Source organism: Dermacentor andersoni, chromosome 5, assembly GCF_023375885.2.
Source record: "Dermacentor andersoni chromosome 5, qqDerAnde1_hic_scaffold, whole genome shotgun sequence".
Lineage (NCBI taxonomy): Eukaryota > Metazoa > Arthropoda > Arachnida > Ixodida > Ixodidae > Dermacentor > Dermacentor andersoni.
The window spans coordinates 85,323,282-85,899,997 of NC_092818.1; the positions used below are offsets into that span (position 1 = coordinate 85,323,282).

General features: G+C 46.0%; 6 protein-coding genes and 2 long non-coding RNA genes across 13 annotated transcripts; 4 read left to right on the forward strand and 4 right to left on the reverse strand.

The window, feature by feature from the left end:
* Nucleotides 1-35,782: 35,782 nt before the first annotated feature.
* Nucleotides 35,783-240,661, reverse strand: LOC129385025 (uncharacterized). Its single transcript, XR_008612556.1, has 3 exons — nucleotides 239,566-240,661; nucleotides 143,163-143,296; nucleotides 35,783-35,884 (listed from the first exon to the last, which is right to left on the reverse strand). It is a non-coding gene; the product is annotated as an uncharacterized lncRNA (long non-coding RNA).
* Nucleotides 138,016-328,818, forward strand: LOC126530830 (roundabout homolog 2-like). 3 transcript variants are annotated; one of them, XM_050178122.3, is made up of 25 exons: nucleotides 138,016-138,448; nucleotides 251,220-251,543; nucleotides 287,274-287,555; nucleotides 290,267-290,405; nucleotides 293,608-293,735; nucleotides 296,604-296,728; nucleotides 297,506-297,866; nucleotides 300,329-300,580; nucleotides 301,584-301,763; nucleotides 302,284-302,408; nucleotides 304,154-304,379; nucleotides 307,418-307,533; nucleotides 308,705-308,876; nucleotides 310,858-311,022; nucleotides 311,455-311,482; nucleotides 311,809-311,973; nucleotides 312,210-312,372; nucleotides 314,288-314,378; nucleotides 314,491-314,565; nucleotides 315,351-315,547; nucleotides 317,260-317,605; nucleotides 318,737-318,844; nucleotides 321,067-321,261; nucleotides 327,050-327,247; nucleotides 327,834-328,818. In XM_050178122.3, exons 1-24 carry the CDS (start codon nucleotides 138,331-138,333, stop codon nucleotides 327,151-327,153), a joined length of 4,185 nt encoding a protein of 1,394 aa, XP_050034079.2. In that variant the 5' UTR covers nucleotides 138,016-138,330; the 3' UTR covers nucleotides 327,154-327,247; nucleotides 327,834-328,818. The 3 variants fall into 3 exon arrangements, with proteins under 3 accessions (XP_050034079.2, XP_054926798.1, XP_054926799.1); XM_055070823.2 differs by having other exon boundaries at nucleotides 315,351-315,475; XM_055070824.2 differs by lacking the exon at nucleotides 311,809-311,973.
* A 959-nt stretch (nucleotides 328,819-329,777) lies between these two features.
* LOC126530832 (uncharacterized) lies at nucleotides 329,778-429,320 on the reverse strand. Of its 2 annotated transcripts, none has more exons than XM_050178125.3 (25): nucleotides 429,232-429,320; nucleotides 419,579-419,725; nucleotides 416,644-416,805; nucleotides 415,373-415,528; nucleotides 414,575-414,775; nucleotides 413,923-414,137; nucleotides 412,470-412,923; nucleotides 407,706-407,855; nucleotides 400,586-400,673; nucleotides 394,231-394,395; nucleotides 391,814-392,041; nucleotides 391,122-391,277; nucleotides 380,951-381,057; nucleotides 378,635-379,274; nucleotides 376,557-376,822; nucleotides 373,198-373,287; nucleotides 366,840-366,994; nucleotides 363,250-363,559; nucleotides 362,655-362,968; nucleotides 358,362-358,482; nucleotides 357,222-357,515; nucleotides 350,532-350,804; nucleotides 348,287-348,472; nucleotides 337,413-337,708; nucleotides 329,778-335,704 (listed from the first exon to the last, which is right to left on the reverse strand). In XM_050178125.3, exons 2-25 carry the CDS (start codon nucleotides 419,705-419,707, stop codon nucleotides 335,560-335,562), a joined length of 5,301 nt encoding a protein of 1,766 aa, XP_050034082.1. In that variant the 5' UTR covers nucleotides 419,708-419,725; nucleotides 429,232-429,320; the 3' UTR covers nucleotides 329,778-335,559. The 2 variants fall into 2 exon arrangements, with proteins under 2 accessions (XP_050034082.1, XP_050034080.1); XM_050178123.3 differs by having other exon boundaries at nucleotides 412,446-412,923.
* Nucleotides 429,282-430,318, forward strand: LOC129385026 (uncharacterized). Its single transcript, XR_011894762.1, has 2 exons — nucleotides 429,282-429,368; nucleotides 429,679-430,318. It is a non-coding gene; the product is annotated as an uncharacterized lncRNA (long non-coding RNA).
* Nucleotides 430,319-430,407: 89 nt separating this feature from the next.
* Paf-AHalpha (Platelet-activating factor acetylhydrolase alpha) lies at nucleotides 430,408-451,051 on the reverse strand. Its single transcript, XM_050178131.2, has 5 exons — nucleotides 450,795-451,051; nucleotides 450,477-450,566; nucleotides 450,261-450,377; nucleotides 444,889-445,011; nucleotides 430,408-433,078 (listed from the first exon to the last, which is right to left on the reverse strand). Exons 1-5 carry the CDS (start codon nucleotides 450,855-450,857, stop codon nucleotides 432,794-432,796), a joined length of 678 nt encoding a protein of 225 aa, XP_050034088.1. The 5' UTR covers nucleotides 450,858-451,051; the 3' UTR covers nucleotides 430,408-432,793.
* A 219-nt stretch (nucleotides 451,052-451,270) lies between these two features.
* LOC126530837 (protein adenylyltransferase SelO, mitochondrial-like) lies at nucleotides 451,271-469,759 on the forward strand. Of its 3 annotated transcripts, none has more exons than XM_050178133.2 (13): nucleotides 451,271-452,055; nucleotides 455,651-455,789; nucleotides 459,587-459,732; nucleotides 460,986-461,109; nucleotides 461,261-461,376; nucleotides 461,468-461,571; nucleotides 462,304-462,508; nucleotides 462,701-462,901; nucleotides 464,061-464,181; nucleotides 464,666-464,823; nucleotides 465,753-465,880; nucleotides 467,075-467,175; nucleotides 469,072-469,759. In XM_050178133.2, exons 1-12 carry the CDS (start codon nucleotides 451,646-451,648, stop codon nucleotides 467,167-467,169), a joined length of 1,947 nt encoding a protein of 648 aa, XP_050034090.1. In that variant the 5' UTR covers nucleotides 451,271-451,645; the 3' UTR covers nucleotides 467,170-467,175; nucleotides 469,072-469,759. The 3 variants fall into 3 exon arrangements, with proteins under 3 accessions (XP_050034090.1, XP_054926800.1, XP_054926801.1); XM_055070825.1 differs by lacking the exon at nucleotides 469,072-469,759 and adding an exon at nucleotides 468,082-468,242; XM_055070826.1 differs by lacking the exon at nucleotides 467,075-467,175.
* A 5,807-nt stretch (nucleotides 469,760-475,566) lies between these two features.
* On the reverse strand, nucleotides 475,567-565,774 carry E(Pc) (Enhancer of Polycomb). The gene is made up of 15 exons (XM_050178126.3): nucleotides 565,343-565,774; nucleotides 551,142-551,301; nucleotides 526,072-526,217; nucleotides 503,943-504,038; nucleotides 502,524-502,631; nucleotides 502,180-502,247; nucleotides 500,802-500,882; nucleotides 499,695-499,824; nucleotides 498,087-498,242; nucleotides 493,214-493,300; nucleotides 492,693-492,844; nucleotides 491,985-492,113; nucleotides 489,360-489,958; nucleotides 480,830-481,031; nucleotides 475,567-478,297 (listed from the first exon to the last, which is right to left on the reverse strand). The coding sequence occupies exons 1-15, from the start codon at nucleotides 565,493-565,495 to the stop codon at nucleotides 478,216-478,218; spliced, it is 2,349 nt and encodes a 782-aa protein (XP_050034083.1). The 5' UTR covers nucleotides 565,496-565,774; the 3' UTR covers nucleotides 475,567-478,215.
* Nucleotides 544,865-547,832, forward strand: LOC126530834 (uncharacterized). The gene has a single exon (XM_050178128.2). The coding sequence runs from the start codon at nucleotides 545,235-545,237 to the stop codon at nucleotides 547,215-547,217; it is 1,983 nt and encodes a 660-aa protein (XP_050034085.1). The 5' UTR covers nucleotides 544,865-545,234; the 3' UTR covers nucleotides 547,218-547,832.
* Nucleotides 565,775-576,716: the final 10,942 nt, after the last annotated feature.

Genomic DNA, 576,716 nt, shown 5'->3' on the forward strand with positions numbered 1-576,716 from the left:
CTACACGACTCCCACTTCTTTCTCTTATTCTCAACTAGAGCATCAGCTACACTCATTGTTACGGTTGGCGTCTGGCACCACGTGCAGAAAAAAATTTCACCCGACCTTCTCTCACCATGCCTCGTCGAAATGAGGCGCGACTTCTCCTGCTACGGTTTGCGTCCCGCACCTCGTGCAGAAAAGACTTTCTCTCACCCGACCTTCACCCACCAGGCCTCGTCGAAATGAAGCTTGACTTCCTAATTCGCCATGACCATTTCGAGTGTCTGCCGGTCTTGCGGAAGCCCCGCAGTGTTTACAGGCCTCTCTTGTGTGTGTGTGTGTGTGCGACTTTAGAGGGACCCTTTCCTCGAACGACCAAACTCTACAGGAGAACTTCCACAAACCAGCAACGCGCAAGAGAGACGGACAAGCGTCTACAATTCCGGAAGGCTCGGTACCTCCAAAGGCGTGGTTTAACCGGAGGCGGGGCCCTCTTTCCGCCAGTCCGACTCTGTGCCGGTCATGTGACGTCGACGGAAGCAAGATCGCTCCCACGATTGTAGGGAGCCTATTGAAGGGGCTCCGAAATGTACTTTAGACCACTTCATTCTCTTCTCATCATCTTTCATCAATCTTTCAATAAACCGTGCAAGTTTCGCACTAGAATTCGTCTCGCCCTTACTTGGTCACCATGGTCTACCGGATGCCTGCAGCCCGCCGACAACGCCACGCTACCAAATAGTAACGTCGGTCGAGCTTCGTTAGGCAGGCGTCGCTACAACTCGGCAGCAGTACGATACGCTACCCTGGACTACGCATCATCATACACTCGGTTGTTCACTAATTCACACCGCTGCCTTCCGTGCTCGTGATCCGCGGTTCCGTGATCGCTTGTCGCAAAGTCCTCAGCTTCTTCTCAGCGTTCTTCGCGCAGTAAGCCAAATACATTTATAAAACTGAGCGAGACATTCAGATCTTGCAAGTTCTGCGGGACAGAGTATTGATAAAGTAAGCCGCAAGCGCTAACATTAACGCCCTCTCAGCTTCCCACGCCTATGCCGGGTGTTTCAGCGAGCACTTTGAACAATTCTTCAAAATTGCTTGTGGCAGATAGCACAATTCTAGTCCGCGAGCTGGTCTAGTCGAAGAGGGGGACATTGTTTGCAAAAAAAATGGAATTCATAATACACAAATTACCAAAAATTCACAAATTAAATTAAGAACTGATTACCTTAGGTACATATTGCAATTTACAAATTCTAGCCCGGGAGTTTGCAAGGGGGATCCACTTGGAACGAATTCTCAGTTTGACGCCAGTTCCGGCATATTAATTCCCGAACTCTGCAGACAAATGCATTGGTGTCTCAGTTACTTGTGCTTCAATGCATAAAACGACGTTTTCTTAAGAAAGTAAGTGGAACGACAATGAAGTCTTACCGCAAGTTTGACGGTGCACATCTCGTAAATGGTGTCATCCACATCATTACTTTCAAATGAATATGGCTTGCAGACTCACCCGCTAGAATTCGTAAATTTCAATATGTGCATAGGGTAATTAGTTAAAGACTTAACTACAACATTTTATTAACTAGTGGATTATGAATTTCAATCTTTATTCAAATAATGTACACCTTTTCAATTAAGTGAACCAGCTCACGATGTACAATTGTGCTATCTGCCACAGGCAATGTTTAAATATTTTTGAAAGTGTTCGCTGAAGCACCCTGTATATCGGATGTCCCAACTAACGTTCGCCAAGCTATTCAACGAAAAAATAAATTAATACAAGACGGTGCAAGGTATGATCTTAAGACACACGATAATCGGTCATCAGCCTTCTCACGACCGCACACATCAGGCTTTACAATTGTATTTCGCATCGTCTTTTTTTAAAGCTATTGTTTTTCTTTTTCATTCAACAGCTTGGCTAACGTGAGATGGACACACGGTATATCGACAACAGACGAAGGCAGGATATTGATTATCGATGCACAGACAAGAAAGAGCGTAGTGGTGCACCGATTCTGCATGCGGCTCAGGGCTCACTGCCGGGTACCCATCCGTTATGATTCGTTATAAGGCGATTGCCCGGCTACCGGCAACAGCCCTCAGCGCGACGAGGAGGGCACAAAAAAGGGGTGCACCCTAATTTTCCGGCCCAGCGGCCACATTCACGGCACGCAGCGCGGAAAGAGAGAGAGACGCTCGCTGAGAGCAGCTCAGAGTTGTTACCACGATTCAGCCATCAGCCGTGCGCTGCAGACTCTCTGCAAGAGCACGCACGCAGGCACGCATACATGCACGCGTGCATGCACACTCTTTAATGGTTACCGAAAGGGAGGGGCTGCGCTTATTTTAAAAAAATATAGCAACGTTGTCAGCGGTACAACTATACAGCTGCTCATCCATGTTGCTGCCTGCTTCTTGCCGACTGCTCGCAACGCCAGCGCTCCAGCCGACTTGGCACGTGATCAAGCTGCGCGCTGCGGCGTGAACATTTCCTGCTGGCCCATGCATGGAGCCCGAGCCATAGGGGGGCAGAAGCGGAGAACCAATATGTGGGAAACTTCACTTGCTTTCTGTGGCAACTTTCGCTCTATTGCTTTTTGTTTGTGGGACAAACCTCAAATGAGAGTTATAGTAATTTGGCTTCCGAAAGTTTGAGCGCGACCTGCGGAACTGTGGTAACACGACAGCACTGGTGTGTTGTCACGGTTTTGGCAACGCACCAGTGGACATACACCAGTGTGTCCCAGAATTCTGAACATGTTCGCAATGAGAGCCTTGAAAGGAATTTGCGAGAGCGTGGATTGGCCAAAAAGGAGAAAGCGAAGGCGAAGTGCAGAAAACCATAGCGCAGGCGCCAGCTCCAGCGGATAGCGCTAGTGCTTTGTGGGGCCGTAATACCTTAATAGGTTGCGCTGCTGGATACGAAATTCAATTTCAATCGCACGTTTCCCTCGTTTGCGTACGTTGGAACTGTATTATAGTGGCAAGGCTCCTAGCTGATGTGCTTTAGGGCAAAGTGGTTCTGGTTTTTCTTCACAAACCCATCAACTTTATTTTTAGCTTCTCTATATGTGTGGCCGGTAGCTACTACTGAGTGGAATAAGCCAAACGCGCGAGGAAGTGCAATCATAAAAGCCGTTACCGGTTGTAACGACCCCCGACAAAGCCATAACACACTCGTTAGCCTTCTTATAGGAGGACACACCAAAGGGGCGCTGAAGGGAAACCCTCTGACATTTACTTGCCGATTGTTCATTCGATAGCCTTTTCCATTTCTGCAGTAAAATCTTCATTTTCAGTGCAGAGAGAGAGAGAGAAGAATACAGGAAGGCAGGGATGTTAACCAGTCAATAGTCTGGTTGGCTACCCTACACTGGGGGAAGGGAGAAGGGGAAGAGAAAGAAGGGAGAGAGAAGGTGTAGGTACGTGTACGGACAGCACTTCAGTTAAAGTCGCTCGAGCAAACCAGAAGTTCTGAGAAAACACAAAAGTGCCTTCACTGCCTTCTGAGCCGATGATCGGTCGGGACGGTGCTCTAATATTGTCTGTTCACTCAGAGGACGATGGTCTAGTCTCCTCAATGTGTCGGACAAATACTGTCTTTGTGCTTGAAATTGAGGACAATGGCACAATATGTGGTCAATGTTCTCCTCGCATGCACAAACATCACATGCAGTACTATCAGCCATACCAATTAGGGCTGAGTAGGCATTCGTGAAGGCCACTCCAAGCCATAACCGACACAGAAGAAACGCTTCACGCCGGTGCACACCGGCTGGAGGTCTGAGTTGAAGTGATGGGTTTAGTCGGTGCAGTCTTGTGCGCCTTGTATGTACGGTATTCCACTCTGCTAAGGAGATCGTGCGTGCCAGAATGCCAAGTTGTCTCGCGGCGTCGGTCCTTGAGAGCGGAATGGGGACGCAGCGGTCTTCTTGGTTTGACGTCCGAGCTGCCTTATCGGTGTCATCATTACCAATGATACCGCAATGACCTGGTATCCACTGAAAAGAGATATCATGGCCTTTTTCTCCTAAGTGGTGGACAAGTTCCGCGATTTCGCACGTGAGCTGATCGTGATTCCCATGTCGGAGAAATGAATACACACATTGCAAGGCCGGCCTTGAATCGCAGAAGACTGCCCATTTTCTAGGACTTTCAGTATTTATCACTTGAAGCGCCTCGCGGAGAGCCGCGAGCTCTGAAGCTGTAGACGTAGTGACATGGGAAGTCTTGAATCGCTTGGTTATTCTCATTGCTGGTATAACTACAGCGCCGCCGGAACTGGTTGGTGTAGTTGATCCATCAGTGTAGACGTGTGTGCAGTCGCTGTATTTCTCGTACAACAGAAGTAAAGTTAGTTGCTTGAGCGCTGATGATGGCAAGTCCGACTTTTTCTGAAGTCCTGGGACTGTAAGGTTCACTTGAGTACGGCGCATACACCATGGAGGAATAGAAGGCCTTGCCGCAGGTGTGTAACCTGACCTGAAAGAGGCACGGTGCGCGAAGACAGTCGCACTGAATGTCGTGTGGGGCCTATCTACTGGGAGACTTGCTAGGTGGTGGGTAGGGGTCCGGGCGACGTGTCTTATGTGCACACGCATTGTTTCAATGTTAATGTGCGTTCTAATAGTGAAATCTTGAGCGACTGCAATGACTTCAGTCGTTGACGCACTCCGCGGTAGACCGAGACATATCTTGAGTGCTTGGGCTTGGATGCTTTGGATTGTGTTCAGGTTAGTTCTGCAGGTGTTGGACATGACAGGTAGGCTGTACCGCAGGAATCCAATAAAGAGGACCCTGTACAGTTGCAGCATAGAGTGTATTGGCACTCCCCAGGTCTTTCCTGCAAGGAACTTAAACATATGGCAAATTCCTGTCAGGCATTTTTTCACATAATTCACATGAGGGGTCCAGGAGAGATTTTTGTCAAGGACCACCCCCAAAAATCTGTGACTCGTGCTGTACGAGATGATGTGTCTGTCGACGGATATCACGTATGGAGACATTGATTTCCTGGTAAATGCCACCGCTGCGCACTTCTCGTATGATATACGAAGTCCTTGTTCTCGAAGGTAGGATGATGTTAAAGTAGCTGACTTTTGAAGCCGCGCGCGAAGCTGCAGTCGCGTCACAGCCGACGTCCAAATGCAAATGTCGTCGGCATAGATGAAGAGCCTAACGGTGCCTGGCAGGATGTCGGTGAGTCCAAGGAGTGTTAGACTGAAGAGCGTTGGGCTGAGTACTCCGCCCTGAGGCACCCCACGGTTACTGTAATGCTGGGAGGTCGGGCCATCCTCGGTAAGTACGAAAAAGGATCTCTCATGTAGATAGCTACTTATCCAAAAATATACTTTGCCGCCAAGTCCTACTGCCTCTAACGCGTTGAAAATCGCTTCGTGCGTTACGTTATCGTACGCTCCTTTAATATCCAGAAACAGGGCAGCAGATAATCTTTTGCAGGACTTCTGGTGCTCGACGTACGTCACCAAGTCGATAACGTTGTCTATGGAAGAACGGCCACGCCTGAAACCGGACACTGCATGTGGATATACCTGGTAATGTTCGAGGTACCATTCTAGCCGTGCTAGAACCATCCTCTCCATTAGTTTTCCGATGCAACTGGCAAGCGCAATTGGTCGGTATGATGCAATGTCTACAGGCGACTTGCCAGGCTTGAGCAGTGGAATTAGGCGACTGGTCTTCCATTCTTGGGGAACCGTACCTGTCTGCCAGGAGCTGTTGAACAGGAGCAGGAGCACGTTTCGAGCCTCATCGCCAAGATTACACAGGGCACGGTAGGTTATACCGTCGGGTCCTGGTGAAGATGAACGCTTGCACAAGGCCAGTGCAGCTTCGAGCTCGTCCATGGAGAAAGGACTATCCATGCGGGAGTCGCGTGAAATCGGTGAGTGGCGGAGCGTCGATGTTCCAGCGCAACTAGTTTCACCAGCAATCCTCCTGCAGAAAGCTTCCGCTACGTCAATCTCGCTGCATTGTTGGTGAAGGGCCAAAGACTTGAAAGGGTGGCGCTGCTGAGGGGTTCCACGGAGACCACGAACAGTTCTCCATATGTGAGACAATGGTTTTCGTGGATCCAAAGATTCGCAGAATGATTTCCATCTTTGTGATGCAAGTTTGTCCATACGACGCTGAATCTTCTTTTGAGTTCTTCTGGCCAACCTCAAGTCATGTACAGACTTCGTGCGCCTGTATCTTCGCTCTGCACGACGACGAATTGCGCGAAGCTTCCCTAGCTCAATGTCGTATTCGGTGCATGTAGACGTTCTCAGAAGCGAATGTTTCGTAGCCTCTAGGGCACCTTTTATGATGTCCTCTAGGCTAGTGGACAAGTCATCACGACAGCCGTCTTCGACAATTGACTTGAACATTGGCCAGTCGATACATTGTGTGACGGCGGCTAACCTGGAGTCCGTCAACCCTTCAACCCTAAGATAAGTGGGTAGGTGGTCACTTCCCCGCGCTTCAATATCCGGAAACCACCTGACCTTTCTAGTGAAGGAGCGTGAAACAAAGGTCAGGTCCAGGCAGCTACAGTAGGCAGTTCCACGTAGAAAGGTGGGGCTTCCATCATTTAACAAGCACAGTTCTTGTTCGGAGGCAAATGACACTAATCTTCTGCCTCTCGAGTTTATCTTAGAACTTCCCCAGAGATGGTGGTGGGCATTAAAATCTCCAGTAATCACCAAAGGCTGCGGAGTCGCTGTGGTGATTCGCCGTAATCTCTCGCAGTCCAACCGACTTGAGGGCGATATGTAGGCTCCAATTAATGTGAAAGTGAGCTTGCCTTTCTTCACTGTCAGACAGACGTATTGGTTTTCTTGGTCAGGCGACACTGGGTGATGGACATACGTAAGATCACGTCGCATGAATACGATGATCTTGCTGCATTCTCCGAGGGTGGCGGACATGAAACATTCATACCCGGACAGTCTGATGTTATCTGATAGGGGCTCGCAGATGACGATGACTGGGAACTTATTCGTGAACACAAACTGTCGAAAGTCCGACATGCGTGACTTCAGTCCTCTGGCGTTCCACTGAAATATCGACGCGTTTCGGACTTCGTCACGAAACGACGGCTTCTGGAGAGCCATGATTTTAACCAAGAGCTGCAAGTACTGGACTCAAAGTGTCCAGCACCTGTAGTGCGCTTTGCGCAGACGAAGACTTCATGTTGGTAAGTATAACGCGAATGGCACTCATGAGCGACCGCAGAATGTTGATGACCTGGAGATCATCAGCCAGCGTCGCTTCAACAGTTGCAGAAGCCGTTGAAGTCGGTGCGTTTTGAGGTAACTTAGCAGGGAGTTGTGCCCTCGGTAGCTCAGGCCATTCTTCAGGACGGGCGAGCCTCTCCTCTTTGTTCGCTTTCCTTGTATCTGTCTTGGTGGCGCAGTGTGGAGATGCGGCAGCCCTTCTGACTGTAGCTGGCGTGTACCTATCTGCAGTAGCGGAATTTCTTGAACGTTTTCGGTGCCGATGCCGACGTCGCCGAACAGCGGTAGCAGCCTCTCGATGCGTTGAATTGTCGCGCACCATGCGTTTTAGAATCGTGAATTCCTTCCGCATCCGCGGGCAATCCTTTGATGAGGCCTTGTGAGGACCTCTGCAGTTAGGGCACTTTAGAACATGTGCGCTGCAGGCGTCTTCTGAATGGGACTCAGAGCACCGCGGGCACACTACGCTGTTCACGCAGACACCCTTCACGTGGCCAATCTTGCAACACTTGAAACACTGGAGGGGCTTCGGTATGAAAGGTCGTACTGGATGGCGGACATGTCCTACTTTGACGTGGGAAGGAAGGCTGTCTCCTTCAAACAAAATCTTCACACAGCGTGTGTTTCCCAATCTGGAAATCCTTGTAATCAAATTGCCTTCTGTCGTTGGCTTTATCAGCGTTGGCAAGTCGTCATTAGGAATGGCTACGTCGACGTCATAAATGACGCCCGCAGTACCATCGCCGCCTGTAGGGATCATTGATCGCACCTTTACCTTGTCGATATCAGTTATATTACGTAGGTGTTGTAGGGCACTGCGATGTAGCACATCAACTGCCAGGACATTTTTCCGCGAGTTTATTCGCACGTCTTTAATTTCATTTGGTGCGATTCTCTCGAGTAAGGAAGAGAGGACCTGCCTGTTGAGGAGCCGCAAATTGGTCGCCGGGTCCACGGGCATAAAGAGCACAGTGTGCGGCCAGCGCAGCGGTGCACTCTTCACGGTAGAAGCACTTGGCGACGAAGATGCCTGCAGTAGTCTTCTTTTCGCTGATCTACTCATCCCGACCTGGAAGTCATCGTCCGACGAGTCGTAGCTGTCCGAACATATCTCAGTGGCCTCGCTGTCTGTATCGCTTGACGCACTTCCACGTTTCCTGGACGCTAGCCGAACTGACGGCTGCACACCAGGAAAGTCCTCGGAGATTTCTTCATCCATTGCCGCAAGGAGGGAGCGGCAGCTCCCAGAAATGCAGGGAAACAAAGCGAAAAAGCGGAGACAAAAGCACAAGCGTTCTGTCAAGGAATCACTTCGTCTTCCTCCCCATTTTCAGTGCAGATACTCTCTTCGTCCTAGCAGCCAACGCTTAAATGCCCTCAAATATATTTCTAACGCTTCACCAAAATCACCGTCCTCTTCCTAATACATGTGTTAATATTTGCATCATCTCTAAACACCTGTGCCATCAGAATAAGGCTTTTTGAGCTAATTAACTTCAACACATCTAGGTTACTCACGCCTCACGCCACAATATATAATCGTCTAACCGGCTGGCACCTGTCCGGGCACAAAACTTGCGCGTTTTAAAGGAAGACTTATTATATCACTCATTAGAACACGTCACAAACATGCGCCATAAAATGCTTTATTGCCAATAAACTATCCTGAGCATCGCAATAATAATTATAGCAGTATAACAATATCAACCAAATAATCACAACCACCCGCAAGCGCCGTCTTTCCAAGGCACGCTGCATTCGCACAGAAGAGAAAGTTCTAGGACACTGGTCCAGACGGCTTTCGGCTCTCAAGGCCTTGAGGGCTTTGCTCAAATTCTTAAGGACATGTGAATTGTGCGAACGCCTTTGACTATTGTTGCGCGTAACATCCCGTTACTGTGTGCATTTTTCTTGTTTTTTTTCTTCTCTCTTCGTTCTCCTTTTATTCCCTTTAAAGGGAATAAAAGGAGAACGAAGAGAGAAGATTACCCCTTTCCCCAGCACAGGGTAGCCAGCTTGTATTTACAATGGCTAACCTCCCTGTCTTTCCTTCCCTTTTGTCTCTCTCTCTCTCTCTCTCTCTCTCTACTAGTCGTATCAGAGTGTGAATTCGGGTAAACTGGTAACTCACATGAAGCTTGCAGAAAATAACTGACAGGACACGATGAAAGCAACAAGTACCGCATTTGTTACGCTTGTTTATTCGCTTTTCATAGGCATTTTGAGGGTCCTTCGAAACTATTTGCTGTATAAACCAAAACAAATATGCGGAAATAAAACACACATGTTGGAATCTATCCAAAGCGAAGCTTCAGTCATTCGCTTTGTAATAAATCCTATACAAATAAGGGCAACGCATAAAGTTGTGTTTCCTTTCGTCCTGTGAAAGCTTACAACGTCGAGTAACGTTTACCCACCACAAAGGTCACAAGTTTATTCTTATGCTATGTTTATGTTCACGAGGTACAACATTCGCAAGCTGTGCCGAAGAGATACCAACCAATTAGGCGGATGGGAAACGAGAGATACCTGTGCAGCGATGTCACGAGTACGACGTATGACGTCTGTCGGGTGAAAAATGGTGCTAGAAGGTGTGTGTCCACAGAGAAGTACGACACCTAATGCCTAGTTGCATTTCAGAACTGTACCTCTTGTGATACAGTGTCACATATCCGTGGTGGAGAGAGAGAAGCTTTTATTGCTTAAAGAGATATTCGTTGGATTGTCGGAGCCCCTTAGTCCAGCACCCAACTGGCCTGGGCCGCCCGCTTGATCGTCTTACGAAACACTGTTCTCCTGCCAGGTCTTAGCTGGTTAGCCGTGCCTCCCATTGTTCTATTGTGCAGCATGTTTTACCGAACGGGTGTGATTCGCAATCCAATGTAATGTGTTGCAGTGTTCGCATGCCACCGCACCACGGGCACTCGGGCCTGTAGCGAGTGGGGAACATGGCATTTTGTAATCTAAGGACAGGAAATACCCCGGTCTTAATTTTGTGCCAGCTGGCGATTTCCTCTTCACTGAGTTGTGGGTGAGGGGGAGGGTATTTTGTCGTCGTCGTCGTCGTCGTCGTCGTCGTCGTCGTCGTCGTCGTCGTCGTCGTCGTCGTCGTCGTCGTCGTCGTCGTCGTCGTCGTCGTCGTCGTCGTCGTCGTCGTCGTCGTCGTCGTCGTCGTCGTCGTCGTCGTCGTCGTCGTCGTCGTCGTCGTCGTTGTCGTTGTTGTTGTTGTTGTTGTTGTTGTTGTTGTTGTTGTTGTTGTTGTTGTTGTTGTTGTTGTTGTTGTTGTTGTTGTTGTTGTTGTTGTTGTTGTTGTTGTTGTTGTTGTTGTTGTTGTTGTTGTTGTTGTTGTTGTTGTTGTTGTTGTTGTTGTTGTTGTTGTTGTTGTTGTTGTTGTTGTTGTTGTTGTTGTTTCGGAAGGCGCACGAGTACTGCTCTGCCGGATGCCGTAAATTGTTGCTGGGCTTTCGTGTCGACGATTGCCACTGCGTACCTCTTGTTCTTTTGTGCTTCGCTGGTGTTCGGATGTACGTTCGGATACAGGGCTGCGTCCGTGTATATTAGACTGTACGAGGGATTATTTTCATACATTCTTCTAATAAGTCATATGCGTGCTTTGCGCTTTGCTTTATTGCATTATGGGTGCACGTTTTGGGGCATGGCGGACGCCAGCGATTAGCGTGCCCGCACTTTCTTTTTCCAATTGGTTCTGTACATATTGAAAATATGGGCTCTAGGTATTACTTCTTTAGCCCTGTTCATTTTCTTTTGATTGGCTTATGCTCGTTATAGCAATTGTAGGAGAGGGCTCTTCCCTCCATTTATTTAATTTATTTTTACACTCACGGAGGGAACCAGACTTCGAAACAGTTCATGGCGGCCACTGCTATACGAGCTCGTGTTGAAGGCAGTCCTTTCCCATGCTGGGGGATTGGACAAGAATAGGCAGGCCCTTAGCGCCACGTGGCGAATGGCTAACTCAATTAAAATTAACTGAAATAATGAGGTCAATGAATATATTGCGTCATTTCATTAAGAGGAAGGTGGGCTTTAGGGATACTTAAAAGCCGACAGTACGTATACAGGTTTTATGCAGGATTTATTTTTATTTTTACTCAGACAAATAGCACTCACTTCAACTACTTCAACAGTAGGTAGGTCTATGCAAGATTTATAGTCCAAGCCTGTTTACTGGTAAAGCCATTCGGAGCACCTATAAACTTTGCATATATATCCACAAATATAACCGCCCAGACAGTGACCGACCCATCAGCGGGCAGCAACAGCTTGCACGCGAAACCCGGGGGTGTAGGAAAAGCAAGCTTCGCTTTAAAATAAAACATCTATTACCGTATACTTACTCATCCTTACCACGTACATGCGTCCCGGGGCGAAAACTTCACCGCTTGTCGTCTGAAGCCATCACAGGATTGAAAAAGCTTTTTGTCTTATAACCCGCACAGAACAGCGCATGCAAAGTCAAAACATGATAGGAACGCGCGTACAACGAAACTCGCCTTTTGTCGCGCTCTGCGTTTGTGGGTGGTGTTCTTTGTCCATCACGAATCGCCGAGGGGCTCGCCCACGCCTTCACCTCAGCTAATTTTCTCAATCACATTGCGCTCTCAAAGTTGTCCTATAGGACCACTCGATTACTGAATGCAGCGCTGCCCTCTCGTCTTTTGTGAGCAAGTGGCAATGATTGGAAAAGCGTCAATGTGTGTCCAGCTCCCATGAAACGCTCGCGAGACAGTGGCGAGCGAGGCGGGCGGAGTAACGCACGAACTTATTGGACAGGCGGAGGCGCGGTCAGCTCCGTCACGGCATCGTCAACCGACGCCACACCCTTCCGTGTAGTCTTCAATTTGGTCGGCGTACTGTCCTCGAGCATAACGTCCCCCGTCCACACCCTTGTTCCCGTAGCATGCTTCTTGCCAGGAACGGGTTGGCAGCGTGGCAAAGAATAACCTTTTCTACACTGGAGTATATGTATTGCCGAGATTGCTCACCAGTTAATAAATGCCCCAAACTTATGATCGAATGCCGGCTAAGAGGTACTGCTTCGCTGCAGCAGCTGCTCGCTGCTGCCGTTACCACCATATAATAAATTTAATTTCACTTAAGTTATCTTTCAATACCATTAACAAAGTCAACTGCTGCATAGTTGACTTTCTTACTGTGATGCCTACTTCCATACCATGCACACAAACTTAGGCCGTCCAAATCCTCACGCACAGCGCTTATAATCATTATAAAAGTTCGTGTTACTCATTTTACTATTCGTGAAAATATTTTTTGTCTACGCTTGCTTCGACTAACGTTGTAAATACTCCTCAGCGCTTCATCATTAGTAGTCAAGTGTTGTGTATTACTGGGAAAAATATAAACATTCAAAATGTTAACAAGGCTAAGTTTCATCCATGTGCCTGGCTATGATGTCATATGACACTCGAAATTAAAGCATCTAGTGAGTCGATTTCCCACCGTAAAATGATCGAATTGTTTAACATCATCATCATCAGCCTGATTACGGCCACTGCAGGGCAAAGGCCTCTACCATACTACTCCAACTACCCCTGTCATGCACTAATTGTGGCCATGTTGTCCCTGCGAACTTCTTAATCTCATCCGCCCACCTAACTGTCTGCCGTCCTCTGCTACGTTTCCCTTCCTTTGGAATCCAATCCATAACCCTTAATGACCATCGATTATCTTCCCTCCTCATTACATGCACTGCCCATGCCCATTTCTTTTTCTTGATTTCTACTAAGATGACAGTGACTCGCGTTTGTTCCCTCAGCCAATCTGCTCTTTTCTGATCCCTTAACGTTACACCCATCATTCTTCGTTCCATAGCTCGTTGCGCTGTCCTCAATTTAAGTACAACCCTTTTCGTAAGCCTGCAGGTTTCTGCCCCGTACGTGAGTACTGCTATGACACAGCTGTTATACATGTTTCTCTTGAGGGATAATGGCAACCTGCTGTTCAGAATCTGAGAAGGCCTGCCAAACGCACCCCAGCTCATTCTTATTCTTCTGATTATTTCAGTCTCATGGTCGGGATCCGCGGTCACTACCTGTCCTAAGTAGACGTATTCCCTTACCACTTCCAGTGCCTCGCTACCTATCGTAAACTGCTGTTCTCTTTCGAGACTGTTCCACATTAGTTTAGTTTTCTGCAGATTAATGTTTAGACCCACCCTCCTGCTTTGCCTCTTCAGGTCAGTGAGCATGCATTCCAATTGGTCCCCTGGGTTACTAAGCAAGGCAATATCATCAGGGAATCGCAAGTTGCTAAGGTATTCTCCATTAACTGTTATCCCCAATTCTTACCAATCCAGGTCTCTGAATACCTCCTGTGAACACGCTGTGAATACCATTGGAGAGATCGTATCTCCCTGCCTGGCGTCTTTCTTTGTTGGGATTCCGTTGCTCTCTTTATGGAGGACTACGGTGGCTGTGGAGCTGCTATAGTCCTCCATAAAGAAAGCAAAAAATCCCTATATTTGTTTACCAATTGTTTAACAATTGTTTAACAATGTCATCAAAAGGGCATCATCGCTAGGATCATATACGAAGTGATTCGGTCGACACTAGTGATAACTCTTTTCTAGTAGCATATTCGTTTACTTTATCTATTTCAGACTCTGTAAAATTATCTTGTTGATATCACAATTCAGCGCATGCGCTATGCTCCCGATTCTATTTCTTCGTCTCGGTTCCTGGTAACGAAATTTTGCTTGAACTACGGACACAGGTGGCCTCACGGCATTCAGTTTGAGACCTTTTTTTATGCACCTATAGGTCCACGCAGCGTCCGAGTAGCGATAATAACGGTGTGGTAGAATAACAAGTGCTGAGCTGTGAGTGACGCTCACCTGTCTGCACCTGCGTCGCGCGACGGCCTGCCTTTGTTCGGTGTTGACAAATGACCACCGACGCTGTGGACTATTTCCGCGGAAACGTAAAAATGGTTCACGCCCTCGGCGGCTTTTTGTTCGCTAAACGTGTGTAGAAGATGGCACGGCCCACGACACACTGTGATGGCTGATGCAATCGGTTCACGTCCTGTCGCCAAACTGTGAGATCGCGTTCATTTTCCTTTCAATCGGTCACTGATAACAGCTGTTTTCTTGGCACCCCTTTACCATCATTGACACTTGCGCCATAAATATCTGCATATCATAATCATAACAGCTGCCGCATGTGCATGGGGATAACACTACGGAGCTGAGGTCATTGGCAGGAGGAGGTCGCATGTCAGTGCTTTCTGTTAATTTCCTGGGCTACACTTTCTTCGCACCTCCGTTCCACCTGAATAACTTCCGCAGTTTAAAGAATGTCCCACATCGGCCACCACAGCTACTGGTGGCGCTGGCTAACACTCCCAGGGCCAGATCCAGTAAACATACTCGAATAATCAAGTAAGTGAACTGGACGACAGTTACCACTGGTTTATCTTCGCACTCGTAAAGCCTGGCGTACATCCAGCAAGCTTTTACGATGAACTTTGTGCGTCAGAAAAAGAAGCAGTGGCACAACTAAGAATTTTTCTCTCCTTTGTGCTACGCGAAGAAAAAAAATAGGTGGATACCGGCGTGCGCTCGATGCATCGCTGTCATATACAGAACGCGTACCCCAGGCATTTACAACATATAATACGCAATCGGCAAGGTAAAAGGGTGTCTTAATACTTACTGTTTCATAATATCAATATAACTTTCCAACAGCTGATGCACTTCAATAATTTTGGCCCTATACTTTTCATTTATTTCGTTCACTTGGAGCCGACAGCCGAAAAAAGCAAAAACAAAACCGTGCACTGCCCCGCTAGTGTTTCCGCTTCCACCAAATTTTCAAATAAATGTAGCACATGGTTTAATGGTGTCACGCTCAAAAGATTGAAACACAATCAGGAGGAATTCCCACCCTGGTATTCGACATCGGAGGCGGAGACTGCACCACTGCACTAAAAACAAGGACAAGATGGCGGCTCCTTTAGAGCTGATAATTTGTAAAGCTGTCGGACATGCAAATTCACCTTGGTAACATTGTGCCCTATTTAGGCTTCTTAAGATGATATTTTTTTTCATTGTCGTTTTGGGCGCACTGTTCGCAGAACTCGCCTCTATAACATAACCGGAACCTGCAGTCACCGCTAACATTAGCATTCTTTTTTTTTTTATCGAATCTTTGCCTAATTTCTGCGTTGACAAGGGTAGCCGTCGAGAAGTGCAGCATAAATCACGGAAATGTGTGCTATTAGACGCAACTGCATGATTTGCGAGTGCCTGTTGGCTTGGTTGTGTTCTAGCTGCATTCGTAACATGGCTGCGTATCCTTTGTTTAGAACTCCGAGAAAGCAAGCTGTCTAATATCGCCTCGCTTGACCTGCATGCTGCAACTCACCAAGGTGCAGCAGCTTGTTTTCTTTAGTTCTTTCTGCCACTATACACTCCTAGTTTTACCGATCCAAGATAAGGCCACACTTTCCCGAAAACGCGATAATAGGTACATAATTAAGCCGTAACTACGAATTTCAGTTCGTGTCGTCGTGAACAGGTCCGCTGTTACAAGCAGGTCAGCCGGATTACGTTACAGAGCAAATCTTTCACGCGGATTTGATTATGTTCGTCGCGACGAGTTGAAAGAGCCCGGGCACGGCTTCCGCCGGACGAAATTATCTAGCTGCAGCAATGCTATCCTAACAATTGTAGAATTCCGCCATCTTGTCAGTTTTCATTTGTCCAGAGGGCTGCCAATACTCCCGCCTTCCTTCCCTATTGGCTCGAAATGGCACTATTACATAAGTAGACAATTTAGCACGATTTGGAAAGGTCCAGCCGGTGTCAACTTTTCTGACGCCGGGCAACTGGCGATCGCCGCCGGACGAAGCTCGTCGTTTGGACGCTGATAGTTGGCTGCATGTACTCCAGGTTCAATGCGGAAGATGTGGTTTCGGCTCGCACCAATGGTAAGCTCTATCTTCGACCATTTACATTTTATTCACTATTTCTACATTACTAGGTTACTAACCACTAAGTTTCGGTGAGTACCACAACTGTTAGCTACTGTCCTGGCTTACGAATTGCGTTGAATTTCGTAATGCATGATTTAGCCGAAACGCACTGACATCAGACTCCAAATTCCTAAAAGGTTTCGCACAAGTCTCGTTTCTCATTCGCTGGTCGCCTTCAGAGTGACTACGCGGGCTACAGCGCTTAGTTGGCGCAAGTTCTTACGAATCACTTCCGCGTGAATAGCGTCCATGTATTGTTGCCAATGTTGTGTATAGTATGCCAAGTCAGTTTCTTCTTCATTGTAGCAAAATAAGCACCCTTCAAAAACAGTTAAAGGATACAACTCACGTGACTTTGGTTAACGCTTTCTATTTTTTATTCCTAAATATCGAATAACGCATTTCTCTGTGCATGCCTTGCGAACTTGTTGTAGCTACGCATTGCACCCAGTCTCAGCATTCCTCAGCGCACAGTGTAATACGACGACGAGTAGGCACCGTCCGAGAAGAAAAACATTTTAAAACAAACAAACCCGCACGTAACCTTCGCTTCTCTTTTAACACGCATCATTTCCTGCTCTACGGTACGGTATGAGAGGCGAGCCATCCCATCTATCATGGCGATCGAACTATCAATATGTCATCGGATTATTTTTTTTTATTTACCTTCCTTCAGCCTGTTCCTGCCCCGTGAACGACGTGAGCCAGCACATGTACAGTCGCGGACAGAATAAAATGGACCACGGTATCTCCGAAAACGTTCAATTCCCGAGCAGCCTGTAGCAGTAACCAGTAAAACTGCCCACGACATCGTTGTTAGCATATTCTAGTCGAGGTCCAAAATGTAAATACCAGATTGCGTTGTGAGGTTGCGGAGATATTCAGCTTTTTCTTAGATTTCATGGTCAGTAATATTCTGTCCGCGACTGTACATCCCGAAGTCAAGAGGCAATACTTCCCTGCCTAACTTCACATGCGCACATCGCAAGCCATCCCATGATGTCACTGAATAGAACGCAAAAAATTGAGAACACTCTATACGTGAAAAAAAAGGGAGGTTACCCGCATCGCGACACGACTGATTGACTTCCCAAACAGTCTACATTATTTGCATCCCGCCTAGGTAATCTTTCCTGCGGGAGCTTTTGTTTTTGTATTGGAGGTTCACATTACTAAACGTCTCATCGAGGACCCATGCCAACAGTGACTATAAGCACCCACAAAGAAGGGAGCTATTCCCGTGGATGTCACGACATCTTAAAGGGTTGGAGGTGCTGTCACCTCTCTTAATACGTCAAATGAACAGTAATGAGCGGATGTGATGGTGGCAACCAAACCGAAACATGTTGTGCGAACCATTTATTTTGCCATACAAATTGTGCTTTATATTCGGATGCGCAGAAATCGCATCCGAATATATGTTCCCGTTCCTCTGGCAGCTCCCCTCGTGAAAATAATATGGCGATCTGTGTTGAAGCAGAAGCACATCGTTCACACGCTTATACATCCAGAATCCAGATAGCAAACCATCTGTATTAGAACAGCCGCACATCGTGTGTGCAGAGGGATGCGAATATTCTGAATTAGTGCAAATAGAAAAGTGTTTCTTACTTGACTAGTATACTTCGATCAAAAGTTTGCTGTTTCAGATTATCAAATGGGTTGCTTCTGGCCAAGCTGCAGTAAATTAGGATGATTAGTAGAGCCTCTATAGGGAAAAGAAGTTTTTGGCAGCACGCTTTAAATTACGTAGCCAACACAGCTTTGCCGGAAGGTCATCCTGCAACAACTGCTACTAAACATTAAGCTCCCGTAAACACTTTTGTTACTCTCCCTTATGATTTTACCTCCCTCTCTCTCTCTCTCTCACTCTCTCGGGCACAAGTTGCTAAACTTTGTGTGGAAAAGCAAGCCATTTTCACGCGATAACTAGTGCTATTGTTTCACGAATAACGTTTCCTTCTGCCTGCACATTTGTCACCTCAATTTGTGTGGAATATATATACTTCACCATGCTTGCATTGATAAAATGCACTTTCTTCTTTTCCATTTGTAGACACAGGAACCTATTTGTTTCGCAGTTGCACATTCGAAATTCGCTAATTGTATATTCTAACTCCAAATGTCCATAATCGCAGGTATTTCGCTTTTCGATAGTTCTCTTTACGGGTTAGTATTGTTTAGAGAAGAGAACAGAGAATTGCAAGCCCAGATTTATTTTTCTCATTATAAACTTGATTCAGAATGCTGTTCTCGCGCTAGTGCTGGTGTTATGCATATTAGAGAACTCTGGACAACTCACTGATTCGTGCCGTTAATGCTTGCTATAATTCAACGACACGCTCTTTCTTTCGCTAGAACAGTATCACTGCAACGATATCCACTTGAATACCAGAAAAAAATCCCTTTAGCTGCGTATTTTCTACGAAAGGGTCAAGAAGAACAGGCATTTTTATATTCTTCTTAGCAATGTGCACTTCAATATAGAGTTTGATCAGCAGCCAGGGGTAAGCCTAACCGTCACTTTAGTACAATCGCTTCCTTTATCTATGACGCTTAGTGACCAGCGTAGGGGATTGCTGACCTAATATGACACCTGCAGCACACCTTCATTGGTACTTCTCCATGCGTCCAAAGAGATTCCTTTGTGGGTCAGCAGTGGCGTGTTTCCGTTCATCGCGTACTTTAAACTTTGATTGCGATAGAAATTATATGCACACTCCCGGGGCAATTCTGCCGTTGACGTCGTCGTCGTCGTCACCGTGATGTTCTCTGTAAAATCCAAGGGCGATAACACCGTCGCCGCGCGCCGTATGCTGTATGTGCGAGTGAACGCATGAGAGGGGGTGCCGACAATTGCGGCTCAATCTCGAGCGCGCAAGCGAGGAAAGCTGGGAGGAAGCGCGCCATCTTTCGTCGCGTGCAAGGCACCGGAGGGAGGGGAAGGAGTGGGGCCTTCTACTGCGGTGGTTACTGTTTATGGCGTGACTGTGCTGGCCCCGTCTTGAAAGCGATGTGCGATGGGGACAGAGTGCGCTAAGCGCTGATAGCTTCGAGTGCCCTGTGTTTTCGCCGCTTGACAAATTAAATTATGGAGTTTAAGTGCCAAAACGACGACCTGATCATCGCGAACGCCGGAATGAGGGACTCCGGAATAATTTGTTCTTTAACGTGCACCTAAATCTAAGTGTACGGGTGTTTTCGCATATCGCCCCCATCAAAAGAGGCTGGCGTGGCCGAGATTTAATCCCGCGACCTCGTACTTAGCCGCCCAACACCATAGCCACTAAGCAACCACACCTGGTATTTTCACCGCTTAGTTCGCGTTGAAGTGAGAGGCAGCACGAAGGTCAATTCGCTCGCTGCTGCTGCCACGCTTCCTCACTCCAGCGTTTTCACAGCGAGTTTCCGGGGTCATCGAGTGAGATGTGTTAATGTTTGCTTGTGCGCGCGTAACACTATGCTTGTTAATTTACCTAATAGGCAAAAATTTACAAGTTTATACGGCCGATAAAACGACTATTCTTACTTCGTATAGTTGTCTACTAATTTGCTATCGCAATCGATGCTTTTCCTTTCAGGAGAAACTCCTTTTGTTTTCAGTTTACTTGATGCAGGCCTAAAGCGCCTTCAGTGCGTGACTATATAATTTATCTAAACACTGAATATTCTTTATTATTTTACACACCGTAATTCGTACACGTCCCCATTTTAGCCTCCGCTCTTCTGGCGCCAAACGAAGCGTCTTGCTCAAATTTTCTCGCAGGGTGACTATAGCACCAGCCATAGTCGTCCAGACAAGTCACGTTCACTGTTCACCTCCCGTCTCGTTTGCGAGGCGTCGTTGAATCCCCGTGCGCCGGCTCACACATACATAACCGCAAGGCAATCATACTTTCTAAACCGCGGTCTCCCTGTATTTCCTGCGTCGCAGCAGGAGCGCACTGACACTCCTCAGCGACGCAGGAACGCAGGGCGGTGGCGATGGAAGGCGTAGGCCTGATTGCTCTGACGCGGCCGCCTCCGATTCCCCAGGAGGGTAGTCAGGAGCCGTAGCAAGAAGCCCATGCCAGGCGAGTGCCGCTCCCTTTTTCCTCCTGTTTTTTTTTTTTATATATCCCGACAATTGTCGCGCCATGAATAACGCTGTGGAAGAAACCCTCCTTCTGTTTCCGGCTTTCCCTGGAACTCCTTGCTGTGTCGAGGTCTGGCTGCTTGCAGTACCCAGTTTTCTTCCCTGGCGCCCTTACACCAATCTCCCCCTTCACTGCTACTTGCGTACTCGCCACCGTTACTCGGCTCTCATTTTCGGTTTTCGGCTCTTTCGCCAGCCTCTTCGCACTTGACAATCTCCGAAACAAAGCACATCCAGAATCGCAGTGAGGAATGAGCAAAAAAAAGGTAGAAGACTGCTAAAAGAAGAAAGGTAAATCAAAACTGAGGACGAAATAAGGCGAGTGCTATTGATTTTCGTAAAGTGAATTACTTCACGGTCTTCTTCCTCGCATTTTCTAGTTTTTATTCCTTGGAGTATCTCCTTTTTATCCTCTCCGTCAAGTGTGCGTTCCTTCTTTCTTGGGATCTGTATCCCTTGACTTCTTTACTGGCTTTCCTGACACCCCTGCCGCGCTGTCGTGTCGTCTTTTCGGTGCTTCTTTCCACCCCCGAATGTTTCGTCACTCCCTCGTTCAACACCTAGCCTCATAAATAAAATATTGACAAGTGACAGGGACGAAAGGAAGACACGTTGATTAGGATTCGATGTTCGATCGATGCCGTGTTGCTTCGAGCCTGCGACTTGTCGCCAGGCTTCTCTGCCAAACACCGTGGTAGGTTTATAGGTGGCTATAGCAATACTAATTATCATAAAGATAAATTGTTTTTCGCCTGTCAAATCTCTCTGCGTCCTCAAGTTGGTTATTATTAGTTCCTCTGCTTCGAGGACAGCTTAACCTGCATATTTTATTCATTACATTCTCAAACAGCTGGTTTCATTCTGAGGACCGAAGCAGAACACAGTTTTGTGGCTCCACACACAAATGTGTGTAGTATTCTGAAAAGCATACAATAATCTCTACTAAATATTTCTTATAATTGAGTGAATTGGTATTCTTTTTCAATGTAACGGCTGCGTTCATAGATAATCTTGTCCTAAGGTCGGTACACCACTCGATCCTTAACAGTAATGTATTGGCAGATCGCATGAGAGCACTGGTTGTTTCTCCCTTACTGTCAGCTATATTATGAGCTCATAGCTGCAGTCTAAATCTTTCAAATTAGTCAATATTGTCTCACAATCTAATTCGAATGTTGCAGTGTGAGTGCCAGAAATTATTTTATTAGGTAGGTGCGCTATGGGCCGTGCGACACGACTTTATTAAGCATAGTCAAACACGTGTGAAATCAGGCCAACTACTTTTTTCGTTTATTGCCCCACATTTGTAATACCGCTTGCTCAGCCCATTTTGTTTGATTATATAAAAAAACCATTTTTGTTACCCTCTCTTTGCGCATGGCTACAAATTCCAATAAACTGAAGGAACGAAAAGTTGAGCAGAACTCATCAGCAATGAGGGTCCAAGTATGTGAATTGTATTCTTTAGAGGTGAAAATTAATTTATTGTACACTGGCAGAATATTTGTTAATGCATTAGTAATCTTAGGGTACTTCAAGTAGTACAATCGCTTGCATCTGTCTGTCTGTCTGTCTGTCTGTCTGTCTGTCTGTCTGTCTGTCTGTCTGTCTGTCTGTCTGTCTGTCTGTCTGTCTGTCTGTCTGTCTGTCTGTCTGTCTGTCTGTCTGTCTGTCTGTCTGTCTGTCTGTCTGTCTGTCTGTCTGTCTGTCTGTCTGTCTGTCTGTCTGTCTGTCTGTCTGTCTGTCTGTCTGTCTGTCTGTCTGTCTGTCTGTCTGTCTGTCTGTCTGTCTGTCTGTCTGTCTGTCTGTCTGTCTGTCTGTCTGTCTGTCTGTCTGTCTGTCTGTCTGTCTGTCTGTCTGTCTGTCTGTCTGTCTGTCTGTCTGTCTGTCTGTCTGTCTGTCTGTCTGTCTGTCTGTCTGTCTGTCTGTCTGTCTGTCTGTCTGTCTGTCTGTCTGTCTGTCTGTCTGTCTGTCTGTCTGTCTGTCTGTCTGTCTGTCTGTCTGTCTGTCTGTCTGTCTGTCTGTCTGTCTGTCTGTCTGTCTGTCTGTCTGTCTGTCTGTCTGTCTGTCTGTCTGTCTGTCTGTCTGTCTGTCTGTCTGTCTGTCTGTCTGTCTGTCTGTCTGTCTGTCTGTCTGTCTGTCTGTCTGTCTGTCTGTCTGTCTGTCTGTCTGTCTGTCTGTCTGTCCGTCTGTCCGTCTGTCCGTCTGTCCGTCTGTCCGTCTGTCCGTCTGTCTGTCTGTCTGTCTGTCTGTCTGTCTGTCTGTCTCTGTCTGTCTGTCTGTCTGTCTGTTTGTCTGTCTGTCTGTCTGTCTGTCTGTCTTTTCTCCTTCCTACCTTGTTCACTGGGTAGTCCGTGGTCGTATAGGTGGTGCATCGGGCTGCTGTGCCGAGGTAACACGGTTCAAAACCAACCACTCTTCAATGAACCTCTCGCCGACTTTTGTCACTGAGAATGCGCCACTAAGTGTTCGGCAAGTGAAGGAACAATTGTCAGCCTTCGCAAGCACCGGCGCGCCACGCTTCTCGTCTCGCAGACCGCGCGCGGACTTGTCGGCAGTACCAGTACATGACGCATCGTGTCCACAGAGAATCGCGAGAGAGGAGTGCCTGTTGCCGCATGCATGGCATGTTTCTCAGCGTTCGCACAAACAGGCGCGCCATGCATTTCAGATGCCATGCGCAGTCTTCACGGCGGCGGCGCTAGATGGCGCTGAGGGTTCTTAGGGAAGAGTGAAAGAAGAGTCCCGCTGCAGTAGACGCCTCATGGATAACTAGTTTTGACGGTCGCAGTACGTTGTGTCGCTATACTTATGGCTAACGCATTAGGGTCGAATGTCATCGTGAGATCGGTTCCGTGGCATTTTTTTTACATATTGTGCACTTCGGTAACAATTTAACGAATCATGCGTGTCTAATTGGTGATAATACGTTTTACATGCCCCGATGATCATTATGATTAGAGGAGCATACCTAGTGGCACATATCTATTCACCCAAAGAGGTTCATTCACGAGAGGCACCCAGTGACTCAAGTTGGTTTTTAGTAGGTAGCTAGTTATCCGGAAAGAAAACTCGCCAAGCATTGCCAAAAAGGCATTGCCAAAAAGTGATTATTGACTTCCTCATCTGATACCGCTAGCTTCTCTATCAAGAGGAAAAATGGACACGCCTTCTTTTCAAGTGTATTTAAAAATAAACTTTAGATTCAGAAGCTTTATTTTATAGCGAAGCTGTTAGCCTCTCAGTGGTCGGCATTTTAACGCGATAGCGTTAACGACCCTGTGTCGCAGAAAATCCGGCGTCGGCGTCCGCGGACGGCGCTAGCGCCCCCGTGAGCGAAAGTTCCCGTATACATTCAGGTATATTTGTAGGCAACGCCTTGCTATATGACATGCAGCATAAGCGGGTTACATTGCCACACCATTCTATCCTTAGAGTTGTCCACACATTGTCTTACATACTTGACAAATTTATTCCTCGGAATTTCGAAAATGACAGCCCACAAACAAATGTCATGAAACGAAACACTAACAGTGCGTGCCTTCTATCTAAAGATATTCTGGAACTGAAATATTAAAAGTGCGTAACAATGAAAGAAACATGAAAATGATGCTTTCTTTTGGGCGCGGTTGTGCACTACCTCCCATCGCGGAAGTATTTCACTGCTGCGCCAATAAAATCGCCCACGCGGACTCTTGCGTAAGCCGATCCTGGCCCACGCAAGAGGTCGCATTTCTACCAGAAAGCTCGCCTTCGTGCATAGCATTCGCCGCCATAATGGTTACATAAGCTGCAGTGACAGGGAAGCGTGAGAAGCAGTCAGTGATGTTCGAATGCTATCGCGTTCCACTCTTAAAGGCGAAGCTTAAGCGTCCTCCAAGTTTTATTCGTGTCCATCCGTGAAAAAAAATTTATCATAATCAACAATGGCTCATACCACCCTAAGCAATCATAAACGCAGTGGCTCATCTTCCTAGTAATTCAGAGGCTACAAGTACTCAGCAAAGTCAAGCAAACGGTGCATATATTCATTGGAATCATGCATACAACGTACAGAACAGCGTACGTTTCAATAAAGAACGAGCACAAAACAAGCATCCGAACCATCAATAAAGGGTTTCGTATTCCCTTCAGCAGTTGTAGTGGTAGTCTTGCAACAACTTCGTCGGACATCGATTTTCGCAAAGCCAAGATGGCGAGTCAACTTCCTTTTTTTCTTTCTTTTTTTTTTTTTTGTAGCGATACACGCTCGGTGTTTCTGCGGGCTCTTTAACCTTCCGCACGTCAACCGCACAAGCGCCTTCGATCGGGACAGCAGAGCAATAGCTGCGCCAAAGGTGTTCCTGCACTTCAAGCGACCGCGCAATTCGCAATAATGAACGTTGCATTAGATTACACGTTGCCTAAGATGAACATAAAGTCTAACTCCTAAAGTGACAACTCCGATTACTGATATCATTATTAATGAGCATGGTGCACTGAACCTAATACTACAGTTAGACACTAAAAAATCAAGCGGTCCTGATGGTATACCCAATTATTTTCTCGTTCGTTATTCATTGTGGTCTGCTCGCTACCTAACCATCATCTTTCAAAAATCCCTCAATACCGGCATTGTTCCATCCTCATGGAAGCTGGCCAAAGTACATACATTATTCAAATCTGGTAATAAGCAGCTCTTATCTAATTATAGACCTATTTAGACCTAATAACATGCTTTCTAACTTTCAGCATGGTTTTAGGAAAGGTTTCAGCACCTTAACACAAGCAGTTGAATTCTCACACGACATCCTCTGCGCCCTTGATATCGGCACCCAGGTCGACACTATATTTATAGATTTTTCCAAGGTTTTCGATACTGTACTGCATTCTAATCTCTTAATAAAGCTTAACATGATCTTGAAAAATTCTCACTTGGTTAGTTGGATTGCCAATTTCCTTTCTCATCGGTCACAATTCGTATGTTATAATTCAACTAATTCTTCTTCTGTTGACGTGTCATCTGGTGTACCCCAAGGGTCGGTTCTTGGTCCTTTACTATTTCTACTATACATTATTGACTTACCTCGAAACGTCACTTCACACTTACGCCTTTATGCGGACGACTGTGTTTTGTATCGCGTGATTAACACACCAGAAGATCATCTTGAACTAAATTCCTCATTTGTCAGCTTCTGTACCTGGTGCAACACTTGGCAAATGAAAATAAATTTTACTAAAACTGTAATAATGTCATTTTCAAATAGTGCTTCTCCTTCATTGACCAATTACACTTTCAACGACTTATCCTTGCACAGGGTCTCAGAATACAAGTATCTTGGCGTCATATTTACCACTAACATGTTCTGGTCAAAACACATTAATTTCATTTGCAATAAAGCACTCCGGAAGCTCGGGCATTTGAGGCGCAATTTCAACAATTCTCCAAAGGAAACTAAGTTGCTAATGTATAAAACTTTATTTCGCCCAATCCTAGATTATGCTTCTCCTGTCAGGAACCCTCATAAGCAGTGCGACATTAACTCCATCGAGAGCATACAACGAAAATATATTAGGTTCATATATCGTCGCTATGATCACTATTTTTCACCCTCTCGTGCCTTCTTTGAACCTAACCCCTTTATCCATATGCCGTCACATTGAGTTATTGAAGTTTCTGCATGGCATCGTCAATTTTTCTTATCGTGTCTCACATCCCATATATATTCTTTCAGACATTCAAGGCCTTAAGGGCTTTGTTGAAGTTTTTAAGGACATGTGAATTGTGCGACCGCCTCTGAACGTTGTAGCGCGTAGTTTCGCGTTACTGTGTCAATTTTCTTTTTTCTTTTCTTCCTCTTCTTCTTCTTTCTCCTTTTATTCCCTTTACCCCTTTCCCCAGCACAGGGTAGCCAGCCGGTACCTACACTGGCTAACCTCCCTGTCTTTCCTCTCCTTTGTCTCCTCCTCCTTCCTTGGTCAAATAGGAGTCACCATAGGCCTTACTTTGCTCGATCTAATAAATTTAAATACAGCTTTTTCCCACGTACTATTGAATTCTGGAACTTAATTCCCGGAACAATTAGGTCACTGCCATTAATTGATTGACTGTTAAAAGTTAACCACACCTGATTTTATGTATTCTCTTGTTGTTACAGTGTATTGACTCATTCTCGTTTTTGTACTGACTCTCAGTGTTGCTGTTATATTGAGTTTCATTTGTGTCATCTGCCGTATTTCTTGTGAATTTTTAATATCTTATTGTATGCTTGTTTTTTTGTATGACTTCTTTTTGTCTAACCCACTTCTGCAATAGCCCCATAAAGGGGCTGCAGTACGTATGTATGCATAAATAAATAAATAAATATATAAATAAATAAACATAAAATAAATAAACACAATTGTGCGCATCGCATTTGTTAAAACAAATTCGAGGACACCTAAGCACTTATGAGTTGTGAATGCGAAAGCACTAATGTCCAGCTGAACGCGGCTGAGCGGTCCTTCGAGTTATGAACTCGTCGAGGACAAGCGAGAGCGCTGAGACGCTTGGCGCGTTTTGATTTGGCCTTACCGAGGCGCAGTTAGCACGCACGCGAGAGCTTGCGCGGGTAACACAGACTTCCAAGAGCGAAAGCGAGGGTGACGTGGCATTGCGGCGATGGCCTCTCTCCTTGGGCAACAACTGGCGCGCTTTCGCTGCCGCAGGTGTTCCCTTTCGCCCGCTCTGGACACATATGGGACCTGACAAGAAAGTTCCACCCCATCTGGTGCCAGCGCGCACCAACCGTCACTAAGGGCTCAGTACAAAAGTTCTTTCTCTCTCTCTCTCTTTCGCCCGCTCTGCTCCGTCGAGGCGCGCTCGTGACGTGGCGTCGTGACGTCACGTGACGTGACGTCTCAGGCACAGTCGAGGATATTGCCTGTCAGAGCATGAAATACTTTCGGATTCTCATGTGCCTTCTAGAAATATACTTGCAAAAGCTACATTGGTATATTGAGTAAACATTGGTGGTCTGAAAGCGAAAGTTAACAATTAAAACGCAATTCGATGGCGTTCTTCGAACCGCTTGCAACTCATTGTGACAGAATTATTGATCTTAATCCGCGTATACACAAGTGTGGCTTAGCTTTAAGGTTACGCTTCACTCGATCTGTATGACGCCTGGCACGAATGTGATGAAGATGCTAATTGCGCTTTCTTTGGTGCGTACACGTAAGGCGTTATTTTGACCAAGTGAATCTTGGGCTTCATGGTAAGACGTATTTTTGAGTAGGTTGTAAACGGCAAGACCACGGTGGTATTTCATTTTTTTTCCCGAGGTAAAAACTGCTTGCCGGGATTTCTGTCAGTTTATGAAGAATATGGAGCCATACTCTTCGAAACACTGAATCGAAACATGTGGCACCACGTTTTGGCATCTTCCGGGGTGCTGACTCGTAGATTATTGTCCTTGTGGAGAGAACCACATTGCCGAGCATTCTTTTCTACTCAAGTGGAGTGTGACCTATAGCATTACAACGAAGCTAACAGCGCGTATAGAGCTTAAAAATGTGAAATGCCTGTTTTCGTGCTTTTATAAACAAAAAATACTTGAACAATCACGAATTTGAAATTTTGATTAACTGTGGGTTGTGTTAGAGGCGATATGTTGCGAAATTTAGAAGTGTGCACGTTAATTAGGGAAACAAATGAAATTTTCTAAACTCTCGTTTCTTGCCCTTTTAGAGTGGTTGTAAAAAACACAAAGTTACCTCGCTTCCCTTGGTGTAAGCAGAACGGGAGAGATGTTGTATTTAGAGGATGCAGGGGCCGCTTTTCGGGGGACGTGCACAAAAAGTGTGTAGGGCGTAGGTTAAGTATATGCTGTGAAAACAATGAGTGAATATTTACGATCATTTGCATCTAATGATGTTTTGATTTATTGTCAGTAGTCGGCTGTTACATGGGGCTACATTTGTCATTAGAGAAAAGAACTTCCACAAAGGAATAAGATCACCTAACTCGTTCCAATGTGTTCCTGTACCAGATGAGTGCTCTTGCGAAAGGGGGCCCGCGACTAAATAAAATAAAAATAAAAGGTAGACAATTAATTACAGAAATTGTGTTTTAATTCCTGAGTATTCCGCTCTTCTTTTTCCTTCGTGGTAGGAGAGAGAAAGGGGGGGGGGGACAAAACATTCAACTTGGCAACGAGCAAGTTAAACATTTGGTTGCTACTTTTTGACGTAAGCAGTAGTAGAGTGGGAACCCTGTGTTCGCTCCTTGGCTTCGGGATCTAGGGCTCGTCGAAGTGCTGTTTCGATCTAGTTTCTCCGGTGCTGTTGGTCTTGCACTTGGGACGTCGCCATCAGCATCCATAGATTCTGGGGAGTGGTGAAGTGAGTTGGTTTGTTTAGGAGGATGGAGAGAACGGGCACTTCCGTAGAATGTGTTTGGTGCTCGGGTGTCCGCCACTGTGAATGGGGAAAATCGAGTCCACAATTCCCAAGCCTTGTCTTTGATGGCTGGCGTCGAAGATGGTAGGCGTCGTGCTCCCCGATGTTTTCTGTGCATGAATATATATATGTACTTGTTATGGAGCCGCAGGTGAGGTTTGAGATCAACACGGCATTTTGCTGGGATAATTGGTTCATAACGACAGGTTAGGTCAACATGACTTTATAGACGTGGATGACAGAAAGGAAACGTGAACATTGCGGACTAACAACGGAGCTTTATTCAAGGGATGCAGGAACTTATACGGCGATAAAAAACAAAATAAAACGCAAGCATCTAAGAGTAGAATAACAAATGCAGTTGCATACGTAACTTGCATAATAATATAATTTACATGCGGAATTTCATTTCAAAATACATTTTGTTGATGGCATGAAACAACTTATATAATCGATACACAAAACAGTGCATACAAAGTGCAATAAAACACTGTAATTGCGCTATCTATGTTTTATAGGAATATTATTTGGAAGAGCAATTTGTTTCTCCGGTTTCTACACTTGTTTGCTCGTTTTACAGAGCCATACAAAACAATGAGAGTGAAATACTTTATTCATTTTTAGCCAGCGATGCTCTTGTTTCCGTTGTATCGTCCCCGCGTAACGTGATGCCGGCCGAACCTGTCACAGCTTGGGACACTTCAGACCGAGAAAGAATTTTGCTTTTCCCTTTATCGCTCCCGGAACGCGCCCGCTGCCACAATGCGCGCATTCCCACAGTGTCTACGCAGTCACTCTACTTCACACACGACGATTTTATGCCGCACGCCCAACGTTGTTTGCGCAGCAGGCGGATGTCACGATTCCCTGTCAGGCCCGGTGATGTTCTGCCTGTCTCATTTTCCTGAGAGCAAAACGACGCGCAGGTTGATATATGCAACGAGCTGCGAAGCCCGGAAACTCCAGTGAGGAGCACAAACTGTGCGAGTGTACAACACGGGCACAGGGCGTGGAGAGTAAATGTAAAATTCAAGGCGCGAGGGCATCGGGAGGATGTTTTCTCTTGTACAAACATCCGTCTTGTCATTTCTTAAGCGTTTGCGAACTGGTCTTTTTTTTTATCGTGCAACTTTATCGGACTACATTATGCATTCGCTCTGCGTACCGTATACACCGGGCAGTAAGGTAGCTCTTAGGAGTAGAGAGCCTGGGATTTTGCCCTACAGTTGTGGTGTGTGAATGGGAGAGATGAGTCAACTGTTCGCGAATGACAAGTGCTTCGATGCCCTCGAAAAAAAAAATTTTTTTTAATAGAAAATTAAAGAAATTCGAGGGAGAATTATATGTTGCGGGTTACTTACTGCTCCCGAATACACTGATGCAGTCAAGTATAGTTAAAGCGCGGAAATATTAATAGCGTTTCGAGAAGTTGCGCTTAATCGCTACAATTCTCATGCGAGCTTCTCCGTTGACGTTGTCTCTACTTTAATAAATGGCAAGGACCTGCGTGGTCCTATTTCTACTTCATCAAAGTACACTCACCAATCCATTCATGGTTCGTAATAGGCGTGATGGCCCAAAGCAGCAGTTGTGTCGTTCAATAGCGGGACATTACAAAGAGAAACATGAAATCGCTACACACAGATAAAATATTCTGTCGAAACAGAATTGATGTTAATTTCGAAGTAAAAAGTCGACTACTAAAAGAGCAAATTGAAGGTGGAATAGTCGTTTCTTTATTCTTTTGCGCCGTAGCTTTCACACCGATACGTAAGCATGACGTCACAGATTTGACGGTATTTTTCAAGTGGCTCATAATAGTTATCAAGACATCCTATTTCTGGCCCATTTATAACGCACTACGGTCAACATTTGCCGATAAGCAACAACCAGATGCTAATAGGTGCGGTTAAAATCTGTGACGTCACAAAAAAAGCTGTCGCGGGAACTTCAAGGTGTCGCTGCCGTCCGTCTTTCGGTATTGCGCTTTTTCTGCGTTATCATGTCTCCTCTCATGTTAAGAGCAACCATTTATAGTATCGACGAGAGGTAATCTGCTAACTCAAGCGAAACCTTATACTTATTTCCTTCAAGGGTACCTTACAAATGTGGCTATTGTCGACCTTCGCGTTTGGACGTTACAGCTCAAAGCGCGCAGATGTGGTCAGAGGCTGACCGCTCTCCACGTCTTGCTGTAGTGTCGGTAAGCAGAAGCTGAATGCAAAAAGCACTTTCGTCTAGTTTACAATCAGAATATTCACCTCCATTCAGTAATATTTCATGGCTTCGTACCCGTTGTTCGAGTCTGATGCAGTGCTAAATTCCTTCAACGATGTTTTGTTACATGTTGTATCAGCAGTTTATCAGCATACCCTAACTCCCTATGGGTGGTCCTTCCAATGCAGTGTACTGTTGAACACGTCCTCCCCGCACAAGCATAAAGACACCTGCTTGTCCTTTTTTTTATCAATAAATGTTTTTCCTCCTCTCTCCAGTACCCTGGTGTTCAAGGGCCCTGGTGAGGCGGTAGTGTAATGGCACTTGGCACATTTCGCGCATCACAATTCTGTAACATATACTTTATGGTTATTTCAGACATCACTAGTCAATGTCGTTATTTTAATACTGCCAATCGTAATCACACCTATACGGTTAACGTACCCCATTATAGCAACCTCCTTGCCCGAACTTTGGTCATTGAGAACAGCCCACCTGCTTCATCAGTGAGAATCAGTGACACAGTTCTCTTCAATAACACATTAACTGACATGAAATTACGTATCAATCAGCGTATATTTGTTTCCTTCATGGCTCCATACTGTGATATTCATTCTTGTGTTTCACGTGAAAACAATTTCCAGTTTCATTATTTTTTTCTTGCGTTCTTTTTGTTCGTTTTCTGTGCGTTCCGGCTTTGATAATGTCTTCTTAATCTCGCAGTTTATTTTCGCGCCTCCCTTCCATAATGTACTACCATGTGCCTTGGCTGTAACACAAATAAATGAATATACAAGGCAGCGCCTTTACCCGCTCCCTCGATCCGAATTTGCAATTGCTATTTGATCACCGTCCTAACAGCAAAAAATGAATGATAATATCAATTATCGCATAGTTTTCTTTCACGCAGAAGACACGGCGCATTATCTACGTTTGGACATTATTATTGCGATCAGCTGTTTGTTTTGACGCTACTATACCAGGGAGACGGAACTCATCCAGAAAACTTGTTTGATTTCCACATAACTGATCGCGCGCCACAGCATTAGCGTTGGTGATACGGAACGCTGTAACTGCATAATTCTTCAGTGCTTCATTAACACCAGGCCCCACCATGGTACGCGATGAATGGTGTGCTAAGACGCCGATCTCTCAGTGTGTCCATCGTGGTACAGAGGAGAGGGGGCGCATGTGCCGTGCGGCTGATCAATGATGCGTGACGTAAAGCTATATTTCTGTGGCATTCGCTATACGCAAAAGCGCGATTTCACAGTGCCACCGCATGCGCGCGCACATGCATATGAAGTGTAGCTTGCTTTGAAAAAACAAAAGCACATAAGTACACAGAGAATGATGCGAATAATCGAGGCGCCCTAGCTGAATACTGATGCTGACGTTTCCTTCTTTTTTTAATCTGTACCACAGCGCAAATGAGTAGGGAGAAAAGGCACAAAAAACGAAGACGCGGATCTGGCTCTTATGTAATCTTATGGTCCTTGCTTTTGTTTGCTTTCTTCTGACTGCGCAGAACCTTTGTTTACACACAAAGACACACACTAGATATATATATATACTGTGTTTTACAGGCTCAAAATTAACCATAAGATGGCCTCCTTAAGACAAAAATGCCAGGCATTGCCGGCGCTGAAATTTCTGCGGATTGCGTGAACGCTGGATTACGGAGACACAAAATTGCTCATAGTGATTAGGGATGAATGTCTCTACCAAACGGATTCTGGGCGTGCTAGCCATTGTGATAATTCATTGGAATTCGCTCGTGTAGGATCCCGCTTTCCTGCTATACCTACACATATGCTCGCCCAACTCAACAAAGTGGTGCGCTGGGCTAGTTGTAACAATTCAGTCATTATGGCGGTCAGCGCACTGCGGAAAAGGTGGGACAAAAGAAAAAGAACAACTGCCTTCGTTACCTTCTTGTTTTTTTTTATTATTTTGCGCAGTGCCCTGACCGCCATTATGACTAGACGAGCTCACTTATGCGCAATTATTAGCGCACTTATGTGTTTTTCAAGATATTCCTACGGGACGTATTTTACCGGATAATGAAAGAAGTGCGCGTCTATGCATTCTCGAGGGGCAGTAAACTAGATTACTTCTCCGGTAAACCTCCCTACCTTTCCTTTGACTATTTTCTTACCTTTACTCTGCCCTATTTACAGGGCAAGCTGCCCTGTTTACAGAGAAATCTGACATGGCGCACATATACTTTCTCAAAATGGTGTTTAACTGAGCTAATTGGTTCATTCTTCGAGGATTGTAGAAGCAGAAATTCTAGAACACGGACACAGAAAGAAACAAACATACGTGGACGTGGCAGCACATACGAGGAAGCAGCTACGTCCACGTATGTTCGTTGCTTTCTGTGTCCGTGTTCTACAATTTCCCCCGCTACAATACTTCATGCTTTCGACGGACTATAGAATGTCGATAAGAAAGAGGCATAGTGCTTTTGGTAATCACCTGTTTTGCATAAATCAACTCGCTCCGCATGCTCCAGACGTGGTACTACGCCTCGAGGGGCTTTCTGAACATGCTTCACCCCGACATTGATCCACTCTGCCCAGATTGTGGCACCAAATTTCGCTCATTAAATCACATGATCTGGCAGTGCCCCTGTGTTACAGGATTTTAACCGAGAAGAAGACCGGACGAAGGTCATCACAGACCCCAGACAAGACGTCCAGCTCCTGGCTGTCCAGAGAGCCCGTGAACGAGCGGAGAGGCATGGCCTCTCTGCTTCGACATAGGACTAGCCAATGGCTGGATTGGGACCTACCTAGCAGGCCCCCTGCCTAGCTCCTCAGGACCCCAGTAAAGTCGTTTACTACTACTACTGCTACTAACTCGCTTGTTGCAGCCACGCAAGTGCAATTAGCCAAGTGCACAATCCTTCCTACGCATATATCTCTGCGAAAAGCTGCATACAGTCCTCCTCTGCAAAGACAGGCGGAAATAGCGTACCTCTTCTATCGTTTCCGTTCGCGCGTTAGGAGTCTCCGGCAGGAAAAAAAGATAAGCGGTGGTACTAGGAGTTCCAGAGCATGCGGTGCCGTCTCTTAATGGACTTCCCTTGTGCTTTCACGTATAGGACACCTCATGATGCCCGAGAAAAATGGAGCCCGGCAGGATAAGCACACTCCCGGCTCGCTCACAATCGCACTTCTGTGTCGTCGGAGAAGTCTTGTCACTTGATGTCCCTGCTTTTGTCGCGACGGCGAGTGATTGTCGTTGTCCGGTGCATCGAGCTGCCGACAGCAGCTTCCGGCAGCCCTTGTTTCGCTTCAAGAAAGCGCGGCTGTTTTCCCGCGAGAAAGAATACGCGAAAAATATCTTTGTGTTGATGTTCCTTCTCAATGCGCAAAGAAAAATATAAAAGAAAAATATTTGGCGAGGCGCATTCGTTAGTGCACGTGAACGCGAATCGAGAAGTACGGAAGTATCAGGCAGTCAGTTATTCGCGACATCGAGCCAATTTATACGTTCTGACGCCACCGTAGAAGTATGGTAATATGCTTTCATTAGGCAGGAAGAAGCCACTTTCTTCTACTTTTTGTCCGCTTACTCCTGGATTTAAAGTTGAAAAGAGCCGCGTCGTGAAACAAATAGACGCAGGGCCTAGAAAGTAGGTTATGCGATGTGCGTCCATGTAATAATCAACAGTGTACGAACAACTAATGCGTGGAATAAACGTTTCGAGTGGGGACACTCCTTCGATAAGGGACGCACTTCGTCATGTCAGCTGCTTTTCTGAGCCGCTTTTATACGGCTATTTCTCTCACTTTCTCGAAACCTCCTCCAGCAGGGGCGAGGACGTCGTATATTTTAAAGACCGCAACTCTGACTGCGCTTATTTCAACACGGGTGCTAGTCTCAAAATTCGTTCCAAGTATACGTGCCTTATGAAATCACTGGCCTGAATTAGTGTACTGCAATATGCACTCTAAAGTAATTATTTGAAAAGTGAATGAGGGATCCTTTGTTATTTAGTCAAGTAAGATTATTTATTTTCAGTCTAAATGATGCATACCTCTTTGAGCAGTGCAGCTCATTACGTAGATTTATGTTAGCTACCACAGGCGAGTTTTAAAAACACTGTTAACGCTAAAACAAAAGATCCCATATGCTTACCAAAATGGTCGCTAAAGAAATTCGTAACCTGTGCTTAGACCCGTTTCCAGAGGGCGCGGGGTTCCAAGAGTTGTAGGAGCTTATCTTCATGCGTAAAAATGGAGGGAATATTTAATAATCACTGTGCACTACGTGTGCACTTAACCAGCATGACATATTAGGTAACATAAGTATCAAAGATGATGTGATTTCAGATTGAATATGCCTGCCATAGACATGCACACGAGGAGGAGACGGAGGGCGGGGGTGGGGGGGGGGGGGGGCGGCTGTACAGGCTATTGTAAACGTACGTGCGACATTAAAATCTCTAACAAGATTCACGTTATTAACGAGGGTGGCGATGTGGGCTTGTTGGTAATGCATCTTCAAGGGGAGTACGGTAGCGCGATTGAAAGACGGGACAAAAGAAGACACATAGGGACACACACAGCGCTGTGTGTGTCCCCTATGTGTCTTCTTTTGTCGCGTCTTCTAGTCGCGCTACCGTACTCCCCTTGATCATGTAGTTAAGACACAGTTCTGAAGTGAGATAGCCATAATTAAAGCATGGACACGAACTGATGACTTCTTCCTTCGACTCAGACTACGAAACACGAACAGAACCCACTCTTACCTGTTCGCTGATGGTAAACCTGGTAGCGGTAGAAGAGGCGAAGGTAGATACGACGAGGAAACGGCAGTCCTCCACATTTTTGCCCTAACGTCGGCAGCAGAGCAGACACTGTAAGAAAGTTACCACCTCCCCATTATCATACCGACAACCTACCCAACATAACCGGGCAATAACACACTCGCGATTTTTCACCGAGATCATAGTTATTTTATAGTGAAGCTAGCGAAAAGTTCCCGTCTTTGCTGGCCGTGTTTGCTGCTCTGTGACTAAATAGCTCACACACAGCAGCGCACATTTAGTCGGCTCAGATAGAACCATCTGTGCAACGAATTGGTGGTGGCCACTTCTGTTCTTTAGGGAACTACGCAACAAAACAACACATGTTACGCAAATAGCTTCACTGCAATAAACATATGACCTTCGAGCGCACAGTTCCTTTATTACCGCGGGACTTTCTATGCCTTCTTCACCGGGTGTTGACGCGTCTGCTCTGTAGATTTCTCGCCAAGTAAATGGGACTGATCCTGGAGCCACTGCAATCCGTGGTCACGTGGGTCACGTGCTGGGCGGTCTCCGCACCTGCCGCGCATGCAGGTAATCGTTATGCTTGAAACCCGGCGCAAGACTTCAACACTTTTCCATCATTTATTACACCAGTTTCCTCCTGCACATTACAGTGACAATGTATTTTGACTCGTGTCAGTAAACGGAAATTGAAGTTTAGGTGAACATAAATTGCAACATCTGCGCTGGATGTCCATAATTCTTTTTTGTGATCTTGGTACCCTGTACGCTCTACGCGCAAGCAATCCATCTCACAGGCTGTTGCCGCTGCAGTATAACGTAAGCGTAGCATTTGTTTGACGTTTGCATTGAGTGAATTTGGTGACCACTCTCAAAACAGTTGCTCCCTTTGGAGTGTATATTTGCCACACAAGGATAATCGTCATCTGTCTTGTCCGCGTTTTCTTTCTTTAACGCTGAGAGCCCGGTACTTGCAAATCACTAACGGCGTTTGCATTATCGTTTGCATTATCGTTTGCATTGCGAACGGCGTTTGCTTACACCCGAAAGGGTGCAACTGTTTCAAGAGTAAAGCATTAGAGCTATTCAAAATTGAATAGCAACGCAGTAAGCTTCATTCATTTACAACGTATGTTTCACTTTTACAACACACTTCACAATATTTATGGCCAATTTTCAATCCATTATTAATTTCGAACGTTTCGCAGTCATGTTACATACGAGTGTGTTTTGCTAACTAGCAGCTTCATTGACGACTCTTTACCACGTTCTTGGGTTCTTTGGTTACATCTGATACTCACGGCTTTAAACACCCCATCATCAACCTAAGCGAACTTCCAGTAAGTGTTCGCTATCTTGCCGACCAGACAGATAACCTTCTTTTTTTTATCATCAAACAATGTTCGGGCATGCGACCCTCACGTGTGGGCACGGCAAATGCATTGGAGCATGAAGCAATCGTAGCTGGAGATAGACTAATCACGGCGAAGAAAACTCGGCGTATCTGCCGACGCAGAGAAAAGCCCAATCGATCGTGCGAGACGGTGTTGAAGAGGGCCTCCATTTCCAACCACCTAATTAACATGTCAGTATAATCGTGCGCTTAAATCATCAAAGACTAGCAGCGGTAGACGGACGAGGCGCAAAGAGAGAAAAGCGAAAGAAAGCGAACAGCTTCGCTGCACCAAACGCGCGCAGAAGGCGAAGCTCCATCGCGTGCTCATTTATTACATGTAACCGTCGCTGCTGCTCTCATCATTAGAGCACACCGCACTCGTGTTGAGTTGTCTTTCTTTCACGCAATCGATCGACAAGAGAAAGCGTAGCAAGCACGCATATCTAGTCATTGATGAGCATCCGCCCCTCTCCTCAGTGGCCCTCCCCTGGTGCTTCTCAATTCCCGCTGTCTGCCTTTTTTTTTTCCTTCAAGCGTTGTCATCATCGCGTGTCGTAGCTCGCTAGCGCGCTGCACTCACATCAATGCTCTTTCCTTTTCGTCTCATCCTAATGCGCAAGGAAGTTCTTTTCAAACCACACTGGCAGTGGCGGAACAGCACACGTGATCGACGAGGAGCAATCATTTCGGCACAGACTATTCCGCCTCTTATTATCCTGCTGGTAGCGTGAGTTAGTGGACGCGACGCCATCGCACCGGAACAGCCTTGTGTGCGTCCCCACAGTGATGGTTACGCAACATCGTACTCAATAAAAAGAAGCCGTCACTCGGGGCAAACTCCGATTATCCAAACACATGTAAAGCACATGTTTATTTTAATTTAAATAAAACTTATTGCATTGGAGACAAAATTCTAGCGCATTTCTAGGAAGTAGAACGTTAATTTAGGACACCTTACGTAGCAAGAGAGACTGCCGAAAATAGGTAAGTTAGAAAAAATAAAGCATCAAGTTTACAAATCAGTAATTTTGCACCAAAAGCGAATATCGCAGTTCAGTAAACTGCATCTGTTCGAGCGTATAAAGCGGGCCATTTTTAGGAGTTCGCAACTTATATGAAATTGTTGCAGCGCTTACGAACGTTTTGCGAAAGTAATACTCAAGAATTAGCGATATATTTTATAGTGTTTTCTACTACATCAAGTTCGCACGCTTTAGGTGTCTTAAGTAGTGCACTTTACAAAATTGTGATATTGTTACGTAGGAAGACGCAGACGAAAAGCTATGTACAAATATATTTACAAGGAAAATACGCTGCGCTTGGCCAAGAGGCAACAGCCCGCGCTAGCTTCTAATCGTCGTCGTCGTCTTCACACTGCTGGCCTTTCGTGATCGCGCATATTGTGCCGTAGCACTACCCCCGGCTGCAAAAGCGCCGTCCCGGAGCGACTAAAGATCGGACTCGGAAGCAGTGTAGTAGGCCTTGAGCCTACTGACGTGTACGACATCACTAGATGCCACAGGAGAGGACGAGGTTGAGGCCACAGGAGCAATTTCGTAAGTCACAGGCGTCACCTGGCGCAGCACGCGGTAGGGCCCTGTGTATCGCGAAAGGAGCTTCTCTGAAAGTCCGACGTGACGAGAGGGCGACCACAGGAGCACGAGCGCACCAGGTGAAAACTGTACGTCACGATGGCGGGCGTTGTACTGACATTGCTGAGTGGTCTGTGAGGCCGTCAGTCGAGCACGGGCAAGCTGGCGTGCATGGTCAGCGAGGGCGATGGCGTCGCGCGCATACTCGCTTGTTGAGACCGCAGCAGGAGGAAGTGCCGTGTCTAGGGGCAAGGTAGGTTCGCGACCGTACAGTAGATAAAAGGGAGAAAATCCGGCGGTGTCGTGCCGGGAAGAATTGTACGCAAATGTTACGTAAGGAAGGGCAATGTCCCAGTCGTGGTGGTCCTTGGAAACGTACTTGGCCAGCATATCGGTAAGAGTACGGTTTAACCGCTCTGTCAGGCCATTGGTTTGAGGATGGTATGAAGTAGTCAGTTTGTGTTGAATGGAGCAGGAACGCACAATGTCAGCGATAACTTTCGAGAGGAAGTTTCGACCACGGTCAGTCAGCAGCTGTCGCGGGGCGCCATGAAGCAAGATAATGTCACGCAAGAGAAAGTCCGCGACGCCAGTGGCGCAGCTGGTAGGGAGAGCCCGAGTGATAGCGTATCGGGTGGCGTAATCAGTCGCGACGGCTACCCATTTGTTCCCAGAAGATGACGTGGGAAAGGGACCGAGCAGGTCTAATCCAACACGAAAGAACGGTTCCACAGGGACGGTGATCGGCTGGAGATGACCGGCAGGTAGCACCTGAGGTGTCTTCCGACGCTGGCAGGGATCACAGGCAGCAACATAGCGTCGAACGGAGCGAGCAAGACCAGGCCAATAGAAGCGGCGGCGGACGCGGTCGTACGTGCGGGTTACCCCAAGATGTCCTGAAGTGGGTGCGTCATGCATCTCAAAGAGCACAGTCTGTCGTAGCTGTTTTGGCACGACAAGAAGAAGGTCAGAGCCGTCAGGGAGGAAGTTCCTTCGATACAGAATGCCACCCTGGAGGACATATCGGCGAACGGATGCATCGGTAGGTGTAGAGCGCAGACGCTCGATAAGTGCTCGCAGCGATAGGTCTCGGTACTGCTCATCGGCGATGTTACCGAAGGCAGAGACAGAGAAAATGCCGTTGGCGCTACTACTGTCGGCGTCGTCAGGCTCGTCGACCGGGTAGCGAGACAGGCAGTCAGCGTCCTTGTGTAGTCGGCCAGATTTATAGGTGACAGTATACGAATATTCTTGGAGGCGTAAGGCCCAGCGACCAAGTCTTCCTGTAGGATCTTTCAGTGAGCATAACCAGCAAAGCGCGTGATGGTCTGTGACAACGGAAAAGGATCGGCCATATAAGTATGGGCGGAATTTCGCAACCGCCCAAACTAGGGCCAGACACTCACGCTCAGTGATGGAATAGTTGCGCTCCGCGGGTGAGAGGAGCCTGCTGGCGTAAGCGATAACACGGTCGTGGCCACGCTTGCGTTGTGCCAGTACTGCTCCAATTCCGTGACCGCTGGCATCAGTACGGACTTCGGTAGGCGCAGAAGGATCGAAATGGGCCAAAACGGGAGGCGTTGTGAGAATGTCGATTAGATGAGAGAATGCAGAGGCCTCGTTATCGCCCCACTGGAAAGGAGCGTCTTTTTTCAAAAGGTCGGTTAGTGGTCGTGCTATGGCGGCGAAATTTCTCACGAAACGGCGGAAGTACGAACAAAGGCCGATGAAGCTGCGCACATCCTTGACACACTTCGGAACAGGGAAGTGCGTAACAGCATGGATCTTGCCTGGGTCCGGTTGCACTCCGTTCGCGTCAACGAGATGTCCAAGGACGGTAATCTGGCGACGGCCGAATTGGCACTTCGATGCGTTGAGTTGCATACCGGCTCGCCGAAAAACGTCCAGGACTGCTGAGAGGCGCTCGAGGTGCGTAGCGAACGTTGGGGAGAATACGATAACGTCGTCCAAGTAGCACAGGCACGTGGACCATTTGAAACCGTGAAGAAGGGAGTCCATCATGCGTTCAAAAGTGGCAGGGGCGTTACATAGACCGAACGGCATCACTTTGAATTGATAAAGACCGTCGGGTGTGACAAAAGCAGTCTTCTCGCGGTCGAGATCGTCCACGGCAATCTGCCAGTAGCCGGAGCGAAGGTCAATAGAAGAGAAATAGCGAGCACCGTGGAGGCAGTCAAGGGCGTCATCAATCCGAGGCAGGGGATACACGTCCTTTTTGGTAAGCCTGTTAAGGTGCCGATAATCCACGCAAAAGCGCCATGAGCCATCCTTCTTTTTGACCAGTACTACAGGTGACGCCCATGGACTATATGATGGTTCAATAATGTTCTTGGCAAGCATTTTGCGAACTTCTGCGTGAATAACTTGACGCTCAGCTGGTGACACTCGATACGGGCGGCGATGAATAGGAGGGGCATCGCCGGTATTAATGCGATGTTTGACAGCTGTAGTTTGGGCTAAAGGACGATCGTTAAAGTCAAAAATATCGTGGTAGGAAAACAGAACGCGGTAGAGTTCACGAGCGTGCTCGGAGGGCAAGTCGGGGGCAATCATTTTCCGTAAGTCAGCGATGGTACAATTTGCCGACTGCGATGGTAGAGGAGTATCGGATGAAGTGTCGTCTACTGCAATGGATGCTACTGAGTGATCCTCGAATGAACAAAGCTGGGCCAAAGACATCCCACGTGGCAGCACTTGTGTCGTCAAGCCAAAGTTGACCACTGGCAGGCAGACGCAATTCGCCGTAATAGATAAAACTGTATGGGGTACTGTGATCCCATGTGTAAGGAGGACGTCTTGCATAGGAGCCGCGATGTAGTGACCGTCGGGGACTGGTGGGGATGACACTAGGTCAACGTAGGTCAGTGCCGAAGGTGGCAAGCGAACGAAGTCGGCGGAACTGAGGCGACTGGGGTGTGGTTCAGCAGGATCCAGAACAGGCAGGTCAAGGCGGAGAGTACTGGCGGAACAATCGATGAGAGCAGAATGTGCGGAAAGGAAGTCTAAGCCGAGGATGATGTCGTGGGGACAGTGGGCGATGACTGTGAATAGCACGATTGTTGAGCGATCGGCGAAGGAGACGCGGGCGGTACACATACCAATTACGGGGGCTGTTCCGCCATCGGCGACACGGACAACAGGCGTCGTGGCGGGCGTGATAATTTTCTTGAGCCGGTTACGAAGGTCAGCGCTCATTACGGACAAATGCGCCCCAGTGTCTATGAGAGCAGACACAGAAACACCGTCGACTTGCACGTCAAGAAGGTTCAGATGAGTGGGCAAAGTCAGTAGAGGATTTGGCGGCGTAGGGAGCAATGCAGCGTCACCTCGAGGCGCTGCATCGTCTAGTTTTCCGGCTGGGAGCGGCGTCCGAAGGGAGTCGGCGAATAGGAGCGACGGGGCTGGGGAGAGCGAGATTGTCGTCGTTGGGGCGAAGGCGAACGAGAATAGGGGCGGTTCGTTGCAGGAGAATCAGTGGCGGCATTATCGGAGCGTGCGGCATAGGGACGAGAAGGGCCACCTGAGGGGCGAGAGTAGGCAGTATAAGTAGGCCGGCTCGGGGAACTCCAGCGACTACGACAGTGCCGAGAAATGTGCCCGATTCGATGGCAGTGGAAACAAATAGGCTTGTCGTCAGCAGTGCGCCATTCAGATGGGTTGCGGAAACGTGGTGGGTAAGAAGATGCGGGACGGGGCGAAATCGAAGAAGCCGGGCGGGTATTAGGGCGATGGGCCGAGCAGATGGTGTGAAGACCCATGTTTTCAAACTCCTGGCGGACAACTGCCTGGATCAGTGAGACCGTGACTGCAGATGTGTTGGTGGGACTGGAGTCGAAGGCAGCCGGATAGGCGGCCTCGATCTCACGCCGGACGATCCTGGTAACATCGGCAGTGTTGTTGGGACGAGGAGCGTCGGCACAGGAAGATGTCGCTGGGGTGTTGGGCAGACGGGCAAACTGCTGGTCAATACGTCGGCTTTTGGCGAGTTCCAGGCGGCGGCACTCTCTTATAACAGCATCCACCGTCGCTACGTTGTTGCAAACGAGCAAGTTGAAGGCGTCATCGGCAATGCCTTTGAGGATGTGGGAAACCTTGTCTGACTCAGTCATGTGGGTGTCAACTTTGCGGCACAGAGCCAAGACGTCCTGAATGTACGTGACATAGGGCTCTGTTGACGTCTGCACACGGCCGGAAAGCGCCTTCTGCGCGGCAAGTTGTTGACCGTAGGGGTTGCCGAACAAGTCTCGAAGCTGTGTCTTAAGTGAATCCCAACTGGTGAGCTCATCTTCGTGCGTGCGATACCAAACTCGAGGTGTGCCACCGAGGTAAAAGACTACGTTGGCGAGCATAATAGTAGGGTCCCACCGGTTATTGCGGCTGACGTGTTCATACAGGCTGATCCAGTCATCGACGTCTTCCCCATCTTGGCCCGAGAATACGCCAGGATCACGGGGAGCGGGGAGAGTGATGTAGGTCGTCGAAGTGGCAGCAGGTGTCGGAGCCGGTGGAGTCGGGTTGTCGTCGCCGGGAGCCATGAAGGAAGGCTCGACGTACCGTCCACTGCGAAGCTCCGTGACGAGGTACAGGGAACGTCCACCTCCACCAGATATGTTACGTAGGAAGACGCAGACGAAAAGCTATGTACAAATATATTTACAAGGAAAATACGCTGCGCTTGGCCAAGAGGCAACAGCCCGCGCTAGCTTCTAATCGTCGTCGTCGTCTTCACACTGCTGGCCTTTCGTGATCGCGCATATTGTGCCGTAGCAATATCAATATTTATTACTGAGCTGCAGAGTTGAAAACTTGGTACGACTTTCGAAATTTTTTATGTATTTTGCAATTTTTCGAAACCTTTTATTCAAAATAATAATAATCTAAAGAAAAGATCTTGCTGCTCTTGTAGTCACTAGAGTGTAACTTTTTCTTTAATTGCAACAGACTTCACCTAATTTGGGGGAATGGATGATGAAGAAAGCGATCCCCTTCTCGTGTATTGAGAGAGGAGCTCCCGACCTAAAGTTTTGTGTTCAGTAATTTCCTCGGGATATACGGCGAATATCTCGATTAGTTTTCAACACGCAGATCAGGGGATTTGGGCCTTGACTTGTACTGTTACCGGCACTCATAAATGTTACTAACATTGTTATTTTTTTCATTGCTGTAAAATAAACGTTGTAGTGAACCGCTTCGCGATCTTGCGTGCACGCAAGCACCTCTCAAAGAAATTCGCGAAAAGCATCGCTCTTCTGCTATGCATGCGTAAAACACCTTTTTAAGACGAAACCTGTTCCAATGCATCGGATCCAAGCTTCACTATTACGGAACAATAATACGTTACTATAAAAAAACGTGTGTTGATTACCTGCTTCGTGTCATGGCCTTATGACGACGTAACAGACTATTACACATAAAGAACTACGGAAGCAATGTCATTGGTTAAATCTATCTTTCACAACAGCTTTGTTGTACACAGCATTCGACAAATCATATATTTAACATGTTTGTTTAACACATGCAAAATTAAAAGCTGGAAGTCAATGCCGAAGCTTCATAACAATTAGAATGACAATAAAGAAGAGGATGGTGAGAAGCATAGAGTGTGGAGCCAGTTGGTGCATCATGTAGTGCCGTTGGGCGGAAATACAGGCGGGAAGAAATGGAGTGTCCTGTCCGCTCCGTTTCTTCCCGCCCGTATCTCCGCTCAACAGCACTCCAAGAGGATGGTGGCGGGTAGTGCTCGTCAGCTGGCATTGAAAAAAAAAGTCCCTAAAGTCAAATATCACAAACACAAATACAACGTTCCACACACAATGAAAAGGAGGCACAGCAGGAGGAATAATACGACGCTCATATGAGCGCTAGTACACAACTTAACGTAGTGACTGTGCTGAACAGAATCCAAGAACACGCAAGGACATGCACAGATTCACAATCTAAGGGTCCCGCCATATCTACCTACGACCCTGGAGGGCAAAAGCCTCTGAGGGCAGCGAACGTTTAGACTGGGAAAACAAAGTTAAATACGGGGTGATCATTTTTAAGTCAGACGGAATTTTTAGGAATCGCCTGTGGAAAATATCGTAATTCTTGTCCATGAGCTGTATTACTGGAAGAAGCAGACATTACTAGAACGTGAAATCGAAATATATGTTCAGGTAACGAACATTTGCAAATTAACTTGTTCATTATTTACTTTACGCAACGTATTTCAATTTCCGAATTGTAGCCAGCGAATTAGCAAGGCGTATCCACTTGATATGAAGGTAGAAGAGCGTAGCATTGCGAACACAGACGGAAGGAAAATAGATACAGACAAGAATCTCTGTTCCTTCCGTCTGGGTTCTTTTCATCAGCAATTCAGTGCTATTCTAGCTTCAAATGTCAGACCAACTAGCACAACAGCTTATGCTTCTACATCGCTTGGAATTAATTTCTAGGCCAATTTCAAGATGTTATTTGCCAAAGTGTGGGCGAAATACTTGAGCATTCCATTTACTTTTGCGTGTCAATACATAAAAAAGCGTTTTGTTTGAGAAAGTAGGTACAACAACAGTGCATTTTCGCGTAGAGTTTGATGTCGCATATCTCCAAACTGGCATTCATGAACTCCTATTTATTCCGCATTGAAATGGCCGACAGCCCTACTTGTGACACCTGCGGCTGCGAGGAGACGATTGAGCACCTCCTTCGTGACTGTACCCGTTACAAAGTGCCAAGAAAAGTGCTCGTGACCGCGCTGGAAAAACTGGACAATCGCCCCTTTACAGAGGAAAAAGCTCTAGGACACTGGTCCAGACGGGCTTCGGCACTCAAGGCCTTAAGGGCTTTGCTGAAGTTTTTAAGGACATGCGAATTGTGCGACCGCCTTTGAATGTTGTAGCGCGTAGTATCGCGTTACTGTGTGAATTTTCTGGTTTCCATTTTTTCCTCTTCTTCTTCTTTCTCCTTTTATTCCCTTTACCCTTTTCCCCAGCACAGGGTAGCCAGCCGGTACTTACACTGGCTAACCTCCCTGTCTTTCCTCCCCTTTGTCTCCTCCTCCTCCTCCTTTCCTCTCCAAACTGGTGCCCTTCTCGCATTTCATTTCAACTGGATACGCTCTGCAAAATCACTGGTTACAATTCGTAAATTACATTATGGGCCGCAATGCAATCAAGAAGTTAATCAGTGAATTTTTGTTAATAAGCTAGTTAAGTGTTTTTATTTCTCATGAAGGTCATGTCCGCCTGTTTGAAGAACCCAGATCAAGGACTACAACTGTGATATCTGCAACAGCGCAGCGCTAAATATTTTGTAAAAATTAAAAATTACCACCTTGTATATGCGGTCACCGATTCAGGAAAGCACGAGGAAGGCCTACGCGTTCTTTCTTTCGTTTGGGTAACCTCGTAGGTCGCATGGCAACCTATTTTTCATTTTTCACTTCCTCTTACCCTTCCCCCAACGCAGAGTACAAAACCAGGATCTCGCCCGGTTAACCCCCCTGCATTTGCCATCCCGTTTATCTCTCCGTATATACGAATTTTTAAAAAAATATACCATATAATATTACGAGCTAGGACAAAATTGTTGACCTAGGTATACGCAAAAGAAAGGAGGTGAAATGCAGAAAAATGTCTACCAGAAAAATAAAGAAATACCATCAATAAGACGGCCATTATTTTTGTTCGCCCCCCATCCTACACTCGTTCCATGAATCTCGGGACTGTCTTTATGCTTCGAAAATTTTTCTACCCGCTCTTTCTCCAGAAAAGCCAAGGCACATTCCCCTGTCATCGCACGCTCAGAATCGTCGTCTGACCATGTGCTGTGTTTCCGTTCATACCTTCCAGATCATTTTCCCCCCTGCTTGGCAGTTGCTGAACTACGGTCGATATGACAGTGCGGGGGGGCCAGTCAGCCTTCTGTCGCCGCTCCCGCAAAAGCGATTTGCTCTCCGATCCCTCGTGGGAGTGCAACGTCAAATACAACTTTGTCGGTGATGACGACTACATGCTGCAGTGAGAACAGCGCGCCGAGTGGAAGCTGGCGACGCCTGTCCGCTCCGCGATGAGGCCGCGCGTGCAGCACGTCGTCCAAAAACGACGTCAACGTGAATTTCTTAAACGATTTAGAAGAGAGAGAGAGAGCGTATGATCGATTTGTCACCACCATCACAGGTTCGCTGCGCTGCTCGTTTGCCCTGAAGCGGTCCCGGAGCCTCAAAATAAAATGGTGCGGGGGCAACGATGGAAGCCGAACTGGCCGTTCGTTTGGCAGGCGATGCATAAATTGTGCAGTCAGAAACTACATAGAAGATAATCGCATGAAAATAGATCAAAAACGAAGGTAAAGTAAGCAGCGGCTACGCTTTGCACCGGGGCTAATCTTTTACTGAAAGGGCACGCGTCGTGTTTGTTAGAACGCGCAAGGGAGAGTTAGGGTTCGCCACCATTTCCAATTATCCGTATGGCAGCAGTCTAGCTCTGTCTCTAAATCTGTGTGCTTTGTTTTTGCTTTCGTTCGTTATTATATTTACCTTCGTTATGGCCGCCCCTTCCGAGGTATTGTGTCTAGGCTACACGGTATCCACAGATGTCCTCATGTGCATTCTCGTTCTCTGATGCTTCCAGTCGATGACATCGCAGATCGATATCACAGTGGCCCGAGCAAGCAGCCTGGCCATGTATGCAGCCATTTGGCCGAAGCCAGGGGAAGCAGTTATCGAACCGCTAATCGAAGCGTTCTAGAGACAAGGCAACTGACAAGGAAATATCGAGCCTTCGATTATACTTTGCGTTGCTTGTGTTCCTCCAGCACAAAATGCCGGGAAACACGGAATTGGGGATTGGCTGGCTAAGGGAACACCCAGTCGGCAATAATTGGCTCGGGCGTTTCATTGCAAATATCGCTCTCCTAGTAGTCCGATGTGCATTTGTATGTTATTGGGGACATAAGGACTTCTCCAGGTGCGCGTCTCCGAAAGGTGCATTTTGGCATGCAAAATAAAAAGGTCGCTTTTTTGACTCATGACGTAGCTTAAAGAATGCTGCCTAAATAAGTAGGCCTCCTCGTTTACCCAGATATAATTTTTATTTCCTACCGATTTCAAATAATTATTTACTGCACTCGTACCGAAAAGTATTACATCCGAGTAATTTGTACACAGTTTATCTTTACAGACACATATTGTGTATGCAAGCCTCGCTAGTACATATGTTCAACCGTGCGTCAGATCAAGAAGTTATGCGGGTGGAAGTTGGCAGTGCGACTGCGGACACGAGTGCGGTAGTCCACTGCATTCCGCCCACCAGCTTTATTCCCGGTATATCGAAAAGTGTCATGTGAAGGTCCGTAGCTCAGAGTGACATTTACATACGCGAAATCTTTTTGCATCCCAATTGCCTACTACTCGGAATGCCAGGCCAAGATGGACAACCATACTCTCAGATTTTAGTGAGACATGCTAGAGTAGCCGTTTGGAGCTTCATGGCGTGTGCTACTCATAGTTCCGTCTTTCAGATCGTTTATTCTTTTCTTTTTTTTTCTTGCTTTTTTGTCTCAGTTTTTCTACCTCTGTTCTCTTTGATTAGCACAGAACACCTCTAGAAAATTTCCCTATTCTGTAGCTTAATGACCCCTAAGTTCGCTTGCAACAAATTTCGTCAACGCAAATTGGTCTATGTAGAAAGTAGTAGCCACTAGAAACACAATCTTTATCAGTCATTACCCGTGCAAAATGCATCTGCTTATACCGAACTCCCATAAGTGCCTTCAGCCAGATATTTAAGCTTTCCACAAGAGGATTTGATCCCTCTCCCATCAACCCCACCCCCCCTGTCTTTAGAAAACAACTGTTTATTCCCCTTCTACACCAACACCTGACCTCAGAGAAGACAGGCGTGGACCATGACTGTCTGTATTACACAGAATCTCCGGCTGCTACTGGAAGAGCCAAGCACAGCATGACATTTTTCTTCCTTTTTGGCTAACATCAGCCCCCGCCACACTCAGCCATACAAATATGAACCGCAGTTACTCTAGGTGACTCGTTCACAGCCAAGCGGCGGCGGCTGTCTACGCAGTTCCCTTTCCACCAGAAGTCCGCTGCATAGCTTACGAAACGAATCTCGTCAGTGTCTAACCTGATTTCCAATTAGCCTAGTCCTCGTTTGGAAAAACAGTCATCTATGGCTGTGCAAAGTTACCAATCAAATCCCGTCAAGCACATAAATGTTTCACAGAAAGACACGAGAATCCTGTTCGCCTAAGTGACATTCAAGGACGCAATACGTAGTTTTCAAAGCCAGCGACACACTCAGCTCCACAAGCACTAATTTGTCTGCTGACTCCAGCGAGCTCCATTCCGCCCATTTCTGGAACTTGTAGAACGGTAACTGATGTCGTAAACAAGTGATTCAAGACGCAGTTGAAATTCTTTCGTAATCTAAATATTACCAAAGACACTGTAAAAAAGCACCACTATGAGAACAAGAAATATCAGGTCAATGTCAGTAGCCTACTCGCTAAGTAAATACGGGCAGAAGCTGTATCTACATTGGTGCAGTTCCAGGTGCCCAAGTGCCAACTAGATTTTGAGAGCGTTGCCAGCTACCGTTTCCACCGCTGGATTGTGCACGTTGTTTGCTTTGCTTGTGCTCCCATACCTTTCCCCTTTTTTCTTATCCCAACCTTATCCCAGACAGAGAAAAAGTAACGGACCCTTAGAGCGCCCAACTAATAACTGGCACTTTTCTTTATTTTTCGAGAACAGGCTCAACTATGGTTCGCGTTCGGAAAACAGATCGATATAATATATAGGGACAACAGTACGAAAAGTTATCTGCAGCCTTTGCTTCACCATAACTTCTAAAGCGCCAATTTAATGCGCCGACACCTCCTAAAGATAATATATTTAAAAAGAAGAAGACGGGACCTGGTGCAGCAAACCGACCCTACTGCCAGCTAGCCCAATGGTAAACATTGGAGATCTACAACATTGTCACAGTCGGTAATGTGGGAAGAAGAGGAGGCTGATGGTTGCCTTGGAGACGATGAAGAAAAATTTAGTATTATCGTGCTCTACGCTTGTTGGCTCAGCCATTAAAAGCCATCTGTGAATAGACGCACGCGTCTTCCTTCCTGTAACAGCATTGGTGGAGGTGCTGGGTAATCACTTGCGCAAGCGGAGCAACGTAGCGGACGTAACCTGGCCGCCATGTTATCCAAAGGAGAGAGTTCAACCATGGCACCGTCGTCGCCACCGATGGTCATCCTGGCCCAGCCTCTCGACCCTGGCATGTTTGCCGGGATCGACAACGTTGACGTCGATGACGGGTTGCAGAATTACGAACGGGTCCGTGCACACAACAGGTGGGATAACTCGCTTATGCTGGCCAATATAATATTCTACCTCAAGAAAACAGCACGGGTCTAGTTCGAAACACACGAAGAAGAGATTACAAGTTGGGATCAGTGCAAACAGAAGCTTAGAGATTTCTTCGGCAAGCCCGTCGGCCGCCAACGTGCTGCGAAGAAGTACCTTGGGACCAGTGCACAGACGTCTATTGAATCTTACGTGGCGTATATACAGGACGTCGTCGCTCTTTGCCGCAAAGTGGATAACAATATGACAGAGGCAGACAAGGTCAGCCACGTTTTAAAAGGCATCGTGGACGACGCGTTTAATCTGCTTGTTTACAAGAACATAACAACGGTCAATGAGATCATTAACGAATGTCGGCGCTTTGAAGACGCGAAGAGTCGCCGCATAATTCAACAGTTTACACGTCTACCAAATACCGTAGCTTCATCGACGTGCGAAAACATTTGTCCACCGCGTAAGCCCATCTCCTGCGAGAACGTCGTACGTATCGTTCGGTGAGAAATCGAAGCAGCGTCTTCTGCTACGCCAGTGACGCAGTGCTGTGGCGATTGCCGGCCGCTTATGTCTCTCATTCAGTCGGTCATTCGCCAAAAACTTGCCAATGTGGGTCTTCCAACCATCTGCTCTGCCAGCCATCCTGACTTTGCTTCGTCTGCTGGCTCCGCCCCTGTTCACCGGAGCCAATACGGCCCATATCCGAGCTATCGCAACCCGGCCGAACGGCGCACACATGACGATAGAACCATCTGCTTTTACTGTGGACGTGTGGGCCACATTTCTTGCCTCTGTCGAAGTTCCTGGCCAGCCCACTCGCGACCAAGCTTTTCCACATAGTCGCCGCTCTCCCAGGGGAAACTAACTGGGGCAGCTTCTGGGGGTGACGCTGCTCTTGAACCCCGGCCTGAAATTCCTCTGCTGACCCTGCCTACTGATCGGAACCTTCTGGACGTCTACGTAGATGGTTTGCCCGTTACAGCACTCATCGACGCTGGAGCCCAAATTTCTATCATGAGTGCGGAGCTTCGAACGCGCTTGAAGAAAGTACTTACTCCTGCTCCGACTCGAATGCTCCAGGTCGCGGACGGTGGAACTCCGCCTGTGCATGGAATGTGTACTGCTCGTGTCAGTGTCGCCGGTCGCCACACGTCCGTTTTGTTTACTGTGCTCGAACGTTGCGCTCACAATGTGATCCTCGGACTAGACTTTTTGGCCGCCCATTCTGTTCTGATTGACTGTTCAGCCAGTGTTGTACAACTTGACCTACCCGTACCTGTTCCCATTGACCTTCCTGCTCAAACTCAAACTCAGCTTTGTTCCGCGGATTTTATTCGCCTGCCATCTCTAGCAGCAACCTGCATCCCTGTTTTAGCCTGCCCACCTGTACCTGACGGAGACTATGTCCTTACTCCCACCACTTCAGCTCTGCTTTCTCACAATGTCTCCTTCCCACGCACCATCATTTCTGTTGCGGACAATCAGACATGTCTTCCCATCCTAAATTTCGGACAGTGCCCACAAGTAGTTCCTCGAGGCATGTCTCTAGCCACGTTGACACCGTCGCACGAATACCACATTTCCGCTTTATGTGTTGCGCCATCTTCGACCAGTGCTCGTTCCGCACCTTCTGCATCTGCCCCGACCGACAACTTTAAACGATGATTGCACCGGACCTCTCAACACAACACGCCGCAGAGCTCCGTGGCCTCCTCGAGTCCTACTCCGACATTTTCGACCTGAGTGATCGCTCTTTGTGTCAAACTACGGTCGTGAAGCATCGATAAATACCGGCAATGCAGCACCTCTTCGCCGACGCCCATACCGGGTGTCGCCCTCTGAGCGACAAATTATCCAGAGCAAGGTTGACAAGATGCTTGCCAAAGGGATTATTGAACACTCTTTCAGCCTGTGGGCTTTCCCTGAATTGATTTTTTTTTCGGTGTCTTTACGTGCACAACATTCCGCACACATTGAAATAAATTTGTTGATTACATCTGTCCGCAACGTTGTAAGGAGACTTAAAAAAAACGCGAACACCTCTTGCTCGAAGCGACAAAATATAATTTAATGTTGGACCAGCATGCTGTTTATTGGATACTTCCGCCCGCAAATGAGGAGCTAGCACCGAGTACTGTAAAATATTTTTGTTTCCATACAATAATGGCCATTTAAAGCGATCAAAAAGAGTCACCGATTCTGAACACAGATCGAACGACTACACGAAGGTTCTTGACCTTTCATTGAATAAGCAAAGAAGGCGTATGTTTCCGAAGCTCGATTAATGATTTCAGCATCCTGTACTACGAACGACTATGGTACGATCGACCAGTACCGAAAAAGTCAATTCTCCCTTGCTCAGAATGCGCCGAGTCATTTTGCATCAAAGAAGGCCCCTATGCGCATGCTTTTGCGGTGCCAAACTTTTCCCTCCCACCTTGTCTTCTTAGAGTCCAAGGTACGTGGATCATCAAGAAGCCTTGCTGAAGCGGCTGAAGTCATTGCGGCGGCTCCGCCTTGGGAACCTCGAACAGCAATTGTTTTGTGAAAGAGGCGGTCGCTCGCGTCCTTCTTCCTTCCGTGTCGAGACGCAAGTTACAAGTATCGATCTGTTGACTTTTCCGGAAGTTTGGGAGTACGAGTCTTTAACAAAACAAGAGAACCTCGGCCCAATCGAAATTTTAGTAGGGACAGGAATGGCCAACGAAACTTTTGAGAAGCGTATAGAGTGAGTCTTCCTCTTTTCTTTATTTACATTGGCTTAGCTTAATCCCTAGAGGAGCGCTTCTGATATGGTGCAATGTGACACTATTGGGCTTTCTTGTTCAGCGTTATATTTTAACGCGATAGCATTATACAAAACACTTCCTGTGTCTTCGTGCTCGATCTCTGCTGAAAACTCCGGTGGGGTGACAGAGCTGGCGCCACTTCATTCGCGGTAAAGGTAGGAGCACATTACGTGACTGAAGGATACACAATACACATGTATTATTACATTTAAACACATACAAACACAGCAGAAGAAAAGAAGCGGGCTAGCAATTGTCTTCTAAAAGGCAGATGGAGAGAGAGATAGAAGCCATTTCTTGAAATAGATAATATTGTTGCGGACGTGCATGTGACCCCTGACATGCTACTCTGCATAGGGAGAGGAAACTGGATTAGATTAGGATAGAGGAAAGAAGACACGCTCCACTGACCTCATGTGCCTTCTTAAGTCTTACGCCTTCCTTTCAGAACAGTGGCTGGTCTTCATTGTATTGCTTACACACGTTTCATAAGGCTGCTTTCTCGCAAAGCTTTTGCCGAAGTTCGCTTCATAACATTCAAAGATGTAAACTCTGCTTTGGAACTTCGGTATAGACAGCTGCGTTTTAATATTGAAAGAGAAGAGGTTCTAGGGCATAAACGAAACTGCAACGCAAATTAACAAAGTGTGCAATAGCATACTGAAATTTTGACGTCTCCACAGATACGCGCGCGCGCATTACGAGCAACCTTGAACACCATCATTTATCCAACTCGCGTTTCTTTACCTGGCATTTTTTTTTTCTACTTGCGACGTTGTGCACACTAGAACACACTCGCCAAAACCACCACAAGCTTTCTGTTGTTAGGTACCTTCAAGATGGATGAAGTCCGCCCATAACGCTATAAAGAAATGGTGGCATTTCTTTATAGACCGATGGTGGCATCAATCCTTCATCTCGCAGCCCAACAGCCCAGTCATTAAGCCACGATTGCACGCATTCTTCTCTCATGCAAAAGCCACTCTTAGAAACGTCTGGCACGTCTATCATGCGCCAGTTTCTCGTGCTTTCCCCTGGAGACGGCTAGCGCTTTGAGACGTTGTATAATACTACACTGCTTTCTGGATCGGCCCACATTTTTCAGACTGCACTACTCTTGAAATCGGCCAATGTTTTTAGGCAGGACAATGCTACCGTCAAACTGGGTGAGGTCTGTCTACCATGTTATCGCATTGAAAGGGAGTAGGTAACATGAAAACACACCGAAACACATTACATAATGCACGGAGTATGTGTGATGTAACTTAGGGGATTGTAGTCCGTAGCGTTCTTTGTTGCTTGCATATACATGGTGTTTAACCGAACACTTTCAAATTTTTTTAAAGGTTGCCTGTGGCAGATATCTCAATTCTAGTTTATGAGCTGGTCTACTCGGAGCGGCGGGCACTACTTGCACAAAAAATTGAAATGCAAGATCGTCTAATTAACAAGAATTCACTAATTAAATTTATAGCTAATTATCTTATGACCCGTACTGCAATTTACAAATTCTAGCAGCGGACTTCGCAAGGAGGGATCACTTGGAACTAATTCTCAGGACGACACCAGTTTCGAGATATAAATTCCCGAACTTTGCGGAGAAACGCATAGGCCTTCCAGTTACTTGTGTGCTTCAGTGCATGAAACGACGTTTTGTTAACAAATTACCTGGAACACCAATGCATTTCTCCGCAAAGTTCGGGAATTTATATCTCGAAACAGGTGTCATATTGAAAATGCGTACCAAGCGAATCCGCTTTGTGAACTCCACTGCTAGAATTTGTAATCACATGGGCCATAATGTAATTAGTTAAAAACTTAATTAGTGAATTTTTATTAATTAGTCGATTTTGCATCTCAACTTGTTGTGCAAGTATTGACCACCGCTTCGAGTAGACCAGCTCAGAAACTAGAATTGTGATATCTTCCACAGCCAACTTTTAAAGATTTTTGAAAGTGTTCGCTGAAACACCATGTATACTTTTCCCATGGTGCGTTGAAAATGCATTGGTTACTTTTTTCTTCTCTGTTGAGAGTAAAGTCTTGTTTGTAGCGATTGCTAAATATGACGAGGCAACACCAGAAGTTTTATTATCTTGTCGGTGCCTCCTATTAAACAGTACAAGTAATCATTCAACCCGTCAGTACCAGCGTTGAGGTCGTATGGACACCATACCAATTTGCGATTTTTGTCTCACTTTTAAAGTAGGTTACGCGACTATCTATTAGGCCTTGCGAATGTAACGTCCCTATAAACCCTTCAAATTGTCACCTCAAGCAGTTGGCACTACAAAGCTTGCAACTTCCTCATACCGTTACAGGCAGCAAAGCGTAGCAAGATATTAACAATTATGTAGTATCAAAATATCTTCGCCTATCTCACGTAATGTTTCCGAATAATAGATTCTGTCTTGACATATTTTTCTGGTCTCACTGGTTCGGATGCACACGACAAAATTGTTTTCTTTTCCGGGAAATGTCACACATGTCACTTATCGGCCCGAGAAATAACGAGGTTGAGCAATTGTTCTTAAACCTAAACTTATTACAAGTCAAGCACTCCGTAAATGTAGGAACAAACGCAAATGCAGTGTGGAAAGGGCAGCTATCACCCTCGCACCAAAACGTAAAGATTGTCTACAAAACACACACACACAATATCCTGTTGTGTTTTTAGAGTTGTATGAGCAATAACTATCATAGATATGCCCAAGTACGAGCTAAACGAAGGTTACATTTCATATCAAGGACAACAGCTATTTATCCTCTGCACAACTCATATGCAATTTTTTTCCATGTAGGCTCTGCTTCCACGTAAAAAAGAGAGATAATGCGTGTCGGCGGATGAAAGCTAGTTGAACTTAACCGTAAGATACTCATAGACGTTGAACAATGTACAGGTTATTTATCAGGTTCACGTGTCAGCGCATGAGTACATGGACAGAAGAAGACGCAATTTGCGAGAACACCGAGCGATCTCCACTAAAATAACGGGAGTTTGTGACAGATAACTCGATTATGAGAAACTGTTTCTAACAAAACGAGCAGCGTTCTTTGCCACCATCACCACCATAATCACCCCCACCACCTGGTTCCATGGTGCTTTCGTGCTGTTGCTTTGGTAGTCAGGACAAAAACACCAAAAGGCAGGATTTTTGGCCGAAGTTAAGCTAAATCAATTACTGCTGTCATCAGCAAGACGCCACATCGAACTGCCAATACCTGTCAAAAGTAGAATTACGCTCATCCCTCCCACCTGACCACCATCTGGCGATCCCTGCTAGACTCCATTTAATGTAATGTATACAGGTGCATATAGAGAAGGTGCCAAGTAAAGTTAGCCAAGCTGTTTAAAGGAACAAAATGGCCAAATAATATGGTGCAAGATACAACTTTAGAACCTACGTTGTTCCGTCGTCAGACCTCTGACAACTTAACATCGCGTCTTGTAATCGCATTTTGTACCGTGATTTCTTAGTATGTTTTTCTTTAATCAGCTTCACTAATGTCAGCTGGGACACACGGCATACATGCTTTACACGTTTTGTGCCACAGGGCAAACTTTCGATCTAAAAAAAAAATTACAGAATCGCTTAAGATCTCTCTTAAAAGGTGAATGGCGAATGCCTCCTCTTCTTCCTCTTATCATTCGCGTCTTTCTCTTTTCCTCTTCTCTTTCTCTTCTTTCTTTAGTCATTGCTGCTCATTACTAAGCATTTTTAGTCGCTTGCAATTAATTGTGGTCATCACAAGCCCTCGTTCGACATAGTGGTGATTTCGGAGTCATTAGTAGTCATTACAAGTCATTAGTAATTATTTGTGATTACAAGTCATTGACCTCTACCAACATTTATTATAACGTTATCATCCACTAACTGTCACTATCAATCAGTTTTCATCCTTTGATCTGTCTTTAATCTGTCTTCATATGGCGTGATGACGCTTCGGGGCACACTCCGGTGGTCATGTCTGCTGGCACAAACTTCACCATGAGCCTAGAAAGGCTTTCGCCGTTAAAAAAAAATGCAGATTACATATCTGCACCTTAGAGATTTTATCGTCTCATTTTGCCCCATTCAGTACGTTAACTTGGTCCACAATGTTTGTGAGCTATGCGTCATCTAAGTTACAGCCAGCTTAACGTACAGAATTAGGCAGGGCCAGCGATAGGCATGCTCGTCGACTGCGCACTTCCACAAAACTGCCGGCAAAGCACAGGAGCACAAAGCACTGTACATTTTCACGCAAGCTTTGCACACAGGAGGCCCGTAGCACTGTAAATAAGCTAGGTGAACAGTGGTAAGGGAAGCAGTGCCACGGGGACGCCCTGCGCAAATAGAGCCCCGCCGAGGTCGTTAGGCGAACACAGCGTGGTCTCCGCGTCCTTCAAGCTGTCGCTCGCTTTAATCAATCTCCTTGCGACGATCCATACGCACATGGTGAAGCGTATGCCACGGCGATTTGGGCAGCCACTACGCGAATCGTCCCACCTGTCTCATTAGTCACAGCGGATGCAAATAATGCGCAACGCAAGTAGCTGACGCGAAATGTTTTTCATATAAGTTCCACTATGCTCCACGGCTGCAAATGCGCATGATCATTAAAGTGACGCATCTATATTTGGCGCGGTTCGGTGGCAGGCAAATTAGGGGGCGCTCTGGTTCCATTACGCGTTCCTTGTATTCCCTGTATATTTCTCCTTTGAAGTAGCAAGCGCAGTTCAAATCAATTTTAGGGAGAGGTTATGATTAATTGCCAGCACAAATAAAACGAAACGGACGAAGCAAAAGCGCTTGTTTCAAATGTAAATCATGAGAAGAAAGACAGATCTGCAAGAACCGGTGGTTTGCGAGGGGAGCGTCTACTCTGCTAGAGGTTGCTCCGAAGATTGAGTTCCATCTCGTAGGAATACATGAGCTGCACTATTAGCCTGTGTGTCTCCGTGTGGTTGCCTTAATTGGAATGTACCACGACAGCGAAGCAAGCTGCGTAAATTGAACGTGCAATGCACACGGTCAACTTAATTTTTTATATAAAATTTACCCCGGCTTTTCTTTATTTTGTCTGTCTCCCGTCGTGTTTTTCGTCTTTGTAAAACAAAACAACAATTAACTACGAGTAACCAGCGGTAGCTACTATTCATTTGATTTATATAGTTGGAGCAGCGAAACGATATGGTATGGGGGCGAGAATTTACCTTTGGAAATGAACTATGCCTATGTTTTATTTACAAGCCCCAGCTTTGAATAAATACCTTTTTCTCATGGACAAGTGGGGTAAGAGTGCTAAGTATAACTGCCTCTGGGTCTTTATAGCACTACAATAGGCACCAACGAACTTCAGCAGTCTATGTTTTTACTGTTATTACAATATGTCAAGACTGGTTGAACGATAACGGCACAGAAAGATCAGACACAAGCCTCTGTACAGATTTTAAACAAAATAAATAAATATACAAGTACAGAACGTTGAACCCTTTAGTCTTTTCTTCCCGTTCCAGACTGACTAGCCGTCCGTCGAAGGATTACCAAACAGTTTTGTTGGTTGTATCAAGCATGTGGAAGTGATTCCCTAATATCAAATTCCCGCTAGAGTAAATATATTGCTCCGTCCCCGCTTGTTGCACGTTGTTCCACTGAAGTACACAGTTCATGTATAGTATATACAAAGGCAGCACAAAAGCAAGGTAACCAGTGCAACAAACTGCGACGCCATTTAGGCGAAATATTTTGCTGCAGTTAATCATTTCATATTCACCTCACCGAAATTCTTGAAAATAAAAGTGAAAATACAGCGTATTACTCTACATATCTCCAAATACCCCTGTGCTAGGTCAGGCGACTTCACTTATGCCATCAAATTTGTGAATAACATTCACACCACCTAAGCCGTCCTCGGCTGCATTTTCCTTCTCATATAGGCTACCGGTTACCTGCTCTACGTATGAAGAGGGAGAGAACAAAGTGCCGAGGGCGCACTTGACTGCTGATTCTAGCCCTGAGCTGAGCGAACGTGGTGTTCGAATGCCTTCGTGAGAGAGCACCCCAGCTCTGGTGGTTTGACTGAGTATCGGGGGATCTTATCCATTTTTGTTCTTTATTAGTGTAGTCTCTTCTTAGTATTAGCCATTTCAGCTTACGCTGATGTCCAAGAACTCTCTGGGAAGGGTTTTTCACCTTGGGCGTTTTCTCTTTCCACTAATTAGGTACCTTTGAATTTCTTCCCACGCAGCGGTGCAACCAGCCTCCCCGTGGCAATTGTGACTTCCGATGGAGGCTTCATCAGATTGAATAACCCTCAGGCTATCCAGGAGGCTCTTCATGCTGCTACACCATTGTACCAGACGATCTCAAACGTAAGGCAGTTCGGCCGTGCAGGCCTTGTCTGAAGGTCGCCAGACCAGGCATGCGTTGCGCATTTACTCAAGTGCACATCTTTCCCAGTCGCTCCGGTGAGTGCACTTATCCCTAGTCGCCTCGCGTGCGCCAAGGGATTAGTACGAGGTGTCGACTCAGGTTTGACTCCGACAGAAACACTAGAAAAGTTAGCAGTGGCGTGATTGTCGTATATCGCTGTAACCGAGTCGTGGAAAACAACAGAGTACCAACACAATCAGTGATAGCCACTTTTTCTGGCCCTTCCTGCCCATCAGAGATCAAGGTATGGCCGCTTTTATTCAGAGTAGAGCCACTTGCGCCGCGTCCACTTCAATGCAGCAATAGCTGGCGATTTGGCCAGAGTATCGGTGGATGTAAATCAAGCCAACGATGCTGCACATGCGGGGAAAGTCACGCTCCAAGTGATCGTCCTTCCGAAAACGAGAGATGCTGCCTTTGTGATGGGAACCATCCGGCCGCCTACTCCAACTGTTATTTGCGGGCCCAAGAAGTACAGATACTGGAAGTTATGGATAACAGACGTCGCTCCAGAAGAGAAGCTACAAATACTGTAAAAGTAAGAACTTTTGACTATGCTTGAGTTGCAGCTAAGGAGAATTCAGTACCTGACTTATTTCTCACTGCAGCCATACAAAATGCTGTTCAAAAAGCCGTGGCTAAGGCAATGTGTCAGTTGTTGCTGAATCTTGGCAAAAGTATCGCACAGGCTATTTCTTCGCAAATGAATACGCTACTGCAAGCTACTGCTCTATGCTCCGTAACAAATCAGCTCAAGGTTATTTTGTCCTTAGTCCAGGTTACGCTGCGCACCCGTAGTAACATGTTTAGTTACCAGCTTGCCCAGCTTGCTGTGGTAATTCAGTTTATATAGTCAATTGCAAACATGCTTGCACGCCGTAGAAACCTGGTTACAGAATATTCGCTTTTCTCTTAACGTCAAAAAAGGCTTAGTTATAGTTGTTCCTTTAATGGATCCAATACATACAGGGTCTGTTCTGAAAGTAGTACGACTAACTTTTAAAAAAAAATTCAACCATGATAATAGTACAATCGATTAAAACATTTTCAAAGTAGCACGCTTCCGCATCAACACACTGCTGCCAAAGAGTTTTTCTGTTTTCGTGCGCCTCCAGGAACCCCTGGACTGGAATGCTGTTTAGCTCCCTCGTCATGGCCTGTTGAACCGCCTCTACCGATCTGTGATGCTTCCCCTTGAACATCGATGTTATTCCCGGGAATAGAAAATAGTCTGGTGGGGCCAAGTCGGGGCTGTAGGGGGGCTGAGGAAGCGCTGCCACCTTGTGCTGGGCAAGGTACTCCACTACGCGGGACCCCGTGTGGCCCGGCGCGTTGTCATGGTGCAGCCGCCAATTTTCGGCAATGGCTGGGCGGACACAAACAATGCGTTTTCGCAGTCTTTGGGGACTTCCACGTAAAATGCTACATTAACTGTTCGTCAGGGTGGTACGAACTCTTTGTGGATGACTTCATGTCGATCAAAAAAGCAAATGAGCATGGACGTTTGCTTGCGTTTGCTCATTCGTGCTTTCTTGGGGCTTGGGGAAGAAAGGGTGGGCCATCCTGAGCTCTGCCGCTTGCTGTCCGTGTCGTAATCAAACACCCGCATCTCGTCACCGGTCACTACATTGTCCAAAAAGTCGGGGTCCTCGTCCAAATGATAAAGAAAATCCTGACAGATCGTTTTCCGCTTGACCTTTTGCTCCTCTGACAACCACTCGTGCCACGAACTTCGCGCACGCTCTGCTCATGGCTACGTTTACTGTCACGATCTCAAGAACTTGTCTTTGAAGAATGCTCAAGTCATCAGCAATCATTATGATACTCATCCTATGATCACTGTTGAGTAAATTTTTCACTCGCGACACATTTTCGTTGGTCCTCCTGGTCGAAGGGCGTCCGGAGGAGTTGTCGTCTTCCACTCTTTCCCTACCTTCTCGGAACAGCTTGTGCCACTCAAACACACCTGATCTGCCCATGGCAGCATCACCGTAGGCCTCCTTAATCATGTCGTCAGTCTCTTTGCCCATTTTACCAAGCCTTACACAAAATTTGAACGCGTATCGCTGATCCAGTAAGCGCTCCATGATTCTTCGTGACGAGGCGTTTCGACAGGCTTCACAGTGCAAGCGACCTGCTCTCTTCAACGGCCGAGAGCCGACTGCCGATATTTTGCAGCGTTCCCAATATCCCCCTTCACCGATCCTGCGCGCGCAGACCACCTCTCGTCCACCCGTTCGCCCAGGAATAAAACCAGTCCTTCTACTTTCACAAAAACCCTGTATAAACCTTATCTACCGCCTGCAGAATATACTTCAGGTGGACTCGGCAAAATACCGGCGCATAATATGTGACAACCGGCTTAGTTGGAGCATGCACGTTGAATATATAAATAAAAACGGAGTGCGAGTGGTTGGAACAATAAGAAGGCTTTGCAACAGTCGATCGGGGATGCGGAGAGACTCTCTTGTGATGATTTATAAAATGTACCTATGACCAATTTCTGGGTTTGGATGTGTTCTATATTCAGGCGCGCCGGCATATAAATTACATCCCCTTGTTCTTCTGGAACGGGAGCCTTTACGCCTGTACCTTGGTTTGGCAGCGTTCGTTGCGAACGATGTATTATACCTAGAAACTCACCGCCTGTGTTGTGCAGATTTCGGTTATTAACCGTCCAAACATTTCTAAATATGTATGAATTCTCTTTAAAATTACAAATCATTTTTATTTTTCAGGCTGCAATATCTTTTTTTCAATCTTCCTGGCCTCGGTTCCAGTCTCATCATGCCGTTTTCGTTCAGGCACTCGTCGGTCCCTTAGATGTACGATTATGTGATATCCCTCCTATTGGCAGTGAAAGACAGAATCCCCAGATTATTTTTGACGATATATACCCAAACGTCGCAAAACACCTCCCTTGCAATGTATTTAATCATTTATAGATTATTCAATATTATTATTGTTATTGTTGTTATTTCTTGTATTATTATTATTATTATTATTATTATTATTATTATTATTATTATTATTATTGTTGTTGTTGTTGTTGTCATTGTGGTCGTCGTTGCTGTTGTTGCTGTCGTCGTCGTCGTCGTCGTTGTTGTTGTTGTTGTTTATCTAATAAATCACAAGCATTTATTGGAGCTAAAACGTCCAGAGACTACTGAGTCCTTACAACGCTTAGGTTCATCATCTCAATATTTTTTTATAACTGGCTGTCACTGTTCTTTTCTGAGCTTTGCGTTGTTCTTTCATATTTTCACAGTGTGATGATATGCGCGAAATTGCCGTGGTCCCGTCATCGCCGCGTGCGTCATAGAGTACAACTGTGAGACCGCAGCACGACGCGAACTTTGTCCACCATCGAAGAAGACGACAATGGCGACGAGCCATGTGAGTTGGGTGCGAGTTCACTGAGCCTCGCAATGAAAACGAAACACAAGAAACTGCCCATCAGCGAGAATCACGGCATCGCATAAACGAGAAAAAAAAACGGAAGAGAAGAAAGAAAAGGAGAGCCAGAGAGAGTCACGTAAAGAGTTCGGATTCGGTAGAAGACAACTTGAGTCGCGGAGGTGTGCACTCGTTGGTCCACAAGGAGCCCGACGTACAAGGTCTTCACCCAGCCGCGTCGAAGCTTCCCCGAGATGACCGGGCGTCTCACGGCGGCAGCATTCAGCAGGGAACCCTGCGGCGAAGGCCGCTGGACTGTGGAGCTACGGGATTGGTGGGCGCCTGGACAAGGGCTCACAGAGGCCTCCACCTAGAGCAACGTAGTTTTCCAGCGACCTGTGGCGTCTATACCGGCAGTGAGGAGACGTGGCGGCGCTTTGACTACCCGACAGCAGCGGGATTTGGTCATCATTGAGCGTCTGCAAACGTTGCTGTACTGCTTTCGCCGTCCATACTTATCATGAGGAGAAACGTAAGACCGGCGAACATTTCCCCTTGTTTTGTTGCGAACAACCCAGACCACATTCCTTGCGCTAAGCACTTACAGCGTTTGAGCTTACTAGTTTATGTTTAAGCTCATGCAATTTGTTGCATGCATTCCGGTTGTTACTGAATTCTGTTTTAATTTAGTGAATTGTCATTCAAGCACTGCAACATATGCAATCACACCAGTCGGCAATGTTTGACTTTTACTTTGTGAAGTGTACTTTAAGTTGTTGCTAAGTTGCAGTTGGCTTGTTTTCTTTCTGGCACAGAGGCAACACTCCGGTTGCGAAATTAAAACATGAACAAAACTCATAACACACATATTGTTCAACTGCTCTTCTCCTCCATTGCGCATTGTGGTGTTCGCAGTTATGATTTTTATTTTTTGATGATTTATTTGCTTGCTCGTATTCTCTGTTTTTGTATTGCTTGGTTGTTTGTTTAATGCATGCCTGCACCTGCACTCAGACTTTACGGTTGTTCCTGGGCACGCTCAATATATGGTACATTGATAGCTTATTATCCTTTAAGTTTAACCCTGATTGCTTCTTATTCTGACGTCATCACGGATAGTTGTTCTCCTCCATGTGGCTCCTGTCACCGCCGTAGACCACTCTAGCTTCTGTGGATCGTTCCTCCTCCAACACTGGCGAAAGAAGTGCATCAGCGCAGTAGCGGGAGCTACACAAAGAAAGAGGCACGTAGACCACAAGGATTTGCTGATTCTCATCATATTCGTTTGATACAGCATACGACGCCAACGGCACAAGGAAAAGTCTGTCTGTACGAACGGATGAACGGAGTTCGGTGGTCGCACTGGAGCGTGCGCTGCCGATCACTGGGCAGCGATCCTATCATCTTCTGTGCTGCACCGCCATTGCCCTGTGCAAGTGCTGATCCGCCTGTTGCCAACTCTCCTTTTCTGAACGAATCAAGCGCGCCTTTCCAGATACGCGCTTCTTTCGCCGTTCCAATTGGCTGGGCAACGAGAGATGAAAGGTGGACGGGTGTCTTCCCCTCGGGGCACTTGCGTCGCGTATTGACCTGCGTCTGTTTACGTGAGCAGTCCCATGTAATCTCGCGCATTGAATGCATGTCGATGCTTCCGGATCGTTGGAAAGATTATCTCGCTCTTTCAAATCACTCCCTTTCATGGGACAGCTTGCTTACGTGAGATTATGTTTTCCTTTTAGCTTTGCCGTTGTTTTCTTGCTGTGTTTGGCGGGAGGGACCTTCGTAGTTATATGTGGGGTACTGCAAACTCTTCTTTCCGGTCTTCCGCAAGTAGATTTTCATTCAAGAGTTTCGTGACTTAGGGATATTAAACAAGAACTTCTGAAAGGAGCAGAGAATTTTGAAGTTGCCAGCAAGCAACAGAAATTATTTAAAAGGGCCACTTTGTTTCGGCCTCATATCATAATTTTACTTACCCTACTCATAAGATCCCAAATTTTAGACCCGGAAGTGCTCTAGTAGACTTTGTGATCTTCACCGGAATCATTCTTGCAAGACGTGTATACCTTGCGAATTCTCCTTGTCGATTGCACGCGCGGCATGAAATACTTCCTGAACTCCACATTATCATCATTGCACGAGCACCTGTGTCTATAACAACCGCGCCTCTCAAGAAACGATTCCAAACATGCCTAAACGATAATTTCTATAGCCCTTCCAATGCAAGACATCGATCTGCGTGACAGCGTGTCCCTAGGAAACTTGCTACGACATTTATTTTCTAATAAACCAGCACTGTTGAAGAAACCCTTAAGATGTCACACAGAACCAAATGGGCTTCATGTGTCACAACGTACATGAGATCATGCGGAAACGTTATTCCTTGAGAAAAACAGTGAAGGACAAGAGAGTGCAGCGAACCAACTCATAAAAAAGTTGGATGCAGAAAGAGCAAGTACGAAGGCGAAGTCTGAAGTCTCGCTTACGAGACCACGCTGCCGAGTCTTCCACTCAACTTTTGCATTCACAAGTTGGCCTGGCCCTGTCGTCTTGACACCCTTTCTGCACTGAAGGTGCATCTTTGTAGGGAATTTTTTCTTAACATATCACCGTTTCACTGTTCAAAGAAACTATTTTTGGAAAAGAACCATCCTGAAAGATTGGGTTGAACTTCCGGAGTCCTTTTCAGGAACTTACTTTCCTCTGGTGCTACCAATCAGAGTATTTCAGCTTAGAGAACGCTTGTGAAGTCATCTGTAATACTTTGCCGGAGACAGTAAGAATGGCACGCAAAAGTTTATCCTTGTTTGGTACACTTTTTTTTACATTCATAATTCGTTATGCACTTCATACATGGATCATTTAACATTTTGTTTCACAATTCTCAGTTGCTAAGTTGGTTTCAATTTATTTTGCTCAATATTTTTAGTGCCTTGAACGCTCCGATCACCCGATTCGTCGCTGATCCTCTACAGTGGATTGCGCCATTTCACTGTGTATCAGTCGACAAACCAACTTTACAGCACAACTAGGCTATCTCTCTAAACAAGAGCAGACGTCTACAATGGTGGAAAGTCTATTGAAGTGTAAGATGAAGACACCGCGAGTCTGTACAGTGGCGAGGAGGTCATACGCACCACTATTTGTTTATGCCGGCAGCTATCTTTTGTCGCCTTCCTCAGTAGTGTCTGAAAAATGGTCTTTCGAGTATATTCGTTTCTATCAATCTCACATATTTTTTACCACTCATTGTTGGTAGGTGCTTTCTGGTTGCCACTAGAAAGTTGGACAACCTTTGCTAGAGCGTGTTTGGTGTGAGACAAACATCAAAACATGGCTACGTGAGTACTAACTTGCCATTATTTATTATGAAACTGCATCGCACACAACAAACGAGACGCAAAGCACAACTTAGCCTGGGTATATACAGAGTGTCTCAACTATCATACACCAAACTTTATGCGAATGCCATGTAGCTGGACAGAACCAAGGTAACGTTGTTTGCCGTCGCTTGGAGATACTCATATAATTTTTTATTCTACATAATTACATAATTAGTCCTAATTAATAATGAACTCCTCAAATATTATACATCGAAAGTGCCAGTGAGAAAATTGTAGAGCGACATGAAGAACGTATGGAACTGGAACGCACATTTGGATGAATGCGCTGTTTGTAAAAGCCATTACAAGGTCCGTCAGGCGCTTGCATTATCGCCAACAACGATGAGTAATACAGTGCATTTCTAGCATATCTTCTAGCATACCGCCAAGTGGGATACCTGCACATATGTTAGTGCAAATTTTCTGTTCCGATGATCGGTCAAAGCAATCAATGCAGTACTGACCTGCGCATATGCTCGGCCGCACAGGCGTACCGCCTGCGTAGGACTGGGTGGGCTCAGGGGACTTAGCACATATTTTAAGTGAATGAAAAATTTTGATGAATGTATAGTGCAGGATATCAGCCAACGAAGAACCATCCGCTATTCGGGATGCAGCCGAGATACGAGAAAACGTGAAAAGTATCTCACAAGTGGACGACACAAAACGCGCACACCACATGCGCGACATCGGTTCATCGCACACTCACAAAGTCTGCGTTGTCAGCTACAAACATACAAGTCTCTGTGCTGTTAGCTTGATGCCTGTTTGGAATCCACTTCTAACTAAAGTTCTAACATGACCTTTGGTGACGTCCCACCCTATGGCCTTCATCGGCGGTGATATAGGAAACAGTAGAGAATAATTCGAATTGCAAAGAAGTATACGGAGCGTTTCACTTAATTTGAACCAAACTAAAATATGCAAATGTTTCGAGCGCCAGTCGAGCGGCAATGTTGCGTACCATTTGCGGGCTTCTTTCAAGCTCAGAAAAAATACCTTTATATGGCACGTATTGAGCAACAGAAAGCTCTATCGAGAGTTTTTGATGTCGCTCGACAATTTTCTCATTGACCCTTTTCGTCTAACTATAATATTTGAGAAGTTGATTAATTAATTAGGACTATTATCTAATTAGGCGAAATTAAAAAGATATGAGTATCTCCAAGCGACGGCAAACAACATTACCATTGCTCAGTCCAACTTCGTGGCATTCGCATACTTTTAATGTTTGGCTAAAGTTACCTGGGACACCCTGTATACGTTTGTGTAACTTCCTTTCCAAAAATAACCTGAGTTGCGAGTCAGCGCTCGTTTGTTACCTTTACTTTGTGACTCGATTGTTGCGCGCACTGCAATTTGATTATGAATAGCTACCAACTCGGTCCACTTTCAGTACTTTTACTAACTTATCATTTGACAATTACAGTATATCGAGAATTCCTACTACTAGAAATGCATGCCTTTGATCTGGAGCTTCAGAATAATGAATATGTCCCTACAGATTATTATAATATCCACATTCTTAGTGGATTCCTCTAACCGGCAAGCGCAATTTGTTGTCCAGACAGAACCCATTCTGAACGGAAAGACGTAGACTGATACAAGCTTGCACATTGCATTTCAGCCGCACTCAAATGTGACGGAATGGGAACTGTTGAGACAAGATGTTTTCTTCTTTTTCGAGAGAAGCCTACTAATCAGAATGTGTAGGCATGTAGGGAGCCAAAAATAGATATTCTTATATACAGCGCCCTTTAATACACAAATAAGTTATGAATCGCAATATTCTGTCAATTTCGGCATTTGCACATAACCTAGCTTGCAAATATTTTACAACGCCACTTCAGTTTTCTATTATTTCGCAAGAGGTAAAAAGCTACCCATTCATGTTGGTGGCTTGGCCAGGCCATGCATTCTTTCTCTGTGTAATAGAATATTGTAGTGCGTGGCGTAAACTGCGTTTCATGAAGCACGTCAACGCAGAATTAGCCTTCCGAAGGGGCGGATCGTCAGGTTAAAATCCGTTATCCCTCAACAAGCTTTTACGTGAGAGGCTAGAAACGTTGGTCGTGTAACAAGGCTAACACGTTGTACTTAAGAAAACCACTATGAAGGGCAATCTCAACGATCAATCACTGGAGATAATGGCACTGTTGATGGTAAAAGCAGCAGTCCGATGTATCCTTAGACGAGAGGCGTGACTATCACCTCCATACCCGTTAAAGAAGACGACGGCTTACTAGCATGTAGCGGGAGAAGAGAACACGCTTGCACGCTCGACCTGAGTGGCCGCGGTGTCGGCCGCTCCCGAGAGCCCGCGGCAACATGTCTGGCCGGCCTAAATAAACCTTGGCTACGTTGGCTTCTTCTTCGCGCCGCCTCCCACAGGTTGGTGACCCGGACAACCGAGCACAACCACGCCAACGTCAGCGCACCGACTCTACCAAGGCGTGAGTGACGTGGCATCGCGCAGTCCGGCAGGCATGCATCCCTCGGTTGTAGTTTGCGCGGGAGTCCTACGTCGACATGCCGGACATCTGGTTCATTCCGCTGGGCAGCAACTTCCGTATCAAGAAGGTTCCAGGCTGCGGCTGCGCTCCAGGCTCCGGTTGTTACCCCCCGGCCCCAACTTCTACGAGGACTTGCCCGCAGCCATCCTTGCTCACTATGTAACCCCGATCGCTAAGTCTCCTCCTGCTCGCGCTCCATCACAACAGCTGTCTCTATCTGAGCGATCGCGTCATTCTGCGTCTTGTCGTACTGCGTTCCCTGCGTCCACCCGTGCCGATCATGAGCACGCGCCAGCCCAAGCCTCGGACCTCTGCTCGGCTCGTGAGCCTCCTACCCAGCTCAAAGGCAGCTGCGCGACACTACCCTTTCCAAGGAATCCACTTTCGGCTGTTCTACGGCCCACCACTTTCCTTCCTTGGACGTTCCCGCAAGCTTTCCTTTGTTTTCCGTTCGGGGGCACCTTACTCATCACCGATACAGAGGCTTTTCCACCGGCTCCCACCAAGCACAAATTTCACTCTCGCCGGCACGAAGACGCCACAAGCACAACCTTCGCGACGCATTCAGCGACTATGGCAACTCTGATGCTATCGGCATTCCAGATTCCACCGCAAGCAGCAGCAGGCGAGCCTTCCGGTGTTCTGCACTCCCACCTTCCGCAGATGCATGGCCTACAGAAGTTTTGCAGAAGCAGCTCTGCCATCTGGTTTCTTCAGCGCGGGAATCACCTCTACGCCAACAACATGAGCGAGCAACACGTGCGTTATCTCCACGCTAGTACCGAGCTGCCAGGCGGTCTAATTTTGAAGCTCCGACTTCTACAGGTCAGCGTATCTACGAAAACCTGCGGAAGGTCGTGGTTTCACACTACGGCATCACTGTGGCTACGCCTCGCTCACAACCGACGCTGCCGGCGCTGCCTAGTATTGCCTAGCGTCGGACTGCGTGAATCAGACACTACCAGCTACGTCCTCAACGTGCAAGACAATGCACCGTGTCCAGACTTGGTGTTCCTACGGCACCTTCGCCCATTTTACCTGGACTCTTTAGCGGACGCTCATTCTTTAAGCGGAATCGCGCTTCGCACTAGAGTGGGGCGCAGTAGCGGCGCGACTATCGCATCCGGACTCATTGAAGAAGAACACGGCTCACGGGCGTGTAGCGCGAGAAGAGAACACGCTGGCGCGCTCGACTTGAGCGGCCGCGGTGTCGGCCGCTCCCGAAATCTAGCGGCACCATGGCTGGCTGGCCTAAATAAGCCGTGGCTACGACGGCTTCCTCATCGCGCCGCCTGTCGCAAATTGGTTACCCGGTGGATCGTTTGTTTGTTTCTTTGTTTGTTTGCTTGTTTGTTTGTTGGTTGGTTGGTTTTGTTCTTGTTTCTCTCACTTTTTGCATGATCTGTTTGATGAAATTGATGTGCGAAGACTTCGAAAAGCGCGAAAATGGTGTGCCTGCTACACATGGTAGAAAAAATTACAGCGAAACTCCTCTCATGATGGGTGTCGATGGTAATGCGAATAGCAATCAGGCAACTTAGCGAAATTCCTGAAGACACGCTTGTTTAGCACTTGTAGTGGTAATTACGATACTTTTGCTGCTTCGGCTATATGCCATATACTCCAATATCGTCCCAATCTGCTGTGGTGCTCGTTTTCCAAGTTCGCCCATGATCTTGGAGGCATGACAACGACTGTATGACAGCGACGCAATGACGATGGGATGACGAAGCAGCTATGATATTGATCTAGCAACAAAGGCGTATAACGAAAACGGCATGACGACAATGAGATGGCGTTATTTAAATTATGACGGTGGTATAACGGCGACAACGTGACGACGACTACATGAGGACAATGAGATGACGACTGTGTGACGACTATGGCGTGACGAACATCGAATGACGTCAACCAGATAAAGAAGCGGAAATGAGAACGATCACATGACCAAGAGGGCATGACGATGACGCAACGACAAAGATGGCATGACAACGGCGGCATAATCACAATTCAATCACGACAGCATGATTAGGTTTTCAGATCAACGAACGTAATATGACGACGACGGGACAGCATCATGACTCCGAGTCGGCACCTAGTGGCCCAAGCTCTCAGAGGACCTGGATCACTGAGTCAGAGTAGAAGGAGTACAAAGGGCAGCATGACGAAAGTCGCATCGCGGAGCTGGAATGGCGAGTATTCAAAGGCCACGACGACACCACTACGGAGGTGTGACAACAAATGCACGATGACTGTATGACGACGTTGGCGTGACGACGACGGCATGATGAATGTCGGATGACAAAGCTGGGATGTCGGCGATGCAACGAACAAGAGAATCACGACGATGCGACGGCTACAAGAATTACAACAATAGAACGACCAGGAGGCATAACGACCAGCAGCACACACCTAGGTGCCCAAGAAGTCAGCCGACTTATCCCACTGGGTCGGCGTAAGAGTACGGGCGGACAGACAAACGGACGGACAGGACGGACGGGCTCCAAACGGATGAAGCAGGCAAATAATGCTATTTATATTAGAATTGTGGGGAAACGATGAATTATAGCTGATCATGTCACTACGCCTGCCTATAATTTTGAATAAATCCTACCACTAAGCTGTAAATCATGGGAGCAAACCATCAGATTTTATTCAATCATGTGGTTCACGATATTCCAACTACTCGGACAGACTGACGTTCACAAAACTAGCGAGAGACACCATTATTTTACGATCACGCAAGTGCAGTGCAAAATTCGCTTCCTTCTCGCGTACGACTCGCTAGCTTAAAACGCAACTCTACATAAAATTTTCTATTTTTTCTTCAATCTTCTGGAACTTACAGATTCCCTGAAAGTTCCAGAATATCCATGTTTTTCCTGATGGTATACATCCTATTTGACGAGGTAAACGCTTGCCATGCGTACAAAGCAGAATCTTCGACAACACACGCACCCGCAGTAACAGATATTTCCGTTCCCATATGGCCATTTCTTTCGTCCTGGCAAGGAACGACGCATACTGTGATGAAAGTCAGAGCGTATGTAGTCGTCTTTTTTATTATTAGTGTTGTCATTTTGTTATATATATATGAACTCATTTACGTGGCACATTGCCTTCCCCCTTTCCCCGCACTCACAGCCGGTGTCAAGTTACACACCCCAGTGAACGGAAAGCGTTGGGAAACTGCTTCGCGCCCGCCTCGAATAAAGCGACTACCGAAATAGGGGTGCGTCTGCAAAAAAGACAGCAATTGACAAGAGCGACGAGCTACGTGCACTAAAAGGCTAGTCTTACACAACTCGCATATGCATATCAATTAATGCCCATGCCGGCTGCTCTCCGAAAAGTGACACAAAAGCTCCGCGCGTGCCGCACAACAGCGGCAACAATGGTGGACGGCGGTGACAAGGCAACGCTCACTGCGGTCTCCTGACTGATGCTGTTTACGTACAGAATGCATGGCGTCTCTGCAAACTCAGTGCCCTCGGTGGTGCCGAACGAACTACGGCGACAGCCTTCGTCCGTCCAATAAGCTCAATGTTGCAGCTGCAACGGTAGCTGCGTTAAGGTAATGTAAGTATGCTGTGATTCATTGCTTTGTCATGATCGTATACGCAGAAAGGTTGCCTCTTTTCCATATTTATTTTTTATGCCTCTCAAGAGACTTGTTGGGTGCTACGACTCCCCTCGTTCCGCGATGCCCGCGCGTAACGCACTACGCCGGGGCGCGCCGGGAAATGTGGGGGCAGGAGAGGGGTATAGGAGCAAGTGTTTCGCCGGCGCGTCCTTTTGCCCCATCGATTCCGCTCGACGCGAGCGGCAGCGGGAACTCGCACGAGAGCGGCAGCGCCGACGTCGCGCAAATCCCGATCTTCGAGATCGAGAAGCGCAAGTAAAGCGCCAGCGGAGGGAAGCCGCCACCGCCGAGTATCAAGAACGGGAAGCTCAATCCAAGCGCCGGTGGAGGCAAGCCAACCCCCACTTTCAAGAGAAGGCAACCCAAGCTGAGCGCCAGCAGAGGAACGCTAACCTCCAACTTCGAGAGAAGGCCGAGCACAGACGTCGACACAGAGAGATTCCTCCCACGGAGGGAGCCGATGGACGGTTAAAGAGATAATTCCTTGACCGTGACTGCGGCCACAGCTGCAAGGTGTGTAACAGACTGTGGTTTGGTCACAACCTCACGCAACTGAAGGTGTGCGCAATCCGAAACTGAAGTTCGAATATAGCAAAACGACGAGAACGAGACAAAAGACTTCCATGAAAATCGCGCTAAGCACGAGTTCAAACTTGAGAAAACCACCACCAGCTTCGCTGTTTTGACAGATTTCACTGCTTGGAATAGCCTTTACTTCTTTTTCTACTTGTTTTCATAATAAATCTTTCTACAGTGTGCGTTTTATCATTATTGCTCAGCACCGGAAGTTTTATGCCAGGAAATAAGCTTGACAAACATCTCCAGCATTTCGCTTAAGTCAGCATCTTCCTCTTACGCGATGCGCTTCGCATACTAACGCACGCATATGTCCGAGAGCTGTGGTGGTTACAGCATTCGACAAAGCTGCCTGCCGGTTTATCTCCTGTGAGAGAGAAAAGCAGTACTTTCCCGTTAGCGCAGGCAGTGGTCGCGCATACATGTGCGCATAACCCCTCAAAACGCCAGAGCAGTCTTACAAAATATAAGCCTGAATATCGGACATCGACTTGTTTTCGCACAGTATGACGGCATTAGTAATGGCCCTCGTATTACATGAAACATTATGTGCAGAAGCAGAGCAATATATTTTTGCGGTCCGCTAGGCTGCAGAATGAGGCATCGAAAATCGTGCGCTTAAAACCCTTCAGGCTAGCAACTCGTTAAGCAAAAATGCAAGCAACACATATTTTCGAAAACTGTGTCGCTTCACGCGACAACTTTTTTACATAAGCCTCTTCCAGACTTAAACGTCGTTTATTGACCAGGGCGTTGCCAGGCGCCCAATATTCTGTGCGGATCCAGCCGTGCCAGCAGATAGCTGCAAGCAAAAGCAGTGCCCGCAACTTCGCCAAAATGTGACCCCTTGCAGCGGGTCTTGAACAGCCGCCTTACAGAGGATGTCTGAAAATAGGACCGACTAAGCTACTGGAACATGATGAACTTTTCCCTACTTTTCCTCGGGTGTTGAGTTTCTGCATGAGAAGTACGTGGGTTGCGTTTGCCTATAAGAAGAAGACAGGATTCTCGCTGTATCCCTGTTTCATCGGTAAATAGTCTCGCATGGGGGAGTATGCAAATATCGGGTATTAGGGAAGGAGACGGAGCCGGGGAAAAGGGCTCTGGGGAATTCTTTCCACATGATGAGGCGTTGCCCGGCAGTTTCAGCCGCAGAAAGTTTGTCCTGCCAGCGCGTCGCGAGGCGCCTCGTTCACATCGTTGGATTGGATTGGATTTCCTTCTTCAATGTTTCACAACGTTCATGCTTGATCTTTACTTTCTCTATCGCTTCAACGTCATTTACTTTTATGCGGACATAGGATGAAAGTTTGGTGAATGGTTGGCCCTCGCCATGCTTGGTGCTTGTGCCGCTTAATGTAAGCTACAGAGCACGTCCTCGTAAAACACTGCATGGTGACTAAATGCACCGAGGAGCCCGCTCTATGCGACCTTTCGTAATGACCTTTAACTAATTTTCAGGGAACACATGAGCGTAGAGCACGTGCGGATTTTCCCCTCTGGCTAGTGCACATTCACCCGTCTTTGTAGCAAATTAGTTGTGGTTGGTGGTGCCGGCATTTTTCTGCACATATGCAGTGCACTAACGTCGATTGAGATTACACTTGTACCTGGAGCACCAGAAAAGTTAAAGCCGTACGTAAGAGTGTATGCACCCTTTAACATCGGACCTCAGTGTACGCGTTACTGTGTTTCATATATTGACATATAGCGCATGCAAGTCCGCCTCTATTTAGCGCTAAGTGCTACCAACTTCACGGCCTGGGCTTCCGCTGAAGTATTATCGTTTACTCTACGTGCCCAACGAAGTTTTAATTTCTTATAAAACGTAATGTTGGAAGACCGTATCATACAAGTATTGAGAGAAATGCTGCTCTCGACATTTTCAGCATTTGCAGCACGGGTGTGATTTATGTGTCAAATAGTGCGGTGCTCACAAGTCGATGAATAACATAAATTTTATTGATCAGTATCGCATAACAAAACCCTTTTTCATTGTTCTCTTGCCTCTGTCATCCCATGCATTGCGAGGCTGCAGCAAACATCACCATTACGGTAAGAATAAACAAATGTTTCCGAAGTCTTCACGAAAGTAATGCTTGTTACACCTAGATGGATTCACGGTTTCAGATGTCAGCAAAATTCGTCGTTTCTTACACGGCCTGACAATAGAGGTTAATTTTTTAGTTAACTTTCCCCATAAACTTTTTCTTTCTCACCATACCATTAACGGTAAGAAAGAAAAAATTACACGTGGCATTTATAGGACGTGGAAGGAGGGGGAAGGCGGGAGATGGAAATTCAATTCGACAAGTCCACTTGTCGAAACGTTGGCTCCTGCTTTCACCTTGTTCTCGTTTTGCTCATCATTTATAGGTAGTGTATTTTTCCCTACCACTGTGTCGCATCAGCGCGCATGTCTTGTTAAGAAATGTAAAATCTTCCATTTTTTCAGAATCAGGTGCAACATCAAGAGAAATCATGTAAGAAGAGCGCGAACAGTGTGCTTTTTTTTCAGAAAGTGAACTGTGTTTCAGAATGAGGCATTTAAATCGAACGACTGGAATTGCTCCTTTATCGTCACCGTCGTTTCTCTCCAGACAAGGCTGGGGATTTCGTCACGTCATTCTCACCGACACTGCTAGCAATCCACCATGACACACGGCCGTTCTTGGAATACAGAGAAATCCGCGATCCAGATCCCTAGCGATTTCGAACATTCGCTTGCAGCAACAACCCCCCCCCCCCCCCCGCTTTTTTTTTCCCCTATACCACTGCCCGCTTGCAAGATCGAAAGCTTGCCGGGACCGATGGAGGATACACGGTCTAAGACGAGCGGGGCCTGTCAGCAACGTCTCGTAGAATGATCTCCCATCCTCCAGGATTGTCTGCCCCCCGACACCACCGCTTCCCCAAAAGAACAAAAAAGAAATATGGCCGTCGAGGTGCCACATCGGATGAGGAGGGAGGCCGGGACGATCCGTCTCTCTTTGTGCTCCGCCGCACACCCAATCCGGGCAGAGTTGTAGAGTCCAGTCAGTGGTGCACGCAATAAACTTGTGCAAAGAATGGGTGGAACTTGTAAACCGCCCGTTAAATAGAGTGTGAGAACGATGTGACGTCGGCTTGCGGGGCGTGTAGTCGTCCATATATGTATCCGTGAAGGCCGAAGGGTGAGCAGAAGGGTGCCTGCGGTGGCTGCGCCGTCCAGCCAGACTGAGAGCGAGAGCGTGTTCTATCTGCTCGCGCTTTCTGCTCGTGTTGTCCTCATCAAAGGCGCTGCAGTTGTACGTGACGTCGTCGGGAAAGCTTAATGGCGCTCGAAGTCATTAAACACCTCGGCGTGAATCCGCGCGTATTCCGTATGTGTCTTCACATTGCGGCTCTTCAATGTAGACAGTACGATTAATGGATACCTATACCGCTGAACGGTAGATTAAACTGGGTATATGGTCGTTGTCCTGCTTTGCTGACACGTGCACAAACAAGCTTGCGGGGTTCACTGCAAGAGCGTAATGGGGAGCATACACTGTTGTGGCAGTTTCGGAAAAAATATAAGTGAACTTTTATGTATGACTGGACTAGGGCCTAATTTTCAATCCCTAATTTTCCGTGTTTCGCGGCTATGGTGAATGTGCTGCTGCACTCGGACCCACTCCTCTACTCTCCTTCCTGGCACCCGCGTACGGTGGTCATGGTGTCTTTGTTGGGGGCGTTGTAAAAAAATGGGAGCTTCCAATCAAAGTGGGGAACCTATCGACCCTATAGCGTTAAAACTATTCCTTCTTGCTGCACAATTGGTCCAAACTGTTCTGTTGTCCTTAATGAAGACTAAGATATAGTCGCCTTACTTATAAAACTAAATCTCTCGAGGGTCATTGTTCCAGTATCTCACCTCAGTCCTGATATAGGCATAGAAATTGCCAAATTTAGGCATCTAGCGTTCTGGCCTGCTATGTAGTGCGACGTACTTCAATGAATCTTGAGCTTAGCAATATATATACCAGGTATTATACCACATAGGGCAAGTAGTGTTTTACAATGGTGGGCATACTTCACGTTGTAGCAGGTGACTCGCCATATTCCCTTAGAGCGGCCCCTTCTCTCGCGAAGGAAGACCGTTACACTTTCCTCGCTTCCCTCGGCGCCTTTCACCAACAGCTGCAACCGCAACAGCGATCCGCTATACAATTTCTCCGGGGCACCCAAGCATCTGACCGTGTTTTGTCGAGCACCGGGCGCTGCGTTGCGCCTGCTGAGCCCACATTTCTGAGCTGCGGCCATTTTACATACGGGCACGCCATCCTGCAATACACGCCGCATCCAACGCGTCGTTGGTTATTGCGGGGCCCTCAGCTTACCCGTTTCCTTGCTTCCGGGCGACTTTCTCTAATACAAGCGGGTTGGATCGCTACTTTTTTGGGGGAACGCAATAGGGACGCTCTGGAAGCTTTGATTCGACTCGTGACCCCTTGTCTCTATGCCTACCCCACTGACCCTTCCGTTTTCATTTTTGAGCGAGCGCTGCGGCGTTCTCCTGACACGCGCTTCGCTCGAGTGGACGTCTGACCCCTCGCGGCTGGTCGCCGCCTTCTTAACATGCCCTTCCATCTCGTGCGTGCGCCGCAGTACAGGTCTGTTTGTAAGGATCTGTTCTCGCACTTTTGAACTGTAAACATGTGTCTAGCGTTTCTCCGAAAAACCATGGAAATTCAACACTAAATGCCGAGCAGACAAAACGGTGTCTTCGAAAAGGATGCGGAAAACACGTAGAAACTAGCATTTGATCACGCGAGTTCCTATACTAATATGTTAAACTAAAAAAAAAGACAGGATGCTGATACCAATACCTGCTACTAAAAATGCAGTTCTTTCTAGCTTCAATAAAAGCTTCTCTCCTCACATTCATACTTTTTCGCTACCTCTGTCTCAGTCGCACGCAGAATAAAGAGTAAAGGTCTGCTTCACGTTTTCCCTTCATTTGCATCCTTGTTGCAAGTCATGCGGTGCTGTATACACGCCAGTCATTGTCAGGCCAACGAAGATAGGCATCATAACACTAGGTCACTCGTTGGGATGGTGAAGGCTACCTGTGACCAGCCAGTGCTGATTTCTCGCACTCTGACACCGAATAGTCCCCGTGTCTGCACACAAGCGACACCACGGTAGCACGCAGCTCACTTTCCAAAACCACTGCAGGCACGAATGTTGGCGTTCCTTCGAAACATACTCCGTGATTTTCTACTCGCGTCTACACGCGTTTTTCAGTAGAAGACCCCAAGTTGCGGTTTCCCACTCTCTGCCGATACGTATCTATTGTGTACCTATGTTTAGTACTGAAGTGCCCCCGAACGGATGCACGAATGGCCAATTAGCCTATTAGTGTTTTGCCCCTGTCCTCCTCCTCCCCCATACTGGCCATCATATTATTTTGCTTCGTCATCAAGTCAAACCAAATCGCGGGGGCTTTTGTCACAAAGCAAAGCACCTGATACGAGGAATGCCGGAGTTGGGGACATCCGATTAATTTGGACACCTTGAGATTCTTTAACACACACATAAATTCTACGTACACGCGCATTTTCGCTTCATTCCACCCCCATCTCAAGGCTACACCACGGGCGAAAACTGAACCCGCGACCTCATGCCAATCAGCGGAACGCCATGGGCACTGCGTCTGGTTGCTTCGTTGTCAGTTTCCTAGCTCGCGAGCGCTAAGCAGCCGGTTATTCTCCTGCTCCCCTAACTACCATTTCGCCTTTCATTGCGTGCTGGGCCCCAACTGCGCAGACTCGCTGCAGCAGTGGCCAGCTCGCGGTGAAACTTGGAGAAGAACTGGGGGTCAGGGCACAATTTTCTTCATGGGTCTCCAAGGTGCCTTCACGACCGCCAGCCTATCGTCTATCCGCAACCTATAAAGTAGCGAACGGCGGGCAGCTTCGTTTGAATCTTAGGCGCTCCTGCAGGGTCGTTTTCTGCCTCCCTCTTTATCTCTTCTTCTTCCTCCCACCCGACACCGCTTCCCTCCTTCGTCCTCTCTTCCCTTAACGTAACATAGACCTTCCTCTCCGGCTATCCGTCTGAACCCCTCAGTGGCCCGTTTTCGATTGCGGTTCCTTTGGCGAGAACCTCGAAAAGCGGCCGGCAACGCACGTCTCTCGCTCTCTCTCTCTCTCTCTCTCAGCTTTTTCGCAATGTCTCGTTCTCCTCTTCTCGTACTCGTCCACGTCCATTCTTTGCCTCTTTATCACCGCCACCGGTGCGGCCGTTCTCATCGGCTCCCGCCTAAATAAATATCAGCCCCAATTTCTATCCCAGGCACCGTCGTTTATCGCCCCTGCTCTTTGCAAGTCGCTCTTCCCCGCGCGAAAAGGGGAAATGCCTTTGTCCTGACGTCGTCTTGTCCGGGTAAGCTCGGTAGGCTGAGGGGCCGCTCGGTGGTGTGGGGGAACAGCTTGCAGTGAGGCGTCACTTCGTTGCTTCAGATTGGGTGTAGGGACCATCCCCACCTTACGCAAGGCTGCTTATGAAATGCCCCGCCATTCAGCCCTCCGCACATAGGTGCGTAAGATATTCATCGCTTCGGAGCCGCCACTTATCAGTGTTGAGCCAGGTGCAAAGGCGGTGCACACCACTGTGGCCGTCGGTCAGTCGACGGCAAAGCCAGAAAAATAAATATAAGCGTGGAAAACGAAAAAAAAAAAACTAAGCAAACTACTTTATGGTGAGCTTATCTGGTGACATTCAGAGCGATTGTTTGTTTCGTTTTGTGGTGTTTTATTTCTTCCTTGCACGACCCTTTAGCTATGGTGGCCGTGATGTTTGCAACAATTCTGGCAGATCTAGGAAAATTAATTCGCGTATTTTTGTCACCAAATGTGAGCTAACTTCGTGCGATGTCCTTTCAAGAGGCGGGATAATGATTTACGATATTCAAGTACCTTTCTCGTATCACTTTGCTCCCCTAGAGGCTTAGTGTTGTAAGTAAATGTTACTGCATGGCAACTCCTGTCATAAAAGTACACGGGCATTTCTCCGTATAAGCACTTACACGAAGTAAAAAAAACGACGTTATTTAGGGTTGGTGAGAGTCTCAGTGCTTAGCATTTGTTTAACATTAATAAATCAAAATGAAGTTCAAATCTTGCCTTTGGGCAGCCTTGGCGTTTGCATCTAGAACGATGTCACGCAAATGTCTTCGACAAAGTAAAGAAAGCAAGAAATTTGCAATTTTCTACGAAGAGTATGTCAAACATCATTCCCAATAATTAATCCCTAAAATCATCGCATGTAACATCACAGTTTTTACTGAGATCTTAATCGTGTAGACTGTAAATTCTTAGAGAAAAGTGCCGATAGTCAAGAAAAAGAATTTGAAATAGCGAAAAAAAATATGTTTGGCTCACCGATCCGACGCATAAAGTTTCAGGATAATTACTTGCAGAAATCCCTTAAGGGCGACCTTAATTACCGAGACGAAGGGAACGACCATTCTCAGCCACACGCTAATTCGGTCAACCGAATGTATGAAGAAAGAAGCTAAAGGGGAACAAAAAATATTCGCAAGAGCAGAGTGATAACAGCACTGCAACAAAACACACAGAGCAATTCCAAGGAAATCGAAGTTCAGTCATATGGAAGAGAGCGCTATCCGACTACAACAAAAGTGGGCCACTTGAAAATGCTAATGAACCCGCTTTTGCCACAATGTCTTCTACTTTAATTTCGCTCATCGAAACTTTAATTTCCTCATTCGCTGCGTAGCCCGGCCTTTTTTCCGCTGAAAATTTCATTCGCGCCTAGCGCACATCGCTCAATTAAGGAGCTCATTAGTCGGCCCTAAAATATAAAGGTAGACCTTTACCGTAGAACTGGCGCACACCGCTCTACTCGTTCTAGTTGCTAATTATTTAATTAGCACGTATCGTTCAAAAGCAGCCATTATCAACGTTAATATATTTCAAGTACAATGGGCAGCCATTAAGACTGAAATGCTGTAAGCGAGATATACAAACTAAATGAGAAAGTAGACACTCTTTATAGATATTGAAGCGCCTTCACAGCGCAGCCATACAGGGTTTCTTTTTTTAAAGCTGCAGCAATTTTTTTTTTTAAATTGCCTGTGGCAGTTAGCCCAACTCTATGCCTTGATCTAAGTTACTCGATGAGGCGGGTATTACTTCTACGAGAAATCAGGATGCTTAACTGGATAATGAACGTAGTTGCACTGATTATCTTTCTAACTAATTATTTTACGGCATACAATTTAATGCACCAATTGTAGCTAGTAGGTTTGCAAGACTTGTCGACTTGCAACAAATTCTGAGGATGCCACCGGTTCAGAGATATGCGCCGTCAAAGTAGCGGCAAAAATGCACGACTGTTTCATCTTTTTAGGAAACCGCTTTATTTATGCATCGAAACACAAAATTAACTGGAACGCTCATGCTTATCGTTGGACACATTGAAAATTAATATCTCGAAACTGGTGTAGTCCTGAGAATTCGTTCCAAGTCAATGCGCCTTGCGAAATCACCAGCTACTATTCGTAGATTGAAATATATGTACCGTAAAGTAATTGCTTGACGACTGAATTAGCATAATTACATTAATTGCTGAATTAAGAATTTTGATTTCTTCTTGAAGTAATGGCCACCTCACCGAGTAATCTATATCAAGGGTTATAATTGTGCTAACTGCCACAGAAAAGTTTTTAAAAATTGGTGTAGCTAAAAACAAAAGAAAAGCTGTATAATATGCAGAGTGGCAGCGCAGCAAAAATTCATAAATGAGACTGCAAACGCTGGTTCTGCGTGGAACGTACAGCACGTATGTTCACAGGCAGGCCTCTAATGAAGAGGTTGCTTGCACAGCATTTAATTTCACACAGCCGCACGTCGCATGTTCCTTGCAGATCTACAAAAATTCTGTCTTCTTGTTTCAGTTCGTTTCTGGGTCAAATTACTGGTGACAACCAGTTTTATTACTGCATCCCGGAAACGTTCGAATTCGTATTTCCATCAGCGCCATTATATGCTATAAGCCCAACTTTATTTTTTTCTCTCTCAAGCACGGGTACATTCAATGCATCTGTGTCTTTTCAGTTCACAACATGCTTATCTCTTTCTTTAACCGTTCGAACAAAGTCTATCCCGGTTCTTTGTTTTACATATTTACAGATAGTCTGGGGATACGTCGATGTGCTTCAACCCATAGCAACAATTTCCATCGCGAGAGACCACCCAATAACGACTTATATAGCTATGGACGCACTCCGGGCACATGTTCGCCATATGTGCGGAGTTCCCGTCCACCATCTCGCCCGCTTGCCTGAAAAAAGAGCCAAGGCAGCGTTTTCCAAATCAGTTGCGCCTAACTAGCATTATTTATCATTGAGATACTCGTCCGCACCAAGAACGCCATCCCGTTGTGGCGCTTCCAAAAAGCCTCCTGTGTGCCTTGCTGTTCCAGAAATTACTAAGAAGGCTAGCCGGTCCTCCGCGGCTCTCGAGCAAATCACATTGGAGCTTTAGCATGCGTAAAAAGTATGCAAAAATACTTGTACGCTTTTGCATACCTCGTGCACGCACAGTTTGGTCTTGTAAAGTTCTACGGGCGCCATTGTCATACTATCTCTATTGGTCGTCATCATGTTTAAGACATAACACGCATCGACATGTACAGGTTCCGAACTCGCCTCCCTGCGCACTGCTGTGGGATATATTGAAAAAAGAATCATCTAGCAAATGGGCAATATTATGTGACTCGAAAGCAGCCCTCAAAAGCGTGCGAGGCTCACGACGTGGAAATTACGGCCAGCCGGTGTCCCAAATCAATGAACGAGTTTCTGAACGAGGGCATTATATAAACTTCCAGTGGTTGCCGGGACACTGAGACATCGTCGGTAATCACCTCGCCAACCCCGCTGTCCGACATTCCCAAGCTTGAGCACCAACACTCATTGTACCTTGTAGAGAGTAGACGCTGCAAGAGAGCTTCGCAATCTCGCGTGTACCATCAAGTTGAGTCACTGGCATCGTCCGCAGGACTTTAACCATCAATTATACAGGCTCGACCCATTACTGGAGCTGCAATTACCAAAAAAATTTTCACGACGTGACGCAACGCTGCTGTGTCGGCTGTCTATTAGACTAGCCTTCAATAAATCACAACTATCGCATTGGAAAATGGCGGATTCTCCCATGTGCGCTAAGTGAAAGTGTCAAAAAACCATCGATCATCGCCTGTACGGTTATTCTCGCTTCGATGAACAACGCCAGACTCTCCAGTGTACCTCGAATAGGCTATAGCATAGGACCTTTCCAGAAGGAAGGTCTTGGGAGCCGGGCCTGACAGCTGATCAGCTCAGAAAGCTGTTCCAGCTCTTCTATAGTACCTGATGGCGACTACTTGGGGACCCGACTTTAGATGTGGTGAACCTGGCATAGTGCGTGTGAAAGTGCGATCGAGACTCGTCTCTCTCTCTCTCTCTCTCGCTCGCTCTCTCTCCTCCCCAAGTTTAGGGTAGCAATTATCTCCCTGCCTTTCATTCCTCGCTTCTCTAACAGGGCCACACCTGTTAAATAATAGAAACGGTGTAGCCGAGGTCATCCACAGGCAGCACATCTCCTTGAGCACATGTAATCATTAAAGAAAGTCGATTGCACAAGCTTTCCCATGCATATCTGCATGCGCTGAACTAACGCACGCATTAGCCTCTTGGAATGAGTGAGGTGAAACAAGCAATACTGCCCGCAATTCTACTCAGCGGGAATTAAAGCTGGAAGCAATGACTCCGTTTCTTGAATGTAAACAAAAGGTTATTCAAGTAGGACGCAAGAGACGTAATTTCTGTAAAAATGTCTAAAGACATATTTATCAAAACATAATATTGAATTCATGGTCAGCCGTGTTGGAAAACACACGCGCTTTGCAAATCGAAGCCTTAGTTACGTCCTAAATTTAATGTTTGTCTGTCTCTCCATGACTTTCTTTTTCGTCTTACTGTCTCTGGGCAGTAGTAGTGACCGCAACGCCTCTATATTGACGGGGTGAAAATATCGCTGCGTTGATTTGTTCTCAACAGGGAGCTCACGCCGGCCGGAAGCATGGGATTTGATGGGTTGTTTCACCATGCGTGCATAGCCCTTTTCATGTCGTATTCTGACCTTGATTTCAGCGCCATATCGACGTCTACTTGTTGCCGGAAAAGCCCACGGCAACCATAATCTGCCCATAAACTTGAAGTAAGATGCTTGAGTGCAACTGTAGTATAATTGAAAGCTAAATTACTGGGAACACGTAAGCTATCTTGAATGAAGTGCCGGCAGCCGGAGACCAGACGCGGCTTGCACGAACATTTAATACCGAAAATAATAACAAATTTAAAACGCGTTCTTGTGCGGACTAGGTGTTGTCTATGGAACATTTAAGAACGTTTTGTCAAATTTGTTATAATTTCCATTATTAAATGTTCATGCAGGGCGCCCCAGAACCAGCAATGAAAGGTCTCAGAAGCTGTGCATGGACATAGCCTTACCATCGGCCCTTCCTCCGGCTTGCCTCCGTCGCTGGACGCTTCTGTCCTAATCATGAATGCAACGGGCGACATCTCTATGCCTGTCACAGAAGCCCCCGTGCTTCCGAAGACGACAAACAAACAAAAATTCGGAGAGGCGGAACGGGTACCATCGTCAACGTTCCCTTTGCTTGATTGGAGGGGGTAATGTGGAACAATATTTCGAAGACAGCGCAGTAAAACACAAACATCAACTTGCGCCTTCTCTGGCATTTAAACTACCCACCCTCTTTTCTTACTATTGTGTCCTTTACTGTCCTGCTGGCGATGTCAGGCATTCATCGCTGCACACGTTTTTATCAGTGGTCACAGCTGCGAGGGGACATGACAGGCAAGAAGATGACGGACACACTAAAAGGGGCGAGATGAAAGCGTGCACCTCTGCAAACACGACAACTGAGGTTGGAGCGCAGAGCGACCCTGAGCCGGAGCTGGTCGTGTGCACTGCCACTATCTTTTCTATTCTTTACTGTGGGCTGACTCCTGCTGAGATAGGTGGTTAAATATGCGTCGAAGCCCAGTTTGAGGAGCCGCCACGAGGTCTAATTTCAGTGACTGAATCAGTCCAATACAAGAAGGCGCAAAGTGAGAAAGAAATCCGTTTAACTCATTGCGCGACGATTCTCCAAGTCAAGCAATTGCTTCGCGCTGTAAACTTCTCAGACCTAGATGTGTGTGGGATACAATCGTGTATGTAGCGACGTCGACAAAAGAACGCCGGCGGCAATGGATTAATGACGGCAGCATGCCGAAGACGGCTCGACGGCAACGGAATCACGACAGTGTGATGTCGACGTCGGTGTGACGGCGATATAATGATGGCGACGGAGATGATAATGGCACGAAGATGACGACGCAAAGACGACGACGACGACGACGGGACGATTGCAGCTTGACGAAAACTGCATGACTACAACGGTACAACAACAGCCTGACGACGATGGCTTTGCGACGATGTCGGTGTGATGACCATAGAGTAACGACGACGGTATGAGGACAGTCACGTGATAAAGGCGGCATGACTAAGGCGGCATGACGACAGTGTAGTGCCTGCGCGGGACGCGTGGCGAAGGGCCATTTCAAGGAGACCAGATGCTCAGACCATGACAACGGGGAAACAGCCAAGGAATGCTATCACTTTAGAAAATGTTTTTAGCGCTGCACCTTAGCTCAAACAAATGTAAGTTACGCCGTGAGGTACGACGAGCAAAATGAGAACGAGGTGAAAGAAACAGCCAACATTTCGACAAGTGTACTTGTCTTTTTCAAGGAGACATACATGCAGAACTTTAACATTTCGTCGAAACTAGGGAGGAAAACCTGCTTGATAATACCAGCACCAAGGTATTAAAGGTATAAGGTATAAGGTATAAGGTATATAAGGTATGAAGGAATAGCAGCCCCAAACAATACTGCCGTGACCGCTACAGTGCATAGCTCCACTGACAGTGCTGCGAGCGAGCATCCAGAGCACTTTAAATACATATGTCGCCTTGAAAAAGACAATTCCAGTTGTCGAAACCTTGGCTCCTCCTTTCGCCTTGTTCTCGTTTTGCGCATCGTCTTAAATTTCCATCCCCCGCATTCCCCGTATTTTACCGTGTGGTGCGTTAGAGTTATACCAATGTTCCTATAACCAAGAGATTATTTATTTAGGGTGTCCCAGCTAACGTTAGCCAAGCTGTTCAATAAAAAAAAAAGAAGATTGGAAAAAATGTAGTAGAAAACTCAATATTAAGACATACGTTGTTCGGTTACCAGACCTATGGCGACGGAACACCGTAGCACCTATAATGGGTATCTGGCATAGTGTTTCCTAAATATTTTCTTTCGCTTAAAAGCTTCGCTAACTGGGACATGCGGTACAGTGTCAAATAGCTGGGTCATTAGATGTAGCGTCGGACAAGCCGTTGAGAAGAGTAGTCCTCGTCACTAATTTGTCGTCAAAACTTGATTTTAACACAGGCAATGTCCTCGTACTAGTGAGTATTTCTCTTGATACAATGCACAATAATAAATAGACTTCTGAAAATATAACCGCCAAATGTGCATACTTTCGCAAAAAAGAAAGCAAGCGTCAGCTGGCCACTGTCGACAGCGGCCTATTACACTATATTCTCAAGAGAGAGAGAGAGAGAGAGAGAGAGAGGCAAAGGAAAGACAGGGAGGTTAACCAGAGATTATCTCCGGTTGGCTACCCTGTACTGGGGGAGGGGCAAGGGGATGCGATAGGTGAGAGAGAGAAGGATTTAAAATATTAATAAAACGAAAACAAACAGAAAAACCTACACACACACGCACGTACATACAACTGTTTCTGTGGGAACTCTCACGCAGCCCGCATAGGCGTTCCTACTGACAAAGAAGGTGCGCGATTGTTTCACTGCAGCCGCAGAAGTCACAAAGTGGGCTGTTGGACATTCGATAAGAAAAGAGTATGCATTTGAAAATGCTACTCCAAACCATAGACGAACTAGAAGGGTGCATTCGCGTCGTGGAAGCTCGGGAGGAACACGGAGTTGTGAATTAGGGTCCGGGTCATGAAGGCGTGCACTTGTGAAATCGGATGAACTCCACTGTGCTAATGTCAGGTCATGTGCAAGTACGGCAAGTTTATTCGCTGCGTCGGCTCTCGAAAGAGGAATGGCAACGCAGTTGACGCCGTCATGGGCAGATCGGGCAGCTGCGTCTGTTCGATCATTGCCATGTATGCCACAGTGACTAGGCAACCACTGATATATAATATCGTGTCCTTCGTCAACTATGCGATGGTGTACTTCTCTGATCTCTGCGACGAGCTGTTCATGTGATCCATGGCGCAGCGCTGAGAGCACACTCTGTAGGCTGCATATGGTCAAACGTATGTAGCAAATAAAAAGAGAGAGAAGAGAAATGCAGAGATGAAAAGTCAGAGATATTAACAAGCGCCACAAGAGTAATGATAGAATAGTTGAGAAGAGATAAACAGAAGATGTGAAAAAAACTTCGTTTCGCTTGAAAGGCAAGGCATTGATATCAATAGTACAGTATTGAGATTATTGAACGAAATAAGTAAGGGTCGTCCATATTTTAGCAGTATAAATTGCAGTAAGCATTACCTTACTCACTGAACAAACGTGGTGCCATGCGCGCCAAAATACAAAAGATGAACAGAGTTCACTCCCTAACCGACCGCGAGCACTTGCCGCCGCAACGCCGGTGTAGTGAAGAGAGCCGGTAAACAGCGGGAAGTGTGCGTACTTGTCCCAAAGCCAACGTACCATGCTGTTGCTTTTTACAACCTTTCAACAGAGCCATGTCTCTGTAACTTAACAGGTCAGGTGATTTCCAACTGCGCGCGCGCGGGAATACGGTGCGCATAGAGCCTCCAGCCTTCTAGGTTCGCCCTTACATGTTCCATACAAGTAAAAATACTTCAAAAATATTTGATACAAAAGACAAAATGTATTCATCTCCGCACTTTCTAGCTGCTAATGGCGCCTACGCAACAGATTCAGATAAAGCATAGCAAAAACTGTATAATGGCTTGTACTGAATCTCACCCGCATATATATATATATATATATATATATATATATATATATATATGACAGACAAAAAACTTGATTGATGGTCCTTAGAGGCTCTGATAACCCCTTTTCAGAGAGGTGAAGCCGCGTATATACATGAAATTTGTATTCGATAGGGGAAACTAACAGGTCGGCTGAGCCAGCACGCTCTATCCTAATACGCACGCAGGAACAGGACAAATGAAGCGAAGAGAAGGAATGGTGGATGATCAATACAAATTAGAGGCATACACGATGCACAGATGCGCAAACTACTGAGAAGTCCACTGTTTTGCCCTTCACAAGAAGGCATGTAGCCAATCGTTAGGTCAACATTTACCAGGGCCAGTGTAACGTAGCGATTCCTATAGCTCCATTCTACTTCATTTTTTTATCATCCACCAGTCACGACCAACGAAGTAAAACGGCGCACAACTCTTTACCGGTTCAGATATTCCACAGTGAGCGTATTGCATGGCTCACTGTTAGGCTGAGAAGCAAGCCATTAGAATACATCCGAGGGCCAAACAACGCAACGAATTCCTCGTCGGGAAGGCACCCGTTAGCAATTCACTCCTGCCCATGGAGGCACGTAACGTCAATTATAGCATCAGTCTTCCCGATAACATCAAAGGAAGAATGCGGGCCGTCTTTCAGGCTTAACAGAGACATCTTAGTAAGCGCAAGGAAAGCTCCCGACCGAGAAAAAAAAGAGGACGAGGAACAAGATAATTAAATTATTCACTGCTGTATATGGTGGCGAACAATCCCGCGTGAACTAAACGCGTGGTCGAGAAATAATAAAGAGAACGCACGAAGATGTCGTGCCAGGATACAAAGAAAATAGCGGAGTGCGTAGATGCCGTTTCGACAAGTTGTTCCCTTGGGATATACGCGGTGTGTCTGAACACCTGCGCCCACGAGGAGAAGCTGCATGGAGCCTCGTAGCTAGAAAAGCTGTGCCTTTCCTTCCGTCTGACTTCCCTCGTGTCCGATAGAGAACACAAATAGCCCCCTCTTTACCCTTTCACATTCTCCTGCTTGTGGGGAACCGTCCTCGTATTCATTGTTATTGCTTTGTTTTTTACTGATGCGCATCTGGTTTGTGGTCGTTCAGAGGCTCTCCGAAGATTTCCCACTGCTTCCTAGCCCGCTCGTCTGCTCAGACAGATCTTTCGTTTTACCGTGTTTTACACGGCCTTGCGGAAGCCACTCTTTAGACCGTGTAAGTGTTGCCTCCGGTTGTCGAATAACACGCTGCTGAACAGCCATTGCATAATAAGCACGCTTGTCAGCATTGCTTGTTTTTTTCTTATATTTTTCGTCTTATTGGTTGCTTTGCAACTTCGTCCGTTGCTGTATTTTTATATTTCTTACGAAACTCGAGTGCTTAGCTTCAGGACAAATTAAAGATGTCTCCCGTGCTTATTCTGCACATTTATGCGTACAACTTTGATGGCATGCCTTTAAGCCCACGAGATGTTTTTTTTCCAGCAAGTTCGAAATTGAAAACAAATGCGATTCTTTTGCGGGCTGCCATGTGCCACGACATATTTATTTACGGGGCTTTACGCCCTAAAGCAACGCGGGGGTTGTCTGACACGCCGTAATGAACGGCTTGGGATTATTTTCAACCACGTGGCTTTCTATAAAGGCCACCTAAATCTAAGTGCACAAGCGCTTTTCTTTTTTTTTTTCTGTCCTTTTTTGCGTGTTCTTTCGATTAAATTTCGACCGCCGCGGCTAGGAATTGTACCCGTAAGCTCCTGCCCATTAGAAAAACACCATAGCCATTTAGCTAAAGAAGTGGGTGTACCACATCTGTGTGTGTGTTGCCTACACGCAGCCTTTCGCAGGTGAAGGAGATCCGTCCTCTCGACTTTCCGGCTCAGGCGTCACTGCCACCTTCCAACCAGAGCGTGTGAGAACGAACTCTTCAAAAGCCGTTGAAGTGTCCTGCTTCAGTAGACACGGCCCATGCTGTTCGCCTGTTGCTGCTCCGCCCTGCAGTATGCGCTACAATGCATCCAGGTTCCGCCTAAACGCGCACAAAGGCTTCAATAAATTCGCTGTATGCTTCGTTTACGTTCTAAATTCATGTTACGAAAAAAAAAGACGTAAAGGAAGCATATAACAAGTTTTCTGACGCCATTTCTGCGCATTTCCACTGGGCATTTTCCATTCAGCCAACTCACACGTTCAAAAAAGTCACGGAAACCATGGATAGCGAGTGAGCGCATCAAGGCGATAAAACTTAAAAACTGCCCTTATCATGTGCTCCTACACTCGGCATCAGAAACAAAGTTTAAGAAATTTAAGACAGGAAGACATAGACTGAATAAAATACTCAAGCAAGCGAAAATAGATTACTATCAACGTGTGCTTTCTGAAATTAACAAGAAGCGTCCGGATGCGGTTATAAAAGCTAAATATGAAGTACCCAAATCAATAACTGATAATTGTGAACTTAGCGGTAGAGCCCTGACTGACCACTTTAACACTCATTTTGTAAATTCATGCGTAGTGCACAGCCATGAACCCCGAGTTGCTTTATACTATTATTCACTGAATAAGAGTATTGCAAAAGCTATATTTATGCAACCAATTCATGAACGGGACGCGTTTACAGCAGTTATAAATTTAAGTAACTGCAAAGCATTAGATACGTCGATAATTTACAACTTTAGCAAATAAAATACGTTTTATAATATTCGCCCTTCCCTCGCGCGTTGGTTCACGAATTCAATTTAGCAATAGAGTCGGCGACTTTCCCAGATGGTATGAAACGAGCTATAGCATCGGCGTAAATCAAACACCGTGATATAAACAAGGTATCCAATTACCGGCCACTATCGGTCCTGCCTATTTTTTGCAAAGCACTACAAAAAATTATTCCTGCACACCTAACGAAGTACCTAGACAACCAGACGTTATAACAAATTCACAACTTGGCTTTAGGAAGGGAAGATCAATAGAGGCCGCTCTTTTATCCTTGAAGGAAAGTATTCTAGGAAATTCGTCCTCAGGATCTTCTTTGGCTTCATCAAGGCGCTTGAATGCCCAAGCCGTGATATTCTGATATCTAAGATTTCAATGTATGAAGTCCGTGGCAATCCCCTCACCTTGGAGAATCATACTTGCAAAATAGGACTCAATGTGTGTGTATGGATAACGTCCAATCTTCATTCTTGGTAAGTGAAAACAGAGTGCTGCAAGGGAATGTTTTGGGCCCAACATTATTTAGCTTATATGTTAATAACTTAGTAAATATGAATTCTACAGTTGCTCTCTTTGTATACACAGATGAGAGCACTTTACTCTTTACTGAAAAGGTTGCAAACGAACTAATTATTAGGTGTAATGCATTGTTACTTGGTGTATCCGACTGGTCACAGTGAAATGGGATCATATTTTATCCCACTAAGGCGAAATATGCTCTTTTTAGAGCAAGGAACAAAGCTTTTAAGGCGGAGCACTCAATAAGTTATTGAGATAAATATATTGAGCTAGTTAACGAATATAAAATAATTACTATAATTTCTTCACGTCATCTGAGCTGGGATGCTCATTTTAATCAACTTCGAAGTGAGTTTTCTGCAGTAGCCAAGGCGCTGGTCGCTGTAGAGCTCTCGCGCTGGTAAAAACCAAGCTACAAATTTATCATGCATTGTTTACCTCGCAATTTCGTTTATTGAAGTTTAGTATGAGGGACCACAACACAAATAAACATGAATAAATACATTGCAAAAGGCGCTCCTACGGAGAATTGCTAATATCGATCCCCGATTGACGAGGAAAACTATGTCTTGTCGAAGAAGTACCAAGGCCGGCAGGTCGATACTACGAATATCGCGCTTTACAGATATTTTGTATTGCAAAAGAAACGTTAGGACATTTTCTTACATCATTGGCGACCTTGCAACGCCATGAAATACCGGTACATTTCAGAAAACCTGATCCTTGGTATTTGCCACGCTTTCCCATTGCATACAAATTGCAATCCATTAAACACACTTTGCCAAAAATCCCTAATATTACGTTCGCATTATTATGGTCTCAAGGAGAATAAAAGATGTATTTTGCTCAGTTATAAACATATATATTCATGTATAACGATGCTTACTGTAGGACGTTTTATTTTTTTCTTGATCTGTATCAGATGCGTTTGAACGTTGCCTGTTTCGGTATTGTATGTCATTTGTCATATCAAGAGGTTTGTACAACGCCTTCCGGGTCCGGTCAAGTTGCTTACGGCCCGGGAGAACGCTTCTAGTGAATATTAAATGAATAAATAAAATTGATTCAACTGCACCTTCATTGATTGAGGCAAACGAAAGCCTCCTTATCAGAGGACGCTTTTATCCTTATACGCACTGGTTAACTGATAAGCCTGCACCACATGAAGTACTTCTCGTGTGCTGACAGAACTTTGTGTCAAACGACGCTTCTTTGCCCGGAAAACCATGGCATATCACTGCGCAGTATCCTCATGGAAAAAAATTTGGTAAATTAAACATTTAAACTTTCATTGGAAAACTTCCCCGATACTTCAATTCTATAGATGTGATGTTAAAAATTCGCCAGCTTACTTTTAAATTTCTATTTTGTTGTTTTTTCTTGTGCCTGGGTCACGCCAGGCCAACAGTGACAATGCACGATATCAGCGTCGAGTCCTTTGCTGCTGTAAGCTGTCAGGTAAGCAAAAAAGTTGTACGAGGACTTTCCGTCAGCAAGCAGGGACAAAGGGACGACCTATGTCGATATGGGCAGTGACCCACCACTAAACAGTTGTTATCAAGTGCTTATTTTGACACTTGAATTCCGAATTTTTACAAAAAATACCACCGCCTTAATTATGCGTCCTTCTCATTACATTGTTATTGTATCGGCAATTGCGTTGAACAGTCCTTCGTAATTATGGGAATTAGGAAAAGAGAAACGCTACAAGTTTGACTATCATCATAGGCCCTCTGTAATAATGCAAAAACCACTGCCGGCAGAGCCAAGAGCCCTGCGCAGTCGTGTGGATAGTCCCTAAAAAGGAAAATTCCGCAGCTATTGAACAACGCCGGCTTTGAAATTTACTTCGTTCTGGCCTTGTTGGAATTTTCCCCGTTTCTCCTAACAACCGACTTCCGGCCGTCTTTTGCCTGCCCTTCAATTCTCGCCAGCGCTAGCGTTCCTTCCCTTGCTCTCGCACCCTTTACGTAGCGTCGCCATGGTTACAGCGGCCACCGCCTGTTCTGCTCGAGATATGAGAAGGCACGTGCGTATTAATTAGCAGCCCGCTTTATCTCTTTATTATCTCTCCGCAAACTGCGCTCTCTTCTCCACTGCTCTTGGCTTCGCTATGCAAAGCTCCACCTGGTCTTCGGCTTAGCTTTAGCGAAGGAAGGCCACAGTGAACAATTGGCCACTGAATAGCGAGGACATAAAAAAGTAGTTCAGAGAAAAGGCTTTCCCGAGGGAGGTTAAAAGAACGAGTGCATTCCGGCATGAAGAAGGAACAGTGGCTTTTATCCCTATTTAACGACACAATCAGTTCGTCTAAATTAGGAAGACGATCATCTTTCTTTTTTTTTTTCCTAGCCTCTGCAATGAAAGTACTTGCTGGCGTTCGGTCAGTATCCTTGGCATTTCATTTTTAGTCGGAAAAAAAGCCACTTCACATAACAATGTGACTCTCTTTCGCAGTCATGTTTCTAGCAGGTGGTGCCTCCAACACAAATTTTACAGTAAGTTTTTTTTTTACGTTGAGGGTTGCTGAGACCAAAGAAATGGACATGCACGGAGTTAGGCACATGTTTGTAGTTTCAGAGCAGTATCGCTTATTTTTATAAGCGCGGAAAATGATGTACGAGAAAATTTACTTAAACAATGAAAGGAAATGAAACAACGAAAGCTCGTGCTCACGCGTATGAGATAGTGGCGGTGCTTAACCTCCGTGCTCTGCATTTTTTTTTTTTTTTTAGCTTTACACGCGAGTTCAACCTTCATCAGTTCGCAATCTACGTGGTTTCTTCAATGTCTAAAGAAGCACCAAATTAGCGATAAATATTTCAGCAGTACATTTTTCGGGGTCGTTAGTGCGTATACAGTTGCAATGAAATTATTCGCGTTAGAAAAAGCCACGGAACGCAAAAGAAAAAATTGTTCTTTGGGTGTCTCTCTCGTTAGCTTATTTGTTTATTGTTTTCTTTCTTGTTTGGTTTTATTTCCTTTTTTTGTGTGTACAGCTTAGTATATTTTTCTCTCTGCGACAGATGTGCTAGTTTTACACCAGCGATGGGATATCACTGATTTCTTAATGGTGTTTTCGTATAGTTTAGCCTCTCTTCCGATTAGTTGCAGTTATTAAACAACAAACAGCGATTCGGCAACACAGCGTGCTAAAGTTACAAACAGTGCACAGTGCTATGAAAGTCCTCACGACGATCGAGTACAGTGTTAGCAATTATACAATTCGTCTTTACCTAATTCGCATTTTAAGATGGCGAAGCTTCATTATTGAACGGATCCCTATTAAGAGGAAGCTTTAGCTCGGGCCCAACTCACAAGTACATGTAAAACACAAAAACGCTTTGTTTTAGATAACCCCTGGACCGATTTTAATGAAATTTATTGCATTTGAAAGAGAAAGTTAAATTCTAGTGACTGTTGGAAGCGATCGATTAGATTTAGGCTTGAATTTTCTTAAACAGATTTTCAAATATTAAACTGTTTGAAAAAAAATAGAAGCACGAAGTTTACAAATTCATAGCTCTGCATCAAGAACCGATATCGCGGTTTTGTAAACGGCATCCATTAGATCGTTCAAAGCGGACAAATTCGATGTCTTTTTACATCTTACGTGAATTTGTTACGTTGGTTACAAGGGTTCTGTAAAAGTTGTATTTCCCTATTACTAAATTTTTTGTATTCATGTGTCACATATTAATTTTGTCCGTTTTAGTTGTACTATTAGAAGCAATTCACAGAATTGTATTATCATTTTTCGTTGTTGAGTTACAGAGTTGTTAACTTGATAGTCTCGTTTCTTGAAAATTTTCGATTTTTTTCAATTTTTAATAAAATATTTACAACCTAACTCAAAAATTCGACACCAACAGTCACTGGAATTGAAGTTTTTCTTTTAAACGCCGGCTTTGAAATTTACTTCGTTCTGACCTTGTTGGAATTTTCCCCGTTTCTCCTAACAACCGACTTCCGGCCGTCTTTTGCCTGCCCTTCAATTTTTTTTGAAAATTTCGTTCAATTCGTTTTTTGAAAATTTTCGATTTTTTCCAATTTTGAATAAAATATCTACAACCTAACTAAAAAATTCGAAACCAACAGTCACTGGAATTGAAGTTTTTCTTTTAAATGCAACAAACCTCGTCAAATTTGGTGCAGTGGTTGCCGAGAAAAACGAATTCTCCTTTTACATGTGTTTAGATAGGAGCACTGGAGCTAAAGCTTCCTCTTAAGAGTACAAAGATGTTATTACGGTAGGCACTAGTGTAATACGCATCACGCAAGGCTCACGTTCTCTCTCATCACTGCGTGCACACGTTGCAACTTCTGTCGGCAGCGCAAATAAGTGAGAACGAACAGTGCCTCAGTGTATCATCCAATAAATTGTCTTGGCACGCTCGCTGCCAAGCAACGTTACCTGAAACTTCGGGTCCAACCAGCTCACTTATATTCTATTTTATAACATACAGTGGCGGTACATGTTTACTCATACGGACAAAGTCGCCTTCAGGGCTTCTGCATACAGGGTGTTTCAGCGAACAGTTTCAAATTTTTTTTAACTAATTAACAAGAATTCACTCATTAACGTTTTAGCTAATTACCTTATGGCCCATATTACAATTTACAAATTCTAGCAGTGGACTTCGCAAGGCGTATCCACTTGGAACGAATTCTCATTGGCGTTCCAGTTACTTGTGCGCTTCAGTGCAAGAAACGGCGTTTTGTTAACAAATTAACTGGAACGCCAATGCATTTCTCCGCAACGTTCGGAAACTTATATCTCGAAACTGGTGTCACCTTGAAAACTTGCTCCAAGTGGATCCGTCTTGCAAACTCCACAACTACAGATTGTAAATTGCAATATGGGCCATAATGTAATTAGTTGGAAACTAAGTGAATTTTTTATTAATTAACCGATTTTGCATCTCACTTTTTTGTGCAAGTATTGTCCGCCGTTTCGACTATACCAGCACATCAACTAGAATTGCGATATCTGCCACAGGCAACCTTTAAAGCTTTTTAATGTGTTCGGTGAAACACCCTGTGTATCGCTCAACCGAAGTTGAACGAAGGCTGTTAGGTCTGATTTCCAACGCCGTCGCACACCCCGTCGCGTCACAGTCATGTCACTGGTGCCCGTCATGAGACGGCGTTTCTTCGCCGGTTTCCCCTCAAAAAGCAGTCACGTTGGTCGATGCACTTGACGTCGCCGGCGTCCCTTTTTTTTTTTTTTTTTTTTTTTTTAGGAGAAACCAGTGAGTGTGTGTGAATGTGAATGAATATGAACCAGTGTGTGCTCATGACTGACGCCGGCGGTGTGACGGTAACAAGACGGGGCGTTTGACGGCTGCGAAAATCAGGTCTTAAGCGTGAAACATGAAAGTAATGAGCAACGTATAGGAAGAACAGGAAACGTGAACGTAAGAAAGCCGATCTGAATCAATAATTTTATACGTTTAAGCAAATGCACTTTGTTGCCGTAGATCATGAAGAAACTTAGACTTATGCGGTTTCAATATAAAGAACACGCTAAATTTGTAGCGCATTTGAGTCATTCAAGATTATTAGAGGCCTTTTAGAGGGGGGTTGAAGATTAATATGACGAAGGCAAACATAATGTTCAATAGCCTGGCAAGAGAACAGGAGTTCGGTATCGCCAGTGAGCCTCTAGAGTCTGTGAAGGAGTACGTTTAACTAGGTCAATTATTGATAGGGGACCCTGATTATGAGAAGAATAAAAATGGATTGGAGTACATACGGCAAGCATAGCCAGATACTGTCTGGGAGCTTACCACCATCACTGAAAAGAAAGGTGTACAATCGTTGCATTCTACCGGTGCTAGCATATGGCGCAGAAACTTGGGGTTTGACAAAGAAGCTCGAGAACAAGTTAACGAGGGCGTAAAGAGCGGTGGAAGGAAAACGTTCGGCGTAACATTAAGAGACAGGAAGAGAGCGGTGTGGATCAGAGAGCAAACGGGCATAGCCGATGTTGTAATTCACATTAAGAGCGAAAAATGAAGCTGGGCAGGCCATGTAACGCGTAGGATGGATAACCGGTGGGCCATTAGAGTTACAGAATGGGTGCCAAGTGATGGGAAGCGCAGTCGAGGACGGCAGAACACTAGGTAAAGTGATGAAATTGGGAAATTTGCAGGCGCAAGTGGTAATCAGTTGGCGCAGGGCAGCGGTAATAGGAAATCGCAGGGAGAGAGACGCCTTCATCCGGCAGTAGATGCTGCAAAGAGATCCTGCTCTTTGTGCGTTATGTTTTTGCCATACTTATTGCTGTTAACATAGGTCCATGAAAGTCTACACTTACCAAGTACCCTTTTGTATACTTATGTAAATGCCTGTACTACAATGTCTACAGACCCTTCTAACCCACTCCTGTAAAAATCCCTGATGGGATTGACAGTATCACAAAATAAATAAATAAATGAATAAATAAATAAATAAATAAATAAATAAAATGATGATGATGGTGGTGATGGTGATGATGATGATGATGATGATGATGGTGGTGGTGGTGGTGATGATGATGATGATGATGATGATGATGATGATGATGATCTTGCAAGCGCGTTCGTTTTTTATTGTTGCCCGTCAGAGCAGAGGAGCCGCCAGTGCTACTACGAGGAGCCAACAGCTTCTTACATACATATGATTTAAAAATAAGAAATGATGTGAAGTAATGCGAACAGAAAAAATTTTCACGCAGAAACTTCTCTGGGAGTTCATCTCGCTCATCTCCACGCAGCCCGGTGTCACTATCAGTGTTGCGAAACTTCATCCCGCCAGTACAAACGACAGCGCTGCGGCGACACGAACTGGCGCGGACGGCGGCGCAAAGTGCATTGATGACGCAAGCTAAGTACTGCAGGTGGTGGTTCCAGGTGGCGCGTACGACGTTCCAATCATTATGAGCCGTTATCGCTCTTTAGCGCCACATCCATCCGTGTCGAAACATTATGAAACGTGATCAAATGCACTCCGATGGCGGCTGCGTATGGCATGGCCGCGCGGACCTTATATTGAAAGCGATCTGCGATGTCGACAGAGAGTGTGGACTGCTGATAGCTTCGCGCACTGGGTTCTCGCCGCAACTTAGCATTGAAAACGCCCCATATCTTGAAAGCCATGTGCGAAAGTGCCAGAGTGCGGCGTGTGCTCAGAGCTCCTTGAGTGCTGTGTTCTCGCCGCTTCGACGGCGTTGAAGTGAGAGGTAGCACGAAGGGTGAATTCGCTCGTTGCTTCGGGCGCTATCTGCAATGCGGCTGTCTTACGCGACGGACGGATGGGTGATTTTTCTCAGTGGGTACGCATAGAAATAATTACGCATTTAAAAAATCATCCTAGCGACGACCACCTGTTAGTTCACGCTTGTCACCGAGTGCCAACTACACCTGCACCGATTCCTTAGCGAAAGAGCCTCAGTGGAAGAAAGCCACAGGAGGACGCTCGCTCGCAGGCGCGCGCTGCTTCGCCGGCCTCGACTGCCGCGCCGCGTCTCCTCTGCCGGTGCTGTTCCCACAGAGATTACCCGGGAGGAATCGCCGGTGCTCGCTTCTGTGCGCCCGTGTCCGGTTGTAATCCCATTAGGGGCCTCCATCCAAGAAAAAGACCTCCTCGGACGGTCCTCTGCACACATCCTCCGCTCTCGTGTCCGCCTCGCCTTTATCCTGCTGCGCGAAGATTCGACACTGCAAACATTCACTGCCACTTTACTTATCCTCTTAGTATACCTTGTTACGTGTCTCCCTCTCTTTTGTCAGTCGTTTCCTCTGCGCAATATAAAGGTCAATATTTCTTTTTTTTTCGTACGTAACTTTGCGAGTGAGTGAGTGAGTGAGTGAGTGAGTGAGTGAGTGAGTGAGTGAGTGAGTGAGTGAGTGAGTGAGTGAGTGAGTGAGTGAGTGAGTGAGTGAGTGAGTGAGTGAGTGAGTGAGTGAGTGAGTGAGTGAGTGAGTGAGTGAGTGAGTGAGTAGATGTGCGAATGAATTAATCATGAAGCCAGATGAGGGAGTGGATGATTTGAGTGAATAAGTAAGTGCGAGTGTGAGGAATAATTAATTTCATGGGATAAGTATTTCCGTGTGAGATGTGCGACTAGCAAATTCTTTAGCAGTGCGTCTATACAGCAAACGTCATTGAGAGAGCGTTCACTTAAGAATCACATTTCCTCATAATACAAGAACATCCGTTAATTTCCAAGGATCCGTGCCCACAATTTGTTCCAGAATGATCTTCTCGTGAACTTCGGAACTACAACGTTATGAGGCACAATGTCCGCGCCAGATTATTTTTTTTTTTTTTGCTAGTTTTCAACCGCTAGAAAGTTATAACAAACGATTTTTGTTCTTCAAAATATTTAGGGTCAGATAACTTACTTTTGTTTTGTTGAGAGAGGATGGTACACATTAGATCGACAAGCCAATGCATAATCACTTTTCTGTTGTTTCTGTCGTTCTTTTTTTTTTCTTTTCCCGTGGCATTCTTTATATCCATAGAGATGTCCTCTTTAATGAACACTGCGGTGTTTGCAGGTGGCACGCCTGGCGTGCTACCCCCAGATTAATGTAATGATAAATGAAATAACACACGCACCACCACAGTACAGACACAATGCGTACAAAACATGCAGCATACGGAATCAAAGTATCACATTGAGCCGAGTGCCTCGCACAAAAGTTAAAGGCGTATTAGTAGAACAGTAAAGTAAGAATCGATGCGTACATAAACGATAAATGTAAATGACGTCGGTTTGGGTAAAAAAGTGATCAGATGGAGAGGTCGGAAAGCCTTGCTTTTACGCGACTATACAGGGTACCCTTGATAAGTTTGGCCAAACTGTTGAACGAAAAATAAGATTTCAAAAAACACGGTGAGAAACCTAATTATAGGACCGATTGTGTTCGATCCTCAGACCTCTCACAACCGAACACCATAAATTATAACATCGTGTCTTGAACCGTGTTGCTTTTCTTTAAATTTTTTTTTTTTTTTTTGGCTGAGATGGCTATAGAAAGTCTACTTGAAGCAGCCAGCAGTGAAGCTCGTTGCCCATTGCCTACCCCAACGCTCATGTTACACCCGCCGTATGTTCACCGATATCGAATAACCGGAAACACTGGGGTACCTTCCCGAACAGAAAACCGTAACAGAGAAACAAACGATGTGCCTTTAAGTTTTTGGAGTCAAACATTCGTATGCATCTACTTATTCAAAAATAGTATATTTTTTGAAACAACGTGAAAACTGAGAAAAAAAGTAAAAAACAGCTTGTACAATAGACTTTTATGTTTTAAAGGTTATAAAGGTACAAAATCGCGCGTTTCGGTTCAGTAAGCTCAATTGTAACGTCACATACTACCCCTGTTCCCGCTTCCATGGTAAGTAGGATATGATTTTCCATATATGCGTATCTTTTGCGCCACTCTGTACATTTCATTTGCTGCATAATAATCTTATTATCAGGTCGGATCTCACGTGCTGTTTTCTCAATTTCTCCCTAGTGCTTGAGAAAAAAATATTAATTGCTTTTTATTGTTCGTTCGTTCTGCTTTGTTCTTGTTGCTTTCTTCCTTTGGGGGGGGGGGGGGGGGGCGGAGATGGTTAGGCAGAAACAGTACACAGACTTCGAGTGGAAACACCCACAGTTATTTAAGGCTTCTCAGCAGATGGCAAAATTACAGTCACAAAGAAGACGGCAGAAAAGAAGGCATTAGCGCGCTATTTCGTTTTTAGCAGTCATTTGCACAGCAAAAGGTAAGGCACAGGCGAAGAGGAAAGCCGGTAATGCGCAGCCTCGTTTACACGTATCTTCGAAAATCCGTACCATCAAGAGTAAAAGGCTGTCCACTCTCATCTTCTTTTTCACTTTACTTTTTTTAGTTTTCGCAGCAACACCTGCATCGCTGCATGTTCTCGCCTTAACTACCTGCCGCTAACATTTGCGAACAAAAGTCTTCGTGTAGCCGCCGCCCATTTCCTTCTTGGAATCGCGAGAGCCCCCTTTTATTTTGATTTGCGAGTGCCGTACCGGCGTGTCCTCAGCAAAAGGCGTGTCTGCTGTTGACCTCTCATAATGAAGTCAGCTGGATGGAGCACCTCAAAGGCCGCAAACGAATCGATCGCAGCCACCGCCGCCGCCTTGAGCCACGACGAAGCGGGAATCCAGCGCAAATGCGCAGAGCTCCCTAAGCCCTGGGGCAACGCACTCACGTACTACACACTACATGATGCCATGTTTCTCGTTTTCTCTCGCGCTGCGTTCACGTCTCACCTGAACTGCTTCGCTAACGGGGGCGCGCTGCGCTTCGCGTCAGAAAAGCCATCAGGGAGAAGAAAAGAGGCGCCTTCCATCGCAGACACTTCAAAAGAGCACAGCCTCGGTTGTGCGTCGCTGTACACGTCCTTGCTTTGAACACCAGGAACGTTCGTCATTACGATCTTCGCGATGTACGAATACCGTCCAAGCAAAATGTGGATGAGGGCTTGTTTTTTGTCACGAAACGACAGTAAGAGAAAAGAAGAAAAATAAGCTTGCGGTGAGAACATGCAATTTAACTTCTTTATTGTAAATATGCTGAGCTGCTGACATGGGAGAACTCGTAAAATAAATTTTTAGGCAAACACACGCAAAGCATACAAGGCGATCAGAAATGTTAATAATTCTACCTTTATTTTGAAAGAAAATAGAAAACGGACAACGAAAACGGAAGGGATTCGGGGTTGATCGTGGAAGAGAAATGTGCAGCAAAACAATTCTAAAAAAATATCGCCCAGACCTGCCTGGAACTTTAACACTGCCATTTTCCGCCCAATCATACCTATGTCATCGAAAAACAATACTTCAGGTCAACTGATTACCCTCGAAACTATTAGAGCACAAGTCATTATTTAATGTATTCACCGTTGCGTACAAAAAAGGCGCACCAGACGCCCATTAAATGAACGAATCCACAACCATACAAACTTTTTTTTTTTTTTTCGTAAGAGAAAGGCAGGAGCCATACTTTAAAAAGAAAGGTAATTCTGGGGATTTACGTGCCAGAACCAAGAAATGATTATGAGGCCTGCCGTACTGGGCGGCTCCAGATTAACGTTGACCTCCTCAGATTTCTCTAACTTGCACCCACTGCACGGTACACAGGCGTCTTCAAATTCTGCCCCCATCGAAATGCGGCCGCCGTGGGCGACACTCGATGCCGCACTTTCGGGCTTAGCACTGCAATGCCAAAACTAGTAGGCCACCACGGCGCGTACACAAACGTTCTCCAGAGCGTGCTAAAACTGCCGTGATGTCTTTGGGAGAAAAGAAAAAAGAAAGCTTCGTCGCTATGGCGTTGACTTTTTTACATCATAATTTTGCCCTCATTATCTGCGAAGTGTTCGGCTGGAACATTTCAGCTCCCTGAACAAGAGTTGTTGTTTCCTGTCCTCCGGAGAAAGATAAGTTTGGGCCGTTAAATGCATGTTTCATGGCGTCCTCCTCAGTTCGTATTTTCAATATATACATATATATATATATATATATATTCTGCAGTCTCAAATGAAAGGATTAACATCTTTAAAAGCCACGTAAATTATTTCCGTTATAATTGAACTTCATCTGAGTGACATTACCAAAACAATTCCCGTGTGCCATCTTTCTTATTGCGGTTGCTAGGTAGAGAGAAATATTCGGCGATTTAGTCGAATCTTCTAAATATACCTCCGTAACTTTGAGCGTTTTATAGTGCGCGTTATGAAAGGGCTGTATCTCAGAAAATATGATTAATATATTTCAGCAAATTTGATGGCGTGTCATGGAACCAGTACTTACCATGGCACTGCTATATCGCTAGGTTAATGGTACATGCAAAGCTTGCTTGGCAATACCAGTAACGACCTGCACCAGCCAGATAAGCACGGCGCCTTGCTAACACTAACCATTTTGTCATCCTTACTTCTGTCAGTACGTCTTTTACCAAGTAGATTTCTCCTTCAAGAATAAAATAAAGACTCACCTTCTGAAAGCTTTGCGATTTCTTAAAAAATAACGTAGTAACAATGTTTGACGCGCAATCGCAATTCTACCTTTCAAGGTCGTTATTAGCACTGCTTAAGCACATCCTAAAAAAAGGGAAAGAAAGGAAAATAAAGTGAGACAAAGAACGGAAGAGCTTCTTGCAAACAGGAACCTAACAGATATGGAAGATTATAATATATATATATATATATATATATATATATATACATATTCTTTTTTATTGCGCGGCGAGTGTGTTGATGTTCTTCGGCGTTGTTCTCAAGGTGGTCAGATCCATAGGTCCTCTCAGCAATGACTAACACAAAAGGTGAACTCGGTTCCCAGAGACAGTAAAACAAAGTTTCGCCAGAATTCATTTCGCAGTGAATGTCGACGTGCACGGGGTTAGCGCTGCAGCAATGCTGCGCCACACAGTGTTACCACGGCCGGAAGGCGTCATCTATGAGGCGCGAATGCAGCCGGGCATCTGCTGCGTCATCTAGCGGCAGGGTCTCGAAACCCGTGCGGGACGCGCGTGTTATTTGGTTATTTGTACAATCAGAAAAAGATTTTTTTGAATACATGTGACACGGGTGCGTTTCAACCCAGCACCGGATAAATTTAATTTCTTTTCCTTTGCGTCTGTGATGAGCGGCACGTATTCAGTAACCCAAGTTGTTGTCAAAGAGGGTCATTAATGAGCGGCGCGTACTCAGTATGTCACTACCCAGTAACCCTAGTCGGTCTAATGGCTGGTGTCGAACCCAATTTCCTCAGCACAGCATTCCGACGTTCTAACTATTAGACCACGGACTACACAGTGACCCAATTTCATAGCAAAATGGACGGGTAGGAGGGACGGGTGCTACACCCAGCTCACGTACCCGCCATCTGTGGATCCATGTTTTAATACTACATATCCTTGCTTAGATTTATTGAAGAGAACAAAATATGTGTGTACATATAAGATGCACCATTCGTTTTATGCCGCAGGGTGAACATTGAAAGTAAAAAAAAAAAAGCACTGACAGTGCTAAGCCACGTCTTCCATCGCATATCATAGAGAACAATGATAATCTTTAAAAAAGGTGGTACGCAGGCCGGGAGAGATGAGTCTCTCGCAAGCCCACTGCAACAAAAAAGGAGAGGTGAGGAAGGAGGGAAGAAGTGGTGATGATGTCCCAAACATTTAGGCTGGCTTGGTTGTTAGCTAAACAACAATCACGGACTACCCAGTGACCCAATTTGGCAGGAAAATGCACGGACACACGGACTGACGAACGTAGGCGACGCCTAGTCCGGTCGTTGATAGCTAAACAAAACCCGGATCGGGATAAATGTCCACGCTATGTGCTTAGAGACGCAGTGCGGGTTTAAAACGGCTCGTCGGTATCACCTTACTTAGCCTTGTAATGCACAACTGCGGCATCACCGTAAAGCCGCAAGTATACCTGTAGACCTGCTGAAACAGAACCGCAGCTATGCACCAGCAATGCTGTATGGTAGCCAACATTTCAAATCCTGCGCATGACCCCCCAGAAAACGAAAGTCAATATCGCCGATATGCTATACAGAAAAAAATCAGTCATTGTTTTTTGGCCGACGAGGTGGCAAAGCATGGGAACTAGCAGCATGGGCTATGAGCTTCCCAGTATTGTGATTTTTGTCTTCACTGAATAATAGGAAGTAAAATCGAAGCTGGAGCATAATGTGCCAACACTGCTACAAAAGTCATACCAAGTAAGAAAAATAAATTAAGCTATAACAAGCAGATAGAAAAAGAACCGAAAGACAACAGCGTCTTGTCGATTCGTAAATGAGACACGAAATCCCGAAGATGCTACGCGAAGTGGAGGACACGAACGGTGCTCCGTGCTCAAAACGCTGACGCTGTCTCTCTGCCCACAAGGAACCAATCTCCTCTCGAGAGATCGTCTTCAGTCTGATAATGGCGTTGGTGGTGGGCAGGCGCTGATCAACCCAATGCTCATTCCCTCTGCGTCATTAATCTGCCGACGCTGAGCGTAATAGAGACAGTAGGCACAATCGTAGCGTCGCTGAGCCAGGCTTCCCCAGTTGAGAGCTGGCGCTGGCTCGCCGAAGCTACACAGCACGAACACAGACCCGCTCAGCGACACACCGCGAGGCGCCATCACAAGATACGCCGGAGTTTGAGGGAGGCAGGTTCATTTATCGCATCACCTCACTGGGTTGCGAGAAAGTGTTATACTGTACCCCCTCCCCTCTAACAAAAGTTCTTCGAACCACGTGACGACGGAAGAAAGGCGGCAAGCAGTAGTGCGTATCTCGATTAAGTTGCTTTAGACTAACGATTGGTACCACAATTCGGATGCAGAGACTAGGGGCATCCACAGAAGATGTCTTTCTTCGGTTAAGTTTTCGCTTGTGCTTCTACTTTGTTGTTTCTCTCTCTTCTCTCGCTACAAGAGTCTCAGCCGAGTGGCAGTAGACTCGGGGGCTTTTTCGAGGGCGAGGACGTCCATGTATGAAAGATCATCAATGAATGAACCGAAAGGATGAACCAATGCTGCAGCAGGAGCACGGCTAAGACCGCTCGGTGTCGTGCTTCTCTTGTAACTTTTGTGGGGGACTTAGACAGATGAAACGGAAAAGATGACCGCGAGGGCACCGGCTAGTGCCCGCTTGAGCGAAGGATAAACGGAGGTAATCTCGCCCAGGGCCGACCGCCGTCCTCAATCAAGCTTTATGAGCAACAATCGGTCAATGGCAGCGGTGCCCTAGAGTGCTGCCCGGCGAAACGCGGCAAATCGTACTCGTGAGTTCCCGTCAGCACCGCCAAAGCTTATGAAGGAGGGTCTCATTTTGGGCCAGTTGATGCTTCGCTTGATGGAGCACGCTGCAGGAAACGGCGAAGCTAATGTAAGAAGACTGTACGCCTTATTTGTGGATTTCGGTTTTTAATTCGAATGAAACTGAATCAGCACTGACATTTGCACAGCCATTTAAACAAGCGCCAATGTATTATGACACCGTCACTATATATACTTCCGCCTAAAAGCCAGAGATGGTTAAACGTACGACAAATGCTTACGTGCTTACAAATGCTCAACATGCCTACATAGTGCCTAAACGTCCTTAGTTCATCGTTTGGTGCGGTCAAGGGTGATCTACCCAGTAGCCCAGAATTAATCACGATAATTTGACCAATGCTACGTATGGTGGTAGTGCCTTTGATAAATTCTAATGTCGAGTCAGCTATTCAGCCACGCTTCATCCGATGATGGTGAGCTGTCTAGATTTAGTCATAATACAATGGTCAGGGATATATTTCACACATAGTAGTAGTAAATGTAGTAACAACTTAAGAATAAGCGTCACAAGCTCAGAAATCCGTGCGCAAAGAGAGGTTAAGGCACAAAGTTTAACAAAAGACTGAGCTTGGTTGGCTGCTCTCCTCTTCATTGGGAGAACGTGAAATGGAAGAACAAGAGAAGTAGACGGCAGAGGACAGAGTTCAGGTGAGCTGGAGGTGCATACGGATTGGAGTGCTCATAACTGCCGCGCACAGACAAAACTTAGCACGGTTGACTTCAGAAACCGCAGCAGCACTATTGTATATTTCTGCTGCAGTGGTCTGCGAGATCATGATTTCAAGGCCTTGGACTCGGTGAAAGCTCCTATTTAGATGGCTAAGGGTGGCGCGGAGGAGAAGTTCTTCATGTTCAAAGGAAGGAAAATCACGTAGTAAAAGTTCTATTAATTTCTCAATACCAAAGGCGTTGCAACCAGCGCTGTCGGCCAGCGTTTATGAATGCAGTGCCTGGGAGCAAGCGACAGAGTAATGTTTCCTAAGACCGGAGAAGACCTGGAAATAAATACAATTGCCTAAAGGTGTCAAGTAAGTACAAAGGATGATGAATGAAATCAGGCAAATGCAACGGTAGCAAAGTCTTATCACAAGCAAACTTGTTCCCGTATTGCACCTATTATGGACAGAGGAACTGGAACACAATCGGCCATTTCGTGTACACCCAAGTGTGAAGAGAGATCCAAAGAGTAAAAATGCCGCAGTTTCGCCTGACAGGCGAACCATCGATTGCGATAGCAAATTAGTAGACAGCGATACCAATTAATGATACTAGATTTATTGGCTCTATTACCTTGTAAACGTTCGCTTACTAACTAAATTAGCAAATACGGTTTCATGGGCGCACACACGAACATGACACAATCCCCCTCGATGGCCGCGGAAACTCGGTGTCGGCAGCAGCGCGACAGCGCGACAGTAGCAACGAGTGAATTGACCTTCATGCTGCGTCTCGCTTCAGCACGAACTAAGCGTCGAATGCGCAGCGCGTACGAAGCTACCGCCCCTCGGCGCACTTTGTACACATTGCAAATCGCTTACAAGATCAGGCCCGCACGCCGACCAGTACGCAACAGCCGCCGGAGCAAAACGCCTCCCGTCCCTGCCCTTCCCCCAGTCCCTCGCACGCGACGGAAGGGGGCGCGCTTCTTCCCCGCTTTTACAACGAAGCTGTTAAGGGCTAGTTCACCCAGAATCGTATCCGTGTGTACAGACGAAATCCTGAAGATAGTGAAATGCGGTGCCGACCCGCGGCGGAGGTGAAGCAGGCGTTGAGCACTCCCCTTACGAGGACCGATCCCGAAGATAGTGCAATACCGGCCCAACCTCCTGCGGAGGTGAAGCAGGCGTTAAGCACACCCCATACGTGGGCCGATCTCGAATATATTTCAATACCGGCTCGACCCGCAGAAAAGATGAAGCAGGCGTTAAGCGCTCCCCGCACGTGGCGCGATCCCGAAGATTGTACAACACCGGGCCGACCTGCGGTGGAGGTGAAGCAGGCGTTAAGCACTCACTGTACGTGGTCCGATCTCGAAGATAGATCCCGAAGATAAACCCTCCAATCGTGGTGTTGGCCGCTGCATGATGGCAAACCGCAGTTGTGAACAAAATAATCTGTCGATTTGGTTCCAAAGTACTGCAGACACATTAGCGGCAGTGAAGGAACGCGAACAGGAAGGTTCTCATTAGCATAGACGAAAGCCGTGAAAGAACTGCTAGAAGATGCACGCAAAAAAACTTTTCTTCTGCACTTCCAAGTTCTGTATGGCTGCGAAATTACCCACAGAACTTATGTATAGCAGCAGCGAGTGTTTTTCTGCTTAGCGGCGAGTACTACACCTGCACATGCAGTAATTGCTACATAAAACACAAAAAATAACCCTATTACCGTTTTGATGGTTTTGACAACCTAGTACCTAGTTTATATAAGCAACATATCATCATAATGATGCATAATCGTGCAATGATGTACTCGTGCAATGAGTATTTGGACCGTACTGGCATTCAACTGGACCATGGTATCGACGTTACTCTAGGACACGGAGACCAACGGCAAGAGACGGGAATCGGCCACTGTCAACCTACGGCTTCAGTGGGCACGGCGGCACAGCGTATGCAATGTCGTCTAACCACCTTCTGTTGCTTGAACAGGTTAGTTATTACAATTATTATGGCTACAAGAATGATAATCGCTTCGCTGTTGTGCTGCCCTCCCCAGAAGTGATTTTTTGCGGTTTTGCATCTTTATGTCTGTTGCTGTCTGGCGACGTAGGAATGAGCCCTGGGCCAGGAACGAAGGTGATGTTAAAGGAATTGTGCGATGGCCAAAAGGCAATACAATCAGATCTAGAGAGCATGAGGAAGCGACTGAAGGTGGTTGAAAACAGCCTTAAAATATTTTAAGAACCGGCGAGTACAATTGCTCAATTGTCTCAAACAGTCAAACAGTTAGAGAGTACACGTCGGCAGCAGCAGGAAAGAATGGACAGCTTTGAGGACAGAAGTAGGCGGAATAACCCAGTGGTATTTGGAATAGCAGAAGGCGAGAAGGAATCCTTAGCTGACCTTAAAGCGAAAGAGTTAGTAGGTGTATTCGAAGAAAAACTTGGCGTCAACTTGAGTACCGAGGAACGAATACATCGGATAGGAAAAAAGAGCGCCCGGCTTCGACCTGTAATTGTCAGGTTGTATGACTATAGGGAAAAAGCTAAAATTTACAAGCAATGCAGAAAGCTGAAGGGCAGCGGCGTCTCCATTTCTGATGATTTTTCAAAAGAAACGCTGGCAAAGCGTAAAATTCTCTGGGATTCCGCGAAACAAGAACGGGAGGACGGGCATCGCGTGCGCTTGAATTACGACAAACTACATGTGGACTCTGACGTGTACACCTGGGATCAATCAAATCGCAGCCGTGTGAAGGTTCCGTATTCTAACAGACGCCCTACTGCTGGTAGGGGCGACTGACGGAACAAAGAATGTGATTCGAATGCCTTCCGCTTGATCAATTTAAACGCTAGAAGTTTAGTAAACAAAATTGGAGACTTAGAATACATCCTGGCTAATTACAATCCTCATGTGCTTACAATAACCGAAACGTGGCTGCGGCCCGAAATGCAAGACAAAGAGCTCGTACCACCTAATTATAAAATCATACGAAGAGACCGCGATGCTCGTGGGGGCGGAGTTGCTATTGTATTCAAGGCCGATATTGACTGTGTGCAAATTACTGGCATTCCAACACATGAAAGCATCTGTTGTGAAATTAAGCTAGGTAAAACAAGGATAATTCTTGGAACTGTGTATAGACCGCCTAAATCACCCATTTCCTATCTTGAAGATATGCAGCTTTACCTAACTTTAAAAAGCGCAGCTGTCGCTTAATCATTGCTGGGGATTTCAACTTGCCAGGGATTGATTGGTCCACGCTTAGCGTTCAGCCTCGCGAAGATGCCCATTGCGAACTACTTCTAGAAATAGCTTTCAGTAAGGATTTAGAACAGGTAGTTCATGAATGCACACGCGTAGTTGAGAAATCAAGATCTATATTAGACTTAGTGTTCCTAGACGGGCGACTTGAAGACTACGACGTATCGGTTGAAACCGGCCTCTCGGATCATAAGCTAGTTTATGTGGAGATAAAGTCTACCGCTGTATACCCGAAGGCTGGTAGCACTACGCATGTTCTGTGCTTCGATAGAGCCGATGACACAAGCAATATTGATCATCTTTCGCTGTGTTTTGATGAATTCACTTCGACGGATGACGTCAATGCGATGTGGACTGCGTTTAAAGATATTGTTTTTCACTGCATAAACAGATTTGTGCCAACTCGGAAGAAGAAAATAAATAAACAGAACCCGTGGATAACCCGCGAAATTACACATTTAAAGCGGAAATTAACCGTGAGAGACAGAAGTCAAAAAAGATCATCATAAAATTTCGGCGCTAAGCTCTATATTGCGCACAACTATAGCTGCTGCTAAAGCAAATTACTATGACGTGACATTAATTAATTTTATGAAGCACGATCCGCACCATTTTGGCGCCATTTGTCGCATAATAACGAAGGTCCAAATCTCATTGTCGCTAATGGCGAACTTGTGTCGGACAACTCGCGTATGGCAGCATGTTTTAATAATTTTTTTCAATCTGTCTTTACCGAAATTTCTGCAGATGGTCTTTCTCCGCCCTCTCTAGAATCCCCGTACACATCACCAATGCCTAATATTCAGGTCTCGCATGAAGGCATTGTAGCTCTTTTGCTTAAAGTTAACGATAAGAAATCTGTAGGTCCAGACGGCATACCAAATGCCTTTCTGCGCAGATATGCGGAATGGGTAGCTCACTATCTAGAGATCATTTTTAATTCTTCGCTGAAACAAAAACGGGTCCCAGATGACTGGCTAGTCGCAAAAGTGGTTCCGTTTCACAAGTCTGGTGAAAGGCAACATATTGGAAACTATCGGCCAATTTCACTCACGTGTGTATGCTGCAAGCTACTTGAACACATAGTTTCAAAGTCAATCTACACCTACCTTGAAGACAAGAAAGCTTTTTATCCCAACCAGCACGGATTTCGACAGCACCTTTCGACTGTGACACAGTTGACAGAAACGATCAACGATTTTGCAGCTTCCTTGAACAATAGAAAGCAGGTCGACGCTATATTTTTAGATTACTCGAAGGCTTTCGATCTGGTCGTACATAATGAATTAATTAAAACGCTGATGGAAATGAATATAAATTATGATATTGTTATGTGGATCCGCTCATATCTTACAGATCGGACACAATACGTTGAAATAATTGGTAACAAATATAACCAATTTAAAATAACCTCAGGCGTTCCACAGGGATCCGTTTTAGGACCACTTCTTTTTCTAGTTTACATAAATGATATTGCTCATCACATAAGTAACGGCATAACCATCCGGTTATTTGCAGACGATTGTTTATTATATCGTGAAATCAATAACCAAAACGATCAGGCGTCACTTATTCAAGCCCTTAAAGCTTTAGAAGTCTGGGCGGCAAAAAGTAAAATGAAAATTAACGAATCTAAATCAGTCATGCTCAGAGTTACAAACAAAACAAAGCATGTTATTGTGTATAATTATGAGATGAACTCAACAATTCTAACCGAAGCTGAAACGATAAAATACCTAGGTTTAACAATTTCGAAAGACTTAAGTTGGAAATCACACATCGACAGAATTTGTGGAGCTGCAGAAAAAAAGTTATGGTTCCTTCGCCGAAAATTAAAGCTAGCAACGACACCCGTCAAACTACTTGCATATTTACCTTACATTAGTCCGACGTTAGAGTATGCCAGTGTCATTTGGGATCCCTTTCAATCAGGATTAATAAACCGCATTGAGAAGATACAGAGAAAATCTGCAAGGTTCATTCTTTCCCGGTATTATCGTACTGACTGTGTTTCCGAAATGCTTCGGTTGCTTGATTTGCCTCCACTAGCTCAACGGCGGAAGTTGGCTAGACTTAACTTTCTTTTTTTGTTATCAAAAGGCCACTTCAATATTAAAACCACACCCTATCTTGCTCCCAGGCAGGCTAGAAACGTCAGGTCAAGCTATCCTTGCATGTTCGCAATTCCAAAAGCATATCTGGACATGTACGCTTATTCATTTTTTCCGCGAACGATTAAGGAATGCAACAGTTTGCCGGCGACTGTTTTGCAGTCGAGTAGCATTAAAATCTTTGAAGAACGCGTTAAAAACCTTTTATGAAATTTAATCGTATTAGTGCCGCGCAAACATTGTCACACTATTCTAGAAATACATAGAATAGTCTTTCTTTTATGCTGCTTCCAATATCACTGTCACAATGTTACAAACATGTATTTCTTAGCCAAACTATTGTATTTGTTTTTCGTTATTTGTTTTGCATTGTATTTCCAATATTCATTGCTTCATGTCCTATTTCCGTTTGTAAGGTGTTTACATTTTTTACGCTATGTGCAAACTTGCTGCACCCACCCTGTTACGGCCAAGAGGGCCAACAGTATTTGAAATAAAAAAAGCGTTGTTTTTGTATTTCAAAGAGGATGAGCAAACAACAAACAAACAAAAAGGCAGAGACACATACCGGTATCACGCAAGAAATGTGTCGTTGGACGTAATCCAAGGGCATGAGCACCGAATGCCAAACGGACCTCCGCATATGATCTGATGCGCAATTTTATTCGCTAGGAGTGCTTGGGCAAAAGAACAACTGAAGTCGTCCACTTCAAATACTAGCGAAATAAGGTGCGGCCATAAAAGCAGACTATAGCACCCTGCCCACTTGAGCAAAATGCCGTTCTTGCTGCTCCCTGTACCGACTGTCTCTCCACGGTATAGCGTACAGTTAAGTTCAGTACATCATTTTTAAAAATATATATGCACGCATACATTAATATACAGAAGGAGGTCCCAGAGCACATAGCTGAACAGAGCTCTGAACTCTGTTCATTGAACTCTGTTCATTCTACATGTTTCCTATGGGAACCAGAGAAGCCGAGAATTGAAACCTAAGAAAAAAAGAACGTTGATAACGTTTGTTATATTGCGAATGACGCGCGAACGAAAAAAAAAAGAAGAAGTTAAGTCGAGCATGAGAACGGTGGCGTTGTTGGCAGTGCGGATAGCTTCGAGATTGAAAAATGCGGCACTGCTTGCGCGATCCCGCACCCCGCGCTTACGGCATGGCGATACGTTGAACGAAATAGAAAAAGCAATACTGTAACAATGGATGGAGAACGCACAACGGCGGTTCGCGATATGCGCGTGCATGGATCGAGCACCGCCACGTGGAGCTGCCGCCGTATTTTTGCAAGATGGAGTGGTTGAAGCCGGTGGCCTGCTCTCGGCGAGGCGCTGGATTTTCGAGGATGGATTCCGAGGCATGTGATTTATGTGTCCCGCTAAGTTTTATGCTACTGAGATAGCCTGCTGGCAGATCCGACGCGACACGTAGGCCATCGGGAAAAAGTGTTGCGCAGCAGAGCGGAACAAAAATACATGTGGTAGGCGACTCGAATCTGAAGAGGGAAATACCCTTTTACGCTTCTCCGCCGCGTCGAGCCTTTCTCCTGCTTTTCCTCAAACACTCAAGAGGTAGACCTGTACATCCAACTATTGCACTATCTCAACAAGAGGAGGAGGAGGAGGAATAAACTTTATTTGTGCACAGCAGATTTGAGACCTTGGCCTCTACCTAAATGACGGCCTCGAGCCCTTGGGCCCTGGCGGCATCTTCGGCCTGCTGAATTGCCTTGAGTTGGTCTTCCGGTGCACAGCAGAGCAACGCGGTCTCCCACTGCTCTCTGGTCTTAATTATTTTATTCTGTATGGGTGTACGAGGACAAGCCCAAACCATATGTTGCAGATCCGCCCTTTCTTCACAGAATCTACATCTATCCGTGTAAAGGTCCGGGTAGTAGCGGTGGTAGGCCACCGGGTTCGGACATGTATCAGTTTGTAAGAGGCGCCATGCCGTCGCTTGCCGTCTATTTATCGAGGAGTGTGCCGGGGGGAAATGGGCCCTTCTCAATTTATAGTGTTTGGTGATCTCATTAAAGCTGGTCATGCGGTCTCTCTCCGTTCCCAGTATTTGTTGCGTGTCACCTGCTCGGCCTGTCAGTTCTCGAGCCAGGTTGTGCGCTATTTCGTTCCCGGGAAGGGAGGAGTGTGCGAGAATGTGAATGTCGCGATTTTCACGAAAGTTGTTTAAAATTCTCAGTGCTTCCGGCGAGATTCTTCCTTTTGCATAGTTCTTGACGGCTGTCTTGCAGTCGCTTACTACGATGTTAGCTTCCGTGGAGGCTATTGCCAGTGCTAAGGCAGATTCCTCCGCCACCTCTGCCTTCCATGTTTTTACCGTCCCACTAACTCTGCAGTCACCCTCTAGACTCGTAGCAACTATCGACATACTCTGTCCATTTGCGTACCCCGCCGCGTCCACATAGACCACGTCCCTGGCACTACGGAATCTTTTGTGGAGAGCTCTCGCTCGTGCGTTTCTTCGATCTTGGTGAAACTCCGGGTGCATGTTTCTGGGGAGTGGGGGTATTGATAGATGTTCCCTTATTTTCCTTGAGATGTCTCTCCGCACTCCGTGCTGTGCTTCGTAGGTTATTCCGATGTCATCTAAGATGTGTCTCCCCGTCAAACTCTGTGTAAGCCTTTCATACTGCGCTACTCTCTGGGCCTCAATAAGTTCGTCTAATGTGTTGTGCACGCCGAGCGCCAATAATTTCTCGTTTGACGTATTTGCAGGAAGTCCCAAGGCTTGCTTATACGCCCTTCTAATAATGCAGTCTATCTTGACTTTCTCCGCAGCGTAGAGCTTGAGGTAAGGAACCACATATACAATACGACTGATTATGAATGTTTCTATTAATCGGATGAGATTGTGCTCTTTCATGCCATAGTGCCTGTTGGATATCCGCTTTATTAGTCTGATTGTTTGTTGAACACTATTGTCAAGTAGTCTAATGGTTTCTCCGTTATGGCCGTTTTCGGATATGCGGAGTCCCAGTATTCTCAGGCTCTCCACTATCGGTATCGTGGTGCCTTCTACTGTGACCACAATGCCCGGCCTTTAACTAATGCTTTTTCGACCGCGGCATGTGGGTCTATAGAGCAGAAGTTCTGATTTTCGCGAGCAGCATCTCAGTCCCTTGTCTTTGATGTAGTCTTCCACCGTGTTTACTGCTGTTTGAAGGATCTCTTCCACATGCCCATCGCTTCCACCCGCCACCCAAAGGGTGATGTCGTCCGCGTAGAGGCTGTGTCCGAGTGCTATCTTTTCGAGCCTCGCAGGAAGACCGATCATTGCCACGTTGAATAGAAAGGGAGATAGGACTGAACCCTGCGGGGTACCTCTATTACCTAGCTTGAGCGCGTCCGATTTGGATTCTCCAATTGAAATCTTTGCGGTACGATCTGTCAAGAAGTCTTTGATGTACGCGTATGTTTTACGTCCTACATCCAGCTTTTGGAGAATTTGTAGTATGGCCTTGTGCGTGACGGTGTCAAAGGCCTTAGTTAGATCGAGACCTAGTATTGCCTTAGTGTCTAGACTTTTCTCACCCGCATCTATGATCTGATGTTTTAGTTTGAGCATAATATCCTGCGTCGATAACGTTGGTCGAAATCCAACCATGGTATGTGGGTAAAGTCCTCCATCATCCATGTATCTCGTGAGACGTGTGAGAACCACATGTTCCATGAGTTTACCGACGCAGGATGTCAGTGATATGGGCCTTAAGTTCGTCAGTTGTGGTTTCTTTCCAGGCTTTGGTATAAAAATGATTTGGGCTGATTTCCATTCACTTGGAATGCTGCCTTGCTCCCAGCAGTTATTCATGTAGTCCGTGAGAGCTCAGATGGATACATCGTCAGGGTTCCTGAGTGTTTTGTTGCTTATCCCATCAGGTCCTGGTGCAGATTTCGAGTAGAGCCTGGTAAGTTCATATCTGACTTCTGCCTCCGTAATATGGGTATCAAGATCAGGATTCTCGTTACCTAGGTAATCCGGAAGTAGTTCTCTATCCGCATCTCCAACGTACATCTTTTGGAGCTCTCGAAAGAGCTCTTCTGTACCGTTGTAGCTGTGTATAACCTTCTGTAGATTGTGTCTTTGTATGGTTTTTGTACTTCCGGGGTCCAAGAGGCATCGGAGAATGTTCCAAGTCTTGGACATTCCTATCTGCCTTTCCATCAAGTCGCACGTGGCTTCCCACTTCTGTTGGGTTAACCTATTTGCATATATCTCTATTTCCTTGTTTAATTCTACAATCCTCTTTCTTAATTTCCGATTATGTTTTTGCTTTCTCCATCTTCCAAATGTTTACGGCATAATAAGATGAAATTCTGGGAATAGAGTTCACTTTTGTTAATGCCTCCTCACGAGACGCAAGCCGCTTTTGTTGCCTGAAAGTCGAGATTCTGAGAGAATCGAGCGATGATGCATGACGTAACGTAGATAACACTCTGGGTCCACAATCGGCGAAATCAATCAGTGACAAGGCGGGTTAACGGCAAAATTGGTGCTAAAATCAAACTACCACCTCTGCGTTCGCGCTGTCCCCAAACGTCATCTACGCAAATGCTCAGTAACAACTTTCGCGGAAGGTGCTTACTATATTTTAAAGAGTATGATTCTGGACCTCCGAATGTGCGTACTCAAAAATCTTTTGAAACGTAAGATGATTCTGCAGACTACGCACACAGACTTTCCTTAATTATGTTTATTACTTTCTTCGCATCCCTTTCTTTCACGCAATAAATTTTGCAAACATTCGTGCCCAAAAGTTGACTTCAAGAAAAAAGTACCCGTACTTTTTTTATGTGTGACTGGAACACTATAAACCAATTTGAGTGCAGATATAATGCTATTAGATTGACGTTCATTCAGCTTTAAATAAAATGCTTGGTCCATCGCCAATAGTGAGGCTTGAGAGTAAAGCGCTCATCGCTTTTAGTGTTTTCTTCGAAACCACCAGCATCTTTGATCCGTATTAAATTTCAGTGTCCGCTCAAAGATGGATGTATGACGTAAGCCTGCGCTTGTCAGGTTGTCATATGCTTATGTAGCATTTTATGCATGGTTATACTTACGGTCTGTGCACACGTCTATGCAATTGAACTTCTTTATGGTGTCGGACAATACGAGACACATCTGGTTACAGATACAAAAGTATTCACGTTCACCTCTTGTGGGTCCCTGGACTCATGTACATAACTTTTTGATATTGCCGGCTGACTGTCTTTATGCTGCATTTTGTTTCACACCTTGAGACAATATTTTCTTTGCCAGGCGGCGATGAGTACTCTCCTAATATACCAATGAAAAAAAAGAACTCGCTTAAGTTCCCCTTCCTGGCCCGTGCGATTACACACTCGTGTAAGAGAACATTAGGTGCGTCTTGCGCCACCTGAGGTCTTTGTGTGTGATATGGCTACACGTACCCCCGTGCGCAATTTTTGGCCATGCAGCCCGAACAGGCGTTACTTCTACCTCTGTTCTGCCAAGACTGTGGTGGCAAATGTTGTGCGTTCTCCTTGAGAATACGGTGACTATATGCAGAGAAAATGCAGAGACGCGGCAGAAATTAAGCGTAAGTCACTGAGCACGCAGAAGGGCCCTGCGAATTCTCCACTGCTCGCATTACGTTAGGTCCCCATTTGTACTACCTTCGCGATCGAGCCTGATGTCTCCGTCTTCAGAGCAGCTTGAGGCTACTTCGAAACCACGCACAAATAGTGCACAACGTTGCAGGTGCTCGAAGACAGTGCCCTTAAAATTAGAAATGTCAATACGAGCTCATTAGGAAACAGTATTCTTATTTCAAGCATGACTACACTCGAAAGTAGGATGTGGAAGACCGAAACGTCCGATACCGCCTCCTTTCTCTGCCACTAATTTCCAGAAACGAGTATTAGAGTAGCTCAAGTCTGCCAGTGCCATGCCAACAGCGCAACACCATAGCGGCTAAGCCACCGCGGCGGGTATAATGAAGATCTTGTTGATCTCAAAGGCGGTGGTGCATACTGACTGAAGAGTATAAGTAAGAGACAATGAACAACGGCGCAGGCAAAACGCGTTCTCGTTATGTGGTTCCAGAAAGCTAAAGAAATGAAAGCCCGAATGAAATAAAGGTTGTGCATACTAAATAGCATCGTTATTGACGCAGTATTTAACTTCGTCTTCTCTTTGGAAATTCAGTTTTGGTCGACCTGCGTAGAATCGTTGAACCTCAATGCTAAAACCACAGCATGGTTACACACTTTTCCCATCACTCTACCTAACTTTTTTAATTTCTTAAAAACGTTCTAGTACTTCAGTTCTCCCTCCGCCTGGGGTCCGATAATTAAAGCGATCGTCGTCAAGCTGCCGTGACCCGAAGCCTCAACTTATCGTTTTCTTCGCGTTATGCCCCAAGGCGGAGAGGCACGATCTGCTTTCCAAATACACCGGAAGTAATATCGAAACGCCGGCCATTAGCGATATAAACTCTTACTCCCTCGATTGGCCCCACATTTCACCTCGCCACATCTCGTTCAGACGCCTGATACGTCTCGAGAGAAGTGTTTCTCTCTGTTTTCTTTTGGTTCTTTTCAAAGTTCGTCAGCGCAGCCTTCATGGCACAGCGATGGGTTATGTTGAAGTATGGAGGGGAAGGGTGCGATGACGCTTACTGGCTTATTGGTTGCATCTGTCTCGAGTTATTACTTTTCTGTTCGTTCAGCAGCGCTCTCGTAGTTTCTGCAGGGTGAGTTTCGTGGGCATTTAGTCAAGTGCTCGCGATGAAAAAAGTGTTCGCGATATCCACTATTATAGCGCAGCCCCCTTCCTTTCGAGGAAGAAGTCTTATTTTTCATGGATGCACCACCGAATCGCACTAGGCGCCCCGTTACTGAGAGAGGAATCGCTTCTGGAAAGGGGAACCCAGTACCCTAAGAAACAACAAAAACTGCACACACAGCATCGAACAACTGAAAAACAAAAAGAAAAACTGAAGCAGCCGGCAGATATGCACGTCGAGTGTCCTTTGTCTTTATGCGAGCACACCACCGCGCTATCTGCCTCACAACGAAAGCCTCATCACTCTCACATCTGTCCGGCCCGCTTCCGCACGGTATTTTTTCTCGGCTCGGCTTCGCTCCCTCGAGCTATCATATGTTTTCATAATGTGGCGTTGGGTTCCTCTTTCCTCCTCACGCACGCATCCCTATTCTACAGTTTGCTTCTGTCGACCCCCCTCTTTTTTGCGCCTTCTTGTGTAGGCAAAGACGTTGGCTGGAGTGTGCCAGCCCCAAACCGACATCGCAAGAAACAAAAAAGCAAGAGAAAAAAAGAATCGAGTGGCGCCAGAGGCCTTTTGGTTCGCGCCGTTTCACGGAGCCCGCGAGCTTTTGAGAAGCGACGTACCACGAGACCACGAGAGGGCGAGCTTGAATGAAAGAAGAACAGAGATAGCAAAAAAAAAGCAGAAAGAACATCTACACGCAAAAATAACTTCCAGAGCAAGAGCAGCCAGCTACTTCACAGTTGCTCTCGTACATCTCATTCACCGAGTACCTCGGAGCGCTGGCGCAGCTCTTTTTGAAGAATCTGTTAAGAAGTTTTTCCTCGAGAACAAGAGAGGGGGAGCGACGCTTCGTCCGACTGCTCGCACAGCTTTTCCCTGCCTTCCAGCGGCCCTTTTACTTATCCATTGCTCCTTCCTCCTCCTCTCCCTCTACTGCCGTCGTCGGATTCTCGTCAACTGCTTTCTTTCCATCTCTCGCCGTCACCGCGCCTTCCTTTACTTCCATTTGCCTTCGGGACAGCTTTACGGAGGCGGCAGAGTTCTTCGTATTGAGCTTCAGAGTCCCGTTACTCAAGAATGAAAAGCTGATCTGGGCATCTCTTTCTCTTGCCTTCATTCACGTCCAGTATTTTGTACTCTTCTTTTTTCTTCCTTCTGGGTTTGCGCTGAGTCAGTTTTCCCTAAAAACCACTCGATACTCGCTGCTAAAGGACTTTGTCTTCTATTGTTTTCCTCTTTTCAGACCATTTCCACAATCCATCTTTCCCCTCACAGGCCTTCTTTGTTCTTAGTGTTCTTGCGGACAACGGAGGCGACGCTTTTCAGGACGGATGGCTTGAGCAGCGCAGAGCCGTATGGTCCGGCCGCAGCGTATGGAAGACGCGAGCGGCAGCAGCGTCGCTAACGTGTCGAAATGACGGCGGCAGAGGGAGCGCAAATTGCGGCGCCACAGTGTCGCGACCGTACGCGACGAACAGCACCCGCCTTTTTTCTGTTTCCCGACCTCCTCCTTTTCCAGCTCGTCTTCTCAGTCACTGCCTCCCAGTGTCGCCTCGCACCCTGGCGCGAGCGAGCGGTCTTGTGCAAGAAGTCTTCATTTTTCACTCACTGGACGGTTGCTGGAGACATTTACGACGTGGTGTCGCGGCATTGCGGCGTCTTCTCTTGTGCCTACGGTCGAGCACCCGGCGCGTCCATCTACATGACGCGCTCCAAATGTCGTCGACTGCATCAAGGTTTCCCCGTAGCTATTTTAAAACCGAAGTTTTTTGTTTGCGAACCTGGCCGAGTTTCGAGACCCTGACCGCGGCCTCGGCTGTTCCCTTGCCGGATAAGCCAACGAATCACAGCGGAGCAGGCACGCCGCTGGGTTCCTTGCAACACCACGAGATGGCGCTCGCCACTGCGCATCCGCGACGGCGGCGGCGCCAGCCGTGCGGGGGAAGGGCAAGAAATGTAATTTCTTGCTATACAACACTATCATCCACGGCTGCACGGTAATGAGGAACTAAACAGTTCACAGAGGACACCGGGCGAATGCAGTGAAACCCATGGAAATGGGTTTCACTGCATTCTGAAACCCATGGAGCTTGGTGACACTGGTAGTTACGCCACCGCTGCGTGCAACATTCTGCGCCACTAGTTAAATTCTATCATACACGCTCTATAGCGCTTAATTGCACAATTTATTGCAATTGACGTGATTAATCAAAAAGCTTTCAATTTTACGTAGAGATGACTCGTAACGTGCCCTTACGTAGAGATGACTCGTAACGTGCCCTTTCAGTGCCAAATGTACACTGAAAAGAAAAGGATAGAAAACTCCAACTAAAATTTATTTTTCCTCGGGACACCTGAAATACATTGCATCAAATGTTCACATAACACTTTCCAACATGTGTATAAGGAATTTCTTGCCAAAGGTTGTATTTTTCTTTACAGGCAATTCACTTCAGACACTAATTCACCACAGTTTTGCTCCACATGCTTGCTTTGTTTGATCTCAGTGGCATTTTCAGTTACGTACGTGCAGCGGGCTAAATTTTGTGCCGCTCGTAAAACGCACTAGTAATGCTCCGGAGCGTTTGCAAACATAATTCATTACAAAAGCTGCAATACACTCACCCACTTTGGACTTGACTACACATCGGCCATTAGCTGGCCCTTACTTTCACCGAACAGAAACAAGGTGCTTAATTTGCTTCATCTAGGACACGGAGTGAACGACGCATAACGCACGTAAATACAGAAAGAACTAGTGTTCAAGAACTAATTGCAGTGTTCATGATATATCCAGAAACATTAATATATCGGGACTCATCGCACTAAATGTTACCTTCATTTCTGTTAAATATAAAATATGTGTAACGCAGCATTCTCTCGGGACAGCGAGAAAAGTAGCTGATAAGGGCAGCGTGACACTTGCGAACACTTGCTTACGAATATTTTTTTTTTTGCAAAAGCTTTACTGATTACACATGGATTTCACGTCGCATATAGATTTCCAACGAGGTCATTCCATTTTTTGCGAAGCTTGATTTTGGTGGCATGTGTATTTATGTCATGGCAGCTGGCTAAACTTTATCCCATTCGTAAAACACTTTTAAGCACCGGTGCACTTTGATACGCAATTTATTGCAAATGCCCCAATTTTGCCACGTATGTTTACCTTTGCATCCAGATTGAATGCAACCTGACCCCCCTGTTCCCTAAAGGTAAACAAGGTACTTTGTTTAGTTCCCCGAGGGCACCGGAGAAACTGCAAACCCGGTATGACATAAATGGGAGGAAAATAAACTAATGTAGGGGACCTTCTTGCAGCACTTCCATTCAAAGCAGGCTTACGAAACTTTCGCCACATATTACACTTAACATTCCCACTTTCCCGCTATGTTAAATTGGTTCCTTGTGCAGTTGCTTTAGGACTTCGTAAAATATAGCGACTAACGGCCGTATGACACTCCCGAACTCTTGACTAAATAATTTTCGACAAAAGCTATAGATAAACTACAGAGATGAAACATTTATCGTTCGCCACGCACGACATGCTTCCTATTTCAACGAATTATAAACACCATGCATCTCATAGTTCCCCGAAGACACCAGGGAATAGCGACTACCTGCCGTGTAAAATGTATAAGAATTCGAAGAAGACGGGTATTCAGTAATTTGTTTTTTTTTTTAATGGGGAGCCATTCCACTCTGTGGAATTGCCAGTGAAGCTGTAGCACATCACACAGGGTTAGACACAGGGTTAGACGCAGGGTTAGGCAGGTTAGACAAGACATGTATTTATTTTTATCATTTGGTAATGGTAGTAACGATAGCTTTGTGATTACTGTGATATAAACTGATTGGTTCGATTACAACCTTAGACAGAATTTTGACCAAAGTGTATACACGAACGTTGTTGAGCAGTCGAGTGACTAGGATTGGTGTGGAATTTTTACCCAAAGCTATTCTAGCACAAACTGAGTGAACCATTTCTTGTCTGCATTTGAAATATCAATTGAAGTCTTCAGCGATAATCACAGCTGCAGTGTCATCGCGGCTAACCCATGAAAAGTACGTGGTCATGAATTTCTTGACACCACACTTGGGTCTACCTAAATATATATCCGCAGTGGCTATCTCAATTCTGTATTTTCTTTCTACGGCACAGACACCCCCACAGTCGATGACATTGTCCTCTTGCGAGTCAAGGGTGCATGGTTGTACAAACATGTCGCTTGCGCATATGGCAACGCCTCCTGCTCGGGAGTACATGTGCTGTTTCCAAACAATTCCAGTGTACCCATTGATCTTAAACAACGCATTTTGATTTATTATTATTATTATTATTATTATTATTATTATTATTATTATTATTATTATTATTATTATTATTATTATTATTATTATTATTATTATTATTATTATTATTGCTGGAGCGCTGGACGCTTGCTTCACCTCTGCTCTGGGTCGGCCCGGTATTGCATTATTTCCGTAATCATCCTACGCTCACCTTTTTATCTTGACTCATGGACACGAAAAATATACAGCTGCGTTGTAAAAGTCGCAGCTTCGCCCGAAAGGAGCGATATCGATTGCGATAGCAAATTGGTAGACACCTATGCGAAGTAAATATAAAAGATAGTTTTTATCGGCCGTGTAAAAGACACAACATTCGCTGGCTAACTAAATTAATAAGCATGGCGTCGCGCTCGCAGTAGCGAACACATCTCGCTCTATGGCAGCGCACATTCGCTGTCAAAAACGCTGGAGTGAGAAAGCACGGCAGCAGCAGCGAGTAAATTGCCCTTCGTGCTTCCTCTCGCTTCAACGCGAACAAAGCGGCGAAAACACAGCGCACGCGAAGCTATCAGAACTCGGCGCACTCTGTCCCCTTCGCAGACTCAAGACAAAGCACGGCGCGGTCGCGAGCGGCTGTGCTGCCACCGGAATAGGACGCCCCCACTCCCTCCCACGCCCCGGTGCCTTGCACGCGGAAAACGGCGCGCTTCCGCCCCGCTTTCCTCTCATACGCGCTTGAGCTTGAGTCACCATCGTCGGCTCACCCTCGGAAGCTTTCACTCGCACATGCAGCACATGGCGCGCCGACAATGTTATCACCATTGTACGTTATACGGAGCATCACGGCAACCGCATAAATACGTGTGGAATGTCTAAAGAATTGCTATTGCAATAAAACACATAAATATACACTCCAATGCTTCGGTACACGTCACCGATAGAGTGGCCCAAAATTTTCTCAGTATACGAAATCTCTGACATTTATGACCCTCCCAAGGAGAAGAGACAACCTTTAAAGGCTTTAATATAAGGCTTTTAAAGAGGTTGAAAACGAAGGTTTAACAGTGGTCATTGAATCCTATCCTTCGTGAGTGATTTAGCTTTTTCATAAATCTGTGGAAACTGGCATATAACATTTTCCAGCGCTTCTAGGCGCAAGAACCGCTTCCATGTAAAATATCAAATGAATGGCAAAAAGATTAACTAGAATAACTATCCGTTTGGCAACATTCCAGCAAGAAAATTGCTGGCTCTCCCGTAATCGAGAGTGCATGTAAGCATGGAATGGCAACCGGCAAAGCAGATTGGTTGGAAATGATACTAGCCACAATCTTAAAGTGGGCGTAGAGCATATTCTCAACGGCACCCCACACCGCACCACATCGCACCACACGATACTGTGCACTGGTCTATATGGACGCTGCCTAGCTAGAAGAAGATCAGCTAAAGTCGGCACGACAGAGAGCAAAAGACACCAGGGCGACAGAGCGCACTGCCCAGCAAGAAGAAATGCAGCGTGGCGCCATCTCTCGAGGCGACGCAAAACCCGCACAGTGGAACTCCCGGACCAATGGCGTTCAAAAAGCACAGCCAACTCCGTCTTAGCGCCAAACGATGACAATAAAGTGTATGGTGCCCGGTATCAGCCTTTTGAACGTCGCTATTGGAAATGACAAATAAAACTTCAGCGTACTAGAAGTTATAGATTGAGTGATATTGTGAACAAACATTAGGGAGAACTCAGAAGCAATATTTTTTGTAACTGGTTGGGCAGTAGCTAACGCATGTAATGTGGTCCTGTACAAAGGATTGCGGGTCAGAGACCGTATTTATTTTTTTAAGTTTTGACTTGTTACCCGGATAATGTCGTGTTGTTCTCGCAAGCAGACACCATTTATTATTTCATTTGCTAATCTGTTTTGTTTATATCAAGTATGATGTATTACATGTCCTGTACCTTATATTGTACTTTACGTTCATACCACAGTTGTAAGCGTGCCTACGGGTGAATAAATTTCCTTGTCAACTTGCCCGGATAACGGCTCTGGCTCTTGGCTCAATGTCACTCGGAGGTCGCCGACAACGGAAGCTAAAAGCATTTCATGCTTAAACCATGTTATGTAATATCTTCTTTTTATTTCACCATTAAAGACACACGTATTGTGTTTCCTGGTTTGTTAACTTACTTTTTTGGGTACAGTGAAGCGCGGGAGGTGGAGGTGGTGGTAATGTTGCAGCAGGCAGGGTTAGCGTGGCATACATAGCCCGCAAATGCTTCCGCTGAGCCTCCTATAAGTTGAGATGATGGGTGCGTCACCAGGTGTCGATAAGCCCCATGTCTCGCAGGAATGCAATAAGCAGTCGTTGCACTCTTCCTGATTGCCGCGCGGCCACCGGGAAAAACGTCTTTAAAGGTTATGGGCGTAAGATCACTCTCTTGCAGGCTTTTCGACCATCACTTTTCTTTCTGTGTCGAAATTCGGGCAATGCGAAATGAAATATTCATTTTTGCCGGTATTACAACAGAAGGTACATAGTGGGGAAGCGTAGGGTCGAGTCTTGAAGAACCAAGCCTGGGTGTACGCGGAGTCGGTTCTGATGCGGTACAACAGCTTCTCTTCCTCGCCAGTAAGTCCATTGGTCACACAGGCTTGGTGTGCAGCCTTGTGGATCACCCTAAAGTGATTGCAGATGGCAGCCTCAGAGTTCTGATACATGTTTGGCGCTCTCTCTTTTGGGACGCACGTCAGCGCTAGGCGTGCAAGAGCGCCAGTTTTCTCATTTCCTTCAATTCGTACGTTGGATGGGATCCACTGAAATTTTACATTAAATCCCTGGCTCATTGGATATTTAATCAGTGCCAGAAATTACCTTGTAAACTTCTCTCGAGGTAGGTCACGATGTAATTGTTGTAACGCTAAGTCCGTCAGCACCACGACATCTCTTGCAGAATAGGCCCGAATTTCGTAAAAGTCGCAGTAATTGCGGCGCTTTCTACTGTTGCAAACGAAACTACGCGATCCAGGGTGCCAAGCCACGTCACATCAAGGAAGGGTATGTAGAATGCCGCTGCGTTGCTATCTGTTTGTGCACACACCGACCCGTCCTTGTACACTTGCAGGTGGCTTTCATACGCTGTGATCATGTGGTCCACTACAACATACTTTGCATCGGCAGTTGGAATGGTGCGTTTCTCCAGAAGTAGGGGTACACTGAGGCTGCAAGTAATGACCGATAAAGACCATGGCCAGGTCGAGATGACTCCGTTAAGTCATTTTAATGCTAAAAATTGGAAGGTGCTCAGTGCCGCATGGAAATGAGTGACAGTTCTTGCTCCTAGCCGCTGGAGAGGTACAGTGCCTGCGGGAGCTCGCCCAGCCTTAATAGCTGCGTTTTAACAAGGGCTGCGGTGCCCAAAAGGGAGAGTAGAAGAGACTCTGCTTCATTTTAACGTTCCTCGGGAGCTCCTTGGTCTGCTTTAAACAAGACGATTGCGATAGACGGGACAAAATAAGGCGAGACAGATGGAACAAGCGCTACTGACAACTCTGAACGTTTATTATAAAATTTCGCTGCAGAACTTTATCTGTGTCGCCTTACTTTGTCCCGTCTATCGCGCTTCACCGTACTCACATATGCATAACCAACTGGCCCAATATTCTAGTTTTCTGAAGTTTCTATTTGTTTTTGTATCATGCTATTACAACGCGACAGACGTACACAAAAGAAATAGAATGGGACGCAATACAGCGCTGCGTTTCAGCGCCGTATTCCATTAGCCGGCGTCTGTCGCGTTGTAGCTGCCATGAAGCTTCACCAACTCGCCCAATTTTCCATCTTCTTGACTTGTTTTTATGTTCCCGCTCTACATAAATACAACCCACTCTAGTTTACAGCATTGAACTCCTCTCCCTTCCCATAACTCGACGCCCCGTTTTTGAATGCGCAATCCGTCTCAAGTCAGTTGCTCCTTTTGGTGTGACTTCACCACATAAACGCAAGTTCTGCGGGTAAAGCGGCATTGCTGACAAAAACGCCAACAAGAGGGTGACAAAGAGACGTCTCCGCAGTCTGTTGTGTTTGTTGCCAGAAATACAGCGCCATCATCGACACATTTTGTTCCACCTGAGCGATTACAGCGCAAACCAAAAGTCAAGGGTAATACAATTAATATAGTTTGGTTCCTTATAGCATATGCGTGGACAAAGAGAAATACGCGGGTGTCCCGGCAATCAGCGAAGTTCAGACGACCCCGTCAAAGATCGTACGTAGGTACGTTCGCAAGTTATTGTGTACAAGTACACGTACCTATAGTTTTGAAATTATGGCGAGGTTATATTTTTCTCTCAAATAAATTCATTTCAAGCACAATGCAGTTCTCAACTGCATGTGATCTACAGTGTCGCATATTTAAAGCAAGCACCGACCGTGGAATGAGTTAGGACAACCCTAAAACACAACCATGTATCACACACTGTTCAGTCCTTCTTGTGTAATGCGTGCGCGAAAAATTTTGCGGAATGATTGGGAGCTTCGTAAAGGCATTTTGGTGTGCTCAACGATTAAAAGGAAATGTCTTGCGTGTTTCGACTTTTGTGCCATCTACCAACAAAAGTTCAGTCACTCTCTTTGAAAGCAGTAGTTCTAAATGTCGCCGTAGGAGCCACAGATTGTCGCACCTACACTTGCCATGTCGCACCGAAAGGGAAAGAAAAGCGTTATTTTTTTAACACCATGGGTTGTCATACTACACTTGTAAGCCTGGTTTTACGTTTACACAAAGGCACACGTCAAAAGAACGTCAAACATAAAACCATGAGCAGCGCTAAGAGACAGAGTACCTGAGTTCTAGTCTACTTATAAAAGCAGAAATATCTCGATGATACCATCCACAGTCTACTAGTCTGCATTGTTCGCAATATTGCCTGTTTCTCTGCAGGGATCTATAGTTTATCCACCACCGTAGAATAATCCTCAGTTCTTGCGAAGGTTTTCTTTTTTCTTTTCTTCATTTCTGTATGTCATTCTTTTACGATCAGTTGTTCTGCTGTAATAAGGATACTTTTGAAGCACTTCACAGCCCCAGCATTTTACGATCACAAAATCGATTCACGTGCAAAGTAATTTTACGTATAGTAGCAAGTTCTTCAAAAGCCTTTCTTTTGTGCTTCGAACTTCTTTGGTGCAGTGCTCCCGGCGGCGAAACTTAATAATTAGGCCTCGGAAGCCGCGCAAACGCCGGGCTTATGGACGGTGACTAACTCACCGTATGGAAACCACCAAATGAGTCGTATTGTTCCTGGGTGCAGAAAACTTTCCTAACGGCCTCCGTATCATCCGTGTAATTGCCATGTTGTCTCGTACACATGAGCTACCATACGAAAGCGTGCGTACGGCGCGTACCTGCAATCAGTTTGCCGTCATCCGTGATGCAGACCCAAGCAAATTATAGAGAACAACGCCCAGCCTTTGCGCCGCCCCTTATGATTCCGACGCTTCTCAGCGCGATACATTCGGGACAGACAGATGAAGCCTTCCCATTTGCGTCCAGCATGGGAAGTGCGGGTGGAGACACGGGCTCAGCGCATCGCATGATTGCCTTCCCGCCACTCATCGTTCACGCCAGTCTCGGCCTGAACGCAGATCCATTTAGTTGAGGTGGCAATTACGAAGTTTGTTTGGGTCATCCTTCTGATCGTCCGAGAAACGTAATACGAGAAGCAACGTCTTCTTTCCTCAATATGCGTGCAGTTACGCTTAAGCATTTGGAAGCATGAGAGATGCGCCAAAAGTTTTTGCAACGGTCGGGCTAACTGGTAATAAACCTTAGCAAACAAACGATTGCCCCTACACCCCAGCATTGCCTTCCTAAAGTCAAACGTGCTGCTTCTACATGTTGGGCTGAGTGCAAGGAAGCGGTCGATCAATAGCTCAGCTGGGAGCGTATTCTGAGACGATCACTTTCGACGACAATATCGCCTCGGCAACAGTATCGCCGTCAGGTGCGCGCTGATTGGCTGGTTGGGCGAAATCGGATGAGCTGAATGGCTTGTTGAGCTTTACGTATACACAGGGTTGCGCATAAAGGACACGGACACAAGAAAGAACGCCGCTACACACAAGGCGCAACTCTATACGTACCTATGGCATACCAACAGACCCAAATAGTTACCTTAGAGCCCTACGTCACGCGAAGGTGATAGTATCGCCGAAGTGATTGTCGCAGAATACGTCCCTTGGTGCCGCAAGTGTTTCTGTTCTGAATGAGGAGTACTCTTCTGTAGAGCGTGAGAAGAGCAGAATTTCCTCATGACCGTACGGAACAGTCGGTTCTTCTGGAACTTCCGCGAATAGGCCGCAAAAATATGTGCCGTGTATTCTCACATTACTGCGATAGAATGAACTGATGGAAATGTCAGACGTCGAGCTAGCTAGTATTCTATGATCAAACTTTTTAGCGCCGTTGTCTCGTGTATTATTTGCGAGCTAACAAGTTTAAACTCGTGGAACTATAGCGACGCACGTTGACTACACCGAAAAAGACGCTCGGGTGGAGTGATTATTTACCAATCAGCTCAACCCCACGTGAAGCAACATCCCCATCACCACAAATACCACATGTTGACTTTGCAGTAGTACTTAGGCGGTATCCAGTGCAAGACGATATTATGCCCTTCGCTTCTAAAATTCGCAAGTAAAGCCAGTGATTTCGGACACAATTTGTTAGGAGGTTCGGCACGGGAGGATCGCTTGAAGTGCAGACGTTGAGCCCATAACACGGAGACTCTACTTCGGAACCTACAGAAAAGAGGCTTTTCACACGCATGTGTGCAACAGATAACGTTCTCCGAAGGACCGAAGCTTGTGCGTGAGGAGGTCTCACGCCTTCTACTTGCATATCTGCGCGACACTGCACTCATGGTCATGTGGTAGCACACTTTTGAAGAGCATAATGGACGCGCAGTCAATTGTCGGCCCAGACTTCCAGGCTAGCATCGCCTGTAGCTGATACCTTGACCAAGCAACCAACAGACTTACGCTCTTCTGCGTGCTATCTAGAACGTGCCAACGCGACATCATAGCGCCTACGTAACTACACTTTTCATCTACTAGCAACCAGTGGTATTCTCAAAAAATACAGTAGATGTCGTGGGCATGATGTCCGAGAACCACAGATGCACCACCTTGAGTATTATTTTCTGCCCATGTCCGAGATTAATGCGTGAGAATTCTACTTTGTGTGAAATCGCGCAGCTTTCATTTCTCCCAATTATGGCAGAAGAAAATGTATTTGAGCCATTGACAGGCGCTCATTAGTTAGTTCAAAAATGCGTCAGAACCCATAAAAGAGGGGATCACCAGATGCGCACCAATAATTTCAAACGAATATATAGACTTCTTTAGGTCAAACACCTGTAGTTGCAACGACAGTTTTGCATGTGGATGTTTACGTAAACAGCTTGAACGGTGGCTCGTAACATAATGGAGAAGTGGGCGAGTTGGGCATTCATTGTTAGGAAAGCACGAAGAAAGTCGACTCAAGCACTTGTCCTGTGTTCTGGAGTTGCCTTGGTCCTTCGCGCTCTACAACTATGAACAGTGGGGTGCCCGTATTGACACAGCGGCGCCAGTTAAATAGATTAGTTGTTCTTTTCAAGCTCGCACTGACCACAGTATGCAATGTTTGACTTGAAAAAAAAAAGTTAGTTATACGGCCCATGCTTAGCACCTAGCTCGCTCCGATATGGTGCCCTCTGCAGTACATTTACAGAGTAATTTGGGAAATCAGTGTCGCATGCGACGGGGCGGTTGTCGAGAAGGGAACACTCGTTCTCTCCAAATTGACAACGCGCTACGTGCTGTCGATTCGATAGGTGCTTCGTGCAGCTTACTTTCCCTTTCACTGCAGCACAAACGAATACGCACCATCTTAAGCCTTCCCTCCGAACCCTCCCTCCGCTGCGAGCACGTTAGCTGGAGGACCGTAGAGAACTGACCCCCACAATGCCTGAGCGTGACTCACTTCCACGTTTCCAGCTATCCCTCGGTTCCGCCTCCTAATTTTCTTTTACAACGTCCTCGGAAATAACGCCACTTCGGGCGCTGACTGCGTGCACCTTGCAACGAGAAACGCGCCAGCAGCTTGGGCCATTATACACATCCCCCAACGCCTGCGTCGGGTAGGGATCCAGGTCTGTGGAGGGTCCAGTCTTCTCCCTGCGCATGGTCCCGTTCTTGTCCCCGTTTCCCTCCGTGAGGTCGGGCAGTGAGCAGCGTTCACCGAGACAGGCTCGGGGAGCGGCGGCTGTGGGGCCATATCTCTTAGAGGTAGTTAGCTAAGAAAGAACGTCGACCGGTCTTGTTCTCTAGATAAGAGCAACGCGAGCGTTATTCTTGAGATAAGAGCGCGGGGATCGAAAGGGGAGAGGCACCTTTACAGCTTCAGGGGCAAGACAGGGAAGCGAGATATTAGGAGCACAATAATGAACGACCCCAGAGATCAAGGAAATAATTACGTCGAATGTTGGGTGTGCATTTAGCGGCAATAGATCATCTCCAGTATATTGTTGTTCGTATATTAGTTTTTAACGCGCATATCTCTTCGCCAACTTCATGGTGGTCGTTGGGTGATTAATAAATTTACACACGCTGGCGTATTCCGCCCCAGGAGAGAGATAGAGAGAGAGAGTTATTAGAAGGGAAGCTGGTGTGCGGTTAACTGCTAACATGTGTGATTTGCTCGAATGTTCGGGCAAAATAGAGCGTATGCTGCGTCTGTACTGTGTATATTGCGGAATTCTCTCTAATCAGGTGTTTGAAGACGCAGTCCAGAATTTGTGATGCGGAAATAGTTTCAGTGTCTCAAAGCAAGGCTTGCCCCTTTCCCCCTGCTTTTCTGTTCCGATCATCTTCAGATCACCCACCTGTGTGATCACCCACCCATTATGTAATATTGGTGGTTACTAATGAAAATTCGTTGTCAAACTATGTGAGTGAGCTATTATCGATGTTCCCTACATCTCGTGTGCCTTTGTAACCAAATTCACCCTAACTTCGATATTTCGGTTAAATAGGAACACAACATTATATTTGGATTTAACGTCCACAGTGGCCTTTCGCCCTGAAAGCCAGTGGAGTATTGCCGATCATCTGGGGTTCATTAGCATGCACGTAAATGGTGCAATAAAACACTGGTCTTCGTATTCAGCACTCGTCGGAATGCGCGCTCAGCAGTCGGCAATCGAACCCGTCCTTTCGCGTTCTGAAACGGGCGAGTCACAACCACTGATCGACAACGGCGAATCAACGAAGCGTAAGTACAATGTTGGTGAGCTAACATGGGTGCCAAATTATAAACCAATGATTCATTTTGTCCCAGGCCACTCGGAACTCTGTCATCATCATCACCAGCCAGGCTACACGCACTGCAGGGCAAAGGCCTCTCCCATACTTCTCCAACTACACAACTCTGTACGCGGTTACATATCCACGAAGCTCCAGCGTTAACAGCGTCATGGCCTCTTGGCTGTGCAATGGGGGAGGCGTAGGGAGATTTGGAAACGAGTGCTGGCGCGCCCTTCGTGTGTTTCGATCATACGTGCGAAATTGCACTTGGAGAGACTCAACGCCTTTGCAGCAGCAGTCGCTAATGGACACACCCATTGTTACAAATAAAAATCACCCAATCAGTGGAGAGACCTCTCTGTCGACGTACCAGCTCTCCATACAGTGGGCTCAAACGTGATACAATGGTGGCAGCGAAACGAACCGTGTAGCTGGCACGTGCGCGCGGTTTGCTCACCCCCATGAGCAATACGAATGGCCGCAATCCCGCTTTGAACCCGAGCGGCCGGGCGCGTCATCCCCTGACAGGTCTTTGTTTTCGACGCCACACCACCGAAACGCTTATTTCTCCTCGGTGCGCAGACAGGCCGTATTTATTATGTCCCCGTCCTCATTTCTTTCTTTCTTCCTTTCTTCCTTTCTTTCTTTCTTTCTTTCTTTCTCTCTCTCTCTCCCCCTCCCTCTCTCTCTATCTCTTTGCGGCGAACAAGACCGAGAGGTGTCGCGAGGCTTCGCCCATTTCATTAGCGACTGGCCATAAATCTCGCTGTTCTTCTCCCCTACGCCACAACGAAAGTGGCGCTCCCTGTTGCTCCTTTCCCGAACGGTTCGATCGTGAGAGGGCGAGTTGACAGGCCACTGGTGCTCGTGATCACCGGGTTTCTAACGTGAATAGTATTTATTTTATTATTGTTTCACCTGTGCTATACATGGCTCTCATGGCAACAAATCTCAATGCTCGGAAATCACGCAGCCAGCCTTGCTACGCTATCCCAGGAACTTTTGAAGAAAAGGCGCAGATTTAATAACTACCCGTGTTGCACATTTATGGCAATTACCTGTTTTTGATGCATTTCGTCTGCTCTGCAACACCGTGGACATATTTCTCCCTGAATTAAGTAATGCTATCTTCAATGTCTTCCTGCGCATTTCCTTGGTCTGGCCTGATTTTATATTGCCTACAACTTCAAGCGCCACCAACACTTCCCTGGTGCGTGTTTCAGTTACTCCAGTGTACGTTTCACAAAGCATCTCGGGCGTCATGATAGCCCGCATGGAAGGCATAGCAAAACGGATGTGCATGAGATCTTAGGGAATGCTAATTTACTTTCCGAGTTTCTTGACCAAGACATTTATCACTAGTATGCCGGAAACGATCTTTTCCGTTAAAGTATTCTTGGCCAAGCTGCGAAAGTCAATCAACAACTTCATTTCACTCGACGTTGCGTTTTTGATTGAGGCTGAGCTATCTTTCGGGATTTTCAGGTACAGATGATCGCTCCCAGTGAGTAGATTCTTTGTGTCAAGCTAGTCTGCGCAGAGTGTAGAAAACTGTCTCACGCGATTGTTTGGATATAATGCTAAATATGTCGCTATACTGTTCCAAACTCAAAGCGTCGAGACGAATGCGTTGTTTCAATTTCTATCGCAGTGAAAAGAATCACACCTTACTTTGTAGTCCTAAACACATTAGATGACAAAATTGCGACATATCCTCGTCTAATAAACCTTGCTGTATGTTCTAATAGACCTGAACGCTCACTACCAAATATGAGGAAACTTGAGGACAAATTCAAGAGGCAGTTCACGCCTATCGTTTGCAACATACCACAACTTGGGGGCTCTAAATAATGGAAGCCCTTTCTTTCTGCGTGGAACAAAGTGTAGCAGGTGCTTAGATATGACAATGATGTCCCGTGGCCTGACTTCGGGCGTGCAGTGGCTCAATGATAGTGAAACCCATAGAAGTAATGAGACCTCCTTACCAGTGGTCTCTCGGCAAATTCCCTGGTCAGTACTTGAGGATCTTGTAGAAGGTGCATGCAAGAAACATCGCACGCAGGTTAGAATGAATGAATGAATGTGTGTTGTTTAGTGGCGCAAGCGCGAGGTATGGCCAGCAGGTTAGAAGAATACTTGCAAACGCAATGCATGACTGCACGCGTTGCTTCACACATTCATCAAAGCATACGGAGTCTGATACTTAATTAGACAGGATTCGTCCATTCTCGACCTCAGAGTAGCCAGGCGCCTGCAAAAGAAGATGCAGCCCCGAATGTACAAGCTAGAGCTTCAAAGATGGCAATGTTTTTATGCCTTACTGGACCCTCCCAAGGCACGGTACCGTGTATGGCTAACCCTACGGGATTTTCGGTCACGCCCCCAGCAATGACACCCTTTCAACCATTACATGTTCTGTAGCCTTCCCCAAGGTGGTGTTTTAGCCCTAGCTATTTTTTTTTCAACTTCGTGCTTCTTGGGCTGGCCCGATGTCCACCAGAAACAGTCAGTGTCTCGCTCTACGCCGATTACATCTGCGTCTGGGCATCAGCAGTGAATCGTCTGCAGGTTCGTGCAAGGCTACACAAGGCAGCAACACAGACATTTAGCTATTTTTGCACACAAGAACTAAGCACAACGACAGAAAATTGTGCGTCAGTCGCTTTTACGCGAAAAGCAATGACTGGTTGTCCAGTAAGCATCAATGACCAGCCTATATCCTTCAAGAGAAATAATCGGTTTTTAGGTTTAATTGTTGAACGGAACCTCTTCTGGAGCCCTCATGCTGCCCACTTAAAAAGAAGTTCACATCTATTGTCCACGTCTTCAAATTCATCGCCGGGGAAACATAGGGATCATCAGTCGGCTCCATTCTACAGGTGTATCGAGCATATTTTATCGGATTTCTGCGCTATAACTCTTCCGTGCTTTCGAAAACTTGCAAGTTCCATCTTCGAGCACTTCCGAGCGTGCAAGCACAGGCCCTACGCATTTGCCTCAGCTTTCCGCGGAGCGTCTCTATAGACAGCCGGAAGTGGTATAATGCCTCGAGAATACCCACTCACGACTTTATTACAACAAACACTCTGAGCACGCAACTCCGCCACAATTAACGCGTGGAATCCAACCATGTTGCTTACCTGCGAGAGCAACGACCACAGGTGCCATTCCCTAACGTAGTCAACACTCATTGTGCCTCGCTACCGTCGGGCTTAACATCCTCAGCACGTTCACCGTCAACTTTGTGGTGTTTGCTGCAGCAACCTTAAGTGCACATTTTCATACTAGGAATAAAATTATGCAGCTCCCACGCACTATGGGAATCGATGTAAGCGAAGCATTCCGTGCTGTATGCTTTGATTGACGATAATTAGTGGCGGTGTTGATGGCTAAAGCTTAATTTCTTCTACATTTAGTCTAACACGACCCTGGTGAGTTAATGTTAAACGTTGCCTTGCGGGCACCACTGCTGTTTGTGTAGTACACAGAACACACAGGGAGAGGTGTTTGCTTGAGGCATTGTTCTGCGCCACATTTCATAACCTGTGAGAGGGTTGAGCGTCGTTATTTCCTCACATGGCACGTCGTATTCTGGCAGAAGTATTAAACTTAAATTGTATTATGGGGCTGTTCGCGCCAAAACCACAACCTGATTATGAAGTATGCCGTATTGGCGGACTCCAATTAATTTTGACACCGTGATGTTCTTTAACGTGTCCCAAAATATAAGTGCACATGCGTTTTCTATTTCGCCCACGTCGAAATACGGCTGCCGCGGGTGTGATCAAATCCACTGCCTCTAGCAATGCCATAGCCGCAAATCTAACGCGGGGGGCACGAAAGTGTTGATTTGACAGTCGACCGCTTATCCAGTTTCCCTGCAACCACCGTGGAAGTAGGGTTTGCTTGTGTTCTCACGTCACCTCTCCCCCCCCCCCCCTCTCTTGCATGGGAACTGCCTCGTCTCCTCCCTCCTCCCTACAGTTCTGTCTACGTCCCCTCTGCGCTCGCACCTTTGCACCTGCGCTCGCCGATGAAGCGGCTAGGAAAGCACAGGAAGGGACTAATCTCGTTTTTATACCTTTGTCGAGGACTGACACAGCCCAGCACTGAAGAAAGCTGGCGCCCACGCTGCAAAAGTGGCACACACCACCTGAATTCACTCTCTACGGGTAGCATTCTTTCCGCCCAGTTATCCAACTGTGGTTCTGATCTGGCCTTCCCCGCAGTGAACAAACAGTTCTGCGTAGCTTGCGCCTGGTCGTTAGATTCACCAATGCATATTGATTTTCTATTTATTGGCCCATAGCTCGGAGTGCAATGCATGCGGTGTGGATGAGACTATGTAGCACCTCCTTTGCTACTGCCCCTCCTTTGAAAACGACAAACATGACCTCCACATACGTCTAAATCAGCTAGATGGAAACATTCCGCATTGAACAAGATCTCGGGACCATGACCTCGTATATCGCAGCTACAAAAGGCGACAAAAGCGCCGTGGCAATTTCTGAAGGATATTGGACTGAGTGACCGCCTGTGATATAGAGAACTCTCATTACGTCGGCGATCTCAACAGTGGACGTTCTTTTCTTAGTCTTTTCCTCTCCTTTATCCCTTCCTCCAGTGCAGGGTAGCAAATCCGACTCGGTCCTGGTTAGCCTCCCTGTCTTCCATTTACCCTTTTCGCTCTCTCTCTCTTTCTCCCCTAACACGGACCTCTCCCTACCTATAAAGCCTGCTTCTGAAGGTTTTGATTTAGTCGAATGCGCTGTAAACATACATGATCACGCCTGTAGAAGGACACACGGTTTGCAAAACTCGCACGCTGCACCATAAGCACGAATGGACCTGTACCGTTGTTCCGAGTCCGTTCAGACAGGCCGCTGCATGCGGAACGGCCTAAGAAGGCACAATAGCTCAGGCGCCATTCCTAGAGAAAGGTACAGGGAGTTACTCTGTAGTGCTGTGTCCTGAACCAGCAGCGCATCCTACACGTGCGTTGCATGCTACTCCGTAGTGAGAGGATAGCCACTGCAGAGCTACGCTGTGCTGTCGATACATGCTTCGGTGTGCAGACACTTGATGTCGTTTATAATCTGACGAGTGGCGCGTGGCGACTATATGTATAACAGGGAAGCGCGTTAGTGTGTAAGGGTCATTTCACAGACTCGTGTCAATCCAAAGAACGCGTTTCAGTCCATCGAGACAGTGACCTGTCAATGCACCCGTTCAAGCGCTTCGGATATGAAGCCGCCAACGATACAGAGAACACGTGGTCTTCCTGCGAGAACAGCGTGGACGTCCGCTCCAGGGCTTCCTTCCTCACTGCTCCGTATATACACGCCGGCAGCAGCCGCGCTACTCACAGCGGCGCTGGCGTCGCTACGACGGCAGCGGCAGTGAGCGAGAGCTCCTGCCCCCGCTCCGCTCTCCGGCGCAGACCGCGCGGTCGGTTCTCATCGCAGAAGCGGTCGACTCCGTGCGGCGGGCGCTGGCGCGGCATGCATGCGCGTACACGTCGCTCCTCGTTCTCTGCGCGTGCGTGGCGTCGAAGCAGTGAGTGGTGCGTGTGGTGGTGCGTGGTGGCTGTCGCGCTGGTGTCTGGTCTCGAGCGACGACGACGATCCTGCTCCTCGGAGCCGGCCGGAGGAACCAAGAGGGGAGCGCGATCAGTATCACTTGGCGAACACCGCTGGATTACGATGCGCTGCGAATAATTAATCTCCGGTGTTGCTCGTCGGAACCGTGGCATGATTGCCGTGCCATGTCACGCCACTGTGATCACAGCCCGAGGAGGCTTCTCCCTTGGATAAAGGATTTTCGGATTATTGTCGGCCTTCTTCTCACACTCCTCGCCTGCACCGTGTACGCCTCCGATGCACGTGAGTTGCGCTGAGTAGTGTTTATTTTGTCGCGCCTTGCGCGCGTGCATGTTTGCGTAAGGTGTGTTTGCGTGTGCGTGTTTGCGTGAGCTTGTCTTGCCTCTGCCCAGGCGGTGCGGGCGCGTGCCTGCGTGCTGTAGTTACAAAATGCATGCAATGCTGAGTAAAATAATGCCGTGAGGAGACATGTGCGATCGTTTATATTGTGAGCGCTACACATGCCTGACTTCCAACTTCGTCATCTCCACATATCATCATCCATTGTACATCTTCTTGATCTGTATCATCACCAGCAGCACAGCTTGTTTCTCGGGGGTGTAGCGCGAGCTCGGCTGGAATAAAACGGTCCCTTTCAAGTATGTGAGCGCAACCCAATATTCATATAATACTATATCGTTCATTCTTAGCTAATGCCTACTGCAGGTACGTCGAACTAAAATTCGTAGTTTAATGTATGCAAAATGCAGCGTAACCTTCACATAGGTATTGACCGTCTCCCGGTTAGTGACCGCCGCTAAAATAACCATTTAAACTAATTGAGCATCTGATGTTCTGTTGTGAGGAAATGGTGAAATCTCAAGCATGTAGGGGTCCAAAATGCCCTTTCATTTTCCTCTCTCTGTAACGTGACCGTGGAATCCTTGTCTTTCTTTTTATTACCTGCAATTTTTCACGTGTACGCTTTATGTAATTCTCTATGTTTAGTTCTGTTATCATTATTGTTAGCGTAAAGCGCTGAGTTCTACCTCCCTGGTGGGACGAAGGTCCCGATCATGCAAAGAGTAGTGGAGCGGGCAGAATGGTAGTTTCGTGCATGGTTCCCTGAGCATTTAAATATAGGGGCGGCGAGACTGCCTCAGATGTATCGAGAGAATAGAATGCGCTCGGCTTGGTGCGCGGCCTTCTGCGCGCCTTACTGAACGAGAAAGTGGCCGGAAAGCAAGTCTCCTCGAGGACGCGTTCTGTCCACTTAAGACGTCCAGCCGCAACTTCGCGCGTAGCGCCCAGGATGCCGCGTGCCGAAACTGGTCGTGATTGGTTCCTACAAGCATCTAACAGCATAGATGCACCCATAAACTGGTCTTGGACGTTTGACGTGAATCATGAACGGAACATGGTGCAGCACATCCCACCCTCTGGCTTCCATTTTTGTGCGCAGATGTCTAAGAAGAGAAAGCAAGAAATTTCACTTACAGTCAAAAGCAACGCGATTTCCTTGTAGCGCAGCACATGCGCATGCCGCAAAATGTTTTGTCGGACTGAGAAAAAGAAATCAGAGGACTCGTCTTGTAGCACCTTCGGGCTCCAACTTTTTTGGTGACCGTATCAGTTCAACGTTTGCCTTCATGATCTAGAACGTTAATCCCAGTTGGTTCTACCAATTTCTCGCGCCAATCTGTGATATTCGTATCAATGAGGAGGAGAAAGAATCACAGCCGTCGTTCAAGCGTTCCTGTCAGAAGAGGTCACCAACTTAGAACAACTTTCTGTACAGCCGCGATTGGCCATTCACAACGTCAGGGTGCACCGGCAAAGAATTAGTGGTAGTGTTTTCTCTGACACCATGGGATAGTGAATACTGCGGAGCCATATGTTTACAAAAATGAGAACGGCAAGAACACTTATCTATCGCAATTTGTCGTTTTTTTTTTTTTCGCTCACATTATTCCCGCGAACCATTCCTCGGGAGCGCACTCGACGGACGCGCCCCATGAACAACTGCAGCGGTGTTGGGGTACCGAAAACAGGGAAGCGTCTCCAACGTAGGGATCGAGAGGTAACACATTGCTTCTGATAATCGTTGCATTGTGCAAATCCAGCACAGTAACGACTTCGGAACGGCACACACACTGCACAGAGCGCGAACTAACAACTGTTTGTAGAGTTCGCTCTTTGTGTGGTAACTGTTTGTCCCGCCTCCTTCCTGATGTCGTTCCTGCGTTGTTGTGTGAAAACCACGCGTTTATCAGAGACAGTGTGTAAGTTAGCTGACTGGTCCCAATCACAGCTTCACGAGGAGACAAAAGTTTGCCTAGCTCTCCTGAATGCTGGTGACACCGATGATCGCGGATGAGACGCTTTCCTTTTGTGCTCGACCCAGCGCCGGAAAATCTCCTGCCGCGCCCGGGATGCGGGTTTCACCTACGGGCTCTCGCTCGCACTAAACGTTTCCGCCGCGGCACAACAGGGGGCGCCCGCATCGCTGGCACAACGAGGTCCGAATGTACGCAGCTGTCAGAGGGAGGAGTCCACCGGGAGCGAAGTGGGGCCAGCGCAACACCCGACTGCCACCTCCCTCCTGTTTCCTACTCCCCCCATCTCCAAACCCGAGCGCCGACTCGCGGGGTTCACTTTCCCTCAGTCGAGCCAGGCGTCAAAAGCTCGCCTCCACGGTGGACAAAGCAGCTCACCGATCACAATGCCTATTCTAGTCCCGACGGCTATACCGTTGCGCCTTTCGGGCGACGCGGCCAAGCAAGCCTACGATATTTGCGTGGATCCTGGGTCTATGCGCCTTGTAACCATGTTGCTTACACGGTCGAATGCTGTATCCAGATCTATAGTCGAGTATCCCGCACGGAATCTTGCAGGCGCATGTCGTGCGGTGATCCCTTCGATTTGCCGTTCAGGAGACGCTTTTTCTCCATATCTCAAGTTCTCGGTTGTTTTCCGAACCATTGCTTATACCTTCAGAGTCGGGCACGTTCTGCGTGGCTTCTTTCAGCTTTACATTATCCCTTCCACGTGTGTATGACGGTAGCCATCGTCACATATTCCTTCTTTACACTCATATGGAGACACGTTCACACAACTGCTTCATGGAAACAGTTCGTCCACAGCCAACAGGAAAAAGAGTCACAGTCGCTTCCCTTGCAGCGGTAGTCGTTCGGCGTTTGTCCTTACGAACTGCGTACTTCAACGTATACGAATGAACTTGCAAACTAACTTTTGTTTCAAAGATCCTCACATCCTCACTTTTTTTCCATTCCTCTACAGATGTTTTTCATCATGTAAAGAAGAATATTGTTAGAAAAATTTATAAATTTTGTGCGAAATTGACGTTACTACCATATTTTCTTGTTTAACTTATTTCAGCTATGCACTTCTGTTTTGTGTGATTACGCAGCATAATGTAGCAGATTCCAAAGAAGTATTTTTCCTTAGTTAGCAATCGGTAGAGACCGTTTAACAAGTTTGTTGGGTCCAGAAAGTCTGTATCTTATATAATTTTATCCCTGAATTATTTTAAATAAACTTTCAACTTCGACTTTCCAAGGCGTGACCTGGAATAGTACGTAGAATGTCGCAAACATCGGAAGTATCGCTCGCTAAATATGTAAAGTATAAAGGTTAGCTCTTTTTTTTTCAGTTCTCTTGCGCTAAGAGACGCGCTAATGGTAGTCTTGAATAATGAAATCCTTATAAACTTTCTAGGCTCAGAATAGGAACTGTCAAAAGCGTGCGCTAGTAAACCATTTTCTTTTTTCAAAGTTGCCCCAGCTCGAATAACGTCCAGCCGAGACAACGGCATTTAGAGTTCTTAAGATCCCAGCATGCCGGAGAAGCGATCGAAAAAAATGCGCCAGAACACAAGCATGTGACTGAATGTCTTGCTAGCCACTTGGTTGTTTTTCGAGGTATATAAGTTGGATCGAAAATGCACGGTTGCCGCCTAGAATGCCACGCGATTCTCCGGAAAGGAGCATTTTTCGATTCGCTTTCGAGCTCAGCTCGACTAATGCGGCGCCTTCCAAATAAACGTTCCTTTAACGGGCAGAGAATTGAGGATCCTGGTATTACGAAGTCTGTGCGGGGATGTAACTTATGGTCTTGTCAAAATCAGCGTCGGAGTCAGTCATTACGTGCCAGGGACGCGAACGAGGAAACGAAAGAAACGCGCGCGAGCTCGAAAATTCAGGGGGAGGGAGAACAGACGAGCACGAGAATTGCGCTGGAGCTCCGGGCATCGCTGGACCGCATTTAATGTCAAGATTAATCTTGTAATGAAGCCATTAAAAAAGGCTACCGCAGGGAAACGGCGCTCCCCTTCACGGTGCAGTAGCGCAGAAACGGCGTCGCTGCAGGCCGATGAACTTCGTTCTTTGTCTCCCATAGCCACCTTGTTAGTGAGGTTTGGAAAATGTGGAAGCAAGTAGCTTATAGCGCACACACGAAGCGGCATCGTTGGCACTGCGCATGAGCAGGACCCAAGCTCGGCTCGGGTTATTTTGTACGAAATACCGACACCGTCCGCTATAGCTAAGCATTCTGTTGACTGTTCCTAAAGCTTCCTGTAGCTGCGTAAGTGGAGCAAGCGTTGGCTCGAATAGAAACGTCGCCAATGACGGATAAGGGAAGCCACAATGGAACCGGCGCGGACTCCTTTCTTTGAAACATCGCTGGCCACACGCCGGGCCCGTTGCCCTTTAGCCGCGAAACACCTGCTGCACGCTTATCGAGCATGGATCACTCACGCGCAGACATGCTTCCGCGCTGTATACTCTTTTAGGAGAAAAAAACTAGCAACACCTTCGTGATTGTTGTAGCGTCCTGAACGTTCGAACGTTGCGAACGCTCAAACGTCGCCAACGTTGACAAAGCTGGCATCATTGAATCGGGAATACGGCTCACAAAGCAGGTCGCAAGTTCGTCCAACGTTCCGTAGTAGACCGGCACTCGAGGCTTAACGATGCTGTAGTCCGAAGTGACTTACCTGTCTCGTCTCCTCTCTGTGCATAGTTCGCGTGCGCACTTCAGCGACGCGGGCCCAACTCGGCGCCTCCGGGAATCCGTGCTGCTCGTAGAGTCTTTTGCACCGCGCACAGCGGCTGATGCCCGAAGTCGACCCTGCGTTTGTTCGAGAAAGGAAAAGTAGAGCATGCGCTTATAGTCACAGACCATGACCATCTTTGAGGACTTCTGGTTGTTGCACGCGCATTTGTTACAATGGCGTCGTGGTACTTCCTATGGCCAGTGTGATATGTGTGTCAGCCAATCCTCGCGTGGCGATTTTCGCGCTGAGGTCCTGGCCAGCGCAGACGCTTGGCTTGCACGGATACTTTCTGTGCCCGAATGCCCCAAATTATTCGCCGAGCACTTAAGTCCCGTCGCGCACGCGCAGTCAATTTCAGCATTCGTTACGCAGAAAACTGTGCACTTAAGCCCTGGGGGACAATATGTATTGCTGCGTCATTCATCCCTTGCTCATTTGCGATTTACACATCAGCGACGCAGCATTCCGGCAGGGTAGAGCCGATATGGTTAAGTCGAAGACCAATGTAGAAACAGACGTAACTGCAAACTGACCGACATGGGTGCTGACGTCAGCTGAGAAGTATGGAAATATGGAAATGGAAAACACAAAGAGCAATTAACATGTCCACCTTCTCTCTCTCTCTCTCTTTAAGTGGTTGAGGAGCACGGAAGTTAAACAGTACAGGTATCAACTGTTCAGCGGCGACGGCAAGAGTCAGTGCCGACTGCTACTACATGCGATGGAAGCGAATTCCACTCAGAGATTCTTTCTTTCCTTTCACAATAAGCAAAAGAAAGGACGATATGTAATTATTACTGCACACTACATACAGAGCTGTAATGACATCACCAAAAGGCTGCAATGAGCACTTTCCGAAATGGGCTATTTCTTTCCAATATACCCCATTTGTCTTTCACCTGTACTTCTATCACGTTCCCTATGTCTCAGTGCCGACTCACGTTTGCGCTGGTCACCATTAAAAGAACTAGGCCAAAACTTAACATTCTTAGGTAAGTTATATTGTGATGATTTTGGCATCTAGAGAGCTGCGCTTGCGTAACGGGCGACCTTGCACTTTCTCATTTATCAAATCAATGTTTCTGTAGCTCTTACAGAGAAAGAGAGACGATAATTTACTTAAGTGATGGCTTCGTGCCTATGTGGGGAAGGGGGTAAGGTAAACATGATTTCATGCCCACTTTGACACCCGCTAGCGTACGTTCAACACAGCTCTAGTTTTCGGATAGGTAACTCCAAAGTGGGTGAAGTCCGCCTATAAGGCGTTAAAGAAATGCGTGTCCGATGGTTGAATCGGACCTCTATGTTTGAGCACAGCTGCCCAACGCTCCGGACATTGGGGCACGATCGCTCGCATGCTTTTCTCTCGTGTCAAGGTCGCTCTCCGGAACGTCTGGCGTGCGCGTCATGTGCCAGCGTTTCGCATTCTTCTCTCGTGGCAGCTAGCGCTTTGAGACGATGTGAGAATGCACTGTGTTCGGGATACGATGCCTTCGGCTCGCCTCATATTTCTTGTTGGATATTTCCAATGTGGGCGAAGTTTGCGTATGACGATATCGCATCAAAAATTAGGCAAGGCACCGACGTTGCGTGCCTCTTGACATTTGCGCCTGAAGTAGAAACGGAGACCCCAATCACACACTGCGCACAAGTTTGTGGATGATACGCACTTTTGAAGGCCGGCTGAGAAGCTTGCACTGCCATATGTCGCATGGAGCTTACCGAAAAGATTGCTTGGTGATTCGGAAAGCGCTTAAGCAAACCTTAAGCAAAGCTGAATGCACCTAGGCTAAATCTTTCGAACACATAAATAATAATAATAATAATAATAATAATAATAATATAATGATAATGATGATAATGATGATAATGATGACAATGACGATGATGATGACGACGACGATGATGATGATGATGATGATGATGATGATGATGATGATGATGATGATGATGATGATGATGATGATGATGATGATGATGATGATGTTTTGACAGGGAAGATAAGGCTGCCGTGGTGTGATGTTCCAATAGTATGTAACCTGCGACAACGCCTCTATACACAAACTCATCAACTGAATGAATTCCTTTTAGAAGGCTTCTTATAGGTGACGAGGTAAGGTAGGTCTTTGGAATAAGCGGCGTTGCACAATAATACATGTAGCAGTGCGTTTTTGTTATGTGCTATGAACTGTTTGAACCTTCCAACCATCGTTATACATGCAGGACTCTTCACCTCATGGTACAGCTTCATTGAGAAGTGAAATATAAAATCGGCAACACCGATTGGCGTAGCGTGCGTAAAGCTCGCATTACTCTTGTTACAGTCCTGTGCGACCACAGAAAATGACGAGCCCGTCACCCAATAAACGTTTAAGCATTCTATCGACAGTTATTCAAGGCCGCCTTCACACGAGTGTGTATTGCGGGAAAGAGATATATAGACATTTAAAGAAAACACAGGGAAGAGGAAGAAGTGCGCAGTATCAAAAGCAGCGCGTTCTTTTTATTGTTCTTGCTGACACCGTATATAGCGTTTTTGTGCATCATGTTTACGACGACGCGACAACATGATACGTAGGGCCTCGCTGGCTGCGTTTCATTCAGCTGCAACATTGAATTGACGTTTCGGCACCTCCAAGGAACAACGCTGTTCTGGTGTTTGCTCACTAAGAAGCAACATGCGTAACTGTTAGTCTTCCCGGGAGGACCGCGGACAATGCGCTAGAAAGCGTCACGCATTCTTCTCACATTTATACAAGAGACACGACGGATCGACACATGGTGACATATTTAAAGCGTAACGAGACGCTCAGGCGAAGCAATTGCCAGCCAGGTCTGCCAGGCTTAACCCCGCTTGTAGCAACATCGTCCCCACCACCTACTAGCAAATCAACCACGCGAGATGGAATTGCCTTCGCATGCTCAATCTCTACCAAAAAGAGATGCGGCACGGCGCTTTCTTGTAGTGTATTCCAAATTACACACAGCGTCGCCTGATCCTCGGGGACAGTTTGTTTCCCGTATAAGCGAGGCCGTTCTAATTTACGACCAGCGTCCAAAAGCATGAACGTGCGTTCGCCGGCAGCAAATAGGTTTCGCTTCCGAACATCAACACGAAAGTGGCTGTCGCCATTTATGGGCCCGCACGCGATGAGGTCAGCTTCGGCGTGCTCGGGGCTTTTTCTTTTACTATATGTACGCGCATTACAGCGTGTTTGGTCGTGTTTTTTTTTTTGCTTTTACCGCATTTCCCGAGGCGCACCGCACGTAAAAGCAGTCAAATAATTCAGTAGAGGTGGCGCCACGCAAACCGATGCATTTGTGCAAAAACAAACCAATAATTCGTTTTTGACGCTTTCATGTGCTGTGGGCTTGCGAGAAAGACAATATTCTGCGTTATTTCTCGCACAATAATTTCACTAGCCGGAAAATACGGAGAGAACCGCAGTGTACCAAGGCTGTCTTGAACATGAAGTTCAGATGTACATAAGGGGAAGCTTATGGAGGGATACGCATTGCCAGAAAAACACGCTTAAAGCGACACTTAGCATAACGCGTTTCATTCCGACTATCACCAGCGTTGAGGTAACAATAATAGTTTTAAAAATAACGCAAGCACGCAGACGACTGGGCGCGAACAAATGAATTTAAAAAATTAGATTTTGTGGTTTTACGTACCAAAACCACTTTCTGATTATGAGACACGCTGTAGTAGGGGGACTACGGAAATTCGGAGCACCTGGGGTTCTTTAACGTGCACCTAAAATCTAAGTACACCGGTGTTTTCGCATTTCGCCCCCATCGAAATGCGGCCGCCGTGGCCAAATAAATTGGGAGCACGAAGCGGTGCAGCGATAACAGCACGCGGTATCGTGAAATCATGGAATATCAGCTCGCCCAAGCACACATGCACCCTCCTTGTGTGTTTGCGTTAGAACGACGTCAAGTATAACCGTGCGATTTCTTGTGGCAGTACATGTAAAATACTAATAAAAGAGTATATATATCGATACACTCCGCGCCTACTGTTCGTCCTGCCGACAAGAAAACGAGATGGATCGAACATTACACTTGCGTTACTTTGAGACCGCGTTGCGTCAGAAGTTTTTGCCACGTGTGTATCCTGTAATGCCCCGGCAGCTACGTTTTATTGTGATAGCAATTATATTGACACTCCAGGCGCATTTTTTCCCGTCGTCCTCGCCGTGATGTTCCATATGAAGTGCAAGGGCGCTAACACCGTCGGCTCGCGTCGTATGCTGTATGTGCGAGTGAAAGCACGCGAGGGAAGCGACGATCGCGGCTCAACCTGGCACGCGCCAAGGAAGAAAGCGGAGAGCAAACGCACCGTCTTCCGTCGCGCGAAAGGCCGCGGGAGTATGGGAGGGAGGGAGGGTTGCAGCATTGTGCTCCGGCAGCAACTGCGCATTTCGCGACCGGGCGCCAGGAGAACTGGCGATGGCGGCTCAATCAGCTCAATCTCGCGCGTCAATATATGGAGGAAAGTGGGGAGGCGGCGCGGGAGGGAAGGCGGGAGGGGCAGCTTTGACTCCGCCAACAAGTGCGTACTTTGCACGGCCGCGCGCAGTCGCGCGCCCTGTATCTTGAAGGCATCTGCAGACGGCTCATGCCTTTCTGCGCACTGTGCTCTGGCTCCAGTTGTGTTTCTTTATTTCTTGTGCTTCTTTATTTCTAGTGTGATGTGTTCATGTCTGCCTGTGCGTGCCGACTCCATGCTTGTTAATTCAGTAAGTAAGCGAATGTTTCGACGTTTATATGGCCGATAAAACTGCTATCCTTACTTCGTATAGCTATCTGCTAATTTCCTATCGCAATCGATGCTTCGCCGTCCGGGAGAAACTGCGACTTTTGGTTGCCCTGCAGCATTCAAGCGACGTTTAGGCACACATGGGAAACCAGCGCAGAGCGATGGCCCTTCTACCATCTCTGGCGACGCTCAATTCTTTATCTCGCAGCGCTCGCTTTTAATTCTCCACACGGCGCAGCGCGCGCTTTGCGGGTTCCCACAGGAAAGAAAGGTGCGTGTGTCTCTTATTCGGTAATGGTCGCCGAATATTTTCTCGTATCTGTTCTCCTTTCGCTGTACAGTAGCCGCTTATATAGTTTTCTGTCTCGACGACGCTTCCACCGCCGACCACCCTCGCGGAAAATGAACCTATGCATGATTCAGTGCGGCCATTACGCAGTTGCCGTCCTTGCTTCCTTTCTCTCTGCTTTCATGGGAAGACGTTAGCGACTTGACATCTTTGTCTTAGATTCACTTTCATCTCTCTTTCGTTTTCTTCCTTTCTTTGCTTCTTCTCCTAAACTTCCGGAAGAACTTTGTCTTACCGGGCGCAACTGCCGTGTCTTGGAATAATGGAAGGATTAAACATGATTGAGGCGGGGAGTCCTTGGGGGGTGAGAACGAAATTACTGCGCGGTGGAATACGACGCCGCACGGAAATGGAACGGCGCTTCATTTCGTGACCGGAAAATGAATCTGCGCCAGTGCTTGTTGGGCTGCCTTCAACGGGGACGTTCGCTTTTCCTAGGCGGCTTTCTGGTAGCACAAGTTTCTTGATCTCTGGCAATACTTTTCTTTTTACTTACTGACTAGGCCAGAGAAGTTGCGGGTCTTTCCTGACTTTAAAGGGACACCGAACTCTTCCCATGTTTAATGTGTTTGATTTCAGGAGTACTTCTTTATTTCTTATTCCAGGGGCACTTGAGCAATGGCGCTCGCGTGCGCGCGAATATTTTTATTCCGCAACTGACATGAACTATTATTTAAAGCGAGTGCACATGTACCGCTTCTTCTGGTTAGCTCAACTTGTTTTCTTCACATTTACCTGTGTTTTTTGCTTTGTTCTCGTAGAATTAGCATGTTTATGTGTTTGTTGCGTGTGTGTGCGTCTTGCTATACGAGAAGGACAACGGCCTCACTTTATCAACATTGTCTGGGTAGAGGGTTAACTGTATGTTGTCTTATTTGTGGGCCCTTAGCGCCCGATATTCCAATCACCCTAACATGGTAGAAAGTGATCATCTTCGGGGAAAAATTTAGGGCGTATGAAAACCAGTCCCGGGAAATCTGCAAGATACAGAAAAATTCCTCGATAGAAAAGGAAATCGAGGGCAGTGGGAAGAATTAAGAAAAAAATACATTACGGGGTATTACGTGCAAACACCGCAATCTGACTATGAAGCCACGCAGAAGTGGAGGACTCCGGATTAATTCTGACGACTTAGGGTTCATTAATGCGGACTTAAATTTATGCGCACGAGCGTTTTTTGCATTTTGCCCTCATAGAAACGCGATCGCCGCGGCCAGGAGTCGAAACTGAGATCTCATGCTTAGCAGCGCAACGCCAGCTACTAAGCTACCACGGTGGGTGAAGTATAAATCATCATCATCATCATCATCATCATCATCATCATCATCATCATCAGCCTAGTTACGCCCACTGCAGGGCAAAGGCCTCTCCCATACTTCTCCAACTACCCCAGTCATGTACTAATTGTGGCCATGTTGTCCCTGCAAACGTCTTAATGTCATCCGCCCACCTAACTTTCTACCGCCCCCTACTACGCTTCCCTTCCCTTGGAATCCAGTCCGTAACCCTTAATGACCATCGGTTATCTTCCCTCCTCATTACATGTCCGGCCCATGCCCATTTCTTTTTCTTGATTTCAACTAAGATGTCATTTACCCGCGTTTGTTCCCTCACCCAATCTGCTCTTTTCCTATCCCTTAACGTTACACCCATCATTCTTCTTTCCATGGCTCGTTGCGCCGTCCTCAATTTCAGCTGAACCCTTTTCGTAAGCCTCCAGGTTTCTGCCCCGTAGGTGAGTACTGGTAAGACACAGCTGTTATACACTTTCCTCTTGAGGGATAGTGGCAACCTGCTGTTCATGATTTGAGAATGCCTGCCAAACGCACCCCAGCCTATTCCTATTCTTCTGGTTATTTCAGTCTCATGATCCGGGTCCGTGGTCACTACCTGCCCTAAGTAGGTGTATTCCCTTACCACTTCCAGTGCCTCGCTACCTATCGTAAACTGCTGTTCTCTTCCGAGACTGTTAAACATTACTTTAGTTTTCTGTAGATTAATTTTCAGACCCACCCTTCTGCTTTGCCTCTCCAGGTCAGTGAGCATGCATTGCAACTGGTCTCCTGAGTTACTAAGCAAGGAAATATCATCCGCGAATCGCAAGTTGCTAAGGTATTCTCCATCAACTTTTATCCCCAATTCTTCACACTCTAGGTCTCTGAATACCTCCTGTAAACATGCTGTGAATAGCATTGGAGATATCGTATCTCCCTGTCTGACGCCTTTCTTTATTGGGATTTTGTTGCTTTCTTTGTGGAGGATTACGGTGGCTGTGGAACCGCTATAGGCAGGTTGCGCACGTAGTTCCCGCGCCTACTAGGGCGCCCCTCGCGGCGGCGAGCGCGGAACCGGCAGGATACGACCGGCTCGCTTGCGTTCGGAAAGCCTGTATGTGCACTGTTTCGCGCGTAGCTGTTGCTTTTTCTGAGCAATGCCGAAGTGCAGCCCGAGCTGTTGAGTAGTGGGCTGCAACAGCACGTACACCAACTAACGAGGAACAAAGTTTTACAGGTTTCCAAGCCGACCATATGAACCAGAACGGCGTCAACACTGGATAGCGCTCGTCCGACGGCATAAGCTGATTTATGTTCCGGCGTTATGCCAAGTGCGTTATAACGCTGAATTCTTTGCTTTTAAAGCAATGATGGCAGCAACGGGACACCTGCAGTCAGTGGCGTAGCTAGGTCGTCTGGCACCCGGGGCCCATAGGTCTTCGGTCCCCCCCCCCCTCCCCCGGGTTTATTCGAGGAAGGCGAGGATATCAACAATTTCCGCGTGTCTCCAGACGTATATGACACACCCCCCCCCCTGGCCTCTTGCACCCGGAGCCCACGCCCCCCCCCCCCCCCCCCCCCAGCCACGTCACTGCCTGCAGTGCGTACCGGGATATGCAGCAAACAAAGTAGTTTGTTCCCACACTATACCGCAGTAAAGCTGTGGAACTCTTTCCCAATCCTCTCCTATTGAAACAGCGCTAGGGCTTGCTGAGAGATTTAAGGAGGGGTTGCAGCCGGCTGAGCTGGCATACACCCTTCTGCGTCCAGCATATCAACGAAGGGGCAGATGAGATCACCAAAATTTTTGACAACGTGGTTTATTGGAACCTCCTTTGCACGCACTGAAAAATCGCAACATAAAAGTATCGCACTTCCAGTAACTTGGGCGAAAATATTTTCCCAGCGTAGTCTAACAACTGGTAAGTTAATCCCCTTTATTTGTGTTTGGGGAGAGCAACGTTAGAATACCTGTGGTAGGTCTTACGAGTCGTTCGTAGACCCCACGTTCTTGGATGAGATGTTTTAGATTCGCATTTGCCGTCCTGTATGTACAGGGAAACTACCGCGGCGTCCTTGCACTTCCCTGCGATACCAGCACGGCAATCGCAGCTCCCCGCTAGGATTTGTCTGCTGTCGCCGATCTTCAAGAATCAATGTCGCCTATAATTTCATGCGTCAACACCATAGATAACGAAGTAACTTAAGCTGAGCTTCACACGTCTCGCTGGTGCATTATTTTTCGTTTGCGGAAAAAACCTAGCAGTCACTACCGATCAGTGCGATTTCAGCACTTCGCTCACGCCGTAGACGTGCCCCACTTCAAATAGACGACTTCCTTTCTCTAAATTCTTTTCCCTAAAAAAGCTATGAAGATCTTGTAATTCCCAAAACCCGGTTAAAATTAATATCTGCACGCTGTTTCGCGCCATCACTGCCGTTTGACAGGACGCCAAACACGCAGCGCGGGCTGCTGACGCCGTGAGTAATCCTACCACATTCGCGCAACTATTCGTCAGATGGCGCTAGGGGTCGGAAAGACAGGGCGCCGCCTAGCACTTGCAACGTGCCCATAGATAGCTTCCAGTATCTTTACATATGGCTCATCTACACCCTGATTCCGTAGTGCCTCCATGACTGCTGAGGTTTCGACTGAATCAAATGCTTTTTCGTAATCAATGAAGGCTATATATAAGGGTTGGTTATATTCCGCACATTTCTCTATCACCTGATTGATAGTGTGAATATGGTCTATTGTTGAGTAGCCTTTACGGAATCCTGCCTGGTCCTTTGGGTGACAGAAGTCTAAGGTATTCCTGATTCTATTTGCGATTACCTTAGTAAATACTTTGTAGGCAACGGACAGTAAGCTGATCGGTCCATAATTTTTCAAGTCTTTGGCGTCCCCTTTCTTATGGATTAGGATTATGTTAGCGTTCTTCCAAGATTCCGGTACGTTCGAGGTCATGAGGCATTGTGTATATAGGGCGGCCAACCTTTCTAGGACAGTGTTCCCACCATCCTTCAACAAATCTGCTGTTACCTGATCCTCCCCAGCTGCCTTCCCCCTTTGCATAGCTCCCAAGGCGTTCTTTACCTCTTCCTGTGTTACTTGTGGGATTTGAAGTTCCTCTAGACTATTCTCTCTCACCTTATCATCGTGGGTGTTACTGGTACTGTATAAATCTCTATAAAACTCTTCGGCCACTTGAACTATCTCATCCATATCAGTAACGATATTGCCGGCTTTGTCTCTTAACGCACACATCTGATTCTTGCCTATTCCTAGTTTCTTTTTTACTGCTTTTAGGCTTCCTCCGTTCCTCAGAGCCTGTTCAATTCTATCCATATTATAGTTCCTTATGTCCGCTGTCTTACGCTTGTTGATTAACTTAGAAAGTTCTGCCAGTTCTATTCTAGCTGTAGGGTTAGAGGCTTTCATACATTGGCGTTTCTTGATCAGATCTTTCGTCTCTTGCGATAACTTACTGGTTTCCTGTTTAACGGCGTTACCACCGACTTCTATTGCGCACTCCTTAATGATGCCCATAAGATTGTCGTTCATTGCTTCAACACTATGGTCCTCTTCCTGGGTTAAAGCCGAATACCTGTTCTGTAGCTTGATCCGGAATTCCTCTAGTTTCCCTCTTACCGCTAACTCATTGATTGGTTTCTTATGTACCAATTTCTTTCGTTCCCTCCTCAAGTCAAGGCTAATTCGAGTTCTTACCATCCTATGGTCACTGCAGCGCACCTTGCCGAGCACGTCTACATCTTGTATAATGCCAGGGTTCGCGCAGAGTATAAAGTCGATTTCATTTCTAGTCTCACCGTTCGGGCTCCTCCACGTCCACTTTCGGCTAACCCGCTTGCGGAAAAAGGTAATCATTATCTGCATATTATTCTGTTCTGCAAAGTCTACTAATAACTCTCCTCTGCTATTCCTAGAGCCTATGCCATATCCCCCACTGACTTGTCTCCGGCCTGCTTCTTGCCTACCCTGGCATTGAAATCGCCCATCAGTATACTGTATCTTGTTTTGACTTTACCCATCGCCGATTCCACGTCTTCATAGAAGCTTTCGACTTCCTGGTCATCATGACTAGATGTAGGGGCGTAGACCTGTACAACCTTCATTTTGTACCTCTTATTAAGTTTCACAACAAGACATGCAACCCTCTCGTTAATGCTATAGAATTCCTGTATGTTACCAGCTATGTTCTTATTAATCAGGAATCCGACTCCTAGTTCTCGTCTCTCTGCTAAGCCCCGGTAGCACAGGACGTGCCCGCTTTTTAGCACTGTATATGCTTCTTTTGGCCTCCTAACTTCACTGAGCCCTATTATATCCCATTTACTGCCCTCTAATTCCTCCAATAGCACTGCTAGACTCGCCTCACTAGATAACGTTCTAGCTTTAAACGTTGCCAGGTTCATATTCCAATGGCGGCCTGTCCGGAGCCAGGGATTCTTAGCACCCTCTGCAGCGTCGCAGGTCTGACCGCCGGCGTGGTCAGTTGCTTCGCAGCTGCTGGGGACTGAGGGCCGGGGTTTGATTGTTGTGTTCATATAGGAGGTTGTGGCCAAGTACTGCACCAGGGTGGCCAATCCTGCTCTGGTGAGAGAGTGCGTTACCGGTTCTGGTCACCGGGATCAGGCCGCACTCCAGGCCTGTTCTGGAGTATAAATCAATAAATACATAAAGAGATAGAGAGAGCAGTCCTTAGTATTTCAATTCGTTTAGTGCGACAGCATGCAGGCTCTAACGGTGCCCGTCGCCATCTTCTTGAGAGCAACTTCTTGCTCGCAATTATTGTTTCAGCATATTTACTGCGGCAGGAGACCTCCCCATTCCTTCTATTGCGGCATTCAAATAATTATCTGCCGAGGCCCCTGCCTGCTTGTTTGCATAACGAACATCGGCCGGGGCCTGTTTCACGGCCAGCCGGAGCGTTTTAGTGTGTCAGGACTGAGGTACACACCCGTGGCAGCAAGCTAGCGCGGCCAGCCTGCTTGTACCAACAACGCGATGTACAGCGGTCACGGAAGGCCGCAGTTGACGTGCGAACTTTCAACTCTTCAAATGCTCGAGCTCGTACTATTCCAGCATCTAATGCAGCCTGCCGGTTACCGCGGCCCAAACTCGGAACCAGTTCTCGCACGCGCGCGTTCTATCGCAGATGAGAGTGAGTCAGCCGCATTTCATCAAACTGCCAGCACGGGGGTCCTCCTCCTCCTCCTCCTCCATCACCGCACGCGTTGTGTGTTCGCAGCCGCTGATGCATTAGCTCACGTGCACGGGTGCGCGCGCGTGCTCCCCCTGGTGGCTGGTGGACCTGCTCAATTAGGAGCAGCCGGCAACATTCTGTACAGGCGTTAGAGAGCTGGAACAGTCGGCGCCATGACGCCTGCCGAAGGTGAGCGCGCTGAATCGTCAGCGGCTGCCGATGGCTGCTGCCTGGCGTCCAGTGCCGCTCGCCGCCGCCGCGTTCATTACGTTAATTATATTCCAGGAAGCTAGAGGTAACGCGCGCGGGCCATTCAAAGAGCGCTCAGGGAGAGGAAGGCGGTTCGTGGCGATTGTTATACCGCCGCTGAACCGTTCGTGTCGTGCGCGTTTTCGAAGCAACTTTTCGAGCGCGCAAGCGGGCCTTGCCTCCAGAGAGTCAGCCTACCCTCTACCCAGTTTTTCGTCACGTGGGCATGCAGCTGGTCTATCCCGGTGTGCACAGTAACGAAGGTGAATGGGAGCACCAATGCAGCCTTCCTTCAGATCTGTGACACCCTCTATCGAAATGGTTTGAGCGTGTGTGTAATACACACAGGTTCAGGCGCTCCGCAAATGAACGGTCCTAGCTATGTCGTAAGCGCTGACAGCGCCGCCTGGCATTTGGCAACTTTTCGCGTTGGTTTATCGTCACCGCAGTGGCCTTCATTTTTGTTCTAGTCAGGATCGTCTAGAATTGGTTCGGAGAAGGGCTTTAGGCGACTCTTAGCATTAACGCCATTGTGTTTAGTACAACTTTTCAATGACTGGTATATGCTTCCAATTTTCTCCTTAACAGACATGATTAATGCAATGCTTCAATTTCACAGTTGGAACATATGTCCTGGAGTGAATATTTAAAAAGTTAACTTGCAAAGTTTTATTCAGGCACACGGGCATTGCGCTTTATCATACCGGTAATATGCTCTTTTTCCAAAACTCCGCCTGAATAAGACGGAACAGCGCAATCCTATAGGGCTTGTAATGAGCAAATCACGTGTCTGCTCCGCCAAATTGAACAAATGTTCAGTCTGTCACTCATGCTGTCGTAAAACGTTCAGTCCGACCAACTGAGCTCGCAAATTAAAATCGTGTGCATAAAGCTAACACTGAAATCATTCTTTTAAAGGAAGAGCGCCTATGCCTTACGTTCTCTCATGAAAAGAAAAGCGACTCTGTGCATAACTTATCTTCATATGTTCCTCTCGCAAATATTGATATGAGTTTCGTCTCGCCGTACCTTACAGCCATCATCACAGCTACTCAACGCCTCGTCCGATATTTCCAAGGGACCCGCCGTGGTTGCTCAGTGGCTATGGTGTTGGGCTGCTGAGCACGACGCCGCGGGATCGAATCCCGGCCACGGCGGCCGCATTTCGATGGGGGCGAAATGCGAAAACACCCGTGTACTTAGATTTAGGTGCACGTTAAAGAACCCCAGGTGGTCGAAATTTCCGGAGCCCTCCACTACGGCGTGCCTCATAATCAAGAAGTGGTTTTGGCACGTAAAACACCATAATTTAATTTGATATTTCCAAGCCCCGCAATTTCATCGTTAGCTTTCCGTCGCAATTTCTGCAGCTTCAATCTTAATAAAATGCTGCCCTCGTTCACCGTGCAGCGTCTGCGTACTGCGCGTTCAAGATTTACAACTTGCGCGGTTGCCAAGGCAGCAGGCACGCGTTCTTAGCGATAACTGAATCCTACCTCTCTTGAGTAGACAACACTTCGAGTGCGCTAGCTCGCCGATCGAGTTAAACTGCTTTCGATCTATCTGGCTTTTAAAGGTCGCCGCGCGTCCCTCTTCTATCGTCGTCCCCGACTCCCATCATCAAATTTTCTTCCTCTGTTCTGGCACGCCGAATTAAACTAAAGCTACAAAAAATTCAGCGTACTCGTAGGAAAGGTACCGGGTTATCTCTGCTGCAGCGAAAACAAATCGGATTACATGAACGGTTCGATGTCAAAACAGGATTCTGCGTGTAACTTCGTTTTCAGAAGAAGAGACACGATCGCCTTCGAGGTAAGAAGCACAGGAGAAAAAAAGCAGAAGAAAATGCGGAAGAAAATCAATATATAAGTAAAAGAAACGTATCGTATAGCTTGCCAAGGCAACCTATGATAGCACTTTGCTGCAGAATAGTCGAAAACATGTGGCGCCATACACCTCCTTTTACTGCTCGCCATGGGCGGCGAAATGATGACCGTTTCATCTGACCTCCAAGTGCCTGCACGGGCCGGCAAAGAAAAACAACGATTCGTCTCTCTTCCTCTTTTTCCACTTTCCAACCCCCATTTGACCTAGCGCAGTGCAGGGTAACATACCGGAAAATCGCCTGTTGTTAACCCTGCTTCCTTTCCTCCATTTCTATTTCTCTCTCTTTAGTCGGGCGTTCAGGCGCTCCTTAGGTAGACATCGCGTCTCAGAGCGGAACGGTTGGTCGTATTAAACAGTGATCGTAAGGGCCGAGGAAAACGCCCAGCGGGAAAGCGCTAACAGCAGTTAGGAACGCACGCGCCCCAGGAATATTTTGCAGAGGCATACATTATATTCAGGGCAGCCTGTGAAACCACTGTGTCGGCGAGTGAACTATCGAACACGTTCCTTGCCGTAGTCCTCATTACAGCGGTAACAGGCTGTCGCTGGCGACCTGTGTTGGCTCGTCTTGGCGACCGACCGATTTCGGAGCAGACAATCCTGGAACGCCTACCTATAAGTCGTCACGCCACAAGTCGGTGAAGGCACTAGTGAAATCTTTACGTTCCAGTGGCCTTTTAGAAAGACTATAGTTCTGTCATGTGTCCTGCACATCCTTTATAGTCTCTTTCTTTTGCGCGTTTGGTTTATTTCTTCGCTTTTCTTCCCGTTTTACTTTCGCCTCTTACCTTTCCCCTAGTGCAGGACAGCAAACCAGAACCTATTCCGGTTACGACCCCTGCCTTTCTGGTCTCATTTCTCGCTCTGTCTCTTTCAGAATCCTACGCGGTCGTCGTCTTAAACGGCAGCCAACGCGATGTCATCGTACTTGTCATGTCTGCGTTGCCGTCCCGTTAAATGCTTTTTTCACCTGTGTATCTCTTTTGCGTATTGTGACGGAACCTAAGCGTTACGGAATTACGGAGAAAACTTCCCCTTTTCCTAACGTTATAGTAAAACGCTTTCAAGAACAACCAAGCGCATAATATCGTTCGCAGTAAAATAGCCTGCTCATTCACCCCTTAACCCTTGTCCTCGTTGGCGAGCAGCAAGACAGCGTTTTCGGTCCTAGTGGAAATGGTGAGACTCAGAGATAGCATGAGCCTTACGAAAGCGAAAATGCGAGAAATCGCCTAAAGGCCACATCGATGGCAGAGCACAACCACGACCATACATTCCTGCTTTCAGCAGCGTGGCCAAGAGGCTCAACCCGGGGACGAAAGAAAGAAAAATGAAAAGGTACAGCGAAAGATGGGTGTCCCAAGTCTAATAATACTTTGCCTCGCCAATAACTATACACAACCTGTTCAGAGGCCTTGGCCCATCGAAAAAAAAAAGAAAGAAAATAAGAAAGACAAAAGACCAGGCGATAGCATATGTCTCGTGCGTTGCCGTGGCAAAAGAAATCATAATCGTATAATATCGCGGGGCCACTCAACGCAGTAATGACAGTCTGTCAGACTGCTCTTGCCTTCTCTATCTGTTTCTGTTTTGTTTTCTCCCCGGTCACTTTTCGCATGGTGTCCTCGCAGCCGTTCATACGTATACATTCCTCGGCTTGTCTGCCATTTGCCGGACATGCGGATACTTGTAGACACGTGGGCCAGATTAAAATGGGCCGCCATTCCCCGCTTCGTTTTATTGCCCGTGTATACAAGTACGCTTCTCTTGCCGCTGCGAGTAGCGAGGCTACTAAGCCCTTATCTAAACACGACGCGGTGCCACAGCGAGGGGGGGGGGGGGGGGGGGGGGCGACGTCGTTGCGTCGTCGGTAGAGAGAAAGAGAGAAAGACTGTGATTGTGAAGAGGAAGAGGAGAGACGCGACAGTCAGGTTCCGAGGATAAGCCTATATAGAGAAGTCGAAGATGGTGTGGTCACGTAGCGACGCGATCAGGGCATGAGGGCACGCATACTCAAAAGCGCGGCGGCGGCGGCGGAGGACCCCCTCGCCGAGATGTGCGCACCGCATGATGACCTACGCTCGCCTCTGTTGCACCAAAGACGAGGGGGGATCTACGCTAAGAAATAATGACGCTCGGGTCAAATATTCTTTCAAGTCTTTATTAACTTTGAGCTGCGGGCGCTTGGTCTCCCGCAAATTGCCCACATCGAGTCGTACAGGGTCATCATTCTTCAGTTGTATGGGATTTTTTTTTAAAAATCGCCTTTGGTTAATACCTAATTCTTGCCTTTGAGCTGGATTATTCGAAGAGGCGGACGTCAGAAGAACGAGAAATCAAAACGCATATTCAACTAATTGTCAGATATGTACTACTTCCTAATGAATTGCTTTACGGCACATATTGCAATATACAAATTGTAGCCCGTGAGCTTGCAAGACGTATCCACTTGAAATGAACTTCCAGGATGACATCAATTTTGAAATATTATTTCCCAAAGTGTGCAATGAAACACGTGAACCGTTCCAGTTACTTTTGTGCTTCAACGCACAAAACACCATTTTTATAAATAAAAGTAAAGGGAACTGTGCAATTTTACAAGTTCGCTGGCGCATATCTCTGAACTAGCGTCATTCTGGAAATTCATTCCAAGTGGCTATGCCTTGCCAACTCACCGGCTACAATTCGTAAATCGGAAATGTGCCATAAAGTAATTAATTTAGAATATGATTAGTTGATATTTGCTAATTAGTTAATTAGTTACAATGTGTTTCGATTACTCGTAACATGCAATGCCCGCTTCTCCAAATATTCCAGCTCAAGGACTAGAATTATGTTATCTGTAACAGGTTACTTTAAGAATTCAATATAACTTAAAAGTGATCACCCTGTATATACTTTACGTCACTGTGTAACTAAAGATAACTTTACGGCAGAAGAGTTGCCTAAGCCTGTAAAACTTCGTGGATCGCGGTGAGTATCACACTGCAAAGTTTCCGGCGCGCAAACAGCTTTACTTTTCATCATCATCATCAGCAGCAGCAGCAGCAGCAGCAGCAGCAGCAGCAGCAGCAGCAGCAGCAGCAGCAGCAGCAGCAGCAGCCTGGTTACGCCCACTGCAGGGCAAAGGCCTCTCTCATACTTCTCCAACAACCCCGGTCATGTACTAATTGTGGCCATGTCGTCCCTGCAAACTTATTAATCCTATCCGCCCACCTAACTTTCTGCCGCCCCCTGCTACGCTTCCCTTCCCTTGGAATCCAGTCCGTAACCCTTAATGACCATCGGTTATCTTCCCTCCTCATTACATGTCCTGCCCATGCCCATTTCTTTTTCTTGATTTCAACTAAGATGTCAAAAACTCGCGTTTGTTCCCTCACCCAATCTGCTCTCTTCTTATCCCTTAACGTTACACCCATCATTCTTCTTTCCATAGCTCGTTGTGTCGTCCTTAATTTAAGTAGAACCCTTTTCGTAGGCCTCCAGGTTTCTGCCCCGTAGGTGAGTACTGGTAAGCCACAGCTATTATACACTTTTCTCTTGAGGGATAATGGCAACCTGCTGTTCATGATCTGAGAATGCCTGCCAAACGCACCCCAGCCCATTCTTATTTTTCTGATTATTTCAATCTCATGATCCGGATCCGCCGTCACTACCTGCCCTAAGTAGATGTATGTCCTTACCACTTCCAGTATCTCGCTACCTATCCTAATTTGCTGTTCTCTTCCAACACTGTTAAACGTTACTTTAGTTTTCTGCAGATTAATTTTTAGACCCACTCTTCTGCTTTACCTCTCCATGTCGGTGAGCATGCATTGCAATTGGTCCCCTGAGTTACTAAGCAAGGCAATATCATCAGCGAATCGCAAGTTACTGAGGTATCCTCCATTAACTTTTATCCACAATTCTTCCCAATTACTTTTCATGCTTGCAACTTATTCTCTCTCCTTCTCGCCCTCCTTGACTTTTTATTGCGTAGAAAAAAAAGAGAGGGGGAAGGGGAGAGAGTCAATTTGTTCAGCAGTCAGCACCGTCTGTGCTGATGAGCCATTTCACGAGCGCAGACGCTTCTACGACAGTATGAATACTCACACACACAAAATATGGAAGAAGTTTGGTTATTGCAGAGCCCTAAAGATTTTAGCCTACACCCGCGCAAGGCATTAATATATATATATATATATATATATATAGAGAGAGAGAGAGAGAGATCACATGTGGGACAGACCGGCATAAAAATCGGGCCCCTCGGTTAACCCCCTTTCTGCTAGTCTATACTAATATATATATATATATACACGAGCTGGAAGGGGGTTAACCGAGGGGCCCGATTTTTATGCCGATCTGTCCCACATATGTGACCATGCATTTTATTTCTCTCTCTCTCTGTCTCAGCTTCCTAGACGCTCGTTCCGCAGTGAGGAACTACAAACTACACTTACGAAGCGAGAACAAGTGTTAACGTCAGCAGGCTTTCTTGATATAACCACTCACGTCGTTCTAAGAAGGTGCGTGCTCTCACAGGCAGGTCCGTTCCCACCGGACGTATCCGGAATTGCAAAGCGTCCCGTCGGTCCTCCCCGACATATTCGAAATCCTTTGCTTGAAACTTTCAGGACTTCCACTTCGGGCAGTTCAATTTCGGCTCTCGGTAATAACCTGTCTGCAGGGAACGAACTTAGAGTGACGGGTCCAGATTACTCAACAGGCTGGCGAGCTTCGCAAAAGGAATTCGTTGAGCCAGAGGTCAAAATTGCGACAGTGCTAAGCTTACGGTCGCAACGACGCAGGAGATGAAGTTCTGAATCATCTATCCAGTCGGCAAATACGGCTTACGAAAACGCACCACCGCGCGTTCGAATAACTCTCTGTCGCCACGGCCGTTGTTGACGGTTATACTTCCAGTGACGTGCAATCACTGGAGGGGGGGTTCCGTTAACCGCGGCGATTTCAGCGACGATTTGCACCGCCCTCTTTCGTTTTCCGCTCTAATGAGGCTAGCATGGTGTACGCGAAATGGGCGATTCTGGACTCCCGACCTTTTCATTGTTCGTCCGTTTATATAAGTGTTACCTGTGTTATCGTGGGCATCTTGTTGCGGGTGCTTGTGCGCGCGTGTTCTTTCCGTCGTGACATTAAGCAAACGTCATTAAGAAACAAACAAACGAACAACAACGGCATTTATATGAATGAACTGAGTGATCAGGTGGAGCAATTGAAAACGCTTTCTTCCTGCTGCTTTCTTGCCCTTCTTTACGAACTAGGGGTCTATGAGTGAATAAAACAATGTAAAATATATCAAAACAAAGTAAGCATGCTGCAAAAAAAAAAGAACAAAGAAAGGTAAACTCAGTAGTAGACGGCGCGAAGTCACTAATCTGCAAGATCAAAAAATTCCTTTTTTTTTCGATAACAGTTGACGAAGTTCAAACGCATGCACGCTGCCAGTAATAGTTCTAAGCCAGTTTACACGAAAAAAGAGAGCTTCATATTATAAAATGTCCTTTTTGTAACGTGTTCGAATAGCTACAAAGGTGCGTTAACGCTGCATTTCATAAGCCTGCACCCTCCTCTCCCCTCCCCATTCATTCCGCCTCTCTCTATGTCGTTCGTTCCATCAGCAATGCAAAGAATATGAAACAGGCGACAATGAGCCGCCGAAAGAAAGTGTAAATCTCTTCACCCACGTGGTAGTTGTATTAAACGGACAGAGGCGACGTACGTCATTAGCATAATGCACATTTTGCATGCAAGATAAAGCACCATAAGGCTTCAGTCTATATATGCTGCACAGTTATTTCGAACCCTCAGAAAGCGGGAGAAAATGAGACGGGCAAAGCAATCTGCAATTTACGGACTAATCAGCAAAAAGACATACAAAGGAAGAAGACTCCCATGCCATCGCCTATTTTGTTAAATATTGCAACCGTGCAAAGGCAAACGATCGCACCGAATTCCGTCGGCAAAACTAAATTGGAGCTCCGACAGCTCAGTGTCTTCTACAGCGAAGCTGTTTACGGGCTAGGGTTCCGTGCATTTTTCGTGTCCGTCAACAAACCTGTGCGAGCAAAAGCTATCATGATCAGCAATGGCTCGTGCCACTGCTCACGCGTTCGTCGTCGTCCTCTTCTGCCACAGCTGGCTCCGTTGCTGCTCACCACGCCAGCGTTCTCATGCTGCCCCTCCCTCTGCGAAGGCGCTGACGGCACTGGCCCACTGCCATTCCGTGCGGGGATTTACCTCTCAATTTCTTTGCCTCAATACATCGCAAAATGGAAACGTGATTGTATATAACGGATGTATAACACGAATGAACGCGGATGTATAAAAATAAATGTGCGTGCGGACCTTTCGTCACGGCGACCACCGATCAAGACAATAAATCTGTTCGTACCTTTGTTAAAAATTCTGTCATCTGTTTGTCGTGGGCTACACAGCTTCGCTGCTCATCCACCTTCGCAGAGCGGATTGACTCGTAATTTTTGTCAGTTTTATATTGAGGAACAAATTGCCAAACGAGCAAGGCGATAGCAGTGCGTGTTTCGATGTCTTGTCTGCCAAAGTGCTTTAATCGAATCTCGAATTTCCAATGCGACATCGACAAACAACTTTCCTATTTATTACCCGCAGATGTCCTTGAGCAGGAAGCCATCATTTAACTTTTTTTTCTTTGCGCCTAAAGTGAGGCACACGTACCGACCAGTCCCATTTATCGTCCACGTACGTGAAATGGGTCGTGTTTTACGACCGATCGCTGTTGTTGGTGTTGTCCAGCTGTGTTTTCTTAATAGAGGACTAGGCATGATTGAAAACAAGTTTTTAGCCGGAGAAAGCTGCAAGATAATTTTCCCATAGACCGTAATGACAACCAACGTTGTTTTTGGTATTTTATATTGTTTCTCAAGTATTATCTAAACGGCCATTAAGGAGGCACATAAAAACCAGTCTATAGATGGCTATATTAGCCTTTGAAAGCTCTATCTCCATTTCGTTTTAGTGCAGACTAGCCGATCAAAAGCATAGAAAAGTGAAGAGTCAGCCTCATTTTCTTTACTTTCTCGCTCAAGACCGCGACCCTGAAGACGGGAAGTCTCACGCCACTGGTATCGCGTTATTGCCACGCCTCTCGGAGTCATTTCTCCACAAACATACGGTGCGGTAGGATTTACAACGCGGTCGACTGCTACAGGAAACACACAAATCTGCTGCTCTCACTTTGCTTGCGCCCTAGCTGCAAGTTCGTGTCAGTGCACTGCGCCGGTGTGTAGAAAGGTGACCCTACTACCAGCCGCGAGTTATTTCCTTGAAATTAGGCGATTGTACAATTGCCATATTGAATAATCTGGATGTGCTCGGCACTGATGTGCTCCCTTCAACAAGGGAACACATTCTACAGGGGTACATATAATGAGGTTGGAAGAAGCGTGTTTCTATCTCAGTGCCTTTTTTTTTTTACTCATCCCTTTGTTTTGCGCCTCTCTCCTTCTCTCTTTCTCTCCCAAATTCCCTTCCCCACGCAGCGTAGAATGTCAGCGATGTCTGTACGCCGGCTAAAATCTCTGCCTTTCATTAAAGGGTTACCTCTCTCTCTCTCTCTCTCTCTCTCTCTCTCTCTCTCTCTCTCTCTCTCTCTCTCTCTCTCTCTCTCTCTCTCTCTCTCTCTCTCTCTCTCTCTCTCTCTCTCTCTCTCTCTCTCTCTCTCTCTCTCTCTCTCTCTCTCTCTCTCTCCCTCTCTCTCTCTCTCTCTCCCTCTCTCTCGTGTTTCTGTCTTCACAGCAGTTGCCCGGTTGGCTCAGCTTACTTTCACTCGCAGCTTAGTCCATTTTCTCACATTAAGCACCTGATGTAAACTACGTTCACCACACTGTGCATATATAATGTGACCGGCTTCCCTAGTTTCACATACACGTTCTTGCACTTTGACACTCCTAATGCCAACGCAGTAAAAAATCCAGTTTTAGGGCTTAGGCCCACGACATCCTGAACTAGGAAACACCGCCTACCTCGGTCGATTCCACCGTCGGCTCATTTCAACAAACAAAGTTTATTCCTCCTCAGAGTCTTACGCGCCAAAGCCACGATCTGATTATGAGGCACGCTCTAGGGTTATTCTGACCAACTGGGGTTCTTTAACGTACACCCAATGCATGGTGAACGAGCGTTTTTTTGCATTCCACACCCCGTCGGAATGCGGCCGCTGCAGCTGGGTTTGAACCCGTGACCTTGAGATCCGCAACGTCACGCCTTTGCTACTGGGTTACGGCTGCGGGCGCTTCTGTTTATCTATCTATCTACCTATCTATCTCAGCTTGTGAGCTTTAACGTACGGAAATAAACACGCGCAAGCCGGCGCGCTTATTTGCGTCGTCTGTCGTCTGTCGTATTTCCGTCGTAGGTCGTCTTCTCGTCTCGTGTCCCGTCTACGTTTTGCGCTGTTAACACCAGAATGGAAAACTAACAAGCCCAACTGTTATGCTAGAGAATTCTTGCCGCGAATGGTTGTTGCTGTAAAGGTGCGCCCTCAGCCTTTACAGCGCCTTGCATAACACAGTCCAACCAATATTCAACACAATGTCGCTGGCTCAACATAGCGCCGACGCCTATCTCTCCCTGAAAACAAACGCATACGTTGCACTGCTGGATCATCCTGGCGCTGACTGCACCGGCCCGTGGCGACGCCTCTCAGCTGGCGTTGTGGCGCTCTGCAAACGCGGCAACCGCGGTCACGACGAGACGGCGATCGGTGCTCGGCTCCAGCCGCGCTGACCCCCCCTCCGCCATTAGGTCAGGCGGCAATTGCCTTCATCGTATCGCTCTCGCGCTCCACTCGTCGCCACCTCCTCGAAATCGAATCGCAGGAACTCCGCTTCACGTTCACCGGGTGCACGCGGCCAGGCAAACGCAAACATGCTAACGTAATCGTTCGTGCAAACGCGCGCACGTGCGCGCACCCGCACGAGCATACACGCACGAACCAACAGTATATGACTTACAGGAACGCAATAGTGCAGTTTGTGATCGTAACTTCACCTGCCTTTCTAAGACTTCTTTTAGTTTGATCTACCTGAAGGTTAAGACGGAGTTGTTGAAATATCTGCTTCCTGCTGCTCCGCATTCTTTCTGTGTGCTCTAAGGCACACGTGTCGTGTTTCTTAAATGCGTAAGCATTTCTATGCCTACCTAACAAAAAATTTGTCCGTCACGTAAGACGATGAGTGGCTCATTCATTCATTCATTCATTCATTCATTCATTCATTCATTCATTCATTCGTTCATTCACAAAACTTTATTTATTAGAGTCCTGAAGCCCGGTCTTTTCAGACCGAGGCGCGCAGCGTCTACGTCGGCACCACCAGGCCGAGCCTTATGGCGCCATCGTGGACACACTGGACAGCCCGTAGTTGATCTTGATATGAACAGCTTGATATCATCTTGTGCCAGTAAAGCCATTCTTCTTCGGGGTCGGCGAGAGTCGCGGGACAGCCCGCCAGCATGTGTCTGATGTCAATGATGCCATCGCACACGTTACATTCTTTCGGGGTGAATTTCATACCCCGTTGAGCAATGGCTCATACCCGCCGTAAGCAATATATATAACTTGAAAATGGCGGCTATTGTTAACTAATCTACTGAAAATACATATCCAAGTGATGAGACGTATCAGCTTTTGCATAGAATGAAGCGATCTTGCACAGAAATCGGGAGCTGAGCATTTTTTCATCGTGTACCTCGCTGTGCTCACACCTGACTACGTTATTGTGCATCGGTGACGAGTGCGCAGTCTGTTAGGTGAACTGCGGATGCATTTTCTCGTGTATTCGTTATTCACACAAAAAAAATATTTGGTAACGTTCACAGGCGTCATAAAACAAAACAACTTGCGAACGCGAAACACCAAATCACCGGCAGAAAGTGAGACGCTTCGCAAGGCGTAGCAAGCTCTCAAGACGCCAGCAAGAAGTCTAAATCGAACTGCTGACAGCGCATCGGCGTGTCCCTGTGGCTAAAGTAAAAATAATGGCATAAAGAAATTGACTTTACGAAAGGGACGGGCCTCGAGAAAACGTTCGCAGAGAGGTCCGTATAGACGGTAAGACACGAAGCTACAACGGAGACGGAGAAGATGAAAGGTCGTGTCAACAGCGATGTTGAAAAAAAAAAGCGAGTGACACGGCTCGCGTATCAGATACCTGGCCCGATCCATCACACACTGTCGTGTTCCCCCGCGGCGCCCAAGTCAGGACTCGTTATGTCCGACGTATTGCTCCTAAAGAGAATAAGTTTCTCGTTTTGTGTGAGAGGGCAAGCCTTTTAGGTGTAATGGGCGAGGGGGGGAGTGCTGTATAAAACAGACGCGTCTATTGTGAAAACTTTTGCAAGCATCCATGGTTTTTCAAAACGAACGCTATAGCACAGAACGTTGGAAAAGAAATAGAACATCGCAAAGAAAAGAATTTCAATTATGGGGTTTTACGTGCCAAAACCACGTTCTGATTATGAGGCACGCCGTAGTGGAGGACTCCAGAAATTTCGACCACCTGGGGTTCTTTAACGTGCACCTAAATCTAAGTACGCGGGTGTTTTCGCATTTCGCCCCCATCGAAATGCGGCCGCCGTGCCGGGATTCAATCCCGCGACCTTGTGCTCAGCAGCTTAACACCATAGCAACATCGCAAATCGCAAACGAGTACGGAAGAACAAAACTGTGAGACAAAAACAGAGCAGTGGACTTCTATACGCGGGGACAACTTTTCTTGGCAAGAGCAGGGAAAGCTGTGGGACTGAAGCGCAGAGTCTCCTCACGCGGCAAGAAAGAGTTCGCTAAATGCATGAATAATTTTCACATTTCCCTAGCTCAAGAAAGTTCTACTTGATTTACTATTATGTTAACAATGATATCAGAAGCTGTGCATGATATACAATAACTATTCTGCTCTTTGAAATAGAATTGCTTGCTCCTTTTTTATATATATATTTGCCGGATCCCACGACATTTTCTGATCACCTGTTCTGTGCAGTAAACAGGGTGCAGGCTCACGGACAGCCGAGCTAAGGGGCACGATTGTAGACATTTCGCATAAAAAAAAAATTCGGTGAGGTCGTAGTTCTCACAAGTATATTACATCTAGATAAGGCATTTTCAAAGGCAAAAACGATATTTGTCAAACTTTATTAAATTTCAAGGGCTTTATTGGTCGTTGTGAAGACGGGCAACGGGCGTTTTAGAATGGCGTTTTAAGAAATGGCGTTAAGAATGGCGTTTTAAAAAAAACGATACTGGCACCCAATGCAGCTGCTAGCTGCCGCACTACTTGGCGGATTAACACAACTGTGTGGAAGCTCCACCCCTTCTAGACTTCGCTGCACTGCGAAGGTCAGTTATCCCCAAGTATAGACGCACACACAAAACTCCTACTGCGCTTTCTGTGTGCGTCTACGTTTCCGCTCGCATCCTGCCTTCTCGCGCAGTTTAAATTTTGTTGAATATATGAACCAACTAGCCCTAGCAAACCTGCCTTACCCCGTCCGGAGACTATTCAAATGTGCGTGAACAAGACGTTAGTGCCATGGGTGTTGGCCATTACTCCTTTTCACTTAACCAAACAATACGTATCAATCAACGGGCGGCTCAAAACAGAAAGGCTTGGTGAGGTGGAATAGCCGGCATTACACGTGATGCCTAACTCTCCTACACACATATACATACACAGTAATAAACATGAAATATAAATGAAGCTCGGAATGCTCTTACGTATAATTCAGAGAATGTTCACGTTACATAACAGAATACACAATTCACAACGGCAAACTATGGCAGTTCGAGTATGTACAATTTACAGATGTGTTTTGTACAGTTCCTTTTCTATTGTCCTCCTTATTATTATTATTTTTTGTGAGAGAGAGCTTCACAAAACACAACAAGAATGTATAATTTATTTCGCACGCTAAAACACGATTGATTATGCTTCAGGTACACATCGCAGAAATAATAGATTGCTTCAAATATTTTCGAGTCATAGCAGTCTTCTCTGAAGAGCGAGCAATGTATCGTTTATTATGTATATGTGTGCACATTATATATATATATATATATATATATATATATATATATATATATATATATATATATATATATATATATATATATATATATATATATATATATATATATATATATATATATATTATGACTGAGATGCCATACTTATACTCTAAAGCAGGCGCACTTCGTCCTCCGTTTCTCCAGTCGTCGCGTTCTTCAATCGTCACACGTTTCCCCCTCCCCTGGAGAAACTCTCAGATGAGAAGGTGCACAATAACTCCGCAATTTGCTCACCTGAGCAATGTCGCTGTCTCTGCCTAAATGCGCCACTGGGTAGTTCAGTGGCGATATCTTGTGTAGAATCTCGATAGCACCTTCCATGACGGAACTCAACCTGTCGTTGTTGGGACGCCATGGTGTCTCGTAAAGTATACTATAGGTCACCGACTTGAAGGTCAAGCGGAAGAAACTTCTTATCATTGATTACTTTGTTCTTACATTGTGGTATTCGAGCGAGTTCCTAACCGCAGTTTTCTTTGCATCCTCAACTGTTTCATCTCGTTGCTTCAATACTGCTCTGTAAAGGCATCTGTGAATGTATTAGTATCGCCAAAAACTGAAAAAGATGGAGATGTAGTGACGGTGCTGTGGCGTCTGATCAATACTCATGTTCGTAGGCAGGTCACATCATAGTTTTTCATGGTGATTTTAGACGGGGCGCTACATAAACGCGTTTATCGGTCAAGGAGCACGTTAAGGAGTTACATCTGCAGCCAAAGTAAATTTACAGCCTTTCACGAAGGTGGTGGTGCTTGATTCCAATACAAGCGGCCCGCAGGCCTTGAGAAAGGGAAATAGTGGTTAAAGTAGAACCAGCTACCGCGTAAGGTCTCCCACGTAAGTGTACGGTGAAGCTTAGAGATCGAATCGGAATTCTAATCAAATAAGAGTATTCGAAAGCATTAACAAAATGCTTAGCGTGCTAGAGACGTCAAGGACAGCTGCCGGCCGATCGCAACATACTATATGGTACTACCAATTAGCCGGAGCACCTAACGAATGACAAACAGTTCTCACAAATGAAATATTTTGAATTCTGCCGCTGCATCAAATGCATAGAGCTTTCAGCCCCATAGAGTGACGCGAATCAACCGCAGACGCGAGTGCGGAAGCGCGCGGTGTGCCAATCCAAGCCAAGCCTCGCCGGAGCACCACGGATACCGCATCCTCGCCGCATCGTCGCTGACGGGCAGGAAACGCAATTACGAGCGACCTGCGGGGCACTTCTTGCGCGGGCGCTGTAATTGGCCGCCTCGCATGCTCGCGACCGGGATTGCTGCCGCGCGACGTCTGGCGGGTTGGCGCGAGCGCCGATGATCGCTTAATCACCTGCACGATGTCACCTCGAGTGGAAAAGCGTGCCGCGTTTATGGCGGACGGCACAAAACCAGGTAGTGTGGTCCGCCAGGTGGCGTTGCGAGCGTGGAGGCCATTTATACACAACACCCATGATACCGTTTTCCGCGTGGGGAAACTCAATTATCTTGAGAAGTCGTGGTAGTGTGACTGGACTTCGAGAGGCTAAAACTGCTCCTTCCTGTAAGCACGACACAAGCTGGAATGGCTGGTATCTTCTTAATGGCACATTCATTAATTGTGTAGCACCTTTGCGGCAGTGCGAGTTTCTGTCGGTCAACAAGATACTTATGAAGACCTCAAGTGAGCCAGGAAGGAAGAGGCTACGCAAGAAATTAAGGGACTACTGTTTTTCTTTTTTTTTCTTGCTGAGCCCAACAACTACTTGCTTCACTGCCAAATTCATAAATATGATCACTACTTCAACATTGTCTTAGGCCGTACGCAAAATTCAATTGATAGACATACATTTACATAAATTGCAATACAGCACACGTATTTATTTCTCTTTAGGAACTCGGATGTTGTCGGCCTGGATGTTTGCCGTCAGTCCAACACTTCATAACTGCCAAGGATGCATCTTTGCCAGAATTCGCTTCCGCTCAAATAAACTTAATTTAACGAGCTATACAGCCCGTGCACAACAAAATATGTTGTAACTCATAGAACGGGTTTCGTAACACATAACACGTACGCACGCAAATCACATCTCACCATCTCTTTAAAGTTAGCGTGATATGCTTTTCATCTAACTTAAGCGAATTCGTCACTTGAAATAGTACTCCGTCAGCTTCTTTCTTGCTTTGCCTCTTGATGTGCCGTGTTCACTCCACAGTTATATTAAAGTGAAGCTTTCTTGCCGAGTTCAAGGCACTTTTTTGCACGTAACTCGCCTCTGACACCAAATGCATATGACGGGATGGAGACGCCATCTATAGGAAGGGTGCAGCGAAGAAGTAATGTACAAGTGTAAGGTTTCAAGCATAGAATTTCATAAAATAATTACCAGAGGAAACTGTCGCGCTAGTGTCTAAGGGAGCTAGCTGCAAGCAGGGCGATTCAGCCAGCGTGAGAACGATGGCTAGTGCATGGATTTGCATAAACTTAGTCCTTCTGGCTTCAGACGGCTTTGCGACTTTGCAATATCACCATTTTCAACAAAGTATGGCGTTATGATTAATTGAATAAACGTTAATAAAGTTGTCCGACGGCAGACTTCGAACACGGAACCTCTATAGCACGCAAGCCTGATAATAAAACCATTACGCTATGAACGCATGCGCCGACATGCGGCATTGAACACCCCTTCTTGCAGGCAAGCCAGCGCTTTGAGACGCTTGGCGCGTTTCGATCCGCAGTTACACTAAAAGAAACTGATCAGAAACACCACGAGTACAAGACACACTGGATGACCACCGAAAATACTGAAAATTGATATATATATACTGCATGTAAATATGTGAATATGTGTGCATAATACGCAGCCCGTTTATAATTCACTGCAAATAAACTCGCATGTTGGTATAACACATATGGCACTCTTTAATACTAATATTTATTCCTTGAAAACCATACTTCATATATACGTGTAACATAGGCGTGGTATATGAACCATTCATACCAAGAATGCTTTACGTAGATGGCAACTGGAGAGTCAACCTGGTATCCTGCGGTGCCGAGGAAACTATAGAACATCTACTGTGCTACTGCCCATCTTTTCAAAACGAAAGACATGACCTCTGCACAGCTCTCAATCAGCTAGATAGAACGCCGTTCACCTTGAAGAAGATCTTGGGACCATGGCCTCGCATATCGCAGCTACAAAAGGCCACAAAAGCTCTGCTGCGATATTTGAAGGCAACGGGATTGAGTCAGCGTCTGTGATCCGAACTGAGTGACCAAACGATATACCCAGTAGACTTTCTCTTCTTCTTTTAATCTTTCCATCCCCTTTTCCCTTTCCCCAGTGTAGGATAGCCAACCGGGCTCAGTCCTGGTTAACCTCCCTACCTTTCCTTTATCATTTGCTCTCTCTGGTATCCTTTTGTTCTTGGTGGTTTCATTGGCTTATTGTTTGCCACTCGGTTACAGCCAAAAAAAAAAGAAAAAACGACAAGGAGCACTATACGCAACTTATTTTCTGTTTAATTTACTTTAAGTCGTTTCTATATGCTTGAGTATGTTATTTTTTGTCTGGCAACCGTGCGACTATCAAGGAGCGAGAGGCACATTTTAAACGTTATCTGCACGTTCCACTGTAATACCACTGAAATGTGGCACATCAAGATGAACATACAGGTAAGGAAGTTCACACGCCGAGTCGTCGCTCTAATTTCTAAATCTATACGGGCATAGCCACTAGTACTGGACATAGCCACTGTCACAAAAAAATGTCGTATTCTTGAAACAATGCGCACAATGTAAAGAATAGGCACAGAACGTATCTACATACGTTACTGCAGACGTCAGTGATTCCACTTGGACAAACCCACTCAAAACTATTGTTACTGATGGCAAAATGCAAAGAAATTCACGGCGCAAACCAGACGAGGACAAAGAACACAACGACAGAACGGGCACCCATTAAATAGCTTAAACCAAGCTTTTACATATGCTGGTGATGTTTATAATGATTTCTTTTCGCCTCCGTCCGCAGGCAGTTCAGTGTTAAGAAAGTACCCGCAATATTATATATACGATATATACGCAACATTCCATACGCTGTTACATTTCAGACGACCACATAGGCAGCAGCCGCGTCCACCTCCCTTCGGCCAAACGTATCGCACTAGCTGTACCGCCATCCCAGATTGTCCGCAGGCGAGAGCAGGATGAGTCGATGCACAGAGCAAACGCTTCCCTCGAGCGCGCAGCCACAGCTAACCAATCGAGGTCGAACCCCATCTCGGAGACACGGCGACACAGATGTCTCAGCGCTCCTTCTCCGCCCTTCTCGTCGCTCTCGCAAACACGCGCAAAAAAAAAAAAGGAAAAGAACTGCTAAAAGGCGGGCTCTCTCCGCTGGCGGGGCAGCTCGCGACGACCGAGGAAACGAATGGCGGCACGCTACGGTATACGCCAACGTGCGCGGAAGCAGCGTGCTTTCGCAATAACGGCCGTCAACCTAGAGGATATAAACCGAGCGGCCAAATGCCGTCACTGCTTCCTCAGTCCGGGGGCTGGAAACAAAAAAGAAAAAGCAGGGCGAGCGGGTCACCGCACTGCGGGGCAGTTAAGCGGCAGCGTATAGCAACAGCGGCGGGGGCTGCAGCGGCAGCGCCGGCACGCGCGGGCAGCGATTTCGGCGCCCTCGCCGTCGCGACGAGGGGTCCGCGCAGCCGAGATCGTGACCGATCGGAGGAGGCGCGCGTTCCGTTTGAAGCAGCCCGCACGAGCGTGACGCCGTCCACCGGTCGTCACCTTCACGCCTTAATAATCCCCTGCTGCGTGCCCGCCTCTCTTCCACTCCCTTCCCGCTTCCACCGTAAAAGCCGAACGTAGCGCTCCCGGAGAGAACCCCCTGCGCCTTGCCGCACAACGCGTAGACACACGGTCCACGCACGCGCGAGCTTCCTATGTGAAAGGCGAAAGACAACGCGAATGGAGAGCGCGCACGCTTCTTACATTTGTTCTAATTTAATATTCTCCCACCCGGCTCCGCTTCCAGGAACAAAGGAGAAAATTGTGATCGGAGAAAGTTGAATGGGCCGCATATCGACGCGTTTTGTTTTCTTTTGTTTTTCTTCGAGTACACCCAATGCTAGATCTCCGCGGTATCGGTCCGTACACTCGCAGGCACACTACTAAACTGCTGCTGCTTCTAGCCACCCTTATACTAACCTTCACGGACCTGAAGAGCCCTCGGGGAAATAAGTGATTTTCGAGTCACTTTTTACTACCGAATTGAGTGTTATACGAACGTGATATCCCTTTCTTTCTTTCATTAAAGGGCCCAATAGAATGCTAGCACCTCCATGTGAGTGGATAAAGTAATTGTCTCCTCATGAGCCTGGACGTTAAAATTGTTTTTATTGGCCTAGACACATACACGATGTAACATGTGACATAGCGTGGTAGGTTGACATACTTATGCTGCATCCGGGATTATCGTGTCAACTCGCGGTATTCAAATGGAACTTCGCGAGCGCTTCTCGTCGCCTCTGACGACGAGAGCGGTGTAAAACAAGTTAGTGATATTTTTCACAAAGACTGGAGGTAATATTGCGCTTAAAGCATTTCCAAACGGTGATCAATATCCGAGATGAATATCTTACGTAATCGCTTTTAAGTCAATTTTCAAATGGGCTAAAATTGGTATGTAACTAACTGGGTACCCAGAGACAGAGCAGGTTTATGCGAGTGATAACTTCACATTTTCTCTGCATTATTCACGGTCCCTTGTTCTGCAGCAGCCTCGGGAGCGGTCGTGTTCGTGCCTGCAACTGAATCGCTGACGTCGAGAGGGTGGGGCTTATTAAGATGGGAATCGATCGCCCTTTCTGGCAGCGATGAGAGAACAAAAAGAGCAAAGAAAGGTTTCAACGATGTGTGATGTTCTACATAACCCACGCCCTTGTCAGGCTGACGCTGCTTGTTTTGGGCGGATGCCTCTTCAAGCAGCTCTCGCGTTTTAAATAAATACAGCCCTAATGTGTGTGTCGGCTCGTTACAACAATTCAGAGCTTGAATACAATATTTTACAAACTTACACAGGCACTGTCAGATTTAGCCATTTCAAGATAACACTTTTGAAGTGTTGCGGTTGAAGAGTCAAAGCTGCTGTTGTAATCGCACCGCTGGCACGAGTTGTAGGAATCGCACCGCTGGCCCGAGTTGTTGGGGTCTCGGTGCTGACGCCCGTTATTGCCAATGGGTCGCAAGCCCCAAGGGTAGCGTTGGCCTGGCGGCCTGTGGCACTGGAAGCATCCGAAGGTCCCGGCAAAGCAAGAGAAGACTGGTAACAGAACAACTTGTTTATTCTAACATAGCAAAAGAGCGGCCGGTCAGGTCGACCGAAGTGGAGAGACGGGAGAGCACGTAACTCAACAGTACAAATCGGAGCCTCTCTCCTGGCGTCCGGGGGCAGCTGCTCTTATACCCTCGGCGTCGCGGTCCAAAAGGGAAGGTCACGGGAAGAAGGTCACGGGATGAAGGTCACGGGACGGCGGAGCATGAGCCCACGACGGCGCGCACGGTCGAGCCGAGAGACCTGCTGAACCGAGTGTAGTGACGCATCGCCAACCCGCCCACACGACGGCGCGAACGGTTGAGCCGAGAGACCTCCAGGCTCCTCATTCGGGGAACTCCGCTCCCCGGCTGCCGCGCTTTGACAAGCGAGGGCACACACACACACACGCACACACGAAGACACGTGGCACTGAAACACGCCTGGACACGCTTGGCGGGTAGGCGTTTCGGCGGCGTCGAACGGGCCAAAATGTCCGCCGCTCTGAACAAAGCCCCGGCGTCCGTTGCATCCGCGCCGGCATTACCGCGCGTTGTAGGCGAAACGTAACAGACCGCCCCGCCGGGGGAAGGAGATCCCGATGGTCAGGGGACTGCATCCGCTGTCCGGAGGGATGTCGCTCGATGATGCTCATAACCGAAGTTGGGCGTCCTTGGGCGTTTCTTGAGCGCAGCGCACAGAGAAGGCCTCGTTCTCACGTTCAGGTGCACACAGGACACTGCAAAGTGACTTCGGGAGAGTTGACATTTTTGTTCTCGTTTCCGGCAAGCGTTAGAACCACGCCAAAAGTCAACCGCTCAGTCAGCAAGCACGGCACAACCCTCACTAAGCCCTGCCAGGCTCTTTCCCCTTTTTTACTGCTGCCTAGTTCCTTACAGTAGTTTAGCAGCACTCAGAACGCGTCCACAAATCGGAAAATTGCACTAGAAAGCACATCATCACTTTGAAACACTACACAAAAGCAATAGGTTAAAAATCCTGCCTCAGGAAGAAAAACATCAGTAACAAGCAATTTTGAGGCTGATTCCCACGTTAGGGGCTTCGACTTAAGCCATCAGCGTTACCGTTGAGACTCCCCTTTTTGTAACGCACCTCAAAGGAATATTGTTGCAAAGCGAGGCTCCAGCGCAGGAGGCGGCCATTTTTGGGAGAGATGGTCTGCAGCCATTGGAGAGGGCAGTGATCCGTTTCAATGATAAACCTCGAGCCGGCTAGGTAACATGACAATTTCTGAACGGCCCACACGATACACGCACACTCTTTCTCGGTGGCGCTATACGCCTGCTCACGACTGGTCAGCTTACGACTAGCATACAGGACGGGGTGTTCTACTTCTCCTTTTTCCCGTTGGCACAGTACAACGCCCATGCCTCGCTCACTAGCATCACACTGAACAACGAACCCTTTTGTGTAGTCGGGCGATCGTAGCACAGGCTGGCTTGTTAGGGCGCTCTTTAGGGCGCTAAAAGCTCTTTCCTTCGTCTCATCCCAGACGACTGTTTGCGGCTCTGTCTTTCTTAGAGCATCCGTCAAGGGAGCCGCGATATCAGAGTACCTGGGGATGTACCTCTGATAGTAGCCGGCGACACCTAAGAACGACCGAATATCGGTCTTCGTACGCGGTTGCGGGAAGTCTCGCACAGCGGCCACCTTTATTTCAGAAGGGCGGCGTCGACCCCGACCAATCACGTGTCCGAGGTAGACAACCTCGGCCTGTGCTAACTGGCACTTGGGAGCCTTGACTGTCAAGCCCGCATCGCGCAGGCGGGTTAGCACTGCCCGCAAGTGCGCCATATGTTCAGGCCAGGATGCGGAGAATATCGCTACGTCGTCTAGATACGGTAAAGCGAATTCTTGCTGTCCCCGCAACACTTTATCCATGAGGCTTGAAAAGCAGTATGGCGCGTTCTTCAAACCAAAACTCAAAACTTTAGGACGGAATGTCCCCATTGGTGAAATGAACGCCGCATACCTACTAGCCTCTTCTGTAAGTGGAACCTGCCAATAACCCCTGACAAGATCTAGGGTGGAAATAAACTGAGCGCTACTCACTCTCTCAAGGCGCTCCTCGATGTTAGGGATCGGATAAATTTGATCCTTAGTGATGGAATTAAGCCTGCGGTAGTCGACGCAAGGACGAGGTTCCTTGCCCGGTACCTCAACTAAAATCAAAGGGGAGGTATAATCACTCTCACCCGCTTCAATAACACCGAGCTGTAGCATTTTCTTTACCTCAGCCTCCATAATATCGCTCTGGCGGGGTGACACCCGGTACGCCTTGGATCGTACTGGCTCTGGGGAGGTAAGTTCTATGTCATGAGTAAGGACAGAAGTCCTACCAGGCCTCTCAGAGAACAGACCTTGAAACTCTTGTAAGAGCTGGTGTAGTTCTGTTTTCTGCTCAGGCGACAGCGATGCTTTACTTATTAAGTCACTAATGACTTGATCGGTGTCTTTCCTGTTTGTCACTGAGCCTAGTCCCGGAAGCTCGACCGGAAGCTCTTCGGGCACGTTTACCATCATGCACACCACTGCTTCCCGTTGCTTATAGGGTTTGAGCAGATTACAGTGGTAAACTTGCTGTGCTTTCCGCTTTCCTGGCAGACTCACCACGTAGTTAACGTCCGACAGTTTTTGAACAATCCGTGCTGGGCCCTCCCACTGCACGTCGAGTTTGTTCTTTAGCGATGTGCGCAATATCATGACCTCATCGCCCACCTCAAAACGACGGGCCCTGGCTGTCCGATCATAATAAACCTTGGCCCTCTGCTGGGCCTCTGCCATTGCTTCACCTGACAACTCCTGTGCCCTTCTTAAGCGTTCGAGGAGCTTAAGCACGTACTCTACCACGACTGGGTCGTCGCCCCTGCCTTCCCATGATTCTCGAAGCATGCGAAGCGGAGATCGCAGCGAGCGACCGTACACCAGCTCAGCTGGCGAGAACCCCGTAGCCGCATGCGGCGCGGTTCTTAAAGCAAACATCACTCCAGGCAGACACAGCTCCCAGTCAGTTTGATGTTCAAAACACAATGCTCTCAACACGCGCTTCATGACGGAGTGGAGCTTCTCAACGGAATTCGACTGGGGGTGGTGCACTGAGCTGTGTAACAGCCTTACCCCGCACCTTTCGAGAAAGGCTGTCGTCAAAGCGCTAGTAAACACTGTACCCTGATCTGACTGGATTTCTGCAGGAAAACCAACTCGCGCAAATATGGACAGTAGTGCATTGACTATCTCAACTGAGCTGAGTTCTTTAAGCGGCACTGCTTCAGGGAACTTTGTCGCTGGGCAGATCACAGTCAAAATGTGTCGGTACCCCGTGGCTGTTACCGGCAGAGGTCCCACTGTATCAATAACGAGCCGTCTAAAAGGCTCCGTAATGATAGGTACCAACTTCAACGGCGCCCTCGATTTGTCCCCTGGCTTGCCCACCCGCTGACAGGTGTCGCATGTCTTCACAAAGTGGTCTGCGTCCCGAAAACACCCTGGCCAATAGTACTCTTGCAAGAGACGGTCCTTAGTTTTCTTAACTCCTAGGTGTCCGGACCACGAACCCCCATGCGACAAGCGCAACAGATCCTGACGATAGCATTGAGGCACGATCAGCTGATCGAACTCCACTCCCCTGCGGTCTAGATACTTCCGGTACAGGACCCCACCTCTTTCCACAAAGCGAGCATTTTTCTTGGCGATACCTTCCTTGATAATGCAGCGTATGTTTTCTAGGCTGCCATCCTTCTTTTGCTCGGCTATCAAAGCCGACCGGCTGACTTTTAGCAACCTGTTAAGTCCGTCTGACGTAGGCGCGATGAGCAAATCTGGAGACAGCTCTTCTAACTTTCCCGTGTCGGGATTTTCCTCTCCAGTATCTGGTGCCTTTAACGCTACAGGCTCAATTTTATTCAGTTCGGGCGTGCTCTGAATACCAGCTTGCTGCGCCTCTGACCCTTTCTCATCGTTCAACAACGTCGGCCCCGCAACTACCGCCTTTGCAGCGAGCTCCCGAACCTTCGATCTGGTTAAGGCCTGAACGCTAGCCTCACCAAACAAAAGCCCCTTCTCGCGCAGGAGGTGATCGGACCTGTTCGAAAATAGGTACGGGTACTGGGGGGGCAGCATAGATGACACTGCGGCCTCCGTCTCAAGTGCTCCGAAAGGTCCTTCAATAAGCACTTTTGCTACCGGCAGACACACGCTATGAGCTTCCACTGCTTGCTTGATCCATGCGCACTCGCCCGTGAACATATCGGGTTCTACGTAAGAGGGGTGAACTACATCCATTGTAGCTGCGGAATCGCGAAGCACTCGGCACTCTTTCCCGTTCACGAGGAGGTCTCGCATGTAAGGCTCGAGAAGCTTCATGTTCTCGTCAGTGCTGCATATAGACAAAAACACGACTTGTGTTTTTGTTTCTGGACACTGCGCCGAAAAGTGACCCGGCTTCTGGCACGTATAACAAACGCGCGCTTGCCTCGTCTCGAACCGCTTTCTGCGTTCGGCTTCGGTTGCCGCCGTCTCCTTACGTTCGGTCGGACTGCTTTCACTCGCATCCGCACTACGTGTATCCCCCTTTGCTCTCATGGGTGTGAACTTCGGCCTCTCAAACTTGGAGCCAAATTCACCCTTTTGACCGTCCTTAGCTCCGCGAGCCCGACGCGTCACAAACTCCTCGGCTAACTCAGCGGCTCTAGCCACCGTACTAACGTCTGGCCTATCCAAGACCCAGTACCGCACGTTCTCAGGTAACCGACTATAAAACTGTTCTAGCCCGAAACACTGCAGAACTTTCTCGTGGTCACCAAACGCTTTCTCTTCTTTGAGCCACTCCTGCATGTTTGACATAAGCCTGTACGCAAACTCTGTATATGACTCACTTTTGCCTTTCTCATTTTCCCGAAACTTCCGACGGAACGCCTCCGCTGACAGCCGGTACTTTTTTAGCAGACTCGATTTCACTTTGTCGAAATCCTCTGCCTCCTCTCTCTCCAAGCGAGCGACTACGTCGGCCGCCTCGCCAGGTAGCAAAGTGAGCAAGCGCTGTGGCCACGTTTCCCGAGAGAACCCCTGCTTCTCGCACGTTCGCTCAAAGTTAACCAGGAACAAACCAATGTCCTCTCCAAGCTTAAACGGCCGCATCAGGTCAGTCATTTTGAACAATACTCGTTCTCCTGCACCGTGTGCCTGACTTCCATTACGAGCGCGTTCCATCTCTACCTCGAGACGCTTCATTTCCAAAGCGTGTTCGCGCTCTTCTTTTTCTTTCTGTTCTTTTCGTTCACGCTCATCTTTCTCTTTCTGTTCTTTAAGTTCACGCTCATCTTTTTCTTTCTGTTCTTTACGTTCGCGCTCATCTTTCTCTTTCTGTTCTTTAAGTTCGCGCTCCTGTTTCTCTTTTTGCTCCTCCCTCTCCTCAATGGTCTCAAGGCATTCCGACAGCTCGTCATCCTCAGCTTCTAACTCAAGAATAGCCCTTAGCAGTTCTGGTTTTCTGAGTTTGTCTGAGACATCCAGACCCAACTCTCTCGCAAGCTCCAGCAATTTCGGTTTGCGCAACGACTTCAAATCCATGGCTGCTCTGAATGCTGCTTTCTCTACTGCCTACTATTGTCTTGCCGCAAACTAACCCGGCAGCAACGACAACCCCAATTACCAGCTCTGTTTCTAACACTAACAAAAGCCTGGCAAAACTCAGAAGAAGAAAGTCCCGCACTCACCAAACCTCGCAGCCAAGACTTCAGCGCAGTCGTTCCGCTGCAGGCAACCAGTCATCACACAGGGCTCGTTGCGCTGCTCCCGGATGGTCGTTGTGCTGCTCAGCATACAGTCAACCGCATCTCTTCGCTGCTGGCCTCCGTTGTCGCGATCTCACCGCTGGCAACCAGATGTTGTAATCGCACCGCTGGCACGAGTTGTAGGAATCGCACCGCTGGCCCGAGTTGTTGGGGTCTCGGTGCTGACGCCCGTTATTGCCAATGGGTCGCAAGCCCCAAGGGTAGCGTTGGCCTGGCGGCCTGTGGCACTGGAAGCATCCGAAGGTCCCGGCAAAGCAAGAGAAGACTGGTAACAGAACAACTTGTTTATTCTAACATAGCAAAAGAGCGGCCGGTCAGGTCGACCGAAGTGGAGAGTCGGGAGAGCACGTAACTCAACAGTACAAATCGGAGCCTCTCTCCTGGCGTCCGGGGGCAGCTGCTCTTATACCCTCGGCGTCGCGGTCCAAAAGGGAAGGTCACGGGAAGAAGGTCACGGGATGAAGGTCACGGGACGGCGGAGCATGAGCCCACGACGGCGCGCACGGTCGAGCCGAGAGACCTGCTGAACCGAGTGTAGTGACGCATCGCCAACCCGCCCACACGACGGCGCGAACGGTTGAGCCGAGAGACCTCCAGGCTCCTCATTCGGGGAACTCCGCTCCCCGGCTGCCGCGCTTTGACAAGCGAGGGCACACACACACACACGCACACACGAAGACACGTGGCACTGAAACACGCCTGGACACGCTTGGCGGGTAGGCGTTTCGGCGGCGTCGAACGGGCCAAAATGTCCGCCGCTCTGAACAAAGCCCCGGCGTCCGTTGCATCCGCGCCGGCATTACCGCGCGTTGTAGGCGAAACGTAACACTGCTCAGTCTGGAATCGAAAGCCCAGAGAAGGCTTTTGTGAACTGAGTGTCGAATAAGCGAACTTGGGATACGGATTCTTGCTGCATCTGCGTGGGGCAATTTACGTGTCTTTAGGAGCGAGACTTGGCGCGTGCAATGCAATCAGCGCATGTGCGTGGCAAGTTTATTACCGGCGTGGGCTTAATGCCCACCAGCAGGCGTGGTATTCTCAAGACTGTGATACGACCGCAACTTTGCCTAGTAATGCCCTGCTGCATGTTGTGAATATCCTCGTAGTTTTTCATTGCCTTGTAATCAGTAATTGAGCAATGAGTATGATCTCTGAAGCATTGCTTTATATTACAAATAATACAGTAATTTATTTCAGCAGCTGCGTCGGGCAAACGCGTCATCTATTACTCCTTGTGGGACAAAAAGGTTTACGGCATCGCCATTATTTTCCGTATACGGAAATATCAGCACAAAAATATTGTGAAGTTTCAGATGAAGTTATATTGCTTAATTTAATTTGACACTTATGATTTTATATATATGTTTCTGATTAATAGTGTAATTACTACGAGCTTTACTAATTTCGTTCTGAATGAAAGTGTTTTACAGAACGGGAAAGCTTACCTTTGTGAAAATGAAGCAAGTACTAATGAGCAAGATTACCGTACTACCGATACAGCCAGATCTGCCTCCATACAATTTAGTACGGCAGCGCTAAAGCTTTCAAACCTCATGCGACGCCATTCCGTGAAGCCAAGTAGACAACATGAAACGGAAGCGTTAGCACCGCGTAACAGTTAGAGCCTTCAAGTAATATGTTATCCTTTATGAGCCTAAAGTTTTGCGGTTTGCCGCTATCCAACCAGAAACTGAACGCATCTTTAAGAGGACATGGTCATGCCGTAAGCAAAAGACACGATGCTCAAGAACGTAGTTCCCGCGCGTTAACGGTCCCAATCCAGTTCCTTATATCCGCTTTTATAGGCCCCCGCAAAAGGCTGTAAAAGCGAGGCAGCCAACGACGTGACGATCTCGCTGGTATACCCGCACTATTGCCGTTGCTGCGGGTTTCCGCTCCGTGCATCAGCTCCCCACGTCGATACGTCTCGACCTCTGGCTCAAGGAGTGAGAGAAGGAAGGATGAGAAGAAAGAGACTTGATAAATATAAGGCGAATGCTTTTAGGCGCAGCCTCTGCTAGCTCCGCGCACGTGTGCACTCTTCGCGCACCCCTTCTGTCAAAGCTCAGTCCAGGGAAGACACACAAAAAAAAGGCCAATAAATCATGGTTACAGCGCTGCTATTGCATCTCGTCTGCTCGTCGGTTGGTTTTCATCGCACAGCCGAGCCGGCAATTGCAGGGAGTGTGAAAGGTTTCGCTTGATTCGTTCAGATGTAGCGCTGTCACGCTCTTGCGACAGACGCCTGATGCATTGGCAAGAGGCCTCTGGTTTCCTTTGTGATTATTAAACGTTTGAAACTACAAGGACACCTCTCGCGACCAGCTGGCCCCAAGAGCCTGTAGAGTTTCTCACAAAAGTTACTCCAGGAAACTCAAGCGATAGTATGAACAGCAGGTGAGAGACTATTCAGGCGATGTGGGGTACACGTCATTTTGTTGTTACATTCACAGCTTTCAGTGTACCGCTGGAGATAAGCGGGCCAAGATAACTCGCAGCTTTTCATCGTGCTGACCGTACAAGAATATGGAGGCTTCGGTGAGGTCAGCGCGTGCCGTCTATAGGGTATGATGGACACGGCATAGCTCTGCTTCAACTTCGTTCTCTTGGCTTGAAATGGCTTTGTGAGTTTACGAGTTCATCATCTTCAACAAAGCATTGCCTTGGCAATGTGGCAACTCGGTATGAACACGCCTGTGGGAAGAGATTAATCGCCCCGCGCTAGTTAGATAAACGCGATTGCTTCGAAATGTAGACAGATAAAGCGTAACATATAATCTCGCGAGAGCGTATCAAACCACAAGCACTCAGGTCGATGTACTCACGATTATTCCCCATAGTATCGGAACCATCGTAGCGCATGAGTCATCTCAGGTAATTTTTGTAAGAAACTTCATGCCGGGAACCCCGCCTGGTCAGACCGCAGGCTTCATAATCAGAACATGGTTATCACTCGTAAAACCCCCGCAATTCTTTTTTTTTTTTTTATAGGGCGGGAGCAGTTCAGGGGAACCTCCGCGTAGGCTCATGACATACGATCCTTCCTCCCCCTTTTAATCTGAGCATGCGGCGCCTGCGTCCGTTGCACATGAATTGTATTTCTATTCTTTATTTTTTCTTTTATTTTTCTTTCAGTCTAGAATACGCACTGTCAGCATTAACTCGTACAAGCGCAAGTGGAAACCAACTGCACTCTATCGCAGTAGTTCCTTATAGCAATGTGGAAGCTGCAGGACTCCTTAGCCAATGAGGACGAATGCCCCACAAGGTGTGCTCATCCGCGCTGCGTCGTCTGCTCAGCTTCTGCCTTGCCATCCTGTCGACACATCGTCCACATTTCGTGCATTGACGCAACAAATGTTTCGGCCAGTAGTAAGTGCGAACGCTATTACAAATGTTCACCCGTGCTGCATCATCGGCTCGGCGTTTACTCGGCGTCTGCTCGCCACCGTCATCACGTATCATACTAGAGCGGAGTTGTAAATTAATGATGCGGTGAACAACGGGTCCTTCATAGCGATCCGTATCGTCAATGCATCCCCAGAGCTAATGCTGTGGCGTCATCTATGTAACCTGAAATCAAACCACTTCTACGGCTTGGTGCCGCCTATGTATTCGTAGAAGCGTCAAAAGAAACGATTGACTTCAATAATAGCGACAAAACATACCTATAAATTTGCCCTCAGCGTGATCTGAGACTAAGCAATAACGGATTTTACCATTTATTTCTTGTTGTCAGGGCGGAGATCTAGTAAAAACTGCGCATTCGGATCGAAGCGGGCAGTCGGGGCTGTATGGGCGCTGCCATTGTTGCTACGTGACCACATATGGGTGGCTGTTGCAGTCGCCGGCGGTAACCACCACTGTAATTTGCGGTATAGAGAGAGACAGAGAGAGAGAGAGAGCAAGTCAAAGGTAAGACAGGGAGGCTAACCAGAGATTATCTCCGTTTGGCTACCCTGTACCGGGGGAGGGGAAAGGGATGCGCCGCATAATAGAAAAAGAATACGAAAAAAAAAGAAGGAAAGCGAACACATACAATACAGAACTGTTTCTGTGGGCGCTGTCACGCAGTCTGCAAAAGGCGTCACATAGTCTTACACAGTGTCAACGTCCCACTAATTTATTTATTTACAATACCCCTAAAGGCCCTCGAAGGAGGGTATTACTTTCTACCCACACTACACAGTCACAATTTGTCACATAGTCCGATGTCTTTTAAATAACGCAGCAGTGGCTTCATAGCGGCTTGCGCTGACGCTCGTGTAGGCCAATTTCCAAGAACTTTGTTTTCCGCTAGTGGGCGCTTGTCCAGTTGCTCTAGCGCGGCTGAGAGGTCTGCGCTATGCGGGTTGAAGCGAGGGCACTCACAAAGAAGGTGCGTGATCGTTTGGCTGCGCCCGCAGAAGTCGCAACGGGTGTTATTGCTCATTCCGGTAAGAAAGGAGTTTGCATTTGAGACTGCTACGCCAAGCCATAGACGGACTAGAAGGGTGCAGTCACGTCGTAGAAAGTCGGACGGAATACGGAACTGTAGATGAAGATACAGGGTATGAAGGCGAGCACATGTGAAGTCTGATGAATTCGAGTGAAGCAACGTTACGTTACGCGCGAACACGCAAAGTATTTTTGCTATGTCGGCTCTCAAAAGAGGAATGGCAACGCAGTTGACGCCTTCATGTGGAGATCGGGCAGCTGCGTCCGCTTGGTCATTCCCATGTATGCCAAAAGGACTAGGCAACCACTGTTATAGTATGACGTGTCCTTCGTCAACTACTCGATGGTGGACTTGTCTGATCTCGGTGACGAGCTGCTCATGTGATCTACAGCATAGGGTGGAGAGTAAACTCTGGAGGGCTGCTTTGGAATCGCAGAAGATTGACCATGGATGGGCTGATTCCTCCTGAATGAAATGGAGACGCACGGAGGGCTACCTGTTCAGCAGATGTCGTTGATGATACATGCGACGTTTTTAGATGTATTTGGATTAATCTTGTCGGTAACACCACCACGGCAGCTGAACTTGTAGGTGTGACTGATCCATCGATGTAAACATGCATGTACGCGGCCACTGTGCACTTCATGTAAAAGTCCTAATGTGGCCTGTTTCACGGCAAACGAGGCTATGTTAGATTTCTTCGTGATTGGGATGATGAGGCGAATTTCAGGTTCGTGTAGGCACCATCTTGGTGCGAGCATGTAGTTAGATGGCAACGAGGTACGATGGGCAGCAATTATACGACTGAAAGTTGTCCGTGGCCTTTCTGCAGGTAAAGAAGCAAGATGGTGAGAAGGTATACGATGTGCATGCTTAAAGGGCCTAACATGTAACGTATCTCTGCAACGTGTCATGTACCAATCAAAAATGCAACTCTCATTCCCCCCAATAATCGGACAGGTAGGCCCGGAACTACATTCCGCTGCGCAAGGATACACCTTGTATTCTCGGTAGTGCTGCAATTTACGTACTTGTGAGATAGAGTATAGAATGCGCTGTTGCCTTTGTAGGCACATTCGCCAGCATTGTTAACAGTGGCTTAATTCGGGCCCTAAAACATACCGTCGCCAACAAAAATTTACGGGACATGGTTTGCACGACTACTGTGAATTTCTTCACTCGGAAGGCATAGCGCTCCTAATTGAACGGTTCACCGTGTAGGTCGCAGAAAACTACTGCAGATTGAAACTTTGAACTCGAGGCTATAGGAGGCCAGGTCTCGCGGGAATTCAGATCCCGTTTTCTTTTCTGTTTGCAAATGCCGCTCCTTCCATAAATTTTCGTGGCCGACTGTAAACTTAGAATTACATCATGCGAAGATCTGGCCGCAGAATGATTACCCGTCAAATTTTTCTGCAACAGACATCTTGGTGAGTTTCTTCGTGTTTGTGTATCCTTTTTCCCCTGGTGGTCCGTTCAACGCGCTTATTTCACTCAGTATGACAGCGAGACCCGAGTGTGGAGAGTCACGCCGGCGTGCACGTGAAGCTAAAGCAGCAAGGCGACTTGCCGTCGAGAGATGAGCCTGCAGACCTGCCAGAAGAGCAAACCTTGGCTCGTCGGCGCATGCACTCTGTCTCTCATGAAACTCAAAAGTCCCTCCCACCCCCCTCCGAAGACAAAAATTACTCGAGGCTCGTTTCAACATGATACAAACAGAACAAAACAAACGTAGCCAGGAGAAAATCAACTTTGCGTACGGAAGACGTGAAGCGAGCACGTGTGCTCACGTACGCGTGCTGCGCAACTTGGCGAAAGGGTAATCCTAAATAGACACAGCCAAAAAAAAAAGAAAGCGCAGCAAACCACGGACGCGGGAAATTGAAATTTGCCGAGACATCCCCCTCCTATATAAGCCGTCTGTAGCTCTGTTGTCTCTTTTATCACGGGGGGTGGAAGCTCCCCGCCGAGCTCCACACTCGAGTGAACAATCAGTCGCTCGAAGCTTTTATTTAAAGCGCGGGGGTGGAGCAGAGTGAATTCTTTCGCGGAGCGAAAAGCTCCCATCACTGCGTTGGCAGCACGAGAGCGTTGGAGAGTTGAGGCCCGTGCGCACCGGTCCTACGGTTCTTGTGCTCCAGCCGCCGGTTCGACCGGGCGAAGCAGCGAATGTGAGTGCACGTATTTTTGGGCCAGAGTTGTGGTAGCGGCTTACATGCGACGGTCCTTTATTGTTCGCTGAACATTGAGGGACACCGGTTCACTGTAATGCTCTATCGGAATGCCCACAAAAATGGCGGCTGAAATGGCATGGTAGCCGTAGCTCTGACGAAGCTGACAAAGGCGCACGTTCTGTCGGAGAAGCTGTGTTGGTCGACAATGTGGAGGAGGGTATAAAACGAAGGAAATGTAAAGAACTATATGTAGTCCACTGGGTTACCGCGCGCTATACACGTGAGATGGGTGAGGAAGTGAAAGAATCAGAGAGAGAAGATGGAAGATTTCAGATTGGTCACGTGCTCTAGACAAGGGGCAGCCTGCACACTAGTCGGGCGCTCAATGTTGTCGAGACATTTCAACAGTTGTCCTCCAAGCCTCAGCATCGAAATCTGCTTCCTGTTTTCGTTCTATACAAAACGTGGCTAGCACGAAGTTGGACTATCTTAAGGATTGTTTGGAACCATTAAAGTGTAACTCAGTCAATCAAGAAACGAGATAACTTTCACGGCTCTGTGCACGGGTAAACCGCATGTGCAATGGACTTTTACTTCCAGACCGCAGAAGTAATTGTGATACGCACAAAAGGGTGATGGCAAATTTGAGAGTTTAAAACCATGTGAATCTTTAGTGTCTACTTACGACGGCACAGAAGTGCCGTCTCGTGATGTATTGACAAGAGTTGCCGAAGGTACTTCAAATATATCAGTGAGTATTGCTTGGAGTGAGAGGGTGCTGCCTAGATAATTGGCTCTTCGGCTTAAACATTTCTTCATTCAAATACTACATGCCATATGTGCATAAACATAAGTACACGGTCACAAGCATTACTCAAAAAGTAAATATGACAGTACAGATGCATGAAACGGGTATATTAATAACGTAAAGAGCCGTCCGCTACTATACGTGAAGTTATACAGAATCCAATAGTAATGAGACGTTCTTCCCGAGAGTGGATTACCAGGCACATCTTATTCGTTATGTATACAGCCACAGCCAAATTCTGAAGGACGCAGTGGCTGTAAGCATAGAATTTCCTACAATATTACCAGAGGAAACTCTGGCTCTGCGATCGTTCAGCCACCACGGGAATGATGGTTACTACATGGATTTGTCTGATCTTCGTGCTTGTTGCTTCAGATGTTTTTGTGGCTGCGTTTATCATGCGTTATCTCCTTCATCCGCCTAAATTTCAAAGCAATCAATACTTTCTTTTTTGTGCAGAAGGAAATAAGAGTCTGCGAACACGCATAATCACCTGTTAATGGCCGCAGTTCCGCTTGGCGCAAGCAATGGTTTCGTTATCATGCTTCTGTGTAAATCCTGCCACCGGACAACTTTAATATTATTTATTATTTATACTGCACTGCTTTCTTGAACATAATGCGCTTGCAGAGTCACGAATCAGTTTAATGACAGTAGAACGAAGTTTAGGCAAGTCCACGTATACATTAACGATCATTCCCAGGTTGACTGAGCCGCCCTGCTTGCAGCGCCCATAGACACTAGCGCCACATTTTCCTCTAGTGATTTTATGAAACTCTATGGCTTCACGGTCTAAATATCAAATGAATTGGAAGGAAGACAGATTAAACTAGCAGTTTCAAGGCCCCTAGAAAGAAATTAAACCTGCTGTGCCACCGCAAAAGAAACGAGAAGACGCTCAAGACGTGTTCTGGTTTAGTATGATGGAGGCTGTACATTTACAACGGGTTCTGAACAAAGTAAACCGACATACACTCACCATTCTGTCGATATGTGGAATCTTTTGTAGCCCTGTATTCTATGGTGGACATATTTAATGAATAAGGGTTTACTAGAGCGCGTTATTACGTTCCTGCTGTCACCACTACTAGTGATATGTGGGCGTGGTTTCGGCTTGTGCGCTTAGCTTAAAGTATTGACATGTTTGGGGGCAGGATAATACAGGTACAAACTTGCACTCTCGCGTTATTACTCGTAACAATCATACTCCTTAATAACGTCCATTTTACATTTCGGTTTTTCACAATTACTATTAATCATATATATATCTATATATATAGGTAAATTGAAGCAAGGTGATTATCTCTGCTGGCCGGAATTTATAGTTGTCGCAGACGTTAAGCATTACGATAGCTGCTGATACACTATTGAATTATTAAATACATACAGCAGTTACCAAATTGATACTGCATGGTCGGTATTGAAGGCAGGTTCGTCAAGTAAAAAACCTCGACACTCTTCTCCACGTGTAGGGCAGCCAACCGAGCGACACCTTGGTTAACATTCCTGACTTTCGCTCTCTCTCTCTCTCTCTCTCTCTCTCTCTCTATCTCTATCTCTCTCGAGGCTCTAGCATCAGTTTCAAGACCTCTATATGGCCAAACACGCGGCAAATATGCATTGGCGTTCCACGTATCCCTTTCCCGCAAGCCCTTCCTTAGGTCGTACGTACGAAACGAACGTAGGCCATCCCTGACAGGTGAAAATACTCGAAAGTCATGTTCGCGACCTAAAGCAGGCATGATAGTGGGAGTTGGCACACGCCAGCGTGTGGGAAAGCAACGGCCGAAGAGAGTGCACGATAACGCCTGCACCACGGGAGGCCCAGACCCGTGTCACGTCCACGCTATGCAGACAAGCGTCGGCTGGGCGCGTGGGCGGCTTTGACGGCAAGTGTTATGCCGGCGCGTGCCGCGCACGCGTCAGCGGCGAGCGCCCAAATCCTCGAGGCAAGCGGCGCCGCAGTCGGTCATTTTAAACACGCCAGCCACGAGCCGTCAGTCTGAGACGTCGACGACTGTGGCGTCTCGTGATCATGGCGTTGCTGGGCGCTTTGATGAAAAAAATAAATAAATTAAGAGTAAAAAAAAAAGAGAAAGAAATGTTCTCAGACCGAAAGCGGCCGGGCTGCATAACTTAGCTCCATTCAGTGAGCTTGTCAGGAGATGCCGCCGAGCCCAGGAAAAAATAAGAAAATGAAAACGCGACTCGAGTGGCGGGAATGATACACCCGCTTTAGAAACGCATTTCAAGTGAGGTTTGAAGATGAGAGAACGTGGGGAATTCAAGCTTACCGACACTGAAGCAGTGTCGCCAACTTTATTATTAGTCACCAATTCGTTAAGAGATTCGTTCAGTTTTATGTACATTAGACTTCTAAAATGCGCATAACACGAAAGGGAGTGCTTTTGTGATCTCGTTATGAAAGATGCGCATAGACTGCAATCAAAGCATGATAGCTGTTCTCTCTCTCAGACCAGGCCAACCGGCCCTCATCTGCGTCGGTATCAGTAAGCAATGCCATTATGTAAGTGTAGCATCACGCGCCTCTTTTCTTTCATACTTGTTGCATTAGCACTATATTTAGCTGTTGCTTGCCCTGGTCGACCTTTCTTAGCATTCCTTCCCGCTACAAACGTGTTTTGAAACGAGCTTGCTTCGCTCCACATAGGCGCGTATGACGTTCACCTTATTTCTCAAAAGCGTGCGTAAAGCAGAAGCTGTGGCCGAGCTTCTAATAACTCCAGCCCATTTTCCAAGTGACGAACTATAAGTAACAATGGTTACAGGGCATGCCCCAAGTCGGGGCCCAACGGAAAGTAACCATAACAGTCTTCACATCACAAAACATAGTTTACAGGTATCGAAACGATAAACAATGTACTGCAGACGCGTAGTTTTGTCTATGAAAGCAAATTTAACTGCAGCCAAACTGCAAAGGCAGCATTCATTATTAGCGGAAAGAGGGTTAGCATGCGTGATACGCGTGAGACAAGAATATATTGTCTCCCACTTTCAGTAAAGCAAAATCTTCTCGGTACAGCAAGCACAAGTAAGCAGCTGCGGAGCTAGTCCCTCAGAAATGACTAGCGAAATGTTTGACGAACTAACAAGGGAACGTCACCTGTTGTAGCTGTGCCCAGGAACAAAAACTACAAGAGAGAAGGTTCTAATATATGCAAGTTCAAGGACAGTATAATTATAAGTGCTGGCATATATTGAGATTAACATCAATTCAATGAAGGAAGCCTGTATGCTTTCGCTTAGCTAGTCGTACGCCGCACGCCAACAGGCTCAAACATGAGGAAGAAAAAATTGGGTGGAACCAATCTCACGATGACAGTCGACGGCATTGCGTTTAGCATTGAATCAATATAGCGACACAACGCACTGCCACCGTCGAAACGCGTTATGTATGAGGTGCGCACTCCAGCGGGGCTCCCTAAGAACACTCGGCGCCATCTAACGGCGTCGCCGCGAAGCCTGCGCGTGGCCTTTCAAATGCATGGCCCGCTGGTGCGTGCGAACGCTTAGAAACGCGTCATGCGGAAAGCGGGTTCCCATCTCATGCTTCCATGATGATGATTTATTGCCATCCCCTTTTGAAACGGCGCAACGCCGAAAAGTCACCTAGCCTGCTCGAGTTAATCGGGTATGTTTTTCATTCTAGAATGTTTTTATACATCTGTTTAATATTTTTTCTCTTCCTCAAAACTTCTCTATCTATCTCGTACCACTACCTATACCTGTAACAGATACGGTCGTATCAATCTCTTCCGTTTTCGCCACCAATACTCCAAACGTTCCTCGCTAATCTCGACTGCTGACCGGTTGACGCTTCCGTCCATTTTAAATCAAAGTGATTCTGAAACGTGTACGTTACCTAAGGGTGTCACTGGGTGAATACCTTCTCATTCGATTAGAATGTGAAGAGTGGTCTCCGGATTTTCGCTGCAGCAGACACATGTCTCATCTTGTTGCGATTGTTTGCTCTGGTACGTTTGCTCTGATATTTGCTCCGGTATGACACTCCGGAAGATTTCGTTCCGGTATGGACATGCTGCGCCATCTAGCGGCGCTGCTGAGAAGTCCGCGCGTAGCCTCAGAGACGAGAAGCGTGGCGCGCCGGTGCCCTGATAACGCTGAGAATGGTTTCTTCGCTTGCTGCACACACAGTGGCGCATACAAAGTGACTCAAGTTGGCGAGAGGTTCATTGAAGAGCGACACATACGTAGTGCATTCGTGTCGCAGCTCGATAAAACGTTGGCGTGAAAAGCGTTCTTTGAAAAGCGACACATGTCCAGTGCATTTGTGGCGCAGCCTGCTAGTGCGTAGGGCAGGGTGGGCACCTACCTACCCAGGTAGCCGGGCTAATGGTTAAATACAAACATATATAGCTTGCCCCCGGAAATTGTGCGAAGTATCATAAAATTGCCCGCACGTTAAAACAGCTGGATATTTCTCATATAGCATGCGCAGAAAGAAACGCTGCCCTAATCTATTTAGGCAAATTAGACGAAGTGCTTTCTACAAGACAGCTGCACACCTGTGCTTACGGCTCGTAGAAGAAGGAAACCTGTATGATCCTTCAAATGCCTTGCGTTGTGCTCATGACTGCTCAAAAGCGGCACAATTTTAGATAGCCTGCCACAGCCTGCAAAAGAATGAAGCACGTTAGCCTTGTTTGGTACTTAACGTAAGACAAACAAGCTCGAACTTAAAAGCAGAGTATGTCGAGGTTCAATTAATATCGAAAGCAACAGAATGTGCTGACCGGCAAATTCAATATCATCATCTGTAAAAGGCGTTCAGTCGTCCAAATAAACGATAGAGTCCGAAAGATAAACTTTGCATATTCGTGATATATTCCAAATGATGAAAAATTAGATTACAATGCAACATATTTGCATTACCATATACACTGCGTTTGCTTGCTCTTGTTATAATGTAAACGTTAAGACGTTTTAATAGCACCAAGAATGTCCGCAAAATATCAGTGCATTGCAAATTAACTATTAACATTTCATAACGACGATGGATTTCTAATTGCAGGTCCTAACATAACCAGCTTTTTGTGCAGCCATTTGAACAATAAGATTGAATTAGGCGTCTTCCACAATCGATGTGGTGCGTAACTCGCACGAAACTCGGTATGGTCCGCTATAATACATTGCGTATGTTGTAGCTGTTCTTTATAGAGTTTTATCATCAGCCTATCTTTATGTACACGGCAGGACGAAGGCCCTGCGACTTCCAATTACCCCTGCCCTGCGCCAACTGATTCCAACTTGCTCTATACAGCTTATATTGATTTTATTGTTCAACGCCTTAAAGTATATATATATATATATATATATATATATATATATATATATATATATATATATATATATATATATATATATATGCATGCCTATATTTAGGCATCTGTACTTCATTTATTACGCAGAGTGAAATGGTAAAGTCAGACAGAAAGACCAAGACCCGCAGAACCATTTAGGGCTCCTTGAACCACTGAGTGGTTCGGAGCCCTAAATTGCAAAAAAAAAAAAAAAATTGCAATCACTACACCCACCACATAATTCAGTGTCGACAAGAACCGCCCTCCTTCTCGTTTCTGGTTTTCCTATATGCGTATACTACGTAACGCCTATGTATGTGCCTGCCATTTCCATGATACGTTACAATACTACCCTGCAGAGAAGAGAGCGTTGTCATAAACTACATCCTTCATCTTATTTCTCACCTGTGCGCGTAAAGCTGAAGCCGTGGTCCAGCTTCTAATAATTCCATCCCCTTTTACAAGTGATGGAAAGGACTATACTCCGTTTCAGACATCAGGTGCAACGCTGTGGAGGCTAGAGAGACCTCTTGCAGTGGCATCGACCACCGTTAGAAATATATTATAGTTCGATGTTCCTTATCGCAGCTGTGCAAAACTGTCCTTTGTACAGGCTCATGTATTGAATGTAGAAAGTGTTAAACCTTAGAAACAAACAAACTGTAGTGTACGGCTATCTAATGCGTTGTTTTAGATCAATTTGTTTTTCATTGCGTCTTTTTTCGGGTTCTTTTTTTACTGGCAGCCCGTCGCACCAGCCTCACGTGCACGCTCGCGCGAGCGAACGCCGTGTGCGCGCAGCGAAGCATGGATGGTACGCGCGGAGTGATACATTTGCGTCACCGAACTTCTTGAGTAGCTTCCACAGTGTTGCACCTGATCTCTGAAAGGGAGTATAGACCTTCGCAGGGGTACACTTAGTAAAAAAACAAAACAAAAAAACGTAGAAGATTGCTTCTCTACAAAGTCACACTTGCAGCGAGAGATATCGTATCAACCTTTTGCGGCAGTTCTTTTCGCGGCGAAACTTTCTAGCAAAAATACCGGTTTCCAGCTGCCCTTTTTTTGAACAGGCCTGCCGTGAGCAAACTGTTTTGTAGATGTTTTCATTTTGTAACTTTATAGGCTGGTTACAAAAGGATCTCTCTATAGCCCGGCGGCGAACACCGAAAGCACAATCAATCTCGACGTTCTGCGGGATTGAGCCGGTCATGGCAGCACAGCCCATTTGAACGGAATACGCGCTAGCGGTGCGAAATTTGCATGTGAATTGTCTGGAATCTGCATGTTTAAGCTCCCCGGACCATCGCTATGCGCAGAAAGCCATATGCTGGCTAGACCTGCCGCGGCCGCTCCTGTACAGCCTCAGAAACGGTCCTATTCATTTGCATGGTGCGAGAAAAGAAAGAAGCAGACAGGTATTGCACGCAGAACATTCCGCTGCCGCGAGTTGACACCGCGGTGACCAATCACGTATTTGTTGCCTCGGGGCTGTTCTTTAACGAGACACCAAACGCTTTTCTGGTTTCTTTCAAGTTATTTTATTTATGTTATACATTCAATGCACGATTTAAGATGACAGGCCAGTGACCAGCCCCGAGCAGCCTATAAGCGCATACAGAAACGGGTGTATTGACCTTTTCGTTGCCCAGTTGTCGCCCCGCATGCAATGCGTACTTGCTCTTTTAGTCTTGCATGTCGAGAGTCCTCAACGGTGCGTTTTAGTTCGCCGACCGAAACGGAACTCGTCTCATCGACTGCGCTGCAAGCGCTTAAATTTTTTCAGCTCTTGTAAATATTATACATACTGTAAACACTATAGATAATACCTCTTCTCTTCTTGCTCTTGTTTCTTTCTTTCGTTCTCTCTGTGTATACACTGTCGAATTGTTCCTTACAACCCTTATGTCTACACCCCTGTGCCAGCCGATGTTCACTGTTGCCAGAATAATTATCTGCTTCCTTTCGTTTTACTAACAACCACAAATGATTCGCTAATGCGAAGATTTGAATAAGCTTTTGGGACACGGAAGCCTCGCGATTGCAAATTTTATATCGCTGTCTGCAAGTGTTTCCACTGTTAACGTTCTGACGTCAGAACGCGCGCTTTGTGTACTTCAGCAAAACCGCAGAAGGCGCGAGTCAAGCCCTCTTGCTTGTACTTCGCTTAACCTCGCACCCTCGCTCGCAACAGCTTCCCGCACGAGGCTCTCGTTGAAGACACACATAAAATATAGTTTCAGGCACTCTTCGATTACGCGTGTGCGTAGCAATCTGCACTTGAAGCCTGACTCTGCGCCACAGGCACTGGCACGTTCAAATCACCTCAGACGCAGATTTCAACCTAGCATAACTAGTTTCGGCGCTTCAGCCTCCTCAGGCGCAGGCGTACACATCCAGACAACTTGTGTACTCGCCCCTGTATACTATAGGCATACACGGTGCCGAAGCATGCTCGACGCCGGCTGATTTCGTCCGTGCGCTACCGCGCACACCCTCGCAACCATGGGAGCGTACTCGAACCAAGAGCACGTCTTCGGTGCAGTCCGTGCCTTATCTACGCACAGCGAGAACGCGAACTCGACGAGCGGGGCTCGAGATCCGAAAAACGCCCCAAATTATGCGTGTACCCCTTCCGCTCTTACGCGCGGCGCCTGTTCTTCGTTATCTTTCCTTCCCGTGTCTGTTCGGGCTATCGGTTTGGATAAAGTTAAGGACAAAGGGAAAAAGAGCTGTAAATAATTTGTGAGCAACGCTCAAGACAGCCACGGGTGGATTTGGCGGTTGGGAACACAAGACTCCTCACCACGAGACTATTCTTTCTTTCGTGTTGCCTAAACCTTTCCTCTTTCGCTTATCGCGTTCTCTCGTATTTTTGTTTTCTTTTTTTTTTCTGCTTCTTCAACCTTACCAAATTCGCCACACGTAGGCAGAGCAATAGTGCTGTGGCGAACCCGGCGACACAATCCCACGCCGGGTCCGCGCCACCCCGTTATAACAATAGGGGTCCCCTCATTAGCACGCACTTCGCTAATGAGAGTCCGCACCACCACCCGTTCTGAGGTAAATCTCCTCCCCAACTCGCGGCTCGCATAGGTGGATCGTTTCGTCTCCTACTGGCTTCTTTCACGGCTTTATTTCTCGTTTTCCTACGCCTTCGTTATGGTCCGTCAGCCGTGCTTTGCCGCTTCGACGGCATACGGGAATGGATCTCGCTTATTGTTGTGCCATCGCGAGAACAAACGAGATTCTTTCACAGCCTAATTACGTTGCCTTCTTAGCTTTCAGCGCGATAGAGATTTCCCGACGTATTAGTGCGGGGAACCACTGAATTAGGGTGGGAGGTATGGATGCTTCACACGCGTCCATAGATTTTTTTTTTCTTTTGCTCTCTCTCCCTCTTAAATCTTCACAACGAGCGACTTTCCTTGTGCATATTGCGGCATTCATAGCTTTCTTTCCTAACACACGGCAACATTATTCGTGATTATTAAAACCAAATGTGGACTTACCGTGGTGGCTTAGCGGCTATTGTGTTGCGCTGCTAAGCACGAGGTCGTGGGATCGAATGCCGACCGCAGCGGCCGCATTTCGATGCGGGCGAAATGCAACAAAGTCCGTGTCCCGTGCATTGATTGCACGTTAAAGATCCCCTGGTGGTCCAAATTAATCCGGAGTCTTCCGCTATACGGCATGCCCCATAATCCAGTCGAGGTTCTGGCACGTAAAACTTCACAGTTCATTCAAACCAGATATCTCCGCTGGCACTGTTTGTGTTGAACTGAGGGGCCACTTTGCTCATACGGTGATAGCTTTTTACTTGTTGTTTCAGCGACGACCGGTTATGCGCCACCTATCTGTATCAGGCAATGCCTGATGGGCAATAATCCATGTGACACTCCTACGTTGCAACAGATCCTGCTCTTCAGTGAAGTCGTTAAAATATTCGTGAAAGATAGAAATGAACTCGCCTTCTGGAAGCACGACGCATCGAATTGAAAAAGCGCGGCTGTTAACTTATGCCTGTGTTTTGCCTCGTATTCTGGTTGCCAGGTGCGTGTGTCTACAGTGCTAGTTCCCACTTAAAGCACAATTTCCTTTCTCGAGATGCACAATGTTAGACTGACACAGGCTGACTTACATTCGACTAAGTAAGGCGCGCTCAGCCAGCAACGCCTCATTCACGTCACCTTTCATAGTGCTTCGATAAGCCAGCGGCACTGTAACTTAATGCAAGCTGCTATGTAGCCCTACTGACATAGTGTGGCAACCGTAAGCTGCAGGATATCGTTTTGTAGAACACGAGTGCGTCCGCATGCTAGGAACTTACAATATTTCGTGGTAAAGAAAGCAATGCGCGCTGGAAGGAGATGCGCTAAAAATTATTGGGCAATGCCCACAAGAAAGACAAGTGACTTCGTGAGCTGCAACTTCCGATGTTTGAATAAGCATTATTTTAGGTTTCAAAGGTTCATGCTTTACTGCTTTCTTTAGTCATTCTGACCGCCATTTCGTATTTCTTTTTATTTCAATAGGTTTCTCGGGAATCAACTTCGAAACGAAGCCGGATTATATTCGAATAAATACGGCACTTTCTTTCAACGAGGGACACACGGGCATGCCCTTCTCACTCGCTTTCTCCACACAGCTTTTTTTTTTTCTTTTTTACCTTCGTTCAAGCACTGCGTTGTGGGGCGATGGTGACTCACGGCTTGATCTGCTAAGTGGATCCTGATAGCCTCCGAGCACGTACTGCCTCCATGTCGGCAGCAACGAGCAAGAGTAAGCTCGGAAGAAACAAAAAAATAATATGCCAAGATTACGAAAACTTTTCTTCCGCTCAATTATCTATGATCGCGTGACAAAACTGCGCTAACAAACAGAGTTTAGCCGTGTGCGAAGATAACGACAGTGGCGTTTAAGATACGGGATGTGCGCGCCTTGGCGCTGCAGTGGGTGCCTGCGTTGCATTCTTTGTTCGTGCTTCCTCGGACAGGTGAAAAATGTGCATAATGAGGCATACGAGCCTTCAAGCACCATGTGCCCTGTTCGGATGCTCCTAATATGGCCAAAATTGCTTCTGCTTCCAACTCTGCATCTCTTTGAACGTACAGCATATAGCCTTTTTTTCTTCTTTCTTTTTTTTTATGGTGGTGCTGCCAACAATGACAGAGTACTTCAGTAATAGGACACCCACGGTAGATATTATGGATGGCATAAGCTAGCTAAAACGGCATTCTTTTTTGTTCATTGAACTATGTGAAACTAGAAACATACTAATTAGTTGCTTTTTCTAAACATACTTCTAATTTTTCAAGCATCATCAAAATTTGTCAAGCTTTTTTTTTTTAAGTTGCAAATTCATGGGCAAGCACTTGGTAAATTGGGAATGCCTGCATGTTACGTTCGCAGCATTCATGCAAACAAGCACATAAAGAGGTCTCAGTGTTCGCAATGTGACATTCCACTAATGTACTAATTAATGTGCTGTATTTCGTATTGTACTGTGCTGTTATCTGGCCCGGCCTGTTTCTTCTCATTATAACAAATAAATCGAAAGCCCTGAACAGAGCAGGATGATAGTTCAGCACAATGCGTTTGCGGGCTAGTTGGTAGTTGGCTAGTTGTCCTGTCGTCTTTCTGGTGTCTGTTGTTTTGTGCTAAACAAGGTATTCATAGAGCAGGATGAGTGTTTTTTGTGAATGCCATTCTCCTCTAGCGCAGCCAGAAGTCTTTTAGTTAACGCTTACACCTATGTGCCACAGGATCTGAAGAAGCCAATCGACACACACATTACAGGGACATTAACTTCGCTTCAATTCTCTTCCACCCACAGACGAGTGGCAAAAACTTTTGGCTCCGCAAGTGCGGAACAAGACGACCATTAGCGGAGAGCGCTGCAATTACGGGATCAGACGGGCACGACATGAATTCTCTGAAGACATCTGTGGCTCAGAGCAGAAAGAAAAAGAATGAGGCAGTGAACGAAAGACTAAAGACGCAAGCAGAAGTGACACCCTCGTTTAAACGCAGCTCAGAGGAGGAAAGTGACAAATGAAACAGCTCCTCAATAATTCATTCCGGTGAAATCTGCCGGAGAGGAACTAAAAGCTTAGGTGAAAGAGCTAAAAAACGAAGCGAACAGAGTAAATCGACGGCGCGTCTTGCCGACGTTCACTTAGACGCCACCTAGCGGGTCGCTCCCTCGGGAAACAGCCTCCGTGATAAAGCGAGTAAAAAGGAATAAAGCCGGTGCGTGAGCACTTTGTTTTTCTTGGCTTACTCTTTTCATCTTTTATCCGTGCTTCAGACTTCCAGGTGAGCAGCGACACGCGTACTGCTGCGCGAGCTTTCTCCTGTTGAAGGGAAGCGGAAGGTCTTAATGTCTCGGGTTCAGCCTTACGACCACAATGGTGACACACCGAAGTCCCGGAGAATTGGCTTCCTTAATTCCACCCCTTCCCCATCCGCCTTCCTTTCGCTTCCTTCTCGCCACCGCGTCATCGGTGTGGTCGTAATGCTGAACTCTTAGTGGCTCAATCTCACGCTCTTCTCGCCAGAACGCGCAGGATGAAAAGGCCTGAAGGGGGAACTGTGGAAGGACTGTCAAACTGGCACGCCGCAGAAGTGGGGAAAGATCGGCTTTCTGGGTCCTCGTAGTGTTGCAGCATTCCGTCTAAGATCATGAAGCATTCACAAGTGTATAATCAAGCATAGGTAGTGCAACCAGACTTTGAAAGAGTTTGGAGTATTCGCGGCTGCGCGCCGGAAGAACGCATGCTCGCCCCGGTATCACCGAGGCAGAATCTCCGACGTGCCGCTTTAATTTGAGTCGCTTCCTTGCGCAGCTGAGCGGTTAGCTGGTTCCTCGGTTGCCGCCTGCTTAGGGCCGTTTGCTCCCCCCTAGGTCGAACTGGAGGCAGAGAGGCACCCCGGCATTTCGCTTCCGCGCTTTCCCGGACTTCCTGGCTTGCGGCACCTGGGGATTTGTCGTCGGACCGTCGATGGAGGAAGTCACGGAAGCGGGAGAGCGAGATCTGAGAAAAGGGCATGGCGGAAGCCAGTAGGGAAAGTCGCTTTGGATCGAAAGGCGACGGGAAACGCAGTTAGAGATCCCGCTTTAGCTTGCCGAATTCCTTAAGCTTGGCAGCGGCAGTAGTGCGATCGATATGCATATCATGCGTGTCTCCACTAATGTGTCGTCAGCTTGCATCTTTGAATCAAACTCTGCAATGCTTTCTGCTTTCTATTGTACTGATGAAGTGAAGTAGCATTGGCTATGCAAGATATTGTTACGTGTAGCTGATGCACAAGGCTATTTACAACATATTTACACGTAGGCCAACGGTGGCCAAGATGGCGATCATAAAGAACAATCGCGAACACGTCGTCTTCCTCCTTTGCAGTGTAGCCACATTGTGGCGGCTGTTCAGTATCATGACCCCCGGTAACAGAATCATCGGGTACACATCCATGGTGAAAAGTGTGTGGTAGGGCTTAAGCCTCGCTACGTGAACGATGTCGATTGCAGTTGACGACGACGCTGAGGTTTCGGCGGGGATGATTTTATATGTCACATCGGTCACTTGTCGCACCGCAGGGTGTGGACCACCATAACGCGACAGCAGCTATTCGGAAAGACCCACACAGCGGATGGGTGACCAGAGAAGCACCAGAGAACCCGGAGAAAAGTGCATGTCGCCACTAAATCATGTTACGTATAGCTGATGCACAAGTTTATTCACGCTATATTTACACGTAGAACAACAGTGATCAAGGTGGCGACTCAAAACAATCAGGAACACGTCGCCTTCCTCCACTTGAGTGCAGCCGATATATATATATATATATATATATATATATATATATATATATATATATATATACATACTATAACGTGTTCTTATTCCTCAGCAGTGCCTGCCATCCTTGCTTACTAACCAATGTTGCTAGCCAAATTCAACGGTAATTGGGAAAGACCAATCATCACAACGCGACACCATTACAATCTCATTTTGGTGAGCGATGTGCAGATTGGGAAAAGCTTGTGGAAGTGTGGAGACCTATTAGTTTGTAGACAAGCGGCTACGCGGCTTTTTGACTGTCGATTCCTTTCGGCTAAAGGGCCAGACAGTAAATATATCGGCAACGAGTCAAGTCTAGTGCGGACTTAATGGTTCATGTGCCACTTCAAACCACTGGCCGACGCCGTTTTCGGAATAATGCTTAAATTCTCGGCAACCTTCTTTTGACGTCTGTACATTCCACAGCAGTCGTCACAATGTCTTTCTATTAGGTACTTTCTTCATCTACTATTCGCTGCACAAGCGCATAGAGCTGACGCGGCCGCTGTTTCAAAGACGTTGACACGCCTGAGCAGTAAACAGTTCGTTGAGAGAGTGAAAGATGCGAGACCGACAAGCCGTCCTGTTCCACGCTTCTCACGCTCACACTATAGGCAACCTGTGACAGCGCACGAAGGCGGGACCTAGGATTAACTTTCATCAGTGTCCCCCGCGCTTGCCTGCGCTCTCGCTCGATATATGGACAATGTTCAGCACCTTGGCGGGCAAACAGTTCTTCGGAGCCGACAGGAGACGCGATATGTCAGTCCAGTTGGCATCGCGCCAACTTTCCACATTCTCGGGTGTCGAAGCAGCTCTACACGGGTGAACGCTTGTTCATATACCAGGCCGTTCATCACAGCTCGCCAGTGTAGCACAACCAACCATTTTATCGAATACATCTCTAGATCGCCCTGCTCGAGCTATGGACCACCGCTTACTGAGTTTCTGTGCTCTCCATTTCATTTTGCCAACTCGACACTTGTCACATGTCTCCCTGGCTGATAATGATAAAATGACGGCCGCATAGTTACCTCCTCGCGTAATGTAATTGATCGTCGCCTCGCGTGATAGCGGGGCGTTACTTTGACAGGCAAAATGAGACTGTATAGGGCAGTCTCGTATGTTTACGACTATAAACCGGAATAAATGCCCGTTACTTACAAATTTCTGACGAGATTAACTCGTTTAGCAGACTTCAACAGAAAGAGTAAAGTAAGCAAGAGTATAGGCCTCGTAATTTAGGTGACAACACAGGCGTTCGGTTGCACACTTGCCCCTCCCCAACATGATGGGTCATCCATTAGCCAAACATGAAGCACAAATCACGAAGCAGGAATGCCGCATAGGACAGACACTTAAGGCGTCTTTCAGCTCACAAGGCCCTAATACAGGATGAAAAAACCCGCTCGTGGGCCGGCAAGAAGGCGCAGCTGCCCTACAGGCCCGCCGGAGCACACGAAAACACAAGCGCAAGCCAAGAAGTAGCAACCGGCAGACGTCTATAAGAAGAAAGCACGACGAAAAGCAAGCTCGAAGAAAATCGCAACAGCACCGAGAAATCGCGCCCGTATATACAGCCGACGCGTGGTCAGCCTCTTAAGAAGGAATGCGCCGTGGTGCCTGTTACGCCATCTCTGCGTGCGACCGGAACCGTTTGTATACACGAGCCCTTGCGTACGAGAGCGCGTGTGTTGCGCCCAGCGAGGGCCATACAAACAGAAGCTTCTTATACCGAGCCGCCCGAGCTCCTTTAGAGGGTCATTTCTATGCTAAGCAAGCAAGTGGACGGTCGTTTATAACGGAGCCCCGCCAGACCTATAAATCGCGCCACGGGGGCATACGGGACATGTAGGCGGGGTCACGGGCCGACGCGGTACCATCGCCGATGTCCGAAGTGCGAGCCGGCGCCGTGCGCAGCGGGATTTGTCTGTTTGCATCTCATCATAAATATTTTTTTTTCGTCAACCCGCTCCCCTTTCTGCTACGCGTCTGTTACGTTTGCGGTGTTGGCCTTTCGTTTCGTATCAGGTGCGTCTTTCTTTTTTTGAACACGAAGGGCATACGTTCGAGCGTTCTGTTTCCCGGGTTCATAGACCTAGCCGTTATAGGTATACATCAAATGCATCGAGCGAAGTCGGCTCGAGTGGCTCAAAAAGTAATGGATGAGCGAAACTTTTAAAGTTATGAGGCATGGTCGAGATAAACGGTGGAGTGCTGCTCGCACGTTCTCGCAGCGCCAAAGTCGAATTAAGACGCCCGCGCTATTGGTCTTTGCCGTCAGACGACGTATGCTGCTCTGGTGTATCGTGGCCCGTGCCCGGCAACCAGCTCATTGCTAAGAAAACCTGAATTCTGTTCCTTTTTACGCGCAGAAAGAGGACAATAAACACAACGCAAGCTTATAGCGTATGCTAAATAAGAAAACCAGAACCTGCTTCTAGAAGTAAATATGCTCACGACCCAGTTAGAAAGTAGGGTTAGGCATATTCAGCTACCATTTTGTGCGCAAGCTAGTGCGTGAAAGACGAACATAAAGGTTAGTTAAACCTGCTTCAAGAGGAATACTGACCGTTTGTTAGTCTTGACATGAGTAATGCTAACCTGCAGTGTTATTATTATCGTCATCGTCAAACCATCCATTCTAATATTCTGCGTCTCTCACGGTCAAGGTATTTCGGACGTCAAACAACGTCGCTAAATCAGTTTACTGGAGCTTGATTGGTCCTTCAGTGGTCAGCGCGTTTTCTTGTTCCTCTTGTCTTTTCAGATTTCTGCCCTTTGTAACCTATTTCTTCCTGTAGGGCAGCAAAGAGAATATTCCTTTCCTGTTAACCTCCTTGCTTTCTTTTTTCATTTCACCTGTGAATGTGTCTCAACTGGCCCACACTCTAGAGCGACTAGGATGAACTATGACTAGGGCCCTTCAAATATGCATTGCTGTGCAACTGCAGATTGATCAATTCGACGACTCCCGAGAATGCACGCGTGTGAGTTTGCGGTATGAATAAGCAGTGGTTTATACACCTCCTCCCCACTAACACCCCTCAACAACACCTCCGCCCCCCCCTCCCTAGGAGCAGTCAGCTACCTGCCCCAAAAATATTTCCGCAAGACAATCCATCCTCCCCCAGTCACTTGTTACTCACGCGCAACGAGCATTGCCAAATTCGGGAACAGATGAATGAGGACAAAAAAAAGTTAGGGCAGAAACTTGCCACTGGGGAACTGTCATACAGTGCGTGACATTATTTGTATTCATTACTTTACGAAGCCTATACTGTGCCCTTGAAATCAAGACTGCCATTTTATTAGGTAAGTAACTGCAAAGAAAACCATGCACACTACTTCTTGCACAAGCTAATTTTACTATCAATCTTGTGTTTGATAAATGAAATAAATGTTGCTGTGGTGCTTTCTTTCTCGCCTAATTTGCCTGCCGAAACGCTCGCCTTCTTTCTAACGCGTCAACCTCAGAAGCTCCTCCATGTTGTTGCAGACTCGGCTATCTGATTGCTCGCGTTATCCGCGCGTTGCTTGGACGTGCAAACCACCGCCTCCGTTCCAACTGCGCCTCGGTAAAACGAAATCGAAACGCGTCAAGCGTCTCAACGCGCTCGCTTGCCCACGAGAAACTCATAAAGATGTTCCTAGGAGGTCGGGTGTTCTATGCCACTTGTCGATTCATGCGCCCCTGGCGTAATGATTTCAATATCGGGATTCCGTACCACACGTCTTATGTTCAAATCCTGCACTCACATAATTTTAATGATGTTTATTTAGTTACTTATGAAAGAGTACTTTGTATAAATGATGAGGTTACAATGTTACGAAGCCGTTTGAAGCTAGAAGGATGAAGTTTAGGCAAATATATGTGCTGACTGTCACTCCGCGACTCGCACTAAAACGTCAGCAAGCCTCCGCACGCGAAAGCCGACGATGACAAATTCCAATTGCGATCGTAACTGCATTTCTCTTAAGATTCAGGTTTCGAACAACTACAGACAGGTGCCACACTTTACGACTCGTTTCATTGTACAGGAGTAGGCGATAGAAAGCAGGTAACGAGATGAAATGCAAAGAAACAAAGTGCGACAGCAGCGTATCGCATGTCTTAACGCATTACGGCAACACTATGCGAGAGTACGTGTTCACATGTGGCGTAGCCCCCTTCACCCGAAATGAACGAGAACCTGTTTCCGGCGGAAGCGTTTCGAAACGCACACTGTTCGAGAGGATTTGCACGGTATACCACGTGTCAAATCAGTCGATGCGATTGCCTTCCTAGTGCAGCGCCGTTTGCATGGATATGATGCACTGAAAACGCGACTCGGTGCGCCGTCGCATTCATGTAAGGCGTCTAAGGCAGAGGGTTCTCTAACCATAGGTTGTTCTGGTCGGCTGCTTTCTATGCAAGAGGGGCAAGGCGATAGAAAGAGAGAGGCGACAAACGCACCAAACTTAACGCCGGCTAGCAATCGAGAAATAGCAGGCAGCCTTGTCAAAATCTGCCGCGTCGTCCCGTACACCTCCGGAACCCAAACTGTGCGTACATATCCTCTCGCGCGGACGCCCTTTGTGAAGCGAGAAGCGAGAGGTCTGTCCCGTGTATTGTAGGCGTGACTCGTTGTGTGAATCCGTGGAGCGGTTTCCGATATAAGGGATGTCAAACGAACGCCTACATGCCGGCTGCGGACTCTCAGCCATTCCTTCCACTACCAGGCGACGGATAGGAGAATGGCCACGAAGCAAAGGGGAGGGGCGTGGGCGCTCTGCAATCTCCTTTGTGCGTTACCCTACTGAAAACGCAGCACGAAGAATCAGCACGTCGTCGTTTGCGACGGACTTCAACGCGTGGGAAAGCAGCGCTGAGGCCGACTGCTGCTATCCTTTTGGACGAGGGACAGGGAAAAAAAAAGATTCGCGCTGCTATAGTTGACCGGCCATGCCAGAAACAGCAAATCAGAAAGGCGTCCGAAGAACCCGGTGGCTGAAAGCGAGTTTGAACTCCACGCGTACGTTGAATGCTCAGAGAGAACTCCGACGCTCACAGGGGGGGGGGGGGGGGCAGACGTGCGCCGCCGCTCCTTTTCTCTCGGGAGACGGGTGGAAAATAAAAGTTTGTTGGGAAGATGCGGCAGTTGCGTGGCATTCTCTGACGAGTTGTTGCCGATTTTCTCTTCGCCACTATTCCTCTCGCTTTCTTTCTTTCTTTCTTGCTTTCTTTCTTTCTTGCTTTCTTTCTTTCTTCCTTTCTTTCTGTCTTTCTTTCTTTCTTTCTTTTTCTTTTCTCGCGTTTGACCGCCTTTCTCTGTTGATTTGAGGCTCTCAGCATGCCACGTCGTCGCTGTGTAAGCTGCCTTTAGGGTGCACGAATCCAGCGAAAGCCCAATGAGATTTGAAATGCGAGGAAATGGGAAATGAGGGGCAGAAAAGAAACGGTAGTCCGCTGCTGCCTATCGAAAGGAAAGCTTTGTGCTGTGTCCAGTTTCTTGGCTTCGCTTTCGCGTGTCTGAGGAGTTCACGGGAGATCAAGGAAAATGGGTACAGCAGAGCCAGGAGAGTGGAGGAAGAAGGGACGGTCGCTCGCGTACACGCAAGACTTCCAGTGCCAAATCGGAGAAAGTGGATCGAAGAACGGCGGTGCGGTGTGCGTAGACGAGTTTGCTTTGCTGCCACCTTTCCCCAAAAACAGCGCTCCTCTGCAACGGTTCGCTGCGGAAAATCCACTCAGGAAGTGAGGCCGGACCAGAGCTGGGGCGAAAAAAGAGAGGAGCTTCAAAATGCCTATACCCATGTGCAACAAAAAGCGCTGCTCTTCGTTCCATCATGCATACGTGCGTATACATTGACGGAGCTTTTCTTTGCGAACTTCACCGAGTTTCGTGACCGTCGGTGCTGCGGCGCGGCTGTTCTCTTGTGGAACAGGCTAACCAACCACAGGAAAGTTCCTTGCACCACCACCAGATGGCCTTCGCCTCCGCGCATCCGCGGCAGCGGCGGCACCGGCCGCGCGGGGGTAGAAAAATAGAACCAGAAAGCTCTACTTCGCACATCCGCTGCAGCGACGGCGGCATTGCATTAGCCTCTCTACAATGGCTGACTAAAGCCTTCCGTGTCACTTTGTGCGGACATTCAATAAACACAAACTCGTATTTCGAGTGTTTATGCACTCACACAAAGCTTCTCTGTATATAGATTCCGATTCGTTGGATCTGCTGCGTTTTAATATGGGAGAGAGAGACAAAAGTACCCGAAAAAGGGGGGAAAGGCAAGTAGGTTAAGTAGCAAAAGGTTAAAAAATATTTTGGGGTTTCACGTGGGAAAAACAGGATATGCTTATGAGGCACGGCATAGTGGAGTCTCCGGGTTGATTTTGACCACCTGGGGTTCTTTAACGTACACCCAATGCACGGTACATGGGTGTTCTTGCATTTCGCCCCTACTTCGCCACTTCCACTAACCACTATGCCTCTGCGGCGGGTGTAGCAAACGATCAGGTTTGCTACTCTGCACGGGGGAAAAGTGGAAAAGCGGATCTCAGTAGGATATTTCCGAACCAACACGTGTGATTCCTTTCTGTATTGGCTGAGTTGAGGCGCGTTAATTATTGGACGAATTTTCCATCTCTCTTTTTCTCTCCTCTTCTTCTATCACTTTTCATTACGTTTACATCTGTCCCCTGCACAGGGTAGCTTGCCGGTATTTACACTGGCTGAACTCCTTCTCTTTTTCCTCGTCTTCCTTCTGGGCTGGACATGGGTATATACTGCCGCTTGAATGAAAGTACAAACTTGTTATTTCCTAAGTGCTAGCTCCTTATACAGTTTGCGTAACTTATAGTGTGCTACACAGCTACAGAACAAAATTCACCTACGGCTTTCCGGGCGTTAGGGTGAAATCTTTGTTTCTCTTTGTTTCAGCTGTTTGTTCCGCACGTCTGCTAAGCTCGGTGCTTCTACTCTTCAGTCAACGTATTTCTACGCCTCGCTTAAGAAGAGTCACGCCAATGGGCAGTCTACACAACAAACGCCTCGAGTCATTCGAGTCGCAACATTCCGAAAGCCCGGATGCTCCTTAGCGAGGCCTCTCTAATACTCAGCCTCAGAGTCCTACGGGGACGCTCCTAGCCAACCCGAATGACTAAATGCTATTATCGCAAGCGCTGTTCGTGTTGTTTTTCCCTAGCTCCAATAGAGTTGCCACCCTTGACGACTGCCGTTATATGCGCGACGCTGTGTGAAAGACAAATTGAACGATAAATCGGAGTCGCCTAAGGAGCAATTAAAACCACGAGCAAAGCCACTAAGTGAACGTGTTCTATCACGCAGCTGACTCATGGCGTTCGAGACTGGCGCGAGATTGCGGTCATTCATCATCGGGTACCTCGCTGCCAACCACTTCCCGCTAGTCTGAGAGTCCATGCGATCTTAAATTGCTCTTCGATTGCGTCGAAGCCTGTCTTGAATTTAAAAAAAGAAAGAATTCAAAAAAGCACATTTGGCTTAGCTTATATACTGACACAAAAGCCATGTATTAATTAAACGCTAGCGTTTGGAAGTGTCCCGCAACGTTATTTAGCTCGACCTCAATTAAGATTTTGGCGTCCCCATTGTGCAAGAAAAACGTAGAGGAAATGTACGTTCGAATTTCCGCTGAACGTCTGACACGTATTGCATGACCACGATTGATGGCAAGTGATCTTGCATTGCATCGCATTTGTGCACTGCCGCCTGCTTGGAGCCAATCAATAGTCTACGCAATATTTCAGTTCTTTCGAGAACTCTGCCCGCGTCGTGTAGTTCTAGCACAGGTCAGCTAACGCATGGGTCTGCTCACTCACGCAGACTCCCGCGAGACGAGTAGTCTTGCGGTTGCCCGTTAACCAACCGTTAAGTCGGCTGGAGTCGTAGTAGAAAGAGCGTGGAAATGATCTGCAAGTCGGATATCTTACGCAAATCTGAGAGACCTTGGGTTATTTTACCGACCTCAGCAATGAAAAATTTGCGCAAGTGACCTAAATATCGTTAACGGAAATAGTTTTGTTCGCTTTCTGCGGCCCGCACAACGTCGAGACGCATTACGCAAGGTTCGTGCTCATTGTCGTCATACCTGGGGTAACATTGAGGTCCAGTTTTAAAAATGCGGCACAAAGTGTGCTTTTGCCACGTTCGTCGATTTCTTTTCTGCTAGCTAAGTCTTGTTTGATGACGCTACGTCATCTCTACGAAATAGCGGTCTCCAAAACAACTTCCATTAGAAAGCCTTCCGAAATTCCTTTCTTTGGTGCGGGACAACGCACAGAATCCGTTTTCCCTTTATTGTTCTCCATTTATCATGGTCTCGCTTCATTTCCCACTCATTCGACATCTCTTTAAGCCCGGCTAGCGCTCGATCGCGAAAGCTGTCTTTTCATAAGCCACGTATGACCTCTTCCGGCGGTGCTGTTCTTCGAGAAGTAATGATCGGAGTGAAATATGTCCACCCAGCGCTGCGAGATAAATGTTTCTTCCGCCAAGTAATACATCAAAACGCGTCTGACCCTCAAGTATTTCTCTCCGCTTCAGCGAACCACAGAGATAAGGCTTTCTTTGCGCTGTTTGAGGGGTTCGCAAGAGAAGGATCGTCGCGCTGAACAAAAAAAAAAGCAAACAGCCACTCAGATCAAAATAAAGGGTCAATCAAAAATGCCAGCACGGAGAACATAAGGAGACAACACTTGTCACTAAAGTGAAATTTTTGGTCTCTGAGAGTTTCTCTCTGCTCACGCGTCACCTCGAACACTCGAATCTCGCAGAAGTTTGCGTTCCCTTGTTTGGACCACCGATAGCCAGAATATAAGAGACAGAGAAGCGATAAGGAAGTGAGGAGGTGAAATGTACGGCAGAGCGTAAGGACGTCCCGGAAGTGATCTCCGCGGTAAGGAGCCACACTCCATTTCAGCGGACGAAACTAGTGAGGGTCGCTCAAGCTCGTCGGCGATCTTCTTTCAACGAGGCGACAGCTCGATAAGCCATCTAATGAAGACAACAACAACAAAAATAAAAGGCTGTCTGCATTGATACGTGAACCAGATGGGGCGAACCTGATTCGCTCACTCATCGACTGCGAGATGGTCCGCCTTATGAAGGCCATACTCTCTCATCGCTGATCAGTAGTCTGAGGGTCCCCGTTTTATGCGGCATCTGGCACCAGCAGGAGGTCGCCAAGAAGCCCCCTTTGCGCATGCGCTTTATCGGCGAGGCTCCATCAATGGCTCCCGCGCATGCGCTTGTCAGGGCAAAAACCGATGGCCACCAATGCTGGGGTCATCCATTTTGCCGAAGAGCTATAATATGGCGGCACGATTTCTTATCCGGGGAGGAGTGCTTTCAACATGCTCAGCGAGGCCCGAGATAGCATGCACATCTTATGCATACTTGTACATGTGTACACTATAGGCAGTTGTATAAGGGTCTCTCGTATGCATACATGCGTATATGTAATGAAATAACCGGTTTCCCGGCTCGTTTCTCAAGACCGCTTCCGCAAAACCGTACGCGGAACCATGCCAAGTGCAGGTTACCTGCTCCTACGCTAATCACCGTCGTCAAGCTTGCCCATTCAGAACGTGCGAATGGGCCGCCAAGGAACCTAGCTTCTTTTTCTCGCTCACGACTTCACTTACAGAACCCATTCGTGACAGCTTGCGCAAACAAAACGAATGATGGCCGTCGAGCAGCAAACAGCAACAGAGCTTTCTATTTGTTCTTTGAGTTGCTAGAAAGGTAGGGGCGGGGAGCCAGGTACGTTTACTCCAACATTTGCAGACGTGCTGGTGTATATATATTTACTGAAATTATTTGGCTTCTCCTGCGCCACGGCCTAAGCATTGTTCGTTATGTTCATTCTTTCGCTGATGTTTGGCCGCTCTGTCATCTGGTGTTTTTTTTTTGTCAGGCAAATATATTTCCCTAAGACAGCGCAAACACACATCAATACAGAGAAGACACACACCAAAATAAAAATTTTGAACATAGCACCACAATACGAGCACTCAATGGCGGGATTTCGACGAGGCCGTTCATCGATTGATAGTGTCATCGATCTGGTATCATCTGTAGAACAACAAAAATCTCGGAAGCGATTATCAGCAGCACTCTTTCTTGACGTGAAAGGCGCCTACGACAATGTTTCCCATCAAACCATTCTAGACGCGCTTCTGACAGTTGAACTAGGAGGGCGAGTATATCGATGGATCAGAAACTACTTGACACAAAGGTCCTTGTTCGTGCGTACGGAAGATGGTCCGACTACCGACCACTACACATGCCGAGGCGTTCCCCAAGGCGGTGTTCTAAGCCCTGTTCTTTTCAACCTCGCGCTTCTTGGGCTGGCTGAATGCCTACCGGAAACAGTGAGTGTTTCAATATACGCCGACGACATCTGCATCTGGACATCAGCGGTCACTCGCCTGCAGGTTCGCGCAAGGCTACAGCAAGCAGCAACACAGGCATCTGACTATCTTCGGACACAAGGGCTTACCATCTCAACAGAAAAATGTGCGTTAGTCGCTTTTACGCGAAAAGCGATGTCTGGTTATCCAGTGTACATCAATGGCCAGCCCATCTGCTACAAGAAAAATCATCGGTTTTTGGGTGTCATTGTTGACCGGGACCTCTCTTGGAGCCCTCAGGTTGCCCACTTGAAGAAGAGGCTCACATCTATTGTTCACATCTTCAAGTTCATCGCCGGCAAAACATGGGGATCGTCAGTGGGCTCCATGCTAGAGTTATATCGAGCACTCTATATCGGATTTCTACGCTATAGTTCTCCCGTGCTTGCTAAAACATGCAAGTCAAATCTTCGAGAACTTCAGAGCGTGCAAGCACAGGCACTACGTGTTTGCCTAGGCCTTCCGCGGAGCACCTCAACAGCAGGAACCATTATAATGGCTCAAGACCATCCGATCACGACTTACATCAGCACCGAGTCGCTTAGGGCCCATGTTCGTCATATTTCACGGATTCAATCAAGCTTTCTTGCCTGTCTGCCAGAACGACGACCACAGGCATCCTTCTCCAACGAGGTCAGCAAGCATCGTGCCTCCCTACCATCGGGCTTCACACCATCAGCACGTTCAACCTCAGCTTTGTGGTGTTTAAAACAACCTCAAGTGCGTCTTACGGTTCCAGGGATAAGAAAGAAGACCGACCTGCCTACCTTGGCCTTGAAGCAAGCAGCTCTGGATTGTTTGCACACTTTCTACTTTGACCGCGTCCACATACATACGGATGGCTCTTCCACCCAGACCAGCTCCACCGGGGCAGTGGTTATACCATCACGATCACTAAGCATCCGATACAAGATTTCTCACTTGACAGCATCGACCGGTTCGGAGCTTGTTGCCCTCCGAGGTGCCGTAGATTATATTAACAACCAACCGGCTAATCGGTGGGCAATATTCTGTGATTCAAAGGCGGCCTTACAATGTCTTCTGTCATCTCTTCGTCGCGGGTCCTGTGAACAACTCGTATCGGAGATACGAGAAATGCGCCATCACATGATTGCGAAAGGGCACGACGTCGTGTTTCAGTGGCTGCCTGGCCATTGCGGCATCTCCGGCAACGACGTCGCTGACGAAGCTGCTAAGAAAGCACATGAAGGAGCAACCCTTGTTTCTATACCTTTATCGCGGACTGACGCAGCCCAACACTTAGGCAAGCTAGCGCACCGTATGACATTGGAGAAGTGGCACACACCTGATTTCACTCAACATCGATTGCATTCCCTCGATCCATCTATGCAACTGCGGCTGTTACCAGGGCTTCCGCGTAATGAGGAAACAATGCTGTGCCGCTTACGCTTGGGCGTCGCATTCACGAATGCATATACGTTTTTAATTGGAATGGCTGATAGCGCCGAGTGCAATGCCTGCGGTGTCGAAGAAACTATAGACCATCTACTGTGCTACTGCCCATCATTTGAAAATGAAAGACAAGAACTCTGCACAGCTCTCAACCAGTTAGATAGAAAACCGTTCACCTTGAACAAGATCTTGGGACCATGGCCTCGCATATCGCAGCTACAAAAGGCCACAAAAGCGCTGCTGCGATATTTGAAAGATACAGGATTGAGTCAGCGTCTGTGATCCGGACTGAGTGACTGAACGATATCCCCGGTGGACTTTCTCTTCTTTCTTTAATCTTTCCGTCCCCGTTTCCCTTTCCCCAGTGTAGGGTAGCCAACCGGGCTCAGTCCTGGTTAACCTCCCTACCTTTCATTTATCATTTGCTCTCTCTCTCTGTGCCAACTAGCTCCCTTCAACGCACTCCTCATTCAAATTCACATTCAGTTTTTTTTTTCTTTTTTATCCCAAATGCCATTTCTCCAGCGTGCCGTCTAGCGCACAGCCTCTAACGACGGGCGACAAACAAAAAATAACAAAAGTAAATAATCCTTACTAACATTAAGCGTAATTGTAATGCATGGATTTCAACATCGAGCCAAAGCACACAAGTATGGGCAACGTAGCTGGCTGAGCTCGAGCCATCACCAATCCGATCGCGCTCCACAGCATGAAACATTGAATAAGTGCGCACACCGAGCACTTAGGCGCTGACTCTGGATCAGAAAGACGGGGCCAAGCATGAGCCCTGGTAGCGAAGATGAAGCTGCATGCCAACACAGTTTGTCAACACCGTTATAATTCACATTATCTTTAGGGCCCCACCGTATATTGCGCTGTCATTCTTTCTCATCCACCTTTCTTTGCCTTCGCGCTCTTCTTCGTTTGGCTTGCATAGGATGAAGGGGAAGCAATTCCGGCCTTCCTTATCAGCAGCGGCTTCAAACTCGACCTGATGCCTGGGCCCTGAGTGATCGGCCATTCACTGAAGAAATGCGCGCTTCAGCCTTCCTGGGTGCGCCTAGTATAGAGTGCTTGCTTTTTAGACTACACAGATCACAGGGAGCGAATGTCACAGCTGATGTCATATCTGATGTTGACCTAGAGCTTAAAGACGACGTTTTGAAGAGCATATCATTTGCACGCCACCATGCAAAATCATCAGCGCTCGAAGTCTCGGCTCGTCAAAGTGTGTGAAGATACTCTTTGACTGTGAAAAGCTACCTAGCCATATAAAGGCTGGACTGGTGCGATACCCAGTTCGACCTTCGGTACCACGGCCTTTACAGTGCCGTAAATGTCTAAAGATTGATCATGTACAGGGTTACTGCGAAATTGTTGTGACCTGTGCCAAACGTGGCAAAAATCACGATGTAAATTCTTGCGGCATTCCCGCATCTCACTGCCCTAACTGTGAAGGTGAGCACTTGGCAAAAGGCGAAGACTGTCCCACACTGAAGGAAAAACTAAAAGCTCTAGCAAAGAAAGCTAAAAAGAAGGAGAGAAGAGACGTAGCCATAGCACCCGTCCAGCGGCTGCAAATGCCACAACTATGTACCCGCACGTTCGAAGAATAGCGCAGACACAGTGCATCGGAGGAAAGGAGAGAAGCGGAACTTCTGCCTCCCAGAGACATCGTGCCCGGCGTTTCCATAGAAAGCATCAGAACCTGTCTCTAGTGAGATCACGCCTCCGAAAGCGTCTGAGTCAGTTTCTGCCAACGCCCCATCAACAGCACAAAACACCGCAAATAGGGTACCCAAAACGGTCTCAGTCAACGACGATGCGCGGCTTATCAACCTTCTTAAGATGATTGTTAACATCATTAGGTCTCTGATTGCCGGTCGTCAGACAGCAGCAGCATTAGCAGCAGAGCAAGTTCTTGAAGCTCTCGTTCCAGTTCTCAACGGCAATCACTAGAAACGATATGAACACATGCCGAAAGCCTCGTCCATTTGTGCTGCAGTGGAATGTCAGATCCCTACGACCACTGCATGCTTATCTAGTCCTTCGGCTCCTTGCAATGAACACTCCACCAGATGTTATAGCGCTTCAAGAAACCAATGTAAGAAAAGAAGATTTCAGATTTCCAGGCTTCGTGGGCGCCCACAGCAACACTCGATGCACATTGCCGGCATGCGGTACTTTCCAGTGCACGGACGACCCACATCCACGAAATGCTTCAACATCATCGTTATACGTACGAGCTTATCTACATTTCGCAGTTACTGACACAGGTGACATCTGCGACGCCGATTTTGAATGTTCCGCTGTAGCTCTAAGTCTCAGAGATGCTACGACGACTGTGGCAAGCATATGTTATCGACCGACACCGCAGTACTATAGTGCTTAGTCTCTCGTTGCGGCCCATCATTTGTGCTGTGCGGAGGCTTCAACGCTCAACATCCTCGCTGGCGCTCTCGTCTGCAAGACAGTCGTGGCGTGGAGATCAATGAACTTATTTTTAGACATGATAAACGTTAGACAGATGAGATGTTAGACAAACCCTCAATGACGGCTCCCCTATTTGTCGGCAGACGAAAGGAACAATCCACCATCGACCTTGCAATATCAACAATAGATGTGCGCCTGGCCTGGTCATGTGAAGCTGACCTATGGGGCTCAGATCACCTACCAATTTGGTTGGTTTCACAAAATGCTCCTAGTCACCATATTGCCGCCTACGCTGTGACAAATTGGGACAAGTTCCGTCAGCTGATTTCGAAGGCGCCATCACACGACAAGATGTTAAAACTGGTGAGTGAGTGTCTATAACAAGCTACGGTACGACGACGGCAACGTATAGATAAACCAAACCCCGATCTTAAGCTCTTGAGATTACGCACCTGTCGATGCCGCACTTACAGGAGGGCGCAGCGCTCTAAACAAAGCGCTGATTGGAGGGTATATAACCGCCTAGATGCAGCTATACGGCGGCACACAAAACAGCTTCCTCGAAAGAGCTGGGCCGCACTTTGTATTTCTCTGCATACGGCAAGCGGTTTTGGAAGTGTGTGGTGCATACTGAAAGCTCTCCGAACTCCTGAGCTCTGCACTAATCCAACTGCTGCTTTGGGTATAACGACCGGCCGGTCGCCGAAAATTCTCGCGGAAGCATTTGCCGACCTTTTCGTATCTACTGTCAAGACAAAACACAAACGGCGACCTTAATTCTCTGACAAGTCACGGTACCATAACCTCTTGGTATGGTCCTGCTTGCGAGATTGATGAGGTAGACTTCACTCTCGAGGAGCTTAACTATGCACTTAGGCTTTCTAAACGCCGCACTGCCCCAGGAGAAGAGTGTGTCACATACCAAGTCTTACAAAACATCGATGGGACCTTTCATCAGCTTATCTTGGACGAATATAATGGAGTGTGCCGAACGGGTCTGATCCCCAACGAATTTAAATCATCTGTGGTGATACCGGTTTTAATGCCCGGGCGTCCTGCAATACACCTCAAGTCGTACCGGCCAATATCACTAACATCGAATGTTATCAAGCTGATGGAACGAATGGTACTGTTTGGTCTAGATGGCAGATTACAGGAACTGAATTTCTTTCCTGATATCATGAGCGGCTTTCGTCACCACCTTTCAGCCCTTGACAGTATTGCAGACCTCGTATCATTGCTTGGGTCTGCTTGAGAAAACAAGCACTCTGCATATTTAGCATTCCTAGACATACAGCAAGCATTTGATTTGGTACCACAAAGGCCGATTGTTTTCGCACTTATGAATGCGGGAATTTCGGGTCGTTTGCTTCGTTTCGTGGGCCATCTTCTATTGGAGCGCAAAATGAAAGTGCGCGTTGGAGGAGCAACAAGCGAATCTCGCACTGTTAAGTGTGGTGTCCCGCAAGGCAGTGTCTTATCGCCGCTTGTCTTCAAAAGTGTACTTGCAGGACTTCCAAGCCCATTCCCTCAAGAGTGTGACATTCCCATAGGCATAGCAATTTATGCTGATGACATCGCATTGTGAATTAGCGGTCCTTCGCACCACGGGCCACGTCTTCTTGGAATCTTGCAGAGAGCTCTCAATGTCACATCAGAGTACATGGATGAAGTTGGTCTTCAGATTTCATCTGCTTAGTCAGCCGCAATTGCGTATCATGCTAGACAACGCGCTCGTCGAACCAGGAGCCGGCTATATCTCGGAGATACACCGATAGATTGGGTACAGTAACACCGCTACCTGGGCGTAGTTATCGATGATCAAATATCATGGTGCCCTGCCGTCACCTCTGTGCGGCAGAGATTACAGTCCCTACTCAGATATGTAGGTGCCTTAACTGCTAGGGGTGACGGCTGTGACGAGACGACAGCACTACAGGTATATTAATCATCTGTACTTTCTGGCTTGATGTATGCCTTGCCAGTCTTGAAGGTGCCGCCTAGTTTGATGCCTAAATTGGAACGGGACCATCGTGTTGCCCTCCGAGTCATTCTTGGCTTACCTCGTGAGGCGCAGTCTGCTCCATTACTCACTGAAGCACACCAGTTGCCCCTGAGGCTGCAAGCTGACCAAGGAGCGTTACATCACGTTGAGCCTCTGCATCGAGCATCAGATGGATAAGCACTTATTAACCGGCTGATTCAGCGACCGTTCTCTCGCATGGGGAAAATGGCAACATTGTTCGTTGCCATTGCTGGCAGTTCAGACGGTACTACCTCACTGACGACTCCTTTCCCTATTTATCTTTCGATTCCCGAGATACACAAGAAAGTCTGACCAGCCTGTTTCGGCATTGTTCCACTTGGCCCAACTGCACTTATTTGAAAAATATGGACGCCATCTTAAAGTATTTACGGACGCATCGGTAAGCAGCGACGCTCAAGGCGCTGCAGTAGCTTTCTTCCGCCCTTCGACTGACATAAGAAGCGTGTTTCGAATACCTCATCCATCCTCATCAACAATGCGGAGCCGGCAACGATTGATGTTGCTCTGAAGTACGTACACGAAGAAATGAGCACATCGAAGTTGGTCATCCTTACAGACTCCCGTGCTGCCCTTGGCAGACTGTTGAGAAAGGATGCCAATAGCCCAATCCTCCGCAGTATAATAGAGTCCATCGACAAAATTACTTCTCGTGGAGTGTCCCTCGCGGCCCAGTGGATACCTTCGCACATGGGTATTGCTTGAAATGAGGAGGCTGATCGCCTCGCTTCAACCTGTGCTCACAACGGGAGTGACTGCCCAGAAATTCCTTGTATGATTGACAACGCCCGACTGTTAATCCGCCCACACCTCCTAAAGCAGCACCCAGACCAGCGTGTTGTAAACGGCTCGTTCCCTCCCCGTGTTCGTGGTCGTGGCTTGCCCCTGTTACGTTTCGCCTACAACGCGCGGTAATGCCGGCGCGGATGCAACGGACGCCGGGGCTTCGTTCAAAGCGGCGGACATTTTGGCCCGTGCGTCGCCGCCGCAACGCTTCCCCGCCAAGCGTGTCCAGGCGTGTTTCAGTGCCACGTGTCTTCGTGTGTGCGTGTGTGTGTGTGTGCCCTCGCTTGTCAAAGCGCGGCAGCCGGGGAGCGGAGTTCCCCGAATGAGGAGCCTGGAGGTCTCTCGGCTCAACCGTTCGCGCCGTCGTGTGGGCGGGTTGGCGATGCGTCACTGCACTCGGTTCAGCAGGTCTCTAGGCTCAACCGTTCGCGCCATCGTGGGCTCATGCTCCGCCGTCCCGTGACCTTCATCCCGTGACCTTCCCTTTTGGACCGCGACGCCGAGAGTATAAGAGCAGCTGCCCCCGGACGCCAAGAGAGAGGCTCCGATTTGTACTGTTGAGTTACGTGCTCTCCCGTCTCTCCACTTCGGTCGACCTGACCGGCCACTCTTTTGCTATGTTAGAATAAACAAGTTGTTCTGTTACCAGTCTTCTCTTGCTTTGCCGGGACCTTCGGATGCTTCCAGTGCCCCAGGCCGCCAGGCCAACGCTACCCTTGGGGCTTGCGACCCATTGGCAATAACGGGCGTCAGCACCGAGACCCCAACAACTCGTGCCAGAGGTGCGATTCCAACATCTGGTTGCCAGCGGTGAGATCGCGACAACGGAGGCCAGCAGCGAAGAGATGCGGTTGACTGTATGCTGAGCAGCTCAACGACCATCCGGGAGCAGCGCAACGAGCCCTGTGTGATGACTAGTTGCCTGCAGCGGAACGACTGCGCTGAAGTCTTGGCTGCGAGGTTTGGTGAGTGCGGGACTTTCTTCTTCTGAGTTTTGCCAGGCTTTTGTTAGTATTAGAAACAGAGCTGGTAATTGTGGTTGTCGTTGCTACCGGGTTAGTTTGCGGCAAGACAATAGTAGGCAGTAGAGAAAGCAGCATTCAGAGCAGCCATGGATTTGAAGTCGTTGCGCAAACCGATATTGCTGGAGCTTGCAAGAGAGTTGGGTCTGGATGTCTCAGACAAACTCAGAAAACCAGAACTGCTAAGGGCTATTCTTGAGTTAGAAGCTGAGGATGACGAGCTGTCGGAATGCCTTGAGACCATTGAGGAGAGGGAGCGTGAACTTAAAGAACAGAAAGAGAAAGATGAGCATGAACTTAAAGAACAGAAAGAGAAAGATGAGCGTGAACGAAAAGAACAGAAAGAAAAAGAAGAGCGCGAACACGCTTTGGAAATGAAGCGTCTCGAGGTAGAGATGGAACGCGCTCTTTATGGAAGTCAGGCACACGGTGCAGGAGAACGAGTATTGTTCAAAATGACTGACCTGATGCGGCCGTTTAAGCTTGGAGAGGACATTGGTTTGTTCCTGGTTAACTTTGAGCGAACGTGCGAGAAGCAGGGGTTCTCTCGGGAAACGTGGCCACAGCGCTTGCTCACTTTGCTACCCGGCGAGGCGGCCGACGTAGTCGCTCGCTTGGAGAGAGAGGAGGCAGGGGATTTCGACAAAGTGAAATCGAGTCTGCTAAAGAAGTACCGGCTGTCAGCGGAGGCGTTCCGTCGGAAGTTCCGGGAAAATGAGAAAGGCAGAAGTGAGTCGTATACAGAGTTTGCCTACAGGCTTATGTCAAACATGCAGGAGTGGCTCAAAGAAGAGAAAGCGTTTGGTGACCACGAGAAAGTTCTGCAGTGTTTCGGGCTAGAACAGTTTTATAGTCGGTTACCTGAGAACGTGCGGTACTGGGTCTTGGATAGGCCAGACGTTAGTACGGTGGCTCGAGCCGCTGAGCTAGCCGAGGAGTTTGTGACGCGTCGGGCTCGCGGAGCTAAGGACGGTCAAAAGGGTGAATTTGGCTCCAAGTTTGAGAGGCCGAAGTTCACACCCATGAGAGCAAAGGGGGATACACGTAGTGCGGATGCGAGTGAAAGCAGTCCGACCGAACGTAAGGAGACGGCGGCAACCGAAGCCGAACGCAGAAAGCGGTTCGAGACGAGGCAAGCGCGCGTGTGTTATACGTGCCAGAAGCCGGGTCACTTTTCGGCGCAGTGCCCAGAAACAAAACCAAAAGTCGTGTTTTTTTCATTAGGCAGCACTGACGAGAACATGAAGCTTCTCGAGCCTTACATGCGAGACCTCCTCGTGAACGGGAAAGAGTGCCGAGTGCTTCGCGATACCGCAGCTACGATGGATGTCGTTCACCCCTCTTACGTAGAACCCGATATGTTCACGGGCGAGTGCGCATGGATCAAGCAAGCAGTGGAAGCTCATAGCGTGTGTCTGCCGGTAGCAAAGGTGCTTATTGAAGGACCTTTCGGAGCACTTGAGACGGAGGCCGCAGTGTCATCTATGCTGCCCCCCCAGTACCCGTACCTATTTTCGAACAGGTCCGATTACCTCCTGCGCGAGAAGGGGCTTTTGTTTGGTGAGGCTAGCGTTCAGGCCTTAACCAGATCGAAGGTTTGGGAGCTCGCTGCAAAGGCGGTAGTTGCGGGGCCGACGTTGTTGAACGATGAAAAAGGGTCAGAGGCGCAGCAAGCTGGTATTCAGAGCACGCCCGAACGGGATAAAATTGAGCCTGTAGCGTTAAAGGCACCAGATACTGGAGAGGAAATTCCCGATGCGGGAAAGTTAGAAGAGCTTCCGGTCGAGCTTCCGGGACTAGGCTCAGTGACGAACAGGAAAGACACCGATCAAGTCATTAGTGACTTAATAAGTAAAGCATCGCTGTCGCCTGAGCAGAAAACCGAACTACATCAGCTCTTACAAGAGTTTCAAGGTCTGTTCTCTGAGAGGCCTGGTAGGACTTCTGTCCTTACTCATGACATAGAACTTACCTCCCCAGAGCCAGTACGATCCAAGGCGTACCGGGTGTCACCCCGCCAGAGCGATATTATGGAGGCTGAGGTAAAGAAAATGCTACAGCTCGGTGTTATTGAAGCGGGTGAGAGTGATTATACCTCCCCTTTGATTTTAGTTGAGGTACCGGGCAAGGAACCTCGTCCTTGCGTCGACTACCGCAGGCTTAATTCCATCACTAAGGATCAAATTTATCCGATCCCTAACATCGAGGAGCGCCTTGAGAGAGTGAGTAGCGCTCAGTTTATTTCCACCCTAGATCTTGTCAGGGGTTATTGGCAGGTTCCACTTACAGAAGAGGCTAGTAGGTATGCGGCGTTCATTTCACCAATGGGGACATTCCGTCCTAAAGTTTTGAGTTTTGGTTTGAAGAACGCGCCATACTGCTTTTCAAGCCTCATGGATAAAGTGTTGCGGGGACAGCAAGAATTCGCTTTACCGTATCTAGACGACGTAGCGATATTCTCCGCATCCTGGCCTGAGCATATGGCGCACTTGCGGGCAGTGCTAACCCGCCTGCGCGATGCGGGCTTGACAGTCAAGGCTCCCAAGTGTCAGTTAGCACAGGCCGAGGTTGTCTACCTCGGACACGTGATTGGTCGGGGTCGTCGCCGCCCCTCTGAAATAAAGGTGGCCGCTGTGCGAGACTTCCCGCGACCGCGCACGAAGACCGATATTCGGTCGTTCTTAGGTGTCGCCGGCTACTATCAGAGGTACATCCCCAGGTACTCGGATATCGCGTCTCCCCTAACGGATGCTCTAAGAAAGACAGAGCCGCAAACAGTCGTCTGGGATGAGACAAAGGAAAGAGCTTTTAGCGCCCTAAAGAGCGCCCTAACAAGCCAGCCTGTGCTACGATCGCCCGACTACACAAAAGGGTTCGTTGTTCAGTGTGATGCTAGTGAGCGAGGCATGGGCGTTGTACTGTGCCAACGGGAAAATAGAGAAGTAGAACACCCCGTCCTGTATGCTAGTCGTAAGCTGACGAGTCGTGAGCAGGCGTATAGCGCCACCGAGAAAGAGTGTGCGTGTATCGTGTGGGCCGTTCAGAAATTGTCATGTTACCTAGCCGGCTCGAGGTTTATCATTGAAACGGATCACTGCCCTCTCCAATGGCTGCAGATCATCTCTCCCAAAAATGGCCGCCTCCTGCGCTGGAGCCTCGCTTTGCAACAATATTCCTTTGAGGTGCGTTACAAAAAGGGGAGTCTCAACGGTAACGCCGATGGCTTAAGTCGAAGCCCCTAACGTGGGAATCAGCCTCAAAATTGCTTGTTACTGATGTTTTTCTTCCTGAGGCAGGATTTTTAACCTATTGCTTTTGTGTAGTGTTTCAAAGTGATGATGTGCTTTTTAGTGCAATTTTTCCGATTTGTGGACGCGTTCTGAGTGCTGCTAAACTACTGTAAGGAACTAGGCAGCAGTATAAAAGGGGAAAGAGCCTGGCAGGGCTTAGTGAGGGTTGTGCCGTGCTTGCTGACTGAGCGGTTGACTTTCGGCGTAGTTCTAACGCTTGCCGGAAACGAGAACAAAAATGTCAACTCTCCCGAAGTCACTTTGCAGTGTCCTGTGTGCACCTGAACGTGAGAACGAGGCCTTCTCTGTGCGCTGCGCTCAAGAAACGCCAAAGGACGCCCGACTACGGTTATGAGCATCATCGAGCGACATCCCTCCGGACAGCGGATGCAGTCCCCTGACCATCGGGATCTCCTTCCCCCGGCGGGGCGGTCTGTTACGTTTCGCCTACAACGCGCGGTAATGCCGGCGCGGATGCAACGGACGCCGGGGCTTCGTTCAAAGCGGCGGACATTTTGGCCCGTGCGTCGCCGCCGCAACGCTTCCCCGCCAAGCGTGTCCAGGCGTGTTTCAGTGCCACGTGTCTTCGTGTGTGCGTGTGTGTGTGTGTGCCCTCGCTTGTCAAAGCGCGGCAGCCGGGGAGCGGAGTTCCCCGAATGAGGAGCCTGGAGGTCTCTCGGCTCAACCGTTCGCGCCGTCGTGTGGGCGGGTTGGCGATGCGTCACTGCACTCGGTTCAGCAGGTCTCTCGGCTCAACCGTTCGCGCCGTCGTGGGCTCATGCTCCGCCGTCCCGTGACCTTCATCCCGTGACCTTCATCCCGTGACCTTCCCTTTTGGACCGCGACGCCGAGAGTATAAGAGCAGCTGCCCCCGGACGCCAAGAGAGAGGCTCCGATTTGTACTGTTGAGTTACGTGCTCTCCCGTCTCTCCACTTCGGTCGACCTGACCGGCCACTCTTTTGCTATGTTAGAATAAACAAGTTGTTCTGTTACCAGTCTTCTCTTGCTTTGCCGGGACCTTCGGATGCTTCCAGTGCCCCAGGCCGCCAGGCCAACGCTACCCTTGGGGCTTGCGACCCATTGGCAATAACGGGCGTCAGCACCGAGACCCCAACAACTCGTGCCAGAGGTGCGATTCCAACACCCCGTAGTGCCAGAGTACTGTTAGTGAACTTAAGAGTTGGCTCTGTGTTGGTGCGCGAACGTTCGTATCGTCAAGGACATGCGGACAGTCCGTTGTGTACGTCCTGCGGCTTCTGAGAGACACATAAAGACTTATATTGGAGTGTCCCGCATTCGTCATGCACTGTGCACTGCTAATTAAGAAATAAGGACTGATTGGACTCAAGTGTACGACCCTTGATAGTTGCCTTTTTCCAAAAGGGAGTGTTGCTCAACGCGAGTTTCATGCAGAAAACTGATTTGGTCTCCCACTTATAGGCATTTTTTTCGTGTTCCTACTTTCTTTTGTCCGTGCCTCGGTCATTTGTTTATTTCCTGTTTTCTTTCCCATTTCTTTGTTTCTTATCTTCTCTTTTCATTCCCTCCTCCCGAAAGAGTAGGCAGGCGTTGTGCCCCTCTCGGTGGCAGTAGTCAGCTTGCTCCCTCCCTGTTTCCTTTGTGTTTTGTATGTTTTCATAATAATAATAATAATAATAATAAATAATAATAATAATAATAATAATAATAATATCACAGATTTTTTTCTTAATTCCCCATAGGAGATACCACAATTCTAATCCTTGAACTCTATTACTCGATGAGGTGGACATTACTTCCACGAGAAATCAAACTGCCTAATCAACTAATTAACAAAATTTCACTGATTAAGTTTTTAGCTAGCTACTTTGCAACGCATATTGTAATTTACGAATTGTAGAAGGTGAGATTGCAAGGCTTATCGACTTAGAACGAACTCTCAAGATGACACCGGTGTCAAGATATGAGCCGCCAAACTTGCGGTAAAATTCCCTGCCGTCCCACTTTTCCTCCTAAATAAAATGCCATTTTATGCATTCAAGCACGAAAGTAGCTAGAACGAAAAGTACTTCGTCGCAGACATTGGAAGTCAATATCTGCAAGTGGCCACACGTACCGTGAGCGTATAGGCTTAAGGCCAGAAATGAAAGCGAAAGACAGTGCGCCATTTATGTGTAGTCACACCAGCGCGCAGTGGCGTCGCAGATTTTGACAGCGTCTGATCAGGTATAGATAAGTGTTCATCACTGAGGATGAGCTCACTGTATTGCACTGTAAAAGAGCAAGAAAGCTCACCCTATAGCAAGTTTCGATAACTATTCCTGCTTCAAAGTGGCCAGTATAAGGAAAGCTACTTTAGGAACTTTTTAGGAACTGCGCTGTCAGACTGACGCCCTGACGCACGGAAACTCAAATTTGGCCTTCCTTTTTCCTTAATAGTAATGAATACTCCTACGCCAAATGAACAAAGAACAGTTTTTAGGCCACAACACTTTCTGATCTGAGTTAGCGCTGCCGTGTAGTGTACCTGAAATGTGTCACGTGGCCTAAGTCTGAATTTTCCCTTCTTGTTGCCTTTCTTTTCTGCAGCGCCAGTTGGTTACGTCGTTTGTGGTATTCTATCTTAAAAGGAGTAGAAGGCGTAGCTTGAAGGTGCCGACGTATCCAAAATATAAAGTTTAAGAAACTGCGTTCAGCGGCTCGCAAGGAGACATGCGAGGCGTCTTCTGGCCTTAGGTGGCACTGCGTCGATGATGCCCTGCCACTGCCAAGCAGGGTTCAATCTCTTGCTGCCCATTGCTTCTTGCTGGCCCTGAGGCCCCGCCGCTGCTGCTTCTCCCGAGCCGCTGTTTCCACGACCCATGCATAGCGCGCAACACTTCTGAAACCCTTGCGGATGCCACGGAGCCAATACATGCTGCGCGCAGGCTTCGCAAAAACATGCCATGACGATAGTGCTGATTACGCGCGGTAGCTGACGAATCGGGACGCACAATTAAAAAATCACCTACGCTGTCGAAAGCCCGCGGGATAAACGGGCGCCGACAAGTTGCCCATAATTCTCGGCCGTAATCCGCTTGTACGCGTTCGTGACTGCTGCGATTGAAGGCATTGCGCGCCGGCGGCAATTTTCTCCGCACCTATTTTCGACGCCGATGTTAAGCCGCTCCTTGAAAGGCTCACGTCGTGCCCGGCTTATGGTAGGCGTTCACTTTCAGTGATCAGTACTGCTGCTGAGCGTATGTAGCTGCTCGGCGCAGTTATTGCAGCAACTTCGGTTACGAAGCTACAATTATACGCGTGATTACTTCTAGCTGTCAATCTCTGAAAGAGTAACTGAATATAAGAGAGCGTAGCAGGATTGTGCGAGGAATTAATGAGGGCAGCATGCGTGAGGACGTGATGAGCGAAGCATCACTGCGTGTACATAAGCTCTAGACCATTTTTTTTTACATTACAATCGTGACAGACTAGTATGTCTCATGGTGTGTTAGTGTATAGCGTTGTGAAGCTTCGCAATATTTCTCTTTTCGCGAGCCATAAACCGCGTCGTTTAATTAGCGTTCCGTGGCATTTCGTTGCTGGAAGATACTTAGAGTGTTAGATAAGTGAAATATTTCAAGCAATGAATGAATTATGGGGTTTTACATGCCAGAACCACTTTCTGATTATGAGGCACGACGTAGTGGGGGACTCCGGTAGTTTGGACCACCTGGGGTTCTTTAACGTGCACCTAAATCTAAGTACACGTGCGTTTTCGCATTTTGCTATTTCAAGCAAATCGAACAAGAATGTTCACGATATGCGACCCCGGAAAACTGTGTCGCATGTAAAGAATCCTGAACGGAGGATCGGTGAGAGTGAATAAAGCAAAGAAAAACAGAGCCCAATTCCGCGTGTTATCCTACTATAGTGCAGTCCTACTGCATTCCTGCAGTTAACCATGCTCTCGAATAAGTTGTTGTTGATGATGATGATGTCGATAATGATGCATAGCCTCGAACATTCGCCTGCATGCATTCGGAAGTTGTATCAACTATAGCGAATATGAAGCGCGGAAACAGAATAGCAGCAGATCTTCGGCGTGACTTGTGAAATAAATAGATCGAACACGACAAGTTGCTTTTTGGCACTATACTCTCCGTCAGAGCGCAAATAACTAAGCTCGAAAGCATACGCTGCGCAAAACGTGGGAGCTTCAAAGACGAGAACCATATAGCCGCCGCTGCACCAGCCACAGGATCGTGTATATATAATATTTTGCGCCACCTGCATAGAGCGGCCCTTGTAAGCTGCATCGCCATAATCGGAGATAAAAAAAATTTGCCACAGGAAGTTAGCGCTGACCCGATTTCACAGCTCTAAAGCAGACAAAGGAACACTGCCGAGTTGCGCCCTTCCCAGCTTTCTTTGTTTCCCTGATATCGAGATATATTTAAATGGAGATGATTTAGCGCTTGATCTGTACGGCTCATCGACGTCAGTTAAGCATAGAGGAAACGCTAGTACGCACCAGTCTTTCGGACAAACTAGTTTTAGGATATATATATATATATATATATATATATATATATATATATGGCGCATAAATACGATGACAAGATTATCACGACAACGCTGGTTTCATTGCAGTGAAGTGGTGAGAACATCGCTTTTAACCTCCAGTGTGCAGGCTTCACGTGTGGCGCTTGTTTCTTTCGGGCTCAGCGAAGTAAGCTAAGCAAGCCAACAGGGTCAGGTCCTGTCTCCATGTTTAACTGTTGCTATTTTCTAGGCGACTTGGCAAGTAGTCATCGGTAACACACCTTTACCGGTCACCAGTCCAACACGCACACAAAAGAAATCTAAGTGTACTTTTGTTCATGCTTCTAAATGCCGCTGTTAAAAGAAGCCATTACGGAACGTATACAGAGTGCAGCAAAGTTGCCAAGGCAAGATTATGAAAGGAGGGCAGAACTAAGGTAAGCGAGCAACAAAAAAGCCGGCGGAAAAGTTTAGAGGCGCACGTCACACATGATAGACTGCCTCCAAACTTAGGTTTCTCAAGTCGCCACCCATGCACCTTCCACCTCCACCCCCCCCCCCCCCCCGTCCCTCCGTCCCCCTGAGGTGCCAAAAGCTTTCTCGCCTAACGAGATGCGAGGCTCCCTGCAGGGATTCGTGAAACGCTGTCAAGCAAACACTGAGCAATATTGCCATCATCATGGAAACGTCTTCTTCTCGTTCGAAGATTTTTAGTATTTGTTGCTGACACCTTCGCCGTAGCACCGCATGCGTTCTTCTTACACCAGTGCCCATCGATAACGTCATCCATGCGACGAAGAATGAAACAAGAACAGCACGCATCGTCGGTGGAATATAGACGCCATCACCTCGCCAGGTTCTCAACTAGAACAAAAAATAATAAATGAAATAATTAATAAAGAAGAAAGGCTGAGCGAAAACATATACCAAGAAACAAAGTACAAAGTGGGAAATCTTCGTCTAAACGTCGCTCGGCACAAAAGCTTTCCGATGCCTAGAGCAGGAATAAATTTCTCCACTTAATAAAATTGAAGCTTTCTAACGGGTGAACGTTCGCCATGAACGCGTTGGAGGCGACCCAGTTTCTGTCAAGCGCACTTGGCCGATGTTTATGGTTTGGCTCACTTATCTTAAAAAGGCCGAGCACTGAAGCCTTATAGGCAATGTAGCGTATCTTATGTATCAGACATTACTGAAACATTATACAACCTTCGTAATATGCTAAAAAAAAATTTGATGTAGAAAGGTGGATTTTTGACGGTGGAATCGCTTGAAGCCACCGCGTCATCGTTATTCTTCATATCGGCCACTTAAAAGAAAAAAAAGCTGAACAGTGAAGAAAAAAAACTGTCTTCCACATTTGGGTCAACCCCTTTATGCGTTAAGGGCGCGGACCCTATTGTAGGATCATAATAATAATAATAATAATAATAATAATAATAATGATCATGTGGAAGTCGGCGCTCTGTCACGGGTGGTGGAAAACAATGGCCGCCCAGTATCATGACATCAAAAAAGGGCAAACCAATGTATTTGCTTCGAACATGGAGAGTTTCGTCAGCTGCGATAGTTTTTGCAAGCTGCAAATAGAGCCGCTTCATGTGAATGGCCAAAGAAAGCTGGACATTGTGCCATGTCGCGTCGGTGCCATATCTTTGCCTATACCAACAGTCAGAGTGCGGGTAACGCTTGTGCAATATTCTTTTTTTCGTTCTCTCTCTTTGCGGCACGCCAGCGCTGGACGCTGAGAGCATCGTGCCAAGTGCTCAGCTTCCAGACAAAAAACTGATCACTCCCAACCCAGTTTATATATTGCTGTACGCATAAACAAAGTGTTGACGTCGAACGAGGAAGTAGAGAGAGTATTAGTTAAAAATAATAACAAGAACTATTCATAAGCAAGCGAGATACAGACGTCGCTGGAACCAACAATGCCCACGGTTAAAGAAATGTGATGGGAATGCGTTGCGCAGCGTAGAATAGCGATGATACGATCCAGTAGGTCAACGATGGCACAGCAGCGGCGGTGCACACCGACACCAGCCTGAACCACTCAAGACGACTCCCACCAAAAGCAAGTAGTGAGGTTCCGCAAGACGGACTGCTTGGCAATTTCCTCCTCTAGTTTCTGTGCTTCAGTCCATCACCTTTCCTTCTCTTCTCAGGCGTCCCTCAACTCTCATTACGTTTGGTTATCGTGTGCTACTACTGCATGTAAAAGCGCCTCCGTTATCTCGTTTCGGTCCAACGGGAAACTGTCCCTAGTACAGCTGTCGCCTATGATAGGAACTTTAACATATATTTATGGGTTCACAGGTACTTCAACCACATTAGAGGCACATCAGTGACCTTAATCGCAATAAACACCGCAAGTGGCATAGATAACATTGCGTGTGCGTTCCAGCAGACCTGCACCATTTGCCACCGTTCATATTATTTTTTATTTTCTTTATCTTTTTTGCAGTTTCAACACAGGCACGTGATGCAGAGCTTCATGTTAATCCCGTGGGGTTTTTATTTCGGACTACAGCTGTATGCAGGCGGGACAAAACGTAAGCAGAACACGAGGCAGTAATTAAATCACGCTGGAGGCATGCCGGAAGTTCAGAGTCTCAAACGCAAATGTATCGCTGTCATACTCTGTCATTGGTGAGGCAGTTGTCTCACACTATACAAGTTTTGATATGTTTACAAGACATGCAGCCTGTCCCGTTTACTGTTGAAGACGTTTGTACATTGTCAAAAGCATGGATATTGGGAGTATATATAGCCCAACTGACAGCCGGCAGTTGTCAGGAGCCGGCAGTAGGTGTCGCAGCATCGTCTGCGCCATTGTACCACACCGCACATTCCTCCTTCTCCTTCAATCCCGTTTCCCCCTTCCCCAGTGCCAGGTAGCCTACTAGGCTCAGCCTGGTTAACCTCCATGCCTTTCCCTTATGACCTCAGTTCTTTACGGCTGTCGTGCGTATACACCACGACATGTGGTCGCGCCCTTGTGCGCTCTTTGTGCTGAGGTCTTACCTTCATTCCATTCTTTGTAAAGTCCTGCTATACTGGAAGTACAGAAGTCGTAGAAAGCTGCTGCAATTTTACTCCTTAAATAATTACGGCAAAGCTCCACCTGTTCTACGAGGTGGCGCCCTTCGGCATTGAGTTAATATACCTAGAAAACGCCATGCAAACCTACAGTACAGCACATAGCTGAACCAGACAGACCCGCTCTAATGAACACCATTCGTATTGTTCCCGAATGCACGCTCGGCAAGGTCAAGCGCTTTCGACTTCGCTACCAACACGCCGTAATATCTTACAACAGCATATGGAGCGATTTTTCGAGGTGACTCCGTTACGTGCAGTTGCCGACGCTAGCGACTAGCCAGCCCGCATCATTCCGTGTCTCCCCTCAAGCGCAGCGCCCGCAACATTCACGTAACTGCACTCGTGAAAGTGGACTTGATCCAGCGACAGGACAAATCACCTATTCGACGAAGCGGCAAAGGAAAACAAAAAGCGCAGTGACAACGTGCTTATGGGTACTGGCCCCACCGGCTCATTCGCGCTGTCCAAGATAAGCCATAAGCGAAAATGCATGCACAGGAAACGCCTGTCCATGGCAGTGGTGTGCTTACTGTGTGCGCGCGGAATGAAAGGCGTGGCAGTAGCGCGAGAGCATGGCATAGAGAGGGATGCGGGCAGCAGTGCCAAGGCACCGCGGTTGCGGGCTGGCCGAGATCCATCATCGCACCTCTTCGGTGGAGGCCAGAGTGCCGGTCAAAAGTGGAGCGCGGGGAGTGCGCTCCGCTTCTGTGCGCGGCGCCTATCAAAGCCGCTTAGCGTTACATAAAAAAAACCAATTTGTTCTCTCCAGTCGCACGGTTCCTGTTGCTGTTACATTGCGCGTGTGAAATACTGCGAGCATTCGCCGCCTCCGCTTGGGCTTCCGCCCATTAACGTGCGGTAACACTTAGTCGCTACCTATACTCTACGTCCATCTGAATGCAGCTACATCCATCTGAATGGACGCATTTAATGAGTGGGCCACGGCGAGTCACGTTCGAATGCGATGAATCAAACGCCTGACTCCTTATGTTATGCTGGCGAGCTGGTTATTCTCGGTTTCGCTCACTGTTTCGTAATTTGTTTCCGGTCACGTGTTCTCACAGCACCGATCGTTAGTTAAAGGTTTCCTATAGTGATGTTTTATATCAGTGAAGCATGTACTTGCTGCGAGTTACATGTTGTATTCAGAAATGGTACGCGAGCCTGCTGTATACGCCATTACTCGAGGAGCTGCGTCGGTGGTTCGACACTGTTTTCTTTGCCAGATCGAGGCAGTTAGCCGGCTTTAGGCTTGATCCTCCCCCTTTGTTCACACGTTCCTGGGCATAGTAAAACGAGCCTGTCGCAGCAGTGAGGTGTCTTCGATCGCCGGCACGCGTAAATTTGAGCGTGGTGCAGCATAGCTTTTACTGTTGTTTTACACACACCTGAATCAGGCATGTTTAAGTCACAGGCACTTATTTATCTGTGCTGCCGAGAAAGGAATGCTTCCGACACAGCTAAATAGTCCTGTCGGCGTCAGTATTCATTAGGCTCTAAAGGTGTGGTTCAGCACACTGATCGTTCCCACGCGTGGAGGACATTTCCTTAGGCTCGTGGACACGGTGTTTGACGGATGAAGTAGTTACACCTATTTACATACTACGATCAGTAATTTGATCGGTTAGCTGTAATCTCAATGCTGCGACGTCTCATACGGCTCACTTTCAAAGAAAAGTACTCTTACTTTTAGTTAGCACATGCCCTGTCGGAACAATTATTGTACGACAGCCATGTTTCTTGTCTGTAAAAATAGTGATTCGTCATTCGAATACCGCTCGCGGTATTCAAATGAAGAGATATGATGAGAATGAATGATGAGATATACCCGCCTCGGTGACTCAGCGGCTACGGCGTTATGCTTCCAAACACGAGGTCGCGGGTACGATTTCTGACCCCTGTGCGCGCATTCTGATCAGTGTGCCATGCAATTACGCTCGTGTACCACGATTTCTTGCTTGTTCAAGCCCGGCAGGTCAAAATTATTTCGAAACCCTTACGCTACGGCGTTTCTGGTATCCCGATCAATCATTGCTTTGGAACGCTTAACTATACCAATCAACTTCCCGATAACTTGCCGACCTTTCTCCCGCTCTACGATGTCAGCCAAGAGATGATTCGGAGACAAAGCAGGGGCTTCAGAACAAAGACGACCCGTGCCTGCAGTCGGGCGTAAGGGGCTCAGCCGCGTTGCTGCAACTTCGCAGTCGTAGGAAAGTCCAGTGAACTTCCGTGTAAAGGCTTCGCGTGCACGAAGCTGCCTCTGCTCTACAGCAGGCCACAGCGCCACATGCGAACGCTCCTCTACGAAGCCGCACAATGTAAGCCCGAGTCGCGATTAAAGGGCGACGTAGCCCAGGAAACTTAAGCGCGCACGCAGTAGTATATACTCCGATGAGTACACTCTTTACATTGTTATGTTGTGGCTACGCACGCATTGGACTTGGTTTGACATCAGTTGTTTGATTCGAGCATTAGAGTACAGCGTTCTGGGGAACAAGCTGTTTTCGTTGGAAGAAGGCGGTAAAACGCGGCCCCGAATGCACTAAAACACGTCCCCGGCCACATCATTGTTGGCAGCATCGGCATGGAGACGAAAAGGCTGCTCGCACCCAGACTTGTGCGTAACGAATTACATGTCAACAATTACGTGTAATGAATTACATTTTTTGGTAATATTGTAATTTAACGATCACTTTGTTGAATCGGTAACGCTCACTGTAATTCGACTGCATATTTCAGTAACCCCAGTTGCATGTAACCAGCTACATATTTTGACGAAACGTGCCGTACGATAGGCGACGCAACGTTGAGTACTTAAAATTGGTGGGTACTGTGGTGTCCAAAGGGATAAAAACTTATACAATAGGTGACCTCCTTTCCACCATCAGCGTCGTGCAGCTACGCTTCGGTCACCTTAACATAGCAGCCTTGCAGATTTTCACACCTCTCTCTGTACTCCAACCTCCTGAGCTTTTCTCTTATTAATCTCTCTCTCTCTCTCTCTCTCTCTCTCTCTCTCTCTCTCTCTCGGAAGCGATTTCAGACGGCCTTCATGGGCTGTAAGAGCTTCTGCTCAATTCCAATTCCTAGCTTAGGGCCGTCTGTGCTTGGCTTCTGGGGCAGATAGAAGCCGTTGGCCGTTAAGCGCATATGTTTCAATCTGTTTGACAAATACGTGACCTGTATACGCCGATTTATGTGATTGTAGCACACGAACACTGTTTTTAGGGTTAATAATATGCAGCTTCATACTAAATTACATTACAGATTTTGCCATCTTTTCAAGCAACGTGAACGCGTGCTGGGGTCTGTTATACTTAGTCGTTTGAGTCTGTATGGCTAAACAACGAAGGATGCCGGAAGAAGGTCCACCCGCGATGTTGGCCGACATATTGTAAGGGCGCTTCTTTGGTTCGAAGTGATGGCCACTTCAAACGTACATGCCAGGGAATGACCTATGGTGGATTTTTCAGCTTATAACTAGCCCTATCGGGAGTGCCTTCCCCTGGCCTCAGCAACAATGAAGCACTGCGTTTCATAGAGGATGCAGACCCGAGCATCGCGACATTTTGAGTAACCACAGTCTCGTGAAAAAGTTGTTCGTACGTTACAACACACTCATCTTATCTTGCGCGCACATTGAGCAAGTTTTCAGTGCCGCTGCAGACATCTTCATAAGAAGGCGAAGGAAACGTACTGACGAAACTTTCGAAATTCAATTCTTCGTGAATATAAACTGCGTGTGAAGGGCTGCAAAGGACGCATTAAGAGGCAGGCCAGCTCGTTCTATTTGCTGTATTTGTGCAATGTTCGTAAAGGTACGGAGGAAAAAAAAGTTAAAGTAATCGATTACAATTTAATAATCGCTCAATTAATTTCGTGGAGCAGTAATTGACAACTCTAATCAACTAAATTTTTAAAGAATTGTAAACGTAATCGGTCACTTTTCTCCTGCAACGTGTACAAGCCTGAGCGCACTTTCTCCCATCCAATACTGTATCTCAGAGGCTGCTGATTTTAATCTAAAGTGCTCTCCACCATGAAATGAGTTATGCAGCTGCCCACATAAAAGCACACCGCAGTTGTTCCAGCTGCTGCCAAGCGATGCGGGATAACGTGCGCGCAAGAAACGCGCTGCATTGCCCGGACCTTCTGAGTCGCCGCAATCCTAAGTGCCATGGAGCTTTCTCAGCGTCAAACAGGCAACACGCCGCCTTGAGGCATTGTTCGCAACTAATTTGTTACATATACGAAAAAAGGAGACTTGCACAAGTGGTTGTTGCTCTTTTTAGCACTGCGCTAATTTGGGCCGGTTGGTACATGAAAGCCACGCGGGCCGTTGGGACAATGATACACTACGTGACCGCGCGAACTTGCCAAGGGCGTAACTACTCCCTCCCTCCTATGCCTTGTAACCAGTCGCCTAGCTACGTGCGCGCGTGTAAATACATGCCACACTTTGAGCGATGCATCGATCATCTTGAAGATATATAGAGAACAAAGAACGAGCAAAATTTTTTGAAGCATTTGCTATTCACAAGCATGCTGAATCTTGCGTCTGTGAGCACTGCGTATATTTATTCAAGAAGCACTCGTCAAATCTAGAATGGGATTGCTGAACGCGTACTGATCTTTTGAGCCTGATGACGACTACAGATAGCCCCTCACTAGAAAAAGCATGATGGTTGCTACTCAACGGTCGTATCTGTCGTCTGCCCTTCTCCCGTCCAAAAGCGTTATTTGTTTTTAGTATGTAGGAATAACCAAGTCGCCAGCTGAGAGGCAGCTGGGTGCCAGGCTGACATGTGCGGAAACGCGTTATGTGGTTAAAGTTTTGTTGAGTGCTTAGGGTGCTAGCTCGCAGGCGCGTCCGCTAAGTATCATAGGGTTCGTTTTGCTTCGTTCTGTCACATTCGCGTGCTCGCACTGCACCACTTCATCAACATAACATTGCGCCGTGGTTCTGCACCATGCAACGACGCACCACCGTTATGCGACGACGCCGCTTCAATACCGCACGCAGCAAAGCCGCATCATCGGCGGGAGGACGGTACCGCCACACCTGAGAGCTCGAAAGTCAAGCGTTGACAAAACCACCGACTAGCCCTGATTCTGCCATCACCGGTCTAGCTCACAGCCATGTACTGAATGATTCGTCTGCCAAACAAGTCTATCCTATTAATTATATTTTTCAGTCGAAAACACACGTTGCGAGAAACCGTGGCGGCACCGGACAGCAAGAGACAAGATGATACCGTGAAGACACAGCATGCCATCAATGTACCGAGGACAAACTTGTGTGCGCCATCGCGTAACTTCCGGAACAAGCGAGGGGTAGCCGTTAAAAAATAGGCAAGCTCGCCACACTTTGAGACTTCACGGTCGTCAGGATGCAGCAAATAAAAACCTGTGGCTTCTAGTCACTCGATCCGCCTTCTGCGTTCATTCATGAGCGCGCTTCCGCGTATTCCTTCGCGCCGTCGACACGCCTATCGCGGCGCCACACAAGCAAGCCGATCAATGTAAGAGCACTTCTGAGCCCCAATCCAGGGTAACCACTGAAACGCCACCTAAATGAGCGAACTGCTGCTTCCGGCGACGGAAACACGTTGCCCCGCAAGAAATTTTGCTTTTCTCCGTGTTCCCCACTCTCTTCACGCTGCCTCGCAATCCCCACACTCTCAATTAGAACCCGCGTCCCTCCCCAACAAAGCATTCCACCCAGTCGCACCCCGTCCGCATTTCTCGTGCAAGGAAGAGGAGTCGCCGTTTCAGGGCCACGCCACCTCGTGTTTGCGGTTGCCAAGCCTGAATGATCGAGGGAGAACGGTCGACAGCTCGGCGGCGCAGAGGCTGGGCGACACTAGAAAGCCGCGAGGCAAGCCTCCCTTTGTTTTGGGACCATGACTGGCCTTTTATGGCTAGCTGCTACTGCTGCAGTTTTGTGGTGCTAGAACTGGAACGACGCGGGGCCTGAACCCTCCGCACGGTGGCAACCCTTTAGCTCGAGTAGCGTGGGCATCCATTGCTCTGGGCTCCCCCGTCGGGGGATGGAGCCATTAGCACAACACATGGCCCCCAGCCTCGCCTGCACGGCTGACGTCCCATCCACCCTCTTTCTACCCATCTTGTTCTGCATTGTGAAGATTCCAGTAGTCCTGCCTGAACGCGTACGAGTGCCTTTGTATGTTTGGGAACGCGCTGTGAAAGCTATATCAGTCTTTTACGACGTCACGGTCGTTATGGCTCTCACTTTGCCGGCAGTCGCTTCAAGCCGCGTCTCACCTTCCACTGTTTCCGCTCTTCCTCAGTATACATTATTTGCCGTCACGGAGCATGGATAAGGCATACGAGCTGTGGTGCCTGGCTGCCAACCTGGATATCTCCACCAGGCATCTGTCGTTGTACGGCTAAATCTTTTCGGGATGGCGGTGCACGGCCGCGCCATGCAGATCTCCGAGCATTAGTTCAGAGACGGGGTCGCAACGAGGCTTTGTGGTTTGCCTCGAAGATGTGAACTGGTGAGGTAGTGAGGGCAGCGAGAGACCGTCAATCAGTCGGAAACTAACTAAAGATGCCAGTGTCGTTTGCAGCTTTCGGTAACAGCGACGATTACGTGTCACCTCTTATGCAAAATCAAAATAGCTCCTGTGTGCACCCGCTGCAGCAAAAGTGGGGAGAATGAAAATCGGAATGAAAGACATTGTACCGCTTGGCTTACAACGGACCATTCCCCCTGACAGCGCAGCTGGCAAACACCTGAAATTCCTGTTGTTTGAAGCTTGCGGCCTACTCTAAATGTGCTTAAAGAAAACGTTGATTTTTTTCACCTGTTGGACGAGGAGAGCCTTCGATGGAAGGGGTTGTCCTAATGGGGATAGGATAATTTCCATAAAGCAATAGCTGTGAAGTAAGTCCCTCTTGATGCACACAATGGTAGTTCCAAGCAGCAATTGGCAGTTGAGCCACCGACGGTGGAGCTGGCCTGTGCATCCTCTGCTGCAGAGTCTTTGCTGTGCGTTGTGTCAATATGTCTGGTGAGGCAGCCTTCATGAACGTTGAAATTAGAGGGTTCTGTAAACTTGTGCTCACCAAAGGAAAAGCCCGTTTCTGCAGGAGCAACAGTTGGGTCCTTGTGTATAGGAGCAGAGGGTGATTGCCTCATCTCGTCACGTCGGAGTGCTCCATAAACCTCATCATTCGTGCTGACTTCTGCCGTACGTCGTTTCTTTCTGGGCCTTGTGGGTGGGGGTGATTTCCTGGTCATGGGTGGCGTCCGCTTTTTTACGTATGCCGGTGGGAAAATGCAAGGTATGACGTGATCTGCCGGCATGGTTCCCTTTGGAAAATCAAGCAAAATGTTGCCACCAAACTCAGTGAAGTATCTTTTTTCAACCATCATTTCCTTCGTAAAGCGCTTGTTGCAAACGGCATCTTTTTGGATCAGCACGTGGTCTATGCGAGGAATGGCTTCTGCCCAGTTTTTTCTTGATCTTTTTCTACTTTTCATCTCGCGCAATATGCGCAGGCTTGTTCTTATGTGGCACAAAATAAAATATTCGTGTGCAGTTTGTCAATACGGCCACCAACAATTCACAAGTGCGGTCCTGTTGCGCGGGCAATATTGCAAATCATGGTACAGGTGCTCCAGAAAGTAAACGGAGCGCGCGAGCTCTTGCTGAACTGCATCTCCCGGCGCTAACAGCGGTATCGCGAGCTAGGTAGCACACGCAAAGAAAATTTGCGGTGCCTTTCGATATGCTTTTAAATCCTGCCTAATTAAGGGCCCAGGCGAATGAGCGCTAGTTACAGTAGTCGACGCTAGGGCAACCTTTACGCACTTGCAGAAACGACTTATTTCCGTGCCATTGACTGAAACAGCGGCATGACCACCGCGGCAATCATCGCGTTTCCAAAGAGACAAACTGCGGACAGTGACAGGCGCCGTGCGTTTATCAAGCAAACGGTTCTGGCGAGAGCTGTTTGCCACTGATAAATAGTTGTGGCACCCTCAGAAACCTCCCGTTGGAAGAAGTCGACCGTTAGAAGAAGCGCTCCTTCTTCGGAGCCGCCTATGAGGCAGCGGTCAAAAACATGTCGCATGATAACCCTGACAACCGCATATTACGTTCGCGCATGCCATGTAGTATACGCACTGCTGCCACTAGTACACGCAGATGTGGTTCGGCCACCGCTCGCACACTCCGTTTACTTTCTGGGGCACCTGTACCTGATGACGTTTCAACCGTCTAGCAGGAGCTCTTCAGCGTCTGAACTCTACGAAATGCGCATAGACAGGCAGCCTTTCGGATCACCTTGACTTAACCTTGCTAATACCAAGTGAGCGCCGTCATGCAGTGTGGTCTGATCTTTATCTACAACGAACCTCTTTCTTCTGCAGCTGCCATATTTCACCACTCCTTAAGCGAAATTTGCACAATAGCCGCCAACATACACGACTTGGGAGCATCAAAATATCTGCAGTACACCCCGTGTTCTTGAATCAGTCTGAGATGCCTTTCCCATCGAAGATCTGAAATAAACCGCTCGTCTGCATAAATGGCGAACCACATTTCGTACAAGTGATCCCCTAGTTAATACCACTTCCACCATCGTTGTTGTTTTTAGGTCGCGCTTGAGTTTCCAAGCGTTCCATTCAAGGCAATACGAAAGAAACCCGAGCAGCGAAAAGGTGTGCAGACCGGAAGTATTTTTGCACAGAAATAATCTTACCTTCGTCTAGAAAGTAGGCACCACACGCCTCGAGGAATGGCACCTAAGTACACACTTGTTCCGAGCGCTGTGATTCTTCGGAAACAAAACGGCCAGTGCCCTCTTCAACATAGGCATTTCGTAGAACAGGCTAGCGCACATCTGTTCGGCATCACCCGTTAAGCCTTCACGCATTCAAAAGACGCAATAAATAAACTGTCAGCGGCAAAGAATTTAAAAAACGAACGCGCGCACCAGGCGAAACAAGGTAGGAGCATGTAGGAGCACGGTGGGACAGCTGCCGGGTGCCGCAGTGCCGGAAATTGCCGCTTCCGGCACGCGGTGACGTCAAAATCTTGCCTCGCCGGCCAGAAGAGGCTTTGCCGCTTTGCCGTGTTCAATTGGCTTCAAAGACGGTGCTCGCAGTTCGTGGCTTCATTGGACAGAGTGCAAAATGATCGTTACGCGCGATGCTGATAACGATTCGCGGGTGAGCGGCCTGACTTTAGGAGCAAGCACGTCAGCGTTTCTAGCGTCGACGTCGGTGCTCTGTAGACAGGGCGGCAGATGAGAACGCGGCGTCTCACTGCCCGAAATCAAAGCAGCCTCGCTGTTGCCCCGATCCAGCCCGCGGCGCAAGGCCTTCGTCGGCTCCCTAATCACCGCCGCTCGATAGGCGTGCCACAAAGGCGGAGACGAGCCATCATGGCGAACGCAAAAAAAAAAAAAAAAAAAAAAACACCATCGCCAGCTTTCGCTACTCCCACTATTTGCTCCCGCTAGAGCAGGACGACGGAAACGGCGTGCTAACGTACACTATATCGTCTATAGCGGTGTGTATTGTACGAAAACCTCTTCGCGGTTACCACATGAATTTAGCCAACATTCTAAACATCATCCTACGACAACCGACAACTTCTTAGATATCGTGTAAGAAAAGTGTGCGCCTTCGTAGTGTGGCTGACGTGTGTTTGAGCCTGCTGGTGAAAGGAGATCGTTTGTCGTTGTCCGGCTATCTGTGGTTCTCGTTTCGCGTGTTCGTGTGCATTGTTCAGGCCGAGTGTTTGTCACGTCATTCTTTTATTCCGGTTTACCATGGTGAGAGCGCCACCCCGCGTAAAACAAAAATATTTAAATACGTAAAACCACGCCATCTCTGCCTATTAATCTTATCGTAAAGCCATAAACACGTCACCGTTAGCTATTAAGAACCGCTGACAAGTTCTCTGTCTACTGGGAAGGGTATTTGGTGGGAAATGCTATGAATGGTATGTGATTATTTTGGGTGCTTGCGCTACGTCTTGTTTATTAGTGGTTTGTTTCCGGATATGGAGATCGTGCTGAGAAATAAATTAATACATTTCAATCTCGTTTACAGGTGAATCGTCAATTTAGGACGCGTGCGAGCACGTTCCGTTGCAATGTGTGCAACTTTTGTGAAAGTGGCGACCATTACAGCGTGCTAACGACAGAAACGCCGCAGGCTCTACTTTCTAAACTAAAGAAAAAGAAGCAAATAAGGTTGCATCTTTTAGCATTGTTAACCTTGTGGTTTTGTTTTGAATCCGGAAAAAGAAGCCTCTTTCATCAGCGCGCGCACGGCGCGTGACATGCTACTAATGACGCCTCGCGAGTGAGCCAAATTCGCCGAGGTGTAACTCGGGTGGATAATTGACCTATGGGCTGTGAACAAGCGAGCACGTCCGTATCGTGAAACGGTACACTGCTCTTAACAGCGCTCACGTGACGCTCCCGCATTTAGATATATACTATTGGAGGAAGTTACGGTTCCGCCTTTTTACCCACATTGTGCTCGCGAGAGACCGTAAAAGTGTCGCGAAGCGCAGCAATCACGTCCAAATCGGTTTCGCTGTCTGCGTCTCCGCAAAGGGGCTGCCATTCGAAAGCGTGACTGGCGGCTACAGAGTTCGTCTAATTGCTCACAGACACTTTCAATTTCTTTTTAACCAACCAACTCTCTGCCTTCGAGGTATATATCAGGCGGTGTGTCAGCGTTGAATTAAATGCAGTATGTTCCTTAGAGGGACTATCACAAAACACAGACAGACAGACAGACAGACAGACAGACAGACAGACAGACAGACAGACAGACAGACAGACAGACAGACAGACAGACAGACAGACAGACAGACAGACAGACAGACAGACAGACAGACAGACAGACAGACAGACAGACAGACAGACAGACAGACAGACAGACAGACAGACAGACAGACAGACAGACAGACAGACAGACAGACAGACAGACAGACAGACAGACAGACAGACAGACAGACAGACAGACAGACAGACAGACAGACAGACAGACAGACAGACAGACAGACAGACAGACAGACAGACAGACAGACAGACAGACAGACAGACAGACAGACAGACAGACAGACAGACAGACAGACAGACAGACAGACAGACAGACAGACAGACAGACAGACAGACAGACAGACAGACAGACAGACAGACAGACAGACAGACAGACAGACAGACAGACAGACAGACAGACAGACAGACAGACAGACAGACAGACAGACAGACAGACAGACAGACAGACAGACAGACAGACAGACAGACAGACAGACAGACAGACAGACAGACAGACAGACAGACAGACAGACAGACAGACAGACAGACAGACAGACAGACAGACAGACAGACAGACAGACAGACAGACAGACAGACAGACAGACAGACAGACAGACAGACAGACAGACAGACAGACAGACAGACAGACAGACAGACAGACAGACAGACAGACAGACAGACAGACAGACAGACAGACAGACAGACAGACAGACAGACAGACAGACAGACAGACAGACAGACAGACAGACAGACAGACAGACAGACAGACAGACAGACAGACAGACAGACAGACAGACAGACAGACAGACAGACAGACAGACAGACAGACAGACAGACAGACAGACAGACAGACAGACAGACAGACAGACAGACAGACAGACAGACAGACAGACAGACAGACAGACAGACAGACAGACAGACAGACAGACAGACAGACAGACAGACAGACAGACAGACAGACAGACAGACAGACAGACAGACAGACAGACAGACAGACAGACAGACAGACAGACAGACAGACAGACAGACAGACAGACAGACAGACAGACAGACAGACAGACAGACAGACAGACAGACAGACAGACAGACAGACAGATAGATAGATAGATAGATAGATAGATAGATAGATAGATAGATAGATAGATAGATAGATAGATAGATAGATAGATAGATAGATTCAAAGCGCCTGGAGTTCGCAAAGAGTGGGTAGCATAAGAAGTTGGCGTCGGAAAGATGAAGACCAGAAAGCTGGTGTACTGGCAATTCACTTGGTATCAGACATAACCCATTACATGCTGCATACATGTTTGAGAAACTTACACGGTGCCATTTCCTTGAAATCGAGTTTCAGGCCAATGAGACGCTCTTCTGCTTTGCATGTTATTGATTTACTTCTACAAACAAGCGATCCGCCACAGAGACTGCCTCGTTCTACTGTACACGTTTTATTCTTTGCTATTTAGTGCTATACCAACTCCGTGTTTTGTGCTGTTTATATTACGTCCACTGAGCGCATCGACCGCCGACAACTGCCGCTGTAGCGCCGGCAGCTCACAAGACGTAGTTTTTCGTTACGAGTGTGCACACTTGAAAGTGGGCGAAAGGAAAACAAGAAACGATACAGACGAAGTAGCACCATGGGGAAAGACATTCAGCAAGAGCTGACACTCCCATATAGCTCAGCGACCGAATTGAGTGCAGTGCACCAAGCCGCCGGCATTAATACGTGAACGACACTTCCGATTTCACTTTTGGGCGCGTGCATTCTGAACGCTAGCTGGAACGCGTTACGCCGGCTGCGGTGATCGGGGCGGCATTTTTTTTTTTTTTACTTCTACTGCTCAACCACGCGCGGCCTTTGTTTCGTTTGTTTTATTATTTAGTGAAAATGATTGTGAACTATCTTTACGAGCCTCCATCGAATCTGTGCCACGTGCACTTTCGCAAGGTAGGCGCAAGACGCCTTGTGAAATGAGAAAATGTTTATTTTTTTTTTCTATATAAATGCTCCTTCCGGGCTTTTTGTGCATTCAACAATGTTGTGGCACCAGGTGAGCAGCAGTGGTTCCCGTTCTAAGCTCCACCGGATGGCATCAGCTGAAGAAAGTAAAAACAAGCATGCGACATTTTGGTAGGTGGACCTTATAGGAATACTGCGTGCAGAGGCGAAACGTGCGAAAGTGGTGAATGGGAGGCATTACAAACAAAAGCAACTCGCTTTTACATGCACGATGTAGAAAATACCCGACTCAAGCCAAACAGTACCATAAAACATGAAGGAAACATCTGATTTGCAAGCATTCCCCCATTTCCGGGCATTATTTCGTTTATTTCGTGCACCTTAAGAACACAGTTATACACGGGCGACTGCGCGTTTCCAAAACAACTTGGCCTCATCTGACGCGATGGTACGCTACGTACACAGAGGTGGCCACAACGCAGGCTCTCAGCCAGACCATGCTAGACCCTCGCAAAATGCATTCTACTACTCGCACTCAAGGCAAATGCGTGGGTGCAAAACCTGTTTCTAGTCGTTTAGAAGACAATTATTATTACGTTATTATTAGGTATTACAACAATTTTCGAGTTACAAGCTCCTGGTTTTTGAGCTCCTCGGCGTTATCTTCTGAACCGTTCTGCCGGCGCAGGCTACACGCTCCCATGTTATCGTTCTTGGCAATCGCTCGTCGCGTTTTCGACAAGCGCGAATACCGAAAGAAGGTATACGTTGTTGCGGGGCCATAAAAAGCATCACAAACTTGTCCCACTAAGATTCAGTACACGTCAAACTATGCCACCACGGCCGAGCTATTTTTATCTAACTGCGTCACAAGTCTCAGATCGTGCAGTGAGCCTAAAACACGGAGCAAACGTGGCCTAAAGTGCTTGAAATGCGTCGCAGTCTGTCAAACAAAACTACTCATATTGCCGTAGTCCAATAGTGCAGCGGTGCCGTGTCGAAGTAAGAATGCGCCGGGAGCACAAGCCAGGCTACGCAAAAAAAAAAAAAAATAACAAAAGATCACTGCCTCTTCGAGCGCGTGAAGACGGTCGAACAGCGAAGCTGTGTTAGTTACACCGAGGGTTACACCATGCAAGTCAAACTTCGCAAGTCTATATTGTAAATTTTTTGTTTCACCATTCTTTCACCTCATTTTCGCTTTTGCGGTAGGCAGCTTCTTCCTCAGGAGTACGCACTACTCGTGGTCTTCCCATAGTTGTAGCATGTAGGTGGGATGGAATGCGTGGAACCAAAGCTCCGTATATTGGACGTAATCCAAAGCTCCGTATATTGGACGTAAGGCCGGCCACAGGAGATGCGGGTGCTGCAATCGTTTTGACCATTAGTTGAATTGGTTTGATGACTGACGTGGCTGCCGCCACTTCTTGTTGGCGCAAGAAGCGCCGGCAGCCACGCGCTCCTAGTATCGCGTTTCAATTGCTGGGCACTGTTCGTTGGCCGCAAACCGCCAGCATAACATTAGTTCTTTCGCGGCAGGATGGAATCAATGCCGATCTGGCTGGCTCGATCGCCGAAAATGCACCGTGTGACAGCCGTATAAGATTCGCATTGTCGCGGGGGAAAAGGGCCATTAAAGCCCCTTTCCCCCTGTTGAGCTCCTCTTTTTCCTCTCCCGCTAGGTCACGTGGCACCTTCTTAGCGAAGTCCGCCAACGACGGCACAGGGCCTGCAGAGAGAACTTCGTTGCAAAAGAAAAGACAGACGTGTCGCTGAACAGGCAAACGCTCACGTGTGCAGCTGACCTCGCTCACTTCGGCAGCGTGTCTGGCGCACGACACATGCATCTGCCGCGTCTGGCGTGTCATTGGCCTGTCGCTAGGTGACGCAAGAAAAATAAGTCGCAAAGGATAAGTTTATCTATACGCATTTTTTTTTATTTAACGGCAGCTAACCGACGGTATTAATACTAGCGTGATGTATCTCCTGTTACCAGTTTTCGCTGAGTGTCCCCCCTTCTTGTTGAATTTCTTTCTCTACGGTAGAACCGTCACGAAAGTCTGCTAAACCACGCGTTTCCCAAACGCGTTCCCTTCGTTACATATGCCTTCGGGGCTCGAGGCTCGTTCCGTACGCCAGCTTCGCCTCCGTATCGCAATCCGGGATGCGGTCGCATGCCTCAAACAGGGCTTTTGCTGTGTTCGACTTCTAGGTTCCCTTCGTCCACAGAGTGCCTCGTCGACGTTCGGCGCCATCCCTCTTCGTCCCGCTTCCCCTACGCTAGCATTGCAAAACCTCGCACATGGCTCCACCACAAACCGCGTATACCTTCCTTAATTGGCCGCTTCTTCGGGCCATCCTCGTATTCAGAGTGCGTCGGCGCTTCACTGTTCGCGAAAGGTGCTGAGGGAGCGAAGCCGCCACTTTCGTTTGAATCTCAGCGTAGCAGCTGTCAGTGTAAGGCTGAACAGAGCAGGCTCTCCTATTGCCCCCGGGTCAGTATGCGCACCAATTCCTGGGCGAAATGGAAAGGGAAAAATAGAGACTGGGGGAGAGGGGGTAGCTTCCTGTCGCTTCTCCGCTCTGCTTGCTTCCAAGAGGAAACTGGCTGGCTCAGCGGGGAAGGCTGACCCTCAAATGAACATAAATGGATCAGACGTACTCGTCAACTCGATCTCCTCCTCCCAGCTTCCCCCTCCAGTTTCGCTGTGCCAAAGGGTTGAGCCAGAGCTGCCCGTTTCCTTGTTAGAGACATATCGCGGTGCTCGATGCCACTGGCGGTACAGCGGGCGCAGAGAAAGTCGTGGATTAGTCAGCACCGCCGCCGCTTTTTTTTTCTCACTGCTGTATGTTTCACGACGAGCGAAAAGCGTAGTTCGCTTAGGCGGCATCAAAAAACTTGGTCATGGCTGTGAGTCTAGTCTTCCGATCAGATGCACGCGCTCAGCTGCATGTCATATATAGGCACGGACTGCTGTCTCTCTCGGCTATTATAACCATAACAGATACTTAAGTAATATCTGACAGCCAGACATATTGTATTCCGCGTGTGCGTCTCGTATTATAAGTTGCATCGCAAAGAAAATTAAACGACCTTTCTTTTTTCGCACCGTTACTTGAAAGTACAACTCTGCTTATCCGCCTGCTAAACATGCTACGGACCAAGAAATCAGTCTGCGATCGTCATTTACGCCAATGTGATAAAATACAGCGAGAGCTGAGGCGCAATCGTACGTTGAACTTTATTTGCGTTTGCCCGTCTTTCGAATCATGTGGACACAGCATGCTCCGTGGTGACAATAATGTAACCGAAAACCTTCAGGGATACCGATTATGTGCCCACTTTTGACGCGAGCCTCTCATTACGTATCATTCCCAGGTAAGAGGAGCGCATTATGAATAGCATCCGCTGTAGTCATTCTTTATTAGTACAACCGCTCATTAGTGCAACCGCACATTCCAGGCTAACGTGCCTCCAGGCTTGCATGAACCCTTCCTTTGCGACTATGCCTTATACGAGGTGTGACACAAAAGAAACGAGACTAAGTGTGTAGCTTGAAAAAAGAGTGGAGTTGGCAACAACTGTTTCGCTGACGTAATCCCACACACCTCCTCTAGTCATACGTTCAGTTTCGATGGAACCGATCACACCAGTTGGGAGTGCTGCGTCATCGAGTGAACATGTGCAACTGCATTCTGCCGGAAAAATGTCTGATGTAAAAACCGAACAGAGAATCAACATCAAGTTTCTTGTGAAACTTAATAAATCAGTCACGGAAACATTTCAAATAATACCCAAGGCTTATGGAGATGTAACTTTGTCTCGTGAACGTGTGTTTGAATGGCATAAGCGGTTTTCAGGGGGAAGGGACAGTGTGGAAGATGATGAACGTGCTGGGCGCCCAAGGTCAGCGATTACAGACCAAAACATTGCCAAAGTTCGTGATGTGATCAGTGGTGACCGAAGGTTAAGTGTTCGTGCAGTGGTGGAGTTGGTTCACTTGGATAGGGAAGCGTTTCGACGCATTTTAACGGACGAATTACACATGAGGAAGATTTGTGCGAAGCCTGTTCCAAAAGTTCTGTCCGTTGACCAAAAGCAGTGCCGTAAAGACGTGTGTGTGTGGACATGTTAGAACGCATTGCAAACGAGCCAAATTTGTTGGAATCTGTTGTAACACGTGATGAGACATGTATTTTTACCTATGACTCAGAAAGTAAGCGCCAGTCAATGCAGTGGAAGTCTCCAGGATCCCCAAGACCCAAAAAAGCATGCATGTCAAAATCAAAATTCAAGGCAATGTCAATTTTCTTCTTCGACATTAATGGAATTGTAATAATTTAGTGGGTTCCCAGTGGTCAGACGGTTAATCAACACTACTACATAGAAGTACTAAAAAGACTTCGTGAAAAAAATTATGAAAAAAAGGTCACAGCTGTGGAGTGATGGATGGGTGTTGCACCACGACAATGCACCCGCTCACACGGCCCTATCTGTCAAGCAGTTTCTGACCAGCAAAAACATTACTGTGATGGGGCATCCTCCTTATTCACCTGATTTGGCTCCATGCGACTTTGTTTTACTTCCTAAAGTTAAATCTTGCTTAAAGGGAACCCATTTTACCTCAGTTGAAGAGGTTCAGGCAAAAATGGAGAATCCCCTGAAGGGCCTTCCAAAAACTTCGTTCCAGAACTGTTACCAGCAATGTCAGCACCGAATGCAGAAGTGTGTGAATGCTGAAGGGAACTACTTTGAAGGTGATAATGTCACAGAGAACTGATTCAGTAAGTACAATAAGTTATTGGACCAGTCTCGTTATTTTTGTGTCACACCTCGTATAAGTACACGAAGGCGTCGAGCTGTCTCATTAACCCTGCTGCTAGCGAATAGCATGGTCGTTGCGCTTTCAAACCTGAAGGTCCCTCATGTTCTCCTAGCAACCGAGCAGGCGCAGCACTTGCAACGTTGTACCTCCGCGAATTTCTTTGCTCGAGGAGCTGTGCGGATGACAACAAACTGAAGCAAAGATAAAGAGCACGAGGATTACGCAGAAAGACTTCAGCGATGGGGGTGGGAACAAGTGGAAAGCGAAGAAGCAGCCAGTGCAGAAAAAATAAATAAATAAATAAAAGAAAGCGCGACGCGAGCAAAGCTGTCACGTCGCCCAGGCCCTAAGCGGCTCAGAAATTCCCAGTCCGCTTTCGATATTGCCGACGAAGCACATCCGGAGCACTCGAAGATCAGAGCGAGCCTCAAGCCACCGGATATTGCGCGCAGAACTTCGCGCTCTCATCGCCGCCGTCGCCATCAGGTATAAAGTCATTCACCGGCGTCCTCGTGTAGCAATACCTGCGAGCACTCAAGACTGCGGCACCTTTACTCTGGGGAATATGACGCCATGGCCACTTCTGTAAAAACAAACTGTTCCTTACTTGTACGTACAGGGACCTCGCAGCAGCGTAGCGAGATTGCTACTTCCCCCAAGAGCTTTCGAAGCAAATAAAGGTTCGCGATTTGATCGGAGCGCTCGCGTGCACCCAAACACGCCAGTCACTGTATACTAGTCCATATACTGTTGCGCGACGGTGCGACCGAATAAGCAGGTACGGAACATTCCAAGTTACGACTTTCACCGCGCTAAGCCTTTGCAGTGGATCTTTTTTTTTTGTTGTTGTTTATCCAGCCTGCCGGTCCGCTTTCGGTGTTTGCCCTATGTCTTTGCCGCGGGATAAAAAGCACGAAGAGCCAGCGTCGCCCCAGGCGCAGCTTGACGGGTCTATAGATGTCTGGAAGCACGTCGCTATCAGCAGCTTCAAAGTATAGGACAAGAAAGATACGGCGTACATTGCTCTCGCTTTATACTTTCTCTTACTGTTATGCTGAGTCGCGGAGAAGTTACATTCACTATAAATAACGGCAGACGAGCCTGTAGAAGTCCTGTCACGTGAAAATCTTGAGCGAATAAGAGCCCGGTAAGGCTAACAGAGAAAACTGCCTCTTGTTCCGGTGGTTCTCTCTTTCTTCTTTTTTCTTCCTTTTCTTAAATTTCCAAGGCAACCTGCTTAACTTTACACTCTAACCTTCAGCGTTACAGATCACGAAGTATCTGCTATCGGCCTGATAGAAGCGTATATGAATGAACGTTGTATTCAGCATTTGCGCGCGTAATGGCTTGGAGGACGCATACCGCTTAAATCAACATTGTAATACCGGATTCACGGCACACGACAATAACCGGTGCCTGGAACTGACGACGTGGATAATAAACTACTATAGTATGTTTTCGCCTCCGGCAGGACATTTAGAATTTTTAGTCACCACCAATGGCATCGAGCAGCGGAATCGCTCACGGAGGCATGCAATTCAGCAACTCGTCGTGGCGACTTCGAAAGAGGCAAAAGAATTAGTGCAGCTTCAGCAACCGCCGTTACAGTATGCCTGGCAGCGCTTTAGACGAGGGATTCAAAATAATGATTAGTCTTAATATTTCTGTGTCAATTATTAAATATTGATTGGTTGCACGTGCGTAGTCTGTTGCGTCCAAGGAAGAGAAATTTTACTCGAATGTTACTCTGTATCAACTGTAAGATGCAGTAGTGTCTTTGCATAAAAGCATTTCTTTCCGTACTCGAATGAATGATTGACCAAGGTGCACCTTTTGTGGATGCTAAGAAACTGTCAAGCAGGTATAGTGCCCCCGATATGACTTCAACAGAGTTGAACCGGCTGCACTCTGGAACGTTTCAAGTGACGAAGATTTAGAAATGGTGGCCCCAACCGTCGCGGTCTCGAGAACCTATTCGTGCGCGGCTGCAGGACTTCACGTCCACTGGTCCAGGAAACCACCTACTGTGCATCCTCTTGTGCACGCGAAGAGTTCACTCTCCCCACTTGTCCTTTTTCTGTAGCCTTTACCATTTTTCTCCATGTAAGGTATCAAACCGGATACTCGTCTAGTTGATCTCCCTGTATACTTTAATCTTCTTTTCACACTCCTTCTTCCTTCTCTCTTCCATTCAAGCTAAATGAGAGAACGTCTCCTCGGCATTGCAGTTTTCATTTTCCAGAACCTGTCTCGTGACCACATTCTGTATAGTCCAAGGTAGCTCACTATAACAGTACCGAGAGAATCGGCTGGCAGCATATGTTTCACTACTCCGACACGAAGGCTTCATTACCGCTGCGCATTCGCACAGAGCTCCATTCGCCTGCTTTGTCGTTTTCCAGAGCTGAGTTGAAAGTTGATCATTTCTGCTACGACAAACACTTGAGGCGAATGTACTGGAAGTTCTAACTGGTTAATCGAGAACCTGCGAGCGCAGTGTTTTCGAACTCGAACCATGTACGTCTGATTTCGTTTTCCCATGCTCGCACTCTTCCCAGTAAATCTTCGGCGCCGCCTTGCTGAAAACAGTGCGTGCGTGCGTGCGTGCGTGCGTGCGTGCGTGCGTGCGTGCGTGCGTGCGTGCGTGCGTGCGTGCGTGCGTGCGTGCGTGCGTGCGTGCGTGCGTGTGTGTGTGTGTGTGTGTGTTTGTGTGTGTGTTTATAGCATGCGTCATACTGTCCTATAGGCCGCCTGCTCACCTTTCCTTTATTCCTTGTGTTTCCACGCAGCGTCCAGCCAGGGAGGTGAAGGAAGAGCGGGCGGTGGCCGCGCGGCGCGCATCACGGAGCAGCCGGTGGACGTGGTGGTCCGCAAGCACGAGCCGGTGACGCTCCGTTGCGGCGCGGACGGAGACCCTCCGCCGCGAATCACGTGGTTCCACGACGGGAAGACAGTGCGCGACTCGGCCACGCGCATGGTCCTTCCCGAAGGACAGCTCTTCTTCCTGCAAGTGCAGCACAGCCGCCGGGAACAGGACACCGGGCTGTACTGGTGCACGGCCACCAACCCATTGGGCACGGCCCGGTCGCGAAACGCCAGCGTCGAGCTCGCCGGTGAGTGGCGCAAGAGAAAGAAAAACTTAATTTAAGGAAAGCAGAGGTCGATCCGAGGCACGATAATCCAGCCAGCAACTCTGCACTGGGGAAAGGGGATGATTAAAAAAAACTAAATAGTTCACTTAGGAGGTTTTACATGCCAGATCCGCGAATCACGATATCATCGTGAGGCACGCCGTAGCGGGGGACGCCGCGGGGGGGGGGGGGGGAGGGGAGGTATTCTGTAAGTGTCCACCCAGTGGAGATGTCCATATTGTCTGCTGCTGAAGTGCTGGTTGGCTGAGGGCGCCTGTGTCCTTGTGACGCGTACCCCAGCCCAACCAATTATAACTTCAGCGTCAGACGAAATGGGCATGTCCAATTTGTGGACACTTACAATTACCCCCCCCCCCCCCCCCCGCATACCTTGGAGCGTCTGGGGTTCTTTAACGTGCAGTAAGTGCACAGTACAAGGGCGTTCTCGCACTTCGCCGCCATCAAAATGCGGCCGTACAAGATTTCATCCCGCGCCCTCGAGTATAGCAGCGCGATTCCATAGGCACTATACGTGACTACGGTGAGTAGGGAAAAAACAAGAAAAAAAAAGAAATATGGATGGCAACGACAACAGCGGGAAGAAGCAAATTCACATAATGTGCGGGTCAACTCATAGCCTAGGGTCCAGACCCGCAATTTTGAAAGGAAAAGAGCACGTATATCTAGTACGTACATCTACAGTCCAGAGTGCACACGCACAAATTTAGTGCAACCGCTGAAATTAGGGAGGTAATGGAGGGCAGTAAAAACAATGTGAGAAAAAATGCTCAGGCGCTGTAGCTGAGCACAGCAAGTTCTATACACACTTTTTAGGGTACTTTTTACCTTTCCACGTCTTTGTCGCCTCAGGACTTCGCTGTTTTTACTTTTTTAATCTGACTTGAGGACAAGCAATTCATTGCACTATCTGCCAATGTAGTTGCGGTGATGTTCCCCGGAAGGCAACTTGCCAGTTGAAGAATGACATTACGCCCTAACCTGAGGTGCATCTTTAAGGTTCTAATGCGGGCTCACTTTGTTTGACGAGGTGAAACTCCACGGTCACAGTTTCATATACCTTCAGCTCGTGGAATTGACAGTTGAAAATTGAAAAGTCGCAATAACTTCGCCAATTGTCTGCTTCAAATTCTAACTCGACGCCAAGCTTTCTTTTTTGCTTTTTCCGATAGTAAAAGCAAGACAAAATTATTCAGGACGTGTTAATGCATTTTACACGATTACGTGCGCTCGTCATGCATGGAGTATCACGGTCTTGCATGCAGACATGCCTGGCGAGCCCATATTTTAGATATGATCCGTTTTCACGCCCTTTTTAATAAATTGCAGGTTTTCCCGTTTCGCTACTCTCCGTAGCGACAAGTTATATTACCTAACACGCGCTTAATTTTTTTTTTTGTCGGCCTTATTTACTTTATCCTTTCCTTGGTCAATACAGTTCCACGATGGAATATCAGATTATTTTAATTCGAAAACTGTTTCACATTGTCCGTTTGCGATTAACGAAGCGAAATGTATTTCACCGTCAAACGTTCAACCGCTCTCAATCGAACCCAACATGAAACATACTATACCCCAAGTTTCAGCTGACATTTGGCAGAAGGACAAATGCAGACGCGACGCAACTATCGAAGCTGGAGGGCTCTGCAGCAATGCCCTGATAAGTGCGACTAGCCATAAACTGGCAGGAATTCACGACCACTCCATGCGTGAAAAATACAGGCAGCGTCACAAGTTTTTGTCGGGAACATAAAATCAGTGGCGTTCGGTGCACGCGTAAACCGCGGTCGTTGAATTTCCACCGTTCATTGGGATACGCTTTACGTTCCTCTATGCTGGTACCTCTTCTTTCTTTTTTTGTTTTGTTCGGAGACTCAGAGAACGAATGAAGCTATGAAATGGAAAGAACGAGGGAGTGTAAGGAAGAAGATAAGCACTAAGCGAGAAAACCTGCAATCGGGGTTTTTTATACACCAGATGCGTAAGATCTCCTCTCCAGATCTTACGGAGCAGAACGCAAGTGCTCTCTCTCTCCCCCTCTATCCCTCTTTTCATCTCCCTCCACACACACGCACACGCTGTGCTCGAGGGCTTCGTTTTACGGCGTTTCGCGACAGGCGAGGACACGCGCATAATCGGAATTATAAATCCGAAAGCGTGTGTTGCGTACGTTTTCCGTAGCTGAAGGGAAAGTGGGGAAAGGGGGAGGGGGGGATCGTCGCTCTGCAACTTGGTCCGGCGATGTTGCGGCGGTAACCGAGCGTATCGACAAAGAGACGCAGGAGAGCCACTAATGCGCAAGGACCGCCCCGATAAGCGCCAGGTGTAAAAGCGGCTTTGAACTCGCTTGACCATCTTATGTCGTACGCGCTCGTTCTCGGCGTTTTTTACGACTGACGGCGGTGACGACCTGGCTATCGGCCGAAGCCACGCATTTTCGGTGGTGTCTCTCGTTCGCTCCCTTCCCCTATCGGCATAACCTTGTCCGCTGTCCATGCCGACATGAAAACGCGTGAGCGAAGGGAGCGCTCCGTTTTTGGAGGCTGGCCCATAGCGCCGTGCAAGAGTATCAAAGGTGGCATCCATCCTGTGGCGACGGGACACCGCAGGGCCTTGCCTTATCATTACGCGAGTACGCTGACACCGTAGTGACACCGCCAGATATTGCCCCGGAAAGTTGGCGCGTGGGTTGGCCCAACTCGACGAGTAAGCTTATACGTATGTAGCTTCGCCAGAACATTGGTTCTGTGCTTTTTAAACGTTTCCCTTGCTATTCCTTTTTGGTGTCGGTTTGCTGGCCCTAACATTTGCTCATATATACCAGACTGTCGCTATATGAGAAATAAGCATTGTTTCTCTTCTGCGTGTGCCACCAAAATGCTGCCCAATCTAACTTCTATGTGCTAAACAACACGCCCAGGCTTCAACATTAGCAGGATACATAAGCGAGAGCGTTCCTGCGTGTAAATGACGAAGAAGCTTGCAAAAAAAAATGTAGTCACCGTTGCACCGGTGCGTGATTACTAAAGATTAGAGTCCAGCACAGTTTGAAGGTGATGAAGGCCCCAAGTTTCTAGAATTGCTTTCTTGTCCTTTATCTAAACTGCCGAGGTGTTCTAGTATGACGTCATAGAGATATCCGGATTCCTAGCTCATAAATGCTTGGCGCCGTAAACAAAATGCAATCGAATTACATAGAGGACGACGTTACGAAGAAAAAGTGCGCTTCCGTCAGTCACATTCTTGCTCTGAGGTCGCAATTTTTCACAGCTTTGCGTGACCTGTGCTCGGTTGGGGCCGACGCTCCAAGCACAAGACCTTCTGTAACTACCACAGTGAACTACCGAGGAATGCAGGAACGCAAGTTCCCATCACAGGCCGGCTATTAAAGTGCACGTACGCGCGTAAGGAAAAGCTGTGAAGAAAATTGGCTTTCTTGATTAAAAAAAGGAAACGAAGGCTATTCTGGAGGGAACAGCAGCAAGAGCAATGTAGACCGGAGCAGAATGCCAGTAAACGCTGGGAAAGATAGAAGCGCTATGCTGAGAGAGAGAGAGAGAGAGAGAGAGAGAGAGAAAATGTGGGAAGGGGGGGGAGCTGAGAAGCAGCCGAGGTTGGACGCTACTGGGCGTAGTGAAATATTTGGCTCATTGCAGGAGCGGTGTGGCTCTCGGAATGGCCAGAGAAGGAGAAGCCGGGGTTCCAGCCTAAAATGCGGGGGGCTGATTCGAGTGCCCGCTGCAACGGCTGCGCGGAAACGGCGTCCTCCGCCGCAGATTTACGAGATTCTAGAAGCCGAGAGTACAGTGGAGGAGGCGCGCCGGGACGGAAGATTGCGCTCATTGCGCGGATATTGTGCGGGAGAAGGAGAGACTGAAACAGCGTTTAATCCTTTTATTTTTTTTTTCCTCTTGCGCTCTTTTCCTTCTCTAGATTCGACCTTACACATACACCGTGCGACAGCAAAACCGGGGTCCTGAAACGATATTAATAGGCTTACGCGGCAAGACCCGCCAGCTGAGGGTAAAGACGCCCTGCCGGATTCTGCAGAACGAAAATGTCCGGAGCTTTCGCGGGGCTTACGGCGAACAAAGCGGCGTTTTCTTGCGCGAGTCCCTTGTTTCTCTTGGAGCGTGCGCGTGCGCTTGTACCATCGAGCGAGCGTTTCATTTTATTTATTTTTTATTTTTTTTAAGTGCCAGCCGCGATGGCTGTGTGTATAGCCGTCATGCTGCATACCGCGCTTTCTCTCTCAAACTGCGCTACGTGCACGCGTAAAGCCTTCTCTTGCTCCTTGAGATGAATTGCTCTAACGGCGGTTCTTCTGTGCGCACGCCTTATTGTCCGCGAGAATCGAGTCGCGCGCTATTTCGGCTAATACTAGACGCTGCATGCGGCCGCAGCCGCCCGAGATGTGAACAGCGATGAGCTTTCACGCATTTGCCCAGCGCATAGTAGACATAGACACGCGCACGCGCACACGCACACACACACACGTGAGCGGGGATGTGCAACAGGTTGACTGTCGGTAATTTGGAAAGAGCCCTGCGAACACTAAAATATTGCTGGTATTGACTCTTGGCTGTAGTTTCGAAATCGACCAACGTTGCCTTACCCCCAGAATCTCGGAGGCGGATATAAAGCAGAGTACACCTTCAACACTGTGCGCAATTTTAGTGTTAGTCTTTCGCTCCTCTTGTCAATCCACTAAGTTCCATCCTAGAAGCCAGTGACAAAGGACGTGGTCGTTTGTCCTTGAAACCAGTAAGAAAGGACAACATTACAGAGAACACGAAGTGAAGCCTTCTATACAGGCTTTCTTCCCGTGCCCCAAACATCGGCATGACGTTGAACATTGATTGATCGAAAAGAGAGAGGGAAACAAATTAATGGCGGTTGCGGGTAGAGGAAGGGGAGGTGTTTAATCAGAAGGAATCTCCGTTTGCTATCCTGCCATAAGATGCCAAAATTTAACCGATGGTCACTCAATCTCCCGGAGCACCGTCCCGGCGGTCCAGACATCTGAATAGGCTTGCAGCTCCGAACTCAATGATAACCTGTTCAAGCCGCCATCTTACATATCATTGGCGTGTTTATAATTACACATTGTTTCCGAAAAACACACCAGCGTCATGATTTGCGGCGCTAGTGCCACGAGGCAGATATAAACAGACACCTGAGCGAGACGGTTATATCGATCACAGGGCGCGCCCCCCACTTTGTCCGTTGACCACCAGTTAAACGACAAAAAAAAATTGAAAACGCCGGGAGGGACGTGGCAGGGGTGGACGACAACAGGACAATCAGCCGGTGGCGACGAACACCGCCAGCCTTCGCAGCTGGCGTTTCGTACACCCACCCGGATGCCATGGGCTCTTGGACGGTCGTGCGGCGTTTTATAGAGACCGGCTAGCTGCCCGTGTTACACGGAAGCAAAGAGGAACCTCTCACATTTTCTCTTTTGCTGTTATTATTGTTCCCCGGGAGCACTCGCACCATGACTACGGTACAAACTATGATCCATGCTCTTGCTATAGAAAAAAAAGAATCAAATCAATCCGCGTCCTCTCGAAGCTCGGCTGGTCGAGAAACAGCAATTAAGTGGACCTCTCGCAGCGTGCCCGGTCCAACCCGGCGCTTACGGATGAAAAGGCTCTCTCTCTCTCTCTCTCTCTCTCTCTCTCTCTCTCTCTCTCTCTCTCTCTCTCTCTCTCTCTCTCTCTCTATGTCGACTCGCCAAGAGGATCGAGCAAGCACTTCGTGCGTTCTCGCAACTGGCTTTGTAGCTCCGACCGCAGGCACCAACTTCGTGCCGGTCGCTTTGCTCTCCGTACACGTGTACTCCGGTGTGTGTGGACATGGACAAACACACACTCGATGCGGCTTGCTTCGGGCGGAATGCACACAAAGTAGTGGGCCTCGGTACTCGAGCAAGCAGTCCACCGCTCCGCAGCGTCCTCGACGACCGGCCATCGAAACGCGCGGGCCAGCGCCACGCGAAATTCGGCCGCAGCACGCATCTGATGAAGCACTTTTCGAAAACCGAGCCAGCCACTAGATCCGGTCACTACTCGGCCTTCTCTGCGTTCGCAGCTCGATATAGAAGCGGCTCTCTTATGCGGATTGCCCGGGTGCTCCAACTGTGCCTTGGAGCTGCATGCGCGCAGAGGTAGATCAAAGGACTATATTGTGGATCGGGTAAGTTCCGTCTGTTTGGCAAAACTCGGACGCGCAGGTGCGCTACTCGATGCGAATCTCGGAAAGCTTGTCGCTCTTATTTGAGCTGCTTCGGTGCGTTCGAAGAGGATTCCCTGCAATGGGCGCTGAAGTAAATAGTCTTCGCTAAAACAGTCAGATTCATCATACGCGACCGGGCAGGTAGAGAGATGTATGTTGCGCACGCACTTTGCATGAAGGGCACGTTCCCCGCAGCAGGTATGCCACTACAGGAGCCGATATTCACCGCGACTTACGAGAACCGCCGCACTCTCTCCCGCGGTGAGAGCTGATTTTACCAACCCTTGCAAACTCTGCGTAATTAGCGTCCGCTTCTCGTGGATACGGCCGGCGGGCAATTGGCTGGGCTAAGTTTGCATCTTGGTGTACAGGGCGCCGGGAAACAAAAAACTGTGCCGTCCCTGCACAATTCCGCTCGTGCGGTGGGGTGCGCGTTCCCCTGCTGGAATGGTGCTTTCGAACCAATTGTGGCGTGTTCTTTCTTTCTTTCCTATCTCATTCTTCCTTTTCTTTTCTCTCGGCAGTACGTTATGACAACACGGTAGCATCGAAAGCACGTTTACGAGCGAAGCGTGAACCAGGGAAAGGAAATTAGCCTGAGCAGAGCGTATGGACACCCGGCGCTGGCCAGATGGCGTTGCGTCTGTTTCAGCTTCCTACAAGAGCTGCCGACGTCAGTTGCTTGGTCTACGATAGAAGTGAGGCGATTCTTTGAACACCAACAGACGAGCACGTGCTTATTGCCTAGCTTGAGGTCGTTGCTAGCTCGAACCTGATTGCCCGATTCACGTACGTCAGCGAATACGGCCATGGCCGGTCTGAAGTGCGCGCCTGCCCAGACGCCAGACGAACGCTTCAAATTGGCTATAATACGACATGCGCAGTTGTAATATATATATATATATATATATATATATATATATATATATATATATATATATATATATATATATATATATATATATATATATATATATATATTAATAAAATCTTACTTTGCATGGAGTTTCTCAACCTACAGAAGAAACTAACGAAACGTTTCTTTCTCAGGTCTCACAATTATTTACAGGACAACTAAAGATTGAATGCCCCTAAATCGGACGATGTCATAGGATAGGCAAAAGAAATGGCAGTCGACCGCGTCCCATCATCATTAAGCTTCTGGATTACCGCAGCAAACTGGTTGTACTTAAGAATGCATTTAAACGGAAAGGCAATGATATTCATATAGCTGAAGATTTCTCGGCTCGCGTACGTTCCATCAGAAAAAGTCTATGGGAAGCTACCACTTCTTACAGGAATAATGGTCACACGAACCGTTTGCGCTATGGTCATACCTTCATTGACAATGTGAAATACACCTGGGATGACAGTGCCAAAACCTTGATCAATACTTCTTTTAAGCCCCACTTGGTTGTTGTCCTACGCACAAACATGAATGCTGCAACCCTTTTGCTAGTTTTACAAGGCAAGCTTGTTAGCATCGTGGACATTTAAATACAATAGATCCACCTACCGAAGGCATCAGTGGCAGGAGACCCAGAAATTCACTGGCTAAACTTGTAAAAAGACTAACACGTTGCATTATAAGGACAACGTCTTTCGAAATGTGTAGAAACACTTGATTTGACCAGAATTCCAAGAGCTCAGACGTATACCATATTGATCCGTTCATTGAATTCAAATTTTCATTATCATTAGACAGAACTATAGAAACCCTTATTCATCGATTAAGGCTAGGCACTGCCTACACAAAGCATTTCTTACGCAGAATTGGCCGTGCGGAAAGCCCCGAATGTGATTGTGGATTTGTAGATGAAGATGTATATCACCTCCTTCTAGATTGCCCACGTCACGACACACCAAGATGCCGACTTAAATCAACCCTAATTAAATTATACCGCAGACCTTTCAGTTTAAAGAAACTTTTGGGCCCTTGACCAACAACTGCCTTGCAGAAGAGCGCTTTGAAAACACTAAAGACTTTTCTTGAAGACAGCGGCATTGTTGGACGTTATAAGCGCCTTTATTGTTGCTTTCATTTCATTGTCGCTGTATATATGCATGTATTTGTGGATTATGTTATGTTGACTGTTTTGCTGTGACTATACGTGATAGTGCGTTTACACGGTGAATGTACCACCCGCTGACTAGAGACTGTGTCATTACGACAGTATCGTTTGTATTTTTGAGACTTTTAACTACCTAACTGTGGAGACATTTACCTTGTATATTGTATGTACCATGTGTTTGTTATGACATAGTCTTTCTGTGAAAACATTGCGTGATAAGTCCTGGTGCTTCCGTGAAAAGATTATTTCATATGTAATCTTGAACCCCGTATGTTGTATGATGGAACCATTCAAGAGATAAGGAGTAGCCGGCGCCTTAAATTGCGCGTCAACCATCTCCTTATATCACATCAATAAAAAAAAAAACACTGAGGCTCGCTCAGCCAAGGCTCAGTCAGCGTTAAACTCTTGCCCTCGCGACAGCGCACGTGGTCTCCAAAGGAGCTGCTTAATCTTGGCCGTAATCTCCAACCTCACGCCAACTGCAGCTGTGTCAGGGCGCGGTGTTCAACGACGCCTCTAAGCCTCGCTTTCTCAACTAGGCATCCCAGCATGCCGACGCCTTCCTGCCTGCTTTCTCTGTATACGGACCGCCGCGTTCGTCGCCATGTCTGGAGCGGCTTGTTTTCGGCCGAGCCGATAGACGCCAGATCAATCGCGCCGTGGCTCGAGGGAAACGAGAGAGATGCTAGCCCTTCGGAGATTTATGGTCGCAGCTTGTCGGGAGGTGCGATACGTACAGTACACACACTGACATGTTCCCCGGCAGTGGGGCGTTCCTCCTGACTCGGTTCGGCCAAGTATACGCGGCATATGGTAAACGAAAACCGGATGGCTGGCGTATGTAGTACAATGAGTAATATAGCAACGAGATGACTGTTCCGCCGCCTGCTCCTTGTCTGTCAAACTTTTCGCCGCCGCCAAAATAACGCAAACGCAAGGGCCTGCAAACACTAAAGCCAATTATTAGCCACTTTACAGTAAAAAAAAAAAGATCATTTTTGTCTAAACTTAGTTCCTCACAGAAGACAAACGATAGTTTCTTTCTATTATTATTATTATTATTATTATTATTATTATTATTATTATTATTATTATTATTATTATTATTATTATTATTATTATTATTAAAGCTGCTTTTCTTGGTCCGAAAAATATATTAGTACCAACACTGGGAAACACTGAGTGGCGGCGCTCAAGATTTTCAGAAGTGTCACTGGGGTGACCTACTTTCTTCACTGCCTGCGTGAACATCTGCAATGCGCAACAGCAGTGGTGCTCCTCTGGGGGTTGCGGCTATTAGGGGCCACAGAGCGCGGGACAAACTAATGCGGGAAACGCGTTGCAGTGGGTACGGAAGGCACTCGAGCTCCTGAACAAAAGCGCAAGTACGCGGAGATGCGAGAGCCAGGCTTCCAGCATTTCCCAGGACCTCCAGAACACGTACGCTTGAGCAAAACTCTGTCTCTACATAAGGCGCCTTATACGAACCGCGAATCGGCGTTGGTCGTAACAAGGCATTCGTCTATTGTGTTTGCTGGTCACTGGAAGTTTGTTTCATCGGGTGTTTTGTCTCTGGACGCTGCACACCGCCGATGTGGGAATAGGAAACATGTTTTCTCTGTGGAAACAAGGAAGATAACACGGCTGCGCCCATTTTCGCGCCCTTTCGCTTTGAAAACATTATTTGCGCTCCTTTGCGATTCGCATTGAAAACGTAATAACTATTTTATGACCTTTTTCTTTGAACTCGCCCGCGGGTAAAATATGTAAGGATGAACAATACTTCCCAAAGTCGCTCGCAAACAAAACTGTGCAGGTTAGCGTCATCGAACAGCTTTCCTTTTTTTTTTTTTGCCATGATTCTTTTTCTTTATAAGCATCCTACCTCGCAATCCGCGTCAAACAGCACTCACTGGTTTGTGTATTCCAAGTAGGGAGTTTGTTTAGTGAATGTAATTAATTTAATAGATTTCTCAGAGGGAACCTCACCTTCGCCATTCTATAGGAGGAACATTCCCGTGTTTCATGCAGGCGTCTAGTAAGCGTATTTTTTTTTCCTTCGGTAACTACAAGGATTTCACTGGCTTCAACGATGTCGCTTGGTAATGCCCGAGCTTTTGCGAAGTCTCCGACTTTCGCATGCGCAACTACCCCCCTTATGTACTACTACCTTCAGCGCATAACCAAACCAAACTTCGGCGGCCTTTCAGACTGCGGGTAACGGAATTTCCGCCTCGGCGCCACCCGGCAAAGTGACTCGCTCCTGCCCCGCCCCAACGCACCGCTGCCCACCGGTTCGATAGTAAAGGACTCGACCAGCAGCCTTTCCCATACATTCACTGCATCGCGCGCGCGCGCGCGCGCGCTGGGCGCGTTGCCGCCAATCTCGTTTTCATCGTGAATGCCGGAGGATATTTCATTTCACCGGACCGGTGCCGCCGCCACTACCACGGAAGGATTAGTGCTCCCCACACGCATTTACGCAAGATTAGCGCGCGGCGAGCACGCGAGGTGGGATGGAAAGGGAGGGGAAAGGTGAGGTCCGGGCTGCGATCGCAAGGCGGCGAGGCAACTGCCACGGTGAACGGGAAAAACCTGCAGCGGAACGGGTACGCGCTCTTGGCCTGCGCTGATGCATCCCGCCTGCCTTTCGCGTGCGCGTTTCTTGCTGCAAGATAGAACGAAAGTCGGTGCGTGCGCGCCCGTTCTCCCGCCGTCGCCAATCAGGGCCCATTTGCATTTGCCGCTCCCAGGATTCGGGGACCTAGCTCTTCGTTGTGGCCGCTGTAGTAAAGCGTATGCACGCCCCCTTTATTTCCGCTTCACCGCACCTCCAAAGTTATTTGCTTGCCCCTGCTTCCCATCTCCTTCCCCTCCTACAGCACCCCCCCCCCCGCCCACCTTTTCCACCTTGTCCATTCTCTTCAGTGCCACCAGCCCAACGCCGGGTTGATATTTGTAGCCGCGGAAAGTGAATCCACATTTGGCGAAGAACAAAGGAAGGGTGAGGAGAAGGCTGTCAGTGGTAAACTTGCAGTACTTACACGAACCGTGAACCTGAAATTCTATATAGCTCCCGGCGTTTGGTGCACCCGCTGCTCTGCCATTCCGCTCTTTTACGGCGGTTGAATTCGAGAGACTCTTGACTAGCTAGCGCTTAGGATGAGTTCCCGCAGTTCTAGTCCCTGCGACCTTGACCGATTACGAGCGCTGGCTAAGTGCCCAATGAAAAGAATGTAATACCACGTTTTGTTGCATAGAGGTGCAGAGGTGCTGCGTCTCATTGAGACATTTGAGTCACTTCTTACAGCACCTTCGCACGATGGAGTATTGCGCGGACGCACCCTTGGAGCCAGGTCAAGCCCGCAGGCTGCCCGCCTGCACTAAAGAGCACTGAATTGTCCTGTCCAGCACTGAATTGTCCCTGTCCTGAATTCGCAGGACAGGGCCCAAGTGAACAGTTATCTCTTGGCGCCACGTTGTTGGAAAATACTTATGCTATTCCCGGATAAGATATCCATATTCCGAGGTATTACATATTCTATACGTACGCCTTTCCAGCACAGCTGCACGCCAGAAAGGCGAGCTTTAAGGTGCGCTATCGCCGTCTTTGGAAGCCGCTCGGCTGAAGCAATTCGCTTCCGAGCAATTAAGCGCTGCCATGATTAACATGCGGCGAATGGGCTGTGTATCGCATGTCTAATTCGCACGCAACCACTATATACAGTTTGGCGACTGCTGCTGCTGCTGCCGGCTTAGAATATATGGTGGAATCGTCGACAAAGGAGAAATGAGCTCGCGAATTCCAGGATCGGTTACTTCTGGGGATACTTGGACTTTTGCGTGACTTAACGTTTAGCGCGAAGCTTCACTATTGCGACGGGCATACCTGCGTATACATCAAAAACAAATGAGACGCATCAGCATAACACTGCTGAGAGCTGTACCATTACATTCGCCACGTATGCTCCTGGTAGCTTAGCCAAACAACACGAACTGAAAGTAATATTGCCAAACGGGTCACTTTAGAACGCCCTCCCCCCCGAAGCTAGAGCTGCGAGAAGGCGGCGACGTACCCACGTGGAAACTCATAATGAAGACGAATATCCTGGTGTGCTTTCGAAGCCTTCGTTCATGTATCATGGCACAGACTTCGTGTAAGGATTGGTGCTCGCTACAAACGTACTCAAGGGCGGGCGGCCTCCAGCATTTATGCAATACACATGTGTTTCACTCGGAAATTACCGATAGGATCAGTGTGCCAGACATTGAGAGCTGAAATCAATCAAAAGACGAAAAAATGTCATCAGGATCCGCAAACGAGTTACATCTTTTTTTTTTTTCGCTGGCTATTTGCTAAATCTTCGGGCATCAACTGTTTTATATAGGATAAGGAACCATGAACACACAGAGTTGTGAGAAGAAAGTGAGAGACCGCTTTTGTGCGCCCACCTCACAGTCCTCGTTTGCACGAACTGTACATGAGCTGGTCGAGTAAGAACTTGAGCTGACCGAGCCCGAATCGATCGCGTTTACATGCATCTTTTGATGTGGGTTAGGCGCTCAGCCAACCTCTTGCAGGCGGATTTACCGAACTCGCCTCGACGATCGCTTCGATAGACCAGCTAGCGCTTAACTTGTTTCAGCCCGACAAACTGACTCGATCTGCCTTTGTCGGGCTCGTGTAGACGTAGATACAGTCAGATCACCAAGTACTGCATGAATATTTCTGCCGATGCTGAGAAACATTCACCGAAGATCGCGACCGGTACCGACAGCAACACGAAGCTGCAAGCACATTCGAGCCTGTAGACATGAAGAGGTCACCGTCTCCTCTCAGCTATTCCAAAAGCTTGCTTCCTGTAAATGCAGGTGTGCATTGCGGTGGAGCATCTAGTGCAACCCAAGGGCGGGCCTCTCCAAACGCTGCCGCTGCAGCGAGACACTTATCGATCTGGGTGGGTGCCCCCTGAACCTTAAGAAATACGACCATGCTGTGGCCAGGGCCAAGCAATCCTATGTCTAGACGGTGAGGTAGACGAAAAACGAAGGCGGCATAGTGTGACTTTTGTAATTCACTGCTTGTTTTTGTTACTTTTGTTGAAGAAATCGAGAGAGAGAAACAAAGGAAATGCAGGGAGGTTAACCTGAATATTTTTTTTTTTTTTTTTTTTTTGCTGCCCGGCACGGGAGAACGAAAGGGGGAGGGGACTTAAGGAGCTAGAGATGGAGAAAAACGAGTATATAAATGAGAATCGGCGAACAAAATTGAAACGGTTCCCGTATCACGATTATTACAGTCTATCCCGGAGGCCAGAGTAAAACAGCTTCGAATGCTAGAGATATAAACAGAATATAGCGTAATTAAATATGCATATATAATAATCAACCATTCACTATTAGTAAAGTGAATACAAGCTCTCCAAGGCGACAGGCTCAAGTATAGCAGCATATGACTGCGCAGATTGATCTTTGGAAAGCAGACAAAAAATTTGCTCGACGACACCGTTATTCGATATGCATTTGTGTACCCACGTAAGTCTATAGATTATTGCATTGGGGGCGCCTCTCAGCAAAGCAGTGCCTGGGTATAAGCAAAACTTTTTTCCCGCCCTCGGGCCGTTACTACAAAAGAAGTTTTACTAGAATGTTTATCAAAGTTTTAGGCAGCTTCTCGATAATTTCGCGGTACCCTTTACGCTCTCAGTCTAATTTACGGATGGTATCCGGAACAAGGCACGAATGGAGCAGAGGCATACGCTGCTGGTCCTTGCATAGTCCATGGCTAGGCGTAAAACAGAGACTGAGCTAAAGCATTTTCTAGCACATACGCCAAACGCGATAGTAGATATTCTCATAGCTGAGAAAAGGGGAAAGAGTTCGTCATACATCGTCGTGCGGGCACACTGTAAGCAAGAAGAAAACAAAAAAGAAAAATTTTTGAAAAGCGCACGAGCCTAAGTAGACATCAGTTCAACTATGCAGCCTTGGTTGCTCCCTTTAGAGCAACGAACCATCCATCGAGAGCCATCGTCCTATTTCGGCTAAATTGGGGCGAATAAGTCAGGAATTATGAAAAGCTGTACAGTGTGGCGACGAATACTTCAGAAAGCGGAGCAGCATTCTATATGAGAAAGTCATCTTTGCATGGGTATTAGATAGAAGAGAGATATCAGTGCACCACCTCGAATATGCGAAAATATTTTATATGACTCCTTTATCAACAGTCGAATTGAAAACTGCAGTGAAGCACTTTTTTCGGGGAAATCTCTGCTCTAAAATGTGTACTAATTTTGTGTCTTATGCGCATCATGAGTCTTTGTGTCTTATTCATGCAACCGGTGCAATGATCAATGGCCGAACTTGCCGTTGGTGGGCCTATTGCAAAATTACGGGCAGTAAGCGTACACAGTAACCGTCTTAACCCGCATTTACAGCCCCGTTTTCTTGCAAACAGTTGAACATATTTGTTGTGAAAGCAGAGACAAACGCATTGCGCAGGCAGCAAAAACATCGGACTTCTCGATTCTTTTGGGCGTTATCCCACACAGCGCTCTGAAGAGAACACAGGCATGCGCACACACGAGTTTCAACGTTTTTTCTCTCCAGCCGAAATAAAACCTTTCGAAGGCCGCTCAAATTCGGTTGAGAGGCCATCCAGGCGAGAGTCCCGGAATAAGAAAAAAAGAAGTAGAGCTTAAACAACCTCGAACAGAGGAGAAACGCTTGGTCTGCACTCCGTGCTCGCATGGCGAAGCCCCTGTTTTCCCCGCCATTGCTTGGGCGTTTGGACGCTCAGTCTGGCGGTCCCGGCGCCGATCGAGAAAGCGGAGCCTTTCCAAAAGCAGAACCTCGCACGCGTGCTAGGCAGCGCGGCAAAAGCGTCACACCGCGGCCATAAAGATCTGACAGAGCCAGACACGACGTTCGCGACGGGCAATTCGGGCGAGGCCAGCCTCGCAGCTCCCGAAATCATCCCCCGCCACCACCGCCGCCTACAGACACCGAATACCTGCCTGCCTGCCAGAATTCCACCCCTCGGGCGAAACGGGAGGTGGGAGAAGTGTAGGGGAGACAAAACGTGATCTGCATTGTCTAGCTCCCTGAAATTTGCCTTCCCTGCCACTTCCCCAGCAAGCGCTGTTTCTTTTTCTTTTTGCCTACTTCTTATTTTTTCGTTCTTCAACATCGCTTGGGTGGTCTCAGTGGGTGCTGTTTTCTTTTTCTCGCTCGTCCCGCCCTTGAGGGAACCATCCCCTTCTTTGAGGTCGCAGCTGCCCTCTCTCCCATCGCGGAGTTCTTCATCTGCTTTACTTCTTTAGCGGGACAAGGGAAAACGGGGAGTAGTAGTGGGCGCGGTTGGTGATCGATACCCACGGCCGACTCCAGACGTCGTCGCACCGCCTGCAGATTGCGCGTGCACCTACATCAAACACAGACCATGATGTGATCACTCGTCCCCTCACGTGGTGTGGAACCAGTGATAGGGCTGGCGTTCCTTTCTTGTCTTCGCTTTGTCTCGCTTGAACGTCTGGTCTCGATGCGAACAAGAGTAACAAAAGGTAGTACTAGTTGTTATTTTCCAGCAATGACGTGGCTGTTTTCACACTTGTAAACGGAATAGTGTGCCGTTATGCCTTTTGTGTATTAAATCCGTTCTGGCGTGTTTCTCTAAGCACAGCATTACTCAGCGCACTTGTTTTACACGTAAGAAAATAACTGCATCACTGAAGTGTAACTTCTCTACCAATAGGTACATAACAAGCAAACGACCGCGTAGGCTTTTATTTTGCTTTTCCGACTCTTCAGCAGTTACCTTAACCAAACCTTGAGTTTTGGTCTGTGAAGGAAGCCTGCAACACCAACGCCTGTCCTCTGTGAAAGAGACCGCTGTATACGGTATGGTGTGAGAATATTTAGGCTCGTTTCTCGAAGCACGCCGTCGACCATTCGATAGCACTCAAATTGTATCGCCGAGATTTATATACACAAAGAAGCATGACGCTCTATTAGACTTACTACTACATCATTTATTAGCTGTGAAGCGGGTGTGCTTCGTATTTTCACATGTTCGCAGCAGCTGTGATTTCGTACCAACTCTCATTGACGACATTGGCGTGCCAACTTTATCACTGGGTTCTAAAATGCGACTACTGGTTAAAAAGGATCAGCAGAGACTCAGGAACAACATGCTTGTGATTTGACTAGCGCCATATTTGTTTGTCATAAATACACAATACGCAGACAGATGGGTCGATCGTGCGTGGCGATTGTGAAAGCCTTGACTGGAGAAGCCAGCCGAGAGGTTCTGATGAAACATAATTTTCAAGGTAAAGAGTTAAGAGCTTGAAGGGCATTGCAAAATGACTTGGAAGAGCTCGGACAAGATATGAGTAACACTGAGGGGAATTGCAGAAGATATGGGTTTTGGAACAAGGTTTCCACAACATCGCACAGCGTTAGGGTGACGTGCAAGCTGTCGCAATAAATGAACCCAAGAATCGGGCGTAAATATTAAAGTTACGGTTTCATCTTTTCTGTTACTTTGTTTCTTGCGGTTGTCGCCTGCACTTCTTCGTGGCAGGTACAATACAATGCAATTTTATTTTGAGACAAATGCATAGTTGTCAAGGGGACTGACGTAAGGGCAAACAAGCGCTTGAGTAAAGTAACTACTGCATGTCAGATAACATATGCGTTTTCAGCGCAACGCTTCACTTCAGTAGCGGCACTGCTTGATCAAAAGGTGCCTCGAAGCTCTACACAAAAGACCAAACACCCAGATTGCACGAAGTGATGGCAGCCGTCGCAGAGGGGTACACGTGTAAGTGCGTGACGAGATACCAGCCGACCGTAAACCTCAGCCTCCCCTCTACCTCGATTTCGCGGGAACTATACGATGGCGGTAGAATCGAACATTTGCCATAAGCCAAGCCACGAGGGCTAGGGTCTCTTGTGTTACCTTCCGCCCCCCCCCCCCCTCCCCCGGATGATGTCATCGCTACGGTTACACCGATGTGGCGCGGCGAGGAGGAAACGGCAGACAGTTCGGGTCGTTCGGCTCCTGTCGCACGCCTCACAGCTGCATTGTCAGAGATTTCCGAGGGTACGTTGATATAGGCCGCTGTGCACGCGTCCTCAGTGCATTCCTGCTGATGCGGCACGAATGGGTGGTCGCATTCAGTTGGTGCACTACTTCCTGCCTATGTTCGGCGACTATTTTAACGTCCATGCACAGCAAAACACGAATAATGAGCGTGACGTCAACAGGCCCAGCAATACTTTACATGACCAGAGACACAAGACGTTAATACAACGACGTATACATTTTATTTTTTAGCGGGTCTAGTTGATTTTGCTGATTTTGGTAACGCGCGCGTGGTGGTAGAGCGAACGAACCATGGCCCCTGAGGTCCACCAGCGTACACGCACCTTCTCAGAGGCCACGGACGAATTAAGATATTCCGAATTCACCATTTACTGGCCTTCGTCAGGAAAAAAAAAAAAGCGTGTGCCAAAGTTCCAAAGAAACCGCTGTGTCCAGAGGTCGGAATCGGAGAGTTATTACGTCTAACTTTTATTCGTGCATGCATGTCCTGCATTTCGTTCAACAAATCTGTCGCACTATAAAGCTCATGCGCCACCCTTTGCTCGGTTTCGTGCTAAACGAGACGCGCTTAATTTCAGAACCTGCGCTCTAGCCTTCTGTGCTAGCATGTTCCAAACATCCGAAAGGACCCTTCTCTGCCATGCCCACTCACTTTAACATTCGCTGGCGTATATTGCAGCCTAAAAGGACGAACCTCTACCGCATCTACCTTCGAACAATGTGACGCACACATCGCTTGTAAGTGTATCGATCCGATAAAGAACATTTTTTTCTTTCTTTTTCTTTCACTCAGCGGAAGGCCCATACGGCAAAGCCACGCGTCGCCCGAAATAGATTTTCAGAAAGGGCTGCTGCCTGTGACAGCGCTTTCTATAGCTTGGGATTGTTGCACGCCCGTGCGTATACGCACAGCTACGAGACTGCGGAACGTGTACGGCGACATCTTTAATATCGATTGCGTGGGGGCCCAATTCTGTGCCGTGAAACGCAGACAGGGGACCTCATTCGGGTCGTGTGGGCGGTAGAAGCACGAAAGGGCGCGGCGTATTAAGGATCGCCGACATGCGCCCAATCAACGAACGCTGCGATCTGCATATTAATAAGCATCTACATTCATTGCCCTTCTTGGGGAGAATGCTCGGTCGCGACGACTGCAGCAGCGTCAAGAATTCAATAACGGATGCGCGACCTGCATCCTTGCACACAGGCGTGGTACGATCGGTGTGCTTCTGTCGCTTAATTTATAAAGAGGCGGAAACGGGCGGGGAAACCCGTCGGATAAAGGAATTTTCACTGTTTGCCGTTCGACTGCCTAAAGATCATGCATGAGCCACGAAATGACCTGGTATAGACCGTATAGTTTGTTTACCAGCGCTCTATTGTTTTCTTCTCATTCCTGTTATACCGCCTGGTGCTTCACGAGTATACTTTCTTCTCGTCCTCTCGCATGCCTTCCAAGAGGTTCCGTTCTGACGAAAGTATTCGCAGTATTAATTCTTCATAACCAGTGTTAGTCGACGCGTTTAGGGGCCGCATGTGCTGTCGCAAGGCGTAATGTATATGGCTGAATTTGTGAACGTTAGTGAAATTAGAGAGAGCGTTTGTTTCTGTTCAAGCCACGTATCGTCAAAACTGTAGCGAAGTATGCTCCTCATATACGCACCAGTAGGCTTAGCTATCAGACAGCACACCGCAGGCGTTCGACAAGACCTTGCCTGCAAATGAAGAGCCGTCCTTATCGGACGTATATGCGAATATCTCGTGGACGCATTTCACTCCGATTATTTTAAGCACAGAACAACGACGCTTCTACGTCCAGCGCCAGGTAGCTGAAGTGGAGTACATAACACCTAAACGGCGCCAGAACTAAATATCTACAAGTGGACCGTGTCACCAGCGCGTATGAGCGCATCGATCAGCGTGACCACTAGCACGTGGTCATGCTCACTGTACACGTCGGTGCGTGCGAGCCACTAGACAAACAATTGTATGAAATCAATTAACTTTAGCGCTACTAAAACATTCAATGTAGCCACTCCGCGCTTATTAAAATGCGCAGGCTCTGCTTCCCACACTTTTGTCAATACCAGCGGCTAGGACCTACTCGGCGTATTCGGAATCCGCATGCTTTATTTGTTGCCCCACGCGAATCCCGCCGTTCGTTCGGCAGAAATATTTACGGAGCCCGCGCACACCGCTTCCCGAGTCTTCAAAGTGATCTTTCGCCCCGATATAAATAACGTGCGCACTGTGAGCCTCTAGGACAACGTCGCCGTGGAGAATTACGACCGTGAAAGCTGTTGCGCAGCGAGCCTCGTCTAATAATTGATTAGAGACAGTCACGCTCCAGAACGGGCGGGCGCTCAGCGTCCATGTGTACACAGGGGCCGCCTCCTTCCCTCCCCAAGGAACGGGGATCGTTCGCTTACTCAGTCGGGTGCTGCCGCCTCCTGCCCCTCTCCCTCTGCCACTCACCCTCTCCCAGTTCACAAACGTGCGGTGCTATCTCCGAGCTACGTTACTGCGCAATGTTGCGCTCGTCGTGCTCAATACCGCAGCACCGAAGCGGTGCGCAATTGCGGTCGCGTGCGTCCGCCCCACCTGCCATTACGACTATAAGCTATATGTAATTGAAGTATGCGCGCGTCCTGCGTGTGCAAATTGGCATGCGCGCCACGCAGCTATTGCGGCTGCCGTGCGTGTGCAGCGCTGGCGAGCCCGCGCACTAGTATTTTCTCGGTTCTTCAAGTGCTGCGCGCAACTGTCGCGGTGAAGCATAGAAGTGCCTACGTCGAAATCTCACGTCTTCCGGAGAAGGGGTTTCCTTTTGTTTCTCTGTCTCTAAGCACCTCCGTCGTTCCAGTGGAGAACGAAACGCGTGCTCCATTCTTTCTCGCGGCGCTCCGAGAGCTAGTAGCCCCGGACAGGAGGCCGGAATGAAATAAATGTTTCTCTCTCTCTCTCTCTCTCGCTCTCTCCGAGAGCTACGCGCCGTTCTTACGGCCTGTGCTTCCCCGCCACCACCGCGGGCTATAGGTGTCCAGCCGGACCAGGCAGACAGGCAGGCAGGCGCCGTTTCATGTGGGGGCGGCTAAATTCCCGGCTTGTTGCTGCTGCTCGCACTGTACGAAAAGCGTCAAGGCGCGTCTTATATGCTGGGCCACCTCGAATTAAACCTTCGCGCGCGCCCAGCTTCACCCGGCGCGTCGACTACGCGCATGCCGCCGGACACGCGCTGTTATGTGCGTGCGTGCTTGCCACGCCGCCGCCGCCGAACTCCCGGAAACGGGGCCGCGGGTGGCCTATTCTGCTCTCACATTGCCGCCGCCTTGTGATGCACCGCACAGCACCCGCCCCAACGCTCCTCTTCCGTGCCCTCTGCCCCCTCTGACTCGCTCTATCATATTCACGTCGCGTTTAGCCAAAGGTATGGCCCGCCCGCTGGTTCCGCGCTGGACGCGGGTCTGAGGGAAGGCGCCGCGCCGTATGCGAAAGTCATCGCCTTCACTTAGCGAAACAGAACGGGATAGAAAAACGAACAGAACAAGGAGCCTAAGAGGCTGATTTGGCTCCGTTGGTGTAAAAAAAATGAGCACAGCACGCGCCGAGAGGAACGCTGCAACGCTAACGCCGCCTGCAACATTACGAATCATGTTCAATCACCATCGTCTCCCCCGCCACCATTACCAATCTTGTGTTTCTAATTTCAGCACGTAAGTATATCGCTTAGAGAGCACATTCTCATTGAAATACGTTCACGAACGTACTAATTAATGTTCTCCCAGCCGAAACTGAGCGTTCGGCAAAGCGCCGTTCAATTCCTTTCAGCTGCGCTACGTTCTGTTCTTTTCTCTTCTCACGAAAGCATAACGTATACCCTCCAGTCACAAATTTATGAACAGATATGCTTTGTCGCGCGCACTGAATGCGCCTGCTAATAGAAAACTAACAAGCCAGCAGTATTTTTTTAGTGGCACGAGCATCGAGTGACACTCTTTTCTTCTTGCGCAGCATTTCCGGTTCGCCTCCTGAGACGACCGCGGGGAGGAAATTCAAAATAAATCAGAAACGAAAAAGTAGAAAAAAATGGTACAGTACAAAAGTCATGGAGTTCATTATAGATATGATATGAGAGCATAAGTTCGGTTCCAAGTTGAGTTACTAAAGTACCTGGAATAATTAGAATTAATTAGATATCACTGATTACCGCACACCAACGCACAGAATCGTAGACTTTAGAGACCCGCAACGTGAGCAGAAATTCGGCGGAATTCTTGGAATCCAGGAAGTAGCAAGCGGAAGTAATAACGTCACTAATGACTTTACACACAAGAAAGTGACATTATATTTAACCGGCTAATTAATGGAAACAATTGACTCCGATCAAGTTCGGTGCATGCATTGCGTTCACCTAAAGTTAACCTAAAGAACACCAACGCCGAGGTGCGCGTGCCACTAAGAGCCACCTAAGTCAAAGATGAAAGTCACCTACCATTTTTTTATCTTCAGTTTGTTTCCTTAACAGATTACCGTCACCACCAGAGACAACGTGCGTTGTCGTTACAGTAAAAATCAAGACTCCAATAATAGCAAGGCCAACTACGACGATAGGGCTGTCCCTGAATTTTACCCAAATTCACCATGTATAGCCATAGCGTGCTGTTCATCTCTCCATCATGACTTTGAACTTCATCGTAGGTGATAATTTCTAATTGCATCCCCATTGAAACGATGTGGTTACAACAGAGGCGCTTCCATCCTCGGTTGCAACCGAGGACCGAGCCGCTTGTAAATCTTTCTTTCCCATTGTCGGTACGCAACACCATCGGGGTGTACGTATCCAGCTGCTTCTTGTTTGTGCCGCTTCTTAGTATTTCGCACTAAGCATACGAAAGGAGTTACAGAAGAGGAGGTCGAAGTCGTAAGCTTCAGTCTTCTCGTTCTCTTCGATTTTCACTGAATACGCCGCGGCGATGTCGGGAATAAAAGCAGCAACGACTAAACTGACCCACACTGCGGTTCAGGGTATATGACGCCGCGAAAGGAAAAAAATCCGCCGAGGTCGTAATTTCGCGAACTTTAATGCGACAGCTGTCGAGAACGGAGAACAAGCGGTGCTTTGCGGCACGCTACCCTGGCTGTCAGCGTTTGTTAACGCCATTATTTTCGGGCTTCTCGCATCGCGATCGGTGCTGAGAATAGCTTTGGCCCGACGCCGTGACCTGCACTTCGCCTGTCTTTCGGTTCAAAACCGGTTCTTTCTGCATGTCGTCTACATACGCACGGGGCAGCGGGAGATTTCAGGCGCTCAATATTATTACTACATTCGCGGTTTTATGAGTGTGGGCTGACGGTAGAAAACGGGGGAAAAAAAGAGGGGTGGAGGTGGGAGGGAAGCGTAGGAACACCGAGGTCAATGAAACGCTCTGTAACGCATCGGTTACTTCGACGTAGACGGTCTCGCGAACGCGAAGAGATACGATTCTCGCATAGCTTGTGTCAAAGCGTTGCGCGGTTCTTTTATTTGAACGTGCTTTTTATTGAACGTGCCTGCATACATTCATGCACAACGTAACTTATCACGAGCTTCGCGGAATGAACTAGCTGGGCCCGTATCCACAAACATTGTCTTCTGTAGGTTCTGAGATTGGCCTTCGCCGCGTCGACCACCTCGTTACCAGGACGAACGCTATCGTGAGTGGCATACGCTTGAACGCCGGCCAATGAGGAAACCATGTTACACAAGAGGCGTTTTCTGAATACAGGCCCCATTCCATCTCTTGCTACTGAGGAAACAAACCTTAGGCACTCAGTAAACGATATTTAATATTCTTATGATTACTTGATGGTGTCATTAAAATAAGAATAATACATATATTTCATGTTCACTAGTGCATGTCTTTTTTTTTTTTTCTGCTTCACGTTTATCATTTACTTTCACTTCAAGCAGTCGGGCATAGTCTTGTACGCAAGAAAGCTGAATTTAAGCGACCCTTTTTTTTCTTCTCTTGCACATTCGCTAGTTGCTTTGTCAAGATAGTAACAGCAGGAAACGCCCGTAAGGAGGCAACACGATTTAATCACACCGGTTTACTGTATGGCTTATATAACCCTCATTTTGTCTGTTCCAATACCATGAGAAAAAAATCTGCCCCGTGAAAGCGGATATACAGTGAGGTTGTTGCCGACGTAAGACAAACACCACTGCTACAAGCGACGTACCTCAAACCCGCACGCACGTGTGCGGAAGTGCAGCATATACATGTTCATTCTTGTAGGCTCTGCGCCAAGCCCAAGTGCCTTATTGAACGAAGACAATTATTCAAATTACGTCAGAGAATTCACGAAGTACGATTTACAGACAAGCTGCAGACATGATAGCTTCGGATTGTAATTTGAATAGACGAGAAAACATACACCTGTTACTCGGAAACTCAAAGACAAAGCCCTTTTCCTGCTGCCGTTTGAGGTCTGTCTGAGTTGCCGCGGCCGCCAGGTGGAGGCACGCTTTTTGGACAGTGTTCGTCATATTGTTGATTACGGTCGCAGCACACGCTGTGCGACAGATGCAACGGGCACAGCGCCCACGCATCGAGGACAGATACATTGTGCGCACACGTACGTCACGCGCGCACGCACGTGCACGGAAGTGCAGCACACATCCTCCTTCTCCGAGGTCCACCGCCAAGCGCAAGGGCGTTATTGAACTAATTGAATTTCTCAAAGTAAATTGCGCCAGAAAATTCGTAAAGTACGACTTAAAGCTGCAGACATGACAGCTTCGGATTGCAATTCTAATATACGAGAATAACGGCGCCGTCACGTGACGATATCGCCTGATGGCGTAATCTGATGATGTCATCGCGTCAAACGTGACGTCACCCGATGACATCTTCGTCAAGTGATTATGTCACCTGATGATGTCATGTGATGCCTCTTGGAGAAGCAGCACACTGTGCGCTTCCCGCTTCTTTGCACAGTCTCCGGGATCAGCCAGCATTTTTGTATAAGCACCGCACACGCGGACACGAAAGATCCCGGCAAACTAAAGGCTAACAGGTTCGCTGTAAAAAAGAGAACATGCATTTGATAGGCGTTGCATATGGTCATGCATATGCTTATGTATATGGTTATGCATAAGGTTGTATAAAAACAACCACTGTTCAGTGAGACGCTGAATAAGGCGATTGCTTTGTTGTTGTTGTTGTTGTTGTTGTTGTTGTTGTTGTTGTTGTTGTTGTTGTTTTGATGCTTGCTTTGAAAGACAATTTTAGGCCTCTAAGCAGTGGCAGCCACACGAACACAGGAGTCACATATTCCACTCCGTACCCCTAGCCTTGCAGTTACATTTGTGTTACTCTGTCAAGAGCAATCGTCATGATCATCATCAACCTATCGTTAAGTCCACTGTAGAACGGAGGCCTCTCCTTGCGATCTCCAATTACCCCTGTTTTGCGCTAGCTCATTCCAACTTGCGCCTGCAAGTTTTCTGCCGTCCTCGACGGCACATTCCTTCCCTTAATTTCTGTAACTCTAATGGGCCACCGGTTATCTATCCTGCACATTACATGACCTGCCAAGCCCCATTTTTTTTCTCTTAATATGTCAACCAGAATATCGGATATCCCTGTTTTCTCTATGATACACACCGCTCTCTTCCTATCTCTTAAGGTTAAGCCAAACATTTGTCGTACCGTCACTCTTTGCGCGGCCCTCAACTTGTTCTCAAGCTTCTTTGTTAACCTGCAAGTATGCCCCATATGTTAGTACCGGTAGATTGCAATGATAATACACTTTCCTCTTCAACAACAGTGATAACCTACCAGAGAGGACTTGGTAGTGGCTGCCGTATGTACTCCAACCCATTTTTATTCTTCTTTAAATTTCTTTCTCCTGAACAGAGTCCCCTGTGAGTATTTGACCTAGATAAACGTACTCCTTTACAGACTCTAGAGCCTGACTGGCGATCCTGAACTCATGTTGCCTTACCAGGCTATTCAACATTGTCTTTGTTTTCCGCATATTATTCTTCAACCCCACTCTTACGCTTTCTCCATTAAGGGCCTCAAACACATGTTGCAATTCGTTCCCAGTGTTGCTGAACAGGACAATGCCACCTGCAAACCAAAAGTTGCTGAGATATTCGCCGTTGATCCTCACTCCTAAGCCTTCCCAGTCTAATAGTTTCAATACTTCTAAGCATGCAGTGAATTGCCTCGGAGAGATTGTGTCTCTTTGCCTAACCCATTTCTTGATAGTTAACTTTATGCTTTTCTTGTGGAGAACTAAGGTAGCTGTGGAATATTTGTACATAATTCTCAAGGTATTCCCGTATGCATCTTGTACTCCTTGATTACACAATGCCTATATGACTTCTGGTATCTCTAGTGAATCATATGCCTTCTCATAATTTAACACAGCCATATAGAGAACTTGATTGTACTCCGCAGATTTCTCAATTAACTGGTTCATGACATGGATGTTATCCATCTTAAAATATCCCTTCCTGAAGTCAGCTTGTCCTCTTTCTTGATTGAAGTCATGTGTTGCCCCGATTCTATTGGAATTTATCTTGGTGAATATTTTGTACAATACTGAAAGCAAGCTGATGAGTCGATAATTCTTCGATTCTTTAACGCCTACCTTCTTGTATATTAGTATAATGTTGGCATTCTTCCTGCTCTCTGGTAGACTTGAAGTAGTGAGGCATTGCCTATAAAAGGCCGCAAGCTTTTCAAGCTTGCTGTCTCCTGCATCCTTGATTGAATCGACTGTTGTTATATCTTCTGCTGCCGGTTTTCCCGGGTCATGTCTTGCAAGGTCCCTTCTAACTGCATCGCTAGTTATAAAAGGAGCCTCTGTATCCTGTTCATCACTACTTCGAATGAAGGTAGCGTGGCTGCTCTGGGTACTGTAACGGTCAGTATAGAATTCTTCTGCTGCCTTTATCATGTCATCGAAATTGCTGATGACATTACCCTGCTTATCTTTCGGCTCATACATCTTGCCTTGTGCTATGCCACGTTTTCTTCTCACTGATTTCATGCTGCGGCCACTGTTTACTGCTTCCTCAATCTTTCCCACGCCATAATTTTGAATATCCCTTACTTTCTTCCTGTTGATCAGTTTTGACAGTGCAGCTTTACAATACCCTAGACAGGAGTGTGAGCGGATGTACCAATATGGCCATGACGTCATAACTTTAGCCAGAGTCAATCAGAGTTCGATCACATCGACTCGGTGATATCACCTGGAAATTAATCTATTGATTGAGCGAACATTGTCAAGGCGGAATCTGCCGCAATGTAGAGGCTTAAGCCAGAAAAAACTAAACATGAGTTGTAATATCGTTGTGTATAAAATGAAATGTTTAGTACGTTGTGATCAAGGGGCTCGCAATCACGTAACCGACACACGAATATGAGCGCAAGACCTTGAACTGCTATTTGCACTTACGAAACGAACATAATGCACGGAATTGTTCTTTTCGTTCTTATCGTCACCACTCGCAGATTAGCAGTGCGAATTACTCATGTCACTGTGTTGTATACTAAATTCTTACGCAGCATAACTCGCGTGGTTGCGTCTACATTTTCTTACAAACTTAAAGCATATTTGTGTCTTTATTAGCCGAGTACGGGTGTGTTTTGTGCAGAAACCTTCCCGGCTCGGCACCTGTGCTATTCAGCAGTATGAGTGAATCACGTGGTTTAGCGTCCCAGAACACTGAGTGCAATGACAGACGCCGTGGTTGAGGGCTCCGGATAAGTATTTGAACTAGCGTGGTAGAGCCGCAAGTACAGCAAAGAATAAACACTTTTGTGGAAGAAAACGGCAGGCTGAAGATTCAAAAGCTGCACTGACATACTAAGGGTCTATTTCAATCCGTGGACAGCTCGCAGTTCGCTGTGCTTTTCCGCGACATTTGATTCATTTTTCCCATTTTTATGCCCACTCGTAAGCGAGTGCACAAGACCAATCCCAGGCTACACGAAATTACATTCAGCGCACGTATAAAAAACGAGACTTCGATTTTACTCCACTTCCACGTTAATTCGATTTCTTGACATTTCACTTTTATGCTGTACATCTCCACATAATAACTCCGCGCTCACTCTTCCCTGGGAACCATACATGGACAATTGATTGAATTTTGACCTCGACTTCGCTCCATGTACTGTGATATATTAAATTTCTGAATCAACCCGACATATATATATATATCTTACTTACGACTATGCGAGAGCTGCATCGGTGATGACTTCGTAGCAATAAATTTTCGACAGCATTAAGCAAACACAAAAGATATACGAGAGCGAAAACTGTAGTTAAACTGTGCACTCCACCAGCAGACAATAAGATCAAGAAAGCAAAGGTAAATGAAATCTGGAAAAGAATCACGTACATATTCTCAACAGTCGAAATGAGGGGAACAATATAAAGGAAACGGGAGTCGCTTACGGCATGGTTCGAAGTTATTTTATTTCTACAAGGACTCGCGAAATAAATTGAAAAAAGAAAGCAGAAGAAATGGAGAAAGGGGAGTTAGTACTATAGTGGAATGGCACTGCGATTTTTTGTATACGTACGTGTGTAACAGGGAGTGCATGCAGAAAAGCGAAATCTATAGAACGCATTTTGGAGACCGATCGTAAAGAGCCGAAACCACTCTCGGTCGTCATTAGACATTTCGAGAGAGCGCCGCAGCCGTGCGGTGAAAGCACTGCGCTCCCTTCCCGATAAAGTAGGGTAGGAGAAGCGGAAGAAGGAGAGGAGAACGCAGAATCACCGGCGTTCATTGAAAGAACCATAGTGCGACGGCCGGGAGGCCCGGCCTCCCTTCTCCTGCCTGCCAAAGTGCGGATCTCCTTAGGAGCATTTCACCGCCATTGGGTCCGAAATAAGTTTGCTTTTTTACGACACACGCTTCCTTATTTTTTTTTTCTTTCTGTACATTTCTTTGACATTTTTGTGTCTGTGCGTGCGTGCGTGTGCGTTTCACGCACGCACACGCACGGGGGAAAAAGGTCTTTGCTCAAGATGACCGCTTTTGCTACTGTTCCAAGCTTCTCGATGCTTATTCTTGGGTTTAGTGACAAAAGCAAGCGAGAATAAAATAAAATATATATCTAAACGAGCAAGAAGTGCGACGAAGACGGTGGGGGTCATGTTCGCTCTTTCGGAGTGGTAGTGAGTTCTTACAACAACCTAAAGGCAGCAGCGGCGAGCCACTCCGGAGCATATAGCCACCGTCTGGGGACCGTTCCCAGAGAACTCCTTCGCAAGAAAATCTGGCGGAGTAAATTTTTTTTCGTTGTTCGATTTTTTTTTTTGTTTTAAAATTTCACGTGATAAAAGGGGAACGCAGCGTGCGCTGTCAAAGCCAACGATGGCACTTTACGTTTCTTCTCGAGTTATGCAAAAAGAAAAGAAAAGAAGCGGGGCGACAAGCTTTTCGATTGTTCTAGCTTCAGGTTACAACACAGTGCGTTCCAACGTGGCCGTGGCTACATATACGTAGCAGGGGAGAGAGGAGAGATACGCAGTCTTCGAATAAAGCGATGAATGATTTCCTTTCTGTTCAATGAGTGTAACGTTTTCTGTACGTACAGAAACGGAGTTCGCGCACACATGCATTCTCTGTTCGACTGTTCAAAGAGAGAGAGAGAGAGAGAGAGAGAGAGTCCACTCCCGTGATATTGCAGTACTCACGTGATACAAAATGTGTGCGACCTCGTCCTGCGACGCTGGCAGCAAGACTCTCTCTCTCTCTCTCTCTCTCTCTCTCTCTCTCTCCTCAATGTAAAGCCCGCTACACTGCCGTGCTTGAATTTATCCTACGTGCGCAATGGACTGAGACTGAAGCGACCGTGCTAGCAGGCGCAATTCATCGTTAGTAGCCTTAGTATGTTAGCAGTGTTAATTGATATTCAAGTAACACCCTGCGTTACTCATTAATATTTTTTACAACCATCTAGACCTACGCATGTTATCAGACAAAACCGTCTTTCTTTAAACAAACAAAAAACTCGTTTTCCACAATAGCGCACTAGCAGCAAAACAGAGTCGGCCGAAACACGATAACATGAGCGAATACGCAAAATACGTGTATGTGAAAGATGTTGAATAAAAAATGAATCACTTCGATAAATACATCGTCGTAATCAAAGTTGCGGTAATAAGAGTCAATAACTCATAAACATTCCGGATTCTTCCAGAAACTGTAGTAATGCGCATGCTGCCCTGTGTTGCAAGGGATCTGCTGGCCATGCATTCATGATTTCATCTGGTCATATTGGCCTCCTATCCCGAGCATATATATTCGCAAAAAGTATCTTACGGCGAGTTCCGCCCGAAAAATAAGAACCACCGCCGTAATTTCGTCTCGTCATTGGAGAAGCGAGCTGCTGCCAGGACGCGGATCTGTTTTGCTGAATCATGACAAATAAAGGCCATGGCGGACCACATTCTGAGGGTTTTATTTTTTAACAACACTGTTACGCAGATGAAGCACTGATTAAATGTATCAATATGGACCTTAAAAAAGCGATCTTCGTGTAAAATTCGAGCGATAATAAAATGGTGGTAAGCACTTCTTTTTATCGTTGTTGAACATAAATTCCAGTAAGTGTACATTGCATGCACACACATGTCAAAACAATAGAAATAAGAGCAGGAAAGACAACGAGCATGAAGCACATTTCAATCACTCTGGTTGTTTCCCACTTTTTCTGAGTGCAGTGTAATCAGCTCCCACAAAGATAGAAGTGCAGGAGGAATTTACCATCATCATCACCAGCCTATGCTTATGCCCATTTCAGGACGAAGGCCTCTCCCTGCGATCTCCAATTATCCCTGTCTTGCGCTAGCTGATTCCAACTTGCCCCTGCAAATTTCCTAATTTAATCATCCCTAGTTTTCTGCCGTCCTCGACTGGGTTTCCCTTCCCTAGGCACGCATTCTGTAACTCCAATGTTCCACCGGCTACATATCTTCTAGCTACATATCTAGCTAGAATATTGGCTATCTCCATTTGCTCTCTGATCCACACCGCTCTCTTACTGTCTCCTAACGTTACGCCTAATATTTTTAATTCCATTGCTCTTTGCGCGGTCCTTAACTTGTTCTCGAGCTTCTTTGTCAGTCTCCAAGTTTCTGCCCCATTCGTTAGCACTGGTAAAATACAATGATTGTACACTTTCTTCTTCGAATGCAATGTTAAGCTCCCAGTCAGAATAAGGTAATGCCTGCCGTTTACCCTCCAACCCAATTTTATTTTTTAATTTTTTTTCTCATAATCAGGGTTCCCTGTGACTAACTGAACTAGATAAACGTATTCTTGTACACACTCTAGAGGCTGACTGGCGATCCTGAATTCTTGTTCTCTTGCCAGGCTATTGAACATCCCCTTTGTCTTCTGCACGTTAATCATCAACCCCACTCTTACACTTTCTCGGTTAAGGTTCTCGAGAATTTATCGGAAGAGATAAATTATCAGAAGCAAAAGCGATAATCAGCAAAACTTCCATGCGTGCCAGTATACCATCCGTTTTGTTTTCACAGAAAGAAATATGCTTCCTAAATTCAGCAGAAAGGTAGACAGTGGTGTCCGTGAATTTGGAATCGTGTGCCTGTATTTGAACACTTGAAATTTAAAAAAAGAAGAAAAAGAACGTCAGTACCTGGCGCGCTAACGTGTGCGCCTTGGTGTGCTTCACTCAGTCCTTGTGTTGAGCTGCACACCCGTGCATAGTACAGCGCTTGTTTTATTTGGCCGCTCTGCCTAGTCATGCGAACAGCTTTGAGGCGCAATGCCAACTTGGCGCGATCGAGAAGGAACGCGCCTTCAAGCATGGTGATCTAGCGCTCTTCCTCCCCCGTGTCCAAGTCGGTGCATGGGGATTAAAGTCCGACAAGCCTCGCTATCGTTTCAACGCTCGGCCCCATTTTTCGGGATGTCTCATGGCCAGGGAACGACTGTGAGGCGAAGGGGGGTCGAGGTCTTTCCTGCGGATACAAAAGAGAGACCAAGCCCTATCCGCTCATTCTCCGTTCGAGTGATAACGCACCGCCCATGCAAAGGACTACACGGGTCTCTCTTTTTTTTTTTTTTTCCGAGTGTTCCTTCCCTGCCGTGCGACCCCACGACCCACGTGATGTGGGCGTGGCCCGCCCTAGGCGCGGGGGGAACTCCCGCTGATACAGTGTTATGTTTCCTCCGTATCTGCCCACGAACGGGCGCTTTTTTGTCGATGTCTTACGATTTGTTTTTAGTAGCAGCGCCTTCTCTGAAGAGCGCCGTCACCTCTCCCACTCGCGGGCAGTTCCTTTCTGCCGGAGTCTCTCGCCTCACGTGAAATTTTGTTGTCGCGTGACATGACGTCCGTTTTGCGAGGGCTGGCTGACTTTGATCGGATGGATAGGCCCCTACGTGACTTCTGTCGCGTGCGTTTCCTGGAAGGGTGGAAAGGCGGGCGGCTTCAAAAGTAAAGCTCATAGAGTGTCCTCCAAACAAAATGTAGGCTTATAGCGTGTATAAAGAATAGAAATGCTGCGATGGAACGACTTCTGCGAGCTTACGAATGCATGCGTGCATGTGCGCACGCGCATTCGTTTCTTTGTTTTTAATCCTAGGCGAAATTAGGCAGCTGGTTGATCGACAGCCTATTTTCACCCGCAGAAGAGGTCTAGTGGCTGTCGCGTTATACTGTTGACCCCGACGTAGCGGGTTCGTTTTCTGTGCACGGCGGCGGCATTCTGATGGGGAAGGAGTGCAAAAACGCTTGTATATCCCGTGTCTTAGATTCGCAATGAAGAATTATAACTGGTTAAAATTAATCCAAAGCCTCCCCCTCCGGTTTCTCTCATAACTACTGTGCTATTTCATAATTTAATGAACAACAATGGCTGTGTTCGCACCATCTCTTTGAAGTTCATCGCTCACAACTCGAACATCCGTCATGCATTGTACCCGACGCGACAAAAATCTGCTTCCATCGCGCCAACAGCCCTGACAGATGCGCTCAAGTGGTGATGCGTTACTTGGGCATCAGATACTGGGTATAGAGGATCTAGATGTCAATGAACAAGGTTTACAATCTGCGTCTTAACCCATCTTGATTACCTGACAAGCAGCGTAGGTCACGCCACCAGTTTGCTTTGGTCGCCAGGTGGTGTTCGGTGTACCGTCCAATACTGCCCAAGTGTGAGCTCTGTGTTGTCTGTGCCACGTGGCTATATCTCATACACTCTCCGGGGATTCGCGTACTGTGGGCATCCTGCGGAACATATGGAGGAAGGCGAGGATAGTCCTATAACACAATATGACTGACAACGGCACCAGCTGGCGATCTCCTCGCCTTCAGCCGGCAAGCTTGCACACAATAGAATTGCAATGCAAGCGGCTCCGCAGCTTCAACCAATAAAAATATTGTGTCGTCGGTATACCCGTTCACTGCTTACCCTGACTGATGAAATAGTGAGTGTCTGAGCAGTGCGTGTAACGGCCGTGGCCATTGTAAACAACCGAGCAAACGCCGATCAGAAGGCGCACAATTAGCGGGTACTAATGCGCCCGTGGGTATACGGTGCTGTAAAAAGGCTATACGTTCGATCGCAATCATAGTCCTGTCTCCTGCTTAAATCGAGGCCGCTGCCCGTTAGAAAGGTAAGGGAGAAATTATTCGACACGAAAGAAAATTGCAGTGCTAAATCTATGTGCGAGGAAAAATGAAGGACACAGCTGCACATCACTGTTCGTGCTTCAGGCTAGCAGCGACTGCCGCCGTCCAAGAAGAACGTGTCCCCGTAGGTTCAGTTCGGACACATCACAAACAAGCAAGCAAGCAAGCAAGCAAGCAAGCAAGCAAAGAGACAAACTGTCGTGCCGCTTCCCATCGGAGAAGGCGACCAATCAAGGCGCGGCAATGATAAGAGTGATCCGTGTCGTGCTTCCTCTGTAGTAAACCTTCTCCCAGCCGCACAACGAACTGTACTTGCTGAATGCATTCTCCCTGTTTGTGGAGAGAGAAGCTGTCGGGCACACTTCTCTTCGTGGCGGTAGACCTCTGTCCAAGCTGAGTTTCATTACATATGCACGCGCTTTCCGGCCGGGCCCGTAAATCTCGCGCCAAGCATCGCGCCCGAGGGGTTGCTGGGATTTAATCCTCGGCGGCTCGGAGCGAGTTATTGTCGCTCCTGCTGGCATGCCTATATTGGTATCGCTAAAACGGTGCAGCAGTGTGAAACCTGCGGGGCATGCTGGGCGATCAGTGGCGCCCAGATGAAAACAGTGCAGAGTTTCCACAATATCTGTGTTTCTCATCTCGCCATCATCAACTTACGTTCACAGAAGAAAAGACTCTTAAGGTCTCCAGTTACCCATGTTCTGTGTCAAAAGAGCCCGCTTTGTACCCGAAAAATTTCAGTCTTTTTTACATAATCTAATACCAAAGTAGTATATCGATACGTCATTTACATAATTTCATAACAAGATCATGTCATCTGCAAATTATAGGTTTCCAACTCGCCTAATATTTTCAAATCAATGTCGAGCGCATATTGCAACCATGACAGTGAACAGCAATGGAGAGATTTCGTCTTCGTCCGCCTGCCAGACGGACTTCTTAATGGCTTTTTTTCTCTGCTCCAGTTGTAAAGGAGCATTGTATTTTGGCATTATCTATGTAGATACCTACTTTTTTTAGCGTAATAATGCATGCATCTTCTGTTCTTCGACTCTTCAACTCCTTGACTACGTTCACAACGCTTGAGTCACTGACGCTGGTTTCGCTTCACATTTGCGGTTATTTTCACATTTCCCGGCTTTGATACTAGATTCAAAGCTCGCGCAATCACTAGAGTCCTTAGTTGTCGTACCGCTCTCTTTGCACAGTCGCGTGCTTGCAGTTCCCGCGAGGAGACCTGGTACGTAGACACGCGCATTTCTTCAAGACATGCCCGAGACATGCCCTGTTCGACCACTCCTGACCACTTCAAGGAACACGGTACACTTCACTTACGCGAATTCCTATTTGACAGGCACGACCACTATAAAGTCTCGACAACGCTGCACCTTTCTCTATAGGGAGACAAAGTACAGTCCACGCCCACGTCCTTCCAACTCACCTTCGCCGACTGGCACGCGCCGGGTCACGTCAACGCTGGCGGCGGGGTCACCGTCGGTGCATGCCCCGCACCATCTGCATGATCCCGTGTCGCGGCGCAGTCCCGGGTATAGTAAATCGCCGCAGAGAGACAGACGACCTGTCGGACGCTGTTTACAAGGTCCTGAGCGATGTCTTTTTTCGGCTGCCTGCTTCTTTTTCTTCGTCGTGCAGCCCCGTCCGGCATCTCCTGCTGGCCCTTCAAAACCTTTCTTCGGCACCACCGCCACTCACCTCGCCGCTTTCATTTTCGTGCAACCTCTCTGGCGTCGTTACGTGCTGCTGCAACCGCGCGGCAGACGACACACAGGATGGTATATTCCGTGGCGTGCTGCGTAAGGCATCTGGTTTGTATACCAGATGCGTCGTGCGGGGAACATGAATTCGCGCTTTGAAGTTTGAGGTGATGGTAAAGAGAGATGGTTTCTTTACTTCAATACGGTTTCCTTCCATAATATTCCCGCTTACCTACTCCCTAAAAAAAACAAGAAAAAGGAATACGCAAATTTCAGTGCTTCGTCCGAATCAACCTGCCTGCCGTGGCCTCCGAATTATATGCGCAGACGCTACCGCTCTCAGAGTCTGCGTGGGGAGCAACCCCCCCCCCCCCCCCCTCCTTCCAGCAAGTTACCAAGCTCCAAAGCTACGCGACAGCGTTGTGGTTAGTGCGTTCAGCTATGTCAACTGCACGAGCGCGAATGACATAGGCTCGAACCCCGGTGGCGGTGTTGGACGAATGTATGTTTTACTGAGACAGCAATCATGCGGACACTCGCGGTGCGTTCGCGCAATCACAACTGCCGCAGCCGTTGTCGTCTCGTCTCGGTATCGACGGCGCATGCATGGCCCGCGCGTGGCAGGTCGGAAGGTTACGCGAGTGACTTTGGCTGAAGAAACGGCGAAGCCAGGAAGGCGCACTCTCATGCTCTGCACGATGTAGAGTTACTGTATACGGCTCCTTCTTTCATTCAGTTTGTAGCCTTTGAACTAACGTCACTGCGAATAAATTACATTGTGGGCTGGTGTACGCAACGGCAGAAACCGCGGGCACCCAGATTCCCTTCCTTGTCTCCTAATGCACTTTCACTTTCCGCTCCCATCCGCGCAGTGCTTCGCGACGAGTTCCGACAGCTGCCCAAGAGCGTCCGCGTGGCGGCGGGCGAGTCGGCGACGTTGGAGTGCCTGCCTCCCAGGGGCCACCCCGAGCCCACGGTCACCTGGTTCAAGGACGGCGCCCAGGTGCAGCCGGGCACGGGGCGCGTCCGCCTCCTGGCCCAGGGCTCCCTGCTCGTCGCCGACGTGCGGCCCTCCGACCAGGGCCGCTACGTGTGCCGGGCGGCCAACATGCTGGGCACCAGGGACTCGCCGCCCGCGCTGCTCTCCGTGCACAGTTGGGTGACGAATTTGTTTCTAGCTGGACGCAACTGCATTTCTACGCTGTGTCTTGGACCCTTAGACTGTACATAATTGATGATCAGCGGGATATCTCATTTTTGAACATTATGTTAGACATTACAGCGCCCTTAAATGTAGAAATTACAAGAAGCACATTCTCAATCAGCTACATTATATATATATATATATATATATATATATATATATATATATATATATATATATATATATATATATATATATATATATATATATATATATATATATATATATACATATATATACTAATAGTTACCTTAGTTACTAAAAACCCGGCCGCTAGTTCCGCTCGTAGTATCCGTTCATATATGGCGTTTTTTTATTTTACCTTTGATTCATTTCAGTTTGCCAGTCATAATTTCGCTAAAGTACTTTCACATATAGCGTGCGCAGGCTCTTTTCTCGCTCTCAATCGTTGGTGTCTTCTGTCGTCGTTGCTTTCCTACCGGCCACAAGCTGCGTGTAATCAACGTCGCGCATGCGCAGGTGTCCCCTAATAGGTGCAACACCGCCGGTAACGGTACAGTCGGTATAATAGAGAGTTTTAGCTAGAATAGGGGCCCCAATAGTTTGGGGCCCCAAACAGCTTTGCGGGTGTTAGCGCTGGGGCACGTAGGAGTGAAGAGTTTTAGAATAGGGTTTTACGTTTGCGGATAGCGTCTTGCACTGACAGCGCCACTATACGGCGTCAAAGAAAAGCTGTTAGAAATAATTAAATAAAATATACCATTTTATGATAGGAATAATAATTTTGACTTGCGTGCATTTGCGTTTAATTACAATTTAGAGGTTATTCTGTAAGCAGCAAATAATTAGTTGCGCTTAGTTTTCAGCAAACCAACTAGACTAGCCTTCACCAGCCAAGCTTAGCCGTGTTAGGCTTACGAGCCATAAAATCCACAATCGAATTCAAAATCAGCGGCGCCTAATGAGTCAATCTTCATAACACACGTTAGTTGGGAGAAAGCGATAACCACAGTCACTTCCCCTAGCTTGCGAACTTCACGCGTTACCGCGAATCGAACCCAGTTTTGTGCTAGGTTAGAGCCGTCGCTTCGATGGGTGCCGCCATGTTTGCCGACGCAAAGCTTTTGGGGACGCTATTTGGGCTCCCGCTAAATCGGTGAAATAGCGTTCCCAACGCAAAACCCAAACGCAGTTTGCGTCGTGCGCATGCGCAGTGGCTTCGACGCTATTTCTTTGGGGCCCCAAAACGTTTGGGGCCCCTATACTAAAACTCTCTGTTATGACAAATCATTAATTATATCGATGACAGTGGCACACAGATGAATTTAAATATTTTTGGTATGTATTTAGCATGCCGTTAATGTATAGTAACTTCATCACTATAGCAATACCGTCCTAGCTGCAGCAGCCGCTGCGTATGCTCCAGCTCTACCGCACGCGCAAGCATATTTATCGCCTAGCATGCGGACTGGTACCGGCAACAGGAGAGCCGTAACTGATGTTACAATGCCCGTTTGCAGAGAGAGAGAAAGAAAGAGAGAGAATGAAAGGCATGGAGGGTAACTAGGTTGTCTCTGGTATACTGCCCTTCACTGAGGGAGGATTGGTAGACATAGAAGGTTGCACGCTGGTAGGTAAATTACATTATTAGCGCATCGACCTAGTCAATTCGGCATGTTAAACGGGGAAGTTTAGCGACTATATAAGCAACAGACATGTCGCCGAGATTCTTCTCAAATCTCTACGTGATGGCAATGTTATCTGCTGTAAAACCCACACTTGAGCAAACCTATATCCCCATCCTTGACACGCTTAACAATGCGGCCTGCAGAGAGAGAGCAAATGATAAATGAAAGGCAGGGAGGTTAACCAGGACTAAGTCCGGTTGGCTACCCTACACTGGGGAAAGAGAAAAGGGGAGGGAAAGATTAAAAGAAGAAGAGAAAGTCCAGTGGGGATATCGTTTGGTCACTCAGTTCGGATCACAGACGGTGACTCAATCCGGTAGCTTTCAAATATCGCAGCAGCACTTTTGTGGCCTTTTGTAGCTGCGATATGCGAGGCCATGGTCCCGACTCCCAAGATCTTGTTCAAGGTGAACAGTTTTCTATCTAACTGATTTACGGCTGTGCAGAGGTCATGTCTTTCATTTTCAAAAGATGGGCAGTAGCACATTAGATGTTCGATAGTCTCCTCAACACCGCAGGCATTGCACTCGGCGCTATCAGCCATTCCAATCAAAAACGTATATGCATCGGTGAATGCGACGCCCAAGCGTAAGCGGCACAGCACTGCATGTCTCCTCATTTCGCGGAAGCCCGGGTAACAGCCGCAGCTGCATAGATGGGTCGAGGGAATGCAATCGATGTTGGGTGAATTCATGTGTGCCACTTCTCCAATGTCATACGGTGCGCCAGCTTGCTTAAGTGTTAGGCTGCGTCAGTACGCGACAAAGGTACCTTTGTGCCCGCAAACAGTTGTGCACTGTGCCCGTGACCTTGTGCCTCGAGTAATTGGCCTCTATAAGCATAGCATGTTTCACGACTAAGCGTACAGCGCTAATCCCTTGAGGCACATTTTCACATGCCTTGCTTCAAATTTAATTTTTTTTTTTTGCGTCAGGAAAAACACAACCAGAACTGAGTATAAGAGCTCCAATCGCGCAGCACTTCACCAGCGCCCACCGCTTTTTCTCTACAGCGAAGCCCTACTTTGTCCGAGTCCCGGAAGATGTGACAACACTCGCAGAAGAATCTGTTCAGTTCGAGTGCAAAGTCAACGGCGACCCCAAACCAACGGTCACCTGGAGGAGGCAGGATGGAAAGATGCCCATTGGAAGGTGGGTCACGTGGCTGACAAAAGTAAAGCATTGGTTGGGTGCTTTCGTGAACTCTTATGACGATATTGCCACGCGCTAGGAACGCTGGAAGCCGAGGACAAAGAAGTGTGTGTGCTAGCTGCTGCGGAAACGAAATGTAAACTACCGTTCGCTTGGAACTGACTGCTTGCCTTTTCCTCTAGCGACAATATTGTAACATTAGGCACTACACAACGTTGTGTATACTTCATTTTCATGCCGTGTAAATAGATTGAGCTGCATATGAGCCTCTGTAACTTAAAACCACCTGTTAAGCATGTTGTAAAGACCGCTTGTCAGGTTTGGTTACCCATTTTATGCCGCGTTATATTGAGCTACCTGCTCCAAAGTACTTTACCAAATATTCTAGCTGCCTACTTTACCGTCAGTTTGCATTTTGCTCACAGGAAACACAATGAAAACACAAAATAAATGAGTAGCTAACTGTAGCACCTGATCTGTGAAATACACAAATGATGTCAATAAAAAACTCGCAGACCTCAAATATTTTAGGAGGTTAGGATATGGCTACATACGTAATAAAACCCACCCAACGCGAATGCACCCCTACTTAGAGATATCGCGTTAACACTTAAAATCATTATTGACTGTTTATTTGACATATGCGTAACGAGTATTTAATAGTTCATTCGTCAAAAATATGCGAACTATGGAACACACAACGCCACAAGTGGCTCAGAGATAAATGCTATCCCGTTATCTAACGCAGCATGGGAAGCCCAATACATATATATGGCCGTCATGGCCGTGGATCGACAGATGCTGAGGATGGGTGGGGCAACCAGTAGATAAGAGAAGAAAGAGAGAGAGAGAGAGAGCAAGGACAGGAAAGGAAGGGAAGCTAACCAGACGAGCACCCGGTTTGCTACCCTACACTGGGTGTGTGTGGGGCAGCTTGCTGAAATGTGTGCGTGCATCTGCAGAGGGCGACAGCAATTAACCGAAAAGCCCACTTTGGCATCCACCGCCGCCAGTTTTGGAATAGAAATCGTCAAATAATTGAGAAACGTATTACAATACGCGAGTGCAAGCCGTAATTCTGACTTCGAGTTAGGGCGAATAATTAAAAAAAAACTTCAGATCTACAGTAAGCGAACAAGGGACGCCTCAGCCTAGAACCTGAGTGCTGGAAAAGTACCTTATTCAAACGTTCTTTCCCGGCACAAGGCTAGAGGGTGATGCCTTCTCGTTCGCCCACTGTTGGTTACCTGTCTCCGCTTACTGTGACCCCTTTGACTTTTTTAAAAACTTCATAAGCTTAAAATAAAGAAACGGAAATGCCGAAGTTCCCTATAACTCTGTGATTGGCTTTTCGGGAACAAGCTTTATATCAGCGTCTAAAGAAGTGAACAGCTTCGGCAGATGAGAGAGAGAGAGAGAGATGCAAATGAGAGACTGGCAGGGAGGTTAACCAGAGTTAAAGCCTCCGGTTTGCTACCCTGCACTAGGGGAAGGGAAAGAGGAAGTAAAAACAGAAGGAAGAGCGGGGACAAAAAGAAAGGCGTGAACAAAAAAGGACTGAATCCTTATAGTTTTTCTAATAGACCACTGCCGCGTAAAAAGGTCAACAAAGCCTTGACCGAATTTCGGTGCGACGAAAGTCTCGGCATTCCAATCTGTATCTCGGCATTCTCGGCATTCCAAGACTGTATGTTCTGAAAGCGGTTCGGAAGATGAATTCGCCTCACGCTTATAACTAAAGACAAAGGGCATGTTCCAGTTGTTATTTCTTATTACTGGATGGAATATGGCCTACGTACACGCATTTAGGGGACAACCGTGCGTTGGATCAGCCCCATGCGCATCGCTCGCTACATACGTAATGAACTGTCCGACACTCTTTCCATAAATGGACTCACTGGCTACGTTCGTAACAATCTCTATTCATCCATGGCAGGTGCTACCGGCAGCCGCTATTGTCTAGGCACGGTGCGAAGGCGTATATTACATCATGCACCACAAAAGCCTCGCAGCTATGCGGAGGGCACACCGTGGTTACAATTACTGTGGAAAAATATTGAATAAACCCAGCGCACGGTACATGTTTACCCCGAACTAATGCATCTAAAAAAAATTAGGCTGAAACACTTAAGACTGCTTCCGTGTGGGAATGCGTAAGCATTGTAGTCGCTTTGGTGGAATGTTTTCGCTTAGGTATTCATCTGTATGTCGTCGTGCACGTTGTAAATTTGCACGGCGCTCCTTTTCAGACATGATGGCGGTGGTACACCTCATTTTATACACTCATGATTTGGCGTCGAGAGTGTTGTTGTTGTTGTTGTTGTTGTTGTTGTTGTTTCCTGTCACGTATGTGGCTCCTACTCACTATGGGGGATTGGACACGAAATGAATACGCGGAGCGCAGCAGTGCCATTTCGTATTAGGATCGTTAGCGTGTGATGGAAGACGATGACGGCGGTGGCTCGCACACCATTAAAAGTGTTGCGTGATTTTTTGCATATAGGGAAGACAGGATGCCACGTTGTGTACGACACTTAAAAATTTTACGTCAATCCGAGCATTTCTTCACGTGTTTTTACTCTTTGCGCCGTCGGTTATTTTTGGTACCACGTTTTGGTCACGCCGGCGCCAGGTTTTTTTTCTAGACGCGGGGCATATAACGCTTTTGCATTAAAAAGAGACATCAATGCGGGTATCAAAAATTTGAATGCCCTTCCCTGAAACAATGCCCCTTCAATAATTTGTGTATGTTTCACTGCAATATGACCTTTAGTGCGGAGAAGCTCTTCTGTTGAGGGGGCGTTCTACAAGTTCGCAGACAAGGAAAAAACAAGCTGGCGTTTAAACCTCCAGTTTAACTCCATGTCCTGGTCATTTCTTTTTTTTAATAACAATCGGGCGCTTTTTATTTGGTTCACTGCATCTTTCATTTCCTTCATTTTTTTCGTTGTGGCAACCTACGGAACGTCCTCTAAAAACAACCTCTGAATGTCATATTCATTATCACCTTTTTTTGTTATTGACACTTTTTATGAACATATTTCCGTATTGGACGCGTTTACTCTGGCTATGAGACCAATCTGCTTTGAACGTGTGTACCAATATTTCGAAGTCAGAATTTTCTGTTTCTGTCTATTCTTCAACATCTTGCAAAGCGCGATTAAAAACGTAATTTTTAACACCTCTCTTACTCCTCTTTTAGGGCATACGTTCAAGAGGACAAGAGTCTGCACATCAAGAATGTTGTTCCTGCAGATCAGGGAACATACATTTGTGAATCAGAAAACATTGTTGGCGAAGCTTCTGCTTCGGCGACACTTACTGTGCACTGTGAGTTGTATTTTCATATTATCTGTCACAGCATGCCTTGCTAACCAGCCATAAACACTTTCATCATTAGCTCCCTGGCGATCACTGCAACTATATGCAAGTTTAGGCATGTGGCAGGTCAGAGATGCTCTTCTGTCCAATCTCTTCTCCTTCTACAGATTCATTAAAGCATATATATATATATATATATATGTGTGTATATATATATTTATTTATTTATTCATGCGGACTTCATCTTCATCTGCACAAAGTCAGCATCAATCATCGGCTCGTGTTCGTTTTCGCGTCGGCGCCATTTCTTCCTTCTTGGAATAAAGCGTATATATATATATATATATATATATATATATATATATATATATGTATATATATATCAAAAGACAGCTTAAACCACGCAGTTTTCAGAGCTCAAATTTCGCGCAGGTATAGTTTTAACCTGAGTTCTTCTCACTGCAACGTTTATAAGCAATATTTACTCATTGATCATCACCATCATCACCAGCCTATTTTTATGCCTACTGCAGGGGACAAAGGCCTCTCTCAGCGATCTCCAGTTACCACTGTCTTAAGCTAGCCGATTCCAACTTGCGCCTGCGAATTTCATCAACCCACCTAATTTTCTGCAGTCCTCGACTGCGCTTCCCTTCCCTCGGCATCCATTCTGTAACTCTGACTGCCCACCGGTTATCTACCCTACGCATTACACGGCCTGCCAAGTTCGATTTCTTTTCTCTTAACGTCAGCTAGAATATCAGTTATTCCCGCTTTCTATCAGATCCACACCGCTCACTTCCTGTCTCATAACATTACGCCTAACATTTTTCGTTCCATCGCTATCTGCACGGTCCCTAACTTGTTCTCGAGCTTTTTTGTCAACCTCCAAGTTTCTGCCCCGTATGTCAGCACCGGTAGAATGCAATGATTGCACACTCTTCTTTTCAACGACAGTGGTAAGCTCCTAGTCAGGATTCGGCAATGCCTACCGCATGCAGTTCAGCCCATTTTTATTCTCCTGTAATTTCCTTCTCGTGATCAGGGTCCCCTGTCAGTAATTGGCCTAGATAAACGTACTCCTGCCCACACTCTAGACGCTAACTGGCGATCATGAATTCTTGTTCCCTTGCCAGGCCATTAACTCGTTGATACTGAATAAGAAAGCAGCCGTGTCGCATTTGTGAAACACTTCGCGGCGCAATCGAACATATAGGCGAAGCGAATCATGCCCTAAAGACCGGACTTTCAAAAAATATTAAATTCGTTTTTGTGTGTTCTCAAGTGACCGTGACGACATACGCTCAAGTACGTAAGGTGCGGATGACTCAGAGAAGTGAACTTCGTTTCTTTTCTTTTATTTTGATTTATTTTACTTTTAGCGGAATCGCAGCCGCGAACGAAACATTAACTCAGAGGTGGAGGTTACCACAAGCGCGATAGACCGTCGCCGCTCTCGCTTTTCAGTAGTCAACGACGCCTTGGTGTTGCAAGCACAGGGGTATGCCGAGATAGTTCCCCTATCTCGTTGCGGTGAGAAAAGCTTGCTTTCGCAGGGCGACGTTATACGTGGCGAACACGCTATGTGTGCGTCAGAACACCACAGCAAGCTGTACAGCAAGCCGCAGCAAATCACAGCAAGATGCAGAGGACCGTGGGCGGCCCAAAACTTTCTACGCGCAACCTGCACTCACCCTCATGTCTATCCTTCACGATTGTGAATGGAACAGAATGCCTGCACAAGTTTGTCGGCATTGTGCAAGAGTTCTATAGTAAAGGCTACTTTCACGACATTTCGAGAAAATAGTGTAACCATTGCAATGAAAGGGTAATTTCTCGTTTTTTGCACCGGAACTGGAGCATGATAAAAATGCAAATCCATGGTACACAAACAAAGTGAAACAAACATAAGATATTGTAGAACAGAGCATGCGCAACAAGGGCTGTGGTTTGAGCTCACTTTGATGACCACTGAATATCCTGTGCGCTGGAGGACTAATTAGCGGATTCGAGAAGAAAGAGAAAATGTATAGAGTCAGACCTATCACTGTGTTATCGTTTCTGTACCTTTACATTCTGAAGCCCAGCGCATTACACAAAAGGTTACATTTGTGAAAATTATTGACAACGTTTAAAAACACTATGCGTAATAGCATGCGGCAATGCTTATCATTTTGAAAATTTATCTAGCGAATGTTTTCTAAACGTACGCTACGAACAGAGCATGAAATGGTATATGAGCGTGCCATACAGCATTTAACTGGTGAGGATATCACGTTAGGATGTCGTAAATACAGTTAAGTGAACGAATATTCACGCAATGTTTAGCGCCTTGCCACCGAGGCGTAGCATTATTCTGAACGAACCATGAGCAATCAATGTTTAACTACAAAACTATGCTGCACGAAATTTCGCGCATATAGCATGAACCGCCTGATATAATTCTTCCCGCTCAGTTGTTTCTGCACTTAGAGGCTTTTAGATACCTTTCCTGGCCAAATGTCTGAAGATTATTCCAAATATCCTTTGGTAATAACCAACCGACGGCGAACTAAGCAATACGGTCTTGCTTTCCTTTCGCGCCCAGCTATGAGAAAAATCAGATTTTAATTCGCCTAGTGTGGAACAGCTTGCGTTAGTAACTAAACAAAATTCCGGATGCTCTATTCTGAAATTAAGTTTCATTGTTTCCTTGGTATGTCCATGTAATATATGTAAAAAAAAAACACAACGTCACTGTTGTAAATTAAACTGACATGCCAATTGCGTCCAAACAGGAGGCGCAAGCTAACAGAAAGCACTTGAAACAATGGTACCGGTATGCGAATACGGGCGCAATTTTCACACCTCTCCCTTTTATTTTCTCGCTCGTTCCAGCACGTCCGACATTCCGCCTCACTCCCCAGGACCAGAAAGTGGGGCTCAACGGTGTCGCCAAGTTTGACTGCCTCGCGACAGGCAACCCCCCACCCTCCGTGTTCTGGACTCGAGAAGGCAACCAGGTGCGCTTCGCCTTTGTTTCGCCCATTTGCGAATGTGATGAAGCCTAATCCGTGTTCCTATACGCGAAATATTACATACGTAACCTCCTGATAAGCACCAACTGCCCACATTCTAAGGAACTTCTCATGACTGACTACTAAAGAGGCGCGATTAGAAACGCGTGCGCGAGTTGACTGTTGGGCTGCTTGGCTCGTGATCACAGAAGACCAGAGCTAGAAGACGCGTGACAGACTAGAAAGGAGCACAAAGACTGCGTTGACTAACAACTGTACGTGCTTTTTGTCTGTGTGCTCTGTCCTTTTCTGTCCTGTCTTCTAGCGCTTGTTTCATGTGATGTGTACGAAGCAGCACATCAACACAGAGAGCACCAACCTTTACGACGATCAGTGACGATAAACTCACCACTTTGAAATACGAACGGGGGCCTAGCAATGTCAGTGTTGGGCACTGATGTCAACAGGATAACGTTCCACGGGACGGGTCGCGCATTAGTAAGCAATGCGTGATGGTGTAGAGTGACACACAAAAGCTTCCCGCGGCATTTATTTCTTTAGGTGGATAAGAAACGTCGATCATTTCGTGCCTCGGCAGTCTTCGGTATCCCTGTTGTGCCCATAGCGATAGACAAGCCCCCACTCGCTGCACCTATTGCAACTACGACCAATCAGATTTTCGTGGTCGCATCATTGTCGTGCAGTGAAGCTAGACCTCCGGTAGAGCGCGAAAAAGTCGCCGGCGCGTTCCCGAAATTGTCTCTCGCTGTCTCGCCCACACAGGTGCTGATGTTTCCGGGCAAGTCACACGGCCGCTTCTCGGTCAGTCACGAGGGCACGCTGACCATCACCGGGGTGCGCAAGGAGGACCGCGGCTACTACGTCTGCTCGGCCTTGTCCGTTGTTGGCTCGAGCATGGCTAAAGGTCACCTGGAGGTCACGGCGCTCGCCGACCTCCCGCCGCCGATCATACGACTGGGTCCGGCCAACCAGACGCTGCCGCTGCACACGACAGCCCAGCTACCCTGCGAGGCTACTGGCACGCCCACGCCTTCTGTGCAGTGGCTGTACAACGGCTCTCCCCTGAGCTTCGAAGATCGGCCCCGATTCACGCAGCTAGAGTCCGGCATGCTGCAGATACAAGGTCAGGAAGTGGCGCCTTCGGGAACAGCTCCACATTACGCTTGAGATTATAAAGACACTGCAAAATATTGATATATCGTTGAAAAAAACGGAGTATTTGACTTATTTTTAAGTTAAATTAACTATAAGGTATCTATCTATCTTCAACGCAGTGTTTTCTTCGCTTTGCTTGCCATATCCCTCCTTAAGTCATTACAAATGTAATAGGTCACACCTGGCACAACACGTGCGATGCCTGAGTTACACGGCCAGTCTCGCAGAACCATGCTGCGGCTCTGTTTCGTTTTATTTTTACCCGTCATTGTGGGGTAGTGGCTACGGCGTTGCCCTACTAAGCCCGACGGCGCGCGCTCAAATACCGGCCGCAGCGGCTTCATTTTATTTCGTTTTTATCGCCAATCAGCCGATCAGCTTTCCTCAACAACGCCAAGAAGAAGTCTGTTGAGCACGTGTGTAAACAGACTTTCTTTGCGGTCGGTTGGAACAATGAACGTTTTCACCGAACTGATCTGTCTAAAGCTGTTGGCATGTTTCATTTTAGAGCGATAGCTCTGCTACTCCAGGTACAAATACAGAAAACGCCTGGTTCCGTAAATCTGACCTTCAAGCTCAGTCAATGTCAAACTGGGACTTAGCCTGATGCTACCGGAGGCTGCTACGACGCCACGTGGACGCCCATATATTGAAAACGATCTGCGCTATGTACAAAGTGTGCCGAGTGCTGGTACCTTCGTATGCGCTGTGCTTTCGACGCTTAGTTCGCGTTGAAGCGAGACGCAGCATGAAGGTCAATTCGCTCGCTGCTGCTGCCGCGCCGAGCAGCGTCTGTGTGTTGTCTTGTGGTGCAAGTGTAGATGCGGTAGTTGCTGATGGCGCTGAGAAGCGTCTGTGTCTTTTCCCAAGGTAAGCAAAACCGTGCTATCACTCGACAAACTTGGTTTAACCGCCTTCAATCACGGCATCCTTTTTTCTTTTGTCTTTTACTCTAAGCATGGGAATTTAACTGGAAATAACTCGCAAAATAGCTTCTCCCAGCAACAGTAAATAAATAAATAAATAAATAAATAAACTACTCAGCCAATCAGAGACAAGCGTTGAACACAACCTGTCTGTTGAAATTTCGCTGTCTAGTGGTGCCTTTAATGAACTGCCTAAAAATAATAGTCCTCCTCGATACTTTTTTTTTAATATTCATGGTACACCTAGGTGCATAAAAGAGCCAAACTTTGCTGTGTGTCCTAAACGAGCCATGACTCCCCCTTCCTAGTTCACGCCATTTCACGCATAAACTGCAGGCTTCTCATAGTGCAAACCTGTCATGCAGTGAAGTGTCCTTGGACGAGCATGCAGTTCTAACTGCTTTGATTATTGAACAAAAATTTCATTGCATGCTGGTCTGTGCAAACACACAAAATAATAATAATAATAATAATAATAATAATAATAATAATAAAAGAAGAAAGGAAAACATGTGTCCCTTATTATGTGGTCTCTTTAACCCTTTGAGGGTCGAATTATTTTGAAGAAAACTTTCCCGGGTGGTCAAATTATTTTATTGCGGATATTGAATGTACAAGATGTATAAAGTCGGGAATAAATAGTAAAAAAAATTAGGGAACAGTATTTTGGTGTCGGCATCACTCAGAACTGCAATATGTTCAATAGTATTTTAGAGTGTGGTACTCCTTGAAACAAGAGTCTCCGCGCAGCCGCAGAGAGCGAGAATACCTCATGAGCGGCGGTGATAAACGAGCTAAGAGCCGTGCCAATCAAGATAGAAATCAACTTCCGCCGCCCCCGCGATAGCGTGCCGACAAAGATAAAAATCACGTTTCGCGCGCCTCCGTTGCGGCGGAACCGAAACCGCGAAAGCGCGTTGCCGCTGAGAGCGAGAATACCTCGCGAGCGGCGGTTATAAACAAGCTAAGAGCAGCGCCAATCAAGATAGAAATCAACTTCCACAGCATTTGCAAGAGAGTGCCGACAAAGAGAAAAATTACGTTTCGCGCGCCTCCGTTGCGATCACGCGGTGAAACCGAAACCGCGAAAGGGGTGTGGCCGCAGTCTGCGCGACGCGCTGAAGCTTGAAGTCAGTTCTGTTTATCTCCCCAAGAAGGTAGCACAAATTTCAAACGCTTCTTGTAAGACCTAAGAGGTGGCAGCACCTCCCAGTAAGCGTGCATCGTCATTATGGCGCGAAATTTCAAACGGAGGGTCGAAACCGTACCCGTACGGCTAAGACCTTGCGGGACAGAAAACCGCCGCCGTACATGTACGGCAAAAACCGTCAAAGGGTTAAATACATGTTCGTTGAGGTCACTAGTCTACCTTCTTCCAATGGAAGCACACACGACAAATGCAATAGCTCTATGTTGCATTTGCTGGAAGACATTTAGAAAGCGACATTCAGAACCAATAGCCAGTCACTGACACGAGTTGCTGTCTGATGCTGCATTTTCACAGACCTCCAGTTGATGGACAGTGGTGCATACACTTGCAAGGCTTCAAGTGAAAGCGGCGATACGTCCTGGACTGCGTCTCTCACTGTTGACTCGCCGCACAATCCAAACGTGAATTTTCATCGTTCTCCTGACCCCTCCACATTCCCCGGACCTCCTTCACAGCCTGTGGCGGTAAATACAACGGAGACTTCGATAACCCTAACTTGGAAACGGAGCGAGAAAGTGGGCGCATCGTCCCTCAAGGGATACACAAGTAAGTCGGAGTTGCAATATTCCTTGAACCTTGCGTACATCATGTGTAGCCATGTCGTATAGAGGTACCATGAAGATAATAACCAATCTAAGAGCTGCAATGACATAAAATATTAGCATTAATCGAGACCAAGGATAGCATAGACTAATGCGTTCACTCTTTTATTTAACAAAATTTGCATATTGAAGAGTTTCTACAAAATCTATTCGTCACAATGACATTGAGGTGAAAACAACTATATGATGAGAGCACACTGTAAACACAGGAACTTTTAAAATGTGTGCACTTTTACGGTTTTCTTGGTATAAGCGGCGCTCTTTACAGTAAATAACGGCAAACATCTAGCCGGTTTTGATGTTATGGTTGGTCTTCGTCAGCTCTAAGGTAACGTTGATGTTATCAAATTTTGCAGGGAAAATATGCACTTAAGCTCTCCGTAAGACATCAATAGAACCTGTTACCTAAGCAATGTAAAATGTGCATATTTATAGATGTTACCATGTCTAGAGTGTATAGATAGCTTGCACGTGACGTCATGGACGCAGCTGGTCACCGTTGCGGTGCTCAAATGTGACGTCTAGGATGACGTCATTGTGTCATATTCACTGCCGCGGGTAATCTGCTTCCATTGAGAAAGGCAAGCTTAGGACAGGCCTGTGCCCTACCGGCTCTGGTGGAGAGTGTTGAAGCCACGTGAGACGCCAACGGACGCAGCTGCTTATCCTGCTGGTCCACCAACACGGCTTCTAGGATTACGTCACTGAAAGCCATCTATACGTCAGTTTTCACCTCTTCGTAAATTTGCTTCAAGTGTTCGGAATTGTATTCGCAAGAACAATGCTTTTCTAAAAGCTGTCCTATGTAAGAGCGTTTTGCCATTGGGCGGAGTTTTGGTGCGAGTCACTCATGATATAACTATCCGCCTAGTAAATCGAGTAGGCTTTCTGAATAAAAGTCAAGAAATTTAGGGACAGAATAATTGGTGTCGCATTTCCATTTTCAGTTGAGTACTACAGCAGCGACCTCCAAAGTGGATGGGTTCTGGCAGCCCATCGAATCTTTGCTGAAACGTACACCATCCGAGCCTTGCGTCCCGACTCACGCTACATTTTCGTCGTACGAGCTGAAAATTCTCATGGTCTCGGTGTTCCCAGCCCTGCCTCTGAAACTATAAGAACTTTAGGTAGGTATACTTGTTGAAAAAAAAAAGTGCCTATGCTTCTCAAAGCAGCACATCAATATAGAAGACAGCGACGGGTAAACGCGAGGCATTACGAGAGGCATTTCCCTCGCGTAATTACTTTACCCATCACTGCCTTCTGTACTATGCACAAATATAGCAGTGCACTGCGTCAGTGTGGAAACTTATTATCACGCACGTACACTGCCAAATTAGTTGGGCTCCCATGTTATGCTACACTGACTGAACAGCATGGAAACCTGTTGTCATATGCCAAGGATGGTTGAGGAGGTGACGACTTCGCCTAAATGGTAAACATCTGTGGCCCACTTTGTAGTGCACAGCAAAATTGAAGCGGAAACTGGAATTGCAGAGCACTACACGTGTTAAGCACGTGCAGTAGGCGTGCCGGTTGAACAGCGCACTTAGTATAAGACAGACCTGTAAATTTACATTCCTTTTATTGTATCGAGTTGAAATTTTTTAGCTCTAATTGCCCTTTTTTATAACTTTTGATCCACAGGACTGGCACAGCACTTTCTTCCCGAGTACAACCTTGACGAAGCACGAGCAAAGCTCAGTGCCAGTGTGGTGATCCTTCAAGACATACGCGCCATGAGTTCAACAGCTGTGAAGTTGAGTTGGAAGGTATCCCCCATGTTTCCATGATTTGATTAATTTATCATGACATGTTTTACAGTTTTCCTTTTAACACAGCAAACTTATACAGGTGAATTATGTAATTTTTCGGTGTTTTTCAGTGCATGTCATTGCTTTTATCTTGTAGATAGCGCATGAGACCATGTGCCTCATAGAAGCGACTCTTTCTCGTTGAAAAGGGCGGATCTTTAACGAAAATAACTACGAAAGCAACTCATGTGAACGTTACGTGCATAAAGGAATATTTTGCGAACTTAACCTGTTTGCAGAACAGTGACTTGTTGATTTAATTTATAGGTAACAGATACAGTCTATAGGTGGTCATTATTCAGTTTTCCCGAAGTGCAGTTTTGGGGAACCTCTTTGGGAACTCAAACATTCCGGCAGTGCTCCGGCGAGAATAACAGATGAATTAGACTGATCAGCCCACTGCCAATTGTCAGTCATGAGTTTCTGCTGGGTTAGAGAAGTTATGCAAAATGGGCTAGTACAGCTAGGTCAGTCGAGCCGCGTAAGCACTTTCATCTCAGTACTAATTAGGAGCTTACATGCATCAGGGGAGCGGAAGAAAAAGAAAGAAAAATAGAAGGCCACTCACGGGAATGCTGACGTCCAAAATAGCGGCAGCTGGCGACGGCACGACGACGGCACGACGGCGGCCATGCATAACTAGGCCAAGACCGCGAACGCGACAGATCACGCGTCAAGTATCCGGGATTGAGTCCTGGGTGGGGACAAGCAGTTTCCTTCTCTGGCGACTCCTCGCATCAAGAAAACATTATGACGACGATGGTGGTGATGATGATAATGATTAAATGATCTGTTAGATATCACGGTCAGACAATGATATCAGCGATATACGTCGCAAAAGTGATAGAGCCACAAGAAGGTGCTTTTGACAGCTACCACAGTAAGAAACGTCGGCATCGTGAGCCAAAGCTCGTGGATCACATTGCATTTTGTGGCAACAGAGAGGTTACTACTAGCAGATATACCCTCGTATGCCTTTGTAACCAAGTGAATGGTGAGCTGTGTCGTTGTGGGTTGGAAAACGCGCGACGTATAGGGCTCCATGTCAATTTGTTTTTGATACTTCGTGTTGTTAGCTGGACTGCGAAGTGTTTCAGACCGTATCGCAGCTGATTGATGGCTTCCACGCAACTTTTTCAAGGCTAGGTCCACCTGCACCAAGCAACATCTCTCGTCCCTCCTCCTATGCTTGAGGCCTTCGAAATCATTGGTTATACAGGTCATTTAGTTGCAAAGGACGCGCGCCGTACAGCTCACAAAAGGACCGGAACTGAATCATTAATTCGTTATACAGGTCATTTCGGTGTAGAGGCGTTCTTTGTAAAGGCTGTCTTACAGTCAAGCCTCTGTAAAGGCTTGACTGTAATTACATGTTGCTTCTGAAGCGCATCTGGCACCGTCTCGTCGGTCTCAGAAAAACACTTATGTGTCATTGACAGCTCCACCCACGGGATCGCCTTGAAAACAGTCTATAGTTCGTCAAGAAGCCGATAGCTCGATATTTGCGCTAACATTTCTAATTTCGTCAAATTATATCAATCAGTTAATCAACCTAGGCAATTTATAGTGCTGCCCTTTCTACATCTTTATTATTATTATTATTATTATTATTATTATTATTATTATTATTATTATTATTATTATTATTATTATTATTATTATTATTATCTACGTTGACTCCACTACTGTGTCATGTCACGCAGGTTCAAGGCAGCAAGGACTATATGGAGGGCTTTTACGTTCGCTTCCGGGAAACGAGCGGCGTCTGGCAGAAGTACAACATAGTGACCGTGCTGAACGGTGGAGCCCTCTCCTATGTGCTGGACGGCCTTAGGAAGTTCACAAAGTACGAATTTTTTCTTGTGCCCTTCTACAGAAGTGTTGAAGGCCCGCCCAGCAATTCGAGAAGTGTACAAACGCTCGAAGATGGTAAGATCACATGTTCTGAAATGATCCGTTCAAATACACTTTTCATCCTGATGAGTAATCAATCCATGTTGAAATATCGGCATGCGTAAAACCTCGCTATAACGAAGCTGGAGGGGGGGGGGGGGCGCACTTACATCGTTTATATCCATTACTTCGCGTCAAAAAAGCGCCCGCCATTGGCAATAGCCCGACATTGGAAGCCAGGGAAGGCTGCTAGTAATCACTGGATAAGTCGATGCAATCGGCGATCGAATGGCCGCGAAAAATTTTCTGCCGCACCTTCGTCAGCGGTACGACTGTTTCCTCGAGTGCAGCTGTCAACGCTAATCTGTTTTTTCTATCGCCGTGCGCGCTCAAGTGTAGTGACGTCACAGGTCGTACCGTGTTTCGTGAGCGTGCTGGAGTAGCGCTGCAAGTCTCCGGTGTCGTACAACGCTCGCCGCTGCCCTCAAAAAGGTCGCTTATAAACAGCAAAAAAAATAAAAATTCATGAGCCATTCCACTTTGTGAAGGTGAATGACCAGCGAAGCTGATCCGATCGGCGTTGACCTTCGGAAGATTCACCTACACATACGGGTACAGGTAACCGTTCGTCGTCGAGAAACGTGGAACCCCACCCTTTAGCAGAGCCTCTGTGCACGCGCTGTGCTGAACCCAGGCACGTTACCCTTTATCAGCGCTTCCTTACACGTGCCGCAGACTCGAAACTCCCCAACGTTCTCCCCGGGAAAGCACCACGTCAGCACATCTACCGCCTTCTGCCGTTGCTCTTCAGACCTTAATGCCGTTGATTTCCGAGAGGTCATTATCGAACCATAGGCGATCACATACTCGGCAGCTTGATCCGAAGTTGCCGTCGAGAAAATATCTTTGAATCCCAGGTGGTCGAAATTTCCGGAGCCCTCCACTACGGCGTGCCTCATAATCAGAAAGTGGTTTTGGCACGTTAAACCCCATAATTTAATTTAATTTAATTTTTAAGAAAGTGTCTTTGAAACCTTGCGTAGGCGCCGTCCAATCCCGGCACCGTGCCTTCGTGGCGTCGACGTCTCTTTGCGGCATTCTCGGCGTCGCGATATGCGTCGTCGGCTCTTGCTCGTCGCTTACTTACCACATCGCGGGCACGTTCTTCTCCTCCGGCCGCCGGGTTGGCACGACGTCGACGGTCTCTCTCCCGCCGCTCCTCTCGCTGTAGCTCCACGTAGACACGCTGCTCTTCAGGCGTATACGGACCACGCGTGGCCTTCCCATAGCAACGGTGGAGCGAAATGGTACCAAAAATTCCCCTTGGTCGCCTTATCAGGCGCACACTACGTCGCGCACTACGTCATGCACTACGTCATACATTCACAGAGAGACAGCTGCGACAGAGCGCCGTTTTGGACACAGGTGGCCGTTAAACAGAGCTGCGACGCGAGAGGCGATATGCGTTTGCTTTTATTGTTGGCTTTTTCACTCTCACTTTTTAGAGGAGGGCCTTCCCGCGCGGACGCCGTTAAATCTTGGATCCTAACCATAGACAACTTCGCTGTAAAAAGCATATCTGTACGCTGGCGTCAAGTGACGAGTGCTGTACTGAATCGGAGCTGCTAGCGCGGCGCTCCACCTGCGCGCTTAAATAAACGCTTATAAACCAAGCGATAGCCGAGAACATGAGCAGTGGTAGAAATTTGTAGCGATCCTTTTTCAGTTTCCATTCTTACGAATCGTCGCGCACAGTCCTAAACGTCGCGATAACGACGCGGCGCGGCCTTGTCCGAGCAAATGACGAAGGGCGAAAAGGCTGGAAAATGAAACGAATAGTTACAGCATACACGGTTTCTTGGCTGCGCATGTGCTGCAGTTTATCGCGGCCACAGCTAGATGATGCAGCATGTACAGCACCTGCAGTCTTTGTCAAAATTCCCCAGGCCACAGCTAGTGTGCGCGAACACGTTGACTTTGAGCGTATTAGCGAGGCTCATCTGCGATTCTAAGCGCTCCAAGGTTCGGAAGCGGAATGGGACACAGCGATATGTGTAGAGTGGGGGCGTGGCCACAGAAAACGCTAATTCGGGAGTGTTACAAACAGCATCGCGAGCCGCCAGATTTCGGCCTGATAAAAGAAAAATTATCAGTAGATCCTCATCCTGAAGTAAGAAAAAAGAAGAAAAAAAAACACATTTGTTATATTCATTTAAAGTAAGTCTTTGCTTTGGTAAACGAGAGTTTGAATCCATGAAAACTTCAAGGGGAATTACGATTGCTTCGTTATACATCCGTTAGTTCGTTATAACCTGTTTCGTTATGACGAGGTTTTACAATATTCCTTTTGTGCAAAATTCGATATGTTGGTGTCTGCCACCGTAACGTAGTGTTAGTGGTGTAGGCCCATCGCGATCGCGCAAAGACAGATAGGGAAACAAATTAAGACGTTTTATTTTCGTAGTGCCATAGAAAATCTAAGCGTCATAACGGCGGTGCGTACAGGCACAATACTGAAAAAATCGAGGCGCTGCGAAACACCTGAGGAATCAAACGCAGTGACTGGTGAAGTAAATTTCCGAAAGGATACTTTCTTCCAGCAAGTTGAGTTTTGACAACTCAACTTTTCTCACTTTCTCGCTCGCTCTTTTCCTTCTTTCCTTCTTTTCTTTATTCTTTTTTTTACATTTGCTGTCTCCGTTATGACTGTGTTCGCACAAAATTACATAATATAGGCCTAGGTATCCCTGAAAACTTTAAGAATTGGAACATCTAGTCTTACCGCATTTCACCACCTCCCCCTTCGGTTTCCTGAAGTTAGCTTCACTGCATTATGACAGTTAATGTGGCGAAGCTGCCTTGCACATCCATTCATTAATGTTGGCTTTAATAAATACATATAAAAGCAGACGCTCCTGCGCTTGGCAATAAGGTGGAGCGCAATATGAAGCGTGCCAGTTTTAAATTCATGTGTATGAAAAATGACAAAAAAAATGATGCGATGCACTTACAGAGGTTATTAAAACGTAAATTATCCATGAACATAGGTGTTAATATCACAACTATCTCTGCAGTGCCAACAGCCGCGCCCGACAGTGTGGAGGTCCATGTTCTCAACAGCACAACTGCAACTTTATTCTGGTCTCCTCCACCTCCTCAGCATTGCAATGGAAGGCTCAGGGGATACAATGTAAGTAATGGCATCAGCTGCTTTGTACTCAAACATTGATGTTCATTTGAACACTGTCATCTGCGCCAGCAAGTTCTTGTACTAGCTTCATGATGGCGATGTTATGGCAAAAGATATATTCCACGCCTTGTACAAAATAGACAGTTACTATTTTCAGCTAATTTTTCTTTTTGATAATAAAAATAATAAAAAGAAAGAAAATGATTTTCAGTGAATATAACTAACTGGTTGGACTGGTTATTAGTCAATAGCTAACCAACAACAGCTGGTTTACGCTGCCTCAGGTAATGTTTATAGCAAAGCTATAATGACAAATTCATTCGAGTATCTTAACTCTATCCAAATATTTTACTGGATGATTATGGTAACAATAACCAGAAGCACAGAAAGAACATAACAACTGCTGTTCTCCAGAACAATCATATGTCCCCGCCGTGGTTGCTCAATGGCTATGGCGTTGGGCTGCTGAGCACGAGGTTGCGGGATTGAATCCCGGCCACGGGGGCTGCATTTCTATGGGGGTGAAAACACCCGTGTACTTAGATTTAGGTGCACGTTAAAGAACCCCACGTGGTCGAAATTTCCGGAGTCCTCCACTACGGCGTGCCTCATAATTACATCGTGGTTTTGGCACGTAAAACCCCATAATTTTTAACAATCATATGTTCTGCAGCGGAACAGTACAAACGTACATTATCTGATGCTTGGCACACAATGTTTAATGGTATTGCAAAAGAAATGTGTTGGTTATGAGATATGTTATAAATGAATACCATAGGTTAATTAATTCTGATTATCCAAGAATGTTTCCTTGATGCTTGCAGCAGGTACAGTAACCTCATCATTGACTGTCCTTCATCTCAACCCAAATGTTATATATATACTTTTATATAAAATGTTTTTATATGCCATAAATAAAAGAACATGTGTATAAATCTGAACATGAGTGGAATTTTTTCAATTCTCCTGCCATGAGGATGCATTTATTGAGAAAGCCTGTTGTTGAGAGGGAGTTAATATCTTTTCTCAGTAGTACAGCTATTTTTGTAAAAAAAGAAGAAACTAGTAGTTAACTCTAGAAAGGCCTTATGCAGGGTAAAGGATGAAAGCATTGAACAAAGCGTAGCAAGAGCATCTTGCATTTGTAAAGAAATGAACTTTCTCGTTGCAGGTGTACGTGAGTGGTAGTTCCTCTGACCTTTGTTTCAATCAAAGCACAAACTCCACAACCAACAGCCTAACATTAAACAACTTGAAGACCGGAGCCGCATACAAAGCCCGCGTGGTTGCCGTGACTACTGTTGGTGAGGGACCTGCCAGCAGCCCCGTCCACTTCAAGATGGGTTAGTTCAAGTTTTAAAGCGACAAGCTTCCTTTGAGTATTTGGCCCGTTATTGTGGGGGTCAGACTTTCACCAGCACAAAGGCATCGATGTAAACAACGCTCGATTTCATGCAAACGAACTACGGGGTGCCTTCATTTCCGAAAGCCAACTATTACATCCCTTTCCGGGAAGGACAGCCGCTTTCTTCTCTCGCCATCCTCACCCTATGCGGTGGCTGTGGGAAAGGGCTCTGCCAGCAGAAGGGGAGGATCACAGTCGCCTTCCATGCCGGCGCTCGCTCAGCTGAACACAGCACATATATGACAAATCGGTTTATACGTATAGCCACCTATAATACCACTACAGGTGTACTGGTTAACGGTTCTGCTCTCTTCGGAATTACACAATGAAACAACAGGCACTACCTAACAAATGACAATCATCGTCGATGGTTCTTGCAAATTTTTGAAGCTCTTATCTGGTTTTAACAATAAAAATAATTGTCTGCTGCGGTCCAGAGGAAACCAGCGTGAAAGCATTTAGGTAAAATTTACTTAGTTTACCTTGACCATTGCCACCAAATCCGTGGGGCACGCCATGTATCAAACAGGTCCTCAGACATACTTTTGCAAATGAGTGTGCTTGCTGCTCCTCGCTGGTTTTCTGCAGAGATTGTCGCTAAGTTCTCACGAGTTCACATAGTACACAAGATTTTTTAATGGATCTGATGTTCAAATACTGCCACTTTCATACGATTTAATTATTTGATCACCTGTCTCAAAAAGTGCACTTTTGTTCTGCCTTTGTACGATGCATATAAACTCTCGTAAGCCCAGTTTAAAGAGTGCATTAAATCACATGCAGTAGTTATAACCTGCAGTTGCGAACAAAATCATTTTCTAGAAAAACTAGGCATAAAATAAAACAAATTTGTAAAATACTCCCTACAAAAAAAGCAGGATTTCACAAGAGTCTTGAAGGAATGTGGGCTAGCATCACTGCGGACAGTATGTGTGGAATGCCTAGATGTTAAACAGTATACTCTTCAAGTTATTTCTATCTCCCTCAACGCAGTGCGTATTTCAGACTCCAGCTTGCTTAAGGCCTTACAAGTAATATAGCTTTGTTCAGGCATTGAGATGTTTCCACTGTGTAAGTCAATGCACACACGCATTGTAATTTAGAATGGAAATGGTGCAAGAAATCAGACAAGGGAGACATACACAGCACTGGCTTGTAACTGAAGGTTTATATTGCTTGTACATATTTTGCTGCATGGAAAAGAGATCTTCAGCTGTATCTATTTATATATCTTAATTTTTTTTTGGAGGGGGGGGGGCTGTTTCTATATTAATATCATGTAGCAACTAGCCGAAAAGCAAACTCTGTTGAAGAAGAAACATTAAATTTAGCTGTCATAAAATACGCACTTTTTTAGCACTGCACCTTGTCATGATAAAGAAACACTGCTCTCAAATGTGTGTGCAGACTTTCCTGGAAGGCAGTATTAAAGTGACTCCATGCAACAATATAACCAGTTATTCCCACCTCTTTTTTGTGAATAGTGTTATAGGTGAACTGCATTCTAGATGCTGTTCAATAATTAACTTGCTCAATTACTCAAATTTGATAGAAAGTTTTGTGTATGTGACACCTTGGAGTTTCAGTAATGCGCAAGAATTTATTTGTTAGAATAGTGCAAACAATATTTAGTGCCTTTAAGGCTTTTCAACACAAATGTAGTGAAGAAGAAAACATATCGGAATTAAGCAGGCTCTCAAGTGAGGCGTTTCTTGAAAGGACCAATATACAGTAAATCTGCAGCAGCATTGCTGTTACTAACATCTGTAGGGCTGTAGTACAGATATACAAATGCAGCTTTTGGTACTTTGGCTTATTGTACATATATTTATACAACCATTGATGCTGACATTACAGGTTATAGTTTATATAAAAAGTCCATGATTCACTATCCTATACAATGTGTTTGCACATTTCAGAAAGCCCAATGTCCTCAACGTCACTTTCTACTCCACTTCAAAACATCATGACACAGTCATGGTTCATTGCACTTTTTGGATTCTTGCTGCTGACAGTAGTAACCATCTTCGTGATATTTCTAATACGGAAAAGACGGCTGGAACAGGCAAAGACAATTATAACAGGTAAGTATTTGAGATGCTCGCAACTTTTCTTTAATATATATATATATATATATATATATATATATATTTGTTATATAGTTTGTGTGTGGGTGCGCGTGCGTGCGTGCGTGTGTGTGCGTGTGCGTGTGTGTGTGTGTGTGTGTGTGTGTGTGTGTGTGTGTGTGTGTGTGTGTGTGTGTGTGTGTGTGTGTGTGTGTGTGTGTGTGTGTGTGTGTGTGTGTGTGTGTGTGTCAACGTTGCGATTAACTCTTACCACTCATTGGACTAAAATATGCTGGATGTCTAGCTATAATAATGTATGGCATCTTGTCAGAAGTTTTTGTTGGAGTGTAGCTTTTAATACAAAGTTGTAGTCATCCTTGGATGATTATGTTTAGCCACCTTCCTTCTATAAACAAGCAATTATATTAATAGCTTTCTTTCCTTTTCTAGCCCCAGTACAAAAGCAAGAAGACATCAGGTGAATAGTTTTGCTGACTTCATTTTGGTTCTTTTCCACATTTCGTACTTGAAATTGACATGAAACAAGGGTTCTTTCTGAGTTGGGTGGCACGTGGCTAATTGCTGCATACTTTCTAATATGACGAGGACATCATAGCAGCTGTGTGTGATGTTTCTCATGTGCTTTCCCTCATCTGGTTAAGCTATTTCTTCTGCATGACCAAATTAATCTCTACAGCTTCCACCTAACTAAATTTATCTTTGCACACTCGGAAGCAAAACAAACGACTCTGCCTGGCCTGAAAATAATTCCCTTCGAATTCCTCTCCTCCCCTCCAATGCCAGAAATTGCTTCAATTCCTTCTCTAGTACTGGGGGCCTGAGCCCTCACGAAGCCCTGTGGATTGACCATAGTGCCTGGAAAGCTTCTGACTCATCTAAGGAGCCCTTCTGTGAAACAAAGGCTGTTAACAAGATGAGCAGTGCTTTGAATGATCTTAACTATTCTAGGTGAGCCTCCTCTGGCCCTTACATAATTTCTAAAGTTGCTCATTAACAATTATAGATTACCTAGCTGCCATTGCAGCAGGTAATGAAGCATTCCTTTTCTTTAAACTGCTTGTGCAATTTACATATTGAAATGTTGGAAATATAAAAACTCTAGGTGTTAGTTACACCAGTAATGATATAAATTCAACTTAATAAAACATCTATGCTTATGGTCTTTTATATTTCTATGCTTACAGTGTCTATGCACCTTTAAACTGTGGCATCAATTCCTCAGAGTATGCAGAAGTGGACACTTACAACATGACATCTTTCTACAAAAAGGACCTTCCTTCTATCCCAGAGCCTTATGCTACTACCACGCTGATAAACACGTCATTCCAGAAGAGTTTGAACAGTTCAGTAAGTGAAATACTTGCTTTTTTCATACAGCCATTTCCCACTCATCTGTGGGGTCAGTGCTTATGACAATTCACTCTATTATGTGCCCAACTTATCTCGGCAGTCTTCTGAACTAGCTTACTAGGCTGACATAACATCCATATACAGTCTCCTGAATACCTTCGTTATATCCGCCATTTGTTATAACCATACAGGGTGCTTCACGTAACCTGAGCCAAACTTTAAAAATGTGCAAAAGCCACGTAGCTGAGCCGAACCAAGGTAACGCTGTTTGCCGTCGCTTGGAGGTACTCAGATTATTTTTGTTCATTCCACCTAATAAGGTAATGAGCCTTAGTTGATTAATCAACTTCTCAATTATTGTAATTAGATGAAAAGTGTCAAGTAGAAAATTGTAGAGCAACGTGAAAAACTCCCGATACTGCTTTCTGTTTCTCAATACATGCAACATAAAAGTGGTTTTTCGAGCGTGAAAGAAGCCCGCAAATACATGCGAAATTGCCGCGGAACTGGCGGCTCGAGGCACTTCGCTCATGGGTCTATACAGTTCCATCGTTTCTCCTGCAAATGCCCGCAACATCACGTCTCCCTCATGAGCTATATATAGGGAACACACCACAGCAAATGAAACTCAGTAGATCACATTTGTTTGAGCTTACAACGTTATAGCTGATATAAGCTTATAGAAGCTTTGTCTTTAAGGCAGATCATTTAAGGTGGGGGTACTACGGCAGCCATCTTGCGAGTAGTTCATATTCCCCCACCAGGCGACGCCACTGAGTCATGAATGAAGGGATGCTCTTTGCCGATGCAGCACAGCGTTCGCTCGGAGCAGGACATGCCTGCGCCTGCATGTATAGGAAATTTCTCGAATGCTGTCGATGCTTCCATCCGTTGTCTGTTGTCACCGACGCTTATGGAATCTGATTGTATGAGCGACGCGAATTGTCTAGTACTTACTGGAAGACACGCGTGAAGCAGGGATTACTGTGGAACCTTCGATGAGTCATGTATAAATTAAATTAAAATTAAATAATGGGGTTTTCCGTGCCAAAACCACTTTCTGATTATGAGGCACGCCGTAGTGGAGGACTCCGGAAATTTCGACCACCTGGGGCACCTAAATCTAAGTACATCATGTATAAAAGCCGACGCGTTTCGCCGCTGATCAGATTTCGACGATCGCCGACTGTGTTCGTCGCTATCGTTGTGCTTAGAGTGCAACTTGCTTTTGTGGGCACAGGATCGCCCAATAAAGTCCGTTTCGTCAGTCACAGTTTTGCGACTGTTTTCTTCACCGTCACTACTACGTGGAATAGAACTGAACAATAGTATGACAAAATCCTTCACACCATGAAGCTCACTGCAGGTTGCCTTTGCAGCGCCACTTGATTAGTGTCTATTTAGGAATCTCAGTAACGCGAAGGAACACGACACAAAAGAAAAGCAGGATAGTCTGTCGACCTCAGTGTCTACGCGACAATGAGACATTACCGGAAAGACGAATGCGTCCGTGTCGGGTTCTTTTTGCCCTTTCCCTGTATTTGCGACCGTCTGCCTGGCCGTCCCGACGCACTTACCACGTGTAGATGACAAGGCGCGGATCTTATTTGTGGTTGTGAAAAGAAAAGGCTGAGGAAAGTTTTGCTGGCCTGACAATCCGGATGGCTGACAGTTCAACATCGGCCAGCAAGAAATTTATATAAAGTATGGCTCACAAAAAAATTATTCATAGTGCACCTGCTGGGGAAAATAAATTTTGCATCGCTTCTTGTAATTTCAAACTTCAAACGCACTTAAATCACTAAATTCAAGATTGAAAACCGCAAACTGGGGTGCAGCTCTCCTTCTTTGACTCTCTGGCAGGCCCTCACCAAATACATTAGAACAAAGTGCACATTTTGTTTCCTTACAGGCTAAAGATAGCCGTAGTGGAAGCTCGGCAGAAGAAAGGAGCCGGACGTCAGACAAAGTTTTTGATCTGGAACTGAAGCGAACAAATGAAGGTACGTATTGATGAAAGTTGTAGCAATCAAGGAAGCACTTAGTAGGCACCACTGCATATAGTGGCAGACTCAATACTTGTAATAAATTGCTTGTTGCCATGATTCACTGCAGATGGTGTTACAGACCAGCTATTGGAATCGGACAAGATTGCTAGTCCAGCCAGTGACTCGGGGAGTTACACAATAGGTTAGTTACTCATATAAGTCTTATTTTCATTGGACATTAGTTGAACTAGATTCAGACCTAACCTCAAAGGTCCCAAGGCAACTAAAATACAGCATGTGGCTTATTGGTTTCCTAAATTGGTTCTATTTAGGACCCATTTCAAGAAGTTATATAATGTTGAATATTTGCCCAAACAAAAATAAGATCAGATATTTGTGCTGCTTTCACAAGACTCTGCAACAAGGCACATTACAGCAATAAAGCCATCCCTGATGCCAACACTTCCGCTGAAGTTTATGCATTGCTTTGTGCAAGCTTTCACAGTAAAGTACAGTGCAGAGAACCATAAATAACATACCTATATCAGCAGGTCTGCTATGTTCTCTCCTTGCTGCAACTGAAATAAGTTTAATCATTCAGTTACACCTAGCAAACTGCTAGCATGCACAAGACTGCTAGTATATGAAAGCACACAGCTGCTTTTTTTAGATGTCTGGGCAGATGCCTACATTTCCTTCCTATCTGTTTTTACCCCTTCAAAGTGTCTTTTCAAGCACATAGCATATAGTATGCAAAATTAAATATACTATTCCGTCCATAAAGAGTTTCAAACATCTGTCATATTTGCTTCAATAATTGCTTTCCTGTTACTTATTAAAATATGTCCACAATACTAAATGGCTGTGACAATAATTTGCAAATCAGTAAGCCAGGGTACCCAAGGCTGAGCCCGCTACACAATAGAATGCATTGTATTGGCTGCTAGAAATACCATGACTGACTGTACATGCCTTCTGATTTTACAGATGAGTACGGGATGCCTGTGAAAAAAAGTTGTCAAAAGCTTTCACGGGCACGAGCCACCTCCAGAGGACCTCTGATGAATTGGTCCGAAATCATTCCTCCGCCCCTTGAGAAGCCACCCAGTGAAGTAGGTTCTCAACTAAATACTCCTGCATCCCTCAGAAGGATATCACCTCACAATGCACAGCTCACGCAGAGTGTGAGTGCTGCCTCAAATCTGTGCTTTATTATAGTCCTGCACTTGCAAAATAAATTTTTCTTAGCAGTGCACATTCTCTTTATTTTATTTTGGCAGCATATATTCTTTCCTTCAAAATTTATTCCCTTCTCAATTTGTTATCACTCCCATCACTCTAGCTCACTATTTTTTCACCTCTAAGGGCAATAATACATGCAGACAGGTTCACCAGATAAACCAACACCAAGTAGCACACAGCCCTGTCAAAACAAGTCCAAGTAAGCAGCACGGATTTATGAAGTATAGCACAATTAAAACAAGTAAAATAGGTGACTTATCTGTAGAACTAATTTCAAATACAAGCTCGTTCAAGTTGTAAATGCACTGCATATGTATTATATAACATGTTCCCAAACATATCTTAATTTGTTATAAACACTGAACATAACTTCCAAGAACTATATTGCCATCATTTATCTGAAAACTAACTAATGCTAAGTTGTAGCACTGGTAGCCCTCAGTTTTTCTTTTTGCTTTTTGTGACCTAGAAACGTGATTGTGCAGAAAAAGAATTTAGCATAAAGATATGTCAAATCAACATTTTTTAAGGTAAAAATGCATTGAATGTGATAAAATCCTCGAAAATCCATAAGAAGTGAATGGGAAATTTTTCATTCCACTGCTTAATATTACAGATCTCTGAGTTAAAACCTGTCAGATAAAGTGAAACTGATCGCTCCCATTAAAAAAAAGGAGCTCATCGAATGAAAAGAACCTTTCTTAGAGCTGAGTAACATTTTCTAATGAATGGCCCTATTATTTACACAGTTTGAGTGTCTCCTTAGCTAGTCAAATTTGTTAAAACAGGGTGCTCTTGCTATTAAAACATTGACTGTCTTAGACATACAATATAGCAAACATTTTTACCATTAGAATAGTTTTGCAATTTCTTCTTGTTGCAAAATATTTTTTTTTTGTTCAATGGTTCACTTATGCCTGTGCAATTCAATTCTATGCACAAACACATTTGGGCAAAGGTAGCCAGCATTCAAAGAATGAAGTTGGAAGTCTGTTCCATACAGACTGTTTATGTTTCTCGACATTTGTCTACCAATAAATCTGCACACCAAGTTAAATGTCGCTTTTATGACAAAAGTAAAGTGCTCATGTCATCGTCCTTCCTTTGTGTCCCTGTCTCACTGACAAACCACCTGAACTGTTTTCTTTAATGCTGCAGGACAATTACAATTGTATTGCATGTCTGTCTGTGTAGTTACTGTTCACTTTCACCCTAAACTTCTGTTTTGTCTTGAATGTTTTCTTTTTATTATATATAATAAATACAGCTGAGGTGAACATATGAAAATTATCAGGATGATATGGCTTTGTTACATTAATTATGTTCTATCAATGAACCGAAAGACAACCAGTGCAGACTTATATTCCTTCTACAGCAGGCTCACCTTGAAGCATTTCATCCACTGCACTGTTTTAACTTTCCTCTTTCCTATCCATTCTTTTACCCTGCATTTTTCCCAATGAACATAACAGTTCAGGTGTCTATTCAGAAGTGAGACAGTTATGATGCCTTTTCTTTGGTGCAATAAGCTACTACTACTATGTTAAATCGCTACACGTTCATCTTGGTTCTACTTACTGCATGCAACCAAGAGCAACTAGGCATATCCCAAGCACTACTGAACTCTACTGAACTCACTTATCTACCTTTCCAGCTCCAACCAAGTGTAGCCCAGCCATCCCACAATTTGAGAGGAGTGCAGGGTCTCCCGCGACTACCGGAGCCTTCACCTAAGGGTTCCTTAGACCATTCCAGCAACAGCCTAGGGAGCATCTATGCAGACCCCTACCAAGGGGGCCCTCTCTTCCTGCCCAGGGCAACAAAGTCTCTCCTGAAGCCTTTGCAACCACAGCCCATGCAACAGCAATATCAGCAACAAATATTCAGCAACCCTTTTATGGACCGAGGTGTGCAGTCATCACTGCCATCGCTCATCAGTGAGCCCACATCCTTAAACCGTGCCATGGAGCCATCAGGTCCACGACTGGCTACACTTCAAGGTAAGCACTGTCATGCAATGCTTACCAAAGCTATCTGTTGTACAGTGTTGCAGCGATGTCTGCATAAAAGCAGGATCAGGGCTCACCATTGAACTTACGAAAAAGAAAGGAAATCAGCGTAACCTTCCTGGTGATTTTTAAATGTAATTTCTGAGAAAGCCCAAGGGAAGAAGAAATCTCCGCAGCTACTCGTGAGCCCGCCTTCAAGAAAACTTGAAGAGTGCAAAGCAGCAAATATTAACATAGTGCTGCAAACATCAAATGACAATATTTTCATAAATCTATACCAGGAAAACACCTAGATTTGTGGGAAAGGGTCTTTATGTAATCAGTATTCAGGTCATTATTACATTTGGCAGTAAGGTTCAGGCTCAATTCAGCAGTCATGCGAAGGTCAGTTTCAATTGTTTTTCAGTCTTTAGGCATTTGCCATAAACAATGCAAATATTCTGTTATCACCCCTCACCATGACAATAATTATGTACAGAGAGAAATCAGCCACCTCACAAACACCTGTAGAAACCTTGGCCTAATGAGGCCTAGATGCACTCTGCCTAAGCACATTATAGCTTTGCCTTAGCTAAGGTATGGTACTTGTAGTTAAAAGTTAGAACACATAAACAGTACAGCAATTTCCATTTGGGAAATTGACTTTTAACTGAATGGAAGTCCATATTCTAGGGAACCTTGGCATAGCAAAAAGGTACAGCTAGTCGGACATAAATTTTGTTACCTTGGTGAGATGGTTATGCAACTGCTATTGCAAGTGACTTAGCGAATCACTCTATTCATATGAACTTTTTGGAAGAATGGCCCAGCTACTAATTGTGTTTTCTGTCATGGTGTGTAATGTTATCTTGAATTTTATTACACAATCTAACCTCTCTTTAACCATTTCAACTCTGTTATAAGATCACTAGGTAATTTTCCTATGGTCTTCACAGAAACTTTCTCTTCAACAATGTGAAAAAGTTCCTAAATTCAGAGACAAACTACTGGGGTATGAAACACTACAGCTGCAGAAGATTGCATAGATTGGTTGCAGTTGAATTATCATTAAAGCAGATTAACTGCAGACCACAAATATGAAAGGAGCCTGCCACCTCTGATCTGGAGCACTGTTTCTTCCAGGCCACATCTACCAGCCACCGGATGCAGAGTCTGATGCAGAGGATGCATCACAGCCACAGTCACTGGAGTCTAGCGTTGTGGGGGACACAGATTATGCACCGAGCCACAGTAAGTGACCGAGTGAAGAATGCTTTCTGCAGGAATAAGAGCTGTTGTAGTTTTCCTAAAGAAAAGCATCCATTCGCAGAAGAATAATTCCACATTTCATTTTCTTTTGATAAATTTCCAGCACCTCGCCATTCTGAGAGAATCTGTATGGATGAATTTTATATGAAGTCTACATGGTTGCACAGAAACATTTTGGAATGGTTGAACAGCATACAGAATGGTTTAGTGTGTTTGCTTGGGCCTTGATGTTCCTGTCCATAAAGCATGCAAAAAGTGTCATTGTTATGGTGCAGCAATATTAAATGAAGTACCGCATGGAAACAAAGTGCCGCATAGGTTCAGGAATACCCAAAACAAGATTGTGACCACTATTGCCGTCATCCTTGTACCGGCTTTCGCTATATGTGAGTACACCTAAGGATATCCTGAAGTAGTCCTTTGCAACTTAATGGATTCCATTTCACTGCAGCCAAGTTAGAGACTCTAAATCCTTTTGTGAGGTGTCACTTGTTCTTTCTTTTTCAACAGACTTGTAGGTCACCAACACACGTAACTCTTACAAGCTGCCTTTAAAAACAGCTTTAAAGGAGTACTGAAATTTTTTTTTATCATGGTCAGAAAACATTACCGGTTCGTAGACAATATTCTGGCATGAACATGCCAGCTAACTATTATTCTGTTGCACGCAGCAGGAAGTTTACAATCTTGCATTGCTGCAGCTTTTAAGGCCCACTTTTTTTCTGCCGTAGCTTATGTCAGCCATTATATTTCAGCCATTGCAATGGCTCGCAGGGGCCAGCTAGCAACTGGGCAATTGTTCATGACCATGAATAGCTCGCAAACAAACAAAAACTCGTACAGACGTATGCCCACCCATCCAGACCTAGGAAATAGGAATCGCTTCTTTGTCACTTTCAGGCACTTTTGTCAGATGCCAATCTCAAAAGGTTACCATAACTGCACCACGGAAAGAAGAAAAAGAAAGAAGGGAGTGGTATACGCAGGGCACAACTATTGACGCCGCCCCACCTAACAAGAACCAATGATTTGAGAGGGAATGGGGAAAGTAAACAATGCATTCATTATATTGCTGTTCATACTAGGTCCTTTTCAAAGCTTTCTTTTGAAATATATTCATTGAAAGCCATCACATTCACAGCAATATGTTTCTCAGGATTCAAGGAAAATGTTTCCATGCCCCTTTAAATACAGTATATATATTAGTTAACAATCTCTGCCAGAAACAGGATGTACAAACCCACATCATGTCCCATAAGTCATTGGGAATAGCAATCCTGAGCAGAACCTTGAAAGGATAATACAGCAAAGAAATAAATAAAGGGGCAGATGAAGAAACAGATTACATCATCAAGTAACATTTATACAATAACATACTGTGTTGTCATAATAAAACCATCGGTTACTAGCCAGTGTTGTTATATGTCACAACGGCTTTAATAGATGAAAGTGAAACACAAGAAATATTCTTTACCAGAACAGCAATTTGTGCTATTACATATGATATGTCTACCCTTCATTGTTCTTCATCCTTTTCTGCTGTTTACGAGATGGAATATGAGCAAAAAAAAATATTTTCTAAGTACATGCTACTATGTAATGTTCAGTAACTGCCTATGGTACTTCAGTGAAGCTTTCCTAGCATCCTCAAATAGTTCTATCAGATGCAAAAGAACAAACCAGGATGTTAGTATATTACACCAGGCACTGCACTCGTTGTTGCAAATATGCACTCAAAATCTGTAGAATACAAGCAATTTTACAAAATAGTTGAAAGTAAGGTGGCAGAGCCCCAAGTCTAAAGTTAACATTCGTACAAATGTGAAGTGACTCTATGCTTCGCTGGAACATTTCTTTTCGGCAACAAATTAACGACCCACTCACAATAGAGCACGGTATTTCAGTACAGTACCGAACACAAAATTCCAGCAAAGCCCACCTCACGATGAGTGTGACCATTCATGCGATTAGCACTGAAGCAATATAGCAATACACCATATTGCCAACACTGATGCATGTAGGCAGTTGGGCCACCCATTTGGCCATGCACTACCACCCGTGACATAGGTTGGCGGGAATACAGTTAGAGACACAGACGTCCATGAAAAGTAATGAAGTACCCGAAGCATGCTAACTGCACTAAAAACAATCTTCAAGGTTCTCGGCACATGTTTTCCATGCTGTGTGCTGCTATCTTTACACAGCACCATCCTGGGCCAGCACGACAGAGCAGAGCAACAGCTCTTGTACAAGTGGCTGCTCTAGTGGCGCAAGTTCCTATGATGACTCTGTCTACAATAAGGGGGACTTCGCAAGCGCAGTAATGCGGGCAGCGCAGAATGCGGGGTTCCAAGTCAATGGCTCGGTCATCTCTACAGCACCTCCAAGAGCAGTGCAAGGTCAGTTGTATCTTACATCTGAGGAGAGCATCCAATACAAGGCAAAATTTTTAACATGCATGCAAACCAATCTATAAATCTTGGTTTGGACATTGCAAACCTGCCACTGGTTAGAATAGACAAAGGCACTTGACTGAGATCTTGGTTTTACTGAGTGATTGGTAGATGAGGTTTAAAAGGACACTTAAGGGAAGAATAGGCTATACTAGTAAATTGTCCTTCTACAATACTAAAAAAGTCATGCTAACTGTGCGAGCAGACCTAATGAGCCAGAAAATCCACAAATATGAAAGCCATGGCAACACCTTGTTATGAAGCTCCCACACCAGCTCACCATGACGTCATGGATTTTGGCAGCATTCGCTGAGGCCAAGCTATTTTGATCGGTAAAGACGGACTACATCCTATCTTGAAGGAAAGTTTGAGAACTATTATTGCACCAAGAAAGCCCAAATGTGAAAAAAATATGTTGAAATCTATGACGTCACAGGAACGTATCAGAGTTTCGGTGTTGGGTTTCGGTCTGAAATTCAAGAAAGGAACACTTTGTCTTCATCTTATCTTCTACTAATCAACCTCTTACAGCGAAATGAAGGAAAATAGACTTTTGCATCTATGCTTTATCAGTTTAAGCTGAATTAGTGCTTCCCTTTTGTGCCCCCTTAACTTCCAAAAGAAACCCAGGCACTATGAGAGATGTCCATATTAGAGCACTCCACATCAGCCCCTTGAGGCAATGTGTGCACATTTGTGTATGCCATTGGTGTGCGCTGAAAGCAAAAGCACTGATGAAAATAGAGATATTTAAGGTATGCTATATACATGTTGGAACACTTCTTGTACCTGTGCTGCGAATTTAAATAACACATGCCAAGCGTTTCAGTATAAAATGCTTTGGTGCTTTGGAAGGTAATTGACTCGGCATTTTTTCTCAGTGTCAGTAGGCCGTCGTGTGGCAGGTTCACTTCTTTCAGTGTCTTTCCCAATGAAATCAGGCATGTTTTTCATGTGACTGGATCAGGGCTTTCTAAGTACTCTAGACATGAGATAGCTGATGTTCCCATACTCGACATTCCTCTGGAGAGTTCCTGCATATGGAATCTATATTTGGTGAACTTGAAAAAGCTTGCAGATGAAATGAACATTCTTAATCCACCCAGCAATTGTACGGAGCTCTCTCAGATTCTGAAGACATAAAATATGTGGTGAAAATTTTTAAATGAAAAGAATTGATGCCTGAAGGGCTTTCATGGGAGTTCCTTAACATGTAACCAAAGCATTGTACACAAACGTATTTTCATTTCACCTTTACTCGAATTGGTGACCTTGGATGGCATGCAGCAGGGTGGATTGAGCCACCATGCACGATGGCATGAGTCACTGCGGCAGGTAAACTTAAGCTCTATGAGTGTAGTTTGGCTCTACTGCTACTTAAGCAACTAGCATAGCTTTCAGTTTTATGTCAAAACCAGTGGCAGGATAGCATAGAAACTCCGTAATTGTTGTCTGTAAGCACAAGTCAGGTATCTTTGTTTCATTCAAAGTGGCAAAAATACTGCTCCTGAAGAGCTGCTTCATCAGCAAAATGATGAGGGCACAAACACACGAAGGCATGAAAGCAAAATGCAAAGTCATCACGGTAAAAAGTAACAGTAAGTACAGACAAAAATTAATATAGCACAATAGAAAACAAATAAAAATGCAGCACCACTAACTGAAAGCACTGCATGAACTATCAGGTGCTGCAGGTATTAATTATCATCGGTGCATACTGTACTGCTAATTTTCAGAAACAGATCCGTGAATCAATCGCTGTCCTTAAGCCTACCTTGCCGAAAGATAGCAGAGGGGGGAGGGAGGGGAGGAGGGCATATTCTGCCAGTATCTACCAAGTATACATGCCCATTTCGTCTGCTGCTGAAGTGCTCATAGGCTGGGGGAACCTGTCTCCTTCTCACAAATACCCCAGTCCAGCCAATCAGAACTTCAGCAGCAGACAAAATGGACATGTCCTATATAGGTGGACACTTACAGAATACCTCCTGAGGGGAGCAACTGCTTACACCCAGTGAAAATAGCTTATTTATGCAAAGCAGCAAAGGTAAGCAACACTGAAGGTCATGTTGATGTTTGGGAATGAGAGGACAAAATACTGCACACTAAAAAAAAACTTTGGAACACAGTTCTATCAGAATTGAGATAATAGTATGGCAGTATGATGTTATAAATAAGAATATGTATATAGGGGATCGAAGTATCTTCTGTATATGCAGCAGTCAATCTGTTTAGAACCGTTGCCAAAATTTTAAAAAGGGCCATAGTTAATACTGTGCAACTATGATTGGAGCTGTCTTGATGGCCTTAATTTTGTTTCCAATTATATGTAATGTTTTAACTGTAAGACCGTTTGGTGCATGTATTTTTCCTCATGCATTGCTTTAACAGTTCCCTTTGTGCTTTAACCCTGAAGATACTTCATATACATAAAAAAATAACCAAACAGTTAAATAAATAAACTGCAAATACTACAAGTTTACCCAAGTTTAGGCTGTGTCAGCAGAGTTTGAGGCTACAAAAGAAAATCTAAGACATGCAGAGGTTTGAATGGAGTTTGGTTTGCAGAAAAATTAGACAATCAAAAGCCACTATGTATGTTAGACAACTCAATGTAAAACACAACAGAAGTGTTGGAGATATAGGTTAGATATGGGCTTTATATTACAGAACTACCAGTTAACTCTAATGTTTCTGTCTTTGAGATGTCTGGATAGCTTGTAAACCGTTTATGTTACATGCCTACTCAACTAAATTTGCATGCGCCAGATGCATACACGTAGCAATGTGTTTTGTGCACTTATCTGCCATAGAGGGCTTTCATGCATCTTCGTTTGTAGTTGTTTTACAATTATTTCTGCCAATATGTGTTGTTTGCACTTTGCAGAGTGTTTCTTTTTCTTTTTTTGCAAGGCAACAATAGATTAGTTCAAGGAGCACACTATGTGTGTCATATCTTGTGCAAAACTTCTGTAATGTCCTACAGAGGCACGCTGGACATTAAAAACGCTACTTGAGGAGTTGTCACGTGAGCAGACTCCAATGCCAGCAGGACATCTTTATTGGGCCTGAAGGTGCTAGTCACTTTTAGAAAGTGACAGGAATTGTGAGCAGGGAATAGTAACTGGAACTAATGGAAGTTGTGAGTTGCAGTGAGAAAGAAAGAACAGCATGTTTAGAGTGCTGAACATTTCATCAAAACAACATGCCCGTCCACGTGTCCCTCCACAGCAGTATTTAGTTTTCAGCCAACAAACTGAAGCCACTTTAGATTCCTAGGCTCCATACTTGGAAGTCCTAACTACCTCATAATTAATTTTATCCTTCAAATTTATTTATTTATTTCTTTATTAGATACTGCCAGCCATACTGCCTGTGGCATGCGGGGTCAGTACACAAATACAACTGACATATGTTCACTAAAAAAAATCTTATTCTGTGGGGTACTTCAAGGTGGCAATAGGCCTCCTAATTTCTAGGTAATTGTAAAACAGCTTATATCTTCAAAATTTGCAAGCCGTCCAGACAGACCTCATGTTACTAATATACCTCATGCTGTTTTTCTTAACAGGCAAGAATTAAAAATATCACATGTGGCAAATATCACAATTCTAATTCTTGAGCTAGATTACTTGGAGAGGTAGGCAATACTTGCATGAAAAATCAAAATGCATAATTGTCCAGGTAACAAAATTTCACTAATCAGGTTTTTAACTAATTACTTTACAGCACATGTTGCAGTTTACAAATTGTACCAGTTTAGCTGACAAGGCATATCTGTTGGAACGAATTCTGAGGATGTCACCAGTTGCGAGACATTAATATCCAAAGTATGCAACAAAATATGTTGGCATTTCAGTTATTTTTTCACTTAAATGCCTAAAATGTCATTTTGCTATAAAAGCAAGTGGAACAATGATGCATTTTTACTGCATGTTTGATCGTACATATCCCGAAACTGGCAAAATCCTCAAATGCTTTGCCTCCAATCCTCAAGTACGTCAATTCCAATATGTACTGTAAAGTAATTAGTTAAAAAATTAATTAGTTACCATTTGTTAATCGGTCATTCATGTATTTGATTTCCCATTCCAATAATGCCTGCCCATTCAAACAACCCAGTTCAAGGATTAGGATTGTGTTATATTCCACCAGCAGTTTTAAACACATTTTCGTGTTTCAACAAGTTTTGATCAGTATTCGAAAAAAGAACATCTGGTATAAAATAAACATTGCGAATGCTATAAGAGCCACCATAGGCTAAGACACTCTGTACTCATCTAAATTATGCACACTTGCACATGTTCACAAGTAGTTATTAATTGAACTGTTTTTGAAGTATCAAAAATTGTTTTGCCCTCTTTATACATATTATACATCCTTTAAAATCCACTCTACCTAATCAAAAAGTACATTACAAGAGAATGTAAGAGAAAAAGAAACACAACAGAAAATATGACATAAACGATTCAACAATAATTATGACAAGATAAAATAGTCCAGCTAGGTTCACAGTACGCTACAATTAATTTGTGTTCTATATGAATATTTTTGTAAACTGAATATTATGGGAGCAAAGAAATAGTATGTGACCATACCAGGCACCAAGTGACAAGCCACAAAGTGCCATAGGTGTCTATATAAAGTATGAAACAAAATAAGAACTGTATAACAGGGCTCTAAAGAATTTTGTTGTGTTTTAAAGGGTGTCAATGTGAATTTTCTACGAGTTAAGCAGTCCACCCCTTTGTTAGTTGCAGCTGCCTTGTTCAGGTTCCTGTCGATTCAGTGTGCTTCTGGCACTTAACCATAATGTCCATGGACCTTTTGTCCAAATCCTAGTTAAGGAATTATCATTAAAATAAAATGTCATGTCTTGCTAGAGTTGGATTAATTGAAGTCAACTGAACTGTTATGCGTTGTGATAACTGAAATCTAACCAGCCTGCTTGTGAAGCCCACTGCTTTGAGGGCTAGTGTTACAATAACTTGCTTTGATTATTCCAAACTTGACAAATTGTGACAGTTCTGTGTTTCTTGTACTCGGGTGCTAGGTAATTCACCGGTAGAGCTTGAGATTGGGTGCCATAAGCTTACAAGTACAGCCAACGACAGGCCAAGAATGCAAGGAAATCCTCACACAAAAACAAGCCATACCTACATTGTCTCTACAAAATTCCCAAAAACAGTTCCATTGGAAATTGCTAACACACAAAGAGTAAGCACCTAAGTGGTTCAACAACAACTAACATGCTGCAGGCACACAGCACAACCGAGATCAGTGAGTGTGAGAACAGGGACTGCTCGTAGTTCAAACACAGTGTAGCAAAATGGAGCATGAAAAGGGACTAGGAGAGAGAGTATCCAGGCCATGTGTACAAGGGACCTCCTCGCCATTCCCATGATAGCTCAAACAGCAAGGCACACACTTCAGTGAAGAATGTGCATCACGAAAGGATGTGTTAGACCCTCCACAGCTTGTAATGTAAGGGTGATAATATGTTGTTTGTGCCCCACAAGAAATGAGAGCAAAACTCTGACAGGGTTATTAGCTGCTGCATGTCCACATGTTCCCTTTGAGGTGTACTTACCACCACCTTCATGACCTCTCTCAAGAGCTTCATAGCTCTTTCTGGTTTGTCAGAAAAACACTTTGCTCTTAGCTGTATTGTGTAATTGCAGCTAAGACAAGTGATGTTCTAGCCTGTGCTGAGCATGCAGTGTGTTTATTTTAGGTGCACCGTACGAGCAGCAAAGCTTCCCAATATATGACGATCCTCCCGACATGGTGACGTCTCCAAGCAGATCAGGGAAGCAGAGCTGGAAAGTAGTCAGTTGAGAAGATGTCGCTTCCCAACCTTACTACTCAAAGAGCATGCCTATGGGCTTTTCCGACAATAAAAAGGCTAACAGCAACTCAGGCAGGACATAAGGTAAGTGGAGTGATCATCCTTAGTTTCATAATATCAGTATAATGATGCACAGTTACATATATCAAAGTAGTTGCTTATCAGACAGGTCGCATTGTGCAAAAGAAGTGTACTCTGCATGCATAGTATAAACAAACGTTGTGCCTCAGAACTGCCAAGTAAGCACCGATTGTTTCATAGGCTGGTATTCATGCAGGACTACCGATGTGAAGTGCCGCCAAACACTCAAAACCCGAAAATGAAGCCCTTGTAGAGCTTGAATGAACTGGGAGATCAACTATAAATATAGTAGACTAGTAAGCCAATGCGCAAAATCTTCTGCACTTGACATTGTATAAGTGCTCTACAGGTATGTCAGAGCATAGGATGGCCCAAGATAATCTGCAGCACTCTACTGTGGAGTCTCTCATAGTCACACTAGTGTACTGCTTCGAGACATTGAACGTCATCGGTGGTCTACGACACACTAGGCATTTCAATGCGGCAGAAAAAAATGAGGGTGTTAGAAGAACATTCATTTTCACAAATTGGTCATGGAAATTATGTTAGCCTGTGGTTGATTCATTCCTATAATTTCTTCATTTTCCAGTGGACGTTCCAATCATGGGTCAACATGAAAAGTGTCGATTTTCATGCAAAGGTTCTCCTTCGCCCTCAACATGACGATGACAGCTCAATGTCAGCCCTATGTCAGAATCGACTCTGTAGACCCTGCCACAAACGGATGCAAAGACGAAAGAGCCAGAGGAAAGAACTCCTGTTTCAACCTTGATGTGATTTGCTGACCAAGTTCCTTCTGTTGCTGAAAAAAAAAAGAATCCTAATTTACGTGACAAGTCCACCAAAGTATGCAAGAGGGTGATGTGATGTGTGCCAAACAAGGACATGCTATGCTGCAATAATGAGAAAATGATAGGATGTGCCAGAAGAAAAGACATTGTACAGTGTGTGTTCCCAAGATGCGTGAGTGTATGTGTGTATGCGTGTGTTGAGTGTAAAGAGGTATGAGAGTATCTGTATAAATGTACATGCACAAACACAAGCACAGCTGGTGCACAATGGCCGACATTGTTAGTGCCTGGCACAGTCTTACTCAGCATATCAATGGACGGAACTGTGCATTTTGTGATGCTTCGTGACTTGTAAGTCATAGTGAGTAAGTATCACATGACTCGAAGGCACAGTGTGGAAAAGACAGGCATGAGCAATTAAAATAGATGCAAGAAACTCATTGAGCAGTTCTGCATCGGCCACCGAGTCATAAATTCCAGGCCTTCCTTCTTCTATGCTGTACCTTGGAACCATCTTTTTTAATGATTGAAACAGTGCTCTAGGGCACTGTTCCAGTGTAGCACAGTTTCTGTCCAATTCCGTAGTGGCCGTTGGTTGGTGTACAGACAACAGCAGCATGTTTTCAAGCAGGCAATATGCCCTGCCACTTCTTAATTTATTGTTAGATATTTAATTTTAAGACAATGACAGTAGGAGCAGAAAAAAAGGATGTGCATGTACAAAGCGAAAAACAGTCACCAGAAATAAAAATCACTATTGTCCATCTTATGAAACTGAAACAAGTGTGCATGTCTCCAAACACTGCAAATACATGGCACCTACATGCTTAGAGCTTAGAGGCCTAATTCGGCAAGTATTTGCATAATATAGCGATATTTGTAGTGATAACGTAGCTACAGAGGGCTCAGCCCAATGTATGTGAGACATGAAAAGGTGTCTCAGAAAGAACATGCAAAAATCCATTTTCTATGCTAAAACTGACAAATCACAGCCATTACAATTTGCTGGAAGTGATGCAGAACCCAGACTCGGCCTGACCGAGACCAATGTGTCTGCCTGTTGCTTCACTCCCAGTGTGCGCTGCGTGCGGGTGCATTCCAAGATACTTTGCACTTAATAACAAAAAATGTCATTGAGCTAGCTCCCACCATGCCATGTGTGATATGGGCATTGGTGTCATATCTGAATTATTGTGCAGATGTGCAGCGACAACTACCGGTGCCTGTCATCTGCTACAGGGCATTATAAATGCTGTTAAGAATCTGTGTAGTTGCAAGCGTTATGGCTTTGTCACAATTACATTGGTGATATCTACTATGTTCGTAACAAGCTGAGCTTACACATATTTAGGTGATCCCTTGGTTAAGCTTTGTTAACGTGCCATGTTTTACCTGGGCTGCTATCTTGTACGCGTTTGAAAAGCCGACGTTTGGTTTCGCCTCACGCAATTTACAAAAATTTACAAAATTGACACCAGTGCCTCTACCACTGTTACTGCCACTGACTCTTCTTTTTTCTTTCGTATTATATTCAGACCACTATAGCTTTAATAAACTGAGAACATTCTGAAACAGCAGTCAAGTCCGACTGCAGGACTAGCAGCTATAAATAAATATTGAGGCAATAAATTTGCCCTCTATTTTTGTCCTCCCAAAACAGAAATCTAAAATGCTTCCAATAAACAAATTGAAACATGTAAATGCACCAATGTCAAGAAAGTCCGCAGAGAACCGTTAACAACTTAGAGGGTTCAATGAGCTTTTATTAAATGCACGAAATCATAAAATTTCATTCAACAATGCTAACAACATACATGGCCATTCACCTTTTACACAGCTTTATAGCATAGAGGAACATGTATACCCATAAAAAAAAAAAACAGTACAAAAAAGATGGAGAGCAAAGACAACATATGCGTCAACAACAGTGCCATGTGCTAGAGTATATTATGTAAAAAAGGGAACCTAGGCAACAGAATATTGCTTTCCAGAGTCACAAGTTGTCGCATACGCGGTACTCAAATATACACACACCATACTTGCGAAGGAGTTCACTGCAGATTATTAGCAGAAAAAAATGGGAAAATACTTTTATTGTTGTGCTTTTTACTGTCATGTATATACATGGAATTTTTCTTTAAAAGGAAAAGGTAAGTGTTCCAAGCCACATTTGCCTCTGTTGTATACAGCATCGAATAAGTGCTGGCCAGGACTGCAGAATGAACATTGTAAGACATAACGAGGCACTAGTCACACAATTTATTTACAAAATAAAATGTTATGCCACTTGGCCAAAGCAAGTGCTCCGAAAACAAGCTGCATTCTTGAATGGTCACTAGTAATATACAAATCCACTTAAAGTGCACAGACGAAGGCTTAGCAGATATACTACCAGAGAAAACTATTGTTCTTCAACTTAAGAGATAAAATGTTGCAGTTCAACAGGGTGAAAAACTTTACGACCCAGCAATCGCACGACGAGACACGGACAGAGCAGGCGAGATACACAAGCGCTTGTGTGTCTCGCCTCCTCTGTTCATGTCTCATTGCATTATTGCTCTGTCATGTGCCAACAAGCCCGAGCTGCTCTCATCAGCATAAAGCTTGTTCGAATAAGGCAAGGCTGGAAATGAAGGGCGCTCGTTTTAATGCAACTGCATCGGCATCTCAAAACTTAAAAATATGAGGTCTTTCACACTTGCAGTTGCACCCACAAAAGGTAATTTAGTTTTCATTGACGGCATTTTCATGTCCCAAATCTGCACAGTAGGCTAGGAGTAGAAGCCTCTAAATTGGTTTTTGACCACCTTGGGTTCTCTAAAGGGTTCCACACCAGGCTTGGACATTGCAAATGGACAAAGCACAGGAAGCAGATCACGCGGTGACAATGATATCTGCAAAACAGCACACTGATGTACCGCCACAACAACAGCTTAAATCCACTCAAAAGCCTTCACGACCATTTTCTAAAAGTAGCGTGGATTTTTGCCAGCAGAAAGTTACCAGATGCATGGCGCTTCTGCATCAGACATGTAGTGCCTGCAGCATACAAATAGCCAGCAGCAGCGCGAATGGCTCGGGAATTCTAGTGAAATGCAGAGCCGCACGTGGAGTGCGAAAAACTGCCTCTGGAAATGGCACCACACAAGAAAGAAATGTAGGAGAGGGCCATGATGTTAACGTCACGTGGGAGAGTAGCTTGCCTCTTCACACCATTGCCTTAAGTCTGATTCGCTTTAATATTTATGCTATTACTAAACTATTTCTTAGAAGTTGTGGAATAGTTGTGGCTGAATAGTCCTAGGACGGTATATCACAATTTCTAATGTAAAATCGAAATTTCCAAGGGGGCTTGGAGATGGGCCCTCTACATCGAGAAAATAAACAGGTAATTACAAGAGTTTCCCGGACACATTGATCTACATCTTGAGCTTTCTGTTCATCAGTGATAGTTCCAGTAGAATGACCACAAAGGATATTATAGCCTAGCACGACTGCCTTTCTTTTTGACAATATAGTGCAAGAACAAAAAAAGGGGAGGATCACACACATCACAATCTACGCAATTTTCTAAAGTTACAAAATATCACAGCGTTTTCACGGGATCAGTGAGGATGAAAATGAGATGCATTTCGTAAATGAAGGATGAAAAGCAGCGATGACATGCGCATAGAAGTGAACACCTTGAATTTGAATCACCTCTGGTCCCTCTAGGAGAGAGCTCATATGCTAGAAGTGTTGCTTGTGAAAGGTGTGCACTTAAAATGCAACGGCATCGAGAGGATTAACTGCCTTCGCCTCTTATGAAAAAAACTCCATATATGGGAGGAGAAAGGTCAGCTTGAGTGGACATTTTCACACAGATCAATACTTTTCAGCTAAATATAGCACAAGGAACAGCACACAAAACAGAAGACCTTTAGGAAAATAGTTCTTCAAACCTAAAGCCAGCGCAAGACATGGTCAATCAGGACAGCATTGCTCCCACTGGGTTCAAAATACCAAAATACACAAAGGTGACATGATGAAAATGTCTATGCATCAAATTCCTTATGAATGCTGACTGCAATTCATGCACTGTAAGCTAGTTTCATAAGGTCCATGCAGCTCCCTTCAATGCATTGGCGAGAAAGGCAGAGAATGACATGTGAAATTTGTGACCTTATCTATGCACAAGTTCAGCAGCACTTTAGAAGCACTGTGCGATAGTTGGAGGTACGAGATGTAGAGTGGCAGCTTTTGCCTTGACACACACCAAAGGTAAACTCTCAATCAGGCTAGGTTGGTACATCATCCCTTGAACTCATAAAGGTCATGATGAGAAAAAAAAAGGGGGGGGGGGTTTCAATGACTTTTACAAAATTCCAAGACCTCCTCAAAAAAAAAAAGAAAAAAAAAGAAAACAAGGAAAGAAATAAGAGACACTTAAGACTGCTTACATATGGGAATGCAAAAACATCATAGTTCCTTTGGTGAAGTGTTTTTTTCCACACATTCCTTCTCCGCACAAGCTCTCACCTGCATTTTAACTGCACCTCGGTAACGCCAAATCAAAATGCACCAAGTGTCTCAACACGCTCAGCGCCGTTCAACCGGACATTACCACTAATGCTTTTTATTTTATACAATCACTTTATACACTCATGACATGGTGCCATTCCTCCCCATTGGCTACACCCTCACACGCCCAATGATGCATGTACCAGGCCACACCTTTAGTCAGCCAGATGGCTGTGACGTGACATGTTCAGTGATGCATGCAGTAGGAACACCTTTATTGAACAAGAACCGTGGAGCCGCTGTGGTGTCGGGGAAGGGTGCAGTCTCGGAGCCCGGAGGCCTGGGTTTGATTCCCACCCAAAGCGAAATTTATCAAATTTTCTTTTCAAAGCTACTAATTTACTTTGTTTATAGGAACCTCCCTGAGAAATCTGATGTCACTTCGAACATCTTGTGACATGTTTTTACTCTTTGCGCTGTTGGCCATTTTTCGTGCCATCTTCCGCTCACGCTGACTACACCAACAGATTTTCACATAATGGGGCACATAATGCTTTTGCATTAAATGCAAGCATTCTCAAGGACTAAAGCAATATTTTCTGCCAGTTTAAAAACATATTTTCCTAAAAAATTTAAACACTTATATTAGCACATAAAAATGTTAAAATATAAAAGTACAGGAGGAAGACTTAGTGAGTGAGCCATTACCAGCCACAAAAGCTGACCACCTGGGGTGGCGATATTCTGGTCTGTTAAATTGTGCCATGATGGCATTTTGAGCCAATCAGAGAGGCTGTAGCAGTCCTGTCAGCCAATCAGGCCTAACCTGGTGACAAATTCAACAATATATAGCCAAATTTGACAGTGTCGTTAGTAGCTTGACTTTTGAATTGCATTAGCCATGTGATCAGACAAAAAAAAAAATCTGCAAAGCTCAGCAAAAACATAACTGAATAATTTTTGAGCCCTTTATAAAATTTAGGGCTTTTCACAGCCCTGAAAACAGCATTTTAAATATTAACCATTTAAAATACTGCAACAAATCTTATATTTTGCCCTTTTTTAATGTTTTGTTTAGCAGAAATTGACTCAGTGCAGGAGACTTGTAGCTAAATGTAAAATTGTTCTGCCTCCATTTCTTTAGGTTGGAAAACATGGAGGCAGTGAGGTCACTATTGCATGTCATAATCAATAGGTTCTCGGCAAGGCACCTCACATCAAGAATTGACGCTGAGGGCGGAGACAACACAGAAGAAAACAAAATGTGAGCAACAGAAACAAATCCCATGAAATGCACCACATTTCCAAAGTGAAAGCTCACTGGAATAGATTGGCATTGCTCCCAACACGAACAACATAGCTGTCATTCTCTGTGCTGCTATGGAAGGGCTGATACGGGAACCTGAGGGACATTGTCATTTCCTTCTCTCAACTATGTTTTTCTTTTGGCGTAATACCAACAGGTAGAGAGAGAGCATTATGAATTGAAGATTAAAAATCAAATCAGATGGCAGATTTAAGATCACAAAGCTAGACTACCCATGAAATGCCACGTTGGGGGAGTGGCAGGGTGGAGCTCGGAATTAACTTCCACCACCGGGAATTTTTTTAATGTGTGCCTTAATCCAAATACGCAATAGTTTTCACATATTGCCCCCCCTTCAGGATGGTGATGTAGTGGCAGGGGATCGAACCTGCAGCCTTGTGCTCTGCAGCAGAATGCCACTGCTAGCCACTGAACCACCATAGCAAATATGAGTTGCGCATTAAAACATGGGCAGATGTAACGTGTTGATTTAGGCTACGCGATATAGGTTCACAGTATTTAACAGCATGAGAGATACTTTCTTGTCCTGCATCTTGTGCTGCTAAATAATGCTACGAAAGGGGAGATGGCATTCTGGCATCAATAGGAATGAGAGGACTTAATTCGGTCATGTAATGCAATGTATAACTGGCGGTCTGATGGAAGTGCAGGCTATGTGGCAATGGAATTGAAATGCAATAGAGGGCACCAGGAAATTAGATTACGAGATTAGCAAATTTGTAGAGATGTGATGGGCTCGGTTGAGGCAGGACAAAGTCATTGGAGACTTTTGGCCATGAAGAAGAATTGAGATATAATAACGATGATGATGACGATGATGATGATGATGATGATGCTCTCGTGTAATCTTAAAGTTAAGCCTGACGCACTCCACTCTTTAACTTAATGACAACAAAGGGCCATCACTGCAGGCTATCAGTTTTTTTTTTTTGTTGTTGTTGTTAGCTGCTCCTTGACTTTCAAACTGGGCAAATGTTAGATATGCAGAATTCACACGCGTGAATAACAATGAGTGTTGTCAACTCTCTAGTCGAACATTATGTACACCTTGCAAACACAATCACACGTGTACACTACCTAGTGACCGAAAGATGTACATAATGAATATCAAGGACAAAAGTTGAGTCACAAGCTAGGCAGTACCGTACTAAGAATCAGGAGTTGCAGCTAAGTGCATCCCTGGTCGAAACGAACATGTCACACACGTACATGAACACACGCACTCACACACACAAAAAGACAGCTGCCCATTTTCTTGAGCACCAGTTTGCCCCCACTTGTGTTGTTTGACAACAGTTAATAATAAGCGAATAAGTATGCACACATACAAAAGCAATTTTCAATAGCAAGTGAGGTGGTTGATATGCTACAAATAAAAAAAAAGGTTCCAGTCTTGGCTGTGAACAACACAGGAAAGTGATAAAATGTAGAATGAAAAAATGACAGCTACACCAATGACTAGAATTAATGCACCTCACAAGAAAGGAAGCAATATGTGCACCGAAGACTAATTAAAAATGTGTGTATAAGATAACATAAATCAAAGCATAAAACAATGCTTGCACATTTAAAAATGGCATTTCTCTACAATCTTGAGGTGAGCTGGCAGCTTCCCTTCAGCCTTGCAGAAATTTATAGTGATTTTTAAAAAAAAGATAAACAGCTGCACGATTGGTGGGCGACACCAGGAATGAATTCTACGTCGAAACAAGTTCTTGCTCAAAGGCTTCTTCGCCTGGTGCAGAAACAGACACAATTGTCCAGCCGGCTTGAGCATTGGGGGCAACCACCACATCGGCGACCGAAACTACAGGCACATCAGTGTCACCTTCACCTGTAGCGCTGCAAGAAGATGACAAACAGGATGTTGCTGCAAACTGCCAACAATTAGCAAAACTTCACCTTTTGCCAGACCTAGTTACAATGAGGCAATAATGTATTCTCTTTGTAGCCTTTGGTAAAATCGAGCTTTTGTAAGGCAGAGTGTGTGCCTCCCCAGATCATGCAGATGCTGCTAGTTGCACCTCTGCTGTATGATTTTACTCAATATGGCGAGTTTGGACTGGTTCATGAAGCCCCTTGTGCATCATGTGAGCCTTTAAGGTTTGTAATGATACATTTTACTTACAATAGCAAATTATAAAAGGTAGACATGCATTCATTCAACTCTGGTTAATTCCATTTTTTGTTTCGTTTTATCCTGACGAGCGCCCATGCATTTCTATTGGCCCAAGCATGCCTTATTATGATCCTAAAAGTGGCCTTCAACAGACAATTAGAACTTGAACAGTCAGCAGTCACATGCCTGACCCCTATAGTGACCCCTTTAGTGGCAGCATACCTCGATGGAGCTTAGGGCACAGTGAACACGCTGAACACCCATCATTTCCCATCGAAAACACGTATTTTCGGCCTTCCATAGGAAGGTTTTCAAGCAGTAATGGTACCTAACCCCCCAATGTCTCATTACAATCTTTACCCGATTCTAACATGAATCTTTTCTTTTGGAGAAAACTGGGTCAAAAGTTGCCTGCACAGTGCAATCGAATACAAAACCAAACTGCGTTTACGACATTCGTTTGCTTTGCCACATAACACAGCTGTACTGCGACGAAGCCAACTTTAAGAAGTGTTGTGAAACACTTACATTAGACCCTTGCTCATTTTCCTTGCTAAAAATCGGATATGCGTTAGATTTTTACTTTATTTAGGGGCTTTAATGTAATTTCTATGTTAGTTTTCTACTTTGGAGGAATAGAAAGTACGTAATAGATTCGGGGACATGTTAAAACCGGATAAATACTGCCAAATGAATCAGTGTGTTTTGGCATTTTTTCTTCATCTTGTTTAATTCCACCTACCGGATAATTAGATCAATTTTATCAGTCCCATCAGGGTCACATTTACATAAGTCGACTGTACTGAGTGTTTAAGCTGGTACATGTCATGTTGTTTGATGCCTCTTCAGCATCAATGTGTAATCGCCTCCAAAAACAAATACGACAAGCCTCACCAAAATTGGCACAGTGGTTGCCAAGAAAAAAGATTTCTCCTTTCCCATGTATGTAGATAGGAGCCCCCAAGCTAAAGCTTCCTCTTAATGCGTGGAGCCCAACGCTGCAGCACTGCTCAGCATTTTGATTGACAACTGTACTGTCTTTTGAGCACAACCAATAAAAGCATAAGAGGCTTCACAAGAGTATAGCAACTACATTTCCAACAGCATATTGATTTATGGTAGTCGAAGAAGGGATGTTTTAGGCTAAAGCAAACATTTCAACGAGGGACTAGTCTTCACCAAGGCATCACAGCATTCTGGTTGAGACAGAAAGAAAGTAGATGCTAACAAAGACAGCAAACACATTTCTGTTACACTTTCAGTACTGCCATCAATATACACGGGCCTGTCATGGTTGCAGACTCTCACGGCATCTTTAATATATATGTAAGTTATGATGAAGCAGCAGATGAAAAACAGTTTGTGGAAAGATAGAGAAGGAACAGGCTCAAGACAAGATGTTAACGCACAAGCAGTTAGGGTTCCACATACCTGAGAGCAGCCTGTTGCTGATACTGGGCCAGTAACAGGTTGATCTGTGCCGGGTCGAGTGTTGAGGCGGCCACCTCAGTTGTCTCTACTGTCGCGTCGAGCGTTTCAGTGATGACCTGCTCCTGCTGGGTGTCGGCCATGCCTTCATCTTGGTCCTCGACCTCTTGCAAAGACCTGGTGGTCAGGAATGTAGTAGAACCACTGTTCTGGCGGAAGTCTGTCAGTCCTTGGGTAAGTTCAGACATTGCCCGGGTCAGCAAGTCAGCCTCCCGGCCTCTGTTGCTGCCATTCACTGCCTGTAAGGATTACAGCATTTATTGAAAATGATGTGGAGGCATAGGCTCTGTGGTAGTGCTGAGGCCACTATGACCCCCTTAGCATGTGGCTGATGATCACTTTTTATTGGAAAGTATTCTTTGCCTCTTCAATCAAGTTTGTGATGGTTGATGGGTATATGGATATCTGTCTTGCATGATGTGCCATGCCGGTAAGCAATAGGTCTGTACATCCGGATGGTTCGTAATGCCATCATTGTCATGCCACAATGCCTTCATGGACTCCATCGCCATAACACAATCATTACTGCTGTGACTGCTGTGGTCCTGCTATCATCATCGTCGACAGCAGGCCATCATTCTACCCGAAGCCGTCATGTGTTTGCCATTGTGCCGTTGTCTTGATGTTGTTGGCACGCACACAAACTGTGTGTACAGTTGTGTGCCCAGACCTGACCCAGAAAGGGGTCAAGTCCGCTCGAGCAAATTTGAATAACACCCCTATAATGCATGGGTTCTCAAAGCGGCTTCTGCAGACCCCTCCTCAGGGTTCCACGCTAGCGAAATGGCTAAGACGGCGAACCACGTGCATTTCCGCCATTTGTAAATAGGTGCCGCTAGCGTGTGTGCCGACATATACGTCAGAGGATTAAAAATTAAATGCATCAAGCAGCACAACCCACATGGTTCTAGTACGGCAGCTCGGCGAGCGCGGTGCACTGCAAATGCATGTCACAAAAAAGCAAAAACGGTGCTAGTCATCAGCAGAAATCTTATGCGATTCAAGAGTGACGCCAACGCCGGACCACTCTGTGCCTAATTGTGTCTTTATTCTTGCCTTTATCCCTGCGCATAAAACCGCGTTAGCGGCTGCCCCCCAGGCTTCCATAACTGCGTAGTAGTTGCCATCCATGATCACGTCAATAACCACTGCGGTTTTATCCGCAGCGATTGCGGCAAAAACAGCAGTTTCGTTTTTACTCAGTGCGAGTGTTGGCCGCATGCCTTCAAAACTGCGGAGTCGCCATCCATGACTGCGTCGATGGCGACCGCAGTTTCGTCTGCATTTGTTGCGAAAGAAACGGTAGTTTCCTTTTGACTTGGTGTGTGTGTCGGACGCACACCTTCATAACCACAAGGTTGCTGTCCGTGATTGCATCGATGGCGGCCGCGTTTTCATCTGCAGTGGCTGCGGTAAACAGTAGTTTTGCTTTGACTCAGTGCAGATGAGCAGCACTGGCTACATTGCTATGGACGGGCGATTCGTTACCTACCAGCTCATTGGCAAAAAAATAATCAATGTGTGCGTGCAGTACTGAAAAGCATGTGCCAGAAGAAGATGCGTGCCGCAGCCTCTTGCTTATTGTGCAAGCAATGCCTGCCTCTTTGAGCAATTCAGTTCAAGAGTTCAAGGATTAAAATTGTGTTATCTGCCACAGGCAATAAAAAAGGTACAGTGTGGTCTAAAACAAACACCTGGTATATTGGTATGTTACTCATTTATAACAAATTTAACCAATGTAAAGCTTCATTGTAGTTGGCATTTAACTCTTTTCCTACCATGCAGAAAATAGGTGTTTTTTGTAGATGATGCCAGATTTTTTCTTTCTTTAAGGAACTACTGCACTCAATACTTTATGTAATACATAAACAAAAAGCAGAATGAGTGCACTTTTCACGCATAAAGGTTTTATTAAAGAGATGTATGCCCTAAAAGAAGAGAAACTGCCAGAATCAAGATCCTGGGATAAAAACTGAACCAAGTTTGTAAAGGCACGCTTGTATCTACTAAGAAAAAAGTGTCACAAAAATTATGAGATATGTATATACAAAATGTATTGCCATCTAATAGGCACTATCTCCAAAAGAAATCAAAATTTTTTATGGAACAGGTACTTCAGTACAAAAATTTAAGTGCAAGCACTACAGTTGGGCGTGCCGGGCTGCGGCCACCGATGTTCTGGGCTGGTTTGTGTTGTCGTCGCTCTCAGAGTCAAAGACTGCCGAAAAGGCAGCATCCTCAGACTCGCTGCTGCTCCATCCATCAATAAAATCAGTTGCAGACGCAGCGGAATGGCGAGATCTGCGATTTTTCGAAGCATGCATGCTGCTCCCCCAGGCGGCCATTTTTGCTTTCTACTCTGACAATCGCAAAATTTGGAGCACGTTCGAAAATAAACACCTGGCAGCAAAAAAACAAACTGCTTATAAAACAAAAATATAGTTCTCCTCCATCACGTCCGATGGCGCAGAGTGTCCGTGAGCAGTGCAGAAAGTCTTGAAAGAGGCATTTCAAACCATCGATAGCGTAAGGGCCATTTTTGCTTTCTACTTCGACAATCACAAAACTCTGGAGTGCATTCAAAAATTAACGCCTGGCAACAAAAAAGTAAATTGCTTAGGAAACAAAAAAATAGTTCTTCACGTCTGATAGCTCAATGTGTCCATGAGCGGTGCAGAAGGCTTTGAAAGAGGCGTTTCAAGCCATCGACAGCGTGCTAATGGTGCCTAAAGAGCGCAATAGGGAAAGAGTTAAAACTAACACATTTATCTGGCAATAAAAGTTGGTCATTAACAGGGAAAATGAAGGCTGAACACCACTCTATTTTAATTTTGTGCCTAAACTGGGGTACCTCAATGTCAAGCAGGTGCAAGGAAAGTCTCCAATAGCAAGGCAAGTGATTGCCTGCATTCATAATACAGTGAAACCTCGTTAAACCGTAGTTGGCCAGAGCTTGGAAAATGTATGTACTAAACGGTAGTACTGCTTAACTGAAATAGCATGAGACTGCCCACTTACCTGTCAAAAATGGAACTCAGAGAGAGTACGATGAAAGGGCAAAAACATGAAATATTTATTCGCTTCGCACGACAAAAGTGTGTTATTTTCATTTGATGCAGCAGTGGCTTAGCAGTGACGACAGTGGCTTCAAACTTACTGAAGCTGCGAGCCAGCTTTTTGGCCATCCTCCTCTTCTTGGCGAACACTCGCATGGCACATTCCTCGTTAGCGCTGCATATTCTCCGTTGTCAGAATTGGGGGCTCAATCACGTCGCTCGTGATCCGTTGTCAAGATTGGAGTCCGGCATGAATTAAAAGGTAGCTGGCCCATGCCGTCGTCCAACTTATCCATGCTGAGGACGTTGTTGAAGGGAAGGACTGCTTCTCATCGAGAACGAGGAATATGGGTTTATTTACAATATTTATATCAGTCTAAAATGACTGTTTGAGAAAGTACATCAGTCTAACATGACTGCTTGAGAGAAGTGTCAGTCCAACATGACTGCTCAAGAGAAGTGTCAGTCCAACCTGACTGCTCAAGAGAAGTGTCAGTCCAACCTGACTGCTCGAGAGAAGTGTCAGTCCAACCTGACTGCTCGAGAGAAGTGTGTCGAGCATCCGCACAACAGCAGTTTTTAAACACTCGGTCCACCGGCGATACAAGGAGATGCGAACGTTCGTTTAGTCATCGCAAACTAGCCGCCTCTCCGCGGCACGGTTTACACACACACATGCAAACACACAGGTGCGAAGGTCTGGAGCCGACGTCAGAGGGGCCCCAGAGCACTCGGAGCCGTTCCGGGTAGCGCGTTGGAGAGTTTGGGAACAATAGTTGGCCCGCCGAGCTGATTCCGTCACAAAGTCGATTTAGTCACGCTGTGGCTAGAAGTTCGCGGCGTCGCTCCCGGAATGCGGTCGTCACAGTCGCAAGTGGGTGGCAATCTTGCATTGCAGCGCGCCGTTCTTAACAGCGCCGGGATGTTGCCGTCAAAGTCGGTAAGTGGGTGGCAATCCTGCATGGCAGCTGGCCATTCTTAACAGCGCCTCCATGGCCCGAAAAATCTCGACTGTCTAGCGCTGACAACCGCTGGGCAGGAAGAGAATGGCTGGTGGTCAGGGGGTGATTGATGCCTTGGCTTGCAGCGACCACTCGTGTATTGATGTCACCGCCCCAAAACATCCAACAAGGACAGGCAACTGCAAAATGAACCTCACAACACGGCTCTGCGCCGAGATGACGTACATTGGCTCTCACTTTAGACCCGCTAGGCTTCAAAAAAAGAAAACATAAGTGCAGAAACAGAAATAAATGCTGCATTTCACTATGCCAATTTCTGAAGTAATTTCGTGCTGACAAATTCAGCAATCATGGAGGGAATCCTGCTAAATGAGAGGAGATCTGCTTGGCTTAAAAAAAAAGTTAACACTCGTAACCCTAAAATTTAGGCGGGACCCTCAAACGCAGAATTCAAATTAGCCTGCTCAAACCATCCGCATTGCTATGCAACTTTTCCTTCTTATATCTAATGGAGAAGTTGTACTCTTGAAGAGTGAGGCTCCATCGGAGCAAGCGGCCATTTTTGGTGTGACATTTGATTGAGCCACGTCAGAGGACAGTGGTCGGTCTCGAAGATGAACTTCGCTCCGTACAAGTAACACGACAACTTCTGGGTGGCCCAAACTAAACAAGCGCATTCCTTCTCTGAAGCGCTGTAGGCTTCCTCCCTTACATTTAGTTTACGGCTGGCATAGAGGATAGGATGCTCCTCGTCATCGTCGCCGACCTGACTAAGTACCCCGCCCATACCTCTGTCGCTTGCGTCGCATTGAACTATGAATTCCTTTGCGTAGTCTGGCGCGCGAAGCACAGGACGAGAAACCAATAGCGTTTTCAAACTTAGGAAAGCGTTTTCTTTGTCCTTATCCCAGTGTACGTTACTCGGTGCTCCCTTTCGGAGGGCGTCCGTTAATGGACTTGCCATTTGCGAGTAATTCAGAATGTACCGTTGATAGTACCCCACAAGTCCCAAAAATGAACGAAGGTCTGTTTTCGTGCGCGGCTGAGAAAATTCTCCAATCGTAGCTATTTTCAGCTCGGCCGGCCGTCTCATGCCCTGACCGACAACATGGCCCAGATAAGTAACCTGCGAACAACCAAACCTACACTTTTCCGCTTTCATCGTTAAGCCGGCTTCCCTCAACCGTGAGAACACCTGTTTGAGGTGCGATAAGTGTTGTTCCCAGCTGTCCGAAAAAATTGCTACATCATCAAGATAGGGCAAGGCGAACTCCTGCAAGTCTTTTAGGACAATATCCATTAACTTAGAGAAGCTAAACGGCGCGTTCTTCAGCCCGAAGCCGAGTGCGAGAGGGCGAAAAGTGCCTACAGGTGAGATGAATGCGGCATAGCGGCTGGCACTTTCTGAAAGGGGAACTTGCCAGTACCCCCGCACGAGATCTATAGTTGAAATGTATTTAGCAGCGCTAACTCTTTCAATTCGTTCCTCAATGTTGGGTATCGGGTACAGCTGATCCCTAGTGATGGCATTTAACTTCCTGTAGTCAACACACGGACGAGGGTCCTTGTTAGGGGTTTCTACCAGTATTAGAGGTGACATGTAGTCACTCTCAGCGGGCTCAATAACTCCCAACTCTAGCATGCGCTGTATGTCTGCCTCCATAATCTCTCTCTGTCTGGGAGACACCCTGTAAGGCTTTGATCTTACTGGTTCGGTTGATGTCAGCTTAATTTCATGCGTTATTAGTTTGGTTCTACCCGGCCAATCGCTGAATCTGTCAAGATATTCCCCTAACACCTCTTTTAGCTCATCTAGCTGCTCGGGTCTTAGAGCGTGCGAGCTTACCGAGTGTTCTACTACTTCTTCTAGGCCGATTTCAGAGTTGGAGGTCGCCCTATACTCCTTAAACTTGGTAGGTACGACTAACGAATCTAAAATCCTACCCTTTCGATCTCTGTAGTTCCGATACAACAATCCTCCTCTCTCCTGTATCGTCACGTTGCGCCTAGCAATGCCTTCTTTAGCTGTGTCATGTAATTTAGCTAAGCTCTCATCATCCTTTTGCTCGGCTGCCAGTGACTCTCTATCCACACGTAAGAGCTGATCAAAGTTCTTTGAGGCCGGTGATAATAACGACCCTGTCTCGCTTGTGAGTGCGTCAGCTTGCTCTTCCTGCAGGCTAGAACTTTGACACTCTAGTGCTACGCTCTCATTGAGCTGGTCAGCTGGCAGGCTCTCCTCAACTGTTCTTTTGTCCCTCTGGCCTAGCTCGGATTCGGGTATTGAAGTTATCCCCTTTTCTGCTTCCGCTGGAGGAGCTTGTGCATCTTCAGCCAAAAGCGCCGCGATCTTACGAGCTTGACCTCGGGTCAATGCTTGTACTATGCCCTCTCCCAGTTTGAGCCCTTTGTCATGCAGTAACTGATTCGAACGATTCGAAAAGATGTAAGGATACTGCAGTGACAAAAATTTGGAAACTGCAGCCTCAGTCTCTAGCTCCCCGAATGGTCCACTGATTTTGACTTTGGCCCTGGGCAGACACACGCTGTGTTCTTCTACAACCTGTTTTATCCATGCTACTTCTCCGGTGAAGTCATCTACCGTCACGTAAGATGGATGGACAATGTCCATCGTGGCGGCACTGTCTCTTAGCACTCGGCATGGTTTTCCATTAACTTGCAGGTCGTGAAGACATGGACTTAAAAGTTCCATATTCTCATCTTTTTCCTCCACGTAGGAGAAAACTACGCTAGGCTTCCCGCAGTTTACAGCTATATGTCCCAGTTTGTGGCATTTGTAACAGCGAATTGGTCTAAAAGATTCGAATTTTCTTTTCTGTTCTTTTTGTGCGGTTTCTCCGTTAAGTTTCTCCTCGCTCTTTTCTGCGGGCTTTTCCGCCATGTCTACAGGCTCCGATCGTCTAGTCAGCGCACCCCTTTTGAACGGAAATGGTTTCCGCGATCCATTTCGACCGTCCAAGTTTCCGTCCTCGGCGTTCAACTTTCTACGGGTTGCGTACTCTTCGGCTAATTCGACCGCCCTTTCCACAGTGTTTACATTCCCTCTGTCTTGCACCCACAGTTTCACAGCTTGGGGGATGCTTTTGTATAACTGCTCTAGACACATGCATTCAATGATCATGTCTCTGCTGTCGTACGCTTCCGCGCTTTTAAGCCACTCGACTAGGTTGGCCTTTAAGCTATATGCAAACTCCAGATATCCCTCGCTATCTTTCTTGCCTGTGCTCCTAAACCTTTGCCGAAAAGCTTCGGCTGAAAGGCGGTATTTCTTCAGGAGACTAGCCTTAACTTTTGCATAATCATATGCATCCTGTGCACTCAATCTGGCGATTACTTCCGCCGCCTCGCACGGCAACATAGACAGCAACCGCTGTGGCCATGTACTCGGGCCGAAGTTCATCTTTTCGCAAGTCCTTTCAAAATTGCTTAGGAACAAGCCTATGTCGGTCCCGACCTCAAATGGCTTTAATAGCCTGTCCATGCGGTACGATTCTGCCTCACTTGATCGTCCCAGAGCGCCTTCACTTCCTTGAGACAACTCCAAACGTTTCCTTTCAAGTTCAAGTTGCATTTTTCTTAACTCGCGATCTTTATCGCGTTCCTCTCTCTCTCTGTTCCATTCTTCTCTTTCCTGTTCTTCTCTTTCTCTGTCCCGTTTCTCTCTTTTTTTCAGAAGTTCAAACCGCATTTCAATTTCTTCCTCACTGGCCTCTTCGGAAATTAGCTCCAATAATTCTGATTTTAGCATTTCCTTGCGCACATCTAGGCCAAGTTCCTCACCAACAATCAACAATTCGTCTCTCAGCAGAGTCCTTAGCTCCATGATTGCTGCTTTACTGCCTTGATCCTGCTCTCTAAATCTAGCTAGGAAAACACAACCTAGCTAACGCTCAACAATCTAGCTTCCCTACTGTTCTAAACAGAACAACCACAAAATGAAGCCTAGAGAGTCAAAGCAAGAACCAAGCACTCACCGCAGTCACAGCACCACGTCGCAAAGTCCATCTCACCGCTGTCAGCCAGTTGTCAGGATTGGGGGCTCAATCCCGTCGCTCGTGATCCGTTGTCAAGATTGGAGTCCGGCATGAATTAAAAGAGGTAGCTGGCCCATGCCGTCGTCCAACTTATCCATGCTGAGGACGTTGATGAAGGGAAGGACTGCTTCTCATCGAGAACGAGGAATATGGGTTTATTTACAATATTTATATCAGTCTAACATGACTGTTTGAGAAAGTACATCAGTCTAACATGACTGCTTGAGAGAAGTGTCAGTCCAACATGACTGCTCAAGAGAAGTGTCAGTCCAACCTGACTGCTCAAGAGAAGTGTCAGTCCAACCTGACTGCTCGAGAGAAGTGTCAGTCCAACCTGACTGCTCGAGAGAAGTGTGTCGAGCATCCGCACAACAGCAGTTTTTAAACACTCGGCCCTCCGGCGATACAAGGAGATGCGAACGTTCGTTTAGTCATCGCAAACTAGCCGCCTCTCCGCAGCACGGTTTACACACACACACGCAAACACACAGGTGCGAAGGTCTGGAGCTGACGTCAGCGGGGCCCCGTAGCAGTCGGAGCCATTCCGGGTAGCGCGTTGGGGAGTTTGGGAACAATAGTTGGCCCGCCAAGCTCATTCAGTCACAAAGTCGATTTAGTCAGGCTGTGGCTAGAAGTTCGCGGCATCGCTCCCGGAATGCGGTCGTCACAGTCGCAAGTGGGTGGCAATCTTGCATTGCAGCTCGCCGTTCTTAACAGCGCCGGGATGTTGCCATCAAGGTCGGTAAGTGGGTGGCAATCCTGCATGGCAGCTGGCCATTCTTAACACCGTGCACGGGGGCTGTAGCACTGCAGATGTCGCGGGGGCCTTTTCACAGTGGGGTGCTGTTCTCGTCACAACGATTATGTTCATGAGGCTGATGTAACGCACAGCTTCTGCCACTGTCGGGCCTGAATAGCCCGTGCTGTTGCTTTTCGTGTTGTCCTCATCACTGTCGTTAGGCATCACTTCGGTAACAACAGAAGCAGCAATGGTGAAAAGTCAGAACCTCATAGCCAACATCTTTTCACGGTCACAGCAGCGCTGCCGAGCAACTTATTCGCATTCCAAACGCCACACACCGTAACGGTAGTCAACAGTAGATCCCTGTCGCATGCCAGCGCCGACTTCTTCGTGCCATGTTCGATAGCACGAACTATGTCTAATTTTACTTCTATGCCGAGCACCCGCTGTTTTTTATCTGAGCTTCGGCATGACGCGAGTCCTAGCTTGCACAACGCCACAACGCTCTCTGGCACAATATCGAAATGATGTTGATGTTGATCTGGCTTCACGCGCAAACACACAGGGCACTTGGAGGCCATCATTCTGATCTCTCAGGCTTGTTGTTCTGGTGGGATGCCCAATGGGGACGATGCACAGCCGTGATTGCACGAAGAAAAGTGGAAACACTACGTGCTGACCGATACATAAGCAATAGGCTGGTACGGTTTGTGTGGATAAAAAACGCATTATGTTCAATGGCCACTGAGTTGGGGATTTCACTTTACTACTTTTAAACCAAAACTACTGTTTCAGCGGGTATGGTTTAACGAGGTTTTACTGTAGAGTAAAACCTCGTTGAACCATACCCGCAATGAAAAAGGCACCCAGCGACATCTGCAGTGCTACCGCGCCCGTGCACGGAGAATATGCAACACCAACGAGGAATCTGCCGTGCGAGTGTTTGCCGAGAAGAGGGAGCTGGCTGAAAATATGGCTTGCAACTTCAGTAAGTTTGAGGCTGCTGTCGTCGCTGCTAAGCCACTATGGCATCAAACGAAAATAATAGACTTTTGTCGCGCAAAGTTAATAAATACTACATGTTTTTGCCCTTTCATCACACTCTGTCTGAGTTCCATTTTTGACAGGTAAGTGGGCGGTCTCATGCTATTTCAGTTAAGCAGTACTATCGTTCAGTACATACTTTTTCCGAGCTCCGGCCAACTATGGTTTAATGAGGTTTCATTGCAATATGTAATCTTTATTTACTAGTACACAATTAAATAGCACCAACCATATGCTGCAACAATCTAGGACATAACAGGGAGCTGGTGCGAGAATTTGAAAGTGGACCAATCTTACGTTGTTTTTTTTTTTCATTTTGTTGAGGACTAACACAGCCTTTGTTCATGGTAAGACTGATCTTGATTCTGGAAGCATGAATCTATCAAGTTGGCTATCTTGCTATTACTCTTTAACGTCACTTTTGCTATGACAGTCGTAAAAATCTCTACACCTTGCCGAAAGAGATGCTAGAACATCCCTAGGAAACCAACAAAATGTCCCCCAATATCCGCGCACTTTATGGACACATTCCTAATACCACACATCATTATTTTGCTCTTTGGCAGTGTTCGTTTTTGCTGGATTACCACTGCTCTAGAACAGTATCACAGCATCTAATATTTCTTGAATGTTGCCATTGGTTCTATAGCAAAGGATGTGTGTCTGATCTCAGATGTACCGAAGTCCCAGAAGTTAACCTGGAATGTGCTGCAAGTAATGTATAAACAGCAGACAAACTCGGCCAGTGAGATTAGACTTGACGACCGATGACAGCGCTCACCGCTTTCGCTCTGATTCGAGTGTAGCTTGCCTTTCTGGGCACAAATTCTCCCGATAAGGAGTGAGGATCTTAAATCTTGCTTTAGGCAGCGTTTGGTACTAAACTGCCGCTATGACATGACACTGTATTTAAAAACCCTGATGACGCACAATGCCAGTGTATACTGTCCCCACCGACCTGGTTGTTGGTGGTGCCAAACAGGGCCACCATCTCCATGTGCTTCTTGCGCTGGTGTTGGAGCAGCTTGGCTTTGCTGGCATACTGTTTGTGGCACAGGCAACAGCTGTGGGGCTGCGTTGTCACACTGCCCACCATGTGCGAGAAGGTAGGGTTTGGTTGGCCAGGGATGCTGGGTACACCTCCCTGCACACAAGGATCAAAATACTCCTCTCACCATCCCAAACACACTCCAGAGAGGACACTGCATAAGCAAGACTTCACCATTTTAAACTTCACTTACACAATATGTTAACTCACCTTGCATTATTTTTATCCCATGATCTCATGTTTAGGTTAGTAGAGTACCTTGCAGGTGCCTAGATTTTAAACAGCTAAGCATTCAAATGCCTCTTTTGTCATGGTAAAAGTATGTACTTTGATGATGAGTTCGAGGCAGTAAGTTATCGGTCGTAATCAGCTTTATCTACATAATAGCCCATACACAGTTGAAATGCTTGAACCTACCAAAACATCACTGTTTTAGCAAGGTCTTTTATCCCTTTGTCTCTACGAGATTCCTATCATGTATACAGCACTCTACACCAATCCTTACCACAGTTAAGCCACTCACGTACCTTTTAAACAATTGCATTCATCAATAGTTGTGGCACTCATTTGTCAAAGATGCCTTTGTGCCATTAAAAACTGGAAAGAAAGACTTTTGGGGCAATAAATAAAAGATTGCTGCAAAACACGGGTCCACTACTAAACTGAGAACCTCACTGGTACTCAGTACAACAGCATATCACTAATTCATTATTTTCAGAGGAAAACAGCTAAATAAATAAAACACAAACATTCTATTCAACCGATATTGTCACGTGGTCATGACGTCAAAGAACACAGTAGCAATACTGTGAAAGGCAAAACTAGCTTGTATTGGGCGAACCTGTGCCCACAAAACAGGCTACACTTAAAGCACAACGTGAGCGGCGAACACAGTCGGCGATCGACGAAAATTTGATCAGCAGGTCAAGCGTGTCGGCTTTTATAGTTCAGTCGTCGAATGTTACAGAGTAACCGCTGGGACCCGCGTGTCTTCCACAAAGTTCTACACTATTCGCGTCGCGCATACATGCAATCAGATTACACAAGTTGCGGGGAAAGACAGCGGATGGAACCATCGATAACATTCCAGAAACTTCTTTTACATGCAGGCGTGTCAAGCGCTGTGCGATAACATTTGTTAGGCGGTGAGAAGTGGTCGCCCAATAAAGATAAATAAGTACACGTGTCAATATTCTATTGATAAAAGATTTTACGGACCTTCATATACTAGAATCAATTGTAATCAGTGCTGGCGTATGAATCTGGTGTTCCCTTTAATAACAGTAGAATGTGCTGTATCTCTTGATTTCTATGCACCTAAGTTACTGATAGCTTGCAACATTCTTGTTATGCAATTCTAGGAGAATCTCAAGCATGTGCAGCACCATATTTTCTTGCCCAAGACTTGTAAGCATAAAATTTTGTTAAAACTTTACTGATATTCAATATTCGATTCGATATACGACTCGAAAGCTACTATTCGGTATTTGCACACCCCTACTTGATACCAGAGTAAACATGAGGAGGTGGTTACTTCTCCCAAATACAAGGAGATGCAGCTTTTGGTATCTAACCGTGGTAAATTTTTAAAAAATGCCTTTCGCAGTCGTAACATACCAGCAGACAATAAAAACCACCTTCAAAAGCGATTACGTCCCATACCTGTACATCGGTCTCAGTAGGATAGAAGTACTAAGATTGGATATAGAGTAGTGAAGCATGAAAACTTGGCTCAAGTAAAGCAAAAGAATGGTACTGAAAATCGCAAAGCATTCGCAGTCTTGGGTATATTTCGGGCAGTGGCAAATCTGAGCCCTAGGGCATCTGAAAGGTGTGAGAACTTGCCTATACAGCTTCGATGTCTTGGTGTATCAGATGCTCTTGGCATATATCTGTAAAAATCTTTTTTCTGGAAGGCTTTCAAATAAAGTTTCACACAACAGCATAGAGAGCTGCACCAGTGGGTGCATGCTTAATTGAAAAAAAAAAAAAGGGAAGAACAGCCAAAAAACAAGGTAGGCAAGAAAAAGCTGTGTCCTGTCGTGTTCCCTTCCTCGAGCATCGTGTTTACTGCTGGTTTTTTTCCCGCTAAGTTTCAAGTGGTTCGCTACGTAGTGGTTCCAAATTCACTGGCCCACATTCGACGAGCACGCACCTTGACGCGATTGCTCATGGGCAGAGCAGCACCGGGGTGGTTCTTGAGGATGTGGGCCTTGCGCTTGGAAGACGACCGGTAAACCTTCTCGCAGTACTGGCAATAGTAGTCGCGCGTGGCCCGCAGAATGGGGAGGTTTAGCTCAGGAACCAACTCCAGCTGAACGTTGGGATGCCGCTTAGCCATGTGGTTCACCAGCATGCCACGACGCTTGAAGCCCAGCATACACGTGTGGCACTTGTAGATGAACCTCTGGTAGTCTGTAGGTGGCACCTGGGTACAAGTGCTGGTACCTTAGAGGGCAACACCTTTGCTCGAGACTGAAAAACGCACTGGAACATTCATTACATCAAGGTTTGACTGCACTGCCGAAAAAAAAAAAAATTAAGGAACCCAATATGAATGTATATATAATCACTGCAGGGTCATTTTATGCCAACTGTCCCAGACATGTTGCTCGACCTTCTCAGATTTTTTTCTCTAAGTATCACGCCTATTTAAAGTCCTTTGTGCAGTGTGTTTTCCCAAAATATTTTACGCGAAAAAAACAAATTTTTTTTTTTCACATCATGCAGCATCCTTTCAAGATTTGATGGCAACTCTAAACTCCTCATGGTAACTCCAAAAAGTGCCTTTTCTGACACACAGTGAAAGCAATAGCAGGGACAATATTTTGTAACGATTCGTCTCACTGCCCATTATTCCTTTCTTATCATCTCTTTCACTGAGTATCCGATCACTACCATAACAGAGGTATCAGTTTGTCCGAAGTAATGCCAAAGCACTAAAAGAATGCAAAGTGACCTGGGTCATCCGTAAATATGGACCTAGCACATGTACGATAGTGCTGAAATCAAACTTGAACGTGAGGAAAGAAACTACACTAGGTGTTATATCATTTCCATATTCCCCACTGTGTAAGGCTTTCGTGCAATTAATTCACAGACTTAGTCCTGGAGCTAGACCACATTCAGCTCATTATTGTACAGCTTCAATATATCACGGTTTCAGGTACCTAAGGACTCAGACTGAAAGCATTATGGTAAAATTTTATTTTAATTATTTTCCTATCTATATTGATTGTTAGAAAATAAAATGAAGGTCAAAATACCATTCTTTCTTTCTTTTTTAATTTGACGCTGAAACCCCAGTGCCAATATGTCAGCATGATGCCACAAATTTTGTTACAGTAGAACCTCGTTCATATGTACTGAAAAAAAGAAAGCACTAGGAAAAAACATGCCAACTGGGTAAACCCATGATCCGATGTCACTAAAAAATTTTGGCCGACTCAACTATAGTTCGCATCTACGTAGTGTGAAGCGATATGCAAATCATTGCACCACAAGACACCAACGCGCACCAAGCTAGTGGGGCCCAAGTCCCCCGAGACTCGCATCATTTTGCGGCTTCCAGGTCTCTGAATACCTCTTGTAAACACGCTGTGAATAGCATTGGAGAGATCGTATCTCCCTGTCTGACGCCTTCCTTTATTGGGATTTTGTTGCTTTCTTTATGGAGGACTACGGTGGCTGTGCAGCTGCTATATATATCTTTCAGTATTTTTACATACGGCTTGTCTACACCCTGATTCCGTAATGCCTCCATGACTGCTGAGGTTTCGACTGAATCAAATGCTTTCTCGTAATCAATGAAAGCTATATATAAGGGTTGGTTATATTCCGCACATTTCTCTATCACCTGATTGATAGTGTGAATATGGTCTATTGTTGAGTAGCCTTTATGGAATCCTGCCTGGTTCTTTGGTTGACAGAAGTCTAAGGTGTTCCTGATTCTATCTGCGATTACCTTAGTGAATACTTTGTAGGCAACGGACAGTAAACTGATCAGTCTATAATTTTTCAAGTCTTTCGCGTCCTCTTTCTTACGGATTAGGATTATGTTAGCGTTCTTCCAAGAGCAGCTGTTTAGGGTGGGGCATTTTGGCAGGAAGTTTTCACATGCTCGCTAGGAATGGTGGCATGTTTGGGCAAACGCATATTAAAAACATGTAGTACGCTCCCAACGACACTACGCATCATGCGCTGTAAAACAGACAGGCAAACTTGCTTATCGCAATAGGGTTGGCGGCAATATCTACAAATGCAGCGTGCGACAACCCAGGAGAAGATTCGCTGGCACCAGAATAACAATTTGAGCACGCACAGGTGTTTTCACGTGAGGCAGGGGGGCAAATATTGCAGGGAAGCTGCTTTGGCAGGCGGCTACTGTTTCCGATTGCGCGTCTCGCGTCATTTCTTGTTTACATGGGATTTAGTGGCTGGAAAACACATCACACAATCGCAGTTTGGCAACATACTGAACATTCGTGCCGAAATATCGCATTTTTCAGGAACGCATGAACTGGTAAAAGAGAAGCATAACTGTAGAGGTTTATTTTTCGCATTCTGGATCGCAAATGTTGGCGTAGGGAAATTGTACGTAACAGGAACATATCAACGAGGTTCCACTGCACAGTCGATAGCCACGATAATGAAATCCCGCAAGAACAAAATTCTCGCGACAATGAAATACAGTTAAGCCTCGATATAACGAAGTTGGCAAAAATTATAGAATTTGCTTCGTTACATCGAAATTTCGTCCCACTGAAATTTGGCCTTTTATGAATTAACCACAGTCATCGATCGATTTTTCTTACACGGAAAGGGGCCGCACAATTTTCCAAATTATGGGGCAACGAAAAAAGGCAAATTTGAATCGGAAAACAATCCATTTTGGTGATGGGAGTCGGCGACAAATGATACAGTTTCATGCCACGTCGATGAGATCTTCACATGAGCGGTATGAATTAAGCGAAGCCACCGCGGCTGATAACATCGCCCACACTGAGACGAATGCTATCATTAAAAGTGCCAGCAGAGGGGAGCGAATTTCATCTGCCTCTCACTCCAATGAGTAACCAAAACTCGAGATTACACAACCTCCAATGCTAAACACGGGGGAAGACAGCTTACGTGATGCCACAATGTCTCGGCACGTCCACTCTTTGCACACGCAGCAGATTACCTCTGAAGCAGGGTGCGTGGCTGCGTATGTGCTCAGCCGCGCTCACAGCCCCTAGCGTGGGAAGGCAGCACTAGCGAAGCCACCATCTTTCTTGTCTCACCCTCGCACACTTTTACTCGCAGCTAAAGCACTAAGTGTAGGGGGCGCGATAGGATCTTATCGCACTTGGACGCTATATGGAACATAATGCATCTCCACTTCGACAGTTGCTCTTGTCGTGCCGGGCGCGATTCGAGAGGTGCGTTTGCAAGCAGGCACATGTAATTCAATCATGTGACCATCTGCATCCATGGAAGTTTCCATTTATTGTCTCAGTGTTCTTTGGCAGTGGAAGTGAAATTTCGTTATATTGAAATCGCATACAGATGCACTTCGTTATCTTGAGGTTCTAGATATATGGTGTGCTATGAATAATAGTTTATGAAAAGTTAAATACTTTGTTATACCGAGAATTTCATTATACTGAAGTCCCTTATACCAAGGTTTAACTGTATTTTCGTATTCCTGGCAAATGCCCATAAGATTCAATGCACTTTGTACCTCTCAACAATGAAATATCGCCGTACTACAATCCCACATCAAAGAAATTAGCCGGAACGTAACCGCGCATATTACCTACTCGTGCAAGACTAGTAGGCTCCAAAATGTGTTCAAATGCAATTGCTTTGTACTAAAATTGAGTAAAACACCACCACATTAAACTTGTGTGGGCGTCACCATTTCTGTTTGCTAAAACAACCCAACGCTGGAAGTGATCGCATGCGCTGAAAACACGTCGTGGCCACCATCTTGTTTGTTGATCGGCCGTATGAAGCGGCACCTATGTTGCTACCGACACGTTACGCCAGTTTTCGCACATCTAGTGCAGTGTGTAATGTGCACCCCGGTGAGAAAAATGCGGCAAAAACAAGGAAATCCATGTCCTACGGATGTGGAATTGCTTATGGTGCTTGATATGGTGGTCACAGCACAAAGTGCCGCGCATCGGGCTGACTAAGCGATCATGCAGAAACATGCATCCCTTCCTTCAAGAACGCTGGTTGGTTTTGGCCCCACCTGACAGGCATTGCGTGCGGATTCGGCGTTGGATGTAGATTTGCGCGAAGGAGCTGTAATCTTGATCGAGTGCCTTCGGGTATATGAGATACAATCACTTTTGTGCTCGGCACAGGACGCATCGGTGCCTACGGGTGACAGCGTGCACTGGAACAATTGCGCTGCATGCGTGGAGCGCTTTTGTTCTGCGTCCGGTGCCAAGTGACACAAAATCTCGCAAAAGTGATTGTATCTCTGAAAGCAGTTGACCGAGAATACTGCCCCATGGCAGTGCTGCCACTGCTGAGCAACGCTTGCATCGCACTTTGTACTGTCGGCAATGTGGTTCTATATCCTCAAGCAGAGCTTGCCAAAGTGGGCTAACGAAATTTTGACAGCAAAGTTTCATTCTGCGACACATTACCTATCTGTGCTGTCTCATTTTGCAACAACGAAATTCTCATGAAAGCGAATTTTCTCGAGTTCATCACCGATTTCGTTATTGCGAGTTTCAACTGTATATACTTTTGTATTTGGGCAGTCGTGGCTCTGTAAATCTTCTAAAACCTTCACTGAACATGCAGAGGTCATTCTTTGGCACCTTTCAAATACAGTGCACCTATTCATAATCCATATTTACAGAAAGAAACATGAACGAGGCCTGACAAGACGCCGCTAAAGTCCATAAGTCATGGTGAGTTGGTTTAGGAACTTCAAGGTGGTGTCCCTACAAGCCCTTTGTTTCTGCCTCTTTTGTGGCTTATGAAGCCTTTTCTCACAGTAACAGCAGCTTTTTTGTACTGTAAAAAAAAAAAAAAAAAATTTACTGACACAGCTCAACTTCTTTTTCTCCTCAGTGTCACGTTAAGAGCACATGGCAGTCCTGAATTACCAACAATGAAAAAAGAAGCAACACTGTCAATTGTTCACTGGCTATGATGAGTTTCTGCTTAAAGGCCAACTGCAGTAAAATTTCACTCTGGCTAAATTTGTTACGAATGAGTACGTTCAGTGACCAATAATTCGGACTACACGGGGAACGTAAATAAGTCCGAACTATCGAATGTTCGAAAAAACGAATGTATCCAAAAAGGATTATTTTATTTACATTTTAAGGTCCCCAAGCAAGGAATAAGTGATCGATTCGTTGCTGCACGCACTTCCACTTGTGTGCAACGCAGCATGACTGCATTTCTGCCAGTTTTGTGCTGTTGCTGTACGCCGATGCAAGGACTGCAAAGGCTCGAGCCTGCATGTGAAGGCTCTGGAGCTCACGGCACATCATCATCACCATCCGAGTTGAAGTTGCTGTTTAACGGTGGGAGAACTTGCTCAATTACTTCGTCATCCTTCAGTTCGGCACCCGATACCAGCACGCTGTCGACGTCTGCAAAACCTTCCAATCTAACGGCGGCAGAAATCAGCACACTGCAGCCTAGAAGGTCATCAATGATGTATGCATTTGAGCACGTTGCGCTAGACAGCAGGTTAAAGCTTTTCAGTTGTGCAGCCTGCACACGACTGCGACTGCGACTCAGGACTGCACATGACTGCGACTCAAGACTCATTTAAAGTCGGACCGTGAGGGCACCGTTGGTGCCATTTGACGTGTCCTGTCGATAAGTTCACAAGAGAGACTTCTTGGGGCCAGCAGAGCACTGTCTGGAACACAAACTAAACAAACAAGCACAGAATAGTGAACGCTGCCCGAAAGGCAAACTCAACAGAATGGTGAGGGAGGCCATGTGCGGGGTTGCCGGAATGGGATGATGATCGCGATGTTGACGTGACCTGTAATTCAGGAAAGGCCTCCAAACTTGGCATTTGCAGCTAAATGTTCTAGGCGCAGTGCTGCAACCAAGGCAAGGCCTCAGGAATTACCATCTAACGCGTATTCTCCGAGGCCATACTTGATGTCTTGTCGAGGTTCGCAGAGGAGATAACGGCGGCAGAGTCTGCCTACGCTACAGCCATGGACGGAGTCCGGATTATCGAATGTAGAGATGGCGGCTGCCTGAAATATCGGTCGTCTTTACGCATTAAGTCTATGGGGCCATTGACGGTGCCACAAAGCTGTCCGAATTACCGAGCGTGTCTGGATTATCAGTGTCCAATTTATCAATTGGCGACTAATTTAAACCACTGAAGCAATTTTGGCAAACCCGCAGGGTTGCTAACTGCGTAATTTTCTGTTTAGCAGACTTTACCAGCACTTAAGCAAACAACGCATGCACCTAGTGGTTGTCACTCTGATGCAATTCTCAGCCCGCAGCCTCTGGGATTTCTCAGTACACTGCAGGCGGCCGTAGGTGCCATCTCACATCAGAAGTCATGCCAAGGAGACAGGCGTTCGAGGTCATGGGTCACTAGCGATGAGCAGTAACGGCAGCATTTCTTTTTATTTTTCTCAGTTCCAGCTATTTTCGCTACCGTTTCATGACACTTCTACTCGTGTTTGAAATGTTAAATTTTGCACAGATGCTAATCCATATCTACGCTATCTTAAAATAGACTTTCTCTGCGATCCAAAATTTTGTTACAGCTGGCCTTAAAATGTTGCGCAAACTATCCTCAAATTTCTGTTCCCTAATGCACTCATGTTTTTGTGAGGCTTTTAAGGGGGCATACCTTGGGCACAAACCTCTTCGATGAAAGCGGGCGCGCAGCCTTGGCCCGCGCTTGCTCACGGGCTTCGCGGTCTGGTGCGTGCAAGCGGCGCGTGTGTTCCTTGAGCTTGTCCTTGCGCTTGAACTGCCGACCACAGAGTGCGCAGAGGAATTCGCGGTGCTCCGAGTGGCAGAGCATGTGCAGTTTCAGCTTGTCCTGCCGGCAAAACACCTTGGGACACTGCTGGCACATGAAGCGCTGGTTCGTGTGGAAAGCTCGTATGTGTTTGCGTACTTGGTTGTACTCTGCAAATTTCTGCAAAGAGGCAGGGGAAAAGAAAAAAATAGGCTGCATGAAGTTTATTGTTGACTTACTGTTTACAGCATAATGACTAGAATGTCATGAATATATATATGCACACAGGGAGGTTTTAATGATTTCAGAGCCAAGACCTCTTGTCAGTAATAACAAATGAAAAAAGTAATGCAGCAGTGAATGAAGCAAGTGTAATATTTAAATTCTGGGGATTATATGCCAAAACCAAGATATGACTATGAGGAATGGTATAGTGGAGGACTCCAGATTGATTTTCATTACATAGGGTTCTTTAACGTGCAGCTAAATCTAATTACACGTGTTGTTACATTTCAGCCCCATGAAAATGCAGCTACTGTGGCCAGGATAAAAGCCTGCGACTTCAAGCTTAGCAGCTTGCCATGGCCCCTAAGCCACCATAGCAGCTGTGGATGGAGTAACATTGATTGATTGAGTGAGTGATTGATGACTCATTTATTAAAAGCAAGAAAGTAGGAAGTTAAGGGACATGTTAAGGGTCACGTCCTGTTAGTACTAACAAAATGGAGCCTGCGACTTCTAGCTTAGCAGCACGCCATGGACCCTAAGCCACCGCGGCAGCTGTGAATGGAGTAAGATTGATTGATTGAGTGACTGATTGATGGCTCATTTATTATAAGCAAGAAAGTAGGAAGTTAAGGACATGTTAAGGGTCACGTCCTGTTAGTACTAACATACAATATAAAAAGCTGAGCATGTACACATAGTCAAGCAGTAGAACATGACTATGCAGTCAAGTGACTGCAAAATGAAGTGCAAAATGATTAAAATGCAACATCTACAAAGATACTACGCAGGTACTCTTACTTTTCCACAGGTTGGGCAAGTGTACATGCCATCCTCCCGATGAACGAAGACGTGCTCTTTCAGGGCAGCCACAACATGGAACTTCTCTTTGCAGATCGGGCACTCGAAGTAACGCTCCTTTCTGTTTTTGTCCCAGAAAAAGAGAACAAGACAAGGATTGAGCCCCACTGTGTCGTCCTGCATGAGGTCAGTCGCATGTGATATTCCGCATTTTATGGATGACTCTCGACAACCATTGTGGACGGAACGGCAGCTCGCACCTGGACTAACCACTCTGCAAATTTGTTATGTGACGCAAGAGTTATTACCTAGCTAATCATAAAGTATTCAAAATTTAAACGTGTCTACTTTATTCAGTGAAAAAATTGTCCGACAGGATGCTCTCAGGGTGATGTGAATGCAATAAAATATAACCTGCATGCCTTCATGCTGCGATTCACCAGTAATTGGTAGTTAAATAGGAAAAATTCTAATTCATGCATACTTCCTGAAGATATACTAACGATTAAAACATAGTAGCGACAAATCCTCAGCCAAATCTCCATAGAGGCTAATGTATGGGCTGACTGCTTAAGGGGGAAGCAGGGATCAGATCACAAAAATAGCAAAAGAATTTATTCTGGGAAACCACTCATCTCATGATGTGCAATACCTAGTCCACATAGTATCAAAACTACTTAGCTAAAAACATACTTTAAATGCCAGAAAAAAGGAGAGAGAGAGAAATTATTTTGTCAGCGCAGACGATGAGAAAGAGCTCAAAGTTGTGCAAAACATCAAGGTTTGCATAGTCATCTCTCGTCTTTCCTGTGGCCAAGCTCCGCTTACTTGGTATCGTTCGAAAGCTGAAAGTTTGGCCTTTCCGTTCCAGCCCTCCTTGCCTACGACAACCATATAGAATAACCACAAACATCAAAATTCAGGGGCCACTGCAATGACGTTTGCGATGCGTGCGCCCCTCCTATTGGCTCAGTGTACTAGTACGCTGAGAGGCACCTTTAGATTGGCTATCACCAAGGCAACAGGTGCACCGGTGCTGATGAAGGAGTGCTGAACTGCTAGGCTTGCTTTGAAAACTGTATCGATGACACTGTTTTTTTGTTTGTAAGCGGTAAATTGGTGCTTGCTTTAAGAAAAAGAAAGTTTGAAAGTGGACAGTATATGGAAAGCAAAGCACAAGCTTCCTCCATCTCCTACAGCGAGGAAGAGTAAGCAGCAATTTTAAGAACTGATTACCGTATCACACCAGACCGAACAAGTGGTCAATGCAACGCGCAGTCCCGTACTGAGTCAGCAATAAAGCGATAGCGAAGCAAACTACTGCCCTGTGTCATCGAGCCATCAACTACGTACCAGACTGTGTCACGTGGGCGGCATTTTACTTGGAGACCCTACACGACATGCTGGTGCTTGTTGCCACACCTCTCCACACCGCCGCGGGTTCGAGCAGCCTAGATCCTGTTCCAAGACCAGAAGCGCCTAATAGCATCACCGTTAATGGAGTCAGTGCACTTGCAGCTTTTGAAATGTGATGGATGTGAAACAGCCTCCCCGGTTTAGAAAGAGACAGATGCTAATACGAATGTGCACAGCACATATACCGGCAAAAGGACCCCATGTACTTAGTAGGTGATGCGCTACACAGAATTTACAAAATTTGGAAGACGTTTAAGCTTCGCCTTTGAGAGTGGAACGCAATAGCATTCAATGATCCTTGACTGCTTCTTACACTTCCCAGCAACTGCAGCATATGTAGCCGTAATGTTTACTAGGAAATGCTGGCCGCGAATGAATATACACAAAGGTGGGCTTTCAGGTAGAAATGCGGCCTCTTGCGTGGGCCCCGATGTGGCATAGGCGAGCGCCATCTGGAGGTATTGCAACGAATCAGGCGCGCCGCTCCGTGACGCCCTCTCCCCCCTCGCTCCCTCACCCCCCCACGAGATACTGGAGCGCCGGCACGCATAAATGGTGGATGCCATGGCCGGTCTATGAATGGTAGAAATGCTGGAAAAGGGGTTTGTTTTGAGCTCTTGCATAACAGAATTATGTTTTCTCGTATAGTCAAATTACAATCCGACGCTATCATGTCTGTTGGTTGTGTGTAAGGCATACTTTACGATTTTTCTACGTATTTTAGCTTGAGAAATTCAATTAGTTCAGTAACTTCCTTGCCCCACATGGAAGGCCCGGGTATGGGTGGTTCGAAAATCTTTTTGCCGAAACGACATTCGCCACCGGGCACCGATGCCAAATTTTCTGCAACATGGAGCCCTTAACGCCATCGCGTTAATACGGGATGATCGGCATCACATAGCAGCATGTATTGTGTTTCAAAGAAACGCAGCAGGTTCTCATTCAGCAAATTGCTGTATGAACACGTACACATATACATCAGGGAAAGCTTGACAAGTCAATACGTTGCCCACTCTGCCGGTGTGCTCCTCTAATAAAGTTTTGAAATGCTGCTTGATATAGCCTGTCCTTATATAACAGTGCTTTCGGGGAAAATAATAATAAAAAAAATAAGGATAGCCTCTCAATGCATATATTAGGTGAAGACCATGGCATCGCATTTCTTTCTGTGTAAGCAGGAGTGAACGTAAGAGGATGCAAATTTATAGTTGACTGTTACTGCATACTATACTGTTTAGTGCGTAGTTATGACATGTTCCCACCACGTATATATTAACGAGGTTCCACTGTAATGAAATGACATGGTTATCATAACATGAACATAAAATCCCCAGGGCTGTATTTTGTATCTATACACTGTTTCCTATATAGCAGGCAATGTTGTGGAAACTAAGCAAGTAGTGCTGTCATAGAACCCTCACTCTGCACACTTTGCAGTGCGAGTTTCCACTGTAATAAACGAGTGTTGCCTCTAAAGGAGTAATCTAAACAAGATAGAAGTTCAAAGCAAGATGGAAACTTGAAGTGATGAGAAGTCGTGGAACAAAGAATGTCACTTCAAGCCAACGTTTGCTTCGACAAGGGGACTTGTGAAAACACTGGCTTAAAGCGACATTCCTTGTTCAAATACTCATCAGTGTCTCTAGAGGAGTAGCGGCACATATTTTATAACTTGTAGAAAGTCTACTACATTTTTCTTGCACACAAGAGTATGACGGTGAGTAAGAAGTTTAAAAAAAGAACACTCGTAAGATATCTTGATTTGATACTTAATTTGGAGCTCGAAATGCTGGACCTTGCGTGATTGGTATCAGTGTGAAATCTTGACGTAGAGAGCAAAATATGGTGACATTGTGCTGCAGTAAGGCTAGGTGTGATGATGTTGCTCATAAAGAAATTAACAAGAGTGCCGCACACGTTTCTTCAGACTTTTCTCACATGTTACAGCAGTGGCAATTGCATGGGATGAAGCAACCCAGTCTTTAACAACACACAAGATGCATCCCATCACATGACGCATCAGCCTCCTGGGTATCAAGACTTAAACTGGTTTGTAGAATACAGTTGACTTCCGTTAATTTGACCCTGACAAGACAAACAAAATTGGTCAAACTATCTGGCTGGACAAGGTAAACAAGATGCAGAAAGAACGCCAAAGCACACTGCTGATTCATTTGGCTGTATGTGTACGGATTATAACATTCCCCCAAATCAAAAGTGCACCCACTTTATACGTGTCCAAAGTAAAAAACTAAAGCTCCTAAACAAAGTAGAAACGTCACGTGCACACAAGTCTTTAGGGGGAAAAAAGGGCAAGAATGTTGCACAATGGTAAACATATTTTTAAAATTTTTTAAAAGTCAACTTTGCTGCAGTACAGCCGCGTTAAGTGGTAAAGCATACTTGCACCGCAAAGGCAGTTTAGGTTTCAACAAAACCGCCACTGCCAACAAGGGCGATGCTTTGCATCACCCTTGTCGCTCTTTCATTGGCCGGCGCACATTGTTGAGATGCACGCTTGCTGCCTAGCTTGTCTGTGGGATTTTTCCAGCAACTGCATTATAGTCGGCATTTCATCTCGCACGGTTCCACTATAAGAGGTATGCATACACATCGAGTACTACGGGAAGATAAATGGAAGCCACAGAAGACCGCATTATATCCGGTTCTACAATATAAGCAGTTGCACTATAAGTGGTCTGAGCTGTATTATAATAAACTATTTAGCACATTCTGATGCCTGTTAGTATGTTTTCCCAGGGTTTAGAGAGTTACAGCCTACATTTAACAAACAAAAATGACAAGTCGAAAACGTAATGCCATTCCTTTTAGCGGTGCACTGTAGTGTACTCGAAGCAGAAGTTGGCGGAAACTCACTTGTGCGTTTTGAGGTGTTCAGTCAGAGCCGAGGTGTTCAGGAAGCGCTTGTCGCACGTGTCACACTTCAGTGGCTTTGTCTCGTCGTTTCCGTGTACCTGGTAATGCTTGGACAGGCGGTCTTCCGTGGCAAAGCCCTTGTAGCAGAGGCTGCACTTATGGACTCGCTGTGGCACCGGAGCCCCCGCAGAGGCCGTCTCATTTTCTGCTTCACCCGCAGAAGCTGCCTCCGATGGCTGCTTGACACGTTTTGGGGGCCCTCGTTTACCATGCACTCCCACGTGCTTCATCAGCTCTGCTTGCGTTGAAAACTCCTGCAAACGTTGTCTTGCTGTAGGGACTGTGAAGTGATGAGCATAACAACAACAGTCTAGAGTAACGAGATCAAACTACCATGCATGAAAAACCAGGAGTGTACGAAAAACTCCCTCACATCACTGCCTGAAAATTTCTCAACAAAATGCTCCAGAATAAAAGAGAGAGAGAAAAAAAAAAGAAAACACTAGGAAACCAAGTCCTGGCTACACTGCTAAGCTCAGTCCATTCGCCTTGCAGTGTTCATGCTTCCAAGTAGAACACAAACTGTGCCACTTACTGAACCACACTCTGGGCACTGTTCGAGCTGAGATTCAGGCGTCGGCTCTGTTGGCGTCACGACAGCATGCAGAGGCAAATGCAGGTTTAACAGGTCAGAGCTGGGAAACACATAACGGCAGTGTGGACAGCCCCACGAGAAGGTTTCTGCTTGGGATGCGCTGCGTCGGGCTGACTTGCGAACGCCCTCACTAAGCAGGGACCCCAGGGGTTGCTGCTGCTGCTGTTGCTGAGCCTGCTGAGTCTGCTGCGCCTGCTGCTGCCGCCGCTGCTTAAGGCGCTCATCCTTCTGTTGGTGTCGAATCACGTGCCTGTTTGTGAAAAGCAAAACTGAATTGGTGAGTAAATGGAAGACTGAATTAATTATCAAATGAAAGAACAAATGACTGAATGAATTAATGAATGAGCCAATGAATGAATGAATGAATTAACGTGCAAGAGTGTTGGGCTGCCACAGCAGTGAAGTGACAGACATTTGTGTCCTGCAGGCACAACTGGACAAAGAAGGGTATTCTATAGTGAAAAGCTCTAGATTAATCATGACTCACGAGAAGACTGGTACATATTTTTACATTTTACACAAATCAAAATACAACTTTCACAGTTGAGGTAGTACTACAGACAAAACTTAATAAACAGCAGTTATTTTAACTTTAAAGTGAAGTAGATGTACGGCATCAGAGAAAGAAAAAGATCAACAGCAGAACAGGGCATCAACTGCAGCTTATTGCAGGCTTTAACCCTTTGAGGGTCACATCATTTTAGGGAAATGCATCCTGCCAGGGTCACATATTTTTATTGCATGTTTAAATTCTTTAGAGTGACTTATTTTAAGAAAAAGCAAGCAAATATTTTTTATGTGACAATAAAGACACACATTTTTTAATGTGTGCAGCTTTATACATGGTTTATCGTTGAATAACATATATAGTAGTGTATAGTAGGGTAATTAATATTTTATAAATGTAATGAAATTTATAAAGCTTATTTTTATGCTTTAAATGGGTTCCACACAACTAGGGCCTGAAGGGGATCACGGTCACTGACCAAGTCTGATGTATAATCCCACGTTTCGGAACCGCGTATGGGGTTCCTTGTTCACTGAGTTAGACAGGAAATTGTCATCACCTATGTAGCGAGCTCGTGACGTAACGAACATGCGTAAATGGCAGGCATAGTCCCTGGTGCGGCGTATAACTAGGGCCTGCATTATGAACCATTCCATTTCATTGTGCATTTTTATCATGTGTCGCGCTGAAGGAGCAATCCCAGCAAAGATGGTGGCGCAGCGGCCGGCAAGCCATGTTCCAGCCAATGACTGTCAAGAGGGTGGCGCATGATGCAAGAAAAATACAGCCAGAAATGCAGATGGACACATCCCATAACATTTACCTCCCTTGCACAGGGCTCGGCAAGTTCCATCATACAGCACAATCTCTGATGGAGACAGTACGGCACCGCACATTCGCAGGAACCTCCCCAGCCCAGCTCATATCTTTGGTCATCACTTACCCTCTCTTGCGTTGATGCGACTTATTCACATGGAATGCTTATAATGCTTCCTACGTCAACACGAAACTATCAGCTGTCCCTGTTGGGACACGTGTGTGCATGACGTAACCCCTCGAGACTGCATTGTTAACGCTCATACAATGCATTAGGCATCGCTATATGGACATCAGCAATACCTTAGTGTCACGTGCACTGGGCATTCAGCTATATCTGGGCGCTGTGGCCTTGGTCTTGACCACACTGTCACTGGCAAACTATCCTTTTGTTGCTTGGTGAATATATGACTTGAGTTGGCTTCAAATAATCCCACTGGGTTGCTATCAACTTCCATATTCATATTCATATGCCCTAAAGGCCCATTCGGGCATTACATAGGGGGAGGGGGGGGAGCCAGTTACATTTACAAACGTGTAAAAAAAAAGAACATTGGTAATATACAGTGACATAATTATATACAGAAAGAATAACATACGCAAGTAAGCACTCAACACAGAAATAATCACACATTCAGAAAAACGTTCAACTTGTTAACAAAAACATCATGGTTAATGACAGATACAATGTCCCTCGGTAGTTTATTCCAATGATATATTGCCAAAAGTAATGGTGAATGACGGTACAGATTAGTGCGAGCAAAAAGGGGTTGCACTTTAAATGGGTGATCAAAACGTTGAAAAATACTATGAGCTGCATTGATGTAAGATTCGCGGAATGGGGATCTACTATGATAAAGCGCGTGAAAATGTGAAAACAATGTTATTAGTCGGCGGTTTTGAAGAGAGGGCAACGAAAGTGATTCCTTGATGTCCCTAACACTGTAGTTTCGTGAGTATATTTTTGTGATATATCTTGCTGCTTTATTTTGTATTGCTTCGAGCTGTTCGATCAGATAGGTTTGATGCGAATTCCAAATAATGGATGCGTACTCTACCTTTGAACAAACAAGCGTAGTGTATGCTAATAACTTAGTAGCAGAGTTCACTAAGTATAAGTTGCGTTTAATGAAGCCGAGTGTTTTGGATGCCTTACTGGTTATGGTATTAATGTGCTCGTTCCAAGATAAATCAGAGAATAAATGAACTCCAAGATATTTAAATGTGGATACTTTCTCAACAGGGATTGCCTGAATCGTGTAGTAGCTCAATTCTGGATTATGTGTTCTCGTGAACGTCATGGCCTTAGTTTTAGAAACGTTAATTTCCATTTGCCACTGGCAACACCAAAATGCGAGTTTGTCGAGGTCTACCTGTAATGAATTCTTGTCTTCTGCGTTACTAATTTGTCTGTAGATGATACAATCGTCTGCAAATAACCTTATAGTAGAAGATAAAGTGTTTCCTATGTCGTTAATATAGATCAGAAATAATATTGGACCCAGAACCAAACCCTGTGGTACACCGGATTTTACATGCGAAAGTGAAGATGAGTACCCATTCACGTGGACTGATTGACTTTGGTTGGTTAAAAAATTAGCTATCCAATTTGTAATCGTACTGTTTATGTTAAGATTCCTTAGCTTCATTAATAAGCGGATGTGTGGAACTTTGTCAAATGCTTTTGCAATATCAATAAATATAGCATCTATTTTTAATCCACCATGAACGGCTTCGTGGAGGTCAGTCATCAATTCGAACAGTTGGGTTTCACAGGAACGACCACGAAGGAAACCATGCTGATTGCTAGCGAAGAAATTGTGATTGGGGTTCAATGACGTTGCTGGATATTGCATAGGCGTCATTGAATTCCAGACAGTTTTTGTTTGACTTTTTATTAGTTTGCCGGCTGAAACCACTCGCAATAAGATGAGGATGCATTTCATGCTTTAAAGTACCTGAGCAGCACTGGCAGGTGTGTTGTGAATGTTCTTCAGCCGACTTGCTAAGTCCTCTGGCTTTCCAAAAGACAGCACACAGACTGTCAGATGTTTGCTATTTAATCTTAATGTGGCACGAAGCGTCTAAATTCAGCACATCGTTTCGGAATGATCCACACCTTCCAGGGGGTCCCGAAGTAAAAACGCAAACGAATGAGCAAACTTTCAAAGAGGTTAAGTTACGTCAAACATCACTTGCAACTGACCTTTTTCTGTTGTAGGGATGAGAGAAACGAAGGTCACACAACGAACACTTATACTTCTTCTCTGACGAGTGCATCATGAGGTGACGCTTGAGGCCATACTTCCTTTGGAAAACCTTGTGGCATACATTGCACTGGTTTTCGTCTCCTGATGTGGGCTGGAATAAAGTGAACAGTTGTTTTGGAATGTTGCCAGAGACGGCCCGTCTCCATCAACGTTTTTCTCTCCCCCAAGATGAACTAGCCATTTGACGATTACAGTTCTTTCAGAAGACCGGCGTACATTCAAAATGAACAAGTATAGAAGAGTATAGAGAGAGATAAAGTGTTTAATTGCATGAAACACAACAAAGGTTCTACTTCAACATGACACAGATAACATATGCGAATATGTACACCCTGTGCATGCACAGTGCACTTCGTCCCTGCCCATATTTTTGTCTTTTGGTCAGGCATACTGGTATAAGTAGGTCATTGCGGTTATAAATGCTTGTCTCCCTCCAAGAATAAATTCAGTTGGTACCATGTATTTACTCACATAATGACTGCACTTTTCTGCCAAAAGAACTGACGCAAATTCAGGGTTGCGATCATTACGTGGAGGACATTTTCTGCGAAAAGAAAACAATTTTTTTTTTCATCCCGCATTTGCTGCGGGATGACAACAGGTCAGCAAATAGGCGGCTGCCACTATAACAGTGCGGGACACCAAAACGAAAATGGCGGCCAGTAGAGCAAGCCGAACACGATTTTTATTTTTCTTCTCGTGAGTACATTACGTGCATTGAAACAGTTTCTTCCGTATCAGTAATTATTAATATTGTTGATATCGGCAAGTTTGTGGCTATAACGTAGCCATGTTCACTTTGAGGGGACAGAAACAGAGATGGGCGCGCTTAGCTGCCAGTGACATAGAAACACATGGCAGGCATGCTGCGAAAACTGCACCATTTGTCTTCACTACTATCCTAATACGGCGTGTTTCCGCTATGGGTGGTCGAATATCTTAGCTGTGTTACAAGCATCGCCATACGAATAGGGTACAGTTCTAACGTATCAGTGTAAACGTGGCTACTATCGTTGCCGCTCGCGATTTGTTGCGTGCCCACGAGTGCAGACGAGAGGAATCGAAAGGCTCCTTTTTTGTTGTTGTTGTTGAACACAGCCATTACAAAACATACAAATAATAAAGCTAACACAAGTTTAGTGGTAGCTTTTTATTTTTTTTTTTCATGGAAGTGCAGAAAGCGATGAAAGGAATGAAACGGAGCATCTGCTTAAGAATGTTTGGTGCGTGCAGACCCCTTAATATGTCTTGAAGAATCGTTCGCATAGCATTTGACAGCATTCGACAGATGGTGAGCGTGACCACCATTACCTAGACTTGGCACATGACATATTGCTGTGGCAAGTTCGGGGTGCGATCATCAGATGGGAAAGAAGAAAAAAATCGAATTTTGATGACAAAATTCAGGGGTGAGATCATTACGAGAGTGCGATCATTGTGCAAGTAAATATGGTCTTTAGCATCCTGTCAATGTGTGTTCCTTTGTTCTCAATTTATTGTGCCATAATAGACAGTTCTAGAATAGCATTTGTCATCTTACGTAAGTTAAAAGCAAATATCTTTGAGGGACGTCAGGGAGCATGTCCGCTCAATACTTTTAGTTTAACATACGGGAGCACAAACGCATCGAAGATGTCAGAAGACAGGGCACTGCCTGGTGCATCATATCAAGCATACCCAAACCAAGACAATCCATCAGTAGCCATCCTGTCATTTCTATGCCAGCACGTCCATTAGGCCTACAGACACCGAAGGCGCCGGACAATCTCAGAAATTGGACACGCTATGCACTCATAAATAACATTTGAGGGGAGTTTAGAGGAAGTGAAGCTCATTTCAACAGTTACTGGCAATTAATGATAGCGAGAGTATAGCCATCACGAGAAATAACACTGAAGCAGAAGCCATGGGTGCTGCTATGTTTGGCAATGCTATTTCTTAGCATAAGTAAACATTACACATGTTTAACTTGCCAAATAATGTACTATGTTACAATGGTCGCATGTAAACCGTAGGAAACCAATAATGTGCAAAGCATGCACAGTAAGGATGCTGTTTCCTTACGTTTGTAATGAGTTTATATTTGGTTGCAAACAATATTCGAAAACCCTATAATACTTACACAAAGATGAAGTTTAGCTAGAATGACACATTACAGTCTTTCAGCCATTTATTCCGCGCTGAAAGAACTCTCGCTCAGAAGAGAAAAACTACTTAAACGTTTTCTTTCCACAAGTCCTTTCTCAAATGTTCCATGGTTGCTGTAACATTGCCATGTGTACTCTAACTTACCCCCCCTCCCCCTCTGGTACCATCATCACTTTTTTTGCTATGTTGTGACTTTCTGGTAAGCAGTCTTGCACACTTCTGCATGTTGTGAAACTTCCCATGCTGTTTACAATGCTGCTGGCTATTTGTGCACTCTGCACAGGAGCTATGGAATTGCGAATAAGAGCTGTAACATTGTCTCTGCTGCCGAGAAGACTGGCTGCTTCCGATAATAAGGGCACATGGGTTTTTGCACGATTTTCAGCCATTTTAGCACAATAGTACATCGGTTAATACATAGCAGACATAACTGTTACAGCATGAACTATGTACTGCGGTTGTAAGTTTACATTGCCAAAACTTGGTGGGAGACCCTTTGTTTGGAAAGTTTGCAAATGAATGATAGTCAAATTAACCATGTTTTACCCTAGTGATCCCAGTTCATTTTCATTCTTGTCAGCATTACTGAAATGTTTCACCATGATAGTATAAAGAAGCAGTAAATAAATGCTTGTGCATTTCATTAATGAATTTTATAGTTTAAGCTGTGTACTAGTGTTTCGACAAACTTGATAGTACTTAAACCTTTGCAGTCAAGTGCATTTGCTTGACTTCTCTATGGCGACAGTGCACTCCATCAGATGGGAACCGGAGGCGAACAGTTGGTTGTGGAGAGATGTAAAATGTGTGAGGACCTACAGTCTAATCTCGCCAAAATAACATTGACGGTATGTGCAAAAAATTTCATTGCCACTGAATTTTGTTGTCCCAAAATTTAACGATGCAATATGAAAGAATTTGGTTTCGCAGAAAAAACTTGTTTTTTATTCTGAGTTGTTCTGGATTGCTTGTTTAATAAAGAATCTTCTCACAAAGTTTGGTAGTTACCTGAGCAGTAGAAAGGAAGAAAATGAATTTTTTTCACAAGTTGGTGGCGCGCATTTCCCGTCGAACGCAACTCTGAACGCTGTTTTTCCAAATGCAGCCGCATAGTGGGCAAGAAACGAAACACAAAATGAATGCCCACGTTAGGAGTTTGTTTTTCGCACTTTTTAGAAAAATTGAGAAACTAAAGAAAACGAAGAAAGGTCTAGGAGGCAAGGGGAAGCTGACACAAAGTGTTGTAAAAAAACTCACTGCTTACTATGCATCTGCCCTGAAAGACAATGCTCCAGATGTAAAAAAAGACTGCAATGAGGAGTATTTGCGACGCTTTTCACTCCTACTCAACAGTTGAAGTCCCACAAAATGACGCTTGCCCAGTTGGTGAAGACTCTTGGTGTCACTACAATCGCCACAGAGCCCTAGTTGCAGCGGAAAAGCCATCAGTGCCAAGATCCCATCGTCCAGCTTTCAGCAGAGACGTTGCCAAAGAGCTGGTGCATCTCTACAACAGGCTTAGTAAGCCATAGCTTCTTGCGCGATGTTCAAGGATGCAGACACAGAATGCAAACAAGTCCTTCAATGCTCTTGTATGGAAAAGATGCCCAAAGACAGAATTTGCATCAATGAGAACAGTGGAGACTGCAGCAGCTCTGGCTGTGCTATAATTCAATGAAGGAGCACGTGGCATCAAGAGAATTCTCGACAAGCTGGAACTTGAACATGGAGTACAGACGAATAAGCATGTTCAGGAAGCAACGAAGCAAGCCATTTCATGAACACAGGCAAGAGCGACGGATAGCTCTAAAGCTAAAAAAAAAGAGACGACGCCTTGAAGGGATCGCCGCAGAGCAGCGTCATGTTGAAGAGGAGAGCCTGACATATACAGCAGGGCACTTTGATTAATTTTTTCTGATCATGAGAATAAATGCCATATTCTGAAATCGTTGAACTGATTTTTCTCAGTTTGCACTTCTTTGCAAAAAAAGAGCTTTAGTAAATGTATCATTTCCAAACTGCTACACCGAATGCTGCTTCCAACGTTTTTTCTAGACTGAAGTTTTGTGAGGAACAAGATAAAGTACTTTTCAGATGCCTAAATTTTTTCTAACATATAATATTTAGCAGATCTTTGACATGTAATGACAGTGAAAAAAATAAACTTCATTTTCAGAGTGATGGCATTTTTACAAAAATAACTTTAAATATGTGCAACTGATCTTATCCTGCACTATAAACCATCTAGAAGGTGTCTAATCACAAATAATTTGTATATTTTCATTATTTTGTAAACGATAGTTTTCCTAAGTTGACACACAAGATTGCTAAATTTCACAGTTATAACTTTTTTTTCTTGTTGCGCTAAGGTGCTGATATTTGGCAGATATTCTAATGAAAACAAGGTCAACTACCCCTGAAAATTTCATAAAAATTGGTTGAGTGCTTCAAAAGTTGACCCTTCAGCCTAGCATCCCCCCTTAAACGAGACATAGCTGTCCGGATATCAAAACGCTGATGAAAATAACCACTTTATGACCAGAAGCATTTTTATCGCTAGTGCTGTCGAACGCTGCTCCAACAACCAGGAAGTAAGGCCTGCTGTCTCTCAATGATGGTGGCTGCCATGGGAGCCAGCAGGCCATGGGCACTGAGCCATTTATGGGAGTGTGCCAGCACAATGCAAACGAACAAGAATGCATTCAATGGCAGCAGCAAAAAATCAACAAAGCGGGAGAAAGCACTATTCTGTGAACCCACATAGATGAACATGACTGCGGCTCGGAAGAAATAGCGGCCACTCATTTCAGACAGGCAGTGTGACAAGATCTAATCGTTGGCAGCAGTTTATAGTAGGGCTAACCCAAGGTTTCAACTTTATAGATGTCTACGTTAAAAAATGTATAGGGTTCTCGACTTCGTGTTTCCAGCATGGTAAGATTTCTAAAGCACGACTGTACATAAATATCTTGTTGAAGTGAAACAGCGCACAGAAAAATGTTTGTTGTCGTGAGAACTTTTATGCATTAGCTCCTACAGACCTCTCATGGTGAACTGAAGATACTTTGTTGTAGCAGAAATTTCACTGAAGCAGATTTTGTTGTAGCAGGGTTTGAATACACGAAGAAGGGAAGCGCCAACAACTGTCTCTCTCTTGGTTTACCTTTCGCCTTTCGCACAGGAAGGGAGCGTACACAATGTCAGACAGACATCATCACATAAAGAAAGGCAGAAAGCATGTATTGACTACAGCGGTAAAACAATAACTCATGCCTGCGGTAACCCATGAACTTCACGAGCAAGCTACTTCCTCTAGTGCATACGTGCGCAGTCTTTCTATCACACCTTCCCTCTTCCCTGCCTTTTCTTTATATTTCCGAGCGTGAATAAACCCGGCGCTCATCGGCTACTACGGGGGGGGGGGGGCATTGCCTTTGCCCGTCAACCATCGTAACAATGCCTTAATAAATTTGTGCGCTCTTTTGGCTGCACAGCATGCTGGTGCATACCTGCCAACTTGCGAGATCTAAAATTTTAAAAATCAAGCTGATACAATGCAAGGCAAGTGGGGTGTGGGTGGAAGTGGGTAGGAAAGGGGGCACAGCATGCATTTTTAACAGGTTTGCCCTGAGCATTGTTCCTTAAGGATGATTAACCTTTAGATGCAGCACACAAACAGCAACAAACTTGGAAGTGCACAAACTGACAAGCAACACACTGCTTTTAGATCACAGTAACTTTTTCAGTGACTCTGCTGTCACCGATTTTCCCTGCTTCAGGAACTGTTTGCTCAAAGCATTGGCACCTTTCATGTCCTTTCCCAATAAAAAAGAACTTTTCAATGGTATGTTCTGAGACCAACAACCAAGCTTTTCTTGTGAAGAAAACTTATTTTTAAGAACAATTGATGAAACATTAGCAAAACCAGATAATGAGCCTGAATGCGTAAAGCTTTAAGAAATTTTCAGGAGTTGGCAGGTATGCTGATGCTTTGTCAAAAGCCCTGTAATATGCACACCTCCCCACTGAGTGCATTTACTGAGATGCTCAAAACATGTTTAAGGATTGTTTAGTGAAGGAAAAAAAAAGCTAGAAACAAAAGGTTTTAGTGAAAACCTACAGCTGAAGTGCAATGAACCAACTCACCTTGGCAACTTCCTCCACAGGATTTGCGGTGTCTGTAGTTCCACAGCTCTGATTAGTGTGGACACTTTCATTGCCTAAACTGTGCATTTCCTAAAAAATAAAAAAGAAAGAAAGATCAATCAGTTTAGAAAAGCATGGAATATATACTATCTTTGGTTGCGTACACTAGACTGAGCACTTCTGAAATACAATCTTGCAATGTTTTTTAGAATGAAGAAAGAAGAAACCCTAACCTAAGTCCCATGAGTAAGTACAGTACAGTGCAGTCATAGCAGTAGCGGCTGCACCTTATCAGACTCTTGTGTACCCTGATAGGTATTAACGTGATAGCGTCAAGGGCCCTGTGTCGCAGAAAATCCGGTGTCGGCATCTGGCATCAGCACTGGTGTCCCATAAGCAAAAATTTCCCTATATATTCTATACGGCACAAGAGTTCTTCGACCAGTAAACTTGGTCATACCTTGTTTTATGTTCTTTACAAAGTTATTCCTCGGAATTTTGAGAATGACAGACTACGAACAAATGTCATCAAACAAAAGGCCGACAGCGCATGCCTTTTATGTTAAATCTTCTCAGACTGAAATATTAAATGTGCAAAACAATAACAGAAGATCAGCCTATGCAAGCGGCCTCATTTTTACCGAAAAGCTTGCCTTCGTGCATAGTGTTCGCTACCAGCATTTCCGGGTAAACGTTACAGTTACATAAGCTGCAGTTGCCGGGAAGCAACTGCAGCACGGATCTTTTAATGCTATTGCATTCCACCCTTAAGGGCGAAGCTTATGTGTCCTCCAAATTTTTGTAGCAAGCTTGCGATGACATTATAACGACATTGTTAAAGCTTTGTTGTCCAAAGGTGTGCACAATGCACTTGTGCACCAGAAGCAGGCTTAGTTCAGTTACATTAGACATACACTATGTCATTATTGAGCCTGCATGCACAAACCCATGTGGATGATTTCAATTGCGACCATTGCGACACGCCCATACAATGCTGAGCCAGGCAAGCAGCCATAGCAACTTTTGCTGCAAAAATGAAGGAGCGAGTGGTTCCACCCAAAGTGTAGAGCACTGACAGCGACGCATAATGCAACTCCAAAAAACCTCCATTTGCCATTTTCTTTCTTTTTTTTTTGGTAACTGTTGAAATGATGCCCCCCGCCAGTACTCTGTTCTCTTTGTCCTTCTTAGACTTTCCTCACTCCAATAGTCTTTTGTTGCCTAGAAATAATCTTTCCACATAGCCCGATGAAAATAGTGAGCTAATTTTCTTTATTTTGTCTCGAATAAGTACAGTAGACTTCCGTTAATTTGACTCCGATTAATTCAATACCGATAAGGGGTCAGTGCCGGTTCGTATGCTTTACCGCATAACGCTAATGTATGGCAGCGAAGCTGACTTTAAGAAACCGGCCGCCATTGTGCAACACTATTTTTCTTGCTAAAAATCGGGGTGCAAGTTAGATTTCTTTGTTTAGTAGATTTAATGCAACTACTACGTTAGTTTTCTACTTCGGACACATAAAAAGAGGGCGCGCGTTTGATTTGGGGGCGTGTAAGGCTCTGGCAAATACTGCCAAATGAATTGGCAGTGCATTTTGGCATTTTTATGCATCTTCTTGTTTAATTTGAGCAGCCAGATAAATTGATCAATTTCATTGGTCCTGTCAGGATAAAATTAACAGAAGTCGACAGTGCTTGATTATTTAATGAAGCAATGCAGTCAGTTAAATTACACGGCATAATATAGATAGCGGCGAGAGCTAACTCAGTGACATGATCTAGTTTACTATGCATCGTGTCTGTAAATGTGACTGCCACTAGTCTGCTTTTTTTATGCTGTTGGTTGTATATATTGTTTATTTACTGCAATAAGTGCCCTGAAGGAAAGAAATAATGACACTGTCTAATGCAGGTGTTCTGAAACTGGTTTTCGTGAATGGTATTTTAAGATTCTGCGAGCGGCAGAAACAAACCAAACCCCACTTTCACTATGGCATAACTTTTTATGAATGGTTCAGATTTAGCAAAAGTGCCACACACTACATTCGCACTTCTGTGGTCTTTGCAAAAAGGCCATTATGGCAATGGTACACAAGGCTCAATGTCAAGCCATTTGTGATCCCACAGTGCTTATGAATGTGTTTTATTCATGGTCACAATGTGGGCTCTAACACATGAGTGGGAATGGAATTAGACATTAGAAATCAGGGGCCCTTAAAGGGCCCCTGACCAGGCCACATAACAAATTTCGGTTACATGCTGGAAGTCGTTACGTGCCCTCTAGGGAGTGTTCTGCTGCAAGAATTTTTCAAATTGGTTCATTAATAGCCGAGATAGAAATATTTCAGTGCCACGAACCCATGATTTCAGGAGGCGAGGACCACTGCCAAGTGAGACACTCTTTCCACTTGCCCCGTCTAGCCTCCGCAAGTGAAATTCTTTCCCTGCTCTCCCATACCGGAGCTTGAGGATCGCTTGACACACATGTCCCAGGCCCGCCTTCATTTTTTTTTCCTAGCTTTTGTGCTGTGCGGTGCACTTCTGCTGACGGCATTGGGCACAACCTGTTACGTTTGTCTCGTTTCGTGCAGCACATGATTTTGCACGCTGTGCAAGAACACTTGACTAGCAGTATATGCCAGTTCTACACGAATACTAAGGAAAACACAAGTGGATCATAGAGCATGATCGCACGCTTGAACATTGTAGAAAATAACATACTTTAGTTGTCTGCACGTGCAAATGCACGATATGGGAACATGCAGATGAAACGGAAGTACATCTCTCTTGCAGCGGTGCGAAGTAAAACAAGAACTTACAGACAATTGGTTTGTGGGTTTTATTATTTCTCTGAACTTTAATTCGTCAACTGAGGCAACAGATTACATAAATAACGAATGTTGGCTTAAATAATTCTCGAAGTCACGCATCATTACGAGCGATGTAACAGCAGTGCGATGTACATAGGCGTACTTGTGTGATTACGTTTGTTCTCCGACTGGGAGCATGGCGCCCACGAGGAGAAGGGCAGACGGCATTTGGTTTGAAATTTCAGCTCTTTCCGTGGCGTGTAGCAATGTAATACTTTGCAGACACGATCGTTAGCGCGCATAGTACGCACGGTGCTTGTCAGCTCAAAATGGCCAGACTTGGTGAGAAGCCCTTTAAGGGCTCAAATCGCCGCAGGCACATCCGAAAAAGCTTGGAAGGCCTCCGAGTACACTAATTAGGCATGTCGATGCTCGTACTGTGACAGGAGTTGGCAGGTGCATGCATGTATAATTAAGAAATACATACTATGTAACGCAAACCCCTGCAGAACTGATTTCCCATAATACATAATAGTAGGCACTCACTTCTAGAGGTGCTCTTGCCGCATGTTGCTTCTTAGGAGGCCGTCCTCGTGCCCTAAATGCTAATGAATCAGCATCCACGTTGACAGGGTCCGCCAGTGTCACCGATGCAGGCGATGGCTGCGGCTGTGCAGTGGCTGAAGCGTTGTCTCCATTGGTGCCAGGGACCTTTTCGTGCTGGTTCAGATGCAGCTGCAGCTGCTCTGACGAGCCGAACGCACTACTGCACTCAAAGCACGCCCACTGCTTGCAAAGCTCGTGCTTGGAACCTGCAGCATGAGAGAAGCCAGTGAGCTCACCAGTGTGCAAGCCCTTGTGTTCATAGACCGATACAACCACAGTGAAGCATGAAATACACTTCACTGAGGTGGTCTTACCTGCCAACCTGTGAACGCTAAATTCGTAAATTCCTCCAGGCACGACATGTAGGGGAGAGGAGGGCAAGTAATTTCCTTTTTCTGAGCACACACATACTCAATGATTTATCTTTACATGTGGCACACAAGCAGGAGTAAACTTGTAAACTTGGAACAGCAGGGACTGACAGACAACACGTTGTTCTTACATCACAGCGATTTCTTCAGTTACTTGCGATTGCCAATCTGGCCTACTTGAGGAACTTGCCTGAACAAATTTGCTCGAAGCAAGTACCCCTCTCTATATGTGGCGTCATGCTGCCACAAGAGGGGCATGCAGTTACCATTCCAATTTACTTTTTGTACATATTTTTCTACAATCTTAAGCTGCCCAATCTATCCAACACCTTTTTCTGAAACAGTTTATTTTTCAGAAAACTTTGCACAATGTTTGCAAAATCATAGGCCAAGCCCAAATTTGTTAACATTATGAAAAATTTTGATGTGTTGACAGGTCTGTGTGAGGCAGATCAGCGAGGCCGCATATTATGAACAATGCAAAAGGATAAAGCCTTCGAAAAACAGCTGTGCATACTTAAAGAGTACTGACACATAATTTTGAAAATGTGAAGGCTCCACCGAATGATTCTTGCACATGAAAGGATGGCACTCAGCAAGTATGAAGGTTATAAAAACAGTTGCGTAAGATACTTTAATCTGGCACCACAGCTGGTGTTGAAATGCCATACATGGTGTCACTGACATTATTGTGAAATCATGACACAGAGTGAAATTTTCTGGCATTGAGTAGCAATTAGACAGTATACATAGGTTGACATTGCTCATAAAAAAATAACATTAATGAAGAAGACTGCTTTGCTTGTTTCTTTTAGATGCGTTTGCAAGTGGCAGCCGCAGCAATTTCAGGAAAAGAGAGAGCCGTTGTATCATGACATCGGGACACATACACCTTCTGCATACTGAAACTTAAACTGGTTCGTAGAAAAAAGTATTATTAAAGTTAACTACGTATTTCATGACGGATTAGCACTTGCAGCAGCGAAGGCCTCGCGACTTCCTTTACAGTGCAACCATGGCGCGCAGCCGACGCACACACAGAGTTCAAACAAAACTACCATTTGCTGCACCTGCTGAGGAAACCGCGGTCGCTATAGATTAGATCATGGATGGCGACTACACAGTTATGAAACCACGCGGTCGACGGACGTACGAAGTCAAAACGAAACTACTGTTTGCCATAACTGCCACTGATAAAACCATGGCCGCTATCGACGTGCCCTTGTATGGCAACTACACAGTCATAAGGCATGCGGCCAATACAGTGCTATGCGCGGCGGTAAACACAAGAATAAAGGCTTTAAAGGCATAAATAGGCATGAAGTGTTCTGGGGTTGCTGTCATTGACGTACGATTTCCACTGCTGACTATGGTGATGCTGACTCCGCCGTTTCTTTTCTGTGTACACCAACGCCAGTTCTGCTCTTCTGCATCACACATTTGCGGCACTCTGGCGCTCACTGAGCTCCAAGAGCTGCCCGAATTGAGTGAAGTGGGGCCAAATATGTCCGAATTAACGAGAGTTCCGTTGCATCAACTGGTGCATACGCCTGCCAGGACCAAAAGACGAGACTGAATTATCCCATCTTTTTACTAATTATCTCGGGTTTCACTGTACCACCTTTTATCAACAAAAATGTCACCTACCAACGATCCTGGCAGACTCTTGTTGTGAATGCTGCTGCTGGTGTTGCTGTAGTGGCTGAGGGTGTTGCTGTAGCGGCTGAGGGTGCTGCTGTAGCGGCTGAGGGTGTTGCTGCAGTGGCTGAGGGTGTTGCTGCTGTGGCTGAGGGTGTTGCTGCTGTGGCTGAGAATGTTGCTGCTGTGGATGTTGCAAGTGCACTTCCTGGTACGGCTGCTGATGTTGCTGCAGTTGTTGCTGGATAGGCTGGTGAAGCTGTTGTTGCTGAAGCTGATCCACCTGTTGTTGTTGTTGCTGCTGGTGCTGCTGCTGCCGCTGCTGATGCTCTAACGCCTCTTGCTGGCTACAATGAGACTGACGGCTACGGTGCTCCAGCTGTAGTGGCTCTTGCTGCTGCTGCTGCTGCTGTTGATGAAGCAGGGGCAGACCCCAGCGCTGTGCGTAAGCAGTCGAATACCACACGCGCAACTCTGTGCGTGATGATAGGGCCCGCGTTGTGTTGAAGTACAGGCTTGTGCCCTGCTGGATGACTATTATGTTCTGCTCGAGAGGAGTTTGCGCTGGACGCACAAAGCGCATCCAGTTGCTCTGTGTCTCATCTGACGTGTCCAGGCAGAACACAGAACCATTCTCATCTTCTCTAACCTGTAAAAAAAAAAAGGAGAGAGAGAAAAAGAAATTTGCAATCAAACAGAGTCAAAGCAAGGTATAATGAAGCTGCATCTCAAAAAAAAAAATTGCTTCATTATATCCAATATTCATTGTAAGCAGATATTCGTTATACTTCAATATCAGTGAGAAAATTTTAGATCTGCTTCTTTATATAATTTATATCCAACAATTCATTACATCCATGTTTATTATATTGAGGCTCAACTGTATTCCCTTTGAATCAATCCCCTATTAAATTAAGACTATGTGTAAAAACTGTACATTACTTCAAGTTTTGAAAAACGAACAGCCTGTAGGGATATAAAAAAATGCACAACTTGCAAACCATAAAACAAAGTACTTTAAAATAATTACGTCTTAATATGAAATTCTTCAACTACTTCATCAAGGTTTGGAAAGAACAGAGTAACAGCATTGCTGAAGAGAACTGCGCAGAATAAAACAAACTCAGGATTATTATCATGCAAAAGCAATACACAGACTGTGAAAGACATTCCAGTGGGTTGTTATGGAATAATTTTGACCCCGTGCAATTCTCTATGATGCAACCAACTTAAGGTCCTGAAGCATTTTTCCTTTTTGCCTCCATCAGAATGCAGTCACGATAGCCGGGAATTAAACCCACAACCTCACGCTGAGCAGCAAAATGCCATAGCGACTAAGAAATCGTGGCCCAGGTGACTACAGTAGGCTTCCGTTAATTTGACTCTGGTTAATACAGTTTTTCTGTTAATTTGAGCAACATGAAATGTCCCGGCTGGCGCCCATGCATTTTTTTTTGGCCCGAACATTCATTCTTTCCATCCTAAAATTGGCCTTCACTGGTTAATTCGAACTTGACCAGTCAGCACGCACGCACCTAAACCCAATGGTGACTCCAATAGCAACCCTTTTAGTGGTAGCATATGTCTCGGCAGAGCTTAGGGAGAGCAAATGCATTGAACACGTAATCTCCTGTCGAAAATGCCTCTTTTCGGCCTGCCCTAGGAAGATTTTCAAACAATAACTGTTGCTCACAATGTTTGATTACAGTATTTACCCAATTCTAATGTGCACCTTCTTGTTCCAAGAAAATTTGGCAAGAAATTGCCGGCACGGTGCGATCAGATACGAAACCGAAACTGCCCTCATGGCGCTCATATGCTTTATTGCATAACAAGAGTGCATTGCGATGAAGCTGACGTTAATATACGTGCAGCGAAGCTGACTTGAGGAAACCAGCCACCATTGTGCAACACATTAAACCCTTGCATATTTTTCTTGCTAAAAAAAAGGGTGTGTGTAAGATATCTATTTTGTTTAAGAGTTCTAATGTCTTTCCTACATTAATTTTGCTTCTTTGGACACATTTGGGGGGCATGTTATGACTCTGGCAAAAACCGCCAAATGAATCAGCGGTGTTTTTGTGTTCTTTCTACCTTTTATGTAATTTGACCCACCAGATAATTCGAACAAGTTCATCAGCCCCATCAGGGTCGAATTAACAGAAGTCGGCTGCACACAGAATTGACAATAGAACCCAGTCACTCAGCAAATGTTTCAGCATTAAGAATGAAACAGTGCCAAGAAGAAAGAGAGATGTTCTTGGTTCATTTCCAATGCTTGCAAGTAAAAAATATAAATCAGGCTGCTAACGAAGACAAACTCACAAAAAGTGGGAACTGCTGAGGTCTGTCCGTTCTCCTTTGCAGGACACCTTCCATTGGTCCAAACTGTGTCCTTTTGGGAATGTTTTTCTTAGCAAAAACTCCATAAACTGCAATGGAACCAAGCCAAAGCAGTTAATGAACAAACCTTTATTGTTTGAACATAATAATCGGTAAGTGATTTAAATACCTTGACTGCATTCCAGTAATGGTTAAGCAATATGCATGAATCAGCAAGGCAAGAAATACCATAAGCATGTGCAGTGGAACTCCGTTGATATGTTCCTCGCTGTAGTATTTTCCCGACTGCTATGTCACGTTTTCGTGGTCCTGATTTAGATCGGGACTCCTATATATTATGTTCCCATTTGATACAGTCCCATTCTGTAATGTTCCCACATCTTATGTTGCATTTGAAAGTGGCCGCCACGTAAATATAACGGTTGTGGGGATCGCACGCGCATCCCGATATCTCCGGAGCGGCCACGCGGCTATCACGCGATAATCACGTGCTCGCTCGCGGAGGGTGGCGGGGAGAGGGCACCTTCGCCGCTCCCGCTGCTGTTCGCGCCTGGCTGCGACGCCGCAGCCCAAGGCACCCCGTTCCCTCCTTTCCCTTTCTTGGAACCGGGGAGACTCCCTCTCCGCCGCTCGGGGAGAAGCGCTATTCCCCCGATGCACCGTGGTCTTTCGGCTGAAGAGCTTGCGACAGGCCGCATCTCAACTCAGCCGCTGAGACCGCCGCACGCCGTCCCCGTGTTGCGCCCGGCCTTTGTGTGCGACTGACCGCCCCAGGGCCCGAGCGCGGATCCACTCTGGGTGAGCTGAACTCTTATCAGCCTCTTTTGTGGTTCCCACATTGTGCGGTTTGTTTCACCCCAGACGTGCGGAATGCTCCGCCGCTGTGGTTGTTTTGTGTTGTATTTGTATGTGTTGTTGCTGTTGTTGTCAGTTGGTATCCTTGTACTCTAAGGTGAATAAACACCTTAGGTCGAGACTCACCCTGTCCCCCCTGGCCTGAACCCGCCGTGGTCGCAACTCACTGCGAACCGCGGGTTAGGGGTCACAGCTCTGACTGCTAGGGCTGCTGCGAAAGTGCTAGCGAGCGATTGCCGCTCCATCGGCGCTGTGCGATCCAGAGAAGGGTCAGGTGCGCACGCGCGAGCCTGAGTAATACCCCTATATTTGGCGCCCAACGTGGGGCCAGAGGTGTGACGGGTTGAGTCTGTTTGTGTGAGTGATTGCCACCACACGAACGAACCATGGCAGCATACGGGGCTGACTTACAGCCGTTGTATACGCTGTCGCAGGTTGCTACCAACAGGCAACAATTCGAAGCGGCGGTAACTGCTACCGCTCAGTCATGCCCTGCGGCGAACGTTAGCCCTGGGAATTTGATAAGCTTCGAAGAGGGTAGCGCTACACATGAGGCGCTCTCTCCGGCAGGATGTACCCTTGAAGGCGTGAGGCACATTACGCCGAACCCTTCGCCAGAGTTTGCGGAGAGCATGGAGCCACAGCGGCACACTTGCTCAACGCGTCCCGCTCCTGTGCCAGGCATTACTGGCCAGAGCGAGCCTCAGCACGCACTGTTGCACGATGCGATGCGCTTGATTGAGAGGTTGACAGGTGCCGTGCAGAACACTCTGCTGACATCTGCCGCCGCTGCTAGACCGAGAGTGAGGGTGGACTTACCCACCTACAGCGGGTATCATGATTCAGTTAGCGTCAACGAATACCTCGATCGCGTGCTGACTTACCAGCGCGCAACGGGGCTGTCCGATGGCGAGATACTGGAACGCGTCGTACCAGTGTCGTTAACTGATCACGCTGCCCGCTGGTTCCGGCTTACTGGCCACCGGTCTAGCACGCTGGCCGAGTTCCGAGCGACCTTACGCGAGGAATTCCTGCCCGCAGATTACGAGCGTCGTCTGCGGCGCGAGTTGGAGCTACGTACTCAGCATCCGGACGAATCCTTGCTCGAGTACGTCAGGGCGATGGACGAACTTTATCGTACCGCCGACCCTTCTGCTCCGAACTGCGATAAGGTGGAGAGAGTCACGCGACAAGCTCATCCCACCTTCGCAGCGTACCTAAGAGGCAGCAAGTTCAGGGATTTGGATGAGCTGGCCTCGGAGGCAAAGCGCATACAGGCGGACATACTCGCCTCGCGCTCATACCGACCTCCACCCCCAGCGTCGAGGGCACTTGAGCCGCGATGCGCGTGGAACGGGGACACTTTTCGCACTCGTTCCGGTGGAGAGGGTGCGGTTGCCTTCAGTGACGGGCAACTGAGAAACGGTTGGGACTTATCTGACCGGGCTCTCGACCCGTACACTTATGCCATGCGTGCAGCATGCGCTGCCGATGGCCGAGGTATGCAGAATCGTGGTCGACATGCCGGCTCGATGATGCCAGAGCAGAGCGTGCCTGCAAGGGAGCAGTCGATAGAGAGGAACAACGGTCAAACGGCGCGAGGCACTGGACGCCAAGCCCGAAAACGGCCGGCTCTCCTCTGTTATCGGTGCAACCAGCCAGGGCACTTCGCCCGGGATTGCAGACAGCCTGCGAACCGAGAGCACGCGCTTTCGGGAAACGAGCGGGGCCGCCGGTGAGCAACGCTGCATGGCCGGCGGCGGTTACAGCGGTGCGAAGTGAGACACATGAACTCCTTGCCCCGCTGGCTTGTCGTTTTGGATTACCCAGCGACACGCCAGCGCCGCTCATAGAGGTTACAGTCGCCCGGCGCAGGTTTTTTGCGCTGTTAGACACAGGAGCAAGCGCTTCACTATTTGGCGACGAGGTGTGTGAACATCTCCGTCGGAACGCTATCCGACTGAGGGAGAGTAATGTGACCTTCCGACTCGCCAGCGGCACGGCACACGCGAGCTGTGCTGCTAGGCTTGTGGTGCGGTGGGAGAAACGGGTGAGGCGACAGCGCCTCGCTCACCTTCCCGGCCTGTCGGTTCCTATAATTCTTGGTAGAGACTTCCTCGCCAAGACGGGCATTGTTATTGACGTCTGCAACGGAGGATATAGGGAGCGAGCATGTGGCACCCTGAAACCTTTCGTTTCATTTCAAAAAGCGTCAGAGACAACTTCGTTCGATGATGCTTCGCGCGCAGACCGACCAAACGATTGCCCGAAAAGGTCCCTCAGAACGGTTGCGGCCGGGTCGAAATGCCGTCCGGCCAACCGCACTGAGAAAAGAGGCGCGGAGGGGAACTGCTCCCCTCCCGCACAGCCCATAACCCACGCTGCGGTGGCAGACTGTGCCGCAGTGAGGGGCGAACGATACCACCCGCTGCTGGACGACTCAAGCAGTTTGTCGGGGGAAGAAAAGGCTCGCCTCTCATCGCTTCTGACTGAATATGACGCCGTTTTCACAGAGCGGCCTGGTTGCACTACGCTATACAGGCACAAAATTGAGACAGGCGACGCCTCTCCGTGGAAGTGTAATCCTCGGCCGGTGAGTTTGGCTAAAAGGAAAGCACTAGACAGCGCTCTGGACGAACTGCTCGATACAGGCGTTGTTGAAAGGTCGGACAGCCCATGGGGTTTTCCTGTGGTGTTGGTTCCGAAAAAGGATGGGACGCCCCGCCTTTGTGTTGACTATCGCCGCCTGAACGAGGTGACACGCAAGGACGCATATCCGCTGCCTAGCATTCCCTCGATCGTATCCAACGTTGGCGGAGCGAAGTACTTCACTACGCTCGATGCAAGCAGAGGATACTTTCAGGTGGAGGTAGATCCCTGTGACCGAGAGAAGACTGCCTTCACTTGTCACAGGGGACTTTTCCAGTTTACCCGTATGCCATTCGGACTTGTCGGTGCGCCTGCGACTTACCAGCGCCTGATGGACCGTGTCTTGGGTGACGCAAGGTGGCACCACGCTCTTGCTTACCTGGACGATGTTGTGGTATACTCGCGTACCTTTGATGGGCACTTACGCCATCTCAGGGACGTGTTGGAGCGTCTGAGGTCTGCGGGGATAACGCTAAACCCGACCAAGACCCAGATCGCAGCAACCCGAGTAACGCTACTGGGGTTTAAACTTGATAACGGACGCCTTCTGCCGTGTGATGACAAGGTTCAGGCATTATTGAACTTCCCGTCACCGGCAGACATAGGCGGACTGAGACGCTTTTTGGGGCTGGCGAACTTCTATCGACAGTTCATCCCAAACTGCGCTGCACTGCAAGCCCCCTTGACAATGCTGTTGAGGAAAGGTGAGCAGTGGAGGTGGGGTCCCGAGCAAGAGGAGGCACTGCGCAACCTCGTAAAAGCGCTCGTGGAAACCACCGAGTTAAGGCTACCAGACTTGAACAAAGAATTTGTCATTCATACGGACGCCAGCGACCTTGGCCTAGGAGCGGTTTTGCTCCAACAGCACAAAGGTAGTTTGCGCCCGGTAGCTTTTGCCAGCCGCTCTTTGACTCCCGCAGAGAAAAATTACTCCGTGACCGAAAAGGAATGTCTGGCGATCATTTTCGCTCTCAAAAAGTTCGACTACTATATTGATGGAGTCCCATTCATAATTGAGACCGATCATATGGCACTAACTTGGCTTAGGCGCTTAGGAGAGCCGAGCGGCCGGCTCGCGCGATGGGCACTTCTCCTGCAGCGATACGATTTTACCGTTCGCTACAGGAGAGGAAAGAACAACGTTGTGGCGGACGCACTTTCGCGCGCGCCCGTTGACTGTGAGAAGAGTAACATTACTACTCAACTCACCCCGCCCGAAACTGAGCTTGAGAGCGGACTAACCGCTGCGACGATTGAGGGTGTCAGGAGGGGTAACATTAATACCCATCGTGACTCCTCAGTGACTCAGCCGAAGAGCAGAGTAACTGCTACAATGCTCGACGGCGCTGGTCCCGAAGGAAGGGCAGACGAACCCCCTTCGCAGGACGAAAGCGTGAACCACTTGGACTGCGTCAGTTCAGTGGGGAGCGTGTTCGGCAGAAAGGAGCTGTTAGAGGCACAGCGGGAGGATCCGTTTTGTAAGAAAGTGTTTGAGGGGCTCCGGGAGCCCGGCGGCGCGGCCGCGGCGCACATGGACGCAGCTGGTATTGCTGTGGGTGCGCGGCGCTCCGAAACAGCTGGTAATGCTGTGAGCGCGTTGGATTCCTACCTGCTAGACTCTGACGGCGTCCTGCTGAGATATATCCCCGCGGAGAAGGATACACATGAGTCCTTCAAAGCGGTGATTCCACGCACGCTGAGAGGAGCACTTTTACGCTACTTTCACGATACGTGCCTGGCTGGGCATGCAAGTGGCCCTAAGACTTATCTGAAGTTGTGCCGCTTTGCTACCTGGCCGGGAATGAAGCGGGATGTGATGCGCTACGCCCGCTCTTGCAACGTGTGCCAACGCGTGAAGCCGCGTGGTGGACGCCCACCCGGGCTCATGCAGCCGATCAATAGCCGAACACCGTGGCAAATTGCGGCATGTGACGTCATGGGGCCTTACCCCAGGACGCCGAGCGGGAACCGATTCCTTCTCGTAGTGACAGACCATTTCAGCAAGTGGGTGGAACTGTTCCCCCTACGGAAGCTGACGGCACGCGTGATCATGGGAAAGCTGATCGAGGTGTTTACACGATTCGGCTATCCTGAGCAGTTGATAACGGACAATGCGTCCTACTTCACTGCCAAACTCTTCGTGGACTCTTGTGCAGCTCTCGGCATTAAGCACAGGAGAACAACCACGTACCATGCCCAGGCGAATCCCACTGAGCGTGTGAACCGCAACATCAAGCACATGCTAGTTGCATTTGCGGGGACGCACAATGAGTGGGACGCTTGTCTTCCTGAAATTGGATTTGCTATCAGGTCGACAGTGAACCGATCGACTGGGTATACACCCGCCACCCTCAACCTTGGGAGGGAGCTGTTGAATCCGGTAGAACTTACTCTACAGGAACGAAGCAGCACGGAACTGGTTGTTTCGTCGGCACGCGCCGATTATGCGACTGGGCTGCGCGCGAAGGTAACGGAGGCTTTACGAAAAGCGCGACGGAACCTGAGCACTGCACGTGCCGAGCAGAAAGCGCAGTACGACCGCTCTCATCGGGAAGTTCACTACAAAGTGGGCGACCTGGTGTTGAGACGGAATCACGTCCTGAGCGACGCCAGTAAGAAATTCTCAGCTTCTCTGGCGCCGAAATGGACAGGACCGTACCGGGTGCGAGAGACTGTCTCTTCGGTCGTGTACAGGCTGGCGGACTTGAAGCTAAGACCGATCAGCCGACCGGTGCATGTCTGCGATCTCAAACCCTACTATGACCGAGGGAACGAGTGGCCCGAGGAGAACACTCTCCCGCGCCCGCAGGCAGCGGCATCGGGTGGCACAGCTCGACGTTCGAGCCAAGTGCGGCGTTATAACTTGCGATCTCGGCAGAACTAACTCTGTCCGGTTCGCTGAGGCTATTTTATTGTGCGCGATATCGGACGGAATGCTCCTCCGATATCTAGCATGCAGGCTTCCAGAGAGAGCACGCGCTTTCTCTTTGGAAGAAGCGAGAGGGGCTAACAGAATTGTCGCAGCGGCAGACCGCCCGTCGGGAGCCGTGCAACAACCATCAAGCAAAAAGGAAAGACCGTCTCCGCTGCCGGTGCGAACGAGCAGGCCGTAAGCAGTCAGCAGCGCAGTGCAGGCAACAGGCGGCGAGAAAAGATCCTCCGGCGGCTAACAGCGAGGTGAGAGGTGCAGCGGGCGACTTCCGGTCCGGAATGGTCGCAGCGGCGCAGAATTCGCCGAACCGCGCCGCAGAACTCCGCGACCGAGTTGCGAGCCCCGCAACCAAGCACCCAGCCTCAAGGCCGAGTGAAAGACTTCGCCCGCAAGGACAGAGTGGACCCCTGCTGCGCAGCGAGGTGCAAGCCATCGTCAGGGGTGAGTCGGCACGTCTTTGCCGATATTGCGTGCCGACACCCGCGAGGGGGCGCAACAACAGAGAGAGCTGTGGCGGAACGAACAGAAAGAAACGCGTTCGCCAATACCAGAGGACAACGAACCCCGGGAACACCAAAAGACAGCTGTCCTGCGCCATATCGAGGCTGGTTCGGGGATCGCGTCAGCATAATCGAAACAGCCAAGAGAAATCCAGGGACCCTTTCGCCACCACGGACCCGGCACGTCCGACTAGGCAGGTGACGCCACCGAGACGCAAGGTGACCCGGACCCAGCGGCCTTCTTGCCTCCTGCTGCATCCCGTTGCTATCAAGCTGCTCCGTGGCATCGTTCAACGTTCCGGCCTGGCTCGCGAGTACCTACACGGCGACAACGACGGTCTGCAGCTAGAGCTGCTCCCTCACCAACATGGACTCAAACCGTGTTGCTGTCGGAGTAGCACGTCCCTCTCGGAAAAGCCTCAGGTGACGGCGGCCTCTTAGCGGCTAAAGGGTTATTTTAAGGAGGGGGGGATGTGGGGATCGCACGCGCATCCCGATATCTCCGGAGCGGCCACGCGGCTATCACGCGATAATCACGTGCTCGCTCGCGGAGGGTGGCGGGGAGAGGGCACCTTCGCCGCTCCCGCTGCTGTTCGCGCCTGGCTGCGACGCCGCAGCCCAAGGCACCCCGTTCCCTCCTTTCCCTTTCTTGGAACCGGGGAGACTCCCTCTCCGCCGCTCGGGGAGAAGCGCTATTCCCCCGATGCACCGTGGTCTTTCGGCTGAAGAGCTTGCGACAGGCCGCATCTCAACTCAGCCGCTGAGACCGCCGCACGCCGTCCCCGTGTTGCGCCCGGCCTTTGTGTGCGACTGACCGCCCCAGGGCCCGAGCGCGGATCCACTCTGGGTGAGCTGAACTCTTATCAGCCTCTTTTGTGGTTCCCACATTGTGCGGTTTGTTTCACCCCAGACGTGCGGAATGCTCCGCCGCTGTGGTTGTTTTGTGTTGTATTTGTATGTGTTGTTGCTGTTGTTGTCAGTTGGTATCCTTGTACTCTAAGGTGAATAAACACCTTAGGTCGAGACTCACCCTGTCCCCCCTGGCCTGAACCCGCCGTGGTCGCAACTCACTGCGAACCGCGGGTTAGGGGTCACAGCTCTGACTGCTAGGGCTGCTGCGAAAGTGCTAGCGAGCGATTGCCGCTCCATCGGCGCTGTGCGATCCAGAGAAGGGTCAGGTGCGCACGCGCGAGCCTGAGTAATACCCCTATACGGTGCAGGGAGAAATTGGCTCTTGCATGTTGCAACAAGCAACTGATTCACTGCAACAAGCAACCAATTCATCCCAACAAGCAACTAATTTGTTGCAACAAGCTACCAATTCATTGCAACAAGCTACAAATTCAATGCAAAAAGCTACCAATCCATTGCAACAAGCAACCACTTCTTTGCAACAAGCGACCAAAGTTGGAAATGAACAAACAAAGTTGCACAAGCCAGACACTGCATAAACATTGGGAGAAACCATGCACAAAGTAGTTAGCAAAGCATTTGAAAAAGTGCGTACCGATTAAGACCTACCGGGAACAACACACACTGGGCCAATACTACCATGTACAGGGCTACATTTACTTTGGAACCTGCAAGGGTCTTATTTGCATTTCACAATTGTCGAATCTCTTTGGTCAGCTTCGGCGCAGGAGAACCGTGTTATGAGATGAAGCGTACACAAAATATTCCAGTAGGGGCCACTGTCATGGAACACCGTACGTGTCCCTTAATTATACATGCGTGCATGTGCCGTTCCTGGTCAAAGTACGAGCACCGAGACGTTTAATAGCTACACAGGCAGCCACTCTGGCAGTTTCTGACACTGTGCTCTGGCAATTTACGCCCTTCCTCATGGTTACATTTTCCTGGCTGGTATGTTTGTTTTTTTTTCACTATCCCTCGGGGTTCTACTGTATACACCAGCTGTTTCAGCGAAGACTTTAGGCAATGCTTAAAAACAAAGCAGTAGGAAGAAAGGTGCTCTTTTTTTTTTCTTTTTCAGCAACTAGAATCAGTTTAGAGACATCAGTCTGCAAAATTGTGATCAGTTGCATTGGCGTTCCACTTGTCGTTTTTCCACATAGCTGGCTTTCCACTTTCCAGCATAGCACACATGCGACGGCAGGTAATTTGTCATACAGCACCACAATTAAGCAGCTACGACAAGAGGTGACGTGAGCGCTCCTATGCTATAATACAGGTTTTAACGAGGAGAAAGAATATAAAGTTGAGTTAGGCAAAATGTGACATATTTATTCCGTAACTACAGCATGTGCCCCAAAGTGACTAAAAAGTTAGTAAATTTTAGTTATATATAATAGTAGGGGTGTGCGAGTATTCGAATATTATCGAATATTATATTTTTAATATTCGTATTAGATTTGAAAACTATGTATTCAAAAACATTCGAATATTCAACTGGATGTGAATATTCGAAACAAATCGAATATATTGCTGGCTGTGCGGGAGCAAACATGGTTCTTAGCGCCTATTTCTACTTAATCTAAGAAAGCCGGGTCCGATTTTGTGCTGAATTTTGCGATAATTTCATGCAGCTGGCAAAATTTTGCCTGTGAAACACGCTTAGCCACTGGACGCCTAAGCCGTGCAGAAAAGCCAGCCTCTCAGTAGCAAGGGCGCACGGGTTTGCAAACTGCGAACGAGGGTGCACTCTTTTATGCAGGTTCTGCCGCCAATCCTAAGCTTGTTGCTTGACAGCAAATGCGATGAGTGACGGCTGGCAAAGGGTCAAACGCTTTCGAATTTACAGGAAATTTATGCAGTATAATAAGGCACAGGTTGGTGAGAACAGACAACTAGTGAAAATTGCTCAATTTTACAAAGCTAATATGAGTCAAATACACAATCCTTCAGTAATAACAGCTTACTAGATTATTTTTTGCCAATGACAATGTAATTGCAATGTTCCAACATGTTAAAATAAACCAACTTGCTAATAAATCCATGTGCATATCATTATTCGATTCATATTTGAAAGTTTTGATATTTGCACAACCTTGATATATAGTTCATATTTATCGAACATTTTCTGAGATCTACTGACATGAAAAATATCTCACATAACAAAGGAGCCATAGTCACGAAAACCATAGTCATCCCCCTCCCCTCCCTCCGCATGAGTGGACAATATCATGAACACAAGCAACATCACCTAGGGCAGCAAAGACAGCCATTCAGAACTAGAGAAATAAAAATGGGTGCCCACTTGGTTCTCCATCGGAGTCCTCAGCCACTTTGTGCACGTAAAGGTAGCTGGCTGGGAGACTTGCCCATGCCCTTGTCAAAACAGGCTTGTCCACAATTAGCTGCACCTTGTGGCGTGGACACTCATGTTCGTAAAACTGATTGCAGTCGTCGCACCCTGAAAAAAAACGGAGACAATGCACACATCATCAACAAGAAACATCAGCAATGGGTATACGTACACGTCTGGAAAGACCTTAATGTGGTTCTAGGGCAGCTTTTAAGATGTCAGCTTGACAGACACTTCACAAGTGCAAAGTAGAACGCTATGTGTGCTTTTATGAATTATGAGGCATTATTGTATAGCACTCGCTCAGTATGTCAGCTTTAGACTATAGCCATACAACATAATAAGTTACCCCATGGCTATAATAAAGTATCCAGATAACATCTTCTGTGCATCAAATGGATAACAGCTTTTATAATGCGGCTGGTGTACTATGAATGCTTTAATTTTGAGATTCCAAGACTGCAGTATCTCCTACACAGCACGGGCTACTCGCAAGTACATTCAATGTTGGTTAATTCAAGATGCTGAAGCCTATGGTCTGTATCTTAATGAAGTCCGCTACTTGAGTTCAAATGGATTTCATGTGGCATGGAACACTGATGCGAATGAAACTCTAGGTATCATTAGCAGCAGCACAGGCTCACAGTATCGAGATGTGCAGTCCCTGTCTGCATCAGCTCGGCTGTTCGCAGATCCTGCCGAAGGACCAGGCGAGTGCGAGGGACCCGGGCTGTCCAGGGCGCCTGCGTTAACCGGAGATGGTGCCATGTCCACGATGGGGCTGTTAGTCGAGTCTGGGTGCAGGCCACCGGTCACAGTCGACGCATTCTGCAGTTCTTCCAGCTCCTCCTGGGAGACGCCGGCACTGCACACTGCAAACCAAAGGCCAGGTGCACTGAGACACAATGGATGGATAGGTGTTACAAAAACACCTTTACAAATAAGGGGATGCTCAAAAACGTTCACTGTCTCTGTCATTTTCTCAGAATGAGGACGTACGAAAAACTGGCAATCTTGAATGTCATTACAGATCTCTCATTCACACCTGCGAAGTGAGAAGAGTGAAAGCACTAATGGGGCCAGAACTACTTCTTCATGCGTGTTCAAGATGTTCGCATTTGCTTCGCATCCACCATTGAAGCTTTCACCAAATCTACCTACTGTGAGCACACTTGCCCACGTGGTGGTGCATGTCACCATGCCATTTCAAGCAATATGTACATATTTTAGTCACTTTCGATCACATTTTAATCCACTTAACTAGTTGTTTTCTGGGGGTGTGCAAGGTACAGTTGAAGAAGTTGGACTTCCCGAAAGTGATGGTGATTGATTCGTCCAGTTCTACAAAAGCTTGAGAAGTTGGCAGACAGCACCGCTTTGCTGCTGCGCCTTCTGCTGGTCACCAGCTCTTCAGAAATCTTTATCCAAATCACACTCTTGTGGAACGTGTCCTTGTAGAGGCAGTGAGTTCTATCGCACAGCTACAGGCTAATTTTATATCATGTCGATTAGTAACGTCTCAGACACTGACTGCCATGTTCAACATTTGCAAACCAGTGCAGATTCCGGCAAAGTGGAACAGATGTTTGTTTTTGCTGAGGCAAAAAAAAAAAGATCAGTTCAAGACCGATCAAGCTTGCCGCCTGGTTTTCTGCCCGCTTAGGCAGAAAAGTGGACAGATTTCTTAGCATATCTTCCACCTTTGCCCACTTTGAAAACAAGTGTAAATGAAGCCCAACACATTAAATGCCTTGCAGCTTTAAGAAATACAATAAAAAGCAACACTAAATCAATTCACGATCTTATGATATTCTTCCAAAACATTGTCCTCAATTATTTGGCAAAAATAAAAGGTCTGCGAGTGAAAATAAAATGAAAGCTAAATTTCCTTTACTCTTGAATTACGCACAATGGCCACAGTGCCGGTACATGGGTGTGTTCCACCACGGATTTCAATAATTTTTGCTTGTTTGGGCTGTATTCGTCATGAGAAATTTCTGAAAAACATAAGAAATATGTTTAGTTGATTTAGAATGTAAAGCAAACCTTTTTTTTTTTTTTATCAACTGCAGTCAAAGCCACATATAACAATATCGGTTTTAACAATATATTCAATACAACAACAAGCAGCCAATGCACTGTCAACCCTTGTTTTAGTTCTATGGCAAAATAAACTGCTCATTACAATAGTCTCATGCAGCATTATCATTTATAGCAATTAAATCTGGCTACTGGGTATTGTGTGCCAAAGGGAAAAAAAAGATTGGGAGGAAAGAAAAAAGAAAGTGAACCGCTGTCCACTTTTCGCCGGAGACGTCCACTTTTCGCCTGAGACATACACTTTTCGCCTGGATCTCTGGTACTCTTGTGGTCCCCGACTCGTCACTTTCGCCTGTCAGAAAAACTCCCGTCTCGGTATACAGACCCATATCGAGTGCTGGGTGCCATGACTCGCAGTTGCGTACGAAATCGCCCCAGTCGGTACCAGTGCCTCACCTGCCCTGAATTCCACTGACATGCATGTCGCACGCCTCAAACCGTACTACTCTCCTGTTATCACCGTTATTTAGATGCACCGGGACGGTGCTTCTGCCGCCAGGGATAATGATACATGCATATTGCGTGTTTCTTGTGGACGATGCACGCGGGCGCTCCGACGAAGATGACGAGCGCTCACTGGCTCTCAAGCTGTCAGTTGAACTGGCCAGCGCTGCAGTTATCCTCTGTAAATATACTTTGTGAATAGTCTCCAGTTCGTAATCCTTCGTTCACACAACAATATTCCCGACTCCACTGCCTTACATTCTAAGCGGTCTAGGCTGTATTACCACTAACCAAGCTGTCTGATGCCTAAATCAACATTTGACAGTTTGACGCATCAGACCACACCTCCAAAGCCAAGCAGTTGACAAATTACAGAAACCCTGCGGTTACCAACTGAAGTATAAAAAAATAAAGGACAATTTGCTGAAATGAAATTTGTTCACATGTCATTTCGTGAGATAGGCAGTCCTACATGACACTCTTTTTGAAAGACCAAAGATGCGAAGCAAGCAAGCACCTTCTGCTCTTGCCAGGTTGCGTGATGAAGACGGTGAGCCCGCAAGGTCGGGGAGTCTTCGACCAAGAATTCCCTGCATCCGTAGCACCGAGTGCTGGACACTCCTTGAGCTTGTGGAGGCTTCGACCGTTGAACTAAGGTCAAGCTGCTGCCCGTAGTCTGCACCTATGTAAATGCCCAAATAAAAGGAAGGATGGGTTGGTTGGTGGGGGTTAACACAGAGTTTTGTTTTTGGATTAGCCCCTTAGCTAACACTGCACAGTCAAACCTCACTGTAACTAAGTCGCATCCAGCATGAAATTACCTTTATTAAATACAAAATTCGTTATAAACATGTATATTCGTTAGATGATGACAGCATTCACAGCATTTGCAACAGCCTACTGTCAGAACGAGCCTAGCCAGCATCATTGCCATTGCCATCACAAGATGGCGACCATGGATAACGACACGAGTTCTCACATAGCATGACAAGGTGCTTTACATTAGATTTCAACTTTTAATGCATAAAATTTGGGCATGCATTTGATTCGGTGATGTATTAGAATTGAGGCAAACACAGCCAAATGAATCAACAGTGTGTTTTGGTGTTTCTTTCTTCTGCCCCTTGTTTAATTCGTCTCGCCAGTATTTCAACCAATTATGCCAGTACTGGCAAGGTTCAATTAAAGGAAGCCGACTGTAGGTCTGTTGAATTTGCGTGCACCACCTGAAGCAGTTTACGAGGTGCTGCACCCTGCCATTCTTGTTAGTGGTGCAGTAATGGTGCCCTGTGAACCCCGTCATTTGTTTCAAAATGTGCAAGAAAGGAGCAGGGTTGGTTCACAATTTTTCTGCACCCTCTCTACCGACAGTGCCAACTGGGTGCAGACGTACAGGTGCGAAGCAGCAGTGCAGCAGACGACACAGCATGTGTGTGTAAGCACCATTCAAACCCAGCTTACACACGTCTGCTGTGTCTATGCAATGCAGGCTGTGTTGTTTATGCCTCAGAAGCCGACCACACCTGCAGTTAGGGACCTTTAAAACTTAAGCAGATGGTGCACATTAGTTGGACATTAGTGCAGGTGTTATGTCTTGTCCACGTAACACCTACACCGCATCTGCACCTCAGCATTCGTTTTGAGTGTCACATTGTGACTGCATTGCTCAAGACAAGCTGCACAATTTCTAGGGGTGTGCAAATATTAGCAAAATTAGAATAATGAATCGAATAGTGTCCTACTCTATTCAGTCTCCGAATCAAATAGTCACTATTCGTAAATGTGAATACAGTAGAACCTCATTGGTACGTTCCCGATTACATACATTTGCCCAGGGCCAACATTCGAAATCGACAACACAAAAGTGACCCAATAGAGTTACGCTCATTTTTACCGGTTCTTATATTCCAGGATAACACAATTTTTTTACCCCAACCTTCAGTACGTTGCCAAACTACAATCACATGATACGTTTTCCATCCGCTAGATCCCACATAAACAAGAAAATGCGCGAGGGGCGCACAATGAAGAACAGTATACAGCTGCCCACAGCGGTAGCTTCACTGCAATACTTGCCCGCCTGTTTTACATGAAAACGCTGGCGCGCACTCAATTTCTCATTTCGGTACCAGCAAATCTTTTCCTACTGCAGACGAGTTACAACAAATGATTGAGGACTTTAACAGAGAGAGTGCCAAGAGTGAAGTTGAAGATTAATATGCACAAGACACAGATAATGATGAATAGCCAGGCAAGAAAACAAGAGTTCAGGATCGCCAGTCAGCCTCTAGAGTCTGTGAAGGAGTATGTTTACCTAGGTCAATTAATCACAGGGAGCCCTCATGATGAGAAGGAAATTCATAGAAGAATAAAGATAGATTGGATTGCATATAACAGACATTGTCAGCTACTGACTGGCAGCTTACCAGGTTTACCAGCGTACCAGGAAAAGGAAGGTGTACAATCGGTGCATTTTACCGGTGCTGACATATGGGGCAGAGACTTGGAGACTGACAAAGAAGCTCTGCAACAAATTAAAGGGAAGCTGAAGAGTCTGTCGAATTCAATAATACACTCATATAGGAATGCAGGAACCTTATAAACCATCAAGTTAAAATTTTGGGGGGGGATTTTTCACTTTGTAGCGAAGCAATCGTCGGTTAAAATTGCGCTGTAGCTCCGCCGCCCGTCGAGCGCAGCGCTGCTGCTGACGCTGACGATGCGAGCGAAGACCGGAAACGGTGGCGTAGTGACGTCAACACTGGTGTTCCGCTCCTTCGGAGCCTCCGAGACCGTGCCTGACCGGGCTTATTTCTGCGTGCGTGCCGTCCTAATCTGCTTCGCTCGACCCTACATTCCTTTATTTGTGTGTATATAGGAGTGGTAGCTGACGTGCGCAGCATCAATTGAGCTTGTAGGCCGATCATGCCGGCGTTCTGTGCAGCCTACGCTTGCACGAACACCAGCGGACGTGACGATGTTCCGATGTTCCATTAGTTCCTGCAAGACAAGATGCTTTCAGCTAAGTGGGAGGCTGCTGTGAAGCGAAACAACTTCAAGCGCTCAAGAACAAGCGTTGTGCTCTAACCACTTCCGTGACGATTACTACCGGAGTTTATCAATAATGCGTGCTTTGGATTCTCCTAAAAAAAAAATTGTTAGCACGCTGAACGGAAGGCGCATGTTTATCGCCCACCCTTGACGCAGGTTTCATCGCCAAGCACCGCGACATTTCTATTCACACGTGTGTTGTGAAACAGCCTGCATGCAGCTGCCATAACGCAGTGCAAGCGTAAAGTTTGCATGTGTTGGAAAGCCTGCTCACACCAAGACCCCCTTCTCTCGCACACATAAGAAACCGACCATCTCACGTAGCCGACGGAATTCGCCGGTGACGAGTAGCGTGCGGATGGCGCGCTGATGAAGGTTCTATACTACACGTGCTACAACAGCCGGTAAACTTTTCCCACGTTTAAACCATCTGTGTAGATTGCCGACAGCTTTGGGGCAGCGCACAAATGCTGAAGATCGCATCACCGCTTACGTTCTACGAGGAGGCATGCAGGAACATAACACTACAGTTGTTTGCCCGGAAACGTACTCACTGGAACGCTGAATGCAGCTTAGCAAAAAACATACTCGCCAAAGAACATTTCCAACACAAGGAGATGCTAACACTTTGCCTGCGTTCGCGTGGAAAGCAGCGCTTGCACCAGCATTTTTTGCTTCTTGGAGAGGCCGGCTCTTCGCAATTGGCTCGTACATATAGTATGTACAAGTATGTACGTATGTGTAGTATGTACAAGTATAAACCCCTTACAAGTGATCTTGCACGCGACAGCGACAGCGCTACAAGCGAGGTGATGGCTGTCGCATTCACTCGTCATCTGCAAGCCGAACTCCACGCGAGCGACAGCTTTGAGCGACGACTTCCCGGAATGAGGGCAGAAATATACGCGCCGAACTAGCGTGACGCATGCTTTATCAATTTAAGTTGATGTATTTTACTGAAGAAGGAGTATAAAATATTTCTGAAGGTCTTGCACTAGGTTCTTATTCTTGCACGTGTAAAATTCAATAGTTTGCTCGTTCCGTGCGACAAACAGCAGTATTGGAGTTATGTACATCCAGTTTCGCCTTCGCACAATTGGTTAGTCGCTCATAGATTTCCGGGCGACGAGCGACGAGTTCTAGATTTCTAGAAACGAGCGATAGAGCGACAACACCGAGCAATTTGTTCAAGCGACGGCCCGTTTTGTCGCTCGAAGCCGTCGCCCGTCACCGTTGCGCGCAAAATCGCTCTCGTAGAGTTTTGACTTAACGCCGAACTCCTCAGGGAAACGCAAGCTCTCAAAACTTTCCATGACCGTCCCAGCAAAACACCACCAAACTACTTTGCACCGTGCTTCGTGTGTAGCGGCAGCAGTCGGTCCGGACGAACGCCATTGTTGACGTCACGAGGCGCCCGACCAATCACAGGCGGAAATGAGGCGCGCGAGCTGGGCGTGTCTGCTGCTGCACTTTTCGTCGAAATAAAATATGTTTGCGCTTTCTTTCACTCAATTTCGATGCGATATTCGAATTCAGAGGGTTGAAAACCACGGCGTACTGCTCTTCACTCATTTTTTCTGGAAAAACTTTCAGCTTTCCTTTAAGGACCGCGCAAAGAGCGATGGAACGAAGAATGCCAGGCACAACGTTAAGAGGCAGAAAGAGAGCAGGGTTTGGATCAGAGAGCGAACAGGTATAGCTGATATTCTAATTGACATTAAGAGAAAAAAATGGAGCTGGGCAGGTCATGTAATGCGCAGGTTAGATGATAACCGTTGGACCATTAGGGTTACGAAATGGGTACCAAGAGAAGGGAAGCGCAGTCGAGGATGGCAGAAGACTAGGTAGGGCGATGAAATTAGGAAATTTGCGAGTGCTAGTTGGAATCGGTTGGCACAGGACAGGGGTAATTGGAGATCACAGGGAGAGAGAGGTCTTCGTACTGCAGTGGACATAAAATAGGCTGAGGATGATGATGATGAAATATTCTCCGGGGTCATCGCACGCAGCATTCACAGCAATCATCACAAATCCTATTGTGATAAGCATCTTCGCCTATCTGTTTCACAGTGCGTGGTGCCGTCGAAGCGTAGTGCACGCTTTTATTAGGCGATAACCGAAACTTGCCACCCTTTCCTGCTGCAGACTGCAATCATATACGTTTTCCAGCTGCTAGAACCCATGTGAACAAAAAAAGTCACGAGGGGCGCATGATCGAGAACAGTATACAGGCGCCCGTCTCATGTGAAAATGAAGCCATGCAGCTTCCTATTCCGGTACCAGCAAATCTCCACCCGGGTCGTCACACACCACATTCATAGCTATCGCTGCCAAACCTATCAGGATAAGCATCTTCACCTATCTGTTTTACAGTGCATGATGTGTGTAGTGCCATTGGTAGTGTACTGCGCGCTTTTAGTAGGCAATAATCCAAACGCGCTGCCATTCCCTGCTGCAGGCAGTGCGATGTGGGCATCACGTTTCACTTCCACGGCAGGCATACAGCGTCGCCCACCAGCTCGATTTCGTTTCGGTTTCCTGTCGCCTCTTAAAACACCACACAATGGGAAAACAACAAAACATGTTTCGGAATGCCGAAGCACTGCCGGCTGGACCTGCATCAGCATCTCGTGCTGCAACGAACCACATGACGCTTTGCATTACGTAGATGTCAACAGTATTGAGTCTGTGAAATTCCTTCAGTTAGTTCGAATTGTACGCTTTCCCAGTTAGTATGCTTTCTTTTTTCGTGTTTTTTTTTTTTCTCGTATGGACGAGGTTCTGCTGCATTCTTCTAAAACATTTCAAATATTTCAAAATATCAACTGCACCCAATCAAACATAAAATTAGAGCAATAATATCGTAAACTCTCACCCCCGCACACACAGTATAGACATAAAACATGAGAATAGACATAAAACATGAGAACTTGTGCTGTGGAGCAAGCTACGTCGCTTAGGTAGCCATATTTTACAGGATATACAGCGATTATTCACACTCTCTGCACAGTCCTGTGCATGCCAAGAAGCTATTTGTTTACTAAAAATGCTCCATTTGTGCTTTCAATAAACTACTGTTATAATGTACTATGTAATGGCAGAAAATTGCTCACTTGAAGAATAATAGGATGTGAACATTGTTTTACATTAATTATGACAACGGCTGTTCATTATAAGAAAACTATTCAATATTTGATTCCAATCACTTCTGGAACTAAATTCGTATTCGATTCAGTCTCAAAAATTCCTATTCACACACCTCTAATAATTTCCTAATTTTGCATGCTCACCTTGAACTTGTTCACAGTGGTGCAGGCAAATCGAATGGGCCTTGTACTAACCTAGTGCCTGAAACCTGTTTTCACTGCTTTGCATAAAGCCTTGGACAATTGATATCGAAACAATTACTCCAAAGGAATAGTTACCCAGGAGGAAACATTAAAAAGATGGCTATTTATTTAAAGCATTTGTAAGTATTTAAGGCTAAAATTAATTCATTCAAGTCCCTCTGACGGTAAACGAATGCAGTGACACAGAATGACAAAAAAGTTTAACTGAAACATGACAATACAATAAATGTCACAACTGTCAACCAAGTACAGAGAAAGATCGAGAAATTCAAGCACTATGTAACATTCTTGGTATAGGTGCAACACCTAACTAGCCTCCATCAGAATTTGTGCAGGACTTTACAGCTTTTAGATGCGCTGTTAAAATCAAGGCACTTGAAGTGCGCCACAAAAACGTTTAGTACAATAGCCTGTCAAAGTATTGCACAACAGATGTGGCAGCACGGCAGTTTGGACGCCAAATTTTCTTACCATGACTGTCTTCTTGTAAATGATGATGATGATGATGATGGTGGTGTTGACTTGATGTGTCCACATAGGCTTCCGAAGTGATGACATGCTTTGAGATAAAGTAAAACAGTTCTGAGCATCCAGCAAACAAGCAACACTTCATATTCGAGTGTTCATGATTATACTAACAGGGGACATACTGTGTAGCAACAATGGCACTACCTAGTCTAATTTTGCTCGCCTTTAAAGGGACAGACAACCGAATTTTAAGGACCCAGTTTTTTATGGCACAACAAGAAGCTCACTCTCGGTAGTGTTTACACCTGCAGCGGTTACTCCCAAAAGTGTGTGAATGTTTTGCAAGCAGAAATTTTCAATCTGAGTGGCCTCCAAAAAAAAGAAATAGTCCCTCCTTCAGCCATGCTGCGAAGTGAGAGTGATGCTGATAGCCCGCCTTGCAAATTGTGAAAGTCATCCATCATTCTGCTTTCACAGGAGTGAGTGCAGCTGTGGTTAACCACCAATATTTTGACCTTTTCAGCTACTTTTGAAAATAAAAAGCTTGTACAACAAGTCTGCATCGTTGTACAGACCTTTCTTATATTTGCGCCGCATTTTCCACGCAAGTACATGCCTACATCATGGCTGGGTGGCCCCCGGCGTCGTTATTCTGTCGATAGATGAGCCAAGTCAACGCATCGAAAACGTCAAGTGAAGGCAGCGCCACTTTTTTACTCACTACAAGGAAAGGCTTATCTGCACATTGTAAGTTAGAAAAAACTTATAGAAAAGAAGTGTACTGCATTTCAATATTAATAAAAAAACCAGAAACAGCATACACTTGTAGAAGGTCACATGACAGGTTATTTATGCATCTTCATGCTTTTGCCATGTGAGGCACCAAAGGTCCTTTTTAGCGACTTAGTGAAGAATTAAAAATATAAATCAATGTTTAATGAGAAAAACAAGGCTCGTTTTAGCCAATGCAACAGACAATCTTTCCATCAGCTGGGTTATCGCGATTAATATTCGGAGAGGTTGTCTGTCCCTTTAATAAAGACATGAGAGGAGAAAAATAAAAGAACTGCAGCAATAGCAATCACTAGAACATCCATTGTACTGCAGCACACTTTTTCAACATACTCTGCTTATACTGACTGATTTTGCAGCACACGACTAATTAGAAGTCTCTTAAATCTCTTTGTACCGAGCCCATTGGGCTTCGTTAGCCTGCTAACAATAGTTTGAAACGCCGCTTTCGAGACTTTCCATGCCGGTCACGGACACACAGAGCTACCGAACGTGAAGCAGAAATATATTTTTGTTTTCTAAGCAGTTCACTTTTTTCCACGAGGCAGTGATTTTTGGACACAGACCGAAAGTATTGCGATCATCAAAGTAGAAAGCAAAAAATGGCTGCTCGCTATTGATGGTTTGAAATGGCACTTTCGAGACCTTCCGCGTTGCTCACAGACACTCTGCACCATAGGACGAGAAGGAGGAGAACTGCATTTTTGTTTTCTAAGCAGCTCGCTTTCTCCCCGCCAGGAGAGTTAATTTTTGAACACACTCCGAAGTTTCATGATCGTCAAAGTAGAAAGCAAAAATAGCCCCCTCCCGGAGCAGTGCGCGCGTTTCGAAAGATAGCATATCTTGCAATTCTGCTTTGTCTGATTGTATCAATGGATCGAGCAGCAGCGAGCCTGAGGATGCTGCCCTTTCCTCGGACTTTCACTCTGAGAGCAACGACGACGCAAACCAGCCCAGAACATCGGTGGGCGCAGCCCAGCATGCCAAACTGCAGTACTTGCACCTAAATTTTTGTAGTGAAATACCTGTTCAATAAAAATTTTTTATTTATTTTTTTGGAGATAGTGCCTATTAGACTGCAATACATTTTGTATATGCCTCATAATTTCTGTTACACTTTTTTCTTAGTAGATACAAGTGTGTCTTTACAAACTTTGTTCTGTTTTTATCCCACTATCTTGATTCTGGCAGTTTGTCTTTTTTATGACATTCATCGCTTTAATAAAACTTTTATGCATGAAAAGTGCACTCATTCTGCTTTTTGTTTATGTGTTACATAAAGTATTGAGTGCAGTAGTTCCTTCAAAAAAAAAAAAATCTGGCATAAGCTACAAGAAACACCAATTTTCTGCGTGGTAGGAAAAGAGTTAAACACCAACTGCAATGAAGTTTTACATTGGTTAAATTTGTTATAAATGAGTAATATACCAGGTGTTTGTTTTAGACTACACAGCATTTTTTTTTATTGCCTGTGGCAGATAACACAATTTTAATCCTTGAACTCTTGAAGTGAATTGCTCAAAGAGGCAGGCATTGCTTGCACAATAAGCAAAATGCATAACTGACTAATTAACAAGTTTTCAGTAAATAAATGTATAACTAAATAACTCATGGCATATGATGCAATTTATGAATTGTAGCTGGTGAGCATGCAAGGCATATCCGCTTGGAATTAATTCTGAGGACAGCATCAGTTTGACAATATGCATTGTCAAACTTGTAAAGATGCGCTGTTTCACATTTTTAACAAAAGGCTGTTTGATGAATTATAGTAGGGGTTCTCAAGCATGTTGGTCCTAAGAAACCCTGCTAAGCTCCCTACATGCAAAGATTTCTAAAGTGGCACAACAGGTTAATTAAAAGCCAAGTGCAATAAATTTTTTTTTACTGCTTAGCAAGTCAAGTTTCAGACTGCATAAGTATAGAGCAGATTCCATGGAAAATCGTGCATTTGAGATGTGAGTGGATGCATTACAAAAAATTTAACTACAATAGACACTTTCGATACCAAAACTAATGCAATATGTCTAACATCGAAAACCAGTGCAGCTCCTCGTCATGACCTTAGAGACTGGGTGACACGTGCAGCACGCTGAATGTCTCGGAGGTCATGGTCTGAGACTTATGCCACATCCACTAACAACCGAATACATGCATTGTTTGCTTAAGTGCTATTAAAGCCTGTTGATAAAAACATAACACAATTACCAGCCCTGCCGCTATACCTTCAATAGTCTGTACTACAGTCAACATCCGATTTTTTTTTATTCCCTAGGGACCGAAAAAATGAATGCATGCCTTTTACTGCCCCCAAGGGCTCCAATCACCACAAGACACGTTCAAAATAGCTCTGAAGGCCTGCCAGTACACTTATTAGGTGTATTGGCGCTCGTACTGTGATGGGAGAAAGCGGGCGCATGCATGTGTAATTAAGGAATAAGTACTGTGCCCCATGACAATTGCCCCTTCCCACTTTTGGCATGCTTCACCGCAACACTTCGTGTATGCTTCACCGCGTAACATTAGAGAACTTCAGCTTGTCCCATATTCGGGTAAATGCAGGCGGACTGGTTGTTGGGGTGAAGATGTAAACGTGAGTGGACTGCATGGTGCTGCCACCTGATGGCACAGAGCTCAAACAAACAAAGATAGCTAATATTGCAGTAACCAAGTGTACTATTCCACTTCGCTGGTGGTGTAAATTTTCGGCATTTCCATAATCGTGTTGCGGCCGCAATTTTACACCGGTAACGAAGTAAGAACCTGATGGCGACGGCAAAAATTCACTTGGTGCGCCCATATAATTGCTATCACAATAATATAGAAGCACTAAGTTTAAAAATCCGTAACTTCGTAACAAAAATAGATATTGCAGTTCTGTAAAACTGCATGTGCTAGAGAATCTACAGTGGAAAAATTTTATATATCAATTTATAGCTTACATGGGCCGTTCAACAGACCTACTCACTTAATAATGGTATTTTTCAGAGCAGTGTATAAAAAATAAATTTTGTCTGCTTTAGATATATTATTAGGTGCAGTTTACAAAAATGTGATATTGCATTTCATTGCAGAGTTATGGAGTTGCAAACTAGATAGTGTCAATTTTCACTAATATTTATTAACCCTTTACCTCCCGTTGACGAGTATAGTCCTAAAATTTTGTACCAATACAACCAATGATGACAACAGTCGTCATAAGCAAAAATTTGCCACACAGTGAGCATGTGACGGCTATACTAGCCCTATTACATCTAGTTGTGATTCCTGACACTAGATGGCCACACTTGTCCATGTTGGGCCATTTGTATCTCTCCTTTCATTATATTGCCGCCTATGACACCCTCACATAAAGTATGGCTGCCTCGCTGAAGCGAGGCAATGAAAGCGCACATAAAAGAAAGCATTTTGACAACTCCTCATTAGACCAGAGAGCTCTGTAGAGTTTGGCTCGGAAATGGAAAGTGATGTGTTCTCATCTGAGGAGTCTGATGATGACTATTCTATGGATGGCACGGAGGACCTTGCGGCTGCCTGTGAACCTACCATAAGAAGACGACCTACTAACTGCTTTAGGAGCTGCATAAAAGTAACGACTATTCGTGTGCACATTGTTGCAACATTTAGGTTATTTTGTGTTCATATTCCTTTTTTTTTTTTTTTTCAAAGTGTATCGAGCCCTGCAAAATGCCTTTTTGCAAGACACCAGCACCATGCAGTGAAGCCTTCTTCAACCTATCTTGTTATGCAGTTTGTGATATAAGAGAAGCCCATTGAATTGAAATAATGGTGCCGTTTTATTAAGAAGAAAAGCTTTAGAAACTGAGTGAAAGAAATTTCCGATAAATTTGGTACAACTTTTTTGCAAAAATTATTAGCTTAAACATTAATATGTTTCTTGCATTCTCTAGACTTTAAGTTTTCCTTTTAAATGCAACAAACGTCATTAAAATCAGAAGAGTGGTTGTCGAGAAAAACTACTTTTCCATTCCCACGTATTTAGATAGGAGCCACCGAACTAAAGCTTCCTCTTAAAGGGCCCCTCACCAGGTCTGGCCATTTTGAGATGATAAGTGTAGAGCACACAATGCACATTAACGATTGTGTTTGCAAAGTATTATATTGCTACGTGCCACGGAAAGGTCTCAAATTTCAATCCAAACAGCGTTTTTTCTTTCCCTCGCGGCGTCCGCGCGCGCTCCAAGCCGGACGGTGATGTACTCGTGTCCTTGTGCCTACATACTCGTGTCCGCAGTGTGATGTCAATCATTGAGACATGTGACTTTGAGAATTATTCAAGGCGACATCTGTCATTTGCGTGATCTGTTGCTTGAATTGACGAATTGAAGTTTAGAGAAGTATTAAAACACACAAACCGATATCTGCGTGTTTTTTGTTTTACTTCGCACAGAAGCAAGAGAGATGTACAGTAAAGGCTCATTAATTCGAATTCCGCGGGGATGCTATGAAAATTCGAATTATACAAAATTCGAACTAATGAAAGTCAGAGAAAAAAAAACGCTCGGTTAAGGCGCGTATATAGTCTCACGTGTCGTGAGCACGCGCGCACACGCTACGTCACGTTGGCGTGAACGTCTATACTTCGAAGCACTGGCGCAGTCAACGTAACCGGACGCGGCCAGCGCGGTCTGGCGCGCCCGACTTCGAGAGGGCTCTTGCTCCATCCGCGCGTAAGTCGCGCTTACTGGGGCGTAGAAAAAAAAAAAAGAAATGTCGCAGTCTCACGCGAAAAGTGAAGCATCCATTGCAATAGAAAATTAGTAGATAGCTATACGAAGTAATGATAATAGTTTTATCGGTCGTATAAACTTGTAAGCATTCGCTTACTAAATAAATTAACAAGCATGGTGTCACGCGTGCACAGGTAAACATGAACGCATCTCGCTCGATGACCGCGAAAACTCGCTGAAAAACTCTGGAGTGAGGACACGCAGCAGTAGCAGCGAGCGAATTGACGTTCGTACAGCTCTCGCTTCAACGCGAACGAAACATAGAAAGCACATCGCATATGAAGGTACCGGCACTACGCGCACTCTGCAAACATCCCAGATCGCTTTGAAGATGAGGCCCACGCGGGCGCGCACTTTGGCCATGTCGCAGATCGCTTTCAAGATGTGGCGCCCGCATGGTAAGCAGCAGCCGCCGAAGATCGTCCCCCCGTCCCTCCATCGCCTCACCCCCTGCCTCGCGTGCGACAAGAGAGGGCGCGCTCCGCCCCTACCTTCCCCTCTCGCGCACGCGAGATCAAGCCGCGTTCGCCAGCTCACCCTCGCACACTCGTACGTACACAAAGAACACGGCGCACGGCGACGGTGTTATCGTCCTTGCCGCTGATCGCAAAAGCAAAGCTGCGCGACCCACGCGGCGACGCCAACGTGCTCCCGCGCACTAGCACCCTCCCCATCCACGATGATGCGGAGTTCGAATTATCGGTGGCGGCGCGGATTTCAGTGTGAATAAGCGGGATGTGTTACATATTGCTTTCAATACATTGTTGGACGGACCACGGCGACTACTTTGAATTATCCTAAATTTCGAATTAACGAGCTTTTACTGTACTTCCGCTTTGTCTGCTTCTTCCCACGGCCGTGCAGTCACGTGTGCAGGTACTGAAATTTCGCCATTTTCTACCATTTTCCAGCACGTGATCATGCTCTGCGATCTGCTTGTGTCCGCTTCAGTATTTGTGTAGCACTGAATTATAGTGCTAGTCACATATCCTTGTGCACAATGGGCAAAATCGTGCACTGCAGCTCACGTGCGAAGCCATCAGTGGAAGTGCCAGCGCCAAAAAAAAAAGGGGGGGAGGAGAAAAAGAGATGAAGGCCGGGCCCATGACATATGCGTCATGTGATCCTCGAGGTCTGGTATGGGAGAACACAGGGAAGGAATTTCACTTGCAGAGGCTAGATGGGACAAGCGGAGAGAGCACCTATGTTGGCAGTGAAGCCCACCTTTGGAAATCATGGGTACACGACACTGAAATGTTTCTAGCTCGGCTATTCATGAGCCAATTTGAAAATTGTTGCGGCAGAATGCTCCCTAGAGAACACATAACAACTTCCAGTGTATAACAAAAATTTGCTATGGGCCCTGGTGAGGGGCCCTTTAAGAATAGACATCTTTATGGGTACGCAGATAAATGAGTAGACTTCTTTTTAACAGCCAGATATGTAAAAATTAATGCAGTGTTACTGCAATTAAGGCACTTTCTAAATGCAAGAAACAGTACCTAAAACAGTTAACACAGATACTTAGCAAAGCACACTATAATTCATTGGTATCTTTAACACTAGCCAGAACAGCTCACCTCCGAACTGTCCGTGGAGTCGACGGTGGAATGAATCCCAGGCTCCACCCCATTGGAAGTGGCCACAAGGTCAGCACTAGATGACACATAGTTCTGAATGGCACTATTCTGGTGGCACACTTGGTTAGCTGCATGGTACTGTTGAACATCCTGCAAAGATTGTTGAGAAACACCATTCAGACTTGCATCCTGAACACAAAGGTGTATGGAGACAGCCATGTCACCTCGTGGCAATATTTTTGCCATAAGTATGAAATCCCTGTATAAAGGCAACAGTGCTTCCTGGAACTTGTCAAGGAACATATGTACCTGTTGCCAGTAATTAACGATAATGATTCAACATTCACTCAAGTAGTATCAACAATATCTCGTACATCTCGGCATCTGCATAATCATCTCAGTTTCCAGCATATCCTTGGCTGAACAAATGCTTTCAATTCTTCTGCATTACCACGTGCCATTCAGCATTGGAATAACCTACCAAACGACATAGTTGACATTCTTGACCCAGTATCCTTCAAAGCACGCTTATGCATATTATTTCCATAATTCATCACAACTAAACCATAGTGCATACTTAAGTAAGTACTTGTAGCAAAGTTGTATAGCTTTTTTTTCTTTTTGTTTTATTTGAAGGTTTGTTTTGTATTGCTTTAACATTGTTAGAGTCTTATTCTTTCTTCACCTGCTACCATTTGTATAATTTCTTGGTACTCCTTTTTTGTTACTTCGCACAGTCGTTTTGTTTCATTTATCGCATTATTTATATTGTTAGATATTTGTTCTTTCATGTTTACTGCCTAACAATGTATAATTTCTTTTTACTCCTTTCTTTTTTGCGAATTCCCTGTATCCTCCCCTCACGCAATACTCCTTCGGGAGCCTGTGAGGTAAATGAATAAATAAATAAATAAATAAATAAATAAAAGTGATCTTAAAGGGAGGCCGTAGGAGTTGTTGGGGTTGGGCATGTCAAAAGGGGTAGCTGGCCCATGCCGTTGTCCGACTCATCCACAAGGAGGACGTTGTTGAAGGGAGGAACAGGTTGTCATCAAAAACAAAGAGTGCTGGGTTCATTTACAATGATCTGCATGAGGAGTGGAGAACATTATGTCTCAACAGTCTAGCCTGACTGCATTGAAGTGCATTCTGAGGAGTTGAAAAAGACCACTTAAATTCCCTATATCCTCCCTAGATCCCTAGGCCAAGGAAGTCTGCCATCACACCTCTGTCGAATCAGAAAGTACAACATCGTCGAAGGATCTGCATTGAGGGCGAGGGTGCGCACAATCCCTCCAGCCCCTTTGTTCATTAAACACACAGAAAGGAGAGGAGCCTCATAGACAGGGATTGTCACACTTGACTAAAACTGGCGGGTCTTGTTTCCTGGGATGACCCAGCCGAATGACCGTGATGGTTACTGGAGTCCACGAGGAAACGCCTAGAATGCCGTTTTCCAGGAGTTTCTTGTTCCCATCGTCGGGGATACCGACAGTGTACCATCCATCAACACTCTAATCACCAAACATGCCTCGCCTTGGTGTCGCAGCTGGTCTGTTTGAGGGGATGCATTATTAGCTTCCCGAAGCGATTCGTCGCAGGAGGGATGGAGAGGCTGGAAGGTCACTTCCCCCACTGGCCGATCAGAACAAGGGCCAATGAACGACCCCAAAGTAGCAGGACCCAAAAGCGATTTTAACATAAGCAAATGTATGCTACCAGTATTGCAAACAATACCGTATTTGATAGCGAACTTGAAGAGCACACTAACAACACTTGGGGGTTCAATACTTTTGGTGTTTATTCAGCATAGTTTAGGTAGTCATATTATTTACACTATGTTTCATGTAATAGGCAATGCTGCAGAAGCTATGCAAGCACTGCAATTACATAAATGTCTCGCTCTGCACATTTTGCAGTGGAGTTGTATCGAACTGGATGCTCTCTACAGAACAACTACTTCACTTAGAATTACAACTACAACTTGTGGACTTAAGGTTGTGTCAAATCACACATTGATTGCGAAGGGGCACAATGTAACACCACAACACATCCACAAGGAAAGAAACTAACGCACGTCACACGTGCCTGTGACATGTAGCTAAATTACTTTTTGGTTGTGTCGTGCGCTGCATTGTGTGCCTTAGCAAGCACCAACTAGCCCAGCAACATGTCCACCTGACTGTATGGTTTGTGCTGCCGACATGCCATTATTTAATGACAGTAAAGAATGAACCACACAGCACCAAAACTATGAGTCATGAATTTAGCTCTTCAGTGGGTAAACCTATACACACACACACAAAAAAAAGTCACACTCAAGCACAATGATACTGGTAAGCACAGTTGTCATCGGCGGTGCATCTTGCGCCGAGGGGTAACTTGGTAACAGTCATTAGCCAGTGAAAAATGGTCAATGAAGGGGCAGTATGAGAACTCCGCCATCATCATCATCGGGGCCACCAGTATCATCGAAACTCCGGCACCAGAGCCAGCAGTCGAAGAAGTAGAGGACGTAGTGACTTGTGAGCGAGCGATGGTTCGAGGCTCGGCTGTGTGCTTTTGGGCATGACCGGCCAGGACTGAGGAACTGTGCTGTTCCCACAATATATAGCTACATATATACGTACAGAGACTACCAGTGGCTGCAGAAACATGTCACCTTGCCAGTTAGATGGTAAATAGGTTCATATCTTTAACACCTTCCATGTCACATTTTGCAAAATAAAAGTATGAAACTTAATGTTACACTGAATTGCACAGAAGATCCCAGTGTCTTCTAATAAGTAAAGCATAATTTTTTGGTGACGAATGTGATGACTGAGAGCAACCTCTCAAGCCTTCACAGCATTGCCTGCTATATATTAAATGGAATATAGATGACTTAGCCCCAAATTTAGGGGGGAAGGAAAATTTGTAGCTTCATGCCTACTGCTTTTTTTTTTCTTTTTTTTTTTTTTTTTTTTTTTACTGTGAATATCTAGTTCACGAACTGACACCGAGATGTGTTTCATGACTCCACATACTTCTCTTCAACACTATAGAGTGGAATCTTGATAAACAGACATCACTTAAATGGAACTGCCGCTTAAACGAAACACCATCCTCATGGTTGGTTGGCTTTGTATTCATGCAAGTGTACTCAGCTTTGTCTCTCAGTAAATGAAACTCCTGATAAATGGAACCAATTTCCCTGGTCCCTTGAGGCTCTGTTTAAAGGGAGTGCACTGTGGTACCCAAAACACACATTAACAAAGTTTTCGAGAAACAGTTTATAGGAAGGGCACAATGTCATACAGCAATATGACTATGCAAGAATTAAGAGATTGCATTGGATATTTGAGCACAAATAGAACAAGACTTCATTTGTAACATAACAAAAATACTGAGATCCATCGACTACTGTATACAGAAAAGAAGAAATCAAGATGTAGGCACAACCTTGCATTACAATCACTAAACTTGCCGAGTTCATCTGCTGCAGTGGCTGCAGCACAAAGACTGCAATGACTTCGGCCTGTGTTTTCCTGCCCACTGTGCCTCTTGTATTTATTGCAGTGACAGGCAAAATGAAAACAAAGTAAAGATTCCTTGGGTGGCAGGCTGAAGCGTGACCTTGGTCTCACAAGGCTCCTTGCATTGAGCATGTGTAGTCTCTCAGTTGTGTGGCAATTGCGGTCTAGGGTTGACGATAAATTTGTTTTGACTCGGTGGTTCTGGTTTTGGTTAAAGGGACAGTAAAGCAAAACACTGAATCAGTTTATACGGATAAAGCATTCTTTGAAAACTCTGTTGTCATTAATTTTGAAATAATAGGTGGATTATTAGAAAAGAACATGAAGGTCAAAGTTTCAGTTCTGGAATTTCACAGCAAATCCTCAACGCCGGGACGCCACTGTGACGTCACAGATTTCAAGGTATCTTTTCATAATTAGGACGCATTGGCTCAGCAAAAGTTCCTGAAACTTGCCATGTTCAATTTATGTCTCCTTTAGAACACAATGTAGTCTGCCTTTACCGCTAAAGAATTAACTGCGCCCTAGAAAATGTTGTGATGTCATCCCAGTAGAATATACGAGGTCACAGCAAGCTGGTGCAGGGACTTTAAGGAGGTGTCACCACCGGTCTTTTGTTATTGCACATTTTCTGGCTTACCAAGCATCTTATCATAGTAAGAGTGGTGTTTCTGATATTGTAGAAGGTAATTTACTGATACAGAAATAATCGTTTTTATCTTTAGTGTCCTTTAAAACTGAACTTCAGCAAAAATATTCGGTGCACCTTTTTTTTTTTGTTCTTCATATTACACTAAAAATGCTGAATCTCAGCTACACCTCATAAATGCACTGTAGAAACACCAATTTGAATGAAAAGAGTAGGCAAAGGGCTAACGAAACAGAATCTCTGGGCCACTGTTAACTGTTAATCGCGGAAGCTGTTTTTTTGCCTGTTTTCAAGCTATGCAAAGGTTTCCATGGCTTTAGACGCACAGCTTTCTTGTCCTAACCTGCCTCTTGTTGCACCTTCAAGCAGCACGTCTAGCCATGATGTCTCGTCAACTAGCCCCTGTCGTAGCATTACTAGTTTTCATGGCAACAAAGCAATTTAGTGACAAGTCATAACAATGACCCAGAAAAACAAGTTGCTGCAAAAGCTGCACGGAGGAACTGCTCTTAAAAGTGGCACCACGCTTTTTCCGCTTCGTTGCCCCCTTGCAATGTTTATATAGCCTCCACATACACAGATTCGGGCCAGTCCACTGACCTCCAGAAGGTCCTCAGAGTCCTGCCCCGTGCTGCTGACAAGAGCCACCTCCCCTCTCTCCGTAACAAAGACGTTCCCGTAGAGTGGCACCGCCCCAGCCGGATGCACCTCAAGCAGTGCGCCGGGCCCAGCGGAAGAGGACGAATCGAGCACCCCTTCCTCGTCGCCGGTGTCCAAGGGCTCGGCCTCCAAGTGCTCGGGGCTCGCATCCATGGCAGCCACTGAGCCGCTCGCAACCGAAGAGGGGCCAGCATGTTGCAGAGCACTGCTTCCGGCACCAAACTTATGCTGCTGCGACTGCTGCTGGGTGGCCAAGAGGGCCTTCGCAGCAGCCAGTGAGAAGTTTAGACCGTGAACTGATGACGAAGACGAGGAAGAGCCAGCGGAGGGTACTACCGTCGATGTGGAGGGCCCAGAGGAACAAGGGCTTTGAAGGATCGACGGAAGAAGCTCCCTGGAAGAAACAAAGGTCATTCATTTATTCTTGTGGGTTTAGAAGACCGCCCAAGCCAAGGTGAGCCTAGGTAACCTCTCTAAGGCTGCATTAAAGCTGCATTACAGTTTTCCAAGGTCTCTTTTCCAGGCTTTCTAAGCATGCATTAAAGTGTAGTGCACTGAAGGACCTTAGTCTGCAAGTCTATGCAGAACTCGCACACCTTGATGCCCGTTGCTGGGAAACAAACTAAAATAAAGCATGTAACAAGATTTCTTGTTAGCATATCAGTGTGCATTATTATTTGAACCTTTACAAGAAAAAAGAAAGATAGAAGGCAGTTTTATGCATGTGCCTGCTAGATGTGCATCCATGCATTAAGACAATGACCGTGCAGGCACAGTATGGCTTATCTGTAACTGAGCTCCAGAGGCACTTGCTGCTGCTTACCACACAGATTTGGTGGTAGCATGACAAGCTCAACCACCTGCTGTCGTGATGGCAGCACGATGTGCACGCCTAGCAGAGGCATGACATACATATAGTCAGCCAAAGACACCTTAGCTAAGTATTCACGCCAATCTTTTCTGTATGTGAGCTGTTATCTCTTTGGCAGACAAAACAATGTCTGCTGTAGGGCTGACATACAGTCACATACATAGAGCCCCGAGTCTATGTATGTTCCTATCTGCTGCTTGCTGTAGAGGATACAGGGACAGGAAGAGCCCCTCTCATCTATTGGTATTTGCAGGGGCCAGCAATAGAGACAGTGAACAAATGATAGCGGGCTTTGAGGTTGGATGAGCTATGTACAGCTGCAACAGCAGAAAGAAAGAAATCAAGAAGGAAGGAAAAAAAAAGAAAGGCTGAAGGCGAAAGAAAGAATTTTTTAAAAATGAAGGAAGGAGAAACGAACAATAAACAAAGAAAGAGAAAGAATGAAAAGAAGATGTAGAGAAAGAAATAAAGCATGCTTGCAGAGCAAGTAAATGCTTGATAGCATTATCAATGCAGACTAACTTGGACGCCAAGTCGGCCACCAGGTACTGTGCCTGCTCAAGGAGGTACCGCTGCGAGAGGTGGGTGGCCAGACCTATGGCACCTCGGCTGCCTGATGAAGTTGAAGGCCCGAGGGAAGAAAGCGCAGAGGAGGAGGCACTGCTTGAGCACAATGCAAGGCTGGCCTTGTCCAACAGCATGGGCAGGCCTAAGGTGGCTGCACTTTCGGGGCCAACCTACAAAGCAGGTGCATGTGACCTTAGTGGCAATGCCCAAGGATCAAGAGCTCCCCAATCATCAGTGCAACCACCGACATCAAATGAAAATTTCTATTAATTTTTTTTCTTCCTCGTCTCCTGATAGACACAGTTGAGCTTATTGCCTTCTATATGCAGTACAACTCTGCTTGAATTAACTTAAACGAACCTTAAGAAACTTTTTACGTAAGTAGAAGTCCATTCAAGTGAATTTTGCTATTGGCAGCAATTGTGCAAGTGTTCATTGACCTAAACAGCTCCTCCAAATGAAGCTTAATAAAATCGTATTCCACCCTGCTGAAACTCTCACATCTGACCAATGCAGCCTTGAAGAAAAAATCAAGGTATGTTAACTGTATCATGCAAATTCACACACTTACATTTAAGCTTCAAAGCCTAAAGTATCAACCACTCACTGTCAGCTGAGATTCCAGCCTTAGGGCTCCCACGGACTCTTCAGCTGAGCCTGGCAGTACTAGGAGGGCGGGGCTCTGGGGGGGAGGCGGAGATGAGGAAGATGACGAAGGCCGCGTCAGGTGGTGGGCATGGTGCGAGTGCAGCGATGCAGGGATGTCCACCACCGTATCACGAGAGGTGCTTGGGGCCACTGATCGGTGCTGCAAGAACAAAGGTGTAGCAATGTGAACAATGAAATGGTTCCTACCAATTTGCAGCTCCCCTCAGGAATGCGTCATGGCAACTGGCCCAGTGTCACATGGGCAAGGTTAACGAAAGCAACGGCTAAAAAGCCACAAATTCCTTAGGCCAACTGCAACAAAACTGCACTTTGGCCAAGTTGGTGACAAATCAGTGGTGCTTACTGGTATTGAAACAATTTTTGCAAAGCTTCAAAGCTGGCAAGTGTCCAATTTTCTTACTAGCAGCATCTAAGACAACATATGCCCTTGGTGGTTAGCAGATATCACATAAGTTCCCCAGCACGTCACCTCTGAGCTTTTCAGCATGCTGCAGGCACTCCCTAATCTCGGAGGTTATGCCCAAGAGCATTCGGAGTTTGGTGGCTTTACAGCTAGCTAAGCCTATGATTGTGAGTCAGCAGTTATCCCATCTTTTCTGCAATGTTGCACAGATGACGCTGCGGACGAGAACAGCTCATCAACGGAGGGTAAACGGTTAAGACAAATCCTATCAAGGCCTGCGATGTCTTCATATTCACCTTCAAGGGGGCATGAAATTGTGAAGCAAGCATTTACCAGGTCCAAGACTTGAGACATGGCCACCATTTCATCCGCTGCCCTCTGCTCAATCTCTTGTTCGTAGTGCTGAGCCTGTTGCTGCGCGTCTGACACAGGAATGGGCGACTCTCTGAATGTTGCCACTGCAAGCCGATGCAGACCTCCAAATGGAACCTAGCATGGAGTGTGCAAAAAAACACAAAGCATACATGAAAAAAAAAAAAAAGATGCAGCTCCATTTCATAAACCACACTTCACCCAATGAGTGTCTTATATGCCTATCACTTGCATACTTTACACAGTGGTCACTCTTACAGTGGGAAGACAATTGGCAAGCCAGAAAAGGTACAAAACGGAATGACGGGTAGCAATGCCGCCTTGAAGTTTCCGTACCAGCTCGCCATGGTGTCATAAATTTTAAAGAATGCACTACATTGTGTTCTAAAGAAAGGAAACATTCATCGTGGCAATTTTTGAGAGCTGTTACTGGGCCAATGCAACCCAAATATGAAAAAATATATATATATTTTTTTAATTTGTGATGTCACACTGAAGCACCGATGTTGAATTATCAGCACGAAATTTAAAAAAAAAAAAGACTTGCACTTTCATGTTCATTTTCTCTTCTAAAAGAAAATAGAATTTTCAAAGAATCATTTACCAGTCAAAACTGATCTATTGTTTTGTTTTAGTGTCCCTTTAAATATTCATGCAATAATAGCCAAAGTTTCCCAATAGGTTAGTTTGGACAAACTGTCAAATTCTAAAAAAGTTCAAGTAAAAGACTTTGTACGTCCTTGCCTTTTACTTTCACTGTATTTTGTTGCCATAATTTCTGTAGCCATTTTGGTTCTGCAGAGTGTTTGGCAGAGCACTGTGGGTAGGTCTGATGGGGGAAAATTAGCCAATGGTTATACTAGAGCTTTTAAATATCAATTTTGCCTTAAATTGGCCAAAAAGAAATGAAAAATTGTAAGTTATTGGTGCAATTATAACACTTGCAAAATTTGGCAAGTAGGCAACCACAAAACCATTCCTACACAGGTTAGCTGAGTATACATTAAAAAGAAAACGTCCAAATTTTACATTTTCCTAGCAATAATTTCAACCAGCAAAACAAAGTATTTGGGGCACATGACACTCGTGAACACGCTCACCGAAATGGCTATGCACCTGCAGCAAAGTGGTCACACGAGCAAAGTTTACAAACAGGTCCGTACGAAGTTCAAAGAGCGACATTTAGCACATGGAAATTTTGTTCCAGAATTTCGGGAGCTGAGAAGAGTTACCTGTATGAAGGTTTCCATGCCACTTGAAGGCTGCTGCTGACTGTAGGGCTCTTCATGGTAAACAACCAGTGCTGACTCCCTGTCGGCGGCTACAAATTCCTGTCGCTCATAATGATGCTGTGGCTGGTGTAAAGACACAGGAACTCCGTTCGCATAGTCAACCTGCACACCAAATGAGAGCAATCTGAGCAACATAAAACAATATCTTACAGCCATCACAGAAGGCTTACGTTAAATCAGATGTTTCAATAAGGACTTATTGGGTAACTTTCCAGTGAAAACACTTTATCCGTGGGACATCTAAGTCATGCCCCAATATCCCTGCCCCATTTTGGAGACAACTCGGACATCCGCAAGACAACCAACATTGGATATTCTACCAAAGATATTCCAGGGATATCATATCTGGACATGCATCGGTCACCACACAAATAATTACCTTCCCAGAAGTTTCACATTTCACTTTCCTCGTGACGGAACCATGCTTTCCAATATGTTCAAATTAGAAGCTGAGGCAGTGTGATGTGTGAAGTGTAGGATACAGTGCAGTGGTAGGAGAAGAAAAGAAGAAAATTACAAAAAGTGCACATGCGGAGGCGAATCTCTGCTGAATGGAAGACGACGACGTCGAGGAGCATCAAGCACGAGAATGCGTGGCGCAAAAAGATAAAACAAAAGGAAAGTGACCCAATCGGGAAAGTCCACAGAGTTCCCAGGGGCCATTCAGGCAAAGACAAATTGGCCAGAAGGGCAGAAAAGCAAGCCACGCTAAAAGAAGAGAGGGAGAGTTCCAGGAAGTGACGCATAGGTGAAGAGCGGCCACCGGACCGGGAGTTGAAGACGGGCTGTGGGGTTCCACACCCAAGCCTCCAAGGCTACACCCAACCAGGGCCTCCTGCCAACCCATTTCCTGGCATTGCTACTTTGCCTGAGCATGGACTGCTACCCAAGGCCGGCAAACTTCTGCGCCCGCAGGCAGAGTGCAAACAGTTGCGCTATGGGCCCAAGTTTGCACCCAGCTGCCTGGCCAGAATGCCGCTTCCATCTATCCATGCTGCCAAGCTGCCTGCGTTCCATGTCGAAGCTGGAGCTGCCACGCTCTGGTCACTCCCTCATCGCTCAAGTACATTGACACAGTGGTGAGACCAGCGCCACTTCTCTTGTCGCCTCGTCTTCACCCCTCCATGTCGAACTGTTGCGAGTGTCGAGTGCTTTTGGTGCTGTTATAGCTCTGACAGTATTTTGTTTCTTGTTATGAATTTTCATTGAGTGTTTATTTTATGTGTTTATATTTACATTAATTGTATTAAAAGCTTTGTGTATGTTTTGCAACAAATGGAGTTGTCCTCAATTGAGTTCTTAGAGGCTCTGCCTCAGGGAATCATCTGCAACAATTAAAAAAAAGAACCTGCATCACAGGCAGTCATATGAGCAAAAAGCTGCTACGAGCAGCTTTTTCCCCCACTTTACCCACGCAAAGCTGTATTTAGTTTTTGTGGAAATAAAGCATGCATGCATGCATACATACATACATACATACATACATCGTACTTTGCATATTTTCTGGAGAAATTTAAAACTGTGTGGGCTTCTGCTTGTTGCACCCGTACCACAGCATCTGCAGAATGTAACACGTATCATTGTATGAACTATGCAAAAGGCCCTGACACGTCCACGCAATGTACCCAGCATGTTTCCATGATGTCCCTCATGCACATGCAAGGAATGTCTGCAAGACGCAGAAATCGCAGCCAAATGACCATAAAAGGGACGTCTGCTGGTCAAATTCAGCACATCCCAGGGATGTCCATATCCTGACAAGGAATGTCTAAAGGATATCCACTGGTTGTCACTGCAGTCATTGGGTTACTCCTTCACCGCGTACCAACATGCCCAAGTTGATCTTGGCAGCTGAATGCTAAAGGCACCGAGCCACCACAAAAGGTTTAGGAAGAAAGAAGAAAATCGAAAGCAAGAAAGAGAAGTTTGGCAAGGAAGAAAGTGGCAATGGTTAGTGGAACAACCAGCAATATTACATCAGTGACACTGTTGATTGACCATCCCTACAAGTGAAGACAACATGCACTAGAGTTGACATTGAAGGAAATTTCCTTCTTCTCAAAAGCAGATTGCTCACACACGTGACATACTTATAGAAACCATTACCAAGTGAAACAGTGCAAGGCTTACTGTGTATTATACTGCACAAGCTGTTGCGTCACTGCTTCATTATATGTGCGAAACTGCAACTTTTCTTCCTTTTAAAGCTAATTATTTGTTCATCGACAGGAGAAGGCTCTGTGTGGAGAATTGGCTCACAGTGTTGTAAGAAATTGTCTTCTGCTGCAGCATTGGTAGAAGTGCAATATTATGCTCAATAAGTCATACACAGTTTCGTGTACTGTCGATTGGTATATAAAGATTCACAGTTGTGCAAGGAGCACTGTCATGTGGTGAAAAAGGAAACCTAAATTATTGTGGTGGGAATGGTGTTCCCTGATGGCTAAGTGAAGAGACACGTTTTATCTTTTTCTCCTCTGCCCTATCCTATTTACAATTTAGTGCTGGGTTCATTTAGGTTCTTCCACTTCAGTGCTGTTTCATAAGTAAGCTGCAGTGCATGGCATCATCCAGTCATAGAATCTCCCAGCTTGACTGCTATCTCTAGGCAGAGTATTCTCTGCTGTTGCTTTAGTAGAGTGGTTGAAAAGCGAAACTTCTGACTGCCATTCTTCGGAATTGGAGTTTGAATCCACTCTGGGCAGTGCAAGTTCTTTTTGTTTATAAACTTCTTGCAAAGCACTTACGGATCCTTGCAACAGACACCGACGGACATTAAAAAAATATAGGTGAGTGAGCTCACAACAGCTATGGCTGTAAAGAAAAAATGACCACAGCCTTGCATTTTTTCTGGGAAAAAATATAAAAAACTCACGGCCATGTTAACATCGGCATAAGCATGGGGTGGCCAGACCACCTCTGCAGGAGGAGGTCCCCTTGAACTGGATGCAGCACTGTCCGAGACCAGGTCGGGCGCCTTGGCACCCAGGGACGCCTCGCCCATCTCTCGCTACAGTACCTCCTGCAACAAGATCACCACCATCTTCAGTCACTTTAAACACAACGTAGGACAAGGCCTCTCCCAGCCTCTGGAACCCATTCTGTTACTAGAGTCAAAAACAGATATATCGAATCTGAAGGGGATCACAAAAAATTCGATATATAGGTAATTCGATATATAAAATAAAAATTTTATACAAAAAGTTTCAAGGGGATTTTACAACTGTTCGATGTATACAATAATTCGTTATATATGGGTTCAATACATCCGGGTTCGACTGTACACCTAGGCGTTGCTATCCTCTCACTTTATATGAAATGTCTGCATTAACTATACAGAAAACAAGGCACTAGACTTGGGGCACCTAGGCACTCAAGTAAGTCAACATGTGAACTAAAACTTCTTGCTTTTCTAAAACATTTATTAGGCCTCTACTGGTAAATGCTGCTGTTGTATGGGATCCTTACAAAAAAAAAACACCTCAACTTCAAAAACACCTCAACTTCAATATGTACAAAGGAAATCAGGTTCATATATAACAGCTATAATGGGTTGACATCGCCCTCATCTTTCTTAAACGTAGCAAATTGCTAGAGAGATGAATATGCAAAGACAGACTCAATATTTTTCATTTACTTTGACAAAATGGCAGTAAATAAATTTACTTATATTATTGCTGCTAGCCTATGCACAACATGACCTCCCTATATTGAGAAAGTCACAGAATTTCCAGCTCATGCAACACTTACAGTAACATTTGCGATGTCTTGTCCAGTGTGCCCCAAGGCAGTCTCCCTGTCCCACTATTCTCTTTAGCTACATAAACAATTTACCCACTAACATATCTTTAGACTGTTCACTGATGACTGCATTACTTACAGCACTATTAAATGTTTTCCTAATTATTCTACTCTCCAAACTGACCTTGAACTAGCCTACTGTTACTGAAAAACTTGACAGATGTCTTTTAAGCCCTCGAAAAGCCAGGTAATTCCTCTTGCTGCAAAAAACAATAAATGTGAATTTTCCCATTAAGTTAAAAAGGCTGGCAGATCTTACGACCTGTGGGAATCAATGTTATGCGAAGCAGTGTGCGGGGATCATACCAAGTTAACTAAACAACCATGGGAGCACCAGGATGTAGGTGGCTATTTCATGACCAGCATGACACACATGTCATAATATTCATGTCATGGCCTACCATTTATGTTCATCATATACTCTTGCTATATCATACCAATTTTGGTACATACCAAGTTAACAAAATGGTCATGAGAGTGCCAAAGTGTAGGCGGCTGTTTCATGACCTACATGACACATGCCATAAATGAGAAGAAAGGGGCTTAACAGAAGGCCCGATTTTTATTAGTCATATCATAAGAAGCCAACAAATACGACACCGAGGACAACATAGAGGAAATTACTTGTGCTTAATAAATGATATTGAAATGCCATGACATATGTCATGGCATTCATGTCATGATCTATCATTTACGTTCGTCATACACTCTTGTCATATTATACGAATTTCAGTACATACCAAGACGTAGGCAGATGTTTCATAACCTACATGACACGCATTTTATGACATTCATGTCACAACCTATCACTTATGTTTTTCATACACTCTTTTCATACTATGCCAATTTTGGTAGATACAAAGTTAATGAGATGATCAAGAGAGCACTAAGATGTAGGTGGCTAGATAGACAGACAGATATTGTCAGAGTGGCAAATGTTCACCAAGAAATGCTTCGCATTTAGTAATACCAGTTTCTAACATTCTATCATACAGATACCTTGACATCCATCTAATACCTGATCTTTCCTGGGCTATGCCCTTGTGGAAGCCATATTTTCCAAAGCCTCCAAGTTTCACACAATGTGGAAACTTGCATAACACACCTTCTAATATAAGAAAATTGCTCTACCTAACCACTGTTCATCTGCAGCTAGAATGCTTAATCCACACAGTCACCACATCAAGTACGACCATATTTCCAGTATTCACTGAATAAAGCAAGACACTTCACTCCGGGCTATGGCTCTTTTGTGTCTTTATCACTGGATGTATACATAAATAGGTCACACCCTCTGCTGCTTCACCTACCGGAGTGCATGTCACAACGCCTTCCCAATACGCTCAGTTTCAAGCAAATACAGACAAATGCAAGCATTTCACTGATCTGCATAGCCTTGTGCTATTGCACATTATAACAATGTTCAGGACCTCGCAGCATCCATATCAAACCACAAAAATTTTGCAATAATCTGGTATGCCATACCCTTAATATTGTACAATAATGTCTCAATACATCATATAACCATGTTTCTAAACTACGTACATACTTTCGTTGACTTTGCATCTGATGTCAATTTTTTTCTGCTCTGTATAAATTCTTCCCCCCTTCCTCTCCCTCATTCAATGATCTTCAATGGGCCTGTAAGGTATAGTGAATAGAAAAAAAATTAATAAAATAAACTTTTTCTTTCTCCTCTAGCTGCAACTAATTGAAATAACTTGCCCACCAATGTTGTTGAAAGCCCTCTACAGTCTTCGTTCATGCATGCTCTCAATGACATAAGACATGGAGTTATTGACTCTATCCTGTATTTGTAGTATCTATTACACAGAGGACAATGTTTCATACAGAGAAGTATTTTTGTTTTTCTTGGGTATGTTATTTTTTTACATTAGTTGCATATTTGTTGTTTTCATTTTTGTGCTATAGCCCACTCCTGCCGAATGGCTAAAACATTGACAGCATTGAAACAAATAAAGTAAACAAATTATATATCACAGGTAAGCAGCTCTATGCATTACGCGTGCTCTCAACTAGAACATTGGATACCTGCAATTGCTCTTTAATCCGGGCTGCTATATATTCCTGTCACTTGACATTGCACCTACCCCGACCCATGCAGTGATTAATCTTCTTTCAAGTTTCTTTTGTTATCCTCCAGCTTTAGGCACGATTAGTTAGAACTTGCAGAGTGCAATAATATTATGCTTTTATATACAACATGCTGTGTGATGCTGATTGTTCATTTCTGCATAGCATCACAGAGTGTGCCAGCAAAATTACATCTTGTGTGGTTTCCATCGTCTGCCAATCGGTATCAATGGCTCTCGAAAGGTTTATTGGCCAGTGGACCTTTGCACATGTGTATTGCCAGAAATGAAGAGACTGATTGACTGGCTTTCACTTGTGCTCACAAAGACTGAGACTACCCTAAATTCCCATGCAAGCTCGATCACACTTGTATGCTGATTTGCTGCCACATCCCCTGGCAGGACCCCGACTAACGTGTTGCAAATGGATCATTTTCTACCAGTGGTCAAGGTCTACAACATCACACTAATGCATTACTACTCAAGATAGGGGTTGACTGCATCCTGATGTGCAAACGTTTACACCAACGACATGCAAGCAGTTTGTTGTGTGCTTCTTGTGGTTCCTGCGAGACACTCTAGCACCAGACATTGGAGTGTCCTGGTTTCCTTGCACACTGCATACTTCTGCTCTCCGTGTATGCCTGCACCCCAGTTCTTGTGTGTCTCAGCATGACCAGGCTCACTGCATCCTACTTAGTTTCCTACAACAAATTGACTTGGATTCATGTTGGTAGTGCATTTTTTATTTGCAAGTTGATTAGACTTTTTTTTTTCTTTTCTTTTTTGTAATTAGTGCACTGCATGGATTTTTTTTCTGTTCCTACTGTTGTACTCTGTTAATTGCTGCTGCTTCATTTCAGTCAAGATCTGTCAGCTTGTTCTTTCTTTCCTTTCCTCAATTTCTGTTTCTAAGCCCTCCTTTCTACTAAGTAAGGTGTTATGGCCCTTCTGAGCGGTAGTTACCAGCTTGCTTCATCCCTTATTTCAATCTCTGTTCATTGTATATATGCTTTTAAAGTGAGTAAATAATAACAACAATAACAGAATAGAAATTCTCTCAAAACTATGAGCATTTTCTTTTTTGAAAACTTGTGTCCATAAATTAGATAAACAACAACTTAGCAAGCTTGCAACAAGGTCCAATGCAGTACAAGTCCACCAATCAGCACATGGAGGTCTTAAGAGATCCTGCACAATATCAAGACATTTGTTTTCTTTTAAATGTGAAGGATTCTCTGCTGTTTTCCTCTCAATCAGTGCTGTTTTCTTTCCACTCATCACAAGAAAAGCACATCAAGAATTTTTTTTAGTTCCGTGCATTAAAACTGATGTTGTAGTTTGGTTCCTCATGCTATAGCAGTAGTAGGTTAAAGGGCACACCAAAGAGGGAAATGGCTTGTAGGTGCCACAGATATTCCGTATTTTCCCCAGTTCCTGAAACAAACATTCAACTGAATATGCAATGGGCAACTTTAGAAACAGTTTGTGAAAGACACATATGAATCAGAGGCGTCTATATGCAGTCATCCAGCTGTGATTACCTCAAATGGCAGAGCAAGTGTCAGCAAGTCTCCCAGAAATTATGGAGAGGGGCCTAACACATCAGTGGCTGCTCAGCTGAACATAACGCCTCTTCAGTAAGCAAGAATAAAGGCATAAATAAATATTTACCATTTTTAATTACATTTAGCAATTTATATATTTAAGTATTTTGTGCACAAAAATGATGTTGAGCCCTGAAACTTTGTTATGGCTAAATGGTGGGCTAGTTTTTTTTCTGGACCATGGCGAACATTTAACAGGACAGACAGACAAAAGTATGCAACACAAACAAGCACAGCAGAGTGACGCATGTGTGAGTGACGCATACGTCTAAACTTAATGACGCATGCGTGAGCATGGTGTCCCTGATGCTGACAGAAAAGAGAAGCAATTTATAAGCGTTTGAGTTTAGGGGAAAAAAAAAGAAGAAAAAAAAGAATTCCAGTTAAGTGGCGACTTACATGTGATTGTTCAATCTCTTTCTTTGTTTATTTTTGGGCATCCAATTCATGGCATATATGTCGTGCATTTCCGAAAATAAAAAAAGGCAAAAGCAGCGACAATTTTATGTCATGCACTTGTCCTTCATATGTTCACGCTAAACATTCACCAGGACTCTGAAAAACACCTTTTCTTGCAACTGAGCAACACGCTAGGTGCGATGCCTAGTAGGCTCTCTGCTGCACGCAGGGGAATATTTGGCTTGCGTGCTCATGTCAGTACAGTCTACCGGGAAAGCCACTCAAGGCACTCTGGGGAAGGAAGCGACTTTGACACAAGCTTTTGTTTGAGATTTCAACTGTTTGTGTACCGTGCAGCCATTTGACGCTTTGCAAACATGACTGCCATCGCGTTACACGATTGCCACCGCATTATCTATGTGTGTTCCTGTGCTTGTCTGTTTGCAATGCCTAAACCTGGTGAGGGGCTTTTTAGAAGAAGCCAACACTTAGGGTGGAGTGAAATCTGAGGTCATGGGGAACATGATGCCATTACGACACACCCAAGCAGATCATTAAAAAAAAAACTTCTGGAGTTGAAATGATGTCCCAAAACTATAGCCAGACCAGCGCCATTTTACGAAGGCCACAAAAAAACGTAGCTAGTATAGTGGAGAAAAGGAAGCACTTTCTTCTCACTCCTTACAAGTTTTTTCCAATTGGCTAATTTTGTTGTGCAGATTCTGCTTCATTTGTATTTTTGTGTTACTGGTTTCACAATGAAGCTTGACCATCTTAGCAAATTTTATGGGAGATCATATTAAGGCCAGTATAATATAACGATTCCATTGCTATTCTTTTCCTTTTCTTTGTTCATCAGTGGCCTGAGCCTACGTTACCATCTGGATCAACTGGTCACGAGCAGTAGATGATACGGCACAGAATCAAGCGAAAGGAATCGCTACACTATACCAACCTAGTACTCAGCCAAAGGCAATACATTTGTCAGAAACAATAGGCTTTCATGTTCCGAGTAGCCTGGCATTTACATTAACAAAGCAAAAGCACTTAAGCTGTGAACAGACTCTAGCTGGCACAGCTCTATTTCAGAGGTGAAGTGTGGGCAAGTGCTGGCTTCACCTCTGCTGGTAAGAAACTGTGGGGGCTGCCAAGACAGAATGATTTCAAACCTCCTTTGGCACACCACATTTAATTTCTTTTTGCAATTTCTTGTTCTTCCTTTCTCTCAATTTTGTTTAACCTACCTGCGGTGTCAAGAAGCAACCAAAGCGCTGCCACAACTACGTAAAACTAAATCTTGCCACCTTTAATTTGACTGGACAAATGGAGAACTAAGTGATTTACGAGTTACATTAACCACATATTGCTAGACTGAATCGATGGAGGCAATACTTGTAGAAATCAATCAAGAGTTCACTAAATTTTTTAAAGCTGGTTTGTCTGTTATAGGTAGGGCTAAACATACAAACACACGAGAAGAGCAAGATGTCCTTCCATACAACAGCAGAAACACAAATTTTTCAAAAGCCAATATGAAGCATATCAGCAGTGAGAAACGTCTTTCCACAGAGCAGCGGAAACGTTCCTGCATTTGGAAGAAATAAAGTGCTATGTTAACCATAACTGGAGTGTTAGCTACTATTGGGATCGTATTCATAGACAATCATTTTAGGCGACAGTATCACTTTCACATGTTGCGATGCTCAACCAGCCAATAAGTGTGCACTGAAAGTGATGAAGTAAACGCTCAGTTGTACGAATGTTGATTTAATAAATATTTCAGAAAAACAACCTTTTAGAAAATCCCTCGCGGCAGTTAAAACGATTAAACAAATTTTTGAATAGTGAATATTTCCTTTGAACAAACTTGGTCAGTGGACCCAGGGTCATTTCTGAAATCAGTTCAACGAAGTTTTGCACTTTGCAGTGCTCACCGCCCCCAAATCGCCCCTCCAGCGGCGTAACAGTACCATCGGCTATAATTAGAAACTGCTGGCATAAATCCTGCCTTTCTCCCCAGTGTGGTGAAAGTGAGCAAGAGGAACAGCGCAATGAGGTGATTGACCCCGGGACGCGGACAGAGGTCTGTCGCCAGCTGGATGTTGACAACACTTCGTTTGAAGACTGTGTGCAGTGGGACAGTGAGCTTCTTAGCTAGCTGTGCTGAACTACCAAGATCTGGAAATTGTATCTGGTGTTCGTCCCAAAGAAGAAGAGTCCAACAAGAAAGATGTAATGGTAGAGGCAGATTCAAATCCCATAACGCTAGCCAAGGCTGTAGGAAGCCTTGGAAAGCTGCGAGACTTTGTGTCTCAGCAACAAGCTGTGTCAGACGAAGTGCAAAAAAACACAGACTCTCTGGACAGCTTTGTTACTTCTTGCGCTTTAAGAGCAGCAGTGCAAATGAGAATTAGATTTTTTTTATACAAAACAAGATAGGCACCAATGTAACTGTAGTGTCGACACTTTTGACTCTTGTCTACTGTGCCCTACACAGTTCCATATTCTAGTGAACATTCATGTTTGTGAACTTCCAGTTAAGTGAATTATTTCTTTGGGAAAATTAACTTGGAGCCTCCAGCTACGTGTGTCATAACTGTTCTGTAGCAATATCATGGATCTGGCATGTAAATCCACAAAAAAGTTAGATTAAAAATTGGCCCTTTTTAAATAGTTTCATCTCATGCTGCCCAAACTACATCTTATTTCACAACTTTTTACCAAGCAAGACATCACAATATGTCTACAACAAACAAACATTATCAGGTGTATGTAAATGTATGGCTTCGTTCTCATTTATTTATTTATTTTTTTATTTATTTGATACCTGCTTCGCCTTTGCAGGCATTACAGCAGGGGGGTACATAAAAATAAGCATCATATTTGACAACAATAAAGCAACTAATTACACAAAGCGGGGTAAAAAGCATCATTCAACACATTGGATACAATCATAGGCGGAAGATCATTCCACTCTCTTATACATCTAACAAAAAATGAATAGCGGAGAAAGACCGCTCCAAAACTGTAATATAAAATGTTCAAAAAATATTTTTGAGCCTCGCAATAAGAACACAATTGTCTAATTCAGAAAAAAAAATGAATGATATCGTTTATTGTGGACTTCCCAAAATCAAAGACTAAACAGTAAAAGACATGTCTGTCTTGAGCAAAGTACTCAAATTGCCAGCAGTATTGTGCAATGCTTTTGTTCCTGCACTTGTTATCAGAGAAACCAGCGACAATAAGGTTTTTAATTCTGCAGACAAATACATACATTTATATAACGAAAGTAAGCTTCCATGGACATGCACTAACTTCCATGCACCTTATATCATGGCAGCAAATTCATTGCTTTCCAAGCAGCGCATATTAATGATACAAACTAGTTGAAAGTGATTTGGGAGTGCTGCATCAAGCTATCTAGACTAATTGAGTTTCTCGTACTCGTAGCATGAGTGTAAACACGTAGCTTCGTTGTTAAAGTAGTTCTAGTGTGCAGTTCATTACTACTAGCTGTAAGGTGCATAATGCTGTATCAATTTCACATTAAACTAAAAAATCTCCAGACTTCAGATATTTTTGTGTATGTGCAGTTTCCTCATCGAAGGTATTAGTAATACAAGCACTTGCGTCCTTGGAAAAAATTCATTACTAAAGTTGGCAGTTTCATAACACACCACGGCTGCGTTATGCTGCAGCATTATATTGCCCGTTTCAATAGTGTTGCTTCTCTGTACGTTTCTTCGGGCACATCGCCTAGCTGGATTTCGCGATTACGTCGTTCGGCAAGGCGTTTGAACGCGAGCGACATCACATGTTGCATATCGATTTTTAACTTGTACAATATTTAAGTGCAGGTACCAGCGGTGTAGTAGCCTAGAAATATTAGTCATTCATTTACCAACGGGCGACCTCGATACTAACGCATCGTACTCACGCGCTCACTACACTCAGATTGTGGATCTGCAAGTCATCAAGGAGGTTATTTTACCGTTACGAAAGTGCAGTGCGCAGTCATCAACAAAAACGAGCTCCGCAATGTGTCAGAACGTCAACTCGACGCCTCAATCGGGCATGCACAACAGGCAATCCTCCAAGCTAAAGCAGCCTCCTACGGATCTTCGGGAAAAGCACATCAATTTTTTTTCAAGCGAAAAGTACGGGGTTTTCAGAACGTGAAGGAGAGCATAAGTCACAATTCCGCCACTTCCTTCAACATCGAAGCAGCACACACACGCACACACACACACAGACCGGCCGCACACGGACGAAACCCGTCACCAACGCGGGCAATGGCGTCGGACATTATTGTGCAAGATACAGCGTCGCAATGCCTTTTCCTATCACGTCGTCGACGCTCGATGAAAACGCGCAGCTACTGCTACCGCACTGCTCCCACTGCAGCGCCAAAACGACGTGGCCACCCCTACAACGGAATGGGTAAGCGACGCGCGGTCCGCAGGAAATAAGCAGGGAAACATAAAGGACCGTACCAAAGGGACGGAAGGTAACGCAGGGTGGAGCAACACTACAAAATGGAACGGTCCAACCGGCACCGAGGCACCGGACAGATTTCTCCGCGAACGGGCGACAGAGCTGACTAAAATAGCGAGAGAAAGTCTTACCGGCGGAGTTTTCGATTGGGTATTTGGCCTTTTCCTATATGCAAACGGTGCAAAGCATCACAATTTACAATGGAGTTCGCCCTCCTCGCGTTGCGAACTTCCAAGTCTCGCGCGATCTCGCGAGAACTGTGAAGCAGGTGGGTGTGTCAGTTTCGTTTTCTCCGCGCCGCCGCGGAAAATGCGCCGAGGGCCGGCGATGACTAACTTTATGATCAGCGATCTTTCTTCTTTTTTTTTTTAATTCCTTAAACCCTCACAAGGTGCTGATAAATTGGGTACAAGCGTCACTTAAAACTTACGTTGTGAAGTCCCAGAAGTCTTTCCCTGATTTCGACCATGGAGGAGGCAGAAAATATGACCCATAGACACATACCTTTTACCTTGAACTGCACGTGACATATTCAAGTTTTTGTGTGTACGTGCATACTCACTGTTACTTTGTTACAGGGCCCAGTGACGTAACAACAGCGGAATCGGACACCATTTGCAAAAATGAACTCAAACCAGAAGAAAGCCCAATGTGTCCTCTGGTATCACAATACACAGTGACCAAGAAAGTCCAAAGATAATTCCAGACAGCATACCATAGACACCTACCAGACATTAAAAGCATCAAGATGTGGTATGCGAAGTCTAAGGCAACAGAAAGCATCTGTCATCTCCCTAGAACAGGCAGGCCTGGACCTAGTGCGCAGGTAATTCAGACAGTGAGAGACGTCTTCGTGAAAAGTCCCAAGAAGTCAGTCCGCAGAGCTTCATGCGAGTTGCAGATTCCGAAGACATTAGTGCACCGCATCCTATGTTGACCAACACATGGGTGGAGTTGAAATATCGCCTGGATATCCTTCGGGCAACAAAAGGACCACACGTCAAAATTTATTATGTGTGTGTACATAATAACGTGATTATGTTACCCGGACTTCAATATAAAAGATATGCATCTATGTGTCATAGTTGCTGCCTTCCGCATGTTTGTAATCAGGGAAAGACTTCTGGGACACGCTGTATTTTTTCAGCTGGTATGCAGATTACTCTTCAGATGCTCACCATGTCTCTTTGCAGTTATTAAAAAGCCATTGTTAAAGTATTTCTATTTCATCTTTTTTACACGTTTTGATTCCAGGGAGATGTGTTGGTGTATTAAGACACTAAACAAAGATAGGACATGCCACTGTCTTGCAGGCTTTAGGAAATTTATTACACTCTACTGCAGATCCAATGACAAAGGCACTGCTGTCACATTGGTCACAAGAAACAATCTTTCCATTCCAGCAGAAATGCGTGAGCGTCAAATTCTAGCCATTCTGACAGATGCGATGCAATACTATTCAGGAACAAGTAATACACGCTAACACCTCAGGAAATACTTGAAACTGAAAAAAATTCTCAACCTTCTCATATCCTGCATCAACACAACATACCACCTTGCACACACACTTAAACTGAATTGAATGCAGCAATCTTAACACAAACTAAGCTTAGAGATAACGTAGCACTGAAGTGCAACGCAAACATTGAGATGGAACATATCAGTTAACTGCTGGCAAGTTAGATACACAAAGCGCTGTACAATATTAGAGCAAAAATTCTTTTCAGGCATTCAATAGGCAACCAAAACCCTCACATATTTACAACCTGAGTACACCCAGGAGGAATAACAGGAAAATAAGTGCTCACTGGAAAAGGAAAAGAGAAGAAGCTTCAGCATCCAAAGTTACCAGCTAAAAGAACCAAAGGCATATCATCACTAGCAACCATGACTTAAAATTTACCTATAACGAGCAGTGAAACCATGAGGACCATCAGTTGTCCCATTTTTGCACAGTTTGTTTGCTATACCAGACAACACTAAACAGCAGTCAAAGCCACCTGAAGCACACAAGCACAAGTGTAACAATAAATAAACTACATACAGCTAGCAATTATGCCTCACTTTTCCGATGGAGAATAATAAAAAACATGGGAGATGCAGATTAATGCACAGACCCTAAATAGGTTAGCATTCTCACATTACTGCAGCTTAGGTTCCTTAAGTGATCCTGACAGAAGAAACAACACAACCAAATCACGGTCAACTTGCAGCATCATGAAAACAGGTGGAAAACATGCTGTAAAGGGACAAGTGGTCATTATAGGTTTGTAAGAAGCCATCAGGAAATTGCAATTACAATTAACAGAAAAAAGAACAGCACATTTAATTAGAAGTGCCCATCATTCCCCACACACTACACTGCTTGCACACTGCAGACAAGCTTCCCACCATGAGCACCATCAGAGCAGCTACAGGGGAAAGAAAACATTCCAACAAATTGAATGACGTATCATCAGACCTCTGAAACCTAAATTTAAAAAAAAATTTCCTCTTTGCCATTCACTGGTAAAGTTGAGGCCTTGTTCTACACCTTCGTGAAGTGACAAAACATGTAAGATTTCTTTCCCTCTGACCACTGCCACAAATTTTTAAAAATTTTAAAACTAAATAAAATTAGTTCCCAAAATCCAGAAGCAACACCTATTCTCACGAGCTTAAAACTTAATGCGCACTGCCTCCAGGCAATCACAGACAACAGCAGTTTCGTGCATCAGGTGTGCTTGACAGCTATGCTGTTTCAACTATGCAACACGTGCAGCCAGTCGGCCAATGCGTGATCATGCAACTTCAGTGCTGCTCACAAGTTTGCACCAAACAATGTTCCCATGCCAGCATGTGCAGAAATGGCACGAAGCCAACAATGCATTGCACATCGAAACAGGGACAAGAAATTACAATAACTATTTCCCAGCTGCTAGTAACAGTGCACTGAGGCAGCACAGGCAAGCACCTCAAGATGTCAGTATATGTTACTTGTGTTCACACTGTGCATAAGGGTAGGTGATAAGGGTGATCGCCATAGCTTTGGCCAATCCTCTTAGCAGCCGTGACACAGGACCACTGCTGTACAAATTGATCCAATTATGACTTAAAGGGACACTAAATACGAATATCATGTTAAGCCAGACTGGTGTATTACGCTTACACAATATCAAATAGGCTGATCAAGCAAGAATGGACATAAAATTCAATGATGGTTGGCTTTGCAACTTGACATTCCTGTATTAGCTGCCCATGACACCATGGATCGCAATTTTCTAGGCACCAGTTAAGCAAATTAAGGATTGAATTGCATTCGAAAGCAAGCAGCTATTAAACCAAACAACTTCTGGGAACTCTCCAGGCACAAATGTGGCCGAAAAATGCACTAAAACCTTCAAATCTGTGTAATGTCACATTGACATTATGGGACCACATTTAGGTGCAAATACAGAAAAGATCAACATTGGTATTTATTTTGTCTGCTAATAATTAACTTTTTTTACATCAAATGAATGCAAATTTCTATGAGCAGCCTATCAGCATAATGCTTATTTATGTTTCTTTTTTAACGTCCCTTCAAAAGTGGTAGTGCATTGCAAAAGTGGGGGGAAAGGAGAAAAGAAAAACACAATGTTTCTCAGCCACAGAAAGCAATGCACAGTGGTAGTGGAAAGAATGCCGGTGAATTATTTCCCCCTCACACTGCACCTAAGAGGCAGCGACGGGAGTATCCCCGGCGCCCGCGGCCTCTCTCAGGAGCTGAGCGACCAAGTCGGCCAGTGGCTCAAAGGTGGACACAAAGCCCTGCCTGCTAAGGTGCAGGAAGTCGAACATGTCGTGGTAGCCTATGGTACCATCAGGACGCACCAGCCCTGGGTCCAAGTCCACCAGCTGAACCTGCGGTTGGCCCTTCAGAGCCTTGGCCAGGAGCTCGTTGATCTGGCGTCGCCGGTCGCGCTGCGAGTTTGGGTGCTGGCCGCAAGGTAGCAGCTTCTGCACACACACCCATTAAAAGTAAAAAAATCAAATTGTCGGTTTTAATGTCCCAAAGCAATGCACAGGCTACGAGAGACACTACAGTGGGGAGCTTGCGGATCACTTCAACTCCCTAGAACTCCCTAGAATGTGTGCCTAAATCTAAGCACATGAGCATTTCTCTAATACAATCCGGATTCTTAGTATACTTCAGCCCCTTTATCATCAGCATGTCCGTGTCTGTCTAAGCATCTCCCCCGACCTTCAATTAAAAATAACATTTTATCTCTGGTGCTGGGCAGAACAGAACCCATTTTCGAACCTATGTTCCTCAAGCACAGTTTCAGCACGCTGCACCACGAATGCCCACGGGAAGAGAGGGTTTGATGGTACCTTCCTTTCTAACCTCGACTGACTTTCTGCGAGCACACTCCACAGGCGCATGTCCGGCTCATAAAAGTAAGAACGCCCGCTTTTCTAGCTGACAATGGCTACCAAGTCTCACACCTGAAATAACCACCTATGCAATTGTGTCGCAGTTCATTCAGGGTGAGATATATTGAATGCTAATTCTACAGTGCCAGTGGGACAAAAGTGCCTGTTGGATAAAAGGCCACTTTTGGTGAAACTTTATTTTTAGCACCCAAAGGTGTGGAAGCTGTGGTCTGTGGGGAGCCGGTGGGACAAAACAGGCTGTGTTTAGTGAAGTTTTCTTTGTGGTGTACAAACATGTACACACTGTGGTCTGTTACACTGTGCACTGTTACACATGCATGTTTTAGTACAACTAACATTTTTAGTGTACTTCCCCCACTACAAATTGTAAATAAAGGTATCTTCAGCAATACAGTCTGTCGCTATATTGCTTGAATGTAAATGGATTAACATTGAGTCATCTGAGATTGGCTCTGCTGATTTTTTTTCTTTCTGCTACCACCGAAACGCAGCAACCACGGCCGAAAATCAGACGTGCAACTTTCCACATAATGCTATAGGCACTGAGCCACCACAAAGAGTAGACCTACTGAAACCTCTTAATTCATATTAAATAGATCTTCAAGCACGCTAGCATACACACAAAAGGTAACAGAAAAGCAGACAGGACAACGCTTCATTCAACTCAACATTTTCGCTGACTGCAAGGACTACATAAGCAGTTACAGAATTTCTTTGCGCATACGCAGCAGAATACAGATAGCACTTAAATAACAGACCCACTTGTGACAGAATGTGACTTGCAATACAAAAAGACAGGCAACTGCTAATTTTTAATATAGGCAAACTCCTTATTGTGCAAAATGATTATGGCTTCAATGACGCACACTACCCATCTTGTCTTGATATAGTATGATTCTACAAGCTCACCAATAAGTTGATCTTGATGTCTGAGAACAATCTCTGTTTCTTTGAAAACAAGACAGCAACAACATTTTTTGCAATTGTCAGCAAGATGTGAAGATCATGATGCTGTTAATGTGCGATGTTCTCTGATGCGATCGTTGATGCATCTTCCTAACCGTCCCACATACACATTACCACAAGAAATAATGACTAAGACACACAAGCATGAATTATCGTTCAGGGCTATAGTATGAGGGAGGGACACTTGGGAAAATGTAGTGTCAAAGTACCGCCAGAAAAACCTGGAAATACTTCAAATGGTAGATCCTGTTTGTGTCCAAAATTTGGGGAGGTAAAAAAAATTCTAATGGAGTGTAATGCTGGCCATAGTTTTGTGTTCAGAATTGGCACTGAGGATTTATATTATTCTATTCCACACGAAAGACAGATGGCCTGTGTAAAATAATGCATAACTGAGGATAATGATGAACTGCAATTTTGTGAGTCTACTGCTGTACTTTTATTTGTGGTCCACTTTTTGTCTCAGGGGAAGGAAACTTATACGTGCAGTGTTTGGGAATGCATGTTGGTTCATCAGTCGTACTTGTTCTTAGTGAAACTTTTCTTTGCAAATCGGGCAGGGAAATTGAATGTCACCCTAAATGCATTGCTAATCACATGTTTAAGTATGTAGAAGACTTTCTAACCTTCACACCGAATACAAATCACTCTCAAGAAGTAGTAAACGTCATAAAAGTGTTTAAAGAATGTAGTATGGGTCTAAACTTCATAACAGAGCCCCCAGAGAATATTCAATTGCAATTTCTAGATTTAGAAATAGTCCTTCTGAAATGTAGCGTGTGCTGGTGCTATAAACCCACCACCAGCATTGAACTTCAGGTCTGGTTCTTCTAAGCTGGTTAAAAGGGGAACAGTAAAAGTCTAGTTTTATGTCCACATTACAAAAGTATTGCTTTCACCTCTTGAATGTGAGCTTTAAGGGTCACATGCAAAAATTTCAAGATGCAGATTACCCTGAAGAAGTACCCACTCCCGTATACAAAGACATAGCAAAGGAAATAAAAGGTAAAAAAGAAAGAGAGAACAACCTCCAAAAAAAGCAAGTCAAGCAAGTGTAAAAAATTGGTACTCATTCGATATGTGCACAAAATGGCACATAAGTTGAAACAGGTTAGCATCATGTATAATATCTATGTGTTGTTTATTGCAAAGAATAAACTTTCCCGTGTGTGCTCATGTGTTAATAGAACCAAGGAATTGTCACTTTGTACTGCTAAAAATCCCCCCCCCCCCGCCCCCCCAATGCTTGGGCTGCGAAGTTGGGGGTATGGCCCTTACACAAGGCTCCGGTATCAGAGCCAGCAGTCGAAGAAGTGGGGGACGAAGTGACTCGCGAGCGCTAGCGCTGGTGTGAGGTTAGGCTGGGCGCTCTTGGGCGTGGCCGGCCAGGACTGGGGCTTGCTGGTATGGACTGAGCGACTGCGCCGTTCCCATATTGGCGCCCGTAACGGGGGGCCCCGGCTGCATTCCGGGATGAACCATGACCGTGGGAAAAGCGGGCGGTGCCCATTCCATGGCTAGTAGCGACGCCTGCCTGGCTTGGTGCATGACCATCTCTGCGGTGCGAGCTGAAGCTCTGGTGTACACTGAGAAGTGTTTCTGGTGGCTCCTCTTCTGTCACTGTCATCGGGGCTGGCATGGGATTTGGGGGCTTCGTGGTCTGCCATGCACTGCTGCAGCTCTCGGCGCCGTCATTGGAAAAGGACGCTACTGACGTGAGTGACATCAATGCGATGGTGTCTACATCAGCTCCATGAGTCGCTGCATCCCTCGGTGATGTAGTGTGAGGACTTCCACACAGTAGGCTCGAGAGGACGTGGTGAGTGGTGTCCGGTGTTCCAGTGAAATCGCGGGCGCTCGAGGCCAGTTGTCAACTGTAGTGGAAGCGGCACTCTTTGAGCAACGATCATGATAGCCTGCGATCTTCCCATCCTGTTACCTGCACACCTGTGGTGGCTGGCGCTCGTCTCTGTGCGGTGACAACAGTAACCATGCAGCTGCACCTTCGGGCTAACTGTTGCGTGCACTCCCCAGAACAAGGTCAGGGAAGAAGACCGGGCCAGGTGTGCCTCCAGGAATGGTTAAGGGCCTTCTGGCTCCTGCAAGACCTCGACAACACGGAGGTTCCACCACCTGGTCTACCGCTTCTTCGCGAAGCTTACGTCCGGGAAGCCAGCCAGGTTTAGGGCCTTCGGGTTTCCGGAAGACCTTGGCGACTTGAACACTGCCTGCTCCGCCGATCCTCATTCAGTGCAGCAGTTTTCAAGGTTTGCCCAGCGCCGGGAATGCAGTGCTGTCGCAGCAAGCCGCCGTGGGCCAGTGCCATGATCACCTTCGCAGAGGGAGGGGCAGCATGGGAATTGCAGTAAAACATGTTGTGGGGCTAGTTGGTGCAAAGTTGCAAGTAGCGCCTTGTCCTGTCTTTGTTCCTTCTTAGTGTGCTACCACTGTTGGCTCTTCATCTTTTGAAAACAGTATGAAACTCCGCCATCATCATCATCGGAGCCACCGGCATCGGAGCCAGCAGTCGAAGAAGTAGAGGACAAAGTGACTTGTGAGCGCGAGCGATGGATTGGGGCTCCGCTGGGTGCTCTTGGGTGCAGCTGGGCAGGACTGGGTCCTGCTGGTGTAGACTGGGGGACCGCGTCGTTCCCACAATATATAGTTACATACATAGAGACTACTTATATAGTATTAGCGTTCAATAAAAACTTTCCCTTGTTAGTGAAATGCTGTCCTGTCTGCTTTTCTGTTACTTTTTGTGTGTGTGCTGGTTCACTTCAAGACCTGTTCAATGGGCACTTTAACCAACCAGCCCAACCCGCCATATTGTCTCTATACTAAGGTAATTCATTTGCTCTGTGCCTTCATCAAATTAGCAGCTCAGGACTATGCCAATACAAATGGGGAAGAAATCAACAGAGCTAAATTTATTGATTCTCTCAGGGAATAGTTTTTTATAGCTGTTAGGAACTGATAATAAGCAAATACTGCCACATTTCCCACCTCTTATTGTTATGGCTGATGACGACAGAGAATTAAGTTGTGTGAGGACATAGAGCACGCTCAAGATAGGGGTAACTGAAGATCACTGGAAGCGGCCTTCATCCTCTCATCATCACCATCAGCCTATTTTATGTCCACTGCAGGACGAAGGCCTCTCCCTGCGATATCCAATTACCCCTGTTCTGCGCCAGCCAATTCAAACTAGAGTGCACGAATTTCCTAATTTCATCGCTCCACCTAGCCTTCTGCCGTCCTCGACTGCGTTTCCCTCCTCTTGGTACCCATTCTGTAACCCTAATGGTCCAACAGTTATCAAACCTGCGCATTACATGACCTGCCCAGCTCCATTTTTTTTCTCTTAATGTAAATTACAATATCGGCTATACCCGTTTGCTCTCTGATCCAAACCTCTCTCTCTTTGTTTCTTAACGTTGTGCCAAGCATTCTTCGTTTCATCGCTCTTTGCGCGGTCCTTAACTTGTTCTCAAGCTTCTTTGTCAGTCTCCCAAGTCTCTGCCCCATATGTCAGCACTGGTAAAATGCACTGATTGCACACCTTCCTTTTCAATGATAATGATAAGCTTCCAGTGAGGAGCTGACAATGTCTGCCATATGCGATCCAACCCATTTTTATTCTTCTGTTAATTTCCTTCTCATGATCAGGGCTCCCTGTGATTAGTTGATCTAGGTAAACGTACTCCTTCACAGACTCTAGAGGCTGACTGGCGGTCTTGAACTCTTGTTCCCTTGCCCGGCTATTCATCATTATCTTTGTCTTCTGCATATTAATCTTCAACCCCACTCTCACACTCTCTCTGTTAAGGTCCTCAATCATTTGTTGTAATTCGTCTGTAGTATTGCTGAATAGAACAATGTCATCAGCAAACCGGTTTGCCGAGATATTCGCCGTCGATCTTCACTCCTAAACCTTCCCAGTTTAATAGCTTCAATACTTCTTCCAAGCATGCAGTGAATAGCAGTGGAGAGGTTGTGTCTCCCTGTCTGACCTTTTTCTTCATAGGTATCTTCCTACTTTTCTTGTGTAGAATTAAGGTAGCTGTGGAACCTCTCTAGATATTTTCCAAGGTATTTACGTAAGCGGTCTGTGCTCATTGATTATGTAATGCCTCTACGACTGCTGGTATCTCTACTGAATCAAATGCCTTTTAGTAATCTATGAAAACCATATAGAGAGGCTTATTGTGCTCTGCAGATTTCTCTATTACCTGATTAATGACATGGATGTGATCCATTGTAGAGTACTTCTTCCTGAAGCCAGCCTGTTCCCTTGATTGACTCAAGTCCAGTGTTGCCCTTATTCTATTAGAGATTATTTTGGTGAATATTTTATATAATACTAGGAGTAAGCTAATGGGCCTATAATTTTTCAATTCTTTAACGTTTCCCTTTTTATGGATTAGTATAATGTTTGCATTATTCCCAGTTCTCTGGGACCGTGTGTATCGACTGCAAGGGTCCCAGTTCTCTGGGACCCTTGCAGTCGATACACACTTCGTATATAGAGCCGCCAGCTTTTCAAGCACTATGTCTCTTCCATCTTTGATTAAATCGACTGTTACTCCATTTTCTCCTGTCGCTCTTCCTCGTCTCATGTCTTGCAAGGCTCTTCTGACCTCACCGCTAGTTATAGGAGTTTCTGTATACTGTTCATTACTGTTTCTAATGGAGGCATCCCGACTCCTCTGGGTACTGTACCAGTCAGTATAGAATTCTCCTGCTGCTTTTACTATACCTTCGAGATTGCCGATGATGTTACCCTGCTTATCTTTCAATGCATACATCTTGGTTTGTCCTATGCCAAGTTTCCTTCACGCTGATTTCAGGCTGTGTCCATTTTTTACGGCTTCTTCGGTCTTTCTCATGTTATAGTTTCAAATATCACTTATTTCTGCCTTGTTGATCAGTCTTGACAGTTCTGCGAACTCTATCTTATCTCTTGAGTTGGATACTTTCATTCTTTGTTGTTTATTAGGGCCTTTGTTACTTGGGAGAGCTTGCCTACAGGTTGCCTTGGTGCCTTGCCTCCCACTTCATTTGCTGCCTCTGAAGCCAGCCTAGTTACGGTTTCATTTATTACCTTTATGTCATCTTCATCTCTCTGTTCTAAGGCTGCACATTTTTTTGCAAGTACCAGCATGAATTCCTCTGCTTTTACCCTTACTGCCTTTAGGCTGACCTGTTCCTTCTTCATCAATTTTACTCTTTCTCTCTTCAAACTGAGGTGAATCCTAGCCCTCACTAGCCTATGATCACTGCACTATGCTGGGATCGGCAGAAAGTATGAAATCAATTTCATTTATTGTTTCACCATTAGGGCTTTTCCAGGTTCGCTTTCTGTTGCTACACTTCCTGAAAAAGGTGTTCATTATTCGAAGCTTATTCCTTTCTGTAAGAGTGTAAGAGTGGGGTTGAAGATTAATATGCAGAAAGCAAAGATAATTATCAGTAGCCTGGCGAGGGAACAATATCGCCAGTCAGCCTCTAGAGTCTGTGAAGGAATATGTTTACCCAGGTCAATTACTCAAAGCGGACCCTGATCACGAGAAGAAAATTTACAGAAGAATAAAAATGGGTTGGCGTGCATATGGCAGACATTATCAGATCCTGAATGGAAGCTTACCATTACCACTAAAAAGAAAGTGCACAATCAGTGCATTCAAGCGGTGCTAACATATGGGGCGGAAACTTGGAGACTGACAAAGAAGCTCGAGAACAAGTTAAGGACCGCACAGGGCGACGGAACGAAGAATGTTAGGCATAGCATTGAGACACGAAGTGAGCAGTGTGGATCACAGAGCAAACGGGGATAGCCGATACAGTGTAGACCGTTTATAACGTAAGTCGAGGGAGTTGTAAAAAATCCAGGCTATAAGCAGTACCGCGTTATAACCAAAGCATGCTTTTTTTCGGTTTTTACCTATGCCAAACTGACCACCCACCTTTCAAACCCAATTTATAACATATTTCACTCACACACACATGCAACACAATTGCAACACAGCACAGAAACCAAGTTCTCCTGACAAGTGCGGCATCAGCGGAAGAACACTTATTTTCGTCTGGAGATTTTTTTTTTAGCAGCACTTTGAACAATTTCGTCCTCTACAAGGCTTAAGCACTGAAGCGCTTTCTCACTCAAACTGTTCTGTGCGCAGTAAATCTTCACTTTGCTGAGGTATTCCAAAGAGTCTTTGCACGGGACATCTGGCTCTGGCGTCGGGTCGGCATCGTCGTCCGACTCATCTTCGGTTGCAAGATCCACGCTACCGCGCACCGCTACAACGATCACATCATCCGTGCTTGCTTCCCCGCAGACAGGAAGCATCGACATATTCTTGGAAGGTGTCTGTGGCGGAAACAAACTTGCTTTTAACGAGGCTGGACCACACGTCGTCGCTGTTGAGTCTCATCGGCAACGTTGTCGCTCAGCTCATCGGCGTCAAGAGCCTCTGCATTGTGCACAAAGCCTGCTTTGTTGAAGCACTTGCTTATTGTAGTGGCTTTTACCTGCCACCACGAAGCGGCAACCATATCAATCGCACCCCTTAAATTCACTTTAAGAGGCTGCTGCTGCTGCATGCTCAGCAAAACTCTTTCACAGACGCGTCTTTTGTAAAGTGTTTTTTACGGTTGTGATGACACTTTGGTCGAGCTGCTGACATTTTGCAGTCGTATTGGCAGGCAGAAATTTAACTTTACTGCAGTCAACTTTGGCTTGATGTTGTGGGCTGTGCAATTGCCGACAACGAACATGACCCATCGCTTCTCTGACCCTATGTATTCATCAAACTTGCAAAGACAGCTTGTGAACATGTCTTGCATCATTCCCGCTTTTTTGTTGGATTTGTATGTCACTGGCAGGCACTCTCGTTTTTTTAAAGCAAGGTTGCCTCACTGGTTTTCCCATGACAAACAGGCGACGCTTGTCGCTTCCATTCATGTTAGCGCAGAACAACACAGTTATGCACTCTTTTGAGGCCTCGCGGCCAGAGCAGGCTTCGCCTCTCAGCGCAAGAGTGCGGTTGGCCAGAAGGTTATAAAATACGCCAGCTTCGTCGGCATTGTATACGTCTCTGTCTGTATATGTGGACAGCATGGTTTCCAAATTTAACCGAAGCCAGACTTCGATGGACTTGTCATTGACATCACCGCTTTCACCACACACCACTTTGCAGCTGATGCCATGGCGATCCTTGAATTGCTGGATCTCTCCATTAGGTGGGTTGAAGTTGTCATGGCCTAAAACAGCACCAAGGGACTTGGCTTTTTGTTGGAGCATGGGGCCACTCACTGGTATGCTCTGAGCCCTAACTTCACGGAACCATCTGAAGAGTGCTGCGTCCATGTCTTCGTACTTCAAAGTACGTATTCTCTTCCGTGACAGGGAAGACAAATCTTGCTGCAGTTGCTGCCGCAATTTGTCCTTGTTCTTGTATATGGTCGACACAGTTGTGTCGGAAACGCCGTATTTGGCCGCCACTGATGCCTTCTTCAGCCCACTTTGTATGTCCCTTATAACGCATTCCTTCATCTCCAGCGATAAGGCAAGCCTCTTTCTCACACCGCTTGAAGACGCTGCCGACGCCATGGTGACAAAAGCCCAACAACACACGTGCACAGAGGACAACTACGACACGACGAGCTCACGACGAGCACACACCAAATGCAACAAAGAGACTAAAAAAAGGGAGTGTGTTGTCGCCGCTATGGCTTCTACCTCGCACTCCGCGCAGTGCGCACCCTAATTGGACGCTGCTATAGTGACGAGAACACTCACCCGCCTTCCTCTAAAGTCTCCTGCCGTTCTCCTCTTCTTTGTTTTGCTTTTCGCCGCTGGTCTCCACGTGCGCGCCCACACACCCCTTTCTCCGCGTTTGCGTGCCTGGCAACCGTGCGGCCGTGTGGGCCGTGCTCAACGCCTCAGAGGAAAGGCCTTGCTCTCTGCGCTGATTTCATGGTCGCGCGCTTAAAGGAACCACTCTATAACCAGTATTCTGCTTTGTGCGCCTACACAATAAACGGTCCGCCTACACATTGAGTTCTATGGGAGATATATCGGTGGTCAAAAAACCCACGCTATAACTGGTCCCGTGCTAAAAGCGGTTACGTTATAAGTGGTCTGCACTGTATTCTAATTCACATTAAGAGAAAGAAATGGAGCTGGGCAGGTGATGTAATGCATAGATTAGAAACCAGTGGAAAAGGTTACAGAATGTGTGCCAAGAGAAGGGAAACACAGTCAAGGACGGCAGAAGACTAGGTGGTGAGGTGATGAAAATAAGAATTCGCAGGGGCAAGTTGGAATCGTTTGGCACAGGACAGGGGTAATTTGAGATCGCAGGGCGAGGCCTTTGTCCTGCAATGGACATAAAATTGGCTGATGATGATGAATATAAAGAAATGCCTTCGAGTTCGTAAATGAATGTCAATGTGTTGCAAGGAAGCTTATTGTACAAGGGCAGTACTTTTAGAACGTCTGCAGCGAAGAGCACTATTCTATGTGCCTATCTCATGCCCCGCATCGGTCATGATGCCTGCACCTGGGATGTCCTCTTGTTCCATTTTTACTGTAATTGCAACTTCTATAGCCTTTTCGGGCAATAAAATGAGGCAGAACCCATCTCATGATCACTGTTGATGGTAATGCATTAGGAACAAATTAATATACCTACACAATGTATTGTCAATGTCAAAACGAGTTAGTATGCATGAGGCATGTACTGCAGCAGGACTCCTCGTTTGCGCTTCCGTAAGAACACTCAACGCCATCAGGTGCCGGTGCCCTGCAGCCTGCACGTGGCCTCCACGATGCATGGCGCGCTGGTGCATGAGAGCATTGAGAAATGTGTTGTGTGGCCACCAGGCTCCTCTCACTCTGCTTTCTCGACATGCTGCACCATCTAATAGCACTGCCTAGAAGTCCACACCTGGCCTCCAAGACAAGAAGCACGGCCTAAGAATGCTAACGCACTAAAAAGGGTTTGAATTTGTGAAATGACTACAAAGCTCATCATAATATGGTACTGTGACTGCCATGATTAAAATTTTAGATAATAGAGAGTTTCTTTGTACAAGTCACTTTCATTGGATGTGGCTACTCTACAATGTTTGTGGAAAACAATGCTGTGTGTGCAGTGACCTTCTGTCTCTGCCTGTCTTTGTAACGACCCCCCCCCCCCCCACTACCGGCAGTGAGGATTGTGGGCAGTCCCAGCAGATCTGCAACGATTCGACATGGTTTGCTAGACTCCCACTCTTTTGTTGGCCATAAAACATCTCCTCAATTTTCCAGGTCTTTTCAACTCGCCGCCTTCCTTCTTGCTAGCTTCAACAAAACACAGATGGCATTTCTCTGCTTCTTGACATCCTTTTCTTTTTGCAATAATACTAGTCTACTTTCTGTCCCCGAGCAATGAATACGCGCGTTTTCTTTCTCCATCAAAACCAACCTTCAGCAATGAGCACATCTGTAAAGAGCTGACAGGCTAGTTGCCTGCCTTTCACATACAAGGGGGCAATGGAGGCACAACTGGCTCTGAAAATCAAGGTAGCAGCAGCTGGTACAGGTAAATGCCAGAAAGATGTAGAACAAGCGACAATGTCATGTCCCCCATGGGGGGTCTGCATAACCAAACTTGTTCTGCAGAAATTTTTAACGCAGAAGAAGTATCATGAAAGGGAAAATTGGCAAGCACTTCAAACTATGACCTGCAAAACCAAACTATCAGAGGAACCCAAAAGGGCTTATTTGATAGCTTTGTGCCGTTTTCGGGTAAATGCCAACTACTATCTAGTTTGTGAAGCTTCCTCAGACTTGAGAATTTCCACGGAAACCATTTGGCACTTATTGTACTTCTGAGTTGCTCAAAATTATAACTGGCCCTATCAAATGCTAGCCTTTCATACAGCTCAAATGGTGAGGTGACTGCCCCAAAATGGCAGAGATGCTGGATTTGACAAAAGTGTCAGGACAAGTGTTTCTTCACTTGTGAAGCTTTCTTTCTAAGGAACCTATACAGGTTTCCTTTGTAGCTTTGTGCCACTTTCAGCTGGATGTCAACTTCTCCTTTTGTGGCAATTTGTCTTCCTCTGGTGCGAGTGTCCTTCTACATGTAAAGTTACCAGCAAATCTATCACGCAGGGAGATTTGAGCAGTCCCTCTTTGCACAATAATAAAAAAAGTGAGACTTTTAACACTAATATGCTTATTTTGCTACCAAATGCGTAAACATCCATAATGTAATAAAAGAGCCTAGGGCAGCCATCAAATACATATGCCAGCTAGATACGGCAGGCCGCATGTCAATTCTTTGATGTCATGCTGTGATGGCAGTCCACATGCTTTAGAGACTAACATACCACAGCAAGTTATCACTCACCAAGACGACTACTTGCGCTTCAGGAAGGCGAGACTTGATAGCAGTTGTGCAAGTCACTATTCCTGCCGAAACATCTTCAGGAGAACTTGCGTTATCATTGGAGCCCACAGAGAGCACAACAACCTGAAGAAAACAATGAATTGGTAACCTCAGTGAATATAACATTAGGAATGCGAACTGAGCAAGTTGATATGTATTCATCTTGTGATTTGTGCAGCACTCACAAAAAAATTTGATGACAATTACAGCCTACTTTCATTCCCTAGCTGTTGTGTACAGTGTTCAATGACTGAAACATGATGCTCAGACCACACGGTGGCCAGCACTTTTTGCTCCACTAAAGTGCACTGGTTGGTCACTGGGGGACCAAATGCAGTCGCAATGTGTCACAAAGGACCTTGCATTCATCGTATACCACAAATAATCAGTTTGGTGGCCCCAGCATTCAGTGGTGGTGCAAAAGGCGTTGGCAGTTACGTGCTTCGAGTATCTCATTTCAATCACTGAGCTCTGTACAAGCCTGCTTCTTGCTTTGTGTTTCGTTTTTATGCTTTGATACTGAATTTTTTATATCTTTTCCTTGTGCTTTTCTTACGTCAATAATTGTTGTTGCAATAGTATTCAGCATTGATTTAGACACAGTGAAGGTCTTGGATGGCAAGGATAAAGGCAGTACATTGTCTGCCTGACTAAGGCAGACAAGGCAGGATACAGCCGCAATTTTCGCACGTCGACGCCTGAAGGACCACTGTCCAGATCATTTTGCAAGCATGCAGCTACACGCCAACTTTCAAGCCAACATACGTACCCGTCATGCGGGGTTGGTGCACAGTGTCAAGCTTGACAGACTTTCGGAATCTACCAGACCATACCAGCCGTACAACAGACAAACTACGGTGTACAACCTTTCTTCGCACAGTGTCGACCCAGCCGAGGCCTCGGTCCTGGAGCTAGGTCTGAATTTCAATGTTGCACCTGCACCTGACGTCCGAAAGGTTGTGTGTGCAGTGGAATGCGCGGTTAACCAAGTTGACCCGTCCCGCCGTGACGAGGCTCGCACCCGCGCTATTGGTGTCCTTTCTGGTCTGCACTGGAGGAAGTTTGCTTCCCCTCTTTCTGCTGAGGAACGAAAAGCTGTCAAGCAACTTCAGCCGAACACTGGAATCGTGATTCTTCCTGCTGACAAGAGGAATGCAACAGTGCTAATTGACACGGCTGTCTACAAAAACAAGATGTTGGCTCTGCTTAATGACCAGGACACCTACGTCCGGCTCACTCGGGACTCGACCTTGAAGGTTCAGAGGGACTTCCAGACTCTCCTGGCTGACACGTTCTGCTTCGTAGCTCCCGAGCACAAGTCTTTGTATTTCAAGCTTCTCTGTCATAACGGTGCTGCACCTGCACTTTATGGCTTGCCGAAGGTTCAAAAGCCTAACATCCCCCACATCCAATTGTCGACTACATGCGCTCCCCTCTCTACAAATTGTCCGCATATCTGCACCAGCTTCTGGCTCCACTCATTGGGAAAAGCTCCACGCACGTGAGCAACTCCTGTGACTTTATTGAAAAAGTTCGTGATGTGTCTCTAGACGACGACGAGGTGATGGTTTCGTTCGACGTGGTGTCTCTGTTTACCTCAATTCCGAATGACATGGCTGTGGAAGCATGCACTTCTGCTCTGGAATCTGACAGGACTTTGCCAAACAGGTCACCCATTGACGTTCCCAACCTTAAGAGGCTCCTCTGTTTTTGCCTTGGAAACACGTACTTCTGTTTCGACAAGGTCTTCCACAGGCAAGTCCACGGTACGGCAATGGGTGCATTCGTCTCTGTTACTGCTGCCCATCTTACGATGGAACGTTTCGAAAGGCGTGCTCTCGCGTCCTTCAGTCCTAGGCCAAAAGTTTTTCTGCACTATGTGGACAGCTGTTTTTGTCTGATTCAGCACAGTGCTTTGGATTCGTTCAATGCGCATCTAAACAGTCAGGAAAAGGCCATCCAATTCACAGTTGAGACAGAGGTTGACAGCAGACTCCCTTCTTTAGACGTACTTGTCACCAGACGCGATGGACGGCTCTCATTCAGCGTATACCGTAAGGACACACACACTGGCCACTACCTGAACTTTCAATCCGTTCATCCTGACGCTCACAAAAGGTCAGTTGCTGCCTCACTGGTCAACCGTACGAACCGCATTTGCACCACAGCGAAAGTCGTTCCACTTATTTGGACCACGTGGGAGGTGATATCTCGGCAAGCAGCTATCCCACATCCTTTTTGATTGCTGTGGAACGTCGTCTGTCCATCCAGCTCATCCGGCTAATCCCCGACCAAGATAGTGTGCTGCCATACCTTATGTTCCAGGGATAAGCGAAACCTTGTCTCGCATTTTACGCAGTTATGATGTTGAGGTGGCACACGTGCCCGTGTGTAAGCTGAGGCAAGCACTCATTGGCGGTAAGGACAGGCTTCCGAGAGAATCGTTTCCTGGCGTGGTCTATAAGATACCCTGCACAGATTGCGACTACGCATACATCGCTGAATCGGGCAACTTCAAACAGAGACTGAGGCAGCATCAGAAAGATGTCGAAAGAAAACATACAGTTTCGAATGCCCTTGCCGAGCACACGGATGCAATGGGCCGCAAGACTGACTGGGATCGCTCGAGAGTTATCAGCCAAGAAAGAAACCTGAAATCACGGCTGTATCTGGAATCGCTGGAGATACAAAAAACACATCACACGCTCAATCGAAATGAGGGAACCCTCCCCCCGTCATACACGTGCTGCTTACGTCACGTTCTGAAGTTCCATGAACCTTCCATCATCCCATTGTGAACAAGGTTTCCGTAGCGAAGCCGAAACGTCTTTTAGATTTATTAATTTTTTAGCACTTCTGTTGGTCGGTGTCCATCGTTTTGTTACTTCATGCTTCATCCCGACCAGATGGGCTTCCGTCGAACCCTCAATTTCTACAACAATCACTGTACAACTTTCTAAGTAGAAACAGTTTAGGATCAACAGAGTAATATGAACACGAAAAAAGCTTTATATATACACAAGCACAATATGAAACGGACTTAAAATAATTTTACATAAAACACACAAGAAACTAATTAGCACAATGTCAATCAGAAAGGGAAAGCAAATACTTTTTCATAGCACTTTTAAAGCAGTTTAATGATCTGAAGTTTTGCACAATAGTGATCGTGTTAGGATGTGCATTTACGAAGGATGGGACTAAGTATGCTAATTGTTTTCTACCGTAGTTGGTCCTGTAAAACGGAACTCTAATATGGTCATGCCTGAAATTTTATTGGGTGTAACTTGAGAGGTGGTTTTGATAAAAAAATTAGTGAATTTTTCTCGAGTTCGCTTCGTATGTATATAGCGAGCTTAAGTTCGTACAGTTGATTAATTTTTAAAATTGCATGTTTTATGAAAAAAGGTGCCGTGTGATCGTGGGGTCCAAGGTTCTCAACACAGCGAACTGCTTGTTTTTGGAGACATATCAATTGATCCAAGTTTGATATGTAGTCCCCGATACCAGCAGGCAATAACTAAGATGGGACTGAATTAAAGCATAATACAGACGGAGTTTCAACCAAGTAGGAACAAGGTATCTAATCTTAAACAATATCCCTATTGACCTACAAATGCTAGAATGAATCTTCGTTACATGAGGTGTAAAACTCGGGTTCTCATCAAAAAGTACACCTAAAAATTTAAAAGCTGAAGTCCACTCGATTACACAACTATCGAACTTTACACAAAAAGCACAGTCATCAGGCCTATTTATAGGCTTAAAAACCACATATTTAGTTTTATTGACGTTTAACTGTAGGTGGTTCGCTGATGACCAAACTAAAAGTTGATCTAACCAATTATTAGCTGTAACTTCTAGCACTCGTAGACTGTCACCTGAGAAAAACAAACTTGTGTCGTCAGCACACAAGACTATATCTGGAGTAAGCGGTATGTTTACAATATTGTTTACGTATAGAATAAAGAACAATGGACCCAAAATTGACCCTTGAGGAACACCGAGTGCAATTTCTTTCTTTTGCGAACAAAACCCATTATAACATGTGTATTGCTGTCTGGTAGTGAAGTAACCTTGAATCAGTTTTAGGGCCACTCCGTGAACTCCGTAGTATGACAGTTTATTAAATAGGATGGTGTTTTCAATGGAGTCGAAAGCTTTTCTAATATCCAGGAAAAGACCAACTGTATACGGTTTGTTCTCGATGTTACTGAGGAGCTTTTCTTTGATCTTAACAAATGCCATTTCAGTAGATCTGTGTTCACGGAAGCCAAACTGTTGGTCCACAAGGGCGTGGTTTTTATCTAGAAATTTAGTTAGTCTGCACTTTACGAGTCGTTCCAACACTTTTGAGAAAAGAGGTAGCATGGATATCGGTCTATAATTATTTAAATCAGCGGTAGAGCCTCCCTTATGCAATACAATCACTTTGGCAATTTTCATTGAATCGGGAAAAATTCCATTTGCAAAAGCACTGTTACAGATATGGCATAATGGAACCGAGACAAGATCAGCAACAGATATGATTGGTGCTGCTTTTATGTCATCAGTCCCTGTTGCAGTATCTTTTTTTAAAGCCTTAAGAACGGAACACACTTCCATTTCAGTGCAAGGTGATAGGAAGATAGAATTGGAAGTTTCGCAGTTTAGAAATTTTTCAGATGCCAGCAATGAACCACTAGAGTGGGATGACCCACCACCAAGTAAAAAATGATTGTTGAATTTATTGGCCAAGGAAGTTTCACTGTATTCAGTGTCACCAAACGTTAGAGTATTCGGGTTTGTTTTAAACTGGGTTCCTTTTAACCTGCGAACTGCATTCCATAATTTCTTTGGATTGTTTGATACCGTAGAAAACATGTTCATAATACCTGTTCCTTGACTATGTCTATTTTTGCAGTGCTTTAGGCGCTACTGTTTTTACACTCATGCCATTTCATAATCCTTTTCTCATTGTGTCACATATTGTAAGCGCTTTATCTCTCACCCCCTTATGCAATACCCTACAAGGGCCTTTAATAGAAAACAAATGATGGTGAATTCATGGTACACCACAGCTAACAAAAAGAAGAAACAAAAGATGGAGGAGACAACTTCGGCCTTATAAAGCGATTCAGAACCTCAATATGGAAAGCACACAACGATTAGTTCTCTCGCTCTCTCTATCCCCAACAAACACTGACACTTCAGGCTTGATATCAACCACAGATTGCACAGGCCACAACATAAAGCGGCGCTTTCCGAGAACCAAGAGCACCAGAAATTCATTTTAGTGAGACTACGCTCGTTGGCCGAAAAGAGTAAGTACATAAAAAAAAATTACTCCGTACCTTTGCTTTCACGTTGTCGAGCTCTCCGTTTTCAATTCTCCAGAGTACATTCTCAATTCGGTCTTCGGGAATGCCAAAGTTTAAGCAGTGCAAGGGCGCGAAGTAGTTTTCCCACACCTTTAAATACAAGCAGAATAGGCATTTCAATTCTCTGAATAAAATATGAACTTCTCAACGGCATACACAAGCAAATATGCGTCGATTCAGAAAGCTTGCCTCAGACTGCTGAAGGAATGCTACCGTGTAGTCGCCAAGCACGACGACGTCCGGTTCTTTTTCTGTCCCTTCTGCTAAGAATAATTTGTGCTGTGAAGAAAGGAAAAACAAGGTTAAAGCGATCGATGACACACTCATAATGAAAACGTCGTTTACTCTGAAACCAAGCACGTCAGCACGTTGGCTGAAATCGTGACGACGCCCCAGCATTCAGCTTGGCAAAAGACGGCACAAAAAATGAGCGATGACTAGCACGCGGGTTCCGTCAAGCTGTCTTAATGATCAATTAAGACAACCACGCCTGTTCAACAAACTTACCAAGCACAACCACCGGTCATCACCGTCAACATTCACGCCGGGAGCAGGCACCACACAACTCATGTTCGATTAGGTTCTTTGGCAAAAGACTAAGCACTTTGCGATTCACAGCCGTGTGTGCATATTCACTTTAACCTGCAGCACAAGTTATAAGCAGTATGGCCACTTCTACACCGTCAGCGATATTTTTTGGATGCTACAAAAGTTGTGTTTACATGCACAGCTTTTTCAATGTTGCTGCATGGGACCGCCCATGATATGAAGGATCTGATGAACTAGCTTTTCCTACTCCTTGCTTGGGCGCTAGCGAGCTGTCATTTTATTACTAAATAACAGTACTACACAAAGTGAAATTATAAAAAAATTCCTCAAATTAGATTTATAAATCTTTCTAAGCTCATTATTTTGCCTTATTGCTGCGTTGTTTTTTAGTAAATTGAGTGACAGGGCTATGGGACCGTGGGCCATGTGAGCGAGATAACCCCAATGGTAACACAACAGCTGAGAACCAGCTGAGCGGTTGAGCTAGCTCTCTTTTCATCTGTTTGTGGAAAAGTTTGCTTTGACAGCTCAATAGTAGAACAGGGACACTCTGCTAACAACACTAAGCGCACTATTCGCACCCCAACTGGGCAATTGGGATTTTGTGCGACGCCGCGACAACAGGATTATCGCAATTGTGTAGTGCACCGTGATTTCCGGTACTTCACACCTCGAAAATATCTGCTCGCACTGACGATCCGTGTGTAGGATACCTGCTGGCAGTGTTAGACTTGAATGTGCGTGATGATCAGTGTCGCGTAAACTAAAAGTTCTGCGATGACGTCTGGGTTGTGCCAACTCAGTGCTTTATGATCGCAACGGCGTTTAACATCGGTGCTTGTAGATCGTTGATACGTTCATCATCGCAGGTAGCATTCACCCTATTTTCAACGATGTCGACATTCGAGACGTTGAAGTTTGATAACTTGGCCCTGAGAACGCTGCCCATAGACAAGGAAACGCGTAACTACGTTCGTACTGTCAGTGGCGCAGTGTTCTCGCGGGTGTCGCCCACTCCTCTCGATTCGCCAGAGCTGGTTGTCGTCTCCGAAGACGCAATGATGCTGCTAGACCTCCCGCCACCCGAGTTCGAAAGGAAAGATGCGGCAGAATATTTCTCTGGCAACAAGCTCCTCCCAGGCTCGGAAGCGGCGGCGCACTGCTACTGTGGACATCAGTTCGGCTACTTTGCAGGGCAGCTCGGCGATGGTGCGGCAATGTGCGTTTTGCTCAGCTGCTGCTTCTCAACTCTGCGTTTGTATATGCTGAAAATTTCAGTAATCCTATAGTGTCCAATCTATATCCATGACGGATAATACATATTCTACCTTAATTCTGTGGACTTGGTGAAACGTTTACTACGTCTCGCACGTAGGCGCCACATATACGTTTAAACGAGGTGGATTCTATCGTGAACTGCGATTAAGCGTCACACACACGCACATATGTTAAGTCAGATCATAATGTACAATGCCGGAGGTGCAACACAACCTGTGTGTGCTATGTGGAAACTACATGACTGATGGAATAAGTGATAAGTTCAATCTTAGTGGCGACCGCGGATACCATGATTGTTAGACTTGATGCCTGTAAAGGTTAGATAGCGGATATACTGCATTAAGATGATAAATTGTCGTTAGGTCACCAGCTATGCAGAAAACTCACATGGTGACTTCATTTGCATAAAGATGCTCGACTATTTTTGACAATGACGCAGTATTTAGCAGGGAGAATGTGCATGTGTGTGTAAACACACACACACACTTCACTGAGAACGTATGTGTGTGTTTATATATATATATATATATATATATATATAGAGAGAGAGAGAGAGTTTCTCACTATAACACCTAGATAGAAATCTGGTGCCACCGTCTATGGGAGGTTCCTAAGGGGTGCTGTGCCATCATGAGAATGATGGTATATGTGCCTGCGAGGCTTGTGTTGGCTGGTGTTGTAAGAGGCTTCGTCGTCTAAGACGTGGGTATGGCTACACAAATAACGTGTTCTTGAAGTAAAATCTTCATAAAATGTTTCCATTCATGTATATTACATCTTTACTCACCTACAATGCATGACCAAGCGAAGAAAAGCGAGAACAGATGACAAACTGCTTCAAAGCGAGCACGAATCTTGTCGTCTGTCCTACAACTTTAGCGGCCCGCTGATACTTTTTACATATCATATAATTGTATATGCAATAACAAGTTCTCATAGTTAAACAAAACATATTTTTGTGTAATAATAAAGCTAAAACAGCTTTTTACGAGCTGTTTTAGTAGAAAATTAATCATTGTGACAGACGGACCGGTGCTTGCCAGGCGTGTCTTCAAGGTGTCCTGGCTCTCCGAGAACGTTGCCAATCCGAAGTCACAATATAACAGCATTCCCATGCATACCACAGCGTAGCAGCACTAGATTTCCCTCTGGGTCATATAGTGAGAAACTTTGCGCGCGCGTGCGTGCGTGCGTGTGTGTGTGTGTGTAATACATGCATACACATACACACGCACACACATTCTCACTGAACACTGCGTCATTGTCAAAAATAGTTGATCATCTTTATGCAAATGAAGTCACCATGTGAGTTTTCTGCATAGCTGGTGACATAACGACAATTTATCATCCTAATGCGGTATATCTGCTTCTTAACCTTTACAAGCCTCAAGTCCGACAATCATGGTAACCGGTCGCCACTAAGATTGAACTTATTACATCAGTCACATAGTTTCCACATCGCACACATAGCCTCTGTGTTGTGCCGCCAACATTGTACATTATGATCTGTGACTGAGTAGCATAATGTGAATCATCTGAAAATACAGGCTTCAAATATCAAATTAAGCGTTAAATTTATCTTAAGTTTCCTAAATGTATGATAAAACATCGAAAACGGTAGGAAAAAGTTGGACCTATGTCCTTCAAGTACTCAATTCTGTATCCAATTAGACCCTTTGTAAATGGGCGAAAACATTAAAAGGTACGCATAGTTTGTGCAGTCATGACAATGACAACAATGAAAAAAGGGGAACGTTATGCTACTGCACACATGTTAGGAGCAGGCTGGCTACATTCTACTTGAAGATAAAAAGTGACTGTAGTACTATATCGCACATCATTAGTGGCTAGTGATGTACTGCTGCTGAGCTTGTGAGGTTGTTAGCTTGAACCCTAGCCACTAAGGCAACATTTTAATGGCCACATTTCAATAGGTCAATGTGCTCATTTACTGAGCTATTTAAGAATACCAGGTAGCCAAAATTAATCCAGAACACTTCACTGCAATGTCTCTCAAAACACCTCAGTTGCTTTCAGTGGGATGAATAAGGGAAGAATTGTTTGCCTTATTGCGGTGGCTGTTTTTCGCCATCTAACCACTATTAGCATGATGTAAATAGTGCCATATAATTTCAAGCAAACAAGCACCAGTGATTACGCTGTAATGTACAATGAGTCGTGCATAAATAGCCAGCACACTTGATCCATAGTCAGAGTTTGATGACCGACGACTGTGCTCGTCACTATCATTGGGCTTTGAGTGTCATTTGTTTCTTGTGGGTACAATTTCAGCAAATTAACGAGCTACATTTGTGATTCACAATTTTGGCACTCGATATCTCTGATTCTTCACCATCAGGACAATGTGACAATAACTACGACCTGTCACTGATATACCGTGGTGATCTTGACCTTGTGACCAAAACTTTGTGCCACGCGAAGTAATAAATTTGAAATAAGATAGAAAATTTTACATTTCTTTCGTTAAGCCTCTGTGACATTTTTTTTTGTCTCACGCATGTGTGTTCAGTAGGCACTTCGTTTGAGTGGGAGTAATACTTGATAGTGCTGACAGCTTTTCAATCAGAAGAGGGATCACTGGAATAGTAATTTGCTGCCAGCAACGACTTGAAGCTGCGTTACTGCACCTATGCTTTGAAACCATGTGCGCCTGAGAATATTGTACGGCTTTGATTCATGGGGTTTAACGTCCCAAATTAACACTTGGGCTATGACAATGAAGGGCTCTGGATTAATTTTGATCACCCATGGTTCTTTAACATGCACCTAAGCCTAAGCACACAAGAGTTTTTGCGTTTCACTTCCATTAAAATGCGGCCACCACAGCCGTGATTCAAACAACCTATGACCTCACACTCATCAGCAGAACAACATAGCCACCGCACAAGGTGACTGCATCCGTGACTGGAAACCAGATACATTTGTGATTACTACATGGCATTGTATGCAGGCGATTGGTTGTATACCATAACGAATCCTGAAACTCCAAAAACACCTGTATGATTGCAGCACATTTGGCTTGACTAGAAAAGCAGAAGGTGTCAGTCAGGATGGTTCTTTATGTCGCAGTGCAATGCCAAGCATGTTTTGCCATAGGAATTGTTCTGTATAGGGCCCACTCCTGTGTTGAAATGCTTGCCATCATTGCGAAGCAGTATTTAAACAAAATTAGGGTTCATTTCACAGCAGTTTTTTAACCTGCTGTTTCATTTGAATAATAGATCTCTTCAACCTATTTTGCATGTCTCGGTGAGGATGAATGAAGTTTTCAAAGAAATCAAATTCTTACATATGTTGATTTGAAATGTGAGTCCACTAGTCTTACTTGAACTCTTCAATGTTAACCTATGTTTGTTCGTGTGTCAAGGTTCAAGTTGCAATACTCTATCAACTATATAAAAGTGTACAGCTCAAGTGTGTTATGATAAAGGAGCTTGTTTTCATGTTTAGGTCTCAAAATTAGCTACTTTCTTTCTGTGGAATGAGCATATGGTGTTTTCTATTCCATGATGAAGGTACCTAGGTGAGGTCATCAACCGCAAGGGTGAACGCTGGGAAATTCAGCTGAAAGGGGCTGGTTTGACACCCTACTCCAGGTCCGCAGATGGGAGGAAAGTACTGCGCTCATCGCTTCGAGAATTTTTATGTAGCGAGGCAAGTTTACCTGACCAGCACATATTTTTATCACTTTGTGTACCTGCCAATTCTTTGCACATTTTCAGATAGTGCATCCTTTCCCAGACTCGCTGCTGCAGAGCACATGGTCGCAGGTTTGATTCCTCGATTCCCGGCCGCGGTTGCCGCATTCTGATATCGGTGGATTGCAGAAACACTCACATACTGAGGTTTAGCTACACATTTAAGGGACCAAAGCAGTCTAAAGTAATCTAGGGCTCATCACTCATCCTCTCTCATGGGCTGCATGTTGGTTGAGGACACTGAATCTGATTATTTTATTTTTTATTCCTTTGCAGTTCCTAAGTGAATGGTGTTTCCCATAGGCCTCTCCATGTTGTAATGAAGGCATGGAATGCTGGTCTCCAGTGGATAATTTAAACTTTTTTCGTTGAGTAGCACTGATGTTTGCCCTAGCTTCATATCAAATCGGGATTTTGAAGCAGTGCAAACTAAGAAAAACCGACTAAATTTGTTCACCCATGTGCGAAAATATTCTAAAACATGCACTATGGGCAAAGTGTGAGGATGAACATCATGAGAGCTCGCAGCAGCAACCATGCTGCAAAAACACATGATCTTCATTTACATTCATGTGTGCTGATGTCCCCGCGAAGCACCTGCCTGCATTCTCCCGTTAAAAGGAAGCTTTAAATCTGACCCTCCATGTTTCATGCACATGAAAAGAAAAAGGTGCTGTCATTTGGCAGCCACTGGGCTTATTTGATTAATTGCATATAAAAAATAAAAATTCCATTTGGCACTATTGAGAGCAGATTTTTTTATTATTATTTATACCCAAGGCCCTTCAGCATACCCTCCTTCTTCTCTTCTTTTGAGGATAAGAACCACTTTTACAGAGCACCTCAGTCGTTTTCAAACGCAGATACAGATTAACTTGTGAAAAATTGAGGCCTTCTGCATTAAAAAAATAGCCCTACATGTGTCAGCCACCCATCAATAACCCTACTAAACAGTGAAATGAGTCATCGAAAAGATTATTCTGTAATATCAATTTGATACTGTCTATGGTCCTTTGTTGCAGGTGCATAAGGTGCGGCATGTTTCTACTGTGGTATTATGGGTTTTTCATTTTGTTTTCTGAGGGCATTGCAATGTGATAGATAACGTTTAGATGTTTGGCATTCTCTAGGCACATGCACCATGATTTGCTTTGCAGTTTTCTGTCGGTGGTCCATAAAGGTGCTTTTTGTTGGAAATAAACTTCAGTTCAACATTAGCGCGGGTCCAGTCCTTCTTTCTTCTGTTGTAATCTATTTAAGGTAATCATTCAAACGTACAAACTCACCCAAATTTCAGTTATAAATGAAGAAGTTTGTATTATTGTAGTGATAACAAAGTGGCTTCTGGCAGGTAAATCTTGGGATGTGTGTGCAAATGAACAAGGAGTACCGAGACTTGTTTTCGAAGTTGCACAAAAACTACCACATGCTTTTTACGCATAAAAGTTTGATGCTCAGCAAGTATAAACATTGTGAAACACATACCGAAATGTTTTAATTTGATAATACAGCTAGCCTCAAAATGCCGGACCTGGTGTTATCGACATTATCGTGATGTCACAACCAAGGTGTTGAACCGAACAGGAACCTGAACTGAAAACCTTACCTGAACCACAATATTGCATGTTACTGAACCCGAACCTGAACTGATATTTTTGGAATGTGCCTGAACTCGAAATGAACCTGAACTGAAAGAAATTATAACGGTTGCTGGTTTGGCACGAAATGGTTCAAGCATGTAAGGCAACAATTGGTGATTGTTTGAAGAACTATTTCTTCAATCGGCACACTCTAGTAGCAGATTGTTACAACTTACAAGTTGCATTGTGTGTGAGAATGGAGATAGACTATGGGCATGTGCTAGTAACTATGGCCACCTCAGCAGGGATGCTTGCAATTCTGAAGTTGGCCATGCCGATTGTGTTCTGCAGCCAAAGGTTGTTTCAGGGGCTCCGCAGAATCAATATTTCTGCTGACACTCCACATTTAGTCAATAGGTCAACTTATCACTAAAACAATATAAACATGACAAGCGGAGAAGACGATGTCCTCAAGGAGGGTTCTCAACGAGTTCAGCTGCACAACTTATTTTCGCCATAACACTGCAGTCACTAGTGAATGCCGTCACCTTCTCAGTGAGTGGTAACTGCAGCTGTAAACAACACACAAAATCTGCCTTTGTTGCATGCCAAGGTTCAACGCACGTTTGGTGCTTAGCCACGAAGAGCATAATGTTCTTTGAGTTTTTGAAATTATTTGTGGGGCTTCTTTGTCTGCCCTTAGCCAGCTCAAAGACTACACATGCAGATGTGCAAGAAAGGTTGATGTATGGTTCAGCACCAACCGTTCTTGTTCACCGTTCAGAAGCATCAGTGTCTTCACTTGCTTCTGAAACAGCAGCCAACTGAACGATTTGTCAAATGCCGACTTGTTTCTTTTCAACAGACTACAACTTTGAAGTTGCAGTTTGTGTAATACAATTGAACTTACACTGTCTTCGACACCCATAGACCACACGCCACAGTTTGCTCACCACCAGTCCTGTGTTAAAAACCTGAATAACAGGAATAACTGACTGTACTGCTGTCATAGTTATGAGTGTGGAAGCTATGCAAACCTTACAGTGAGGCAGGAATTCTCACTAATTACGTGTCTTTAATATGTGCTATCGCATTGAATCTAAGTTTCAACATGGGCATACACCCATCAGTTCTTTCAATAATAAAAATTGACAAGTGCCATTTTTCTTGTAAACAGGGTGCTAGCGGTAATCAGAACAGTGTTCAGCTATTTTTTTGTGCAAGCACTGCTATACTGCCATACAGGCAGTATGTGCAGTACATGTATGACAGCGCAAACACACACACACACACAAAAGAAAGAAACGGATTCTCGTGTTGCAACTCATATCGAGCACAATAGTACATGAAGATTCCCCCGTATCTGTGTAATTCATTCGTAAATTTCTGCCTCCTCATGATAAAAGTTATGCGTGTACAATGCGAACAAATCAATAGTATCGCCATGGAGCTGGGTAAAATGGACTGCTCCAAAGCGATTTGCGAACCGGTTCACAAACTGTTATAAAATTTTCTTTCTTCGATCCAGAACTGAACTGGAATGAAATTGGAGTGTGTTGAACCCAAACTCGTCCGGAACCGTTGTTTATTTCGGTTCGACACTCTTGTCACAATGCAGATTAAAATTCATCGACATTGCATAAGAATATGGCTAGCTATAACGATGTTGCTCACAAAAAAATTAAGAAATAATAATAATAAAATAAACCAAAATGCTGGCTCTTTTTTTTTTTTTTTCCCTGGCTGCTTTCATGTATGGCTGCTGCAGTGATTGCAGAGACAGGGTGCGAGTTCAGCGCTAGTTAATTCTGCCCGGGTACTTCATCTTTTGTGCATACTGCAGTTCAACAATAAAGGAACAGAGGGCGGCAGTTCGCAGTGATGCCATGATGCATCCACTACCTATGTACCGATAACAAAACTGGTTCATTGAAACGCATATTATAATATATCTTCTAGTAATCTCTGATGCTTACCACTATTTTTTCTAGGGTGTAGAAGGTTTGGACCATGATTATAATGCAAAAAAAACAACAACGAGGAATACAAGTAAAAAAGATGTGTTTATTCAGGCTGTTCTGCTGCCACAAGTTGATTAAGACTTGTCAGTGCTAAATTGGAAGTTATGGCAACGTTAGTGGCAGCAATTCTTTCTTTTCTTTTCATTTCCTAGGCCATGCACTACCTTGGCGTTCCCACTACAAGGGCAGGGACATGCGTCACATCCTCTACAACTGTGTCACGTGACATGTTCTATGATGGACATCCCAAAGATGAGAAATGCTCAGTCATTCTGCGAATTGCCCCAACGTTTCTAAGGTTTGGCTTTCTTATCAATGTGCTTTTAATGCATGTAGTACATGTTGCACGTTTCTGGCCCAACAATGATACACGTTGTTGGCCCAGCTATTAAAATTTGTTTTACTAAAGAATCTGCCAGCCTAGGCAGTGTCCATAATACATTCCCAAAAATCTAGCATTGTGCGGATCCTTAATTCATTACACAATTAATTAAATTTTTGAAACTTAAGTGTCGAAACTAAAAGAAATGAAGTTTCAAGCTTTGAAATAATTAAAGTTGCAAGACGTTAAGGTTGACATTTAGATAGGTGTTTTTCTGTAGGCTTCTTTCGATCCAATAAGACTCCCATAATAAGATTCAGTAAGGATTCCAATGACGAATCCAGCAGGACTAACCTTATTGCTCTTTTTGAGGCAAGCAGCCTGAAAAGAGTTGATACGAAGACACAGAAGACGGACGTCAATGCTGCGTCTATCTTCCTTGCTTTTGTATTAAGTGTTTTGACGCTGCTTGCCTCAAGAATAGAATACCAACTTGCCCAGCAAACCATCCCACTGAACTTGTTGTCTCGCCTGTAACAATAGTTGTCAGACAAATATGGCGCTCAAAAGAGTGTTTTTCAGGAAGCCTTCTTTGAAGTCTTGCAACTCTTGTTATAGGGTGTACAGAGAAATAAGGTTAGTCTTATGAGATTCCTTGGATGATGCAGAAGCCATTGATACATTTTATAGCAAAATCTGAGGAATCCATTTTTTTGCACTGAAGAAATTAAATAAAGGAAACTTGTGTAAAACTAGAATGAAATAAGATAGTATATGAAATTAAACCTACATTTGAAATAAATGCATAAAATTACATATATCTACACGTTTTCGGCACTATAACTTTGAAGAATAAGTATTTTAGAAAATATTTTATCCAACGTTGGGCTCTCCCCTTTAACTCAACAGTTTTAAAAACCATAACCAATTTGTAAAAATCTCTGTTAATATTCACTTGTGGACTCCACATTGTGATACGCTATGAGTTATGCATCTGCGCTACTCTGATACACAAGATGTAATCAAAATTTTGTTTTTTCTAGTCCTCTAACTGTATCAGTCACAACCTATATAAGCCTACGCACAGTTTTGACCAAAGCAAACACTTTACATTGCATCTATGGCACACCATTCCACATTTTTCAGCACACCTAAGAACATTCTGTAAGTGAGCTTGGAACAGTGGTGTGCTAGCCACAAGGATTGCAGGCGTTTCTTTACTTTTCCAGGTTTGGGTCTTTTGAAATATTCAAGACCTTGGACAGCTTCACTGGAAGGATTGGGCCTAGCGTAGGCCGCAAGGACATCTTGCTTCAGCTCCTCAATTATGCCATTGAAATATTCTTTCCAGAGGCAAGTGGCATTTCTCTGTATGTGTTTTTACTAGATAACCACATATAGAAAAATTTTGCAGGCTTGTAATGCTGCTATATCGGCAACTCTTTGAGTGTCAGCAGCCTCATTTTTTTTTTTTCCTTCACCTGCTTCTTGTTTCTTCATGCAGATTTACCATAGTTGTGGTGATGACAGGGAGCAAATGTACATAGAATTTTTCAAGGATGTTGTCAAGAAGACAGCACGACTCGTCGCAAAGTGGCAGTGTGTAGGGTTTTGCCACGGGTATGACTTGTTCTTCAAGAACTGTTCCTAGCTCTTCCCTGTCTTTAACTAAGATTGCACCAAGACAGAGCTGCACCTCTTCTCTTTACAGGGTGCTGAACACCGACAACATGAGCATACTTGGACTTACTATTGACTACGGTCCGTTCGGGTTTATGGAGCGGTTTGACCCCGACCACATCTGTAACAGTTCAGGTGCTGTTCAGCTTATCTCAGCTTTGTCCGGTGCCTATTGGTGGGTACAGTTATAGTTGTACATCAATTTAATGCTAAAAAAACGGACCCCTGCCACAACCCTTGAAAGGGTTCTGGGCTCTTGCCAGTGTAAAAATATCGTGTCTTTATATGTATCAAAAACAATAAAAGTTGATTGATTGATTGATTGATTGATTGATTGATTGATTGATTGATTGATTGATTGATTGATTGATTGATTGATCGATCGATTGATTGATTGATATGCTGAAAGGCATACATAGGCCAGCCAATCCACACCTGCTCTAGCATTGCACTGAGGAAGACGCACTACTTGGTCATTGGTGCTTGCCATAGTAAGTAGCTAAGCCTAACTAATCATTAGTTTCATGCCTAATGCCGTGGCTGCAGGATTGCCACTGTCTTCATGCACTCATTGTGTTGTGTCATTTGAGCTGGAACACTGCGTCAGCGCACGTGGCAGCTTTCTTGTGCGAAAAACGCTCAGTGTGGTGTGTTGTTACCATGGCTTGCTTCACCTAAAGCAACAACCTCGGTTACGAAGATATCCTGCCACACCATAACCACCAGAGGTCGCATGCTTGTACCACCGTTGTAATTAAACCACTGTTATAAATGAAAAAAGAAAGTGCTGATGCAACAATGCATTCAGGATGTCTTCTACTTGTTTGCATTCAAATTTATGCTGGTCGCACAAATTCTTTACTGCAGATGATGGAGGTCGATATACGTACATCAAACAGCCCGAAATCTGCCTGTGGAACTTGAGGAAGTTTGCAGAAGCCATACAGTCGGCTGTTCCACTCTCAAAGACATTACCGGGCCTAGAACTGTATGCTTCCGAATACGAGGCATGCTTCCTAAGTGGAATGAGAAAGAAGCTTGGCTTGCTCAAGAAGGAACTCCTCGAGGACAAGTGAGTATTAGTGCATGCAACTTCTGAGTATGCTCGTCTTTGATGCTGTAGTATCTACTAGTGCTTCTGCTGCTGCCTATGCATAGCCAAACAAATGAGAAATATAGAGTCTTGGAATTGTTAGCAGCAGCATTGCATGGAAGCTTTCAGTGAATTCTCTGTGCTTTCTGACTGATGTGGAAGCATTTACAGGGGCCTTGTCACATCTTTTTACGACACCATGGAGAGGACAGGTGCCGATTTCACAAGGTCCTTCAGATGTCTGAGCGTGCTTGCAGTTCCCGGGCACCCAGAACATGAGCCCAGTAAGGAGAGCCTTCTGTCAAAGCTTCTGTCGTGCTGCAGTAGCCACGCTGAACTCACTTCTCACCTAAAGACTCAGACAAGCTCTCGGTGAGTAGCTTACAATTCTCACTCCACCAAAATGAGCTGGGCTCGTTTTCCAATCATTTGTCAGCTGCGCAGCAACTATTTCACCAGACTTCTTGCTTAGTCTAGCATATTTTCGCCTCAAATAGCTGAAAAAATTGCCGTTTAGTGCCTTGCAACTTTTATAGCAGCTTTATAATAATTTTTTTTTATATTGCGTTTATACCGTATTTGCAAAAAGATATTTAGCAAATTCCAGTAAGTCATGAAATGTAATTCTTTAATCTTATATTGGAGCATTTACATGGGTGGTAGTACTACCTTAGCCTGTGCAGTTATTACTTCTTCGCTTTGTGATTCTTATATTTTTTCTTAATTGCAAACGTCAGTTTTTGCATATCTCTAGTTGGGAATGTCAATAGCAACCAAAAATCTGGCACCTTTTATTGCTTAGTGCAGGATGATGTCATAGTGTATAATAATAATAATAATAATCAGCTTCTGATAATTTTTTGTAAGTTTTTTACACACAAAATCATGTTCGAAGTGCATGGGTACTTTAGCTACTTATCTAGAGTACTACACCAAAAGTCTGCTGGAGGCAGCATTCATGAAAAATCTCAAATGCCACTCATTTTGGGCCGATAGCAAAATGTGATCTTTAAGGAGCTGACATGAACAACTGCAGACTACAATCCAGGTTCTGGACAATCTGCCCAGGCTCCTGATTAGTATGAAATATGTAAACTCAGCTCGTTGAAAGCAATACTGTGTTGGCCAAGCGTAGCTGCTGTGTGGATGAAATAAAGCATGTGCAAAAGCCTTTTGGTCTAATGACTTTTATCTAATGATTTCTAAACACTTTTTCGTAATGCTCTGAACACTATGTGTTTTCAGATTTTAAAAAAGAAAGAAAAAGATTTCATGGTCACTTGGAATGGCAAAAAGGAAACAACAGAAAAGGAAAAAAAGTTGAATGGATTGAACCAGATGTTTCTAAGCTAAGCTATTTCATGTTAGCTTCCTCTCTCGGTATAAATTAGCATTTTTTCTGGACACAATGCATGGCTTATTTACGCTTATTGTGGTACAGCCATTCACTCATCAGCTTGTCTTCGTCTGGCCACCCTGGTGCCTTCTGATACCATACCACTAACATATTCATTCACGTTGCCTTTTATAGAGACTTCCAGCTGTTCCTCATACTCTCCCAGAGCAATCCAGAATTGCTAGAGCAACTTGGCAAGGGTGCCCTTGCAAAAGAAAGAATTGTCGCACAGATGGAAAAGGCCAAAGAACTCGAGGTAAACAAAATGTGTACTAGGTGAAACAAAGTGTGTGCGCAATAAAGGGGGGGAAGAAAAAACCTGAAGGAAGTGACAGATGTCAGGCAAATTTAATTAATAAAATGCACTGTGTTTGCAGCATAATACAGTCGGACTTAGATATAGCCAACACTGATATAACAAATTATCATATATAAATAAAGTAAATACAAAATCCACTATATATTTTTTTTTGCCAATATCAGTGCATATACTTATAACAAATAATAATGAGGTTATTTTTAGTGGATGTAACTTGGTTATAACGATACTTGACTGCAGTGCCATTTATGTAGACTTTGTAAGCATTCAAACTTTTCTCTGGAAACAGCAGCACTATCTTTTTCAGCACATCTGTTTTGTTTACCAATGCTCTTCCGTTAATTTTGTATGCATATGTCTGCTTGCAAGTGTGTAATTTGGCTTTTATTTTTACGCGAGGCGCTATCATCTGCTCATGCAGGAAATGAGTGCAGAAGACTTTAAAGCCCGAAACAAGAAGCTGTGGACAGACTGGATAGAGGAATACTGCAAGAGGCTGACGACAGATGTGGAAGGAGTGGAAGACTTGCAAGCCCTGCAGGACGAGAGAGTGTGCGTCATGAACAGCAGTAACCCAAGGTAGCTTTGCAAAACAACAAAGCTGTTCAGATGCATTCATATGTGGAAAAGTTTGTGCATAAAAAGCGATAGCGACTTGGAACCTGCTATGGGGAACATCCTTGAGTGCTTTTCCCGTGTCTGCCTTCCTTTGCCCCAGCTAAAGTGTGCGCTTGTTAATGCTGCAAGTACAAACGCCAGCCTAACAACACATTCTATTAAAATGCCAACAAGGCTGCTTGGTGTGAAGATGGATACTATGGGCTTTTTGGCACTGATCTGTCGTAATGTGAAGCGGTACCACCAGATATAGCCAAAAATGTCCTACAGTTGTATTAGCAGCCGAGAGATGAGTCATAGACATACTAACACTTTGGGATGTTGAACTCCAACAATGAATAAAGGCACTGCACTTAATGTTCACTTTAGTTTTTTGTAACAGGTGTGCGAACTTAACATCAGGACAGCAAGGCATGTGAAACTACTTTTGAATGTTCTCAGCATGGAGCCACAAACTTCATGTAATAAGAGAATAAGACAACCTTGTTTTGTTTCTTTTCATACTAAAATAGCTTTCTTGCTCTGTAAAAAGTTCCTTCATTTCATAATAGCAACAAGCTTTTGCATTGTATTGAGCCCAAGTGAAATACAAATAGAAAAATGCGAAGGTAGAACGCCTTTTACGTGCGATTGCATTGAAGTGCAGTGTGTAAACACGGTACAGCCTGCTTTTAAAACTCAGCAGCTTGAGGACTCTGCCCGATGATAAGCCAAGCCAATTTCAGCCTTATTTGAGAACATGTAATTATAAATAAGAGCCTGTATTCTAGTTGTTTTACCAGATTAGCGTGCAGCCTGATGTTATCAGCTATGAAGTCTTGCATCAGCTTGAGGTACTGAGGTAATGAGTGCGAAATCTATGTTGTTCTCCTGCCCCAAATGTCTTCCAGGTTTATTCTCAGGAATTACATTGCGCAACACGCTATTGAAGCAGCGGAGAAGGGAGACTACAGTGAAGCACGAAAAGTGCTGAAGATTTTGCAACACCCTTTCTCCGATGATCCTTTGGAGCTGAAAGGTACCCCTTACATTGATAGGCATAGTAGGGCTGTCACTTTATAAAAAACTTCGTCTCTTGCATAACAGTAGAGATCGATAAATGTTGTCTTTCACGTGTTGAAAGTATATTGCATGAACCAAGATGCAGAATGTGATTTAGCATTTGCTTAAGTGTTCATGTAGTGTGGTAGTTTTCGTCCGTGTAGGTGCAAGCAATATGGTGTTGCTATACAGTATTATTTAAATGAAAAACGGTGCTGTGGAAAGGATGAAGACACCACAAAAAAAGAGATGGCACCATAGCATGCCACTTTTAACTGATTTTCTCGAAGAATATGTGCTTTGTGCATTAGAGCAAATTGCACCTCTCTAGATGCATGCTTTCACATTAGCTCGCATGGAGGTAGTTTCTTTAAGAGACATGTCAATTGAGCTGATGCAGACAACTGCTCATTTCGCACTTCTGGTAAGATTTGCAATACATTTCCCATAATTTCTCACACCGCCTTCACTTGCCCCAATGACTAGTCAGTGTGGGAAACCATCAGAGCTGATTGTATCAGGAGTAGCAGAATTATTATATATCAGTGTTGCCTCGGTCCACTTGTCACCTAAAGAAATTGCCTTCCTGCAATGCTAGGGCAAGAGCATGGATCCACTTGTCAAAAAGTCAAATTTTTCGCCTGAAAGGCGATGCATCGATTTTGATGGCAATTTAGCAGACAGCTATACGAAGTAAGGATAGCAGTTTTATCGACTGAATAAACTTGTAAACATTCGCTTACTAACTAAATTAACAAGAATGGTGTCACGCACGCACAGGTAAACATAAAAACATCTCACTTGATGAGCGTGGACACTCGCCGTAAAAACGCTGGCATGAGGAAGGACGGCAGCAGCAGCGAGCGAATTGACCTTCGTGCTGCCGCTCGCTTCAACGTGAAGTAAGCGGTGAGAACACAGGACTCACGAAGCTTTGAGCCCCCAGCGCACCTAGACTCTGTACCCATAGCAGATTGCTTTCAAGATAGGGCCTGTGTGGCCGTGCCATGTTGAGTGGCCACGGAGACGAGTTGCTGATGATTCCTAATTGTAGGTGTCAATCCTAAAGTTCAGTGACCTCAGATGACATTGCACTTATTTGCATCTGCAAAGACATCTGCTAGTGAAAGTGGAAGGAATGCTAATGAGGTGAAATTATGTTCGTCGCCAGGAAAGCAAGCTTGCCCAGCTGTGTTTGATGAAGGATTCTACGAAGGAAGATACGCATTGAGCACAGCTGCACTGAGAGTCTCCTGCTCATCTTAACAGATGGTAATTGTTCAACTCACATCAATGAAATGTGTCCTTTCTCACTGACCAGATACAGCTGCAAATTAATGGAAGGACACAAAGAGCAGCATCTTGTTGCGCAGTGCAAGTGGCCAACTTTCTCACCACTACAGAAAACTTTGTTGCTTACATTACAAACCTGGTTCACGTAAACCATGGTGAACTGCTTCTCCATGGATTCCTCCTTACTGTCTAGCCATTTGGGTTTAAGTGTACTCAAACTTTTAAAGGAAAGTTAGTGCAGAGACTGCAAAATAGCACAATTTTTCCTATGCTGGACTGTGATAGTTTATGTGTGGTCGAGACAATTTGTCACGAAGGCAAAGCCAGTCACAACAGGTATTAGCAGAAACATTTCGATTCTTTCAAGAGGTCATAGTTCTGAATGTTACAAAAGGTCATTCTGAACGTTACATTGTGCATAATGTTATGCAAATATCTTACGTAGATGAGCACATGCCTGCATTGGTTTAGGTTAACAGCAATTCGGGCAAATGGTACAGGGTTTAACTTTTTTTCATTGCAGTCATGTCTCTGACCCTTGTTGATTAGCAACGACCTTTGCAAACATGTCACTTTTTCATGGCTTTTTCGACGGCAGCTCTTCTGCTCATAAAATTTGTTTTCACGAGTGTAGGCACAAGAAATTATTTATGCATGGGCCGACATGGGCGTTGGAAGACAAGTTTTTCCAGCTGTTATCTTCCTTCCTTCTTAATTTTGCTAAACTGCAGGTACTGGAGCATGCACCATGTTTCACAATGTATAAAGAAATGACTTTGTGTGGAAGAACTAGTGCAACAACTTCAAAAATGGAGTCCTCATACCAAAGCGATCATACCGAAGCGGGTTGACAGCTACCCATTTAATGCTGGATTTTCTTTAAAGGGCTCGTCACCAGGTCTGGCCATTTTGAGCTGACAAGTGCAGTGCATACAATGCACACCAACGATTGTGTCTGCAAAGTATTACACCACTACGAGCCACGAAAACAGCTGAAATTTCAAATAAAATGTTGCACCCTTCTTCTCACGGGCGCTGTGCTCCCAGTCGGAGAGTCGACATCATTCAAACAAGTGCGCCAACATAATTCGCAGTGCCTGCGACGTCACTCACAGTGACGTGCGACTTTGAGAGTTATTCAAGGCAATGGCAGTTAGTATTTGCTTGCTTCAATAGACACATTAACGTTTAAAAAAAAATAATGACACATACAAACCAAATGAATGAGTGTCCTTGTTTTACTTTGTACTGTAGCAAGAGAGATGTACTCTGCTTCGTTTATTTCTGCCTCTGCTAATAACAAACCAATTTTAAAAATTATTGCAGTAAAACGCTCCTTAGAGGGCACATAACAATTTCCAGCATATAACCAAAATTTCCTATAAATTCCTGGCAGTATGTTGTAGAAAGTATAAAAGTGTGGAAGTGGGAGTTGAAGAAAACAGTGGAGGGAAGCCTAGTTCCAGTGGGAACAGCCAGCAAGGCGAAAGTGATTCTTATAGCACATGAAATCATTTTTGTTGCATGCAGGCTGCAAAGGTTGAGTATAGTTTCAGGCTTGGCAGGCAGCACCCCAACAACTCCACAATTTTGCTGTCAAAGCTTTATGCCTCTTTGAAGTTCTGCACAAATCGCGCCAATATTAACAGTTCCTGCGCCAAGAAAATCATGAGTCTGTAGACGTGCTCCTAACTTTGTTGTCTACATAAGCAAAGTGTTGCCACCTGGAAAACAAACATGTTACCACCATCCATTACTTTTTTGATCGCTTAAGGTGAATATTTCCCTGCCTAGTAACATGGTTCTTGCATGTCGCTACTACAGCCCTTTTGGTACTATTGGGCTGTGCTGATATATTCTCACTTTTTCTTGCAGTATTTTCCTTGGCAAGAGCTCATTACTAAATTTTTTAGAAGAGGGAGAGAGAAAAAGCTGTGATGCTTTCACTCTCACTTGCAAAGGAGGCCTTATGCAACAGCATCAATACCAATTCCTGCTGACAAGCTGCAAAGTGTGACATTGCAAAGATGCAGCAGCGCTGACAATGCATTCCATACGGTTCGAAAAAATTTTGACCGACTTAATGAAGTGGATTTTCTCTGAAGGCAACCTTAATACATGTAGTGGAATTTTCAGACATTGCTTAAGGAAGATTACAGTTCAAAGCGACGAACAGCAGAGAGCAGTGTCAACATAGTCATCTGCCTTCTTTTGTGTGTTTGTTTACAAATATTCAATCTGTCTAGAGTTATAGAAGCTGCATTTGTGGACAAGCACTGGTCATCTGCCAGCGGCTGTGTATAATATGTACTGTGCTGAAATGTGGCGCTGAAGTCCTACTGTAATGCGTGGAAATGCTACACTTTACACGGCAACCTTTGATACACAAATCAAGAAATACATTGGCTTGCACTATGTTCTGTTAAGCTTTAGGTGGATTTGAACATAATGAACAAAAGAAGTAGTGTATAAAGTGTATGTTTTTACCACTTTTACCGACTGTTGCATCACTGAGTGTTGTACGGTGTCTGCAAATTCAAAATAAAGATGTCTCACTCCTTTACCATTAAATGTGAAATCACCGACACTTCTGTCACGTTCATATCCTCCACACATGCAACAGGTTGGGCCACTGCAATGTGGCATTTGAATAAAGCTACCAGTGCATAGATATAGTGGACTGTTAGCTTCTCGTTCCTATTGTTAGGTACGGAATAACGAAACTGACAAGCAATTTTCACTGCTAAGCAAGTTTCAATGCCTGCTAGCCATACTTGGGCTTGATGCCTTCCGCTCAGCAATCGAAGTGATTGGTGTGTACTTTAGCATCTGCTAGTATCCCTTCTACCCACTAAAGCAACGTGAATAGTAATACGCATTCATGGCATCTACTTCAGCCTCAGGTGACAATTAATGCAGGATGTGTTACAGCACCTCAGGTAAGTGAAACAAAATAGTACCTTAACATGATCGTTTGTGGCAGCGACAAGGGAGGTAGCAACGCTCAAGTAAGAGCTGCATCCCTAGCTTGGCAACCCAAAATTCAAAATGAAATAAAACCTAAAGCTTGCCTGCTTTTGGATTCCGAGTGTTTGTGAACGTTTTTGTGAAAAGCTTTGTCACAGCCATAGGCAACGCCATGAGTTAAATAAAAAACAACTGTGTCCATGAGTGTGCTGCTGAACGGAGCCCGAGCAGCAGCAACAGTGACAGTCATGGCATGTGTGCATGAAGAAATAATGCATTATGAATACAGTTACACTTACTCTCCTTTTGGTACGAAAAGATCTCTGGGATTACGTATGGCCAAAAATTGAACCTAAATGGCCTGCCACTGTGCTGTACTTAGTCAAAACTGTGAAAAAGTGAGGGCCCTTGCACGAGTATATATGCTATTCGCACATGACAAGGTTACTTAGCAATGGTGCCATATATCCAAGGCCAACTGCAAAATTTTGCTGTGGCTAATTTGGTTACAGATGAGTAGTACGTATACTACTGAAACAATCTTGGCATAGCTGGGGGGCTGGTAATTGTCCAATTTTCCTCTTGGCCGTCTGCAAGTAGCGCCCAAGCAGACTACGTGTGCGACTGGTGGCTGGCAGCTGTGACGTAGGTCCCAACAGGTTGCCTCTGAGCAATAGCCAATCCCTGGAGATCATACTAAGGAGCTGCTGCGCTTTCTTATTCATGCATCACTTCGTGCGAGTGCTAATGACAACAGTATTTTTTTTTTTTTCAGTTTCAGTATCAAAAACCTCTAACTTTTGCAAGCCTCTTGTGACACAAGCCCTCATTGTTTCAAACGCAACGTTTTGCATGGAGGCTGCTCTGTATCTGAAACTGAGCCCTGCATGCGGCCCGAAATTTCTGTTGCAGAAAATTTTTCACAAATTTTGCACTGCTTTTCTTGCTTTATTATATAGCTGCCGACTTTGGAACAATGACATGGTACCAGAATTCTCTGAGCCCTGAACCCGCAAAAAATCATTAATTACGTCCTATTTTAATGCAACTATAGTTTAGAATGTGTGCCAGAAGCAAGGCAGCTTCCTGCTGTAGGGCATGTTGGCGAGCACTTCTTTGACATCTTGAAAATCAGAGGCAGCGGCGGTCATGTGGTATCACATACCACTGACGCATAGGCCAAACGGTTGCAAGTCGCACAATGGCGGTGTCGTAGAAATTGGGACATGCCACGTCGACTGTTCGTTCCTCTCTCATTCTGCACTTCTCCACATTCGACACGGGCGTTCTGGTGTTGCTTCTATTGGAAGATGCAGGGCCATTCTTGCCTATTCTCCCCTATTATCCAGTTTTCTTAAGCTTTCAACAAGGCAATTGCAGCGCACCTTTGACGACTGCACCAACCCATTCATCACCATCATGTGACCCCACACTCCCAATTTCCGTGCCGTGTCATGTGTTCCGACAGCATCGCTCTATTTGGTGTGCATTTTGAATGCATCACATTGAAAGATAGTACAATTCACTATTTGTTACCAGTTCATGAAATGGTTAGGGTGAAAACATTCGTTGCAGGAAAATGTTCACTGACTGGTGCCCTGCAACTGCAGCTATACAACATTTGGCTGTACAGTTAAACCTTGACACAAAAACTTCAATATAACCAAATTCTTCATATAACGATGTATTTAACTTTCTATAACTTCTTGTCCATAGAACACCACGTATTTAGTACCTCAATATAATGAAGTGTGTTTATACACAAATTTAATATAACGAGATTTCACTGCCACCGTGAAGGAATACCAAGACAATGAATGGAAACTTCTGTGGACGCAGATCATCAAATATAGTCGACTTTCATAACAACAGACCCTGATAATCCTGACAAAATATGCCCATTTTATCCAAAGTCTGTAATATCCGAAACACCTCATTTCCAAAACTTTGGTCGTGATGTGTAACAATGTTAATACAAAGAGCGAGTGATGAACGTCCAAAGTAAAAAAAAAAAAAGTCGCAGTTTCACCCGAAAGGCAATGCATCGATGGCGATAACAAATTGGTAAACAGCTATGCGAAGTAAGGACAGTAGTATTATCGGCCATATAAAGTTGTAAACATTCGCTTACAAACTAAATTAACAAGCACTGTGTCACGCGCGCACAGGTAAACATGAACACATCTCGCTCGATGACTGCGGAAAGTCGCTGTCAAAACGTTGGAGTGAGGAAGCCAGGCAGCAGCAGTGAGCGAATTGACCATCTCGTTGTCTTTCGCTTCAATGCGAACATCGAAAGCACAGCGCATATGAAGCTACCGGGACTCGGCGCATGCACTTAGGAGACATTGCAGATCGCTTTGAATATGAGGCCTGCGCAGGCACGCACTTTGTCCACATCGCAGACTGCTTTCAAGGTAAGGCGCCCGTGCGAACGCGCACTTTTGTCCACATCGCAGATCACTTTCAAGGTAATGGCGCCCGTGCAAGTACACACTTTGTCCACATCGCAGATCGGCTTCAAGACACGGCGGCTGCGCTGTAAGCAGCACCCGCCGGTGTAGAACCCTACCCCCCACGCCCCCTCACCCCCGTGCCTCCCATGCGAAAGACAGCGCGCCTGCACCCTACCTTCCTCCCTCGCGTGCTCTATATTCAGCTGCAATCGTTGCCTTACCCTTGCAAGTCAGTTGTCAGCCTCTGTCGGCATGGCAAAAATCCGTCTTATATGCCCGATTTTGACAAAAATTGCCACTATTTTCGTCCACTGTAGCCAATAGTCTGTTGTAGCGTGGTCCTTCAACAGCAAACTTCGTTGCATTAATAAAATAGGGAGAGCAAACTAAGGTTGAAATATGGTCCGTTATATCTGAAAGTGTTGTACGCAGATCCGTTGTAACGAGGGTAGACTGTAGTTGAATTACAATCGGTTGTTTGTGAACGCACTTCTGAATCACGTCCAGTACGACTTGGTGCGACGCCGAAGCCGGCCAACATCATGTTCAGTGGTCCAAGTGCGATAAGATCCTATTGCGGCCCGCACGCTTTGGGTGTGAGTGAAAGCGAGCGAGGGTAAGCCCAGAAGGATGGCGGCCTGATATACTCCGTCTTCCCACGAGCGCAAGGGGAAAGGGGGTTCCTAGCCCGGCCATGGTGCACATGGCTGTCAGCGCAGCTGTAGCCCGCACACCGTTTTAGAGGTACAGTAAAACCTCGTTAAACCGTACCCGCTTAAACAGTAGTTTCGCTTTAAATGAAGTAAAGTCAAATCCCCGACTCAGCGGCCATTGAACATAATGTGTTTTGTATTCGCATAAACCATACCAGCTTATTGCGTACGTATCGGTTAGTGTGTTTTGTATTCGCATAAACCATACCAGCTTATTGCGTACGTATCGGTTAGCACATAGTGTTTCCACTTTTCGTCGCGTAAACACAGCAGTGCGTCGTCTCCATTGGGCGGCCCGGCAGAACAACTAGCCTCAGAGATCGGAACAATGGCCCCCAAGCGCCGTGTGCGTTTGCACATGAAGCCACATCAACGTCATTTCGGCGGCGTGCCAGAGAGCGTTGTGGCGTCGCACAAGCGAGGACTCACATCATGCCGAAGCTCGGATAAAAAAGACGCCGGATGCTCAGCATAGAAGGAAAATTAGACATTGTTCGTGCTATCGAACGTGACACGAAGAAGTCGGCGCTGGCACGCGACAGGGATCTGCTGTTGACTGCAGTGTGTGGCATGTGGCATGCAAGTATTTGCTGAGAAGAGGGGGCTGGCTGAAAAGCTGCATCGCAGTTTCAGTAAGTTTGCGGCCGCTGTCGCTGCTAGGCCACCGCGGCATCAAACGAAAATAACACTTGTCGCGCGAAGTGAATAAATACTGCATGTTTTTTTCCCCTTTCATCACACCCTCTCTGAGTTCCGTTTTTGACAGGTAAGTGGTTGATCTCATGCTATTTCGGTTAAACAGTACTATTGTTTAGCACGTGCTTTTTCCGAGCTCTGGCCAACTATGGTTTAACGAAGCTTCACTGTAATCTAACGAGAGTTGAAAAAGCGGGCGTGCCGAGATGCCGTGGCATCATGTGCACTGTCTTCCCGCACGTTTAGTACTTGAGGTTGTGTAATCTAGAGTTTTGGAGAGGCGTTGCATATAGCATAGCTTCGAAATGTTAGCACACAAGCAGTTAACGGAAGCACGAGGCAGATAAAGCATTAGCTCCCCTCTGCTGGCGCTCTTCATGATAGCGTCGCCCCACCGTGGGCAACACTATCGGCTGTGGGGGCAGAGCGGATGCGGAAGTGTGGCTGGATTCGTTTCGTATTGTCGATACAAACATATTGTTGACACAGGGTGATATCGTATCTTCCATTGCCAACAATCAAATTGAACAAAATTAATTTTTTTTTCTCATTCAAGTTTGTTTTTCCCCGATTGCCTTTGCGTTGCCTGGCTGCTACAAGCCATACAAATTGGTATTCCTCTAGAAAGAGCACACCTTATAGCTGCACATGCTCTGGACATTGGCAGATTACAGAGCTTTTGTGATTACAGACTTGTGTCAAAATGATGATCTTAAATTTCAGCATTTTAAGTGCCAAAACTTCGATATGATTATGAGGCACAACATAGCGGGGGGGACACCGGGTTAATTTTGAGCACCTGGGTTTCTTTGGAGTGCCTCTAAATCTAAGTACATGGGTGTTTTTGCATTTTGCACCATTGAAATACTGCCGTGTGTGTGTGTGTGTGATGTGCAGCACAAGCACATATATGTGGTTGGCTGGTGAAGCAGGAAGCATTGGTTGAAGGAACACATCAGTGACGACATGACGGCTGTCATGATAGCCATGACGCTTTGCCTTGTCTACAAGGAAAAGTGCTTACAGAGGAAATTCTAGAGGTCGTCCGTGGTGATATACATTCTCCAGCTGAGTGACTTTATGCTCAACAGAAATATTGTAGTCACTGAGCCCCTACAGCTAGTGCGCGTACAACAGTGCATCACATTTTTCATTATGTGCCGCTTATCACAAGAAAGTAAAGTCAGTGGGCTGCTGCTGACAATGGCCACCTGGCCTTAACATTTTTGCAATGGAATATACCATCTAGGACAAATGAAATGCGAACAAGGAACTTCAAAACAAAACGCCTTTCAAACACACACCCACACACGCACACACACACACGAAACAGAAAAAAGAAAGAAAATCGAGAGCATGACCTCACAATGGCCACTTATATGGTCACCACAGATGGTACTATAGCCACAGTCATATTGACATTACACAAACTGGTGAAATCGGAAATAAACGAAGGCATGCTAGTTCGCTCCAACTTGTTCGCATTTCAATTGTACATAACAGTACCCGAAACTTTCAAAGGAACAGAAACGAAAACGTTGTTCTGAGGCGGTTAGATCTTTAATCCCATGAGGGCTACCATGCTTATTTACAAATGATATATGAAGACTTTTTTTTTTTGCCCCTCACGATTTCATCCTTCAACGTAAATACAAAATATATACAGAGTCGAAGAGTTCAACAAAACCCTCTTCAAAGTCACAGCTCCACAGTGGAAGAAAAAAAAAACTATTTACATGAATACACTCATGCCAAAAAACAATCAACGCCACACTTTCAACTGACACAGTGTTGTACTTCAAAATGCCTTAGCTCTCATGCTGCTTCTGGCATCGCGCATGAATGTACATTCATACCGAGCTACCAATTTACATAAATCAGGGTACCTGCATATTGCCTTGTGCAGGTTTTTTTTTTTTTTTTTACTTGTGATTTCGTGAACACACTTCTCCTACTGTCCTAGCGGGCTTAAAGCGAATGCGCGAGTGACACGCCACGACACAAATGGTACTGCCATTGAGCCAATACATACACATGGAACGGCTGTCAAATTCCAGGGCAGCTGGCAGACACCAAGTTTATGACGACATTGCCCAGAGATGGAGAGAGAGAGAGATAGACCCCTGAGATTGCTAATTTACAAGCTGTCACGCAAAGACTTCCACGGAGAAAACAAGCCTCTCGCAATGATTTCAATCACGACTCAAATGCAGTTGTTGCGTGCTAAGAACTCTGACCTCGTGCTGGACGCTTTAGACACCGAGGTTTAAGTCACTATTCTGTGCAACTCTGCAAAGGGTAGGGCTTGCATCACATTTTGCAACACGGTTTTCCCACACAGCTGTGTCGAAAGATTACAGGAGCACACTAAATCATTTTCAAAGTACACACAGGGCATCTAGCGTGCCCCAGTTGTGGTTTGAATGCACAGCAACTTCGGTGGTCTGACATAAAAGTCACGTTTGACCACCTCCGTACCTTTGCCGTGAAACTAAAAAAAAAAAAAAAAAAAAAAGTGCACCAAATAGCACGGTGCCCTTAGTTTCAAACATTGTAAACTTGCTGTTTTAAATCAAACCTCTTGTTTGCTTGTTTATTTGTTTGTCTCTTTTTTCTTTTCATTTCATTTAGAAAATGTGCCATGCAAGCTAACACACACATGCATTCATCAAACGTACGCACGCACACATACTCGCACACACATCAGCACATTAGCGCCGCCACTCACACTTGACAAATGAATCCAACTAGCACTGCCGTTAGTTACACAATGGGTGTATACACACACACGCACACACATTGTCAAGAGCACATTGTACAACGAGATGAGAGAGCTCACAAGCTCATTCACGTGTCTCCTCTCTGCTCTTTCCCCTTCCCCAAGCCCTCGAAATAAAATGCTGGGGGGGAAAAAAAAAGAAAGGAACCCTTCCCATACAGAAGTCCCTGTTTATGAGGTATTATCACAGCTACAGAACCAAGCCATGGATGTGGCCGTTGCCATTGCGCACCATAAAAGGGGCAGGAAAAGAAATATCAAACACGAGTGCACAACAGTCCTTGAAAACGATTAAAAAAAAAAAATTGCTGCTGTTCTCGTCTTCTTCCTTCTCCTTCCAAAGCAAGACCTCCCCTTTCTATATTTTGCCCTGAAACATAATTATACTGCATTTGCACAGCTTTCCTTTTTTTTTTTTTTTTACAATTGTACACTCTTGAACAACACCTTTGCTTGATACAGCATCTGCACCAGTGACATCAACACAGCCAGAAACAGTATTTTCAGTATTTTGCACAGAGCCCTTTACCTCTTCCAACTGTCGTTTGTCCCGGGGTAATTTATTTGGGAGGGCACAAAAAGAAAGGGGGGGGGACTGCACATCTGAAATTAACTTTGATCAACTTATCGCTGTAACAATGCTTCCAGCGCTGACACACTGTAAAGGGCTGTATGCTTTCCTCATAAGAGCAATTTACTTTTCCCACTGGCAGCAAAAGAGACAGATGTAATTCTCAGCTGCAATTTACACTATGACGAAGCATGTTTAGAAGCACACACGGCAAGTAACCACGAAGGTCACCTGTGACAGCCATGCACAGAACTGTGTAAGCAGTCGCTCTAGTGTCTTACACAAAAGAGGTTAAAGAAAAAAAAAAAATGTTTTTTTTCTTTAGGTTCAACGTGCAGGTCAAGCTGGCGAACTGCTAAATCACACTCCGAGACCTAGTAACAACAAAATAACTACCAGTGGGAAAAAGCAAGCTGGAACAGGAGAGGGAAAGCCGACAGAGAGGCAGCAGTAGCAGCAGCGCCTCCGCCGGCGCGCGCCGACACTCTGCTCTTCCTCTTTCTCGGTGCCGACAACCAACGACAAACGGGTAACAAACAGGAGGTCACAGCTGTCACAACGTGCGTCAGTTGAGCAGAACGTGAAGGTTTTTTTCCGGCAACCAGCCAAACGGAGGTGGCGACGAGGGTGTGATCCCACCCAGATTGGGTGAGCAGTGGGCCTGGTCTGAGCACCTCTCCTCCCAGAAGCAGCGCGCTGCCGCTCCGAACGGCTGAGCAGGGGAGATGCGGCTGGCGCCAGCAGTGGCTGCGCGCCTTCGGCGGCAACGGCAGCCATCGATGCCACAGGATGGCAACGGGAAACTCGGCGGGACTCCAGAAAGTGGTGGGGCGGCTGTCAGGTCACATCCATGGGCAAACCACCATCTGGCTCCAACTTGACCCGAGCCAGGTTGCTGCTGCTCAGCTCGTGGCGTGCCCTGCGACAATTTCGTAGGCTTGAGCACTTCAGGCCAGCGTGCGACAGAATGCGATGTGCCAAGTTTAAATTCTGGCCATGAACGGAGGCTGAGCTCTGTAACCTTAAACGCCATAAAGGCCATTCCGCATAAAAAAATGTTAACTTGGTCACCTTTATTCCTGGCCACTGAGACGACGTACAAAACAAAAGCTTTCTGGGTAAATTTAATTAGTATAGTAAATAACTTGTAAGTTGTTTGTTATATATATATACAATTGAGAAATTTGTGTACTTGCCCACAAATCGCCACACCTTGCCCACGACAAACTAAGCAAATGGTATGCAACAGTGATTTAACCCTTCGAAGGTTGATGACGTAAACATACGGCTAACTTATTCTTTTCCGATACTATGTGCTGTCACTATGTGGGAATATAGGGAATCTTTTCTCGCGCCTCCCTCTCTCGGTTTTCGTTGCGTGGTTTGTTTTAGAGCTAGTTTGCTCCGAGGTGTCTATATACCACCGCTTGCGCGTTGGTATGCGCACGGGCGGGCGGCGGTTTGGGTTTTGTTCCACGGGCGGTTTCAGCTTCTTGCGCTCGCAAAACTGATGGCTATCTCGTTACTAATCGCTCAAAGGGCAACCCCCTGTTTCTCGCTTGTTTAATGTTCACAGGGGTGCGCATAGGGATGATGCCACTCTGCATGCGTTGCGTTTTCTGTTCTTTTTTTTCTTTTCTGGAGACACGCGAAAACGAATTGCCTCTGGTTGCCGATAAGATGAAGATTAGCAGAAGTTTGTCACATGTTTCCCTTTTAAAAGGGCGCACAACCACACAGTTTTCTTGACTGCGCTCACCTACGCAGTTCGGTTATGCTATGGACGTAAATATTAGTGTAAGAGCAGGAACATTTGAGAGTTGTGAAATACAGTAAAACCTCGTTAAACCGTACCCGCTTAAACAGTAGTTTCGTTTTAAAATTAGTAAAGGCAAATCCTCGACTCAGCGGCCATTGAACATAATGTGTCTTGTATCCGCATAAACCGTACCAGCTTATTGCGTACGTATTGGTTAACACATAGTGTTTCCCCTTTTCGTTGCACAAACATGGCGGTGCGTCGTCTCCATTTAGAACCCCAGCAGAACAACAAGCCTCAAAGATTGTAGCAACGGCCTCCAAGTGCCGTGTGCATTCGTGCACGAAGCCAAATCAACATCATTTCGGCGGCATGCCAGAGAGTGTTGTGTCGTCGCACAAGCGAGGACTTGCGTCATGCCGAAGCTCGGCTAAATAAGACGTCAGAGGCTCAGCATAGAAGAAAAATTAGACATTGTTTGTGCTATCAAATGTGACCCAAAGAAGTCGGCACTGGCACGCGACAGGGATCTACTGTTGAGTACGGTGCGTGGCATTTGGAATGCAAAGAAGTTGCTCAGAAGCGCTGCTGCGACTGCAAAGAGATGTCAGCTACGAGGTTCGACTTTTCCCCATCGTTGCCTCTGTTATTACCGAAGTGTCGGCTAGCAACAGTGATGAGGACGACACGGAAAGCGACAGCAAGGGCGATAAAGGCCCGACAGTGGCACAAGCTGCACGTTACGTCAGCCTCATGAATGCAATCGTCGCGATGAGAACAGCATCCCGCAATGAAAAAAGTGCCCCATGACTTCTGCAGCGCTACCGTGCACGTGCACGGGGAATACGTAACGCCAACGAGGGATCTGCCATGTGAATGTTTGCCGAGAAGAGGGGGGCTGGCTGAAAAGCTCAGCTTGAGTAAGTTTGAAGCCGCTGTCGTCGCTGCTAGGCTGCCGCGCTATCAAACAAAAATAAAATTTTTGTAGCGCGACGTGACTAAATGCTGCATATTTTTTTCCCCTTTCATCGCACTCTCTCCGAGTTCCGTTTTTGACATGTAAGTGGTCGATCTTATGCTATTTCAGTTAAATTGTACTACCGTTTAGTATGTATGTTTTCCAAGCTCTGGCCAACTACGGTCTAACGAGGTTTCACTGTATTCTCGTGTGCGCATTTCCTTAGCCTTGAACTATGTGTATAACAATGCATCAAATTTTTTATTCTTACAAGTTTATTTCCTTTTTTTATTGTTGTTATTCATGATAAACAGTACATATATACCAACACAAAACAATTTTTTCTCACTTTACGGTGACCCACTTGAAAAATTATAGCAATTTTTTTTTCGAGATAAGTCCCTCAGAAGAATTGCAATCTGCAATAAAAAAGAAATCGACCCTGGGCGGTCGCATATGGTGAAAAAAGTTGATCCTCAAAGGGTTAACTGTGGCCACCTTCACTTCAGGAAGGCTAGCAGACTATGCAACGTCAAAGAAAACAAAACTTGTGGCTAACTCGCCTGGTCTACATGGTACAGCGATATGTGTGCCCAAGCTGTTCATTTGTAGCCATGCCCTCCATTGCCGCAAATATATGTTGACGAGAATATTGACTGTGTACAATCTAAAAAATAAAAAGGAAGAAGAAAAGAAGCCTTGTGTTATGTAAGAAAAGTGCAAAGGCAGCCTACTTGTTCCCTTCGTTTCCGTTCTGTTCCAGGATGGAATACCGGAGGTCTGTGAGTGATGCTGGCAGCTTGTTGCCGAGCTCCACGGGTGGCAGAGCGGCCATTAGGTGCGAGTCGGCTTCCGCACCAGCATCCGGAGCCACTTGGCCTCCGGGCTGCTGCTTGGGCGCTGTCCGCAGCACGTCCCCTTCATTGGCTGTTCGAGCTGTGACCAAGAGGGCAAAAACCAGGCAGTCTCAGAAACAAGCTTGTCTGTCCCGATGTTCCCTTTAAGCCTAGCCATAGGAGCTCCCGAATTTCGCTGCCCCAATAGGCCGTACTCTCCTTCGGAAAGTGAGGAAGGAACCCCACGTTCTTGACCGTCCTTTAACACATGCATGAAACACTTAACAGCAGAAATTATTTGTCATTGATGTTATACAATTGGGAAATAAAATCTAGCACACATTTTGCACTAGGCTGATATAAAAGTTGAACAATGAATGGTTTCCTTTTTTTCTTCATGAAGTTATGCAAAAGTAAAGCTCTGGCTCTTAGAATAATCTTAGAACATGGTGAACGCAGTTTAAATCATAGACCCGAGACCTCAAAGAGGTGCGACATAACACTCACACATTTCTCTCGCATTTGCCACTAAATAGCCACTAATTTTTTTTCTTTTACTTTTCATGCCTGCTACAATTTGCTTTACAAAACATAATCTATTCAAGTTTAAAAAATGAGCCTACAAAACTCTCACGCATGGATGGATGGATAACGAGACAAATTGTGGCCACGGCTATTTCTCAATATGGCTAAGCTAGATATGACCCAACTCTCTTCACAGGAACATGTCTTTTTAGCCTTTCTAATGTTAAGCTTAGATGCGCAGTCTATATATGCACAATACTGATAAACATATTTTCTGCACAATTTTATTTAAAAGTTCTGGGTGCAGTTATTGCAAGAGTATGATTATACAACTGTGTACAGCAGCGTGAGAGTAAAAACAGATGGGCAATTAACAGCTCTACAGCAGTGAAGGAATGATGGGAAGGAGGACATTACAAACAATGATTCAAGTGCTCACAGAATCAGAAAGAAGCCATCTGCAGAATATGGGAACCTTACTTTGTAAGGATTTTACTTCGATGATTTTCTTACTAATTGTCCTGGCGAGTGGATACCAGTGATAGTGAGAGCACATATTCATATAAGTCGATACGAAAGGCAACCAAAATTGTTACAGAATGCATCGCCAGTTTGGGAATCCCTACTCCAAGCCACTCATTTGCTGATCCTTTTATCTTATCGCTGTCATGTTCTTCACATTACAGCAGAGCTCAACAGCACTAATTCAAGGCAAAATGTATGCAAATAAGCAGTATGCACAATAAGCAAAAAAAGAGAAGAGACAAGAAGAAGAGAGAAAACCTTAGACCCATCAGTGTACGCCATACTCCTGTGTACTATACACGGCAGGCAACACTACGAATGCTGGACAGGCTTCTCACTGTTTTCATTCCCAACCAAAGGAACAGTGCACAACGCATCATATATGAAATAAAGACACAGGTATGCGTCATGTAATTTGATACAACATTAAGTCTCATACCTTTATGTCCAGAAAGATCGCATAATTATTATGTGGCATGACAGAGGTGAATCTATTTACCATCAAATGGGCCGAGTGACATACTTCTGCGACTAGTGGCTACAGTGCACCGCATGCGCTCACGACCCAAGACACTCACCTGGAAACTAGATGCACAAATTTGCATGAACAATATGTGACTTCGCGTAACCTTCCGTCCACAAGTTGTAGTTGTGACCAGGTATAGCATAACTACTTACAGCACAAAACCAGCTATAACACACTCTTTTCTCACTCCCGTTAAGCCTCTCATAAAACTCCACGTATACACATACCACTTACAGTACAGCCATGTGAAGCGAAATACCGGTTAAAATGTCATCATCGTCATCATCAGCCTGGCTACGCCCACTGCAGGGCAATGGCCTCTCCCATACTTCTCCAACTACTCTGGCCATGTGCTAATTATGGCCATGTTGTCCCTGCAAACTTCTTAATCTCATCCACCCATCTAACTTTCTGCTACGCTTCCCTTCTCTTGGAATCCAGTTCGTTACCCTTAATGACCATCGGTGATCTTCCCTCCTCATTACATGCCCTGCCCATGCCCATTTCTTTTTCTTGATTTCAACTAAGATGTCACTAACTTGCATTTGTTCCCTCACCCAATCTGATCTCTTCTTATACCTTAACATTGCACCCATCATTATTCTTTCCATAGCTCGTTGCGTCGTCCTCAATTTAAGTAGAACCCTCTTCATAAGCCTCCAGGTTTCTGCCCTGTAGGTGAGTACCGGTAAGACACAGCTGTTATACACTTTCCTCTTGAGGGATAGTGGCAACTTGCAGTTCATGATCTGAGAATGCCTGCCAAACGCATTCCAGCCCATTCTTATTCTTCTGATTATTTCAGTCTCATGATCCAAATCTGCGGTCACTACCTGCCCTAAGTAGATGTATTCCCTTACCCCTCCCAGTGCCTCGCTACCTATCGTAAACTGCTGTTCTCTTCCGAGACTGTTCAACATTACTTTAGTTTTCTGCAGATTAGTTTTTAGACCCACCCTTCTGCTTTGCCTGTCCAGGTCAGTGAGCATGCATTGCAATTGGTCCCCTGAGTTACTAAGCAAGGAAATATCATCAGCGAATCGAGAGTTACTAAGGTATTCCCCATTAACTTTTATCCCTAATTCTTCCCAATGCAGGCCTGTGAATGCCTCCTGTAAACACGCTATGAATAGCATTGGAGAGATTGTATCTCTCTGCCTGACGCCGTTCTTTATTGGGATTTTGTTGCTTTATTTATAGAGGACTACGGTGGTTGTGGAGCCGCTATGGATATCTTTCAGTATTCTACATACGGCTCGTCTACACCCCGATTCCGTAATGCCTGCATGACTGCTGAGGTTTCGACTGAATCAAACACTTTCTCGTAATCAATGAAAGCTAAATATAAGGGTTGGTTATATTCCGCACATTTCTCTATCACCTGATTGATAGTGTGAATACATTAAAACCTCGTTAAACCGTACCCGCTTAAACAGTAGTTTCGTTTTAAAAGTAGTAAAGTCAAATCCCCGACTCAGCGTCCATTGAACATAATGTGTTTTGTATCCACATAAACCGTACCAGCTTACTGCATAAGCATCGGTTAAAACATAGCGTTCCCACTTTTCATCGCGCAAACATGGCAGTGCGTCGTCTCCATCGGGAGGGGGGGGGGGGGGCGCCAGAATAACAAGCCTCAGAGATCGGAACGACGGCCTCCAATGCCCTGTGCGTTTGCGTCTGAATCCACATCAACATCAACATCCTTCCGACGTCGTGCCAGATTATGTGCCCGAGAGTGTTGTGGCGTCGTGCAAGCGAGGGCTCGCATCATGCCTAAGCTCGGATACAGGAGACGCCGGGTACTCAGCATAGAAGAAAAATTAGACATCGTCTGTGCTATAGAACGTGACACGAAGAAGTCGGCGCTGGCACGCGACAGGAATCTGCTGTTGACTACGGTGTGACTACGGTGTGTGGCATTTGGAATGCGAAGAAGTTGCTCGGCAGCGCTTCTGTAACCGCGAAGAGATGTCGGCTACGAGGTTCGACTTTTCATCATTGTTGCCTCTGTTGTTGCCGAAGTGTCGCATAGCGACAGTGATGAAAACGACACGGAAAGCGACAGCACGAGCGATTCAGGCCCTACAGTGGCAGAAGCTGCATGTTATGTCAGCCTCGTGAATGCAATTGTCGAGACGTGAACAGGGGCGCGATAACGTAACTCTATTCCAAACGAAAAGTATTCCAAACTCCAGCACCCGGCAATGAAAAAGGCGCCCCGGGACTTCTGCAGCACTACTGCGCGCGTGCACATAGAATACGTAACGCCAACGAGGAATCTGTCATGCGAGTGTTCACTGAGAAGAGGGGGCTGGCTGAAAAGCTGGCTCGCAGCTTCAGTAAGTTTCGGTCATCGCTGCTAGGCCACCGCGGCATCAAACGAAAATAACACTTTTGTCGTGCGAAGTGAATAAATACTGCATGTTTTTTTTCCTTTCATCGCACTCTCTCTGAGTTCCGTTTTTGACAGGTAAGTGGGCGATCTCGTGGTATTTCGGTTAAGCAGTACTACCGTTTAGCACATACTTTTTCCGAGCTCCGACCAACTACGGTTTAACAAAGTTCCACTGTACCATTCTTAATTATGCACCACGTGCGGTTCTGATAGCAGCGGCAGTTTAGCAAACTTCCGCTATCAACCATAAACATTGAAAAAGCTTACCATTAATCCAAGAATGTGACATCCTTTTTCGGCAAACTCTGCGGTACCATGTGGGTTTGATGAACATCGAAATCAAGCGCCAGCAAGACGGTACAGTGGTACATTGTACATCTGTCAGAGAACAATGCACAAATGACGAACCGGACGACTCCGACGTGAAACTCTATGGACGGGCCTCTGCTTCCTTCTATGATAATGATGATAGCACGCTGTTGGTTTTGATTTCAGTTATGCTAGCTGTGAAGTACTGGGAAGCATGGATGAAAGGAGGGTTTCGCAATCTTATACGTGCTTTGGTGCAGGCTCGGTGCGATTTCCCGCTAAAATGCCGTTTTGGAGCAGGATGACGCAAAGGACCGCTCTCGGTGCTGTTTGACGCAATTGGCGCAGCTGTTCCACCACTGACACATACAACCTTTTGCTATACGTGTTTATGATAGTTGCTGGCTCATCGCCAGCGAACCCTGCTTCATGCGTGCTGCTTTCAGTGCAGCCTGTGCATGTGATCTAGACCCAGATCAATGTGCATTCATCTACCGTATAATGTGGAATGTAGGTTGACCCCCTTACATTGAAGCAAAGAAGTCAACATAAAAATTATAAGGCACAAAAGTTCGTTTTATTTAGTGGTGGCGCCAGACTCATCACCTGCTCATTCGTTCGAGCTGTCTGAACTCTCGTCCGAAGACGACTGCTTTTCACTGGCTGCGTCCCACAACATGTCATCCTCGGTGCCGTCCAAGGAATTGCTAATGCAACACTTTTTGAATGCCCGCACCACCATATCGTCCGTCAGGCAGCGAGCGCCAAGCCTGCAGCACCCATGTGGCCATAGCGGCGAGAGGCAGCCTGTGCAGCCGGCCGGTTGGGGTCGTCGCCGGCCATCCACTGATTATACTGTTCACGGACACGGTCTTTAAAAGGGCTTGTTGAGCACGACATCCAGTGTTGACATCATTGACAACATCCCGCGGGAAAGCCTCTTTCGGCAGCGTCTTCCTCTTAAGATTATGTATGGGGGCAGCTTTCTGCCGTCTGCAGTACACGCGAGCATCACCGTGACGCGCGAATGCTCGTTCCCCGTAGAAAGAAGCTTGACTTCTTTTACGCCGCGTTCGCACATTGTGGTGGGCGACAGCCTGTCAAAACACACCGGCGTTTCATCAGTGTTGCCGATCTGTCCCAACATGTATCCATGCTGTGGCCGGAGACGGATAACATAGTGCTGGAATTCGACCAGTTTGTCCTCATACGCATCTGGCAGCTTCTGGCAGATTGATGTGTGCCGTCGAAGTGCGAATCCCTTGCGTCGCATGAAGTAACGAACCCAGTAAATGGAGCCCTCGAATTGTTCCTTGGGCAGTCCGGATTCTCGGGCGATCTCGATAGCTTTGATGCGGATGAGTTCCGTCGTCACTGGCAAAGATCTGGCACGATGCTCGCAAACGAAATCTGCCACCTTGTCTTCGAGCTCCGGGTGCACCGCCCGGCGCCCGCGAAAGGACGTCTTTCGCGCGTTGCGGGCAGACAGCTTGTCTTTCTGCGTTCGCCAGTACCGCACGCTATTTTCCAAGATGCCAAATTGCCGCTGGGCGGACATGTTCCCATGCATTTCAGCATATTCGATAACTTTCTTTTTAAACGCTGCGTTGAACTGACGCCGAGTAGTACTCGTACTCATTTTGCGGGTTGTCGGTAATAGCAACGTCAGGAACGATTGCTGCACAAAACGGGAAGATGGTGTCGATCGAACTGCGTAGGCAACATTAAGCGGGAGACACACGGTCCGATTCGGACGTCCGGCGTGCAGCAAACCGGGCAGATTTTCATCGTCCAACGCGTCCGACAACCGCACCGTTGTCTGGCGGCAGCCAATGACAGCGCGGCTGGCATGTGACGTTCTACGACGTTCCCTCCACGGAGGCGGCGTTGGCTGGCCGGTTCCTTGCAGTTCTTTTTTTTTTTCCTTGCCTGCTGCAGTTTGTTTCGGACACGAAATAGTTACCAGTTCAGCAAAATTATCTTGAACGTGTGCCTGTTATGCAAAGCAGCGCCTAGTACACTAGCACGAAGCTACTGGCGAGATCGGGAGCAGCGACATGAGGGCATTTCGCGGGCAGACAGCACACACCGACCGTCTGAGCAAGGCTGCTCGCTTCGCTTGTACGTTTGCTCTGCGTCGAGTAAACCAATTGTATTTAATTACAGGCGACCTAAGCGTACAGTGTTAACTGTTTTGGCAAAAATAAGCGCTCTCTGACGAGCTCGCGTTGGATCGCCAGCGCCGTCGGCCACAGCGTCCGCCTAGCTAGGCCTACCGGCCCTATCACTGTTTGATGGCGGAGCCTTCAGTGGACAACGCGACATCGTGAAGTGTTCCATCACTCGCAGGGGCATAATTTTATTGACAGTGTTCACGTAAAGCGAAGCAGTGCTGTGCAGAGTTGTTTATATTGCATTTCTCGACGTTGATATGAAGTCAAGCTGGGGGGCTGTATCTGGGCGGAGCTTACACACCGCTCGAGCTTTCTGATGCATGCACCGCGTGCCCCGAATCGTCGTATGCCGCATGCCGGAGCATGCGGTGCCGCGCGTCGGATCAGACGCCGAATCGTACCGTGTGTCTCCTGCTTTAACGTTGGGCCGCGTCGGTCACCAAAGGGGCGATAACGATGCGGATGCCGAAAGGTCTGCGCTCCTACATGTTGCCAGACAACTATATTCCGCACTATACGGTACATGTACAAACATATATCAAGAGCATGCTTCCTGTAGCAGCATGCTGCCTGACACCCATACGTGCTTGGCCTAAACAGCGCCACCTCATTATGAGCTGGTGGCCAAAGTTGTGATTTGGTGCAAAGTCAACAAAATGCTTCGCATTGGCTGTACAATAGTGAGAAAGAGGAGGAACCACCTCACCAACAAAGGTGGGGGCACATCCCGGCTGTATGCTTACACTTCCGGACACACGCAGCTGCTCGGTCTACATGTTTTGCACATGCAACAACATTTGAAAAACATTGTTTTGGTTATAGTTCGGTGGTGCTTATACATTGTGCGGAAATTTGTGACTTTGGCAACCTACATTATAAGTAGGAGTGTGCGAATACTTGAATATTCATCACTTAATCGAATCGAATAGCTGACATTATAATCATTCCATTTGCGAATCAAATATCTACTATTTGACGTGCAGACCCGCATAGTGCCACGAACTGGCTGCCCGGCTGAAAGTAGCTGTGAAAGCGTCGATCCGAGAATACGGCACCGACTTGTTGAATAAAGTCACTTATTTTTGGCGGAGTCCAGTATTTCCTACATTTTAGTGGTCCCTGTCAAGTCTCAATTATCACGCTGGCAACTGTACATGAAAATGTACCTACATAACGTAATACAGTCAACATCTGCTAAGAAAACTAACGTAGAAATGACGTTAAAGCTACTAAAATAAATGTAACACGAACCTGATTTTTCAGCAAGAAAAGCGTATGTTGCACAATGGCAGCCAGTTTTCTAAACTCAGCTCGCCTCAAGGTCTTCAAAGTGAGCTTTGTTGCAATACATCCATGTTATGCAGTAAAGCATATGAACGCCATGAAGGCAGATTTGCTTTTCTATCCAATCATACTGCACTGGCAATTTTCAGTCCAATTTGTCATGAAATAAAAGGTGCGAATTAGAGTTGGGTAAATACCGTAATCAGACATTGTGAGCGACGGTTATTGCTTGAAAATCTTCCTAAGGCAGGCCGAAAATAGGCGTTTTCGAAGGCAGATGACATGTGTTCAAAGCATTCATTAGCCCCTATGCTCTGCCGAGACCGATGCCGCCACTGAAGAGCTCGCTGTTGGGATCACTATAGGGGTCAGGCATGTGTGTTTTGACTGGTCAAGTTCCCATTATCCGGCGAAGGCCAATTTAAGAACTAAATAACGAAAGTGTGGGCCCACAGAGATGCCTTTGGTTCGGATCGAACTAACTGCAGTCGAATTAACGTAAGTCAACTATTTCATGCATGAAGAAGGAATCATTTCCCTATTCAAGTTCACCGTGTGTTGCACTGGTGTGATTAATTTTTAAAATATGCCTAGTTTTGGGGCTGAAGTGCATTTAGCACATGTTCACACCTTTATCAACCACTGCAGTTTGCTCTGCCATGACAGCACAGCTAAGCGCCCCCTCACCTGCGTCTGTCGAAGGGCCATTGGCTGCTGCCACTGCAAGCCTAGCCTGAGCCGCAGCTGTGACAGTGGACCCAGCTCCGTCCCCTAGGGAGGCTGCTGTTGTCACCGATGGCGAGGACACCAAAGAGTTCAGGATGCCAGACACCTCCGTTGTGCTCAGCAGCGCAGAGACAGCAAACTCAACGCTGGCAGGATCCAGCGTCGAGTGTGACGACCCGGTGGGCGCAGCCCTCCCCGGTGTAGGTGCTGTTGAAGACGCCCTGCTGCTGATTCCGGGATGCTTGGAGCCCCCTTCCGCACCATCACTCGCTCCTGATGCTGTTGTCACACCTTTTAACCTCTCCAGCTGCTTTCGCTGCATTTCGAACAACTCCTCCTGGTGGCTCTGGAAGCTCTCGTAATCCGTCGTCGGAGCAGACGACGAGGACGGCACACTACTGGGGGTTACAGGTGTAGAGACGCCCGGGTGGTTGCCACTGCCGCCAGCACCAACCCCAGTTTCGGCAGCAGCCGAGCCCACGGGGCCACCCGACAGGGGCTCTGGCCGCGATGGCTCGGGCAGCAGACCACTGCCGTTGCGCTGTGGCCGGAAGTGCAACCTGCACACCAACCCCGAGCGTGTGTCACACTCACTCGTAGCTGAGGGGCCGGCGTCATTGTCGGCGCCAGCCATCGCGGAACTGGGCTCTTAAACTGAAACAAAATTTTTGGAGGGGTAAAAGACCGAGCCCCTCAAGCAGCCTTGGGCAATATCTTTCGGGCTAATAATACGAGCACAAGCCGACCAGAAAATGGGTCAAAGTCGCAGCATCAGAAGATGGAAAAGTTAAAACGGGCATTGTGTGATAAGGCAGATGTACAAAACACGGACACAACAGGAATAGAAAAGAAAAAAAAAAAAACAATGGAAAAGGCACTATCAACGAAAAGTTGGGCAGTCGCGGAAAAGCATGAAGGAACATGAGCTACTATCAGCACGTGCAAGGACACACTCGACAGATATTGATTCCGGCTTGGCAATTCCTCTTTATGGTACAGCTTTTACTGATATGCCCCAGCTCGACCATAAGACACACATCTTTATTCCTAAGCCTGAACAGAACCTCACTTTATGCACATTTAGCAGCGTGCTCACAATTGTGATGGTTCATTGAAAGGTTAAATGGAGTTCCACAGGTAAATGATTGTGCTCACTCAATTCATATCTAATTGATGCAAAGAACTGCTCAGCCCTACATAAAAGCAATTGCAGCTAAAAAGAATTATACATACTCCTTTAGGCATTCTAGAAACTTGTTAGCAAGCTTCGAATAACACTTGGCAGGTTGTCTTCAAAAAGGTTAGAAAAGTCAGGGAAAGTTATTACTTTCCCTTACTTAAGGTGACTTGCACAAAGGCCAACCTTCTTTCACAATCCTATGTTGCACAGCGTGCTCTACTGCATGCATGCTCAGCTGTGCTCAGCTCTGCTCTGCTGTTTACAGTGTCCCTCACCTTACCGCTACCTCAGTGTTGCCTGTTAGTGTCCAACATTTCTTTTCACAGGCTGAAGCTGCATTTCTTTGTTTATCTCTGCAAAGCTGAGATCATTTCAGGCTTGCCTTGGATGCTAATGGTATGGTTCTTCCCGTGGTTGTTTGGCAACATGCCTGCCTGGTGTACACCATCAAAAAGTGCATATACCCTGCACAAGAAGAGGTGCTTGCACATGCTGCAATTCAATGAGACCATGCGTCACAAAGTGTAATAATGGAACATCGTAGAGCAGCCATGGAAGAAAAATATAACAACGGTCACATTATGGCAAGAAGGGGCCTTGTAAGCCTTACAGGATGCTATGCCATTCGGAACCTTCCCTCGACGTCAATGTATTGCATATCATTTGACTGTTCGCTAAATGTGCTCTGACGGATTTTTAGACAGAGTGCTTATCTACTTCTTATTACCCAGGTTCACCTCAGCTATGTGGCCACCATAAACATGTTCATTTCCTGCTTCTGTAACCCAACAATGACTTGCGAGCTCACTCATACCAATGGACAATATATATATATATATATATATATATATATAGATTCCATCACCACCTGACAAGATTCTCCTTTGGTGTGTATTTAGTTGAAACTACAGGCTGTGCGCATGGCAATGGCACGCTTTACACAAGGCAATGATGACAGAAAAATGATGATGAAAAATGTATGCATAAAGAAGTATGTCATTACCTAAATATGTTTAGGAATCTTATTCTTGTGTAACTATGGCAAATATCCATTCTGGAGCATATCTTGGAATCTGTGTGAAGCTAAGCTTTACTGAGGCTGCTTATTAACTGTCGGATATTGTAGATTGGGGCATGCGAGCTGCATTTGCTAACAGAAGGCCATGATTTTTTTTTCCTTTGCTTCACGTGCTTTCAAGACACGTTTATTATGCATTCAGGTTTGTTTGTTTTTTTCACAAACATGTGGGACAAATTTTGCCTCCTCAACTAACCCATTTCGCATTTACCGATGTGAATTTAACACAGAAAATGTCCAACAGGACTCTCCCATGAAAGCAGCACGTAATGAAACTACACAGCTCTAACAGCACTGAAGTTTGCCACAAGCTCCAGGCATTCCTCACCATTCGTTCTTGACCTCTGACAGGAAGTCATTGCTGGGGGGCAGGCCATTGGGCATAGACTGGTTTAGCGCTACGTCCAAGTCTGGCCAGTAGTCATCCAAAGGAGTCCAGGCTCGGTCCAGCAATATCCTGGAATGCCAAGGAGGAACCAAATGGTCTGTGAGACAACTTGTACAAGCAGTACGACAGTCCACTGAAGCTTTAAAGTCACCCAATTGTGATTGAGATAAATTTCACAAGCTTCTCTTTGAAACTTCCAGCCAAAGTATGTTATCTAAAATAAGTGCGACATTTCAAGATAGCATAAATCCTGCCTCGAGATGCAAAAAATAGCATGGAAGCCACTGTAGGCAGCAGTGGCCAATCAAGAGGTGGCAGAATAAGCACTGTTAGTCCACAGTGGTTACTGTGTGTTTGCTCGAAGAGAACGTACCCTTGGAACACCAGGATGAAATGTTTGCAACCGCTTTTTTAATTTCTTGAGAAATGCACAAAGACTGTGCTGTTACAAACCCAGCTTGTATTCTGCACTTTTTTTTTTCTTCTTCTGCTTCTATTCATTAGTTATCTGTCACATCAAATGACCAATCTAGGTAATACTCAGCTAAGTATATATGGACACGAACGGGGCTGAAACAATCTACAATAGGCTACTACTGCAAAACTGTTTTTGGACTAGCTAATGTGTGAAGGAAGCGACCGCCTCACCTGCCGCCTCTGCCTATCCTCCGGCGGGCGAAACCGATGCAGTGAGGCTTTGGTACAGTCAAGGTGGTTAGGCAGTAACGGTACTTGCGCTCCCCCGCACCTCCTTCCTCAGGGCTACACCAGGGGTAGTTCCCGAGCCGCTCCAAAAGGGGCTGTACAAAAAAAAAAAAATGTGACATGAAGTGGTTAGGACACCAAGACAGCTGAAGCAATGGTGCATAGAACATTTTTTCTTGCTGTTTATTGGTAAATATGGACTACGTTACATTCTAAGAAGCAAAGAATGAACTTCACAAGCTTCAAGAACTTTTCTTTCAACATTGCAGCACCAACAATAACCGTGTCCCAAGTTCTTAGAGGTAGGCACACTCAATGCACAGGTGATGACAGTACTGTTTTCATGATGCTTTAAACATGCTGTGCATCACTGAAGTGTCAATTTTTTTTAGAAACACACCGATGCCAAATTTCTTGCTCCAGAGAAAAGGCGAGTAAGAGGCAGCTGAGCATAGAGAACTTACAGCATGGTAGTTGCAGTACTTCTTTCTTCTGAAAGCATAAGGACCATCCGGATCGTTTTCGTCTTCATTGTCAGATGGCGATGTGACCTGAGCACAAACAGCAGAGCATGTAGGCAAGGTCCCATTACAATCACATATGTGTTATGGTGTTACATCTGACAACAAGCCGTAATTCCACCCCTCTCAGGTGCCAATTAATTCTGTCCAATGAAGATTTAGTAGTTTCACCAGTTTTCTTGCACCTTCAGAATAATGAAAAGCGCACAACTTTTGCCTGATGGATTACAAATTTTCAATTCTTCAGTGAGTTTTGCCAAGTTTACTGAATGTATGAAAACACCCTACAGGAAGTTGGAAATTAGAACATCAACTACAGTCAACGACAGATTTTTCGAACATGCCTGATAATTCAGATGCCTTTGCGGCACCGCCAGGTGTCCCATAGAGCCAAAATATGAGAATGTCTGAAATTTGGGATTCTGCAGCCCTCTACTGATTTTTCTTACTTTTTGCCGTGACCGCAGGTATGAAACGGCATTAAACGAAGTCACGACAGCCATAATTTTGATTATCTCGCAGCCTTGAACCAGCACACTCGCATGCCTATTCACTGGCAGCTGTAGAAGATTTTTTGTGCTATCATTAGGCCTGGCTGATTTGATGTTCGTTATTACACTTCTTGCTGTTTGGTGCTGTGTTTCTCATTCAAAGGATTCGCCTCTGTCAGTAATGGCACCTAGTACACCTTCGTCATCCTCGTTGATGGCATCGAGGCGTGGAAAGCACAGAAAGAATCTACAACATTGCATAATGTCGATTACCAAAAGTCAGTTTTGTGTCAATACAGGGGCGTTACACAGTCAGGCATGCACAAAGCATTGCAATGAAGCGCGAACAAGTCCAAAATGGTCGATGCCATATATTTACGGCGCCATCTGTATGTTTAAAAAAGCGTGCCAATTTCCCAACTTTTTCTTTTCAGTCATGTGCTGCCACTATGTGGTAATAGAGGGAATTTTTTTTCGCACACCTCACGCTCTCGGTTTTTGTTGCATGGCTTGTTTTAGCACTAGTTCGCTCTTGTGCAGGTGGGCAGTAGTTTGGGTTTTGGTGTTGTTGCAAAACTCCGCAACAACGAAATTCTTGTGACAATGAAATATTTTCGTATCCCCAGCGAACGCCCATAGGATTCAATGCATTCCGTACCTCTCGACAACGAAATCTCACCGTACATACAATCCCGCATAAACAAAATTTGCTGGAACCTAAGCCCGCACATTACCTACTTGCACAAGGCTAGCAGGCTCCAAAATGTGCTCAAACGTGATTAGTTTACACTGAAATTGCGTAAAATACCACCACATTACACTTTTCTGGGCGCCACCATTTTTGTTTACAAAAACAACCAAGCGGCAGGAGTGATCGCATGCGCCAGAAGCACGTCATGACCACCATCTTGTTTGATGATCGCGCGGTCAATGCAGCACACATGTTGCTACTGACATGTGACGACGGTTTTTGCACACCTAGTGCAGCGTTTAATGTAAGCCTCGGCGAGCAAAATGCCACAAAAACAAGGAAATCCACGTCCCACCGATGTGGAATTGTTTACGGAACTTGAGATGGTGGTCACAGTATGGAGGGCCACCCACTGGGCCATGATTAAGTGATTGTCCGGGAATACGCATTCCTTGCTTCAAGAACGCTGGTTTCGGTCCCACTTGACAGGCAACGCGCGTGGATTCGACACCGAACGTAGATTTGCGCGAAGGGGTCATGATCTTGATCGATTGCCTTCAGGTTTACGAGATACGATCCCTTTCGTGCTCGGCACTGGAAGCGTTGGCGTCTATGGGCGACAGCGTGCACTGGAGAGATAGTGCTGCTTGCGTGGAGCGCTGTTGCTTTGCGTATGGTGCTGAGTTACGCAAAACCTCACAAAAGTGATCGTATCTTCGAAAGCAATTGACTGAGAATACTGCTCCACAGCAGTGCTGCCACTGCTGATTAAATCATGTGGCACACTTTGTACTGTCAGCAATGCGGTTCTATATCCTCAAGCAGAGCTTGCCAAAAGTGTGCTAACAGAATCTTGACAGTAAAGTATTGTTCTGCGACGCATTACCTACCTGTGCTGTCCCCTTTTCGCAACAACGAAATTCTCGCGAAAGCGATCTTTTTTTTGTATTCCCTGCCAATTTCGTTATTGCGAGGTTCAACTGTAGCCTATTTTCACTGCAAATGCCTTTCTCCACTTCGATAAAAAGTGGTTCAGGGCCCCCTTAAGTGGGTTCAAATGAACAAGATTCCAATGTATTTACAAATAATGACTATTCAATTTGAAGACCTAATCGAATGGGACAATATTCAATTTCTCATTCAAATGTTCATATATTCACACACCTAGTGATCAGCATTGCATTTGTACTTAGGGTGTCTACCAAGTTGACATTTCCAAGTTCCCTGAGTTCTCCCGTTTTTGCTTGAGTGACACAGAACTCTGTTTTATGTCAAGAGGGGCTGACACCATGTTGCCTGATGCTGTCAATCTCTACTAGGCATGTTAAAACATAAACAACTTAATCCAGTTTGAATAGTAAGGAGTAGTGTTTAACTTATTCAAAAAGAAAACAGAAGGAAGGGGTTAGTAAAATGCACAGCAAATAAAATACCCTCAAAAGAAATGGTCAAGCCCATTGTAAATCAAGTTGAACATGTTCAAATACGAATAAAAAGGAGATGCATACAGAAGGAAATATTTTCAAATATGAGCTACTTCTATTAACTGATAGCAAGCTCATTGGTATGAGGCCCAAACTTTGTCACAAGTCAGATTCTCTCTCAACATCTGCGAAGTCAACCTCAACTGTCCTGACATACTCTTAGTCCACGCACAACGCCACGGTGTTGCGTTTCACTGCTTTAAGGATTTTATTTTGGCTTGGATGGGGGACACCTGCATCTTGGCGCAAGACAACACGTTTTTTGAGCTCAAGCCTCTTTAAAGAAGTGGCGGCGCGCTTCCTTTTCCGTTCATTCCTTCATGAGTCGGTCCGTTCTGTTCTCATCCTCCTTCCGTCGTGTGTTTGCCCCACGAACCATTTGAAGCATTCTCTTGGTCAGCTGTAGAACCAAAATCCGATTTTTCGAACTCCCTAGGGGCCACGAAAACATCCTTAAAATCGGGCAGTCCGAAAAAATAACAGCATGTCTTTTACTGCCATTAAGGGCTCAAATCGTCACAGGCACATCCGAAACAGCTCTGAAGGCCAGCCAGTACACTTATTAGCCATATCGGTGCTTGTACTGTGACAGGAGACAGCAGGTGCACGCGTGTATAATTAAAAGGACACTAAAGGTTACTATGAAGTCAAGTTAAAGTGATAAAGCAATGCTTTAGAACATCTAAGGCATCAATATAATCGCGAACAGAGCTTTAGTAACCGAGAAATTGAGGTAAATGCATGACACAATTTGAGACCCCCAAGCGACATTCCGGTACTAGCCCGATGACGAAGGCACTCCTCATCATAATTTATGTCACTAGTACTCAACTACTCGTGTTAAAAAGATAATTTCATTAGGTTATAAGAGGGAAGAAAATGCTACTTGTCTACTTCTATTCGATTCTAAGAAAAAATAACATTTTGACATTACCCTTCAGTAGTATGGGTGGTCGAAAGGTTTCGTTTTCACTCAACTCTGCGCCACGAACGCTTTGGAGTTTCAGTTGTTTTGTTATCGCATCGTGCTGCGCTAGTTCTGCTGGCTCGCGAAACTTGCATTTGGAACAAATAGCGAGAATGCCACGTCCATGTGATGTCGTGCGATGTGCGAACGGTCCATTGCAGCGCAGTTGCAAGGGTAGTTGCAGCGGCGAATCCAGCGTTACTTATCACTGTGTGCCAATGAGTGAACCTTTCCTTTCGAAGTGGTTAAGTGCCGTAGCTCTGCCACAGCAAGTTGGCAAAGAGCCGAAAAATCACATAGTGTGCTCGCTGCACTTTCGTCCAGAGGGTGACGAGTTCTTATAGATGTTCTTATACGACTCTATGGGTACCTGTTGGTGCTGCGAAGCTGTCTGAAAAATTGGGCGTCTGGAAAATCAGGCATCCGGAAAGTTGGTCGTTGACTGTACACTGGATACTCGTCCAGCCAACGATACGGCGTCAAAGACGATTCGTTACGATACCTCTCTGTTACTCAAACCAACAATACCACAATTTTCGTTCCCTTTCAATAAAGCTACAGCTAATTTTCCCTGATAGAAGTGCTAATTCCCCGAGTTTTCCCCGAGTATTTCTAGACTATTCAAGGTCCCTGAAAGTTCCCAGTTTTCCCGGTTGGGTTGGGTGGACTGAAATGAAGCTGCATTGACTGGTTGCTGCTTACACTATGCAGGCTAGCATGCAGCAACCATCCAATAACAGGAAATTACGCTTTAAACCCTGCCACATTTCTAGGATTGCTAACTTGTTCAAGAAGATTTGTCCGAGATAGCTGCTGAGCGGCTTCCAGAGTTTGAATTCACAGTTTTTACCAATTTACATACTACATACGACTTTGCCGGTGCCAATTGAGCAGTTGAAATTGTCTGTCAATCCAAATTAATAAATTTCATTGCATACGTTTGCTTTTTATAATTGTACATTGCAACATATCTAGTTTCGCAAGACTAGACTTTGCTGAATGTGAACTGCTGCATGTGAATCATAGAAAAATAAAAGAGTAAATATTTCTTTCTATAAGCACAAAGAAAACGTACTAACTTTTCCTAACTACCACTTGAAAATGCCTTCTAACCACACTATTAACAAACGTATAGCCGAAGGCAGCTACAGCAGTGAATGAAAAACAGGTTACAAGCTCTCACCGGTGATAGTGCCTCATCATCTGAGCTGGGCATGTCGGACAGGCCCATTTCCAGCTCTGAACGGGCATAGCTCACTTGGCTGGGGCACAGACTAGGAATTTCTTTGTTTCGACGCTTGGTGTACTCCCGCTTCTTTCGAGGTATGCCATCTTCAGACTGAAAAAGAAAGAAAGACACAAGTTTCTCATGTTAGTATAAAACTGTGTGCAGTCATGAAAACACCATACACAGCTTCTAGGAAGATCATATCCAAGTGGCTTAGTGTTAGGCAAAAGCCCAAACTCCTTTGTAGGCCCTTCGCATTCTTTTGTATGGCTGGCGGACTGCGTCCCCTAACCTTGATTACTTAATTTATAAAACCCCTGAAAATTACCCATGGATACTTGCCAACCTCATAATTAGAAAAATACTACAACTGAAGGCAGAAAATACTAAGCTTTGGTGAAAAATACCAAAGTTGTTTTTACTACCCAAGGCTATGACTGCTACAGCCTTTGTTTTGTCTGCAAAATATATAGCAGGCTTTGTTCTGCAGGAGGGCTGTGAACAGGCTGCAGCTAGAACTACAGTATTTATTCGAATCAAGGCCGATGTGTTTTTGAAGAAAAAGACTGATTTACAAATCTCCTGTCAGCTTAAGATTCGAGGATTTTGTTAGGGAGCTGTCAAAACTAGAAAAACCCTCTACCACAAATACCAGCACCAAAAGACAGCACTGATGTAGCTATTACTAGCCAATGCCGCAGCGACGCAGTACTACAGCTCATATAAACACAACTTTAAAATAATGCAAGAGTAAAACATGTTGCTGTAATCTATGCCTAAAGAATTATCTCTGGTAGGTAGTCATTCAAGTTCAAACAAGACACATATCAGAGACACAGCATCTGACTGGTTTCTTGGACTTGAAATTATTCAGACTGTCTCTGCACTGCTGCAGACTTCTGTCGACCAATGAATAATGGCAACGGAAAATTTGGACACCCTACAATGGCTTGCTCCATATTTTTGGACACAAACTGTGTTAAGTACTTTGAGACTCATCGCCGTGAACGACGGAATTAGCTGCATTTCACTTAACAAGATCTGTCGTCCACTTTTTCAGTGCCATTCAGAAGCTAAAACCGAAGCAATTGAGTCGACACCAAATGCATGAACTTTTATTGTCTCCAAGTGATTTGTGAGTCATGCTCAAACTTTTGTCAGCCAGGACTTTTACAACAGCGAGTACGTCGGCTGTCTTTGTATAGCAACGTCAGCGCTTTTGAGAGATGACAGGCATGTGCATGCACGTGGCTTGCATTGGTTGGTGGCTTATGCAAATGAACAGGCCAGTCTGTAGCTCACCACTACTTTAAAAAAGGTAACTGCATTTTCTTCTTAAAGTAGGTGCTGCAGACGGCACAGGGATGACATTTGAGTGCATCTCTTACAACATTTGACAAGTCAGTGCTTCAATTGCCACAAGAATGTAGCAACGTATTACAGTAGTCAACATATGTTATGAGCATAGAAGAACATGAATGGCTTGTTCATATATTTTTTTAAACGTTCCAAGTTCCGTACAATGAAACTATACAAAATAATGCACAGGGCACAGGTACTTACCCGGTGCTTTGATAACCTAGATTCTTGCCTTGACAATTGACTATTATTTACAGAAACATAGCTTGGCCTGGAATTCTTCATGGCCATGACTTCTGCCATGATCTGGCCATTGAAGTCACCCACTTGATACCTGTAAAGAAAAATGATTTTTAAAAAAGTAAAAAAGTTAAAAGTACAACCACAGTCACCAGCTCACATACCCAAGCACATATTAATCCAAAATCCTAATTTTGTGAGATTAATGCTGCTTTATTGGTGGTGGAACAGCCATGTGACCTTTTGGTGCATGCCTTGGCACAGGCAAAAAGCTGATATTTGTATAGTTCTGAGCGTTAAATGTGGTCTGCAGCACCACAGAAATCAGCTGTTACTGCAGCATATGCATACAAGTGTGCGGCGAGCAAGCACTTTTTTGTTTGGCAAAAGTGTAAACTCAGCATGCTCTCTTCACTGCACATAAACTGTAGGCAAGCATACTGCCGGCCAGCCAAGCTAGCGCACAATGCCCTCTGGTCTAGCAGCTTCGGTGTGAGATAGGACGTGTTGTATTCCCACATTGGCTGCAACTGGTCACGCTGACTGCGCCAGACGGAATGACTGTGTGATCGTCCACTCTTCGCTGGCATAGCAGCACTGTGTTGCGCATCCATGCTACGCTGATGTGCACTGATACTGCGTCGCGCTAGGTCTTTGTCAAGTCTGGCCCCAGAATAGAGGTCAGCGGAGCTGCAGCGCCGCTTTCGTATTTAAGTGTGCTCAACAATTGTGCGCGCACTCAGACGCGCTTGTCCGAAGCGCTTCAATCTAGTACAACTGTGCCTGCAAAAGCTATTATTTCGTTGTCCCTCTCAGCACATACCGCTGAACTTCCACGACGCATTTTTTTTTTACTACTTGTGTACACTTATTATGCTAAGAGAATTATGAAAAGTTCACAAAGCCAAATGAGTTCTGAATGAAATTTTGCTGTTCAGACGGTGCTTTTTGCACAGCAACTTGAAGCATCAGCAAATCTAAAAAAAAAGTTGGTCAGTAAGGCACAAAACCATGCAAAACATGTAATATAATATTATGTACATATAATACCATGGTAATTCGCTCACTGACCTCTTTTCAAACACTTCTATTGTGAGATGGAGGTGCTCTCGTTTCGTCTTTTCTCTCCTCTTGACCATTTCTAGCAGTGTCCTGGAACATATGCATAAGTATATTGAGCATAAACACACTACAAGAGAAACTAATTATTTTGGCTCAGCCTAAACATGTGACAGGTCATGAGTGCAGTAGCAATGGCATCTCAAAGAAAATATGTACTCAATAAAGAAGAAAAATGTAGATTCGTTTAGGCATACATCAGATAGTAGGTGTGAACAAGAGTCCAATTCCGATAAACTTCAAACTGCATTTCGACAAGTAGTATGTCCAATGCAACATGGGTGCAAAACATCTTAGGACCAAATGTGCTACTACTCAAGGAGGTTTCTGACTGACAAGTGACTAAGAAAGTATGGATCACCATTTGACATTGGAGGTTCTAGCACTGGAAATGCAAGAAATGTGTTAGGAAATCAGTTCTCGTGTAGTCAAGTCTATCACCACCAGCATTCTCGTACAGCTAATAAACTACTCTGGATAAGCTAACTAATTTGGCATGAAATGCTCATGTGTAAGATCCGTCAAATTAAAAAGTATTGGCAAGCATATTTCTTTTTTTGCCAGTACTGAAACGTCATGATCAGTGCATGTAACTGAGCACTCAAGCAGCAGCTCTAATTCGGCAGGTGCCCATACACCAGTGAAAGCTTCGCACCACCACCAGTCTTACACCAGTCTTACACCAGTGAAAGCTTTGCACAACAGCTGCCATTCTGTATTTTTTTTGTGTGCCACGGAGAGAGAGAAAGAGAGAGAGGGAGAGAGAGGTTGACTTGCCATCCCAGCCCTGCAAAAGTGGATGTCCTACAAAGCTGTTGCAAAACCATAGCTGCTGAGGGGGGGTATGCAATGCTTTATTGATGGTTCAGATGCTTGTTTTGAGCTTATGCGTTATTAAAACGTATGCTGTTCTGTGCGTTATATAGATGATTTTAATGAATGTATGCACTGTTCGCTTCACTTTGCTGAGCGCTTGTAGCCTCTGCCTTACGGCTGTATGAGCCTTTGCATTTTTTGCTTGCTTACGGGGATATGAGCCATTGCTGATCATGATAGATGCTTGCTTGGAGCTTGTTCTTTATTGAGACGTACGCTGTTCATGCTCTGTTCGCTTCATTTTGCTGAATGCCTGTAGCCTTTGCATTACGGGGGGGATGAGCCATTGTATTTTTGCTTGCTAGGGGGGAGGGGTGTAGAGCCATTGCTGATGATGATAATTTTTGTTAACGGACGTAGACGAAAAATGCTGACTACCGAGAGGCTAACAGCTTCACTGTAAAACGGAAGCATGGTCGAGTTCAAGGAACAATACCTCCGCATAAATACTTACACGGCTCTACTTAAGTCCCTTCGCAGCTTCAGCATTTTTTCATACGATGCTTCGTCGTTTTTCCGGTTCTGAAGACAAATGAAAAGAAGGATACAAAGCAACTCAGTCACTGCAAGCCAAGAACAACTTGCAGTTGCTATAAAATTCTTGCTGATAATACAACCAGCAGCTCCATTTCTCTATGGTGTACATAGTGCTCAGTATGTTTTAGGTCTAAGAAAGCAAAGATGATTCTTAATGCAGCTCAAGCATTTTCCTTCTGCCTCACAAACAAACAAACAAACCAGCATGCACGCACAAACACAAGCAAGTAAGAGTGTTAGGTCACGCAGGATTACACTCACTTTTCTTGTCTGCATTTTTTCTGTTCTTCTCCGGAAGGCGACATATGGGTTACTGTTATTTGATCCATCGCGCTTTTCAGATTTAACTTGAGGCACCAAGGGGCATTGCTAAAAAATAAAGGAGAGAAAAAGGAATGTACTTCAACAGCCAGTACTAACGCATACGAGCACAAATGAACGCATTAATCTTGCCAGTCTAAACCCGCCGTCATAACATTTGGGGGGGGGGGGGGGAGACAGCAGGGCACTTGCCAATTGAGGCACAGCTCACAATGTTGACACAGAAAAGTTTATTCAAAAAAAGTATTAGCAAATTCAACTATATAGTACAGTGAAAGCCACAGTTTGACCAAAAGCTTGTGACCCCTTATTGCTCGATAAAAGGCAAAATACATGAAGAAGATACATAAGTAGGCTCCCACAAATACATTTTCCATTTTTCGCCTAAATGCCACCGCCATACAGACATTACACACTGATGTAACATATTTCTTGTAACAAACAGAAGTGAAGGCCTTAACAGTGATTTCAATTACATGGTACCACTTACATTGCATAAAAATCCCACTGCCAAGGTGTGTCAGCGTTCCTGTCCTGCTGACGCACAGCTGCTGCACCCAAGGCCACATAAGCGGTTCCATGCTCGTGAAACGAGCACCTTAGATGCCCATTTATCATGTGCAGCTTCTTTAGATTACAGCATGTGCTACATCAAGCACAATACAACCTACCATTCATACTCGCACACTTCAATTTACGGAGCTTAATTGTCCCTAACCAACACACACGGGCTGCGACAGACAGACGCTGTAAGGAGGGGCTCCGAATAAATATACACCACCTAGGGATCTCTGAAGGTGCACCTAAATCTAAGTATGGAAATCACTTTTGCTTTCAGCCCCTTTTGGAATGCGGCCACAATGGCCAAGAATAGGACCTGTGAGCTTTTCATCAGACGCTGAACAAGATGGCCATACTAAGCTGCTACCGCAGCAGGTGTCAACCTATTTAAGTGCACTGTAGGATTAAGGCCAATCCTACTGATCTCCAATTACTCCTGTTAAGCTCCGTTACTATTGCCAGTCAGCAGACAGCTACACCTCTTCCTTGTAGATTATGAACTATGATCTCTGATCCATAGTGCCATTTTTGTTCCACTGCTCCGTGCATAGTTCTTTGCACTCTTTCAAATTTACCTGCTCTTCCCTGAAGTTATAGTATAGCGATTATATGCTCGGTACTGGTACAGTGGTTCTTTCTTTTAATTTTATTTTTTTCCAACAGGTGCACAATAGAAGAGTTTGTGCTACCATTAATTTTAACTGAAACAGCATGAAGCTCTTTAATATACCTGCACTCAACCAGTCTAAAATGGTTACAAGACACATGCTCATTACAACAATTTACTGATATACGTACCGTTCGTAACCTTTTATTGAGCCAATAGTCATACACCGCAATGATGAGATCGTCATCTTCTTTTAAAAGTGTCTTTGCCTCGTGCAACGTGACCACCTGGTAAAAGAAACAAAATATGAAATGCCAACCTTTTATTACAACTTAGGTCTCAATTATAACACCATCCCAACCAACAGGCTATTTGGTAACACACACAAGAAGCAATGGTAATGTGTGTGTGCTCATTCCAGGCCTAGTACCAAATAAGCCTCAGTACCATGCAGTTGATGGCAGGTAAAAAAAGAAAGGTGCTTTCTACTAAATGCTCAAATGATCTACCTTGTCATTTAAAATGCACTTCTAATTATCACTTTAAACACGGAAAGCTCAGAAAGAAATTCTGGCAGAAACCCATCTCAGGATGACTGTTGACGTTCAAGAAACACCAAAGAAACACTAAGCAAGTTTACAATGACCAAATATTCTTTCAAAACTCCATATTTACAGATTTAAATGGTAATAGGCTAGTTATCAGAACAGACAACGGATGCTAACATTTATGAATTTCATGCTGAAACCGCAGCGCCTGCTTGTCAATGTGACATCACGGATTTCAAGTAATTTTTCATATTTGGCTTATTGTGGCTCAAGTAAATGTTTTTTAAACTTGGCAAATTGATTCTTTCTTTTTTTTTTTCAAAGGGGGGGGGCGATACAGAATTTCTTTAATGTCACCTGTGGCAGATAGCTTAATTCTAGTAATTGAGCTGGATTACTTTAAGAGGCAGAGATTACTTGCCTGAGAAATCAAAATACACAATTGGCTAATTAAAAAAAATTACAAATTAAGTTTTACTTAGGTCCCTTTTGGCACAAATTGCAATTTATGAATTGCAGCCAGTGAGCTTACAAAGCTTATTCACTTGAATTAATTTTCAGGATGACACTAGTTTGGATATATTAATTCCCAAAGTATGCAGCAAAATTCATGGGCGTTCCAGTAACTTTTGTGCTTCAATGCATAGAATGGTGCTTTATTAAAAATGTAAGTGTAACAAGAGTGCATATTTACTGCATGTTTTACGGCATCTATCTCCAAATCAATGCGATCCTTAGAATTATTCTCGAGTGGATAGCCTTGCAAAAGCACTGCCTCCAATAGATAAATTGCAATATGCGCTGGAAAGTAATAATAATTAATTAGTGATCTTCATTAATTAGCTGAATATGCACTTCAATTTATTGTGCAAGAAATGTCTGCCTCTCCGAGTAAACGAGCTCAATTTCTATAATTAGGCAAACAGCCACGGGCAATTTTTTTTAATTCTGTACGGTCTTAATGAGAGAGAGAAAGAAAAGAAGGGAGAGGGGAAGAATGCCCCGTATATTCAGACAAGATGCAGTTTGCAGACTTGTGCAGTTTTGCACAATCAATATCTAGCGAAGTTCGGACCGTATTTGTAAAATGATCGCTTTGGGTGTTACTATTGCGAGAAGCATCTATGAAAGGGCGTCAGCGTCCGTGTGTTTGCGGCCGGAACGGTAGAGGACGCGGATGTCGTACTCCTGTAGCTTAAGGGCCCAGCGAGCAAGTCGGCCAGATGGGTCTTTAAGGGTAGACAGCCAACAAAGGGCGTGATGGTCAGTGACGACATCGAAAGCGTGGCCATACAAATAAGGACGGAATTTGCCAAGTGCCCAAATAATGGCTAAACACTCTTTCTCTGTAACAGAGTAATTAGCCTCGGCCTTTGTCAGAGTTCGGCTCGCGTAGGCAACGACATATTCATCAAAGCCCGCTTTTCGTTGTGCGAGTACGGCGCCAAGTCCGACGCCGCTGGCATCGGTGTGGACCTCTGTGGGCGCTGCAGGATCGAAGTGGCAGAGGACAGGTGGCGAGGTTAGCAGGTGGCGTAATTTCGTGAAGGCGTCATCACAGGCGGGTGACCAAGCGGAAAGTTCTTTGTCGCCACCTAGAAGGGCTGTCAGGGGTGCACTTATGGAAGCGAAATTTCGAATGAAACGTCGGAAGTATGAGCATAAACCAAGGAAACTTTGAAGCTCCTTTAACTTCTTTGGTTGCGGAAAGTCGGTGACAGCGCGGAGCTTGGCTGGATCCGGAAGAACGCCGTCTCGTGATACAACATGGCCAAGAATAGTGAGCTTGCGGGCGCCGAAACGACATTTTTTTAAGTTAAGTTGAAGTCCCGCGTCAGTGAGGCATTTGAGAACTTGCTCGAGACGGCTGAGATGGGTTCGGAAATCAGCAGAAAAGACAACTACGTCATCCAGGTAGCATAAACATGTGTTCCATTTGAGGCCGCGTAAAATATTATCCATCATTCTCTCAAAAGTGGCTGGGGCGTTGCACAGGCCGAAAGGCATTACGATGAATTCGTACAATCCATCAGGAGTTACAAATGCTGTTTTAGGTCGATCAGATGGTGCCAAGGGGACTTGCCAGTATCCGGAACGTAAATCCAGCGAAGAAAAGAACTCAGCTCCCTGCAAACAGTCGAGGGCGTCGTCGATGCGCGGTAACAGGTAAACGTCCTTGCGCGTTATCTTGTTCAGACGTCGGTAGTCGACGCAGAATCGAATAGAGCCATCCTTTTTCTTAACGAGGACGACCGGTGATGCCCAGGGACTGTTGGAAGGCTGCACAACGCCACGCTTGAGCATGTCAGCAACCTGGTGGTCAATGACACGGCGCTCAGAGGCGGAAACTCGGTAAGGGCGCTGCCGCAAAGGTGCATGACTGCCGGTATCTATCTGGTGAAAAACGGTCGATGTGCGGCCCAAAGCGGAAGCATGGCTGTCGAAAGAAGCGCTGAACCTCTGCAGGAGAGCAATAAGCTGGCTTCGTTCTGAAGATGACGTGCCATCGTCGATGGAGCAGTGGAAAGCGTCGAGGAGTGACTGATCAATCGCAGAGTCACAAGTAAGTGCGCCAAGGCCCGCAGAAGTAGAAACGGCAGGAGTGTCAAAGATGCAAAAGGTGTCGACCGGTTGAACAAGGCCTAGGCATTCACCATGAGATAAAGCTAAAGGGCAGGCTGTGGGATTGTCGACGACCATTTTCGTGACGCCATTGCGAAGAGTAAGGAGAGCAAAGGGCAGCGGAGAACATCGACGGCGAATGAACAGCTCAGAGGGCGTAAAGAGAACAGTGGCATCAGAAATAGCGGCGCACGACACAGGCACAAGCAGGGAAGAGCGTGGAGGGACGGAATTGTCTTCGGACACAACCAGTTTAACACTGGAAGGGTCGTTTTCGATAGGCTCGACGTCGGGAAGTGCAGAAAGTTCGAGTTCGGCGTGACAACAGTCAATAACGGCGTTATTATTTGCAAGGAAGTCCCAGCCTAATATGATGTCATGGGAACAAGTGGGCAGCACGACGAATTCGACGGTATACAGTAGACCTTGAATGAAGACGCGAGCAGTACAGGCAGCGAGAGGCGTTACATTTTGAGCGTTCGCGGTTCGAAGGGAGAAGTCGGAGAGAGGCATCAAAACCTTTCGTAGTGTGCGGCAGAGTTCGGCGGAAATTACGGATACGGCGGCTCCTGTATCTACAAGTGCCAGGACGGCGATTCCTTCGACAGAGACTTCAATGACGTTGGCTGGAGAGGGACGAGGACTTGGGCATTGCGACGTGGACGCAGTTCGTGCCTCGGGAACTGCGGCCATCAGTTTTCCTGCTCGGTGGACACGGGACGACGCCGCATCGGAGAAAGCGAGCGACGACGGGGAGATGGTGAGCGGCGAGTAGAGGCGGTTGGGCGGTCAGGGGAAAAGGAAGAGGTAGGAAGGCTGGAAGGCGTAGAGGAAAACGGAGCGGGGAAAGGTGGCGCTCGCCGGATGTTCTGAAGAGGAAGCATGCCACGACGACAATGGCGCGCCACGTGACCAGCATTACCGCAAGCAAAACATATTGGGCGGTCATCGAAGGTGCGCCACTGGTGGGGGTAAGGTCCGAGTCGCGGTTGAGGATTCGCAAAATGCTGTCGGTCAGGAAGCGGCATAGGAGGAAAATGCCGGCGTTCGTGAAGCGGCATAGATGGCGGCAAAAATGTCGGTGGTCGATGCATAGAGGGCGGCAGGGGCGTTTGTGGACGAGATCGGGAAACTGCTTCAGCGTAAGTGAGAGGAGCCGTGACTGGTGTCTGCTCAACGGCTGGAGGAACGGCTTGAGAGACTTGTTCTTGAATGAAGTCGCGGATCGTAGGATGCAAAGCAGGGGGTGGTTCCTGGACAGAAGATATCAAAGATAGCTGGCGGGCGACCTCTGCGCGAACGAATTCCTGGATTTTTACGAAGAGAGCAGCATGGTTGTCGTCGACTCCAAGGCTTGATAGAGAGTCGGCGGGTGGGGTGGGACGTCGGGTGTGAAGCCGTTGCCTGCGCAACTCGTCGTAACTCTGGCACAATTCTATCACTTCAGCGACAGTGTGAGGACTCTTCGATAATAACATTTGAAATGCGTCGTCCTGAATACCCTTCATTATATGTTTTATCTTCTCCTCCTCTGACATCGACGCATTCACCCGTTTGCAAAGGTCGACAATGTCCTCAATGTAGCTCGTGAAGTTTTCTCCGGCCTCTTGGGCTCGTGTGCGCAAACGTTGTTCTGCACGAAGCTTTCTTACTGCAGGCCGACCGAAAACTTGGGTAAAGTTGGTCTTGAAGACCAACCACGAAGTGAGGTCGGCTTCATGGTTTAGAAACCATAGTTTCGCAACGTCCGTAAGATAAAATGCGACGTTTCTCAACTTGGTAACGTCGTCCCACTGGTTATGGGCACTCACTCGCTCATAGGACGAGATCCAATCTTCAACGTCTTTGTCATCTGTGCCGGAGAAGATAGGGGGATCTCGCTGACGCAAGGCACCGGCACAAACCAAGGTGGCCGGCGCCGTTGGAGGAGCTGGAGGAGTGCGTGCGTCGTCGGGCATGATGGGGGGTAGAGTGCGACTCCGAAGTTCCAGGGTGGTCGAAACCCAGCACCTCCACCACTTGCTAAGAGATTTATTAGCAACGGGCACGAACGGGTAGCTGTCACAAGCGTTCGGCGAAAGACAGCAACCACGAGCTCATGCCGGTGGCGATGGTGCTGTGGCGCAGGCGGCTACTCTTCTTCGTTACACCAGCAGCACTTATGGCACTGTCCCAGGAACGTTGCCCCACATCCAGAACATCAAATCTCACAAAAGTATCCTCGAAAGCTGCTCGAACGTAATCATTCAAGGATACTGCCCTGTCAGCATGACTGCAGTGCAATTCATAAAGTGTACTGAATATGCGTGATCTTCGGTGCACAAAACAATAGCACACAGCCGCTAGCGCGATATCCGAGACGCATGTGTTGTCGAAAACGCTTCCACTCGTGTAACTTAACCAAACGCTAAACAGTCAAGAGAACGCTGAACAACGAGATCTTTACAGCAAAAAACTCAGTGCCCTTCCACTTTGTGAAGAAGGTTGACCAGTGAAGCTGTTTATGTGGGACAACTGCACCTCTGCTGCTGGTCGGCCTGGGATTGCACTATCTTCGGGATCAGCCCACGTATGGGGAGTGCTTAACGCCTGCTTCACCTCCGCCGCGGGTCAAGAAGGCATTTCACGATCTTCGGGATCGGCCCACGTATGGGGAGTGCTTAACGCCTGCTTCACCTCCGCCGCGGGTCGGCCCGGCATTGCACAATCTTCGGGATCGGCCCACGTATGGGGTGTGCTTAACGCCTGCTTCACCTCCGCCGCGGGTCGGCCCGGCATTGCACTATCTTCGGAATCGGCCCACGTATGGGGTGTGCTTAACGCCTGCTTCACCTCCGCCGCGGGTCGGCCCGGCATTGTACTATCTTCGGGATCGGCCCACGCATGGGGAGTGCTTAACGCCAGCTTCACCTCGGGCGCGGGTCGGCCCGGCATTGCACAATCTTCGGGATCGGCCCACGCATGGGGAGTGCTTAACGCCAGCTTCACCTCCGGCGCGGGTCGGCCCGGCATTGCACAATCTTCGGGATCGGCCCACGCATGGGGAGTGCTTAACGCCAGCTTCACCTCCGGCGCGTGTCGGCCCGGCATTGCACAATCTTCGGGATCGGCCCACGTATGGGGTGTGCTTAACTTAACGCCTGCTTCACCTCCGCCGCGGGTCGGCCCGGCATTGCACTATCTTCGGAATCGGTCCACGTATGGGGTGTGCTTAACGCCTGCTTCACCTCCGCCGCGGGTCGGCCCGGCATTGCACAATCTTCGGGATCGGCCCACGCATGGGGAGTGCTTAACGCCAGCTTCACCTCCGGCGCGGGTCGGCCCGGCATTGCACAATCTTCGGGATCGGCCCACGCATGGGGAGTGCTTAACGCCAGCTTCACCTCCGGCGCGGGTCGGCCCGGCATTGCACAATCTTCGGGATCGGCCCACGCATGGGGTGTGCTTAACTTAACGCCTGCTTCACCTCCGCCGCGGGTCGGCCCGGCATTGCACAATCTTCGGGATCGGCCCACGCATGGGAAGTGCTTAACGCCAGCTTCACCTCCGGCGCGGGTCGGCCCGGCATTGCACAATCTTCGGGATCGGCCCACGCATGGGGTGTGCTTAACTTAACGCATGCTTCACCTCCGCCGCGGGTCGGCCCGGCATTGCAGAATCTTCGGGATCGGCCCACGCATGGGGAGTGCTTAACGCCAGCTTCACCTCCGGCGCGAGTCGGTCCGGCTTTGCACCACCTTCAGAATCGGCCCACGTACGGGGAGTGATTAACGCCTGCTTCACCTCCGCCGCGGGTCGGGCCGGTATTGCACGATCTTCGGGTTCGACCCACGTATGGGGAGCTTTCTGCTTACAACGACACAAAAAATTCCTTGGACGGTAGGGGTATACAGCTTCGATGTAAAAAGCAAGCTTTCTTTCTGTGTCGCTGACGCAGGTCGGGGACACGATTCTGCCTAGACGGTGCACCACTGATGATGAATAGCGATCTATAGATGCTTAATTCACCACTGGCGCTTCGGCGGCAGCGACACTAGCAAGCGCACCCTTTATCGATAAACGCACTCAAGGTATCATGTCCCTGAAAGAATCTTGCAAGGCACGCTTCAATGCGCAGAGGGTCCGAAACTTGCACGTGTCAGGTTTCCATGTAGAAATGTTCCGACTTATGCTTCCCAAATCAGGCGCGATACAACAACCTCAGCGCCAGCCGATGCCATGTCTAGGCGAGCGAAGGCGTCCACGTGCTCACGATCTTGAGGCAAACTCGACTCAGCTCAGCGACAAATTCGAACGGCCGGTCAAGACAAAACATGCCGCTGTCCACCACAGAGGCCACTCACAAGGCGGCAGTTACCTTTCGGTGTTTAAGGTGTCCCAGGGTCTCAATGCGTTGCACTTGCTTTATATGCGTTTCGGCTCACCACTGTCGCCACAGCACGGTGTAATAACCTCGAGCGCAGGTGCCCGCCGAGCACACTGTCGCGTTGCCATTATCTTAGTCGTATTTGATATTAGGTTAAACGGCATGTGCTAACCAACGTCATACCGCTCTGTCAAACGTGTGCTCATTATATTGACAGAACGTTAGCTACAAGAAAAATATATCGGGAGCGTTGTGACTCCTAGAGCAGCGGCGAGGGCTCCGCAGTACCGCAACTCGATGCCAAATCAACACCCTCTCCACCAAACGACCGCATTCGGAAGTATAATGCCACCAGGCAATGGGTTAAGCTTTATGGAGAGCGAAGTAGTTTTGTAAGTTACAAATGTTGCTGTGACCACTGTTGTAAATGCGCATTTGTAGCAATCCTATCCTCAACGACATGTGTTATCGCGTTTGCCTTCGAAGCAGACCAAAAAATCTGCCTCGAAGATCGTGCCTGTTCGGTGGGTTTGAAGTTGTGTTAAAGGAAGGACACCCTGGCCGAAGAGTTTCGTAAATTCTATTACAGTTTTATGCTGGCTACAAATGTAGAATAAGTATCAAAGAACAAGCCACGCAACTAGCATGACCGGCAAAGAAGGTTCTGCGAAACTGTGTTACTACAGTACTTGCGCAACCTACACGTGCACGGCAGCGTTAGACTAACTGCATAGCTATGTTATAACCGTCAACCTATATTTTCGGTTACGAGCGCTAGTAGAATCTTTGTGACCAGTGTTACCAATTCAAAAATAAAGATTGGCTGCGCTTAGCTCAGCTAACCCTGGATATGCAAAACGAAAGCTTGGTTTAGCCTGGTTAAGTCTTGGTTTCACTTGGTTAACCTTTCATTTAGATGTAATTATTATACTCATGTATACAATCATCGTTAAGCCAGGTATAACGGCTGCACCTAGGTCGGTGACTAGACATGACTGTGATTAGGCTTGGGTAGGCACGCATCGCTCGACGATGCGATGCCTGTTGTGCCACAGGGAAAGCGCAAGTGCTAGACATGCAAAGTGATGCCGCGAACATGCCCAGCGTCGAAGCACAAACGGAGGGAGCGCGAACGCGGTCGCTACACTGATCTCGACAGTGCAACGCCTGTTGCATTCCGGGCCCTCTCCAGTGAAGCAGCTCGCCGGGCGATATCCCCGGAGTGATCAGACGTCGCTTGGCGACGACGACTCAAAGCCTCCAACTTCCGCAAGACGGCCTGGCCTTGCTCTCATCCATGGCCAAGCCAAGGTTGGCCAAGCTCTCACTGACTAGGCGAGCGCGGCGCTCCTTTTAGTCAGACGACACCCAGCTGCGGAGAGCGCATGCGCCAAGCCGCCGGCGGCGGCGGCTAGCGCACGCGGTGGCGCCGGAGCTCGGCGCGGCGAGTAACGTGATGCGTTGCCATGGCTACGGCGCAGCTGTGGTCAAATGGTCAAGTTCGCGGCTATAGTGGCTATCGCGGCGACGGCGAAACTCGGCTCTACGAGGTTAGTAAGACTTTCGCTTTCAAAAAGCAACCACTAAATCATAAGTTTTCAATCAATCAAAGAAGAAATTCTTTATTGACTAAAAACTATGGACTCAACAACGTTAACAAAGCACTTCTGTATTTCCTTACTAGACAGAAGTAGTTATTTATTAAGGGAAAGATTAGCACTGTCTTGTGCAGTCCTTGAGAGAGGCACGGCTCAGCGCCAACTGGGAGGGGGAGAGTGGAGGGAAAGATATATAGGAGAGAAAGTAGTTGCCACCAAGGCGGGGTTAAGCAAACCGGTAGGCTGGAGTGGGACCGGCCGAAGCTGACATCAATCATGGGCTTTCCTTACTAGAAACTGCTCACTGACTGCAGGCACTTTCATTCACGGGAAGATGTCTGCTTCACCTTGGTTTGTCGAGAACTCAGCGGGCGACTGTCTACTCGTACCGCTGGTTCCAGGCGGGCTTCCAGCGCTGCTGCCGACGCACACCTCCAACGTGCCGATCATTTGCGGACAGTTCGTAGCTTGAGCCGCATTTACTCAGCCTTCGGAGTCCCGGTCGAACAGTTAAGATGGCATTCGTCATCTCTGTTGACGTTCTGTTCCTCCGATTACACATGATAATGTTCAGCTTACTTAACACGCGTTTGACCTCGGCGTTCGACCAGTGTGGCACCAGCATGGATATAGCAAGCCATGCTGCCCGAATGGCAGGCAATCTCTCCGGAGTGGCGGATGGATGGATGGATGGATGGATGGATGGATGGATGGATGGAGTTGCGACCCGCGGTCGCTAGAGGGGCGCGCTACTGGAAAATGAACTATTCAAAGCATTGGGCGTGTTCCGCTGCGCGGCACCGTAGCACCTCGGTGACGTCAAATTGTGCACAGGGACGTTTTCTCCGCAGAAATGAGTAAAATTTTAAAACTTCAGCTCATCAGAAATAAAAATGCAGAACCGCCAAAAACCGCCGCGAAAAAAAGCTAAGACTTAAAAACTTTCCAAATATCCTGCCTCCCGCAATACAAAAATTTCGCTAGCTAAACAGTGTAAAAACCAGCTAAATTTAGCGGAAAAATCTCTAATTTGGCAGCACTGTTTGTGCCCTACTTCATCTTCAAGCACAATTTAACTACCGGCTCGGCTACCCTACCTGCACTAGTCGCACAGACGTGCCAGTGGTCCGGTTCAGTTCTGTATTTAATTACGCAATGAAATAAATAAAATAAAAATCCCGTCTTCAACGCATGCTGCCTGCGTCACACGGACAGATCGCGATTCAGCCCGTTTGAATCAAGTTTTTCGATCGCGATTGGCGCTTTACACAAGCACGCGGTCGCATTTTTTTCTTTTTTTTTCATCCCAATATCGGCCTCGAAGCTCGATCGCGAGTGCCGTGTCACATGAATGAGTCTCGGCAACTTCAATAGGATCACACCGAGACATCATACCATGCGCCTTGAAGGCAAACTTTACTAAAACGTGTCCGGCAGTCGCCGCATTATTCCACGTGCGAGGTGCGACCACATTGGCGGCGAGGAGTTGCGGAGTCGCCATCTATCGGAAGCGCCTCGCTTGCGTAGTATGAGGGATCACGCAGCGCGCTCCTCATAGGTTTTGCTGTCAGCGCTCACTGAAAACACCCCGCGCGAGCTCTCCCGGACATTTCTGTAAGTACTTTCGAAACGAGAGAAGTTTTTTACTGTCTAAATAATAATCTCGGGCAAACTGAAAGCATAGAATCGTTTACAGATTATCTCTTTACCGAATACGTACAGTGAACGCCACTGCGCGCGGTCGCCGCGATGGAGTCTCCCAAACCGGCTTCTTGCGTGAAACGCCGAGAGCAAACTATGTGAAATATGTTCTTAGAGTGTTTGTAAAACTAAATGGAGCGTAATATAATGAAGCCTCAATGCAGCGATCGCACAGATTCGCAGCGACCGACTGCGCGTCTGCATGCTTGTCCGCGCACTGTTTCGCTTTCGCCGCGTGCACGTTTTCGCACCGTGCCATGAGCTTTTAGGCCGCAGAATATGAGCATTTGACAGTACACAAGCAACCATTGTTGCGTGGGCGCTATCAGGGCTGTTCAAAAATAATTTCATTGTAGAGACTTCGACGCCTACGGGGACTGTGATGTGCCGTTGCGACGATTCAATCTTTTTTTTTTTTCTTCTAAATTCTTGGACGTTTCAATATTATTTCTCGAGTTGCGTCGCATTGTATGTTTATCGGTATTCTCAGCGTGCGATTTCCCGCTACTTCTTCTTTGTAATCCAGTGCATTAATTCATAAAACAAACATGACCATATGTCATGCTTTTTTATAATGTGCTTCTTACCGCTCCCTTTCTACTCCAGTGAACTTGCCAGTATCTATAGCATCGACAAGTTCATAGACCAAACCGTCATGACATTAGTCGGGCAGCGCACTCGGGCGAGCGTCTCAGAGCGCGTTTTCCGAGCATCGCAGACCCGGCGCCGTAGCAGAAATCGTCCTCGCGTCTGTGCTTGCTGCATACCCGAGTTGTAGCCGATGACTGTTTGCCGGTTTTATGTTTCGCAAGCCAAGCTTCACGCATCTTCTTGTCCTGCGGCTACGTGTGAATAAGGTCACGGGGCTGACACGGGGCTCCGTTGCGTACGTCCGGCATTGCGGCACCGAGCAGTAGCCTACCATGTTGCGCGCCTTCAAAGGCAGCCACTACCTAGCTATTGTAGTGCTTTCAGGCGTTATAAAGGCGACACTCGAAGCGGGAAAATCTCGCCACTAAATGAGGACGATGGAAACGAGGGAATTTAAACTCGTTTTCAGCTCGCTTCGGCGCTCCCTAAGCAGCCGACGCGGCCGCTATGTCCACGTGATCTCTAATAGCACGTCACGCCGACGGTGGCGCCAGCTTTTCCATAGGTGGAGCTCGAGGCCAATATCGTCTTTGGCGAGTGAAGAGTCCGTATAACGAGTGTGTGTGCTAGGGTTCTCTGAGATGTTTCATACGTTTTGTAAAAAAATACGCAACGATGAAGAGAGCTTCCACTTTAAAGGGGCCCTGTACCACCCCTCGGGCTTGGTGAAATAACATAGTCCGCGGGTAGCATACGCTGTTGTGAACATCTCGGCCCAGTTCTGCTGTCGTACGCGGTCCGTGAAGCTTGCAAGCGGAGCGCGAAGTCACCTTTTTCTCAAACGCTCTCGTTTCGAAAACCCCATGATCCTCGCTATTTTCGGTGTGCTTTATTTCGTCATAAAGCACACTCCAATACGCGGCTGCTATTGGTCGCTGCGCTCGGCTACACCGCGGCCGCCGCGAGGTGCCGCCACGAGTCCAGTGGCTAAGAGCACTGCGGCTCTCTGAGGACAGCCGCGTTTGGCTTACGTTTAGCGCGGCACAGGCACCAAATCGGGAATATGAACTGCGCGCCACGGTGACGTCTCCGCCGTAGCCTTCGCAGTGCAAGGCATTGGAGGAGGTAGGGGAGCACAGCTGAGGCCGTGTTTGATTGCCGATAACTCCGCTTCTGTTGAACGCATTGAAGCACTTTTTGCAGCAAAGTGGTTCTGAAATAGCCTATCTTCACTTCAAATGTCTTCCTCCACTTCGCTAAAAAGTGGTTCAGGGCCCCTTTTAAAGTCTGTTCGCCGCCACGCGGTCCACGATTATGCAGCAACTTCTGACTGCGTCGAAAAAGAGCCGTACAGCGCTGGCGCTATGACCTCCAATAACCTTTCATTTTGATGGTGTATTTGTATTTCTTAGTGAAGAATAGTACAAAGGGGTGACAATGTGAGACGCGCGAGCAGTACAAAAAAGAAAAAAAAAAACGAGGACATTCTCGGACTGGCAGTGCTGCTCCCGCTACCATGCAGGCCAATTCGGAAACTGGAGAGTGACGTAACTACTGTGTATGTACCGTCAGCCTAAATTCAAACGCAAACAGGAAATAATTTATCAGAACGCCTGTTACGATTACTTAGTAGTAACTGCGACGTGAAGTGCTCTGTATCGGCTTTCTAAGCTGTTAGTGCACGTTCTGGAGCCTGAACTAAGCCGCCGTTACAAATGCGGGCGAACCTGAAAACGGAATAACAACGCGTTGGAGGAGTTCCGCAATTGTTCGCGTTCGAATTTCTGCTGATGTTGCAGATCCCGAGACGCGCTCGCTGCCGCCAAAGCCCCCGGAACAAGCATCCAATAAAGGGTGGCCAAGCTCTCCTTTTCGGTGGAGGGTGGACGAGCTAAGACCATGCGAGAACAAACGGGAGTCAGAGAAACGGCGATATGCCTGCTTCACGCGGCACGGCTCCAAAGGATAAACCGCATGAGCGCGATTTTGTGCGCGACAGCGACGAGCGACGGATCGGGCCGTCGCTTGAACAGATCGCTCGGTCTTGTCGCGCGATCGCTCGGTTCTGCAAATCTAGAATTGGTCGCTCGTCGCCCGGAAGTGCTACGAGCGACTAGCCAATAGCGCGAAGCCGGAACTGGATGTACATAACTAAAGTACTTCCGATTGTCGCACGGAACGAGCAAACGATTGAATTTTTATACGTGCAAAGAACCTACTGGAAGACCTTCGGAAATATTCTATACTGCTTTTTTTACGGTAAAATACATCAACTTAAGTTAATAAAGCATGCGTCACGCTAGTTTCGGCGCCTATATTGCTGCCCTAATACCGGCAACACTGGGGAGACGTCGCTCGAAGTCATCGCTCGTATGGGGTACGTAGGCGACGAAGTGAACGCGACAGCTATCTCCATTGCGTCGCTTGTCGTTGTCGCGCGCAAGATCGCTTGCATGGGGTTTATAGTCAAGGTGTGGTGAAGAGTCATTTGTGTCGTGGCGCAATACCAACCCACAAGATTGGACGGCAACTTTTGGCGCACTGTAATAATTACGATGTCTCACTGACCAGCCTAAACAAAAGCAAGCGTGCTTCTGCATTTCATTTTTCTTGCGAGGACAGTGCAAGCGACCTTTTTTTTTTCCTTCCTCCCCGTTTAATTTACAGCAAAACAAGAAAGTAGCGGGCGCCCAATCATAAGTTAGCCGCTCGAACAGCCTGAAAGAAAGGTATCGGATCTTCGCAGAAAATATTATGGCATGGGCACGTGCGCGCATTGACAAGCGGCCGTCGCACTGAGAAGCGGGCCTCACGATCGTGCACCAATGTTATTAGGACATTAATTTAGTACATTCTGGCAAACTTTTAGGCGATTCGCGCAATGTTTCTGGTGTCTGCTGCTACGAAGAATTCTGGCCTGCAAGAACTGCGAAAGCGTAAGAAATCAATTCACGTAAGAAAACGACGTGAGACGGAATCCTTTTTCTTTTCACGGTTGTTAGGAACGGCCTACAGAGGTGCTCGTGAGCGGTGCGCTCTAGTGTTCCTGTATATGCTCCCGCAGGGAGCATATACAGGAACACTAGTGTGCTCGTGCTCGACAAGCAGTGTGCTGGGTGTGTTTGGAGCTTCGTGCTCGTATGATTCGTCTTGCGTGCTCCATTTGGGAGTCACGCTAGACTGTCGAATGTATCCCTTCTTTTAATGTAAATATGTAAATAAAACCCTGTACTCCTAGTTCCCCCCAAAGTCCTCTCTACAACCCCGACCACAAATCCTACACGGTGTGTGCCTGTTTGTTGGGGAGAGAGGGGTGAGAGTGGCACCGCCGTATTAACACCGCACACACACAAAAAAAAAAAGCTCTTGAGATGCGACAGAACCGTACTCAGCGCTTGACAGAAGGTGTCAAACTTATTTAATTTGTATGGGAATATAAAACACGAATAAATGTTCGGTTTAATTTTGAAGCCGAAACTGCAAAATCTTGCCAGTAAATAATAAAGAACTGTCTTTTCTCATACACCGTGACCGACAAACACGCATTTTGCCGGATATTGCATGGGTACGTACTTATCCCCTTAAAAAACCCCACTCACCCCCCTCTTCGAAGTTTCTTTCTTCTTTAATTTTGTGCAGATGTAGTCTTTTACATAACAGGCACTGGCCGCGATACCGTCGTATGCTAGGAAAAATAGCTGCTCACACAAACCGTGGGCGAAGTAGCAGAAAACGAATGCATTCTTCCCACCGGCGGGAACGGCTCGCCGCGTGTGTTACCGACGGAGAAAAGCGCATGGACGGCGAGGAGGGGGGGGGGGGGGGAGGAGAGGAGCGATGGCGTCACCTCCGGCACAGCGACCCTCCGCGCCACGCAGGTAATCCCCCTCCCATTCCCGTCCTCCTCTCCCTTCCGCACAACACAACGCAAGCGGGTCCGCCAACGAACGCGTGCGTCCTTGAACGCCGCATCACGCGTTGAGGCTGCCCAGCCGCTACACGCACGCGCCTTGTTTTGACTCTCTCGCTTTCTACCCTCTCACACGCGCACTACCTGACAGACGCCGAACGAAGACCTCTCGCACAGGAACGGCCAGTGAGCAGCGCCAGGCAGGACATAAAAGAGGGAGATGGCACTGGCGAGGTGAACGCGACGGTCCGTAGCTCGCGAGCATCCCGGCAGACGCGGCCCAGCCACTGCCCCCGCGTGCGCTTCGTCCGAGATCACGACGCTCCGACCTCCATTACGGTAATGGTGGAACGATGCCCGAGAAGGGCGGGCGTAATGGGTGTTCTGTTCTGCTTCCCCTCCCCCCGCAGCTCTGCCCTACTCTCCCCCACTCGCTTCGCGCAAAAGAAAACGAAACTTTGCCAACTGAGATTGTGCGAAGACGCGCATAGACGGCACGAATGGTGCGCTCACAGACGCCTTTTCTCCTGTGCTTCTGAACGCCACACTCAACTAGTCCGGCCTTCCGCCGGCGACCGGATCAGAGAAGTGGGGCGACGAGACGATGGTCCATGTTCAGAGGTCGATAAACGAGTAGAAGCTGCCACTGCTATGGCCGCCTCCGTGCGCCGCTCAGGGGGGCGGGGGAGAAGGGAGGAGTCTTTATGAAAGGGTCGCAACTCATTTACAAAGAGAGACGGAAAGAGATTATATCGTATATAACGCCACTGGCTTGCCTGAGCAGTGGTGGTGTCAGCCATAAAATGTGCTGCACTACACTTTTGCATGCAGTAAGACACACGGCAGACGTGAGAGCAAGATGGTTACAGCAGGATATTCCTCGAACGGTGAATTAAAACTAGGGCTTCAAACTGTGTTCTGCAATGTCATCTACTGAAAATATCTAGGTGAGACAAAGCAGGGGCATTCTCTGTATGTAGATGATTCAATGCAAGTAGACGACAACAATGATCTCTTGCACCTCACTTTTCCGGCAAGAAATCTCAGCCACTTGGCTAAGTTCTTGACAACTACTTCAAATTTGGTGCATACAGTACATGGCAAGCTTTACAGTGCCCAATTCCATTACCATTGCACAGAGACGTGCATATTTCGCTTAATTAAAAAAAAATAGATTTTGTGCTTACTGCTGTACTGTTATTGCTGAAATTTCAAAGAAAGATCCCATTTTGGAGACCACATTTCCAGCATGATCAGAGCATAACACAGTCCAATAGAGGAGGTTCAAAAGACAAGACTGCTTAGCAGCGCTGAATGTGCACCGACTTGAGACTGCTCAAAAGTTCCGCTGCGGCAAGGATACTACAGTCTTGTTTTAATACACCATGATATGCCCTCCGTTAGCCCTGCAGCGACCGAACTTTGCGGTTTACCACCTGACACACAGTAATGCATACCAGAAAGGCTAGAAGTCTTAAACGGTGCATTAAGCAAGTTGGCCACGAGAGCCTCCAATGTTTGGATTAGGCAAATAATACACAAATGCAAGTAATGCAAGCAAAGTAATGAAGCATCTAGCAACAATACTGCATTGATATTAATGCTTTCTGCAAAAGGTGTTTCTGTGCAAACGCAACAGTTCTTAAAGACTGAACCAGAAAGAGAATAACTGAACGCATCAGTTGTTTAGGGACGTTAATGATATACACTGTGTTTCAACAATCAATGGTGGCATGAGATCTCCAAGCTCCTACACGATTTTCTTTGCTGAAATTTGCCGCACAATGACGCTGTCAGTGAAAGTATACTTTGACATTGCACAGGTATTAAAATACACTGCAAAATACTCAAATGCCAGTCACGGTACATATTGGGGATGGGAATGCCTAAATTCATTTCGGAGCAATTTTTGGAGCATACTATAATTACTATAGTTATGTTGGGTAACAATCACAAAACTTTGCATTTTGCAGAGTTAAAGAAGTGCTGAAAATTTTTTCCATTATTTATGTATTAAGTATTCGTGAAGTGACCGGAGGTGTTCTCCAAGAAAAGTGAAGAAGCAAGGGTTAATGAATTCTTCTTTTTTTTAGGCATTTGTAGGTAATGTGGCAACACGGACTAACTTTTACCAAGTGTCTGCACATGACGGAATTTGCTTCTAAACTCGTTAGAAGCACTTAGAAATCTGGAGTTCATACTGAGTGACATTCTCCCTTCTCTCTTGGTTTCTCCTTTTCAGAGTCCGCTCCCTGCTCGCTCTCTCAGTTTGCACTTTTTGTTAGCGGCGATCGCACTGCACAGCAATGCGACCAACAATATATGAGGAATTGTGATTGTGAGGCTGCACAACACAATCAAGAGCCGCTTGACGCCAGTATGAGTCAAAACAAAAGGCGCTGCCGGCAGCGTGCGATTCCATGGAAGCTGTGCAAGCACAATCATGCGATTCCACTCCACAAACAGGGAGATGCGGATAACCACCAGGCGTCCTCCCCTGCCCTCGCTCGCGACTAAAGTGGCAACTCAAGATAATGTCACTACCTTTAGTTTTATTCAGGAGGCTTAATTGGGCCACTGGTCGCCAAAACAGAAAAGTTACCATAAATACCCACGTATCATACGAGCCCGCATATAGTACGAGGTTAAATTTTTGGGACGCGAAATGGGGAAAAAAAAGTTTTACCCGCATATAATACAAGTTAGGAAAACTTGAGGAAAACATTTATTGCACTCCGCACTTCAATCACTGTCTTCCTCAGCTGCGCTCTTTTCGGATAGTTCTTTGTCGGATATATCTTCCCAGAGGTACTCGTCCTCTGTGCCATCAAGCACGTTCAAGATGCCACACTTGTTGAATGCGTGTTGCACAAGGTCCTCTGGTATGCTGGCCCATCCATCCACAATCCACTTGCAAAGCGAGGCTGGCGAAGCCCGCTTCATCTGCCTGGTCGCCGTCGCTGCAGGCTCACCTGAACGCATCCAATCTGCGTAACACCTCTTGACCACATCCTTGAATGGCTTGTTCAACCAAACATCTAAAGGCTGCAGCTGAGACGTCACCCCACCCAAGATAACGACGAGTTCAGTGCGGGATTCAGGCAACAGCCCCTTCACTGAGTCGGCCAAATGGCAACGAAATGCACCCAGCACGAGGATGGACGGGAACGACAACACTGCACCGGGCCACCTACACCAGACAAGACTTTATTCAGTCGTGCACAAGATTCTCGTTCATCCAGCCTTTCTCACGACATCTACTGACCACATTTTTTAGCAGCTCCTCAGTTTAGGCACTGCCTTGCGGTTGAAGATGACATAAAGCGGAAGCTTGCGTCCGTCTGCCGTGCACGACAACATGACGGTAACCCGCGTTTTCTCGTTGCTGGTGGACCGGATATAAACTTGTTTAGAGCCCTTTTCGAGCACGGTGAGGGGCGATGGCATGTCCAGATAAAGCGGTGTTTGGCCAGCATTGCTGATTTGCCCTAGCTGGAAGTTTTTGGACTTGCACAGCGAAATAACGTGGTTCTGGAAAGCCACAAGCAGCTCTTCGAGCGATTCGAGCAGCTTTTGCGAAATCAAAGTTCGGCGGCGTAAGGAAAAACCAGCATAAATCCAGTGCTTGCTCGCTTTGAAGGCGGACCTTGGTAGCCCTTTTTCTCTTGCAAGCTCCTTAGCTTTTGCCTGCATAAGCTCCACGCTCACAGCTAGATGTGCGGCTCGCTGTTGGCATACGAATTCCGTCAGGGCGAGTTCGATTTCCGGGAATGTTCCACTCTTCGGGCCGCGAAAGCTTCGCCACGTTCCGCTGCACGCAAAAAGGGCTTCCTTCTGTCGTCGCCAACCGCGAATGCTTCCCTCGTTGACGCCAAACTGCCTCCCGACCGCACTGTTGCCGATGTCCTGTGCGACTAAAAACTTTCTCTTGAAAGCAGCCGAGTACTGTTTTCGTGGTCCGGACATCTTGGCCCTTCAATGCGGAATAATAAAGATGCACTTCGCGAAGCGTGGTTTGCACGTGTGCTGCCAAGGTGTGCACTCAACAATAAAGAAACGATGCTGTAGTCACACAGCAATAACAAAACCAAGCCGTAGCCATGCAGCAATAAGGAAGCCAAACCATAGCCATGCAGCAATAACAAAACCAAAACTTCTAGCTCAAATTTCTGACTTAAATTTTTGTTTGGATCCGCACATAGTACGAGGCTAAAATTTGGGACGCCAAGAATAGGCAAAAAGCCTCGTTTTATACGCGGGTTTCTACGGTACTTTCACATGCGCTCCGAGACCAGCAGCACAACACCCCGCACCGCACCAGCAATCTTTTGCTGATGACTGCCAAAGCCAAAGCTGCCAATCTGGCACAGCGCGGTGCGATTTCAGTCATTTTTCCACTTTCGGCACAATCTGGCTCAGCAATTTACTTGAGTATCAAAATGGTGCTATTGTCGCAGGATTCTCACCCCTGTAAATACTGAAAACATGCTCCCACCTGACTATGCAACATAAAGACACAATGCACAAGTTGTACCTGTGTTACATAAGCTGCGGGTACAGATGACTTATGCAACTTTTGTTACTTAAACACTGAGATTGGCCCTCGCTGAATAATTAAAATCAACTGGTTGCCATTAATAAGCCAATCCAAATGATGACCCTAATGGCTACAGTGTCTGTCTTTGTGGTGCCAGGGGACTGAGAATGCACTGAAGACACATTATCTCTCCCCCTAAATTCCAATTTCTGGCCTGCTCTAGACAGATTTACAAATGAAAATTGCAGCTCTATACGATTATCGCATTTACTCAATTCTAAAGTGCAGCCTTTCTTCCCAAGAAAATTGGTCAAAAAATTGTTTGAAGTGTAGTCATATACAAAACTTTAACCGTGCTCAAAAGACGACCATAAGGGCCAGCGTCATAACTGTTGCAATCACAAGGTCATGACAGAACAAGTTCTTGGTTTGACGTGCCACTTTTAGTCTGTGGTTACAAAAGCACATTCAAAGGATAAGTTACTTTACATGCTAAGCTAGTGGTTAAAAAGTCGTGTCGCATATTTCCACATTCCAGTGGACCAAATGTGTCGGAGGATGAATTAGCAGAGCGGTTAGTCAAGGCAGGGGCCACCATCCTGTTACGATGCTTTTGGAGTTGTTTGATCAATGTAAAATGTCCAACATGCAATGGATTGCATGGAAGACGATATGTTGTAGTCCAGAGACAGCAACGAAGTGCTCTCTCGGACTGCCGACAATGGACATTACCTGTAAATACATTTACATTCAGTGGAGTTCAACAGTGCTGGTTTCATCCTTTTTTGATTGCCTGAACAGGAGGAATGCTACATTTTTCTTATTAAAGAAAATATTGGGTGTGCATTAAACTTCAACTTTAACCCATAAAAATTTAATGCATGTTAGATTCGGAGGAATGCTAGAATTGGGTAAATATTGCCGAATTAAGCTATATTTTGGCATGTCGAATGACATTACCTCATGGGCTGGGCACTAGGTGACGAGGATTCAAGAAAGGGACTACAAAAATGCGAGGACAGCAGACTGACTGGGTCAACATTTCAAAGCAACACCAGGGTTGGGTAATGACAGATGCCGTAATGGAAGGCTCCAGATTGATTCTGACCACCTGGGGATCTGTTCACATGCACCTAAACCTAAGTTCTCAAGTGCTATCTCTCCCTCCCCCCCCCGCCCCCCCAAGTGCAGCCACCCCATGACCAGGGGTCAAACCCGTGACCTCCTGTTCAGCAACAAAGCACCATAACCACTGCATCGCCACAGCGAGTGAAATGAGAGGAGAAAAATTGTGCTGTTTGCACAGAAAAGACAACTTCACAAAAAGAGCGAGAGAGGAACCAGCTAATAATGTGCAGCAAGGTGGTTAGACCACAAATCAATTATAATGTCAAGAGTTCGACGAAACCTCCTCTGATCAGGTACCAGGTTAATAAAACAATAATGCCGTACGGGTTCCGAAACGGTGAAGCTAATTTTGACTTGGTTAGTGACCGTAATTTTGTTTTATTAAGACTACCAATTACAAGCAAAGCGTTGAAGCATGAGCAAAGAGTACTCCCTCCCTCCCCCACTCATGTTTCGTGGCCCTGCTTGTTACTGGTTCCTGGGAAACTAATACAAAAGATTTATAGAAGTCTAATAAAAAAATTCCAACAACACAGTGTCATGAAGTTCTGCTGTGACATCTGCACTTGTGGGAAACACTAAAATTGACGATGAGATATCATAAGAGTTTATTGCTAGCTGGTGTTTCCAAATTTCGTGTTGTATTACTATGCCCCTCCCTTCTGTATGCACACCTGCAAACACTAAAAATGATCATGATATATCAGTCGAATTTGTCACTGGGTTGGTCTTCAATTTTTCCTTTGCATATAGCCACTTCCCTCTGTAATGTGTGAATACTGAACGTAAACAAACAAATAAATAGTGTCTGTCTTCTAACCTTGTCCCAATTGGTGTCTCTCGATATTAATGGACGAGGCCTCACATATTCTGGGAATTTCACCTCGCATTCCTTTATTATGCACAAAAAGAAAGAAAACTGCAGTACATGCAGTGATCTCATGTAAGGTGCTTCTGAAGTTCAGCCACCACCCACCAGGCGCCACTGCTAGCACAGTCGTGGACAAAGGCGTTGAGCACAAGCTGCATTTCACATTGACCTAATGAGTATTCTGGTGTAGTGGAGTGACATGTGCTGCAGGACGGGGTCTATATGCTGCAACCCCTTTCAAACTAAAACCACAGGCACATAACACATCCTTCACAACTTGCATCTTCACCACCATGAGCAGGAAACGGAAGCTGTTGGTTCTTTACGGTCAGTCAAAATGATGTCTGCAGTGAGGACGGCAGGTTTTGCGACTTCGAATGCGACACAGCAGCATGAGAGCGATGAAGCAAGGACATAGTTGTGAAAAGGGAAACTTGAAGGCACCAACCTGCTGCCCACTGCCCTTTTCTAGTCGATCCATCATCTCTTCAAACTGTAAAGGGATGATTTCCATTTTTTTTGCCTGCTGTGTGAGCCACTTTTCATCCTCAGAGTCCATGTCATAGTCCGGGATGTCCTGATCCATCGCAAATGCTGTGCAAGAAAAGAAACTCTGGTTACTTAGGCCAACACAGGCTATAGAGGGCAGTTTGCTGTAAATACACCAAACACATAACAAAATAATTTATGGGCCGAGAGAAAGAGGACATTGCACTCAAATATCTACTGCTTGCAAACACAATATGATTCCAATCTTTTACTTGTGGTTCTTAAGAGGAAGCTTTAGCTCATTACTCAAAAAAAATTTCGTTCTAAAATTACTGTGAAGTTCCCAGTTGCATTCAGTATAAGATCTTACCCCAGAACATGTCCTACAAGTAAGTCTGGTTTGTATATTGTACATACAATAGTTTTTGATAATGCAAACTTCTATAGAAAAAACATAAGCTGAGAAAAATGGCTTCAAATTTTTAGAAACCTTCCACTGCGTTCTCATTGCACGTATGGTCACTAAAACTAAGCTAGAATGTGCGTGGCGCCTTCTTCTGCTTTGTTATGTGGCAATAGCTTCTACGTTCCATTTATTCCTAGCCACTTTTCAATTCTCAAGCACCCTGGCTCTCGCCTTTGACAAGCACTGCTTGGTGTTCCTTTCTAGGTAGCTCATTGGAGTAAAATGGTCCAATAAAGTAGCCACTTGTCCATGCCTAGTGATGTGGCCATAAATAGGAGAGGGAGGGTCACTGCCTTTATCCCCTATTGTACATGGCTGTAAAGAGTGCACACATTTGTAGGTATGCGACTATGCAGCCTGACAATCCTACAATTTGTCAGCATTTATCATTGCAACAATTCCCTCAAACAATGTGTGCAATGGAATAAGAAATAAAGAGGCTATGCCAATACAGCACACTGGAAGAAAGGTAAGGTGTAAGTCCGCACACCATTACTTAACTGCACAATAGCTCTCACAGAAGTATACAATCCTGATAAAGCTGCACTTCGGAGATAGACTACTGTACTTATGCTGTTACAAAACAAAGGGGAGTAGCATGGTCAATGACACAAATGCAGTGAAATCTTATTTGCATGGGTGTGTGTGCGTGAAAGTTGGCCTAATGTAAGCCCGAAGGTAGGCTTTAGTTTATTTGTGGTTAGCACACCCCAGTAAGAAGCACTGTGCTAGTGAGCTGAGGACTACGGTGTGCTCCATGGCCTTCCATGGATGCTCACCTATCCTTACACCTCTGCTCCTCTTTCCCTTTTCAAGTGCAGCGTGGCAGCCAGATTGTCACTCCGCTGTCTACCATTCCAAAAGATCCGGTAGTCAGTTTCCATTGAATCAACCTAAGTGGGACTCACGCCTCACTCTTCTAACTGTGCATCGTTTGGGCCATGAGAGTAAATTCTGAAAGAAACCTCTCAAGGCAGCACAAGGTCTGCATGTACTCGCTTTTGCTCCAGTTAGGGTTCAGCAGTTTCTTTTCATATTGCCTTCCAGTGTATTCTACCCACAGCAAGCCTCTACTGTTAATGAATTAACACTTTGAGGGTCAATGTTGCAAATATATGGTGCCGTGAACAAGTCCCAAATGGTTGATGCCATGTATTTACAGCGCCATTTGTATGTTTGAAAAATGTGCCAATTTTTCAACTCTTTCTTGCACAGCAAGTGCTGCCACCTTGTGTGGATGCAAGGAGCTAACTTTTTTTTTCCTCAGTGGTTTCTTGGTTTTCATTACACAGCATTACGCTGACTTTTTAGCAACCACTCGCGCATCCACACATGCGAGGGCACGCGGCGATTAATTCTGGTTTCACCTCGCAGGCTGTTTCTGTTCATTGCACTCATAAACACTGATGTCTATGTGGTTTCTTATCTCTCAAAGAGTAAGCACTAGATGCCCACTCGTCTGTTGCTCCTATGGGTGTGATTACATCTGTTCACAGTCGGGTGCTGGTACATACAAATGATGCCGCCTTGTACAATCAACGCTGCCATGCTTGCATTTCTTTTCTCAAGACTTGGCTCGCAAAAACCAATTTTTTTCATGTGCTCACATACACAGTTTGATTACGCTATGGGCGTGTACGCTGGCTACAGTGCTGCAAGTGTGTCGAGCAGTGATACTTTCGATGTGGACTACTACCCAAGTGCCAAATCAGAATATATCTATTTATGGAAGTATATATTTATAAGTATTTATAGAAGCCTATTTATATTCCTGAATAAACAATGCAGCTAATGGAAAGTATTTTTGTCACTTTAGGGTCACTCTAAAAACTTGCGGTAAATTTTTTTTCTAAATAGGTCAGTCTCAAGATTTTAAATCTGCAATAAAAAAATTCAACCCTGGAGGTTGCATTTGGCAAAAAAATTGACCCTCAAAGGGTTAAAATGCAGAACCGGAAATGACTGATCAGAACCCCAATTACGTGTTTATGTCTTTGCAGTCATTCTACCCATGTACCTTATTTTGGTATCATTCTGCAAGAGAAAAGAAGCCATTACTTGACCATGCATATGTACATGCGCAGATGGTGTCGTCACGCTACGCATGATGCAATCGGAGCTAACTTTAGCCTCGGGCACATAGTTTACAGAGGCCCAGCTCGGCAGTATGTTTTTCTGTCCAAGCGGGAATAGGCACATTTTGAGGGAGCTCACTGCACCATAGCAAGTATAATTTACCCAGCTAAAACTGGTGTTCATCAGGAGTTGACAATATGTTGCAAAAGTATGCTTGCTTGGCTAAGACCCACCCTTGCCTGCATTCAACACATACGGCCTAAAAATGGCATGAAGAGACTCGACCAGCAATACAGAGGTACTTCAGCCCCTTAGACCATGGCAGAATGTTTCAGTTTCTACAGGGAGTGCAAGCACAGGAGAGATTGAGGCAAGCACAGGAGCCCCAACCACCTACAAGTGTGGCAGGCACAAGCAGCACAGGGCAGTCTCGGGTGCCACCCAAGACTCCCTTTGGGTACAGGGGTCATTTCTATAACTGAATGCCCGAACACTCTCTTCAAAACAAGCGATCACGATTGTAAAGTCAGACCCCAGGACTCCCCCTAGCTGTAACATAAGCTAGGCATTTAATGTTTCTAATGCGTGTAAAATGCAACTTTTGTATTTGGTCACGTCGTTTATGTACCGTAGTGCCCATAACCCCTTCTGCAGCATGCCCTGGACGTTTCACATACTTACCAATTTTTTTGTAACCTGTAACTACTGTTCCTGTATATACTCTCGCAGGGAGCAATGCATGGGTCGGCATACTACTTCAAAACTACACAGACTCATACTTTCTGAAAGCTCGTTTCACAGGCATTATATAGAGCATTAGGGAATGCCAGTGGACGTAAGAACAGGAGTACCGGTTAACGTGGGCATGAATGAAAGTCAGTGCCATATTTTAAGCGGATGTGAGTGACTGTCAGCAAGTACCAGTTGAAGTACGTGAGTGAGCGCCAACGAGTGGGAGTGGAAGCGTGTATGAGTGTGAGTGGTTGCCAGTAAGTGCAACTAGGAATGTGAGATATTGTTAGTATGTTTAAGTAGACATGATGAGTAGGAATGTGAGTAAAGAGCCTGCGAAAATATTGGCTAGTGAGTATGAGGGAGTATCCATTTATTATGCCGACCTATGGAACAGAGTTCTGCAAAGGTCCACCATCTCGCAATTCCCCCCCCCCCCCCCCCTTCTTTTTATCTGTGGGAAAGCCACTCCCTTGTGCTTGCAGGAGCCAGGCTAAGAAGCGTAAAAAGAATCTCCAGAACTTCATCTCCATCACTACCATAGCCAAACCCTGCAATAACACAAGCCTGAAACAACAAAATTCTCGCCACAATGAGATATTTTCCTATCCCTAATATGAACGCCCATAAGAATTAATGCACGTCACATCTCTCGACAACGAAACTCGACTAAATTGTAATCTATCATTAAGAAAATTTGCAGGAACTAACGTTAGTCCTCACATTATCTACCCATGTAAGGATAACAGAGCTAAAAAAAAAAGTGCTCAAATGCATTTTCTCCCACTCAAATTGTGCAAAATACTACCCCAGCACACTTGTGTGGCCACCACCATTTTTGTTTACAAAATTAGCAATGTGCCCAAAGCGATCGCTGGTGCTGGAAACATGTCATGGCCGCCATCTTGTTTGCAGATTGCCTTTTTCAAGTGACATGGCTGCGTTGCCATTGACCCGTACTGACGTCGATTTGCGCACCATGCGCAGTGTGTGCATACTCTGTGGCTTTGTGTGCATTGAGTTGATTAGTGGTGTGCAGAGAAAACAGTGAAAATGAAATACACATCCCCCTAGCGTGGACTTCTTTCAGGCCCTTGCTGGATATGGTGGCCACTGTGCGGGCAGCCACGCCTATGCCTGTGATGAAGAATTGGAATCGTATTGTGTCACCAAAAATGATTGTATGAAGAAGAATATGCCCCCTGAATCAAGCATATTTTGGTATTGCCTAGCAGGCGCTCGCATTCTCAGTCAATCCTTGTCGGTAATATGAACACTTTTGCAAAAGGGACACGTGATGTCTACGGGCGAGTTCCGCGCACACAGGCAGCAGCATTCCTGGTGCCAAGATGGCATGCTTAGCGCTGCAAAAATGTTGCTCAAGGACACCAACATGTACAGTGCCGAACTCTTACAAGAGTGGTCATATCCACATAAGTTACCTATAATACCAGTCCATGCCACTGCTGCCATTGCTGCCTGATGCATGGGGCGCACTTTGTGCTGTTGGCAATGCAATTCTGGATTGCCTTGAGCAAGCCTCGCCAAAGTAGGCTAACAGAATTTTGATAGCGAACTTTCATTTTTCAGCACATTCCCTATCTGTGCTGTCTCATTTCACAATAATGAAATTCTCACAAATGCTAATTTTTTTCACTGGCCCCACCAATTTCATTATTGCGGGGTTCAACTACATTATAAAGAGGCTCAGATAACACAAAGATTGCAAACATGAAATTCAGAAACATGAAATTCACCCCCTTGAAATCACAATGAAATAAGTCAAACCATGCATGCAAAGCATATGTGCATATCGCATTTTGAATAAAATTGAGCCAGATCCTGCTGATGTGCGGCTATTGCTGTAAAATTGCCTTTGCTCACATGTAAAATGTATCATATTAATAAATGCATATTGCGCGTTTCTTGTGGACGATGCATGCAAGTGCCATGGCGGAAAGCAGGCCGCTGCGGCCGCTGCAGAGCTCCGTGGCAAGGACGGGAAACGGTCTCTAGCTGGGATGCTTTCAAGGAGAAGCACAGCGACCTCTTCGGAAATCCCATCGGTCAGCAGCTGGCTGCCAGAAAAGAGCTTGCTACCCGAGTTCAGTCTTCTACTGAATCGCATGACTCGTACATAAAAGACGTGCTCGCTCTTTGCCGGAAAGCCGAGGAGAAAATGGCCGAGGTTGACAAAGTCAGCCACGTACTCGAAGGTATCGCAGACGACGCATTTAACTTGTTGGTCTTCAACAGTATGTCCACCATTGACGTCATTGTTAAGGAATGCCACTGCTTTGAGCTCGCCAAAAGCAGCCGCATCATTCTACAGTTCTGGCTCCCGGACACGGCTGCGACGTCATCTTGCGTCGACTTTACCGTTTTACCACCCTTAAATGAGCACATCACACGTATTGTTCGCCGCGAGCTCAATGCTACAAGTTCTGTGCCATTCCGTCCATGCCCACTTGACCCCACCATTGACCAACTAGCCCCAGCGATCTCTTTCATTCAGGCAGTTGTGCAGCAAGAATTTGCAAACCTCGGCTTTCCTGCTACCTGCTCCGTCTCCCGGCCAGACACCCGACCGGTGCAGACAGCTACGCCTCACAGCGATCTGTATTCCCCTCCCAGATACCGCAACCCTGCGGAGTGGAGAACTCCGGACGAAAAGCCCATTTGCTTCCGTTGCTTCCGCATTGGCCACGTCGCTTGCCACTGCCACACCTCCTGGATGTCACCGTATTCGAGTTCCCTTTCCCCAACTCCTCACCCATGTGCCGACCCACGCCGTTACTTGCCTCCTGCCTCTGATCTATCCGCTGATGACAGCCATCCTGCTCACTTGCAGTCTCCTCAGTGCCATCGATCCCCGTTGCCCCAACCACGCCGCTATTCGTCGCCGACCAGTTATGGACTCTCCCGGACGGAAAACTAGTCCATGCAGCTCTTGGGGATAGTGCTGCATTATCTTCGGCGTGTCGAAATCCTCCATTGACACTCCCAACGAACCAGAATTTATTTGATGTTCACGTCGATGGTGTCGCTTTGACGGCGTTAATAGATACTGCAGCCCAGGTGTCCATAATAAGTTGTAACCTCCATCGTCGACTGAGGAAGACTGTCACGCCTGCTCCTACATGAGCCGTACATGTGGCCGATGTCAGCATTGTTGACGTCACTGGAATGTGTACTTCCCGTATAAATATCACCGACCGCCACGTTCCTGTTCTTTTTACAGTGCTGACCAATTGCCCCCATGACCTAATCCTCAGACTCGACTTTCTTACGGCGCATTCAGCTTTGATCGACTGTTCTGCCTGTACCCCTTGCCTTAAACTTCCTCTACTCGCGCATGTTCATGCAGAACTGCCAAACAACTTTAGTATGACCGCCTTCGTCTGCCTGCCACCTAAAGCCTTGACTTTCGTCGATCTGCTCTCATCTTCTCCCATGCCCGATGGTGATTATGTCGCCACACCTGTTCCTGATGTCCTTTTGATGCGCAATATCACTGTGCCCCACTCCGTCATAACCGTCGCCGATAACCGTACATGCCTCTCCGTTGTCAATTTTGGCATGACAAAGGAAGTTCTACCCCAAGGCACATCAGTTGCAACACTGCGTGCTATAGGAGATGACCACGTCACAACGTTTTCAGTAGATGTCTGCTCAGATTCTTCACCATGTCCACCGGATGCTATTTGCCCTGATGCAACATTTCGTCCCATGATTGCTGCGGAATATTGCTTGAAAAAGCAGCAGTTCTGTGTTGCCTTTTGGTTTCCTACCACGACATCTTTGACCTCAACAATCGCCAATTGGGCCAGACTTCAAATGTTAAGCATCACATAAATACTGGTGATGCCAGTCCTATTCCTCGCCAGCCATATAGAGTTTCTGCTTCAGTGCGTAAGGTTATTCAAGATGAAGTGAACCAGATGCTTGCCAGAGGCATTGTTGAACCTTCATCGAGCCCTTAGGCGTCGCCCGTGGTGCTTGTTAAAAAGAAAGATGGCACATGGAGTTTCTGCGTAGATTATTGTCATCTAAACTGCATTACCAAGAAAGACGTATATCCCTTGCCTCGCATTGACGATGCCCTCAATTGTCTCCACGGTGCTTCTCAGCAATAGACCTTCGGTCTCGTTATTGGCAAATTTCTGTGGATGAAAAAGACCAAGAGAAGACCGCATTCGTCACCCTTGATGGTCTCTATCAATTCAAAGTTATGCCGTTCGGTCTATGCAACGCCCTAGCAACGTTCAAACGTATGATGGACTCTTTGCTTCAAGGCTTCAAATGGTCAACATGCCACTGCTACCTAGACGACATTCTCATATGTTCACCTATATTTGAGTCACACCTTGAACACTTATCTGCTGTTCTTCAAGTCTTCCGTAAGGCTTGGCTCCAACTAAATTCATCGGGTCGTTGACAAATTACAGTGCTGGGCCACTTCGTCGAGGCTTCTGGTATTCAACCAGACCCGGAGAAAATTTGTGCTGTAATTTGTCTTTTCCTGTATATCAGTCTGTCAAAGACGTCCGAAGTTTTGTAGGACTCTGCTCCTACTTCCGACGCCTCGTTAAAGACTTCGCAGCGATTTCCCGACCACTTATCTTCTGAAGAAGGACGTGCCGTTTACGTGGGGCCCCGCTTGAACTGCAGCATTTGCCCACCTCACCAACAGTCTCACCACGCCACCTATACTGGCCCACTTTGACCCGTGCTTTCCTACAGAGGTGCGTACCGATGCCAGTGGTCACGGTATCGGAGCTGTCTTAGCCCAGTGCCAACAAGGTCAAGATCGTGTTATCATCTATGCTAGCCGCCTCCTCAGAGCAGCGGACCCCAACTATTCGATTACAGATTGTGAATACCTGGCTCTCATCTGGGTGGTTTGAAAATTCCGCCCGTACTTGTATGGCACGCACTTCTCTGTAATCACAGACCACCATGCGCTCTGCTGGTTTTCCTCACTCAAGGATCCTACTGGCCAGCTTGGTCACTGGGCACTGCAGCTGCAAGGATATTCCTATGCAGTAGAGTACAAGTTGGGCTGATTACATCGACGCATACTGCTTATCACGCCATCCAGTGGACAAACCAACCGCCGACCCTGACCCCGATGCCGACGCTTGCGTTTTCTCCGTCTCTCAGCTGCTACACATTGCGCACGAACAACGCCATGATGCCAACTTGCGCGCCATCATTGATGGCTTGGAATCTTCGCCTTCCGATTCGTCCTTTCACCTGTTTGTTCTCCGGGCTGGTGTATTATACAGCCACAATGTATGGTCCTGCCCTACTCCTCGTCATTCCTAAGCACCTCCGGTCAGCTGTTCAAGAACTTCACGATTTACCAACGGCAGGTCACCTTGGCGTCTCCCGCACGTACGACTGGATTCGCCGAAGCTTCTTTTGGCCATGCCTTGCCCGCTCAGTCCGGAAATACGTTAAGGTGTGCGGGAAATGCCAGTGCCGAAAAACACCATCGACGCTCTCTGCCGGGTGTCTTCAAACGCTCGACATTCCTTCGGAGCTGTTCTTTCGCGTTGGCTTGGACTTACTTGGCCCTTTCCTTCTATCCACGTCTGGCAACAAGTGGGTCGCTGTGGCGACAGATTATGCCACGCGCTACGTCATCACCATAACGCTTCCAACAAGCTGCACCACAGATGTCACCGATTTTCTTTTACGCGACATGATTCTGCAGCATTGTGCTCCACACCAACTGCGCACTGATCGTGGTCGGACATTTCTTTCTAAAGTCATCGCCGACATCTTGCAGTCCTGCTCAACCACGCACAAGCTGACTACGTCTTCCCATCCACAGATTAATGGTCTCACGGAGCGTCTGAATCGCACCCTAACAGGCATGCTTGCAAAGTATGTCTTGTCCGACCATCCTGGTTGGGACCTTGCCCTACTTTTATGTCACTTTTGCATATAATTCTTCGCGTCACAGCACTGCCGATTATTCCCCGTTCTTTCTGTTGTTCGGCCAAGAACCCACATTGCCCCTGCATGCATCCCTTCCATCCGCCGCAGCAGAGATTAGCGAGTATGCCCTTGACACCATCAAACCCGGGCGGCTCAAGCACTTGAAATTGCCCCCGCTTGCCTCCTGACCTCCCAAGAGAAGCAACGGCGTTTGCACAATCGCCATCACAGAGGTCCACTTTTCACCTGGATCTCTGGTACTCCTGTCGTCCCCGACTCGTCAAGTGGGCCTGTCAAAAAAACTTCTGTCTCGGTACACAGGCCCATATCGAGTGCTGTGTGCCATGACTTCAGTTATGTACAATATCACCCCTGCCAGTACCAGTGTCTCATCTGCCCCAAATTCCACTGACGTGCATGTCGCATGCCTCAAACCACACTACTCTCCTGTTATCACCTATATTTAGACGCACCGGGACGGTGCTTCTGCCGCCAGGGATAATGATACATGCATATTGCATGTTTCTTGTGGACGATGCATGCGGGCGCCCCGACGAAGACGACGAACGCTCTCTGGCACTCGAGCTGTCGGCTGAACTGGCCAGCGCTGCAGTTACCCTTTGTAAATATACTTTGTAAATAGTCTCCAGTTTTTAATCCTTCGTTCACATAACAATATAATAGGTTAGATAGTGTTGCGCTTCGGTTTGATAACAAATTCTTTGATGATACTGAACTGCACAACATGTTGTAGAGGAAAATGGCTCAGCACCAGCATTTTCATTGGATATGCTTTCCCACTGTTGTTGGTGTATCGCTTATTTTGAATTGAACAAGTGAAAAGCACACAATGCAAAATAACTTCAGCGAAAGCAAGCTTGTGGTGGTCATCTCTGTGTTTTTACAGTGGAAACGTGGCAGTATACAAGCAGTGTTTGTATGTGTGCACCGTATGCAAAGAACAGGTGCAGTTCTAGTCCTGCAAAGCAGCAGCAGCACTTCTATGTGTCTAATATACTGCAGCCAGACCATTATGGCAAAAGTGAATCTCATTCAAGTGTTGGTGCTCCCAGCAGTGCTGAAAACAACACAGGGTAGTGTGGCAGCTGAGTTCGCTTCTCTGCTGAACTTTAGTTCTTTGTGAAAGTACTCGGTGAATGGTGGCACGGGGAAAAAAACCGAGCAGCTCTGGCTCCCAACGATAGTCCACACAGTAACTAATGCATGTACAGTGGAACCTCGTTAATATGTACCTATTGGGAACACGGCATAACCACTCGCTAAACGGTAGTACACACTAATGGACAACTAGAAATTGGCACTTTACGTGCGCCCTCTACAACAAAGGAAGAAATGCATTACCATCGTAAGTGTTCCTTAAAATATTCATTGAGAGGGTACCTTTCTTTTTTTCTCCAAAACAAGTGTGATAAGGACCAGCAATATAATGAAGCCTTTAGAAACTTTAGTAGGGGAGCACAGCGGCAGTGCGGACAATGTATCAGAACTGAAAGCTGGCTGAGTTGGTAATTATTCATGGTAAAAATAGCGCACACAAAGAATGAAGATACAGGAAGTTTACGAACAAGTGCTGAATCGCAACATAGTTTATTTAAGGGAAAAAATAAATAATTACCCCAACTAGCTGCAATGAGCACGCTCAGAACTGAGAATGAGTGCTTGTTTGTAGACTGCCTGTGTCATTATTTATGCGTGCCACAAGACAATGTGTCAACTTGATGAGCTTTCCCTGATGTGTGTCTGCATGCTTGTACAATGAACTAACAAGTGGAAACTGATGGTGCTTATTTGAAACATGCGGTACTTGCTGCCATGTTCGGCCTCATACCGTGCAATTAATCGGGTGTAACACATCGCCTACTAAGTGCACACTATGTCCTTTTGCCTGCACACATATAAGCATTCGTGTGAGCACCTGAGGAGTTTTTTTTAGTGAGCAAATTCCACAAACCGGAGCTATGCCAGGTAGAAAAAATAATACACTCCTCATCTGTCTCTCCGTGCTTGCACAACTCCTACTTGTGCAGATTTTACGTGCCAGAACCATGATCTGATTATGAGGCACAGAATAATTTGGCCACCCGGGGTTCTTTAATGTGCACCTAAATAAGCTTTCAGATGTTTTCGCATTTCGTCCCCACCAAAATGAGGCTGCCATGGCCGGGATTCAAACCCGTGACCTCGTGCTTAGTAGCCAACACCATAGCCATGAAGCAAACACGGCGGGTAATGCAGCACGTAACTTTGTGAGCCAACGCAGAGACTTCGCTTTATTAAAAGCCTGCAGTACACTTCCACAGGCACTAAGCCACAAGCACTGCTGGTGATAGGCCAGGCGCGCCAATCGTTTGGTTATGTTTTTTGCTGAGGCAGCCACCCTGCCTCCCGTGCATTTCCGATGGTTATATGTGGAGGCATCCCCACACCCACAATGAAGCAGCAATAACGGTTAGACTGTGGTCCCTGCCCTTTCCGGAATGACAAAAGATCTTTTGCAGCACAAAGGCTCAGATAGACCAAGCATAGTGCAAAAATACCAGAACGAAAATGAAATATTGACACAAGGACATGGGCCTTCCACACTGCAGGAAGGCGAAGAGGTCGATGCCATGAAAGACGACGAAGCGCGTCAGCTGCACGCTCTCTTCTGGTCCGCCATTAAAGAGACAGCGTTTAGTTTAAAAGCCTGCCACGATGAGCCATGTGCAGGACACCTGGGATTCAATAAGATGTCAGCAAAGATATGACAGAAGTAGCACTGGCCCCGGCTGTTTTCTGTGCTATGGTAAGACCTGCCTCTTTTCAACAGAAGGCCCTGTACTCACTATCTTCTAGGCTCACTATTTCGTCATTGGACGCACTATTTCGTCATTCCCTTAGCTGCTACTGGCCAGTAACTGACATCAAGCTGCGGTCGGCTAGATGGTGTAGATACTGCGGCTTCCGCAGGGTGCTGTCACGAGTCCACTGGCTAAGCGCATTGCAGCTCACTGAGGACAACCGAGTTTGGCTTGTGTTTACCGCATCATAGGCACCAAAGGTGGAAGTCGTGGCATCTACATTAACAACTACTTAACACTTTCCTGTCCACACCTATACCCATTGATAGCCTGTCATCAATGGTTCCAACTTCAAATTTTGCCACACTTGGGGTGCTTTCGGACAGCCAGCGTCATTCACCGCATAAAAGAGGAACTATTTTTCTAGTTTCGCTTTCGCATTTCTTTTTCTCACGGTAGGGGTATTCTTAAAGCGCTTTTTAGTCGGGCGTGACGAGCGCTCACAGCTTCCGACATGGTGTCGACGTCAAGCATAGATGCCCTTCAGAAACGGCGAATTTCAGCAAATTCTAATGAGTGCGTCAGACTTTTATGATGGTGGTAGCAACACAGACTCGGAAGATGATTTTGATTCATCTGCCTTTAGCACGGACGGTGAAAGTGCATCAAATAGCCCTGGAGGTCAACAGACATTTGCCAGTACGTTTTGTTTTTTACCCCGAGCCGTTTCCGATGTGTTCTAAAGGTCACAGTTTTTATCTGCAGGGTATCATCGGCGTTTGAGCAGGACCACTTGCCGGTGGCTGCGCAGAGTGTAGTTTTGCGCAAGAAGGCGTCCGGTAGTGTACCTTGGCATGCGCGCAAGAGTCGCCGTACAAGCACGATAGCCACTAGGGCTAACATTTTCATTTGTATATAAATAACTTCTACAGATAGGAAGCGTATATTTGCAGGAATGTTGTATATAGCCTTTCCATTCAAAATATATATTTTGAATTTTTTTTTCTCTTGGTGCAACGCAGCATCAATGTTCTTACGGAATTTTCTCGTTTTCATAACACATTTTCTTATTAAATATATTTTTTGAAGAATTGTTAATAAATGTTCACTTGAAAATACCACTAGAACGCAAATTCCTTTTACAAATTGATACCATACATTCTAATATCAAGCATTTGCTGTAGCAGCAAAGAAATGGTTTACTAGACTACCTAAAAACGGACTATTTTTTCGTGGACAGGAAAGTGTTAACACGGTATGCCAAAACCAAAGCTATTCAGCAAGGAAACTCTTGCGAAGCGGCCAAGTTCTTTGTCCGCCACATTGTCCTACAACATGGTGCACCCTCTGTTTTCATGGCTGATTGTGGTGCAGCATTCATAGCCAAACTGATGCAGAATGGTCTCCAGCTGATGCATAGCTCTCACCGTAAGAGCACTGCATATCATCATCAAACAAACAGATTAACAGAACATCTAAACAGAACGCTGGCTGATATGCTTTCCACGTATATCGATTAGAGCACAAGACGTAGGATGAGATTTTGCCATATGTGACCTTCCCTGCAACACTACTGTACAGGAGAACACACAGTTTAGGCCTTTCAAACTTGTATACGGGCGCCGCGTCAGGTCAACACTTGATGCCGTGCCACCTGTGGCTGAAAAAGCTGGACCAGAGAACACGTGGAAGAGTCTGTAGCAGCAGCAGCATCGGCGTCACATCAAAATTACACAGGCGCTCGCACAAGGCAGGTGCCGCCGGCACAAACCGGCACGGGCTAGTGTTCAAAGATATTTTTAAAAAAATGCTATACTAAGAGATTGGTCGTGTCGGTTTGCTCTTTCTCTCGGAAGGCTGAGACTCCACCGCTCTACGTGGTCGCTCGTCGTCACTGTTTGGTGACCTCGGGCATAATTCTGCCATACGCTCCTGTGGTAGAGACAACCATGAACCAGACCAACGCTACGAGTGTTCAGAGCCAGAACCCTCTGAGGAATGCGGTGAGCCCTCCTGTTCGGCCATGACCATCTGCCTCCTACAGTACTGGGACCAGCATCCCTCGGCATAGTTTCTTCAGGCTGAATCGCAATTCTAAGTGGCTGGTATGTGCTGCCAAGCCCCAAAGCTTCCTTTCGCCATCGCAGCGCTCTCACCCGCTACCACTGACTAAGTAGCAGATTTGTTGAATGCCCCACTGTCTACCACCACGTATAACGATCTTAAGGCAGCTCTGCTACAGCACACAGCAGCTTCACAGCGTTCTCGGATCCAGCTTTTATCCGCTGAAGAACTCTATGACCAACGCCCAGTCAACTTCTTCGCCAAATGAGGCAGCTGCTTGGAGACAATGGAAGATCCACTGACGACATGCTGTTGCGCGAATTGTTTTTGCAATGACTCCCGGCTAACGTGCAGATGGTCCTGGCGACAGCTTCTGCCACGGATTACTGGACTTGCCGCATTGGCCGACAAAGATATGGAAGTAGCCACCACAACCATCGCAGCCACGACATCGTCTCAGGGTGAGAATACAACTGCCCTGCACACCCTTCCCTGCTCTTCAGCAGCGCAATCTCCGCTTGACTCCTTGTGTGAGCGCTTGGAATGCATCATCTGCACCGCAGAATATTGCTGCATGTCATGTTGCATGCCCATGCAGCCGTAGTTCTAGCAAATCAAGACACATGGGCACCCGCCATGAAACATCACCTACAGCACCTGGCGCTTGCTGCTACCACTGCCGTTTTGGAAACAACGCTTGTCAGTGTCCCTGCGCTTGGAGGAGAAACAGGCCTGCCGACTTCGAACAGCGACAAGTGGTCTGGCGCAACATACAAGCTGCCTTTTCTATGTGATGGACAGAGTTACGGCACAAGATTTCTTAGTCAAAACAGGAGCTGACATAAGCATAATTCCCGTCCAATGCTCCAACCGAAAAGTGTCACCTGTGTCGTTTGTGCAAGCTGTCAACGGCACCAAGACTCCAGTCTTTTCGTCATGCTAAACCTTGGCCTTCAACAAGCATTCTGCTGGATTTTCCTGGTTGCAGACATCCGTCGTGCACTCATTGGAGTAGACTTGCACAACTACAGACTCCTTGCTGACAAACGACGCCATCTCATCGACTCCATTACCCGGCTGTCCGTTCCCGGCGTGCCAGTAACAAGCACATCGCCGACTGTGCCTATTTCTGCCATGTTGGACGAACCATTGGCTGAGCTCATACACGAGTTTCCCACTTTGACCCACCTACCCGACTGGATGCAACCAGTCCAACATGACGTGTGCCATCACATCGTCACCTCCAGCACACCAGTCTATTTCCAACTTCGACGTTTGTCCCCGGAGAAACTCAAAATCGCTCGTGCGGAGTTTGAACACATGCTGCAACTTGGCATCATGGGCCCTTCCTACAGTAATTAAGCATCACCATTTCACATGGTGCCTAAGAAGACTGGAGATTGACGGTCACGTGATAATTATCAGGTGCTACACAATATTACAGTTCCTACTCGCTACCCTCTCCCAAACATACAGGACTTCACGGTAGCGTTGCATGGTGCAACAATCTTTTCTAAGATCAATCTCGTTCATGCCTATCATCAACTACCGGTTGATGCAGAAGACATTCCCAAGACCGCAATCACCACACCGTCCAGTCTTTTTGAATTTCTCCGCATGCCCTACAGCCTATGGAACAATGGCCAATCGGTTCAGCGTTTCATCGATTCCATCACTCGAAGCCTGCCTTTCGTTTTTTGCGTGCATTGACGACCTTCTTATTGCAAGCTCTTTCATTGAAGAACGTCTTCAGCACTTGCGGTTGTTGTCTTCACGCCTTGCGAGTACAGGAATTGTCATCAACGGCTCCAAAAGCGAATTCGGTCGATCGTAACTCGAATTCCTCAGGCATATCGTCGACGCTAATGGCATTCAACCACTGCTGTCCAAGAATCATGTCATCGAAGACTTTCCACAACCAACCACACTCACCAAGCTTCGCCAATTTCTCGGGTTCGTCAATTTCTGCCCCCAATTCATACCTGATGGTGCACAACTTGTGGCTCTGCTATACGTTCTGCTGGGAAACAAGCGTATGCAAGTGCTTCAGTGGATTGAAGAAGCCACCGACGCTTTCAAAGGAGTCAAGTGTGCCATCGCAGATGCCACGCGGCTCAGACACCTAAAGCCAGACGCGCCCACTGCCATCATGACAGACGCTTCAAACACCGTTGTTGGCATTGTTCTACAGCAATTCATCAACAGCACATGGTAACCACTCACCTTTTTCTCCAAGAAACGTAAGCATGCACAGTCCCGCTACAGCATGTCTGGCTGTGAATTACTCACCATTTCCTCGCAGGCCGTACATCTACTGTCTTGACAGACCACAAGCCCCTTGTGCATGCAATGAACCATTTGGCATACTGTTACTCACCCCTTGATAGTCCACACCTTTCCTACACCTCGGAGTTTACAACAACATTCCGACATATCAAGGGCACCGACAACGTTCCAGCCGACATTCTGAGTCATGTCAATGCTGTTTCCATGTCGACGTCTGAACTTTTCATCATCGATGTCGATTTATTTTCCAGTCAACAGCGCGACGGCACCAAATTTCGTACCCTCCGCAATTTGTCAACTTCCCTGAAATTGGAGGAAGTCGTTTTCACTCCAGATGGTACGCCCGTCACCTGCGACACCTCTGCCAGCACACCTCGACCATATATTCCGGCATCCCTGCACAGACGTCTATTCGAAACTGGGCACAACTTGTCACATCTTGGAATATGCGCGACACTGAAGCTTCTTTCCAGCCGTTTCGTTTGGCCTCAGTTAAATGCGCAAGTTCGCGACTGGGTTCACTGCTGTCTGACGAGTCAAAGCTCCAAGATTCAGCATCACCCCATCCCGCCTGCCAAATCTTTTCCTCCACGGCATGCTCGTTCTGACACCGTGCGCCTGGACCTCATCAGCCCTCTCGCACTTGAAAGTTACTCCTACATACTGACATGCATCAACCGCTATACACAGTGCCCAGAAGCTACACCCATATCTGACATCTCAGCGCCCACTGTTGTAGCAGCTTTCGTGTCAAAATGGATGGCAAGGTTCGGCTGCCCGTCCACAATAGTCACCGATCACAGTCGGTAGTTCTTGGCACTTTTCAACTAGCTACTCAAACTTCTCGAAATGATACGTTTTCGCAAGACTGCTTACCACCCACAGTCAAATGGACTTGCTGAGCATTTTCGCCGGCATCTCAAGTCCTTCCTTATGATGCCTGAATCGCTGGAGAAGTGGGTTCTACATTTACCTCTTGTCCTACTTGGCATCAGAGCTGTACTCAAGAGCGACCTAGGTTGCTCCTGTGCCGACTGAGCTAGTCTATGGAACTCACCTATGCTTTCCATGCGATTTCTTTGCTGCCACCACTAAAACACCTATGCCAACACCTGCCTACTATGTTGCTGAACTGCAAGCTTTCTTCATCCAGATATCCCCGTGCCTACACGTTTGCAAGAAGCAAGGTCTCCGTGCACTTTTTCTGCACTTCCCTCTGCTATCCACGTTTTTGTATGTAACTGTGTCGTGTGGAAGCCCTTGCAGCCACACTACTCCAGACCATATCCTGTTTTCAAGCGCTGTCCGACAACTTTTGTCGTGAATGTCAACAGCCAACCAGACACAATTGCCCTGAAACGTCTCAAGCTCGCCTACATTGAAGCACCCTTACCATCGATAGCACCAGTATGCAACGAAACGCTGCTGCATCCCTTGACGCCGACTCCGCACGCGACCCCCAAGACATGCCACATCGTGTGGGCTTTCCATCGCTCATCGAACTTTCTTCCTCTCTAGGGGGGAGGCCCTCTGTAGCAGCAGCAGCATCGGCATCACATCAAAATTACGCAGACGCTCGCGTTTACACGAGGCACAGACTAGCGTTCGAAGATGTTTTAAAAGTGCGAAGCTAAGAGATCAGTCATGTCGGTTTGCTCTCTCTCTCGGAAGGCTGAGACTCCACCGGTCTACGTGGTCACTCGTCGCCACAAGTCCTTACAAAGCGCCGAAGAAGCATGCCAGCTTGCTCAGCATCGTACTATTACGATCAGCTAGTGGGGGCAGTGACCTTTGAGCCTTCCCTGCTTTCCTGCAACAAATCAGCTCTATCTGAAGCCCAAAATATGACCCACCAGCATCGCCTAGAGAGCAACGAGGCCTGACATAGACTGTGACGGGTTAACAAAGAAGCCCCCTTCAAGGTGACGACCACTGGATTCTGCAGATGCGGTAACCACCGTAAAGGCCAGGCTTCCCAGGTCACTGCAAGCTGACCATCATGCAGAGCCCACTAATTGAAGCGAGGGGCTGTTTTCCGTGGGAACGGCATCGATATCAGGTTCCCAGATAGCCACGTGGTTGTGCCACATACGGGGGCAGAGTGTGCAACATCGAAGGTGGAGGCTGGCGGAACGGTGCGACGCCATGGGAGGGATTGTGTGAATTATTTGATGATCATGATTGGCCAAGACACAGTCATAAGATTCCCTAGTCTAGTCACCTAACTGCTTTAAAAGCGGACACCTTTGATGCAGTGACGGTGTCCTGACGCATTCTCCGAAAAGATGTAGTCTGCTATGACATGTAGCTTATGCTACGAGAACAATGTCCTGCGCTCCGTGCTCCAGCCAATACAAGTTTCCCTTGTTTTGTATTTAAGGGGAGACGCGGGTCGAAAAATCGCGGTTTTCTAAAAAAAAATCACTTTTTTGTTTTAAGCTGCATTGTCATCTTTGGTGTATAAACTTTTATTTCTGTAAATATCAAGCCGAAATTCGCACGAGAAGTCACCAAAAAATGCGCCTAAGTGAGCGGCGGTGACTCTATAGTCCACCGAAAGTTTAGAAAATCCGCGCCGTTTGCATCGTTCTCACGCAGTCGAGCCTCACCGGCCGCCATTTGCAATCATTGGGGCGTGCAGCGTCAGCCCTTTCCTCCAAAGTTCAATGGCTGTCAGTCTCGTATGTTCGCGGAGAATAAAAGAAAAACGAGAAAGAAGACGAGACTGTCGCGCGTTTTGAATTGCGCGCCATGCAGCGCGGCCCCGCCATTGGACGGCGGTGCTCCTTTTGTGCAGCAAAGCCGAACCACCGCCACAGCGCGTTCTCGCTAGCCGCACAGTTTCCCGTGTTCTCTCCGAGTTTTCTTGAGATGACAAGCCCGAAAAAGTGCAGTTCCGACGCTCGGAAGTATCGAACTCGGCACAAGTACCGAGGGAAACGGCGTAAGACTGTTAAAAAAACGACAGCCGGCAACGACGCCCGCGACGCTCCGACGTCGGTTAGGCCTACCGCCGACACCGGTCACCGCGACAGTGGTGAAATCGACGCTGCTGTGGATTTCGTCAGTGCGTCGCAGAAAAAGATGGAATTCTTCAAAAGCGAATCAAGGTCGGTCGGTGCCCCTGCTGCTAGCACGGTGTTGTGCGAGATCGGCGCATTGACGGCACTGGTGACAGGTTCGGCATGCCCCACTTGCTGTGAACGGAAACTCGCCGTCCGAGAAGCAGCTGAGAAGCGCAAAGGACTTTCGTCGCACCTAGAGCTACGCTGCGAAAATACCGACTGCCCTGAATCTGTGCTTTCATTCACGCACACGTCGAAGCGGATCGTCTCGGCCGGTGCGTGCGGTGACTCCGGGGCGAACACTCGCTACGACAGCGGGAGCTCGCGCGACGGCTTTGCCGTAAACGTGAAGGCTGTTTTGGCAGCGCGTGCTATAGGAGTTGGATACGACCAGCTTTCGCGATTTTGTGCGATCATCGGCCTTCCAAAACCGCTGCATCACAAGACATTCCATGCTATCTCTAAGAAGCTCCATGGTGCTGCAATGGAAGCTGTTAGCCAAAACTTGGAACTGGCACGAAAAGTCACGAAGGACGCCGTTGGCGGCGGCGATGTGCCGGTCATGTTTGACGGCACTTGGCAAAAAAGGGGCCATAAAAGCCACAACGGAGTGGGCACAGCTGTGTCCCTGGACACAGGTCTTTGCTTGGACTTTGAAGTCCTTTCAAATTACTGTCTTGCTTGCAGTATCCACAAGGACATGGGTGATGATGATGAGGTATGGCAAGCCTTTCATCGTCCTGTATGTGAAAAAAACACTGAATGTTCATCCCATGCAATGGAACCTGAAGCAGCAGTGCGCATATGGCAGAGGACTTCGTCATACGAGACCCCACTGCGCTTCACAAGTTTCTTGAGTGATGGGGACAGCAAAGCCTTTACTGCCGTCTGTGGGGCTGAGGTGTACGGTGACACTGTCATCGAAAAAGAAGAGTGCACCAACCACGTCGCAAAACGCCTAGGCACTGCTCTGCGAAAAATGACAACGCCACTGCCACGAGGTGAAAAGCTAACAGTCGCAGCCATCCAGAAACTGCAGACATACTACCAAATAGCCATAACAAATAACAAGGGCAGTGTGCGCAGCATGTACACTGCTATATGGGCCTCCTATTTTCATTGTTGCTCCAGTGATGGGGCCAGCAGCCACAAATTTTGCCCTGCTGAACCAGATTCCTGGTGCAAACATAGGCGTGCTGAAGCACTGGGGGAGCCTACACCACGCCACACCCCCTTGTTGACAAAAGCTCAGGGCTTGGCAATTATGCCTATATATAAGCGCCTTACTGATGAGAAGCTCCTGGCTCGGTGCCTTCATGGCAAGACGCAAAACGCAGCAGAGTCTCTCAACAGTAAGATATGGCTACTGTGTCCAAAAACGAAATTTGCTTCCCGGACATCTGTGGAGACAGCCACGGCTATTGCCGTGCTGTGGTACAATAAAGGCCATGCGGGCTTTGAAGAAGTCCTACAAGAGATTGGACTACTTCCCCCAGGAGAGTTGGTTACACATAGCGACCATTCTGATGACATGCGCATAAAGAAAATGAACTTGAAGCGAACCGCAGAAGCAAGGGCGCACCGTCGTAACGCAGTGAAAAGGGCTCGCACCGAGGAGACCAACCGTAGGAGCCGGGAAGGGCCAAGCTACAGTGCAGGAGCATTCTAGAAACTTTTGTGTGCTTTCTGTGAAGCTGCTCTTGACTGTGACAAAGATTCATGCAAAAACAATTGGATTTTGAAGAATAGAAGGTTTTGAAACTTTCAAACCTGTTTTTCTCATTTTCAAATTTTTTGATATTTTTGTGTCTTCCGGGAAGCCTTTTGTACACTTAGAATTGGTGTATACTAACGAAATTTGGCACACATACTCTTGAAGGTATGTAGAATGCTGATATCTACTTGAAATTTCAATATCAGTCGTCAGTAATTACAACAGTACGAAGTTATGTCTCAGGGAACTGAAAGAAACAATGGCTGAAGTATCAAAATTTTTTTGTCCCACTTCCTATAACTGAACACGTTTTTTGACTAGATATCGGCACTCTGTGATCTACGAAGAGCTAAATAAGCTATAGCAGAATACCTTTTGTGAAAGTTTAGTTCATAAAAAAGTGCCCGTAAAGATCGCTATAATTTGTCATTCAGTATAATATAACTCGAGAACTATAGCAGCTACACAAAAACTAATTGCATATTTGAAATCTGCATAAAAAACTCTCCAGTTGGTTGAATTTTTAAGTCTCTGGTACAAATAATAAAAAAAAAGTTGTTTCGAGGAGCCTCTCCCCTTAAGCTTGCCTCTCCTATGTAAATAAACCCCCTGTTCTGTTTCTCCATCCTCTTGACATCATAATCTTCAAGAAAAATGCAACCCTAGCCAAGAAAGCTCGCACGACGGAGTGGGCCCACTTAGCCTCCATGTGACGCCCTGATTGCATAGGCCAGCTACTCGTTACAGGAAGCCCCGGCGGCGTAGGCTAGAGAGTGACCCTCAGTTGACGCCAGACTCCGAGACGGTGACTCCTGAATCCTATCATATACAGAGCCAACATTGTACCGACACCCTTCGATACAACCAGGTTGTTTCCCGGTACCTGCCTGTGGGTCCGGACGCCCATCTGTAGCCGTGTGCTCTTGGAAAAATTGCTGCGCTGGTATTTTGGACCCCACAAAAATATGTGCTACCTCAGTGACATAACCTATGAAACTGACCCCAGTTCACTCCGTCGTCATCCTTGCCCTGAAGTTGTTCATGTGGTGCTCATAAAGCCACACTATACACATACAGGAATGTCTACATTGCATCTTCGGAGCTCCACTTGTTGCCATCAACTCCACTGAAATAACTTTTTGATGTGATTGAGAAGGTCGTTTTTCCCATAGGGGGCAAATAACACAATGATGTGGGGCTTCCACATCGCAGGAAGGTGCGTGAAAGTCGGCAGCATGAAAGACAAAGCTCATTGACTGCACCCTCTCTTCTGGTATGCCATTGAAGAGACAGCGTCTATGTTACCAGCCTCTGCCTTCAACCTACCTTACAATATGAACTAGATGAGAGTGCCGCTAAAAGGCTCCCCCCTAAAGACACTACAGTAATACCTCGTTAAACCGTACCCGCTTAAACAGTAGTTTCGTTTCAGAAGCAGTAAAGTCAAATCCCCAACTCAGTGGCCATTGAACATAATGCGTTTTGTATCCGCATAAACCTTACCAGCTAATTGCGTATGTATCGGCTAACACACAGTGTTTCCACTTTTCATCGCGTGATCACGGCAGTGCGTCATACCTATCAGGCGGCCTGGAAGAACAACCAGCCTAAGAGATCCGAACAACGGCCTCCAAACGTCCTGTGCTTTTGCGAGTGAAGCCACATCAACACCATTTCGGCGCCATGCCAGAGAGCGTTGTGGCGTTGTGCAAGCTAGGACTCGTGGCATGCCGAAGCTCGGATAAAAAAGCACCGGGTGCCCAGCATACAAGAAAAATTGGACATCGTTTGTGCTATTGAACGCGATACGAAGAAGTCGGTGCTGGCATGCGACAGGGATCTACCATTGACTACTATGTGCAACACTTGGAATGCGAAGTTGCTCGGCAGCGCTGCTGAGACTGCAAAAAGATGATGGTTACAAGGTTTGACTTTTCGACATCGTTGCCACTGTTGTTGCTGAAGTATCACCTAATGATAGTAATGAGGACGACAAGGAAAGTGACAGCACGGGCGATTCAGGCCTGACAGTGGCAGAAGCTGCACGTTACTTCAGCCTCACGAATGCAATCGTCGTGACGAGAACAGCACCCTGACATGAAAAAGGCGCCCTGCAACTTCTGTAGCGTTACCGCACCCATGCATGGATAATATGCAACGCCAAGAAGGAATCCGCCATGCAAGTGTTTGCCGAGAAGAGGGGGCTGGCTGAAAACCTGGCTCATAGCTTCAGCAAGCTTGAAGCCGATGTCGTCGCTGCTTGGCCGCAGCGGCATCAAACGAAAATAAACTTTTGTTGCGCGAAGTGAGTAAATACTGCATGTTTTTGCCCTTTCATTGCACTCTTCCAGAGTTCCGTTTTTGACAGATAAGTGGGTGATCTCATGCTATTTCAGTTAAGCAGTACTACCATTTAGTCCATACTTTTTCTGAGCTCCGGCCAACTACAGTTTAACAAGGTTTCACTGTAGCAGAATAAAACCTAGGTCTACTGCTTGGACCACCAGAGTGGTGCCTGGGCAACACATTTTCTAACGGATGGTGGTAGTGCTGCAATTGGAGCATAGCCAGAACAATAAGGCAGCATTAGTGAGACCATCACGTTTGATGTGAACTCAGGCTTCATGTGTTTGAATGCAATGACTTCATCATGACCGTTAACATGGATGATTAATGTCTTTTCAGCTCAATGGAGGACTTGAAAAGGGCCATTGTAACATGGCACAAGTTACAGCCGAGCATCTTCCCAGCAGACGAAGACGTGAAACGATATGGCAAGTAACTCAGGGAGGGGTTGGTCATAAGTCACAGAAAAAGCAACCTGAGTAGCTGCTCAACGTACACCTATAGGGTAGGCATTGCTGAAGACAAGTGTCCAAAAATGTTCCCTGGCAACCGCACGGTTGCGTCGTAAACCATCTTAGCAGCTGTGCAGCTGAGGTTTTCTTAAACACAAAGTGAATGTGCCAAGGAGGACAAGGGAGAGTTCATTGACCCAGCAAGCACTGGCATCATGGGCGATGAAGGTAACCTTGAGCTGACAATGCAGTCGCTTCACCAATACCATTGGCCAATGGGTGATAGGCCATTTTATGAATGTGGCAAACTCCAAGTAGGCGGCGTGTCACAACACAGAAGAGGTTGCATTCAAATTGGTGCCCTGTGCATCTAAAAGAGCTTGTTAGTTCTATGAGGACTGCACACTGCAGCCATCAGATAAGACCTAAACCTTGAGACGTCTGCTGGTCCCATGCCAGCAATTTCCCATTAGGTTGGTGTCCATGAAGGTTGAGGTCCCGTGTTGGCTGAGCACTAGGCTGAGAACGTGCTTGCCCCTATTTTGCCAGTATGTACCCAGCGGCTGCTCTCGTGTGCCTCCCGCTACAGCGGATGCTCAGCGGATGCTCTACCACAATGCTGTCTGTGCATCCATGAAGGGTTGCCCAGAGACCTTGAAGTATCTATGGGGCTCCTTTCAAGATGAGGACCACCATAGGTAGTCAAGCATGAGGCTGGGGAACATCTCTACCTATTTGAAAAACCGGTGGGTCACTGGTTTGGTTGGCACACAAATAACTACCGTATTTAAAGACCAAAGCTACAGACAGGCTATGAAAGAGGCAATACAAATGTTGGCATATGTGTGTCCCACTGCTGCTACGTCTTCACTCAAAAAAGCAGATGTAGGCTCCAAACAAAGAGTGCAAGCTGAAATTATGTCAACATCGCACGAAGCGACCAAATCGGAAAGAAGACAACACATAACAGTTACCCCCAACTTGCTTGTGGTGCATTTCTGCATGGTACTACACCAAACAATACACTGTCATATGACTACTAATCTGACATCGGGGAATTGCAGATTAGGGACAAACTTACGTTGCATGTGTATGAGTTGCCTTGAAAGCTTGTAATTTGGAGGGTAGAGCTCGTCGAAGAGTTCATCACCGATGGTATACACTTCAGGTGTGGGGATGACCAGCTCTCCTGTATGACCAAATGCTTGCTGCGCTGAGATGGCACGCTGTAGGTGGTGTTCCTGCAAGACAGAACAAGAGCAACTTAGCTTGCATGCATTGTATATCAAAATTGACAAAATGGACCCAGCAGAATAACAAAGAAGTTTGTGTAAGCCAAGACTCGACAAGGGCCTGAAGATACTAGCATGCGTTGGAGGTACACAAACATTCTTACTTTCCTTGCTGATATAAATGATCAGAATAATTATGCCCCCAATACCAATACTACTATTACTATTCTGCAAGTAACTTCTTGTGCAATGTTATAGCAGCTTTTGTGGGGGAAAAAATTCAATTCTCCGCAAACGGCATGTAGAAACCTACGAAAAGGTCGAATTTCTGCCGCAGCAGTGAAGATTCTAAAAGAAATAACAAGGCGTCAAGAACTACCCGAAACCTACGTCGCATGGACCCCAAGCCACGAACACCTGGCAGGAAACGAAGCAGCACATGCTGTCACCCGAGAGCATAATAGCCGGGATTTTCTGCCACACGGTCTCCGGAAAGCGACGAGGGTGGAGGACATTCCTATCAACTATGGCACAATATTGCAACATTACCGACTGGAAAGAAGAGAATATCCTTTACCACATCCAAAATTAAGCAAGGAAGAAGCCACCGCCCTCTGCAGACTACAAACAAATATGTATGTCCATGGAATTATCATGCACCGGATGCACCCCACTAAATTCTCATATCTATGCCAATATTGTGATGTACCAGACACCCTCCAACACATGGTGTTGGTATGCCCACACCGCGAGAAAAACCGTCAGGATGATGCCTCAGAACCGCTACAAGTGATCGAAGAAACGTGGGAGGCAATGTTAAAGGCACAGAGCCTGGAAAATCAGCGAAGTCTGCTGGACCAGGCCCAGGCTGCGGCATTAGCCAACGGCTTTCTGGACTAAGAGAGCCGCCCACCTAGGGCGAAGATAGAACACTTTCTCGCTGTTTCTCACAATAAACATTCATTCCTCCTCCTCTGCAAAAAAAGGCCTTCACAAAGCATTGTTCACATACTAAAGCAAAGTTACGCTTGAAAGCATAGAAATAAAAATGAAAGAAGGATTGTCTCGAACTATGGGCAACTAGAATAATAAACTATTAACATGTTATCTGCCATGCCCTGTTATTTCCCTTTTTTCCCGCTGCACTGCATGTTCAGTACTCGGGGAGTGAAAAGCGATACTCGAAAAACATGGCGTTCGGTACTTTCTTTGCACTACCGGTGGGTGCTGGTGACACTGAGGTGATGCATTTTTGTGTCATATGAATGCAAGGATCTTTTTGATGTATTGCAACTGCATTTGGCCTCCTCAGCGTTCACCCAGCGATCAATGGAGGCGCAAAAAGCGCCGGCCACCATGCTGTCTCAGTATCGCATTTCAATCGCTGAGCACTGTACCTGGGTTTATCAGTGCATTTATGCGAGAATCAATTTCCCACGTGTAAATAAAGACAAGTGTAAGCATTGATGTATGTAAGTTACAAAAGCTTGTCGGTGGTTACATTGTGAATGTTTCAGACACAAATAAAATCACTGAAAAGAATTGCAGTCTTTTTTTATTTATTTTTTTGTATCATGCTAACAGCACTGAAACATTTCCCTTCAGCAGCAAAGACCGGCTAGCCCAGCCACCCATCTTATTCAGCCATGTATGCCTCATCACACAGGTGATGAATATAATGCAAAGCAGTGGCTGTTTATGCATGCCAGTAATTGGAACAGTCATGAAACAGGAGACAGATTTCTCTGTAGGCGAGTTCAGCATCCCAAAGCAGCCTCTGGGCTAGAGGGAACCCATATGGGGCTTCAGAATAATTATGACCATCTGGGGTTCTTAAGCATGCACTCCAAGCTTGGCACCATGGGTCAGTACATTCAATCACTCCACAGGCATGTGATAAGAGTGTTAGTGAGTGAGGAAGAGTACGAATGGATGCGAGTGCAAACGAGCGAGTGCTAATGAATTTGAGTGGATGTGCATATCTGATTTATTTATCTGTTACCTACATTTCACCCGAGGGCATTACAATAGTGGGGTTACAACTACCAACATTCGGTCTGCACCATGTGAGAGAGTGCATTGCATCGAAGTGGTACAGATTACCACATTCTTCATAGAACACAATACACATGGTATGAACGGGAGTATGAACAGGAGTGCCGGGTAACACGATAACGAATAAAAAACAGTGATTTTGAGTTGGTGTGAGTATGAATGTGGGTAACATCTTAGCGACTGTCAATGCCGGTAAGTGTTATTGGACGAGACTATGAATGCAAGAGTTGGGGAGCATGAGTGAGCTGAAGTAGGAATGTGAGTGATGAGTACCGACGCATATGAGCAAGTACAAAGCCTGCAAGAATATTGATGAACAAGCACGAGCGAGTATCCACCTATCCTGCTGACCTATGCTAGGCAGACAAGCATTTCTTTCTGCCACCATAAGAACAGCCGCAATGGCAAGAACACAAAAGCACACACAGAAACACGCTTGGCCTTTATTTTTGTTTTTATGTACTATATATACACCTGTGATGGCCGCACCCGTGCAAGAGCCGCACCCAGAACTTTGTAAAAGATATCTCTCCAAAAATATATTTAAAAATTACACATGTCTAAGCCACACCCTTGATTTTTGAGAGGTTTGGCAGTATGAACTGTTGAGTGGTGCGAATATTCTGAAGCTTTCTTTCTTTTTCATTCGTGGCAAAACAAGGCAGCGGCACCCAGCGCCTCAAGGTAGCAAAAGCACAGCTTCCAATATTTAGCAGCTGCCTCTGAGATGCTGCCGTAGCTATTCTGTGGGGCATCACCGCTTATTCCAACTGGCAGGTGATGCGCTACGGGAATAGCCAAGAATAGCCAGAGCCAGTACAAGCACGTACTATAGTTCAAAAAAGGCAAATACCACCAAAAATATTTGCGAAAAAAAAAAGTTTTTCTTCGTGATGGTCGCACCCCCGATTTCCCATCTTGGCAGACAACCGAATAAAAGAGCCACATTGAGCACAATTTTGAATTGTTCGACTGACACAAGGCAGTGGTTCCATTTACAATCGATGGATAAAACTAATACTTTTTCAGACACACTAAGGACTTCGCGTGATGGTGATGGTCAAGATGCATGCAATGGAAACACTTTTCAGAAGGATCAGAATACTCCCTTGCACTAAAAATTGATGGCGACAGCTTTAAAGCTGCTTTACTTGCGCCCGAGAGTTTCACATCTAAATGAACACTCCAGTCAATTCTAGCAGGGTATCTGACCACGAGAATAAACCCATGAATCCAAAAATTTAGATTAGACAGCAACTCTATGAATTTAAAAAATCTTGAACGCCAATGTGTCAAATATCTGGAATCTGTATGGGTGCAGTCTACTAATTTTGGCCTGCTTGAAAGTCAACATGCAAGGGCTCCTCTTTAATTTAGTATATAATGACCCATGAACAAGAACGAAGATGCATGCCAACATTGCACAATGTGCAGACAATTTATTTCATTACGTAAAGCCACCTTCCGCATGGGGCCAGCCATTTCCCCAACTCTGGTAGTCGTGCACAGAACCACAGCATGCCAATCTCTCTTACTATCAAGCGTAAAGTATGTTTCAGGACTATATTTATCCAATCAGAAAGAAAATGCAGTCATTCTTAACAGAGGATCGCGCCTAAAGAAACAAAATGATTAACAGTTCCTTGCAAGAATAGTTCCTAGCTTATGAAAAAATTAATTAAATTATGGGGTTTTACATGCCAAAACCACAATCTCAGCATGAGGCATGGCAGAAGGAGAGACTCCGAATTGATTTTGACCGCCTGGGGTTCTTTAAAATGCACCTAAATTTAAGGACACGAGCATCTTTGCATTTTGCCCGCATCAAAATGCAGCCACCGTGGCCAGGATTTGATCACACTGACTCATGCTTTAGAAGAACAACACCAAAGCCACTAAGCAACCAGGGCGAGTTTTTCCTAGTTTCGGGAAAGGTGAATGATGTCAACATGGGGTGGGCCAGAGACAGAGCCTAAACCATCCGAGGTCAAATGTGCCGGCGCAGCTGTTTGAACGAACTGCTGATGCAGAATTGTGCCAATGATTCAGTCCCTTGAAATTTCCTATTTCCCTTTATTCTAACAGAGACATGACCTAAATTGACACGCAATGTTGCATGCTGGAAAAGCACTGAAATGGCACCAGAGAGAAACTGCTTGAACAAATCCCTCAGGCAAGTGAGCATCCATAACACGTTCCAAAAAATTTCTTCATAAGATTGGTGTTTTAAGTTCAATCAATACCAATAAAGTACAAATTGCACTTGTATGACTGCCTTCCCTGATGCTGCTCAACGTTCAATTAATCAGTTTTGCATCACTCATCCCCAATCGCTTCCACTTTAAGAATTGCACACACAGTAATAACAGTGATGAACCATGCAAGCTAATGTGGCTGCCATGTTGCTTATGAACTGGAATGGTAACTAACCTCACTGCGCACCCACAACCGACATCCAAAGCCTGACTGAACTGTTCTGAATTACTGTCTTGGCCATGGCTACATCCTGAAAACAATAACTTGTAGCAGAAGCGTTCATTTGAGGCTATCGATCAATGTCCGGCAGGCCATTGTGCTCGAGAATGTGTAGGGGCATGTTCACACAATAGCCAAGTTTACACAATGTCTGATACACAATGCACAAGTACAGCAGAATTTGATGGCATTTTTGAAATGTGCTAGAGGTATGTGTACTTCAGAGCAGTGCTAAATAAATGCTTTTACATATATTACTTAATGCCCTTTCATTTGTCTTGATCATGAGTAGAATGTAGTATTGAAGTAATTTTTGCAAAGCTGCAGGGCTAGTAATTGTATACCTTTTCTGTTAGCAGCCTCTAAATAGCACTTTAGCAGACGATGAGGGCACTTGGAAGATAGTGAATATGGTGTTTCCTAATCTCTGAGGAAAGGCCTAGATGCCGTGCTGGTTTTCAGAAAGCCAGGAGGGGGGGGGGGGAGGGGGTGGTATTCTGTAAGTGTCCACCTAGTGCACATGTCCATTTCGTCTGCTGCTGAAGTGCTGATTGGCTGGATGCAGGTGTCTCCTTCCGGCACATACCCAAGCCCAGTCAATCAGAACTCCAGCAGCAGACGAAATAGACAGGTCCACTACGTATACATTTGCAGAATACCCCCCTAGGCCCTGTGTCACTGTCAGCAAGTAATAATGGCAGCATCGTTTTCTTTTTAGTTTTGATATCAAAACATTTTTTTTTGTAGCTTTTCATGGTGCTTGCGCTCGCATTTCTAATGTAAAATACTGCACACTCTAATCTACTAATCTACTCTATCTGAAACTAGCCATTTTATGCAGTCTAATGTTTCCTTGCAGCACACCTTGAAGCAGTTATGGGTTGTTTGGGCAGGTGTTATGTTCTCAATGCCTCAGAGTTACAAGTAGGCTATAATGGACGCTGTAGTCCTGTTTAATTTTGACACTTGATGGCCTTCGCCTTGAAACCTCAATACACAGGCCATTCAGCCCTCCATTTTAATGGAATACAACTGCCACAAATGGGAAATAAACACGCAATAGAGGCGACAGCAACATTAAGTATGAGCTGGCCGCATATATACGAAACTACAGGTACCAATGAAGAAAATCAGGCGAATACATGACAGCCAGGTATAAAGTGATGAGCAGAACCTTTCCTTAAAACCATGTCCCCTGTAACAATTGTAAAAACACCCTTGCTTTCTTTTTAGAACGAGGGCTGCAGGAAATACAATTTGCAGGGTTCATAGTGATGTGATGATGTCTGGGCTAGATGCAGATAATAGGTGCCCTAGTTAAAGAATAGAAACAAATAAATTATCACGACAGCCAAGCAACTTGAGCTGCAGTTCTCTGGCTAAGTATGCCGTATTTTCAACCATTAGACTCAACCACCAAGGTGACTTGGGCCATGAGTGGTATGCCCTTGTAAATAATACAATGAAACTGATTGCAGATTTTGTCAAATCTTTGACAAGAGTTACTACCAAACACCTTTCTATAAACAAGTAACTGAATAGACAAAGATAAAAGGAAAAGTATGTCAGTGGAAAGACTAGAGAGGAAGAAGCGGACAAAGTGCAGGCATGGTGCGCTGTTTCACCAGCATCTCTTGAGAAATGAAGTGAAACTGAAGAAAAGGAAGAGCATGAATCTCAAGGGCAATTCACTAGTTTGAGTCTTTTGTTCCTTTAGGATGTAATCATGGCACTCACTGTAGCAATGTAATCCTTCTTTATCAATTAATAGTTAACCAGTCCTGCGCAGACACAACCGAAATCCATGATGTCACAAGGAACTAATGAGGGAACTTCTTGGTGGCATCACTACCCCATTTTCAATTTTGCATCTTTACTGGATTACCAAGTCTCCTCACTAGACAAGAGTGACATTTTCTGCCCACCAGGGCACGTATTCCTAAAGATTAAAAGCCCGTCAACTAGTATTGTTCATAAGAGCAAACTCCAGGTAATGGCAGAAAGTCCAAACACAAAAAAGATTTATGAATGAGCCCCAAAAGTGCAATTTACTAATCCAGATTGATTAAATTCTCCCATCTAATGTTTCCTTAATTTTGACCACCTGGGCTTCTTCACCATGTGTCCAGAATCCAGTACAGTCTAGTACAGGTGCTAAGAAATTTGGAACATGATAATCGGCACGCATGGCTGCTGGCGTTTCTTTGTACCACCAGTGGGCGTAAGGAAACCAAGCTGATGCTTTGTGCTACGATGATAGCGGGGGCCTTTGTGACTTCTTGTGATTGTAGTTTGCACCCAGCTAATACCCAGCACTCACCGGTGGCTGCTGCTCGCCACGCGGGCTGATTATTGCATTAGAATCGCTGAGCACTGTACATAAGTATTACTGCATTTCACCCCAGTCAGAATGCAGCTGCAGTGGCAGGGAATCAAAGCTGCAACCTCACGCGTGGCAACACAATGCTACAGCAGCTGAGCGACTACGGCATGTCAAGCAAGATATTATCCAATAGGTGAAGCGAATGATGCGTTTTCGGGATTTCCGAGGCCCTAGTTACAATTACTGTCGCACTAAATGAGCAAGACAGATAAGGGGAATAAAGGGACTGAATTTTTTGTTTATTGGTTACAACCACATGAAGCCAACAGACAACAAAGCCAGATAAATAATAAGGAAAGTGGAAAAAAGACAACTTGCCGCAGGGAGAAGCCCTGCGGCAAGTTGTCATTCACATGCACATCTGCACTTACACGTGTGATGATCTACCCCAGAGCTACTGCAGCAATCGTCCTCCCACTCCCTTTCTTGGGTATTTGTGCATGTGAATCAGATGTAGCCTAGGGAGTGTCAGCCAGTGCCACTTGCTATATGTGCTCATACATGTCAACCTATGGACATTACAATCCGTAAAATCCCTCCAAACAAACAATAGGAATTACCATGCTTTCTTGGCTGAATGCTGCCACAATCACTGTTTTCATCCGATAAAAGTTCTAAAAGAAAAAGAGCCAAAGTTTGAACCCCTTTCCCCACCCCAACTGAGCTCCTCACACTGAGGCCTTTCCAAGAATAAGGGGGCACAAAGCACAAATTAACATCTCCTGTAGTGACTGTGTGAATGCAGTTGGGCTAGAATAGAAGTAGTAGTTACTGGAGGGCCCCAGAATGGTACAGAGCAGTTCCTCAAACACAAAAGCTGAAGAAAGGTTTCTGCAGCCATCCAGCAGTCATAGAAGAAACAGTGGTGTAAGGATAAGGGCCAGACTATCTGAACTACTGCTTCAAATGTGTGCACGTATGTGTGGTGGTGAACTGAATATTCATATAACAGGTGATAAATTACCGTATATACTCGTGTAAGGGTCGCACTTTTTTCCTAAAATCTTGGATAGCTGCAGCCCTCACACGAATCAAGACTATCACGGCTCGCTAAAGTTTCATACTGTTTCCGCAACTATAGCCGAGGGAAAGAGAGGCGCAAATCACATAACGCTGCAGTAAATAACCTGATGCCAGCCCATCGTCCCTGACCAGCGTGGACTCAAACAGGGCTCCCTTCTCTAGAGGCGAAAGATCCCCGATCTGACTGAAAACGCTGCGAACACAGCTGAAATGACACGCCACAGAAAGAAATAATGGTCCACCGCCACCGGCCTGAGCAGCATCGACAGAGAAGCAGCTGGCGTCATCAAGCGGCAATGGCAATAACTTTGCTTTCCGGCGGGACATTTACAAGAGTATATATGGTAAAAGGGACACTAGTGAGCAGTTAAGCTCGATGGGTAAATCACATTTCTAAAATAACAGACATATGTCTTACCATGACAAAAGTCACGGCAAAAAAAAAAAAAAAAAAAAAAAAAAATGCAGGAACAAAAAATGGTGCTGGCATACCCAGAAGTCCCTGCACCAGCTTCTCGTGTGTTGTATTTTGAGATCGTATGCTCACACCTAGTTGACAGTTTATTGATAAACAGGGATTGCACAGCATTCTGAAGGTATGAGATTTAATTCAGCGTGTTTTGAAAACAAATTCTGGGCAAAGTTGGCACAAAAATGCATGAATACTCTGAAATCTGCAATATCACACTAACGTGCCGGTGGGAAGGTCCCAATACAAACTTTTATGCACAAAATAAACGACAATTGAGTCTTGAAGAAATACATCAAACTACATGAATTCAGCATAGCTATTCAATGCCCATACTCATAAAACAAGCTGTGTTAGTCGGCTCAGAATGGATGACATTTTTGGATGCAGATTGCAAAAAGGTCCCTGGACAACAGAGAAGACGACACACAAGAAAGCGCTAGTTTAGTTGCTAGTCCTGCGATTAGCTCCACCTTACCGCAATTGTTTTTAGTAAGTTGCATTGCTGGATTGCTAACCAGCCACATTTACTGAAAGCGGAAATTTAGTATGCAGAAAGCAATGCAAAAGCAAAAGATACAGGGCAGTACTGTTACTACCAAATTTATGAAGCTCCTCCCCATGTCATAACTTGACAACCACAAACTAAAGCTTAGTTCGTTGCAATAAACTGCAAGATGGTACATGTGGTAGTGTAGTACCAAACAATGCCTTGTGGCACATAAATACCAACTGACCCAAATTTCAGTACTTCTGCAATGCACTCCTCTGAGCCACTGCCTTAGTTTTCTTACCAACAAGAAAACTGAGGCAACAGCACATCAAAGCGAAAGACACTCTAGCACTCTCCAAGATACTAACACCTAATCTACCAGATACCAAGCAAAGATTGTGATGCGTCCCACATTGTGCAAGACTGGAAACTGAGGATACCACTTCGGCAGCACCCGAACGGTGTTGAAAAGAAACAGAAGCTTACATGCCTTGGCTTGAGCATCACAAAAGTGCAGGTCATTGTGTTGAGCGGGATTCAACTGCCATATTCGCAACACAAAAGCATATTTGTTTGCTCGCTTAAAATGAAGTTGTGTATTCAAGTGACCATGCAGAAAATAAATCAGATGTGCGGTAATCCCCGCAAGATTCGCTCTGGCACATTGCTATACTTTATATATAGGAAATTGGGTGCTTTCTTTTCGTTTTTCATTAATAACAAAATTGTAGAGACAATTGCAAGTGAAGTGTTTCGTTTCTCTTTTGTCTCTTTCTTGTGAGAGCTCACTTTATTTTCACGGTAAGAAGATTTACACAGCAATAAGGAGGAATGTAAATATAAAACTTCTACCCAACAAATCCTGGCAGCTCTCTTTGAAGAGAAGGAACTAAATCCACGAGAAACATATTAGTAACATAGTTTCTGCCACAGTCTGGGTACTGCATAAATTGAGTAAAGGATATTCTGACATCACTTTGCATTTTCTCTCCCTGCAGACCATTGACAATATGCCAAGGAGGCTCCAAGTGCAGCAGTTATCCACTAGCAAGCATTTCATCCGTGACCTCCCAATAATGCACATTGTTGAACGCTGTTTAGAAGTGTCTGCAGTCACTTTCTATATAATGCAAGCCCCTTGAAACATTCCACGTTTTAAAATGTAAGAAAATCCAAAATTTCATGGGCGCTGCAACTGCGCCATCACACTTACCACGCCAAACAGTTGCAACAAACAAACATACAACACGTGAAATACCTCTCAGACAGTACTTGGTGGTGTTAATAAAAAAACAAAAAGCAGGTTAACAACTACAAGCTTTGGAATAAATCACAGCTGCGATGGTATTCAAAGCACAAATGTTGCTTGCATATCACCAAATGTATTTTTCCCTTTCCCTCTCTAATTCAGATGAAACATTTTTGTTGATCGCTACCTGTGCCAAGCATATTCCTTTTTATGGAAGCAACAGCCAATGATTTCACTGTGTGCAGCTAAAAATGTCTTGAAAACATCTGCTCAAGGTGTCACCAAGCTCTTATTTACAAAGCAGTGTAATATTTAGGCTGGAATTCTTAATCAAAGCTGTATTTTCAGTGACCTGGACATCCCACACAAGCTACAACGCTTAAGGTAGCCTGGATCATAAACACTCCTGTGAGCCTTGTTTGTTTAACAATATGTGGTGCCTTTTTAAGCTTCAATTTTAAAAGACTGTGGGGTTTATTGTCCCATAACTGCGCACCGGGTTATGAGGGATGCCGTTGTAGAGGGCTCTGGATGGATAATACACAGGTATCCTTCCATTCTGCCTCCATCAGAATACGACCTCCGCAGTGGAGGATCAAAATTGTGACCACATGCTCAGCAGCACGATGTCATGGTCAACGAGCCACTTCGGCAGGTTTTTTTTTTTTTTTTTCATTTTACTCGTGCTGTTGGTGTTAAATAAGTAAACTTCTTATTACCAATTTCTTGACACAGGTAATGGCTGAAAATATCGAAGCGGTGCATTACTGTTTCTGCATGAAGGTTAAAGAAATCAAGAAAGACCACGGCAGGTTTTTCAAGAGAACTTGCTGTTGGTCTAGCTATTACATGATAATAGAATGGTAACAATGTAAACAAACCACTACAGCTACTTTGTAGAAACACTAGTTATGCTAAATTATTTCAGACTGGACCAACCTCTTAAAGCTGTACTTGCATTTCTTTGTCATAAAATAATGCCTTTCAAAGCTATATTAGCAATTATATAGTGGAAGAATGCTTTGCGATTACAATGCATCGTCATTTGATGCTTTCACAACTCTAACTGCAGCTATACTGCGTGAACAAAAAGTTGGGTATTAGAGGAAAAATGATGGCCAAGCCTTCTTTATCTTGATCTTTGCAACCAAACATATAGCACTAATGAAATCAGTTTTATGTAATAGATTACAGGGCAAGGAAAGCTCACAAGAATGTCCAAATTGAGTTATTGCAGAATTTCAGAACCATCATAAATCTTGTTTTGTTTTTTATTGATAAACAACAAACTAGCACCACACAGATGCTGTAAAATTTTATGATGTTGTGCAGAGCCAGTGCATGAACTGCTGTTGATTTATGCATCCTCTCTGACTTGCTAAGCCTTCAGCAATTGTATGCTACTGGTAGTTGCAAACACATAATCTGCCGTCCATTAATCTAGATTAACTTCCCCTTTATCACTTTTAGCGTTCCTTCACATTTCCTTACCCTATGCTAACAGACCTTGCTCTCAATGTGACGTTTAATTTTCCTGAACTCTTCAGACAGATCCACTTTGTAACTAAGTGCACACTGCAATACCACTTTGCACTCAATGCAGCAGTTTCTATTTAACAATAAGCCTTCAAATAATGCCTAATTTGCCCACCTCAAACAATGTATTTTGACAAATAAATGTGAGGTTTGCCGTGAAACATGGCCAAGAATATCACAACTTATTTTCGATAAATACGGTTAATCAATCATGCTCATGCAATGATGCATGGTGTCCTTCTGTGACAATGGCGAATGGCACTATCATACTGGTGTCCTGATACACTGAATTTCAGCATAGCCCTGTATAAACTGCCACACAAGCTACACATGGTCTGCTTGTTTAGGTATAACCATAGGCACGTGGTAGCCAGACCAGATGTCTCAATAAAAGAACCCTTGTCAAAAGTTCATAGTAGTTTCGAAAGTCTTGTTAGACAAAATGTTCCGTGCAGCTGTGTGATTATCCTTCATTACTGAAAAGGAAGACTTTCAGTGATTTGAAGGCACCATACTCAAAAGTCACAGTCAAATCACCTAGCATGTTCTAAAAGAAGCAATACTAGGTGCAGCTACCAAACTGAAAACATTTTAGGCATTCGAACTGCAATGATGAGTAAATTCTCAATGCAAGCTAATCTATAAGAGCCCCCTCCCCCTCCACACACAAAGAAAAGAATACAATGAAAAGTAATCAATGGCAATGAGCATAAAAGCCTTCCTTTAAAATTGGTAAAGAATGCCCATTCATGCAGTTATCAAGCCAAGCTAAGCATGAAAGCAATGTTCAGAGAAACATGAAAAAATATCTGAACATGCAACACCCCACTATGTCACCACAGTTAAAGAGGGTGGACAGGCCGGAAGATTTTCAACATTCAATCATTTGTTCCACACAATGTGCAAGCTTTCGTGATTTTTTTGTGTGTGATTCACCACTTAGTGAATCATTTTCTTCACATCTCCAAACGAACAAAAAGCTATGTTGGTGTTTGAACATCAAATTATGTGCCAGACATTAAAAAACGTCACGAGCACAGTAAATGCTTTAAAAACAAGTGAATATGCTCAATATATTTCTGAATACTATGCATACTGCAAATTCGTGTTTTGAACTAAGCAAGTGAATAAGGTAACATGCATGTGAGGGGCATACGTGTGCAGTGTAGTGTGTATCAACAGTTGATATTTATAAATATAAATTCACACGCACAATACCTCTTAGCAACTACCGATGTGTCACTGTTTATTTAGATCAATTCTTAAAATGACCGGTGAAAAACCATGATCTGTAACGTAGAAAAACTACTTCCACAGGTTGTCATCGCTCTTTGTGCGTTGTAAATTCGAGCTGCCTGTCAAAGCTGAACACAAGTAAAATTATCATCGAAACTGCTATTTAATGAAATTTGGAAAATCAAGGAGCAGGATCAATAATACAGCCACAATAACGATATAAACTAGAAACGGCAGTCCAGTCGAGCAAAACATAAAAAAATGCACAAGAAAATCTGAATACGAGTGTCAGATTAATCGAAACACAGTGCCAGTGCACACGAAACGCGCTAGCAGAAGCAAATAAGCCACATGCTTGCATTGTTTACGTACGTAAACAACACCAACAAACAAGACCTGCGAAGCCTCACACGTGTCCTTTTAAGTACTACTAAATGGTCACCTCATCAAGGGTACAACAGACTAATCATCGACTAAATTTCCTTTTTTTTTTTTTTAATCACGAGCCACTGTAACATCGCATGTAAACAAAACACGGCTGCTGAAGCCGATCACCATCGCTTACAATGCAGCGAGAGCGTTTTAGAACCAGCTTAAATTAGCACGATATGCTGGATCACAGAAAATTTTAGCATATCGCGATGTATTTTACGCGAGCCACGCGGTACACAGCCTACACTGACGTCTAAACATGCTAAAACTTGGAAAGTGTGCGCGCACACTCATCCAACAGCCGCAAGAAAACGTTCCTGGCAACGTGATCACGAAGTTATCATGAACGTGAATAAACTGATACGGCGCAAGGCAAAAATAAACACGAAGAACCGTTTATTCAAACACCGCTTTCAAACCAGAACCACATGTCACACACGGAGCACCGCGCTCGTCGAGCGGTTGCGCGGCACTGTTTACGCGATGCTCGAGCACTAACTGTAAACAACAAACGGCGCGAACAATCGGTTGTACCGTCATAACGCATCACACAAGTTTTTAAACACACAACGTCCACGATGCAAAGACATTCATCGCGAAACGTGCAGAGCAAAACACCGGAGAGCGGTTTAACCACCCGCCATTGCATGTCAGCAACCAATCAGGATTCAGAGTGGATTCTTTGTGAAATCTACTCACGCATTCTTCCTCTTTTTCCATTCCCGTTGGCATTTGAGGCACTGCTCTGTTGATCGCAGCAAAATCCGGAAGATCTGGGATTTCTTCTGACCGGTATATGGGCATGGGCTTCGAGGCGTCGAGCGCCCGGGCGCGGAACGAGAGCTTGCTCATCTTTGCGAGTGGTTCTTAGTCCTCGTAGGAGAACCACGAGGCCACGCGATTGCAAGGCAGATAGCAGTCCAAAAAACCCGTGTAAACGGGTTTTTATGGTTCAATTAGAAAGAGTAGAGTTTCTAAGTTTAGTCCATGGTGAAGCTGGGTATCTCACCTCCATGAAGAATGCATAATAAGCGCTTTACTCGAAGGTATAGAGGAAATTTTTCAAAGACCATCATGGCGGACGACAGCCATGCAATCCCATCAACCTCCTCGAAGTTGACGATGCACCTAGTGACATCTGTTACGCTGGATCGGAACTGCGAAAATATTGTTTTTAATGAACTTTCAAACTTTGTACCGACTTTCTTCAAAATTATTGCTCATAAAAAGACCAACTAGCCAATTCGTAATTTTTCCGGTTACGCTGTAATTTTTTTACGGCTCGCTTTATCGTATCAACACTTTTGTTTTGGTGAGTAACTTCGTCTCCGATGGGTGTTGCGCACGAAGTGTGTTGTTTACGACAGTTCAAGTTGCATATTTTGGGTCATAAATGTACGCGATATAAGTGTCGGAAATAATTTTAATGGAAACGCATATTGTAACTACACATGCGCCTTTGAGTGCTCATGACATTTGTTTCCGGTGTTCTTTTTTCTTTCTCAGGACCGCGCGACCGGACCCGCCCGCACATTTGAGCGCTCTTCAGCGCGCTTCGGCGGTGGCGCCATCTCTGAAACATTGTGCAAAACAAGTCGTCACGCGCGCCTCGCCCTCGTGGAGAGGTCTGGGGAATGTGCGCTGCTGCAGACCCGCAGTGGACCCGATAAAGGCGTAGTTCCCCACTCCGATCAAAAGGCTGATTGTTTTCGCTCTCGGCGCCTTCACCCCGAAAGCATGCGCCGAAAAGTGCGCGCGCTTTCTGCTGCGCGCGTTTTCTTTTATCTTTCTTTTCTCCTCTCGTCGTTCTGACTGTGCGCTCACGAGTCGATTTGCTAATGAAGCGCTCTGAAAAGCGCAGCTCATTCACAAACATGCAAAGCTTGTCTGGCTTCAGAGCGCCAGAATGACGCGTTTCCGTACATCTTAAGGAGGGACGTGGGGATGGGGTGGGGAAGCAAGCTTTACGAGTAGAATTCGCGCTATATGTATAATATTGCGATAGTTTAAGGAACTTTAAAGCGACAGTTAGTATTTTATTGGACTTACAGTGACGCCGCACACCAGTAGCTGCGCGAGAGAGAAGGGTGCGAAATGCTGCGCGGCTGACTTCAGTTTGTTGTGGCGAATGTCAAGAGGGTAAAAGTGGACGAAAACAAGAAAGACACTTTATGGCTGGCTCACGGTGAGCTGGATTGGGCTGCATCAGTCGCAACATAGGTCACGTTCGCGTGGTAGGCAAATCCTCAATAAGCAATTTTGTTTCCTTTTCAATAAAACTCCATGTATACAAGCTACTCCTTCAATGCGCACTGATGTTCACGTGAGTCAGATGGTGAGCAAATGCTGGCATAAACCCGCATGTGCAAACGACAACTTCCTTTGATAAGAACATTTCGTTACATATATATAAAACGGCACAGGTATAAACGCCACTGCTCGCGCCCTTGCGACAACAAAATTAATTCAAAGTCTAGTGCAGCGCTTTGTGGCATAACGAGTTACATACATCCGTTTTGGGCGAAATTTATGCGGTAAGTTGGAAAGTTCCTTACAATTCTTTAATGCGTTCGTTTCTTCTTGTTCTTTTTTTTTTTTCCTTCTTCCCCAGAGTGTCATCGCAGTGAAGCGTATTTATTCGCGTTCTGTTTTATTGCTGCTGTTAGATTTTAGATAACTATTTCCCCCGAGGTTCTTGCAAACCTGCGTACTCCGCGCACTTCCCGACGAGCAGCGAATTAATGCCTCGCATATGGGCACGAAATGTGGGCGCGAACGCATTAAAAGGAACAGATAGCAAAAACAATGAGGAGAAAGCAGCAGTTACGCCATGGCAGTTGTTTATCATGCATATGCAGCATTACAAATATGCCTGTGCGCGCTGCAGAAGCCCAATGCGTAAACAAGAGCAAGCGTAAATGACGCACCGGCCTTCAGTCATACGATCCAGACGATCGACCGGTTTCCACGTGATGCAAGCGGTTGGCTGTGTACGAACGCGCGGAGTTTGTAAGCGCCGCGCCATTTAGTGTACACGTGAACAAGCCACTTAAAAGCATATATAACGATATATCGCTTATAACGATCAGCCGCTCCCAGCGGTATCAACTTTTGCGTTGCCGCAATAGAAAATTAAATTTCACATACATGGCACAGCCATCGTATTCCGTGTTTGCAAAATCTCTTGTTAAAAAATCGAATGACATGTATCCGGCTGGGTGAAGTAACGGCAGTGCGCCTGTCAGTTTTCGTAGGATATATATATATATATATATATATATATATATATATATATATATATATATATATATATATATATATATATATATCTTCGTATCTTCGTGAGCTCCGGAACTGGGGGTGCAGTGGCCTAGGGGCACGTGACCCTGCAAGCTATATTGCGAAATGGGGGCAGTGCATCTACCACCCGTCTCCAGGGTCAATTACCCCCCCCCCCCCCTAATATAGCAAATTAAGCCTGAGTTTCACAATAACACACACAAGAAAAAAAAAGTATACGAGGGCAGGATCGGCTCCCCGGCTTCCTTCCCCTCCCAACCTTCTGCCCTCCCCACTCTCAAAATAACCTTCTGGAGGCCCTGTACAGCTGTGCTTTTCGTGTAGACGGGAACAGACGCATCCATTGAGTTGCGGGCGGTGCGAACGAGTTTTGGGGCCTAGTTAATCAAACTAGACTCAATTTTCGTCAAACACAAAACCATAATATGGTGGCAAACTTGAAGATGCTTTCTGTCGGTAATTTTCGTTCGCTGCGGTGTATAACGAAATAATATGGTGACAATGAGCCAACGAATAGTAGAATCATGTTTTGCGTGTAATATATAGAGCCAACTTCTAACGAGCAACTCGATGCATGAAAACTCTTTCGATTTACGCGTGCAGCTTACTGAACTTTGGCATGTCATGAATAATGAATTCGATCGGTATGCGAGGGTTCGTTATAAAGCGAAGAGAGAGAGAGAGAGAGTGGCCCAGTGATCGATCACTGAAGACAAGGCATACACACTGTTGCGGCGTCAATGGTGCTGTTTACATGAGCAATTTTCAAAGTAATTTCTCGAGTAGCAAGCGCTCACCCTTATACCGAACATGGTTTTCAATATCGTTAGGTGACATAGCAAGCCCCTATGTTTCCTTATTTTTAAACGAGCAACAACCCTTGAAACCTCCATATTCACACAGCAACGACGTTTTGTGACGAATCTATAACCAAGCCAAGATCTGTACCTCACTACTGCAGTATCTATCCCAACATGCACGTATATTTTTATTCAGAATCATGTGATTACTTTGGCAGCTTAAGAAGGATATAGCTGCCGGCCTGAAGCTGAAAGGAGTGACACGATATTTTCCCTTACTTCTTATAAATTTTATGGAGGTGTTCTTGGAATACCTACCATTCACGAAAATTATTTTACATCTGTTTTTTGGGTTGGTTTTAACATACATGTTCAAGATGCTACGACATTATGGCTGACGATGTCATTACTCAAGTTCACTCATCTGGTTTCACAAACGTAATCAAAACACCAGCACGAGTATTTGTGTCAGCCTTAAACACACTATATCTGCTTATTACCAACTCTTAAATTGTCTGTGATGCTGTGATCATAAGATACAACAATAATGTCCAAATTGTTCAATTGTTATGTTTTATGATCCTGTAGGAGGAACGACCGCAAAACGCATGCAGACTTACTCGATGTGCATATGAAGAAGCTTTAGAAGTTTTCAAGATCGATATTTGAGGACAAGATTTGTATTGCGTGTGTGAAAAAAAGGAATGCGAATGACGAGTGTTTGAAGTTTCTTGTTATGTCCGCATACGTGATACACTTTCCTTTTGAAACTCTCAGACTGTCGATAAAGGTAAGGAAGCCGTGAGTGACACTAGGACATAAAAAAAAAGAATGAAACCCAAAAATAAACTATTTAGGGATTCCCTTACGCACATAAAAAATAAATCATGCTGCACTTGGGAATTTCGAAACAGAAACAAATTAAATGCTGAGCATCGATGAGCAAGGAGTGCCTGCATTGAGAACCTTCTTTCTAACATTTCCAAGCAAGCACTCTACTGTGGCGTGGAATATCCATGGTAAATAACTTTCTGTGCCACGCAAAATTTCCTGAACAATTAATAACTCAAGGTAGCGATGTGGTTGCCATTCGAGGCTTTGGAGACCTTATATATATATATATATATATATATATATATATATATATATATATATATATATTGTTGCCGACACTACAAGGGCTGCCAACCATGTAGTTTGTTAGGACTCAATTAACATTTGCGCTAAAATAAGTGTGTTTCGTGAGCCAATAATACACAAGGCTGACATATGCCGGACGTTTATGTCTTTAAAAAGTAGTAGCGCTTTAGACATCCATTACCCTACAAGTAGGACCAATCAGACCTGCCTTATGAATGAATGAATGCACTTACGTATGCATTCATTCTCCAAAAACCTGGTGATTTTCCGACTGCAATAAAAAGCAAGATTCTGGGGTTTCGGTTAGGTAAATATAGAGCGTTTTCTATAACACTCTTATTCACAAAAAAGTTTCTAAATGATATTGCATTATAGATCTAACGAGTATTTCGATAAGATTAAACTCTTCTGAGACTCACAGTTTGGTTTTAGGAAAGGAAGGTCAACAAAACCAGCAATACATGAACAAAGAGAGTGCGTGTTGAGGGAACATAGAAAGCAAACTAATACCTATCGCTTTATTTATCGATTTCAGTAAAACATTTCATTCACTTGACCACAAAATTATAGTACATAGGACGTCGGTCGATGGGGTTAGAAGGACACCTACCTCCCTTGTTATATCACACCTAACCAATAGAGGTGAATGGGTGCGTATTGGAAATCGAAAAATTGGTCTTTGCTACCCGTAATTATAGGTGTACCCCAATGAAGCGTTTTGCGCTCTCTCTTATTAAATGTTTACATAGATAACGTTGTGAATATTGATTATACTTCTCGTACAATGTTGACGGGAGGAAACGAAGTGGGCTGTGCAGACGCTTCGTTGCTTCCCGCCCCCTTTCTTTTCCGCTCAACAAAACAACATGCTAATCTAATTGGCCCAACAGTCAATTATATTGATGATACGGTAACGCTTATTATATACGCCGACGATTGCACCACTCTCTCTGGTCCCAATGCTAATGTACTAGGAACCAAATGTAATGAACTACTACATAAACTTGTTCGATGGCCCCATCAAACTTATTTAAAGTTAATCATCTCAAAAACAAAGATAATAGCATTTCGTGAAATAAATAAATAAATAAATAAATAAAGAAAGAAAGTTGATGAGAGATGAGAGTGCAAAGCATGCCGAGGGAGATAATGTATTTAATTTCACCGCGTGCCATACATTACTCGGCGTATAACTTTCTCTCGAAATCATACGTGAGGTATCCCCATTTTGAATTTACGTAAATGCCTGGCATCAGTAACGGGGGCGATATCACTTATTGTGCGCTTGCTCCTTTAAAGCTCATGTATGAAATACATAGTGTTTTGTTTGTCTCTCGATTTAATTTTTGCGGCCTTGCATGGTTAACAACGTTTCAATCGAACGTACAAAATATTTTAACATTGCAGGAGAAAGCTATTCGCCACGCTTGTAGACTTGACCGCAATGCTTCCACACTGTAGGCATTCCAACCATGTGGCGTAATCAGTGTAGCAAATATGTATGAATTTCGCATTCTATCCTCTCTTTATTTTTCTAATGATAATTTCAGGCCTTTTTCTCTCGGAAGCATCAGCCTTTCGCTAATACAGACTGCTCGTAAATACAATGAACAAAAGCACTTGGCTTTCACCCAGTTTTTGTATCGCTTACAAACTACAAATGCTGAAGCACAACCCCTCGATTTTGAATACATTTACAAACACGTGCCACAAGCAACATTTCAGCTACGACTACTTTTTGCATAGAATGATCAGATCTTGCTTTCTTATTTTACCTTCATCATCTGCTATGACCATATCTCTTCTAGCTATATATATATATATATAAAGTTTTGTGCAAAACTAGTATATGTCGATTCTCCGGTAGTTTTTAGATTTTTTAGGTGGCTATTCCTATTAGTTCAAGCGTCATTGACAGTGTAAATGCTGTTTGTTTCTTTTGTATTCGTATAGTACTATGTTCTGCACCGCTAATTTCTGTACCATACCTACTGCTTTGCCGCACCTGCCTTGTAGCGGCTACCTGGGCCTCCGTCAAACATCGCACTACAGCTCTTAGCTGGTGCACAGCCAGAGGTACATACTTAGTAAATAAAGGCGTTATTGTATTAAACATTTCTTGTTCAGATTCTTATGTGTGGTAAATAAAGGCCTCAGGTGCAGAAACCACAGAAAAAAAATATACTGGCTAGCCTCGGAGCGCCCAGAATTACGTACTCCAACAGCATTTCTGCGAACCAGTTTCGGTTTCGGTTCCACAGGAGGCGTACGCATCGCGCGCAAGCGAGCCGGAAGAGAGTGCGAAAACAACACGGTGGTGTTTCGCTCCCACGTGACCACTTTCGGCATCATGACGTCGCGTACCTCTCCTGGGAAACGAAACCGAAACTGGTAGGCATATAATGAATTATTCAGGGTGCTCTGAAAATGGCCAATATTTGAAAGGCCTTTTCAGAGGCCTAGGACCTCTGAAAGGCCTAGGACCTTTAACTAACAATAAAAAATAATTAAATGACAAGTTGAAAAATGTCAGCAGTCATTTAAACAGCGAGTCACGGGCGACACCTCAAAGGAGTAGCAACATATATATTCAAAGTTGCATAGACTCTGCCACACACGCCTCGCACGTAAGAGCATGAGACTCGAAGATAGATAGACACAGAGAGAGAGAGAGAGAGAAGAGGATGTATAGAAAGGCAGGCAGGTTAACCGGAGGTAGTTCCGGTTGGCTACCCTTCACTCCGTGCAGGGTAGCCTTGCAGCGCATCATCGCCATTTTTCAGCGAATCTCACTGATCTTCCGTATCTATATCGTTTGCGAAATTGTGAACAGTCGCATGAATTTTCTGTTCTTTTTATCCTTGCTTCTTTGATCTTTCAACTGTATTTTTGTGTGGATATATATATATATATATATTAATGTGTGTGTGTGTGTGTGTGTGTGTGTGTGTGTGTGTGTGTGTGTGTGTGTGTGCGTGCGTTTCTGTTTTAACGATGTTCCTGTGTGCTGCTGTAGATATGAGTGTCTCTTATTATTTTTGTTCGAATGATATTGTTCGAACGTCAGTGTTTACCTGTTATTAGTGTGTCGACCATTATCAACAAGTTGTAAGTTATGTGCATCGCTGCTGTCAAGTGAAAACAATACCCCCACGTCCTTGTCAAGCCGCGCAGTACGACACACAGGACCGTTCCGCACGTGGAAGAAATAAAACCGGCCAAATTCAAATTATCTTCAAGTTAATTGAGGTTGGAAAACACAAAATAATATAATTCTATACAAAGTTTGGTCTCTAAATATGGACCTGGCTTCATCAACATTATCGCGATGTCATGACACATGAGCATGTCATGACAGGTGGCGTCCAACTCGACTTTCCAACGACGACTCTCTCTGGGTGGCAGAAGCCAATCTCTAAGGTCATGCTTTTGTTAACTGCATGTGCCGGAAGCGATTACGGAGTTGGAATAACGTCAAGGACGCCATGTTTTGGGCTCCATTTATACACACCGACGTCACGTATAATGTTAGGTATGATAACGCTGCTGAATAAAAAAAAGGAAAAGGTGCTACGCGCGTTTACGCAGCGGTCGCGTGTGGCAACCTCAGCGATCGTAGCGACGGAGCGAACATTGAGGAAGGAAAGTTCATTTCACATGGCAATCAACACCTATATTGTTCGACTAAGATTCTTGGCATAGCACACTGGTGCATGAGCCACCTGAGCGCGCAGCTACCTGCTTGAATTAGTGAAGGTTCACCTTGGTCCCCTTAGGTTACCAGTCAATTTTCGTTCGTTTAGTTGTGCATTACGAGCGCTGTGTTATACCAAAGAAGCAGGCATTTTATCCATGCATATATATATATATATATATATATATATATATATATATATATATATATATATATATAGAGTACATCTATCCATTGCTCGCCACTTGATGATGAGACTAAGTCGTCACTCCCGTTATTACCGTTATTACCTCTATCTGTTACTGACACGTTATCTTCCAATCGCGTCACTCACCTCGCCTCGTGTCAACGTTCTGACCCCTACTGCAACAGCATTATCCAACGCCTGTGCGGAACTACATCTGCACCAAATGCCAGATTACGTCGACAACTGCGACTATTTAAGCTTGACAACAATGTGCTGTACCGCTACATATACAACTCCGACGGACACCGCTGGGTACCTATTCTTCCACGTTCGATGCGCACACAAGTCCTTGAAGCCTTGCACGACGACCCATCTGCTGGCCATTTGGGATTCCACAAAACATACCACCGCGTTAGGAGCCGTTTCTTTTGGCCAGGCATGTCTACCTTTGTGGCCAAGTACGTCGCTTCTTGCGTTCAGTGTCAACGGCGGAAACGACCGACTTCGCCTCCTGCTGGGCTTTTACAGCCCATCCCATGTCCCTAGACACCGTTTGCCATCGTTGGGATAGACCTAGTCGGCCCTCTGCCCATTACGCCAGCGGGTCATCGATGGGTCGTGACAGCTGTTGACCAGCTCACACGTTACACAGAGACCGCTCCTCTACGCTCTAGTTCGGCCTCCGACGTTGCCACCTTCTTTCTAGATGCCATTGTGCTGCGCCATGGTGCACCTCGTGTACTGTTAAGCGACCGCGGCAAGACTTTCATGTCAACAATGCTCACAGAAGTACTCGGAGCTTGTGGCACAGTTCATAAAACGACATCCGCATATCACCCACAAACAAATGGCTTAACCGAGCGATTTCATCGCACACTAATAGAAATGATATCAATGTATATCGGGCCAAACCACGACAATTGGGACAAACTTTTACCTTTCGTGACTTTTGCTCACAACACCGCTATCCAACGAACTACGGGATACTCACCTTTCTACCTAGTTTACGGCCGTTCACCGACATTCACCATCGACGCCGCTTTCTTCAATGCCCCAACTAACACCTCGGCCAGTATGCCCGAACAGTTCGTCTCGAGACTTGAGGAATGCCGTCAACGTGCTCGCTTCAACACAGAAGTCAGTCAGCTAGATCGCAAGCAACGTTACGACATCTCTCGTCGCGACGTCTCCTTTCGTCCTGGAGAGGAAGTGCTCCTTTGGACGCCAATTCGTACACCCGGTTTGTGCGAGAAGTTTGAATCCCGCTTCCTTGGACCCTATATTATTAACGAACAAACATCCCCCGTGAACTATCGCGTTACTCCCGTAGACGTTTCTTCCGACCATCGTTGTCGTGGTTCGGAGATCGTTCACGTTTCGCGCCTAAAACGATTCGTTCGGCGTTCCCCTCCTGGCTAAGTCGCGGCCTGGCTGGCCGCTTGCGCGTGCGGGGAAGTTAGTGTGAGCATTATTCATACGCTTCATATTCTCACCTGTACATACTCATCATCACCGTTTTGGGGCCTGGTGGTGGTGGCTCTCTCTCAAGAGAATAAAGGGGAGACTGGCTGCCTAAACCTCGTCTCACAATATATATATATAATATATATATATATATATATGTATATATATATTATGCAGGAAAGAGACGACGAACATGACTTTTTCGAAGTAAGGCGTGTTCCAAAAGTTCATCGTCTCTTTCCTGCGTATGTCACTTGGAGTCCTGCGTGCTGAACGTTGAAGAAACCCCTTATATTGTCACGTGGTCGTGACGGCAAAGAACACAGTAGCAATACTGTGAAAGGCAAAACTAGCTTTTATTGGGCGAACCTGTGCCCACAAAACAGGCTACACTTAAAGCACAACGAAAGCGGCGAACACAGTCGGCGATCGTCGAAAATCTGATCAGCGGGTCAAGCGCGTCGGCTTTTATAGAGCAGTTGTCGAATGTTCCAGACTAATCGTTTGGACCCGCGTGCCTTCCACAAAGTTCTACACCATTCGCGTTACGCGATGACATCAGATAACACAAGGTTCGGCGACAACAGACAGCCGGGTAGAACCATCGATAACTTTCCAGAAACGTCGGATACATGCAGGCGCGTCCGTCGCTGTGCGATTACAGTTAAGCGGCGAAACGTGGTCGCCCGATAAAGATAAGTACACGTGTCAATACCCCCCTCTTAAAAAGCATCGACCCGATGCTGCAAACAAACGAAGTTAATAAACAAAAGCACTCGTAGCAAAGAAAAGAAGAAAAAATGACGAAGTTCGTCAGCGTCCGTAAAAGGGTTTAAGGCGCACCACGTGGACCACTTCAGATCGTGCGCGGCGCCGCTGTGAATGCGAAATGCCGTCTGGCACGACCTCATAGTCCAGAGCGCCAATACGTCGGATGACCTTGTAGGGTCCGAAATAGCGTCGGAGTAGTTTTTCACTGAGTCCTCGTCGGCGTATCGGGGTCCAGACCCAAACACGGTCGCCAGGCTGATACTCGACGAAGCGTCGTCGGAGGTTGTAGTGTCGGCTGTCGGTCCTCTGCTGGCTCTTGATTCGCAGGCGGGCGAGCTGTCGGGCTTCCTCGGCGCGCTGGAGATAGCTAGCGACGTCAACATTCTCTTCGTCAGTTACGTGCGGCAGCATGGCGTCAAGCGTCGTCGTCGGGTTCCTGCCGTAAACCAGCTTAAACGGCGTGATCTCTGTTGTTTCTTGCATCGCGGTGTTGTACGCAAAGGTTACGTGCGGCAGGACCGCGTCCCACGTCTTGTGTTCGACGTCGACGTACATTGCTAGCATGTCGGCGAGGGTCTTGTTCAGGCGCTCCGTGAGACCATTCGTCTGCGGATGGTAGGCAGTTGTCCTCCTGTGGCTTGTCTGGCTGTACTGCAGAATGGCTTGGGTAAGCTCTGCTGTAAAAGCCGTTCCTCTGTCGGTGATGAGGACTTCTGG

Excerpts from the sequence above, each read along its gene's own strand:
- LOC126530830 (XM_050178122.3), top strand. The coding sequence starts at position 138,331 with ATGTCACGCCACTGTGATCACAGCCCGAGGAGGCTTCTCCCTTGGATA. Across the intron at positions 290,406-293,607 it reads GGAAAGATGCCCATTGGAAG|GGCATACGTTCAAGAGGACA; the intron begins GTGGGTCACGTG and ends CTCCTCTTTTAG. Across the intron at positions 311,023-311,454 it reads GGCAAAGACAATTATAACAG|CCCCAGTACAAAAGCAAGAA; the intron begins GTAAGTATTTGA and ends TTCCTTTTCTAG.
- LOC126530832 (XM_050178123.3), bottom strand. The coding sequence starts at position 419,707 with ATGGGCGAGGCGTCCCTGGGTGCCAAGGCGCCCGACCTGGTCTCGGAC. Across the intron at positions 416,806-419,578 it reads ATGCCGATGTTAACATGGCC|GTTGACTATGCGAACGGAGT; the intron begins GTGAGTTTTTTA and ends TTTGGTGTGCAG. Across the intron at positions 366,995-373,197 it reads CTGTGGAGGAAGTTGCCAAG|CCCACATCAGGAGACGAAAA; the intron begins GTGAGTTGGTTC and ends ACTTTATTCCAG.
- Paf-AHalpha (XM_050178131.2), bottom strand. The coding sequence starts at position 450,857 with ATGAGTTGTGTGGTGCCTGCTCCCGGCGTGAATGTTGACGGTGATGAC. Across the intron at positions 450,378-450,476 it reads CATTCCTTCAGCAGTCTGAG|GTGTGGGAAAACTACTTCGC; the intron begins GCAAGCTTTCTG and ends TTGTATTTAAAG. Across the intron at positions 433,079-444,888 it reads AAGCGCAAGTAGTCGTCTTG|AAGCTGCTACCTTGCGGCCA; the intron begins GTGAGTGATAAC and ends GTGTGTGTGCAG.
- LOC126530837 (XM_050178133.2), top strand. The coding sequence starts at position 451,646 with ATGATCGCAACGGCGTTTAACATCGGTGCTTGTAGATCGTTGATACGT. Across the intron at positions 459,733-460,985 it reads ATTGCCCCAACGTTTCTAAG|GTTTGGGTCTTTTGAAATAT; the intron begins GTTTGGCTTTCT and ends TTACTTTTCCAG. Across the intron at positions 464,824-465,752 it reads ATGAACAGCAGTAACCCAAG|GTTTATTCTCAGGAATTACA; the intron begins GTAGCTTTGCAA and ends AATGTCTTCCAG.
- LOC126530834 (XM_050178128.2), top strand. The coding sequence starts at position 545,235 with ATGCAGCGCGGCCCCGCCATTGGACGGCGGTGCTCCTTTTGTGCAGCA.